This window comes from Labrus bergylta, chromosome 7, assembly GCF_963930695.1.
Source record: "Labrus bergylta chromosome 7, fLabBer1.1, whole genome shotgun sequence".
NCBI lineage: Eukaryota > Metazoa > Chordata > Actinopteri > Labriformes > Labridae > Labrus > Labrus bergylta.
Genome location: NC_089201.1, coordinates 12,865,756 through 13,404,211, shown reverse-complemented (window position 1 = coordinate 13,404,211; position 538,456 = coordinate 12,865,756). Strand labels below are relative to the sequence as shown.

The window sequence follows — 538,456 nt, the reverse complement described above, 5'->3', positions numbered from 1 at the left end:
GGAGCATATCTGGATGACATTATCATTTACAGTAACCTGTGGCAGGAACACCTGGAACACCTGCAAGCAGGTTGTACGACCTAAGGTCAACAAAACCCAGGCCATAGAGTCCTGTCCTCTGCCACAAACAAGGAAGCAACTCCAATCCTTTCTGGGCTCCCATTTCTCCAACAGGGCAGCTCTACTCACAGACTAAACTAGATCTCGGAATCCCAATTCAGTGATATCCAGCAATCACTAAGTAGGCAACCTCTTCTGTACAGCCCAAACTTTGACGAACATTTTCTTCTGCAAACTGATGCTTCTGGAGTTTGAGAGCTGTGTTTCTCCAGGGACCTCAGGATGATCGACATCCAGTCGCCTACATCAGCCGGAAACTGTTCCCCAGAGAGGTTTGTTATTCGACGGTGGAGAAGGAGGCACTGGCTATCAAGTGGGCCCTTGATTCCTTGCGATACTACCTTCTTGGTCGAGAGTTCACTTTGGAGACCGATCAAAAGGTTTGTTTGGTTTGTAAAATTTTCTATTTTTGGATGAAATAAAAACCCACCTTTTCTTTAAACTTACTCCTGTGTCTCGTGCCTTATTGATCGGTCCCTAACAGTCCCCCTCAAGAGAATCCTTCTCACCAGGGTAGGAGTGTTTATAGACACACTACAAGTGAAGGCCTGTGTCTGGCCATGAAATACGTGTCTGATTTCACCTAAGGCTTTGGTAGAGAAACCATCCAGTGGTGATGAGAAAACTTACCACTATCTCCTCACACAGAAATACCAGGGTTCTGAGGGTAAACTTTACATGATTCTGAGAAAACTCTATACCAATAAAAGAAAGGAAGCGTGCCATGTAACAAGGGGGAATTAAGAATCTCATCCGTCTGTGTTTCAGGATTATTCTCTGAATCGTTGCTCTGCATGGTTTTATAACTTAAAAGTCACACATTATGCAAATTACACTTTACCCTGATTTTCTTACTCTAATATGTGTCCCCAGTCTGTCTACAAACCCCCCAGCTCATTTACATTTAAAGCTACAGACACAGAAACAGCCTGTTCTGAGCAGATAGTCACTGGATATGCTAGTATCCGTAAGTATTATCGACTGGCTGATTTATCAGTCGAGCTCTGGATGATAGTGCAGCCTGACACGCTCCGTAAAGTTACCTAGTTTCATGTTTTAAAAAAATCTTTTTTTTAAAGATTTATTTTTGGGCTTTTCGTGCCTTTAATGCAGAGATAGGACAGTGGATAGAGTCGGAAACCAGGGAGAGAGAGCAGGGAATGACATGCGGAAAGGGGCCACGGGTGGAAGTGAACCCGGGCCTACTGCTCGAGATGAGAGTCTCAATACATGGGACGCGCGCCCTAACCATTGTGCCACCAGCGCGCCCGTCATGTTTTTTTTTTAACCGTTTTTTCAGTTTCATTAACTATTCTTGTTTTATTTTGTACTTACCCTTGTCAATGTCTTTTAGATCCTGTTCCTTCTGTTTCCCTGCCTTGAGCCTCCTTGCCCTGATTGTGTTCACCTGTATCTCATTATCCCCTGATTGTCTGTGTGTATATATCCCTGTGTTTCTTCCCTCTTGTTGCCAGTTTGTAGTGTGTTCCTGTGTGTCACCTTTTTTCCCCCCTAGTAAGCCATATACTGATTTTTAATGTGCCTGCATTACCATTTTGGCTGCTCCTTTTGAATTTGTTGCTTGGAGGGTTGCCTTTCTGTGTACTGACCTGGACTGTATTAAACTCTGCCTTTTTCTGAACTCAGCCACGTGTGAGTCTGCTTTTGAGTCTCTATCTCTATCTGGTTCTAATACAGCCTTTGTATGCAACTGACATCACAATCACAGTAAAATGTATACATGCTGAGTGAGAAAGCATTGCGATAAATTCTGATTATAACGATGTGATTGTTGCAAATCCTTTCATTGGGATAACGATGTAACTGCACTAACTTGCGCAGCCCTATAGCCTACCCTGACCTATGTTTTAATTTTTTTCTTTTTAAGGAGGATAATTATGGAGACTGGAGATAATTATGATTCCAAAGAGATGGAGACTCTCAAGTCCCTGGTGTCCCACCTCCGTCAGCTCCTGGGCCTGCACAAGAAATACGACTGCAGACTTTCACTTTAAGTCTTTGAGAAGGTGTCTTTTATGAAAAACCCATTTTACGATATACAAGTGTATAAGATTCAAACAAATATCTGAAAATTCACAGCAAGAAAACAAGGGCTGAAATATAGATCAAATAAGAACTTGAGTGATGAACTCATGATGAGATAAGAGATATATCAGTGAAAGTGTATTGGAATATATCTTTGCTGCCTCGTCTGTCTTAAACGTTCATCACTGATTTTAAACTGGTTTCGGCTGTAATCATTCTAATTGAACTGACTTTGACAGGGATGTTTATGAAGTGTGGAGTTCTTTATGCTGGACAAAGAGCCAGCTTCAGAGCTGATCGCCGCCACAGTGGAGAGCATTATCCTGCCTCGTGATGAGCTTCTTCTACAGTATATCAAGGTCAGACAACATCTCTGCTGGAACATTAACCCTTGTGCCCTCCTCAAATGTATTCATGTATTTCTGCTGTGACGTTAAAGAACTTCTGACTTGTTGAAAACTACCAAACATTCAATTGTGTTTAGGATTATAACCCTTTAAATTCTAGGTTATTAGTTGAATGGTGATTCGAGTCTTGGATATACTAGGAACAAAGTTGATTGATTGCATTAGTCTTTTTTATTTACCCTTTGGACACCTTTGTGGCCAAAATGTACACACAAAATCTGCAATAAAATCATTAATATTGACTTTTGTATTTTGCTGTTTTTCTGCTTTCTTTTTGCTCTTTTTTATGGCTTTTGATGGCAGACAAAAAGACAAAACTCACGCAAGAGATATCCCTCGTCCCTCCAGGAGGCTGGTGAGAGCCAGGGTGCTTCAGGAGAAATCTTGCGCCGATGGGAGAGATGGGGGTGTCAGAATCATTGTGAATAGGCAGTCAATTTTTGGAAGAACTGCCATTTTATTGGTTGCTATTCTGCCTAGGATGGATAGTGGGAGGTTCATTCAGTGCAGATTGTCATCTACTGAACTGAAAATAAGACTCTCTCACCAGCTTTAAATGACAGCCTGAGGGACACCTTAATACCTAAATGTTAGATGTGTCTTGTGCATAAAGGCATTGTGTGGGATTCCACATCCAAGTTGTTACTATTTAATGGGAGAATGAAGGATTTGTTCCAGTTAATCAGCGATAGTGAAGAATGATTCTATAAGTTGAATTGTTTCTTGAAGTGAGGACTGAGGGTCATACAGAGTTATCTTATGACAATGTTTGGGGCTTGAATTCCTTTTGATGTTGGTGTTGTGTGGGATGGCTGCTGCTAATGGTTCTATGAAGAGTGTGAACAGAGAGGGGGAGAGTGGACATCCTTGCCTAGTCCCCCTGTGCAGTTCGATGGGTTGTGATGATTGTCCATTGGTGATAACAGTGGCTGTTGGTGAAGTGTACAGTGTACTGACCCAGTTAATAAATGATTCCCTGCCAGTTAGTTTGTTTAATTATCGCAGGAATTCCTTTGTCTTGCAACTCCAGCTGACGGCTGTGCTCTCCGTGCTGCGGACAGAGAACGCAGCCGGTGGGTGTTGATGGACAGGGGTGCACGCAGCTGAAACGGACCGGAGCGGACACGCAATGCACACGTGTCTGGTGGAGGTTCGGTTTTAGGCCATGAGTGCTGAAAGACCAGAGTAGATATACTGCTTGATGCAGATTGTCTGCACCTGGGCTGCCTGTAAAGATAACCATGCCCACCTGCACTCACACACTCAGCCATGCACTCCAGACACACAGGGGAGTATGTATTTTAATAAAAAAACTCAAGTGTCTTTTGTTCACAACACCACAATCACAGACCCAGAAGGACGTTTCATTATCATGAACACATCTATCAACAATAGTTCAATATGTTGGTACCTCCATGTGTTGAAACAAAGGTCCGGCCTGTAGCCACAGAAGCCTGAGTATGAGTACTTAAATGACTCTTACTCCCAGCATGCCCTGCCCTGCAGAAACACTCCCAGCATGCTCTGCAACATCTAACACATGTGTTAAGTGTAGGGTCGATAAAAGCAACCGCCTCTCTTTGTTTGACCTCTTCATGTGTGATCTCCCTACACCAAAGGATACCACTCTTCACAAGCTTCCAGCTTAAGGGGAGACACGCATTCCAATCTGGCCTACTTCCAATGCCTGTTTTAGGAGTTTTGGCGCAATCAGTAACTATCTGGTTCGAGCACAGAGAGATTATTTCCTATTATTCTCGTCAACGTCGGTGAACGCAACTGGACAGGAGTGCTACAGACAGCCACTGTTACCTGAAGAAGAATACACCAAGGAAAATCTTCTCCTGCAACCAGAAAGACAATAGAGCATTGCTCTCAAATCTGACTCCTGCTGCCGTCTTTTTTGATCTGCCACGGAAACCTGCCTGAAGCTGTTGATTCAATAGATTGAAGACCAACCGAACCTTGAAACAGTCATCAGAAAAGTGATTCCAAGTAAGGCTTTAGTCTGGGCACAGAATAGTTCAGGAAGGTTTATTATATAACAATTGATAATTGTGCTTTATTGTTGACTGAACGTCACATTCTGTTTATTATCTGCTGTAACCTGCTGCATTTGTTTTTGTTGATGAACCGCCGTGTTCGCCTCTGTGTGTTTTCATTCAATGCTATGCTAGTTTACTTTCAGTTAAATGCTTTCACAATCAGAAAGACCAGTGTAACTGCCGCTGAATCAAAGTCGGGCCACTGGCTTTCTGGTGTTTAAGTAACAGTTACTGAACTCAGCTCAGAGAGCTCAAGCTAAGCCACACGACTTCCTTTGTTGTCCACCATTTTGTACCTTCGTGACGTAGCTCCACATGGTGCCACGCTGTTTGTAGATATCTTGTTTGCTTAGATTAGTTTATAATAGTTATTTGTTTGATTAAGTTAATTGATTTTGGATTGATGTTGCTTTGTTTAAATAAATTCTGTTATAATTTAAGAGAGCAGTTGTTCGTGATTACTGGTGTATTTGCATTGTGATATAAGCTGGGTGCGAAGGCTTTGTGTACGGATTTCACGCCTTCAATTTACTAAATATAGTTATTAATTATTAATAATATTAGTAATTAAGTAACATTGTTACTTAAATGAATAATTAATTAAATATAATTATTGAAGAATATAACCAAATTTGACTAGATAAAACCCCAACAATTAACAATAGGTAAGCTCTATGGCCCAAACTCCGATGAACCATAATTTCTTCACCATCTATTTTCATCCATATCAAGCATTTGCAACTCCCCAAAAATAATCGGAGGTGACTTGTTATGGTTCACCCATAGCAGCCCCTCCCCTCCTCTTGTATGTTGTTAGTTTCCCTCTGTCTGTCTCTTATTATTGTTTTTCAGTCTAACAACTCTGATGGGACTTTTAATGTTTTTTTTTCTGTACTCTCTCTACAAACTCCATTTCCTTTTTTCTTTTTCTAAAATCGGAATATTATTTCAACTGACCTAGAACCCCTGGAGAATTGTTTTGATGACCTCGACCACTTTTTCGACCACTGTTCCAAAAGACTCGGCAATCATGAGCACGGCAAATTCACTTACCAAGAAAACTGAGAAATCCAGTCACTCTCCAGATTACAAAAGAGCACATTCAGACTCCCTGCCCAGCACAGCTATGTTAAAATGTAATTTAAAAGAGATACAAATGTTAATAAATAAAGTAAGGTAAGGCTGAAGGCTTCATCAACAAGCTGGAACAGGAAATCTCTGAGTTGGAGAAGAGAAGCACTGAGGTGCAGGAGCTCTCATATTCTGAGGACCCCCTTCAACTCCTCCAAAACTTCACATCACTGAATGCTGCTCCACCCACCAAGGACTGGACTGAAGTCAGAGTCCATCCACCTTCATATGAGGGGACTGTGGTGAGAGCTGTGAGCCAGCTGGAGGAGGTGCTCAGTGAACAGATGAAGAAGCTGCTCTGTAAGGTGGAGATGAAGAGGGTCCAGCAGTATGAGGTGGATGTGACACTTGATCCTGATACAGAAAATCCCTATCTCATCTTGTCTGATGATGGAAAACAAGTTTATTGTGGTAGTTTATTGTGGACTGACACATCCTTGCACTGGTTTTCATCCTATCTCTCTGGTCGCACTCAGTTCACTCAACTCGGAACCTTCAAATCACAGCCATTGCCAGTCACTACTGGTGTTCCTCAGGGTTCTGTCCTGGGCCCCCTTCTGTTCATCATCTATCTCCTTCCTCTTGGCCATATCTTCCGTAACTATAACATCGAGTTCCATTGCTATGCGGATGACACCCAGCTCTACCTATCCACCAACCCCACCTCCTCCCTCCCGCCCACTTCCCTGACTGATTGCCTGCAAGAAATCAAATCCTGGTTCACCTGCAACTTCCTCAAATTAAACAGTGACAAAACTGAGCTTCTCCTCATCTGCACCAAATCAACAATTGACAGCACACTATCATTCTAAGCTCACATCAATAATGTCACCCGGTCTGCTTATTTCCATCTACGTAACATTAATCGCCTCCGCCCGTCCCTCACTCCCAGCAGTACTGCCATCCTTATTAACACCCTGGTTACATCCCGTATTGACTACTGCAACTCCCTTCTCTTTGGTCTCCCTCTCAAGTCCATCCACAAACTTCAACTGGTCCAGAACCCGCATCATCACCAGAACGCCCTCTGTTAATCACATCACCCCTGTCCTACAGCAGCTTCATTGGCTCCTGGTTAAACATCACATCACCTTCAAAATTCAAGGCCATCCACAACCCGCTCCGCTTTACCTCTTTGAACTCCTGCACATCAACACACCTACCCGCACTCTCAGGTCTTCTTCCATTCAACTCACTGCACCACCTGCCCGCCTGTCCACCATGGGGTCCAGGGCCTTCAGCCACTCTGCCCCCCACCTCTGGAACTCCCTCCCACCACAAATCTGTAATATCGACTCTCTCCATTTTCAAATCTCATCTCAAAACACATCTTTTTAAAATGGCATATTCAGTCTGATCATTCTCCACCCGTTCTCATAACTCCTTTATATCCTGTACACTTGTGTTTTTAACGTTAATTTTATCGTTGTGTTGTTACTTTGTTGTTTTTATCTCTGCTCTGTAAGGTGACCTTGAGAGTTTTGAAAGGCGCCTTTAAATAAAATGTATTATTATTACTATTAATGTAAAGAAGAATCTCCCTGACAGAGCTTTATTAAGTATGGTATGGTCTTATCAAAGCAGAGTTTCTCTTCAGGTAGATTTTACTTCGAGGTTCAAGTTAAAGGGAAGACTATCTGGGTTTTAGGAGTGGCCAAAGAGTCGATCAACAGGAAGGGAATAATCACATCAACACCTCAGGATGGTTACTGGATGATATGGTTGAGGGATGGAAATGAGTACAAAGCTTGTGCTGGCCCTGATGTTTCTCTCTCTCTGAAGTCTGGTCCTGAGAAGGTGGGGGATGTTGATACTGTAGCTCTGATCTACTCCTTCACTGGCTGCTCCTTCACTGAGAAACTCTAACTCTGACAAACTCTGCCCCTCTGATCATCTCTCCTGTAAGTCACACTGAGTAGAGCAACCATTGAGTTTCATCAGTTTCATGTCAGAGATAACGTCAGACTTTCACTGTTCTGGCAAATCGAGATTTTTTTACCGCCTGCTGAATGTGGGCACAAATGACCCGTGAAGAGTTGTTGATGACAGAAAAAGTATTTGACTTTTTTGTTATGTTATTAAATAAAAGTGTGTGAAGTTTCTTTTGTGTGTCTGATGATGTTGTTTCGCTCTCCGTCCATATCGATCTACAAATCAAAAGAGGACAGACATTAAGAACTCCATCAGCTCTTTTGACCACAAATAGGTATGAAAGGTTCCGTGTCCACCTGGTGTTTTTTCCAGTCAGAAAAGCGCTGACGTGGAGTGTGAAAACATCTTCAGTGCGTGGTGTGCTGAGATGCAGCTTTTAATTGGCGTTGGCTTCACGTGGCCATCAAATCCCTGCATCTCATTAAAGGCAGTGTTGGTCATTTCCTCCAGATCCACTTTTTAAGATTCTGGTCGAAATTGTCTTTAGGTCCTGACAGAAATTAATAACTCATGTTCTCTGAAAAAGGAACAAAGAAAATCTGTCATCTGTATCAGTTGTAAGCCTGTAAAAACTTGAACCAATGTCTACCACGAGGTACCAATCTGATGAACCAATCACACGCCTCCCTGTCTTCCTGCTCGCTCTCTATCTCTTGCGTGCTCTAACCCACACTCAAAGAGCGTCACTGATGACGGAGTTTATACTGTGAGTTTACTTACTGCTGAATGAGACATGAGACAACGTAGTTTCTACACAATGCAAGAGATGAGCTGAGGTCCACTTCTGGAAATGAGGGGGCGTGACTTTAGAGGGAGCACAGAGGGGAGGGGGTGGGTGCGGACGGAGCACTGAGGGAATGCTACTTTTAAAATCATGTTTGTTTTCTAAAATGACCAACCCTGCCTTTAACTCCTGTGTTTGTTTGAGCCGTCCGCTGCTTCCTGTAGCCGCCCTCAGCTCTTCTCAGAGTCAGCTGCTCAACAATACGCTAGAGGAGCCAATAAAACGCTAGCTAGTCATCACATGCAAAACATTTAGAGGCTGTTTTGGCAGGAAAGGAAACATTTAACTTTCTGGCTCAACGATAAATGCTCTTTAAAACCTCAAGCATGCTCGGTATGCTTGGTCCTGTAAGGCCATGAAGATGCTTCATGGCCTTAGAGGTGAACAAGCCTTCATCATGATTATCTCCAATGCTGCTGCAGAGCGTTTTATTGAAGGTCTGCTGCTCCACTTAATTTCTAAATATGATAACAATAATCCATGTGTTTACTTTCACATAAAGCCTGAATGTTTTCTCTCCGCCTCTTCACTCTCTCTCTCTCTCTCTCCGCCTCTTCACTCTCACTCTCGCTCTGTCTGTCATGTTCAGGTGACTTTTCATAATCAGAGCATTTTATCAGCACTTGCACAGCGAGTTATTCAATCATCACTGTGACTGTCGGGGATCCTGTGAGGGATTTTCAGCTCCTAATGTCTAAAACTCAATTACATTTATGATCGATGGCTCTCATCGAACGCCGTGACACACATGAAGAACTCCTGTAAACACAGAGAGGAGAGCTGCACTGACAGCAGGCTGAAGGAAAACAACACACTGAAGGGTTCCCAACAGGAGGGCCGGGGCCATAAAGTGGACTCCAGAAACACTGAGAGAGGGTCTCAGGCAGATTGTGCAAATGTGTGGATCAGTGATCTTGTAGTTCTCCTGTGATCTTGTAGTTCTCGTGATCTTGTAGTGCTCCTATGATCTTGTAGTTCTCTTGGTGAGCTTGTAGTTCTCCTGTGATCTTGTAGTTCTCCTGTGATTTTGTAGTTCTCCTGTGATCTTGTATTTTTTCTTTGATGTGAGTACAGCTGTGCTCCTACTCCAAAAAAGGACCCAGTGGTGCAGGGCGACAGAGCAAAACCACGGCGCTGACAGACCGCGGCGCGCACGGAGTATGTAGAAATTGGGAGTATCTTTTGAAAGGGGAACACTTCCACCAACTCTAAATCTTGCCCACATCTCCTTGATTTTAAAAAAAGATAAACCCTCAGATAGCTGTGCTTCTTACAGACCAATAAGCTTACTCGGAGTTGATAGCAAAATATTATCCAAGCTTCTGGCTCGAAGACTGGAGGAGGTCTTGCCCATCTTGGTTGGGTCAGACCAGACAGGGTTTATAAAAGGTAGGTACTCCCACTCCAATGTCCGTCGGCTACTGAATGTTATACAATTTTCACAAAATACAAAAAAAAGGATTCTTGCTGTTTCATTGGATGCAGAAAAAGCTTTTGATCGGGTGGAGTGGGAGTATCTATTTGATGTTCTTAACAGGTTTGGTTTAGGTTCTGGTTTTACTACATGGGTTAAGCTCCTATATAGATCTCCGTCTGCAAGAGTTCTGGTAAATGGTTCAGTGTCTGAGATGTTCCCTCTGAATAGAGGCACACGCCAGGGCTGTCCCCTTTCGCCGCTTTTATTCGCACTTGCGCTTGAGCCTCTCGCAGAGGCCATTAGAACCCACCGTTTTTTTTCTGGTGTCACATTGGGAGACACAGAATACAGGATCTCGCTTTATGCTGATGATATATTGTTGTTTATTACTAATCCAGAGAGCTCCATACCGGTATTGGAATCGATTATAAGTGAATTTGGCCAAATTTCAGGTTACAAAATTAATTATGACAAATCAGAGGCCTTGCCTCTCGGAGACTTTGGTGTCCCGGATACCCTTGTTAATTTTCCGTTCAGGTGGTCAATTTCAGGCTTTACCTATCTGGGGATTAGAGTATCAGCAGACATAAAAGAATTGTATAAACTCAATTTTATTCCAACTTTGAAAGCAGTTAAAAATGACATCAGCAGATGGTTTGATCTTCCTCTGTCATGGATGGGTAGAATAAGCTTGGTTAAGATGAATGTACTTCCCAGGATGTTGTACCCAATGCAAATGCTGCCACTTAAGATCAATAGAAGAGTTATTTTGGATATCGAAAGATCTCTTTCAAAATTTATATGGCATGGCAAGAAATCTAGGCTAAAGATGAAGACCTTACAGTTGCCAATAGACAGGGGGGGTCAAGCACTTCCTAACTTTCTATATTACAATTGGGCCTGCCACGGCAGGATAATATCACGCTGGCTAAACCATTTTTTACATCAAGGGGAGCCTCTAACAGATTCATGGTGCTGTTCCCCTCTCTCTCCTTTCAGTCTCCTCTCAACTGATGCTGGCGAACTGCCAGCAGATGTTAAAAACAACGCTGTCATGTTTAGCACACTTAGAATCTGGAGAGATATTACTAAACACATTGGCCGGAGAGGTTTTTCATCAGCATTACAACCTCTGACTCAAAATAAAGCCTTCTCTCCAGGTATAGGGAAAAGTATTTTCAATGACTGGTATTCAAAGGGTCTAAGATTTGTGGCTGATTTATTTCAAAATGGTGATTTTATGTCATTCAATCAACTCAAGACCAAATACAGAATACCAAATAGTCACTTCTTTGGTTTTCTCCAAGTTAGACACTTTGTCAAATCAGATCTGATTTTCCCCACTGATCAATCATTGTTGAGCTCAATTGAAAGTTTTCTTCTCAATTTTAGTTTAAATGCGCTCAACGACAGAAAAATAATTTCCCTTTTTTATGACAAATTACATCCTATTAATTGTGATAGGGTTGAGAGAACTAGGGAATTATGGGAAAGGGACTTGGAGGTTGAACTTAGTGCAGAGGCGTGGTCAGGTACCTTTGTTTCAGCTAGGAAAATCTTTACATGTAATCGACTCAAAGAGAGCCAATACAGAATATTACATAGACTTCAGCGAACACCACAATTTTTAAACAAAATGAGTCCTCAGATCTCCGCCCTCTGTGTGAAGTGTAAAAAAGAAGTAGGAACTTATTATCACTGTGTATGGCAATGTCCCTTAATATCCAGGTATTGGAAAAATGTTGCCCAGGAGCTTGGCTTAATTTTTCACAGAACAATAAAACTAGAGCCAGCATTGTTTCTCCTGAACTTACCTACGCAACAGTTTTCTCTATCAACAGGACAGCTCGTTCTACTGGGTAAACTTCTGCTCCTAGCGAGGAGATGTATTCTGTTTCAGTGGATTCAGGAGAAGCCTCCGTCAGTTACGCAGTGGTACAGAGAAACATTTAAGGTTCTTCCTATGGAACACCTCAGTGCTAAATTAAAGGGCAATAACAACTTATTTTATAATATTTGGCAACCCTTCATAGATTATCTTCCCACTGATCTGGTTGGCTTATTGCAGAAAGGGTGCCCACACTTTATCTTCAAAAATACATCATAGTCATGTTTTTTTTTCCCTTTGACATGTAATTTAGGTAGATAAGATTGTATCTGATATGATATATGTTATTACAACCCATGTATGTTATTTTTATTTTTTATTTTTTATTTTTTAAATATATATATATTGAAAAAAAAAAAATTATTCAGTAATTTGATTACATCTGTGCTGTCTTGTTCTGTGCTTGTTATGTTTAAAAAATGAATAAAATATATATAAAAAAAAAAAAGAAATTGGGAGTAAGAGTTAACAGGCCGATCACTCAGAGACGCGTGCTAGTAAAGCATCGACAGCTAAGCCTTTGTTTCCCTCTGGTACAGTGCGTTTGTCGGGCGCTCCTCTCTGCTGCCAGACGCCACGTTTTTTCTAGGGTTTTTGTTTTTTGGGGGCGCATAAAAGTAAAAAGATGTTCAACTTTTCAGCTCAAGACGTGGAGTTGCAGCACTCGTCAGCGTCACTTTTTAGGCCGAAGCAGGCAATCAAATCGAGTAGGAGGCTTAATCTCCGCTTTTTACGGCATTGGATGTGAAGCTGAAGAGAAGCGAGGATCTCTAAATGAGACTCCTGTGTATGTGTGGGGGCACTAATGTAGTCATGTAGAAACACAACAGAGCCCTCGTCAGCTTGTGTACATGAGTAAATGTACAAAATGTGATGTATGTGAATCAGACACACAAACGTTGCTTTATCTTTGTTTTCTCTAAAGGAAACGACAGATAATAGATATTTCTGTTGTCTTGGAGACAGGTCTGCAGAGCCCAGATGAGGGGCCTGCAAACCCGTCAAAACTCTCCTTTATTTACAGGTGAAACTCTCCTTGCTCGTGTCTTGTTTTCATGTGAACGGACCCCGTTGTTGTTTTTTTTCACTGCTTTTTGACTCTGTGTGATGAGTACGAGGAATTTTGTCTCAAACTGAGAATTGTCTGAATGAATAGAAAAATAAACGCATCGGATTCAGTGTGCAAGGTGTCTGTGGATTACGGATACAAAAAACGCATGCAAAAAAAAAAAGACTCAGTGTGCAAAGGCCTTAGAATTTTTTCCAATTGCTAAAATGAGGCTAACACTAAAATGACATGCATAGCACAATTATTTAAACTGACACACAGAGAGCAAAACCTCTTCTCAAGTCTCCAAAGGTCTAAACACATTTTCTGCTTTACACACATTTTGCAATTCAAAATGGCACTTTCTAAATGCACTGAACACGGCTCTCTGCATAAGACACAACAATCTGACATAAAGTCACATGTTTGCCATCTCAAAACGCTGCCATTCAAAATGACACTACATGAGCTAATTGGCCAATGTATGTGCCACCTGGCCAAACACCTCAATGGTTAATTGTTATCACTTCAATCAGGAAGTAAGCACTATGAAAAGACCACAGGTGAGCACCTTTTTTTTACAACAACACTGGAAGAGGTTGCAGAGAGAGTAAGAGGAAGAGGGAGGGTGAGAATGAGAGGGGGAGGAAGAGTGAGATGTAGGGGTAGAGCTGGTAGAGGAGTTCATGGCCAAAGAAGACAACAACTTTCAAACGAAATCAGAGCAACCTTAGTTGATCATGTCATCAACCATGGGCTGACAATGCGAGAGGCTGGACAGAGAGTGCAGCCCAACTTGAGCCGTTTTACTGTTTTACTGGTATATGTAGCACTGACTTGTTTGGTGAAAAATAAAAAAAATAAATGTTTCAACAGCATGAGTGTGTATCTGCAAATATTTCTGTGCATGTGAACAATCTGAAGAATTTTCTACAATTCGAACTATTTTAGTATTATGGCAAAGCATACTAAAGATGAGAGTGCTTTTCATTACGCCCGACAGTGTGTAGTTGGTTAGACAAAAATCTGGTAATATGAATGAAGTGTGTGCCATTTGGTGCAAAAGTTAGATTTTGATAATGCTATATGTAGTTTTGGTTGCAGTACTTCATTTTGCAGGATATATGAAGTATTTTTAAGTTTGGGTGTGTGGTTTTGTGAATTGTGTTAAGATGTGTTTTGATAAAACCAGCCTAGTTTGCAAAATTGTGTTTTAGCAATTGGAAAAAACTGTAAATAAATGTGATGTTTTTAGAGAACAACAATTTGTCAATGCTCTCAATCCACTTGACCCCCTGCAGGTTTCTGATTCGTCAGACGTATTTCTTTTTTCTTTTTCTTTTTTTTGGGGGGGGGGGTTAGGGAAGCTGTCACCTCAAGTGTCACCAAACACCAGCCAATAGAAACATTAAATTGCAGTAGCAGGTTTCAACCTGTAGAGGGCAGTCACTGTACATATTTCTAAGTGCGTCTTCAGATTTACATTCTGCATTTACATAAGTAACACTGTTCTGTACCTGAGTACACTTGTGTTTGATACAGCAGGGGTCAGTATGCACATGGTGGGTTTGCAAATCTGCCAAAAAGCAGAAGAAGTAACCTCGGCAACCACTCGCAGGCTGAGTCCGTCCTGCTAACTGTGGATGTTTTTGTTATTTCTAAGACGCTAACAACGACCCTCTTCCTGCATCCACATCTATCGTGCAGCTCAGAGGATGAAACCTGCCCGTGCTGCGCGGATCATTTTCATCCACTTCCTGGTTTGAGCACGGTTGCGTTCACATCTCCCACAGAATGTACTGGAATACACATGAATCATACCCGAGACCACCTCTTCAAGCGGACTCTGGCACGGTACCCGAGTAGGGTAGGTTTGTGTTCACACTGATGAATTGATCCAAGCTTTGGGGTCAAGCGCTTTGATGTTACTGTGGCGCATTTCACCAAGCTGCTGTTTTAGACGGGTTAGGAGAAGAAGGTTACAGTGAGCTATCTGAGGCCATCATGTCACAAGAACCAGGGTGCTGAACAAAAACGTCTATACTGAGCTGCAGCTCCGTGTGCACGTGTGCACGTGTTATTTTAAAAATAAGGCCTCTTTGAACACCTCAGACATCTCCACCTGTGAGATGATGCTTCAAAGAGCGACTGTGAAGAATGAAACTGGAGAAAAGTTACTTTCCCACTTTGAGTCGCAGCTATTTTCGCCGCAGGTTCTGATGAGACTCTTTGAGGCGGCGGCTGAATGTATGCGAGTGATTTCACATCGAGTGCCATACCTCCCCTAATACCGCCGAGGGTCTTTTTCTGCAGCCAGCACGGGAATGACACAACACCTGCTGTGCTGAATGTGTTACGCTGGAACACAAGGAGAAGATAAGGAAGAGCTCGTGGGAGGTGTGTGTGTTTTTGTGCGTGTTTGTGTGTGCGTGTGTGTAGGGTAGGGAACATTTTTGTCATCAGCCTTCAGCCCCTATGTCAAACACTAATTAAATTTCATGTCGTTATTCAACCATGGCAAAGATAATTTGTCGTCCATACGTTAGAAAATAATTACAATTAGAGCACATCGAGCGGACTCTTTGATGTGTGTGTGTGTGTGTGTGTGGGCTGCATGCTGTGCATACATCACCGCTCCACATGATTCCTCATTATAGAACTTAAAGATGGCCTACTTAGATAGTCCTCTCTGCAGGAGGGAACACTGAGCTCTGATATTTGTCAATGTGAACAAGTTCAACTTGTTCTTAATGTGTTCAGATTTAACTTTGTGGTTAGTTTCCATAACTCCGTGCCTGAACGGAGGGCAGCACACCCGGCTGCAGCGTAGCTCAGTGGTAGAGTCAGTCATCTCTAAACCAGAAGGTCAGGGCTTTGATCCCCAGCTCCTGCAGCCACATGTCCGATGTGTCCTCGGGCAAGGCACTTAACCCCAAGTTGCTCCTGCTGCTTTGTTGGTGGTGCATGAAAGTGCATGAATGGATGAGTTAATACTGATGGACTCGCTACAGCAGCCTCCACCATATGTTAGAAATTGACGTGATAAGTTCGTATTTTGGGCCATTTTTGCCGTTAATGGAGAGGACAGCTAAAGAGAGACAGGAAGTGTTGGGAGGAGAGAGAGAGGGGGGTAACATTCAGCAAAGGGCAGAGGTTGGATTCTGACCCAGGGCTGCTGCGACAAGGACTACAGCCTCTGTACAGGGGGTGCACAACATAACCAATAGGCCTGATATACTTTATTTTAATTTTTTTTTTTTAAAGATAAATAAAAACATTGGCTCCTTAGGATATCTGCAGGAGTCGTTCAGCGTGTGTAGGAGCCGACAGAATGAATGAAGCTGATGTATGTGACATGTTCTACAGTTAATCTCCATTCACAGCAGCACATGTACCAGATTAATTAGGGCTCCGTCTTGTTTCCATAGAGCTCCATACATGTGAATGCATCGCCTTCAGGAAGCTCCATGCAGCTCGCTGATAAAGCTGGAGGCGGGAAACTCAGCTGCAGGAGAGCTTTTATTAAAACGTTTTTTGGTTGCCATTATTGATTTTTCAAATGTGACAAATTGCTTTTTCACCATGAATACTGAGTGGGATCTGATGCGTTCACACGCTCTCAGACGGACAGAATGTTTCCTCATTCCTCCTCCTCCTCCTGCTGAATTAGAAAATGATGGTGTAACCACTAAATGATGAGCTACACAGTCATTTTAAAGGTCCAATATGTAGAAGTTTATGACAAAATATCTAAAGTAACAAAAAATGGACTAGACCAATTGATATTTTTTTTTGTTTAGTCCTTTATTTTCAACAGTTATCAAAAGCCAAAGAAATCCAGACACAACACTTTTATCGTTGCCGTGGAAACACTGGATGTTACGTCACAGCCAGCTGCATAAGGCTGCATGAGCTGCTCCTGAAAGCTGCCGTACTGTTGTTGTATGTGCTGCTGTGATAGAAACATCATTATATCATTATTACATGACATATATCATTAGATTATACTCGGATACATTAACTCGTCTGTAAAAATATTCTCTTCCTCAGGTCGGTTTCGCCCAGTTTCATTGACTCTAATGATCCTTAAAAACAAAAACTCACCCTACCCGATGACAACAGGCGTCGAAAACGACTGAAACAATCACACAGTGCAAATGTTTGAAAACCAGACGATAACATTCTGAGTGGAAAAGTTTTAACCAAATGGAGCGTCCCCAGTGGATTCAAAGTTTGGACAGCCTGGAGGAGAGGAGTTATTTGAAGAATCCGTCTTTGCAAACATCATTTCCTGAGTGTTTGCCTCCCTGCAGCTCCTCATCCGTCAGGCTTCCATGTTTTAATGTTTGTCATTCTCTTTAACCACAGGAACAAGCTGCACGAGCACTTCCTGGAACACGACCTCGAACTCACCGCTGATCAGATCCAGAGCTCCTCTCTTTCATCTTAACTGGAATTTAACCTCACACTTTCCTGCTGCTCTGTTTACATCAGAACGACTCACACAGAGCTGGGAGCCGACTGAGAGGAGTGAAGGGAGTTTCATGTTACCTCTGATTTAAGCCCCGCCTTCAGCCCTCATAGTGTCAGACAGACACTATGAGGGCTGAAGTGTTACCTAGAACTTCCAACAGATACGTGTGCATTGCGTGTCTGTGCTGTCTTGTCCGTCAACACAAAGCGACAACCTTCAGTGTTGAAAAAAGAAGCCAATGCTGAAGTGTAAAATCCTGCAGTTCCTCGAATGTCCACTAGAGGCTGGCTGCTGAAGCACAGGAAGTCACATACACACCCATTCTAAAAAGCCTGTTTTTACAGCAGAGATTAACATGTTTACAGCCTGGTTCAATAAAACAAAATAGATCTGATTAGCTCATGTCTCGATCGACACACACTGTACGGGGGGTGAATGTTTTGATGACTCATCAGTTTTGATTTGATGAAGGATAAGAGTTATTCACAATAAGGCGTGTAGCTGACCTAATTGACAGGTGGGCGCGGTGTAACGGTTTGTCAGGAGGTTTAAAACCCGCCTCAGCTCCAGCTCTCAGCCTGTTGTTAGGTTGACTGAAAGTTAGACTGAGACAGCATTTCCAGCATGGAGACCGCCATCGATGGGACTCCAGCGCCCCCTGCAGGAACAGACGGGTGACGTCAGTCAGGCTTCAAACATTCATATTTACAGTCTACATTGTTAACCTTTTTGATACTTCATACGTTTGAATTCCACGTTTTAAAAACAATGCAGACTTTATTATTTTGATGATGATTGTATGAAAAGTAAACAAAGATTTAAAAGCAAAGTTCAGATCTTCCATGCAGAGAGCTCTATCTCTCTCTCCCCCTCCCTCTCTCACACACACTCTCTCTCTCACACTCTCTCTCTATCGCCCTCCCTCTCTCTCTCCCCCTCCCTCTCTCACACACACTCTCTCTCTCACACTCTCTCTCTATCTCCCTCCCTCTCTCTCCCTCTCTCTCCCCCTTTCTCTCTCTCTCTCTCCCCCTCTCTCTCTCTCCCTCTCTCTCTCCCCCTCTCTCTCTCTCTCTCACACACTCTCTCCCTCTCTCTCTCTCTCTCACACACACTCTCTCTCTCCCTCTCACACACTCTGTTAGTGTTTGTGCATTTAGACTCACAGTGTCCATCATGAATAAACTCCTTTTTACTTTAATGAAATGTTTTGTTCGAACTTTTAAAGATTTGGTAAAAGCAGAAACTCCTGGAGACTAAATGGATAAAACCTTCAACACAATGAGTGTCTGAGTTTGTGATTACTGCAGAGCAGGGGCGTCATAGTGGGGGGAAAAGTGGGACTGACTACCCAGGGCCCTAGTGGGGAGGGGGGCCCTTCATGGGCCTGAAATAAAAATGTATTTCTTATTTTGCTTTTTTCTCTAAGTTATAAACACAATAAGATAATTAGAATTGTCTGAATAAATAAACAAACATTCAGAATTCCTTTCTGGAAAAAAGCCAAGAATATCATTTGGATCATATCTGTGTTTTATGTATAAATATATCTTATCAATCCCCTTCATAGATACGATTTCATACTACCTTATTTTATAAAAATATTACATCGCGGTCAAAAAGAGTCCACTTTGGAGCTATATTTAGCGTCTTTCCCAGCGAGCTACAGTAACATATTTGATATCAACAGATTCAGAGTAGTTCATATGATATCAATGTTGTCGCGCAAGCATTAAAACTGAGACCGCTACTTCTGCCCAAAAAACAACATTTTGAACGTCAGGTGAGACAAAATATAATGCAGTGAAAGAAGAATTAAAGTGTAGAAATTGTAGAAGTTCTCTGGGTTTAGTTTGGGCCTTGGTAGGCCCTATGTGAAATCTTTTCATCTTTCATCTTCCCAGAGTTCCTGGCGACACCCCTGCTGCAGAGACAAAACAAACTCATGTTCAGACGCTGAAGGTTGTGCACGTTGCAAGAGTGGGAGAGAACCCAGCGAGGCTGAGTGAGCAGGAAGCACGACTTCAGTTAGTACTCAAACACACTTTAACATCTTTACAATCACTGATTCCCAGCTCATCAAAATAAAACATGGCTGTCAATCACATCCTGCTGCTGCACCGATTATTTCCTCCTCTGATAACGCTCAGATAAAAATGAACCGCTGAGAAGCACAAGATGTTATGAACTTAAAACGTATGTAACTTTGTCACCTATTGTTTAAAATGGTTACTGCATAAAAATTAAAAAAGTCTAAATTCTAAACATTGTAGAGAGCTGCCCCCCCCCCCCCCCCATCTCCAATATTGATCCTAGTTTGAGCACATTTCTGCTCGTGGAGCTTATTAGAAACATGCAGAGGCTTTTTAGGTCGGGTACAATCACTTCTATCTGAACCAGTTCTCTTACCCGCTTCCATCACTGCAACACCTGTTGGTTTGACCTGATAACTGCTCTCATATCTGGCAAACCGAGGGGCGTCCAAAACCTTTTTCACCTTCAGCTCCTTTACAGGTATGTTTTTTGTTCCTGCATAAGATTCATCACCTTCATTCTTCACTCAAAAAAATAACTCATTGGATGAACAGCTAAAATGAAATTATTTTGGTAACTAAGCAAAATTGGTTTATATTTGCCCAACTCAAACCAATTGATTGGAAATTAAGCAAGCTAAAAATCACCCTTAGATTGATCCCATAAAAAACACACCAGACAAAACCTGGTTGGTATTTTTAATGTAACAACAATAAAAATACAATACAACAATCTTGAATACAATACACCAAGATGTCAAATTTAATTGAAAACACAAACCAAAATGTTGATTTTACGTGAAAACCAAACACCAAAATGTCAATTTTACATAGTAACAAAGACCAAGAACTCAGTTTTACGTAAAACCAAACAAAGATGTCAAATTTACTTGATACAAAGCACCAAGAACTCAGTTTTACTTGAAAAAACACCAAGACATTTGGTGTCGTTAAACAATTCAAGGCAAACTTTACGAGAAATGGTTCTCCCATAACAGCTCTAACTGGTGTAAAATGAACACCCAGCTATCCTATTTCCCCCAGCGCCACAAAGACACAAAACCAGAGGAAACTGCAAAAACACATTTGATTCCTGCATAAGTGTAGTGTAGCCATGAGTCTAAATCTACTAGAATTAAAGAAAAAATATGGCAAATACAAAATTCCCATGGATCACATTTGGCTACAAACAAAAAATAAATAAGAAAAACTTAACATTCACAGACCAGGAATCTGATTTTAATAGGATGCTAGTAACTAAGTAAATATAAAACATGAAAACAGTACTAGCCATTCAAAAAAAAAAAAAAAATTCCAATATGTCGAACCGTGTTCAATCCATTTCATCCTGAGTTGAGTGATGAAATTAGACAGGGAGGAGAGAAATGGATGCGAGAAGTGTGGAGGGTATAGTCAGTTGAGTTAGGATGGGGAGGTAAAGTGGGCAAACTTTGTCCATCCAATCTTAAACCCCCCTCAGTGTTCATTAGGAAGGAGTAAATACATAATCTCTCTCCACTCCCCATGGCTGCATATCATATGTTGATCGTGTTATTCAAACAGTTCAGTAAACAACAGCCCCTTGCCGGCTTCTGTGCAACTTAGTCAATTCTGAGTCCAATTCTCAATTTCAAAATATCAAGGAAAACAGCCTTGTAGGTCATAGATTGTCTTTGAATGGGCTGAAAATGAAGGCAAAAACGAAACAACCAAAAATAAAGATCCGATAATGAACTTTGTCAACAAGTGTTCACGTCTCATGCAAACAACTTGATTTTCAGCTGCTGTATCTTTGTATTCAGCTTGTGCCCATCCAGGTTCATTAGGATCTTCTGGAAAAACTCAAAGGTGTACTTGAGGTTGTCTGGAAAGCTTAGATCAAGGGCATAAATGAGCCCAAAGATCATTTTGACCCCCATGTTGACGCTGTCCACGTTGCTCAGGACTTTGATGCCTTCGATAACAACTCCCAAATCCTCTGGCTGCCTATCGCCATCTCGACAGATTATGTATATCCCCATGACTGTGAGGGCAATGTCCCTTTCTGCATCCTCAGTGGTGGAGGCCTGACCAACAACACAACACAAACACAGAACACTTGTGTTAAGTAAAATGCTGAACACCACAAGCAGAAAATGAATTGTTTTGTGGCATGCATCTGTAATGTGTTTCATGTGAATTTGCAGTGTTTTCTTAATGCTGCACGTGTTGTCAAATCGATCATTTATGTATCTCATGAGTTAAACATGAGTGGAAAGTGAAAAAAAAATTATAATAATATAATATAATATTTGAAATTGGGCCAGTAAATAACTTCAGCAAGCAGCCATGAACATACTGCAATTGCTGCAACATGATCCTTTAGGCAACCACATCCCTATAGAGATGGACCTGTAGGATGCTTCTTTGTTTGACCAGAAATAGCTGTTTTACTCCACAGGGCCTCAGCCTGTTTGCCACTGCCAGCTTAGGAGATCTACCGGACCAAATCCAAAACTTCTTGCACCTACCAGTGATTTCAAACTCAAAATAATAAAAATTCAAACAGCCCTATTGTTTCAAAAATGCCAGTTATTTCTATAAGTTGTAGTGTGTTGAGCTCAAAGGACCACCGTATAAATAAGAATGGGTAACACTATTCCATGCTACTGTGTAACATGAACTATTAACTTGCCAGATATTCCTTGAAGAAAGTGTCTGGATCTTCATTGAGGTAGATAACAAGGCTTCTCAGTAGTGAGAAGCACTTCATTGTCACGCTTTTTTATTTCTGACAACAAAGTAATTCTCTCGCTTTCCAAGCTTTCTGTGGTTTCGTCTTTTGGGTGCAGCGGTATGTAGTGAACTTCAGCCTTTCTAGCTTTCTTGATGTTGGCTGCAGCTTTGCCTTTGCCTTCACGTTTGTGCTTTAAGGAGTTCACACGGATTTCAGGATGTCCGAGTCGCCCCAGCTTTGTTCGACAGTTTTGCATTTTATACTTCAGTGACTGTTTCCATCCCCAAAATCCTGTCTTGGATCCCAGCTGCCCCAAACAAGGATGAGCTCTCGTCAATGATGCTGCTACCTCTTCATACTGATAGTCTTTTGGATATTTTGTGTATTTCAACATTTCTTGGGCTAGCCCATCAAGAATGACTCCTTTTAACTTTGGGCCAGGGTTAAAGTATGTTCCATTTGTCTCAAACTCTCTATTCTTGTCTTGTAGCTCAAACTCTGCATCGTAGGTGAATTTGGGTACCACAAACACCTTGGGCCAGGAAGACAACTTTGAGGGCTGAGTTTCTGGAGATGAATGTGGGGTTGATGTGAACAGCGTATCATCACTGCAGGATGAGTCTATAGACGAAGCAATAGTTCCAGGATCTGGGCAAGTGGTACTTGAGTGCTCACCAGATGAGTCTACTGTATACAGAGTGATGCAGGGCTCCACAGGTGAAAAAACAGGAATGTATACTACTTTCAGCGTGCTTTTGTTTTTAATTTCAGACACTGAAGTTAAGTTCATAAACTCGTTAAAGTCAGTATCCATATATTGCAACCTGAAGTCCTCTTTGAGTTGAAAGAATGTCTTAACTAACGAATGTAGTTCCTCCACTGCTGATGGAATTCCAGAATCGAGGGTCAGTTTTCTTGAGTCAGACTCGTCACCAAAGATGATCTGCAGAACAGCTGGGCTCGCCATGCTGGAACACCTTTAATCTAATCTTGAGCAGACACAAAGAAAAAGAAGGAGAGGAAAGCAATACATTAGAGTTATGTTTAAGATTAAAATAAAAAAAATGTTTTGAGATTGTGTAAGAGCCTGGCATCTAGAGCTCAGACCATTTAAGTTTAACAATAACACTAACCTTTAACACTGCCACATTCATAATCCTGAAATAGAGAATAAAGATAATTAGCATATATCACATCGAAAGGATGACAATGATAGAGATCAGCTTGTACCAGCATTAAACATGTAAACTATTACTTACAATCACTCGGAGGCTGCCACAAGAAGCTTGGAAAAGTTGATCAAACTGCAAAAGATGAGAACACATTAAGTTGTGAGTGCAAGTACCAGAATACCCAGAAATGCAGACAAGTCGAAATTGAATTAAAGCTCTGACCAATGAAAAGAGATAAAATTTGAACATTTAGAATGGACTAGCAATTATTTTACAAACAAATCAGCTTCAATAACTAAGATCAAGTCATGAAATTATTTTAAATTCTGCCATTTTATTAAAATATCAAACACACAGGAACAACATTAACCTTCCTGCATGTATTCACTGACAATCTGTAACCTAGAATGTACATTTACTGCTTAACCAACAGCTTTACTGAAGGAGAGAGGGTGTAAAAGAGGCAGAGACCGCGGGAGATGATGGAGTTAAACAGGGCAAGCACAACACCAACTGTATCTGACAAGTGTTTGAGTGTAAAAGAAAACCCCTTTAATACTCAATATAAACATAAATACATTTAGATGTTTTCCAACTCTATAAATGTTTAATGGTACCAGTTGTGAAGTTGCCTATTTCTTCTCAAAACTATTACCAACTTTTTTTTTGGTTTAATGATTAAGACATATACCTGTAGTGTATGTATGTAATGTAAATAAGGTGTCAGAGTACATAAAAAAAGACATTCTAATAACTGTGAGCTTTGTAGGCTTTGTATTAGCATGGCACTGGCACTAAATCAGAACTTTTAAATAATCACTCATAGCATTTGTTTCCTTAAATATGTTACTGTCATTACTGCTTTAACAATGCAAGTGTCCCTGTTGTAGTAATATAAATGTTTATCTTATTATCTTGTAAAAAAATACTTAAAATGTATTAGACTGGCTGATGCAAATTAATGAAATAATATAATAATAATAATAATAATAATATATAATACATTTTATACTTACATCATACACTGGAATATAAGCAGAAAAGAGACTTCTGTAGGAGCAGGAGGAGGATTAACGATCAGCCGCATCAGCTGAGTAATGTGCGCGAGTGAATTCTCAGGCGCTGCACGGCACTGATCAGCATTACAATGGTGGCAGATGGTACTGCTGCTGACTTCATATATGAATTTAAACGCGGAAAAAGTGATGAAGACTAACGTTTTTTTCTTCGCAACTCACAGGATATTTCCGTTATGACGTGCATCATAACATCAGTAAAACATACAGTTAGATGATTACACATGTCTGTAAACACTGGGAAATCATCATATTAAGCGCGGCTTGTCTTCTGCCCTCTGCGTTGGTGCAGCAGGTTGGCACGACGCAGTGAAAATGTTAAATAAATCATTTTAGAAATTCGGGAGGCTTCGCCACCTATAATATATTGGTAAGGGAAACACTGCTACTGAACAGGTTTAAAATACACGCACAACAAAGAGTTAGATAAATATACTTGGTTCACCGTCCAGCTCTCAGGGGAAAGTAATCCGCTGGTCGGTATGACCGCAGAGAGACACTGCGATCTGTCTACCTGGACAACCCACATCCTTTCCTCTTTTATGAGGACACAGACAACAGACCACAATCTTCCCCGCTCACGCTCCTCACGCCTATCTTAAGTGAAATAATAAGTGAGGGCAAGTTCATTCGCCTCACAATTCTTTTGCATTTCTCAATTGCAGTTTTGCGACTGCTATGTTCATGTCTGGACTATTATGCTAGCTAGTGGCCATGTTGGAAGTTACCAAGCTAGCCTGCAAACTCGGACTTTCAAAGTAAAGTTCGCCCCCATCAACATTGCACGAATTTTGGTAAACAGCGCTGAATACACCAGCGGTACAGTCTAAAGTACTACAGCTCAAAAAAATGAATACTTACCAAAGACCGAACTTCAACCTGCAGACGGTCTCCCACTGATATGGTCCACTCCAGCCAGAAGACGTTATGCTAATGAGTTATGCCCGCGAAGATGGTATCGCACATGCGCAAAGGGCGGCTCCACATTCCAACTCATTTATTTTGTGTTGATCAACATCAAATCAATCCCATAGGGTAAATTATTATACATTTTATGTTTTACTGATTAAATATATATGTGTATATTTTCAAACTAGATATTTTTAAATAAATCCAACAATACTTAAGTGTGTCACATCTAAGAAGGCCTTGAATCAGTTTTATGAGTGTTCTGTAAGTCTCCCTGAATCTGTATTCAGTATTCTGTTGTGAGATGTCTGAATAAAGATCGTGGCCTATATGAGTCAGTTTCAGCCGCTCACAGAGGCTTTATGTTTGATCTATGACCGCAAGCTTTTGAATGCACTTTATGCAACATGTCTCGGGTTGTGCTGCCGGCTTTCATCAGTGCGACTTTGACACCCATGATGTAAGTTTTGTCTAAAAGGCAGTGTGGCTTGTTTTATCTGAATATCACCCCGAGCAGGAGATAAAAAGGAACATGTCACCTTTTAAACAAAATCCCTCTCCACAGCTCCGACCTGGGAATTACAAACCCTCCATCAGAGGTTAATGTGATTTCATTGTTCAAGGATATTTTCTGAAGTTTTTATAAATGAGAGTCTAATAATGCAGCTCATTGTCTAGAAACCTCAAAGAGACACAGAAGGAGACTGAATTTAATCGACATAAAATCCAAGAGATGCTGGTGAATGACGGGGTGGGTAAGAGGATGAAATGAATCGAGGAGAGTGTAAATGAAGACGGAAATGACTGAAGACAGACTGCTGCAATATCTTGAATTCACACAAGCTAAGTGGAGACATGTTCCCAAGAAGTTCGTCTGCATGTTTGATGCTTTAAATAAAACTGGGTCACAGCTTCAACTGTAAATCTGAGCTGGAAGATTCGGGGGAAGATTTCAGGGCCTCCTTTTAAACCAGCACGGGTCCTTTACTGAAGAGCTGAGATTTCCCTTTACATCCCTTTCCTCACGTTCATACAAAAGCTCCTATTTCTGGCTGCTAGCTCGTCCCGCGGTATATCGGTACATAGAGCTCGGGGAGAGGGGGTGTATGTTACACCCCTGTACAGCGTACTGTAAGGGGAGAAATAAAGAAGAAAGAAACAAACACGTTGTTGCTGGCTTTCATTCAATGGTGTAATGAATATGCAATAACACATCATATTATCATTGTACAATATTATACACTTAGATGAACATACATGCACTGTTTAATACCTTCACATCTGTCATATAACAGGCTAGTATTTCTCAATATTGTATAATCTACTGCTTGTTTTATGTAAACACATTTAACTCTTTCTTAGTTGCTTTAGTAGTTATACACATACACACTTGCAGAGTGATATTTCTTTAAACTGTACCATGTAACTGTAATTGTTCAACTGACCGATACAACTTAAATAACACACTCTCAGTAGACGCACTACACGTGTCTCTATTGCGCTCTGTCTGTGTGATTCAAGCTAGCATGCACGCATCACGGCAAACACATTCATGCTTAAACTGCTTCATAAACATACTGAAATTACTTTGTATACAGAAAACATATCACTAACTTGTTCCCGGAAACTTACAACACATTTATACTTGGTTTTATTCACTTTTAACCAGTATTCTTACCTGTAAGGGGAGAAATAAAGAAGAAACAAACAAACACGTTGTTGCTGGCTTTCATTCAATGGTGTAATGAATGACGCTCAGACAACACGCTCCCCCTGCTGGCGTAAAACCGGAAGTGTAAAACAATAACAAAAGCTTAAGACCAAACCAATCAATTACCGATATGCTTTTAAACTTAACCTTAGCAGCATGAATTAACATTAAATTATAACTAGCTTTTTAGCATTTTTAAAGGATATACAACATTTTAGAAAGACACTAGTTTTAACGTGTATTATTAATTTAACTTAGTGCACAATCTTATATCCATTACATGTACAGCTTCACTTTCCAGTCTGAGACATCCAGCTTTGTGTCCGTTTAGGGACTTTTCCACCAACATTCAACTTCAAGTCCAAAGGGACCGGGTGCAGCTGTATTTTGAACTTCAAAGGAGTTACATGTTTGTTTGGAAACCCGACAACGTGTAAAAAAAAGCTCCAAACTGTAGCAGGTTGTGTTTTGAACCCTGAAGCAGAACACTTGAACACAAACAACACAGTAAAGGTCTTGACTCAAAGTTTCTTCTGGAGCAGAAGGATACAGAATAAACACAGAATTCATTTCAGCAATAAGTCCAGAATCCTGAGCGGTCAGGACCAGGCTAGAAGGCGTCTGACACACGCACACACAACAGTTCCAACTCTGGGCTGCAGGGCCGTGTAACAGGAGGCTGAGGACGTAAACGAGGAGGCAGCGAGACCTTCAACAGGAAAGCAGTCCGTTAAAGCAAAACCATCCGAGAGGGCAAAGAGAGAAGACGGGTCAGAGGCTGGCAGAGTCGAAAAAAAGGATAATCAATCCAGGGAGAAGAGCTGGAGAGTCTTGCATGAGGTGAAGAACGATGTGGCAATGAGTGGGTGAAGAGGAGAAAGTTTTACTCATGAGGAGCAGCTGTGTCCACATGTGAGCTGCATGATTTTAAACGATGCAATCTCTATTTTAAAGATCGATAGTACTGAGAGGTGATGAAGCTTTAAAAAAAAAAACTCAATTTGGTAATCTAGGATCTACAATTCTACAATTCACTTAGCAGATGCTTTTATCCAAAGCGACGTACATCAGAGAGTAAGTACAACACTAATACATTTATACAACGCCAGTGAAGCAGCGGGAGCAATGCGTGTCTTGCCCAAGGACACATGTTGCCCAGCTGGGGATCAAACCCTTGATCTTCCAGTTGAGAGGCGTCAACTCTATACCAACTGAGCCACAGCTGCCACTGTAGGTCTTAGGTCAGGAATGAATCCAGCAAAAACTGCAGACATTGTAGTATGTATTAAACTGCACAAATGTTGCCAGTATTTTAGAAAAAGAGAAAATTGTTTTGTGCATCAACAGCATTAAATGATAATCTTGCAGGTAGGACTGCACGGTAATGCAGTGGTTAGCTCTCTCCCCTCACAGTGAGGAGGTTCCTGGTTTGAATCCCTGTCCTTCAGGAGCCTCTCTGTGTGGAGTTTGCATGTTCTCCCCGTGCATGTGTAGGTTCTCTCCGTGTACTCTGACTTCCTCCCACAGTCCAAAGACATGCTCGTTAGGTTAACTGGTGACTCTAAATTGTCCGTAGGTGTGAATGTGAGTGTGGCTGGTTGTCTGTCTCTATATGTCAGCTCTGTGATTAGCTGGTGAACAGTCCAGCGTGTAACCCCGCCTCTCGCCCAATGACAGCTGGGATCTACTCCAGCCCACCATGACCCCGAACAGGATAAGCGTTATAGATAACGGATGGATTCCTGCAGATAGTTTTTGGATAAACAGCCAGACGGAGACAATGGCAGCGCTCTCTGTTCTCTGTGTGCATATTTGAATCTCACTGATTTTCTTGATGCCAAATTTTCAGAGTTATTGGCGACACATCACACCGATAGGAAAAAAATAAAAAATCTGATCCGACTCTAAGAACCTCATCAGTATTCTTCCCCTGACTCTCGCCCTTCAGACTTATCTGGCGAAGGCAGAGAGGTGCATTGTGGGACAGACTTTCACCGAGGGGACGTTAGAACAGAAGATGATCAGAAGAAAAAGAGACAAAAACCTGCAATGACCTTTATGAAAATGTATCTGTAAGAGTTGTTGTTTTGTGCAGAACTCACACTGAAGGAAAAGAAGGAAAAGTCTGTACATGCACAAACACAACTATGCACTGTAACTTCTCAGCAGTCGGTCTGAGTCTACCGGCCAGCGGAGGGTCAAACAAGATCCCCGCTGGTTTTCATTTACAAGAAAATAAAGGAGAAGGAGAAAATAAAGGCTGAGCGCTTCTCTTCTTCGGTGGAAACAGTTTCATCAGTGCAGAAAATAGCTTCTTTATATTCTGGGCCGTCGGTTGCAAAGCAGAGCTAAGGGCTCATCTGCTGGAGGCGGATTTGATTTTGGTATTAAAACATACGCCAGCACAGAGCGTCTTGGCGTGTTTTTCCTGTTTTTACACAGGACACAGTAGTCATTGTGATCGTGGGTGTAAAGTTGGTAAAATGGAAAATTAACTTGCACCCCCGTTAGCACCCCAGTGTTTGATCCACAGAGGAGGTTTTTTCAGGAGTAAAGCTGTACGTTCTTATCTTGATGACACAGAAAACCACTGAGCCTTGGACTACCTACAACCTGCTCTAAAGTCTGTGGTGCAGTATGTTCCTGAGGGCGTTTTAGGGAGAGGGGTATACATGATTAAGCTCATGAGGGACTTGCAATGGGGGGGATTTTGTACGTCTTTATTTAGAGACAGGACAGTGGACGGAGTCAAAAATTGCTGAGAGAAAGAGAGTTGGGAGCAAAATGCGGTAAAGGAGCCTCAGGTCAGACTCGAACACGGGCTTGTAGGACTACAGCTTTTGAACATAGGGAGCGCGCTCCAACCAGTAGGCTACCAGCACCCCCAGATCTTCATAAAGCTCAAGGAGACAGATCCAGCTTCCATATTGGACTGTGGGAGGGTAGCATGAATGTGTGTGTGCGTGTGCGTGCGCGTGCGTCTTCATGGTAATGTAGGACAGCTGCAGTGAACAGCTGCATGTGCAGATGTGGAGCAGTGTGTCCAGAACATCAAGAAAGATGCTGGACGTTCACCCTGCACATGATGTGGAGATACCTCATCTCAGTTTGAATGTGTTTTCAGCCTCTTCCTCGGATCTCACTCTCACCAACGGCAATCTTCAAATCTCACTTTTGATTGGAAGGGATATCATCCGTTTCCCATGAGAGGCTGAAGTGAGTTGCTGACAGAAAGTTTTTTTTCAGCTGACGGCCAAACCATTTTTCAGCAGGAGAGCCTCTGTGGACTCCCTCCTCCTCCTCCTCCTCCTCATCGTCGTCTCTCTCCTCCTCCTCCTCGTCTCTCTCCTGCTGCTTCTCTGAAGTTGCCAGCCTCGCTCTCTGCATCGTGGAGCGGAAAAAGGATCTCGTCCTCCGCAGATTCACCAGCAGGGATACCATAAACTTTCTATCTGTGCCAGTGGGAAACATAACCACAGAGAGTTATGTAAATGTTATTGTACCATCTGTATCAGGGATGAAAATCCAGTTTTTAAACATAATGGGGGGGGGGACAACTCCTTAAACAGCTGCTCATCTTGGATAATGACTCCTCGCTGCTGCTGATGCTTAATTGTTGTAAAAGTTCCAAAACTCAAACCTCTGGAGTGAATCCTTCTGTGCACACGTTTAACTGAAAACAAATACACAGGCGTTAATAAGCATGGCAGCTGCCTCACAGACTTCCTTGATGTGTTTCCTATTAAAGCCAGAGAATATACAATAAGCCTGGATGGAGTCTAATCCATATGTACGAGCAGCACGAATCTGATCCACCACCTACACACACACGCACACTCCATATGTTTGCATGTAAAGCATACATGCCCTATGACCTTGGGTTCCTTGAAACCAACCAAACCACCAGAGAACAGACACCCACTCAGAACTTATATGAAATACATGGATTTGCATCTAATGCTGCTGATATGAAAGTCCTCGTCCACATGTTGGCGTGTGTTTTTGTAAATGTAGCGTTTCTCTGCGTTTTGACCTTTCGTACAAAAACAGCGTTTTAGGTCACTGAAAACTCTCTTTAGTGAAACTCCTTCAGGGTGAAGATGTCCAGAAACTCTGCCTAAGGTGTTTCTGTGTCGATGGGGGAAACAGAGTTTTGTTCTTGTATAACGTCACGCTGTGCGCCAGTTTGGACTTCCTTCTCTTTCTCTCTTCATCTTCAGAACTCTGCTGAGAAAACTACAAGATCACAGGAGAACTACAAGATCACAAGAGAACTACAAGATCTCAGGAGAACTACAAAATCACAGGAGAATTACAAGATCACAGGCGAACTACAAGATCACAGAGAACTACAAGATCTCAGTAGAACTACAAGATCATAGGAGAACTACAAGATCACACAGAACTACAAGATCTCAGGAGAACTACAAGATCACAGGAGAACTACAAGATCACACAGAACTACAAGATCTCAGGAGAACTACAAGATCACAGGAGAAGAACTACAAGATCACAGGAGAACTACAAGATCACAGGAGAACTACAAGATCACAGGAGAACTGCAAGATCACAGGAGAACTACAAGATCACAGGAGAACTACAAGATCACAGAGAACTACAAGATCTCAGGAGAACTACAAGATCACAAGAGAACTACAAAATCACAGGAGCATTACAAGATCACAGGAGAACTACAAGATCACAGAGAACTACAAGATCTCAGTAGAACTACAAGATCACAAGAGAACTACAAGATCACACAGAACTACAAGATCTCAGGAGAACTACACGATCACAGGAGAACTACAAGATCACACAGAACTACAAGATCACAGGAGAACTACAAGATCACAGGAGAACTGCAAGATCACAGGAGAAGAACTACAAGATCTCAGGAGAACAACAAGATCACAAGAGAAGAACTACAAGATCACAGGAGAACTACAAGATCACAGGAGAACTACAACATCACAAGAACTACAAGATCACAATATAACTTAAAGATCTCAGGAGAACCACAAGATCACAATAGAACAACAAGATCACAGGATAACTACAAGATCATAGGAGAACTACAAGATCACAGGAGAACTACAAGATCACAGAGAACTACAAGATCTCAGGAGAACTACAAGATCTCAGGAGAACTATAAGATCTCAGGAGAACTACAAAATCACAGGAGAACTACAAGATCACAGGAGAACTAAAAGATCTCAGGAGAACCACAAGATCACAATAGAACTAAAAGATCTCAGGAGAACCACAAGATCACAGGAGAACTACAAGATCACACAGAACTACAAGATCTCAGGAGAACTACAAGATCACAGGAGAACTACAAGATCACACAGAACTACAAGATCACAGGAGAACTACAAGATCACAGGAGAACTGCAAGATCACAGGAGAAGAACTACAAGATCTCAGGAGAACAACAAGATCACAAGAGAAGAACTACAAGATCACAGGAGAACTACAAGATCACAGGAGAACTACAAGATCACAAGAACTACAAGATCACAATAGAACTTAAAGATCTCAGGAGAACCACAAGATCACAATAGAACAACAAGATCACAGGATAACTACAAGATCATAGGAGAAGTACAAGATCACAGGAGAACTACAAGATCTCAGGAGAACTACAAGATCTCAGGAGAACTATAAGATCTCAGGAGAACTACAAAATCACAGGAGAACTACAAGATCACAGGAGAACTAAAAGATCTCAGGAGAACCACAAGATCACAATAGAACTAAAAGATCTCAGGAGAACAACAAGATCACAGGAGAACTACAAGATCACAGCAGAACTACAACATCACAGGAGAACTGCAAGATCACAGAAGAACTACAAGATCACAGATACAAGATCAGAGGAGAAAAACTACAAGATCACAGGAGAACTTCAAGATCAGTCGGGAATAAAGAGAACAACTTGCTTACAACATGTGTCTTTGTCTTTCTGAGGATGATTTGTTGTTCATCCTGTTTTGACGTCATGTTGATAAAGTGATGAAATATACGATCAGGATTCTGTATGTTGTGTTTTGTTTTGAAATTCTGTCCAGAAATGTGTGTGAAGTTTTAAATTGATCTTTAAAATACTCTAAACCCCCCTGATGAGTCATGTACGCCCTTCAGGTGTCTGTTTGAAACGTGGCGATGAAAGGCGGGGGCTCCTGGACTGACAGCATGACACTCAGCGTGAGGCTGTTATCGCTCTCATGGTCATGCTGTGATGAGAGAAGAACCTTCAGGACAGAACCAGACCTGTCCAACAGATCCAGATAATGAAATTCTGCTCACAGCCTTTTTCATGACTCCCCTCAAAGGATCTCTCTTCACTGATCTTCCATAAAAATTAACAATCTGTACGCTGGGGTGGGGGCGTTCTGGTTTCCTTCTAATGTCCGAGCAGTTTAGTCCAATCACGTATCAACAGGCTTTGAAAGCAGGCTATGAACAGATATCTGCATGTGAGAGCAGCTAACGATCTGCACTAGAGTAAACAGTCTGCTCGACAAAGTCAGATTGTTGTTAGATGTGATTTCTGCTTTGAACTACAAGAACTACAAGATCACAGGAGAACTGCAAGATCACAGGAGAACTACAAGATCACAGGAGAACTACAAGATCACAGAGAACTACAAGATCTCAGGAGAACTACAAGATCACAAGAGAACTACAAGATCTCAGGAGAACTACAAGATTACAGAGAACTACAAGATCTCAGTAGAACTACAAGATCACAGGAGAACTACAAGATCTCAGGAGAACTACAAGATCACAAGAGAACTAAAAGATCTCAGGAGAACTACAAAATCACAGTAGCATTACAAGATCACAGGAGAACTACAAGATCACAGAGAACTACAAGATCTCAGTAGAACTACAAGATCTCAGTAGAACTACAAGATCACAGGAGAACTACAAGATCACAGGAGAACTACAAGATCACAAGAACTACAAGATCACAATAGAACTTAAAGATCTCAGGAGAATCACAAGATCACAATAGAACAACAAGATCACAGGAGAACTACAAGATCACAGAAGAACTACAAGATCACAGGAGAAGTACAAGATCACAGGAGAACTACAAGATCACATGAAAACTACAAGATCACAATAGAACTAAAAGATCTCAGGAGAACCACAAGATCACAATAGAACAACAAGATCACAGGAGAACTACAAGATCACAGGAGAACTACAAGATCACAGGAGAACTGCAAGATCACAGAAAAACTACAAGATCACAGGAGAACTACAAGATCACAGAGAACTACAAGATCTCAGGAGAACTACAAGATCACAGGAGAACAACAAGATCACAGGAGAACTACAAGATCACAAGAGAACTACAAGATCACAGGAGAACTACAAGATCACAAGAGAACTACAAGATCACAAGACAACTACAAGATCACAGGAGAACTACAATATCAAAGGAGAAATACAAGATCACAGGAGAACTACAAGCTCACAGGAGAACTACAAGATCACAGAGAACTACAAGAGCACAGGTACAAGTTCACAGGAGAACTACAAGATCACAGAAGAACTACAAGAGCACAGGTACAAGTTCACAGGAGAACTACAAGATCACAAGAGAACTACAAGAGCACAGGTACAAGTTCACAGGAGAACTACAAGATCACAGAAGAACTACAAGATCACAAGACAACTACAAGATCACAGGAGAACTACAATATCAAAGGAGAAATACAAGATCACAGGAGAACTACAAGCTCACAGGAGAACTACAAGATCACAGAGAACTACAAGATCTCAGTAGAACTACAAGATCTCAGTAGAACTTCAAGATCAGTCGGGAATAAAGAGAACAACTTGCTTACAACATGTGTCTTTGTCTTTCTGAGGATGATTTGTTGTTCATCCTGTTTTGACGTCATGTTGATAAAGTGATGAAATATACGATCAGGATTCTGTATGTTGTGTTTTGTTTTGAAATTCTGTCCAGAAATGTGTGTGAAGTTTTAAATTGATCTTTAAAATACTCTAAACCCCCCTGATGAGTCATGTACGCCCTTCAGGTGTCTGTTTGAAACGTGGCGATGAAAGGCGGGGGCTCCTGGACTGACAGCATGACACTCAGCGTGAGGCTGTTATCTCTCTCATGGTCATGCTGTGATGAGAGAAGAGCCTCCAGGACAGAACCAGACCTGTCCAACAGATCCAGATAATGTCCGAGCAGTTTAGTCCAATCACGTATCAACAGGCTTTGAAAGCAGGCTATGAACAGATATCTGCATGTGAGAGCAGCTAACGATATGCACTAGAGTAAACAGTCTGCTCGACAAAGTCAGATTGTTATTAGATGTGATTTCTGCTTTGGCTTTTTTTCAGCCTGTCGCACATCCTACGGTGCCTATTGGTGAGCTGAAGGGTTGTCAACTGGAAGCCGCAGTTCACTGATGTTTCACCTTCTAACCCTGTACAGACAGCCCCTTGGTTTGTCAGATATGAGAGCAGTTATCAGGTTAAACCAACAGGTGTTGCAGCGATGGAAGAGGGCAAGAGAACTGGTTCAGATAGAAGTGATTGTACCCGACCTAAAAAGCCTCTGCATGTTTCTAATAAGCTCCACGAGCAGAAACGTGCTCAAACTAGGATCAATATTGGAGATGCTTTTGAAAAATGGAGAGAGGTTAGAACGCAGAAAGGTTTACAGACCGATGCAGAGCTGGCTAAACACTGAAGCTTCAGTGTCCACCAACGACAACCTGCGACAACCTGCGTGAGCATCGAATCTAGAGAGGAGGGGGCGGGGGGAGAAAGCTCTCTACAATGTTTAGAATTTCAACTGCAGTACCCATTTTAAACACTAGGGGTCAGAGTTACATACTGCTCCTTTAAATCCTTTAAACCTGGCCTTTTATGTTGTTGTTTTTTTTTTTAAATGTGCATGAGAAACCTGAGAGGAGAAACCTGGTGCAGATTAAATCCTTAGACTTTAATTGTTGTGAGCAAAAGGTGATGCATCAAAGTAACGTCAATGAGCTGTACTATTTTTGCATGAAATCCTCCTGATTATTGGACATCACACGTGAAAGTAAGCAACACACTGAACTGCAAATGTTTGTCAGTGAATATACACGACTGATCATTGACTTCATGCACCTGTTGGCAACATTTAGCTCTTTTTCTGCATTTATTTTAAACACATCTTTGACCTGCAGTTCCTAAAAACATCTTTAGTTTTTAATTGTCCTGCCGCTCTCTGTGATCGTCATGAAACCTTGTTTAATCTCCATTATAATCCTGCAGCTGTAGGAACCGCTGCACAAACATTCAGAGCACTGAGGGTGATTAGCGAGCATCTGTTTCATCACAGCTAGATGCAGAGATGTTCCTGCTGTCTTTCAGATTCGAGGCGCTGAAAAACAACCGTGCTGAACGTGTAATCACTGAGCTGACAGTGAGCAGCATCTCAAGCAGAAAGATCAGCCGCGGAACGCTCACACCTCCACACTCATCAGCCCGAGGAGACACCCAAATGAAACTGATTTTCCTTTGAATCTCAGGAACTAAAGCGGTGGTGAGTCACAAATAAATCCCAGTGACTCACGATTAAGGAGCTAATTGGCCGACTGTGGCGTGTGAACACAGCCGCAATTGTACCTGTCAATCACTCTCTGCTGGAGGAGAGATTTCCAGTGGAAATGATCAGAGATGTAACAGGGTCCACCATGTGAGATATGAGAGGAGGTAGCGATGCACTGATACACAAGATGAAACTGCAGACGTCTCGCTGTAATCTCCTCTGACAGCCTGGAAATGGTTTTCAGGTTTCCTGTGAGCTCATTGGCTGATACAGAGGAGGGTAAAGATGCTTTTGACCTAAAGGTTCTCAATTCTGAATTGTGATATGTTGTCAATCTGTGTTCACGACATCAGTATGCATTCATGATATGCAACAGGTGTGGGTGCAGCAGGGCAAAACACAAAACCTCGACCGGAGTAACAACCTCTGCAGTCAAATCTTGACAAATCTTGTTGTTTGTGCACAATGTGAGTCATTCATTAGGAGTCTAATTTTTACCCCAGCAGAGGTGGAGCAGTGGGAGATGTTTACAGCAGGTCCATCTGTTCCTTTAACACTTAGTCCTCAGTGAGTTCTAAATTCAAATGTGCTTCATATATGCATTATTTCTGTGGAGATTGCCTGGTTTGGACCAAACAACCAGACAGACACTGCTTGAAAAGGTGAGCCTCTGCCCACTTTATTTCAGGTTCTGGTTCAGTTCGTTTGTAGTAAGAACATGATCTAAAATGTGTGTTCAAACACGCTGTTTGGAGATTTTACCTTCATGACATCACAAAGGGCAGTAACCCCTCCCCCAGGTGGGTGACACTCCCACAGCTAGGTGTTTGTTCTGCCCTCTGAGTCTGCCTTCTCACCGTAAACAATAGGACATGGAGCGAGAAAGCCCGAGACACCCAAGCCTTTCCAGAGAGGGGGCGTGGTCAGGCACAGCTCATTTACATTTAAATGTACAGACACAGAAACAGCCTGTTCTGAGCAGGGCTGAATTTGAGGGGTTTATAGGCATGATCAAATACAGGATCAAAGTGGATTTAGAAGAAGAAACTTCACAGACATGAGGAGCTCTGAGAATTATTTACACTGGTTGAAGAGGAGGAGAATATGTGAGCTTTACATTTTCCTGAAGATGGTTCATTAAAGTCACCACGATCTTATTCACTTGGGACCACAAACATCACAATAATTCAGTTGAGATGTTGTCGTATTGACCAGAGTGCTGGAATGACTCACACACCTCCCATGACAATCATATTCTTGTTGTTTATTCTTCCTGAAACTTTAATCATGTTTTGTGTATTTAATATTTCATCTCTCACAATGAATGTGTAGATGATTTTGCTCCTTAATTAATATTTAAAGACTAAAACTCCAGGTTTGTCTTCTTCTCAGAAATGTGAAGATGAAGGGACACTAAAGCTGTTTTCCCATATGCATTTCCGAAAATATCTAGATAATTTGAAGGCCATGAAGGCCCAGCGTGTCAGACTGTGAATATTTAGTGAAGCTGTAATCTGCTGAATCAGCCTTAACCTCGAGCAGGCTGTACCTCTGAAGTCAGCGCTTGATCTCTGATCAAAACCTTCAACCTCCACTCTGTATACATTCAGGCAACAGATTTTTATTGAAGAGGTTTTATATATTTAACTTCTCAGTTTCTGTGCATCATTAAGAAGTCAAACGGAATAAGACAGTTAAGGTAGTCTGAGAAGAACTTCCCTCTGCTCGTGTCTGAAATACTTTCTCCTTTTCTAACAGCATTACGGACTAATTACAAGAATAGAAACTAAGTTATGAAGGTGCAGCAATTATCTTTTTAATAGAATTCCTGTTGGATTAATTATGTGTAAAAATGTGCAGTCTACTGAAGCACATCAGCTGAGTGTTCTGACAAACTTTAACTTGTTGTAATGGAACAAAAGTCATTATTTTTTCAGACTAAACAGAAGAACTTCCTGTTTTTTTTAAATGGATCTTATGTAGCTGAAACAGGACTGAACTACTATCTTGGTGTGTCAATCGAAGGTGAGGTCTGACTCAAAAATGACTCTTCTTGCAGAGGGAGTGAAGTTAGCAGAGATCAATGATGCTGATGTTTTGGTGTGGATAAGTGAAGTGTTTGATTTCTGACTTTGAGTCATTTAATTGCAAATCTTGAGACAGTTAAAAACACATGTTTTTGGTCACCAGGTCTCAGCGGAAGGTATATCTGTGTGTCGTCTGCATAGCACTGAAAATAAAGGTTATGGCATTGGATCATATTACCAAGTGGAAGCATGTAAATAGAACATAAAAAGTGGACCTAAAATCTAACCTTGTGGTACTCCACAGGTAAAACGAGAGGTGGAGGATGAGTGGTTACCTACGGTAATGGAGAGGTCTAAAAGATGGGAATAAAACCAACTAAGCGCAGCCACTATGGCAAGAGCTCGATCCTGCTGAGACAGGAAGTGTTGGGAGGACAGAGTAGGGGATGACGTGCAGCGGTGATGTCAGAGGTTGTGTGACATGTTTGCTCTGGGTGACTTGTACGGAGCCCCTAAAGGGACATAGAAAGAATTGTTTTTTGATGGATGAAAAAGAAGATAAATACTTTTGCGTTTCCTCGCAATATTTTTGTGTTCCCTAGCAATGCTTTTTGCGTTCTCTTGCAATACTATTGCGTTCACTCGCAATACTTTTTGCATTCCCTCGCAATACTTTTGCTTTCTCCCGACAAATAGACTGTACTGCACACAAGGCCCTTTACGCAGCCCAGTTATTGCAAAAGGGCTCTGCCATTCTACAACTCTGAAGAAATGTGTGTTGTTGCCAATTTAATGTGTGTTATTGTGTGTTATTGTGTGTGTGTGTGTGTGTGTGTGTGTGTGTGTGTGTGTGTGTGTGTGTGTGTGTGTGTGTGTGTGTGTGTGTGTGTGTGTGTGTCTGTGTCTGTGTCTGTGTCAGTGTGTGTGGGGTAAGTTATGTGAACGTTGTTTTCCGCTGCTACGTCACCTGCGCACCTGGGCATAGGTGGTAATCACAACCACAGGCAGGGAGAAAGGGAGACACAGGTACAGGGGGGTAGGGAATCAGTGGAAGCCACAGAGTTTATCAACCATGAGTGTGTGTGAAGATGTTGTCCGTTTCGTGTTTGTTTATGTTTACGAGCACGTTTTGTTTAATGCAGTATACACCCGTCTTTCTGTTGGTGTTTTTATCGATTATTATTATTATTATTATTATTATTATTATTACTATTATTATTGACAAATAAAGACTTCAAACGTAATCAACGGTGGACAGTCCTTTATACCCACTACGAATTGGAAATGACTTTAGATTCCCTCCAGTGGCACTTTTTGTAATGTGTAAGTATAACCAACAACCATATTCAAAGTCTAATATCTAAACATACTGTGTTTAAAAAAATTCAACTATGTTGATCATTGTTGAAAGTACTTGGGCTTCTAGGTCCTCTGTTTCTAAAACTATATTTAAGCTAGGTAAACACCACATACTGTAGGCTACAGGTGGGAAGATAAGTTGTATTTGGTTAGAAACTGGTAATTATCAATGCAAATCATACCTGCTTAAAGTCAAAATATTTAAATGACCAGAAAATCAATTTTTTGGTATCTTCGTTTTAGGCAAAGGCAAACTCGGTAAGTTTAAATGTGTGTTTTATGTACTTTTTTGGGGGTAGCCTTATGGTTGTTAGTTAGCTAGCAACATTAAATAGGCTAACGTTATGGTGTTATAATGATATGTTACTGATAGCTGGCTTTGACATTATTTATCTGTTAATTGAGAAAACAATCGAGGGGAAAATCCTAATAAACGTACTTGCTATGGTTTATGATTCAGGCCTACCGTTACTGTTCTGGACATCGTTTTAAAAAAAACACAGAACCGTGTTAAAATTCAGCTGATAGTTGTGCATCACTGACGATATCTTTACTTTATGTTAACTTATTTTAATCTAGCTAAAATAAATGTTAAATAAATAAATGATGAATAACAGGCTCCACTTTCTTCCTCTCCCCGTGCTGCTGAAATTCAAAGTGAATATTTAGAATAGGCAGAAAATGTATTGCTGTGTTCATATAATACTGAAGTTATGATGAGGTTCAATAATGTTCCTTACTGTTTGAAGAAATTATATAAAATGGACACATGAACCTGCTGGACTACAGATGGAAAATAGCCTAAGGCTGCAATCTGGCATATATTTACAACTTTCTGTTCATGTTCAGTGTGCACTGTCCCTATATTAAACACATAAATAATAATACAAATCAACAGGGGATGGTTAAATGCAATATAAACCAAACATTAACTGTAAGGACTCAAAAACGTACTGATAAAATTGTGCCAAGACTTCAGCACACTACAAGGAATCAATTCAACAGTTTCCTGTTCTAACTTTTTATATTTTTTTGTAACCTAAAGGTTCTCAACATAAATAAAACATTACTAACGTGTTTTGTTAACATGCTGAAACCAAATGTTGTATATGTCTTTAAATGTTGTTTATTTATTTACTTTTTAGTAAGTTAGCTGCAACTTTTCGTTAATGTGCTTTAACTGTGTTTTTTTTAGAGTCTACATTTTTACCCTTCAAATAACAAAGTAGTTTCGAATATTGTTGAGGATTTTTTGCTGATAAAAATGGAATATACTTTGCATTGCACAGTACACCCTTTGATAAATAATCTGAAGCACTATTTTCTGTGGTTATTTTCTGTGTCTTCTGGACAGTTGGTCCAGAAGAAATTAAAGTCAGTTCAAGGCCTTTTTAGTTTAAAGCTATTAACTTAACTGCTAAATTATTTATATCATTGCAGACATGTCCGATTTTAAAAAGTTTATTCAAACATTTTTTTCAATAAACAACCCTGGCTTTGTTAACCATGTATACAATTAGTTAGGGAGACAATCAGGTTGAATTGCTGGGTAATTGCTGGAAAGTATACAAAATGAATTAACAAAGAAATCTACGGTGGCCCTGAAGTGCAAAACACAACAACAAATAAGAAAACACAACAACAAAACACAACAACAAATAAGAAAACACAACAACAAATAAGAAAACACAACAACAAAACACAACAACAAATAAGAAAACACAACAACAAATCAAAAAACCCAATAACAAATAAGAAAAAACAACAAATCAAAAAACACAATGACATTAACTTTAATGGAAAAGGTAGGTACCTGCAGTCGACAAGGATCGTCGCTGATTTGAGGAACGCAATGTCCGTCTTTTTAACCGGAAGCATGCTGCTTCCGCGAGTTGATTTCAAAACATGAGCGAAACCGGAGAATCAGACTTAGTCTCTACTCTCAGAGAATATTTTGATGCAGGCCATACATATAAGGTGATACTGGATACTGCAACTCTTCGGCTATCGGACTATGTGCCAAGTTCTTCAACAAAAACACAAACTATGTGTGAAATGAGAAGTAGTAATGAGCTTGTTGAAACACCCAAATCCACATGGGACGGCTTTGTGAACACGCCGGAGGTTTACAAGACGCACGTCTCATTCCATGGGTCCGAACTACATATGGCATGCAGATGGCTATGACAAACTGAAACCCTTTGGATCGGCCCTCTCAGGATGTATAGATGGCTTTTCGAGAAGAATAATGTGGCTTGTTTGTGGAGCTACTAACAACAACCCATCTGTCATCGCGCACAATTATATTAATTGTGCAAAAAGTGTTGGTGTGATCCCAATGAGATGAAGAACTGACCTCGGAACAGAAAATGGGACAATGGCAGCAATACAATGTGCCCTCCGTGCCCTACTATGGAAGCTCGTCAAGCCACAGTTACGGCTCATCCACAGGGAATCAGCGTATCGAGTCATGGTGGTCCTTTTTCAGAAGAGGAAGGTATGTAACTATGTATTGCCTAGTGATCAGATCAAACTGAGAAGTGGTGACTATTATGAATTACTCTTCAAAATGCTGATAACATTCCGCAGCTCAGCCCTCAATTAAAAATTTCTCCTCGTGTGTAAAAAAAACAACAACTTCAATTCAATCAATTAGGATCAATTGCTTATGTCATGTTGATCAAAATGTATTATAATGGGTCTCTGTTGAATAGTCTCACCCCCCACAACATTTAAGCATTAGTTCATCGCATAAGTCTTTACATGCAAAATGGTTGAACAAGTTGTCATAATATGTCAAGCATATTTCTACACATTTCCATTAGACTTTTTTTCTAAATCTGTCCTGAATTGGTCAATTGCTCCCAGGTGAATCTCCATTGCTCCAACATTATCAGGCAATGGTTTGCGACCCACAACAGGATGCTGATGGACTTCCTCTCCCCCTGCTCCCCATTCCTTAACCCCATTGAGGAATATTTCTCAGCATGGAGATGGAAAGTATATGATCGCCAGCCACATACACAGATGACCCTTCTGGCTGCCCTGGATGCAGCGTGTGATGACATCACAGCAGATGCCTGCAGAGGCTGGATAAGACACTCTAAAAGATTTGTTCCACGCTGCATCGCAAGAGAAGATATTCGTTGTGATGTGGATGAGAATTTGTGGCCCAACAGACAGGAACGTCAGGAGGTGTAGAAAGACTGCACTGTAATTCCTACAGCACTGCATGTACAGTTTTCCCTAAGGAGACTGTCCTATGTTCACATTTCTAATTTTGTTTTTTTCTTTGTGCTATGCAGTGCTGTCTTTTCCTTTCTGTATCGCAATGACATGGTCTGTCAACAAATTACAGTACAAACAGTAAAAGCGTAAATGTGAATCTTGTCCAAGCGTAAAAAAAAAAAGTTTCTGAAAAGTTTGGTCGTTTTCTTCTCAGAAGTCGACGAGTCGTGAGTGGAGCGTAAATGTGAATCTTGCAATCAATCTCCCACATACACTAAAGTGTAACTTACAATTTACAATAATTGTCATCAGAACTTTAGCCATAGTTTATATCAGAACACCCCTCCAGAGTACACTGTTATATTGACAACATGACTAAGCAAATTGACTGTCTTATCCGTACACAATGACACAAGGACTTGTTATTCTGATGGCACTGACATGTTTATTGACACAGATATTTACTTTTGAGAGATGAACTAAGGATTTTGAGAAAGAGACTGGCTTTTGCAGGTAATCCATGGTGTTTTGCTATTTGTACAAATTGTTTTGAGAAATGCACTTACAGTTTTGCAAATGTTGAGGATGATTCGAGAAATGTACCAAAGCGACTGAGAAAAACTGTAAAGTATCGCCATCATTGAATAATGACCAGGATCTCTGTGTTTTATCTGAGGATGATGCACAATGCTTCCACCAGCAGATGAAACTCTGGTAGGTATCTCACTGTTCACAAAGCGCCAGACCTTGTCCACCTTCTTCAGTGTTGCAGACCTTGATCAGCTCCTCTGGGTGACAACAGTGTATGGCAGAGAGGACTATCTTCATCTGGGAGAGCTGCAGGTGTAATTCTTGCATCCCATCCTCTAATGAAACTTGTACAGAAATAACAGGATATCTAACTTTTAACAGATGATTTTAACTTACGCTTGACCTCTGTGGAAGATGTCAGACCAGCTGGATTGATAAAGTCTCCTTGCCTAAAACGAAGATACCAAAATAATTGATTTTCTGGTCATTTAAATATTTTGACTTTAAGCAGGTATGATTTGCATTGATAATTACCAGTTTCTAACCAAATACAACTTATCTTCCCACCTGTAGCCTACAGTATGTGGTGTTTACCTAGCTTAAATATAGTTTTAGAAACAGAGGACCTAGAAGCCCAAGTACTTTCAACAATGATCAACATAGTTGAATTTTTTTAAACACAGTATGTTTAGATATTAGACTTTGAATATGGTTGTTGGTTATACTTACACATTACAAAAAGTGCCACTGGAGGGAATCTAAAGTCATTTCCAATTCGTAGTGGGTATAAAGGACTGTCCACCGTTGATTACGTTTGAAGTCTTTATTTGTCAATAATAATAGTAATAATAATAATAATAATAATAATAATAATAATCAATAAAAACACCAACAGAAAGACGGGTGTATACTGCATTAAACAAAACGTGCTCGTAAACATAAACAAACACGAAACGGACAACATCTTCACACACACTCATGGTTGATAAACTGTGTGGCTTCCACTGATTCCCTACCCCCCTGTACCTGTGTCTCCCTTTCTCCCTGCCTGTGGTTGTGATTACCACCTATGCCCAGGTGCGCAGGTGATGTAGCAGCGGAAAACAATGTTCACATAATTAATCACACACACACTGACACAGACACAGACACAGACACACACACACACACACACACACACACACACACACACACACACACACACACACACACACACACAATAACACACATTAAATTGGCAACAACACACATTTCTTCAGAGTTGTAGAATGGCAGAGCCCTTTTGCAATAACTGCACTCTAAGAAATTGCTGTAAATTTACAAGGAAATTTCAACAGTATGATCCTGTTATGTTTAAATACAGGACATTACTGTATCATAACGGTTTATAACAATATTTTACTGTATTATCGCTTGAAGGAAACAAAATTTCAGTAATTTACCGTAGTTTTTGCAATGCATTTTGGGAAAAAGAAGTTGAGACCACATGGGTGAAAGGACAGTGGCGTTGGCTTTGCCCGATTGTCATCCATCTCCATCCTGACAATTAAGAGGTGAGGCAAAAACCACCACTTACTAAATTTGAAGTCATTTGTGGGATTAACGTTAGCTGGATTTGGAAATTACACAGAAACACTGAAGGCAGACAGACATGCAGTGAGTGAATTCTGTGATAGCTAATATTAGCTTGAAATACAGATCTTAACAGTTGCTAAATGGGACAAAAAACAAAACTAAGTGGGCTATAATGAACTTGACTTGCTTGCCTGGTTGTACTAGAATGGTAAGGTTAGCTAACATCAACAAGCTAACATTTCTTTGTTTCAGCTTCAACTGAAACTGACACTGACTATTGATTAAATATTGAATTAGAAATGATGATTAGCTGGGGCTACTATGCAATATGGCCATAGTATAAATAGTATAATATACAGTATTTGAAAATGTATAAAAGGAAACTTTTGTGAGACTGTCAGAATGGACCTGAAGCATGTTTTTTGTTTTTTATTGTTTTAACACAGAAAGCTGCTGCCATACATCCTGAATTCATGTACTTAAAGTAATTCCAGGACTTATTGTTATTCATATTAGTTTTACTTCATACTTTTACTTTACTTCTTTGTAAATGGAGAATATTCAGAAAGGATTGTCCTTATGATAATGTTCACTGTTCAGCTGGAGCTGCTTTTGTTCTAATGTTGTTTTTTCCCTTTACAGAATCCTTGTAGCAGTTTCAGTCTTGAAGGAGAAATCAGAGGGACGTGCAGGTCCAGGGACCAAACTTCCCTCAGAGGACAGGTTGTTTATTCTGTTATATGAAACTATAACAGATTCTTTATTAACTTCTCTGTTTAAAATGTATCCACCAAAACTCTTTTATGCACTATACATTGGAAATGGCCTTTACTAAATGTCTTAATGTAAATATTTGTGCTAGATTTTTTGCCTATTTAACCTTCATGTTCTTAAAGTGTATTTTCTTTGTTTTTGTTACAGTTTCAATAAAGACAGATGTGGTTTGAGAAGACAGTTTGAAGTTTTATAATTTGTCTTAACATTTTAAGTTGCAATTTTAAAGGCACTGTTTATTTATTATTTTAAAACATGGTGTTTTATAACCTGACATGCAAGGAATCATTTATCAAATCACTAGGTTTAGAAAATAAATATATTGTGTCCATTTTGATAGAAGGAAATTAATCTATTGCTAGGTGTAGTATTTACAATTCACAGTAAAAATCTGCAAATAAACAGTATCAAACAGTTAATTCTTTCGACAGTATTTTCCTGTTAAGGTTTAAAATCCCAGCTTTTTGCTGTATTTACAAAAAACGGTAGAAAACTGTAAATTTCAGCAACAGCAATATACCGTTAATTTTACAGTAACTTCCTGGCAACCCTACTGCCAGTTGTTTACCGTTTTTTAACAGGGGGAATTTCTAAGAGTGTGGGCTGCGTAAAGGGCCTTGTGTGCAGTACAGTCTATTTGTCGGGAGAAAGCAAAAGTATTGCGAGGGAACGCAAAAAGTATTGCAAGAGAACGCAAAAGGGAACTTGGCTGTCTGTCTGAGCCCCTCTGCGTCCTCTGGCTCAGACCGCCTGCAAGGACTTCTGTGATGTGATTCTAAATCCTGACTCACCAGAGGAGGAAGAAGAGATACTCACACACTTAGAGACACTTGGAGTTTTTTAATTAGTAAATTCTACTATAAATCTTAACCTTCTGTTCAGACAGATGCTCTGAAGCTCATGTCAACACAGCTGAGTGTTAGCGTACCGATTAAAATGAGGAGCACAACAAACAGGCTGTGTGCTCATCTTTCCTCCCTCAGGCTTTCTGCAGCCTCATAAACATCTGAACCTAAGCACAAAAATACGGAGAATTAATTGGAGTAATTAGCTAAATGGGTGTTCAGTAGGCTGTACAGGAAACTCTGTCCAGGATGAAGACTTCGAGGACCTCCTGCAGAAACAGCCCACACTTGTGTACAATCAACACGGTGCTTTTCAGGGTTTTAATTTCACTTCACAGCTGAGCTGTCCTTGATTAAGTTTCAGACGCTGAGCTGCGGGCGAGGATGAATGACAGGTGGAGGGTCTGCATGAGGAGCAGTGTGTGCAGAGGAGTTGGAGAGGAGGCTTCAGGGATGCCACTTCAGCGTCATTAACGGAAACTGCCCTTGTTTCGGTGAATGAGATGGAGTGTGCAATTTCATTGGTCCAATAAACTTTTGTAAAGGTTACAATGCACGTTAGACGAGATATTCCTTTTATTGAATGAACAGCAGAATGGTTGTGTACAGGTTGTGTGTGCATTTGTGGTTCTGTAACACAGAGACAAAGCTAGGGTGGGTAGTTCAACAGAAACCATTCCAATAAGACGAGACCAGCAGGTAATTCTGTGTCCGGTGGGACAGTAAGACTCTGTGGTCAGCGACTTTTAGAGCAGCGCGCAGAGCTGATTACTTACTGTAATCAGGACGGCAGTATCTCAGTCCGTAGGGACTTGTGTTGGGAATCAGAGTGTTGCAACCCAAGTCCTCGGACTATGGCTGGAGATTGTCTGGTAACTGGAGAGGTGCCAGTTCACTTCCTGAGCACTGCAGAGGTGCCCTTGTAGAGCTGCGGGAAATAGTAAAAAGGTCGAGCTCTCACTATCACTGATGGTGAAACACTGAGTCAGCATGGAGCGTTGCAACTCTAGAGGAATATTTAAGCTTAACACACCTGGGCCAAATCAGTCACACACACACCTGACCCTGCACTGAGACGATTCCCTCTCCTCACTCAGCGAGTGACCAGAGGGATCTTCTTCACAGGATTTGAACATCAGAAAGTTTTCAGAACAGTTTGGTTTCACAGGTAGATTCTTATAATGTGGTATGAACAGAAACATGACATAGTAAAACTATTATAAGAAAGCTAATCACTTTCGGCCTCCCATGTATAGATTGTTAATGCAGCAAAGTGGAGGCGATGAGTTACTGGATGTCAAACTTTTGTTTCAGGAGTTTGCTGGAGAAATTAGCTGATTTTATCAGGAGGTGATGCAGTTCTTTCTCTTTTTTCTTTTATTGGAGTTGGGAGTCGGTCCATTACTGCAGCTGGACCCGAGGGTGACATCGATGCCCTGAAGAGAAGCACACAGACGCTTATCGGATTTTCAATTTAAAGTCTGCCCGGTAATGGCAGAAAGTTCAATGTGAATAATACTGTTTAAAACGTGCACGGCAGAGCTAATGCTGCTGAACAGGAGCAACAAACAGAACTTTAAACCCTGTCAGTACACACACAGCTCTTTGACTTGAAGTTGACGTGAAGTTAAGCAAAAAGTAGAATTTTATTTTATTTTATGTCACAACCTGAGAAAGTAGATCCTAATATGGTCTTGTTCTCACCACAACTTTTTTAAGGTCTCTGTCTCGTCTCGGAATCGAAATTTTTACTCTGTCCGTCTCGGACTTGGCAAACTCCAGATTTTAAATCAAGACTGGTCAAGACCACCACTGAAAGACTATTTCTCCGATTGATGGCAAAGCGACCCTCAGACAGGCGTAGCCCCGGGAGGAACCCGGGGCCGCAAGGTGCGTTCGAATCCCCTGGGGAGGTAGACCCAGAGTTCGCTGGAGGGATTATATATCCCGTCTGGCCTAGATATGTCGTAGAAAAACATTGCTGGAGAGAGGGCCGTCTGGGTTGACTTGCATCGCCTGCTGCCACTGTGATAAACGGGAGAAAATGGATCATGGAAATCAAACAGCAAACCGACAGAGGAACCGCGTGCTGCGTTCTGCCAGTACAGAGTGATTTAAAAGGAGGCTTGATGAGAAAATCAGAGCGGATCTTGTTTTGCCATTCAAAGGTTTAGTGACCACAGGAGGAGCTCAGCTTGTTGTTGTTTTTCTCTTTATATAACTGAAGTGTGAGATATGAAGACACATTGTGTTGGTGGTGTACGCCTGGCTGTTTTAGAAACATCAATCAAGACAGAAATAAAGTGCCAGACAGAGAATGAAAGGGAGAGGGGCTGAAAACAGACACATTTTCAGTCTGATGATAATGACTGACAGCTCTGACAGACTTCAATTATCTCTTTGGTGTTACCTGATTTCACATCCAAGAGACAGATGTTGGGGTTGTATCAAGTCAACTTTGGTTATATTCTTTAATTATTATATTTAATTATTAATAATATAAATAAAATATCATTAAACTGTGTTTAATCTCGTTTTGGGGCACCACCCTGTAATCAGGGAAATATAACCAAAATATCACTGAAATCAGTCTCAAATCAGTTATTTAATTACTAATGTTATTAATAATTAATAACTACATTTAATAAATTGAAGGCGTGAAATCCGTACCCAAAGCCTTCGCACCCAGCTTATATCACAATGCAAATACACCAGTAATCACAAACAACTGCTCTCTTAAAATTATAACAGAATTTATTTAAACAAAGCAACATCAATCCAAAACCAATGCACACCTAACAAAGACCTGGGTCCATGCGTGTGTGTGTGTGTCTGTGGATGAAAGAGAGAGCGAGAAGGGGGGGAAGATTACGTTATCCCACGTGGTCGCCCTTCCGATGGCACACACCTAACAAAGACCTAATGTGGCCTTAATGTCTAAAAGAGACCGAGTTCGGCCCTACACGATCTGTGTCTCTGAGGCATCTGGATGGCCGCGAGTGTATAGATCTCTGTGTGTGTGGGGGTGTGTGTGTGTGTGTGTGTGTGTGTGTGTGTGTAGCCTATGTCCGTAATGGCGCAGTGGTGGAGTTAGTCTCCAGATGTACGTCTACACGGGAATATGTACATGTGTCTGTTAGTAAAAGGGGGAGAAAAGAGGATAAAAGAGGAGAGTAGAGGAGAGGAGAAATGCGTGCCTGAAGAGGCCGGATCACAGTCTGAATCCCGCGCCACAACTCGGAGTAATTACCTTCATTCACAGAAACAAACCAATGGCCGAATTCAAGTTAATACGGCTTACACTGGCCTTTCTGATCAGAAGAGTAATACCCGGTTATAACGCTGTTACGCTAAACACATATAGGACGCAGCGGTCCGAAACAACAACAAGAGTTTTAAACAGTTAAAACTCAGGACGCAGTGGTCCAACAAAGATAAAAATTACAGTTTCCGCATCAATCAAACAATTGTTAAAAACACTCTCTAAAGCTAATTCTGCCCAGACCTAATTAAGCCTCACTTGTGAATCGCTTTGGTGCAGAGGCGTCTGATGGCGGCGAGGGTCCCTTACGGCTTCGTTGGTTCTCCGTCGAGTGGAAAGACATCCGTTGATGTCATTTCGTTGCAGGACGGAATAAGACCGTTATCTTTCTGATAATCTATTATAGTCTGACGCTCTCCGAGAAACTGAGATGCGTTCACTGGACAATCCAAGCTCGGAATTCAGAACACTGCTGGCCGCGGATTACCTGCGTGCCAAAACTTAAAAAAAAGGAAGATGGTTGCAGGAAACAGGAGGTGAGCTTGTGTCTCCGAACACTTGAAGTCAGCGCGTGGAAAGAGAGAGAGCAATGGAAGTCTTGGACCTTTGTAGCCTGGCCTGCTTCATGGGGGGTCTATGTCAGGTCCCCTCCAATGAGGAGAGAGAGGTTCCGGTTCCCCCTTACTTCATGCGTAGGTGTGAAGTACTGCAGGGGATTCTGGGATTAAGAGTCCTTTTAGGCCTCTTTGTGATCTCAGTGAATAACTCAAATGAGGCTTCTCACAGAGGTGCAGGCCCAAGTCCATTGTTTGACTGTCCTAAGCCTGCGTGGCCCAACACAGATAAGATCGACAGATTCTCATTCATGAATCACCATCAAGCCTTTTTCTCTATGGAAGACCCCCAAAAACAGATTGCATCTTATACACCGATGCATTCCTGATTCCTTTAGGGCAAATATCATTTTGTTTTAACATGCAGACAGTGATCAAAGAACAGCTGAAATCAGACTTAAGTAAATGGACTTAACTTGTATTTTTCTTTTCTAGTCTTCTGACGACTCAAAGCTCTTTCACACCGCAGGTCACACCTACACATTTACACACTGATGGTAGAGGCTGCTGAGTAAGGAGTCCATCAGCATTAACTCATCCCTTCATACACATTCACACACCACTGATGAAGCAGGGGGAGCAACTTGGGGTTAAGTGTCCTGCCCAAGGACACATTGGACTGCAGGAGCTGGGGATCAAACCCTCGACCTTCAGGTTGAGAGACGACGACTCTACCAACTGATAAAGTTGTAATAAAGAACTTCTACACTAAAATGCAGGTTTAAATGATCTTGTCAAGATTTTTTACTCTTGCTGTTTCCCCATCGTGTAATCTAAATTGACCTAAATCACTGTCTTAGCAAAATGTCCACAGTTTGAAGAAAAGTAATTTTCTAGAGGTGAAATATGATGTCTGGTGTTAAGCCTTTATACATCATCTTAATATTCTACAGCAGCCTTATGTTTATCATGTAATGTCCAAAAACAGATTTCACAGTTTAGCATAACCATAGAAAAGATTTTCTATAAAACCTGCAGCTGGAGGATTGACAGGAGAAGAAATTAACATTAAAAAGAAGGTTTCTTTTTCAGTGCTTTCTGGCTTTGCAAAGGGAAAATAAATCGGAAATTCAGCCACTTCTATAATATCCTCTCGGGTACAAATATCTTTAAGTGGCTGTGAATTTGGAAAATAGTCACCCAGCTGACGTGATTTGAGCTCTATTAGCAGTTGAGTCTGCAGGCATTTAATCTCCATCCTGGAATGGCTTTCTCTCCCCGGAGGCCAAGAAAAGATTTTAGATACTTTCTCTCTCCTAGAGGTACGAGACCTGGATTCAGACTAGGTGCTGCTGTGCTCAGAGGATGGACAAAAAGCAGTTTTTTTTTGGTTAGAAATCGTCCCTAGAGGTAGAGGGTCGATGTGGGGGTGAAGGTGGAGGAGATTAAACTTAAATATCCAGAGCTGTTGTTTAATTATATGTTGTATTATAGTCTAATGAGAAGTCTGTTTGTCTCTTTAGTTAAGTGTTCCCATTAAGCATTTCAAGGTTATGCTGCTACGTTCAGCAGATGTCATCGGGATAGAAAGGTATTAAACATCAGGTCAAGTTTTAACGGACACACTGATTCACTGACAAACACGCCTCACCCTCTTAAACATTAATTTGGAGAGATAGGACTCTCCCTGAGTCGGAAATCAGGGAGAGAGAGAGAGCGAGAGAGAGAGAGAGAGAGAGAGAGAGAGAGTGGAATGACATGCGGGGAAGGAGCCACAGGCCTGATTCGAACCCGGGCTGCCCGCTCAGAGGACCACAGCCTCCATACATGGGACGCTCACACCAACCAATGTGCCACCAGCGCCCCAAACCTCATCATCTTTGTAAATGGTTATTATTTTGGGGGTTTGTAATAAACTGTAACACGTTTAGTTAACCGGTACGTTTCCCTTGGGGGGAATTGGGGGCTTGTCCTGGATTAAGTTAGTTAAAGACAGACTATTGGATATTATGGTAACACCAATAAACACAACCATGTTGGTTGTACCATGAGTACAACGACAAAATCCTGCAGATGGTGAAATTGTTTCATCATGAGGAAACTCAGACAAAAGCCAAATTCCAAAAAAAACAACAAGAAAAATAAAGAGATTGGAGAAATTCAAATCAAATGAAAAGATTTAGGATAAACTCAACGTGCTGTATGATGGGGAACTCCAAAATTTACCACATTAAAGTAAAATGGACGTCACTTAGCTGTCATTAATTTCCTGTGAGGTGCAAAGACCCAGGGATGATAACTTCCTGTTTGACGGTTTCAGTAATAACAGCAGATGGACTGGAATATGAACACACCACAGGCATGACGAGTGTCAACATAAGATGATAAGCAAAGCAATTTAAAGAGCTCCTACAGTTAGCTCAGATGATTCGGGCACTTCCGCTGTGTATCCGATTATTGTTCTTTATTTATCAGGTGGCTTCACTGAGCGTCCCTTGCCCGGTTAATTAACAAACACAGATAAGAAAAGGAGCAGGTAAGTTAATACCTGTCATCGGAAAATGCTGCTATCAGTCAGTGTGTTTGGAACGAACACAAGCCTGTCTGTAAAAAAAAATCGAGAGCACATGAACCCCTCTAACCAAACACAATAAAGACGACGAGTTATTACAGCAAAGGATGCTGGGATGTCAGGGATTCCCCTTCACTGCAATAAAAACAGAGTCAGTCCCTTTATATGGTACATTCTGACTGTAATTTGAACCCATGATTTCATAAGCTGTGAGCTTGAATTACACTGTCATATGTAAAGCAAAGTAATTTGACCTAATTTCACAACCTAACTAGCGGGTTGCCGGTCTACTGTTCCATTAATTAGTAAGTTTATAGTTACAGGAATACAAAAATACTGGCCACATAAAGAAAATGTAAAAGCGTGTGTGGGGGTAGAAACCTGTAAATGGCTTCTATAAAAACAGCACCCATGAGACATAACAGGTAATGCATAGCCCAAAAACAACCTGAATATCCACATTCACAAATGAGGCGATTCCTGCGAGCTTGTTCAGGCACCTAAACTCAGGCAGATTGCTAAGGACGCTGAGCACTGAAATTGCTGAACTGCATTGATTTTGTATTGTAAATGGGCGCTACCAGTACAAAACACTCGGTAATGATCACAGGCAATTATGGAAAATGTAAGAGATGTTGTTGTTGCTTGACTGTGTTTTAAATCATTAGCTTTGCTATGCTTCTGTGTTTGTTTTTACCATGCATAAAAGAAAACTGATCAATTGTAGTAGAGAAAACGAGCCTAATCTTTTACGGCAGGAGTGGATTTTCATCTTTCATGTTCTGTTCTGCAAAAAAACATTACTGTTTTTCTCAAAGGAGTTTGGTGGCTTTGAAATAGTGATGTAACATTTGTTTCTGGATTTAAGAAAGCCCCCTTCTTTTTTGATCGAAATTCAATTAGAAAAACAAACAATCCATAAACTAGAATAATTAGAAAACGTATGAATGTGTTGATATTTCTCTAATTAGGGCTGCTTACATTGATTGATACACTTCTCTTCTTTTTGTGATATTTACATAATGACTCTAACTGGAACATGAATATATCATCAGGATTAGCTGTCATGACATACTGTATGTGATTAGCCAAATACAGAGCGTTGTGTGTGACAGCACATCTTGTCATATTGTCTCGTTTATGGGCAGATTTTGAATGAATGGCGTGAGCCAGAAGTCTAAAGCTGTTTCTCTTCAGCAAACTGACAAATGGACCGATGAAGCCCCAGAGATTCACAGTGTGTCATGTTGAATTGCCGTGATTTGATGAAATGCACACAGCCCCTGGAGGGAAGATGCATGAAATTGTCCACCAGACTGGCAGCCCTGGCTTGGCTCCAATTTGGCGAGCCTAGATGGGAAGAGGCAGCCACTGGCATCGTGCAGTGGCCTCAGGCCTGGCAACCCAACAGGAAGCTGATGGATGCTTGGAGAAAGGCCGTAGTGAACTAGCTTCAGAGTAACAACAAATCCTGCACACACACAAGAACGCATGCAAAGCCAGAGAAAATCTTCAGAACGAGGAGCTGCATTTGGTTAAATAGAAGCATTTGCATGAAAATGCAAATGAAAATGAAAATACAGGAGCAGTTAGAAAATGTATTTTGGACTTTAATGAAATAAAAGCCTTAACAGACTGTTGCTAAACGCACAGAGCGACATCTCACTTTCATGCTCAAAAGCCAGACAGAGAGATTAAAGGTTTATATAAACTGTTGCTGCATTCCCAGATTCACGAGAGATGCTTTCATATTTTGCTGTTTTTTTAATTTAAGATCAGATATGCTGGAGTTCATGCTGTCATATAAACACATTGAATTAAATCTAAACTTCTCCTTTTTTTATTCTAACCTTCAAATGTCACTTGTTTTTACAACGAGGCAGCGAAGGTGTTGACACACACATTCCCCACAATGTGGGGACTGTGAAATGGATGTGCTGTCCCGTTCTTGGCCCCGCACAATCAAAACTAAACCAAGAGGTTCTCGTAATTTGATTGAGTAAGGTCCTCACATTGCTTGTTTGTAAGAAACAGACATATCCACATTAAAATAATTCAAAATGTTAGAACAAGGCTTAAAAACAATTGGATGTCACCATCTTTTTTTGGAGCAAGAAGTGATAATGTTTTGTCAAGAGGAGGGGTTCCCTTTGTTGCATGTTGATCCTGGTTACCATGGTCTTTAATCACAGGTCCCCTTTCTAGCCAGAGTTTCATCTGAACCTGTATGAGTGAAACGTTTATGACACACAACCAATTCTCATTAATTTGTCATGCTTTGGTCATATTTAGTTTTGTATTTTTGTGTATTTCAGAGTTTAGGTTTCCATGTTTTTATTTCTCCTGTCTGTCCAGGTGTTGTGTGCTTGTGTGTTTTTGTCTTAATGTTTCCTAGTTTAGTGTTTCCTGTTTTTATTTTGTAAAAGTTTCTCTGTTCTAGTGTGTATTGTTAAACTCTTGAGCTCTCTGAGTTTTTAGTGTTTTGTGATTTATTTTGTAATAGTCCTCAGTGTTTCTTGTGTTTGTTCCAGCCTCTGTGTTAGTTTCCCTCCAGTCTTGATTGCCCTCATTAGTCTCACCTGTGTCTGATTACCCCTGTGTGTATTTAGTTTCAGTGTTCCTTCCCTTTTGTTGTCAGTGTTGGATTTTGTATGTCTGAGTTTCCAGTGTTTCCTTGTTTTCCCTTTTTGGATTTTGTTCTAGTATGTTTTTGTTTTGCATTTTGGCTCTTGACTTTTCTTAAAATAAATCTTTTGTTAGTTTCTGCAATGGGGTCCACCTCCTTTGTTTTTCGACCGTCGATGACAGAATCATGTGCTCACACTGAACAGTCTGATGGTCAAACTTAACCTGAGAACTCACATTGAACAAGTTAAATCGGGCGAAGCTTTGACAATTGTAAATAAAGTTTCCTTTGAAAACTCCCACAGGCAGAAGTTGAAGTCAGTGTTGCTGTTTCCCAGCAGAGCTCGAAAAACACATTGAATGAGTGTGAATATCCAATCGTGTCAGGTGGCGTGCAGTTGGGATGTTTGCGATTGCTGCACTTGCAGTCATGGCGGTGCACGTTTCAGCATTTTATTCAGTTATATTGGTCACATCAGTATATTTGAAGAAATCCACATTTCAGATTAAAAAATAGGTATTAAAAGTGCGTCTGAAACATCAGACTTTCTAGAAGTTCAGATTTCTGTTATTAATTTTGTGCTCACTTTAGAGTTCCAGCTGTGAAAACCAAACATGATGGATATTATTTGAGGATTCAAGGAAGTTTATTTGTCGTAAAAGAACACGTTACCTTTAAATTCAATCAGACTTCTTTTGGCAACATCTGGAGGCGCCCCCTGCAGGCCATTTGATGCTCTTGCATTGGTTTCATTTTCAAACAAAGACGCCTTATCTGCTTCGTTTTTGTGTTATGACTTCTTTCCATCTCTGCAGTCTCTGTTTCTCCCCATCCCCCCCTGCCCTGTACACTGATCAAAGTTTCTCTTTCAGAGCGTTTCTGAACTTGAAAAGGAGCACAGCTTGGCCCTGCTGGTATCAAATCCCTTCTGTGTATGAAGGATGGCGGTTGGGGTGGGGGGTTGATCTGTTTGAATCCTCTGGTGTTAAGGCTTTAAGTCGGTCTGTGGCCGACCAATTATTTCCCACTGGCTGAGAGTTTCTGCTTCAGGGCAGTCACAAACCAATACCACAGGACTCAGAGAGTGCTGCCACTGAGGGGAATATGCTGATTAAATGGAATGAAATGTAAACCCTCAACACAGCCACTTCCCCTGGCTCCTTTCAGAACTTTAAATCAGTTTATTTTCACAGTTGGTCTCAGCCTCAAGGACATCTCGATATGTGAGTCAGGACGGATTTAAGTCTAATACTCAAACATTTAAAACGATCCGTTCACTTCTCCAACACGTACTTTGCATTGGAATGGACGACAAACAATTTATCTATAGACAGCAGGGCAGCCATCTATTGGCTGCCCAGCTACCGGCACCGTTGCCCGGCTTGAGTAGGCTACGGGACTTCCGTCCGCCAGGATTTTGAACTTGTCAGGCCCGGGGCAGAGGGCTCTCCGTGGGTGAAGTGTCAGTGTTTGATGACATGGAGAATGTTAAATTGTTTTAAAGAGATGAGTAGCGAGTTCAACACGGACACCGGGGATGGCGAAAGCACGAAGTGTCAGGCTGGTAATGCGGGTGCAGAGGGATAAGTTGCAGTTAGGGATAGCTAGCACTCGCTTCAGGCATCCCGGGGCTGCAGCCACGGACCCACATTCGGCTCTCGTCCCTGATGTAAAAATCCCGGTCGGACTCGCTTTATCTCCGCGTTTCAGTAACACCGAAGTTATCCTGTGTCTTTCAACGATACAACTTCCCTATCTAAACATACCTTTCTGATCCTAACTGTCTCTCTTACTCTCTCCCGTAGGCTAAATAAACAGTTCCACAGCGCCCCTACAGGCCTGGAGCACTTCCGTTTAAGGCTGAACTTGCAGCGTTTCTGTGTTTGCAGTTGTTTTCTGGTTGTGTGTGTTTTGAATTAAGTTTTGTTTCTGTACTTGCAGCGCGTTTGATGCTTATGCAGTTGTTTTGCCTATTTGCCCACCTCTTGTTGACATTGTTTTCAGACACTGACCCAACACTCTGTATGCGTCGACAGAATAGATCCACAAGGATAGGAAGTAAGACAGAGAGTCTAGTCAATTTCAAAATAAAACACAATATACTGAATCCTTATCGTATTTTTCATCACTTTATCAACATTATGTCAAAACAGGCTCAGAATGAACAACAAATCATCCTCAGAAAGACAAGCAACATGTTATTTTCACGTTTTTCTCTTTATTCCCGAGTGATCTTGTAGTTCTCCTGTGATCTTGTAGTTCTCTTGTGATCTCGTAGTTTTCCTGTAATCTTGTAGTTCTTCATGCTGCATGCTACAGACACTAATTTCAGAAGGATTTCCCAGAAGTTTGAAAATTATTATGTAGTGCATATTGTTTATTAGAAAAATGTGAGAAAGTTAAAGAAGAAACAGAGCGCATATCTGAAATGAAAAAGACCTCAAATTTAATTTAGCAGGAAAATAACTAAATAAAATGATAACAGATATCTCATGCACCTCAACCTCTCCTGTGGCGTCCTCCCTGTCGCTGCAGTGGGATAAGATCAGATCAAACCGTGCAAAACAGCAGTAAAGCAGCAGGTGTGTTTGTGTACCTGCAGCCAGTCAGCTCCTCATTACGACCTCCTGCAAACACGTCTGTTATCTCCACGTTTTCATTTCATTATCACACTCAGGTAAACTGCCTCTGCCAATATTTAGAGAGGGCACACTTAAACCCTCGTATCAGCAAGAGCACACACAGAAAAGCACATCACAACACGGCCGTAACCCTGGAGTTAAACAGAAACCACCACACCGCTGCCCGCCGAGAACAGGACGTATCGATTTATAGAGCGACCTGTAGGTGTGGTACCTTCATACCTGACATCTTCTAATTATGTTTGTGCACTGAACTACCTGAGAGTTCTTATGAAATGTCATGTTACGTTCCGCCGAGATGAAAAATGTTAAACTAGGAATGAAGAAAAAACTGACGGGGAATTCAGAAATGCTAACAAAGTATATATTAACAACTTAAAATGGAGACAAAACGTAACTGAAAACAACATAAGTTAGTCACTACATTTAAACACCAACTCTTGTTCTCTATAAGGCGTGTAGCTGACCTGATTGGCAGGCGGGCACGGTGTAACGGTTTGTTCTGGAGGCTTAAAACTCGCCTCAGCTCCAGCTCTTAGCCTCTCATTAAGTTGACTGAAAGTTAGACTGAGACAGCATTTCCAGCATGGAGACCCCATCAATGGGACTCCAGCGCCCCTTGCAGGGACAGATGGGTGATGTCACTCAGTCTTAAAACATTCATATTTACGGTCTTTGGTTTTAACTGACTGAGGTTTTAGAATCATGCAAAGCTGCTCTATACAGAATGACAACATGAAAGGTGTACTAGAGGAGAAACTTTAAAGAAAAAAGTGTTTTTTAGAAAACATGTTTTTGTTTCAAAGCAAAGAATATTAATCACTTGAACACCAGTTTTCTTCCCAAACTTTGAGCTGAACACTTGACAGACAAACCTTCATTTAACGATAATGACAGATGATGTCGTCTGCAGCTGCAGTCTCATCACTTCTGAAAGGTCGTGGATTGGATTTCTTTCTCCCTCTTTCCAGTTTGATGTAATCAGAGCTTCTGTTTGTTCCCAATTTGAAAACAAACCCGACCTCTGCAGCTTTATCTCACTTTACATTTTATCTTCTCACTTTTAATTTGTCTCCATGGAGCGCGCTCTGGTATTTGTTTCTGCTCTGAATCTACAGAAGGAAACGGAGAGAAAATTGATGATGTTTTCCGTTGTGATCAGAGGTAAACCGAGTGTTTTGCTGCTCTGTTGAACTGCCTTTAAAACATTTTAATGATTGGTTGTTTACACCCTCTGAATGTCAGCTCTTCATTATCTGACTTTCACTGGTAGCTGAACAATCAAGAGTCAGACATGCCAAGTGGGAATCATCGAGCCTGTGCAGAGGAAATCGTGGAGTTATTTGAAAGTCATGACTCGCACAATATATTTAAAAGTTTCTTGTAAGGATGTTCAAGTGTTTGAAAAGAAGGAATCCATTTATGTGAGGGTCATATTCACTAACAGGTACGAACATGTTTGAAATGACTTCAGTAGTTTCCTTCAGTCTGCGTCAGTGAAACAGGCTGGAACGTCTGCAACATAATGATCGTCAGAACAAAGTGCGTCCTCTTAAAGTTGTTTTTTAGCTTCCTTTCAGACTAAACTTATTCTAACTGCCAATTTCCACATTGTTCGTGCAGCCTGAGTTGAGTTGCACCCTGCCCCACTGGGTCTGTTTCGGGAGTGTGAGCGCAGCCGTGAGCAGCTGTATGCACAGGAGAACATTGATGCAGTCCAAATTCATTGGAGACATTGTAGAGAGCTGTCTCCCCCCGTCCCCCCCTCCCTAGAGTCGATGCTCACGCAGGTTGCCATGTGGTGGACACTGAAGCTTCAGTGTTTAGCCAGCTCTGCATCAGTCTGTAAACCTTTCTGCGTTCTAACCTCTCTACATTTTTCAAAAGCATCTCCAATATTGATCCTAGTTTGAGCACGTTTCTGCTCGTGGAGCTTATTAGAAACATGCAGAGGCTTTTTAGGTCGGGTACAATCACTTCTATCTGAACCAGTTCTCTTGCCCACTTCCATCGCTGCAACACCTGTTGGTTTAACCTGATAACTGCTCTCATATCTGGCAACCCGAGGGTCGGCCGTGTGGGGGTGCCTTAAAACCGCCTACCTTCTCTGGTCCAAACAAATCCAGAGCATTCAGGACCAGAATCTAAAGTTAGAAGGAGGACATACTGGCTGCTGCATTGTTGTCAGAGAAGCCAACACTTCAACATAGCATATTTCCTTAATGTATGATCATATAGTAAGCTCACTTTATCATTTCACTCACTACACATCTTACTGATTGGCCCTTTAATGAAGATGAATAAACAGTTGCAGATGTTCTCTTTGGTACACAAGCTGTAGAGAGTTTGAGGTCAGTCCTTCTGAAAAGACCATCAGTATTAACTCATTCATTCATACACATTCACACACTGATGGTAGAGGCTGCTGTGTAAAGAGGCCATCAGCATTAACTTATCCATTCATACACATTCACACACTGAGGGTAGAGGCTGGGAGACAGGCAGCGGGAGCATCTTGAGGTTAAAGTGATTGGGTCATACATGTAGTAGAAATGTGAAATAAATTTTGAAGTTGGTGCCTTCTAGGCCGAGAAAAGGCAGAAAGTGTCTTTTTGGCTCATGTGGATGAAAGACACCAAATCCCAGAATGCACAGCCACTCCCACTAAGGTCCTCTATTTCAGAATCAGAATCAGAAATACTTTATTAATCCCAGAGGGAAATTTGATTGTTACAGTTTCTCCAAAATATACAAAATAGCAGCAGAAATATAGTAATAAAAACATTTACAGACATTTCCTCAACTTAGGAGGAGATGTATTCCAGAATTGAATTGGTATCTTGGAAATTCCTGGCAGAAAACAGACTCTATGTCTGTGTCCATAGGCAAACAGTGAGAGCACCGACACTACCAGTCTGCCCCAGCTCGAGCCGGCCCGGGCTCCTCGTCCTCACTGCCGCCGACAGGCAGGCCTTATGTCTCGGCTGCTGAGCTGCTGCTGGGGAGGCCAGCAATATAGCAATATAGCCGTGAGATGGTTGCTGCCAACAGGCCGGTCTTGTGTCCCGGCGGCCCCGCCGGCCCCGGCGGCCGAAACACAAGATCGGCCAAGAAGGTATGTTATAAAATCAATGTGTTTTCTACTACTTTTACCTAACAAATGATAATTTCTGATGTTGTAATTAACAGGTTGTTACAGTCTGTAAATTAAAATTGCATGTCAGTCTGCCAATTGTGACATAAAGGTGTTTATTTTCCTGTCTTTTTAATTTTTATTTTTTGTAGTTCAAAGAGTAATTTGGCTGCTGTGGTCCAGATGGAAACAGAAGTGGAAAGATCTGGAAGTCCACTGTCTTTTTTTGGGGTCTGAGTGCTCCACTGCTCCAAATCCACAGAGGACCATGACTCCATCCCCTGCCCCATCACTGGCATTACCCTCAACCTCTGGGGAGAGAGAAAGGCCCTCAAGGTCACGCAGCCCCATGGAGTGGACAACATCTAGAAAACCAACACCCAAAACAGGAAAGGACACCAGAAGGAGCCAGAGAGCACACACATCAGACATTGGGGAGAGGCTCATTTCCATTTTGCAAGAGGCTGCCCCTAAACCCTATATGCCAGATAATGAGGTTGGTGAATCATATCACTTTGCACTAAGCTTGATGCCAATGTTGCACCGCCTTGACAAAGACAAGAGACAAGAGGCAAAAATAATATTGTTACAAACTTTACACAATTTGTAAAGGACTCAACATCAACAACCTTCTGCCCCCCACCCACATTCATCAAGCTGGCAACCCCATTATCCTCCCCCACATACACTACAACCTCCTCCGCCTGTAACAGGACACTCAACTCAAGCCATCAGGCCAGTAAGTTTTCTGCCTGTTACCCAACCCCCTCAGACAATGACAAGACCAATAGGGCCCTTTACAAACATGCTGGCCTCGAGTGCTGCTTACCCACAAGACGGGGAAGACGAAGGCCCTGGAGGGTCTATAAAGATTTTTTAAATTGTTAATAGTATTTTGAATGTGTGTGGTTAATTAGTTATTAGATACTTTGTGAGTTTTCTATTTTCTGTATTTAAATTGTGTTTTTTTATTGGGGTGTTATTTATATGATTAAAAGGTTTCACACACCTGGTGATTTATTGTTCTTTAGATTCATGATTGCCTACAGATTGATGCTTACCTCAGTCCAACAGCCAGTCTCTGTTTAGGGTCTATGGCTGCTCTGTAGGTTGTAGATCGTCTGGTCAGTTCAGGGCCAATAAGGGTCAGAAGTCCATCCATCTGCTCAGCACTCATCCGGAAATACTGGTGATGGCGTTGGCTGTTCAGCCTCAGCTCAGCCACAAGATGATGAAAATCTCCTTGTTCTCTCCTTCGCTGGTTGAAAGGATGCACCCAAAGCCTGCTCCTTCTACCTCTCCTTTGTACTGTGTCCAGTAGCAGAAGAAATGCAACCATTCTCCTTCTGCTCACAGGAACTGTATGTAAAATATAGATAAGAAATAACTATTGATCAGACATGTAAAAAGAAGCCTCAAAACAGGACTTGAAATGTGTCTATTTACTGTCTATGATGTCTATAGGTTACAGAACAACAAACAAGAAAATAATATTATAATTATTAACAGCTAACACAATTAAAACATTTTAAAAACAATTATCTTTGAATAACCTAACATACTTACCCATGGTAGAAGCCCAAAATCACGGAATGAACTCTAAGTGAACTGCAAATCGACCTCTGAAAGGTAAAGTGTCCGTTGCTTACATGTTGTTACTTCTTTATACATGGTTATTATCGCGTGGTTTCACAATTCCCGCAGGAACATGTGGTTCTCCTGTGATCTCCCGTATCCAGCTGCTGTGGAGTGCGCTCCGCTCCAGAGACGGATCCAGTGTGAATGGGCGCGAGCCGTCTGACGGAGCGAAACCGCGGCGCTGACGGACCACGGCGCGCACGGAGTATGTGTGAATTGCGGGTAAGTCTGAACCAGTGGGCGCGCACTGTAGCTGTTCCCACTCAATGTTCTTGAAGCCAAAATACGCCGCTTAGGGGCGCTTCCATCTTGCGATTTTGACGTCATTTGGAGCCAGAGTCTGCGCAGTAGGGTCCGGGGGCAGGAGCCCTGGTAACACGCCCCGCCCAGCGTACTGCCCTGATGACTTACGCAGCCCAGCTACGCTGGAAAGCGTTCTGCCAGTCTACGATTAAGAAATGTGTAAGTACAACAAACCACCGTATTCAAAGTCTAATATTTAAACACACTGTTTTAAAAAATCCCGCTATTTTGATCATTATTGAAAATACGTGGGCTGCTGGGTCCTCTGTTTTTGCCGAAATCGTTCTATATTTAAGATATATTTAAGCTAGGTTAGCACCACAGACCGTAGGCTATAGGTGGTAAGATATGTTGTATTTTGTTAGAAACTGGTAGTTTGCAATGCGATTCAAGTCTCCTTTTCTAATATATTTAAGTGAACAGTAAATCAATTGTTTTTTGTATCTTCATTTAGGCAAAAATGAGATAAAAGCAGCTGGTCTGACATCTTCCACAGAGGTGAAGTGTAAGTTAAAATCATCTGTTAAAAGTTTATATCCTATGATTGTTTTGAAGTTTCATTAGAGGATTGTCAAAACAAGCTATTGTTAACAATACAGTCTTCTAAAATTAAAAATCACACTGAGTCATACACCAGCTAAATGTTAAATAGAAAGGTGATGTTTTCTTTCCCATATTACAATCAACAGAACCTAAAAATAACTCATTTCAACCTTCATCTGCACACCTGTTACAGAGGTCAGGCTGGGGTCGGTTAGTTTGAAGGAACCTCCTCCTTTTTTTCACCTGTGCTTGGACTAAGAGCTGTGCCAGATGCCCTGCTCATCCGCTGTGGTAGAAATGACCTTATACCAGCAGCTCTCCCAGATGAAGAGTCCTCTCTGCCATCACCCAGAGGACCTGATCGACGTCTGCACAACTGAAGAAGGTGGACAGAGTCTGGTGCTTTGTGACAGTGAACAGTGAGAAGGCTACCATAGTCATCCTCAGATAAAACGCAGAGATCCAGGTCAATATTCAATGGTGCTATTTTTCTTTACATGATGTTGCCATGTGTTTGAAAGGCCAGATGCTGGAGGGTTGTGTTGAATTTGCTTTTCCATCATATTTTAACAGTCAAAAAATCATCCAGGATCTCTTTACTTTATTTGATTTTTCTTGGGATTTCTTGGGTAAATTATTTTTTATACTTTGTCCCAGCAATTCGACCTGATGGTCTCCCTTACTTATTTTCCACATGGTTAATGAAACCAGGGGTTGTTTATTGAAGATTTCTTTTCATAAAATGTTTAAATAAACTTTTTAAAAATCTGACATGACTGTCTCTGATTAACTGGAGCACGACAAAGTGTTGGTCACAGTACAATAATTTAGCAGTTAAGTTTATAGCTCACATTTGAAAAGGCCTTGAACTGACATTAATTTCTTCTTGACCAACAACAGCTAAGACAAAAGCAAAGTTAACAGACGAGCTCACCTTGTCTCGTCTGAGATAAATGGCCTTCAAACGTATTTAATATTAAACATTTAAAGCCAATAAGCATAGCAAGATACGCATGAGATCCCATTTCAATTTATTCAATCACAGACTTGTCAAACAGTCTGGCATTTTGTGCTGCTGTTTTTAAGAGTTAATGACTGAAGAGAAGAACTCCATCGAGAGAGGACAGGAAACGGGACGAGTCCTCTATGTTGTCAGGGGTTGCTGATGGATCTGAATCTGAGGGAATCTTCTGTAATAAAGAAAAACAATCATGGAGTTAAATGTAAAGTATAATGAATTTTACTGTGATGTTTATGCCTCAGACCTGAAATCAGATCTGTCCTGAGGTTCTGCTAAACTTCAGGTTCTAAAGTTTGTTTTTAAGACAGGAGAACTATTTAAGAGGAAAAACAAAATATATAATAAGACATGATGAATCCAATAATATGATCAGCTTTATGAATTTATGTTTTAAGACAAAAGTGTTCCTGCCACTTTCTATTGAAGATTATTGTAAACTGTCATCACATGGGCCAGCCTGATAAATTAAACTAATGTTAAATATTCTCATATAATCGGACAGCCAATTTGTGTGCAGAACCTCACCGGAGCTGGAATCAGAGTTTGGACTGCTGTTTCCTTTGTGCATTGATTTCCTTGAAGACAGAAAGAAGAACAATTTAAACATGAACTTCTAGCAGAACCATATAGGCTGTTAAAATCTTCTGATAGTCTTCCTTACATTTTAAGAAAGAGTATAAATTGTTACTAAAATTACTTTGATGCTGATAGCGGTTACAATAAAACGGTCCAATCATATAAGAGATCATTTTACCTTTGAGTCCTTTGTGAAGACATGCTCTTCAGAATCAGCACTGCAAAGACAAGATGATGGCGTCCACCTTCACAACCTGCTGCTTCAGTCTGGCTGCATCATGGTCACCTACAGGAACACCACAGAAATGCAATCAAAGTACTTCAGTCTATTTATCAGAGGATGTACTGTATGCAAAGTAAAAAAATTTTAGCTGTAATTCCTCAAAAAGATTTGAGACTGCTTTGTTATTTGAGAGCACAGATTGTTTCTTTTCCCTTCTCTCTGTTTGCCTGTACATGACCTTTTAGTGCTGTAAAAGATGCTACAGTAAATCCTGGATCAGTTGTGCGGATGGTGTGACTGTGTGGTGAAGCTTTGTTAAAGTAAAAGTGCAGTGTGGTGGCAAACTGCTTATAAAATATAAAATAGTATTTTATTGGTGAGGTGCCCCAATCAAAGCGTCCTACAGAGTATCAGCAGCTTTAGAAGGAGGAGACGAGCGCATTATGGAGAGGAGAGCACCGGAGGGGGCGAGCTGGGGGAGAGACCATAGAGACGCGCAACCCGAGAAAAAGGAAATCCCAGTTTAAAATATAATGTTGGTGAAAAGAAGGAAATAGGAAGACATAAATGTCAATGTTGAAATTGGTTTGAATGCAGAGGCTGAGAATATTCAGTTTTCTTTGGCTATACAAAGGCAACAATAGCCTGTAGTTTAATCATGGTGTTTCTCTTCGTTAACGATTATTGAAGCGAAATCAAAAATAAATGCATCCCATTTAAAACATATTAACATGTGTGGGGAAAAACGCAATCTTTATGTCTTCTTTTATTGTGCCTTTGTCTCCTCCTAACTACAATAACAGCAGCATGTTGTGTGTAACACTGGTCTCCTGGGTTAACACCTTCCTTTCAAAGGTGTTAAATACAGACACCGTCATAATCACCGCAATGTTTGTCAGGTTTTGTCAATTTTTAGAACAATTTCTCAATGAGCGTCATTAAATTTACAATATGATCAACTTGTGACTGTTGAATTGGTGTGTGGAAGACAATGCAGAATATTTATCAATTTAAGCAGCATGATGCTCGGTTAATATTACATTACACCGCCGCCGGTTGTTGATGTTTGTGTTCACGTTTCGGTTAGTCTCTTAAATCAGTAACAATTATATTAAATCAGATCTTACCTTTAGTTTTATCTGGATACATAGATAAATATTCTACCCTCGTATATAGTACTTTGAATTTCAGCCTGCACGGTGAAAGTAAAACCTGTTACTCTCGGTATAGCCCACTTATCACTCAGACTGTAAACATGTACACATTAGTAATGATGCAGGCCAGATTTAAATTATGTGACTTTGTTTTTGCCCTCGATACTTTTTTGAGACCTTACCAGACTATTTATTTTTGCTGTAAAATAACTGTACAGTCAATGAACCGCATCTGTGAGCGGATTTTATATTACGATTCTTGGTTTTAAATACAATTTCAATCACTATAACGACATAACAATATCAAGAAACATAGCATGTCAGTTATTAGGTTTGCTCATTTTAATAAAATAAAATAAAAAGATAAATAATGCCGGATAAGTAACCTAGCTTTACAACATTTCAGCTAACCTTAGACTGCTTATGTGTTAGCTAGCTAGATAACGACTTTAACCATTGACACATAAATCACACTTTTTACTTACCGAAAAAGCTGCAAAGATCCCTTAGCTCCCACAGGTCGGTTAGAACAGTTTACTGCAGAACAACTCATTTTGCCAGCTCAAAAAAGACAAAAAAACTGAACGGAAAAATTCAATGGCGTCTCGGCTTTCCTTCACTACGTAACTTTTGCTATTCACAAAGAGAGCTACGCAAGATCGGCGGCCGTCAATCATCGTCAAATATGACGTAAAATCCCGTTTTTAAACCTCAAATAACTTATTTAAAACAAACTTCACAGAAAAATGAGCACTTGAACACAATGTAGTGTGATAATAACTAATGATCACAGCAGAGTTTAGGTTTGTGACGAGTATTTTAACTTTACAGTTTGACCCACATCCCATCTGTTATCATTGAGGAGGCAGGGTTTATGACCTATACTGCAGCCAGTCAGTAGGGGGAGCTCTAAAAATAAAAGCTTCACTAGACCGGGGACCTTGTCCCGTCCATTATTTTTACAGTCTATGGTCTGAACGGACACAAAGGCGCTGACAGGAAGTGACCAGAGACGGAGCACAGGTGCTGACAGGAAGTGACCAGAGTCTAGTTAGTTACTTAGGGCCCTGTTGTGAAGGTTGGATCAGACGCCTTTCATTGCCCGAGCGTAGTGAGCGAGAGGGAGTGTAGACCTGGATTGTAGAGTTTAGGAAAGGAGAAAGAGCCGTATTCTTTGTGCAAACGTGAGTGGAGGGGGGTTGGAGGTGTGTCTCTGGAGGAGAGCGGAGGCTTCAGTATGGAGGAGGTGTGGCCAAACAGCAGTTTGTTTTGGTTTCATGCTGGAGCTCAAGGATGACATCTACTGGATCAAAAAGTTGTATAGTCTTACTTTAAAGTAGAAACTAGCTCAAAGACTAGCTTAAAGCTCAATTTAAAAGAGAAATAATAGTTTGAAGATATCTGTTTACATTTGGTTCTAAAATAAAGTCTAGTCAGCTCTGTTTCTTGCCCTTCTCAAACATAGCTTTTCCCTTTTTAAGCACATTTCACATTTTTTTGAGCTCTGACTTCTCAAATCTTGATATGAAATGATCAGTCACACTTCTGACAGCCGTCCTCCTCCTTCATGTGGTTTGATGTCAGCGAGATTTAAGCTGTGGAGGTTTAATCATTGATGGAAGGCAGACATGTAGATGAAGAGAGCAGACAAGTGTAAGTCTAATATCTGTGACTGCTGTGATTCAGTTGTCCGTCTATTGATTCACAGAGAATGTTAAAGGAAGTCTTCCTGATTTTATGAGGCGTGCAGCGTCCTGACACCACCCGAGCCGTTACATAACACGTTGCATCACACAGCATCGGACGCTCGCTGTCCAAACTTGAATCCCAATTTTTCAGTCCCAAGATACCCTCAAGGTTCAGAAGCAACAATCTGTCAGCTTTGACTTCTGGTTTCTCAGCCACACAAACAGCCATTACACTTTCTCTGGATAAAACAGACTCCACTTCTGGGAGAAAGTGGTCGATTCTTGTGTTCCCACTATTGACCTCTCTCTGCTTAAAGGACCAAAGTGAACTTCTTCTGTTGGATTGAGTCAGACACAAATCGAAGGCAGGAAATATGACCTCCAGAGAATTACTCCAGCCTGCTGTGATGTTTCTCCAATTAATAAGCATGAAAACAAGTTTAAATATAATTAACCTGGTAAATTTAAAGTAGTTAGAAACAACAGGGCTGCACAGATAGAAAGTGATTAGCCTCGAGTGTTTACGCTGCATGTGTGTAATCAGAGGATAATCAGAGAGGACAGCACCACTTCGAGCTGCACGCTGCTTTATTGGACTGCACAGCTCCCCATACACCTGCGCTCTATGTGTGCGCAGGTCATGCAGTCCGGTGATGTTTTTGTATATCAGGAGCAGAGAAGTCTGAGGAGGTCTTCGCCCGTTAATGGAGGAATCAAAACAACGGCGAGGTCACCAGTCAGATCCAGTCCCGCTCTCTTTGTTACCCTGACCTCTTCTCCTCTTCAGAGTGACAACAGGGGATGGAGCTAAATGCAGAGCTGCTCTTTTTCTCTCACCGTGCTCCCGAAGCTCTGATAAAAGTTTGTCTCCTCCATCTCAGACTCTCCAGGGCAAGGCAGCTGCCCTCTGAAACTCCCTCAGCACTTACCTACTGAATGCCAAAGGGCTCTGAAAAGTCTTCAACGCTCCTCATCATGGAGGAAATAAACTTTTCTCAACTCTAATTCACAGGAGTCGAAGGAATGGAGACCAGAGTTTTGTCTTTTTTTTTAAAGGTCATTCTTGTATTTGAAGACCAAATGAGATCTAGTTGGTGGGAACACTTCAAAATGAAAAGGAGTGATTAAGAAATGATTCTGTCTGCCAAGAAGAAGTGTCTGTATCTTACAAAAAACACTGAAGGGCGTCTGTCACTGCTCGCCTCGTCTGTAAAGCACTTTAATGAGCTGTTTAAAATGTGCTATACAAATAAACTTGATTTTTCGCTCTTTCCTGTTTGGTGACCTGATAATTTCATCTCCTCTTTTTGCAGATCATTTTGCTCCTTCTTGCTGGAACCTGCAGGCTGCATCGGGGCGTTTTGCAGCCGAAGCAGTCGCAATGAGGGTCAGCACCTCCGAGTCCGAGGCCATGGTTCTCTGCAGGAAAACGATGGATTTCTCGGTCCGGATGGCGAGTGAGTCTCTGCCTCAAGTGAAGGAGTTCAAGGGTTAGATGAACTGGGAGATTGACAGACAGATTGGTGCAGCATCAGCAGTATTGCGGGTGTTGAACACCTTATATGGTCGTGAGTTGTTGGGTAGGAACCGGGTGAATGAGATCGTGGTTTCTTCTGTAGGTGTCTGGACTCAGCCTTAGAGATAGGTTGAGGAATTATACCAGTGCCTAAAAAATCCACAATCTCCTCACTCAATGACTCCCGCCCCGTAGCACTAACCCCTATTATGATGAAGTGCTTTGAGAGGCTGGTAAAGGACCACATTGTCTCCAGACTTCCCCCCACATTCGACCCGTACCAGTTTGCTTACCGCCCTAACCGCTCCACAGAGGAGGCCATCTCCCCTGCACTCCGGATGTTGTTTCTGGACTTCAGCTCGGCGTTCAATACGATCATCCCGCAGCATCTGGTGAGCAAACTGGCCCCCCTTGGTTTCAGCACCCCCCTGTGTAACTGGCTGCTTGACTTCCTCACAAACAGACCCCAGTCTGTGCGGGTGGGCAACAACACCTCCAGTGTCATCTCACTGAGCACCGGCTCCCCTCAGGGTTGAGTCTGCTGCTGTTCACCCTGATGACCCATGACTGCTGCGCCAGGACCACTACTAACCACATCGTGAAGTTCACAGATGACACAACAGTAGTGGGCCTCATCCGTGATAACAACGACATGGACTACAGAGAGGAGGTGAAACATCTGGTTGACTGGTGCAGAACCAACAACCTGGACCTGAACGTCAATAAAACCAAAGAGATCATCGTCGACTTCAGGAGGCGCCAGCCCAGCCACACACCACTCCTCATCAACGGCACAGCAGTGGAGAGAGTAAGCAGCACAAAGTTCCTGGGGGTGCAGATAACAGACACTCTGACCTGGTCCCTTCACGCCGGCGCTCTTGTTAAAAAAGCTCAGCAGCGCATGCACTTTCTGCGTCGGATGAAGAGAGCACATCCCCCTAATCTCACCAACACAAATCACAAATGTGCAATATATTTATCTGTACAGAAATTTTATACCTAGCTTTTCTTTTTATACATACATACATACTGGCTTACAAACATACTGAAATCTATTTTTCACATATCAAACGACATGAAAGAATTAAGTTTTCAACGCACCCTGAGAGTCCGTCTCCTGAGTTGTGTTAGACATCCAAACTGTTTACTGATGAGGCTGTTAGCTGCAGAAGGCACAAAGGTTGTCGTCACCAGGCGGCTGAACACATGGACATCTGAAATCTGTGCATCATGTGAGACTGATCCATATGCAACCAACTGCCTGTCTTCACAGCATCATCACCCAGAAAAGAGCCCGTTAAATCCTTTCTATCACCCACCATTCACGCCATCTGCTCAGTGTTTGGAAATGTTTACAGGGTGGAGGTTGATTAGCATCTCACTGCCAGTCATGTAAATTTAGTCAGTTCTAGTGTGTGTGTGTGTGTGTGTGTGTGTGTGTGTGTGTGTGTGTGTGTGTGTGTGTGTGTGTGTGTGTGTGTGTGTGTGTGTGTGTGTGCGCGCGTGTTGGCAACTGGTGTGTCCCTCAGGTTGATGCTGATGCCATCCACCTGTGCTGTGCAGCCCTTGTAGCGTCTGATTGGTGCCCACCACCAAGACCGATCGACCAGTCCGAGCAGAGCCTGTGCCAACTCAGCCTCAAAGAGGGCCGGCAGTCTGTAGGGGCTTGGTGGGTTGCCGGTTCAAGTCCCGGTGCGTACCAAGTCTGGACATTGCTCTGGTGGCTGGAGAGGTGCCAGTTCACATCCTGAGCACCGGAGGTGAACTGGCACCTCTCTGAACCCCCCAACCAACAGCTCAGGAGCGCTCGCTGTGTGCACCCCCCTCACTCTGACATCTCTCCATCACTGCATGTCCACAGGATCCTGTTTGTGCATGTGTGTGTGTGTGTAGCATGTTCAACAACAGAGTGTAAAAATGTGATCTCCCCTTGCAGGATTAATAAAGTACATCTACTTCTTAAAGCATCAGTATGTGGGAATTTGGTCTGGTGAGCTCTGGCGCCCACCGCAGGTCTCTGAGCATATTTTGTTGGCTTTTGGAAATAATGCTGTCTCTAAAGGATTCTCTTAAAAACTTTAAGAAAAACATCGAACACACAATAAACGGAGGAATCTAGGCATGGTCGAGCAGCAACTCCCGTGTCCTGTGATGTAATGTGACAGCTCTTTGCAGCTAAAAATAAAACTTTTTAACCCTTCACTCATCAGTTTAGTTCAGTTGCTGTATATAAAATATTGGACTTCCTCTGATCGGGCCCTTTACGATTATGTTGCAGTCATTACAATGCATACTTTGTTCTTCTCTTCAGTCGCCCTGCATCATTTTTCAAACTGTTTCCTTTCTGGTTTCTCTCCTAAGAGTAATAAACGAGCCTCAAATGTAAACTCTGTGAATTCTTTTCATAACCAATAAAGACGGTGGCAGCAGCAGCTGTCAGAGCGCCTGCAGTGGTTCACTTGTTTGTGGAACCTGAGCGTGGCCGTGCATATTAACAGTAAGGAATAACAAGGTGCTAGTCATGGAACGTTTTCTCTTCTCACCTTCACTGCCAGAGACGGGGAACTCTCCCTCCAGCAGCTACAAACATGCAATGAATCAAACTGATAATATCTCGACGTGTTACAGGAAGTCAGTCAAATAAGTGGCATTAACATTTTCCTTCTTCAGTCATGTTTAATTCAAAGATTCCCCCGACAGTGAGAAGGTCTTACAGCAACATTATGCAAACAGCGGTAATTAATTGCAACTTTACCTGAGTAAATTAGATTCCCTCTCTTCCTAATCGTCATCCACACAAGTGAAGAATGATGTGGATGTTCGGACAGTTTCATCACCTGGACTTCAGGCAGTCAGGACAAACTGTTCAGAGACTTTTGTCAGGAATAACATACGAGCAGATCTTGGCGGAAATTGCACCCTTGAGCAGAACTGAAAGAAGTGTTTGCGTCGGTGTGCCGAGCTGAGGACAGGAAGCAGTGAAAGAGCAGTGACGCTGTCACACACACACACACACACACACACACACACACACACACACACACACACACACACACACACTCTTCTATACTTGTGTTTCTGAAAACCTCAAGGTTTCATCTGTGCAGCACTCCTATTGCCGCTGCGAGAGCTCAGAAGGTCAAAGCTGAGAGCTGTTATTACCTACAGAGAGTCTGTGTGAGCTGCAGGAACAGGTCGACCTCCTGCACACTTTGTTTCACTGTAGTTTTTGGGCACACAGGAGGGTTCTCTTTGCTCTCTTTAGCTGTCAGGACTGAGCTCCTGAAGGATAGCTGACCTTACAGGCTCGGCTGCACAGAGTGAGCTGGCACCTTTTCTATCCCTCAGTCTGAGTCAGTTCATGACATCTGTGGGTTTTTTTTATCCACAAGGTCGACAAGCACCGCAACACGACTTAAAGAACACAACTCTCGGGACGGACTCTCAGGGTGCGTTGAAAACTTAATTCTTTCATGTCTTTTGGTATGTGAGAAATAGATTTCAGTATGTTTGATTTGTAGATCAGTATGTTCCAGATCAGACACGGAGCGAGGGTCTAGACTCCATCGGGGGGATATCACCACCACCAGGGTCTAGACTCCATCGGGGGGATATCACCACCACCAGGGTCTAGACTCCATCGGGGGGATATCACCACCACCAGGGTCTAGACTCCATCGGGGGGATATCACCACCACCACCAGGGTCTAGACTCCATCAGGGGGTATCACCACCACCACCAGGGTCTAGACTCTATCGGGGTGGGGGGGGGGGGGGGTATCCAATCCTGCTGTCAGCCTCGTTACTCCTCTGAGAGCATGAAGACATCATGACGGAGTTTATTTGACATTCATCATATTTAACTTTTCCTAAAATGTTATATAATTACCCCCCCCCCTGCTGACAGCTGAGCATCTTTTTTTTATGTATTTAGGTTAAATTTAGACGTTTTGATTTTGATTCCAGCGGATGGAAGAGATCCAGGAAGAGAATCACCTCGAGGAGTCTGACGGTCCAACTCGCCAACTGTGGCGGCGTGATGACAGCAATCAGCAGCTGCTGCCGTTAAAGAGTCTCTATCTTAATTCTAAATTACCCATAATTACCTCTTTATGCTCAATGCCACCTTTGAGTAAATGTTGCTGTTTATGTCCCTTAATGGTAATTCCCGCTCCGGCTTTATAACGCTGACAAACCAATTACCGGCAGCCATTGAGGATAATTAAGGGCGCCATGATTCACCATGATCACATCAATGGCACTTTGGGCCGTCTGAGGGGCAAAACAGGAATTAAATGTAGAGCCACTGAACGCACAGGGACACTTGTTCTCACCCCAAGTTCAACAAATACAGTCTCATCTAAACCCCTTTTCAATATGATGATGATGAAAAGTCCCCGCAGGAAGTCTGGATTCAGCTCATTCAACCAGCTAAACGGAGCAATGCCTCAGACGACTCGAGCTGTGCTGATTTCATACTTGAAATGCATCTTTCTCATAATCTCAGTATCACACACGTCCTCCCAGTTTGGCATCTGTCTATTTAGAGCTACAGTATATAGAAATTAGTTTTGGTGAGCTTTGGCGCCGCAGAGCAGCCTGCTTCTTTAAATCAGTCCTGCTGTTTTTAAAAAGTCTTCGGATGAGAAAGCAGAGAGGGCCGACGACATCAAGGAAGGTAAGTAACATACTTAGCATATTCAATCCATTTCAACCACAGAAAGTGATAAAGCAGAAGACGGCATTAAAAGCAATGTTTAATTGGTGCAGAGGGTTTTTGATGTTTTGGGGATAATGGCGAGATGCCGACATCTCCTCGTGTCGAGTTTAAACAGAATCAGGTGAATGTAAGAGCAGGAGGAGAAGCTGCAGCTCTTAATAGTTTCCTCTACCTGAATGTCACGGCTGACGGAGGGAATCTCAACTTGGGAAAGGTCGTGGACGTGACATTTCTGCAGGAGGGTTCAGCCCGTGGCTTTCTAATCAGCAGATAAGAAGGACGCTATCTGAACATTAGAAAGGTATTCAGCGGAGGTGAGGATGCTCTTTCACTCAGAAAAAAAAAGAAATCACATTTAACCTGCAGCAGAGGGCAAATGTCAATGTCTTCAGCAGAGGCACAAAGCTTCGTGCTAATCTGTTACTGACAGCTCTTGAATCAAACCTTCCAACTCTGAGGAAACTGTCAACTTAGCGTTATCATCAGAGAGAATCAGGAGGTCCTGCTCCAGTCAGAAATCACACCGTTAAGATCTACTGCTCAGCTGAACGCACACAGTTGTGCAAACCCTTTAATCACGCAGAAAATGTTCACATATTTTATGAATTATAAACACTTAGGCCCCGTGTCCACCAAGCATTTTTTCAAGGCAGAAAAGCGCTGCATGTCCGTCCTGGTTCTATGACAACAGTCTGTTGACAACGGCCGCTGTATTACCAATACTGCTCTGTTACTTTTTACTGTAAGTTTTATATTTGAGATCATTTATTTCCAGATCAGACACGGAGCGAGGGTCTAGACTCCATCGGGGGGGTATCACCACCACCACCAGGGTCTAGACTCCATCACCACCACCACCACACAAGACATCATGACGGAGTTTATTTGACATTAATCATATTTATCTTTTCCTAAAATGTTATATAATTCATTGTTCAAATTAAAAGAACATTGTTTGACTTCTGTGTATTTGAAATGTTTTAAAATCCCCTTCATGAATACCCCCCCCCCCCCCCCCCCCGCTGACAGTTGAGCGTCTTTTTTTATGTATTTAGGTTAAATTTAGACGTTTTGATTTTGATTCCAGCGGATGGAAGAGATCCAGGAAGAGAATCACCTCGAGGAGTCTGACGAGGATCTGAAGCTGGCGAGGCGACATCACGCTGCCGGCTCTTCTCGTTCTCCTGGTGACTCACCATTTATCCTCCGGTCCAACTCTAATCCTCCCGCTCTCTATTTCTGTCCAACTCGCCCCCCTGTGTGGCGGCAGCTGAACGCGACCACTGTCATGGAATTTTCTTTTTGATGAATAAAAGATCAAAGGTCAAGCCGTTTGTCTCTGTGTATTTTATTGCAGAAAATAGATGATCTTTTGCAAAAGGAGGAATCAGATACGGAAGTGACAGAGGTCACGAGTGCATAGCAGAATCCCGGGGCAGTCCCGTTTCTGGAGAGTATTTATACATGACTAGAAAGAGTTCATTGGCTCAGGCCGCTGTGAACATGTGTCGTCAGCAGGTACTCTGCTCAGAAACAGTAATCATTGATAAACTTTGGCCATATTTGGTAACACAGAACAGGTACCGAACAACAAAAATTCTTAATGTTATCTCCGAGTTAGCACTCAGTGTTCTTTCACTGTAGCGCATCCAGTGTCCTCGTCCATTTGACGCACAAACATCTGTTGCAAAGCAAGTCAGTGTGACTGAGCTCGGCCCCTTTAAAGGAGAGAGCGACCCGAGTGAGCTGTACCGCTCCACAGACGGAGACATCAACTCCACGTAATTGGCTGGCTACACAGCCTGAATTACCACCAGACAGTTTTAAAAACATGGGAGACCACAGACATGAAGGCAGTTTCAACCAATTTCTAACATTATAATCCTCCAAACACACACACACACGAGACGATTGGGCAAGACCACACACCTGCTGTTTCTAGAAACTTGATCGTGATCAAACATGACTTAAGATAAACAAATATGGAGGACGATAGATGTCGCAAGTGGCATGAGACATAAAGGCACTCGTGTGGTTGCCATGGTTACACAAGCAGCTCTTCAATAATCCACTCGGCTCGGGGGCTCCTGTTGTGACCGAGTTCGCTGCCGTGTTAGTGAGCTGTGAAAGTATTCATGATCCAGTAAGGTCTGCCCGCTGTTATTGCATAATAACACAGACACTAAAAGGTTTGTGTGCGTGTGTGCGTGTTTGTATGTGTGTGTGTGTGTGTGTGTGTGTGTGTGTGTGTGTGTGTGTGTGTGTGTGTGTGGTAGTGAATATCAGGGGTTTAAATCCATACTGAGCTGTTTTCCAGTTGAGGAGGACTGCTTTTTTGGCAACAGTGAGCGCGATGGTATGTTTATTGGAATGTTTTTCTGGTTGTTTTCCCGGCAGTTCAGCACTGAAGAGAGTTTATTTGTGACTCTATGTTAATACTGTGAATATGTCCGCAGCAGCATTGCTGGTGGACAGATGTGTGCACTTCCTCGTCTGTTGATGTGAACACTCTTCACACTCTTCTTTTTGAAGGATTCATTAAGTGTTTGTGACATCCACAATCAACAGTTCATAATTTACATGACAGCTGCGGCTCTGTTGTCTAAAAGCTGAGCGGGTGATTTGTGCCGCTGCAGATGGAGAAGCTGAACGATATTGTCCTGAAGGGAGGACGCCTTCCAGCCTGATCGGTGACCTCAGAGGGGTCAGGAGAGCAGAGCGACACATCATGGCGCCGTGATGAAGCGACAGCAGAGATAAATATTGCTCAAAATGTCAGCACATGCAAAATGCTAAAGAAACATATCAGAACAATGAACACCTGATTGATTTAAACGACACTAGTCCCTCTCTGTCTGCTGTGTACAGTTTCCTGCAGAGTAACCTTGAAGGGCTACGTGTATGCGTTGAGCCGCCGTTATCCTCATCATTGTCCATGTATGTTGTCTGAGACTTGATGCAGGAAGCTCTCCACAGATTTTCAGCGAGTCTCTTCATGACGAACATCTTCAGCGCTTTTAATTCAGAGAAATCTGCGAGCCGTGGACCAGAGTCGGAGTTTAATCTTGATTCGTCGCCTTGATTAAGTCTGGAGCTTTTGCACTTCATTAGTTTTCATGAAGCAGGATGTGTCGAGTGTTAATTAGATCACATCTGCTTCTCCTTCCTGCCAGCTGAGATGTCTCTCTGCATGAAGATTTTCTCTTCATTACCGATCCTAAGAAAAAAGTAAAAGTGTCGTTTACAGATACATTTATCTCCAAACAACGCTTATAAGAAGATCTTTTTAGGCTTTTTCTGAAGAGGAGTGTACGGAGAGTCCAGCAGAGGGAGAGGGAGAGTGAGAGGGAGAGAGAGAGAGACGTGTGACAAAGTGCTGAAGGTCAGAGTCGAACACAGTGGCGCCTACTTTGTGGATGCATACTCTGTATAAGTTGCTAGCAGTCCATGCACGCTGCGTTCCACCAGCAGAGCATATTTGAAACGAGAGAGCAGAGTGGCGGCATCGAGGCGGCGTGATCTTGAAACGCTAGTATTGACTTGATTGGCAGCGAACAAAGATGTGTAGAGTCACCGCTCGGTATAGAAACATTTAAACGCACATTGTGTCAATTCCACCACCAGGGGGCTCTCAATCAAAACAATAACAAAAGATGACATCGAGGCAGGCGGGGAATCATGGGAGTGATTCTGTCTGCATGAGAGAGGAGCGGCTCTCTGCTGATGCTTCCCATACCGCCTCTAATAGGATAATATCCTGTCCTGTCATTATGTGTACTCTCACAGGTAATGCTCAAGTAATGAAATTAAAACTGCAGGAAATGAAGCAGATACCTGCTCAGACAGAAGCCTCTGATACTGCTGGACAGAAACCTATAACAACAGGTAATCGTTAAGAAACAAAGAGCTGCACTGATCTGGAAACTTAGGATGAAGAAGTACGGGATATTACACACCAAACTGAGACTGACAGGTGAGGTGTGAAACAAGAAGGAAGAAACAAGTTAGCAATAAGAGACGAATAAACAGGAGGGTTGGACAGGTACGCCTGGGTGAAACATTCGACTTAGAGCTGAAAGTTATGACCAACTTAAAGTTACATCCTGTACACCTGGACTTAAGCCCTGTATTCTTAACGTCGTAGCTCCTATACGGATTAGTCTGCTGGAGCTGCAGCATCACGCATCATCGTTTACTGTGTGTTTCTTTTTTTGTCTCTCACTGAACACTGACACTGAGCATGAATAATGACAGGTGATGTTAAAGAATGAAGGGGTTACCTGGTAACTCTCACTGCTCCACACATGTTCACCTGGACATGCATGATAAGACCAGGCGCGGACACGACCGTTTTCAGCTCGGCTTTGTGAGCTCACTGTAAATTATCATGAAGTCAGTCGTAGCCGAAGCTGGCTACACATGCAGACACATTTTAGGATAGATTTCCCCCACTGCGTGGCCCAATTCAGGATGGTTTGTCCAAATAATCCCTCAAGTGTTTGGTGTCAATGATTCTTTTACTGCTCCCGATCTAGTAGGAGCATCCCCAAACTGTAAATCGTAAAAATCCAACACGTATAAACTCGTGCAAAATCATGGCAGAAACAGAACTCTGCACACACGGATTCTGCCAAAACCGCCATGCGCCAGTAAGATCTGACCTCACTTTTAAAAACTCCTCCAGCACTGAGCGTATTCTGATTTCAGACTCGATCAGTACGTGCTCATTGTGACTCCCTTCCTTTTTTACACTTCAGTAACAGCTGTGACATGTGGGCCGAGGGAGACAGCAGACTGAGTCTTTAATGATGAGGAGATATCGATAAGAGGCGGACCGGCCTGATGAGATGCGTTTCCCTCAGGAGAGGGCGAGTCTGTGGGCTCAGAGAAGTGCTCCTAACGAGGAGAGCAGTTTGCATTCTAATGAGCCTGCTGCTGAACATCTTAAATGTTACTACAGGTGGTTAAAATTCAGCTCCAATTAGGCTTAGGCGGTAATACCGGTAAAACACGGTGTTTAAAAATAGCAAAGGCATCCGTTACATTAGACCTCAATCTGTGCACTAATGGGGGAGGGGGTCGGTTGTCACGGGTGTAGGAAAACAAGGAGGTGGACCCAAGTGCAGAATAAACTAATAAAACTGTTTATTTAAACAAAAAGGCAAAAATTAAAACGTTCTATTAAAATGTCCAAACTGAGAAAATCCAAAAACTGATAAGCACTGAGAAACACTAGGAAACACTGACACTCCATAATACAACAAACAACACTGGCAACTTACAACAATGATCTGACAACACGAGGGAAGCAACACAGAGACTAAATAGACACAGGGGTAATCAAACACAGGTGAGACTAATAACACGGAGGGAAACACACAGAGGCAGGACAAGAAACACTGAGGACAAAACAGAATGAGACCAAATCATGACATCGATGACATCATACCAGCAGACTTCTCTCATCTTTTGTGAGGAAGGATTTACAGTAAGAAACAGTAAGCTCCTCTGCTCCCAGTCTGTGGAATGCTCTCCCCGAGCAGCTGAGGGCTCCACAGTCTGCTGAGGGCCCTAAAAACCCACCTTTTTAACAAAGCCTTCTGCTTGTGCTTTTAGTTTCGTTAGTTGCTTAAATTTGTTTTTATTTCTATCTCATTTTTCTTCCTGTACACTGTAAAAAAGAAACTGTTGTTTTTACAGGAAAACACTGGCAGCTGTGGTTACCAGAGAATTCCGGTAAAAGATACAGCAGCACAGTAGATAACTTTACAGATGAAATATGTAAATTGATTTACAGTGAATGAAATCACGACTGACTCACATTAAAAAACTGTTAAATCTACAAAAAAAAAAAATGTAATTTCGCATAACGGTGTTGTATATAAATAGACTATTTCCTGTATTTTTTACATGTAATAATTGCTTATTGTGCATCAATAAATGGTAAAATTAACAGAGAAATATCAAACAAAAAACTAATTTAAACTGGTAGAACAACAGTAAAACTTTGCATTTTAAATGGAGCTGTTCTGTATATTATACATAAAATCTATTCATAATATGCTGTATTTTAATGTTTTAATAATCAAGTTTCAATGTAAAATGTACTTATAAACATGCAAAATGATTACTACTATACCTACACCAAAACATGCAAAAATACATCTTGAGAAAATTCAAGAGAGGAAAATATCACTTTTGGGAAATTTATTTAGCAGCCATCGTCAATAAACAATTGAAAACAATTGGATGCATTTTTTTTTCCAACGTATACAACATGCAAAGATGCTACATGTAATGGTGATTTTAACTATGACTGAATCCAAGTTGAAATACTCCAGAAGATTAGCCTCTTTAAATCTGTACATTTTTCAGTCACTTTAACAAAGTTTAGGTGGCGGACCCTCTACCAGAAAAAGTTACATAGTGCACCTGTACATAGAGCAAGACTTTAAAACAAAAATTACATATTGTGCCTTAATTACCATAATACACATTGTGGATTTAACAAAGCGAAAACTAACAGTACCTCTTCTCAAACAAACAGTCAGAGTCCATATTTAGGCTTAACGCCACTCGTGATCAAAGAGATCTTGTATCAGGGTGAGGGTGAGGGCTCGAGGGTTCACGTTGAGACGACGCTTTGAGTTTTTATTCTCTACTTTGGTTCCTTTTTCTGGGTTTATCGAGAAGAAACACCTGTAGAATAAAAGCATATTAAAGCATATTAAGCATTTTAATTGATCAGTTAAAAAAAAAAAGTACAAGAAAATATATATATATATATTTAAAAAAAACAGTCTGAATCCGGGTCCGAGCCCGGCCGAGACTCAGAGCCGGACCAAGACCAAGACTCAGGCCACACCCAGAGCCAAGGCCGAGAGTCAGACCCAGTTAGTTAAGGTCCGGATTAAGACCAGGACCTCGGAATTGGTAAATGTTTGACTACAGTTGGCGCCAACACATTTGAAAAGACAACGAGGCTCATTCCTATGCACTCTGCAATGTAGTATAGCCTCTCTAAAACAAACTAACCCAAGTAGTAACCGGAGGAAAAACACTGGATTAAGTAGCGTCATGTTTAAAATCTGTGTTTCTGAAATGTACTTCAGTGGGAGCTGCAGGCTGAGCTGCAGGCTGAGCTACACGCTGAACTAAGAAATTTTTAGCCAGATTATGTTTTATTCAAAATATTTCATTCACTTAAGAATGCTTTGTGGTAAGGCTGCTGTGTGCCACTTAGCGCGCGTGTGTGTGTGCATTAGTTTTGCAGTCTGCTGCTGGTCGGCACAGCAGGGGGTGTGTGCAGGGGGTCTCTGCCGGCGTATGGACCTCTGATCAAAGTTTTCAGCCTAATGATCAGTTCTGTACATAATGAAGGAGAATTCTGTCTCTCTGTGAAGCCTCGCTCTCTCTCTCTCTCTCTCTCTCTCTCTCTCTCTCTCTCTCTCCTCTTCAAACGATTGGTTGGACTTGTTGCTTCACATCAAAGTGGCCTTGAAACATGAAAGGAGTGCTGCTCATCTGTTGTCGCGGTGATAAATTGGAGAGACGGCGGCAGCGGCATGAGCTGGTCAGGGTCAAGTGTCCAAGTTCCATTTGTGTGTCTGTCAGTTTGAAGTGGACGCTGAACATTTATGTGATGGACTCTGTATGAATATGTCGGGGGAGGGGGGGGGGGGGGGGTCTCACAGATAGCAGACAGTAGCGGGCGTGTTATTTTTAGAAAAGGAACCAGGAAGGAGGAGGAGGCTCTACAAAGCGCTACAAGAAAACCTTTCTGTGGGTGCGTTCGAATTGTCCCTCCTATCCCCTTTCACTATCCACTTTACCTTAACCCCGAGGAAAACGTCATGAGGTTAAGGAAAGATGTTAGGAGAATTCATAAAGGACTTAGGGAAAGGTGATCGCGTTGCTTTGACAATCCGACCACATTTCCACCAAGCGACGTCATTAAATGCAACGGGCCAGCGGAGGTTAATGACGTGGGTCTGCCGTGTTGAAACTACAATGTTCCGAAAATGGACTACTAAAACACTTTCCCCTGTGCCTTCTTACCGGTAAAATAAACCTAATTGCCAAAAGGTTGGGATTGAAATAAAAGCAATATAGACTACCAGGCTACGAGTAACAAAAGTGAAACCATCACCTTCCTGTCCACTCGTAAATCAACATCAAAATTAGTATGAAATTAATTGTTACATTTCTGTAAGATATAACTGACACATAATGTTTTAAGCATACAAATGTACAACTGCACAAAGCATTCTTAAGTGAATGAAATATTTTGAATAAAACATAATCTGGCTAAAAATTTCTTAGTTCAGCGTGCAGCTCAGCCTGCAGTTCAGTGTGCAGCTCAACATGCTGCTCAGAGTGTAGCTCAGCCTGCAGCTCAGCCTGCAGCTCCCACTGAAGTACATTTCAGAAACACAGATTTTAAACATGACGCTACTTAATCCAGTGTTTTTCCTCCGGTTACTACTTGGGTTAGTTTGTTTTAGAGAGGAGGAGACCTCTAAGGAGGATTCAGCTCTCAATAAAAACCTCTTGAACGGTTAAATCTTCAGATAATTTAAAGAAGACTTGAGTTGCCGTGTTGTTTCTCCTGCAGTCGCCCAAAGTACAGCGACACCGTTACAACGCGCACAATGCTCAGATAAAAGTGAAGAAGCAGGACGCTCGAGTTTGTTTGCTCTAAAAATATCTCGTGAAACAAGAAAGACAAATCAATCGAGACGACAAGAATTCGTTTTTGATGAAATAATAATCCTCTTGACTTGTGTCTGAAGGCTGGTCTTCACTTCCTCTGGACATTTAAAGAACATTTCACACACTGAGGATTTTGTTCTTTATTCTCCGTCTCTACAAAGAACAGCCTCATGGAGACAACAAACCGCAGCAGTGATTACTCAAATCAATAACTCTCTGAAAGTACATACGGATGATTAGAGCACATTTTGTTTTGAGACACACTCTAACAATTGAAATCTTCTTTTAATCATGTTTTTGAACATTTTGTGGCACACTGGACTTGATTTAATTTTACACTTCCGTCTTCAAACTGTGAAATGTTGAACAAAGCAAAGGAAACCTTTATCTTCTCGATCGTGTGTCTGGCTGCGCAATAGAGCAGCAGATTGATGGGAATCCATGTGCTGACTGTCATGGAGGCCCAGTGGATACAGAATTTTTAACCCCCAATTCACACATACTCTGTGTGCGCCGCGGTCTGTCAGCGCCGCACACTACGTTGTACTTAGCTGCCACTCTAGTCAATCATTGTGTTCACACAGGGCGTGCCCACTGCCCAACAGACCTGTAGTATTTCTTAATATGTAAATTATGTGACCTGAAACTTGTTTCCGTCTCCGGCGTGTGCCACCAACGCCACTACGCTCTGCTCCGTTTCAAATACGCAGCAAGTCTATTTTTGCCGGAGTACGCTGCAGGAACGCGTCAAGCTGGACAGAATATGACAGTCCGGACAGAAAGTCAGACAAGGAAACGCACAGAGCATCCGGTCAATTTCAAAATAAAACACAATATACGGACTCGTGATCGTATTTTTCATCACTTTATCAACATTACGTCAAAACGGGCTCCGAATTAACAACAATGCATCCTCAGAAAGACAAAGCAACATGTTGTTTGCAAGTTTTTTTCTTAATTCCCACGGGATCTTGTAGTTCTCCTGTGATGTGTCATGGGTGCGCTCTGCTGCGCTAACGTCCCAGAAACGGATCCAGTGTGAATGGGCGCGAGCCATCTGATGGAGCAAAACACAAAAATGTGTGAATTGGGGGTAAGTGTCTGAGGATACATTTCAGAACCTCTGCCGTCGACTTCATCCAGAACTGAAGAGACGAGATACAAACTACACCCACGGCAAAAAACGTTGCCGTTTCACTGTGGAGATTTGTAACCAATTCAGAGTTCAGGGCATCTCTCATATGTTTGGCATCAGCATTACTACGGCGTGCGACAGAGTGCACAACTTCTGCTCTGCTGTTGAGAGGATACTCATGTTTACCAAACAGTGACATAGTTTGAGCGAAGGCGGTGGGTTTCCGCAGTGTGAAGGTGCAAGTGATGGATCACACCCCCCATTCTTAGAGCAGGGGAACATCACAGTATTCACACGGCTAAGGCTGGCATTCGATCATCCTGAAGACGGTGATGGATGGGAGGAGACTCTTCAGGAATGTTTTTGTGGAAGCAGCGTGGTGCCACAGTTCTTCATTTCTCAGGGTTATGGGGTCTGATGGATCGGGGGTTGGCTACTGCCTGATGAAACGAAGAACATTTGTGGACATGATGTGTGTTACCGTCTCCTCGAGGATGCAGCCTGCCCTTTAAAAAGCTGGCTGATGAAGCATTAAACAGACAATGGACGATGAGCAGGTGGCAACCTTAGCTATCACTAAACACTTCGTCACTATCTGGTCCCAGGTTTAGTGATTCCATAAATTCTTCTTTACAGCTGGATTCATCACTCTCTCTTTTAAACATGCAGCATTGCATCATGAAGTAACTTTCAGTTTAGCGTTGACAGTTTTTCTCCCTCTGAAGTTGTTCAACATGTTGAGGTTACCTCAGCCTCCATGGACGACATGGAAAACGTTTTAGGGTGTAAATCTTGCAGGCGGTGAGACAGTTTTTAGAGTAAACTTATCCAGACGTATTTATGCATTAACAAATCTCAGTTAGCGGCTGAAACCTGCAGAGTGTCGACATGTTAACGAGTGTTTCTCCTCCTGTGACAGACTGTGAGCTCTCCTCTCTGCTGTGCCGCTGCCTCTCTCTCCTCGTCTCTCTCTCTCTCTCTTTCTCTCTCTCTCATTATCTCTCTCTCTCTTTCTCTCTCTCTCTCTTTCTCTCTCTCCTGGCGTTGGAGCGAACTCAGCTGTTAGACAGTTTCATGTCCTCTTAAATCTCATCTCACTGCTCCAGAGTTTTCCACACAGACGATATATGTGAGTCCATGTGATGAGTGCACATTCTGTTCTCTTGAGACCCTCAGACTGATGACATAAACGTCCAAAGCACAGTCTTTGCTCACACGTAATTTTCTTTTCTTTATTTTTACCTTGTTGAAAATGCTCAAAGAGAATCAAATTAGCTGCTAATTGTTGCTAACGTGTAGATAAAATACAATTTCTAATGAGACTATTTGTAAAAAGCGGGGCTCAGACTCGTTGGTCAGTTAGTCCAAAGAAGCTCACAGAGAGACATATATATATAATATTAATATAATGTAAACAGGTGAGTTGTAGAAACAATCAGCCCGTACAGTTGAAGAGAGAAATGAGCTCTAAAGACCCAAACTGTTTTTGTACCAGGCTGTAAACAAGTTTATTTTAACATGGAACTCTATGGAGCTGCTGGCACGGCTGCATACCTGCAAGATCTTGCTTCTTCAAAGCTCCCCCAGGTGTTTGCCAGGGCTGATAAGATGTTTGCACAGAGTGAAACCAACTTTTTCTTTCCGATATTGATAAAAACATGTGATGCATCTTTCCCCCCTGGGTAAACATTTTATCTATCTCCAAAGACTGCAAACATCTATCAGACAGCACGTGTTCCTCTGAAGATGGAATCTGTTGCAAAATAACAGATAAAGACTTCACCCATGGATCCTCACGAGATCAAATCACAGAGAAATGTACAGACGTGAGGCTGCAGCACAACAAGATAAAAACCTCCCAGCTGTCAGTTCAGATTTCTGTCTGCTTTGTTTCTACCTGTGACTCTCGACTGTTGGCTGTGGCTTCATTCTCCTCCTCCGACACTCGTCTTAAATTAATTCCTGCTGTCAAATCATGATCTTTATACCAATGAGCTGAACAAAGCAATCAGCGTATGACTCATAAATCACACCAATCAGCAAACACACAAGTGTTATCTGGAGACGCTTTTCAAAAGTTACTTGTTACAATTCACTGAACAGACGCTTTTATCCAAAGCGACGTACATCAGAGAGTCAGTACTAATCCATTCATACACAGCCACTGAAGCAGCGGGAGCAATGCGGGGTTAAGTGTCTTGCCCAAGGACACATCAGACATTTTGCTCAGCTGGGGATCGAACCCTCAACCTTCCGATTGAGAGGCGACAGCTCGACTAACTGAGCTACAGCTGCCCAAAAGAGAATTTGGGATAAAATGCAGACAAAATGTAATGACACTGTTAATTAAAAACTGTGTTTTTGAGTGCAAAGCTCAAAGTGGTTTATCTTTAAAGATCGTCAACAGGTAGATGATTCAAAAGTTGTTCTGTTTTCAGTGTGAAACAAAAAGCATGAAAACCCCGAACATGAAACGATGAATCAACAGGAGGCGGGGGAGGTGAGGAAAGTGGACTGCTTCAGCTCAGAGAGGAAACAGCTGTTGTTTCCTGAACGATGAAGAGTTTTAATTAGTGAATGGACAAACCTGTGGCGGTAAACTCGTGGAGAGAAAGTCCACATGCATGTCTCACTGCATTGAGTCAGAGAGGGATTGAACTGTCTGCATAAAGAATTTGTATCTGTTCGGCTCAACTCATTTAATAAGAATATTCTGCATGTCTTGTTTGCAGAACATTTTTCTGTTTACTCCTCAGCCTCAATCCAGTACTTAGGAGGCTTCATGAACCCCTGGTGTGATAAATGAACCGAATGAACTGATTTTGGGCCTGATTCCCCCGCTCAGACCAAAGTTAGAAAAGGCCTGACTATCTGATGGATCCAAAGATGATCTTACAGATTCTCCTGTGGTGTGAGGTGTGTTAAAACATTTTAACCTCCTGATCTGCTCGGAAGACAAACAGAGTTGTCCCAATTTAAAGTCATAAATCCCCTTAACCCTAACCCAATAAATGTGTTCCATATTTACGATCAGAAATCCTGTGGGGAGAACACCGAGGACGGCCGAGCACAGACTCTTTGAATTGTCACGAGAAACGCAACGGTAGCCAATCAGGAAGAAAGCTGACCGACGCAGGAAGCACAACAAACATCACCATGGCGACAACAGCAAACGTGAAGCATAAAGTTAGATGGACGTCATGAATTCAGGACCAACCCTCAATCCAACTGATGAGGACAGGAGTACCAGCTAACAGCTAGCCACATTTAGCTCGACTTTCATATTTGTTTACTTTTAAGTGGTGTTTGACCACCTGAGTTTACAAGTTCTGAGTGGAGACTGGTTGTTGGTGAATTAATCTGTTAGTGTGTGGCGTCCTGATTTGGTCATCTCGTTGCTCTTCACACGCTAAAAGAACTGAACTGATAATCTGTCAGAATTTGTCGTCATGCGTTGACACTCTTATATTTTAAAAAGCTTTGAGTGTGCCAGGTCTTAGATGAGACATGTCCCGGTCTGAAGGTTTGCATGTTCCGTTCTCTGTGTTGTGTTCAGCAATGAACTGGTTAGAAAGAACATCTGAATTACTTTCTATGTGATTCATGCAGATTTAATCCTCAGACTGTTTAATTTCCTGCATGAGTGGAGAGTGTTTGTGTCCAGCGACGGTCTAAGTGCAGCTGAAGCTTTTCTATTCAGAGTAAAAAATTGACTTTGTGGAGGAACGCTTTCACTTCGACATGGAAATATTTCTTACAGCGTCCTGAAATATAGAAACATTAGGCCTGTGAACGATGTGAGATGCTTCACTTCAGTGGCTCAGGACCCCTGCTTTAAATTTTAAATGTGTTCTACACCCATTCGTCGTGAAGCTTTTAATGTCTCATGTGAAGCACTGTGAATTACCTTGTAGCTGGAAAAAAAACTGGCCTTTCCTTGAAATGAATCCATCCACAAACTTGCCTTTAACCACGATCCTCTCCTCTTTATTTAAAGGTAACATATCCTCTTCAACCAGTGTAGATAAGTCTCAGAGCTCCTCAAAACATGTGTGTGAAGTTTCTTGTTCTAAATCCACTCTGATCCTGTATTTGATCATGCCTATAACCCCCTCTATTTCAGCCCTGCTCAGAACAGGCTGTTTCTGTGTCTGTACCTTTAAATGTAAATGAGCTGTGTCTGACCACGCCCCCTCTCTGTCCCTGTCTCTGGCTTTCTCGCTCCATGCCCTGTTGTTTACGATGAGAAGGCAGACTCAGAGGGCAGAACAAACACCTAGCTGTGGGAGTGTCACCCACCTGGGGGAGAGGTTACTGCCCTTTGTGATGTCATGAAGGGAAAATCTCCAAACAGCCTGTTTGCGCACACATTTTCTGAAAAGTGGAGCAGGCAGAAGACGGAGAGGATGGACTTTTCTCATCATTGGGGGGTTTGTAGACAGACTAGAGACACATGTTAGAGTTAGAGAAACATGGTGAAGTGTCTTTTGCATAATATGTGACCTTTATTTTGGGCGTACATGACGCAATTTCAGAAAGATCATGGCCAGATTTCGGCTCAATCTCATGTCATTTGGCATGCAGTGTGCATCGAGTGACGGCTTGATCAGCAGCTCCCCAGCGTACAGATGATTTTCTGTCATGTTGGATATTTTGGTCGTACGACTGCACACACTCGTACAGAGAGAGAGCAGAGCCACGAGCTGAGTCCCCGACTTCAGGACTTTTATTTCATGATTGTTCCTGCACAAACTGTCAAAGAGCATCTGAAATCACCATGGCAACAGCAGGCATGCTTTTTTAATCCGTCTTCCACCTCCAGTCATGAAAGTAAAGTCGGCAGGAAACATCTGATCTTCAGCTGACGGGGAAGGTTTGTTCTGATTTAGCAGCTATAAGCTTGTGTTCTGTGATGCAGAGTTCAACTTCCATCTGTGGGAGTTTACAAAGGAAACTTCATTGAACTCTGCAGTTCATGTTTTGAGAGGAAGGTTTGGAAATCAGTCACATGCTGTTGTTCGGTTCAGCCATGTTGCTCAGGGCAAATGGAAATCTCTCTGACTCTGCAGCAGACGAGGGTTAACCTTGAAGGTTGTAGGCTCGGACTCTGTGATTATATTTGTGTCATTATGTTGTGAGCTGCTGTTTGAGTTTGTGGATAATGATGTGGAACCAAAGCTGCAGCCGTGTGGAGAATAACGATGCAGCGTGGGAGGACGGTGATTACATGGGGTTAAAGTGTGAGAGACAACCTGCAGGAACCTCAGTGATGCTTACAGAATAAAGAGCATCATTTTGTTACATAAAAGTACCTCCTCCTCGCTGTGAACACACAGCAGCACCCACAGACCTGAGATTTAAAAAAAAATCCACAACACAAATGTGTGTGTGCAAGAAGAAATGTCTATCTTTGTAGTCCAGATAAAAAACATAACAATTTGAAAGACTTTCAACACACACACACACTCACACACAAACACACATCACAGAACACTTTTTTAAATTATTCTGTCTTCTTCGTTTTAACCTTGAATTTGTGTTGTTATGTGTTGGGACGCTGAATCTCGGCTCTGCACAACATATTTACCTTTTTAGATACCAATTAAGAAACCTTGAATACTCTACTACTATGTTCTGAGGTTAAATTGTTTTTGGATGATGTTTGTCTTTATTTTAAAAATGCAGAAATCTGAGGAGTGATGGGATGATATCTTAACCCCTCCAGTCGGAGCCTGCAGGTGGACGCGGTGGTGAAGGTACTGCTGCAGGTCAGAGCTGGTGAAGACAGAGCAGAGGGGGAGGGTGGAAATCTTGCAGCTTTAATAGAGCGCTAACTGGAAGGAGGTGATGTCAGGTGATTGTAGAGAATGATGAATGTCGAATGTGAAATCAGTGCAGCTTGAGTTGACCGCCTCGTTGACATCGCCTCATTAGTTAAAGTAGATATAATGAATGTAGAAAGATGGAGTAGATAATTGTTATTTATGTGTGGGCAGCAGGAGCTCAGTCTGTCGGGACCTGGGTTGGGAAACTGAAGGTCATCAGTTGAAGTCCTCTTATGGACCAAGTCCAGAAGTTGGTCTGGTAGCTGGAGAGGTGCCCCCCCCCCCCCATTAGTGCATCTGTAGGATCCTGTTTGTGCATGTGTGTGTATTTCAGCCGATATGTGTGTAGCATGTTCAACAACAGTGTAAAACTGAATTTCCCCTCGCAGGATTAATAAAGTGTATCTTTGTTTGCACACACCCATCATGCAACAGCACCGTCAAGGGGGGCCAGGGGGGGGTCACGGCCATTGGCCACCTCAGATCTGATAGGTAGATGGTTATTCAAGTGTCAGTCAATGCAACCGTGAAAATCTTTTACTTCAAAACATAAATAAAGACACTCGAGACGATCTGTGAATGTGGAAAACATCCTGCAGGGTGGAGAGTGACTCATGTTTATTGATTATGATTCACACTAGAGCATGCGCCCTTTTATGTTCTTATTCACATAAATATACATGATGTGATGTATAGTTTGACTTACAGTGTTCATATGTATATGTTTTATACAACGTTTATTTTGTATGCACTTGAAGAACAGTGTACATGTTGAGATCTTATTTTGTTATTCATGACGTGACTTCCTGTTGTGATGCGTTATGTTTTGCGACCTACTTTACGTTAAGATGAAAGAGCGGGAGATTGGTTGTTGTGTTCCATGGCTGCTGATGAAATGCTATTCCAGTTAGCTGTGAGGAAGGAATGAATAAAAAGGTGACGTGATAACACTAAAGTGTGATTCTTGGTAACATGGCTGACGAAGCAGCCGACCCACCAGTTGAAGCAGTCAACCCAACAGCCCTCTTTACTCTTTCCTGTTAGGAATAAATCTCGGTCACGTTCCTAAAGCCAAGACACATTTAAAAAAATACATTTATGGTATGAATAAACTCGGCTGACAGCAGTGACACTCAGCCTGTGTGAGTACCATTACATCATGAGCTGGAGCTGTCATGTGCTGCCGCCGCCGCTGTCACACCATTAGGTCTGAGGGCAGAACAGCGCTGTCTGTGTGTGTGCTGTGCTCACACAGGTTGCCATGTGGTGGAAACTGAAGCTTCAGTGTTTAGCCAGTTCTGCATCGGTCTGTAAACCTTTCTGCGTTCTAACCTCTCTCCATTTTTCAAAAGCATCTCCAATATTGATCCTAGTTTGAGCACGTTTCTGCTCGTGGAGCTTATTAGAAACATGCAGAGGCTTTTTAGGTCGAGTACAATCACTTCTATCTGAACCAGTTCTCTTGCACGCTTCCATCGCTGCAACACCTGTTGGTTTAACCTGATAACTGCCCTCGTATCTGGCAAACCGAGGGGCGTCCAAAACAGCCGTGTGGGGGTGCCTTAAAACTGCCTACTTTATCTGGTCCAAACAAATCCAGATCATTCAGGACCAGAATCTAAAGTTAGAAGGAGGACATACTGGCTGCTGCATTGTTGTCAGAGAAGCCAGCACTTCAACATAGCATGTTTCCTTAATGTCTGATCATATAGTAAGCTCACTTTATCATTTCACTCACGACACATCTTACTGATTGCTCCTTTAAGTCGTATTTATTTCCCAAACTTGAACAGATATTTATTATCCAGGGGAAACGTCATAAAACCCTCCTGGGAGTTTTTTTTAGACTTCATTATTTATTCCAGTCTGTTTGTGAATAAAATCCCCTAACAGCTTTGTTCAGACTCAAACAGGCAGAGGAGATAAACAACAGAGCGTTATTAAAGTGAGACTCTCCTGTAGCTTCCTCCTCCTCCACAAAAACACCTCACTTAATCCTCCTTAAGGATCCAAAGAAACTCAGCAGCCTCGAAGAAACAATTATACGAGCTGCTTGTTAATGATTCCAGTCTGCTCGTAGCCAGCAGAGGAAGCTGCAGGAGACCTCTGCTCAGGATAATGTAGCTGTTAATTGAAGTTATGCTCTTTGGTCAGATGTGGATTTGGGCTCCAGCACTCTCTTCTTCTTTACTTTAAACTTTAATAGAGAGAGGCGGCTTAATGCGGTCCTAAACTCAGAACCTGTCAGCTATAGGTAAACCGCGATTTGCCAATTTTCTGTTAATTCAGGGAGAGCTGATTTGAGAACGCAGCAGGAAAAATAAGTAAGCTCCCTCCGCCGCGACGGGATACCGATGGTCTCTCGACTTCATCTGGTATAATATAAATGCAATGAGTGTAATGAATCCACAAATAAATTGGAAAAAAAAAAAAACACAGAAACAAGCATCTAAAGGGAGGTTTTGTTGTGTTTTCTGCAGAGTGATGTTTCTAATTTGTATGCTAAACTAAGCTAAGCTAACCATCTGCTGGCTGTAGCTTCATATTAGCGGTGCAGACATGAGGGGGGTTCATGTTGAGCATTTAGCATCAATTAGAGTCAGGAGTAAAGACCAAATGAGTTTCTGAGTACCAGACTTGTGAGCTCATCGCTCCTGATGTTCCTCTGCTCGACCTGATCGCCTCCGCTCAGAAATACCGAGAGTTAATCTGCAGACATTAAATTCTGAGATTATTTCTCCCTCCGACTTTGATCTGCAGCCATTAAGACAATATATCCTCTTTGAAAGACGGACTCAGCGGCGTCCAGGATTAATGATAAAGCTCAGGGTCATGCAAACATCTTTTTCTGGGCGCTGGTTTTGTTTACAGTCTGAAACTTGAAACTCGACATGATATCTGAGTGGGGCTCATTAGCTGAACTTGGTTTTAGATATGGTATTATAAACACAAATGAAGGCTTAATCGCTGTAATATGAGCTCTGATTGGTTCCTAGATTGCACTTTGACTCGTGTGTAAAACCTTTTCAGCTCGTCTTCCTGCTGACAGCCGAAGCTCTCTGAAACCTGAGCCTCGTGTCACATGATGAGTTTAAGCTCTGTCTTTACTTCCGGAAGAAAGTCCACTCGAGGCGATCACAGGAGGTGTTCACAGGAAGCGTTCACAGGAGGTGTTCACAGTCAGAGGCAGACGTATCCATTCAACAAACTCAGCTTGTTCAGGTCGATCTGCAAGCTGAAGCAAGTTCCACCCCACAAACAGACTTTGGTGTTGATCAATCAGGACGTTTTCTTGGGCACAATGGCGTTACAGCAATAACAGCAAGCGTAGACAATATCATAGCAACCACAGAGGTGTGAAAGACCTAAATATAGGAGTCATAAAGGTGTTGGTCTGTGCGGCTTCTGGCTGCGTTCAGTGGACAGAGATGACAATAAATCCCTCTCTCTCTCTCTCTCTCTCTGGATGTCATTAGCATCACCAGGGGAGCTCTGCAGGATTCGGTCCCTCCTGCCTGTTATTTCAGTCATCCGGGTGGTGTTCCTAATTTCCTGCAGGACTGTGATTAACAAAGAGCTGCCGCCCACAGAGCAGCAGACGAGCACACAAGAGGAGGAAACAACCCTGCGTCATGTTTCCTCCCTCTGCCTCTCTCACTCTTTATTTTGACTTTCTCATTTTGTAACGTCACTGTCTTTGACTCACAAACATCATGATTGTGATTATTACTCAAATAATTCAATTGAAAATCAGAAAGCTGTCACGTCTGGGGATCTGGAAGCTTTTCAGATTTATTGCTCAGTCGACACTTTCTTTTGGGTCATTCAGAGGGAATCAGGTCTCATAAAACCCCCGTCTTCAGTCCGCCATTGACCAGTTCAGATTTATTGATAAGTTCAGCTCTGGTCTGCATGAATTAAACAGCAGAGAGGAGAAGAAGGCCAAAAGTGTTCCTCTGCAGGATGTTGTTCCACCAGCTGAGTGGACAGTCGGAGCTGATGATCAGCTGAACCTCATGCAGCTCTCAAAGTGTGCAGGAGGAGCTATGTGGTGATGCAGGAGGAGCTGAAATTGGGGGTTGGACTGAGGTCCTAGTTGCTGCCAGCGCAGTAATATATGTAATCTATTTGTGACAACCTCAGAGCAGACAGCCTTCCCCTCCCCCTCAAGATCTTTGGCGATCACCCTGGGGGGCCCAGACCCCAGGTTGGGAACCAACGCTGTAGACCAGCTCTTTATGTAAAGTGTCCTGAGATCACCTTTGTTATGATTTGGCAATATGTTAAAAATGGATCCATTACTGATCATGTTGGGTGAACTAGAATCCATGTTCTTTCTTCATGTGATGTCACACCAGCAGTTGGAGGTTCAAAGATTCCCGTGAAGATCAATCTGACAAATTACAGTCAGCGCTCCTTTTTTTAAACCTCCACAAACACTGTACACACTGCAGAGTCGTGGCAGGGAGCATGCATTTCAACCTTCCTATACCGAGCTGCAGGTCAAGAACTTAAAGTGGAGATAAAAGTGTTTGCGTTTCCATCCATCTCTGGAGCTGCAAGGTCACACTGAGCTCCAAACCCAGAGGAAAAGTAGACATGTGTTGGAGGCGCGCTGGTTCTCAGATATGTTTTAGTCGCAGGTGGTGGCGTCACAAAACCCGATGAGTCAAGCATCAGTCAGCATCAGAGCTCGGGGGAGAGTGTGAGAGAGTGGGCAGATATAACCTTTTTTTTAAAACAGTTAGTTCTCTTACAACCTGAGAGTATGAGAGGAAACAATTCACCTGCAGCTTCACCTCCTCATCCAGGAACGAGAAATCCATGAAGACAGTAACAGTGAAGATGGCTAATTAATTAGTTATTTCAAATAACTTTATTTATCCGTTAGGAACTTCATTTGTGTAAAAGAGCATCAGTACGCATACAGCTAGACACAAAAATAACAGCAGAAACACACACATACAAGTGGCTCTATTAAAATAAGATAAATAGGTCATAAATAATTGTTATGAGCGGTTAAATGAGTGGTCTTAAAAATGATGTCGATCACAGCTCCAGGCTGCTCTGACGGAGTCTTCTCTGGGACATTTTTAAGTTTAATTAAGAAGCATTCAGAGTTTTACTTGAATCTATCGTGCAGGTTTTATTGAAGCTGGGAATTCCTCATTTAAATCAAATAAATTGAAAAGCAGGACCGATTACAAGCGATCGTCTGCACTTAAATTAAAATAATATTCATGCCAAGAGAGAATATAATTATTTCTTTCAGATTCATATTCATACTTCCTGCTTTGGGCTGCAGGGTGCAACCAGGTTCCCGGTTTGAATCCCTGTCTGACAGGAGCCTCTCTGTGTGGAGTCTGCATGTTCTCTCCGTTCATATGTGGGTTCTCTCCAGGTACTCCGGCTTCCTCCCACAGTCCAAAGACATGCTCGTTAGGTTAACTGCTGACTCTAAATTGTCCGTCGGTGTGAATGTGAGTGTGGCTGGTTGTCTGTCTCTATATGTCAGCTCTGTGATTGGCTGGTGATCAGTCCAGGGTGTAACCCCGCCTCTCACCCAATGACAGCTGGGATTTGCTCCCATACCTTACACAACGCTAAAACTGAGATTCACCATGGGAAGACTCGAGGCGAGCAGTAAGGAGAATTAAGCTCATCGCTCCGCCCACTTTCCTGCACCCGATTACACGCAGACTTTTTACAGCCGGCTGCAGGATGAAGTCGCTGAAGGTCGTACTGATCAGATTTGAATAGTCGTGCTCTTAATGCACCCTTACTGGTTGATGTCAGGGGAGCATGTGTTACACATCCAAATAATCAGTGAGTATGTTCTTCCCCTTCGCTCTAGTTTCTTGACTAAAACAGCTTTTATACACAAGGGGAGGAGCCGGCCGTCCCGTCCATGTAAACACGACTCTGACAACAACACAGCCAGCGGGACTCGAGCTTCTCACTCATTGTAGACAGTCATGACTCAGAGACACATTTATACAGGATAGACTTGATGTCTGATATATTTATGTGGAACATGTAGCACATTCTTCCTTTAGGGGGTTAGTAAAGAATACGAGTAAAGGTTGGGGTGAACAGGTCAGGAAACGAGTGACATGTCACTCAGCTTTTAAAGAGGCAGCAGGGTTGGACGGGTAGATCCCATTGAACTCAGCTTCTCTTCATGTGGATTAATAAAGTGCGGTCAGAGTCTCGGGCAGGGCGGTCAAACTCTGGATTGTGACGGCTCATGTCGACTTAAAACATTTCAAACTGTGTTACGCTGCTCGTTAGTGCTGCAGCTCTGAGAGTGTTCAGTGAGTTCAGACTCACTGAAACGATGCTTTTTAATCAGTGAGGAGTTAAAGAAGCAGCGTGGCGTTTTCACATGTGAAGCACGTTATCATGTCGGCTCAGAGGATGCAGACGTGCACACGCTCAGAGTGCAAGGCTGTAATCGATTCAGTTCAGTGGTGCCAGGATTCAATTCATGTTCAAATCAGCAGGGACAAAGACGCAGAGTTCCCTTCTTCAGTGTCTATCAAACTCAGTCTGGTGTAAGAACACTTTCATATTTGAGCGTACAAAGTTCTATAACAGCCTCCGAGCAGCACAATAATTCAATGTCATCCTTCACTGGCTGGAAGAGTCACACAATAATACAAACCGCCTCTTCCATCAAAGGTCAAGTCGAGCAGAATGTTCATACTTTCATGGAGTCTGGTGGGTTTTTAAGACAGTCATGTAAATGTTTCACTGAAGCTGTTTTCACATCTGAACATTTCTAGATCATTTCAGGATGGCTGCTCATGACCTGGTTGTTCACACATGCACCTCGCAGCGGGAGACTTTCTCTGTCAGACAGGTGGGGGGGGGGGTCTCCTGAGGTAAGACAAGACGGAAAGAAACCGACGCTGAAATGTCCGACGAAGCAACAGAGTCCTCTACGTCTCTCTATGTTGAAGGACGTCTCAAGTCTCTTATTTTTATCTATTAGTCAATCTATTGAACATGTAGAAAACACAAAATAAAAAGGAAAAATAACAAATAAATAACTCAAATAACATAGTTCATATTCAAAAGGGATAGGAAGAAGTTAAAAACTTTTCTGGTTTGACCCCTTCTTATTTTTGTGCATTATTCACAGAATAAGTTGTTTTATATACGGTAATTCTCATTTTCCTTTTAAAAAAAGTGTAATTTCTTCATGTCATTTGAAGACAAGCACTCCATGTATATACATAAACTTTACAACTGCAGACTTCTGTATTTAAAAAAAACAACCAGGGGGATTTCCTCCATTAAGTTGCGCTTCTGGTGCAAGGGAGTAAAAATGTTTTCATCAATCAGTGTATGATGCTAGACTTGTTGGACAAAACAAATTAGGTTCTTGGACAAAACAATAAAATAATGGGAACAGATTAACCGAGACCATCAGACAAGAAATAACCAAACAGAAAAACAGAAAAACAGGAAATTACTGCTCCAGCTCTTATCGATTCAATATTTTATTCCTGAAGAGTTTTTTTAGTTTAAATATAGTGTTGCATTTTTTCTGCTCGTCGTCACAGTTGTTCCACAGACTAACACCCTTAGTTGTTATACAGTGAAGTTTTGCATTAGTTCTGATAATATATCTTATTTCAGGAGCGAGGAGATAGGAAACATGAGACATTAAAAAGACGCTATACAGACACATTTAAACAGACTGTAAAGAGTCGGTCTGGGATTTAAAAAGTCTTTGACATTTCACAATGAAATATGAAGCTGAAGTTCAATAACGTGAACATAATGGGGTACAGGCTGCTCTGAAACAGCTGTTGAAGCTGACATTAAAAAAATGGACGTCGCTTAACATGACGCTGCGGAGGAAAGGACGCCTCGTGTCCCTTAGATCATATTTCCTCGTTTCCTCTCTCCTCTTGCTTCGTTTGTTGAGGAAACAAGGATGCAATATAGGAAACATGAGAAGCAGCCTACATCTCCAGCCCTTAATTCTGTCTCAGCGGAACCAAGAAACTCTGATCTTCAGTTCCACATTTAAGATTTATTTTTGGGCTTCCTGTTCTCTTTAATGGAGAGATAGGACAGTGGATAGAGCCGTAAATCAGGGAGACAGAGAGAGTGGGGAACAGCATGCAGGAAAGGAGCCACAGGCAGGACTCAACCTGGGACGCCCGCCTGGAGGACCACGGCCTACACACATGGGGCGCGCCCACTAACCACTGCACCACCAGCGCCCCTGAGATATTAATATTTGAACAATGTTTTGGACCTCTTAGCTTTACACCACAATAATGATTATTTATTTATTAATTAAATAAATGAAATGATGAGACTATGAAGACTCATGAACTGAACGTTTTTACTGACATCGAGGCGTGGATGACCTCCTCTAAATTTTAATGTGACAGGAACGTTCTGAGCTGACTCTACTAATCCGTTTAAAGCTTGAAGTTCAGATTATTTTGATCCAGCTGTCAATTCCAGGTCGCTGTCACCTGAACACTCTTACATTTAACCGCTCTAACCCATTTTTTTTACTTTATTTTTAACTTTATTAATTACGTTATTGGGTTTTTTACTTCAGTCATTGTGTGATGCAGGGATGCCCCTGTCTCAGTTGCCCCCAGACCCTGCGGAGGGGGCCAGCTGATAGGGTTGCCTACTGCTACCCTCCCGCCAAGCTTGAACAACCCCCAGACCTGATGGGAGGGGATCTGTTTGTGTTGGTGCTCGGAGGTATCATCTGATTAATTTCTTTAAGGCACGGTATTTTTATCATTGCAATTGTTTTTTTTTTTTTATGTATTTGTATATTTTTGTATTTGTTATTATTATCGTTGTCCTGAAGTCTATCCTTTTTTAACCTTAGTGTTTAGAGATACACCACTGGACCACTGAGAGGATAGAGGCACCAGGAGGGGCTAGAAAGCATATTTAAAACAAAGGGAAAGAAGAAAACTAGAATAACTGAGGAATGATCAAATAAAAAAGAACAAAAAAAGTGGGTAATGGACCATATCAATTGTGTTCCAGTGTAGTGTGTTGTTGGGTTATGTATTGATGACAGTAATATAAATAGTGCAGATCATGTTGTAGTAATAATAATGTAATTTGTCCGAATTGTTTGACTATGATTTGCTAGTGTATCATTTTAATTCTCATTATCTTGCCTTCTTCACCCCCCTCAACATACCACTAATACCAGAAAAAGAGAAAAATTATAATAATAATAATGATAGTACAAAATAAATAAATAATTAAATAATAATAATACAAAAAAAATATTGTCGACCACATCACCATGGAAAAACTTACAGCATCCATCCACAATAAAACACACCAATTTCTGACAACTTGGGAGCCAATCCTCATCTCACTACTTCCCGGACAACATAGTTCAAACCCCTGATAGTCACTACCACAAATATAGACTCATACAAATACACACACACACACACACACATAAAGACACACACACACACACACACACACTTACACAAATACACACACATAAATACACACACACACACACACACACACACACACACACACTCACACACACACACACACACACACACACACACACACACACACACACACACACACACACAACCGGACAATTCACTCTGACCTTGTGTAATAATAATGTTATATTAATGTTATATTATGTTTAACCATCCACTTTGTGCAATAACATGTGTTATTACGGACTACACTTTTGTCAAATAGCTGATCTATTTTTTTTAATCTATTTTTTTGTACATTCTTAATTTTTCTTTTTTTAATTAAATTGTACTGTGTTCACTTTTTGTTTGCAATCTTTGCTCTTTGCTGCTGTAACAATGTAAATTTCCCCATTGTGGGATAAATAAAGGATTATCTTATCTTATCTTGTCAACCTACCATTGTTCTGCTCCCTTTTTAAATATGATTCCTTCTCTGCCTAGCTTCATTATGGTGAAGTTTTATGCACCCCTCCACCTCCCCATCACCTAAAAATATACAAAATATAACAAACTAAAGCTGAAAGTCATGACAGTTTGAGTCTCTACTCTTTTTCTTTCTAAAGATGAAGCGTCAACTTGTTCTTTTAAATATTCATCTGCAGGTTTTCCAGAAGACTCTATAGACTAACCTGCCTGACATCAACACACAGCGCAGCGTTCACAGCCTCCGTGATTGCCTCTTAAAGAGTCCGTTTTGGCTTTTCACACACTTAAGAGTTTTCCTCGGCGGGCCGTGTGAAGGTGTCAGATTAAAGACAGCGGGTGGATTTATGCGCATGTTCACCCTGAGGCTCCTCAGCAGGAGATTTACATTTCTCTATGCTCCCCCGGATTAAACACAAACTCACAGACGTCATTTTACATTTGGGTTTTAAGCTTCCCAAAGCTCTGCTGCAGAAACGTCTCCAGAAGTCACTTGTGTCCGGTCTTCATCCGACACTAAAAAGTAAAGTAACCTCATTATGAATAATTAAAAATAAATCTCCTGCACAGGATGTGTGAATAAACAATGAGCCTGGGGAAGCAGGGACAAGCTTTATCAGAGGTGGGGAAGTTATTCAGGTGTACTTTGTGGAAGTCGTGCTCGCTGAACACTGAGGGACTGATTTTAAAAACACGGGGAATAGATTTAACCCTCCAAGGCCTCAGCACAGTTTATGATTCTGCACTTTAAAAAATACTCCCAACAAACAGCTCCATCTTCCTCCACCAGGGGGCTCTCAATCACAACAATAACAAAAGATGATGTCAAGGCGGGCGGGGAATCATGGGAGTGATTCTCTCTGCTACACAAACACCCCCCCTCCCCCCGACCTTAATAGACTATCAGTGGTGGTCTTATCGGTCTTGATTTAAAGTCCAGAGTCCGCCCAGCCAATCAGACCCTTCCCTGGATGTTGCTCCGCTGTCAGTGTGCTGTGTAATCCATTTAACATCTATTTTTTGCTTCTTCCTTTTTTTTTTTACCAGTGTGACCTGTTTAAGAATCAGAGACAGGTATTTTTATAAACTGTTCAGAAGTTAAAGAGTGGAGAGCTGCTTTGATTGGAAACACTTTTCAGTTAAAGGCAACAGGTGAGCAGAGGAGGCGGGCTGTGGGTCTGCGCTTCACAATGATCACAATAGGCTGAGAGCTCGACTAGCATACAGGTAGCAGGATAACAAACTCCACCTGGTGGACACAAATGGTACTGAAAGAGCTACACAGCTGCACACTAACCCACAATTTCCACATAGACCATTGGACGGCGCCCTGCCCCACTGGACCTGTTTCTGGAATGTGAGTGGCATCATGTTGATAAAGTTATGAAAAATAAGATCAGGAGTCTTTATGGTGTGTTTTATTTTGAAATTAACCGTACGCTCTGTGCGTTTCCTCGACTGACTTCCTGTCTGGGTAATTATCTTCAGTCCAGCTTGACTCGTGTAGTGGCACTGCTGGCACGCTCCGGAGACAGACTGCGGAGCTCGCTGTTGTCATAAAATCATTGATTAGAGTGGCAGTAGTGAGCAGCGCTGACTGACCATGATTACAGAGTATTTGGAAATCATCACACAGGAAGACAATTTAAACCTTCACCCCCTGAACACAGACGGCTTCTTAAATACCCGAGCAGCTTATATTCAAACTTTATCTGACACAGCACATTTATAAAAACAAAGAACATGAACGCAGCATCGTACATAACTTATAGAACGTATTGCCACATATACTGTAATGTCGTAATGGCACCCACTCCAGAGCTGATGGCGCCCTCTCTAGTCAACGCTGGTGTTTCCACAGTACACACCGTGGTCTGTATGTGGAGCGTGACAAAAGAACCACTCCGCTTTGATCTGCTTCAAACATGTGCCCCGTGTGTGTTCAAAGAGCAGATCGAGCAGGACAGGAAGTCAGACAAGGGAACGCAAAGAGCATCTGGTCAATTTCAAAATAAAACACAATTTAAATAACACAATTACAGAAACTAGATTGTAACAATGACTCTTTTCAAGTCCTGACTTCACCCGGAGGTGCTGCATGTTCGAGAGACCCGCCCTCCTCCGGCCGGTTTCTGGTGTAAGTCACCTGGTGGGTGAACGCAGCAGGTCGTGTTCCAGGCCTTTCACAGCGAGCAAAATTCCATGTGAATGAAGCTGTTTTTTGTGAACAGCGTTTGCTTTGTGCTCTTTTCTTCTTGCCCACATCTCGAGTCAATATCAAACCCAAAACATGGTTGTCGTTTCTTGCTCGTACACTCCTCCAATGCTACACCCTTCTCTGTCCGTCACAGACGATCTCCTGCAGGAAGTAAGCGGGCCTGATTCTCTGTACTTTGAGTCTGTTCACCCGTCACACTAGGGGATAGTTTGGGCGGAAAACCTGTGGAGACCATCACCCTCTATGAATGTTGAAAGGAGCAAAAAAGGACCATGAAACGGCCCAATTATCCGCCAGCTTGTGGGAAACAGTCTTTATCCTCCAAGTCTTTTGTCCCTTGTAAACAAATTTGAGAGAAAATGGCTGACAGCTGAGTCCTAATTGCTCTCCTGTGGTGTCACCTGTCGGTAACCGGCCCCCCCACCTGCAGATAAAGTCCGGATCATTGTGTTTTTCTGAAAGCACAAACCAACTCAGAGGAACAGCTGATGGGACTCAAACTCTCTTAAACTCCACCACCCAGTCGTCTGTTTCCTGGAACTGAGCAACATAAGGCTGAAGCGTTCAGCTGTAATCTGTAAGTGTTTCTGTTTGCAGGTCGGTATCTTTGCAGAGAGGGCGGCTTTGAAAAGAGATTTAATGTTTTAAATAATGAAACGTTAAGAAACCCAGAGTGTCATGATGCATCATTAAAACACACTTAAGTCACTGCTGCTGGTTTAACGAGAGCTCTGCATGCAGACAGCGGGAGAAAGAAACATCTGCACAAATCATAAATGTTGCACTGAACGATGTGAGATGTTGTTCTGACCTGGAGAACGTTATCCCTTCACTCCGTTGTGTCTCTCACCTTCAGCTCAAGGTTTCAACCAAGGGGCAACCTCCGGTCTCGAAAAAATGAAGCCAATGCGGAAGTACAAAAAACTGCAGTTCCTCGAGGTTACGCTTGAGGCTGGCTGCAGAAGCGCCGGAAGTGCCATAAGCCCACAGCCAAAAAAGCCCGTTTTTACCACAGGAATCAACATGTTTACAGCCTGGTTCAAAAAACAACATAGATCTGATAAGTTGACGGCCCCTTCTCCTCACACTGTGGGGGGGTGATTTTTTTTTATAACTCATCAGATTTTATTCTATTAAGGAAAACGACTATGCCCATATAAGGGTTGTGTCAGATTTGATTGACAGCTCTAGGCGCTGCATCTGTCTGTCAGGTCAGCAGGTCAGGAGGCTAACAGCTTGATCCGCCTGATTTCTCCTCTTTTTTACTTTGTTTGGAGAGTTTGTTTAACACATATCTGACAACATACATGGCTTGCTGTGAGGTTAACAGACCATCCAAGAAGTTGATGCTTCAGTTTTTTTCAGTAACTGATATAGTAGTGTTATATTTACTGTATACTCATGTGTCGGTATTTATATTTACGGACCTAGCTTCTTTAGCGTTAGCTTAAACCAGTTAGTAAACCAGTTGGATAACTGTACTCAGTGTAGCCCATTACTTACGGTCAGTGGTTTCGAAATGTTTGTTGTTAAGATGTTGTAAGACACAGTTTGTGTGATGTTAGAAGCTAAAGGTTCACCTCGGTGGTTAACCACAGACTGTAAATATGGTTATCTGACGTTATGATGAATGTTATACTCCACGTAAATGTGGACATTAAAAAACAAACTGTGTGTAGTAATTATCCATCAGTAACATAAACTGAACTCAACTGAACCTAATCTGCTGTGTAGGTTATAGAGGATGACATTAACGTTACATGGTTGATGTAGTGTCTTAAGATTTGTGCAAACTGTTACCAAATTAAAAAAATAATCACTTTGTATGAGTTCAGGTAAATTTAATATGGTTATTAATATAGTTCTTAATCATTACAGATGCTCTTACACAGAATATAGCAGTAAAAATATAAAATAAAAATAACATATGGAATGAAAATTAGATATAAAGATAAAAGAGAACGATAAACTTTATTGATTCCCCTGGGGGAAATTTGTGCATTACAGCAGCTCCAGAAAACAGGAGACGGGAATATACTTATAAAAAATAAAAATAGAAGTTAAAAACAGATCAAACATATTTACATCATTTAAATAAAAAAATACAATAATGTAAAAACATACAATAATGTAAAAAAAATACAATAATGTAAAAAAAAAATACAATAATGTAAAATTCCACAGTAACTTGTTCTTAAAAAAACACACACAGTGTGTAGCATGAGGTGGTGATGTTGTTAAAGAGTCAGATTAAACAGTCTGACGGCAGATGGGATGAACGACCTGCGGTAGCGCTCTGTCTTGCAGGGTGGGTGTCTGAGTCTGCTGCTGAAGGAGCTGCTCTGGGCCCCCACAGTGTCATACAGGGGGTGAGAGGGGTTGTCCATGATGGATGTCAGCTTCACTAACATCCTCCTCTCACCCACCTCCTCTACAGAGTCCAGAGGACAGTCCAAGACAGAACTGGCCCTCCTGACCAGTCTGTTCAGTCTCTTTCTGTCTCTCTCTGTGCTCCCTCCTCCCCAGCAGACCACTGCATAGAAAAGTGCAGACGTCACCACAGTGTCATAAAATGTCCATAGCAGAGTCCTGCACACCTCAGTCGCCTCAGCAGGTGAAGTCGACATTGGCCCTTCTTGTACAGGACGTCGGTGTTGTGTGACCAGTCCAGTTTGTTGTTGAGGTGAACACCCAGGTATTTGTACGTCTCCACCCTCTTGATGTCCAAGCCCTGGATGTTCACCGGTGCGGAAGTCAATCACCATCTCCTTTGGCTTGCTGGTGTTGAGCTGAAGGTGGTTGAGCTCACTCCAGTCGACAAAGTCCATGATGGCCTGCCTGTACTCCTGTTCGCTCCCCTTAGACACACACTCCACGATGGCTGTGTCATCGGAGAACTTCTGCAGGTGGCAGCTCCCAGAGTTGTAACAGAAGTCCGAGGTGTACAGGGTGAAGAGAAAAGGGGAGAGAACTGTCCCCTGTGGGGCCCCTGTACTCCAGACCACCATGTCAGACTCACAGTCCTGAAGCCTCACGTACTGTGGTCTGTTGGTGAGGTAGTCCGTTGTCCATGCAGCCAGGTGACAGTCCACTCCCGCCCTCTCTAGCTTCCCCCTGAGCAGTGCAGGCTGGATCGTGTTGAAGGCACTGGAGAAGTCAAAGAACATGACCCTCACAGTGCTGCCAGTGTTCTCCAGGTGAGTCCAGGATCTCTGCAGCAGGTAGATGACGGCGTCATCCACCCCGATGTTCGGCTGGTAGGCGAACTGCAGAGGATCCAGATTTGAAGTCACCAGGGGGCGGAGGTTGTTGAGGACGATCCTCTCCATGGTCTTCATCAGGTGAGAGGTGAGGGCCACAGGTTTGAAGTGGTTAGGCTCCCTGGGGTGAGATGTCTTTGGGACTGGCACCACGCAGGAAGTCTTCCATAGAGTCGGTACCCTCTCCAGTCTCAGGCTCAGGTTGAAGATGTGCATAAGGACCTCACAGAGCTGGTCTGCACAGTCCTTCAGGAGTCTGGAGCTGATGCCGTCGAAACCTGTGGCCTTCCTCTCCTTGATCTTCCTCAGCTGGCTTCTCACCTGATCAGCTGTTATGGAGAGGTCATCGGAGGAGGAGGAGGAGAAGAAGAAGAGGGCTGTTGAGGGGGGTGGTACTCAGGGTACTCAGGGTACTCAGATGGAGTGTTAAGGGGGGTGGCAGGGTACTCGGGGTACTCAGATGGAGTGTCTGAGAAGCGGGCTGGTCTGTGCTCTGGTGGGTGGGGGTGGGGTTGGGAGCAGAATCAAATCTATTGAAGAATAGATTCAGTTCATTTGCCCACTCCCTGTCTCCTGCTTCAGGGCCCCTCCCACGCCTTCTGCTGTGACCTGAGATGTTATTCAGGCCCCTCCAGACTTCTCTTGCATTTTTATGTTGTAAATGCTCCTCCAGCAATTAGTACAAGCAATTAAAGCAATTAGTACAAGAAATAGTTTGAAGAATACAGCCATGTACAGAGCTCATGTAAATAATAAATGAGTTACTGTATGTTCTGTACTGAAGCACAGAGAGTTGGAACCTGTTAATGATTTTAGGGGGTTATATTTGTTTCATGTTAAGATGAAGTACTAGCCACAATAAATTGCTTAATTTTTCTTCACAAAATTTGAGACAATTTGATGTGAAATATCATTGTGCAAGTGAGTGAGAGAGCTGAAAATACCATAATTACAACAAGGTTTATCTTCTTAACTTTGAATAGATTTTGATTACCTGAATACTGTACCTTTGTTGTCTGGGTAGTACACTGTTGAATTTATAAATGTACTCTTACACACACATGAATACAGAAAATGCACAAACAAATTGATTTAATGAATAACTGATATTTTCTCTTTCTTTGCCATCCTGAAGACCCCGAACTAAAAGTCCATGTTCTCCTGGATCCATGTCACATGCTCGAGCTTCTTCTGAATGACTTTTCAACAGTTGAAGTTTTGCTGAGAGAAAATGGCCAGCAGATAAGACAGCAGTACATGAAGGAGCTCCACAAGCTTCAAGAGGAGGAGGAGGGTTTGCACCTTGGAGGACTGTATTCATGCTGTTCAAATAAATATAGATCGCCTCCTAACAACTTGCAATCAAACTATTTTATTCCCATTTTAAAACCCTTTGTCCAGTTTAGATGGGAGAAGTTGATATGTGATATTGATCTGGGAAGACTACATTTCAAAATCATTTTTAACTGTGTTTTTATTCACAAGTTATTGATCTTATTTACTCTCAGTGTATCTTGATTTAAGAATGGGGCTGTGTTTAAGGGCATATTTTTGCAATGACTCTGTTACATCCCATTTTCAGAAATGGACTACATTAGTATTTGGTAAAAAAAAAATGTCAAAAGAATAAAAAGATGTGTAAAAGTAGACTTCCTTCCCTAAGCTATTGAGTTGAGCATTAATGCACATTTTAGTCTTGTCATTTCAAATCTGAAATGTATACTCATAAGTGGAGACAAAGGAGTGCATTTATATAGAAATATTTATTTAATCTGAAAAACCACATTTAAAAAGTCTATTTTTACAGCAGAGATTAACATGTTTACAGCTTGGTACAAAAAACCAAATAGGTGTGATTAGCTCATGTCTCGATCGACACACACTGTACGGGGGTTGTTTGATTTGCTGAAGGATAAGAGTTACTCAAAATAAGACGTGTAGCTGACCAGCTTGACAGGCGGGTGCGGTGTAACGGTTTGTCAAGAGGCTTAAAACACGCCTCAGCTCCAGCTCTCAGCCTGTGGGTGACATCACTCAGGCCATCCGGGGGAGACCTCCCTCGCAGCGAGTTGTTGAAGAGAAGCAACTGAAGTCCACCCCAGAAGAACCAACAAATGCAGATGTTGTTGAGGCTCAGGTTTCTTCCTCTGTCTCTGCAGCTCTCTGGGCACCTCGACAGACAAGTCACCAATAATCCACACTGTGTCTATAGGAGAAATACAAAGGTGTTCAATTCATGCCTCAGACAAGACAAAATGTACAGTTAACTACATGTGACAGCTCAGGGTGTTTTTTTGTTATTAGCCACATCTGCAGGAATAATATTGAACAAGGTAGCTGCAGCTCATAATAATAGATGCCAGTCTTAAACACTATTTTTTCTAATACTTAAAGTTTTTGGTGTGAAGCTGACACTGTCCACAGACTCCATGACTTCACAGGTTCTATAGAAAACAAATGTCTTATAATAAATACTAAATCATTATTTTTCAATTGTCATGTTCACCCACATCACTGTTGACATCAGTAAATGTAAGACACAGACATTCCTCTTTTTGTCAGAACAGTAACAGTAACTGTATGCTTTGTAATATTGAATTCTTCTGGATGTCTCAAATATTTATTTACAGTCTATGGATAAAACTTTGCTAATGTATTGCTCTGCTAACACTGACAAAGTCTAACTTCTCTGACAAATAACTAATAACCATAATTGTATATTTAACAAAGTGTAGTTTTAAGACTTAAATATTTGGGTTGAATATAATTAGTTTTAACTGTGTTGTAGAAAAGTTAAATGTTAACTTACTGTTTATAGAGTTTTCTCAGGACGAGCAGGAATATGGGATGATAGCAGCCATAGCTGTTAGCTATGCTGTGAAGTGGACCGCTAACATCGAGGTGAATGGGCAGAGCTAAGTCCCACCGGTCCCGCCTTACTGCTGTTACTAGGTTGATCCGAAGTTAGGTTGAGACTGCAAATCCAATATGGATGCGGCCCTCGATTGCACTCATTTGCTGCCTATGTAACAGACGGGTTAGGGTTCGTCCAGTAATATTTACAGTCTATGGTTTCAACACTGTCAAAAAGAAGAAATCACATCCCTCCAATTCTTGCTTCCTTTCACCAGCTAAAAGTCAAGCAGAGGATTGATTTGAAAATACTGCTGACTGTGTTCAAGGTGTTAAAAGGACCCAGCATACTTCTCAGAACTCCTGTCCCGAAACCAGCCTTGGAGAGATCTCAGGTCATCTGAACAAAACCTTTCTGTCCATGCCTCGCTCCAGGACAAAGCGCAAAGGGGATCGGGCTTTTTCCAATGAAGGACCAAGGTTGTGGAACTCTTTGTAAAGTAGTTTAGCTCAAGTGTCTATTAAGGTGGTAGAAAGGCAACTCAGCAGAAGATGTTTTTCTAAGAGGTGAGTATTTTAGTATTTATTCAGCGATTAAACCAACACATGTTGACTTAAAGGGATACTGTGGTGGGTTGAAGATCAAATGGCCTTGGATTTACTCGTCTATGTTCACTTTAAGAGGAACAAACTTCCACTGGACTCCAACGTAAAACTGATAAAACAAATTCCTTTAATCCACAGTTTTGTTAAACAATCTTACTGAATGATTCAAAGTCAAGTTTTCCTAATCAATGAACTATACTACGGTAAAGAAACCATGTTGCCCAGTCCTTAATTGATCCTCAACTGCCTGAAACCAATCTAACCCTCCCACAGCACTAAAGAGCTCTCTCTCTCTCTTTCTTTTAAAGATTTATATTTGGGCTTTTAATTGAGAGATAGGACAGTGGATAGAGTGATAAATCAGGGAGAGAGAGTGGGGAATGAGATGCGGGAAGGGAGCCACAGGCTGGATTTGAACCTGGGCCGCCCGCTTGGAAGACTATAGTCTCCATATATGGGGCGTGCGCACTAACCACTGCGCCACCAGCGCCCTGAGAGCTCTCTCTTTCTTAACGTGACGGTAACCTACCTCACTGCTCTAACAGCAATACCATACTGCTTTTAACTTTAAAAGTAGCACAGACCACAGCGGTCCTTACCTCTGGGTCCTCCATGGTTAGGTTCCCAGGGACCAGATTTTCTGGCCAGTCTTCCATGGGCTTGGTAAGAAAGTCCGGCCCCTGTAACCAAGTGTGGCTTTGGATGAATTTCTCTGCCTTGAGTCCCCTGGGTGCGTAATCAGCAGGGTTCTGTGAAGTGTTAACATACCTCCATTGATGTGGCTCAGTGATCTTGAGTATGATATCCACACAGTTAGCGACGAAAGTGCGGAATCTGCTTGTTTTGTTACAAATGTACTTCAGCACAATTGGGCTGTCAGACCAGAAAACTGATTCTTGAAGTTGTAGTTGCAGTTCAGATTTCAGTATCTTGTCCATGCGGGCAGCCATTGTTGCTGCGGTAAGCTCCATTCTTGGGATAGTAATGGGCTTCAGCCTTGCACCCTGGCTTTCCCTATGACAAACGCACAGTGGACTTTGTTGCTGCTGTTTTTCTGTAGCAAGTAGCTAACGGTCCCATAACCATCTTAACTAGCGTCCGTGAAGTGGTGGAGTTGATTGAATACTGTCTCACCAAAGCCTGCAGGCTTGAAACACTAAAGCTCTCTATCTGTTGAAGCTGAGTCTTCCATGTAGACCACTTACGACTGAGGTCATCAGGAATTAGGACATCCCAGCCTAGCTTCCTTCTGCAAAGCTCTTGCAGGATTCTCTTTGCTCTGAGGAAAACTGGTGCCAAGATACCTAGTGGGGGCTTTGTCCGACATTATTATCTTGAACCTGAAGCTGTCAGCATGGATACACCAGTGAACTCCCAAAGCTCTCTCTGTGGGAAGCATATCTTGACTCGCATCTTGACGCCTTCTCCTCTTCTGGGATAGCAGACAGCATGGCTCTGCTGTTACTTATCCATTTGGTGAGTCTGAATCCTCCCCTTTCGCATACAGCTCGCAAGGTGTGGTACAACCGCACAGCCTCTTCTTCTGACTGGACTGATTCAAGACAGTCATCCACATAGAAGTTGTTGAGCACTGTATCAACTGCTTGGCTGTTGGACTGATCTCGGTTGTCTTCCGCACATTTGCACAGGGCAAAGCTGGCACAGCTCGGAGACGAGGTTGCACCGAACAAGTGAACCACCATCTTATACTCCACTGTCTCCTGACTGATGTCAGCTGATGTCCACCAGAGGAACCGGAAAAGGTCAGAGTCTTCGTCAGGCACCTTAATCTGGTGGAACATGGCTTCCACATTGGCCATGACCGCCACTTCTTCTTGCCTGAACCTGGTGATGACACCGAGGAGGGTGCTGGTCAGATTTGGTCCCTGTAACAACTGATCATTCAGAATAGTGCCTTTGTATGATGCTCTGCAGTCAAATACCAATCTGAGCGTGTGCTTTTTGGGGTGATAAACCCCATGGTGTGACAGGTACCAAACTTTACCATCATCCCGGCTGAGGTCTTTGTCGGATACTTTTACGGCATAGCCCTTTTCAATCATGCAATTCATGAAGGCTGTGTACTCCAAATGGAATGTAGGATTCTTTACAAACTTTCGCTTTAAGTTCAGAGTGCGTTGCTCAGCTACTTCACGGTTGTTGGGCATATTCACATCCTTGTTCCTTAGTGGCAGGGCAATGCTGTCATGTCCATCCACAAGTCTAGCTGACTGTGAGGCCATGTCAAGGAACTGAAGATCTTCCCTTCCAGCTTCTCATCTTGCTCACACTCAGGGAAGTCGCATTTGAACTGTTGACTCCAAAGTTCGTCTAGTCTACTGACTGATATACGATTTGCTGCAACCTGTATCAGCCCGCTTGTTGTACTGTTAGAAGTGTCTTTCCGAAGAGGTCCATTGACGGTCCAGCCAAGCCTTGTTCTTACAGCATATGGACCGCCATTTACGCTGGCAATGACCTGCCATGGTTCAATAGCTTTAGGCGCGTTAGTCCCAATAAGGAGTCCTATACCTGCATCTATCCTTGGAATTAACACCTGCTAAAGGTAGGGCCACTTGTCAACGTCCTCTTGTATAGGAATGTTGTCTGCAGATGCAGGAATGGTTTTCTGACTGTACGAATCTGGAAGCCCCAGAAAGTCGCTGCAGTCCAATCTGCTCACTTCCAAGCCAGACACAATGTGACTGCTAACAACCTTTTTCTCTCCCATGGTCTTCAGTAGAATGTGCGCTTTTCTGCCTGTGAGACTAAGTTCTTTCATTAACTCCTCAGTGCAGAAGCAAGCGGTACTCCCAGGGTCAAGAAAAGCGTAAGTTTGTGTCACCCTTTGGCACTTCTTGGTCTTGACTTGAACTGAAACTATTGCTAAGATGCTCTCTCCATTCTCATTATCACCAATGGATGTATCCATTCCCACAAACCCACTCACAATGGACTCTGACTGTCTTTATTAATTTCACCTGGCTCCACTTCTGGCCTTACCTCCTTGTTTAAAGCACTGGGTTTCCCCTTCATGTGCAACACTGTAGGGTGTGACTGTGTGCACACTTGGCAGCTCAAATTCTGCTTACATAAGCTACTCATGTGACCCTTTTTTAGGCAACTTAAACACAGACCTTTAGCTCTTAAGAAGTCAATCTTCTCCTTATGAAGAGACTTCTTCATCTTCTTGCACTGTTCCATAGTGTGCTCAATACCATTACAGAAGAGACATGGTTTTGAAAATGCACACACTTGGTTGCCACTGACTTTACCTTCTGGCTTAGGCTTTGCAGTCACTTCCTGGTTACTGGTGATAGTTGCTGCTGTGGTGAAGCCTCTCTTGCTACCACTTCTCCTTTGCAACCTTTCATCCACTTGAGCTTTAAATTGGCTCTTTGAGGCAAAGTCTTTTATATCACCAAACAGTGGGTGCAAGGCTTCCTTGGCTTGCTTGTTCACAAAATCCACAAGGTCATTGAACTTAGCTCTGCGATTTTCCCTGTCCTGAATTCCACAGACTAGCCTCCTCCACCTTTCTCTCAATTTGTGCGGGAGTTTGGCAATGATAGCACGCATGTTGGCTGTATTGTCTAGCTCCTCCATGTCCTCCACATCAGTCGTAGGATTACGGCATCCTGTGAGATAGAGACCAAGTGAGTGGAGAGCTTCTCCATCATCAGACTTGATGGTTGGCCAGTTCAGAACCCTGTCTATATAAGCCAATGAAATCTTGTAGGTATTCCCAAAATGTTCTTTCAGAAGTCTTTTGGCTTCATAATATCAACGTTCGGGTTCCATATGAAGACAGCTCCTTATCAGCTCCCTCGGCTGTCCACTGGTGTACTGCTCCATATAGTACAATTGGTCTTCTACTCCGTGTTCAAAAGCTCTTATGAACAGTTTATATTCTAGGGGGTCTCCTTTAAATACAGGAATGTTCTGAGGAGGCAGGGTCGCCAATCTCTGCTGCTTAGCATTTCAGCAATACCTAGTAGAGCCTCTGGCTGCTGATGAGTGGTCAAAGCGGGTGAACTTTGGACATTTTGTGGAACATCATTGCTCTGTGCTGCTTGTCTGTCTGTGGTGAGCAAGAGACTTATTTGACTAGGAACTAGAAAATCGCGAGCTTTGTTTGAAGCCACATAAGAGTTCATTCCATCATGACTTGATGCACTGGATGAGAGTCCTTCAAACTCTATCATCATAGCATCATTTGCTGCTAAAGCATTTTGTATCTCCAGTTCCTCCTTTTCTCTTTTGAGTTTAGCTTCTTTTTCCTCTAACATTTGTTTCTGTTTTAATGCAGATGCTTGGACTAACAATGTAGCACGCTCCAATTCTGCCTTAAGACGAGTAGATGAAGCAGTAGATGATGCACGAGAGGAATACACAGAAGGTGCCTTTGAACCACGCTTTGAAGATAGTTTAGATGCATTAGAAACACTGTCTGATGGCTGCACCTCTTCATTGCATTTAGCAGCTTCCACAAGACATAGATTAGCCTCATCCATCCAAACCTTAACTCACTCTGCAAAATTCCTAAAATCATCAGCCTTAGGTTCAAACTAGTTAACTTGGTCTCTGTTCATTTCTTCTTCAGAAATTTGTTGTAATAGTACCTTAACATTGGTATTCAATTCACAGAACTCTCCTAACAGCTTGTTGAAATCTACCAGTAGTTTGGTCTGAATTACTGTTACATCAGTATCATCTTCACTGTTCATTAATTTGCTTATCTGATTCATCTTACCCGTTAGCTTAGTCCTCCGTGAGCTAATAGTATGCTTCAACTTTTCCTCTATTGCTTTAGCTGTGACTTTCACTGTCATAGCATCCCCAACTGTAGCTGTTTCGTCTTCTTTGTGCTCCATGTTTGTTATGAGCAAACTAGATTTAGTTGAAGCTTTTCAGACACTGATACTTACTGTCCACAGATTAGCCTGGCAGAAATAACAAGAAACACCTATGCTAACCAGCTTGCTAATACATAGAATGACATGGTGTTTTTCAGTGTTACAATTTCCACTTTACTCACGACCACAGTGACTTCAATCAGTCTAAATCCCTTCCTTGTGCTTCAAATCCATCCATGAATGTCCATTATTCCAGGTAGAGCTGGGTTTCTTTACGAATGTGGTGGGTTGAAGATCAAATGGCCTTGAATTGACTCGTCTATGTTCACTTGAAGAGGAACAAACTTCCACTGTGTTGGAGCTATTTAATTGGGGATAGAATTAGTTTTTGTATTTAGTTCACTAATATTTGGGTGGTGTTGTTTATTTAATTATTCTACACGTTTTCTTTATTTAGAAAAGATTTTGGGTAACGTTTTCTTTTTTGCTAGTTATTTGTTTAGTAAATTTAGTTTTGTATTTGTATTTTGTTATGTATTTGGGTAATACTGTGGGCACCGGAGATTATTTAAGTAAGAGGCAGGTGGAGGACCGGCATGCACCTGGGTGGGCCTATTGTTTTTTACCAGGTCAAGAGAGGCAGCGGGAGCCACAATTTTCTTTGTTCTTTTGTTTGTTTTCCTCAAATAAACCAGCAAAATACTGCAGCTCTTGCATGGACATTGGATTTCTTTTGCTTGCGTACATTACATCCCCATGGTGCATCAGTGGTCATTTGATTATTTTGATATCAATTTATTTAGATTTTCTTTGTTGTTGTTTTTTGGACAAATAGCCACTACACGCTGGACTCCTAAGTAAAACTGATAAAACAAATTCCTTTAATCCACAGTTTTGTTAAACAATCTTACTGGATGATTCAAAGTCAAGTTTTCATAATCAATGAACTATACTACGGTAAAGAAACCATGTGGCTCGGTCCTTAATTGATCCTCAACTGCTTGAAACCAGTCTAACCCTCCCACAGCACTAAAGAGCTCTCTCTCTCTCTTAACGTGATGGTAACCTACCTCACTGCTCTAACAGCAATACCATACTGCTTTTAACTTTACAGAAAATCCACATGAATTAAATCAAATTACCTTTAGCTGACTTTTAATACATTTTACAACTTACATACAATGAAATCCCTAAAATAAAGATTAACTTTCAACTCAAAATTGCACTGCTTATTTATTTACGTTAACATGTATGAATGTAACTTGGCTCCTACAAATACTTCACCCATTTGCATCAAGCTTTGTATCATTAGAAACCTGGTAGTATTTTTGAATGGTCGTGCATCCCGCCCTCATTTTCCCCTGAGATGGGAAAGCTCCATATTTCTTGTCTGAAAAAGAGCCTCCGATGACACAGAAATCGTCAGTCTGTGTCATCATACTTGATATGTGGCGGGCTAAAAACCTTTTAAAAAAAGTTAAAAGCATTGATATTAAGAATAATAATAAAAAGATGCCAACAATGCCACCTAGGGTTTAAAATGTTGAGCCTAGGTCTCATTAAAAGACACAGGTTCTTAAAATCAGGGGGAGCAGAGTTTAAAACCAGACAGGAAACTAAAATGCACAATGATCTAATTTATTACCATAAAAATGTTAATAAATAGAATCTAAAAAAAAGTGACAGGTGTTATAGAGAGTTGCAACAATAAAATACTACTTATCAAAGTCCGAGGTGGAATGTTCCTTCAATTGTCTCTGAACTTTCTCCGGCTACTCCGATGCTTTGCTTGACGCGGCCCGCCTTGCGTTGACCCCTTTAAAGAGACCTGAGGGGACAGAACAACCTTGGCGAAGAAGTGTGTTCTACGTAATCAGGTAGAAAATAATGTCACTCACGTCGCCTGTTTCCTTTTCCGCGTTGTTGTGAACCCATTGCATCTCGTCCTTCTCTCAGTTTGCACCATCTCTCGCTATGCACCCAACGTCCTGTTTCGTGCTCCTCCTGCGGGCGAGTGGAAGCTCCTCTTGTATTGCTCATTGTCCGCAGCCTCTGCCGCACCTGCTGATTACCTAATTAAAGGGGGAGGTGTGACTCACCAGGTCCCAGTTCAATGCCTTCTGTACACAGTCAACTGATTAAAACAACATCTAAAACATAATAAAATCAGTTAATAAAACAAATTACACAAAGGCATAAAACCCACAGCAATCCATAAAACTATTACTAAAACATACACGCAAATAAAAATCTAAGTAAAAACACACACAAAGAACCCTCATTTCTGACCCTGTCACAGATACATTCTTTCACTCAATTGCTTTAAATTTTAGAAACGAGTCAAATTGAAGGATCCAAAGCTCTGTACGTGTTGTGTTACACTGGACTTAAAGTTTCCTGTTCTTTCATTTTGATTGTTCTTCTGTTATTTTCTATCTGTGTTGTTCAGCTCTGGATCAACTGTGTTGTGTGTAAAGTGCTTTCTAAATAAAGTTGAGTTGAGTTATTTTTGTGATATTAAATACTGCAAACAAACATGCATTACTCATGATTATATCAGATACAATGTGAGACTAAAGAAACGCTTCAGACTCCCAAGAGGCTTTTCTTTAAGCCATCGATAATCCAGAGGATAAAGGTTTAGGATAATAATCATCCAAAGAGCGGGATCATAAACACGCTCTCCAGAGGTTTTACAAGGTTACCTCGTCTCAACCTGTCTTTTTATCACTCTGCAGCGATGCCAGCTGATTGGATTAGATATTCAAGGTCCACAAAGACAAGGAAGTATGCAGAAGTGTTTAGGAGGGTAGATTGTACCAGACTCTAAACACGTTTATTACTGCTGTAAAGTTTGACACTACAGCCCTCTTTCCACCAAGCGGTCCACTTTGGCAGTAAACCCAAGCTGCAACCTCCTGTGTTGAAGCATGAAGTTGTTGCAAAAGTGTATGATCCTGCAGTTCTCCGAGTGTCCACTAGAGGCTGGCTGCAAAAGCACAGGAAGTCACATACACACCCATTCTAAAAAGCCTGTTTTTACAGCAGAGATTAACATGTTTACAGCCTGGTTCAAAAAAACAAATAGGTCTGATTAGCTCATGTCTCGATCGACACACACTGTACGGGGGGTGAATGTTTTGATGACTCATCAGTTTTGATTTGATGAAGGATAAGAGTTCTTCACAATAAGGCGTGTAGCTGACTTGATTGACAGGCAGGCACTGTGTAATGGTTTGTCAGGAGTCTTAAAACCCGCCTCAGCTCCAGCTCTCAGCCTGTTGTTAGGTTGACTGAAAGTTAGGCTAAGACAGCATTTCCAGAATGGAGACCACCATCGATGGGACTCCAGCGCCTCCTGCAGGAACAGATGGGTGACCTCACTCAGGCTTTATCCATTACAGTCTATGGGTAAACCCTGATCTAGCTTGAGTTTTCACAGCTAACCATAAGCTGGATGGCAATAGCTGCTTCAGATACGAGATAGCGTGAGAAATCATAGCCTCGCAAGTCAGTGTAGCCCGCCAATTAAATCAAGGAAGAATAAGAACGTGACACAGTAAACAAAGGGCAACAATGGAAGACGTCCAGCAGAGGTCAGCACCTCTGAGGTCATGTATGGGGCGGGGCTACACACTGACAGTCACACATAAAAATCGAAAAACAGCCTTGAGATGACTCCCTCAAAATATTTAAACATGGCTTGTTTTGTGGTTGTCCTTTACTAATACTGTCACACAGGAAGTGATGATTCTTTCGACCAATCAAAGGACTGCAGTGTGTGTAGCTCCACCCTTTAGGGTGAGATCGATACACTTGGCACATCAACAGAAGAGTAAACAAAAAGGAGGATGGTACGGATCTGTTATTCTGCCATTCCCAACTTTTAAAAGTGGAAACCCCAATTATTGCCTAGTCCTCTAGTGGACACTCAAGGAGCTGCAGTGTGTTTTATTTGACTGATTTGGTGTTTTTTGCAGCCGTTTAATGTGCTGTGTGTTAAACATCTGACATGTCTCTGAACTCTGACCTCCTTCACCAGGAAGTTGAATCTGTGGCGATCAGTAAAACATGGCACATGCACAGCAGCTGTGTCAGAGAGGAGCATGATGGGGAAATGTTTCTGTGGGCCATCTGGCCGCTGAACCGTGGATCCATTAACTGAGGGAACCTGCGTCAGGTAAGTAATTCACTTATTGTCGCTTCCTGAGTCAATGCTGTTAATGTACGACTCTGCTTCTGTTATCAGCGGGGTGATCCACATTCTGAAGGAGGACAAGATATTTTTAGCTCTAAGTGATTGTTTAACTTCACTCCTTAAACTATTTAAATATCACACTCTAATTTTTCATCCTCTTAACGGCTGATAGATGTTTTTACCCATTACATGAGGCGGTTGGCTGAACTTGATTAAGTTTAACTAAAGATCAACTATGACTTGTAACGATTTATTTAGGACGCACTCCCAATCAGTACTGTGCCTCAAAACGCTTCACCCCTAAGGTCCAGTTTGTCGGATTAGTGAGTAACCGGGACAACTGGGGATGGGGGGGGGGGGCAATCATGCTTCAGTACAGTTCGGGACAACTGGGCCTAGTGTAGAGAACTAGATTGTGTAAAAGTGAATCCCATACTGTTGTTCATGCAGAAATATTTCATTTTTATTTCTATTTAATATTTTGCAGATTAATTTAAAGATCTGAATGTCAAGCTTTTCTCCCTATTTCTGATTAAAATATCTATACATTTGGGACACTAATAGTCTAGCGGTTATGTTGCATGCCCCATGTTCAGAGGCTATAGTCCTCATCATAGCGGCCGTGGGTTTGAATCCGACCTCTGGCCTTTTTGATGCATGTCGTTCCCTCGCTCTCTCCTCCCAACATTTCCTGTCTCTCTTTAGCTGTCCCGTCTAATAAAGGCAAAAAAAATCTATACCTTCATCAAACAATACAAACATAACACATAAAGCTGCTGCAGTAAAAGAAAAAACAAAGTCAGAACTGAAGTCGAGAAAAAGGCAAAAGGGGAGGGGGGCCTCTAGATCTCCCCCTGGTCCTTGTGTCCCTGTTCCCGGCCCTGCCCCCTGTCACTCAGTTCTCCTCTGGTCTCTGCTGTAGTTTCCCCCTCTGATGACATGCCAGCCCCCTGTCGGACACGCGCCTCCTCGGGCACCAGCAGTACATAAAGTGAGCTGCGCGCGCACGGGGCTGATCAGTGAATCAGTAAGCGGCGGAGGAGAGAGCCGCTCCGGTCCGTTAAGCGCTCCACACCGCGGAGTTACCATGAGCTGCGGAGACTGTGCGCGCCTGGAAGCTTCTCTTCTCCGGGAGCGCACGAGGTGATGCGCCCTACGAGACTCTGTTCGGGTCTATTACCGGAGAGGATGGCGGAGCTATGGAACCACAACAGTACGTCCTCTTTGAACCGGTCCAGCGCCGAGCAGGACCGGTTCAGCAGCTTGGATGACATCGACTTCCCGGCGGACGGCTCCCCAACGCTGCGCATCCTCATCTCCATTGTGTACTCGGTGGTGTGCGCCGCCGGGCTGGTCGGGAACCTGCTGGTCCTCTTTCTGATGAAGGGGCGCAGGGGCAGAAAGAAGCGCTCCAGCATCAACCTATTCATCCTGAACCTGGCCGTCACGGACTTCCAGTTCGTGCTGACGTTGCCGTTCTGGGCTGTGGACACGGCTCTGGACTTTAGCTGGCCGTTTGGAAACGCCATGTGTAAGATCATCCTGTCGGTTACGGTGATGAACATGTACGCCTCTGTTTTCTTCCTCACCGCTATGAGCGTCACCAGGTACTGGTCGGTGGCCTCTGCGCTGAAGGACCGGACCCGGAGGCGGGTGTGTCCGGTACGTTGGGTGATCGCGGGGTTGTGGGTGTCCGCCACGGTGGCTACTCTGCCCACAGCCATCTTCTCCACGGTGAAGAGCGTGGCCGGGGAGAGGCTGTGCCTGCTCGGCTTCCCGGACGGACAGTCGTGGCTCGCGCTGTACCATCTCCAGAAGATCCTGGTGGCTTTCGTGTTCCCCATGCTGATCGTTACTGTGTGCTACCTGCTGCTTCTGCGTTTCGTGCGCCTGCGCAGCATGAACAACAACCAGGTGAAGCGGAGGTCCAGAGTCACGCGCTCCGTCACCATCGTGGTCCTCTCCTTCTTCATCTGCTGGATGCCAAACCACGCCATCACCTTCTGGGGCGTGCTGGTCAAGTTTAATGTGGTCAACTGGGATAAAGCGTACTACATGGTGCACACGTACGTGCACCCGGTGACAGTGTGCCTCGCGCACACCAACAGCTGCCTGAACCCGGTGCTGTACTGCCTCATGCGCCGGGAGTTCCGCAAGAAGATGAAGGATCTGTTCTGGAGGATTTCCTCCCCCTCAGGGACGAACAGCTGCCCCCTGCGGCCCTTCTCCGGGACGGTTAGAGCGGAGCCGGACGACACGCAGATCGTCATCCCGCTGAACAACGTGGAGACGGAAAACTACCGGCTGTCTGTGTTAACGGACCACGGCGACACGGAAACACTGCAGGGATAGAAAACTGTTACACCATGATGAAAGATGATTGACTGATATTTAGACTCATTACAGACTTCTGAACTGTGAGTCTCTTATTTGTTCTTTGTGCAACACAGAACATATGGGATATCAGATATTTATTGACTTGGCAACAGATGGATTTTATATTCGTTATCACAGAGTGAAATTTAAAAAAGCAAGAACGGGACAAGCGCGCGTAAATTACGCACCAGGAGGTTCGTGTGTAAAACCACTCCACTGCGTTTCTGTTCCTCCTGACTGCGCTGTGTCACAAGAAAAACTCTCCTCACTCTCATGCTGATGCTGTATTTTGGTCCTGGACAGCTGAATATATGGAGGTGCAGGATTTATGTAGCTCTCTCTGTGCAGAAGCATCTGGTCACTGTGCTGCAGGGAGGACTCAGCCTGCTGCTGCTGCTGCTGCTTCAATCATCAGTCTGTGGAGTTTTTTCAAGTTTCTCGTGGCTGATGTGTAAAATGTTCAAGCTTAAGTAAGTGAATGTAAAAAAAAAAAAAACTGCCATTTTGACCTTAACAATGTTTGGAGAATAAAATATGTTCTTTGTGGTGACAGTGATTGAAGTGTTGGTGCTTTTTAAGGTCTCTGTTTAGATCTGTGGGAACAGGAGAGCAGATTTGCGAGCAGAAAATGAGGTGAAGTGTTTACATGCCAGCAGCCTCAGGGCAGCACAGTCTGTATCGGACTCCCTGTGCTGTGAAGATAATCCTAACAGGGATGATTTTTATTTGACAAGATGGGGATAAATGTTTATTTTGGAGACGTTCTGGACATGTTTCTGAAGGTGGCCAAACACTCAAAGGATCAGTGCCCTGGACTGTTTATGCAGCCCGAACATGAAAGCAAGTAAAAGGAAGATTAGAGAAATGTTTAAAGAGATGCAAGTTCAAACTGTCAGTATGAGTGGCAGCAGGTATGAGAAAAGAACACCAGAGGAGAACATGTCGGAAAAAAGAAGTTTAGAGTCGATATGTCAGCGATAAAGAAAAACTGTCAAGCATAAATGAATCAATGAGGGGAATAAAGTTGAAATAAAAATAACTAAGAAGGAAGCTGAACATTGATGATGAACTTAAAGTTACTTTGAGAAAAAAAGTCAAATATGGAGGAAAAATGTCCGAACTAGAGATAGATAGATAGATAGATAGATACTTTCTATTGGTTACAAAGACATACATGACATGAAACATATGTTACAAATTAAACCAAAAAACCGACACCCCCCTCCCATACATATATATTAACCCGAAAAAAAGATTTAAAGAATAGCCCTAGATGAATCAAACTTAAACCGTGCAATTAAAAATAGACATATACAAGAAATGTACATAACCTGTGCAGGGATAAAAATGTATGTGAGATGCACCGATTGGGAAAATATGGGTACCAATGTTTGTTTCATGACTTCTTTTGGTGTCAGACTCCTACAATTAAAAGATTTTCTCTCGTGTGACGATGAAAAAAAGTCAGTTTCTCCAACAGGTGACTTTATCTGCCCAATTAAAAACCTCTTCTCTGAATCAGTAGTTATCAAACAGCAACCTCCTGAAGCCGATGCTGAAGTGTTAAATCTTGCAGTTCCTCGAGTGTCCACTAGAGGCTGGTGCAAAAGCACAAGATGTCACATACACACCCATTCAAAAAAGCCTGTTTTTATAGCAGAGATTAACATGTTTACAGCCTGGTTCAAAAAAACAAATAGGTCTGATTAGCTCATGTCATCACTGGCACACACTGGCTCCGTTTTGTTTTCATAAACGATGTGTGTTATCTGCAGTTAGGCGTGTAGCTGATATGATTGGATTGCCTAGTGTGAGAGCGCCCAAAGACCTTGGGACAGTTACAGTCGAAGCAACTGATCGCTGAATCTTAGTGTCTGTAATAAATGATGTAGTTTCAAAAGATCGGAGCAAGATGGAGCAAGCACATTTAGCGATTTTTATTAAGTAATGAAATCTTTAAAATCCCTCCTGAAACACAGGGAGCCGGTGAAGGGAAGCTGAAATGGGTCACCGTTCACGTTTCTGTTAAAAGGCGAGCTGCAGGCGAGACAAAGAGGCCAGCGTAAAGAGCATTACAACAATCAAGAACCTTCTAGAAATCATTACAAATTCAATAGGATTTCACCCTGAATAAAAACGCAGATGTAAAAGCTCGCTTTAACATCTGAGTTCATCTGTTCGTCCAGATTCTTTACGGAGGGTTCCAGAATCCGGGGGGGCGGGGTCTATGTAGAGGTCGTTGCAGCCACCATAGGGTCCAAGAAGAACAACAGAGCATCTCTCAGTATTATGAAAACAAACTGGAAACATTTCCCTTCAGATGAGGAAATACAATAAAAAATCCACACAGCAATAAAAAGTACAATAAAGTTAAAGTGTGTGCAGCTCTGGATTGCTTAAATCCAGCACTTAACCTTTGTTAGGAGAGATTTAACAAAGAGAATGAAGATTGTAAAACAAGTCTATGATGCGGTTAAGTCATCCTAGTTGCTCTGTTACTGTCTTGTTTACAGTGAAGTCCAGTTTACTGGAGCACATGTTGGCAGTGACAGGAGCGTGCATCATGTTTACTAAATGCAAAGCTCCACGGGGCTTAACGTAGTAAAAAGGAAATAAGGACAGAACAGAGAGCACGTTACATAAAGTCAGCCCAACCTATAAACTCAGAGGTGAACTTTGCTCCTCCTTTAACGAGGCTGCGTGGATCTTTCCTCATATAAAGCTGCAAACAGCCCAGACACAGGGAAAGTACAGGTCTGTGAACACACAGCTGCACATTATCATGCCCAAAACACACACAGACACACACACACGAACACACACACACACTGTGCCGTGAGTTTAATGAGGTCAGTGGAGCCTATCGGCAGACTGCAGGGCTTTCAGTGTAATATTTTCAGATTTGACACACTGACTCTGAGCACAGTTACAGCCCATTTACTTCTGTCGTGTTCACACTTATTCCACCCACTCACCTCACAGCCTAAAAACAGCACAAAAGGTCAGAGTGCTGCTGTATCACCCTCTCAGTATAGAAGGTACTTTAAAGACACATCCAGAAACTGAAGACATTTCAAGGTTCAGATCTGATCAACACTGCAGCTCAAACTCTTTCTAAGATCGTGACTGGTGTGATCCAAAAAGAAAGATGGCTGTCCTCCAAACATTGTTTCAGGACAGATTTGGAAATGAGACAATATCATGAATAAAATTGTTTTTATGACTCTATTGATTTTCCAGTTAGAAGTTAGCATATAGCATGTTAGCATGTTAGTTTAGCCAAAGCGGTGTTTTGTTATAATCATTGAGTTATGAGCAGTCCACAGCAGACTGGTATGGTCTACAGGACTTGCAACTAAATAGCAAAAATTGCAATTCAATTAAAATCCCTGCACACATTGTGAGAGGCAAAATGCTGATTCTGTTTTTAGCGCATTCTTATTGTTTTTCAGTGTAGAATTAGACAAAATGATCTGAACAGGATTCTTGTTGAAGTCTTGTTAGTAGAGACCCTGAAACATACCCAGTCTTTGACAAATTTTATAATCTGTGAATAATATTTAAAGGAGGTCCCTCTTTAGTATATTAAGAGTGTTTAAACTTCAGAACGGGCGACAGGCTGAATTCTGTGCTACTATCTGATGACTGAGACCAGAATGAAATACAGTCCTGGGATTATCATCATCTGTAACAATCCCATACTGTACTTAGTTAGAGACATTTTAATCAAAAGTTTTGTAGCGTAAGTGTACTGTATATAACTCTCTTATTTGTTCTGGTTCGCGGCCCCCTGTGGACTTCAGCGTCTAGTCTGCTGAATCTGATTCAGCTGGATCCTGAACATATGTGACTCACTTTGAGTAAACACACGAGAACAGCTGGATGCAGAGAAAAACTAAAACAGTTCCCCACCCTCCTCAAGTGTCCCTGAGCGGGGGGTCCAGATTAGACTGGAGGACTCGCTGAGAAAACAGAAACAATCCCAGACAGGGAAAGTGAACTATCTTGTTAAGAAACAGATTTATTAAACACCAGTTATCATGTGATATTCAGGTGTTTTTAAACCTGTGTCCTTTTTGAGGCTTAAGCTCTGCGCCAGTCGATATCCAGCTTCTGATTGGTTAGTTCCATGACAGTCGCCCCCTGATGTGTGTTCTCTGTCATTACCGCAGGCTGTGACCTCAGAGTGAAAGTACAACATGTACTTTGTAGAGCCGTAACTTTGACTTCGAACAAGCAGAGGACAGACTGAATGTGTCGCTGTGAGGCGGGGATGTCAAACGAGTCAGTGGGAGCCCGGCCCACACTGAAGGATTTTTAACATCTGAACAGATTCTGAAAATGAGAGAGACCCCACACATAACAACAAATAATCATAGCCCACCACACAGTAACAGATTTCATCACTGACAACCCAAGTCCTAACCACTTAAAACTGGAAAATCTGGCAAAATGTCTCACGTTCCAATGCAACCATACCCCCAATTTTCACATACTTTGTGCACGCCACGGTCCGTCAGCGCTACGCACTACCACTCTAGTCAAAGCTCCATCTCTGGAGCGTGCCAGCAGTGCCACTACGCTCCGCTTCAATCTCTATTTTTGAGCTCATATTTGATCATATTTTTCATCACTTTATCGACATGACGTCAAAACAGGCACCAACTGATTATCAAAATCTTCCTCAGAAACAGATCCAGTGGGGCAGGGTTCGAGCCATCTGATGGACTACAGTATGTGGATATTGACAGTAACATAGACTCTCTTCTCCCAGCACCGGAGAGCAGCAAAAATCCTGCTGAACAGGAAGTTAACGTAACCCTCTTTGAAGCCGGCAGAAGCAGCTTCATTTGAACTCAGATGTTCCTGTTTGTGTTTGACTCATTTGAGGATATTTTACATAATTTTACAAATTGGTGTCCCCTGGTGCATTCAGTGAGTCAGGTTGATTCATTCTGACGCTGGAGTCTAACGCAGCAAATAGTCCAACTCGGTGTCACGCCTGGATGGCGTCCGCCGGGTGAAGTGCCAGATGATTATTTGGCATCAATGAAGGCAACGTGCTCTGGGGAGTCATTGAAAATACTAAAAACCTGAGCAGAGGACGCACTTCACAGAAACATCAGACGCTGCTGCTGGAGAGGGCTCGAGGAGAACAAAGACACTCGAGTACGAAGCAGAGTTCACGTTCTCCTACCCGCCTCAGAAAGAGGTTCAAACCGGGAATCCAGGAGACTCAGTGATGCTCAGTCAAGTCCATGCTCGTCTTCTGCGATTACACAAGAGATGTCAGGATGAATCTAAGGATGAGGGCTCCGCTGTTTTGTAGTCAAACCAGGCTTTTCCACCCGTGACCATGACGCTTACAAACAGGAAATGACAGCACGCTTTATGCTTAATGCTTAATGCTCCAGACAGCGTTATCTGGGCAAACATGTCGTCATGCAGAAAGAAGAGAGAGTCAGGTTTCTGAAGCAGAGCAGGGATGTTGAAAAATCGACCTGAGGGTGATTAAATCTCTTGGTGAAACATCTCCTGAAATGAGTCTGACGGATTCATTCCAAGAGAACGCCTGAGGGACTCTGTGCTGAACATCGAGCCTTTGTTGGTCATTGTTGCTCATTTATGCTCAGCGTTGCATTCTGCCAAAAACTATTCATCTTTTATTTCACACAGGAGAAAACTGCCGGGTTTTTATGAAGCCAAAAAATCATTCAAATGAGTTGAAATGATCAAATAGTCGTCCAGCTTCTGGGGTTGTTTCTTCAAACGCCTCGTTACAAACCTCAGGAGAGGTTTTTTTTGGATCATGTTGGCCGTCATCAGGACGTCCTCATAGAAAAAACCATCTGAGAGAAAATGGGAACATTTGGGAACAGTCAAAACAAGTTGGTTAGGTTTAAAAACAGGATCTTGATTGTGTTGTATAAGAACACGACTTTCTCTACTTATATAACATTGTATTCATATGTATATATGAGTATATGTGCTGCAGTTTGAGAGTCAGAAAGTCAAAGTAACCTTTGATTGCACAGTAAATGTCTTAAGGTGGATGTCTGATGTCACACCGTGTTCATAGGGAAACATCAGAGAAGCCTCGATGTTGAGACGGGACATCCTGACTGACTTTACATCTCTGCTGTATGGACATAATCAATTGAATAAAACCGACATATATTGACTAATTACTGCCAATTTCCACATACTCAATGTGCGCTGTGTTGCATCAGTGCCGTTCACTCCTACTCTTGTCAATAACTATGTTTCCACAGCACACACAGGTCCGTCTGTGGAGTGTGCCAGCAGCGCCACTCCGCTCTGTTACTCTTCCAATAAGCACCGAGTCAATTTTCAATGGAGCTCGCTGCAAGCACATTTCAAGCTGAGAAAAGCAGATCATTCCAGACAAGAAGTCAGACAAGGAAACAGAGCATCCAGTGAATTTCAAAATAAAACTCAACATACAGACTCCTTCTCTTGTGATCTTGTAGTTCTCTTGTGATCTTGTAGTTCTCCTGGGATCTTGTATCTCTTGACGCATCGTTGCGCTGAGAGAAGACTGCAACAGCATCACGAGACGAGAGCAGCGAGTAGCACCTGAGCAGAGCAGAGAGCAGCACCTGAGCAGAGCAGCGAGCAGCACCTGAGCAGAGCAGCGAGCAGCACCTGAGCAGAGCAGAGAGCAGCACCTGAGCAGCGAACTACGGAGTGAGCGTATTGCATCATTTTCTGTTCTGTTCTCCTCTGTACTGTGTTACTGTGTACCTACTCTTAGCTTAGCTTAGCAGCAGCCGGGAGGCAGTGGCTGGGTTACTGTCCGAGGGAAGCATAGTCGAAAATCGAAGCACACGGTTCCCCACCAACCACTTCACGTTTCAAACTAATTTTCCCCACTCAGCGACACACCCACTGAGAATAAAACTCTGATTATTGGAGACTCCATAGTCCGAAACGTGAAGCTAGCGAAGTCAGCGGGCATAGTTAGGTGTATCCCCGGGGCCAGAGCGGGCAACATCGCATCTCATTTAAAGTTGCTGACAAAGACTAAAGGTAGATTTGATACAATTGTAATTCATGTCAGCACTAATGACTCCCGACTACGCCAGTCGGAAGTCACTAAGGTTAATGTGGAGTCGGTGTGTACTTTTGCTAAGATGATGTCGGACTCCGTAGTGTTCTCTGGACCCCTCCCAAATCAGACCAGTGATGACATGTATAGCCGCATGTCATCACTCAACCGCTGGCTGTCGAGGTGGTGTCCAGCACACGATGTGGGCTTCATAGATAACTGGCAGTCTTTTTGGGAAAAACCTGGTCTGCTAGCTAGAGACGGCACCCATCCCACTTTGGACGGTGCAGCTCTATTATCTAGAAACATAGCAGAGGTTATTAGTCCAAAACCTTGACAACAAAACAGAGTTCAGACCAGGAGGCAGAGCTGCAGTCTTACACGCTTCTCTGCGCCTCCCTTAGATCTGTCTCCCAGTCACTATAGCTGTAATTCTGAATCGAACTGTAGTTATACTATAGGTACTGTGTCTGTCCCCCGGCCCAGACCCGTTTTTATAAGTCATCCAAATGGCGTAAATCGTCAAAATCTCATTAGAATCAAAACTACGAATACGATTTTGCTATAAAATCAGAAGATTCACTGCGGACTTTTGAACATTAGGTCCTTAGCATCCAAATCTCTTTTAGTGGATGATCTGATATCAGATCAGCATATTGATTTACTTTTTTTGACTGAAACCTGGCTGTGTCGAGATGAATATGTTAGTTTGAATGAATCCACTCCTCCCAGTCATTTTTGTACTCATATACCTCGAGACACCGGACGAGGTGGTGGAGTAGCAGCTATTTTTAATTCTGGTCTTCTAGTTAACCCTCAACCAAAGATGAATTTTTCTTCTTTTGAAAGCCTTGTTCTTAGTCTTTCACATCCAGTCTCAAGAACCTTTCAGCCAGTTCTAGTTGTTGTAGTTTACCGCCCTCCTCCATATTCTGAGTTTCTATCTGAATTTGCAGAATTTTTATCAGATTTAGTCCTTAGCAGTGATAGAATAATTGTTGTAGGTGACTTCAATATCCATGTGGATGTTTATAATGATAGCCTTAGCACAGCTTTCATGTCACTATTAGACTCTATTGGTTTCACCCAGGTTGTAAATGAACCTACTCATCGTTTCAGTCACACCCTGGATCTTGTTTTAGCTAATGGCATTGAAATCCATAACCTTACAGTTTTCCTAGAAAATCCTCTTCTATCAGACCATTTCCTTATTACATTCAACTTTGTCCTGCCAGAATTATCTCTGCTTGGAAGAGGTGTGCTCTCTAGAAGTTTGTCTGATAGTGCTGTGGCTAGATTTAAGGAAGCTATTTCAGCTGCTTTTGATTCAGTACCATGTTTCAACCCAGTTGGAAACTCTTATGATAGCTTTAGTCCCTCTCAGTTAGATCAGTTTGTTGATAGTGCAGTGGATTCGCTGAGAGTTACTCTTGATTCGATTGCTCCCCTGGAACGGAGGGTTGTCAAGCGGCGGAGAGTGGCTCCATGGTTCAACTCAGAAACCCGTACTCTAAAACAATCATCGCGGAATTTTGAAAGAATATGGCGCTCGACCAAAACGGTAGAATCTCGTTTATTCTGGCAGGATAGTCACACTCGAGCTGCCTACTACTCCTCTCTTATCGAGGAAAACAAAGGCAATCCTAGATACCTTTTCAGCACTGTAGCCAGGCTGACAGAGAGTCATGGCTCCATTGAGCCTTGTATTCCTTTCGCCCTCAGCAGTAATGACTTCCTGAGTTTTTTCAACAACAAAATTCTAAACATCCGTGACAAAATTGGTAACCTCCTGCCCTTACCTGGTGCGGATACGTCTGATACAGCAGAGACAGCTCCAGGACCAGATATTAGTCTCGACTGTTTTTCTCCAATCGACCTTTCAGAGCTATATTCCATTTTTTCTGCGTCGAAACCGTCAACCTGTCTTTTGGACCCAATCCCAACCAAGCTGTTTAAGGAAGTTTTTCCCTTAGTTAGCAACTTTATATTAGATATGATCAATTCGTCTTTACTGGCAGGCTATGTACCACAGGCATTTAAAGTAGCGGTAATCAAACATCTACTTAAAAAGCTTACTCTAGATTCAGGAACTCTAGCTAACTATAGGCCTATATCCAACCTTCCTTTTATCTCGAAGATCCTGGAGAAGGTGGTAGCTAATCAGCTGTGTGACTTTCTCCATGACAACAGTTTATTTGAAGAGTTTCAGTCAGGATTTAGAGTCCACCATAGCACTGAGACTGCACTAGTTAAAGTTACAAACGATCTACTTCTAGCTTCAGACAGGGGACTTCTCTCTGTGCTTGTCTTGTTAGATCTTAGTGCTGCTTTTGACACCATTGACCATCGGATCCTGTTGTACAGACTGGAGCATTTGCTTGGAATTACAGGGACTGCTTTAAGTTGGTTTGAATCCTACTTATCAGACTGATCTCAGTTTGTACATGTTAATGATGAGTCCTCTATGCACACTAAAGTTTGCCATGGAGTCCCACAAGGTTCAGTGCTTGGACCAATTCTCTTTACATTATATATGCTTCCTCTGGGAAATATCATGAGGAAACACTCCATACAGTTTCATTGTTATGCAGATGATACTCAGCTTTATGTATCAATGAAGCCCGATGGCACCAGTCAGTTATGTCAGCTAGAAACGTGCCTTAAGGACGTTAGGACCTGGATGACCAGAAATTTTTTGCTACTTAACTCAGACAAGACTGAAGTTATTGTGCTAGGCCCTAAGAACCTCGGAGAGACTTTTCCTAGTGATTTGACTGTCCTTAGTGACATCAGCCTGGCATCTAGCACCACTGTTAGGAATCTAGGAGTTCTATTTGATCAAGATATGTCTTTTAGCTCTCACATCAGGCAGATCAAACAGATCAACAGATCAAAAACTGGGGCACTGACGTAACGCAGCGTGCTTGAACTATGTAGAAATAAGCAGTCACAGTTGAAATCATTAAAAAGTTTACTTTTAATGAGTTTGGAGATGTTTGTGGCGTAGTCAGCGTTTTGTCACCGCTTTAGCAAACCGCTCACAGTGAACCTGCCCGTCAGCTCCAACTCCCGCTTCCTTCAGCAGCTCGTCCACTGAAAACAGAGAATCACAGCTGTCAATCAAGGCGGGCTTAATGTTAATACGTTTGAGAGTCTTAGTAGGAAAGTACTTTATGGTATGAGGCTACATCGTATGGTAATATGTAATATGTGTTCAATCAGCGTTTTCTGACATCAACATTCGTTTGGCTCTTTTTGTTTGCTGCTAAAAGTTTTGACTGATTTTCAATAAACAGAAACTTTCCCACTGAGCAGAGATCTAATCAGCAGTCACAACAGGCTGTTTTTCTCAGTTTCCAGCTCAGATATGTGTCTGCATTAGTTTCCTCTAGAGACACTTTGTTCTGGAAATAATTAAAAACAAGATGATGTGAAGTGGAAACGGCTGAAATGTTTTCCTCCTCGCTGGCAGATTTCTCGTTTTTCTCAAAGACAAAATGACTTTGTTTTTCTAACTGTCTGCTTCTTCAGGGATTAAAAGTAAAAAATGTTACGCTTCCTATCTCGTCTTTCCTAACTGCACGGTTGAAAATCACTTTGAAGGCCTTTCAACACGTGTGTCTGTGCATGAAGGGATTAAAATTAAGGCAGAGAGGGAAATGCCCCAAAACAGAGAACAAATCAAATGTTTTTTAGTGGCAAAGTTAGCGGCAGGAGGACGTAAAATAACAGTTTTTCTAATGTGTGAGCCTCCACAGCTCCCACCCTCTCTGTCCGTCAGCTTCTCTCCCAGCCCGGTCAGTTTGGCTCTCAGCTCGGACGCCATGATGAATCCTTTCTGCTCCTTATCCGCCATCCTCAGCGCCTCCCGGATCTCCTCCTCCGGCGCCTCCTGCTGGAGCTGCCGGTGCATGACGCTCAGGAAGGTGGAGAAGTCGAGCTCGCTGCCCCCGTCTGCAGGAGAAGAAAAAAAGAATCCACTTTTACTGGACAGACTCGTCTTTGACATCACCAGATAAACCAGGGGTGGGCAACTGGCGGTCCCCATCAACCCTCAAAGTGGCCCTCAGGTCATTTTTTACATATCAATTAATTGGAAAACGTGACAAAATCTGCCATGAAATCATGAAAACCAGAAATATGTCCTTAATAATATTTGATCACTGGTATATTTTGAGACATAATCGACTTTAATCGTTTTTGTATCCTACAGTTTGGCCCTCTGGCAGTGAGAATTAAACGAATGTGGCCCTTACTGTGACCAAAGTTGCCCATCCCTGAGATAAACCGTTATCGATCTATCAGGAGAAATGAGGATGCAGAATCAGAACGGGGGACCAAAGTCATCTCGCTCTGTAAATATGAAATAAGTTTGATAAGATAAGTGAAGAGCAGAGCTGGATGATAATCTTCTGACAGTTCAAACATATAAAATAAACTATGAGTGGAAACTTTGAGCTGCTCAAATCTCCAGAGACTCTTAATTATGTGTTACTTAAGAGATCGACCAATCACAGCCGTCTTTGTGTTTACAGACTACAGTACTGATGAAATGAACATACTGCTTCTGAAAACATGTCAGAACATGAGGAGGCACCTCCTTTCAACAAGGGCTCTCATTGGCTGTTATGAGGTGTCATTTAAAGGTCAGCGACACAGCGGAGGTAAATTAGAATCAATCTGTGGATCGTTTTGGATGTAATGTGTCTGGATTAAATCTTTTACTGGATTTAAATCCTGAGGACTCATTTATGATCAGGAGAGTTCAGTAAATCTTCAAAAGGTTAACAGACGTTGTTTGTTTGTCGGCAGTCTGACAGATGTGTAGATTGTGGCTGCTGTGGTGGTCGGACCTCCACGGCCTGCTGGATTAGATGTAATATGGTTATGAGGTAACCTAATGCAGATTTAAGGCGTTTTCACATCAGGCACGATTGCTCCGGCCCCCTCCCCTCCCCCTCATACACTTGTGTATGTTCACAGTCCGATACAGCAGGAGGCAGTATGCACATAGCTGGTTTGCAAATTCTCCAAGACGCAGAAAGAAGAAGAAGTAACCATGGCAACCACTCGCTGGCTGAGTTCGTCCTGCTAACTGTGGATGTTTTTATTATTTCTGAGTCGCCAACAACGACCCTCTTCCTGCTTCATCATCTACCGAGCAGCTCAGAAGGGGAAACGGGCCGTGCTGGAGCCGTTTAGAATGACATCACATAACGGTCCACTTCCTTGTTTGAGCACGATTGGGTTCACATCTGCCGTGGACCGTCTCGTACCTGAGACAGCTTCTTCAAGCGGACTCAGATCCAGGCCCAGGTCCCAAGTGTGAAACCACCCTTAAAAATAGTTACAAATAGTCTAATGACGTCGTTAAACTCAAAGGAGAACACTGATCAATGAGCGCAGAAAAACAACAACAGAACAATCAGCTGATCAGTCGACGACGGGTAGGACTTATCAAACGAGTCCTGAGTCGGGGATAGGCCTAGTGTTATGAAGTGACAGAGCACACAGAGGGCTGGAAGCACAGAAATATGATGTAATGAGTGAAATGTGGAGGATTGTGTCATCGTTCTGGTTCTGTGTCTCTGGTCAGGTTTTTTCAGATTCTCTGATCCTGTAACAGATGACGACACACGCAGAGAAGAGATGATGGAAAACAGATCACAGCATGTCCTCACTCTCACGCTGTCGTTTTGTCTTTTGTCCGATTATAATCTGTTTAATCTGTCTCTGTGTCTTGCTTTGCAGCTCTGCATCATGTCATGCCGGGCAAGCTGATGACATGAGCTGTAACAACGAGACGGAGACGTTTTCATGCAGCACGGCCTCGCTGTGTGTTCTATCTGTTATTCAAATAATCAATAATACAGCCTTCATTCATCTTTTATTCAGGAAGTCATAGATGTGCTTTAGAAGCATGTTGTAGGAATAAATTAATACAAATTCTCTTTTCAGATTCTTGTCAATTAGAAATCTTTGCTTCTATACTTTGGGGCAAACACACATCTTGAAGAAATCGTATTTCAATTTATCTTTTCCATTTTCTTTTCACTTCTGATAGACTAAATTATTCCTTATGTAAAGACCCTGACACACCAAGGAGATCGCAGACCGTCGATGAGCGGTCGTTGCCTTTGTTTTTGCAGTGTGTTTGGCTCCCTGGCTACCAGTCGGCCTCCTATGCCTTTTTTCAGTCAGTGAGAGGGATCTCTCTGATTGGCTGTTCAGAGGTTTCATTTCTCTCCAGCTCTCGACACAGGTTCAGGAAAGCCCCTTGAGCATGCCGCTGTAGTATCCATGCTCTAACCCATTAGTGCAGTTTCTCCTTATTTGTCTCCTCCGCCTCGTCTTTTCTTTTTCCACTTAAAGACCAAGGGCTGACAATGCCAGCACCATCCTCAACTGTTTATCAGACATTATTCTCCATTAGTAGGATACGTATAATACGAGTGGTGACCGACAGCGGTGTGAAAATGGTAATGATGGCTGAGCTTAGTTGCGGAAATGTGACCTTAAGGGCCGCTGAATCCATCCTTCAAGAATAGAAGACATCATACTCATGTTCTCTTGTTGGGCTGTTTTCTGGATTGCTTCACAAACTTGTTTATAAAATTGAACGTCTTTAGTGCTGAGTCATGTTAAGGCCTGAGTGACATGTTCAATGACTTCAAAACAATGTGTTTGTGACATTTTCTGTGGACAAAATGTGTGTTTTTATGGATTTTCAGATGTATTTTATGGTGGTTATTTGTGCAAGTGTTGGGACTTTTTTTATTGTCTTGTGTGGGCGATCTTACCAGTTCATAATCTTTGATGGCTTTGTAATGACTCTGTGTACCGCCATGAGAAGGAAAAGAAGAAAAAGAGCTGAAACCAAGCAGCTGGAGAGAGGAGTAATATCCTCCCATGATTGACCATGTATGTTTACTGAGGGAATAAATCAACTGAGAAGAAAGAACATTTTATCATAGACTATTTACCACCAGTGGAGTCGCCCCCTGCTGGACATTAGTTAGAATGCAGATGAAAGGCAGATGTAAATAAGGCTCGGTTTTCAGACCTGGAGGATCTCTTACACATGCTGATGTGATACCTTTGGGGCAGTAAACACACACACACACACACAGACAGGTGAGACAGTGTCAGGTGTACCTATGCTGTGGCTCAGCAGGTGTCGTTGGACCTCGGACGGGGTGGGGCTTGACCCGAGACATCGCATCACTGCGATCAGCTCCTGAGCTTCAATTTTTCCTTTACGCTGACGGTCATAGAGAGAGAAACACTCCTTAAACTCTGAAACACACACACACACACACACACACACACACACACACACACACACACACAAAAACACACACACACACACACAGTGTTAATAAGGACAATTTAAGGAGTATCCAGAGGTTTGACCAAGCCTCACAGTAGATTGTCTTTCGTATCAGTGATTATTTCACCAGGTCTCAGTTTGATGACCTGTTAGCTAGGATCAGTACCAGGTCCCTTTAGTGTCCACCACTTGGTAACCTGCATGAGCATCGACTCTAGAGAGGAGGGGGCGGGGGGAGACAGCTCTCGACAATGTTGAGAATTTGGACTGCAGTACCCATTTTAAACACTAGGTGTCAGAGTTACATATTGCCATTGCTCCAGAAGTGGACCTCATCTCATCTCTTGCATTGTGTAGAAACTACGTCGTCTCATATCTCATTCAGCAGTAAGTAAACTCACAGTATAAACTCCGTCATCGGTGATGCGTTTTGAGTGTGGGCTAGTGCACACAAGAGGTAGAGAACGAGCAGGGAGACAGGGAGGCGTCTGATTGGTTCATCAGATTGGTACCTTGTGGCAGACATTGGTGGAAGTTTTTACAGACTTACAACTGCTACAGATGACAGATTTTCTTTGTTCCTTTTTCAGAGAACGTGAGTTATTAATTTCGGTCAGGACTTAAAGACAATTTCAGCCGAAATCTTAAAAAGTGAAACTGGAGAAAACTAACAACCCTGACTTTAATGAAACAGAAAACTAATCCCACCAATAATAACTCCTGTTTCATCTTCAAAAAGAACAATAGTCCAACTTTTCTAACTGGGCTAAAACCTTTTGTGTTTAATCACATTAGCAGGTTGAGGAATTGGGCCAGCAGGAACAAGAGCTGCTTTGTACCGAGGCAGGCACATAGAAAAACACATCCCTCCGTTATTGAATACCAACAGAAATAAGGCTGCAGCCGGGTCAAACTGTGACAGAGAAATGATCACAATGTGCTGCTAAAAGACGACTACAGCACTGACGGGCATGAAGGAGAAAGTGTCTGTTCTTATTCCACTAACAGGAAACTCTTTTTCTCTGAAGTGTGAGTCTTACCGTTAATCTGATCCTGAGTCAGAAACTTTGCCTGTGATGAAAAGAGCAGAAAACAGAGTTGAGTGAAAGAAGAAAGAATGAAGCTGATGAAATGAAGCGTCAGTTATTCTCTCACCATGGTGTCAGCGGGCAGCCGGTTCTGAACTCTGCTCAGGAATCTGATCCCCGCTGCTGTAAGATGAGGAACGTAATGGAGGCAGAGGATGGAGGCTAGAGGCTGGGAAACTGGGAGGGGGGAAACAGAGGGGCAGGGCAGGTGCAGGAAACCTCCCCCCTCCTGGTGTGAGAGAGCTGGTTTGTATTCATGAAACAAAAGTGAAATCTGCAGATCATTCACATCAAAGTGTCTCCAGGACTTTGAAAGCACAGTGACTGTTTGAAACAATAACGACTTCAGAGTCTCCAGAGGGAGCTGTGTGAAAATGAGTAATTCCAAAGGAGCACTGCATGAGTCAGAGCTCGATGCTCCTCCACAGGTGAGTCTGTGAGACCGTAGTTAACTCACCCGTTTCACAAATATTTATTCTAGAAGGATTTGTCTGCCCACTTCAAACCTCTCACACCTCAACTACAAAGCCCCGACCCACACTGAGGCCGGGACCCCTCTCACTTGCTCAATTCACTTTTTTCTGCACTCTTTTCTTCGGTAAACGGAATGAGCTGGTACAGCGCTGTTCTAGTCTTCTGACTGCTCAAAGACCTTTGGCATCTCAGGTCACACCTACACATTCACACACTGATGGCAGAGGCTGCTGAGTAAAGAGTCCATCAGTATTAACTCATCCATTCATACACATTCACACCCTGATGGTAGAGGCTGCTGAGTAAAGCGTCCATCAGTATTAACTCATCCATTCATACACATTCACACACCGATGGTAGAGGCTGCTGAGTAAAGAGTCCATCAGTATTAACTCATCCATTCATACACATTCACACACTGATGGTAGAGGCTGCTGAGTAAAGAGTCCATCAGTATTAACTCATCCATTCATACACATTCACACACTGATGGTAGAAGCTGCTGAGTAAAGAGACCATCAGTATTAACTCATCCATTCATACACATTCACCAAGGCCGATGATGAAGCACCCGGAGCAACTTGGGGTTAAGTGTCTTGCAGGGGACACATCAGACATGTGGCTGCAGGAGCTGTGGATCGAACCCCAGACCTTCTTGTTGAGAGACAACCGACTCTACCACTGAGTCACAGCCGTGCAAGATACAAGAATCTGAACTGGAAGAGGGCACGTTTTCGTCCCCTCAGCCATTGAAGATCTTAACGAGTGTCTGTGCTAACTGTTGCATTGATTACTGTTATTCTAAACCATGTACCAGCTGTCTAAACTTCAGAGTCATCTTGATAAGAGTCAAGATTTTTCATCCACTGAGCATCAGATTCACGTAAACCTTTATCAAACCACTGCAGATGATCAGAAACGCAGCAGCTCGACTGGTCTTCAAACTTCCCAAAAGAGCACACATCCTCCTGACCTAAACTCTCTCATCCAGGTCTACTCTCCCTCCTGTCCACTACGCTCTGCCAATGAAAGGCGCTGTCTGATCAAACCTTCACAACAGGGTCCTAAGTCTCTAACTAGACTCTTCTCCTCTGTCGCACCCTGGTGGTGGAATGAACTACCAAACTCCATTCAATCTGCAGAGTCCCTTTGCACCTTTAAGAAAAAGCTAAAGACCCAGCTCTTTATGAACACTTACAACCTTCATGATGATGATGATATTTAGGATGGTTTTGATGCTGATTAGATCTCTCAAGAACAGCTGTCGATGTTGTGCTCTTCCTCTGGTCACTTCCTGTCAGCACCTGTGTGTCTGATCAGACTTAAAGCTGATTGTTTGCACTTCCTGACGTTGTTCTCTCTAGATCCTTGCTTGTATTGTTCTTACTCTCTGATGTACGCAAAGAATGAAGGATTTTTTCTTTAAATTTTATTTTATTTACCATTTTGTACCTTTTGCACAATTTAGAATTTATTACTGTAAATATTATTTATCTTATTTTTATCTAATTTTATTTTATCTATTTTACCTTATCTTATTTTACCTTATTTTGGCTGTATTGCACCGTGGAACGGAGACAAACGCAATTTTGATTCCACTGTATGTCTGGCATATTTTGAAATTGACAATAAAGTTGACTTTGACTTTGACTTTGAGATGTTTGGTCTTTTTATTCTGTAGAAATTTTGAGTTTTTCCTCTCCAAATGTTATGATGTTACGATTACCCACCCGCTGCTGAAAAATACCCGAATCACTAAGACAACAGCTTCACCGCGACGTAAGGGACGGCTGTGCGTACATTTTCACAGAGACATGGCTGAACGAACACATCCCAGACTCCACCGATCAGCTTGAACAATTCACATGCTACCGTTCGGACAGAATCCTTATTAAAGGAGGAAAGAAGAAAGGTGGTGGAGTCTGTGTTTACATCAGTGATGCTTGGTGTCGAGATGTTGCTGTGGTATGTAAACACTGTTCACCGCTGGCGGAGTTTATGATCGTAAAGTGCTGTCCTTTCTATCAACCAAGAGAGATAACAGAGAGAGAGAGAGAGAGAGAGAGAGAGAGAGAGAGATAATAAACACAGCGACCTTGCTGGTCGCTGTGTTTATTATCTCTGTTTATTCCCCCCACCACCAACAACGCTGATAGAATCGACGCACTTTGGGAACTTTACAACGCCATCAGTGAGCAACAGACAGCCCACCCAGACGGATTTTTCATCATCGCTGGGGATTTTAACCATGCAAATCTCAAGACGGTTTTACCCCACTTCCACCAACACGTGACCTTTCCCACAAGAGAAGGTAACATTCTGGACATGATTTACACATCAGTTAAAGGTGCTTACAAAGCTTCACCCCTCCCCCACATCAGCCACTCTGACCATATCAGTGTAATGCTAATGCCAGCTTACAGACCCAGGGTTAAAGTCACCAAACCAGTTCTGAAGCAGGTATGTGTGTGGCCAGAGGGGACCAGAGGGCCAGAGGGGGCCTCTGCTGCACTACAAGACTGCTTTGACACCACAGACTGGGAGATGTTTAAGCAGGCAGCCACCTACAACAACCACACAGACATTGAGGAGTATTCTGACACTGTTACCTCCTACATTAGCAAATGCATTGCTGATGTCACCACCACCAGAACCATCACAACCGACTACAAACCCAAGCCACAGACCTGTGACAGCAACACCTCTCTGCTGAACGACCTCAACAGCTTCTTTGCCAGGTTTGAATCACACAACAGCACGCCCTCACAGAAGACCAACCCCCCTCCCCACGACCAGACCCTGTGCCCGACTGCAGCCAGCGTGAAGAGAACCTTCTCCAAGATCAACACCCGCAAGACTGCAGGTCCAGACAACATTCCTGGCCGTGTGCTGAAGGACTGTGCAGAGGAGCTCAAAGATGTCTTCACAGACATTTTCAACGCTTCTCTGAGTCAGGCTGTTGTTCCGTCGTGCTTCAAAGCCACCACCATCATGCCCGTTCCCAAGAAGCCCTCACCATCCACTTTCAATGACTATCGACCCGCTGCACTGACCCCCATCGCCATGAAGTGCTTTGAAAGGTTAGTCATGGCCCACATCAAATCCACCCTCCCCGCCACCCTGGACCCCTACCAGTTTGCATACCGATAACAGATCCACCGAGGATGCCATCTGTTCTGCTCTTCACCCAGCCCTCACCCACCTGGACACCAAAAACTCATACGTCAGAATGCTGTTCATAGACTTCAGTTCAGCATTCAACACCATCGTCCCTCAGCAGCTGATCGGCAAACTGGACCAGCTGGGGCTCAGCACTTCCCTGTGCAATTGGCTGCTGGACTTCCTCAGCAAGAGACCTCAGACAGTGCGGGTCGGCGGCAACACATCCAAAACCACCGTCATGAGGACTGGAGCCCCCCAAGGTTGTGTGCTCAGCCCCCTGCTCTTCACGCCGCTGACCCACGACTGCGCCTGCACCATCCTTCAGCAGCAACCACATTGTGAAGTTCGCGGACGACACAACAGTGGTTGGTCTCATCTCCAACAACGATGAGACGCACTACAGGATGGAGGTCAGCCAACTGGCCACATGGTGCAGAGACAACAACCTCTTCCTGAACGTCGACAAGACCAAGGAGGTTGTTGTCGACTTCCGGAGATTCCTCACTCCTAAACCCCCACTGACCATCGACGGTGCTGCTGTGGAGAGAGTGAGCAGCACCAAGTTCCTGGGGGTTCACATCAGTGAGGATCTCTCCTGGACAACCAACACCACATCACTGGCCAAGAAGTCCCAGCAGCGCCTCTACTTCCTCCGCAAGCTGAAGAGAGCACGAGCCCCCCCATCCATCATGTGCTCCTTCTACAGAGGCACCATCGAGAGCATCCTGACCAGCTGCATCACTGTGTGGCTTGGGAGCTGCACTGCTGCCAACCGCAAGACCCTGCAGTGCACAGTGAAGGCTGCTGAACAGATTATCGGTGTCCCACTCCCCTCTCTTCTGGACCTCTACGGTACCCGCCTCACCCGCAAAGCAATTGTGCGTGACCCCACCCACCCCTCACACAGCCTCTTCAGCCTCCTGCCATCGGGGAGACGGTACCGCAGCCTGCGGGCCGGCTCCACCAGACTGGGAAACAGCTTCATCCACCAAGCTGTCAGGAAGCTTAACTCTCTCCCCGCTTTTCCTTCCCTCCCCTCTGCCCCCACGAACACTGGACATTGAAACCCCCTCCCGTTTGCCATCAAGAACTCTGGACTAATAACTCTGAAGCTAACTATTCAAAAGTACACTCAGTTTACTGCACATAGCAACAAGTTTACAGAACTCTGGACTAATAACTCTGAAGCTAACTAATCAAAAGTACACACAGTTTACTGCACATTGCACATATTGCACAAGTTTACTTTTTCTTTACATTTTATTTTATTTATTTTATTTACCATTTTGTACCTTTTGCACAATTTAGAATTTATTACTGTAAATATTATTTATCTCATTTTCATTTTTACCTCATTTTATTTTATCTATTTTACCTTATCTTATTTTACCTTGTTTTGGTTGTATTGCACCGTGGGACGGAGACAAACGCAATTTCGATTCCACTGTATATCTGGCATATTTTGAAATTGACAATAAAGTTGACTTTGACTTTGACTTTGATTTTGAGATGTTTGGTCTTTTTATTCTGTAGAAATTTTGAGTTTTTCCTCCTCAAATGTTATGACGTTACGATTACCCACCCGCTGCTGAAAATAACATCAAGCATTCAGAGATCGATGGACAACAAAGAGAAGAGGAAGGACACATCACACATGGTTGGAGAATGAAGAGGGATTTAATTTCACTGTAATTAAGTCAGTTCAAATCAGGACAGAGATGCCTTGTGGACATTTTAAAATCTGTCCACGCTGCAGTTTACGCAGACCTTCAGTTTTCCTGCGGGGCCGCTGGAGGTCAATGGAAAACATAAATAGGAATAAGTTAAATGAACGTGCAGAATTTATGCAGCATTAATATTTTGTGTCGTACTCGAGGTCAATTCCTGCAACAGGACTCAGAGTAGATTAGAGTTAGATTACAGCAGCTATCTCAAGGAAAAATATTTTATGTTAGACCATGTGCATATTGGCTGCGACGCTAAGATTGGTTAACTCTGCAAACTGAGTAAACATCGCACTCGCTGCCTGCGCTAATGGTTCAACGGCATCCGGCTCTGGACCGCCGTGGTCGTAGGCTACAGAAGACTGGAGTCGCAAAAGCGTCATCTCTGCTAAATCACCTAGTTTATTGCTGATTAGCTATGAGGGTGTGTTTGTGTCTCATGGACTGTTTCATGTTGCAGCTGATGGTCACTGTACAAAGGAGGAAGTGGGCCAAACCGCCTCCCCTGTCTATGTTGATACACTGCCATTCATTAGACTTCTTTTGAGGCTCCTCGCTCTAAAGAAAACTGTTTGTGGTTGATTTGCGTAACACTGATGAGCTGGGAGGATTGTTGACTCCTCTCTCATCCCTCAGTCGTCAAATGCAGACACGTCGTCTGGTGGAGCGTGTAGACGGCTCGAGGCTGGGGGATATAGATCAGCCCGGGATGTTTCTTCCTCAGGACGCCGTCATTCCACAGACAGACCACCCAGACCGCCACCGGGATCAGAGCTGCACAGAAACTAACAAACAGAGTGTGCAAAATCAGTTTCATCTCTGTGACTTCTGCCTTTTCTACCGCTATAGTGACAATGGCCACTAGAGGACACTGTCCAGAAAAATTGTTTTCAAGGTAGATCATTCATATGAAGGCCTGGTTAAAGTCGGAGATTTTCTTTTATAGACACAAGAAAAGAAAAAAACTGATCAAAGCTAAAATTGCAAAGGACAAAAAAATTTAAATTATCGTCTGTTTCTGGGACCAAAGAAGTTACCAGTTTTTAAAGGTTTCAAAATCAAAATGTACTTTCCTCATCAGGTCATGGGATTGTTCATAAGTACCTGTAGATCATGAAGAGGCCGTTGCTGTCGGGTACTAAGCCCCGCCTCCTCTGGTGCATCACTGTGGCGGTCATGGCGAACAAGGTAAAGATGAAGAGGATGAAGGTCTGTCCCTCAGTGATCAGAAACCTGACATTGACAGCAGACTATGATTAGGTGTGGTAACTGCACTGTGAAGGTCGGAGGTTCGATTCCCACTCTTCTTTAAACCGAACTATAAATTATTATATTCTTAATTAATTATTATAAATTATTTGTGTGTATTGTAGAATAGGTAAACTGAGGGCAGGTCGTTTACACGGGGTGTTTGCTGCATGTGGTGAAATTCTGCAACTTAAATTAAGTTTAAGATTGAAGTGGCAACTATTAGAAATTAACTTTTTTAAAACCCAAACTCTCCAACAGTTTGTCAGGCAAACGGCTACTTGAGTTAATCAAAAGTATCTTAACAATAACAAAACATCTTTTGCCCTTCATGTTGATGATGAGTTATCAACATGAAGGGCATCGGATTCTTTCCCGAGTTTCTAAAGGCCCTGACACACCGAGGAGATCGTCGGCCGTCGGTCATTGGACCGTCTGTGAGCGTTCGTCGCTCTAGTTTTCCAGCTCCATCGCTACCCGTCGACCTCCGTCTGCCTTTTTTTGGCCGATTTGACATGTTGATTGAGACATTATTCTCGATTAGTACGCTACCTATAATACGAGTGGTGACCGACAGCGTGTCCAACACCACATGAATACAGGAACTGTGTCTGAAGTTTAGAAGTAGCCAAAACAAAAAAAAATTAAACATTTTAAACCACACTCAGAGATAATGTGAGGAACATTGTATTGATTGTTTTTAATTTGCTTAATCACTCAAACCCACCCGGCATGCTTTTGACTTTCAGGCTTGGTGTTGAGTGCTCCTCAGTCAATAAAGTAATTATTCAGCAACACCTGAGAACCAACTGATCAATTATTACTAACACCCAGACACACACACACACACACACACACACACACAAAGCCTCAGGTGGTGGTGTTCAGTTCATCAGATACTTCTAACGGTTTTAAATCAGCTGTTATCAGAGAAACAAAAATCAAAGGTCACTGCTTTAAGCACACAGTCTCACACTTTAAAATAAATAGACTAAGCTAAGCTGATGCAGTGACTCTGATCTTTTTTCTGGCATATTATAAAAAATCCACTTCTTCAGTGTTTTAGAACATATATTTGGGTAACCTGAGTGTCTACAGACCCAGAAAATGTGAAATAAATCCATCCAGTCCTTTGTTTGTGGTCTGCATAAGTCTTACAACACAGAGAAAAATGCTCCGTTTCAAATGTTCCGTTTCCGCTCTCCTTGTGATGTCACAATGGGATTCTGGTAAAAAAAAAATACCCTCCCCTCCCCTGGTATCTCCACCCATGGACTCCACCCAAGCCTAGAACAAATCTTAAACGCAGGTCGGCCATTTTTAATTCTCGCTACAGAGGAGTGATGTCTACGGGGAAAACTCAGGGGGGGCTCATTGCATTTAAAGAGACACACACACCAAAACGGAGCGTTCTGAGAGAGCTGCTTTATACAGGGTCACAAACCTCCTCTGGTGCTTGATTCATGTTATATTTTGACCAAAGCACAGCACAGATGTTTCATTTAGACCACAGGGGACTGTTTGGAAAGGTGGAGAAGGGGGTTATCTTTAAAATCTCCAAACCAGGGGAAATAAACTGATTAATAAACGGTGCTAATTGAATCGGAGGTCATTCCTTATAAATGCTTTTTAAATTATTACTTTAAATACAGAAGCAGAAGTGTTGTTTTCTCCTACAGAGACTTAACCTTTCACCCTCAGTTACAAAGCAGAAACAAAGCGTGCGTATTATCGCAGTAAGGCAGTCTGACCAGTAGTAGGCAACATTGGGGGCGAGTAGCATCCACCCCGCTGCAGGCATCTTCTCCCCATGCTTCCTGCGACTGAAACAACCACTGAAGAAGAGGAAGAGGGCGAGGAAGAGAGGGACGTACCTGAAAGAGACGGAGGGGGAGGAGGAGGAGGAACGCCTTTTAATCTGTACAGGAGACATTTCACTGATGGATCTGTGAAGCTTGTACTTTTAATTTTGTAAATGTTCTTAATAAGAAATCTGCATAATTGGTCTTTGAAATCATTGTCCTTTCATTAGTTTAATCCTCAGAAAACACACTCTTGTCTTGTAGGTTCTTCTGGATTGCTGCTAGAGTTCAGTCTTTTATCTGCTTTTTGTAAAGCATGTCAAGATAACACTTCCTATGAATTGGCTCTAAACAAACAATGATTGATTGTCGCTCAGTTACAATGACGCTGGGCACTTAAAAGTGAATCCATCACAGGAGGCAGGGGACAGAAATCAATAAAGGAAACATGGACACACTGCAAAATTCACAACTTTTAAAAGGTAATAATGCAAGATAACCACAATAAAAAAGGACTGTTTAAACATTAAAAGCAAAAAGACTGTAATTAATAAAAGCTATAAAGAATAAATCAGAACATTTTTTTACCACATCAGATGACCGAGAGTGTCGTCAAAGTGAAACAGAAGCTCAAAGGCATCAATCTGAAAAAACAAAGTACCGATCAATCTTTCATTAAACCATTTAATACATTTATTTTAGTAAACTTTTTAACTATATACCTAGAAAGCAGGGTTTACAAAGTGCTCTGACACGATGAGACAGTCGACCAACAACAACAAAACACAGACAGCAAAAGAACCCAAACAAAAACCCCGTCCGACATCAGAACACAAACATCAAAATAACTCAGAAAACTTGGGTTAAGACCAAGAGGACCAACTTGTAAGAAGATAAATGAACTTTAAAAGATAGAAACAACATCACATGAAGTGATAATCAGAACAATGTAAGTCTACAGGCGTAACCAAACAGTGAATCTTATTTTCTGATGTTGAACCCACCAGCGAGGACAGTTTGAGGTCCTGCATCAATGGATTCTCTCTGACTGACAGGTGCAGCTGGTAACCAATGAGAAAGAGCCGTCGTGTGATGGAGTCCGCCACCAGGTGCAGGCTGGTTCCCATGACGATGGAGATGATGCCGAGGTGGGTGGCGAAGCGGGGCGGCTTCCTGGGGCTGTGTTCGAGCATCTGCGAGAACAGAAGTTTGACTGTAATCAGAATGTCTACAGAGGAAAGACTCAGTAAAAGTTTATTCTTCAGTCGTGATGAGTTTTGCATCTCAGTTACTTTGAGCAGAACGAGCGGAGCGCTGATGTTGTACAGGATGTGGAGATATTCTGCAACACCTGGACGGCTCAGAGGAAACCAGTCTGCTGGGAGGATGAGCTGCAGAAACATTTAACAATTAAAGAAAACGCAAATTTGAAATACTTATCTTTAATTGTCTTTATGAAGCACTACTGCACAATCACAGCCCGTAAAAGGTAACATATTCATAAAGTCCTCCTCACCATGTTCCTTTAACTCTAATATGTGTCTCTATTCCATCTACAAACCCCCCAATGATGAGAAAAGTCCATCCTCTCCGTCTTTTTCCTGTTCCACTTTTCAGAAAATGTGTGGCCGTTTGGAGATTTTCCCTTCATGACATCACAAAGGGCAGTAGCCCCTCCCCCAGGTGGGTGACACTCCCACAGCTAGGTGTTTGTTCTGCCCTCTGAGTCTGCCTTCTCACCGTAAACAATAGGACACGGAGCGAGAAAGGCAGAGACACCCAAGCCCTTCCAGAAAGGGGGCGTGGTCAGACACAGCTCCTTTACACATTTAAAGGTACAGACACAGAAACAGCCTGTTCCGAGCAGGGCTGAAATAGAGGGGTTTATAGGCATGATCAAATACAGGATCAGAGTGGATTTAGAACAAGAAACTTCACACACATGTTTTGGGGAGCTCTGAGACTTATTTACACTGGTTGAAAAGCAAAAACTCAACTTTCTTGTTTAGCACCAATACACCAAGTCAAATTCCTTGTATGTGTAAATGTACTTGGCAATATACCCCGATTCTGATTCTGATTCTAAAGAACTTCAGACATTCAAGACTAGGGAAACTTATCCTGCAGGCATGAAACTTTAGATACAGTAGCATCAAGTTACCGTGGCAACAGGCCGACCCACATCCAGGATCCAGTTCTGTGCGGTGAAGCAGAGCCAGAGGTCAAAGTGGAATCGAGGCTTTAAGGACAGAACCTCAACCTCAATCTCTTCAGAACCAACCGACCGGCTGCAGAACAGAAACATGACAGGGGAAATAAAATCGTACACAAAAATGTTGAGTCCTCTTCGCTCCCTGTTTCTCCTTGTGGATTATTGTTGGACTCTTTTGAAACAAAACAGGAGGTCAGGTAATATGGGCCTAAACTGGAGGACATCTGATATTTTTAAGCCTGGGCATTTCTCTAACATAGTTTGGGGTCCAGGTTCATGTGGCTGCGAAAAAGTCCTATGCAGCATCCTTCTTCAAAGCCACCAAACTCCATGAGCAAAACAATAAATGTACCTCACACAATGAAATGTGGCAGAAGTGAGAGATTTGCTGACTCATGTATTATGATGCTCTAGTGTAAGTTCAGTCAGGAAGGCTATAACAGCCTTCTTGATCGGGTCTTTCCAATTCATCCCTCTTTGCACGCTCACTCATGTTTCCACTGTCATGCTCGAGCTGTCATTGGGTAATCATTAGTCTTGTCAGCGGTCTCATCTAACCAATGGCATGACGTTCCTCCCTCATTGTCAGCCTGTCATCGTTCTGCTCTCCCCTTAAATATGATTCTTTCTCTGCCTTTCGTTCCTTCATGCTCAATTCTTTACCTGTCCAGTCTCATCAAGTTCTCAGCTTCACCACCACCAGGGTCTGGATTCTATGGGGGGAGGGGGTGGATTTATTCTGTTGGTGCTCAGAATTGACATTCTCCAAACACCCCCCCCCCCCCCCCCCCACCACCACCACCACCACCACCATAGAGTAGAGTAAGCACCAAAGTATTTCTTTCAAGTCAAATATCCATGTTATTCCTTGTAATGAATATACATTTTTGAATTTCTCTCCTGATTGAAATGACTTTATGCACAAAATTGGAGAAACCATGAAGGCTGTGCTGATGTTTGAACTTCCCCAAAGCTGTGTGATCCATAAGAGATGACTGGAATAGTTGATTAACAGTTGATCTAATGAAGAAATATTGATTTTGCTAACCTGCAGATGAACTTTGCTGCATGCAGAGCAGGGTTCTGTCTCCTCCTGATGGACGGCTGCATCCCTCCTGTCCAGTCTCCTTCTGCTCCTGAAGTTCTTTTTATTTTATTTTAGTAAAGTGAAGCAGCTGCAGAATCATTCATCTTGATCAAATCGTCCTCAGTGATGTCTTCCTGACTTTTCCTTCCTCATAGTTTCAGTCTGAATGAGATGCGAGTCCTCGAATGAGACTGTAACAAAGCAGAATGATTTCATATAACATCACGTCCTCCAGCAGCACATAATCCTGTAATCTCTATGATCCTCCTCCCAGATTTGTTATTAGGCAGCCTTAATCTGATCTGGTGTCTGATAAAGTTAGAGGCCTCTGCAGCTTTGTTCACTCTAAATGATAAATGGACTTGAGCTTGTAAAGTTATTTTATAGTTTTCTACTCAAAACCCTAAACGGCCATCAGTATTAACTAATCCCATTCACACACATTCACACTCAGATGATGAAGCAGCAACAACTTGCGGTTCAGTGTCCCTAAGGACACATAAGGCATGCAGCTGCAGGAGCTGGGGATCCAACCAGTCTGCATCGGTCTGTAAACCAGAGCATTCAGGACCAGAATCTAAAGTTAGAAGGAGGACATACTGGCTGCTGCATTGTTGTCAGAGAAGCCAGCACTTCAACATAGCATGTTTCCTTAATGTCTGATCATATAGTAAGGTTACTTTATCATTTCACTCACTACACATCTTACTGATTGGACCTTTAAACCTGGATATACAATATGGTAAATATAATATTTTCTTAATTGATATTTTAACGTTTTCTATAGGCTACATTTAAAGTCAAACCCAATGTGCAGGTTAACTGACATGCTGTAACAATCCTGAAAATAAGGTAAATAAAAATTAGGGGACCAAAAAATATTGAACGCCCTAAAAAAAACCTTCACATTGTTTTCTGTTTAGTTTTTAACTCATAGAAGAATAACTTTCTTAATTAATTAATTATGTAATTATATTCTATTTTTCAAGTCCTGTGTGCAATGTGTGTTGATTTAAAGTAAACTTTCGAATTTTGGGGATTTTGACAAAAAAGACTAAAGTGGAACTCTTTTTAGGTGGAATCTGTTCCGGTCGGACGTATTTTTAAGTAGAACTGGAACTTCCGGCAAATGACTACATAGCGAAAGGTGAAAGTGCTGTTGTTTGTTATCAAAATCGTTGTTTGTTTTCAGTTTCTGGTCATAATAACCAACAACAGATCAACTTTCGCGGCTATTAACAAGGAAACATAGAAAGTACTCAGACTTTGAGCTCTGAAGTTTGTGTTTGGACAACTGTTAGCGAACATTAGCACACGAGCTAACCGGCTAGCTCGCTCAGCTGATACCCGGACGCAGAAACCTGGAGCTGGACGCGCTCCGTGTCGGACCTCTAACCCGTGTTAGAACCGTTTCTCCTGCGCTCAGAACGGAGAATCTTCCCGTTTCATGTGTGACCTGGGGCCGGTTTGGACTTTTTAATGGGAGGCGGCTTGCTTTGGAGGAGTGGACACTGCGGGCGCCAGTTGCGAAGAAAGCGGAGGTCCTGGCTACCTGTCGGGCTCAGATGGAGTCTCTGGCCGGGTACGTGTACAAGGCAGCCAGCGAGGGCCGAGTCCTGACCCTGGCCGCGCTGCTGCTCAACCACTCGGAGGGAGAGACCCGGTACCTGCTCAGCTACGTGACCCAGCTCGCCGGACAGAGGTCCACCCCGCTCATCATCGCGGCCCGGAACGGACACGATAAAGTGGTCCGGCTGCTCCTGGACCATTACCGAGTGGACACGGAACAGACCGGCACGGTTCGGTTTGATGGGTAAGTTGCTGCCACATTCATACTGCTGCCCCGGAAGTCCCAAAAAGTTAGAAAAATATATATATCTTGTGCACACAATTCATCATCTAACTTAGATAATAAGATAATTGTGTACTAGTGTAATGTCATTGTTCAGTGGTTGTGTACTGTCTTACTGTTGTTAGTGTATGTTTTGTTTCTTCACAGAGACATTGTCTCTGTCTCCTGCCCTGGGACTACAGATGTAAATTAGCTTATAGCTAAATCTGGTACAGCTAATTGGCTGTCCACTGTCCCTGTCAAATAAACAAATAAATTAAAAAAATAATAATACCTTGTTACCCCAGATAATAAGTTGTGCACACCTGTTCGGTTCAGAAATGTATCTTGTGCACCCAAGATAATAAGTTACATGGACGCAAAAGATAATACCTTGTTACAACCAAAAATAAATTGTGCACACGCGTCGGGCTCAGATTAGATATCATGTTATTTGAGATATTATCTCTGGCGTTTAAACTAGTTATCTTGTCAAATTAGATGATAACTTGTTCACACAATTTGATTTTTTTGGGCACACAATATGATCACTGTGTTTGCACAAAGTATCGTTGAACTCCAACATACGTTTACCATCTGAATTTCTGCTCGCGTTTAGTTTGGACATCCAGCATGATGGGTCCACTTTTAGAAATTTCCTTTGGTATTTGCTTAGTAATTTTGTGAAGAAGTGATAAATACTGAAAATAAAAAAGACAGACGAATGTAGAACCTGAAGCCAAAACATTTGTTTTTAAAAGTGACCGGAATAAAAAGACAGCATGTGGTAATACTCAGGTGTGAGCAGGTGCACTCAGCTGGAGGCTTTCTTTGTTTGTTTGGTTCTTGTAAGGAAATATTTAAATTTGTCAAAGTAAGCTGTTGGCAAATAAAAGAACTGCTGAGTATCGGGACTCAAACTTTGTGACTTTGTAATTACTTCTCGGGTGTTAGAAGGAAACAATTAAAATGAGAACGAGTCCCGTCACAGAAGCGGCTGCTGTTCACTTCTCCACAAGGTGAAACTATTAACCGGTTTGCCGAGCGGACCACACCCACCCAGTGATGTCACGGCCTGGTGAGAGGTAGTGCTACTTTCAGAGGTCACTAAACTGACTCATCAATTGGAGGAATCTGTTTGAATTCTTCTGAGAGATCTCAGCGTTGCGGAAGAGCGGCACAGCAGGAGCTCCACATAAACACACAGTCAGACATGCACACGCACACAAAGCGCTGTGCTTGCCCCGCAAAACGTCACAGGAGCGTTATAAAGCGGCATGAAACAGCGGCCTGGGCTTATGAGGCAGATGAGTGCTTTTACCATTTGAAAATCAAGATTCTTATGTCTTAGAAAATCTTTTTGTTGTTTGTAAAGTCTGTTGGGTCTCCTTCAGTTGAACTCTTGCGACGACACTCCATCAGTTTGCCTCTAGAAACGGAGCAGTGGGCGGTGCTGACTCTCTTCCCCCATGTGGTGGCAGGGCTAACGTTTAGAGAGGGAGGGGTTCACATGGAGAGAAAAAAAAAACATGTATGACACGTTTGAGCCTCTGAGTGAAACATAAACGAGCTGAGGGAATTGTCATCCCGTCAGTGTGAACACAGAGCTGAGAACAACCAACACAGAGGGAGTCTGACTTCACTCTCTTTTTAGGAAGTCGGTACTCAACAGCAGGGTATATTAGATACTATGACATCAGACTTTTTGGTTTTATAGTGCGGTTTAATGTGGATGTGAACTCTGACCTCAGAGAGGCGTCACATGATGTTGATGTTGACACATCCTGAGTGTTTATCTTCAAACTGTCTCCTGTCTCTCCTGCAGCTACGTCATCGACGGGGCCACAGCGCTGTGGTGTGCAGCAGGGGCGGGGCACTTTGAGGTGGTGCGCCTGCTGGTGAGTCACCATGCCAATGTTAACCACACCACCATCACTAACTCCACCCCCTTGCGGGCGGCGTGCTTCGACGGGCGCCTCGACATCGTCCGCTACCTGGTGGAGAACAGCGCTGACATCAGCATCACCAACAAGTACAACAACACCTGTCTGATGATCGCCGCCTACAAGGGCCACACGGACGTAGTGAAGTTCCTGCTGGAGCAGGGGGCGGACCCCAACGCCAAGGCCCACTGCGGGGCCACCGCCCTGCACTTTGCAGCTGAGGCGGGTCATCTGGACATCGTCAAGGAGCTGGTGCGTTGCCAGGCAGCTATGGTGGTGAACGGACATGGCATGACTCCCCTGAAGGTGGCGGCCGAGAGCTGCAAAGCCGACGTGGTGGAGCTGCTGCTGACATACGCCGACATCGACATCCACGACCACATCGAGGCCCTGGAGCTGCTGGGGGCCTCATTCGCCAACGACCGAGAGAACTACGACATCCAGAAGGCGTACGAGTTCATGTACATGGCCATGTTGGAGCGCTACAGCAACCCTGAGAATATCATCGCCAAGGAGCTGCTGCCGCCCATCGAGGCCTACGGGGGGCGCTGCGAGTGTCGGACCCTTGTGGAGCTGGAGACCATTTGTATGGACCGGGACGCTATGCACATGGAGGGGCTGATGATACGGGAGCGAATCCTGGGCTCGGACAATATCGACTTGTCACACCCCATCATCTACCGCGGCGCCGTCTACGCCGATAACATGGAGTTTGAACAGTGCATCAAACTGTGGCTGCACGCACTGCGTCTGCGTCAGAAAGGAAACAGAAACACACACAAAGACCTGCTGCGTTTCGCCCAGGTGTTCTCCCAGATGGTCCACCTGAAGGAGCAGGTCCTGGCCTCGGCTGTGGAACAGGTGCTGAGCTGCAGCGTGGTCGAAATTCAGAGAAGCATGTCTCGAGTCGACACGGCGGCCGAGTCCGAGCTGCCGCAGGCCATGGACAACTACGAGTCGAACGTTTTTACTTTTCTGTACCTGGCCTGCATCTCCACCAAGACCACCTGCGGCGACGAGGAGCGTGCACGCATCAACAAGCACATCTACAACCTGATCCAGCTGGACCCGCGCTCCCGTGAAGGCGCCTCCCTGCTTCATCTCGCCATCAGCTCCAGCACACCTGTCGACGACTTCCACACCAACGACGTCTGCAGCTTCCCGAGCGCGCAGGTCACCAAGCTGCTTCTGGACTGCGGCGCACAGGTCAACGCCGTCGACAACGAGGGAAACACCCCGCTGCACGTCATCGTCCAGTACAACCGGCCAATCAGCGACTTCCTCACACTGCACGCCATCATTATCAACTTGGTGGAGGCCGGCGCCCACACGGACATGACCAACAAGCAGAAGAAGACGCCGCTGGATAAGAGCACCACGGGTGTGTCGGAGATCCTGCTGAAGACGCAGATGAAGATGAGCCTGAAGTGCCTGGCAGCGCGCGCCGTTCGCCAGCACCAGATCACCTACAGGAACCAGATCCCCAAAACGCTCGAGGAGTTTGTGGAGTTCCACTGAAACGGACCGGAGAGGACAGAAACTTTTAAAATAAATTCTTATAATTTTCTAACCAATCAGTGCTGAGGGGGACATTCAGTACTTACAGCTTTTTATAAAAAAAGTGGGCGTTTGTTTTTTTTATTTAATTATTAACCGCTGAGAAGCAGCCACCACAGACGGGGATCTGTCTGTGTCTCTGCAGCGCAGCCACTGCAAGACGCCAGGAGTGACATCATCGCCGCGCTGCTTCTTGATTTTGCCTTATCTTCTCGCCGAAGAGCCGCCATGTTGCTGTGATTCCACAGACTGAGTGAACGAGTGAGTGTGACGCAGAGACGAGGAGAGAGAGCTACAGGCGGAGAAAATGAACGAATGAATGTACGAATGAGACACCAACAGACAAAACCGACCTCGCCGGCGTTCATCTCATCTCAGACCGTAGGACGAGGTTTATTTTACTGTAACTACGACGACGACAACAACAGAGCTGACAGAGCGATGACACATGATCTGACCGCTTATGATCAGGCTTTAAATTCATTTTAAGGGTTTTTTGTGCAGACGATATTTCTCTTGCCGCTTTTCTCTAAAAACTGAACAACACGGCCGACGGAGTGCAGACCACCCCCAGAAAAAAATCGTTTTACTCGCGACGAGGGGGATTTATTGATTTCAGCTCTTAGTTTTAATAAGGGGGAAATATTTGTGTATAAAGCAACGTTTAGGTTTGAGCCTCATTGAAGGTTTTCTTAATCCTGTTGGAGGAAGAAGTGAATGTTTAATAAAACATGAAGTGGCGCCGTTTGATGCTGTGTGCGGAGTAAAGTCGGGCTGTCTGCACACGCTCGGCCATGTAGCGTCCTTTCATGCTGTTGTTTTTTTGTTCTTTTAACTCCTGAGAGGCTCGTTCATGAATTTTTGGTTTTTTTAAGTTTTATCTTTTATCTTAAGACAAAAGTACAGAAACCCAGAGAATTCCAGCAGAGATAGAGAGATACCCTCGTTTTTAGTAAATTATCAGATTTTTTTATATTTAAGAATAAAAGATGCGGACGGACAGACGAGGACCACGTTATGAAGAATAACCTCAGAAATGTTTTCATACTTTTAACGCTCTTTTCGTTCGATTAGCACCGACATCAATCTCAGAATTTAGAAGTCTGAATTGTTACCCAAATATTGTTAATTTTTAAATCATGTTTAACCTCTTAGCACCGTGTCCACCTGGTGTTTGTTTTCAGTGAGGAGAGAGAGATCGCAGAATCAGGCTGCCAACCGGAGAAAAGCCCAGCGTCTTTTTTTTAGTGTGCTCCACCTTTTTGTGCGGCTGCTCCGAGCGCTCAAGTTGAAAAATTGAAACTTTTCAGAAAGGCGCTGTTGACATCACTGGTGCTCTTTTACAAACATTTGATATTCCCCGTAGTTTGTCTCCTACAGATCGTGTCTTATACCCTTGTCCTCCTCGCTCTGTGTCTGATTGGGAAATAAACCATCTCAAATATAAAACATTCAGTAAAAGGAACGGAGCAGTGTCAGTCATACAGCAGACCTTGTCAACTGTTGTCCTGGTGACAGGACAGACGTGCAGTGCTTTTCTTCTCAGTGCACAAACGCTTCGTATCAGAGCATACAGCCTGAAACAAAAAACCACTAGGTGGACACGGGGCCTTGATTAGAGTCTGACCGATCAATCGGCCGATCAATCAGAATATTCTCATGTAGCAAAATCAACGACTTTTCTGACTTTATTCTCAAAAAATGTAACTTCTTCTTGCGACTGATTCTGCATATTTTCCCCCGATAAATTAATTGAAAATGGGAGTTTGACCCTCGTCTGAGTGTACGTCAGATTGTTTCACTGCTTCAGCTTCAGGTTTTAAGTCTGGACAAAATAAAACATGAAATGTTAAAGGTTCAGTGTTTCTGTCCTGCAGCCAAAGGATCCTCGAGCCCATCGCAGATTTGATTTTAAATCATCTTCTGTCCTTCCGTTTATCCGCCCGTCTGCTCGCTGACAATCTGTTCAGCACACAGAGACTCTGGTGAAGCCTTCAGTTTTGAGTTTGAAGGGTTAGGAGTTCCTCTGAGGGCTCATTAATTCGCACGTAAACAACAAAACAAAGCTGTCTGTTCACCTCAACCTTTTCTAACCCCGAGGAAACCTGCAGGGAGGAGGTGAGCTTCATTATCTCCTCGCCGAGCAGACGGCCTCGTCTCAGGAGCACGAGGCGGTTTGTGTGTGTTCGTGTTTCTAACAAAGACTCGTCAGTCTCTTTAAGTTATTTCATCCATCGACGGTAGAGACTCTCGTCTCTCACCGTCTCTCGTCCTCACAGCACAAAATAGTCGACCTGAACGCTCGTCAATGATTTTGAAGAACAAGTCCGCAGCTTCCCACAACTCGATGTGACACTTCAGTAGATATGGCTTTGTTTGGAAACTGTCTCAAACTGCAGAGTTATAAATCAGAGAAAAGATTCAAACCGATCACATCACTGAAGTCTTTTCTTGTTTTTGTGGCTTTTCTTTTGTCATGAAAATTGTTGCCAAATGATTAAATCTCAAAGAGTCTGTCGTTAAAGTTCTGATTCCAGCGTCTTTTCTCTGTTTCACAACATTTAAGATTGAAAGATGAAATTGATTATTTTCCTCCATTCTTCTCCTGTTGAAGTGTTTTTACTGCAAAGACAGTTTGATAACATCTCGACACGATTGCCAGGTTGGTTAAAAATTTAGTAAACTACAGAGACCTGAAAAATAACGCTTGCCCTGAAGATGAATCTCTGAAGTTTTAAATTGTTTGTAAATAATCTTAAAAAAGGCAGGACCGGCAGTTGAAATTAATTCATTATTTAAATGTCACAAATCCTCCTCCTCTTCAGTGTAAATAAGTCTCAGTGCTCCTAAAAACGTGTGAAGTTTCTTGTTCTAAATCCACTCTGATCCTGTATTTGATCATGCCTATAAACCCCTTTATTTCAGACCTGCTCAGAACAGGCCTGTCTGTGTCTGTACCTTTAAATATGTAAATTAGCTGTGTTTGACCACGCCCCCTCTGGAAGGGCTTGGGTGTCTCGGCCTTTCTCGCTCCATGTCCTATTGTTTACGGTGAGAAGGCAGACTCAGAGGGCAGAACAAACACCTAGCTGTGGGAGTGTCACCCACCTGGGGGAGGGGTTACTGCCCTTTGTGATGTCATGAAGGGAAAATCTCCTTTTTGAGCACACATTTTCTGAAAAGTGGAGCAGGCAAAAGATGCAGAGGATGGACTTTTCTCATCATTGGGGGGTTTGTTAGAGAAACATGGAGAAGTGGATTATGTATATGTGACCTTTAATCTCTCATCTCCAGTGACCCACTGTTAAAAATTCATCAAAAATAATTATTTCCCTAAATCAGGTTGTTCAAAAGGTACATAGATCTGGATCCTCCTGATCCAAGCAGAGGGCTGATTCAGACGGATTACAGGGAACATTTTAATAGAATGATTAAATAGCTGAAACAACAACAAGATAGTTGAATTAGAAGGATGTTTTCATTCAGATGCCACTTTTACATTTCACGCTTTATTCCTTTATTAACACAAGAAGCGAACATTTAAAACACCCGACAGCATCACACATCAGTACAGACTGTAAAAACTACAGCTTCATGTCAAACTGTAATGTCACAGTCCTTCATACATCAAACATTAGTGTATTTACAAAAAGTTCAAGTTTGTCTTTATACAACAAAAGTGCGTCAGATATAAATTTCAAAATAATATACAGGAAGCGTCCATAAGATGCATTTACAGTTTACATTAGTATAAAAAAGAATGAAATCAGCCATCGTAGGTAGTCATGTGTTGTGTCGGCTATTTCTATGACATTCTTTTAATCTCAGTTGGTTTTGATTTTCATATTTTTTTATGTGAATTAAACATTTTATCAAACTCGTTCCTATCAGAAGACTGAGCGTCAGAACTCCGGGTTTGTACTCAGACATAATTTCTTAGTTGTTGTCTTTAAATGTTTTCATAAAACATCTTTACAGCCGAACCGAGCGGACAGGAGGCTGCATTCAGATCCTTTTCAGGTTAACAACGGTTTTAGGGGTGGGGCATCAGGATCCCTGAGTGACGATGAAGGCTTGTGATGCATTCAGGTGATTTTCATCAATTCGTAAAGTCCAACGTGTTGGCAAATGAGGCTCCCAGTCCTCTGGTCCAAACAAATCCAGAGCATTCAGGACCAGACTCTAAAGTTAGAAGGAGGACATACTGGCTGCTGCATTGTTGTCAGGGAAGCCAGCACTTCAACATAGCATGTTTCCTTAATGTCTGATCATATAGTAAGCTCACTTTATCATTTCACTCACTACACATTTTACTGATTGGACTTGTAAGATTTGAAGTTTGAAATTTTGACCTGAATCCAAACTTTATTCTATAAATAAATTCTAATTCTGCTTTTTATTTTGACCGTTTGCACTTATTATTTTTTTCATCCCCCAAAGTCATACTTCTGACTTCCTCAACTTTCTTTCTTCCTTTTCATTATTTTAATCTGTAAACAGATCTCTGAGTTTAAAGTCACATCTCACATATGTGAGATATCCTCCGTCATTAAACTTTTACCAGCTCAAAGCGTCTGATTTTTGTCTGCCTTGAGTCATTTGAACCTCTCAGTGGTGTTAAACTCCAAACACCTGTGGGGATCGAACCCATTCAGGTGCAGGAGTCGACTTTAAAAGTTGACAAGAATCGACCGATGCAGCATCATCGTCGCCTGCACGTTATAGCTCCTCTGCTGCCTTCCCATTGGCTACCGGCTGCAACTCCTCTTCCTGTCTCCTCCGTCTGTTGAAGAAGCCGAGCTGAGGAGGAAGCAGAGATTACTTTTTTATTTTATATTTAACCTTTATTTAGCCAGATAAATAACCCATTGAGATCAGGATCTTGGTGACCTGGCCAAGAAGGCAGCAGCACACATCGTGTGTGTGTGTGTGTGTGTGTGTGTGTGTGTGTGTGTGTGTGTGTGTGTGTGTGTGTGTGTGTGTGTGTGTGTGTGTGTGTGTGTGTGTGTGTGTGTGTGTGTGTGTGTGTGTGTGTGTGTGTGTGTGTGTGTGTGTGTGTGTGTGTGTGTACCTTCCACAGGGCCAGCACCTGTAAAGCCAGGAGCAGCAGGCCTCCCAGTGAGCTCCCCAGTATAATCCAAAAAGGGATGCTGTGATCTTCCTCCTTCCTGAGCTCCAGGATTATCTGCACACAGAAAACATTCACATCATCCACACACTGAATCTAATCTGTTCCCCTCTGACCTCCTGACGGCTCCACGCCTCTAACATGATGGAATAAATTAAATGTCCAGGTGGGAAATAATCCGGTAAACAGCGGAGGATTAATCCACTTTATCGACCAAACAGAGCTAATTATTTTCTTAACATAATCATCACATTAAACGTTAAATCATGACGTGTCAACTCACTGGAGGTTAAGGGTTAAAGGGTGTAAAATTATAAAGGGGTCTTCTCAGGAATATGAGACAGGCTCATCTCCACAACCCCTGCTGATCAACTTTTACCGGGCCACCATCGAAAGTGTCCTGGTCTACTGCTGCACTGTGTGGTTCACAGCTGATCAGCAGAGGACAGGAGGGACAACAGCGGGTGTTGAGGGCAGGAGAGTGGGTGATTGGGACTAGACTACCAGCCCTCAGCGATGTATACACCGGCCAGGCAAAAAAAGGACAAACAGCTGTATCATAAAATAAACCAACCCACACTGGACACTGGACACTGGACACTGGACACTGGCTCTTCTCAGACTGAGAAACAGTTTCTTTCCAAAGGCAGTACAATTCATCCAACCACCCACCTACCCACCCCCCAGCCCTAAGTGTGCTTTATAAATAAATGTGACTTGACTTGACTTGACTAAGAAAGACATGTTTCCTTATGTCTGATGAAATAGTAAGGGCCTGTTTGACTGGATGTAATGACACAAAGCCAACAGCAGATGGCAGCACAGTTACACATCTGCTCAAGCTTAAAACTGTTACTTTGGTTAGAAGAAATAGAGCAAAAAGAAAACACCAGTATCCTAAAAACTACCTGCTCAACATCTGTAAAATACTCACCTGTATGCTGCCATGAAGTATGCATGTAGAAATATGTATCTGTGGACATTGGTGTGCACTGAAATCCATTTCTGTGAAATTGTTTATTTTTCCCTCCTCCTCTGCAAACGGCCTGCTGTTGCTGAATATTTTGATTCTGTGGAATTGTTCCATCTTCTGTATAACTTATCTTATATCATCTTCTTAGGTTATGCTTTGGTTGAAATTTTAGTGAGTCAATTATTTTAAAAAGACAAAAAAAAGCAGATTGATTTGGATGATCTTGCTTGATTATGAGTGTATTTCCTTGTTAGTTTGAGTGCATGTTGTATAAAGAGTTACCTGTCTGACAGGTCGGTCCTCCTGGAGAAACATGGGACTGGAAGCTTCCAGCTGGATGGACGCTGCAGTCAGTAACTCCAAGGACCGGAAGCTTACCTGAAACAGGTCGACAGTGAAACATTCACCCGTCTAATACTTTGAAAAGCACAACAATAGATTATAGAAGAAAGAAAACACAAGGCAGACTTCCTTCATCCTTCACTAAGGGGACGTTTAAGGCCCTGACACACAAAGGAGATCGCTCACTGTCAGCCCTAGGTGGGCCGGCGGTGAGCGATTGGTGTGTCAGAGCGTTTACATGTTTAGCAGCTCAGAAGTCAGATTAAAGAAAGAAAGAGAGAGATCAAGTGATTAAAAACAAGAGAACTGAACAAAGACAAAACAGTCAGAACTTTGTTCAGATTATTGCACAGAAGAATTGCATGCACAATTTCAGTAGATGCATGGTGATTATTTTCCTATGATTACATTACAATGCGTGCAGAAAAAGTTAGAGTTTAGAAAAATGTAGCCGAAGAATAAACCAGAGTTAAACAGAATAATTGTGAGGGTGAGGATTAAAAAATAAAAATACAGATAAATGTCTCTTTAATTTGAACTATAGAAGTTTAGATTCATGTGAGATTCTCTTTATTTTATTCAGGCTCACCGCGAGCAGAGCAGGAAGTTTAAGTTTTCCTCGGAGTGTTACTTTCATCTCTCTGGACGCCGGCAGGTTCAGTCTGCACTGCACCGCCACGCTCACGCTGTTACTGTGGTTCTGCACAAAGACACAAAGAAGAAAATAAACACAAAATCGGAGTCCTAGCTTCTGTAGTTTGTTAGTGTATTTTGTTCCATGCCTGGTGTTTTGTTTTTCTAGCTAACGCAGTATTGTTGCTAACTTCAATAATCATGCTACCGTCACTAATCAAACAAATATCGCTTGACTTTAAGTTCTTCATCTGCAAAACTGGAAGAATTTTCTGATCTTCCTTTTCATGTGCGCTCCCGCACCACTCGTCTGACTCACATGGTGTTTGCTCGAGTCCATGGAGGAGGAAAACAAAAAAAATGGCATACCGATCAAAATCAAGACTTCCTTTTTTGGCACGACAGCTCGTCTACCTGTCATTAAGCAGCAGGTACTGTTAATATGATTAGCTGGGCTGGCTAAGCAACAGCTGCAACGCTGAGATTGATTGACAGATGAAGACATAAATCAGTGTTGAACTTTGACTTTCTTACCAGCTGTGACAGAGGAGACAAATCCTCAGCTGTAACCCGACTGCTTGTTCTCTGTTGAGGCAGTATGCAGTGAGACCCAGCTACCTGCTGAGAGGAAGAAGAGGAGGGAGGGTTTGAAATAGGAAAGTGACATAGGGTGAGGGTTAGGGTTAATTTCTAAAGATGCATATCTTTGTCACAGGAGACATGAAACACAAAAGTTCCCTCCAGGTACTCCAGCTTCCTCTCACAGTCCATAGTTATCCTCGTTAGTTAAATGGTGACTGGTTGTCTGTCTCTATATGTCAGCCTTATGATTGACTGGCAACCAGTCCAGGGTGTAACCTCACCCAATGACAGCTGGGATCACCAACCCCGAATGGGTTAAGCGGTATAAACAATGGAAGGATGGATTTCTCTGTTTACCTGCTCGATGGTGTAGTCTGTGATGTTCACCAGCTGGTTCCCCGATCCTGTCACAGCCCAGATGTCAGCTCTGAACAGGATATCCTGCACTGAGAAGATGCCCAAGTTCTGGATCTGCATGCAGATGAAAAAGATGGAAACGTAAAAAAAAACTGTCTTTTATTGTTAACTAGAAATGTGTTAAAATATGTCAGAGGAAAAGCAAGTTCAAAGTCACCACATAACTGCCAACGCTTTGAGTTTGGCCAGATTGATTTTAAACGTCATTGCACTCCAGTGCTACTTGCAACATGAGCAGCAGTCTGTACTTTTGTTTTTTCTGTCTTAAGAAAGAAGAACTGAAAAAATAATTTGAAACGGTTATCACAAGGCTTTTTTTACATAGCTTTCGTGCTCTTTCCCGATAAGAATCACCTTGTGCCAAAACGAGATAACAGATCAGTCAAACCTGACAAGCAACTAAATCTTAATTTGCAAAGCAGAAAGAGGCGGAACAACACTGTCACGACAGTTTTGACATCACATTCCTCATCTCAAACGTACTGAGCCACATCATACGTGCAGAGGAGTCTCCATTTCTTTCCAAAGACAACGTTAACTGAATTGAACCTTTTGCAACAACACAGTAGAGACTGCCAGTCACTGGTGAGTACAGCTTTTAAATTTGACCATTTCACAACTTACACACACTAACACTAAACGTGAATAGTAAAGATGGTGCCTGTATCTGAAATGTATTTCATGGGTATGATGTGTGTAATTTGTGGCTGGGCAGGCATCAAGAACATTTCACTATGCACTGTGTAGTTGTGTTACCAATAAATGGTAATCAAATGGAAATGTATTTCATGTAAATGTAACTTGATCTGAAAGGCAACTGGACCTAGTTGAAGTTCTTAGAGATGTTTTTCAAAGGGAAGGCTTCTTCATTTCTTATCAGTTTTAGAGGAAAAAGGATGGACTGAAGTTTAAACTTTGTTAGAGCGCAGTTGGGTGCAGAAGCATAAACAACTGTCAGAGCCTTTTACTTTTTAACTTGCCGTTGCAGGGAGGTCACCAGGGGGGCTCGACTGGGGGCTTGTGAGTATCCCCACACCGGTTTGGTTCCTCTCACCTTGAGATCAGCCCCTCTCCAGGACTTGTGGATGGGCATGAGCCTAACTATTTCTAGTTGGTTACGCTCCACCACCTGCGCCAGCTCTTGTGTCAAAGGGGTTGTTTACTTTCCCAAATGTATAAGCCTCTGCATTCTTCATTGCATTTTATTTTCTAAACTACATTACTCTGTTTTACTAGGATCTACTGGGATTTTGTCCTTTGGCGGACCAGTGTCTGTCTGTTTGTGTTGGGTGGTTTGCAATGGACCAAACTAACTACTCTAACACAAAGCCCTTAGTGTCTACCACAACCCTACTAGCATTGCCACTACCAACAGACTGAGGCTACAATTCTGTGTCATTTGTTGTTGTCTTCTTCTCCGATTGAAGTTTGAGCTCAAGCGTCGAATTTACCATGACTGAGAATCTCTGTTGTTACTGTTTTTCTTAGAGGTCTTGTTTAAGGCCCAGGTATGGTTGCCACCCACCTTAATTGCCTCCATGACCCTGAAAGCTTATATTCAAAAGGTCCATCCACCAGTTTAGAATATTTCGATGAAGCCGTTCGAATGGGAGATGAAACATAGACCTTCAACTAAGTCCAGTTGCCTTTTGGGACAGGCTTAAAGAATTTCCTTGTGGATTTAAAATAACTTGTTATTCAAATTGACATTCCTAATGACATATCTATATTGTTTATTTCAGAGATCTCAGTGTAGACATGTCTGCTGCCAGCTGTGTGCTGACTGAAGCTCAGTTCCTGTGCTCCATCTGTCTGGATGTGTTCACTGATCCAGTCACCATACCATGTGGACATAACTTCTGTAAAACCTGCATCACTGAACACTGGAATTCGAGTAATAGGTGTCCCAACTGTCAAGAGGTCTTCTATGGAAGACCTGACATGAAGGTCAATACTTTCATTTGCGAGATGGCTGAACAGTTCAGACAGTCAGCTGAACAGAGAACCAGCAGCAACAGCAGCTTAAAACTACATATTGCCAAACCAGGAGAAGTTCCCTGTGACGTCTGCACTGGAGCCAAACTGAAGGCCCGGAAGTCCTGCCTGGTATGTCTGGTTTCTTACTGTGAGACTCACCTGAAGTCTCATCTGACAATGTCAGTTCTTAAAAGACATCAGCTGATTGACCCCGTGAAGAACCTGGAGGATAGGATGTGTACGAAACATGACAAACTGCTGGAGCTGTTCTGTAAGAACGACCAGACGTTCGTCTGCTTGCTCTGTTCTGTTTCAGACCACAGGACACATAATGTTGTTCCTCTAAAAGAAGAATATGAAGAAAAGAAGCCAGAGCTGGGGAAGACAGAGGCTGAAATTCAGCAAATGATCGAGGAGAGAACACTGAAGATACAGGATATCAAAAGCAGAGTGGTGCTCAGTCAGGAGGATTCAGACAGAGAGATTGCAGAAGGTGTTCAGGTCTTTTTGGCTCTGATGGAATCTGTTGAATGTAGCCTAAACAAGCTCATTGACACGGTCAAAAGGAAGCAGAAAGAGACGGAGATAGCAGCTGAAGGCTTCATCAAAGACCTGGAACAGGAAATCTCCAAGCTGAAAAAGAGAAGTGTTGAGTTGGAGTAGCTCTCATGTTCTGAGGACCAACTCCATGTCCTACAAAGCTTCCCATCTTTGAATACTATTCCACCCACAAAGGACTGGATAGGAGTCAATGTCCTGCCACCTTTTTATGATGGGACTATTGGGAGAGTGGTGGGGCAACTGGAGGAGACACTCAGTAGACATATGAAGAAGGTGTTTGAGGCTGAGATGAAGAGAATCAAGAATTATGCAGTGGATTTGACTCTTAATCCAGATACAGCACACCCCAACCTCATCCTGTCTGATGATTGGAAACAAGTCTACTGTAGTAATGTGAAGAAGAATCTCTCAGACAGTCCAGAGAGATTTGCCACTTGTCCCTGTGTCCTATCAAAAGAAGGATTCTCTTCGGGCAGATTTTACTTCGAGGTACAGGTCAGAGGGAAAACTGACTGGGATTTAGGAGTGGCCAGAGAGTCAATCAATAGGAAGGGGAAAATTACACTGAATCCTCACAATGGTTACTGGACGATATGTTTGAAAAATGAAAGCAAGCTCTACGCTCTTGCTGGCCCTCCAGTCCGACTCTCCCTGAAGTCACAGCTTGAGAATGTGGGAGTGTTTGTGGACTATGAGGAAGGTGTGGTCTCCTTTTATGATGCTGATGCTACAGCTCCTATTTACTTTTTTACTGGCTGTTCATTCACTGAGAAACTCTACCCATACTTTAGTCCTGATGTTAATCATAGTGGTAAAAACTCAGCCCCTCTGATCGTCTCTCATTTCAATCACACACAGTAGAATATTTGGATTTCTACAGAAAGATTGACTATTACTTCAAGGTCACATATTATACTCCTTTCCAACCAGTGTAAATAAGTCTCAGAGCTCCTGTGAAGTTACTTGTTCTAAATTCACTCTGATCCTGTATTAGATCATGTCTATAAACCCCTATATTTCAGCCCTGCTCAGAACAGGCTGTTTCTGTGTCTGTACCTTTAAGTGTAAATGAGCTGTGTCTGACCACACCCCCTCTCTGGAAGGACTTTTCGGGCTTTTCAGGCTTTCTTGTTCCATATCCTATTGTTTACCGTGAGAAGGCAGACTCAGAGGGCAGAACAAACACCTAGCTGTGGGAGTGTCACCCACCTGGGGGAGGGGTTACTGCCCTTTGTGATGTCATGAAGGGAAAATCTCCAAATGGCCTGTAATTGATGATTGAATGTTCATTTATTCAGGTTTTACGGGTATAGATTGTTTCATTTTCTGATTTTGTGTTTTTGGATTTTATATTTCTTTGTGACAGAATTGCCTAATTACCACTAATCACAATTGTAACTACAATGGTATATTTTATGTAATGTATCCTTGGTGTAGTCATGACTGTATTACCGGCCTCAAGATTTATTGATTATTAAGGTGTAAGAAGTATATGCACTTATCATAAATGTGTGGTTGTCTTATAAGTTGCTGTATGTTTTACTACTTTTGGTACCTGTCCTTTTGTTTTAAATAAAATAGTACAAAGTAATTTTTTTGTTGCTAGAATAAGTTTTTATATGTTGGAGTTTGTTTCACATGGTATCATTTTGTTTAAAGAAGGTATTTCCTGTAACTGTTCTGGACTTGTGCAACAAAAAGATTCAGTTTTTAATACTCACATAATAAATGAGGTTGAAGGTGGAAGAGCTGCTGTCTTGTTGGTCCCTCGATGAAGACGATCCGTCAGCTCTGATTTCAAATCGAGGAGGGTTTGGATCTCTGAACAGGATACGAGAGGAGAAGAAGAGTTTTTTAATGACATATACATTTCAGTCTCAGTAGTGCTATTTTTAAAGTGTTGTCCCCCCCAAAAAAGTATATGAATCCCAGTTGGTTTTAGGCTTTAAATCACGTTTAATGAAGGGCACACATCATTTAAATGTAAATCTATAACATTAGTGATATTGGATGTGCAATCAGTTTATTCTCCTTGTATAGATCAGATTTCAACTACATATGGGTCCACAACAGGGCTGTCTCTTTTCACATTCACATGCATTGTAACCTCAATAGAACAGGATATCACACATCCACTGAACAACCACCTTATCCCACTTCCCTCAGGACGGAGGTACAGAGCATAGAGCTGCAGAAGGGCTCGTCCTGGGAAAAGCCTGATCCCTGCTGTTAAAGCGGCCCTAAACAAAAGGCCTCGTTGAACAGACCAGAGTGGGAACTCTTGATTGTTGTTTAACTCTGTTTGTATTATACTCAGTGTTTTGCGTATGTACTGTTCTTTGTTGGAAATTGTCTGTTTGGACAGAAACGGTGTTGTGAAAAGGAATTTCCCCATGGGGACAATAAAGTCTAAACTCTAAAGTCTAACATTCAAAGTTGTGTTTGAATGTGATGTGAAGGTTCATATCCAATCTTTAATGCTGCCAATTATCTAAAAAAGTAAAAGACTGTGTTACGTTCCCAACAACAGTTTAATGTAGTTTTCTTTATGATTCAGCAGAGGGCACTATAAGTTATTAATAAAAAAGAGCTTGTCCTTTTGCACACCATAAGAAAAAATAATGGTGTTTATTCTGCTATGAAAATGGGGGATCTGATTATTCATACACAAATCCATCACAGGTCTTAGTGATTTAAAAATGTTTAAACAGAATAACATAAGCTGGAAATTGGTAGCTGATAATTTGGAACATTTTTATTTTTTCAGATGAGTACTACTGGAGTTGATATACTTAAACCTATTCTCGCTTAATTTACATGATGAGTTTACCAGAGAGATTCATGTAAACAAAAACATAATAATGTTATGACAAGCTTTTTTAATGTCTCACCTGGTGAAGAGGAGGTCAGTTTGGTACTTTAGAGGGAGGAAGATGTCATTGATGTTGTTGTCCGGGTAACGCTCTTCTCCTTCACTGAGTAAAAAACGTTTAAAAAAAAGACATACAGACTCGTGAGGATGCCATAAAGACAAAAAATTTCATTGTCCTCATATGAACCTAAATCAAGAATGAGTGTGTGTCCCCCAAAAGATAACTGAGTCCTCAAACAGTAACCATGTGATCATATAGTTATCTACACTATGGGATTTGATGAAGTACAGAAAGAGACATATTAATACTTCTATACTCATAGGGCACCCTAACCATCACCCTAAAACAAATGGTCCTCACATGAACCAAAATCAAGAATGAGTGTGCGCACCGAAAAAGTAGCTGAGACCTCAATCATGTAGTAATCTCCACAATGTCATCTAAAAGAGTTCAGATATAGACTTAATTCATAGATCTATACTACCCAAACCTTCGCCCAATCATTTCTCACATTCACTAACTGTCTCACCTGCTGGTTGCCATGACGACTCGTAAGTGATCCAGGAACACAGAATGGCTGAACTCAAACTCAAGACGGAAAGATACCTGGAGAGAGAGGGTTTCAGGTAGTATTATGCTTTTTTTTCAACAATTTCGAAAAGCGAAATGTGATTTTTATCCACAATACATTTAAAACCTTAACGTAAAACTTAAATTAATAGCCAAGGCTTTAATTTACTTTTGTCAATTGAGTTACCCTGCCTTTATTTGGGACATCATTTTGTCATTTTAAAATAATCATCTCTTTTGCACGTCCTCAAAGTGTCCCCTCATCTCTGTGAGCCGACTGAAGCCGTTTCCCTTGGCTTCATCTCACCTTGTTAAAATGAAGCTAACAACAATCTACACCACAGTCTGGACCAATAAAGTGGACTTCATACAGACAGTCATCTGTAAAGTGGACCCTCAAGGGGCTTCACAGTGAAGGGCGGGCCGTGATTGTGTTTACAGGACGACCATTAGGCTAATGATGGATTAAGTCAATGGTCGTTTGTCTGTGCATATTCCCGCTCTGCTTAAACACTATCATTAGACTGACTGTATAACTGCAGTGAGATGGTGTAATAACAACTGTTTAATGCTGCTGTTATAGTTATAAAAAACTTCAGACAAATGCACACCTACCTGAGACAAGGACTTCATGAATGGAGCGCTGATGTTACAGCTCCTCTGATTGGCTGGTCTGTCCTGGGAGTAGCATTCAATCTGAATGTCTGACTGGTCCTGTACGAGAAAAAAAGAAGAGTAATTTTCCCCCTCAGATTACAAAAATATGGCATAAATCAAGGTCTTGGCTTGGTCATTGCTTGGGATTAGGAATTTGTAGAAGTCACTGAAATGTTCCAAACAATAAACCAACATGTTGCACAGCAGCTTTGAAAACTCTGATGCACTGAAACAGTCAGGCAAGCAAGATACATAATATTGGATATTTGTGATTGAAGGACAGAGCACTATCACACCTTGACTATGAGGCTAGAGAAGAGGAGGTTGGAGGAGGTGGATATCTGAATTGATGCTCCGTAGGCGTTCTCTCCCTGATTCTCCAGTTGAGCAAACACCATCACCCTCCTCCGCCCAGTCTCCACCAAGTACACCGAGTACTCTGATGCCCCCTGATGGCTGCAGGCTGACCAGGTGGCCCGCTCCCTGGAGCTGCAGAACTGCCTTCAGATGAAACACAGAGTCAGTTACCTGCTTGGTACATCATCATATTAAAACGGGTGTGCTTATAAAGACCCGTTACTCACTGAATATCCATGAGGTCAGTGTGACTGCCCAGGATGAGGTCAGGAACGCAGATGTCCTCCTGCTCACAGCCGTTCCAGTAAGGAAGCTACAGCAATGAACAAATATTTTGTATGATGAGGCAACATTAAAAAACATGACAGCAAATGTATTCAGAGCAAAAGAAGGAAATGCATTCATATGAGAAATTAGGCAGCTGCAAATCTTTAAGAGGCCACTAGGGGCTGTCTCCTGCAGGTCATCAATCCCCATAGAGTCCCATTTTAAAATGTCCAACTTTGAGTATTCATGAAAACTGTATTGGCTGAATTTGTAAGCAACAACCCCTTTGAACATTAAATTAAGGCTTAAAGTGATGTCAAATTAGGGGGCATGGCCTCTTTGAGTGAAAGGTGGGAGTTGCTAGCTGTCTGCTAGGTGTCACCTCAACTAATTCAGTCACTGAACATAACCCTCTGGGCCGTGTTTGCGCTGTTGGAGCCTTTTGGAGATTTGTTCATGTACATATCTGACAAATAAACTACAACTCCCACTGGGCATTTTCCAACCCCTCACACCTCCGCAGCTCCACTTCTTTTTCAAATGTGGTCACTACTGGCTCTCAAGGCGGCTACGTCTCTTGTTTTTCACGGTGTAGGACCCTGACATTTCTCACCTCAGCCCTCAGGATGCTCGGCCAATCAGGATCCAACACAGGCCCCTCATCTGGGCTCTGCAGACCCGTCTCCAAGACAACAGAAATGGGACGTCCATAATCTGTCGTTTCCTTTAGAGAAAACAAAGATAAAGCGACGTTTGTGTGTCTGATTCACACTAAATGGAAGTCAGATAACATGTGTGCTTCAGTTTGGTTTACTGGGTCTTATTCTGACCTGGATGGAGAAGCCGAGGCGCTGGCAGCTCTGAACTCCAGCCTGCAGAAACAGACTCCTGGGCTGCTGTCGAGCTGATTCGTCCAGAACAGCTCGAGGAGGAAAACGCCTCTCATCTAACACCAGACTGTACCACGCGGCTGGGACAGAGAGGAGGGGAGAGAGAAACAAACCAGTCTTATCCAGCTCAGTTGCAGCAGAACAACACACAGATTTTACTGGTCTTTCAGGTGATATGAAACAAAGTGATGTCACCTGGCGTGCTGATAAGTGCAAATACATCTTGTCCTGTTTCCAAATGTGGAAGTTTTAAGGGTTTTTCTGGAGAGTTGGCCAAATAAGAATAAGAATGAATAAGAGTTTCCACTGAGTATTGTTATGTGACTGTACTGAGAATTAGGTGAAAACATTTGATAACAAGAATACAAGAATCTCTATTGCATCACCTTGTCTCTTCTTGTTACTTTGCAGTCTTGTAAACGTTTTGTAAATTATCTAATAGATTGCTAAAGCTTGCAGCCTAAAACAGACTGTTATGGCTGCAGTGCAATCTCTGGAGGCAAATATTCCCATTCAAAGTTCAATATAAGAGCAATATCTAACGTTGACGCTTTGTGTTTAAAATGGGTACTTCAGTCCAAATTCAAAACATTTGCCGTCTGTTAGTTTGCCAGTTATCATGACAAACAGGTGTCGGCTGCTTCCTAATTGGTTGCTCTATGTCGCTGCTGCAGAGTCGAACTCATCTGTGCAACTGGAGCTGGGTTTTTGATTTATGAGCACACGGAGAGCTGAAGTCAGCAGCTTCAGTCCAACACAGTTCATGTGAGGAACGCCACGTCTGCACTTCAACAAATCACTATAGTAAATCTGAAAAGGAAAGGTCAGATATTCAACCTCCTGTTTCCTCTATCCGTCCATTGAAGTGTGTTTGTTTGATGCCATGTGGCGTATTGGCATGTGGACATGCATGCTCTCTCTCTGTATGTGTCTTAATTTGTGTGTGTGTATGTGTGTCTAATCCGCTCCAGATGATCGAGGGAAGATGAGGAGCTGATGGGGAGAATGAGGAGAGGAAGGTATGAAGGTATGAAGTGATGGAGGTGGGAGGAGTGACACTGTTTTAAAAAGGGTCTGGCTGCAGTTAGCATGTCAGCGAGGTTTCCATGCAGCCGGCCCACACATCTGCAGCTAATTAGCCAGAGACACGACAACAGCTTCACTGAGGAACAGACCATGACAAGACTTTCCACACACAATACGATCAGAAAACCAAACATCTGGAGGATACTGATACTCTAGCCACAAATGTCCATACAGCTGAAGGACCGGACAGATTTATGTTTAATATCCAGAAAGAGTTCAACACTTACTTCCACTTTATTGGAAGAACAACAACAACCTGCTACTGAGCAGATAAGAATTGATGCGGGTATTACAGTACTTGGGCCTTATTTTTTGCATATTTTAAAACAAACTACTTCAAAAAGTTTAGAATTGTTCCAGTGCTCACTTGCTAAGACAAATGTGCTCAATCATAGTACGTCCACTGAAGTTGTTGTTTTTGTCCCTGACAGACTCAGAAGTGTCTGACAACATTACACTACAGAGAGACCTTTTTTGTTAAAGAGGAAGATGATTTTTGGACCATAAATAGCTGCTACATCATTCTCTGCAAACACACCAGAGTCCATTGGGATAAAAACAGTAATTTAAAGGTAGAGTCTGCAGCTTTCTCCTTCAAAATAAAACACAGACTTATCCTAAAGTAAAGCTGCTCCATCATCTCTTCTGGGCCTCCATACATGTGTGGTGGTGACTGTGTCTGCAGAGACCCTGTCCTCATGTTCTGGTTTGTTTTGGTTGACTCGGAACGTTTCTGGGCGGATAGCTGGTGTGTTTCCTCCATGCGTGGAAGAGTTGTGCTTCAGCACGGTACAGTTGCTCAAGCACGAATACTCGGTCTCCGCATTCCATTATCTCGAAATCCTGGAGTGTTCTGTCTGTATCCGACCGGTGACTGTTTACATCCCCCCCTCGGCAGACGCTGCTGCAGCCTGTGAACTCATCCACAGTGTCGTGTCTCAGCTACAGACATCACACCCCCAGTCTCTTATTCTCATCTCAGGAGACTTTAACCACGCTTCCATGTCTGCCACTCTCCCAACTTTCAATCAGTATGTTGACTGCCATACCAGGGACAATAAAACTTTGGACTTACTGTATGCAAACACCGAAGGATGCATACAGATCATCACCCCTCCCCCCCCTGGGCCGCTCAGACCACAACCTGGTGAGACTGCATCCCATTTACATACCTATGGTGAAAAAACAACCCCCCACAACCAGGTATGTGAAGAAGTGGTCTAAGGAGGCCACTGAGGCCGACACCACTGACTGGGAGGTGCTGTACAGCCCACATGGGGAGGACATCGACGGTTTAACTCACTGCATCACAGATTACATAAACTTCTGTGTTGAGAACATTGTACCCACCAAAAAAATACAGTGTTTCTCCAACAACAAACCCTGGGTGACCCCTGAGCTGAAAACCCTGCTCAATGAAAAGAGAAGGGTTTTTAGATCTGGAGACAGAGAGGAGCTGAGGAGGGTGCAGAAGGAGCTCAAGATAAAAATCAAGGAGGGGAAAGCCAGCTACCGGGATAAGATGGAGGAGCATTTACAACATAAAAATGCAAGAGAAGTCTGGAGGGGCCTGAATAACATCTCAGGTCACAGCAGAAGGTGTGGGAGGGGCCCTGAAGCAGGAGACAGGGAGTGGGCAAATGAACTGAATCTGTTCTTCAATAGATCAGGTGAGAAGCCAGCTGAGGAAGATCAAGGCGAAGCAGGCCACAGGTCCCGACGGCATCAGCTCCAGACTCCTGAAGGACTGTGCAGATCAGCTCTGTGAGGTCCTTCTGCACATCTTCAACCTGAGCCTGAGACTGGAGAGGGTACCGACTCTGTGGAAGACTTCCTGCGTGGTGCCAGTCCCAAAGACACCTCACCCCAGGGAGCCTAACCACTTTAGACCTGTGGCCCTCACCTCTCACCTGATGAAGACCATGGAGAGGATCGTCCTCGACAACCTCCGCCCCCTGGTGACTTCAAATCTGGATCCTCTGCAGTTCGCCTACCAGCCGAACATCGGGGTGGATGATGCCGTCATCTACCTGCTGCAGAGATCCTGGACTCACCTGGAGAACACTGGCAGCACTGTGAGGGTCATGTTCTTTGACTTCTCCAGTGCCTTCAACACCATCCAGCCTGCACTGCTCAGGGGGAAGCTAGAGAGGGCGGGAGTGGACTGTCACCTGGCTGTATGGACAACGGACTACCTCACCAACAGACCACAGTACGTGAGGCTTCAGGACTGTGAGTCTGACATGGTGGTCTGCAGTACAGGGGCTCCGCAGGGGACAGTTCTCTCCCCTTTTGTCTTCACCCTGTACACCTCAGACTTCTGTTACAACTCTGGGAGCTGCCACCTGCAGAAGTTCTCCGGTGACACAGCCATCGTGGGGTGTGTGTCTAAGGGGAGCGAACAGGAGTACAGGCAGGTCATCATGGACTTTGTCGACTGGAGTGAGCTCAACCACCTTCAGCTCAATGCCAGCAAGACAAAGGAGATGGTGATTGACTTCCGCAGGAAGTCACCCCAGACTGCACCGGTGAACATCCAGGGCTTGGACATCAAGAGGGTGGAGACGTACAAATACCTGGGTGTTCACCTCAACAACAAACTGGACTGGTCACACAACACAAGAAGGGTCAATGTCGACTTCACCTGCTGAGGCGACTGAGGTCCTTTGGAGTGTGCAGGACTCTGCTACGGACTTTTTATGACACTGTGGTGGCGTCTGCACTTTTCTATGCAGTGGTCTGCTGGGGAGGAGGGCGCACAGAGAGAGACAGAAAGAGACTGAACAGACTGGTCAGGAGGGCCAGTTCTGTCTTGGACTGTCCTCTGGACTTTGTAGAGGAAGTGGGTGAGAGGAGGATGTTAGTGAAGCTGACATCCATCATGGACAACCCCTCTCACCCCTTACATGACACTGTGGGGGCCCTGAACAGCTCATTCAGCAGCAGACTCAGACACCCACCCTGCAAGACAGAGCGCTACCGCAGGTCATTCATCCTATCTGCCGTTAGACTGTTTAATCAGACTCTTTAACAACATCACCACCTCATGCTACACACTGTGTGTGTTTTTTTAAGAACAAGTTACTGTGTCATTTTACATTATTGTATTTCTATTTTTTTATGTTTATTTAAATGATGTAAATATGTTTGAGCTGTTTTTAACTTCTATTTTTATTTTTAATAAGTATATTCCCGTCCCCAGTTTTCTGGAGCTGCTGTAATGCATAAATTTCCCCCACGGGGGATCAATAAAGTTTATCTTTTACCTTTAATGACTCAAAATAAGACACACAGTAAGTAAAGTAGCTGTCATGTTGTCTGTGTTATTCTCCAATGTGCATAAACATTGCTTTCGTTAAACAAACCATTTTAATGTACCAAACACAGGAGTTTCTGATCTACCTCTGCAACAGCCAGAGCTTTTAATGGACTGTAAATGAAAATGTTGCAATAATAAACCTGAACCTGATTTGGGAAGTGTGCCTGGACTGGGAGTTTACTATTTCATTACTGCTCTCATCAGCTGAATCTGAAACAACCAAGCAAAGAAGTCCAGCAGAAACCTACCAACATCCGCTCTGGTCTTTGTCCTGGTCTTTGTCATGGAGTCCAGAGTCAGGCACACGATGACAGACATGCAGGTGACCTCCTTCCCTCCTCGCCGACAGTCTTTGTTAAAGATGTTGACTTTCTCAGGTTCAAAGGTCAGCTTGGCCTGAATCCTCACCACACCACGAGACCTGGGGGAGGGCGTAACCGACAATCAGGGCCACCTTTGAGGTACATCAGCATATTTTAGATTTTATGCATATATAAGAGATAGAAGGAGACTTATTCAATCGAACAGTGTTTTAAAATGCATTCTTTCTAATTTCCAGCAGGGGGGAAAAAATAAGTCTAATTGTATAAAGGTCTCCCCCTCTGTCTGGTCTCTAAGACTCTAAATAGAAACATAATTTACTAAATGCACTTCATGCTGTGTTGAAGAAGACCTGAAACTAGAAGATTGAGACCATAAACTCGACAGGAAAATGTTTACTACTAAAAATGTTACCTTGGCGACATTAATACAGTTTATTGTTCATCATATTTACTTCACCATGTTAGCATGCTAACAAATTTGCAACGTAAAGGGCAGATGAAACTGATGGAACTGATATGTGCTCCTCGTGGGGGCGCCAAAGGAAAAGGTATTCATCTCCCAAGGGGCACAAATGTCTATTTAAAAATGATAGTACATTAAATCCGACGTTTGTTTGGATTTCACCAGCTACCTCTCAGATAGATGTTTGTCTGTGTCACTTGGTCCTTACATCTCCGAAGCAGCAACTTTGTCCTGTGGTGTGCCTCAGGGATCCATCTTGGGACCTATTTGTATTTCTCTCTCGATATGCTAGGCCATGTTAATAACAATTTTCAGGGTATATCTTATGCCGATGACATACAACTGTATAATTTTTTAGACTGATGACAAGGACACATTTTCAACTTTGCAAAACTGCCATTAATGACCAGATGGCCGACAACTTCCTCTCGTATTGTTCCTACTGTTTTGGTCAGATTCTGTAAAGCACTTTGTGACCTCGCTTTGTAAAGGTGCTATATCAAATAAACATATTATTACGATTTTTATAAGACTTAAGCCATGGTAACAGAAAATGACTTGCAACAATCAAGGCTACATATCAAGTGTGCTGGATGTGTATTTTTTTGTGTGTGGGATGGTCTAACCAGACAATGATGGCAGCCCCCTGTGCTCCCACTGCGAGGTCAACCAGCCCGTCTCCGTTGACGTCCAACACACCGTGAAGACTTTGACCGAAATACAGCAGGCCAGCAGAGAAACCAGCAGCAGACAGACGCTGCAAAGACAGAAAGAAGTCAGTGATTCATCCTCAGATATAATTCCTTCTGAACCTGATGAGCTTCACTCACCTGTCTGTACTGCGGTTGGATGGTTTTGTCCTGACCGTAAAAAACATAGACTGCCCCCTGGTGGTCGTCCTCCAGCGGTGCTCCTACCACCATCTCCCTGAACCCGTCTCCGTTCATGTCGGGTATCTGAGCCAATGCTGAACCCAGCCTGGAGTTCTGAGAACGCTCAGTAACCTCCAGGGCCCCCTGCAGGATGAAAGATGTCTGCAGAGAGATTGTTAAGATTTAGTTTCTCGATTTCTTTTCTCAAAATTCAGTAAAACTGTTAGTGTGTCTGTTTGTTTGTACCTGGGGTGTAACAGTGTAGATGTACACCTTCCCTCTCTCCCAGCCTTGGCTGTAGAACATGGGTGCTGCCACCAGGAGGACGTCTGTCAGTCCGTCTTCATCCACGTCCATCGATAACAACTCACTGCCGAAATACGACCCGATCTGTAAAAAGACATACGCAAAAGAAGAACAATAACACAAAATATACACTTTATAGTGTGTTACATAAGGCACGTTAAGACAAACTGACGTTGAGGGAGACTGGAGCGTGGAGAAGGGGCGTCGGGTGAATGTGATGCCTGTGAGCGACAGGGAGAACTTTGAGCAACGTGGATGACAGTGAAGCTGACAACCTGGTTGAGGTATGACAAGCGAGACTTTCCCATCCAACTGATTGGACAAAGACCAATAGTCTCCAAATGTGAGTTTGCTTTGCACTCAAACAGCCGCAAAACCTTTGAGACTGTGAGCACATTTCAGAGCCACAACTGTAAACCTTTACTGTAGGAAAGAACCGTAATCAGTACTCCTATTTAACCCGAATCCTTTTTCACATGAAAATCTATTAGGGCTGTCAAACTATTAAGATTGTTAATCGCGATTAATTGCTGAATTCCAATAGTTAATCACACGTTTTCAATTCCATTATTTTGCATTATAAACTGTTTTTTGGCTTTTATTTTTAATGTTTGTCCTGTCTAAAGTTGAGAGTACTCTGGCCCTTCTGGTTGAATGAAGGGTAGGACAGGAAGTTAGGCACAGAAACAGGGGATTCGATCCCCAGCTCATGCAACCTTGGGCAAGACAGTAGCTTGTGTGAATGTGTATGAATGGATGAGTTAATACTGATGGACTCTTTACTCAGCAGCCTCTACCATCAGTGTGTGAATGTGTAGGTGTGACCCGCGGTGTAAAAGAGATCTGAGCAGTCAGAAGACTATAAATAAAATCTACATGCTCCTGTTCTGTGTGTGTGTGTGTGTGTGTGTGTGTGTGTGTGTGTGTGTGTGTGTGTGTGTGTGTGTGTGTGTGTGTGCGTGCGTGTGTGTGTGTGTGTGTGTTACCTGCTCTCCCAGCAGAGCTTGCAGGATGGTCAGGTTTCCCGTGTTTCTCAGTGTGAAGATGATGACCTTCCCGGTGTGGTTGAACCTCGGAGCTCCAGCCACGTAGATCTGAGCCCCTCCAGATGAAATGAGCGAACCAACTGAGTATCCTGAAACCAGAGAGGAATGCAAAAAACAGACCAAGTTATAGTCAGACTCCACACATTCTTACTTCTTTCGTTTGTTTTCTTAAATTTTCAAAGTCAACAGCTGTAAGATGGAGAGCTCGGGTGAACTGTGGGCAACATTTTGGGAATAAAGTGTCCTGAAACTCTGAAGAATTATCCTGGTTTATAAAAGAGGTAAAAGGGGGAACAACTGACTTCAGTAAAAGTTTTATTATTTAACTTCTCATTACCCAGATATGCTGCGTGGTTCTTCAGCTCGTCTGGAAACTCGTCCTTGTAGGAGGACTTTGGTGGAACGACCTTCCCATGTTTGGTGTCTTTCAGCACGGCACCGTTCCAGTCGTAGGCACCGACCGCCCCGAGCAGAACCCCATCCTGAGGACAAATCTTCAATTAAAAAGGGGAAAACAGGGATACAGCCAACTAAAGCTGAAAAAAATTTGATGCTCTGGTACTTATCGATACCAAGTGCTTTAAAACGTCCTGATTTGACCAGGACCATCCCATTTCCAAATTCCGTGGCCTGAGTCCCCACAAATATCTATGAAACACTAACATGTCCTGGTTTTGATCAGTTCCTGTCCTGTTTTAACAAACCACAACAATACACCATGCTTACCACACTGATTTGTCTTAATGTCAATCAATGTCGTTGTCAAGGCTACGGCTGTTTAAACCAATAGAAAAACATCATTAGTGCACCACGAGTCAAAGTTCAACACTGATTGGTCTGTTCATGTGTCAATCAATCTCGGGGGTTTCAACTGTTGATTAGGTAGCTTAGCTTAACATGCTAACAGGGCCTGCTGCTTAACGACAGGTAGGAGAGCAGTCATACTGAACAGGAAGTCAGCGTTTTTCAAAGAGCTCCAGGAGAGTTACATCTTCCTTTGAAAAGAACCAGCCAATGAATATGTTGCATTTGCACACACTCTGGTGTCTATTTTCAGTCACTCATCGTGGAAACACAGACATACAATACAATGCTGGACTAATAGTAAAACTGTTGTAACCTACTTTAGTGAAGCAAACGGTGCTGAAAACCAACTTAAACAGGTCGCCCAGGAGGACACCTTTACCGACCACGGTCATGGATCTGTGGCTCAATCACGCTGATGTCATCAGTGGATGTTCACAGTATCCTGTTTGTGCATCTGTGTGTATTTCATTCTCTGTGTGTGTAGCATCTCTCAATAACAGAGAGTAAAGTAATTTCCTCTCTTCTTAGAATTTAAATAAAAGCACAAAAATAACATCATCATAGGGCCGGGCACTCCTCCATTTCTGCGGTGTACTTTTAACGCCTTGTCCTGCCTCTTGAGACCCCTCTCTCTTAATGTTTGGGTAGTCTCCCGTTATGAGGTGAACATGTGAAGAGGCCAATCAGAGAGCTTTCAGGGCAGCCTGTCATGACATTTTCTAGATTTTCAGGAGTGGATGTGTTGAAAAGGGGGCTTCATGTTGATGCAGTGGCTAGTGCTGTCCCCTCACAGCGAGGAGGTTCCTGGTTTGAATCCCCGTCCTTCAGGAGCCTCTCTGTGTGGAGTTTGCATGTTCTCCCCATGCATGTGTAGGTTCTCTCCGTGTACTCCGGTTTCCTCCCACAGTCCAAAGACATGCTCGTTAGGTTAACTGGTGACTCTAAATTGACCGTAGGTGTGAATGTGAGTGTGTCTGGTTGTCTATCTCTATATGTCAGCCCTGTGATTGGCTGGTGACCAGTCCAGGGTGTAACCCCGCCTCTCACCCAATGACAGCTGGGATCAGATCCAGCCCCCAAGAACAGGAAAATCAATATAGATAAAGGATGGATGAGTTGAAAAGAATCTGCTAATGGTATTTTCTTCTTTATAATTTAGTAACACTGAACTCGGCCTTCAGAAGCTTCAGAATCGACTTTAGTCAAAGCGACGCTCAACCAGTGATACTCTCTAATGAACAGTCATGATATTAAAGTCACTGAAGCTTTGAGTCATGGTCTCGAGGGTCCAGTGATCCGAGGATCCCAGTGAATGAGCAAATGTTTGGCGACAGCAGAGTCACAAAGAATCCTGCCTGCTGGATCTGCTCCTGGACTGACTCTGGATCTGCAGGTTCTCTGTTAAATGTCAGAGCGCTGCTTAAGTCATCCTTCAGGTGGAAGAGGACTCTTTCTCAGATGATACTGTGTCGTCTGTTTTCCACATCGGTACTACCTCATTTCATACCTTTTAAATCTGAGACTGAAGAGCAGGAAACACTTCTCATATTTGTCCCTGTGTGTGTGATGGTGAGTGTGTGAGTGTGTGTGTGTTCCTGCGAGTGTTTTCTTGGCTGCTTCACGTTCAGGAAAACCATCTGCTCTGAGTTACTCACACACACAGTTTCCACGACAACATTTTCACTCCAGCTTGGTGGAACCCGGCCGATACGATTTCTCTCTGGATGAAAAACAACCGAAATATTTCTCGAAGCTTCTTTTTCTGCAGCTTCAGGAATCTGTCAGGATCACAATCAAACCAATATTTGATATTTGAGGACGACATGGATTCCAGTATTTGAGCGTTTCATCTGTGGACTCTGTTTCTGTTGGACTGATATTCATTATAACACAACTCGGCTTCTGTCCTCTGCTGGATTTAACTGGATCATGAAGTGCTTCATTGGAAAATAACCAAAAATGAAGCAGTCATTAATTGTCATCAATTATTTCTAGTGTGGGAAAATGTTTGGATAAAATATGTTAAATACTTCCTTATGAATTGTGCTGACAACTGTGATAAAACTATGCAAAGAAAGTCACAGATCCAACACCCTTAAAGCAAAATCAGGAGCAACGCTGAGTTAACAAGTTAGACCATCCCAAAACAGGCTTACATGACGCTTCATCCATGCCTTAGAGACAAAGGAGCTCATGTATGCATGTCTAGTAAACAACTTAAAGATCTGTTCTGTAAAAACATCTGACGGTCGCTTTAAATGCCCATGTCGCAGCAGTGTTGTTTAGAGTAGAGAAACATGAGCATCATAAAGTTATGAGTAAGCAGAATATCCAAGATCAATATGTATAACTAATTATAGACCGTTATGCATAACTCAAGTTGTGTGCAGACAAAAAGGAGGTAATACCTTCCTCCCAGGGGCGATACTCCAGTCTGTCAGGGCCCTAAGTAAATATTCATAAGGCCCCCTTCCCACCAGTGTTCATCAGCATCATGTCTGCCAGGGTCCTGACGCTTTCTCCTCTTCCTCTTTCCTCGTTCTTTTTCCCCCCACACAGATAATTCCTCTTCATTTTGCATCGCTGATTTTCATTGAAAAACTTTGGTTTACACTGCAGAAATCAATGAGATGCTTCCTAGGACATGGAGCGGGAATGCTGTCAGATGGGGCCTCTTTAGGGAGGTTTCCTGCTGTCATTGCAAAATTTGCACATTTTGAGCCACTGCTGTGGTTTTAAGTCAGTGTATGAGGGCCCTCTACTGGCCTGGGCCCCCAAGCAGTTGCCTGCCTTATCTATTGACAAGCAGCTTCTCTGCTTCCCCAATAAAAGAGCAACAGACCATTGTCATCACTGCACCACTGGTACTCAAACCTAAGTCCCCTCACCTAGCCAATCCCCCTCCACCTCCCGTCCAGGGGCAGTCCTCCTGAAATTCTCTAGAAATGTTCAGGAGTGCATGTGTGAAAACGGCTTTATGAACTGTACATGGAGATAAAAGAGAACATCAGCGACTCACTTTGACTAAATGTGAGGAGAAACCGGCCTGAGCCATCTGCAGACCAAAGCGTTGACCCTGACTGCTGGTTCCTGTAAAACAAAACACAGCTCAGACTCAGCTAACATTCATCCACAGAAACTGATAAGCTGAGTATCCCGAAGACACTACAACATCTATGGATCAACATGAGGGACAGCTTACCCTCCAGAGAGAAGATTCTCTCTCCTAAGGCGTCCACGATGTCCTTCAGCGATGACTCATCCGTCACATTGAAGAAGTGCTTCTCATCCGGGTCGCTGGCGATGAACTTGATTTCCTTGAGAAAGGCTTCAGGGTTGATACCTCTTCGGTTGTAATAACCAAGAACCTGAAAGAGATGTGGAAGATACAGTTGGACAGAGGAAGAAACAGAACAACAGAAGGCTTTGATAAAGGAGAAACATTGCCAAAGATGGAAGTCAGTTTGAGGTCGCAGGTAAGAAAGAGCTCTCAGAAGCAGACAGGGCATCAGACTGCGTTGAAAGATGGAGGGGCAGACTCACAGCGATGGCGTACATGGTGATGTTGTCCTTCTCGCTGTCAGCGACGGCCTGCAGCAGCTGTGGACTGTCGTGAGACTCTCCATCAGTGATCACGACCATCACCTTCTGAGCCCCTGGTCGCCCTCCACGCTTGTACGCCTGAGATCTGCACAGCAAGAAAACAGTGTCAGGCTGTGAGACTGAACCGGGTTGAGTACGTTGTGATGCTTTATCAGTCAAGAAGGCCGTACCGAGCTACGTTTATGCCCAGCGCCGTCCTCGTCTCCTCGCCGCCCCTCTGGTTGATGCTCCTCGCGGCCTCCACCACCTTCTCCACCGTCTGGTACTCACCCAGACTGAACTCATGGACCACCGTGGAGCCGTACTGAATCACGCCCACCTGAAACCAAAACACAACAGTTCAGACCCGGACCTGAACCCCAGCACCTGAAATTATCAATTCTACAATTCACGTTACAGACGCTTTTATCCTAAGCGACGAACATTAGAGAGTAAGAACAACACAAGCAAGGATCTTGAGAGGAGGAGACACCTTCAGGAAGTGCAAACGAACAGCTTTAAGTCTGATTGGACACACAGATGCTGACAGGAAGTGCTCACAGGTGCTGACAGGAAGGACCAGACCAGAGGAAGAGCACAACAGAGGAAGAGCACAACATCGACAGCGATTCTTGAGAGTTCTAATACGCATAAAAACCATCCTAAACATCATCATCATCATCATCATGAAGGTGGTAGGTGTTCATAAAGAGCTGGGTCTTTAGCTTTTTCTTAAAGGTGCAAAGGGACTCTGCAGATCGAATGGAGTTTAGTAGTTGGTTCCTCCACCCGGGGGCGACAGAACAGAAATGTCTATTTAGAGACTTAGGACCCATATTGTGAAGGTTGGATCAGTCGCCTTTCATTGACAGAGCTTAGTGTGCAGAAGAAGTGTAGACCTGGATCAGAGAGTCGAGGTAAAGAGGAGCCATTGTGTAAGCGAGCAGCAGAGCTTTAAACTACCAGAACGTTGCTGCAACATCGAGGTACTGATGGCTTTTTAACTGCAGCAGACAGACATTTAAACTGAGCCTCATATTAATCCATCACATATTGCTTCAAATAAATGTTCACGTTTCATAGTTTAAGATGCATAACAATAAAGCTAATGAGCTCAGTTTAACTACAACAACTATGGTTGAAATACCTCCAGAGTTACATAACCCTGAACTATGTTGTCTGAGCAGTTGATGCACCACAATGGGGGTTTAACTTCATGAAAGACAATACTCACTGCCTCTGGAGACTCCAAACTCCCACAGCAAAGTATGAAAACAAGCTATTATTGATCATTATTTCAACAGAAATATCCCAACATGTTTTGGATAGAAAGTGGTATGGCTCCAAGAACGGCATATCAATCAGTCAGCCAGTAAAATCCAGTTATGATTGTACTTCATGGATGTATGGATGCCTGTAGTGAAATTTCCGTTTGTGCACGCTCAGCTGACATACTCTTGATTGGATTTTCTAAAACTGCATGTTCAGCCAGCTTATCCAGAACAAAAGTGATGTTTTTCCAGCACGTTTAAAGCACACACTAATAATAAAAACCCAGCGGGTGTTTTTGTTTTCAAACATTTAAAACTGTCAGTCAATGGTTGTATGGTCTGCTCCCAACTATAAGCATCAATAAGGGAAACAAAAGATCACAGTGAGGGAAGCATGACATGTGAGGTGAAGGTTTAACGAGAACAGGAGGTCAGCTGCTGTAAAAGGAAAGTGACAGAAACTACTACAGACATTGACCTCCGTTCCACATTGGCATTTACAGGCCTGTTTTCATGTTAACTGCTGAGAAATGTGAGTGAACTTCTACCAACCACAAACATGTTTCAGGGCAGTCGCAGAGAGCTTGTGGTGAATTTCAATATTTCCAAGTTTTTCAGCGTTTAGCCAAAGAATTCTAAATATTTCCTAAAATAAACGTAGGAGAACCACAAGACTCTTCTTCTCTAGATAAAAGCAACCCCACTGGATGTGATCTAGTTGAATATTGGTGCTGAACCGACCTGCGTCTGACCTGGGCCGATGTAGAACTTTTGCAGGATGTTGATGAGGAAGTCCTGAACCTCGTACCACGGGTAGATCGAGTTAGAACCATCCAGGACGATCACGATGTCCATGAACGTCTCACACCCTGAAACATAAGAAGTATACTGTTAGTACACGATGGATGGATGGATGGATGGATGGATGGATGGATGGATTTGTGGTTGGATTAATGGATGGATGGGTGGGTGGATGGATGGATGATGGATGTATGGATGGATGGGTGGATGGAAGTATGGATGGATGGATGGATGGATGGATGGATAGATGGATGGATGGATGTATGGATGGATGGCTGGATGGATGGGTGGATAGATGGATGAATGGATGGATGGATAGACTGGTTGATGATGGCTTTGTGGATGGATGGATTTGTGGATGGATGGATGGATGGATTTGTGGATGGATGGATGGATGGATGGATGGATGGATGGCTGTATGGTTGGACAGGTGGATGGGTAAATTGGTGGATAGATGGATGATGCACTGGTTGATGGATGGATGGTTGAATGGATAGATGGAAGGATGGATGCACTGGTTGATGGATGGATGTCTGGATGGATGGATGGATGGACTGACGAATGGACGGATGAATAAATATGAATAACAGTTAAAAAGATGTGTGCGTGTTACTCTGCAGGGCGGGTGTGATGGTGTGTGACAGTCTGAAGTTCCGGCTGACTCTGGTGCAGATCCCCGTGCTGTACAGAGAACTTCCACATTCATGAGACCAGAGAGGACCGCACGTCTGAGGACACAATGAGACACACATTCATGTATATAAAATCATAATTCATTAAAGCTTAACTAAATGAACATGTTGTAGTTTCTCTGCGTGTTTCATGTTGTGTGACTCACCACGAAGCTGTCGTCTTTAGGGTTGGAGGTCAGCGTCATTCCCAGACGCATCTTTTCTTTCCTCTCTGACACGTTGTCCAGAGAAAGATTCCCTGATTTTAAAACACGTTTCACAGTTAGTCAGTACAACTACAGCATCTTAAGCATGTAGGGACATTTGTTCACCTCTCGTTCGTAAATGATGGTTCCATTTTTTAATTCTTTGATTTTGTAAGTTTATTTAATCAATCCATCCAACCATGATCTATACCGCTTTTCCCACTCAACCAATCCCAGCTGTCATTGGGCGAGAGGCGGGGTTACACCCTGGATTGTTCGCCAGCCAATCACAGGGCTGACATATAGAGACAGACAACCAGCCACACTCAAATTCACTAAGGAAATGGTTCCCAATATTTTTTAGATCCTGACATCCAAGACAGGCAGCTTTTTGGTTAACCTCTTTATTTTTTTTGGTGTTTATTATTGTGGACAGAGGGAGAGTTGGGAGGACACTGTTTCTGAAACAAACCAAAATAAAACTGATCAGAACTGAACAGTCTGGGAATGTTTGATACTTTAAACAGCTGCTGTTGGGATTTAGAGGAACCAGTATCTCGTTAAGTCAGAAAAAACTGAGCAGATTTTATTTTCTCATGTGGATGCAAAACTCTTCTGTTCTCCCAAGGAGTGTGTACATTTGATTAACTTTCACAAGTTTGTAATGTTTGAACATGAAACTGGAGCTTTCTTCTTCTGATGTGTTTAACTCATTAAGGATGATCTAACGCCCTTTTTGAGGATTTTTACAGCCTGGTGCTAATGAACGGATTAAAGATCTGAGCACTGGATGCACCCAGCGGACAGCAGCTGCATCAGAAGCATGACATACTTTTACTGTAATCACTCTTCAAACGCAGTCTGAGCAGACTCGGGTACAAACGCCCGCTGTGACTCTGACCAACCCGCCTCTTGGACTGATTCTCACCCAGCTGCAGTCTGGAGCAGTTTGCTGAGCGTCTGGTGTCCAGCGGACATCGGTACACATCCCCGGTCTGTTGCTTCCCCGTGGATTCAAAGGGAGCTCCCACCAGCAGCCTGGAAGAACACACACACACGCACACACACACACACACACACACACACACACACACACACACACACACACACACACACACGCGCACACACACACACACACACACACACACCGGTGGCTTAGACAATGCTGCAGGTCACAGTCGAGTCAGGAGTTTGTTTGCACATTAGGAACTCCTGCTTGAACTCAGATACACCACCACACATGTATGGAGGCCCAGACTGACCATTGAGCGACTTTAATTTTGTATAAGTCTATATTTTACTTTAAGGGTAAAGCTACTGACTCTATCTTTAAACGTCTGATCAGTAAGGACACTTAAAGTCATCCTTCCTCCTCAGACTGAACAGGATTCATCTGTGGTGATATTGAACTCTCCCCTCCTGCACTCGGAGGTCAGGTCTCAGTTCAGTCTGTGTTTTTGTTTTGAACACAGATCGTGCGGCGGCGTCCCGCAGCGAGCAGCTTCTGATTGTAAACCCGACTAAACAGCAGCACATGTGGACGGCAGCTCTTTCTGGGAAAGAGTCGTGAGTCACATACCAGAGGAGATGCCGTAGAAGAGTGCTAACCGTCAATCTGTTAATGCATCTCCGTCCACATCAAACGGCCGGAGAGCAGCGCTGATAAACCACATCCTGCAGCCCCGCCTCTCATTGTCTGACATCACTCCATCAGAGGAGCTGTAAAACCTCAGACCAGCCCTCTCCTGCAACTGCTTTGACGAGCTATTAGTTACCTAATTACTGATTTCCTATCATGCCTTTCAGCAGGCCTGTAAAGACACCGACCATCAGATCCTTCCTCTGAGTTCTCTCTGGCACAGATTGTCTCTGGTGGAGGCCATCAAACTATCAAAACATGCTGACGTTGTTCAGGTATTATAGGCTAAAGGATATGTATTTACATTTTGATTCATGTAAAAGGAGAAAGTTCAGTTATAGTGATGGATGTGTTTGCTGTCAGTAGATCTCTGCAGGCTTGTAAAACGTGTGGGAACAGAAAAAAAAACAGATCAGACACAAACACACACAGATCTCAGCTGGACGACCTGCAGGCCGCACACACACACACACACACACACACACACACACACACACACACACACACACACACACACGTCAGACTCTGTAAACACACACCGCCGGAGGTTTGACCTCAGAGGTCATCACAGCTCAATGGGTTTGACCTCAAAGAGACAAAACAACAACCTGGACCAGACAAACACAAACAGATCAACACATTGAGGTCTGCAGAGGTTTGGTTTAAGTTTCAACACGTTGTTCTGTGTGTGGATGTTCGTCGTCCCTCAAAGACAGACACAGGGAGGTGAGCAGAGACGTGAAGGTTTAATGGAGGCTACTGTTGAACTCTTCCTGTGACTTGTTTCCAAACTGCTGATTATCATCCTCATCTCTTCAGACTAACAGCCTCTTTCCTGAGCTTCCTGACCTCAGTCATGGAGTGGCAGCAGGATTAGTTAGCACAAGCTAACTGTACCTCTAAAGACACTTACTCCCATTCCCTCCTGTTTGTATCTTTGCTTGTGTTGCACAAACTCTCAGATGAACGTCACTCAGTCATTGGCTGCTTCTCATCGGAGAGGCTTCTTCAGTTCTGAAGATAGTAACTCTAAAGCATCATTTAGCTCAGGTTTATCTGCTCCTGCTGAAGTGCTCTCTGCAGCATGAAGCAGTAAACAGAGAGAAGGTAAACATGGGGGGTAATCGGGAGAGTGTCACCATTACGACGACCTGATGAAGACCACAAGGGTTGCTGGAGCTTTTTGACCTCTAAAAAGTGAACCTGCGAGATCCCTGAACCTTGCGAAATCTCAGCATGTGACTAAAATGTCTTTCAGAGCATGTGTGTGTCAGGCTTTAGTTTTTAAACGTTTGACAGTTTAAAAAAAAATCCTCTACCACATTTTAAAGCTCTGACAAACCATGAAGAAATAGGTTTTTTGCTTTTTGTTTTCCAGATTCCTAGAGATATGTGGAATGATTCTGGATCTTATTGGACTAGACGTTGATGAATTTATACAAACAAACTAGAGGTCACAAGTCTTTTGGAGGTCAAATATTGTAAGGAGCACAGGGGTCAGAAGTCACAGCACCCAGCTGCTTTATGGGTGAAAACATTGAAAACATCCTGAAAACAATCCAATGGGAGTCTGTCTGAGCGCATCATCAGCCAAACACCTGAAAAATGAACGCCACTCACCAGGCTGTGTAGGAAAACAAGTTGACAGAATAACAGAGTCAACACACACACACACACACACACACATAAACACAGAGCGGAGCGATGGGCTTCCCAGAGGGAGTCTGGGGAATAACAAACCGCAGCACATAGTTTCCAGATCCCCAGCTCAGCCTCGGGACGCAGGAGAAGCCGAGCTCGAGACAAATACTTTCCACTTGCTTACCTGCGACTTCAAAGGCGCACACGTTGTGTAATCCTGGAAGACTGCGAGGTATTTATCAGCGCTGAAATGTTTCCAGATTTAAAAAAAACAAAAAAGAAACACAGCGGAGGAGCAGGAATGTTGCCCGACTCACCTGCAGCCGCAGACAGACAATAAAAAGGACAACGAGCAAACAGCTGAAGGTTCTCTGCAGGACGTCTTTTAAATCTAATCTAATTATTCTTTGTTTCAGCTCCTCTGATCTTCAGAGCTCGCTGCATGCTGCCGTCAGAAGTGAGAAGGATCCCTTCATTAGACTGGACAGCATTTAAACATGAGAGGACATGAGGGTTGGTTCAGATGATCGGGGGTGAAAGGTTTCAGTAAAACATCCGGCTCTGATTTGTCGGAGTCTTTTTTGGTACATGAGAAGCCTCCTCAGAGGTCTTGTCCCAGCAGCAGAAGCCGGCCTCTCGAGTAAACGGAGCTCCCCCTACCTTCAGTGAGGTGATCAGGCACCACCCAACGTCCCTGACGCCCAGCCTCCACCATTAGATTGTGACGCCCCGTAAACCACCGCCGTCCTCATCCATACATGGCCTGCTCCAACCTCCACCTCAGTGGCGAGGAAGTGTGGACAACAGGAACAAGAGGAATACAAAGAAGAAATCCTTCCTGCATATTATCCTATCTCTCCCCCTTCCCATTTTGTTAACAATGAGTAAGGTCTTTAACCTGCTCTTTTGTAAAGCGCCTCGAGATAACACTTGTTGTATTTGTTTTGCCCTGAAACAGGTTTTCAGGTTTTCAGGACTTCAGTGAAGTCATTTTTGGATTAAGGCAAGCGACCCTTATGGTACTAAAAAGGCTAAAAGGTAAACTGTTACTTGGCAACGCACTGGCTGAGTGGAGAACGTGAAGTTTTACAAATAAAAAACTGAACTGTATGGGGGATGGGACCAGGAGTCCTTCAACCGGGATGGGACCAGGAGTCCTTCAACCGGGATAGGGATGGGGCAGGATTATTTTTTTGGTAGTGGCATGGGACCAGGAGTTCTTCAAATGGGATTGGATGGGACTGGAGTAAAAAACACTCCTGTGTCAGCCTCTACTGTGTGATCAATCGATCTTATAATCACACAACAGAGTCGTAAATTCACTTGTTACATGATCATTTAAAACATTCACCTATGCACACTACAGTATGATAGGAGACCTTAAACGGACACCAGAGGTACCTTGAAACAAACACTACAGGGTCCTTGAAAACGAAGCTAAAGGGGACCTTCATCCGATGCTTATGGGTACTCTGAGGTTGACATGAAGGTACCGTGACACAGCAGTTTATTTTTTTCTCCTTTCATAATCCAGCAGCAGAATACAAAGCTGAACATGTCTGTTGGTGGATAAGAGTCTCACGGCAGGTTGGAAATATAAAGATGAAGTACGACAGAGCAGACTGGCGGCGTGCCAAGGACAGACTGTGCAGGAACATGAGTGAGAATACAGAGTTAAGAGCTTCAGGACATACGTTCAGCTCCGTCTCATAACATATCACTTCATATAAGCGAGAACTACAAACAACCCCACAACGCTCTGCAGAAATGTTCCGATTATCAGACACATCTTTGGACAATGTTTTGTCCCAGACACACTTCTGACATCTCCAAGTGATTCAATGACACACAGCGCAGCAAGGATAGCAATCGACAAGCAACTTTCCTGGAAACATTTCCACATATCAGTTTTTTAACTTTCCCAGAACGGGGAACCTTGCTTTTGACAGTGTCCAATAAATCAAGAGCGATCTTTATTTTTAAGCAGACAGACAGACAGGCGGACTATTTCTTCCGTCTTTAGTTTGAAGGTATTTGGACCGAGCGTCGTCTGAGTATTTGTTCATTCTGGCATTGAAATGGTGACAAGAATGATAACTGCTGAAGCATTTCTTAAAGTCATTTCTCAGCGGTCTGTGAGATCCTGTCTGCACAGAGATATAACATCAAGACATTTGACTCTCAGGTTGAAAATCTTTAAACTTTTCATTTCGTTGACGTCACCGGCGTTCGTTTCCAAAAGTTTGATATTCCCCTTAGTTTAGTCTCCTACAGATCGTGTCTTGTGCCCACATCCTCAATGCCATTCTGCCCGGAACAAAACGCCAGGTGGACACGGGGCCTTAAACCTTACAAAAATTCTAAATAAAGGCCTAGCAATTGTTTTATTTTTAAATTCTAAATAAAGACATAAGCAGTTAATCAAGATCACAAAATCTAATTGTTTGACTGCCTTTGTTCTAAAACATGTGGACAGACTCATTAAACTGGGTTCCGGTTCTGGTAGATTTAAAGTAAACTGGGATTCTCACCACTGGCGTCCTCTTGCCTCGTGCTGCTGGACTGTGTACCCAAACTGGTTTTCTTTAGAACCCGAGAAGATCTTGAAGTTCTTTGTGTCGAAGTTGAAGCAGAGCTGAAGATCTGAAGCACAAAGGAAGAAATCAGCTGACACTTAAAACGATTCACATCACTTATCAGATAGAGAGGAAAGATTTGTAAGTTGCGTCTTTGGTTAATGGAAGCAGGGGCGTGTCCAGAGGGGGCCGCAGTAGCAGAGATAATTACTCCCATGATTCCCCACCAGCCTTGACATCATCTTTTGTTTTTGTTTTGATTGAGAGCCCCCTGGTGGTGGATTTTACACACTGTGCATTTAAGGAACAAGAGAATAGCGACATATTCTTATCATTCTTCTTTGCTTAATTCTTTAAAAACAAGTCCAACGTTAAAATCTAAATACTTAGACAATGTTATTCTAGTTTCTTTTACTACCAGCCTGTTCCAAAACTGCTTAAATACTTGAAATCATAGTATAGAATTTAGGGATGGCACCTTGGGTGGCCAATCGGATGTCAAGGGGGGGCCCATGCCACCCATCTGGACACGCCCCTGACTGGAAGCTCTCCAGTATATTCAGCCCACTTAAACTGGGGCTCTTCCCACAGAGCAGCATGTTAAATATATTTGTCTTGAATTGCTCAACGATTTCCAACAGAGATTCATTTCTACACCCAGATGAGCAGGACATGGATTGAAATCAGACGGAGCTATGAGTGATCACACTTTCTCAGCTTTCACTGCGTCATTATTATCACATCATCCTCTACATGAGGATGACAACACACTGAAGAAGAATATTCAGTAACAAAAGGGCTTCTGAAAAAGTTAAATCACTTTTAATCTTCTGGAATCAAACTCTCCTCTAAAAGTTTCTCTGGGCTGGAAACAAGATTAATTTTCTTCCACTTTTCTTTAAAAAAGAGAAAATTAAATCACTAAATCACACACAGGTGTTCTCCATATATATTCCTTCCCAACAGGTGTGTGTCGAGCCAAGTAACAGGAACACCTTCCAGTAAAACGAGTCGAATGAATCATCAAGCGAAACAGACGAATCAAATCAACATGTTTAATTAAAGTTCCTTTCTTAAGTCGATGTAAAACAGTGGTGTACATTAAATATGTTCCTTTAATGCTTTGAAGTAGTTAACTATAAAACAAGGTTGTCATAGTAACAGTTTCATTTTTTTCATTTATATGGTTATTTTTAGAGTTTAGACATTTGTTGGTAAATCCAATTTTTACCAATCAACTTTATTTAAGTAGCCAAGACTGGGTATTTAAGTTTAACAGCAATATTACAGCCTATATAACCATCAAGTTGGTTTATAGGTAAATTAATATCTCGCAATGTGTTGGTAGGTTGGTTGATTGATTTGTCGGTTGGTCAGTTGGTGGTTGATGGTTAGTGGATATACTGTATTGGTTGGTTGGTTGGTTGGTTGAAAGTTTGGTTCGGAGATGGGTTGTTGGTTGTGTTGGGCCTCAGCCATGTGTGCTGGACAAAGGACTCAGGCCTGTATCACAGTTCTCAAGCCTGACTAGAAATATTTTGGAGGGAACTAAACAAAGGAGTCTTAGCCCAGCACCCCCCCCAACAGAAACTAACAAATAGGAGTGAAAAGTCGGGTGGTGGGGGGGTGTCTGAATTCTCTATCCTCATTGGAGGAGGCCTGAGGTAAACCCACAGGCAGCTCCAGTCTTTAAAAGCAATCACCTGGCATTGCTTCCTTCTCTTCAAGTGTGGTCTGCCTACACCAGAGGATACCCTCCCCACATGATGGACTCCAGCATTCAAGGAGACATACCCTTTCCTCCTCTTGGCTTACATAGGTTAAACTCCAGAGCTGAGGTTGCTCAGTTTAGATAGCTCTTCACATGCTGAATTCAAGCATCAGAGAATTCAGATGACTACTTCCATGGCATATTTTTTAGGAGTTTTGGGCGCAATCAGATGCTATCAGGTTCTAGCAAAAAGAAGAGTTTCTTTCTTTTGATTTTTCGTAAGATGTCATTGAACGCAACTGGACAGGAGCGCTGAAGGAAGCCCACTGATCCCTGAATCCACAAGGACACATAAAGAACACAGCTCCTGCAACCAGAAGACCCTAGAGCAGCGCTCTGGTCGAAGTTCCTACATCTGCCACGAAGGAAACCTGCCTGAATCTGTTGATTTAATATTCAACAGACTGACGATCTAACCAACTATGCAATGATCACCAGGAATTACCCCAAGCAAGAGCTTTGGTCTGGGCAGAAATAGTTTCAGAAATAGTTGTGTTTTTTTTATGACCACTGATAATTATCCATCATTGTTGACGAGACATCACATTCTGTTTATTATCTGTTGTAAGCTGCTGCATTTGTGTATAATGCTATGCTAGTTTACCTTCAGTCAACAGCTTTCACAAACAGAAAGACCAGTGTACCCTCCGTTGAATCAAAGTCTGGCCACTGGCTTTCTGGTGTTAAAGTAACAGTTACTGAACTCAGCTCAGAGAGCTCAAACTATTTCAAAAAGTAGCCACGGCTTCCTTTGTTGTCCACCATTTTGTCGCCATGTGACGAAGCCACATGGTGCATTGTCTCTCTCCACCATCTTGTTTTTTCTCTCTCTCTCTCTCTCTCTCTCTCTCGCTCTCTCTCTCGTCCACACACACACATACACACAACTGCACTTTTACACCTCATTCACAAGTTTTGCTTGATAATGTTTGTTTGCTTAGATTACTTTATAATAGTTATTTGTTTGATTAAGTTAATTGATTTTGGATTGATGTTGCTTTGTTTAAATAAATTCTGTTATAATTTAAGAGAGCAGTTGTTTGTGATTACTGGTGTATTTGCATTGTGATATAAGCTGGGTGCGAGGTCTTTGTGTACGGATTTCACACCTTCAATTTATTAAATATAGTTATTAATTACTAATAATATTAGTAATTAAGTAACTAATTTGAGACTGATTTTAGTGATATTTTGGTTATATTTCCCTGATTCCAGGGTGGTGCCCCAAGAGTTGATTAAACATAGTTTAATGATAAATGATGATAATGATAGTTTAATGATGTTGGTCAGTTGGTGGATGATGGTTAGTGGATATATTGTATTGGTTGGTTGGTTGGTTGAAAGTTTGGTTGAGAGATGGGTTGTTGGTTGGTTGATTGGTTTGTGTATGGGTTGGCGGTTGTGGGATAAGTTGGTGGTTGATTTTGTTGGATGGGTTGGTGGTTGTTTAGTTGGTTGGTCAGTTGGAGGTTGGTCTGCCGGTGGAAGGGTTGTTGATTGGTGGTTGGATGGTTGGTTGGATGGTTGGTTTGTGGGGGAATGGTAGGTCTGTTGGCGGATGGCTTGGTGGTTAGTTGGTAGGCTGGTTAGTTGGTTGGTTCAATCTTTGGATGGGTTGTTGATTGGTAGATGGTTTGGTTGGTTGGTTGATTGGCTGATTGTTGTTGGAGAAGCTATGGCTGAGTAACATAGTTTGTTTACAGAATGTTGTGTAAGCTCCCGTATCTTACTTTGTAGTTAGTCAATGAGTAAGTTGGCTAAACGAGCTAAAGTTGACATAGTTCATTAATTGTTTTATCTTTTGTAGTAACCAGTCTGTAGCAAAACTTTGTGGCAGTTTGTCAACTTGTTCCTGCAGCTTGTCAGTGTGTTTGTCAGTTAGAGCTTTTTTAGGAACACTAGAGTTACAACACATTTGTCCTTCCATCTGAATCATCTGCAGCCAAAAAATGCTGCTGTCACAGATGAGGAGCTGAAGACTTTACACAAGCTCCTCATTAATCAGGTTTTACAGCAGAAAAGGCAAAAAGGAAGAGTTGGATCTCTAATTTAACAATTTCAGATCAGAAATCAACCTTTATACTTATCACGCAGCGATAAGGAATATTATTTTGTTGCCAATTAAAAGTACAGGTAATCACCATTATCATAAATGTCAAAGGGGAAGTCATATTTAAAATAATGGACCTCTCTAATGTTCATTAGCTCATATTTAGCCTCATTTACTGCTTTTTTATTATTCTGTTCAACTGCAACTTCATCCTGTTCTCAACAGTTCAGAATCTGTCCTTAATATAACTAGAGGTGTTAAGTGAGTGTCTCCTTAAAAAGCTTGACAGACTAAAAAACAATCCACTATCTATATTCAAAAAGCCTTCACCTCACACACCTCCCTCCTCCCCCTCTGTTCTCCTCCAGAGCGTCCTCTGGTCTGAAATAAAATCTCTGGGTTGACAGGAGGAAGGAGGGAGGACTGGAAGGCCTTGAAATGCTGCAGAGTCTGACTATTAAAAAAAAAAAGCGAGGATAAATAAAGTAGATGAAGATGACGTCATGATACATATTTCCAAGCTGATTTTCCACGACAGGAAATGGCAAACAGCCTGGAAAAGAGAAGGGAAAGGGATGATTTCATCCTCTCATCAGAAGTCCAGTATTAAATCTGTTCATCATAATGATCACAGATAGAACAAGAGAATGAATCATAGTTATGGAGACACATTTTTCTTCTATTGGATCACTGTGATGATGTTATTTATGTGGAAGAGCAAAAGGAAAATACAGATCTACGTCAAGCTGCAACTTCCAGAAAAAAGGAAGCTAACACAGAGGTTTCAAGAAGCGGCAGTTCCTCCAGTGTCCACTAGAGTCTGTCTCCTGCAGAGAGTCAGTCCCCATAGAGCCCCATGTTAAAATGTCTAACTTTACAGCTGCAGTTCCTCCAGTGTCCACTAGAGTCTGTCTCATGCAGTGAGTCAGTCCCCATAGAGCTGGTACAAAAAAAGTTTGGGTCTCTAGAGCTCATTTCTCTCTTCAACTGTACGGGCTGAATGTTTATACTACTCACCTGTTTACATTTTATTACTGCTTAAAGGGATGTAGGATTAGGGGGCGTGGCCTCTTTGAGTGACAGATGGGACCTTTAGTTTTGCTTTGTTTTTTGTTGTTTCCTGTCAAAGCGTCTTTGAGTATTTAGAAAAGCGCTATATAAATGTAATTTATTATTATTATTATTATTATTATTATTATTATTATTATTAACCTCTGGGCCATCTTTGTGCTGTTGGAGCCTTTTGGAGGATTGTCCAACAAGTCTGAGCTCCACTACAACCAGTCACATTAAAAAGTTATTTTATTTACATGATAGCAACAATTAGCAGCTAGCTGAGTCTGTGAGAACAATACCCTGACTGTTAGTTTGTTAGGTGTTTGTCATATATTGGTTAATTTGTGGCCATGTGTGCGTGTGAGTCAAGATTGTTGCTGGCTTTCCCCGCGAAGAAGATTGAGAACTGTAGTATTGTAGTAATTAAATAATTAACCCAGTTCATGGCCTTCACCTGACGCTCGCCCTCTGACCTGAGTTGTGGGTGAGCAAGCCTCGAGTCTGCCACATTCACAATCTTCCTTCAGCCTGCCGCACATTAAAATGACACATTCAACACAGATGTGTTGAATGTGAGCGAGGCCACACAAGACGACCAATAATGAAACAGTTTTGTTCATGTCGTGTGTTAAGAGCGAGGATGTGACCAAAACAGCACACCACACACACACAGACCAACAACCAGAGGCCTGATTCTAAACACTGGGAATCTTGTGACATTTCTTGTGACCTTAGAGTAAACAAACATGGCGGACGACAGGCTGGAAGATATTGTGGTGGCTGTTGTCTTCTATTTCCTGAAAATTGACAAAGAAAGAAGTAAAACTCGATTTGACGTGGAGATGGCGTGCACATGGGCTGTGTATGTTACAGAGCGAACTGGAGGTAATCAGAAATTGGTTTCCTGTTCTTCCTTCTTCAGTCAGCTCCATTCGATACAACAAGCCTCGACTTGGGCCAGTATGGTCACTTCAGACGCTAAAAACAACATCACTCAAACATGAGGCTTCACATATGCAGTCGACAAGCCGATGGGTGACGTCACAGCGACTACATCCATTTTTTATACAATCTAAGATTTCTGTTAATACGGAAAAGTTTGATCCTCAAATCTCACCTCATCCAGGAATCATCAAAGAAATCATCAGATCATGAAAATGTTTATATCAAGTGTTTGCCTCATTTCATACCAGCCTGTGACCTTTTGACCCCTCTGTGACCTCTCACTGAGTATTTCATCTCAGTGTTTCGGTCGTCGCCTCCAGCTGTGTGAATGAGCGACACATACGGACGACTCAGCGTGCTGCAAAAATAACGGAGACTGGAGGAGAAAGGGATGATAGGTAAACTGTCTCTGTTTTATTTTCTCACAGCTGAGGGCAATCTGTTTCTGTCCGATTGGAGCCAAAGAGCAGCTCGATTTATAGCAGCAGCTAGAGAGAGACGGAGAAAGACTTGGCCAAGCAGAGAAGTCAGACGTTCTCTTATTGCTGCCTCTCCGTGAGCTGATCGATTCAGATGATCCTCTCAGGCTCTCATGACACATCTCCATCATTTTCAATGCAGACAAGAAGCCTTTGTGACTCAAAATTACCGATACTTCACTATTTTCAATACTAAATGTTTCAGGGTGACCAACTTGGTAAACAAACTTCATAAAAACAAGGTGAATTAGCCAAGCAGCAATCTGAGGTGTTGAAAAATGCCGATTCAGAAGTGCAAAAACCTGCAGTTCATCGAGTGTCCACTTGAGGCAGAAGCACCAGAAGTCTCATCCACAGCCCATGTTGAACTTTTCTTTACAGCAGACATTAACATGCTCTCAGCCTAAGTTTAAAAATCTGGTATCTTGACAACCCTCGTTCATACGTAGGAGATTTTTCCAGATGTGCCTCAGCTCCAAACCTAATTACAAACAGATTCAAGTGCAGCTGAAGCTACTGCATCATGGAAGATAATATTCTGAGAGAAACTCAACCTGAGCTGCAAACGCCAGGTTTAAAATCAGACGCAGCAGCAGGAGGAAGTAAATCAAATCAGGTCAAAGATGGGAGTGATTTAGAGTTGCTGTCGAGCAGCTCGCAGCCAAATGGCGTCTGTGTCACTTCCTCCAGCAGGCAGGCAGACGTCTCAGATGGCTCAGCATCCCTGCAGCCTGACCATGACCCTTCACCTCTGTGCGCTCTGCACGGCTCCAACACACACGACCTGGACTGTGTGTGTGTGGTGTGTGTGTGTGTGTGTGTGTGTGTGTGTGTGTGCAGATGCTGCATTTAAAAACTCCAGAAAAAATATTTAACGGAGCTCCTGGTTAGTAACTGATAATGCTCTTACTTAAAGAAACCCTGGAGAATTTAACTTCAATAGTTATCACGGGAAAATCAGCGTTGTTATCTCGAGACGACGGAAATAAATCGAGATCTTGAGGAAATGAACAGAAACTAAAGGAACCTTTGAATGACTGAGTTTGTAGACGTCCTCTTATGCCGAGGTTGGACTACACCATCTTTTGGTCTGTTATGATGCTCGCTGTGTCAGATTAGGCGATCACAGAGCCATGAACTTGTGCCACGACTTGACCGACAGACATGACCCAACCAATCACCACGACCGACGTGATGATGTTGAAAGGAAGAGGGGCGGGGCTAGACAACACCCGGAAAGAAGACTGTAAACACTGGGAGGAAAAACGACGTTTCCTCTGTCTCATAGATCCATCTCTCAGGTCCAACTTCATCATCCGTCTGTCACACGCTGTTTGGTTTGTTTATGCTTCTTTTGCAATTGCTGCACGCTCTGAGCTCTCATTGGTCAACAGCACTGATCGTAAAAGCCAGGAAAAAATCAAACATGGTGGACTTTCTTTCAGAGGGTCGTGAAGCGTCTCAGATGTGTCCTTGACTGTGGTTCATTATGACACACGACACGTTCTTCTAATCGTGCTTATAGCATGGAGTCTGACCACAGTAAAGACAGAAAAGTCTAGATTTGACTGAAGTGTTTTCATTTTGGTGCATTAATACTTGAGTTTTTAAGTTACTCTTTTTGTTCCATAAAATGTGTCTCTTCACACACGATGGTGTAAATATCAGCGAGTAAAGACAGAGAAATCTCACTCTGGTTGTCTTGGATGAAGTTTGAATTTGAGATTTTCTCCTTACATAAGAAGACACGTCTCTGCATTGGCTCGATCATCCTGCAGACGAAACTTTCCTTTTCTTCAGTTATATAATAAAGTGTGATGATCGGCCTGTTCGCTCCCTGAAGCGGAGCTGCTTCTTCGTTACAGACAAAATGAAAACTCTGAACGTCTGTGGTCACTATGAAGTGCAGCTGTGATGCCAAGCTGGCAGCGAGGGATGTTTTTGGAGCGCCACATGAGACGAGTTCAAGACAAGAGAGAGTAAACTGTTCACAGGAGGAGAAGATCAAGAACATGAACAGGATTCAGGACCTGCAGAGATGATTAACACCACCCGGCAGGGACATGAAGTAGGTGAACTCAAACTGGATAAAAACAGAGCCATCATCTTCCTGTGTGGCGCTACCAGGCGCAGACTGGCGGGTACATCAACACGATGACTGATGTGTTTAATGATCCGCCTCAGAGCAACAACATTAAAGAATGATTCAGCCTCTGAGTTCCTGCAGAGAAACCATCGCCTCACAGCCGGTGACCTCTGACCTGCAGGCTGAAAAAAATCCCAAACACTACATCTAAAAAACGTCCATGTCAGGTTCAGGAACCGGAGGAATAATGACACACCAGCTTCAGTGTGTTCTTCAGTGTATAAAAACACAATCTGATCAGAGAGAAGCGGGAAAATAGAGAGCTGTGGAGGAGGTTATTCTAAGGTCAGAATAAAAATGTTGCATCTGTCATGATTTGGTCTTATTTAGTTTTGCATTTGTGTGTATTTAAGAGTTTAGGTTTCCATGTTTTAGTTTCTCCTGTATATCCTAGTGTTGCTTGTTTAGTGTGTTTTGGTCTTAATGTTTCCTAGTAGTCTTTAGTGTTTCCTGTTTTTATTTTGTAAAGTTTCTCTTCTAGTGTATATTGTTATATTCTTGAGTTTTGTATGTCTTCAGTGTTCCCTGATTTATTTTATAGTTGTCCTCTGTGTTTCTTGTATTTTAATCCTGCCTTTGTGTGTTTCCCTCCAGTCTTCATTGTCCTGATTGCCTTCACCTGTGTCTTGTTAGTCTCACCTGTGTCTGATTACCCCTGTGTCTATTTAGTCTCTGTGTTTCGGCCCTTCTCTGTCAGTTCATTGTTTGTTGTAAGTTGAGTGTAGTTTGTTCGGCAATGGCAGAGTCTCTAGCGTTTCCAGTGTTTCCTTGTTGCTCATTTCCCATTTCCCATTTTGGGTGTTGTTCTTCTAAGTTTTTGGTTTGCATTTTGCCTCTAGCCTTCTTGTTAAAAAAATAAAAATATCTGCACTTTCTTCTCAATCCATGACAGCATCCATCAATCTGGTAATGCTTTAAAACCAAACTCTAAAATGAGCAGCTCCAGCAGCTCCAGTAGAACCAGAATGTTTTGTTCAAATTTGTCCAGGCATTTCTTGATTGTCAACATGTTAAAAAAAAAAGCCAGATGTACACAGTGCGATTTGTATGAAAGTGGCAGTGTAATGTCAGCTCATGCTTTACGATTGAATCTGTGCACGACCAGAGCTCACAAAGACCTGAGAGCTCGCACCGTACGAGTGACATCACAATCGAGCGCTCATAACACTTCCACAGGTTGAAGTCAGAGCTGCTCTCATAAACACCATCAAAAACTCTCTCTCTCTCTCTCTCTCTCTCTCTCTCTCACTTAGCATCATTGATAGACACAAGCTAACTAGCAGCTTAATCATAATTAATATACCCCGTCAGCTGGAGGTCTGCAGATATTTCCTGCCAACATTTTCTTTAATGATAGGCGAGAGGAAGACAGATAAAACAGGCATGCCTGCTGTTGCCATGGTGATTTCAGACGCTGTCTGTCACTTGCGCAGGCACAATCAGTAGAAATGAAAAAAAAAGTTGTGGAATCCGCTGGTGGCTCTGCTCTCTTTGTCTGAGTGTGTGCAGTCGTACGACCAAAATATTTAACATGTCAGAAAATCAACCGACTGGTCTGGAGCAGCGGATCCATTTGAGATCGACTGCTGGCCTCAGTGTACACTGCACAGCTAACAATGTGTAGTCGTTCGTCTTTAAAATCGTGTCTAAATCGGCCTGAAACTGAGGATTATGTTGCAGACGTTAGAGCTTGTTTCATTGCTGTTGAAGAAATCTGCTTATTAAAACCACAAAGTATGAAAAAATATGACTCGATTTATTAATACCTGATTAACCCGTTCAGAGGAAACTGTTTAACATGTTTCAGTCATTTAAATGTTATTGATGAAATTCTGACTCATTTGAATTTCCCGTTTAAAAGGAAGTGAGTGAAACATTTTTAAGCCGCAGTTGTTTCACTTCCTCATCTGCATTTAATCTCCAACCCTTCATAAACACTTTGCAGTCCAAGTTCTAAACATTGTAGAGAGCTGTCTCTACAAAGCTGTAGACCAGGTTACCACCACATGGCAACCTGCATGTCTCATGCAGGTTGCCATGTGGTGGACACTGAAGCTTCAGTGTTTAGCCAGCTCTGCATCGGTCTGTAAACCTTTCTGTGTTCTAACCTCTCTCCATTTTTCAAAAGCATTTCCAATATTGATCCTAGTTTGAGCACGTTTCTGCTCGTGGAGCTTATTAGAAACATGCAGAGGCTTTTTAGGTCGGGTACAATCACTTCTATCTGAACCAGTTCTCTTGCCCGCTTCCATCGCTGCAACACCTGTTGGTTTGACCTGATAACTGCTCTCATATCTGACAAACCGAGGGGCGTCCAAAACAGCCGTGTGGAGGTGCCTTAAAAGCGCCTACCTTCTCTGGTCCAAACAAATCCAGAGCATTCAGGACCAGAATCTAAAGTTAGAAGGAGGACATACTGGCTGCTGCATTGTTGTCAGAGAAGCCAGCACTTCAACATAGCATGTTTCCTTAATGTCTGATCATATAGTAAGCTCACTTTATCATTTCACTCACCACACATCTTACTGATTGGACCTTTAAGTCATAAACCCAGAAGAGAAAGCCTTTGGATTAAGATCTGAGGATTAATGGTGGTAATTTTTTGACAGAGTCCACAGGTGAATTAAAAACATTCTTCAGGGGAAAAGCGGACCCTTAAAAACTATTTAAAAGGCTGTGAACACTTTTCTGCAACTTTCCAACTAAAATAACTTTAAATTATAACAAGAGTGTTTAAATGTGCTTAAAAAAGGAATCTGTAAACTTAAATCTTGTATTTCTTTTATTTAAAGCTTTTGATCATCATATATCATTTCTGCACCTGTAGCGTCCCTCTGTGCACCCTTTGAACACCTGGCTGCAGCCCTGAGCTGCTATCAATCTGTCGCCATGGAAACAGGTGTTTTTTTCTATCTAACAAGGAGCTTTGATGTGAAGGTTGAAGCTCACCTGGCAGCAGGCTGCAGGTCCACAGCAGCAGCAGGAGATGAAGGTAATAATCCATGAGTGTGTGTGTGAGAGAGACTGACTGACAGAGTGTGTGAGGAGGCAGAGCACTGATTCTTAACTCTGATGAAGGAGAGAGGGAGGAGGAGGAGGAGCGTGGTGAACACACCTCCTCCTCCTGCTGCACACACACACACACACACACACACACACACACACACACACAGGGATCTCTCCGGTATCTTTAACTTCACCGTCCCTTTGCGAAACAGGAGCTTTAACGTTGCTGTCGGTGCACAAACAGGAAATGCCTTCATGTGTTTGTGATCACACAGGCGGCGCTGACGACCAGATGTTCACATCTGTCCGAAAGTCCAGCAGAGGAGAATCATGGGTTACACCGAAACCAGGTGATAACAATGAGCACAGCAACAGCACCAACTTTATCTGGGACGTGCTTGGCAGGAAAGAAAAAGATTTAAAGTGAATTAAATTTCAAAATAAAAGTTGAAAGTGAGTTTTTAGAGTAAATCAAAAAGAGGATACAAATCTTTTCAAATAAACTGAAAGTGTAAAGACAGGACTTAGGCGTAAACAGGTGAACACATGTAATCAGTACTCCTTCATTAGAGGCAGTGGAGAGTCCATCATATCTCACCCAGAAGCTTGGATTTTGATCCCCAGCTCCTGCAGCAACATGTCCGATGTGTGCTTGGGAAGGACACCTAACCCTGAGTTGTTCCCTCTGCTTTGTCAGCCGTGTATGAATGAGTTAATACTGATGGACTCTTTACACAGCAGCCTCTACCATCAGTGTGTGAATGTGTAGGTGTGTCCTGCGGTGTTAGGGTTAGGGTCAAGCTCAAGTCCATTTGCCAGAACAGAGAAGATAAGTGGGTGAGAGGGGTCCTGGACTCTGTTTGGGTTGGGTCTTTGTAGTTGAGATGTGAGAGGGTTTGGGTGGCCAATGATTCTTGAAGCAATATTTGTGATATGAGTGAGTTTACTTTTGTTTGCAACAGTTAGCATGTTGAAGGGGCAGGGTGAGCAGTACAGGAGGATGGGCTGGATGGCCAAGAGTCTAAGCTGGCAGCGTTAACGAGTGTCAGTGGTGTGTTGATCAAAGCTCAGCTTATTGTCCAGGGTGAGTCTGACTTATCAGAACGTGATGACCTCTCGACAGTTTCCTTGTTGATGCATGTGGGTTATGGGCTGTATGTTAGAGATGAGCACCTCTTTAGTTTTGGTGACGATGAGTTGGAGCTTGTTGTCTGTGCAGTGAGATATGGTGTGCTGCTAGTCTGTGGCTGAGTTACTGTATTGTCGTTTAGAAGTCAAACCATGGCTGTGTCGTCTGAGTGTGTGAAGTATGTGATAACTGTCGAGGGGCGGGTGCAGACGGAAACAGTCCACTAACTGAACTTTAATAAGTTCAATTTAAATATGTTTATTAAATGTTGTGCATTTGAGTGAAGCTGTTCTGATGATAAATGTGCAGGTAAGATCTGAAATATGAATCTGTGCACCGTTCAGGAAACAGGAGGGAAGTCGAGCTGCTTCATGGTGACATCACAGCCAAGACAATAAACTGCTCTGAGATCATGTTAACCACACGGCGGAGCAGCAGACATGCAACTTTAATAAACGTCTGAGCACAGACGTTTTATTTCCTGACACTCAGTAAGCTCCACGACACACTGGAAAAATACAACTTTGAACAAATTCAGCACAGAGAGTAACATCTGTCAAGTCTTTTTATTCTGTGTCACTCGTTTGTGTTTACAGAGCTTTAAAATGTGTCCAGCTAACAAAAGCAGAATTCCCACATCAGAAAATATGAATGTAAAGGTCGTCTGTGCCACACTTTAATCAGACCTATTTTTGTGCCATAGTGAAGTATAGATGAAAAAAATAAATCTTTCTTCCCCCGTTTATGGGCAGGTTTTCTTTAGTGTGACGAGGTATGGACTTCTCCTGTGATTCTTTCAGTCCAGATACCTTAAACCACACGGTGTGATGTCACTCTACTGCGGCTCTACCACAGACGTGTAACATCCTCCGATCTCGTCCTGCTCACAGTGAAGCTGGTTTTCTGCGTCCACATGTTATTGTTCCACTTGTGTTTTGTAGCTCGGTTTGTTGTGTAACGTCCCGCGCTCATAAAGCTGGAGGAGCAGGTCTTTGTGCCGCTCCCTCTGATCTTAATAAAGTGAAATGTCATAAAACAGGGAAGGATTTCTGCTCTCCAATAAACCGAGGCCGATCATGTCTGCGTGCAGGAGGTCAGACTTTATTTAAACTTATTAGGATGTTGATCTCTGGTGAAAGAGCTCTGTCACAGGTCACTTCTTTAATAAAATAACAGAATAGAGTAAGTGAAGTGTTGGTTTGGAGCTGCTTGGGATGTCGGGCATGGACGCTGCTTAATTGGTCCCAGATGCTTCGGTTCTCTTGGCCTCAGGAGGCGTCCAGCCGTGCTCAGCAGCAGGACAGACTGACGCTGTAAAAAGGGCTTTTCCACTTCACGTCCCGCATGTTTACTCCACATACTGGTCTCACCAGCAAACGGATGAACATTCCTTCAGTGAGAGAAGCGACACACAGGAGCAGCTGGAGGACGGATCTTCAGTCTGAGGAGGACAAACTGAGAGAGTGGATCCACCTGATCACTCGTTCATGTCCCATATCTGTTAGATACCGTGCATGTGTTGGACGCTGATTCAAGGCTCCGGTGTGATGTGATGATACCCCTAAAGAGCAGTTTCAGTCTTATAACGTTGAGCACAACATTCAATCAGTTGTAGAGAGACAGAGACTCCTGTCAGACAGGGATTCAAACCAGGAATCTCCTCACTGTTAGGGCACAGCGCTAACCACTGTACCACCATGCAGCCTACAAACAAGGCAAATATAATGTAAAAAAGTAAACCTATGTTTTGGCTCCAACACGAAGTATACGTGTAAATATGGGACATTAATGTAGGTGAGGAGCTGTGGATGAGATGAGATCCTGATGATTAAAAGCAAACAATCAAGGGATGAAACGTCCTCTCAGTGATGAGACCAGAATCTCCTTTCTGCTGCTGTGAGCTCTCTCTCTCTCTCTCTCTTTGTCTCTCTCTCTCTCCCTCTCTCTCCCTCTCCCTCTATCTCCCTCTCTCTCTCTCTATCTCACTCCCTCTCTCTCCCTCTCTATGTCTCTCTCTCTCTCTTCCTCTCTCTCTCTCTCCCTCTATCGCCCTCTCTCTCTCTCTCTCTCTCTTTCTCTCTCTCTCGCTCACCCTCTCTCTCTCTCTCTCTCTCTTTCTCTCTCTCTCTCTCTCCCTCTCTCTCTCTCTCTCCCTCTCCCTCTCTCTCTCTGTCTCTCTCTCTCCCTCTCTCTCTCCCTCTCCCTCTATCTCCCTCTCTCTCTCTGTCTCTCTCTTGCTCACCCTCTCTCTCTCCCTCTCTCTCTCTTTGTCTCTCTCTCTCCCTCTCTCTCCCCCTCTCTCTCTCTCTCTCCCTCTCCCTCCCTCTCTCTCTCTCGCTTACTCTCTCTCTCTCTCCCTCTCTCTCTCCCTCTCCCTCTATCTCTCTCTCTCTCTCTCTCTCGCTCACCCTCTCTCTCTCCCTTTCTCTCTCTTTGTCTTTCTCTCTCCCTCTATCTCTCCCTCTCTCTCTCTCTTCCTCTCTCTTCCTCTCTCTCTCTCTCCCTCTCTCTCTCTCCCTCTCCCTCTATCTCCCTCTCTCTCTCTCTCTGCTTCTTACTGGTACAGCTGTATTACCAAAGGAGAGATGTGTGTTCACTGCCACCTGGTGGAGAAAATAATATATCATTTTTAAATGTCTTGTTTTTTTAAACAAAAATATATACAGTAGGTTACAAGGCAGGGGCGTGTCCAGACTTTTTGGTCTGGGGGGGCCCAACTGGGGAACTGACTTATGTAGGGGTGGGTTTCGTACTGAGCGTCATGTGCAAACACAAACAGCTGAATGTTTCTCTCTTCACCTGGAGTTTCTCCTCCAGCCTCCTCGTATTTATTCTGCAGAGAGTCAGAGTGAGCTGATGTGAGAATGCAGCAGGGTAACGTCTTTAGCGCATTCTTGCAGGTTCGGCATCATCAAGAGTTTGAAAGCCTTCCTTCTTCTCTGTCTTGTGAATTATACGTGCAAAATATGAATTAAACAAAAATGTTCACACTGACATGTCAAGAAAACTTCAAGTAGCCTGATGTAACCCAACAATCATAGTTATGGATTCTGGGGTGGCTAATCAGATTTCAGGGAGGGCCATGGCCCCCCTTGTCACCCTGCTGGCTGCACCCCTGGAGATGTGGCGGACATAGCGACACCTTTACACCTCACAGATTGTTCATCATTAAATCAGCATCTTGTGTTTCTTTCCCAACGCATCATGACGGAAATTAAGAGTGGTGAGCATGAGGCGCCAGAAAGTCCAGAAGTAAAACATGTTTGATTCATTTTATTGGATTTAAAGGAGTATAAATTACTGAGAGACAGACATTGAACACCTAATCTACGCTGGAGGTGAACATGTTTACCTCCCACCCAAAAGAAGAAGAATTTAGCTGCTGTAATGTTAGCTTTAATTATTAGCATGCCTGGCTAACTAGCTAACAGCTGACAGTTAACAAACCAAAAAGCACAAATCATGAATTTAAGTTATCTGCATGCATGTCACATTGAGGTCCATTTTTCTTCTTCTGGTGAATGATTAAGCGTCTGTGTCTCAGGTTTCTCTGTTGCTTCCGTCTGTGTCGGTATTGCTGCAGCTCGTCGAGCACTTGCTGCCATCCACAGCTGCAAACTTCACCTTCCTGCGTGACCTCTGCAGTCCCAAACACACAACAAGGGTCACACATTTTTCACGCTTACATTCATTCTTAAAACACTTTTAATGAATGTAGCGGACACTTAAACCTTAACTGGTACTAAGACAATTCATTATAATTAATCTTGTGTGAGTGTTACTCGCTGCTTTTAATTTGCAAGAAAACTGAAAAAGAATGATAAAGGTGAAGAGATGTTTGGAAACAGTATTATTGACTCAATTGTCGATGTTTGGACTCGCCTGTTTCTCCGCGAGTCCTCGAGGGTACCGGGAGATTTCGTCCCGCCGATGCTCCACCCTCTCCCAGTCATCCAACCACATCTGGCGGCGGTACTCTGACTGACGAGCTGTGATTCGCTGGTGGATGGCCTGATTCTGACGGCTGACCAACATAAGCTCCTCCCTCCTTTTGTCAGCGTTCAAACTGCGGAGGAAGACAGAAAAATATTGTGCAAAGACGCACAAAAGTTGTGTTTGAACATCACTTCCAATTTCCACATAACTTGGCGTGCCGCTGTCCGCTAGCGCTGCTCGATGTCACTCTAGTCAATGCTGCTGGTCCACGCAGCACGGTCCGTCTCCAGAGCGGCCAGCAGCGCCACTCCACTCTGCTACATTTCGAATTCACACTATTTTCGACAGGTTACGCTCCAAGCATGCATTAAGATGAACAAAGTAGATCGGCTCAGACAGGAAGTTAGACAAGGAAACGCACAGAGCGTCCGATCAATTTCAAAATAAAACACACAACATAAAGTCAGGGTTGGTAATTTTCTCCAGATCCACCTTTTAAGATTCTGGTTGAAATTGTCTTTAGGTCCAGGGCGCTGGTGGCGCAGTGGTTTGTGTGCTTCCCATGTATGGAAGCTGTAGTCTTCCAAGCAGGCGGCCCAGGTTCAAATCTGACCTGTGGCGCCTTTCCCGCATGTCATTCCCCACTCTGTCTCTCCCCCATTTCTGACCCTATCCACTGTCCTGTCTTTCAAATAAAGGCCCAAAAGCCCAAAAATAAACCTTTAAAAAAAAGAAATTGTCTTTAGGTCCTTGCAGAAATTAATAACTCATGTTCTCTGAAAAAGGAACAAAGAAAATCTGTCATCTGTATCAGTTGTAAGCCTGTAAAAACTTTGACCAATGTCTGCCACGAGGTACCAATCTGATGAACCAATCAGACGCCTCCCTGTCTCCCTGCTCGCTCTCTACCGCTTGCGTGCTCTAACCCACACTCAAAGCGCGTCACAGATGACGGAGTTTATACTGTGAGTTTACTTACCGCTGAATGAAACATGAGACAACGTAGTTTCTACACAATGTAAGAGATGTCCACTTCAGGAGCAACGGCGCTCGTGCATGTAAGTGGGGGGCGTGGCTTTAGAGGGAGCACAGAGGGGAGGGGGTGGGTGCAGATGGAGCACTGAGGGAATGCTACTTTTAAAATCATGCTAGTTTTCTAAAAGTGCCAACCCTGCCTTTAAGTCCAAACAGACACTGAATGAATGATAAATCATCCTCATAAAGACAAAGCTACATGTCGTTTGCACTAACTCAGGTGTGCAACTTTCCCCGCTCTGAGATTCCAGGTAAATGGAACGCACCACAAATCCCAGAGACCACCGTAACACACGTGAAAATCCAGATCAATAATTCAGCAGCATAACAGAGCACGACTGGTCACATCAATTATTTAAAGGTCCAACAAGGAGCTCAGGCGGCATCATAGCAATGTTAAAGAGCTCAGAGTGAGGAGGAGGAGGAGGTTTATACATCCAGTCAAGAGAAGAAACAGCAGGTCACCATGACAACAGAGACACAAGGCTTACAGTCAGAGGCGTCACCTTAGCTTTTTACATTATACAGATTCTCTTTAAAAGCGTCCCTAGTCTATCTAACCCCCAATGATGAGAAAAGTCCATCCTCTCCATCTTTTTCCTGCTCCACTTTTCAGAAAATGTGTGCTCAAACAGGCCGTTTGGAGATTTTCCCTTCATGACATCACAAGGGGCAGTAACCCCTCCCCCAGATGGGTGACACTCCCACAGCCAAGAGAGGGGCGTGGTCAGACACAGCTCACTGAACAAGAATAAGAATATACCTCCTCAGGTGGTAATGGTTCCGATGGTCCACCAGGCCCTGAGAGCCAACGATGGCGGCCAGTTTGGAGGCCAGAAGGCGGTTATCTCTGTCGATGATGGACAGACGCTCATCCTGCAGCTGAGTCAAACACAGGACAACTTCATATGCATCGTTCTGAACTTTAACTGAGCGCAGGTTTCAGCTTTGTTCATCTCCCAGGATGAATCACATTAAAGTGGATTATGTGCGTCTGAACACTGACCTGCTGTTTTTTGAGTTTGAGCTGGACGTGAGCGGGGGTCCTCAAGCCCTTGGTGTCCACTACAGGCAGGGAGGAGGTCACCTGGACAGGTAATCACAGGTGAGTGCAAAGTGAAAGGTGAGGAAGCAGCCTAACTACAGCGACGCACATTCTACAGAGGAGACATCCAATCTGCAACCAAAATCACCTACATGGTAGACAATTTTCAAATCTGAACCGATGTTAAACATGAGGACAGTTTCAACCGTCATTATAATCCTCTGAACGCGCACAAGACGATTCATCCTGACCACTACACCACACACCTGCTGTTTGTAGTAACAACTCCAGAGACACGAGATCTCACAGAAACTCACACCATTAAACGTGACTTCAGGAGAAAAACAAACACCATCAGCAACACCAACACATCATCCGGAATGACCGGCACTCCTCCACCATCCCCCTCGCCCTCTCACCTTCCGGCGGTGGTTGTCGTAGTCGTTGTGGTCCCATCTCTGCTGCAGGAAGCGGTTTGTGACAGGTTTCAGCGGCTGGTACGACCTGTGCATGCTGCTGCTCCTCTCATACTAACCTGAACTGCCTGCTGGACCATCGAGGTGTGTGTGTGTGTGTGTGTGTGTGTGTGTGTGTGTGTGTGTGTGTGTGTGTGTGTGTGTGTGTGTGTGTGTGTGTGTGTGTGTGTGTGTGTGTGTGTGTGTGTGTGTGTGTGTGTGTGTGTGTTTGCAGGTCTGGGGGGTCATCACCATGGAGATGTACCCCTCTTTATGTCACTGGAGCAGATAAGGTTTCTGTTAATTGTTAATGAGGTGAGGAGGCGCTCACTCAAACACTTCACCGTCTCTAAAGCAACATTTATACTTGTCATGATTTTATAGTTTGAACACTAAAAATGTAGATATATTTTACAGCTACGTTATGACATGAAACTGAACGTTGCCTTTACAAGCAGGAAAAAAGGTAACATCCTGCTTCCTGCACATGGTCAAAATGAAGCTGCATAAGAGAGTAGACGTGGGATTCTTCCCGTCCGGCTCAGAGACAGGGTTATGAGCAGGAGAGAAGCTCGCAGACAAACAGTCTGTGTTTCTTGGCATGTGTAGCTGCGGTGAAACTAAACTACCTCAGTCCTCTTCCTCCATCCGAGAGACGATCATGGACTCAGGTGGGGCGGCCATGTTTGGGTGGGTGTAGTAAAATATGTTTATGGAAGTCCGTTAGGGTGATATAATCGGAGGAAAACTTTCGGCATGTCGTCTTTTTTTTCCCCATTCTGCTCTTTTGTCAGGAACACTGACTGAGTGAATAATGGACGAAGCCACCAAGTCCTCCCCCGTGTGTTTGTGGAAGTGGGCGTATCGCGTTAGCTCAGGCAGGTCATGGAGTCACGCTCTGCTTTCCTGCCAGTGATAACAGCTGATCTCATGCACGCCCTCATCAGCTGATTCGCTTCAAAGCATATTGACTAATCTCACTCATGCCGCCTTTTTTAAGCTGCTCTCTCCTGCCTCCGCTCCCTCTGCAAGCTGCATTTGTAACCGTCCTCCACGCCAGCTCCTCCACTGTGTCTGACTTAATCACGCCATGATGTCGTCGTTGATTCTCCCTGCGTTGGCTTTCCTTATATGCACAGGAAGAGCAGGAGTGTGTGCTGTTCCTGCCTAATGCTTTCCACGTAAGCATGTGGAAGGGCAGGGAGATAAATATTAACATCTTCAACGCTCTTGTTGCCGTCGCCATGTTTGTTTGGCTGACACCGGGGTCAGGCGTTCACATGCCGCAGCATATCGTTTTCTCTCTGAGTTCTCCAGGTAGAAGAATCAGGTTTCTCAAAATCAGGATGAGGGCGTACCTATTGAGTTTCATATTTTGAATATTCTCAGAGTTTAGATTTTCTGTCTGGTTTTATTTTGTCTCATTCATCCCTGGTGTTGCTTGTTTCCTCATTTGAATGTTTCCTTCTTCCGTCTTTAGTGTTTCCTGTTTCATTTTGTAATTTCTTATTCTTGTGTTTCTCTAGTTGCAGCGTGTTCCTTCTTCCAGCCTTTTTCTTCCAGAGAGCCTTCCTGTGTTTTTTTTTTACCTTGCCTGCCTTCTCCTTTTTCCTGAAGATTTTGGATTGGTTTGGTCCGCTGATTGTTTACCTGTGCACCGACCTCGACTGATTATTAAACTCCGCTTTTAATGAACGCTGATAATGAAGTAATGGAGAGAGATTTTATCGAGCCAAGGAGGAAGCTGCTCCCGCACACTGCTTCATATATACTCACACTTTGCACCATGGACGTCCTCTGAAGAAGACAAAGACACACCAAGAAGTCATCAAGCTCTCACATGTCTACACACTGCCATAAAAATAAAAGCCCTCGGGTCGTATCAAAGAGTTTGGGAAAACCCCACAAACTTCCCGCTCAAAACTCAGAGTCGTAAACATTTCAAACAGGAAGCTAAAAATAGCTCCACACTGGCTCCAGCTGCTCCGACCAAACACATTTTGTTCAGCTGGATTAAAATAAAATAAAACAAGTTCAAGGTCGCAGTAGTTTTACGTTATATCGTTTGTACTCTCTCGTCACCCCGTTTGCTGTGAATATTTTAAAATATTACCTTCTGCGTTCACACATTTACGCTCCCTGACTTCACACCGAATCCTTTACAGCGAGCTGCAGGATCAACAGATTCAGATATTTGAATTCACACATTCACCACACTCAGACAGTGTCAGGAAATTAGTTTGTGTGAGAGAGGTTCAGGTCTCTTAGGGCGTTTTAACATCTGTAGATCGTTTGCTCTGGTCTGAATGATGGATCAGTTTGTTACCTTGTTGCTTCATTACATGGAGTTTGGTCTGTGGCATTTACAAGAGGACCAAAATGTGTGATGCACAAGGACAGTGCTCTCTGTTCTCACATACACACACAGTGTCCGACATGCACACACACACAGCGCTGCTCTGCCCTTCTGGCTCTGCTGATCCTGTCTGGCGGGGCGTTCATTTCATAATAAAGAAACATTCTCTTGTTCTTCTTTTACAAACTGAGTTCACTCAAAGCTTCTAGTCGACGTCTTCTTCTCCGTCATGTTCCCTCTGACTTCTCTTTCACGGACTTCATCTGAACCCAGCTGATCTGGAAAGTGGAGGCAAAATATAAAATAATAATAACTGTGCTGGTCTCAGAATAAAATCAGGTTAGAAATGACTAGAATATAAAACACACTAATTTTATTCTGCAGCTTCTCCTCTGAATGCTGATGAAACCGGGCGCCAGAGGCAGAACTCAAAGAAACGTTCGACAATTCAGGACACCATGTCCTCTGTGTGTGTGTGTGTGTGTGTGTGTGTGTGTGTGTGTGTGTGTGTGTGTGTGTGTGTGTGTGTGTGTGTGTGTGTGTGTGTGTGTGTGTGCGTGTGTGTGTGTGTGTGTGCGCGTGTGTGCGTGAGAGAGAGAAAGTGTGTGTCTGTGTGTGTGCTGTGATGAAAAGCCGTGGGGGACTTCATTCATTCTGAAGTCTGCTTGTTATTCTCTGAACGACTCCACATTAAAAAAATAAAGTTTTATTATTTTTATTCTGTCTGTATCGTCTTTCCATAAATGGCGTCTGATGGAGGTCTTGTTTTGAAGGGGGGAGGGGTCAGGGCCAGCGATGGAGTGCGTGTGTACACTGCTCCGCTCTCATTTTTGAGCTGCTCATCCAGCTGATCTGTCTGTTTACATCCTGACAAACTGTCACTTTGAATCGCCACGCAGACGTATTCCTGATTGATTCACACTCTAATTTCAAGTGATCAGCTCTCTCCCACGCACACGCACACACACTCCTTTGTTCACATCAACAGATCAATCTTTGAAATGAAATGAGAATCCATTTTATAACCCTTTGATACCAAAGGTATTTCGGAGGTGACATAAACCTGCGTTATTATTAATGACCAGCAGGGGGCAACTCCAGGCAACAGGCTGTTGCAGCCCGAGCAAAGGACAAGCTTGTACTAAATTATGGTGCGTTATACTTGAAAACTCCTTCATGCAAACGCGAGGGAAGGGGGGTTGGAGGTGTGTCCAAGCAACAACCTCCGGTGTTAAAAACTGAAGCCGATGCTGAAGTGTAAAATCCTGCAGTTCCTCGAGTGTCCACTCTGGCTGCAGAAGCACAGGAAGTCACACACACACCCATTCTAAAAAGCCTGTTTTTACAGCAGGGATTAACATGTTTACAGCCTGGCTCAAAAAAACAAATAGGTCTGATTAGCTCATGTCTCGATCGACACACACTGTACGGGGGGGGGGGGGGTGAATGTTTTGATGACTCATCAGTTTTGATTTGATGAAGGATAAGAGTTATTCACAATAAGGCGTGTAGCTGACCTGATTGACAGGTGGACGCAGTGTAACGGTTTGTCAAGAGGCTTAAAACCCGCCTCAGCTCCAGCTCTCAGCCTGTCCTTAGGTTGACTGAAAGTTAGACTGAAACAGCATTTCCAACATGGAGACCGCCATCGATGGGACTCCAGCGCTTCACTCAGGCTTCAATAATATTTACATTCTACTGGTGTGTCACTGGTTAAGAGCGGATGCTTCAATTTGTTTTGGTTTCTTTGCTGGTGATCAAGGGCGACATCTACTGGATCAAAAAGTCGCACATTCTTCCTTAAAAAAAAAAAAAAAATTTTTTTTTTATATATTTCACTATCACTTTATTTTTCTGCTTATTGACTTGCAGTTGTTGTCTCTCACATCTTTCTCTCTTTCATTTTCCACTTACTTTCTGTATTGTTTTGACGAATATACCAAAAGAAATTAGGGGAAACTATCTTGGCAATAAACCGGATTATTTTAAAATGTTCGCCATGGTAAAATATTCTGACACACAAAATAAGAAACTGTGCGTATGTATACATTTTTTCATTTATTTGTATTTTAAATAAGTTACAATAACACTGAAAGACATATGTTTACGATCCAGTGTGACTTCAATGCACTGACTCCAGATCCACTCTGTTACATGAATCCAGTTACCCAGTCCCGGTCCAGGGGCAGCTGTGATCCAGTGTCCGGGTTTTGGCTGCATTGGAACCTAACAGCCATTTAGCCCCACTGTGCTGTTTGTCTGTCTGTTGCTGTCTGCGTGTCTTTTTCCCGGGATACCGTTGATCTGGAAACTCTAGGAATATCACATCCGGTCATGGAATACCTGGGAGTAGTTCTACCTTCGTCCAGGACCGAGCAGTGACTTCTAAATGTCGGTGATCCCCGCTGTTTGCCCGTTTTCTCCGGGATGTGACCGTGTGATGGCTGCGGTCCAGTGAACTGGGAGCACGTTGACTGACTGCTCTGCCTGTTCGATCCACCAGTTTGTTAGCGTCTCCTCACTGGTCTAACTGGGATTATTGGCGCCTATGGAGTGCACATGAACGTTTGTCGGAACGGGATTACACACGGGGTAAGTGGACATGATGAAGCGGGATCTCTCGGTGGGGATTTGAACCCACTCTTTCTCAAACGCGGGCTAGCCTGCTAGCTGTCCCGGGGTTAGCCTAGCCTGCTAGCTGTCCCGGGGATAGCCTAGCAGGCTAGCTGCTGTCTTTGTCTGGAGAGACCGGGGAGCTAAGGGACATGCGTCCATTATCGGACACGTCCCTGTCTGACCCGCTTTTTTCTCTCACAACATTACATTTTAAACTCTTTGTGTACACTTATATTGAACACACGAACAAATGTGCTTCTCTACATTTGAAGAGGTTTTTCCTCATTTTGTGGCTGCAGGTTAGATATCTGTTCAACAGGCCGTCCGTCACTTTAAACCTGTTTGTTCTTCTGATATTTAGTTCATTTAGACATGCTTGTTGCGGAATTATAATACTCTTTTTGTCTTTCAATACTGCTAATATGAAATAAATTGGATGAATTAGGGTTAGGGGGGGGTGAAGCTTGTCCGATAATGGACGCACAGGTGTGACAGGGATGTAGCGCCGCAGAGGTGATTGTCCATCACACGACAAGCGGGACGCCAGGTCAACACTTACATAAACGATCTTTGCTGCACTGACAACATGACTTGTAAATGGTTTTAAAATGTAAAACGATACATCCAAATGTAAGCGTAGTTGTCATTAAATAGTAGCTTAACTTCCCAAGTAACACGGAAATACAGGATTGTAACCGTCTGAAGTGAGCAGCGCAGCGTCCGATAATGGAACTAATGAGCATCGTAGCGGGCCACGGTGGGCCTCGATCCAGTTTACTCAAGTTAAGCCTAATATGTCATTTATAAATTCTTGTGGGACTGTAAGTTAAGTGTCATTGTGTGCTGATGATGCTATAATTACTCAACTTAAGCCACCGTGAACCTTTATTAGCGTGTGTGTTAGCTTTGGGCTAGAGAGCAGTGGGAACCAGGGTCGACGGGGTTAGCCGCTGCTAGCCTGTTAGCTTCCAGATTAATTCAGCTAACGCTCACTGGTTAGCTGGCTAAATGGGACTGGTGTGTTTGCAGCACTGTAATGTATTATTTTGCTTTTCCAACCAGCTGGTTTAACCCTCAGAGATTATTAGCATTTTGAGCTAATCCCTTAATTTCTTCAAAGATCATCTAAAGTGGCTAACTTTAATAAAGGCTAACTAGCTTCACGATATGAAGACACCATGAACTGGATAGCCTGGTTCAACTCTGTAGCTTTGAGATTTAATTATACTGTTTGCAATGTAACCTGTAGACTTCTAAATACATTTTTAGCATTATTGCACAACATTAGCTTTTGATCGAAGGCCTTTAACTCCAGTGTCAACTTCTAGGAAGATTAATACTATTTGAGTTTCAAACCATTTAGTTGTCACAAGTGTGTAGGTTCAACAGTGGGTCTTTATTGGGTTTTAATTCCAGTGAGTGTGTTTACATGGATTTGAGTATCGCGGTTATGAGCTGTATCTCGGTTTTGTTCATATCTAGGATATGGCGTTTCTGTGCATGCACACAGAGAAACCTGGTTGTTCATGTCCCTTTAGTCAAGATAAATACGAGTATCCCAGTTTCTGATTACAGCGTCTTATTTAACGCAAATCGTGGAAATGTAGAAATCCGACACAAATTAGGCCACTGTGCCTTATTGGCTTAGCTCTATTAGACGCCAACATTGTGTTGCAGATTTGGCGTCTCCACTTCCTTTCCATTAACAGGAAACGTGTTGGGAAACCGACGTCCTGCAGCCTGTCCACCACAGAATAGAATAGGTCAGCATTTCCATGCTTTCTCCAATCTAAACTTCCAATTCTTTTTGATTTTAAAGACAACACTTAGTTTGTTCGTCGCTCCAGAAGAAGGATGAGGCGTTTACATGCCGCAGTATCCCGTTTTCTATCTTGGTAGCAAAATCGGTTTTCTCAAAATCAGGATGAGGGCTTTATGTTTGTGAATGTTTACATGCACAGACACAAAACAGGGTGCTTAATAAACCTCATCAAAACCAGAATACTCAAGTCCGTCTGAAGGCACTCATTGACACTGATGTATGAGATGAGATCTGTGAATGAACACAGAAGGTCACACAGGGCAATGGCTCAGTGGTGGAGTTAGTCGTCTCTCATCAGAAAGGTCGATCCCCAGCTCCTGCAGCCACATGTCCAATCTGTCCTTGGGCAAGACACTTAACCCCAAGTTGCTCCTGCTGTGTTGTCTGCGGCGTATAAATGTGTGTATGAATTGGATTAGATAATACTGAAGCAGGGCTCGACATTATAACTCGCCCGCTGGCCCAGACGAATGATTGACAGTGTCTTATCATTTATTTGTGGCCTGGAGTGTTGAGGTTGTTGATCCTAATGATGAAGTCGATCTTTGTGTCAGTGGTAGGACAACATACAGACTCAGGGTAACCAAGAGGAAAACCTGGAGACTTAACAGCAGCACTGCTTTCTGTATGTGAAAGGAGGATTATAAAGCTGTTTCTCCTGCACAGATCACTGAGAAATGTAAACAACGTGGTGAACCACAAAAAGGCACAACGAGTTGTCTGAGGTTTTTCATGTGACTGTTTTAAACCAATCTCAGAGGGAGTTACTGCACACAAATATCCTGTGAAAATACTTCAGTGTCTCAGATTGATCTTATTCTCATTTTGTGCTGCCACAGCAGACTTCCTCACTTAGTTTGGTGCTGGGAAATTGTAGTCACACTCTGACCGTGCTGTTAAGAGGATGTCTTCAGACGTTTTCACACAGGCACTCCTGACAATTTCTAGATAATTTAAAAAGGACTATGCCGGATACTCTCCTGATCTGGCTGTTTACACATGCACCTCACAGCGGGAGTCAGATGGGGGGGGGGGGTGTTGACGACACCTATGTAAGATGTGACAAAAAAAAAGTTCAGACACTTGCAGGAAACTCAGGGATCTGTCATCTGTCAGGGATTGTTTCCTCTGTGAGGGTGAAAAACCAGATCAGGAGGATTTCAGGAGCAGTCCTCCTGAAATGATCAAGGCTCAGGGTCATTTAACCTTTTGCTAAACAGTGCTGGTTGTGGATTTCTTTCCCCGTAGAATGTTAAGGCGACTGGGTAATCATGAATCAGGGAAGGACAGGTTGTGATTATGGACCCGATATGTAAGTCAACATGGACATCGGCATCATTAAGCCTCTGTGTCTTTACACTATGAAACACCTCTATTCCCAAAGGTCACAGGTGTTGCAGTTTTTTAATCTGTTTCCTCTAAAGCTCTGCAGCTGGTCTGAGCGGGAGCAAATCTTTTACCATTTTGAGTCTGGTTTTCTCTTTGGAGTACTTAAAGGTGTAGTAAACAATATTTTGTTTGTTATCATGCATTTTAAAAATCACAAATTAATGGACACTGTGGTTCAACGGATGGGTGTGTTGTGTTGATCTCCAGCTCCTGCAGTCTGTACATCGAAGAGTCAAAGGGAAGGACATTGAAGCATAGCTGTTGACGGTAACCTGCATCGATTAGTTAGTTCCTGGTGTTTCTACAAAATGCAGAAGGATTGAGCCCTCAATAAGAAGTTTACTTTGAGTGAATTGAACATTTCCAGCTGTGGACAGGTGCAGTTACTCTGTGCCGTGCAGACCGGTGTGTTGTGAGATGGTCGGGTTGACTTCAGGCCCGCTGAGCTGTGTCCTCCCTGCTGGAGGACACAGACAGGAAGCTGAATTGAACCAATCAGTCTGCTCCTCCTGGGGAGCCAGCCTTACAGGAAAAGAGCACCGCTGAGCTACATGACCCTCCGTCACCCTGCTCAGCCCACCTGCTTGCTCAGCGCTCTGCCACACACAGCCTGCAGGTCCCTCTGCGGATCTCTGCAGTGATGAATGACTCCGAGAGATTCAGAGGAGTTACCTGAGTCGATGAAAACATCAGCAGCTCTGCTGTCGACCTGCAGAGTTAGGAGGGATTAGAGAGGTGTCTGTTGAGCCGCACATACATATATCTACTTCTATACTGTCAAACAGAGGTCAGTGTTTCCTCCATCTGCAGAAAAATACACACAGGTCATTCTGTAATTTCAAATCTCAGTCTTAATCTTCGTATTATTCGAACTGAATGATGATGTAAGTTTGGATCGCTCCAGTAGATTTTCAGCCATGAAGCTTTTATCACAGACATGTTTTGGGTCAAATGCAAAGTGAGTCCACAAAAAAAACGGTATGTCACTGACGGGCTCAGATTGTTATTCTAAGTGACATTTCGAGCCGTGATTTTTACCCAGGTAGTAACAGAGGCGTTACAAAGGAGAGACGGGATCAGTTGAGCCGGGCTGTTTTGAAGCTTCGGTTCGGTACATTTTCGGTACAGCAAAGGGACCTGATGCAACACTTTTTTTTTTTTCTTTACTAGGAACATTTAGAATTTCCCTTTTACACAAGTGCAACATCGACAGTTCAGACTTGTACACCTGGTCAGGTTATTTTTTAATAACATTTTAAATTAAACATTGTATAAAAAACTTATGCTGCATCCTTCAACCAAAAGAGTCTCCAATAAATAAAAGACATGAACGAAATAAAGCATTTTAGAATTAAATGAAGTAATTAATATAGCCTATATGTAAAAATATTAATTTTTAATTACAGTGACACCTTTTAGTTTATTAAGCCAACAGTTTTTTTGAATGCCCTTTGAGCACATAATAAAGCTAATCACATCTGGGACAGTATAGTTTCATCACAGAACTATTAATATTTCCCTCTGTCAATATAAAAACTTCAATGGCATTTGTTATGGCTTTGGCCCGTTCAGAATTATTGACAAAAGGCTGTCTGTTTTTTCCTAGTTGCAGTGATGTTTACGCTCGCATGGTGCCTTTTCAAGTGCTTTAATAAGTTGGACGTGTTGCCTGCGACGTACCTGATGTCCGCTGAACGACGGCACACTACTCTCTTCTTGTCAATGTCTCTTTGTCCATTATTGTGGGAATGGGGAGGGAGGGTGCTCATTGTAGCATGCTGCAGGTTATGCTCCCACACAGATGCGTCCCCCCCTCCCCTTTTGCGACGCAGTGCTACTGGAGCGGGATCATCGCTGAAAACGAAACTTAAGAGTAAGTCCGTAAAAAGAACTCCATCCCGGTTATATGCCACTGTCCAAACCGACAGGACTCGAGGAACTAGTAATCTGCACAGTTTATGTTTGAACTTTTTTACAAGTGTCTAAAAGCTGTGTCCCATACCAGTGGCTGCAGACTTCCTCCACCCTGAGGTGTGCTTCTGCTTTAAGGTCCGTGTGGGAACACAGATTAAAGCCCTTTTGTGCCGCGCGTACTCGAATCGGTCCGCAAGCCCTGTACCAAAACGGTACGTGTACCTTTACACCCCTATCGTCCACTACTTCTGTTTTAATCTTCTTTATGTCACGGCTTTCCTCTGGAGATCTCCTGCCCCCCCCTCAATATCTGAGAGGGATTGTCTCCAGCTGTGAGGTGCATGTGTAAATGAGGTGCAGTTCAGGAGAATATCTGGATCAGTCGTCTTCAAATGATCTAAATATTTTCATGAGTTCATAAGTGAAAACATCTATAGAGTAACAAAGCTTGTTGTAAGCTGACACACCTCCGTATACAGCTCTGTTTGATTTGTTTCTGTATCAGTCATGTTGTGTTGACGCCTCTGTTAAAGCAGAACTTCTTACAGAGATAAAGCAGTGAGACAGAACACAGTGGGCGTCCTCTCTTGTTGTTAGTCGTGTGGTTTGTGGTCTCCTGCAGACTCTTTGATAATTACTGTTTGTGTTTCCTCTGTGACATGCGGGAGGAAGCTGGAGATAAAGGCCGGGGCGGTGCAGCTCTCCGCCTGTTAACTCCAGCTCGGCTGCTGCACCTCCTGACCACTGGGTGAACTCCGCCTCAGAGGGTGCTAAGAGATAAAGACGAGCCGGGTAGGGTTGAGGAGTGCTGCATGTAGAGCTGCTGCAGGAGAGGATAGAGGCTGTGTTTTAATCCTCCACAGTCTCACTGCTGTAAAAATACACTCGTTTAGAATCCATGACAGCACTTCTAGACACAGCAAAGGTTTTGTATTCGTCTCACACACCAGAAGAAGAAAATACACAGAACTGACAACATGATAGGCAGGATTAAACATGTGCAGCTGTGCATGTGCATTACGTAATGATACAAAGTGGACACTGCAGTTTAAACCATTACAATAGATTAGAACAATTAAATGAATTGTCGACGCCTTTCCCAAGCCAACATCCTGAATTCTTTCTGGTTCCAGCCTCCTACACATGACAATTTGCTTAATATGGAAAAGGAAGTTGTTCTGCAAATTAATTTGAACTGAATATGCCAGATTGATGTTGAGCAACACCAACTGTCAAAAGCTGACGAAGCGCTCTCTCATAATTGAGAAATCACAATTAAGAAGCAACCACCCTCATGTTCAGAGAGGCACCGCCCTGAATCAGCCTCCACAGGTCTGATTTACCTGCAGCTGAAGTTTGAATTCCCTTCCTCCTCACTTAGCAGTTGATTTCAAAGCAGTTTGCTGTTGGAGCTCTGCAGCGTGCTGAGAGCAGAGCAGCTGACGGAGCTACACACCCACTGGGTAATCAATAAGATGGAGAGTCCTCTGTAATGTCAGGAGGAGAGAGAGAGAGTGTGATGGATGCAGGCTGAACACACTGCTGAGACAAGCAGACTACTCGAGTCCTGACAGAGACAGTCAGAGAGGAATAAACCTGCAGAGGCTCAGGTTTCTTTTACTGTTTGACGCCTTAGGGTTAGGGTTAAGGTCCGTACAGTTGCTTTTGAGTTGCAATAGTCCAAATGTTTGACAGAAATCAGATCATGTGGATATAAACACCTGATCTGTGGGCTCACCTGTAGGGCTGACGGAGTTACTTTCTTAGCGTTCATGCAGAGTTTAAGTTCCAGAGTGTGATTTTCTCTGCAGGTTTAAAGTCAATCATAACTGACCTCCAAGAACAGAGAATCCAACATGAAGAAAGCTGTCATCTTAGCTCTGAAGCACCTTCTATGTCTGTCTCACTAACGGCACACGATGCGAGAGATCGTCGGCCTGATTCCATCGTTTCCTATTGGAGTGTCCTAACTAACCCCGAGCGATGCAGTATGAAGCGACGTGCAATTTTTACCTCGATGCCCCGTTACTGTATTCCTCTCTGTTGCTCTCGTAGACGGACGAGGAACGTCGAGGCTCTATAAGGCACTGGCACTCTCTTTTCCCACGCAGCTGAGTTGCTGCAAGGCTCCTATAGTTGTAAAGAAGAAACGATCTTAACGTTAAAGATCCAAGTGAATCGGTTAAAACTTAGTATAAACCGGTCAGTGACCCGGTTTCAAAGTTATGAACCGGTTCACTGAGGCTTTGCTTCCTGTCTTGTATACTAGTGTCTGCCCGTCTGTACGCTGTGCAGAAAAGTGATATACTGAAATACAGCGACAGAATGAAGAATATCACCTGTTGAGTTGGAAAAATTAAACCTGTGTAGGACGCTAACATTAGCATCAGCAGCCCAAGCAGAGCTGATTATCAAACACTAATCATATCATCGACAGTACAGCCTGATGAATGGTTATGGTGTGGCACTGGGAGCTAGTGCTAACGGTGTCGTTGGGAGGGACGGCTTTGTGACACGTTTAATCCATCCAAGTCATCTAACTTTACAAGAAAAAGAAATACAGTGTTTTCCCAAGAGCGTACTAGAAATGTTTGTTACAGCGAAGAGCGAGTGTCGTGTCAGCCTGTAAGATTTGAATCCGCCCAGGTGTACGTCATCATGTTTTTAGGTGTGACTCTGTTAAGGCTGACTCTACGTAGAGAAAGCCATGCTAACGGTTAGATGAGTTGTTTTGGACCCTGCAGCTGTTTGTGTGACAGAAGATCCAGACCGAGAGGACGAGACACTGAGACAGAGACACGCTTTCCTGCTCTGGTTTCTCTTTTCACGCACACACTGAAGGCTGCAGGCGTCTGACAGCTCATTGTGCTGCTGCTGGAGTCTGTGGGCTGCTGTTTTCATGCCTGTCGAGGACTCACTTTACAACACATCAGTGTGAAATCTGTGCTTTGGGATAGACAATCAGTTTAAGGAGGGTATGATTAGACATGTTCAACCTGCAAGCGTAGATAAAATTAGTTACAGTATGTCGTTGAGACTCGCACGCATGATTTTTACTCTTTTGTTCTCGTGTTTACCACACATCCATCTGTGTGCGCTGAAACAGGATGTGGGTGTTTCCACTTGTGGCACTGACAGCTGCGGGTCAGAGCGCACATCTGAAGGATTTCTGTTTTTGTCTCAAGTTAAACTGAATCCTCGGATTGAAAGATGTCCTCCTTATGTGGATGCTCAGGTTGGATGCTTTGACTTGAACTTCCTGCAGCCTGCAGGTCTCTTCAGTAAGCAGATGCAGGTTGAAGCCTCTGGTGGGTGTGTTGGATTTTTTTCTGGCAGCAGGTCGGCCAGTTAAGCTCAGTGCTGACAGATACTCTCTGATGCTGCAGTCTGTTAATGACTTTGTCTGAAAGCTGCAGAAATATGAACGTGATTCAAAAGATAACAAAGCAGCTGGCTGGTTGTTTCCTTTACTTGATTCTGTCTGAGCCTGATGTCACTGTAGATGTAAGGGCTGATGCAGTGTTTGAGAATCAGCTGATTGACTGTCATTTACTTTACACCAAGAAAGAAAACTCATTAGCTCCAGAAACATCAGCATGAGTTTACAAATGAAGGTGCATCCCTGTTGTTCTCTGCAGATAATAATCCATCCACATATCGAAGCAGGCCTACACGATGAGACCAATATTTGATGTGGATCACATTGTTCAGTAGTGTTAAAAATAGAGATGCACCGATACCACTTTTTTGCAAACCAAGTACAAGTACTTACATTTGGGTACTCACCGATACTGAGTACCGTTACGAGTACTTAATAATGCCACTGAATTTCTCTTAATCACTTTGAAAGTAAGTTTTTATTTAAATCAGATATGATTCCTTACTTTTTGACTTTACAACTGAAAAACATTAACATTCCTGTTGCTGACATTATAACAGTTTTTAGAAACAAACATGGCACTGCCAGACATTGCCTTTTTATGTAACCTGTAACATATTCAGTGGATCTCTGTGACACAAAACAAAAGAACACTCATATGCAAGTGCTGACTGTGTGGATTAAGTCTTTTTCTGAAAAGTATGAGGCAGATTTTTTTTTGTGATGAAAAGTAGTTTCTCTGCATTATCAGCAATGAGCCTGTTTCTGCTCTCATCTACAATATTTGACACCGAGCTAAAAAGTCTTTCGCTTTCCACACTACTGCACGGTGTTGAGAGGTATCTCCTTGACATTTGGGCAAGAGTAGGAAACCGCACTTTGTTAACCCCCCCAGTACTGCAATGGGCTGTCTTCACGAGAAGTTGTAGTCTCTCCTCGGTATGTCTCTAACTGAATAGCAGCACCCACTGGAGCACAGCTCAGAGATGTTGATGCTTGCTCACCTACAATCTCGTCAAAAATGCTGTCCAGACTGCTGTTGGCCTGGGCCTTTCGTAACTTTCTGGCAGGGGGTTCCCCTATGTCCTCCTGCTTTCTGGCCTCTCCTCCAGGCAGCTTCTACAGCTCCAGTATCACCATCTCTTTGGCCTCAGTAGCAGTGTCAGTGTTTGAGAAAAAATGATCCTTGTACCTAAAATGGAGGCATAACTTAGTTTTTAAGATGATAAAAGAAAAATAGGCACACACAGATACACAGACAGACACACTGACAAGCAGGCACACAGGAATAAAGACAGGCACTTTACCTCGGATCGAGTACAGTAGCAATTCAGTAGAGTGGGTTTTTTTCAGCATCCATGAAGCGCCTGTTGACGGCTGCAGCCAAGGTTGCTTTCATCGTTTTGATGCCCTGATCCGCGTCTGTTTCTTTGGTCAACAGTCTCTGAAGCACGGTCACAGCAGGAATTACATCTGATGCTAAAGCATCGGACGAGTTCACTTTTCGGGATAACTCCTCAAACGGTGCCAAAACAGACACAGTTTTTTCCAGAAGTGTCCAATGGTGCGCTGTACCCACTCAACTGAAAAAGGCGCACGCCCGGCGTAAAGTGGTATCGGTGCCGTTGTATCCGCGTAGTTTTACAACTACGAGTAAGAGTACTGAAAGGACCGATGCCGAATACTGGTATCAGGTCATCCCTAGTTAAAAATATGAGGAGAGAAAAATAAACACTTATTAAAGAGTAGAGGTGTGAGTAGTGGTTTGCGATATACCGATCTTGTGACGTGTTGACGACCTGCCAAAGCAGAGAGATCGTAGAACCGGGCTCATGTGTTTATTCTATCATGCTGCAGTTTATGCTCCTACACAGACGCTTCTCCCCCTTCACCATTCTGCTCCGCAGCGGTGAAAATGAAACTGAAGAGTTAGTCCGCAAGAACAACTCCATCCCGGTTATATAGCCTCGGCTACAACTGTTGTGATATTTTTCCAAACCGACACGGCTAGGGCAACAGTTAAGGTTTTAATCTTGGATAGCGACACAACAAACCCTGGAGCAGAGTTATTTATCTGCTCCAGGGTTATAGTCCTCAACTTCGGGGCTAACCCCCGTCACCTCACTGGGGTGCAGCAAGGCGTAAACAGACATGGAGAGTCCAGCTTGTTATTTTGGGATACCGGGCTGTTTATTACGCTCTCAGAGCTTCACATCATGACTCTGATTTCTCCTGCTTATTCTGCTGCGGTCCCCGGCATCATAACGTACCTGTCTCACACACCTGCCGGACACACACACACTTGCCTAGGTCTCTCTCTCCTCACTCGCTCCCCCCGCCTACACACATGCGCACTGAGCCATTCACAGACAGACATACCCTGCTCATATAACTTCTATGGCAAGTTTTCTGTGTTACTTATATAGCCTACTTTATAAAGCACAGTTGTATCTGTCTGACAACTTTGAGTGGCGGCTGTGATGCGGAGGAATCTTTCTGAAAAGCGGCCGCACCCTCCATTGGTTGTATAGCGCGATTGTGGTCCACTTTTTAAAAAAAAACATTTATTAATAAATTTTTTTTTTAAAAAACGGTTAACCGTGTACACAAAAAAATGACGTCGTGTAACCGTTTACAATTTTTTGTAACCGTTCACACCCCTAATCTCAGACAGAGCGGAGCTCAGACCGACAGAGGGAGGCGATCATATCAGCGAGGTCCGGACCTCGGCAGTAATTTTTCTTAACAGTGGTCTACAATCACTTATTTCTATATATTGATTTCCATGCATTCTTCTTGAAGTGTTTTTAGTCAATCAACAATGTCCTGCCCCCTCTATGAATGAAACTCTTCTTTCAGTAAAACTTACTTTGATCATTTGTCACATAATGAACCCATTCTGTATTATGTTTGCCTTACCTTGCAAATTAGTCTTTAAGACCAGTATGAAAAAAATCGTGATTGTGATTTTGCCATAAAAAAAATTGTGATATGATATTTTTTCCATATCACCCACCTCTATGTGTGAGGATACACACGGGTTGAGATGATACACAATATTTGGTTCAAGACAAATGTTTCAGAGTGCTGAAGTCCTTTATTGCAGCGGCCGTGGGTTTGAATCTGACCTCTGCCCTTTGCTCTATGTCATCCCCACTCTCTCTCCTCCTAACATTTCCTCTCTCTTCAGCTGAGAATTCTAAACCTGTGTTATCTCGAGACGCTTTACAAAAGAGCAGGTAAAAGACTTCACTCATCGTTCAGAAGAATGGGATAATATGCAGGAAGGATTTCTCCTCTGTGTTCCTCACGTTCCTGTGGTCCTCACTTCCTTGTCGCTGAGGTGGAGGTCGAAGCAGGTCGTTTATGAATGAGGGAGGCAGTAACTTCAATATCAGCCTCTGCCATGATAACCTCTGCTCTGCGTCAATGTACTGATATCACAAGACAGTTTTCACCTCCATGAGAAATATTATCTTGTGCTACTCGTCACACTTAGCAATAAGTCTCAGTTTCTATGTGTGCTGTCAGCTGAATTGAAATGAGTAATTTAACAACCAATTTATTGCAGCTGATTATGTAACCCTAGGTGTAATTACTGGGTGTGTGTGGATCTCTGTGGGTAACACAGCTGCTGGGAACTATTAATGATCAGAGGACTGACACCCAAAATACAGCACATCATATAAAAATGTGGACTGGAGGAAGGGTGGGACTCTCTCCTCTTCAGACTGATCCAATCTGTCTGCGGATCTTAACTGAACTCATGTTCACACAGACACATCTCATACTGAGGTCTAAAGAGACAAAGTAAACACATTTTCTCATATCAGGGTTGACTTGTTCAGGATGTTGTTCTGATGGAGTCTGAACAGATTTACATGCTTTAAATGTCACCTTTGGGGTGTCAGTACAGTTTCAGAGATGATCTGTGAAAGGAGCAGAAAGCTTCTTATTTAATACCAGAGGAGGTGTTATCAATGTGTCTACTATTTAATCGAAAAATGTTGGAAAGCTGTATTAAAGGTAGGCCTTCAAACTGGGACCTGGTACTGGACCTAGCTAGATAAACCAGCTAAGAGAGAGAAAGGGGGTTGTGATCGGTCCTCAGACTTATCTTGGTGGGGGAGTGTCTGTCTGTGGCTTCATATGTACCGGATAGATATGAACACTATATCTATCAATCATTCCTTTAGTCTGCCACAGCAGGAATAACTACATTTCCCATAATGCTGAAGTATTCCCTCGATGCTAAACTCCTGCAGATGTTCTCCAGCTTTCAACTCCAGCTTGGAGTTGACAGTGTGTAAAATCCTCCTCTTCTTTCCTTTCTTTTCTCGTAGATGATTTAACCACATACAGACATTTACGGAGTATAAAACCCCAGAGGAGGTATTTAGTATTTATAGACTGTCGTCATTTCTTCTTCAGCTGTTTATTATGTTCTCTCGTCGTGCTCTGCACACTGTAAACCTGCACGGAGTCTTTGGCAGACGCACTGTGTGCAGGTAACAGCCAGCAGACTTCATGTGGTGACGCAGTGTAAACACCCTGCAGGCAGCTGGAGGAGAGAAAGTGTTCAGTGGATTATAAAATTCACAGCCAACTGAAAACAAAAAAGTTACAGGTGGTTTAAGGCGGACTGGAGGGTGAGATGAGGCCAGTTTCAGGAGAGCAGGGTCTGTGATTAGTCCTTCTACAGAAGGTCCAGTAACAGGCGTAGCGCCCAGCGGCCATTGGTCACTTCTAGTCAACTATTCAGAAGGGTGCAGTTCACGTCAGCCAATCGTATAGATGATCATTCTGCTCCATTTCTGATCAGAGCGGGGATAGCGGGGCCATCATTATTATGAAGCTCATCATCCAGACAAAATAGTGAAAGGGGGAATCTATCTCAAATATAAAACTAAAGCAACTCTGTCAGTCATTCAGCGGCTGTTCTCAAGAGACTGTTGTCATCGAAACATTTTGCACGTACAGCTCTTTCATTCTAAGTGCACAGGCACTTCATCTGAACGCACAGCCAGTACTTCTCTGCCCAACACAGGGCCTTAACTCTACCGTTGGAGGAAAAAAAAAAAGTGATTTTTCAGAAGAGAATACACTAAGTAGAGCGGTTTTGAAGCTGCAAGAGCCGTATAGAATGACGTCATATAGCGTTCCACGTCCTGATTTGAGCACGGTTGTGTTGCCTGCAGACCGTTCTCGAGTACACTTGAATCATGCCAGAGACCACCTCTTCAAGTGGACTGGGGGACAGTACGGTCCATTTGTGTTCACGCTGATCAAATTATCCGGACTTTTGGGTCGAGTGTAGTCTGACCCAGGCCCAGGTCCCCAGCATGAAACCACCCTTAAAGTAGATTTTCTGAACATGGATGTGGAGCGTGGGTCACATTGTCATTGTGTAAGATGTTTACATTTCATTTCAGAAGAAAAAGATGTCGCTTTCTGAAACTTAAATTCAATTCAAAAACAAGTTTAGTGTCAGTAAGTTTGATTTTGTAACCTTGAAAACTCGTATCACAGTAAGTGATAGTATTGTGACAGTGAGGAGGTTTGTGGATACTCCTGTTGTCACGGTGATGTTCACACTCACTCATCCTGCAGACTCACCAAACAAACAGACGTCTGAGTGATGGTCAGGTTCTTCCTGCAGAGACGGGTTTCACAGCCGCCCTCATTTCAATGTGGTGATGTATTTTTAGAGTACAGAGACGTTACAGTGTTGGTGAGGGTGTATGTCTGTTCCTAAAGTACAGTTGTTTTGGTGATTATAGTCGTTGCACATCTACAAGTGAATGTTCCAGGACAATCGCTTTGTCAACATGATGTGAAGCCACATTTTTTTATACAAAAACATGATGGTAAATCTGTCCTCATTTATTTATCTTACACTCTGCTCTGAGAACTGGTAGATTGTTCAATAGCAATGAAACTGAAACTTCACGTTTTGTAGATTGAAGTCGTTGAAGTTTGCCTACTCGCTCATGGCGATTGACTGGAAACGTACCGCACATCTGCTGAAAGCCTCAGTTTTTTTTTTTAAAGGAACTGCATATTGCCAGTTTAAGCAACGATAGAGGTGATACCTTTTTCTGTCTGTGTGAACAAACAGCTAAAATATAACAGAAGGTTAACCAATGTCAGCTGATTGTCGTATAAACCCTCCTGCTGTCAGTGATGTTCAGGCTCACCAAACAGGAACGCCCCTGAAGTCAGAACTCCAGCTCAGAAACTCAGAGCAACTTAGATAGCCTGTGCTGAATTTCAACATGGCTGCTCCGTGCATCAACAGTAAAGTCTAAGCTGTACGTTATAGATTTATTAACAACTTAGTCTGGTTTTTGTCTGATTCAATCAATCACAGTGACAGTATTGAGCATTATAGTTCTGTCTGTAGACATGTTGTCATGTTGATTTGGTCACAAAAAGTATCACGCAGTCTGCAGGGGGGGTGACTACGCGCTGTAGACTCGTGTATTACAGTATAGTTTGAGTCTGTATTACCTTATTTGACAGTAATCTGTGCATTTCCTGTTTTTTCTGACCAATTTATAAATAATATTATCATTATGCTTAAGTTACTGAAACCCCAATTAAATCTGGTAAAGAATTTTTTTTTTTATAGCAACAGTGAAACACAGGAGGAGAGGGATTTTGAGGGAGAGGGGTGTAAAGAGATTGAGAGAGGGGAGGTCACATCCTGCCAGTGCATTTCACCCTCTTCCTATGATGCTGCTCTTTTCCTTTAAATTGTGTTTTCGTTTTACCTACACATTTGTTTAAGTACATTTATTTGAGTTAAGGTATTATGTCAAATTATAACAGGTTTAAGTCACATGATTTTGATAATTTGATCAGATCAGGAAATTGAGAAATAATAAAAATATATTTGCTGGCTATAACACAGCGCTGTTTGACAGTCTGTGTGAAGTTCACATACAGCTGGCTGATCGTGGATCAACCGTGTTCCGTTGCACTACAAGTAAACAGGTGCGCACGGTGGTTGGTGTTCCGGTGTGTGTGTGTGTGTGTGCGTTTGCAGCCATGTATGTTGGTGTGTCTCGTCTCGGCGTGCCCCCATGATGACCCGTCTGCAGATGAGCATGACTGTTGGGATAAATATTAACCATGAAGTGCATTGCTCTTTGAAATTAACTCGCCAAACGGAAAATCAACCCGCATTTAGAGCTTGTGGGCTGATTTCAGATCACTGGTTTGACTCCTGATACTTGAGAAGCTGGAACAGGAGACTAAAACAATCTTTAAAAGTCTGGTTCAATAGTCTTTAGTTTCGGTATCTGCCTGATAATCTCAAAGGTCTCATTTGATTCTTTTAAACAAGGCGGCAAAATAAAGCAGCGAAATGAAAACATTTTTGGACTGGTTAATTCAGATCCAGTTATTCTCTGAGCCGGTCTCCTAACAGTCCACACAGAGTGTGTGTGTAACCGCCTCCTCCTCCTCACCCCGCAGCTCTGACAGCCTGTTAATAACTGAGCGAGGACTCGACCTGACTCCGACTTGTAGTTTATAACCCTTCACTGTCAGAAGATGCTGGCTGGCTGGCTCGTCTGTGTTGAGTTGTGGAAACGGCCGAGCCAACTCTCCATCAGACCGAGCGTGATTGTTTGTCCTGCTGGATGGGTCTGCAGGTCAGAGCGACCCGGCTCGTCTCCAAACAAAGTCTCTCCGGCTTGTAATGAGGCGTGGCTTCAGAGAACTGATCTGAGAACAGCTCTGATCAGTTAGCAGTGTTGTGTGTGTGTGTGTGTGTGTGTGTGTGTTTTCATGTCTGACTGTGTGTGTATGTGGAGCTCCTGCTGTGCTGTTCTTCCGCAACACCAAAACACAATGTGAATTCAGACTGGGATATTACGCCTTCAAGGGATCAATATGAGTGTACAAAGACATGATGACGGCTGAAAAGGGCTGGTTTTGAGTCATTGAGAGTGCAGGCTGTTAACTAACCCCCGACCCCACCCCCAGCCGTCTCTGCCAACAGCTGTATTGTCAGAGGAGGTCAGAGGTCACACGGCTCCTTTCATATGATAAGAGGCCTTACGGAGGAAGTGTCTGATTACTCATGCTGGGAAACAATTTCCCAATGACCGACCATGATCCTCGTCAACACGGCCTTTGTGTCAGAGCAATAAAAGAAATGAGCAATAAAATATTTTTTTGTACTGGCTTCGTTGAGCTGTTTGTTTTCGATGATACTAAAGTCCACGTTCTGTAATAATAACGGCGGGGGGAAATGAAAAAGTAAACACTGTAGTTTAAACAGAGGAGTTAAAGGTAATCATTATGCTTTTGTTAGTGTCTCGAAATGTTGATCATGTAGACGCAACATCACCAAATCATTCCTCACATTTTCTACAGCAGCAATCAGAGAAGACAAACTTGCTGAGATAAATATTAAACTAAGATAAAAATGTAAAAAGTAAGATGCTGATTGGTTACAGCGATGTCGGGATCACTTCCTCATGGAAGTAACTTTTATTAGTGTCTGTATCCTGTTGCTGTTTTTTTTGTCAGTCTAACTCTCTCCTCTCTTCAGGAGGAGATGTGGGGAGCAGGGAGGAGGCGCGGGGTCCTGCCCTGAGGAGGCGTCCTGTGGCTGGGAGGAGTGCGGCCCTCCTGTGGCCCTCCTGCGGCGCTCCGGGACGATCCTACTAAGATGTCCCTCAGCAGCGGCCCTGCAGGCGGGAAAGGTGTGGACTCCAACGCGGTGGACACGTACGACAGCGGCGATGAGTGGGATATCGGTGTTGGCAATCTGATCATTGACCTGGACGCAGACTTGGAGAAGGATAAACTAGAGATGTCGAGCAGCAAGGAGGGAGGGGGCATGGCGGCCCCCCCCAGCGCTGTGGCTGCTTTACCTGACAATATAAAGTTTGTTAGTCCTGTAGCTGCCACACAGGGCAAAGAGAGCAAATCTAAATCCAAACGTAGTAAAAACTCTAAAGAGAGCGTGAAGGCCCCCGTCTCAGACGGAGCCAAGAAGGAGGTTCAGAGTCGGGCCCCTGGGGACCCGCCCCCCCAGAGCCCCAACTCTACTCCCACTAAGGGAACGGACAAGTCCAGTAAACCCTCCCGAAACCTCCCAGCAGTGAAAAAGGACAAAGACGGAGTATCTGGGAAAACTAAGAAGGAGAAAATGGAGGTGGGGGTCACAGGAGTGGTCAGCACTGAGAAGGAGGCCGTGGCCCCCATCCTGCCACTGGGGGCCCCTCGCAGCGGCCCCTTCGAGGGCCAACAAAACCCTGAGTTGGCTGCCGCTGAGCAGCTCGGGAATATGGCACTGGACTCGGCAGGGATTGGCCAGCCTGTTGCTATGACAACAGAGCAGGAGGAGGTGGATAACGGTGAATGCAGAAATCTGAAGAAGGTGGTCAGTGTGAAGGTAAGAGCAAAATGACGTCATTTATGTTTATTCATCATGTGACTGTGGCTGCTGTGGGCCTGGCTGAAGAGAACACACGCCTCCTATCTCTCTGTTTAATCATGCTTTTTAAATAATGACTTTCTTTCATTTGTTCTGTTTTTTATGCTCATGAAGCAGAACTGTACGGGTGTTTCATCCAACAGTAATTGATGTTCAAAGACATTTCTGGTTAAGAGAGGAAAAAATAAGATGCGTTTGCCTGAATTGAGGCGTCATTAAATCTGGGCTGACCTCCTCTAATCCAAACCTAACAGATCTGTCTTGAAGGGGAACCCGATTGATTTCATTATGCACTTAAGTGAAGTTGAGCGAAACGAAAAACGTGATAAAAACGTTTGCAGTAGACGATGACATACCTCAGATATTCACCACAGTGTATCCACAGAAGTGGAGGTAGCCTTTGTAACATCACCAGTGTTTCCCCTACCATTATATTAGGGGGGCGTTTTTTTGTTGTTTTTTTGGGGGGCGTTTTTTGCCTTTATTGTAGGGATAGGATAGTGGATACAGTTGGAAATCAGGGAAAGAAGTCATTTAAGGATACCTTTCCGATAGAACACGACAGCTGTCATTAAAAGTAACGCATGAACACCAATATTCCTTCAAGTGTTTGTGTCGGCGTGTGTCCCCCCACCCCCCCAAAGCTGTAAACCTAGGGGAAACACTGATCACTCATGTTGTGGAAGCCTTTAGTTTTGTATTTTTGTGGTTGCTGTCTTGGTTTTTGGAGTCAGAAGTGACAATATTTGAATGAGAGGTTGGAGCTGGAGATGTAGCAAATATTTACGTTTCGATTAGATTTAGATTTTATTTTTGCATCCGGTTTTTCACAATATCAGATTTGTAAACCTTTTTGTGGCACAATTCAGAAGACTAAAACTTACATGAGGGTGACTCGTCCCCCTGCGGAGAGCAGCCCACTGCTCTGGTGGAGAGACAAAGGGGTCGTTACAAACCTGCAACTCTCCAAGCTGTCTCGCAAATATTTGTGTGTGCTATGAATGTATGTGCACTCTGAACGGATGTTCTGGTTAGCAGGTTTTTTTAAAGTAGATTTTTTAAAAAGTGGCAGCACTTTCAAATACAAGAGGTTAGATTGTCTGCACGAGGTTCGAGGCCGGCCCAATGGCTGGGCCCCTGAAAGACCCGGTGAATGGGAGCTAAATCAACATACACAGTGGATCGGTAGTGTTAGCGCTACCATCCTGGCTGACATTAGCTCCTTCTGGGCCTGTTTATATTGGAAACTTTACAAAAACAAGAGTCTCACATCATTTTAAGAAGAATACTTACATGTTGAAACAGGTGACTTTTTACCGAAGCAACTATAAATAAAAAGTGCCTTTTTAAAGCTTTCCCCTTTTTCCCCTCTTCTGGGTGGCCTTGGCCAGATCCACTGTAAATCCATAGTTTTTATCTTAAGGCTACTTGTTGATGCTATCATTTGAAATATCGCTGGTTGTATTATCTTAAAACAAGCGTTTTGAAAAGTAGAACCTTGGTTTGAAATGCCACTTAGCGTAAAATCTGGTGTATAAGACACACTTTTAATACCTATTTTTTCGTCTTAAAGGTTGGCTGCGTCTTATACACCGGTGCGACCAATATACCAGTACAAAATACTGAAACACGCGCCTTCATTACAGCGGGTGCAGCAGCCCCTATCACTGCGACCTGATGTGATGAAAAACCCATCCCCATTCCCCGTGTATTGAAAGCTGAGTGCACGCTGTGCTGGGAAAGACGGCGACACAGACCAGGCTGGCTGCGTGACTTTTTTCACATCTTTTCTCCCTCACAAGTATATATATATATATAAATTGTTCCGTAAATAAACTTTGTGGAGTTCTCTTTTAAATTAAAGAGTCCTATATTAAAGTTAAAGAGTGATGAGCGGAGTCGGGCAGCTCGACTCGCAAGCTAGGAGACTATGCCTCACAACTTTCCCTGCAGCACGCTGAGAGCTCAACTACCGTACTGTAGCTAGTAGGAGAGCAAACTCCCGAACGTGAAAACAGAGGGAACTAAAAGAGCGACACAGCTGCACAGAAACTGCACGTTGTTGACATTGCTGAACACAATGTAAATCGTCACGCAGGAAAACGGTTTAAACTTTTTTTCAAAACAGGGTGCGTCTTATATACAGTTTATTTCAGGGTTAAACTCAGTTGTTGAGATGCACAGTGTTACTTGGTGCGGCTCAGTTTTTAGTTTCCTTCCCAGCAAAAGATTTGACACCTTTTTATATTAAGCAGCCAGTAAAAGACATTTTACATTCCAGACATTCCAGGCTGATGGCATGAACAGAGTGTATTGGTCTTTCAGTCAAGTATTTCCTTTAAATAAGAAATCAAATGTATTTAATGATTTGGTTTCTAGGAGTGAAAGCAATAGATTAAAAACATCTGCTAATGCTGTCGCTCAGTGTTCAGCTCGTATCTCCTCTACAGCTGCAGTTCAGTCCAGCTTTCTTCTCCTTCTTCTTATAAATTTAGCTCAGCGTTGAGATCTGCTGCCTGCCAAACGTCCTGCTGGCCTGCAGCGATCATCCGCTCAGAGCTGTCTGTTATCCAGCTCTCTGCAGGTTTGCTGCCAAGTTCCAGCACTTGTGCTCCGTTTCCTGCTTCCAGCTGGCCGACCTCCTGCGTCCGTCACACTCACTTCACTGCTGTCACCTCTGAGCTCTCAGTTAAAGCAGACGCGACCCAACCGCCTGCTGTTGTTAGAGATCACTGACCTCTTAATGGCTCAGCCCCTAAAACCTTTTAACTGTTTTCTATCTCATTGGAATAAATCTGCTTTAGCTGTGATGGAAAATCCCCCATGTCTTTCTGTGTGTGTTACATGATCAGTCTGTGATACTGAACACACTGCACGCTTTACTCTCCATAAAGCATCAGTGGAAATCCGAGCAGCATGATAAAGCTGTTTCTCTCTCTATGAATGATGGTGTTTTAAAGGAAGAATGTGCGACATGTTCCTCATGAATATATCATAAATCAAGTCTATCCTGTGTAAATATTTCTGTGAGTCATGACTGTCTACATTGAGTGAGAAGCTCGAGTCCCGCTGGCTGTGTTGTTGTCAGAGCCGTGTTTACATGGACGGGACGGCCGGCTCCTCCCCTTGTATATAAAAGCTGTTTTAGTCAAGGACTAGAGAGAAGAAGAAGATACACTGATTATTTGGATGTTAGTAAGAGTTTTTAGGTCACGTTGATTCTGTGTCAGTTTACATGCAATGTGAAGCTACAGGCTAACTTAAAGAGCGCTAACATTAGCATGCTAACACAACAATGCAGGACACAGGTGATAGCAGCTCGAGTCCAGGACAACTTTGTCTGCCGGTTTCACTAAACTCCTTCGAGCGAACACGAGGTGGAGAGGGGTTGGAGGTGTGTCTCTGGAGGAGAGCGGAGGCTTCAGTATGGAGGAGGTGTGGCCAAACAGCAGTTTTGATTTCATGCTGGTGCTCAAGGGCGACATCTGCTGGAGCTCCACATACACACAGTCATCTACTGTGCTACAGCCAGCCTCTGGCCTCTGTTTGATGTTCAGTTATTTTGCATTTAAAAATAAAAGTTGTGAGGCTTTTCTATTGAATGTTTGTACTGTCTTATCCTGACTCGCTGTTTGAATTCAACCCGGCTATCTAAGTGTCTGATATTCCTGCTAGCTAAAAATAGCAGCATCCTAGAAACAAGCTGTTTACAGAGTGATCTAATCTAACCCAGTTTCTGTTTTTAGATAATGCTGCGGGAGTCCATCCCTCCAGCTGGTCCTGGAAAGTTTTAATCTAACCCGCTCTTTAGTTCAGCGTCTTTAAGCCTCATAAAGCAGTGTTTCCCCTACCATTATATTAGGGGGGAGGCCCGCCCCCCCAACGACACCCCCTGCCCCCCTTGATGGTCAAGTTAATTTTATTTTCTATATAGTGCCAGATCACAACAGAAGTCATAAGGATACCTTTCCTATAGAACAGGTCTATACCTCATCCTTTTTATCAAACAAACTAAATAGCCTTATGTTATTTATCTTATTTACACGACGGCATGTCATTTCTGTCTCTGCATGGTGTTTACAATTTTCCTCTGCTCTCTGTGTCGTGCATGGCAGAGTTTCGCCCCAGTGCACACACACACAGACACGTTCGCACACGCACACACACACAGACACGTTCGCACACGCACACACACACAGACACGTTCGCACACACACACACACACACTTGCACGCACACAGGTGAGCACACTCTCACCAGCGGAGGCCTGGGTGTGTGTGGTTGTGTTTGACGGACGCACACGCAATAATAAAAAGTCCATAAGTCCATTGACTTCAGACTTTTCTGGGCATGTCTCTCTGTCTGCCGTTACTCAGGGGATGCACTGTTAGCATGCTGCATTCAGGGGTGCTTAGACGATGAGAGATGTATTCAGGTGCGCTCAGAAACGGGAGTTGCAGGAACAACTCGCAGGACGCCCCCCCAGAGCTCTAAACCTAAGGGAAACACTGCAGAGTAAACATTTCCACCTTTACGACCAGCTCCTTCAGGGTTAAACTTACTTGATTTGGATTTAACCAGCAGTTTAATTAAAACTTAACAGGTTGTCAATCGAATCATGTCTATGCAGACTTTGACTTGATGTTAAAACAGCTGTGTTCTCAAGAATCAATGGGCTGTCAATGCAGGATGAACTGTTTTGGTTGATTCAGCAGCACATGGTAGGCTTTAAAAGTTAGATATGTTTTTGATAATAAGTTTAGATTCTGACAGTTTCGGGTCCAATAGGCTGCTGACTGGTTGAAACAAGATTTAGGTGGAAAGTAAGAGTTTTCTGATTGGATGTTTAATATGTCAATCAAGGGCTAAACGAGGGCTGTGCTATAACGTCCATACCGTACAGTAGAGGTATTTATTTTCACGATCGGTTCATCTGTGCACCTTATTGATAAATTAAATAAATTAAAAATCGTGTTTTAATTCCCATAATTGTCCTGAAATCACAACGACCTCCGTGCCTGTAGATGTCGCTGTTTCGGCATGTAGGCTAGCTCCCTGAGTCTCTTATCTGCCGTGAGCAAGAGAGAGAGCCGTGCTGGTGTTAATGTGAATCTGGACTACAGTACCCATTTTTGACACTAGGTATCAAAATTACATATTGCTCCTTTAATCATGATAAAACTCAAGATTACACACCTGTTACCTGTGGATTATATAGTTAAACTTGCTGTTCATTTATTGTTAGTTATTGTCTTTGATTCTCATGTTATTTGAAGGTGAAATGAGATTTAAGATTTAAAGATATAAAGTTAGAATTAAAGGTTGAACTGGCTGTTGAGGTTTAATTCAGTTTTTAGATAAAGCATGAATTAGGGATGTCCCGATCAGCTTTTAAGGTCCCCGATCCGATTTTTTTATATTGGGAATCAGCCAATACTGAGTCCAGATCCGATACTTATATTTGCCTTGATAAAAGATGGTCCACATTTTTAGTATGACAAAAACAATGTTTGTAAACATTAAGTAACTACAAGATGTCTTCAGCTTATATCCAGCTAGTGTTGTTGTAAAACTCATATATAAAATCAAAATTCTACTCAAAATGGTGTAAAAGCTTTCACCTTTAATATTCAGTCATGAAAACAAATGACACATTTCCTTAGTGCTTAGTTAAATAACAAGTACACTTAAATATAAATTGTAGATCCACTTAAAAGTGGTATAATCAGCTTGGCTGTAATAGGCACAAGTTTAACAACAAGTGAATTCTATAAAAACGAATTCAAAACATCTAATTTCCACAAAAGTGGTGTAAACAGTTTCACTTGAATAGGCACAAGTTACAGAAAACATGAATTCTACAAAAAATAGTCCAAAAATTACAATTCCTATTATAGCACCCTTAAGTCAATAAAAAACATAACTTTCTGTAGAAGTATTACAATAAAACGTGAACATCAAAATATAAGGCACTCTTAACAAAACTATTTCTTGAAGTGCATTTGGAGCTACAGTGTTCTTTATTCTATTCACTGTCACTTAAAAATGAAATGAAGGTTCTTGTTTAAGAAAACCAGCATCTCTACCCTGTTGGCAGAGAGGCGGTTCCTCTTCTCATCAATGAAGTTGGAGACAGCACTAAAGAGTCTCTCACTGTCCACACTGGTGCATGGGGCACAGAGAAACCTAACTGCAATAGCAGCCAGTGAGGGAAATCGTGCAGCATTTGCCCTCCAGAAATGTAATGGATTGTCTGATCTGGGGATGGTTTGCTCTGTGAGGTAGGTCTGCATCTGGACAATAGCTGATGAGGCAGTCACAGATCCAATCTCCATCTCACTGTCTTTCAATATCTCATCAAAGACAGTGCCCAGGCTGCTGCTTTCAGTGTTTTGACATGGTACCTTCTCCACAGGCTCTGCCTCTTCTGGCACATCACTGACAGCCGTCCTTATTCATCTTCTCCACCTCTTTAATAAGAGCATCCTTGGCAGGCTCCAGGTTATGTGGATTTGTGAAGTATCTGAAAAAATAGAATGTTTTGTTATTAAATAAAGAAGTATCCAAAGATTAAAAAACTAAATTACATACAAAAGAAAATATTTAAATTACCTGTCTTTGTATCTATGATCCACCAATGTCGCAATTGAGTACAGTGGATCATTCTCAACCTGGCTGAAGCGTTGTTGCACTGCCTCTAACAGAGTGCTTTTCCTTGTCTTGATTCCCTGCTCAGTGGTCTGCTCTCAGGAAAGAATGCGTTTCAGGGCTGTTAGGTCAGGGATCACATCAGCTGTAGTTGCAGTCTCTGCACTCACAGCTCTTGAGTGTCAGCTTATCAAAGGGAGATAAAACCAAGACGGCCTTCTCCATCAGTGCCCACTGGTTTACTGTCAGTGTAGCTGGGAGGTTGTGGTCTGCAGCATAGACACTCAGGGCACGCTTTTGGTCCAGGAGATATATAGAGTGATATTCCATCTTACTTGCACATCTTGCTGAAGGCGCCTGACTGGTATATTCATAGTATTCTGGATATCTTCCAGTCGTGAGTAGGCCTGTGGTGAGTGCTTGAGATGACCAACTATCTTTCTTGCGTTAGCAAGTAAGTCTTTGATGCTGGGCTGTGACAGCAGACCCTCATGTACAGCCAGCTGAAGTGAGTGAGCAGTGCAAGCCTACGCTCGGTACCCCCATATTATCATTGCCTTTTTCATATTCCTTGCGTTGTCACGCAAAATTACATGTACTTGTTGCTTGTTTTTTTCCCACTTATTCAGCATCTCTTCGATAGCCTGTTTTACATCTGCTGTATGAGACCCGTGAAACTGGTGTCCGTGCAACACTGCACGCTTAAGCTCGAAAGTGGAGGAAGTTAACCAGTGGGCAGTGAGGCTCAACAATGACATGTGACAAATGTCAGAGCTCCAAATGTCTGTCGTGAAGCTAACAACAGTCATATAATTTTTTAAATCCCCTAGTATGTTGTCACAAACTTTGTTGTACAGCTCCGGTAAAGCGGTGTCAGAAAGTGACGAGACGGCAGGGCATAGAGTGGATTCATAAGCTCCAAAAGACGATTAAAACCTGCAATCTCTACCACGGAGATGGGCTGATTGTCCAAAGTAATGAATTCAACCACCTTCTCTGTAATCCTTTTGGCCTTTTCGCTCCCTCAAGGATATTTATCCTTTGTTTTAAAGTCCAGAGTTGGTTGCTTCGGTGCAGCAGCCTTTTGCCCTGTTGCATTAGCGAACGCGCTATATTCCGTAGCATGTTTGGTTTTTAAATGTCTTATCAAATTGGTGGTATTAAACGCAGCTCTAGTGCTACCACCTCGCGAAACGATGGTATTGCAGACGTTGCAAGTGGCTGTTTGACTTGTTTCACTCTCTATTTTAAAATACTTCCACAATGACATTTTAGCCACGGTGTTGATACATGTGTGGTGTTGAGACTACTATGTCACTCGCGCGTTTGCAGTCTGCCGCAAATTGCGCTCAGTTTACGTCAGCTGGCATAAACGATCAGGGTGAGCTGATCGGCCTCAAATTCCCGATCACCGATCAGTTAATAAATGCCCAAATCGGCTCTGATCCAATACTTGAAATCGGGATCGGGACATCCCTAACATGAATAGGTTGATCACTGAGAGGTCGGCCTGATTTTATTGGAATATAAAACAATCTGTTCAGGATGTTGACTTGGAGTTTAACTCGTTTCTTATATCGAAAACAGGCTGTTTCAGGGGGATTAAAAAAAAAGCTGTTTACTGCATCTCTAAACAGGCTGAGGGATTCTGAATGTCTTTAATGGTATGTGTTTTCTCTCTGTGAACAGTAATTGAGGCGAGGCGTTGAATCATCTTAATTTGAAACAGGCCAAACTGCTGGTTTTAATCTGGAGATATAAACTCTCAGTGTACAGCGCTCGACACTGCGAGTTTATCTTGACAGAGGAGATGGAACGAGACGACACCTGGAGGCCCAGAGCTCAGACGAAACACAGAGGGAAGCCTGTGGAAAAGAAGTGAAGAGTTCTCTTCCTGTGAAACAGTTTAAAAACAGACTGGACAGCTTTCACAGACTGAGGCGGGAAAGGGATCTTTACGGGACACTTAACGTTTGACATCACAGCGTCAGGGTTTGTTTGATAGGACACGTCGTCAGCTATCATTACCTTTTCACTGTGGATGAACTCGTCTATCTGATCAGTGTATGTCAACCTCTTGTCTTTTTTAAGCTTGCCAAAAAATGGCATGTTTTTTAAAGCCCTGTGCATTTGGCTTGGAGAAGCCAACTTAGCATGGAGGAAGCTACCAACAAGAGCTCAGCAGTTTGCATGTATTTGAAGGGTGATACGCCAACAAATTCTATAAATATTCTTTATTTCTGTTAAGCTAATGTTTGGAGTGATAGGTGGTAGCACGATGTGTTTAAACAAACAAAGAAGACAGATGTAACTAAAGAAAGCAGGAAACTTTGTCTGCTTCTCAGTAATGGTTTGAAACATTTATGGAACCACGGTTCAGTTTGACATCAAGTCAATATTTAACTGTGCACGCTCCGTCTGAATGTACGAGAACATTCATCAGCAGAGTTAATGGAGGTAACAGTGATGAGCTTCATCACAGATACCTGGAGCTGTGGCGGTACCAAACAGTGCAATGCTAACGGCCTAAAGCTAAAAACTTTTCACAGAGAACACACCAGTAACATGATTACTGCCTTTCTAATACGCACCCCTAAATAATGTCTGGAGAATTTCAGGAGGATTGCCCCTATAATCCTCCTGATGTGGTTGTTCACACATGCACCTCACAGCAGAAGACTATCCCTGTGGGACTTAGAGTTGTGTCGGAGCATCCCTTATAAGCGACCGTCAGAAAGCGTCTGAGTCCTGTGAATTCTTCTCTGTGAAGACATGGCTGCTGCTTTAGCTAACTCTCCTCCTGCAGCATAGAGCAGAGCACACTCTCTCTCCTGGGGCTTTCTGGGAAACAGGAGCAGGAGGCTGTGCGTTCGTTGAGAAAGTAAGTGGAAGTGAAATATCTGGAGAAGCTAACGCGCCTCTGACCCCTCGGCTCTGCGGCCTGATGTTCCTGGAAGTGAGTTAAACAGAAAAGGTCACGTGAACCCCACGACAGCTGTACTCATGTTTTCCTCAGCGTGAGGGGACGAGCACTCAGAGAAAAAATAAAAGTATGTGAAACTGTTTAAGTTGAGGACACCTCACTGATTTGGAAGCTTTTGTTTCTCCCACATTGTTTAATTTGGGTTTGAATTAGTCTTGAATTCCATTCGTCTTCTCTCAGACGTCACACTCGTTCTCAGAGTTTGAGTCCTGGCCGTCCTTCAAGCAGAGTTCCCTCCCGGTCCCTCTTCCTCCCCCTCCGTTCCAGATATGAATTCATTGTCTCGGCATCTCCTGGAGAAATGGATCCTAACCTGTTGTTCCTTTCAAACAGTCCTCAAAGTGTGTGGCGGCAGTGAGGCCTGTGTGAGTGGAGGAGGGAAAGTGATCCTTCAGGAGTTTCCTAAAGTCTCTGAGGATCACGTTGTTGTTTTGGAAGGTCCTTCACAAAGTTGGTTGGTGGTTTGATGGTCTTGAGGAGTTTCAAGGGTTCTTATCACCATCTGAAAGCCTTTATCACTGTTAAGGCCCTGACACACCAAGCAGACGGCAAAGAACTAGTGGCGACGAAGGTCGTCTGTGGCGTCGCTTCTCTTGGCCAAAAAGTTGCACTCGAACACACTGCAAAGACTACAGCCAACAGCCAACCACCACATACAATCTGCTCATGCGTGACAGGAAATAACTCCCCATGCCAGCAGGCGGCGGTAGCTCATTGTTATGATACAAGAAGACCATTTTCACACCGCTGTCGGTCACCACGTTGTCAGCCTTCAAGATAAGAAGCGATGAGCAGCTCTATCACCACCAGCCTTCGTCCTCCTTGCTGGTTAACGTTAGTGGTGGGTGATATAACGATATTAGATCGTGAAGGATTTTAACTTGCTGACGATCTGCCAAAGCAGAGAGATCGTAGAACCGGGCTAATGTGTTTATTCTATCATGCTGCAGTTTATGCGCCGACACAGACGCGTCTCCCCTTCTTTTGCTCCGCAGCAGCGAAAACAAAAACGAAACTTAAAAGTAGCCTAAAGTCCACAAAAACAACTCCATCCCGGTTATATGTAACTGTTCTGATATTTTTCCAAACCGACACGCTGTGAGCAACAGTTAACTTACCTGCATAGTTTGCACAGTTAAGTTAGCGACACAAGAAACCGTTTAACGAGGCGGAGAGATGTTAACAGTCTGCAGAGAGACAGACAGAGCAGAGCTCAGACAGACAATGATGAGAGATATAACCCCGGTGTTTAAAATGTTGCTGTCAGTGTTTTCTGTTCTCTCTCGGTTTTTAAAAGTTACTATCAAGCTTCTCCACCTGAAGCTCACCTGTTGTGATAACTGAATTTATAGGGATTACACTAAACAACGTACACGTTGTGTGCAGCAGGCAGGTGAGAGTGAGTAACCATGGTGACTGTCTGTCTGTCAATCAACAATGTCCCGCCCCCTCAATGAATTAAACTCTTCTATCAGTAAAACTTGATCATGTGTCACAGAATGAACACATTCTGTATTATGTTTGATTATATATAAACCAAACTAAATTTAGTCCAATGATGTTGTAAAAAAGCTGCAGAGCCTGTATGAAGCTACAGCTGTGGGAATTCTGCAGGGAATAAATAGAACAGAAACACTTGAAGTCTACATGTTTTTAAATGAATGCATCACTGCGTGAAAATGTTCCTGATGAACATAAAAAGAGGATACATAACTAAATCATAATTTCAAAGTGGTGAGGAAAACCTTCAAATTGTGCATAAATATTGATCAAATTGAGGGAAAGACATTTCTGTTGCTAAAGATGTTCTGGGTGAGAGACCTCCAGACTGCCTACAAAGATGTTTTTCAAATAGATTAAACTTGTCTGCATTTTTACTTGTTGTGCATTTAAAAACATTACACAGGGAAATAAGTTTGGTTGAACTGGTCAGTGACTTGCAAAATAGTCTAAAGATCAGTATGAAAAAAATTGATAAAATCGGGATTTTGCCCAAAACAAAATCGTGATATGATATTTTTCCCATATCACCCACCTCTAGTTAACGTCCAAACGCCTGTGCTAAATGTGGTTACTCATCGCTCCTACAAACAACTTTTATCTCCACTTTATAGATCTAAGTATTGACAAACTGCTCTGCTACTATAAGATGCTATTTGTTCACTCTGCTCGTTTACATCCAGGTTGTAGAGCAGGACCATTAACCAGAGCTGCAGACAGTTTATGGCCGTCATTGTGGGCCAAAGTATTTAGAAATGTATTTAGCAGACTCGAAATCCTGGTGCCGACTAGAGAGGGGTTCCATTAGGTGCATCACGGTATATCACGGTTCAATTCGATTTGGATTCGATTCAGAATCTGTTTTCGATTCAGAATAATTCTGGATTGATGGCTTCATGATTCAAAGTCTGTTTTAATTATTCCATACTTCAGGATCTACTCCAGTCATCTGTGAGAATGGCTGAATTTCTTGCTGTTCCATTTGGCATTCTACTGAGTTAAAGATCTAGATTTAATACTTAGCAGGGAGTGACTGATTAGCTAAAAAAAACAACAACTTGTGAATCTATTTAAAATCTCAGAAGATAAGAATCTCGGTTTTTACAAAAATCACCCGACTTCAAGGAGGAATTGTCGAGGGCGCTTGAAGAGAAAAGTGCAAAAAACTGTGTCAGTTGTATGTGATGGTATATTATTTTTTGATACCAGATGAAACACGGCACAAAAGACTTTTGTGTTGAAGAGTTTGATTCATTACGTTTGGTGACCTGGCGCTCTGTGTTTCTCTACCTTTGTCCTCTGCCAGTCACGTCTGCTTGATGGAGCTCAACTAAAAGTTAAAGTCTCTCCTGAACATACTTCATGCAGACAGTTTAGGACCTCTGGCCCTGCAACTTGGATGTTTCCTATTATCTGAAATTATTCCAGCCTTCCTTAGTCCTGATGGCGCGCGTCAAAGGACGTGTGTCCTGACTTGATCCAGGAAACGTGACAATGTTTTTAGTGGTCTGAGAAATGAACAGACCTTGTTTCTATCAGTTAAAGTGCTGCTGAGTTGTGAACAAACCTCCGCTCTCTGCAAACAAAGGGAGAGTCTCTGATGATCACAGTCAGGAATCACTCTCTCTTTCTCTGAGCGAGCGAGTGACCTTGAGAGGAATGTGGCTTGTTGTTGTAATGAATACCTCTCGCTGAATGGAGAGGAGGAGGAGGGGGAGGAGCGCTGGGGAAGTCGGTGTTTCCCAGAGCTATTTGTGTGTGTTTTGTTAAAACTCTGCAGCCAATAGAGGCGGTGTAAAACAGACCCCTCCCCCCTCCACAGGGGGTTTCCCAGCATTCTGGGCTGCCATGTTTTTTGTTTTTTTTTTATCTCAAGAGGAGAGTCTGTATTGTCACAGCGTCCTAACCAGGCGGTAAACCAGTCAGCTGCAGAGCCAGCCGGTGGCTCGTTCTCTCGTCAAGAGCGTCTGCAGGTCTTTTTCTTATCTTTAAGCTCTTTTAGTAGAACGTGTGTTCTGTACATCTCTCCGGGGGCTGACTCCTTCCCTCCTGCTTTAGTTGGTTTACAGTTGAGAGCTGCAATAAGTGATCAAAGCTGTCAACTTTTTATTCACTTTAACTCTTTAAAATTGATGATTTCAGCTTGTTAAGAATGAACTAAGGATGCACTAATGCTTCGGTTTAACATCGGTATCAGACGATATCGGCATCAGTAAATATTGTGGTATGATCTGACGTCAGCAGCCGTTGTTTATCTGTTGTGTTAAATCAAATTAATGCTGATATCTAGAACACCTAACGACGGATTCAGAGAACAAGTTGCATTGTGGGAGTCTGACACCAAAAGAAGTCATGAAACAGACATATCGAAATCGGCCCTAGTTATCCCGCTCAGTTCATCTCTGGAGAGAAGATTTCCCATTTTCCCTCCTTGAACAGAGACTGATAATTGAGTGTCTTTGAGATGTGGACTAAACAAGACCTCACAGGATGTGGTCTAAGGCTTTAGGACCTGATCTACATTTGAACCATCAAAGATCTACTTGACTAATTGAGGGACTTTTTGTAATAATCAGCAAATGAATAAACTCAAATTGAACAGTTTCTACAGTCATGGTGTCTCTCTCTCTCTCTCTCTCTCTCTCTCTCTCCCTCCCTCCAGATGGAGTCTCCTGTCTCCACCCCTGCTCCTCCTCCTCTCCACCTCCTCGCCCCGGTCACAAACAGCGACATCTCATCCCCCTGCGAGCAGATCATGGTCCGCACACGCTCAGTAGCGGTGAACACAGCGGACGCCGCGCTGGCCACAGAGCCGGAGTGCCTGGGACCCTGTGAGCCCGGGACCAGCGTCAACCTGGAGGGCATCGTGTGGCAGGAGACCGAGGACGGTGAGATAAAAACTGTTAAACCCGACATGTTTACGTGTGTTTCTGTCTGACGGACAGCCTTCAGTGTGAAGACTCAGACTGTGGTCAGAGCTGATGACACACACACACACACACACAGCGTTGAGGAGATGAGGAGGAGCTGCCAGACTTCAGCTCTCTCTCTCTCGCTCTCTCCTGCAGGAAGCTGTTCACACATCAGCTGCACACTGAGCTCTTCCTGCTGCCTGACACTTCGATCTGTTTATGTGAGAGCAAAGTTAGTCTAAAATGCTCGCCATGTTTGAAGTCTGAAACTAGTCAAACTGAGACCAAACCACTGATGAGACTCGACCTCAGAAACCCGCTCGCTGTACTTAGTCTGAAACTGTGAAACATCTACTTCTCAAGTTGCACACTCAGGCTTTCAGTGTGCATTCAGTAAATGTTTATTGACCTGTGTGTGTGTGTGTGTGTGTGTGTGTGTGTGTGTGTGTGTGTGTGTGTGTGTGTAGGCATGCTGGTTGTGAACGTCACCTGGAGGAATAAAACGTATGTTGGGACCCTGCTGGACTGCACAAGACACGACTGGGCGCCACCAAGGTACACACTCGGGATAAACTTCTATCTATACATCCATCAGTTTACAGCAGTGAATCTAATTCTGAGATGTTTAATGTCAACTTGAAGACTTTTTCAGTAAGATCATCAAGTGAAAGAAATCTGAACAGATCAGGTTTCTTCACTGTATGACGTCATGACCTGTTATGACCCAATGAAAGAAGAAGTCCTAAAGATGGATTTCAGTCTGTCCAGACGTCTGACTGACTCACCGTACACCTGATGACTTTTCAAGCGACCATTTCCAAAGTCAGAAATAATATCATGAGAGTTTTTCCAGAGTTGGGTTTTCTTTCCTGTGATCTCTGTCGTTTGCTGTGAGGTCATCATAAAACAGAATCCGAGCTGTTTGAAGTCTTTTTCTCGTTTTGGCGTGATGATAAATTCAAACATGTTTAATGTTATGGCAGCTCTTTTTTGGTGTATCAAGTCCTTTAAAAACATGATGCAGCCATTTGAAAATCTAAGGTTTGATGTTCTAGAATCTTCCTGTTACTGTTTCCTGCTTCTGATGGCTGCTGACTCTGTTTCTGTGTTTCAGGTTCTGCGATTCTCCCACCAGTGACGTGGAGATGCGGAGCGGTCGTGGTCGGGGGAAGAGGATGCGTCCCGGCAGCAACACGCCGCTGAACGACAACAGCAACTCCTCTGATAACAAAGGAAGCGGAAGCAGCAAGACGCGCGGCGCCGCTGCTAACAGCAAAGGGCGGAGAGGAAGCCAGACAACAGGCGTCGAGGACGCCAAGGCAAGCCCCTCCTCTGCCAAGAGGAAGGCTAAACCAGCCTCTGACATGGAGCCCACCTCCAGCTCCGAGGACACCAAGGCATCAAAGAGGATGAGAACGAACTCCACCGGCGCCGCACTCCCCCTACCTGTAGGGAAGTCTGAGCCCCTCCCCCACCCGCCGCTGGACAGGACCTGCCCCTCCCCAGTGCTCATCGACTGCCCCCACCCCAACTGCAACAAAAAGTACAAGCACATCAACGGGCTCAAATACCACCAGGCCCGAGCCCACAACGACCATGACGTCCGCTTGGACCAGGACGCCGACAGCGAGTATGGGGATGACCCCGCCCTCCACCCTGACCCTGCTTCCTGTAACGGTGCTGCTATTTCTCCCGCCCGCTCCACCACACCTAAAGGGCGGGGTTTTGACGCCCCGTCCACCTCTCCAGGAAAGCTGAAAGGAAAGAAGAAGGCAGGAGAGGCGGAGCCTGAAGTGACAGACGGCGGCGAGGAGGCGGCGTGTCTAACAGACGAGGCGAGCAACGATGGGATGGATGACAGGAAGGCCAAGAAGATGGCGGTGGGGGGGAAACCTGATAAACTGACTCCGAAAGGTGTAAAGCCGACTCGCCCTGTTGCCCCCGGAGCCCCCTCGCCCTACGCCATGCAGGCATCCTCCCCCGCTCTGGGCTCAGTGGTACAGTCTGTCCCCAAGAGCCCCCAGATGAAAAACAACCAACCCAAACCCCCACCGCTGGCTGACCCCGCCTCCAGCCCCACCCTCACCAAGGACAAGAAGAAGAAGGACAAGAAGAAGAGGGAGGGGGGGAGGGAGGGGGACAGTCCGAAAGCAGCAGGTAAGGGGGGTAGGCCGGAGGAGGGCAGGAGCCCGTACTCTGATGCGGATTCAATGCTGAACGGCTCCTCAGAAGCTCATCAGAGCCGGCTCGCCAGCATCAAGGCCGAGGCCGACAAAGTGTACAGCTTCACCGACAACGCCCCCAGCCCCTCCATTGGGAGTGGCAGCAGGATCGAGCCCGGCCTCGGGCCCCCCCTCCAACTCAACCAAAATGGAGCGGACAACGCATCTGTGAAAACCAGCAGTCCTGCTTACTCCGACATCTCAGACGCAGGTGAGGACGGCGAGGGGAGGGCAGAAGGCGTGAAGGTGAAGACAGAGCCTGATCAGGGGCCTCGTGAGGGGGCCAAGAAGGCGCTGTTCCCCCCTCAGGCCCCAAGCAAAGACTCGCCCTACTACCCAAACTACGACTCGTACTACTCCCCCAACTACCCCAACCCCAGCCCGGGGGCACCATCCGCAGCCACGCCTCACGTTGAGGGGGCTCAGGTGAAGGTGAAGAAGGAGGAGGACTCAGATGTGGGGGAGGAGCCAAAACTTAAGGTGGAGCCTCAGGAGGAGAGGAAGATTGATCCGGGGCCTCAGCAGCCGTCAGTCATCCAGCAGCGGTCCAACATGTACACCCAGCCCATGTACTACAACCAGTACTACGTCCCCCCCTACTCATACTCCCCAGACCAGGCCTATCACGCCCACCTGCTCGCCTCAAACCCCGCCTACCGCCAGCAGTACGAGGAGCGCCAACGACAGGCTGACAAGAAGGCGGAGGGCAAAGAGCGGGAGGCAAGTGGGAAGGACGAGTGGAAGCAGAAAGCATCTGTTCCCCCCACCTTGTCCCGAGCCCCCAGCCTCACTGACCTCGCCTCTAAGGGGGGGCTGAACCCGACGAAGTCCAAAGAGCCCCCGCCTTCCTCAGAACAAACAAAGTCCGTCATCATGGTGAAGGGGGAGGAGCCCAAAGCCCCCGCCGCCCAGCCAGAGGGCCTGAAGATGAAGCTGAGTGAAGCAGGGCATCATGGGAAAGAGGAGACCAAGCCGGGGGCGGAGTCAGGTCGATCGGCAGGTGCAGAGCCCGCCATGTGGTACAGACAGGTAACTGCACGTATACACACAATGATCGCTTCATACAGCTGAATATTTATCTTCTGCTATGTCGAAACGTAACCAGAAACAAAACAGTTTAAATACATTTTTGAAAAAGCTCTTAGTTGAAACATGCTGGAGTTTTTATTGTTGAAGGATGCATGAGGATGATAAGATCCACTGTAGTGTACCTGGTTCAGACTCTAAAATCTGCAGACCAGGTGGCGCAACACGCCTCTTAGTAGTTTTTATTTAAAGAGCTCCTCTTCGGATACAAACTCCGTCTTCTCTCCTCACTCGCATCCTTTTCTCTCATTCTTCAGGAGCCGGACTCTCGCTTGTGGCCGTACGTCTACCCGAACAAATACTCTGAAGCTCCTAAACCCCAGGAGGAGGAGCGCTGGAAGGAGGAGCGGGAAAGGGAGAGAGAGAGGGAGAGAGAGAGGGAGAGGGAGCGCGACAGGAAGGGGAAGGAGGAGAGGCCGCGGCCGAAGGAGGTCATGGTGAAAGAGGAGGTGAAGGAGGGGGTGGAGTGCAGGACTCAGATGCCTCCAGAGGAGCACAGAGGGGGAGGGAAGGAGGTGCGGCCCCCCCACATGCAGTTCTCCTCGCCCCTGGCCCAGCACCAGGGCTACATGCCCTACTTGCACGGACAGTACCCCTACAGCCACGGCTACGAGCCCGCCCACCCTGGATACAGAGGCATGCCATCGGTCATGATGCAGAACTACCCCGGTAAGGAGAAGGGGGGGGGGGGGAGGGGGAGGTGTAACAAGCTTTTGTTTTACCAGAGATAACCCAGGGAGCAACATACAAACAAACAAACAAACAAACAAACAAACAAGAGCAATCTGGGACTAATTCAGGGTTCAGTGAAATTGGCTGAAACCAAACATCTAACCTGGAATCAGGAAACAGTTAGCTTAGCTTAGCATAAAGACTGGAATCAAGGGGAAACTTTTAGCATGTCTGTCATGTCTTGTTCATGTAGCAGAAGTTTAACGTCCTTTTCTTTGTTTATGCCTATATAAAAGTATTTTTAAGAGTGAGACAGACAGAGGTTCATTCTCTTCTCTGTCCTCAGGATCGTACCTGCCTCCGGGTTACTCCTTCCCCTCGTACGGAGGGAAGGTGGCGGGGGAGGAGGGGGAGAAGGCCTCCAGGTCCAGTCCCAACGTGAAGCCGCCGGGTGAGGCCAAAGCTCTGGACCTGCTGCAGCAGCACGCCAGCCAGTACAAGAGCAAATCCCCGTCCATCTCTGAATCCAAACCCCCCCACGAGCGCGAGAGAGAGCGGGACCGCGATAGGGAGCGAGAGAGAGACAGGGAGAGAGAGGGCGACCGGCCGCGCTCGTCCCCCTCACAAAGAATCATGCCCTCCCATCATCACCTGGGGTACCCGCTGCTGTCGGGACAGTACGAACTGTCCTACGCCTCAGGTGAGACACTCGTCTGTCCGTTTAGAAACTGTAAAGAGTCTTTGGAGCAGCCGCAGCCGATCAGGAGTCGACAAGTCTTTGTTTACTTCAGGAAGTCATCAAGTTTATTTATTAATTCTTTTTAAACCCCATCTCAAGCCATGTTGGATCTAAAGAGGCCAGTTTCTCTCTCTCTCTCTCTCTCTCTCTCTCTCTCTCTCTCTGTGATTCTCAGGTCTCTCCTCCTCAGCCATCGTCGCCAGTCAGCAGGCGTCCGCCCCGTCCATGTACCCGCCCGCACGGAGGTGAGAACGGTAAGACAAACGCACCTTTTCATCACATTGTATTCTTTATTCTCGATCTTCTTACCTCGGACACAAACACAACGTCTGAAGCAGTGACAGTCTTCTTCTGTCTACTGCAGAGAATCCATCCTCACTGTCTCAGTCTGCAGCACCACCTGGTGGTCACACCTCAGAACTGCCATTCTTTTAATGAAGTAAATAAAGAAATCTCGATGGAAATGTTTAAATTTATATCAGTGTTTGAAACTGCAGCGTGATGAAACTCGCACTCTCTGAGGTCAAAGGTGAAATCAACCTCTGAGGTCAAAAGTGAGAGCCGCTCCCGTTTCCTGCAGAGAAGCTCACGGTGCAGAAACGTTTGGACAGTGTGCAGGAGTTCCATTATGTTGGGTTGCTATGATGTGTATATTTGTTGCCGTGGTAACGAAACAGGTATACATATGGTTTGATTTTTACCAGAATCATCAAGTGTGATCAAAGTGTCATGTGACAACCCTAGGAGAAGCTTTGTTGATTCTAAACTGATCCTCCTGACCAATCACGTCCTCTCCTCTCTCTGCAGGCACACCTGATTGGTCGGCCTCCAGCCTTCCGGAGTCATGTGACTGGATCACATGAGGAAGCGTTTCTGTTTGAGCATCAGTTCAATGGTGTTTGTGTACGTTTGATTTCTCTGCCTGGACGTCCGGCCGGCTGCTTCGCCCCCTCGCTGGACCCGCTGAGACCTCGGAAGGATTAAAGGCTCTCAGTCTACTGGTCCTACTGGTTCCACTGGTTCTGATGATCCAGGTGGGGACCATGGTGCTCAGGTGGGCGGGCAGAGAAAGGTGTGTGCTCACAGACTGACGGCAGAGAGGACCTGGTGGGCGGGGACACGATGAGATGCCGCTTCTCGGTTGTTTTGGATGCGGAAGGAGCAGCGGCAGCGGGGTTGGACAGTCCCAGGCGGTGTGGGAGCTGTGACATCATCTCAAAGACTCCGCCCACAGTGACCTATGATGTCTCTGACCCCGGTGGACATCGTCACTCTTTGACCTGGAAGTCCCTCAGCTTCACAGGAAGTCACAAATACTGTGGAGGGAGGAGGACGGACCAATCAGAGGGCAGCGTTTGGACTGATGCGGCGTCCTCAGACTCCTCCTCCTCAGTGTGTAGCTGTACTGTACTCTGTGTGTGTGCGTGTGTGTGTGTGTGTGTGTAAATACTGTACAGAGGAATTATTTTAAAGAGCCTGTTGGATGCTGTTGGATTTCCTACTCTTGTTTTTGTCTGGTAGCCTCTGCCTCTGTTTTTCTACTGTTGTTGATCTGATATTAAACCTGTAGCTGGTGGAATGGCGCCCGACCTCTGCGTGCTCATTTGACGATTGCTGATGATGAGCTCTCTTCCAGGATTTAAATCTGAGACTTTATCATCTAACTCGACGAACATCAGACCGTCTCTCAAAACAACTGATTTAATTTACCCTTAGCTCGCGTTCGCTCTCTATATCTTCAACCACTTCCTGTTGAACGTTAACCTTTGTTTTAGGGGCTCAACAGACGAGCTACAAGTCGCTGTTAGAGGCTTAGGCCCTGTGTCCACCTGGTGTTTCTTCAGAGCAGAAAACGCTGGCTGTGCACTCCGGGTGCTTTCATGAAGCGTTTGTGCGCTGAGAAGATGCAGATTAATATGTTTAGTATCATTGATGTATAATATTTAATGAACATAACTTTAATGTTGCAGCTGATAAATTAACAAAATGTAAAGTTTAATTTAATCCTCGTCATAGTTCATAAATGGATTTAGTTTTGTATTAATCTGAATATTGAAAGTATCTGGAGTTGACAGATGTGTTCGTCTAAGAGGAAGCTGAGTTTTTCATATTTTTTTTTTTTTCATCTTTTGGTGACTGAGTTCTTGAAACATCCACCAGGCGGCGCCAAAGCTCTTCAACCTTTTAACACAGTAACCCTTAAAAACCAAAAGAATGTATAAACATGTATAAAATATATAAAAATCTGCAGAATCAGATGAAGATTGATTTGAATATTTTGATGTCACATCTGTGTCTCCAGTCAGACAGGCTGATGGTTATCACAGCAAATAAAACCACAGAAGAAATACAAAGTAGACAAACCCTGATGATATAAAAGAAGTAGAAAGAAAAAGTTACATCCAGAACTCAGCTTTACGTTACTTCTAAGTCTCAAATTAAGGAAGATTTAAAATTAACAAATGAATCCAGAGTGTGTACACTTGGACTTGAGGTTGGGAACCAGGCGGGGGTCACCGGTTCAAGTCCAGGTACGGACCTAAATCTTGAAATTGGTCTGTTAGCTGGGGAGGTGACAGGTCACTGTTGAGGTTTCCTTTAGCGAGGTAGCTACTGAACCCCCAACAGGTCTGGGGCTCATTTATCAACAGTGCGTAAGAACATTCCCACGCAAATAGTGGGATTTATCAACTTGTACTTATACTTAGAAATGTGTGTAAATATAAGCACAGCTCTGACCATGCTTACGCACAGAATCTAGTGTTAGAACATTGAAACTACAAATAAAAAGCACTACGAGTGTCACAGCACGCCAGAATCAATCTCAACATGGATGCATGTTCTGAGTTTTCTTCAATTAAAAACCCCAAAAAAGTGATTTGTCAAATTTGATACAGACGTGTTGCCTAAATTTGTTCCAAAACCGCTAGGACAGGCGTTTGAAATGTTACATCATGGCTCGTTTTGCCTTATTAGATGATTTGGCGAACTGTGCGCTCCGCAGTAAGGGCTTTTCAAAAGAGCGCACTGATCTGTTTGGTCCAGCTTGTTCTCTTGTGAGAGCGTCACTGTTTTCAGTGCGTCCCCAGAGAGAGCTGTGCCCCCGATGACGCTGTAAATGCACCGTTCTTGTGTGAAATTGTGGATTATTCTGTTATCTTCCAGCTGCAAATGCTTCTCGCTTTTGTGCCGCGATGCGTTTTATTTTTTGCACTGAGCATAATCTCAAACTTCATCTTAGTCTTTTCTCCTCTGACCTGTCACCTTCTCTCATGCAGCATTTGTTTTTTTGTGAGTAACTTCGACTAAGTGAAAAGACTTAAAAATTTCATTGGATCACAGCGCGAGAGTTACTAACCTTATTTTATTCATTCATCTATTTATTTATTACCGTTTTTTATTCAACCTCATCCACTTCCATTTCTGTTATAAAGCTTCTTTTCTTTGCTCTCGTATTATTCCGCCGAGGTAAATATGTTCACGTGGTTTTTAAAGAGGTGTGTTGTTACCTTAAATGGTTTAGTGGAGGCGTTTCTGAATGCAAATGTCCCTGAACATGCACGAGCCTGCTGGTTCACAGAAAACCTGCAGAGTCGTGGTCACAGATTATAATTCAGAAACTGTCAGATGGTGTCGTAGCGTTGTTTTTCTTTTAACATCGAGTGAAAGTCTTAAAGTGAAATGAGATCTGCTGTTTCAATCGGCGCCTTCAGTCCGATATCCATAAATTACGTCATTATGTGACCTGATACACGATATACGATTGGATCACATACGCACTCTAGTTGCAAATCATTCTGTGTCCTGCAGGGGGCAGCATAACTGAATGCTCTTCTCCCGGAGCTCGCCGCGGACTCGAGGATCAAACGGTTTAAAAACATCACAGGAGCAGAAGGCTTTGAGGCTCCTGGTTCTTTGGAGGTCTGAACATAAATAAGAAAAATCTAAACCAAGAAGAGCTTCATAAATTCAACTCAGCAGATGTTCATACCTGAGCTTACTTATCTGTGCTGCTGCAACGCCCGAATTTCCTCTCTGGGGATCAATAAAGTATTATCCTGTCCTATCCTACCTGCGCCCCTTCAAGGACGGCCAATCAGATTTAGTGTACAGGTGACAGTATGCGATTCGAGAGTCTGTCGGGCCCTATAGGCAAATATCAACCAACCAAGGTTCAGCAGGGGAACGAGGTGCTGTCAGATGTCACTTTTTTGGCCGCTGCTTCAGGGCCCCCCTGCTGGTCGCTGCCTTGCCTGTTGACAAGCAGCGAGCTATTGTGACGACCCTGACTGTCTCTCCTCTACCTTCAGGTAAAGAGGGGCGGAGCCAGTTTATTTGTTTCATGCACCTGGGCAGCCCGGGCCGGGGTTATTTATCGGGGTCTCTCCACCTTCACACCTTCAACAGACCCGGGCTGTGTTGATGCGAGCTCCAGGTAGTGACAGCGCCGACACACACACACACACACACACACACACACACACACACACACACACACACACACACACACACACACACACACACACACACACACGCGACCCCTAACGGTCTCCACGATGGTGCCAACGTTACACAACAAGCTTCACCACAATGACTCCACTCATCTCACCGCTGCTTCTGAGCAATCAGGAGGTTTCACAGCAGAATGAGGGCTTCCTCTTTTTAAAAAGGTCATAAACAGAGGGAGAAGTTTCTCCTTCTTCCGCTCGAAGTCTCTCATATTCTCAGGACATCCTTCAGGTCGCCACTGTAGTAAAGAATATTATTTAAATCGTCCTATTTGCTTGAACAGCTGGTGTTTCTAGTGTAGTCAAGGTCACACTAACCGAGACCAAACCATACCTGAGACCAGAGAGCTCCGAGAAAAGACCAAGACCAGCCAGGTCAGACAGGGACAAAGACCAAGGATCATAAATATCTCTGAAAAATCATCATCCTGTGTTTAGGGGGCGTGCTCCCGAATTAGCACGTAACAACGAAAGTTGCGGCCGTAACCGGGGCAAAAAAAAAAAATTTTGGCTTTTTTTTTTTCTAAAGTCCTTAATATATCATCGTACTCTCGTGTCTTTTATCGATATATATTAATAAAACTCCCCGTGCTTTTATTCTGAAAGCCTCTTCTGGTCACTTCCGGTACAGGGTGTATTAAACAGTGCGGACTTGACGCAGCTGGTCCAGTTGACTCGCTGCAGCCTCAGCTCCGCTCGGAGTGTCGGAGGTCTCGTGCGGACTAACGGAGGGTCGAACCGGACGCAAGGGGACCCCGGGTGTATCCGCGGACTTGAGAGAAGACTTGTTCGACACACAGGTAAAACAGAGTGTGTGTGTGTGTGTGTGTGTGTGAACCTGTAAATGTGTGTAAGGAGGGCCCGCTGCTGATGTCATCAGTGATGCTGCGGTGGTGTCTCAGATGGTGCGTTTACATGCTCCTGTTATTTAAATGTTTATAAGCTGCTCCACACCTGGAGCACTGCAGGTGTGACATACTGTAGGATGAGCACGTGCCATCTCAGCATGTATCGACCGCATCAAGTGTAGTATAGTAGCATCAATACTATACTGGGAGGACTGGTTTATATTGCTGCTGTAGTATAAACGTGTTGCAGTGCGCGCAGCAGGTTTTGCTTCATGTGATCATTTTTATTCTGCACAGGAAATTTAACTAAACTAATTATATTAAACTATTAAAATAATATATACAATAGGAGACAGAGGTGAGGAGTAAACCTGATGATGAGTGTTGATGATGTAATACTGCAGCCTCACAGATAGAGCTAGATGGTTTTTAATAAAGAGTATATGATGGCCGACTCTTAGAACAAACCCAATACTGTCCAAAGCGGTCACGTTGAGGTGTGAGTAGTGGAGCTATTTCAGGACGCGTGTTCGATGCAACAAACACATTTCTGCGGGTCTTTGTCCTGGGAGTCTTCAGTCCGTTTGTTTCCAGTTCAGGATCAGGAGTCCAATAACCCACATGACAATAAGAGCCCGACCGATGTGGGAGTTTTGGGACCGATATAATGGAGATTATATAATATAATATACCGATATTAGGGATTACACAAAATCTGATGCCGATATCTTTATTATTTTTATCTTCAATCTGTAGAGATGAATATAAATATACACATTTATTGTGTTGACGCCACAAATGCAGTTATCAAATGTTTGTGGATTTATAATGAAGACAAGATGGTCCCACAGAATGATACCTGTGTAGGGATGTAGGGACAGTGGACCTTATCTCTCTCTCTCTCTCTCTCTCTCTCTCTCTCTCTCTCTCTCTCTCTCTCTGTGCGCTCAGTGAGGTTATTGCATGCGCCTATAGTCTCTCGCACGCTCTCTCTCTCCCCCGTTTTCACTTGGGCGACCATAAAATATACTTGGTCGGTCCATATAGCGCCCTCTGCTGGTGATACACTGGTAGTGTAATACGATGAAACTCAAATGAAATGCTGTTTGACTGGTGAATAAATCTGTAATATCAACAGATATCTGCCATAAAATCAGCTGATACTGATCGTCACTGGATATGCTGATATCGGCTGAAATTATCGGCTGGTCGATTAATCAGTCAGGCTCTAAAGACAAAGTCTCATTATGTCTAATACAAAATAAAACAGATGCTTACAGTAACAGGTCGACTGTCAGACACCGGAAGTTGCAGATTTTGTGAAAAGATAAAATAATTCAATTAAACAAGTATTTTGGAGTGGAAGACGTCCCTGTCACTGATCCACCGCCTCGAGATGTTCAAGGATTGAAGGGGCAAAACCCTGCAGCCTGCACGATGACCCTGTCTGAGCTGTAACAGGAAGGAAAGCCTCACAAGAGGAAACACCATGATTAGATCGAACCATGATCGCTGATTTTACTGGACATACTTTGATTATTTGAGGATAATACTGCAGCCATTACGGCCTGTTTCACTGCTGCAGGCTGAAGACTTTTTTTTTAACCTGTTAGAAGTTTAGACTCCAAAGAGATGTTAATAAAGGACCAAGGTTTGAAAACAGCAGACCGACCCTCAAAGTCGATCAGAGACGTAGGGAGGCAGGTAGAGAGTCTGAGAAGAGAAAGACTCAGTTTCAGTTCAGAACTCGAGTCAAAGTAAAACTCGTCCTGAGTCGAGGTTAAGAATCTGCTCTCTCTGCTTCAAACGAGACTCTTCTGTCGGCGCTGCGTCTGTGTGGCCTCCGTCCGTTCCAGCAGCTCTGAATACCCAGAATCACCTCTTGTTTTGGCTTGACCTCGCTGTCGTCCCCATCACAGGGTGGTCCGGAGCCGCCGAACAAAACACCTCTTTGAGAGCCGAGCTGTAAGTCGTCGTCCTCCCAGAACACACACACACTGAGTCCTGCTCAGTTATCAGAGGTTTTAACAAACTGTCACCCTGTTTAGGACTCTGGTTAAAAACTTTTCATCCTGTAACGTCTCTAGAATCATTCAGAGCACGAGGTCTTTATCTGCTGTAGCTTTTTAAACTGTTATCAGAGCGTGTTTTTAAATCTTTGTGTCTTCAGTACTGATGCTCAAATCTCACTGAGATGTTTTTGAAGATGGACCTACACGCTGTTTTTTTGATGTGTCTGCACATTTTCTATGACGGAGAGTGTAGAAAGATGAAGAGTAAGGGTTCCCGACTCGAGGCTGCTCAGCTCTGATCCTCTTCCCGGATTATTTTGTAGTGTGAGTAGATCCAATCTGAACCTCCCCGATCTGCTCAGAGAGCTTCAGGGCCGCCTCGATTTAAATCAAACATGTTTGATATTTAGGATTTAAAATCTTGCAGATAACGTCGTTTAAGAGTCTGGAGGAAGTCGTGTGTGACTACAGTGACCACGAGAGACGAGGGAGGACAGTAGTGATGGCGACCGCCGGCAATACATAACAACCGGCAACCTTAGGTGTTAAAACCTGCAGTTCCCCGAGTGTCCACTAGAGGCTGGCTGCAGAAGCACAGGAAGTCACATACACACCCATTCTAAAAAGCCTGTTTTTACAGCAGAGATTAACATGTTTACAGCCTGGTTCATGTCTCGATCGACACACACTGTACGGGGGGGTGAATGTTTTGATGACTCATCAGTTTTGATTTGATGAAGGATAAGAGTTATTCACAATAAGGCGTGTAGCTGACCTAATTGACAGGTGGACGCGGTGTAACAGTTTGTCAGGAGTCTTAAAACCCGCCTCAGCTCCAGCTCTCAGCCTGTCGTTAGGTTGACTGAAAGTTAGACTGAGACAGCATTTCCAGCCTGGAGACCGCCATTGATGGGACTCCAGTGCCCCCTGCAGGAACAGACGGGTGATGTCACTTTGACTTCCTGCACGGGTGTGCTGGACACCTGAAATGCATCTGACAGTTCAAATCTTCCCTCCTGCTCTGAACCTTTATAACGACGTGACGGCCATTAGTGTCGTTGTAGAGTGAGCATGCTCGAGATTATAGAGAAGATCTGTTAAGATTCTCCTGATGTGTGCAATGCTCTCCGATTTAAATATCCAGACTAATCAGCAACATTTGAAGTAAAAGTGTTGTAAACATCTTTAAATAAAAGTATAAAGCATCATAAACTCAAATCAAGCTTCTTTAGTCTAATCTTATTGATGTGTATTAAATGACTTTCTTTCCTCGTCTCTTTGTGTTTAATCGTTTCTTCTCTCCTGAAACACGAGGCCTCATGTTCTCTGATCATCTCGTTTACTTATGATTTGCATGAATCTCATGGGGGAGGATGTTGCTGCGGTGGAAACAGTCTGACCGTCAGGAAAAAGGCTAATCGACTGGTTTCACCTCCAGAAAACCACGCCGACCACCAGAACGTCAAATATCACATCCTGTTAAAGAGAGAGAGGGAGAGAGAGATAGAGACCTACATTTGTGTTGATTGGTTGTTTGCTTGTATAAAGCTTGCTAAAGTTGACATATTCTCCTCTTCAACCAGTGTAAATAAGTCTCAGAGCTCCTCAAAACATGTGTTTGAAGTTTCTTGTTCTAAATCCACTCTGATCCTGTATTTGATCATGCCTATAAACCCCTCTATTTCAGCCCTGCTCAGAACAGGCTGTTTCTGTGTCTGTACCTTTAAATATGTAAATGAGCTGTGTTTGACCACGCCCCCTCTGAAGAAGGGCTTGGGTGTCTCGGGATTTCTCGCTCCATATCCTATTGTTTACGGTGAGAAGGCAGACTCAGAGGGCAGAACAAACACCTAGCTGTGGGAGTGTCACCCACCTGGGGGAGGGTTTACTGCCCTTTGTGATGTTATGAAGGGAAAATCTCCAAACGGCCTGTTTGAGCACACATTTTCTAAAAAGTGGAGCAGGAAACAGACGGATAGGATGGACTTTTTTTTACAACCTTGAATGTTGCACCTCTGCAGGGACAGAAGGGACACATTTGAAGGAGCCTTTGAAACGGGAGAGCCTCTGACATCGTGCTGTGGCGTTAACGCCGGTGTGACCTCCGAAGAATGCAGATCCTGAACTGGGACACAGCTTAAGATTCAAACACTCACATTCACAAAGACGAGCATGTCTTTGGACTGTGGGAGGAAGCTTTCTGTGACGTGACAGCGCTAACCACCGCACCATGGAGCATTTATTGTGATAGGACACCTTAGGGGAGACAGGAAACAATCAGAGGAGAGCGTCAGGAGTACGTGCAGAAAATGGTGGAGAGAATCTAGCCCAAGGCGGCTGTATTGAAGACTATATGGCCTCCACTCATCCTCCACACATTGGGCTTGTGCTCCACAAACTGAGCTGACGCATGCTCCACCTCCGCTGATCAAAGCGTCATCACTCTGAACACATTCTGAAGGTTGGAGCAGCAAGACGAGGCATTTTCTATCACTCTGTCTGACGACTTCCAGCGTCATTTTACTGATCAGTGTTCTGAGTTAAACGAGCTGATGTGTGTCGGCAAGGAGTCTAAACACACACACGCACACAAAAAAACACACACACACACACACACACACACACACACACACACACACACACACACACACACACACACACACACACACACACACACACACACACAGATGTAAAGTGTTAACATCACAGCAAACAGCCGAGTCTCCCCGAGGAGCCTCCTGATTTAATCAGCAGGCAGAGTCTCCTCCGAGAGGGAACCGACACGTCTCCATGAGAGCCATGAGGAGGAGGAGAGCTACCTGCTGTCAGCTAGAGGAGGAAGGATCATGCCTGTCGCCATGGCAACTGTGCTTCACTTCCACCTTGGCAGAAATACCCCGACAGCCTCGGATCTCCTCCTGTTCAGAGATAAATGTTTGATGTTTTAAAGGCTCATTAATACACACATGGTGGTGAGTTTATGTTCTTCATGAGAAACCATCTGATTTGTTTAGAGTCACACACACACACACACACACACACACACACACACACACACACACACACACACACACACGCTGAGCCCGTCTGTCCTCGTGTGCACAAACAAGGTCGTTTTTCACACGCCTGAGCTTCAGTTCCTGTTATGAAGCGTGAAATGAGCCTGCAGCTTGTCGCTGATACAAAGAAAACAGGTGTGTGATTCTCCAGGAAGAAGAATCCGAGCTGATCGCCTCATCACAGCAGATGATTCTTCATGTTGTGTAAAAACATGCAAACTGAAATACTGAACATACTCTCTCTCTCTCTGCTGCAGGAGTCGATTCACTTCATGTCACAGTTTAGAAAAGCATAAAGGATCATCCACTAAGATGTGCAGAGACTGAAATGATAAAGTGAGCTTACTATATGATCAGACATTAAGGAAACATGCTATGTTGAAGTGCTGGCTTCTCTGACAACAATGCAGCAGCCAGTATGTCCTCCTTCTAACTTTAGATTCTGGTCCTGAATGCTCTGGATTTGTTTGGACCAGAGAAGGTAGGCGGTTTTAAGGAACCCCCACACGGCCGTTTTGGACGCCCCTCGTATTGCCAGATAGGAGATCAGTTATCAGATCAAACCAACAGGTGTTGCAGTGATGGAAGCGGGCAAGAGAACTGGTTCAGATAGAAGTGATTGTACCCGACCTAAAAAGCCTCTGCATGTTTCTAATAAGCTCCACGAGCAGAAACGTGCTCAAACCAGGATCAATATTGGAGATGCTGGGGCGCGCTGATGGCGCAATGGTTAGGGTGCACGTCCCATGTATTGAGACTCTTGTCTCGAGCGGTAGGCCCGGGTTCGCCTCCACCCGTGGCCCCTTTCCACATCCGTCATTCCCCGCTCTCTCTCCCTGGTTTCCAATTCTATCCACTGTCCTCTCTCTGCATTAAAGGCACAAAAAGCCCAAAATAAATCTTAAAAAAAAAAAAATATTGGAGATGCTTTTGAAAAATGGAGAGAGGTTAGAACGCAGAAAGGTTTACAGACCGATGCAGAGCTGGCTAAACACTGAAGCTTCAGTGACCACCACATGGCAACCTGCGTGAACATCGAGCAGAGGGGGGGGGGGGGGGGGGACAGCTCTCTCCAATGTTTTCAATTTGAGTTTTCATCCAAATCTCGATTTATTCGTCTCGTTATAGCAGGATTACGAATTTATTTTTCCCCTGATGCCAAGTTTATTTCTCCAGATCTCGAGAATAGGGCTGAAAACGTTGTTTTTATCTTGAGCTAACGGGAGAAAATGAGTCCAGATCAAAGGGCTCTCCTTAATCTTTCAGGCTTTGAGTCACTTTGAATACTAAATTATTTCTTCTTCCTCTCAGCTGTCTGAGTGTTCAGTAACTGTACTCTCTTCAGCTCCTCACCTTCGGTTTGAGATATTTGTTTGTGATTTCCCCTCGGAGCACACGGACGACTCAGAGCAAAAAAAAAAAAAAAAATTTAAAACAGCTTTTTACACAAACACAAAGAGGAGGAGGGGAGAAATGAAGAGGGACATATGGTCCTGCAGGTTAAAAACAACATGGCCGTGCTGCAACACCTTCCATCCAATCATAAAATACATAAAAATAAATAAATAGAAACACATCATGTACAGAGGAGGGCTGGCAGTCGACAGAAAAAGAGCCCAACACTTCATCTGAGCAGCCTTTTTTCCTTTTCTTTTTGGTGCCGTTACCATGGAAACAGAGGGGGAGAATATCCTGGCTGCCATGTGTGGCGTTTGGCACATGTAGATAGGAGCGTTGTCACGGCAGCCAATCGGAGCTCTCGGTCATCCATGCCCTCTGACATCACGCTGAGAGAATGCAGAACGAGAAGAAGAACGAAGAGGACGGTGAGGGCGAACTCTCGTCGTGGTATCTAGAACCCCAGATCCACATCACTGACCGGCAGCGAGGACGTAGAACTGAATAGATCAGATCTCGTGCTGCGTTCACAGGGAGTCAGACGGACGGATGGCGACTCACTGATTGTCAGTTTTATAAACGATATAATGGTGGTCAAACAATGTGAGGCCTGCAGAAGTAAAGATTATAATATTAGGAGTGATATTTGTGTTAATTATCTACCCTCCTCCTCCTCCTCCTCCTCATAATTCCCAGTCTTCAGAAAGTGTTAATGAAACACTGTGATGCATTTTATTCTGAAAGTCTCAATTCCTCCTGCTCATCCACTTCCTCCTCCACTTCCTCCTCCTCCACCTTTTATTCTGAAAGTCTCAATTCCTCCTGCTCATCCACATCCTCCTCCACTTCCTCCTCCTCCACCTTTTATTCTGAAAGTCTTAATTTCCTCTCGTCATCCAGGCCGATGAAGATGATGTCGGAGAATCTGGAGCAGAGTGATGATGTCAGCGTCCTGCCCCCCCATGAGGTTGAGCCCCCCAGGGAGGAGGATGGACACTGCCCCCTACCCTTCAGGTGAGTGACTGCGGTTATAATACACACACAGCCTGCCAAAGTAAGAGAAAAAAGATGATTTATTCAAAGGCTGGATTTAAAACGGGGCTGACTCACTGCAGGAGACAGACTCTAGTGGACACTGGAGGAACTGCAGCTGTAAAGTTGTACATTTTAACATGGGGCTCTATGGGGACTGACTCACTGCAGGAGACAGACTCTAGTGGACTGTTACACAAACTCACAGCTAAATGCTATCCTTGAGCCTGACTCTAAGGCCAGTGAGCCTGTAACTTAATGCCTCTCCTTACGTGTTGCAAAAACGTGAAGGTGTATCCTGCCTTACCTGAATGTGTGTGCAACTGTCCTGTCTGTTTGAGGGCTGCGTGTGGGTGACTCACTGCCAAGATCCTCATACGTGCCGTGACCAGCACACTCGGACAACTCGATCCACGTAGTCACTTGGGTGTGATCTCCTCCGCCAGCCCTCTCTTTCATATCAGTTTAGATTTATGTGCACAAAAACAAACGTTACTTCAGATTCAGTCTCTCAGGTGTCTTGCGTCCTCGCGTCCTCCCTCTCCTCCGCAGGTGCTGCTAATGAAGGTTACAGAGACAGAGCCACCACACCCCCCTCAGGTGTGTCATCAGTACTGACCCTGCTTCTCCTCCTACTAACCACACCTACTGCTAAAGACACTGAAGTGAATCCTCCTAACGCATTATCATAACATGCACACTGGAGGAACTGCAGTCTTTGCAGAAACCTTTAACACCTGCAGGATGAGTCACAGCTGGAGTTCAGAAGCGTCCAGATGTTTTAGACACAAACGCTGAGTCGACCTGCAGGACGCACAGTTTCAACACGAGATGCAAAGAGAGAATGAGAACAGACATGATGTGGAGGATTCAACTCATCCTCATTACCAGCAACCAACTCCCTCATTAGTCCTGACAGAGTGTGTGTGTGTGTGTGTGTGTGTGTGTGTGTGTGTGTGTGTGTGTGTGTGTGTGTGTGTGTGTGTGTGTGTGTGTGTGTGTGTGTGTGTGTGTGTGTGTGTGTGTGTGTGTGTGTGTGTGTGTGTGTTGGCACCAGATGAAAGTGGAGGAGACGTGCGGGACAGACAATACACAGAGAGGGAAAGCCTCTGTATGAGTCTCACTGCTCTGTTATTCCTGTCACGTACAAAACAAGCTGCAGAATCAGGGCCAGTGTGTGTGTGTGTGTGTGTGTGTGTGTGTGTGTGTGTGTGTGTGTGTGTGTGTGTGTGTGTGTGTGTGTGTGTGTGTGTGTGTGTGTGTGTGTGTGTGTGTGTGTGTGTGTGTGTGTGTGCATGTGTGTGTGCGTGTGTGTGTGTGCATGTGTGTGTGCGTGTGTGTGTGTGTTTGCCTCCAGCACGTGTAGTCAGCTCACGTTTCTAGGCAGCAGAGCTCAGAATGAGACAGAGAGGGCTGATAGGAAGGAGGTGTGTGTGTGTGTGTGTGTGTGTGTGTGTGTGCGTGCGTGCGTGCGTGCGTGTGTGTGTAGCTGGTGTGAAGGCTTAATTCACTTCTGCTGACAGAGAGCTAATGTCCCCTTAAACTGCACAAACAGCCTCACAGTGACGGACACAGCAGATTCAAATCATTCAGCGTTTTTCACTAAAATTAAAAAATCTGTTTGATTAAACAGACTTTTAATACAGAGGATTCCGTTTCTACGGATCCCTCTCTTGTCATCCTCAGTTCTGTGATGTGGCTTGAGTAGAGGGATGCAACGATTACTCGACGGTGTCAACAAAAGCCGATGACATAATTAGCTGCTGACAAATGTAACCGTGGATAATCAGTTGGTTGCATTATGCACATCATGCTGCGTGCGGACATAACATCGGTTTCTGTTGCTGAGTTTCTGAGGAGTGAGTCATCTTGCATCTTTATTATCTCTGCTGAGAATGGTGGATGCAAAACAGCGACTGTGGTCCTGACAAACGATCTTATTTCAGCACCTTTCAAGTTGTCAAGAGGTACAGCCCAAGGCAGTCCTCTGTCCCCGCTCCTGTTTGCCCTGGCTATAGAGCCGTTAGCAATAGCTATTCGACAAAATAATAATATTAAAGGAACAATAATCGGTACAAAGCAAAACAAGATTATGTTGTATGCAGATGATGTCCTGTTGACCTTAACAGACCTGAGTGTGTCAGTACCTGCTGTCATAGAATGTGTTAAAGAATTTGGACTAATATCTGGATACAAAGTTAATTTTGACAAATCTGAGATAATGCCCCTGGTGAGCGATAGGCGTGTTGAACCTGATTTTGTTAGACCATTTCGCTGGGCCCCTGATGGTTTCAGTTATCTGGGAATAAAAGTCACGCCAAAACTCAATCGACTGTATAGTGAAAACATTTACCCGTTGACTAAGCACTTGAAAGAAAATATGATGAGATGGAGGAATCTGCCCATTTCCTTTCTTGGTAGGATCAATCTCATTAAGATGACTATTCTCCCTAAGATAATTTATCCTGTATCTATGCTTTTTGGAATTTTAAGGACAGAAGATATTAGAGATATTAATAAAGCAATATCAGACTTCATTTGGGGCAGGAAGGAAACCCAAAATAAAATTAGAGAAGTTACAACTCCCTAAAGAAAAAGGTGGGTGGGGTCTTCAAAACGTTTGACTCTCTGAGAGATCAGTACAATATACCTACCAAGGACTTTTACAAATATCTACAAGTCAGGCACTATGTATTGAAGAAGGTAAATACCCTCAATTTCTTTAGTGGTTCGCATATGCTGGAAAGATTTTTCTTGGATCATACAAAAAATGAACATTTTGTATCAAGGTTTTACTCTGAGCTACAGAATTTAGATGTGGATAAACTTGCTTCCTTAAGAACATCATGGTCGGCTCTGCTGAAGGTGGCTATAGATAAAGATACATGGGAAGAAATTCTGATGTTACCCTCCAAGATTTCAATCTGTAATAGATATAAGGAGATGCAATACAATATCTTGCATAATGTTTATATATCTCCATATGTTTATAGTAAGTTCACAACAGGAGCTTCCCCAATTTGTTCCAAATGCAAAGCTAATACTGGAACTAGAATGCGTTGTCTTTGGGAGTGTGAAAAAATTAAATTATTTTGGAAAGCAGTATGTGGAGAAATAGGCACGGTGATAGGACAACAACTGCCTACTGGCCCACTTCTATGCCTCCTAGGAAGTCTACCGAACATTTTGAAGGAACATAAGGACGTGATCCAATTTCTTTTAATGTTGGCTAGGAAGGCTATAATGACACAATGGGTTGGGGATGAATCCCCTACTGTTCACTTGTGGAAATCGCTGATATCTGATGTTGTGACGTTAGAAAAGTTAAGATACTGTATTGGTGGAAAGACTCATCTCTTTAAAAGGAAATTGGAGAAGCCTTTGAATCTTCTAAATGTTAAGTGCAACTTATCATAATGATCCCTGAATGATTATCTTGCTATTGTACAACATCACTGTTAATCACATGTATACTATACTGGTAGATGCTGAATGTGACTACTGGACCAACTATGCAAATATTTTGCTAAAGTGCACTGAGCTGTTATTGTATTGTCTTGTCTTTGAAAATCAAAAAAAAAAACAGCGACTGTGAAGCATAACAGGGGCATCCTAAAATCTCCTTCATCGCTTTAAATAAAGAGTGTGAAACCTTTCTGAATGTAGTCAGGAAGCTCAGGGAGATTTATTGGTCTACTGCAGGGCTGAAGTTGTCACTACCGTCGGGGCTGACCCCCGCCTCTTTAACTAGTCAGCAGCGAGCAGTAGTTTTGTAGTACATATATATTCTCTAAGTTAAGGTGACTTCGGGTTATACGGGCGCCCGAGGGGGACATGCATCCAAACTAGAGTTGTCATGATACCAGAATTTTAAACTTAAAGGAGCAGTATGTAACTCTGACACCTAGTGTTTAAAATGGGTACAGCAGTCTAAATTCTAAACATGGTAGAGAGCTGTCTCCCCCCCACCCCCTCCTCTCTAGAGTCGATGTTCACACAGGTTGTCATGTGTTGGACACTGAAGCTTCAGTGTTTAGCCAGCTCTGCATCGGTCTGTAAACCTTTCTGCGTTCTAACCTCTCTCCATTTTTCAAATCTCCAATATTGATCCTAGTTTCAGCACGTTTCTGCTCGTGGAGCTTATTAGAAACATGCAGAGGCTTTTTAGGTCGGGTACAATCACTTCTATCTGAACCAGTTCTCTTGCCCGCTTCCATCTCTGCAACACCTGTTGGTTTGACCTGATAACTGGTCTCATATCTGGCAAACCGAGGGGCGTCCAAAACAGGGGTGCCTTAGAACCGCATACCTTCTCTGGTCCAAACAAATCCAGAGCATTCAGGACCAGAATCTAAAGTTAGAAGGAGGACATACTGGCTGCTGCATTGTTGTGGTGTAAAAATTCATCCTGAAGGAAAAGATGTGAAAACGTTCAGACTTCTTAAAACTGTTTTCTGCTCAGTGTGAATTCAGCCTCTCTCTCTGCTCCAGTTTCCCCATTCAGCCCGAATATGTTTGCATAATTACTCCTTTTGTTTGTGTGTGTGTGTGTGTGTGTGTGTGTGTGTGTGTGTGTGTGTGTGTGTGTGTGTGTGTGTGTGTGTGTGTGTGTGTGTGTGTGTGTGTGTGTGTGTGGACAGTACAATCACTCCTTTCACACACACAAACTGTCCTCCCTGCTCCGGTGTACCGGTCTGAAACCAGTGGCTGATTGCACACTATGCTGACTCTCCAGTTCAAGTTTTTTAACGTTGTTTACACTCGTCGTCGTCATGGTTACATCATCATTTAACCAATCCAAATAATTGCAGTAATAATAATTTGAATAACTCTGTAGATTGTCGATCATTAAGCCTCAATAATCCTCCAAAGAAACATGTCCTCTGTTTGAAGTTGTTTCTCTTTTGCATGAGCTTGGTGCTCATTTGTTTTTTCCTTTTCATGACTTCATTTACATGACCAATCTTCCAGGAAATCTTACGAGTGTGTGTTTGAGCATGTGAGCGTGTATGTGTGTATGTGTGTGTCCAGTGAAAACAAGGCTTTGAGGATTTGTTAAAGTAACAAAGTAAAGACCTGGTAGCTGTTGGAGACGCTGGATTAAATGTCAGAAGAGGGAAACACAATCGGCCTTCATTAATCTCTCTGAGCTAATGTTTTCTACACAAACTAACAAACTGACCCCAAACATTTATCTGTGTTCGGCGCCGTACGTCTGCACTAGGTCTCTGTAATGACCTTCTTGTTGTTGCTCTGTGAAGCGAGCAGGCAGGACTTTGAAAGGTTGTGTTTTTGGTATCGTGTTCGGGAGTTGTGGCATTTTAGAAACACTGGGAACAAAAAAAGAAACATGTCTCCATGTTGGATGCAGTTTCTTTTTTCTTATATTAAATCCATTTAACTTTAATAGAAACCGGATCATACAACAAAGGGTCAAATAGGATTCATGAAATATTAAAACTTATGCATACACAATCTTTCTGCGTCTTTATACAGTTGCTAGCTTCTGAACGATTCCTCCTGACTAAAGTCATCCTCCATCTTTGTCAGTTTTTTATGCTCCCTGACGGTAAAGCAGCTGGTTTGTTGTGACTGGTTATCAGCTGCTGCCGTCACAGGTTCGTGTGTGTGTGTGTGTGTGTGTGTGTGTGTGTGTGTGTGTGTGTGTGTGTGTGTGTGTGTGTGTGTGTGTGTGTGTGTGTGTGTGTGTGTGTGTGTGTGTGTGTGTGTGTGTGTGTGTGTGTGTGTGTGTGTGTGTGTGTGTGTGTGTGTGTGTGTGTGTGTGTGTGGTGTGTTTATGCAGTGGTGATTCTGGACTCCATTAGGACCCCAGGCTTAATATCATTAGGGGCCCCTCCCTCACGCCTTTATCAGCGTTATGTCCCGATACTTACTCCTCTTCCTCTTCGTCTTTCTGTTTTCACTCCCCTGACAAGGTTTTTCAATAAAAGTCACCAAAGAAGAACGGCGATTATGCATAACGCTTAGCAGAGCAAGGGAGGTTTCCTACTGTCACTGCAAAATTTGCACATTTTGAGCCACTGCTGTGGTTTAAGTTTGTCAGCTCTCAGGGGCCCCCTACTGGCCAGGGGCCTGTGTGTGTGTGTGTGTGTGTGTGTGTGTGTGTGTGTCTGTGTGTGTGTGTGTGTGTGTGTGTGTGTGTGTGTGTGTGTGTGTGTGTGTGTGTGTGTGTGTGTGTGTGTGTGTGTGAGCAGCTTCATGTCAGAGACTGTCAGGCCGTGTCTCTGTTATCTGAGGTCACATTTAAATTCTAAACGCTGCGCGGCTGCTGACAACTGGTCTGATAAAATCTCCTGCATGATGAAGCGACCGCAGCTGAAAGAGAAGTTGAGTTTTCTGTTTTTGTTTCACGCAGAATTATTAGTGTGTCATGAGGGGAGGTCAAAGTGAGGAGTGTGTTTGTGATTAACTCTGCAGATGTCAAACAAACAAACAGTCCATCTAAAGAGTTCGAATCCTCCTGAAACATCCACCAACGAAAGACATCTTCTAAAAGACACTTTTAAAGTTTCCAGTACGATTCTGAAATTCTGCACAATGTTACTTTTAGATTTATTAAAGGTCACATATCCTCCTCTTCAACAACCAGTGTAAAGTCTCAGAGCTCCCCGAAACATGTGTGTGAAGTTTCTTGTTCTAAATCCACTCTGATCCTGTATTTGATTTTGATGTATCATGTTTCTCTAACTCTAATATGTGTCTCTAGTCTGTCTACAAACCCCCCAATGATGAGTAAAGTCCATCCTCTCTGTCTTCTGCCTGCTCCACTTTTCAGAAAATGTGTGCTCAAACAGGCCGTTTGGAGATTTTCCCTTCATGACATCACAAAGGGCAGTAACCCCTCCCCCAGGTGGGTGACACTCCCACAGCTATGTGTTTATTCTGTCCTCTGAGTCTGCCTTCTCACAGTAAACAATAGGACATGGAGCGAGAAAGGCAGAGACACCCGAGCCCTTCCAGAGAGGGGGCGTGGTCAAACACAGCTCATTTACATTTAAAGGTACAGACACAGAAACAGCCTGTTCTGAGCAGGGCTGAAATAGAGGGGTTTATAGGCATGATCAAATACAGGATCAGAGTGGATTTAAAACAAGAAACTTCACACACATGTTTAGAGGAGCTCTGAGACTTATTTACACTGGTTGAAGAGTCCAACTAGGGGTGTTTAAGATGTTATGTCATCGCTGCTCAAATCTGCCTGTAACATAAATCTGCGGAGTGTTGACACCAAACTCAAACTATGTTCTGCTGCTGCAGGAAACATTACAAACCATTTCAAACACGAATGAACTCTGTTTATGTAATCAAGTCTTTTTTTGTAATGTGCAGAGAACTAAACAGATTCTTTAACAGGAACGTTTATCTGCAGACACGTTTAGAAAATGTAGTTTAATGAACTTGAACGAGCTCTGTGCAGTGACACTTGCTCTGCTGAAGCTGTCCATTTCTGTCTCTTCTGACAGAAACTGATCTGATGTACTGTCACATTGATGTGATGTTTTCTGTTGTTTTGTGTCCTGCAGACTGCAGCTGATCGACGACCTCTCCTATGAAGACGTGAAGAAGTGTTACAGAGGATCAGTGAGTCCTGCATGACACAAAACCACACAAAGCACACACACACACGCACACACACACTCCGCAAAACAAAGAGAACTGACCCAAATGTGACGACAGGAGCTCTGAGAACACCACACCTACTGATGCATGTGGCGACCACACACACACACACACATACACACTGTTTCGCCGCTACACAAACCCACCGCTAAATGCTATCCTTGCGCCTGACTCTAAGGCCAGTGAGCCTGTAACTTAATGCCTCTCCTTACGTGTTGCGTAAACGTGAAGGTGTATCCTACCTTACCTGAATGTGTGTGCAACTGTCCTGTCTGTTTGAGGGGTGCGTGTAGGTGACTCACCTCCAAGATCCCCGTACGTGCCGCGACCAGCTCACTTGGACAACTCGATCCACGGAGTCACTTGGGTACGATCTCCTCCGCCAGCCAGTTTAGTTCATGTGCAAAAAGAACCTGTGAAGTGTTAAAACAAAAACAAATGTTACGTCAGATTCAGTCTCTCAGGTGTCTTGCGTCCTCACGTCTCCCTCGTGGCGTCTCTTCGACTCAAAACCAATTCCTGCCGGCTCCTCCGCAGGTGCTGCTAATGAAGGTTACAGAGACAGAGCCACCTCAGGTGTGTCATCAGTACTGACCCTGCTTCTCCTCCTACCAACCACACCTACCGCTAAAGACACTGAAGTGAATCCTCCTAACGCATTATCATAACATCACACACACACACACACACACACACACACACACACACACACACACACACACACACACACACATCACTGTAGATGTTTTCAGTAGTCCAGACTTAACCGCGGTTCAGCAGGAGTCCTTTCAAATATTTTTTTTGCGTCCCTGTGGAAGTTTCCGGCGTCTGTCTGGTCTCTATGGGAACACAGTCAGGGGTCTGTGAGTGTGTGTGTCTGTGAGTCTGTGTGTGTGTGTGTCTCTGTGTGTGTGTGTTTTAGTAGACAGGACATTTGGTCAGACATTAGCAGCTCAAACAAACACGTCTGAGTTTACAGCTTTAATTAATATCTTATTACCTCGCACTAATGACGTGTTTTCATCCAACTGGTGCGTCTGCATTTAAGTCAAACCAATTAGAGGAGACGTGTGAACAAACTAAATGATGGCATCGACTCGTTTTCTGTTCAGATCCTCTTAACTCTGATAGTTTGACCCAGATGTTGAAACTGGCTTCAGCAACTTCAGCCGGCGTCGATCTGTTTTCTGTTCTTTCAGTCTTTGTTGTTTCAGACAGGAACAGGAAGTCAGGAAGTCAGCGTCTCACTGAGAATAAAGGCAGACAGGTGGACGAGAGGAGGACGGGGTGGGTTTATATGATGTAACATCTGACCTAAATATCCGACAACAAAACAAAACCTCAACCGAACAGGGCTTTAGTTTACAAGTATTCAGAAGCTTCTTTATTAAACAACACAGCCTGCCGCCAAACTGAACAAGATTAAAAGTAAAAACAAATACCTCCTACATGTCCTGCATTGTTATGTTAGCGTGCTAATGTTAGCACTCTTTCGTTAGCTCGTAGCTTCACACTGCATGTAAAGAGATCTAAAAACTCTTACGTGACATCCAAATAATCAGTGAGTATGATCTTCTTCTCTCTAGTTCTTGACTAAAACAGCTTTTATACTCAAGGGGAGGAGCTGGCCATCCCGTCCATGTAAACACGGCTCTGACAACAACACAGCCAGTGGGACTCGAGCTTGTCCCTCATTGTAGACAGTCATGACTCAGAGAGATATTTACACAGGATAGACTTGATTCACATCGATGAAATGCAGCGCCTGGTTGTTTAACAGGTTTAATCCAGATGAGTGAGCCAATCGAAATGTTTAGTTTTGGACAAGTCCTGTTTCTTTTAGAGCCATTTTTGCCTATACCTGACAGGACAACCAAAGAGGGACAGGACATGTGGGGAGGAGAGAGTGGGGGGTGACATGCAGCAAATGTGCTATAAGATTAAAGGTTTACTTGCAGCACAGTAGAAAAAGTTTGACATGATTGAAAACAAACACATTTTTAGCAAAAAGCTGTATGTGTTTTGGAAGTCTGGGGTCACCAGAGTCAAAGTGGGGTCATGAGGCAAACACAGTTAGGGACCACCGACGAGCTGTATGAAAGTGTCAGTGACTAAAGTGATAATAGTGCAAGTAGTGACAGCAGGTGCTAACAATTCTTTCAAAAGGCTTGTTAAGTGTTCACTTTAATAATGTGGTGGATGTATATTATATAAAAAGTAATGGGCCTAGAATAGACCCCTGTGGAACCCCGTTATTTGTGATAAGATGGAATGACTCTTATCTGCTGATCTTTTCTTGTAAGCATTTTATTTAATAAGTTATTATATTGAGGTCAACCATATATATACATGTGTTTTAATGCAGCAGTTAACCACATTACATTAAATAAATAACAGAAACAGAAACGTGATCAATAATCCCGTGTTTTATGCTGCCTTCACAGACTGTCAGCAAATACAACTCTCAGTACCACAAACTGTTCCAGATTGTTCCTAAAGAGGAGATCCTGATGAAAGGTACGGACTGTTTACCTGCACCGTACAACACCTGCCTGAACCCGGTTTATCCACCTGTTTGACCTCCTGTTAGCTCATATGTGTTTCATGTCTTTGATGTTCTTCTGCTTTTACTCATTTTTTATTCTACATGTTTCTTCGTTCTTATCTCCCACTTCTTCTCTTCTTCTTTCTGTCCTTATTTTTGGTCTTCGTCTTGTTTCTCCTCCTCCTTCCTCTTTCTTCTGAACTTCTTTTTCTTCGCCTTCTCTCCATTGTCCCTCTTCATCTTCGTCTCCTTCTTCTTATCACTGTCTTCTTCTTCTTCTCCTGTAGTGTATTCGTGTGCGCTGTTGAGAGACATCCTGCTGCAGGGTCGACTCTACATCTCCAGGAACTGGCTGTGTTTCTATGCTAACCTGTTTGGTAAAGACATCAAGGTGAGTTTAGAAGCTCCGCCCACCATAAACACCTTTTCCTTTAAACCTTTGTTCATTTTAATTTGGGGTAGTTTTATAGTGAAGACCAGACTAACCTAAACCAGGACCTGCCTGAGACCATAAGAGACCTGTATGGATTTCCAAAGAGACATTCAGTTACCTAGCAACAGCTGTTTATTTATATAATGAGATAAAGATCAATAAACTCTTATCTCTTAACATCTCAGGCCCCGGGCACAAACGCCTCTACTCCAGTCGTCTCCATCCAGTCCGCTTGTGTGCAGCAGGCGTGTCACTCACCTAGACCACAACACCAGGGAATTGAAGTTATTCATTGTTTTAAAAAAAGGGGCATTTTCCTTCTAATCACATAGAAAAATAGCCGATCAGTGGTGGTCTTAACCGGCCTTGTTTTAAAATCCAGATCATTTCAGAGCTCTGCAGGAACACGAGTTCAGTGTGCAGAGAAGGTAAACGACCAGTTTACATACATGAGCCTTATGACTCTGCTGAGTCTACCTGTGTATGTTCTATGTGTTTGTGTTCTAGACGTCTGTTGGTGCAGAGTCCAGGTCAAAGGTCAAACCAGTATCAGAACATGATGTATGAAAAAATAATATTTTAATGTGATTGATTCATTGCTACGTGACATGCAGCAGCACAGGAAACAGGAAGCGTGTGCTCTGCCTTCCAAAATAAAAGCTGAATTGTTCTCTGCTGTGTGTGTGTGTGTGTGTGCAGGTGTGTATACCTGTGGTGTCCGTGCGGCTGGTGAAGAAACACAGGACTGCGGGTTTGGTGCCGAACGGGCTGGCTATCACCATGGACACGGGACAGAAGGTACCAAACAGTATGAGTTAAAGGGATATTGTGTATTTTTGAACGTGTTTGTATGCCGTTCTTGTCAGTCTACTGACGAAAACGGCAAGGTTGTCATGTAAAGTGCAAAAAAATACTATATGGGCGCTGATGGTCTTGCAGTAAGGTCCCACCCCATGTGCGAAGGCTACAGTCCTCCAAGCGCACAGCCCCGCATGTCACTCTCTCTACTGATTTACTACTCTGTCCACTGCCCTGTCAAATAAAGGCAAAAAAAACAATCAGTGAGATCTGTAGTGAGTGAAATGATAAAGTGAGCTTACTATATGATCAGACATTAAGGAAACATGCTATGTTGAAGTGCTGGCTTCTCTGACAACAATGCAGCAGCCAGTATGTCCTCCTTCTAACTTTAGATTCTGGTCCTGAATGCTCTGGATTTGTTTGGACCAGAGAAGGTAGGCGGTTCTAAGGCACCCCTGTTTTGGACACCCCTCGGTTTGCCAGATATGAGAGCAGTTATCAGGTCAAACCAACAGGTGTTGCAGCGATGGAAGCAGGCAAGAGAACTGGTTCAGATAGAAGTGATTGTACCCGACCTAAAAAGCCTCTGCATGTTTCTAATAAGCTCCACGAGCAGAAACGTGCTCAAACTAGGATCAATATTGGAGATGCTTTTGAAAAATGGAGAGAGGTTAGAACACAGAAAGGTTTACAGACCGATGCAGAACTGGCTAAACACTGAAGCTTCAGTGTCCACCACATGGCAACCTGCGTGAGCATCAACTCTAGAGAGGAGGGGGCGGGGGGAGACAGCTTTCTACAATGATTAGAATTTAGACTGCACTACCCATTTTAAACACTAGGGGTCAGGGATACATATTGCTTCTTTAAATAAAAACATTGGAAATATTTTGGTACTGAAACGTTGCAGAAGTGTTTTACTGCTTAGACAGTGTGAAGGAGGTTTCCGTCTATTTTTGTTGCTATGGTAACAATTTGATGATTTTTACTTAAACCATATCTTATAAAGCTCTGGTTTAGTAACTCTCTTAGTACGACACATTCCTGCACATTCATTAAATCTTAAATACTTCTGACTACATGACTGGGTGAATTACTTTGTATTTCAGGCTTCTTGAGGTTTGAACTTGTTTTCATGTGACTATAATGTTTTTAAGTTCACACAGTGTGTGTGTGTGTGTGTGTGTGTGTGTGTGTGTGTGTGTGTGTGTGTGTGTGTGTGTGTGTGTGTGTGTGTGTGTGTGTGTGTGTGTGTGTGTGCGTCTCTGCAGTACGTGTTTGTGTCACTGCTGTCCAGAGACAGCGTGTACGACGTCCTGCGGAGGATCTGCACACACCTGCAGGTCTGTGGAGCCTCGACTTTTTATTCTTCTGATAACCTGACCAGAGGAAGAGTTTGGTCTTTAGTTGATCCTGATTCTTCTTCTGGTGTCCGCAGGTGAACGGGAAGAGTCTGAGTCTGAAGCAGTACCTGGAGGAGCCCAGCTCTCTCTCTATGGTAACTTTACCTTCACGTTGATCTGGACTTGGTTTAGGGTTAGGGCTCCAGATTGGGCTGAAATACTTGCAACAACCAATGAGAGTGAGCAGACCGTGCAGCGTCACCAACAGGATGCTGTGTCATTTTAACAGAACATGGTGGTTTGGTAGATGCATTTTGTAAGATGACTCAACAGCGCCCCCTTGAAATATCCAGATGAGCCCCTCGCCTACAGTTCATGCCTCTGTGTGGAAACTTCCTGTCGGCGAGGGAGAGAGAGCAAACATCTAGAAACACAAACATCTCGTCAGTGAGACAATGTGAATGTTTTGATCTGAGTCAACGGTCAGTGAAACAGGCTTAGTGAAATACCAGGAGCTGTTGTTCGGTCCTGTGTGTGACCTTCACTGACCCCTTCATGCTCCGTGGATAAGAGGCTTTCCCCGCGCTGCCTTTAGGTTCCATCTAAAATGTTGTTAATATGACGCACAGACACGTGGCGGGCTCAGGAAGGGGTTACACATGACAAGTGTTTAGTAAACAAACAGGAGAATTAAAGCGTTTGTTTGGGACTATTTTCAGCGGCGGATTAATCCATGTTCAGTGTACGTGGACCTCTTACACTTGCTGTAGATTCTTTGCTGATTTGAATCGTAAAATTTGAAATTGTTGACTTGGGAGAAAAATCGAGAAGGACCTTCAGACCTTTATTTTGAAAGTCTTTATTTCTGAATTGTTTTTAAGGATGAGTTTCCAGAGGTGTTGAAGTGGAGGAGGAAACCGTCGCTCCCCGCCGTGTCCTCGTCCCTCCCGGACCTGCTGGGAAACTCCACCCCCAGCCTCGTCGCAGACACAACCTTCAGCACACACACGCTCACAGGTAGGCCCCGCCCCCCCCCCCCCCCCGTCACTCAAACAGTCACAGGACAACCCGTGAGGTACACACTGTGGATAGATATTTCAGTGGGTTTCTTTCTGTTGTGTGTTCTACAGACAGCAGTTTGGAGACGGAGAAGATCCTGCTGACAGAACCAGTGCCTGAACTGGGACAGATGGAGTACCAGCTGCTGAAACTCTTCGTCCTGCTGTGAGTCCCACAACCAATACTCCCACGAAACACCCGGAAATGTTCAGAATCCTGCAGAAACATTGATTTAGTGCGGGGCCAGATAGCCAACTGGAGGGAGGTACCAGCAGATTTCTCTCTCGCTCATTCTTGTACACATAAATGGTGATAATGTGTATTTTAAAAAGGTCAACAATCACACTTTGGCAGCCGTGAATGAACCTGGGCTGAGTCTCGTCTCTGTGATGCAAACACTGAAAGTGATTGATGTGACCGGTGATGAATTATTTCTGCTGACAGTTTTTCCCTTTTTCAATATTTTTTGGGGGGATTTTTTCCCTGAGTATGAAAAAGAGCGATATCTAGAGTGACATCCCCAAACAGCAGCATGTTTATTTATACAGTTTAAAAAGTATTAACAGTACTGTGGTCTCATCTTATTTATTGTTTGGCTGTAGTCATAGATGATTTATCAGTGTTGACGTTAAGCCTGTGGTGTGTTTAATGTCTTCTGTGTTTTCCAGTTTCATCCTAAAGAAAACTCCGGTATGAAATGTTTGTGTTGTTCTGTGCTGCCCTCTGCTGGATGATACTCTGTACTGTAACATGAGACGCTCTGACAGCACTGTAGTGTCTCTTTAAGGGATTACTGTATTTTATCTTTCATGTTTTCTTTATTGATTAAGAATTTATGTTACAGAGTGAAGGGGGATTTTGAAACTGTCTGCAGTTTAGTTTCAGAATTTTTACAACACGCTGTGAATGTTAATAAAGAAACAATCTGTTTTCTCTTTTTCTGGTTTCATTTCATTCTCTCTGTCTGTCCTTCCATCTGTCCCTCCCTCCCTCTACCTGTCTGTCTGTCTGTCTATCTGTCTGTCTGGCTGCCTGCCTGCCTGCCTGCCTGCCTGCCTGCCTGTCTGTCTGTCTGTCTCAGGGTCTTCCTGTTGGTCCTGTCGTCCTGCTACCTGGCCTTCAGAGTTTGCCGTCTGGAGCAGCAGCTGAGCTTCCTGAGCAGCCAGCCGACACTCAGAGAGAGGTAAAAAAAAAAAAAAAAAGATATAAGGATATGACGAGCCGACCTCATCATGAAACTGGAGACAGAGGAGACAGTTAGCCTGTCTCCGTCATAGACTGATTGGACATTTAAATCAGAATTAGACAAAGACAAAAGACAATCAGAAGAAATAAAAGCAATAAAAAAATAAAAACAGAAGAGCTACTTGATGATTCTTGTTTTATTTTTTCCAGGTGTGGTGAGGTGCCCTGCTGGCTGGCCAATCAGAGGACAGGAACCTGACACTGAAGCCAATCAGGGAGTAAAGAAGAAGAAACTTGCACTTACATAGACTTACCACTAGGTGGCCGGCAGTGAGAGGAGACGGCTCTCCGGAACAGCCAGACCACCGTGACCGCAGCAGCCGAACTCTGACCCTGAAGAGACCCGGTTACCATAGTGACGTCACTTTAGACAAAAACAGTAGGGTGACCTTTGACCTCTGAGGACAGCATGTTTGAGAGGGCATGCAGAGGTCACATAGAAGTCGGGAGGCCGGAGAAAACGACGGGATGTAACATAAACAAGATGTACATTTTTACTCTGTGTGAGTGTGTGTGCGCACCCTTTTGTGTGTGTGTGCGCAGACCTTATTCATCCAGATTTCTACTAACACACAGACACCTGTCAGGTCCATGTAAAGTTCAGTTCAGGTTAAACATGCAGTAATTCAGACCCGGGCTTTCACGAAACCAGACGTTGAACTTCTGTATAATTCTAGTAAAAACTAAAACGATAGTGAAACCTGTTTTGATACCATGGCAACAAAAACATGACTCCTAGGCAACCAAGTATTTGATTGTTTCATGTTTTGAATAATCAAAACTCATGCAGTTTGTCTGAATTGTCCAAGAACTTTGGTATCATTTGGACATGCATAGTTTTTGCTACTCCTGGGGGTGCTGGTGTCCTAGTAGTTGGTGCGTGTGCCAGTTGTGCAGAGGCTGTGGTCCTCGGGGCGGGGCAGCCCGGGTTCAGGTCTGCCCTGTCCATGCTCTCTCTCTGTCCCTGATTTACAGCTCTGTCCACTGTCATGTCTCTCTAGAGAAGGCACAGGAAGCCAAAACAAAAAATCTTAAGGTCACACATTCTGTAAAATACACTCCAACATGTTGTTCTAACATTAATATGTGTCTCTAGTCTGTCTACAAACCCCCCAATGATGAGAAAAGTCTATTTTTGTTGCTGTGGTATCGAAAAAGGTATCGATAGGGAGGTGCCAGATATCCTACTAGCGTAGAATCAGAGTTTAAAATTCTGGTAGCCTACGTTGACCAGCACGTTGGATGTAATGAATAAGTGGTTGCAGTTTGGTGGACCTGCGTTATAACTCTTATTTTAATCCAGAATGTTTTTGAAATCACGACTCAGGACTCTCCTGGACAATATAAACATCCAAACGTTAATATTTCCAATGATTCAGGATAATAATGCTGGATTAGCTACGACAGGAACTGTTATCTGTTCATTTAAAACATCACTAAAACAAACCTTTGTATCTTAGTGATTTTATATCATTTCAAACTCTCAATTAGCGTTCAAAATACCCCTCATTAGATCCCGCTCATAGACCTAGCATGGTTACTTAGCCAACAAGCTAAACGTTGGACCCATTTTCTGTAAACTTTTGTACTTTTGTATTTTAAACGTTTTTTCATTTTTAAACATTACTGAATGAACGTTAGTCTTTTTTATGATTACTTGAATATGAGCCTAAACAATTTAATTTCATCATACGATTACATTCAATAAGCATCAGGATTTAGCTAACAGCTAATAAGATAATGATCGATTTGAACCGTTAACTGACGAGTGAGACATTGTACGCTAACAGAATTAGTGATCTGAAAAGATCACTTTGGACCATGAATCAACAGTTTTAACATTTCAACGTTGTCCAGCATAATAATGGTTAAACTGGCCATACATTTATGAAGGCTAGCTAGCAGCGTAACATCATAACTTAGCTAACAGCTAAGTAGGCAACTGTCTCTCTTTAAAACAAACATTAAACTAGCTATTGACTCATTGTTAAGCTAGCATCATAACTTAGCTAACAGCTAAGTGGATAACTGCTCCTCTTTGTTGTATGTAATGATCATTTTCAACCATGATTGACTAGTATGAAATTGTTCCAATTAGTAAAACATGTTTTAATAGAAAGATTGCTAGCAAAGTTAGCAGTGAGCTAAGTAACCCTATTTGAACAGCCATTGAGCTAGCACCATTTAGCTAACTGTTTCTTTCAATTGAAAATACAAAAGTTTGAATTTCAAAGATAAATTTGAGTCATAAATTGACATTTAACTTTTTGATATTTGGCAAAATGTGCTTGCATAGTAAGCATAGAAGTCGCCATTGACTCATTACATTACAATATAGCATCATCATTGCTAAGCTAACTTCAGACAGTGCCTGGTTGAAGCGTCTACATTGAATGTTTTGGTGACTTAAAGACTGAAGGAAAGTCTCCTACAACTCCCAGAAACACCCCCCTGAATAAATCAGATAAATTGTCTTTGGCTGCCTTAAACTTGAAATGTAACGTCTGATGTTTTTATTTTTGTTTCATGTGAATGAGTCAAGTCATTTCCTGCTGAGGATTGAATGTTTCTGTTAGAGAGTTAATCTGTAACTTCCCCTACATGTGAAACTGACTGAAGATTTTCTGTGGAGAGAGAAAAAACAATGTCTGTGCCAAATCTGTGAAATGAGAGTAAAATCATAGTGTACAGTCTGACGTAAAGAGTTTGTCTTTGAAGCACTTACAAGTTGGAAAAAGACGGAAGTGGAGGAGTTTTGTGAAGGACGAGGAGTTTGGACTTGGTCCTGTTTGAATGTTTGTGAAGAAATAAAGCAGAGTTTATTTTTTAATCTCATGTTGTAGACGTGACTGTGACACAAACATCTCTAATAAACACATTCCAATCTCCTGACTTCTATTTAATTGTAAAAAAAAATGTCTTCTTCTGCAAATCACTCCATAGTCCTCTGATATGAAACCAAAAATTTCACCAGACGTCTTCAAGCCTCTATGTAAGCCAGTGAAACCTCTTACATAGACCCTCTTCTCCCAGCTCTGGAGAGCAGCATTCTGCTTCCCCAGAAGGCTTCCAGAGAACTGGCCAATCAGAAGAGAGTGGGCACATGGGGAGGGGGCCTTAAAGAGTCATGCTTGCAAAATTAATTTAACCAGACGCCAAAAAAAGAACATTCACCTTCTGAGAAAAAAAAAACATGCAATGTTGACATTTGAACTTCTGGGACACCGTAGCCTTAATTACCTCACTTCTGCATTTGGTACCAACAGCAGACGAGCCGTAAGATCGTAGATTCAAGTGGCCGAGAGAAGTAAACATGACCCTGACACAACTTTATTTAAACGCGTTGCTGGCTTCATAATTCAAACTGGGCGTGTATTTTTGTAAAGAATAAAACAAATTATTTCTCAGTTTTCAGCGTTTCACATCTTGTCTTTCTTCTAATTTCAATAAAAATATTTGTTAGTGCACAGTTTAACTTTTAGGAAACTGTGTTGTATTTAGAAATGAGGAAGCAAAGCAGTTGAATAAAACCCAGTCCAGTAGTCACTTCTCTGAAAACACCACATGGGGGCACTACAGCAGCTGTTTAAAATTTCTTGTTGAAGCAGGACTGAGTCTGAAAGTTCACACTATCTCTCTCTGTCCAGCTCAGCTCAGATAACTCACAGATTGAGTCAAAGAGTGGATCTGCAGGACGAGGAAGGAAGCAGAGGAATTACTCCTGACCTTAATACTGCTTCTTGGTTAGCCTGGTTCAGAGGTCAGAGGTCAGGCAGGAGAATGAGCAGTCAGGCTGTTAAATCCCCATGAAGGTCAAACACTCTGAGAGCACATTAGTGTTTCTCTGCTGAACTTCAGACCAGATACATGTCCTGTCACTTTAAGACTTCAAAACTGGAGGAAAAAAAACATGTCAAACTAAAATAGAGGATCAGAGAGACGAGGGATATTAATTGATTTGAACATTTACCTCGTCCTGAAATGTTGACCTGATTCCTGATTCACGTCTAAAGACCAAAAAGGAGAAACAGCCTCTTTGACGTGTCCTCCTCTTTGTACCACAATAAAGAGGAAAATAAAAAGGGGACAGAAATTGCTGCAGCCCTCAAAATCCAGAGAATAATGATTGAGTTCAAATCACCAGAGATTTTGAAGGCTGCAGCAATTTTCTTACACTTTTATTTTCCTTCTTTCCTCTTTATCGTGGTACAAAGAGGACGACATGTCAAAGAGACGTTCTCACTCTCTCCACCCTCCATCAGTTTCTCCTCCTTCTTACAGTCCAGGAGAACCTCACGTTCCTTCGCCTCCTGGCCATGTTAACTCGTATGCAGCTTCCTGTTTGCTGCCGGTGGGACTATTGGTAAACCCAAACCCCCCGCTTGCTAAATTGTAGAGACATGACAGTGGATAGAGGGAGAGAGAGAGGGAGAGCGGGAAAGGAGCCACAGGTCGGATTTAAACCGGGGCTCCCCGCTTCCAGGTTACAGCCTGATTGGGCTCGCCTAGTTACGTTGCACAAAAAAAAGGATGTTAAGCGCTCAAGGCAAGTTTAATTTAATTGAATGAATCTTTATTGTCATCAACAAAAACCTCAAAGAACATATTTACACAACCTGAAGAGAGCAGATCCAGAACCTGCAGCTCTGCCCAGTTAAGAGTCCCAGTCCTCCCAGTGCAGAGACTGATCCCGATCCAGAGCCGTGGTCCTGCTGGGAGCTCCAGGTCTCCTCCTCCTTCTTGGTTCCTGTTTATGTGACTCGCCTGGCAGGTTTTTGCTGCTTTGTTTCTTTCCCATCCGGCATCTTTAGTTCTCGTTCGTCCTGTATTTGACTGTCTTGGTTCTTAATTCCCATAATTCCCAGTTTCTCCTCTCCCATCCTGTATCGTCCCTCGCATGCGTTCTCTCAAAAGCCGCTCAGCTAGCAGATAATTCCTCCCCTCGGACACTCCACCATATCCGGTTGGCTGGAGAACGGCCTGGGACTCAAGGGCCCGCCCCCGACTAAAAACTCCACCCCTCCCTCGTCCCCTCCCATCCCGCTGTCCTCCTCGGACCCGGCGTGGATTCTCCCCGACGCCGACAGTAGTTGGACGTCGGAGTGTGCATTGGCCACAGTGTGGCGCCTCAGGCCGCCCGTCTTCTCCAGGTAGGCCTCGCCCTCCTGCTCTACCAGTGGAGCCAGAGACGAGGAGTCGGAGGAAGCGTGATGATGATGAGTGACGGTGATCTCCGGCTGTGATAGGTCGCCTAGCAACGACGCAGACGGTCGCAGATGGCGGGATTCTGGATGAGGAAATAAGAAAATAAAAGTTTTACAGTTTTTCAAACATGTCGACGACAAAGAGTCTGGATGTCTGTGTTGGAGTGGGGGGGGGGGCTTGTTTTAATGAAAGGATTAAAGTGTGTGAGAATTCCTGTGGCTCACTGTGGGATATTTCACTCTGCAGTTTTGTGTGGTTGAGCTCCTGAAGTGGCCTCCTGCAGGAGAAACCTCCCTCTCAGAGCCCAGATTAGGAGCCTAATCTGATTGGGATTTAGCGGCTGGGGTGATGTTTGTGGTTTTCTCAGCTCTGACTGGACGTTTCAGTTTGTTTATGAAACGTGGAGGAAGGAATTAAAAATTATAAAAGCTGCTAAACAAACGGATAAGAAGCTTCAGTTTGATAGAAAGAGCAGTTAGCATCCGTTAGCATCAATGCTACAAGGAAACCAGACTGAAGTGAATTGAGAAGTGAAAACACAAGAAAAATGATTTCATCATCTTTTAATTTTACCAGGAGTTTAAGAAAACACAGCTAGTTTTTAAAATCACAATAGTTCGTGTGTTTGTCCTCTTTTTGTTGGTTCCAGATCAAGTTAGCGGCATCAAGTGTTTAAGTCGCTACGAGGAGCGACAAAACCAGTTTGTTTCTATTGTTTCCTGTTGGAGTGTCCGAACAGCCGGCAAGTTCGTGTAGACGAACGAGGAAAGAGGAAGGAGGAAGGAGGACGGAGGGGGCTCTACAAGGCAATGAGCTTTGACTTTTGTAAAAGAATTAATAAAATCGGCTCACCGTGAGCCGTTTATTGATGAGTTGGAGTGATCTGAGTCAACACCTCCAAAATACAAAACACCACACATCCATTAGTCCACCTTCAAAATAACAGCACCACATGTCATATTGTTTGCGAGGGGAAACTAAATTCACAGAGCAAAGAATGAAATAATGAACGGATGCAGAGTGGATCTAAGCGTGGTGTCTTGACATATTTTCAACTGAAACGGGAGAGAACCAATCACAAGTTAGAAGGCAGGACATAATGTTGGGATGAATTTGATTGGATCGTTGGCTTTGAGCTCTTACCATCTGGCAGACGTTTCAGAGTCCCCCAAATGTAAACTGAACCCAGGTTTCCGTTTACTGCAAGTGTATGTTTGACGTCACAATCTGAACTAAAGAGTGGAGAAGAACATACTGGAGAACAGGAAACATAATGCAGCAGGTTCACTGAGAACACAGAGATGGTAGAGGTGGCGTGCAGACAGTCTATGGTCGTGCAGCGATCACAGGGAATAAACGTTCCCCCCCACCCCACCCCACCCACTCGCTCCAGGTGAATTCTCCTGATTATATCCTGCTGCGTTCTCACATCAGCTCACTCTGACTTTCTGCAGAATAAATTTCTGCAAGACGAAGGAGATCATCGTGGACTTCAGGAGAGAAAGAGGAAGCACGCACAACCCCATTCACATCAACGGGATGGCTGTTGAACGTGTCTCCAGCTTCAAGTTCCTGGGGACCCACATCACAGAGGACCTCTCCTGGTCCACTAACACCTCCAGTCTGGTTAAGAAGGCTCATCAACGCCTCTTTTTCCTGAGGACACTGAAGAGACACCACCTGTCTTCAGCTGTACTGATGAACTTCTACCGCTGTGTGATCGAGAGCATCCTGACAAGCAGTGTCTCAGTCTGGTACGGAAACTGCTCTGTCGCAGACCGTAAGGCGCTACAGCGGGTGGTAAAAACCGCCCAGCGCATCACAAGGTGTCCACTTCCTGCCATTGAGGATGTCCAAAGAAAACGCTGTCTGCGGCGAGCTCATGGCATCCTTAAAGACTCCTCCCACCCTGCCCACAGACTGTTTACCCTCCTGCCCTCCGGTAGGCGCTTCAGAAGCCTCCGGACCAGAACCAGCAGACTGAGGAACAGCTTTTTCCCCAGAGCTGTTTCTCTACTGAACTCTACCCCCCGAACTCTGAACTCTGTCTCTCTCTCTCTCTCCCTCTCTCTCTCCGCACCCTGCTGACCCCCCCCCCCCCCCCTTTCCCCTCCATATCACCTCACACCCATCATCCCCCCACCTCTCCTCCTGGTCACACACACACATCTCTCATCCATCTGTATTATTGTATTATAGTTTGTTCATATTCTTTAAATTATCTGTAAACTTGTATAACATGCTCACTGCATCTTAATCTGTATATTATTAGTATAGCATGCTCACTGCATCTTATTCTGTATATTATTAGTATAGCATGCTCACTGCACCTTAATCTGTATATTATTAGTATAGCATGCTCACTGCACCTTAATCTGTATATTATTAGTATAGCATGCTCACTGCATCTTAATCTGTATATTATAATCCTAAGAACACACTTATTTTGTAGCATTACTTATTTATAGCATTTATTTATATTTATTGCATCCCATTAATCCAGCCATCCAGATATACCTAATAATTCACTTTTTTTGGCTACATCTGTAAATTTTGCAATTACTGTACATAGCACAGACTCTTGCACTCAATTACTGTACATAGCACAGAATTACTGTACATAGCACAGACTCTTGCACTTTCTGCTTATTTGCACTTCTGGTGAGATGCCAAACCTCATTTCGTTACTCTATACTTGTATATGTGTAATGACAATAAAGTTGAATCTCATCTCATCTCAAATACGAGGAGGCTGGAGGAGAAACTCCACTATGTTGGTGTGTCCTCTCTACGTCATGTCCTTGCCTTCTGAGACGCCTTCCCCCCTGTCAGACAGGGTAAACTTCACACTGTGAGGGACATGTGTGAACAACAGGTCGGGAAGATTTTAGAGGAAGAGAGTATGAAATATTCTCAACACATTTTCAGGAGTGAATGTGTGCCTGAAAGTCTTCACCCCTCATACTGTGTAAGTAGTAGCTGAGCTCAGCAGGTGTGCAGTTGTTGTTGTGACAGGTGTGTTACACTTTGTGACCCGCTTCATTCACCTCCGACCTGTCACAGTGAAACCAAAGCAGATTTAGCTGCTGAGCTTCCTGCTGAGAGGATTTAACGAGCACATTTACTACAGAGCCACACCCCCTGACCCCAACACGTTAGCAAGATCACCATTTGTTTCTGTAGTTTCTGCATGTTTTAACAGGGTGCACTGAAGAAGAGAGAACAACGACCGCAGCGAATCAGTTTCTACTCACGTCCAGCTCGAGCGCTAACATAAACAGCCCATTTTCAAACCTTCTGCAAGACCTTATCCCGAGTTTAACTGCTGTCTTTGTGAGTTTTCAGTTTAAAGAAGACATCGCAATTTCTTCCAACCTGTCATCCGCCATGTTTGTTTATTTGTTTAGGCCGTGAGAATTTGCAGCTTTGAGAGTCAGGACTTTGGTTGTTAGGAATTTAAAATATTTTAGTGCAGGCCTGGTTTTAGCTGAATGTAAAAATACCATGAACTGGGGTTAGGGTTAGGGTTACTCCTTATGCCCTGCTAGCCTAGTGGTTAGTGCACGCCCAATGTACAGAGGCTTTAGTCCTTGAGAGCGGGCGGCCTGGGTTTGAATCCACCCTGTGGCTCCTTTCAAGCATATCGTTCCCCACTCTCTCTCTTTCCCTGATTTCTGACTCTATCCACTAATATAAAGGCATAAAAGGCCCCAAAAAAATTTGCCCAGAAGCTGCAGTGTCCACTAGAGTCTGTCTCCTGCAGTGAGTCAGTCCCCATAGAGCCCCATCTTAAAATGTACAACTTTACAGCAGACATAAACATGTTCACAGCCTGGTACAAAAACAGTTTGGATCTCTAGAGCTCTAATTTCATGACAACTGTACGGGCTGAATGTTAGAAGTAGGGGGCGTGGCCTCCTTGAGTGACAGGTGCTAGCTGTCTGCTAGGTGTCCCCTCAGCTAATTCAGTCCCTGACCTTTAACCTCTGGGCTGTGTTTGTGCTGTTGGAGCCTTTTGGAGATTTGTTCATGTAAATATCAAACTAATAATCTGTCTCTCGGTGAGCTTTAACAGACCGTCCAACAAGTCTGAGATCCAGTCTTTATTACCAGAACATTACAACATTATTTTATGTACATGTTAGCAGCTATTAGCAGCTAGCTAAGTCTGTGAGAACCATTCCTCGACTGTTAGCTTGTTAATTAGCAGATTTGATCTTTTATATCAGAGTGACTCCTCCCGTAGTACTGACCTAGTTGAAGCTGGTTTCTGTTGAGCAGAGCATTGCTAAGATACGGAGACACGACGACCTCCACCAGACGCTCCAGCCGGTCATACTCCAAACTGGGACCCCCGGACTCGTGGATGCCCTGACAGAGATGGAGAGAGGGTTTAGATGAGTCGGTTGTTCAGTGATTAGTTACGTTGTTTGTCCTTTAATGATGCCGTGTTTACCTGCAGCACCAGCAGCATCTGTGTGACGGGAGGAGGGACGGAGGCTGCAGTTCCCAGAGTCTCCTCCAGGTGGAGCTTCAACAGCACGAGGTCTCTGAAGGCCAAGAGAGCCATCTGCCTCACTGTGAGCTCCTGACCCTGAACACACACACACACACGCACGCACGCGCACGCGCACACGCACACGCACACGCACACGCACACGCACACGCACACGCACACGCACACACACACACACACGAGGATGTTGCTCATTAAAGCGATGTATCCTTACATCAAGTAGGGATAATTTGAGTGGAGAGGTCAGTGGATTACAGTGTGTGTGTGATTGTGTGCGCGTGTTTGTGTGTACCTGCACAGGATAGAAGATGGCCTGCAGCGTGGGGAGGATTTCCGAGAAGAACCGGTCCCACATGTCTGCGAGGACGACAAGCTGTTCGTCGCCTACAGGTGGTTGCCGTGGAAACGTGTCACAAACACAGGAAATTAGCCGGTTAAACGTTAGCCTGATGTGTCTGTTGTTGTGCTGTTAGTGAACATAAACAGACCGACAGGACAACGAGGGGATGTAACTCTGTATGTTATCACGTTAAGACTGAACATTATCCACTTCCGCAGCTTCAAACAGATTCACAACACAAACATGGATGATGTGCTGCGATTACATTTTATAACAGGAATCTCACTGATAAATAACACATTTAAATGAATACATATAACAAATTATATTATCCCCCTTTCCACCTTTCAGGAGGTTTCAGGTACAGTGTACCAAGAGTTCTCTAGAAACTTTGAGGGTAACACTTTATATTAAGGTGCTTGTAATAAGCATTAATAACAGGTTATAAGTCACTTATAAGACATTATTAGATTCCTATTAACACAAATAAGACTATATGATTGTTAATGTAGGCATAATTAACACATTTATTATGTCTTATAAGACACTTATAGGTACAATTGAAAAATGCCTAGTCCATGTAAAATGTCATATGCCAATGCTAACCAGTTAGTGTTTGTGTTGTGAAAAATTTAGTATTTATTCAGGCTCTGTAAGAGCAAAAGTTTGACACCATGAAGGGTGAAAGTAGCTTAGCTTAGCCACAGTATGTACGGTATGTAAATGAGTAAGGAATAGTTTAATGCAAGTTATGATCAAAGTTTTTTCCTCTTTTGTTAATTTCACTCTCTTTTGTGGAGTCTCTCACACAGAACTTCAGTGTTTCATAGTACAGTTATTACAGTAAAGTGTCCTATGTTGTCTTATCAATAAAAAGCTCAACAGTAAATTGATAAAGAAAATCTTTAACCTTTTTTGTAGTACAACAGAGCTAATGGTAAATTGTCAATAAAAACAGATTTTATTTTAATAGTTGGTGTTAAATGTTAAGTGCTTAAATTGAGATGAAGCCTGTGTTGATGCTGACGTGCATGTTTATCTTTATAGGGGTGGTGTGACCTGTCTGTAGGTCAGGTTTTGGTAAAAGGCGGATTTTGGGCTCATCCAGAAGACCTTCCACTGACAAGAGCATCCACCATAGAACTGTGAGCAGCTAACTGGATAGTGAGCCCAACCTTTGAGACCTCAAGTGGGATTAAGAAGACTGTTTCTTCGAAGGAAGAACTTCCTTTGCTACTTCATAGAAGCACAGATTAAACAGAATCACACACCTGGATTGAACCCCAACAAAAAAGACTAGGCTTAGACACTTCAAATGTTTGTTTTATTTCATGTGCACACTTTATTAATTAAGTTGTTAATTGCATTAGTAAATTGTATATTGTAATCTTGACCTGCAATATTTGTGTTCCTTACATACAAAGTTTGAAAATGTATTCCTGCGTGCGTCTTGAGTGGTATTCAGACCTTGGGCTCAAGGTGTCCTAGTCTTCTGATGTTTGTCCACCTTCAACACTTTATTTACAGTAACATGGGTTAAAAACAACTAGGCTTTTTCCCTGAATTTGATCAGATATGTTGGTAGCTGTGACACACCAAATGTTTTCATAATGTTGTTTACAGTTAACGTTAAAGATAATACTTGTATTTGTAGTAGCATTTTTTTTTTTAAACTGTTTGAGTGGAAGTTCAATAGACCTCCTTTTTGTTTCTGCGTTTACTTGAAAGTTGGACCCTCTTCCCACTGAGCTGTTAATAAGTGCATAATAAAGTATTTATTAATCATTATAAGTAGTGTTCCCACTTTAGATCCAGTACCTGCAGAGGAGCTTTAAGAACTCTTAATAAGTGCATAATAAAGTATTTATTAACCTTTATAAGGCATTAATATGAACCTAATAAAATCTTATAAATGTCAATAAACATCTTATGAACGTTGATAAGTGGTCTATAAACAAGTTTCTTTGTGTTAATTAATATCTTACAAGCCAATTATAAATTAATTTATAGTTTAATTAACACTCATGAAGTCTTATTAATGTTAATAAACATCTTATTAATGTTTATGACGGTATATAAAGTGTCAATACATTTCTAATAAAAGCCTATAAGTGTCTTATAAGACATAATAAATGCGTTAATTATGCCTATATTAACACTTTTATAGTCTTATTTGTGTTAATAAGAATCTAATAAGGTCTTATAAGTGACTTATTACCTGTTATTTATGCTTATTACAAGCACCTTAATATAAAGTGTTACCACTTTGGGGAGTGCATGTGTGAATACAGCTTCAGAGAGCACGACCTGAATTCACCTGAGTGAAGAAGAACCTGATCCAGGACTTCAGACAGACCTCGGGTTAGCAGCTGGTTCTGAAACAAAAACACACAGAGAAAAATGTGAAAAGATGGTTTTAAATTCTTATTTTTAAAGGTCCAATCAGTAAGATGTGTAGTGAGCGAAATGATAAAGTGATAGCTCTCTCCAATGTTTAGAATTAGGACTGCAGTACCCATTTGAAACACTAGGTGTCAGAGTTACATACTGCTCCTTTAAAGAGACCTCAAAGGTTGTAGGATTGAACAGATAAACTTGAAGATCTTTCCTTGTTCCCTTGCTTTGGTCTGAACACTCACTGTTTGAAGAGATTCTTCTGTGACAAACAGGAAGAGACTCGTGACCTTGAAAGGAAGTCAAGGTCACTGCCTCTGTCACAGTGAGGAGGACAGGATGGTGTTTATCTGTCAGAGGACGCTGACAGGAGAGTCCTGACAGATTAAGGCTCTGACGGGAAGAGGAAGTCAGTCCTCCTCCGGCTCCTCTTCCTCGTCAACAAGCATCAGCTGATCTGCTCCGCTCTTATTAATCAACGGATCAGGAGACGCTCAGCAGCTTGAGCACAGATTAGGTTCATTACAGAGCTGCTGCTGCTGCTTCACTTCGTTACCGACTGACTGTCACAAAGAACAAATGAGGGAGAGGATCTTACAGAATGAAGAGAATAAATACGCTGCTCTGAACTGACCGAGCGTCAAATTCAGCATAAGACAGTTTTTTATATCCGACGTGTCTGAAGTTAGTAAGGCCCGATTGATGTGAGATATTTAGGGTCCATACAAAACAAACTAAAGGATGAGGTGAGGTGGTTTTATAGGAGTGAGAGTACCTGGAAGTAGTCGGTGATAAAGGAGCCCATCTCCGTTTTTAGGAGCCACCTGCAGAGACACAAAGAGGATCAGCCAACATGATTCTTCTTTAAACCTCTACAGCTGATCTGATGGAGATCCTCATTACAGTGCAATTCCACTACAGCGTGTCATCACACCTTCAGACATTCATATTTATTTTACAACTGCGTAACATTGGTGTCCCAGTCCAGCGTCCTCAGAGAGAGCACAGCACATCGGTAGCTCCACATACTCACACAGTCAGACATGCACACACACACAGCGCTGTGCTCCCCCGCTGACTCGGCTGATCCCATCTCTCCTCTGTAACGTCTCTGTTACTACGCTAAAGAGGGAGCATGAGCTCAGTCATGAGCAGCTGTACACACATCACGGGTGAACTACAAGATCACAGGAGAACTACAAGATCACAGGAGAGAACTACAAGATCACAGGAGAACTACAAGATCTCAGGAGAACTACAAGAGAACTACAAGATCACAGGAGAACTACAAGATGACGCAGGAATAAAGAGAACAACGTGCTAACATGTTGCTTTGTCTTTCTGGCTTACGATCAGGAGTCTGTATATTGTGTTTATTTTGAAATTGACCAGATGCTCTGTGTGTTGAATTGTCCGACTTCCTGTCCGGTTTGTTCTATTCTGTCTAGCTTGACGTGTTCTTGCAGCGTGCACCGTCGAAAATAGACTCTCAGTGTATTTGAAACGGAGTGGCCGTGCTTGCACACTCCAGAGACAGACTGCAGCATGTGATGTGGAAACAGGAGCATTGTCTAGAGTGGAAGCAAACGGCGCTGACGGACCTTGGCGCACATGGACTATGTGGAAATTGGCAGTAACACAACACAGAACAATTCCCCTGACACTAAAAAACTCTGATTTGATCTGAATAACATGAATGTGGGGCGATTACTTCAGAATAAACACTCACCTGATGCTCTCGTTTAGCGTGTACAGCTCGTTACTCTGCAGAGCTCCGCCCTGAAACACCTTGATCACAGCTGATTGGACACTGGGGACACAAACAAACAAACAAACAAATAAACAAAGGAAAGGTCAGAGATCACTGTTCCTGCAGGGGGCGCTGGAGTCCAATCGATGGTGGTCTCCATGCTGGAAATGCTGTCTCAGCCTAACTTTCAGTCAACCTAACGACAGGCTGAGAGCTGGAGCTGAGGCGGGTTTTAAGACTCTAGTGGACACTCAAGGAACTGTAGGATTTTGCACTTCAGCATCAGTTTCATTTTTCAACACCAGAGGTCGCAGCTTGGTTCATTTATCATACAACTTCTAGACTCAATAAGTGGTTAAAAAAAACATTTGACTGCAAAGTTTTTGGACGAGTGAGTTGTTGTTCTGATTATTTTAAAAGCTAAATATGAAACTAATTATTTGTCGTTAATAAAAGTTAATCAACTACCTTTTGACTGTTGGACAAAAAAAAGGGACTTTTTACATTTCTGTCCAATCATTGCTTTAGCCTCTGGACTCTGTCTTTCTCGTCTCTTGCTAACGTTCTTCAGTTTTCAGACGCCTGTCGGTTCGGCACTATGGTACTCGCCTTTGGCTTGGTGCTAACGCTAGCGGCTACAGCTGCTTCATATGACTTTAAAGGCTATTTGTTGGGATGACGACTCTTCAGATGACTTTTAAGATTCAATATGTTAAAACTTGACGACTTCCTCCCCTCTGAATCATAGCAGCACACAGCAGTCATGAAGTAATCTGATACTCGCACCACCTACTGTGTAAGAACGTACGGCCTGTTAATAAGTAAATGAGCGCCATTATTAGCGGTTGATTTTATCAGTTAAATCATCGGCATGATACAAAATTATAAAATATTCCTCACTTTCTACGACACATTATCAGAACCGATATATATCATGACTCTACAATTATTAGTCGCTTTTGTGTCCGTGTGCACGCCGGTTAGCTTAACCTTTCTGAAAACGCAGAGGAAATACGGTTCGGTTTTAAGAGGACGGTTATCGAGTAAACTTGGCATAAAGCTTCTAGAGAATAAACAAAATAAGTATCAAGATCTCGTCCCTGAGCTCCTGCAGCTTCCTCTACAAGAGGAACAGCCTGTAAATCATTTTATTTTCAGTTATTGTAAAGTGTGTGTCGGTTGTCCTCGTGTATGACTCAGCTGGTTGGCAGGACGTGAGCCGGCTGCCACCTCGGCTTCCTCCTAAACATCCTGCAGAGCACCAGAGAGCAGGAAGCCGGCCGAACGCTCAGAGGAGTCAAAGTTTGTACTGACAGGAGAAATAAACTCAACACACAGAGAGAGAGGGACTGAGCTGCACGAGCACGGAAATGCCCCGGAAATATCTGCAACAAACTAGTCCTGGTCTAGTCAGAGTAAACGACAGCACCTGTGTGTGTACGCTTTAACGGTTTTATGACACATGAATAAAAGAATCAGAAACATCCTGACCTTCCACAGAACCTTATCTTTACTCTGAGGTCTGGAAAAAACAAGCCAGCACTCTCTATAAGCTGATGTTTGGACCCATAACACACACACACACACACACACACACACACACACACACACACACACACACACACACACACACACACACACACACACACACACACACACACACACACACACACACACACACACACACACACACACACACACACACACACACACACACACACACACACACACGAGAGATAATATCTCTTTTGTGTTTTGGGATCAAGGAGTCTGACATTAAACTGAGTGATAACATCTGCAGTTTGTCTCTGAGTTCAAGAGGACGACAGACTGGATGCTAAAGTAGAAGTGCCAAAAAACTGCAATTCCTTCAGTGTCCACTAGAGTCTGACTCCTGCAGTGAGTCAGTCCCCATAGAGCCCCATGTTAAAATAAACATGTTGACATCCTTGTACAAAAACAGTTTGGGTCTCTAGAGCTCATTTCTCTCTTCAACTGTGCGGGCTGAATGTTTATACATCTCACCTGTTTACATTATATTAAGGCTTAAAGGGATGTAGAATTAGGGGGCATGGCCTCTTTGAGTGACAGCTGGGAGCTGCTAGCTGTATGCTAGGTGTCACCTCACCTCAGTCAGTGAAGTTAAAGTTTTAGGCTTTAAAATTGTAGCCAATCAAGAATGTTACAGCTAACCAACGGGGAAGCAAAACGGCTGTTTCCTGGTTAATCAGACAGGGAAGTGGAGAAGAGAGACGATGGAGAAGAACTTGATGCTTAAATCAAAAAATATGCTGTCGTGCAGCTGTGGCTTGCCTTTCTTATTTTGTTTAATTAAGCACTTTAAATTAAAAGATGAAATCACACAGTAAGAAGATGCAGGAGTGTTTTCTGTCAGGGTGCAGCTGACCTGTTCCACACACTGGCGTTGGAGAGCTGTAGAGAAGGTGAGCTGGCGTGGAAACGAGCGAGGTCCGACAGAACCGGAGAGCTCATAAACCGAGGCCTGGGACGCCGGAAAGATCCCATCATGCACTCTGGTTGCTGAGGAGAGAGGAAACAAACAAGGTTGTCATGAATCATCAAATTGTTACAATCAGGGTCCGAAATGAACACCCGGCAAGCGCCAAATGCGGGTAGATTTTCCATTTGGCGAGTACTTTTCACACACACACACACACACCGGAGCGCCGGAGCGCCAGCCACCACGCGCACCTGTTTACTTCTAGTGCTTCAGCAAACAGTTGATCCGTGATCCGTACGGACCGAGTCGGGAACACGTGATCCGGTCAAACGGTCGGTTTGACTTTTCTCTGTTCACTCTCACTGTGTCTGCAGCTAACTTAGCAATAGCAACGTCTGGGAACTACTGCATACAAATAATACAAAAAACAAGACCAGCAAATAAATATTTTTTATTTTATTTCTCAATTTCCTGATCTGATGACATGATCGAATCTGTGACTTAAATTTGTTACTGATTGAACAAAACATAATGCCTTCTCAATTAAATGTACTGTAACAGATGTGTATGGGACACAAAAACAAAATTTGTTATTTTGGCCGGTTAAAAAATATGTTTGGCCGGTGAATTTTTTCATCTACCTGCCACCTTGAGTCAAAAAGTTAATTTCGGACCCTGGTTACAATACCACGTTTTAAACTGAAACAAGCTCTATTATTTTAAAGGAGCAATATGTAACTCTGACCCCTGGTGTTTAAAATGGGTATTGCAGTCTAAATTCTAAACATTGAAGAGAGCTTATCCAATAGCTGTTGAGATATTTGAATGAAAGTGTAGAAGAAAAGTCCAACACAGTCAGTAGGATTCATCTTGAGGGGAGCATGAATGTGCGTACGAAAACTTACTGAGGAAACATCTGAGACGTATAAACCGCCTGATGACGAGCAGGTTTTCGTCACCGTGCAGAAGCCGAGCAGACGCCGAGCAGCTTCAGCGTCTGATTCATTTAGAAACACAGAGAACATTGGCGTCCTCCAAAACCACGACTTCCTGTGCAGCCGCACTGACCCGAGATCCATCTGTTTGTTTACAGCGCAGAGGTCTTACTCCGCCTCACTTTCCAGAAAGCACAGGCACAGACGAGAAGACGCCGCTCTCTCTCTGATTGTGTGGAGAGCAACAGCTTTCACGATTCACACTGGTTTCAACACGTGTTTCTGCACTTTCACATCAGCGTTTCTCTGAACTCCACTCGGCTTGTTATCTCTAGTACACAACTTAAAAACCACACGGTTAATTTGTCCGTATGGGACACTTTCAGTCACTTTCTCTTTCTGTTTTTTTGACTGACTGAGGGACTGTGTGCTCATAATACAGAATTAAAGTTCTTTCAATGGGACTTTTTTCTTTTACAGTTGAGTCCAGTAAATGCTGCTGTCGGTCCTGATTACACGGAGAGGTCTGTCCTGGTTTACACGGCAGCAGTGACTCAACACACGTAATTGTACGTTTGAAGCTAAAAGAAACTTATTTTATAAAAGTGAGGTTTCAGTGTCTGGAGTGGAATCCCTTTTGGAGGAAGGAAACCGATGTAGACGTCCACACGAGGAGGAAACAGGTTTTACTTTAAAGAAGATTCTCTCAAGCAGCAGGTTCACACCTTCACTGCACGTTCAGCCACAAAGCTGCAGATCAAAAGGAGCGCGGGCGTTTACAGAAACAAACAGTAACAGCTGCAGGAGAGAGAGACTCCTCGCTGCAGAGACAGGCGCTCCACTTTTACGTCAGGGTTCACAAAACCAGGATTTTAAACTTTGAGATCATTCGAGTACAGATCAGATACGTGTGACGATAACGCGGCAACAAAACAAAAAAGTCCTCGTCACAAATACTGAGTAATTTCTTGTTTTCAGTTATAAAAAATTGAGGCAACCTTCACAAAGAAAACATTTTCGCCTAAGAGAGAGAGAGTTTTGCAAGAGCAAGGATTCTTTCCTCTGCTACACCTCTGTCTTAATAGCTTCAGTACTTTTGGGTACCATCCAAATTACAGAGAACAGAATTTGACACTCTGCCGTCCTGAACGAGCATTTTGAACATCATGGTGCGTTCCATTTGATCTCAGAAGTCGGGAATTCCAAGTTGCCGGTTTCATACGTCATCAGTAACGCCCCCCTTGAAGTCAGAATCCAGACTTGGAAACCCGGAGAACCTTCAGTAGGTTGAGTGAAAGTCCAACATGGCTGCTCTGTGCATCAACGGTTCGTCGTGCAACTGGGCTGAGTGCATCTTAAGGCTCACTGGACTTGAACGTTTCCTGTTATTTGAAACTGTAAGATATTTGCACTTGTCTTCTTCTTGCACGTTCCTGCTGCACAGTTTCTCTAGCTCACCTTTTGTACCAGTGTGTGTTTTTAATGTTTATACGTTAATGTTGCTTTGTATATTTTTTTTTATCTAAACATGTGTCTGAATCCAACCTGGAAACCTTCTCGTCCAATCAAAGAGCAGAGAACAACTACGGATCCAAAAACCTCGGAAAAACAACGCAGAGATGAAAGCGCTGCTCCCATCCCCAGCCGGGTCTCTGCCCAGGTGGCTGATGGGACTCAGTGTGTGTCCGCCGGCTCTCGCTGTGCTATCTCCTCTGATCACAGCCAATGAGAGGCCCCCGTGATGACCGTCAACACAAACACTCCATTGTTTATCCGGCTGCGGTCTGACACAGAGCAAGGAGGTCAATAAATACTGATTTCACTCTCAGACCGCCGAGACGAGGAACGAATGATGAGGAGGCGGGGGAGGAGTCAGAACCTTCTTCTGCTGCAGCAGCTGGACTCAACCTGAACCTAATGATTTATATTTAAAACACAGTCAAAGATTCTGAAGGTTAAACTTTAGGCTAATGTTTTTGCTGAATCTGAATATCGTTAATTATTGAACTTGTTTGTATCTGAATGTTGTTTTATCGTTTTAAAGATTATTGGAGTCCTGCGTCACTAACAACTACTAACTATGTGTTTGTTGTTTTTCTGGTTTTATCCATGTGGGCAAATCCTCCATTGTACTGTACTAGTCTTCCAGAAAAAAGAACTAAACTCGAAAAACGTTAACATCACATCTTTGCCTTAAAGGAGAACATTACAGTCCCAGAATGCAGGCCTGCTAGTGGTACCTACAGTCTCTAAGTGTACTATGGGAGGTAAAGCCTTCAGTTATCGGGCTCCTCTCCTCTGGAATCGTCTTCCAGCCGGGGTGCTATAGGCTAAGACTACTCTCTCTCTCTCTCTCTCTCTCTCTCTATCTGTAAATCTCAGTCACTAACCACCTACTTTTCTGGGAGCTCCTGAGCTCTCTTAGGCTCCTCGAGATCGTTGGTTGACGGCCTGCCAGAACAACCCCCTCCCCACCGGCTTGTTGATGGAGTTTTTTCTTACCACTGTAACTTTTGCTGCTTTGCTAAAGTGCTCATGATGGATAGGCCGGATCTTTGTAACATAGCAATAAGTAAGGTCTTTTACCTGCTTTTTGTAATGTTAACAGACAAAGAGTAAGGTATTTTACCTGCTTTTTGTAGAGTGTCTCGAGATAACACTTGTCATGAGTTGATACTATACAAATAAAAATTGATTGATTGATTAAAAGGCATAGTACGTAATCCCCACCACCAAGGAGCTCTCGATCAAAACAATAAAAAGATGAGGTCGAGGCTGGCGAGGAATCAAGGGAGTGATTCTGCTTGAGTCAACAGCTGGTGAATACAAAGCACCACACTTAAGTTTGTTCCACCTTCAAAGTAAAAGCACCACACTTCAGACTGTTCCACCTTCAAAATAATGTATATGACAGGATAACCTACGCTCGTATGCTGTCAGGACAAGGTTAAACTTTGGCAGCGGGCCAAGGTCATCTGGTGAGAAGTGCGCACGTCTTTACGGCGCTAGTTCACACAGCAGCCAGTTAGCCCGTCTCTGTACTGTTTGATACAACGGATGAGGCTAAGAGGAACAGGATGGAGAGGGAGGAAGATAAGAAGAGGAAAAGAGACATTAACCAAATCTGTTGGATAAATACAGTGAAGCTGAAGTCAAATGAAAGCAGTTTAAACGTCTTCTTTTATGTCAGACCGACAGTAAACACTTAATATTTCACTGCTGACTGACGCTCTGTCGTGTGACGTGTGAATCAAACGTTTCTTGTCTCTAACATTGTGAGGCGAGGAAACAGCAAAGGAACAATCTACAGTGTTGACAGCTCGTCACTACGACGACTGTTTGTGTGTGTGTGACTACAGGTTGTGTGTGGGAGTGGTACCATGTGTGCGCAGTTCACCACACACACACACACACACACACACACACACACACACACACACACACACACACACACACACACACACACACACACACACACACACACACACACACACACACACAGTGTAAGTTCACCAACGTCTCTCAGCATCTGTTGCTCTGATCCCAAAGATCTTTTACGTCTGAGGTGATGATTCACTACCTCAAAAAAATATATGAAATATCTCAAATTCTGCTCTGCGAAAAAAAGGATGTAAAGCATCACTGTGCGTATAAATGTCCGTCACTATGACAACCCATATGGTACACACCAAAACCAGTCATCAAAAGAAAGGTCACCCCCCCCCCGTCCCTCCATCACAGCCTCCTCCACCCCGTCAGTGTATGATCTCTAAATATCCCATCATGCATCTCCTCATTCAAACAGAGTGTCTGAATGAGAGCTGAGTCACTTTAGCGTCATGACAGAACGATTTTTGTCACCCTCAGATGTTTGAATTGACTCCACTGTCATGTCTGTACGTTAAATAATAAAGCCTCACCAAGCAGCTAGTTAGCCTAGCTTAGCATAAAGACTTAAAACAGAGGGAAATAGCTAGCCTGGATCTGTCGGAAGAGAACAATTACTCGTACAAAATAAGGAGGATGATCGACGTCGTCAGCTGGCTGTCCTGCCGTGTGTTCTGTTTTGTAGCGAAAAGCAGAAAACCAGAACAAACTTGTGAGAACACTCTAATTCTCACTTATTGACATATTATTTTTCATGGTCTGATCTGGTTTGTTTCTTAACTCCCACCAAGTGAGAAATGACTCAACATGAGAATCAGGGAGGTTCAAAGAGGGGGATTTTGTTGAGCCAGGCTAGCTGTTCCCACCTGCTTCAAGTCTTTATGCTAAAATAAGATAATCTGAAATCTCTGTTTGACTCATGGAAGCTCAGATATCTTCTAAAACTTTGCCAGGTCTCCAGACTAAACTAAACCAGACTTCACCTCGAGTCAAACACAGCTGAGTGAAAACGAGAGTCCAAACCGTCAGAGCTGATTAAAACCTCTTGACACGATGGCGGACTGAGGGGCGTGCTGATGTTTCATGAGTTTAGATACGAGTGTTAGCATGTGTGCTAACTCTGCAGCAGAGGCCCCCTGTCATGGGAAAGTACTCAGAGGGAATAATGTCATTATGAGAGAGAGAGACAGAAGCCCTTTTACGGCTTTTTTCCAAACTCAGCCGCCATCACCTCTTTGAACGTTCATGTAGATTCTGGTCCGGCGTTATAATGAAGAAGAGAAAGTCGGAAAGTGCTGGACGAAAACTACTGAAAAATATCAGAAAATACCAAGTAACATTTTGACATTTAGCATCGGAAAGTATCTCACCATCGTAAAAAACGAAAAGTAGGTAAACATCGAGAAGTATCGGAAAAAATCTGAACATCTGCAAACGCATCTAAGCATCAGAAAGAATCAGAAAGTACTGAAAATGATCTTAGCTCCGTAAATAACAAAAAGTATGTAAACATCAGAAGTTTCCAAAAGATTTGAAAGAGTCAGGAAGTTTGGAAAAGTATCTTTGGAAAGTGTTGAAGTAACGAAAATGATTCAAAGGCTGTCGCCTCAAGCGGGCGGCCCGGGTTCACATCCCACCTGTGGCCTCCTTCCCGCATGTCATTCCCCACTCTCTCTCTCTCCCTGTTTTCCGACTCTCTCCACTGTCCTATCTCTCCATTAAAGGCACAAAAAGCCCAAGAAAATTTTTTTTTTAAAATAGAAAGAATCCTAAAGAATGAAAAGTATCCGAGGATCGAGAAGTCTCGGAAGAGTTGGAACGTATTTGTATGAAAACGTTTCAGAAAATATAAAAATATTGAAAAGAAGGAAAAAGTATGGAGTCATGAAAATGTTGACCTTTTTTATAATTAATTAAAAATGCAGGTAAAGCTTTTAAAAAGTTTGTTGGATAAACATAGACAAAGCTCATTCTCTCTCCTCTCAGGTTAAAACACCTGAAGTTTGTTTTAAAGTTTTGGTTCTTTTAGACACCATTAAAATATCATCGGGGATTTTATCGTTTTCAAACATTTGGTAGGATATCGAAATATCGACAAGTCTGAAATCGTCCTCAGGTGAAACTGAGTGTGTCATAACCTACAGGTGAATACAGGAGAGCATCATGGGAATTAAAACCAGCACTGTGTGTGTGTGTGTGTGTGTGTGTGTGTGTGTGTATGCGTGTGTGTGTGTGTGTGTGTGTGTATGCGTGTGTGTGTGTGTGTGTGTGTGTGTGTGTGTGTATGCGTGTGTGTGTGTGTGTGTGTATGCGTGTGTGTGCGCGTGTGTGTGTGTGTGTGTGTGTGTATGCGTGTGTGTGTGTGTGTGTGTGTGTGTGTGTGTGTGTGTGTGTGTATGCGTGTTTGTGCGTGTGTGTGTGTATGCGTGTGTGTGTGTGTGTGTGTGTGTGTGTGTGTGTGTGTGTGTGTGTGTGTGTGTGTGTGTATGCGCGCGCTCACCTCCGCTGCTGATGAAGAAACGGTCCTCCTCAAAACTCATCTCTCATTCTCAACGCGTCGCTTTACTTTCCAAACAAACAAACTAAACAAGCAAACAAACAGGAAGTAAACAAGTAAACAGTTTGTTTGTGCGGAGAGCAGTGAGTTCCTTCGTCCCCTTCAGACCCGCTCAAACATGTCAGTCCTCCGGGCTTCAAACACTGAGACAGTCCGCCGCTCAGCGTGGAGCAACAGGCTGCAGACTAACGAGCTAACAAGCCAACAAAGCTGACTGCTCACTGTTACGGTTCCTGCCTTCAGAATAAAAGTCACTTTGTATCCGCATGCTACTTTACTTAACATTTATTAGTTATTACATAAATGATACGATCAATAAGAAACAATTTAAATGTATTAAACTAATTAATTAATTATTCTCTTGGATCGCCTCGAGGATGACATCACAGCCACAGATCAGCATCATCCAATAATAAACTATTATACTATAAATAGACTGGTGTTAGAATAAGTCCCCAACATTATTCAAACATAGTTAATAAATATACTCTAAGAGGGAGAAATGCATTCTGAACTCTGAGGTAGAAAAGTCAAAGCTGAAAATGTGATTATCAAAATAAAATATACTTACTTTACTAATGGTAAATGGACTTAAGCGTGCAGTGTTTGAAAAACAACTCAGAGCATCACAAATACAAAGACTGGAGTTTTTTTGATTTGTTCTAAGGCATTGGTCCATTGGACCAACTTGGGGTACGGGCCCCCCTAGGAGGGGCGCCTGGGATCACAAGGGGGGGCCAGGCTCTCTCTGCTTTGAGGAAAAATTTGATTTGAACGAATTGAATAAAAAAAAGGTTTGAACATCACCGGGAAAAAGTATCCAAAGATCTTTGGGTAAGAACAAGTGTGCAGGTATATTATGATTGGACCTGGGGGGGGCTGAGCATTTCTTAGATACAAGTAACCTTCAGCAAAGGGGTACTACTACCATCTGACATCCCGACGCCCAGCCACCACCATCAGTGGAGTCCATCACTAGTAACTCATCCATTCATACACATTCACACGTGGCTGTCGAAGCAGCGGGAGCAACTCAGGGTTAGGAGTCTTGCTGAGGACCCATCGGACATGTTGCTACAGGAACTGGGGATTGAACCCCCGACCTACTGGTTCAGAGACGAATGACTCTGAACCACAGCTGTCCCATGTGGGAAAGGAGCCACAGGTCAGATTTGAACCCAGGCTGCCCGCTCCTGATGACTTCAGACTCTGTACATGGGGCATGTGCCAACCATTATAGACTACCGCTGCTGAGTATTCCTCTTTTTTAAACTTAAAGTAAAGTACTCAGATTGAGGAATATCATATATATCACAGCCTGTATTTATTTACTGTATTACTGTCCTAAATTAAGTAGCTCACTTTGATGTTCCATGATCATATTTATATCATCGCCTGGATCTGAAAAAGTGATCAAACAAACCCAGGAACAGTTTTGATGTGAGGCAGCCGAAGTGTGAAGTAACAGGAAATACAAATAATGATGTAACGTGTCACCTTAAGAGCCGTCAGAGTTAACAATCGTGTTTCTGTCGTTAGGAACTGACTCACTTCTTCTACTGTTTGTTTACAGCTACAGACTTCCTGTATGTTTAAACTGAGAGAGAAGAACTGAAATGTTTTCAGGTGACACTTCAGTGTAAACATTTAAAAACAGTAAGGAGCTCCAAGCGTTATTCAGACTGACGAGTAAATAAACAGAACGTCTCTGTTCTCTGTTTTTTTAGGTCATCACACTTAAAAGCTCACATACCCTCCTCCTCTTCAATCAGTGTAAATAAGTCTCAGAGCTCCTCAAAACATGTCTGTGAAGTGTGAAGTGTCTTGTTCTAAATCCACTCTGATCCTGTATTTGATCATGTCTATAAACCCCTCTATTTCAGCCCTGCTCAGAACAGGCTGTTTATATGTGTCTGTACCTTTAAATGTAAATGACCCGGGCTCGGTGTACTCTGGCTTTCTCGCTGAGGCAGACTCAGAGGGCAGAACAAACACCTAGCTGTGGGAGTGTCACCCACCTGGGGGAGTAGTTACTGCTCTTTGTGATGTCATGAAGGGAAAATCTCCAAACTGCCTGTTTGAGCACACATTTTCTGAAAAGTGGAACAGGCTAAAGACTGGGAGGATGGACTTTTCTCATCATTATGTATATGTGATCTTAAAGCAAATGTTTCCATTCTTTCATGTTTTACAGTAGATCTTATTGGTCAGGTTAGAGGGGGTGAATAATATATATTTATCTGTGTGTTTGTGAATGTCACACTTCCTGCATCAGTCAGAGCCACAGTTGGGCGACCTCAGTCCAAAAAGTCTGGACACGCCCCTTTCAGAAGCTAGGACTTAAAACTGCGCTAAAACCCAAGCTGAAGACTTAACACTGTTTAGCATCACTTTCTAATAAATAGACTTTAAATGATTATTATTTTGGGTGCTCAGTTTTATTCTTTTGAACTGCATTGGGTCTGTCTCTGTTCTTCCTCGTGTCTCAGCCCGCCATAGAGCCTGAAAGCTGCTTCAATCAGTAAATAAATACATCTGCCTTGTCTGCTGCCTTACCTAATGCTGGGCTTTTATCTTGAAGGTACATCTTCAGTTTCCGGTTTAGATTTGTTTCACCTTGACGTGACTTCCTGCCTCTCTGGTTCAGAGAGTTTAATCTAATTAATATTCATGAAGCTGTGAAAATAAACAGTAAATAAAATAAAGTTTAAAGTTTTCAGAATAAATAAAGAAAATAAAGATGTAAACAACGTGTTTAATTATTTATTAGTACAAACACTTAAAAATGTTATTACTCTCTGAAAGGTCTCCGTCTCATCTCAGAATCAAAAGTATTTTACTCGGTCTTGTCTCTGTCTCAGATACACAAGATGATGATTTTTCACTGATTTTTAAGGTCTTGGTCTCGATCCCTGAATATCTTGGAGGTCTCGGAGCACTCTGGTCTCAGGTGTCCTGGTCTCGGTTAATGTGGTCTGGACTACGATACTAGATTAAACAGAAAACCTTTTTTTATATTTGTGTTCAAACATGCAGAACTTGTTTCATTTCAGAAAAGGGACAAAGAATAAAAACCTTGAATGTATTCTGAGAGTGCGGAAGCTCTGAGAGGACACACATCTAAACATTTTATTTTACAGAATAAACTCCCTGTGACCGTAGACCTGCAAAAGTCATCCCAGTCTGAAAGAGTCTGGACCCGCCCCTGTCACAAAGGAGTGTTTGAGAGTATACAGGGAGGACGGCATGCAGCAGATTCCAGTCCAGAGTTTTCACGATGAAAACTGAAGGCTGTTCACATCGAAGAAACGATGTGAACAGAATCTTAATGATTCTCTGCAGTCGAGCGGACACCCTGAATGTTTCTGAGAGACGAGCTGCAGGAGATGAAGACAAACTCTTTAAAGAAGTGTAACTCTTTACAGCAAACACACCGACGAATGACGGACAGCCTGAAAACAGGGACTGAAAGTTTTTAAAGCTTTAAGGAGCAGCTTCACCGGATTTGCTTCTTAAAACCTGCAGGTCTTTCATCCTGTCTCAGAATCAAGATGATGTTTAATTCATCCAAGTTCTCCAGAAGACTCCGAGGTCAGAAGACAGGACACGGTGTTACGGTTCAAATGGCTCCCTGCAGAAGTTGGGCTGCAGCCTCCTTGTTGAGTCTCCTGGCCTCCTGCAGAGGAGAGCTCCCCCACCTGGTGGAAACAGAGAAGTACATCACACTCTATCTCAGCAAACGTGACGGAGACAGAGTTTTTTTACTCCCAACATGATCTCAGTGAAGAAAGAGGAGAAGATGTAGGTGAGGATGGAGTGACCTGAGGGGGGACTGCTGCCTTCAGTCCTTTATTTTACTCAAATGATTTTAATTACAACAATAAAAATATTTTGAATGATCTTATATTTTGTATTCAAACTATGAATTAATGAATCATGTGAATCATCATCCAGACAGCTTCTGGGAATCAGGCTCTCTGTCTTTCAGGAAGCTTTCCTTCAGTCGGGGTCTCACCTGTCTTTGAGGGCGGCGTTTGCTCCAGTGTTCCCCAGCAGGAAGCGGATGACCTCTGTGTGACCTTCAGCGGCCGCCACGTGCAGAGCCGACCTGCCGTCGTAGTCCACAGCGTTCACATCCACTCCGGACAGGAAGTACCTACAGAACACCACAGAAGAGATAAAGTCTGACCAACGACTCACTTTGATTGTTTCTTTACTCAAACCCTCCACTGGGACTCGTTTATAACTTTTCATTAAAGACTCTCTGAGTGATGAAACCATAAAGTCTGACTTTACCTCCTCAGGGCCTGCACGTCTCCTTTGAACGCAGCCAGCAGGACGTTCATGATCTGGTATCCCTGCACAGAAGATGAGATGATGTTATATTCATTGTTACTCTGTAGAGATATGAACTGATGTAAAATCACAATCAGCTGTTACCTCGGACTCAGCCTTCCACTGTCTGTAGGCCAGAATCTGTCTGAACGGAGTCCTGATGTCAAAACTGTGCAGCTGAAAGGTAGAGATGAGCTCCTGCAGACACAAACACGTTAAGAATCATCGACTGCAAAACTCATAACTGTGAATCACTGAAACTAAACCTTCTCAGTAAATCAACCCGTTTAGTCAACAGTCTGCAGAATTCAACTTCATCCATTTTGACATTTTTTTACATGAACACAGTCACTGAAGCTGGAGCATGGTTTGTCTAAACTCTACTCAAACATCTCTCCAAACAGTATCTTCTGCTTCTCTGGGTCACCATAGCAGCAAGCTTAGCAAGTTGCCCCCCAGACGTCCCTCTCCTCAGCGCTGTGTTCCAGCTCCTCCTGGGGGATCCAGAGGCGTTCCCAGGTCAAAAGCGATATATAATCCCTCAAGCAAACTCTGGGTCTACCCCGGGTCCCCCACGTTGAGCATGCCTGGAAAGACCTCCAAAGGCAACTTCCTCAACTGGCTCCTTTTGATGTGAAGGAGTTGCAGCTCTACTTTGAGCTCCCGCCAGATGTCGAAGCTCCTCCCCCTTTCTCTAAGTCTGAGTCCAGACTCTCTCCAGAGGAAACCGCTAGTATTCACAATTTCATTCTTTCAATCACTACCCAAAGCTCATGACCACAGGTGAGGGCTGGAACGAGGATCAGGTGGTAAATGGAGAGCTTTGTCTTCAGGCTCAGCTTCGTCTTCACCACGACGGTCTGACACAGCGCTCGCAGAGATATGAGATAATAACTTGTTTGCACTAGAAAATAACTTTTGCACACAGGTTTATATACAGTTTAAATCGTGTTCTAAAGACCTGGCAGAAGTGGACGGCCCTCCACGGGTTTCCACAGGCGTCTAACTCCGGAGAGAACGCCATCAGACCCAAAACACCAGGAACCACCGCAAGGAGGACGCCGTTACCGCTGCACACGGCCGGGACTGAGGTCTGCAAAAAGAACATGTTCATGAAGGGACGTGCACGAGTGGTTTCACTTGGTTTGTTTGTTTTCTTTAAGGTGAGAATGCTTCAATAGTCAGGGGACTTTACAAAATATGTTTAATTCTATGAATCATTTCCTCGACATCACAGACTTTAAAACAGTCGTGAAGTTGAAGCCGGTTGGAAATCGAACCTTGTAATGGAAGGTTGTGGAGTACTCCTTCATCCCCGCCACCTGCATCATGGACAGCATGCTCCGTGTTGCCGTTGGCGACAGCACCTGGTCACCTGAGAGAGGGCAGAGACCCCCATTGGCCAACGAAGCTGCCATGGCTGCACCTGATTCACAGGTGATTTCCGTGGAGGTACACTGCACCCAGACACACAGCAGAGCGTTTCACATCAGAAATAAAACAAATTAATTAAATGTTTTGTTCTTTTTGTGTGTATATGCGTGTATGTGTGTGTGTATGTTTGTGTGTGTGTGTGTGTGTGTGTTTGTGTACCTGCAGCATGAGATCCAGAGCAGCATTAATGTCGACTTTTTCTGGAAAACACTGAAGGAGAGAAGACGGATTAGAGGAGGAGAGGAGAAGAGGAGAGGAGGAGGAGAGGAGGAGAGGAGGAGGTTCATTCATGGTCAAATGTATTTACATAAATATTATAGAAGATGTTTCACCTTTTTTTCCTGCAGGTAAAATGACAGAGCATGGAGTCTGATGCTGTCCTTCCTGCCGCTCTGATAACTACAAAGACAAAACCTTAAAGGAGCAATATGTAACTCTGACCCCTAGTGTTTAAAATGAGTACTGCAGTCAAATGTGTTTTGAATATTTTTTGGAATTATACATGTCAGTCAGAGCTACACAAACGATATTTAAAAAGCAGCAAAGTACAGAATGTAACATAACTTATCTTTCAAAATATGATCTCTGTTCTGAGGTTGTGCAAATAGTCTCAGTACCTGCTGCAGTTCAAGTTGGCGTGCTCCTTGTTGCAGAGCCGTCGGATGACATTCAACACCTGCAAACACAAACAAATAAATGAATAAATAAACAAACGAATAAACAGTCAGTTTCTGGAAGTTTGAGGAAACCTATTAAAGTCTTTGTGTCACTCACTGAGTCATATTTCTCCTCTTCTTCTGCAGAAAGCCTCCCTGCAAGCTGGAGATACAAGAAACAGGACGTGACATCACTAGATGATGGATGGATTTACTGAATGGATGGATGGATGAGTTACCTGTAGTAAAGACGTGGTAACGATGGCTCCTGTTTCAGTTAGCGGGCTGTGAGGAATTCCTGCAAACAGATTTTGAATCAGTATCAGAGCCCTCTGCTGGACAGAGGTCAGGACAGAATAAGTCCAAGTAAAAAATGATTTAGTGCAAAACTGTGATTATTTGATTTCACTTGGTAACTAATGAAATTAATCAACTAATCAATCAACAGCTTCAATAATCAAACTACTGCAAGGTTTTGTGATTACACTTTAAATATGAGTCTGAAATGTAAATGTTAGAAAGGTGACACTTTTAATGTCATTTCATACAAAATGACATTAGTAAGAAAACCAATCTGACTGATCCTAGACCTGTTTTAGTAAGAGTGAAGGGCGAGTCATATCTGGAGTAACTGTCCATGCCGACATATCTGTGGACGAGGTCAGCGCCCAGCTGCTCCACCACCACGCCGTACACCAGCGGCCATGACACCTCGCCAAGGACCAGAGAGCCAGCCCAGTCTCCCAGAGACAACCTGACACAAAGAGAAGGACAGTTTAAATTAAACATCTTTAAAGGAGAAATAACCCCTTAAAGCACAAGAGTTAAACTTACCTCTGTCCGTCAACAGTGCAGATCGAGACGCCCCACTTGGTGCTGTCCATGCTCTCCTTCTCTTTCTCCTGATTCCACAAACACAAAACATTAAGGTCATTTTCAGGGGCCACGCTGGGATTGAAAATATCTCACATTGGGACCCTGACCACCACAGCCTCAGCCACCCCTGAGATATTACTATAACCACACCTCCATCACACAAATGACTCATTAAAAGATTTAAAATAAGGTCTTCATAGTGTTATTTCCTCAATACATTATCCAATATTGGGCGAAGGACTTCTATTTTTGCTTCTCCAACTCCGTTACACAAAAGACCCATTAAGAGATTTAAATTAAGTTTGTCAACATTTAACTTATTCTTTGCTTTTTGATGCCACACATTTTTAGAAGATGCCATGTCTTTATATAAAAAAAGTACTGAAGCTTTAAAAAAAAAAACTGTATGTTTCATAAGACAGGTGAAACATACAGTGTTCTTCCATCGCTCAGGTGAGTGATGGAAGAACAAGAACTTAAGCAATTACAGGCAAAATCCATCTTATTGTGTAAACTGCAAAAACAACTTGGCAACATTTTATTTGGGATTTTTAATGAAAACCTATGAATTTAAAACCGCTGTTAGAAACTTCTGAACAAAACTTCTGTATGATATTTGTATGAAACTTCCGTACGAAACTTCCGTACGAAAATTAAATTGAAACTTACGTACGAAACTCTCATATGAAGCTTGTATGAATCTTGTTCGATACGTCACAGGCGAAATCCTGCACATTTTACAGTTGCACAAACAAGTTGGTAACATTTCAGTTGGGCTCCCTTATCAAAAAGTTTCATACAATACATCCGTACGAAACTTCCTATCAAGTTATAACCTCTATGTCCTCTATATAAATATGCGGAAAGGAGGAATGAGTCCATCAGAATTTGCATACATGCGTTCGTTCAGTATTGTGTACAAATTTCAATGTTGCCAATGTTTTTGTGCAATAAATACAGTATGTAATTAGAAACAAGAAATTATCCAAAATTAGGTGCATAGGATTTCTATTTGTGTTGCCGTGGTATCCCTCAGTTATCGCTATCATCTTTAAAACTCATTTGCATTTAAAATGAAACTATAACAATGAATTAAACTTTACAATAAGTTAAAGCTGTTAGGAAGTTGAATCACTTAAACATCTTAAATATTGTATTAAGAGTAAAGAATGAGTTTAAAATCATCATTAACCATTAAGATATTTATTTAAGGGCCTTTTCCCCATTGGGAGTCTGCAGAGTAAGCATAGACTGTAAATATTAGTCCAATCTCCCCGCCCACTATGACGCTCATGGTTGTTTTATTTCATTTGAATTCTAATAAAACATTTATTAGTTTAAGTTATTAATATATCCTAATAATCTGCTAACAAGAGAAATTATATAAACAGTCTGGCAGACCAGGCAGAAGAAGCAGCAAACAAGGGAGAGCAAGGTAAGGTCTATAAAATTACCAAAATGGTCTGCGGTAGGTACCATAGAGCTTTAGATACGCCGATCACTGACAAACAAGGGCGAACTCTTACATCAGAGGCAGAAGTAGAGGCAAGGTGGGCAGAACACTTCAATGAGGTCCTAGAGATACAGGAACCTGAGACTGCCCTTGATGTTAACACTACACCACCAGAAGAAAAATAAATTGTTTCAGCCATCAAATCACTCAAAAATGGAAAAGCCCCAGGGCAAGACAACCTGAATGCAGAACTGTTCAAAGTACATCCAGAACTTTCAGCAAAACTGCTCAAACCACTCTTCACATCCATATGGGAGGGGAAGACGATACCAAACGATTGGTCAAAGGGTGTAATCGGAAAGATCCCCAAGAAAGGTTCCCTAAAAAACTGTGACAGCTGGCGTGGAATTACCCTTTTGTCAATTCCAAGCAAAATACTTGCAAAAATCATCATACAAAGAATTTCAGATGCAATAGACAAGCAGCTCAGAAGAGAGCAAGCAGGATTTCGGAAAGGAAGAGGGTGTGCCGACCAGATTTTTACTCTGCGCAACATCATAGAGCAGTGCACAGAATGGCAAAGACAGCTATATATCAACTTTGTAGACTTCGAGAAAGCATTTGACAGCATCCACAGGGACAGTTTATGGCGCATTCCACGTTTGTACGGGATTCCACAAGAAATCATCCTCATCATAAAGGGTTTTTACACCAACTTCACATGCCAAGTAGGAAACAGCAACCACACTTTTGAAGTCAAGACTGGATTGAGGCAAGGATGCGTGATGTCAGCATTACTCTTCAATACTGTCATAGACTGGGTGATGCGAAGAACAACCGAAGATCAACCTAGAGGCATCAGATGGACACTATTTACAACACTTGAAGACCTAGACTTTGCAGACGACTTGGCACTGGTTTCCCATACCCACCAACATATGCAAGAAAAAACATCCCGTGTCAACAGATTTGCACAACAAATAGGACTGAACATAAGCCTGAAGAAAACAGAGGTGATGACCTTAACCACACAAAATCCCCCACCTATACAAATAAATGGATTAAATATACCCACAACAGAAGAGTTTTCAAATCTAGGAAGCACTGTTAGATATGATGGAGGAACAGGCAATGACATCAAAAGCCGACTCAACAAGGCAAGAAACACATTCAGAATGATGAACAATGTGTGGAAGTCCACGAAGTACAGCATCAACACCAAACTCAAGTTGTACCAGAGCTGTGTTCTTTCCACCTTACTATACAGCTCTGAATGCTGGAGGATGACAGAGAAAGACCTTTCCAAGCTCTCGGCATTCCACACAAGAAACCTCAGAAAAATCCTACGTATCTTCTGGCCTAACACCATCTCCAACCAGCAATTACTTGCTCGGACCAACCAAGAAAGTATAGAGACTATCATAAAAAGAAGGCAGTGGAGATGGATTGGACACATCATGCGAAAAGAACAGGATTACATTACTAGAACCGCCCTACACTGGACACCTGAAGGCAAACGAAAGAGAGGATGACCCAAAGAAACCTGGCGTCGAACAGTGGAGAAAGAACTGAAAGACATGAAGCAGACCTGGAGTTCTATCCAAAAGCTCGCCCAAAACAGACAGGAGTGGAGATCCTTTGTTGCTGCCCTTCATGCCAGTAGGCATAAAGGGCAGTAAGTAAGTAATAATCTGCTTCCTTGCCCAGATCTTCTCTTTAAGGTTTCTACCAAAAACTTTCTTCTCAAAAGGTTTTTTTTTTTGGTACGATGATCTTAAGTTTTGAAACTGATCCCAGAATCTAATCGGAAATTGTGTAATTATGGGAGAAATTTGGATCTGAACTCACCTGTACAGACGACAGCTGTCGACACCTGGAGAAAAGCTTCTGAGTTTCTTCGGTGAAAGTGGAAAAATCTGGGATGACGAATCGTCCCTGCAGAGCTTTCAGGATCAGAGAGACGAATCCTGTGACGCACCTACAACAGGAAAAACCCAAGACGTGATCACAGATCAGAAACAGGATAAACAAATATAATCAGGATAACAACCAAAACCAGAACCAGAAACATGAACAAAACTAATCTGATGGATAAAGCAGCATATCATCTGCGAAACGACGTAGGAACATTTATAACTACTGAGGAGGTTTGTATACTGAGCATTTGACAAATTATATTTACGAAATGAATTAAGTCTGAAAAGAAAGGAAGTACCTTTGGAAGGTGTTTCTGTCCACTGATCCCTCTGCGTCCTGCAGTTTCCTCAGGTGGAAGAAACACTCTCTGAGCCGAGGATCAGACCTGTGCAGACCGGAGCTCCAGATTGCCTGAAAACAGAAAACGCTGCTTACATCATCTTTTATTGCCCTCGCTCTTAATACCTGCATCTTTCTCATTTCTAACCTGCAGTTTGCAATGCACTTTAAAGAACGCAGAGACAGCCAGAACAGACTAGTGGAGCGCCTCTATAATTATTTACTTCATATTATTAGAATAATGTGTGAGTAGAAATACCTCAAAAAACTGGTTGACATTGATTCTTTCGTCTGAAGCGAAGCTGTCAAACAGAATATCAGCAGCCCTGAAACATCAGAGAGGTTAGCATCAGTAGGGAGGGTTTAGATGATTCTTTAAGAGAAATGCTTGACCTGCAGACTTACGCCCTGCGCTTTGATGGACTCTGCTGGGTGGAGAACCACGGCTGGGCCGGGGGGAAGCCTCTGTCCTCTGGCTGGACCACCGCCTGAGGGAGAGGAGGCTTCAGACAGCCGTTACTCGCTGACACCGCCACCACTGTAGAAACAATGAGAATGAGGAGCACAGACTGTAAATATGAACGTTTGAAGCCAGAGTGATGTCACCTGTCTGTTCCTCAGTGTTAATCTTCACACCATTTTCTAATTTAGTCATAGTCATAGTCTCCTGACGAAAATGTCCTTTTATATTTAGTCAGATATTGGTCATTTGATATTGATTTAATTTAGTCAATTAGTCACTGACTAAAATTGAAAAATCTATGTACCAACTTTTGTACGTTCACAACAGTTAAAGTCCGAAAAAAGTGTCTGTTTTCATGTACTGCTCCTCCTTGCTCCCTCTACGCTCTGAGTCTGTCAGCTACGCTCTGCTGTGCCCACACTGTTAGACCCCACGTGGGCCAAGTCTGCTCTGATTGGTCTGCCGATCCGCTCTGTCGTTATTGGTCAGTTGCTCAGCACGCTTCTCGGAAATTTCAACATGAGCTGCAGGGCTTGCCACAACGAGCCAATGGGCTTAGATCAGTGATATCACACTGACAATGACGCTGCACTGACAAATTTTTATCGAGGGGGGCTAGAACCGAGCGTTACATGCAGCTAATGCTACAGCTAACAGGAGGACGTTGGAGAAGCCGCGTTTCCACGGACTTTGAATTTTTGCTCATACATGTCCCTAAACATGTACAGGACACTTGGAAAACACACTAAATGGCATATAAAACCAGAAAAAGCATAATATGGGACCTTTAAGTTTGGAATGTTGTAACAACAGCACAAACAAGTAGAAGATCAGTGAAATGTAACTTTTAAAAGTTATATTTGACAAAAAAAAGTTAATGTGCAATACGTGAATTAATAAAAAGTATGTTAACATTAACAAAAAAGATTTTGCCCCCCATTTGATGACGATTCTGACATCAAGTCGGGAAGTCGTGCACCTTATTATTTCCCGAGTTTCCGAGTTGTTGGTCCAACTTGAGCAGGTGTTCATGTGCATTTTACAACTCGGAAACTCTTTTTCCTGATGTTTCCGACACCACATGAATGCAGCAGAAGCTCCAGGGGGCGGGGATTCACAGACCTGCAGGCGAGAGGCTCCAGGTTGCACATTGTTGCACTCACCACACACGCACACCTTTGATGAAGTCTGCTTTGGTTTACATGATTGATTTTAGAACAGCTGAGTGGGTTTAACACTTCTTTATCAAGTGATAATTGTCACTTGTAATGTAGTTTTTGTTTTGTCACATTTTCGTCAATTACATGATGAAGTAATATTATTCATCAAATCGTCAAATAGCGGAGTTTTGTCTCGTCATCGTTGACTAATTTAAAAAGACTTTCGTCAACAAAATGTTTTCGTCATTTATTTCGTTGACGACATTAACACTGCTGTTCCTGCAGGGGGCGCTGGAGTCCCATCGATGGCGGTTTCCATGCTGGAAATGCTGTCTCAGCCTAACTTTCAGTAAACCTAACGACAGACTGAGAGCTGGAGCTAAGGCGGGTTTTAAGACTCCTGACAAACCGTTACCCTGCGCCTGCCTGTCAGTCATGTCAGCTACACGCCTTATTGTGAATAACTCTTATCCTTCATCAAATCAAAACTGATGAGTCATCAAAGCATTCACCCTCCGAACAGTGTGTGTCGATTGAGACATGAGCTAATTAGACCCATTTGTTTTTTTTTAACCAGGCTGTAAACATGTTCATCTCTGCTGTAAAAACAGGCTTTTTAGAATGGGTGTGTATGTGACTTCCTGTGCTTCTGCAGCCAGCCTCTAGTGGACACTTGAGGAACTGCATGATTTTACACTTCAGCATCAGCTTCATGTTTCAACACCGGAGGTTGCAGGAGGGACAGTGGAAGTGTGGAGACAGGAGGTCAGGGCGGAGCTTGGAAAAGGGCATTTATTTTGATCTGAAAATCAGTCGTACCTGCAGGTCCAGGACTGACAAGGCTGACGGGCTTCTGGACAGGAGTCTGGAAGGCAGACTGGGTCTGGTTCTGGATCATACTCCTGGGAGCTGGACGGGGTGTTGAATCCTTGCAAAAAAAAAATTTTTTTAAATCAACACAGAGAGAAATTAACTTTAATCTCTTATTGTCTGAATCGTAAAAACACCAACAATCTGAAAGAGTGATGGAGGAAGAATCTAAAGTGAATTAGAAAGAACAAAAGAAATAAAAACAAGATGCAGTGAAGTGCAAGTTTGTCAGTGTTCATTTTGGGAGCTACTTTATATTTAGTCTGTGTCTTTAGACTGAAATCTTGAATGAAAACTGACCAAGGCTGCAAAGGACTGAAATAGAGGGGTTTATAGGCATGATCAAATACAGGATCAGAGTGAACAAGAAACTTCACACACGTTTTGAGGAGCTCTGAGACTTATTTACTATGGTTGAAGAGAACGAGAATATGTGACCTTTAAAGAGCTCATAGAGTAACCAGCTGTTTCTGATTTCACTTTTGCCCCCAGCAATCGTTTCAGCCATTACAGCCGGTTTCAGCTGGTCGAAGCCATTTCCAAACTTCTATAAGAGCAGTACCTGAGTAAATGCACTTAATGAAATTCCAACGGGAACATTATGTGGGTGTTTTTTCACAGAGTCAGGTCGTTGTAAAGAAAATGAAAGGTTAGTGTTCAGAGAGGAGGAGGAGGAGACAGTAACAGTAATAAGAGTGAGACGTGTAGAGGCAGGTTCACCGTGTTGTCAGAGCTCCTCTGCTGACTCTCGTCTGTCGTCTCTCCATCATCTGCAGGAGGAGAGGACAGAAAACATTAATAATCCCTAATTATATCACTCAGGGGGTGCTCTCAGGTTAAAGTGAGATCAGAACACTGTGTCAGTGAGCGTGATGGTTAGTTGGTCTGATAACAGGTCAGAGATGAGACGAGGTAAGGCAGTATGATACGATGAAATACCACACGCTATAAGATGTGCAATATACGATAAAATAAGATTACTTAAAATACGATAAACATTATCCACTGTCCTGTCTCTTCAATAAAGTCCTAAAAAGCAAAAAAAAAAATCTTTAATGATTAACTTAAGTTAACATTAACCAGTGTTACGGTTCAAAGAGTGACCGTGTTAACTGGTGACCTTCAGCTGAATGCATCTGTGGTTGCCGTGGTTACAGACATATATGAGCTGTATTTTTTACATCACAGTAAAATCTAAACAAAGTGACATTTGTTAGTACAATTTCTGTCTCCAACATCTGCTGTAACTACGACAACCACAGACACATTCGACTAAAAGTTGCCAGTTAACACTGTCACTTTTTAAACTGTAACACCAGTGTTAAAAAAAAAACATAATCATTTTACAAAGGCACCAGATGTAAGTTAAGAGGCCAAGATGACTCAGAAAACTTTTTCATATATCACCTCTGTCTTCACTCTAGCAGCGTTCAGGAAGTACCTTCATGTATTTCAAGCAGCATTTCACAATAAAAGCACCCGGGGCAGAGACAGGCATTTTAAGATGTTAAATGTCTCAGTAGTTGTTTTTTTAAGCATACAATACATGTTAAAAATGAAAAAGGAACTTAAATAATAAATAAATAATAAAAAATGGTTAACGGATTAATGGCCGTCTGCAAACAGCCCAGCAGCTAGCGTGTTTTATAATGATGTGAAAAGCAGTTCTTTTCAGTTTACTGAATCAGTAGAATCAGTTCAGTAAAGTGATTCGTTCAAAAGATTCGTTCACCGAATCGTTCAGTACTTCTCTGCAGCTCCGTCTGCGAATCAGAATTTAATAAGCTGAAATACGGCCGAATGTTTAGTTCTGCTCGCGATCGTACTGAGAATAGCCGGTGGTGAATAATAAACTAATGAGCTGAGAATTTAGTTGGATAAAGCTACAGTTTGCAAACTGAAAGCTGCTAAAACAATCAGTTTGTTCACTGAACGAGAGCTCCGCTCCTCCTCTCAGTTCGTTCAGTGATTCACGTCGGAGCTCTCGTTCAGTTCATTCAGTGAACGTGAACGAGCGAGACTGCGAGTCACCAGCCTCAGTCACACACACACACACACTGTACTGACTGAAACACGATCGTTAGTAGATGTTAAAACAGTCAGCTGAGTGAAATTAAGTTGGATATAAAAGCTGTTTGTAAACTGACAGCAGTTATAAAAAAAACACATACATTTTTGTGACACCTGAATGTTAAATAATATATTTTCTACTTCCTCAATTTTGGAGACATGAGAGGGAGAAGTAGGGACGGGCTTTAGCGACACAGAGCTCCCGACCGACTCCGTCCTGTTGGTTCAGTCAGTACGTATCACTGACATGAAAGGAGAGGGAGGGCGGGCTTTGAGCGACTCTTACGGTCTAGAGAGAGATACGAGACGGGAGAGAGGAGAGCGCAACTGAAGTTGAGAAATGAACGACTCTTTTCAGTAAGTGATTCAGTTCCGTTCGTTCACCCAGATGATTTGTTCGTATTGAACGAATCGTTCATGACCGACACATCACTGGTGTTTTTTCATTTGCAGCATGATCCGTATGCTGTGTTTTTGAATCATCATAATTTCTAAATTTGCAGATTGTTTCCCCTCATGTAAATCGTTTCGGCTGCACTTGTCGGCCGCCGTATAAACCTAACTCCAAGACTGAGGATTACAAACAGATTTTCATTTCATTTTTAACTTTGCAGTCTTTTTGAACCGGCTTCACCTTTGCTCCTCACATCTAAATGTGATCTTTTCTTTAAACATCATTGTGAGTGAAGAGAAAAAGCACAAATTTTGCCATCAACATGTTTAATTGCAGCCAAACACATCTGTCTGCGGTCTGCATGAAATATATAACAGAGAGCTAAAAATAGAAAGGGCTGAGTTTCCATGCAGACAGTAGTTTGTGATGAGGGGTTTGTTTTCTAAAGTTGGATCGGATCTCAGTCTGAGTGTCTCACAAGGAAAATAAAGAGAGAAAAATACATCCAGGGGGGCGGGGCGGGATGTCCTGATGGCCAATCAGCTGCTGTGTGGTGAGGGGTGGGCGGCAACTCGATTTAGATACCAGCTGACTCCGCCCTCTAAAAGATGCTTTACACACCACTAATCACAGGGTGTTCACACACACACACTCAAACACACACACACCTTTCATGTCGGGATCTTTATTGGGCTCCAGCAGCTTGTTGCCGTCCAGACCGCCATAACGTTTCCTCCATTTCCGTCGGAGAGAGGGCGTTCTCTGGAAACTGCAACACAACAACAAATAAAACTAAATAAATCTATATATTACGGTGTGACAGTGATTCACAGTAAGCTACAGACTGTTGGTGAAAAGTGGACGTAGATACAAGTCTGAAAGGTGAACCCAATGCAGGTGTCTGAAACGTGCATTCCCTCTCATATCCAGCAGAGGGCGACTCCACTGGTTGTAAAAGCAGTCTATGTTAAAGGTCCCATATTATGCTTTTTCTGGTTGTATATGCTCTTTAGTGTGTTTTCCAAGTGTCCTGTGCATGTTTAGGCACATCTATTTGCAAAAATTCAAAGTCCGCGGAAACGCGGCTTCTCCTACGTCCTCCTGTTAGCTGTAGCATTAGCTGCATGTAACGCTCGGTTCTAGCCCCCCTCGATAAAAATGTGTCAGTCTGACGTCATTGTAAGTGTGAGATCACTGATCTAAGCCCATTGGCTCGTTGTGGCAAGCCCTGCAGCTCATGTTGCACGCCCGTTAACTTCTGTAGCACGCCCACGATATGCCGTAGCCTGCGGTAGCACAGTAGTGCTAAGGTGCTAATGTTTTTGCTCTGCTCGGACGGAGCCAAAGTGGCTGCATTCCCAATATGGCAAAAGAAGCGGGACATTTCCGAGAACCGTGCTGAGCAACTGACCAAAAACGACAGAGCGGATCGGCAGACCAATCAGAGCAGACTTGGCCCACATGGGGCTCTGCAGTGGGGGCTCAGCAGAGCGTAGCTGATGGACTCAGAGCGTAGAGGGAGCAAGGAGGAGCAGTACATGAAAACAGACACTTTTTTCGGACTTAAGTAGGTACATAGATTAAATATACGAACCCCAAAAAGGGCATAATATGGGCTCTTTAACATGTTCCTCACAACGTCAAGTGATTTATTCCCTCAGTGAACATTTTCCAAACAACTTTATGGTCTCAATCTCTAGTTTCAAGTCTTCTTTTGTTTTGTCGAAGGAAGTAACCATATATGGGCAAGAGCGCAGAGCTTGAGAAGAGTAAGGTTCTCCCTTGCTGCAAACAATTGGAAAGAACTGTTGCTCTGAAACGCACAGTATATCAATTCCACCACCAGGGGGCTTTCAATCAAAACAATAACAAAAGAAGACGTCGAGGCTGGTGGGGAATCATGGGAGAGATTCTCTCTGCTACTCCCCTCCCACCAAAGAAAACACACTCAGAGTTGACCATAGTCATGACGACCGGGTGTAACCGACCTGAGGAAGAGAATGTTTACAGACGAGCTGATGTATCCGAGTATAATTTACATGATGTTTTTATTACAGCAGCACGTACAGCAACAGTACGGCAGCCTTCAGCAGCAGCTCACATTTCCTTATGCAGCGGTTTGTGACGTAACATCTGGTGTTTCCACGGCAACAATAAACATGTCGTATCTGTCATGGCGGCGGCCACAGCAAGACACGTCCCGTTACAACTATAAAATAAGGGATTCCTCTGGATTTGATAACTGTTGGAAATATCTGAGGTAATGTAAGAACTCAACTAAACATATAACAGGTTTGGTCCGTTTTTAATTAATTTAGATATTTTAATGTAAACATTCAACATGTTGTATGTTTAAATACAACAATCAGTGACTCTAATGCTCAGTGCCAAACATGACATTTCTTTGTTGTTTCATTTATGCACAAATGCACTTTTTAAGAATCCATAAATCACAATAATCTCTCCATAAAACGAAATACATCCCCACGAATTTTCATGAAGGTTAAACCCACTGGAGGGGCTGAATTCATTCATTTTTAAAGGGGGCACTGTGGAGCCATTTTGCAACAATCATGCACAACAGCACGATTACACGGCCATGTCGTGTACCTGGGCTGTGTGTGCAGATTGTTCAGAGTTTTTTTGGAGCATGTTTAAGCTGCCAAATAAGCAATTCAGTAGGATAAAGAAACAATAACTAACATATGATAAGATTTTGAAAGTCTTTGCACCACTTTTTGACACTTAATTTTAAGAGGAAAAGACCCAGGGTTCTTAATGTTTCAATATTTAGATGTATTTCTTTTACATGTAACACATTTCTTTTTAAAGTGCAGATTCAGAGAGATCTGAATATTTGCTTACAGCTGCCTCTGTCCCTACAACTTGAACTGGGACCAGTTCCCTCCAGCACAGGTCAGCAGGTTGAACCAGCAGGTCTGACTCTGTGTTCATGTCGTCTGAATGCTCTGCCACGTCTCAGCCTGTCCCTCACCATCACAGAAGGAATGTACGGCTGGAGAGCTTCCAGCTTTATGGCAGCTTCATGGAAAACAATCTGAGCGGTGTTGAAGAACAGAACAGAGGGAAAGAAAACATGCAGAAGAGACTAAGAGTTTAATAAATGTTTCTCACCACAGGTACGGGCTGTCCTCCGCCTCCTGCGTCTGACTGCTCTCCATCGAAGCGCTCAGGTGTGTCTCTGCAGGTATTCTCTGAGAGCTGCTTTCATGTAAAACAAGGCAGTGTGTGCAGCCGCTGCATGTGAGTATGTCTGCAGGCTACAAACTTTCTGTAATGAATGGGACGGTACAGAGAGGGAGGGTACAGCAGTCACAGCTGCAGACACTCCCAGCTGTACAACCGCCACACACACAGACAAGAGCTGAAGCATGAAAGGAGAATGGAGGCAGGGCATGGACACAAAAACAGTTTCAAAAACACACAAAAACAGTTTCAAAAGCACAAGAAAAACTTTTAAATCATAAACACAGGATGAACATACACACAGAAACATGTCATGAAATAATAACAACTGGAGAGAAAGGTCCAAAACAGAAAGCTGAGATTTAAAGGGCAAATTCACCCAAATAATTAAAATGTACATTTCCTTACATTTTCTGGTAATCAGGCAGATAATAGTAAAACATGATTTACCATGTGTAAAAAAAGTCTCCGTAATTTTTATTTTTTATTTTTTAAGATTTTTTTGGGGGCTTTATGACGGGGGTTGCGAATTAGCCAAGGCTAGAAATCTTTATGCATGGCATCTACTTTGTACTTAAGGTATGAAGCAATGTTTACTGCATGTGTCCCTGTTAAATAAACAAATAATAATAATAACAAACATCAGTCATATTTATAACACAAAGCCGCCATAAGAGCAACAGAGAGAGTAGGCGACTGTATAATTATACAAACATGTTGGCAACGATTCGGTGCAACTCTACCAATGTTTTTGTACAACGTAGACAGTGTGTAGAAAGTTGCCTGCAATATTTGGTAATTAAATACATGAAATTACCCAGTAGTGGCTTGAACTTCTATTTGTGTTGCTGTGGTGTCCTGACAAATAGGTATCGATCGTGTTTTAAAAATCTGGTATCATGACAGTTCTTGTTTGGATTCATTTCTGAATAGCTTCGTTGTATCTTTAGATTTTTTATGTGAAAATTATGACAAAAAATACCAGTATTAGATTATCATTGAGGCTTTTACTTTGAAGGACATCCGAAGGTTTATTGTGAAAGCGGAAATCACAATGTTTACATCCTTGGCGCTTCCGCTCTTGGGCTGACTAAAGCTAACAGAAACAAGCTAGCAGTTAGCCAGGTGGATGTTTTCTCGCTTAGGTTTGACTGTGGCGCGTGGGTCTTTTAGATTAACTGAGTCGCTCAGTGCGTTTAACCGTGTGTGTGACGTCATCCCCCCGGTGTTCAGCCGCCGGTTAACCGTTCTTCTCTCCCGGTACAGACTGCCTCCTGTGACCGGTGTAACGTTCAGGAGTTTCTCCGGAAACAGAAAAATGCCCAAAAAAGTCAAAGCGGTTAGTTTTCCCTACTCTTCTGTTCATAGACTGAACCAGGTCTCATGGACTTTTTATACATGTTATTTATTTCGTTCTCAGTAACTGCAGATACACGATGTTTGTTAAACTACACATGTTTATATTACTGTGTTTGTTCTGTTCTTTACATCGGCGAATAAAGATGTTTTCACATAAACACGAATTAACAGTTACAAAAAATATTTTATTTAAATACATTTCCACTCGGAGATTAATAATCTAAATCTTCCGTTTAAGTTGTTTATTTTTGTTCATCTATTAGTTAAGGTGTCTCTGATATTTAAAAACAAAAAGCACTATTCTTTAAAACGTAATTATGTTAAAATAAGAAAGTTTTCACGGGAGGACGAAGATATGAGTCTGAAGGAGAGACTTGCTTCTTCCAGATTCATTAAATTAAACTTGTGCTGGTTAAAGCCACCTTTCATTTCTCTACTCAATCAAAAATATAAATGGAAAATTAAAAACATTATGCAGAATGTCCTGGTTGCTTCGCAACAGTCAATTTTCCAACTAGCAACACTCAGGCTTCTTTTGATTCTTTATGTGCTCCTCGGAAATATCGTATTCACCGTATTTGTGACAGCTCTCCAAAGTCGTAATTCCAAGTGGAAAATTGGGAGATTTTCGATGGTTGCAGAGTTGTAATGTTTGTGTGACATTTAAGGACAGCAAAAATTTCAGAAAGCTTGGAAAGAATCGTATCTAGTCTAATAAACAGGTTTAGTGACTGATAGTCCGCGTGTACTTAATCTTTATAACAATTTCATGATCTGAAACATTACTCCTTTCAGACTGGACGATTTTAATTAATAAATAAACTATATGAAGTGTAAAGGGTTTTCACCATACTGGAAAGTCCTTGGCGACTGATATTGAGTAATTTCTTGATTTTAATCACTAATCATTGCCAATATTTTTGTGCAATTTGGATTCAGACTCCAGCTGACCCCCCTCTCTGTTGAACCAGGTGAAAGCTCAGCCAGCTGCTGTTGGAGCGTCTCCCACAGAAGCTTCCTGTCCTGTGTCTCGAGACAAAAGTGGAGCCGTCACCATCACGGTGCACGCCAAGCCCGGCTCCAAACACAGCAGCATCATAGGTCACCTTCACACTTTAGGATTCAAAGACTGTTGTTACGACCGCCTGAGCTCTGCCTCTAGGAACCTTTTTCTTCTTCTTCTTCTACTCCTGCAGAAGTTTCAGCAGAAGCAGTGGGCATCGCCATCGCAGCTCCTCCTACAGACGGAGAGGCGAACACCGAGCTCATCCGATACCTGGCTGAAGTCCTGGAGCTGAAGAAGAGTCACATCTCTCTTGACAAGGTCACTGAAACACATTCAAGGCATTAATTTATTTTAATATATCAGACAAATGGAGCTAAATGACCAACAGGTACAAACGTTTTGGATTCATTTGGTCAGCTGCAAAACAGCCTGTAACATCTGAAACATAATGTTTGATGGATCAAAATGTGTCCACTAAAAGTTGTTTTTATCCCCGACTCCTGAACAATGTTTAAATTGCACAAAAACATTTGCAACGTTTTCATACAAATCAAAAGTTGCAAGAAAACTCTTGCACACGGTCTTCATTCAGACAGCGTAGGTTGCTTGCAATTTTTGGTAAATGCAGCTAGAATCATATTGCAGTTTAAACTACTGGTATCGTGGCAGTACCGACTCTCAGATGTTCTCCAGGTTGTAAATTAAGAAAGGGAAGCGTCTGTGCCAATTTAATTTGTTTCAGATCGAGAAAGAAACAAACACCCTGTATAAAAAGTGTCTCAAACAAGAAGATCGTTTTCTTTGTATGCAGAAGTCACCTGCTTCACCCTGTTAACCCTTAAAACCTCCCTCTCAGCGATTCTCCTGCAGTATTTGACCTTTGACCTTCTGTCTCTCGCAGGGCTCCAGGTCCAGAGACAAACTCATCAAAGTGGACTCCTCTCTCAGTGAGGAGGAGGTGCTGAGGAGGCTCAGACAAGCTGCAGGCTGACAGGAGGGACGGTGGAGGAGGATGGAAGGACAGAGACCAGTGAGGCTGCTGGGACTCCAAAAGAAAGACCAGAACAGGCCGATGAGCAGGAGTGGTTTCCATCTCTGAACCTGCTGCAGCTTCAGGACAGAAACGTCCGTCTGCAGACAGGATGGGATGTTTATATGTTGGATCTCCGGAGGAGGGTTGTTACCAAACCTGAATTAGAAACATTGATGTAATTCTAGTAAAAATCAAACCATATAAATACCTGTAACGCTACCATGGCAACAAAAACAGAAGTCTAAGGCACCGATATCAGGATGTTTCTGTTGAAGAAAAATGTCTTCACTCTGATGACCTTATTGTGCAGTTTGGACGGTGAGCAGGTGTTTCTTTCCTCTCCTTCACACCTGTCTTAAGAAATAGATGTAGTTATTTGAAGTTCTTTTTGATTCTATCGATCATTTAGATAACAGATTCTATCAATTTAACGGTCACAAACTATCTGAAATCCACGTCTCCATGTTCCTCTAACACTAATATGTGTCTCTAGTCTGTCTACAAACCCCCCAATTATGAGAAAAGTCCATCCTCTCTGTCTTTTACCTGCTCCACTTTTCAGAAAATGTGTGCTCAAACAGGCTGTTTGGAGATTTTCCCTTCATGACATCACAAAGGGCAGTAACCCCTCCCCCAGGTGGGTGACACTCCCACAGCTAGGTGTTTGTTCTGCCCTCTGAGTCTGCCTTCTCACCGTAAACAATAGGGCATGGAGCAAGAAAGCCCGAGATACCCAAGCCCTTCCAGAGAGGGGCGTGGTCATACACAGCTCATTTACATTTAAAGGTACAGACACAGAAACAGCCTGTTCTGAGCAGGGCTGAAAGAGAGGGGTTTATAGGTATGATCAAATACAGGATCAGAGTAGATTTAGAACAAGAAACTTAACACATGTGTTTTGAAGACTCTGAGACTTAAGAGGAGGAGAATATGTGACCTTAAACAGCAGGGAGAGTTTATTTATAGCACATTTCATAAGGAAGGCGATTTAAATTGCTAATAAAAAATGAAGTGGAAATATAAAAAGAGAAGAATCACACCACAACCTTCGTCTTAAGGAACACATTCAAGAGTGTCATGTTCATTTAAAGTGTTTTTAAATAAAAAAGTATGATTGACTCTGTGATTTTATTTGTATCACTTTTTTATAAAAATTAAATAACTTTTCTTTTCAACAATGTTTGAATTATTTTGCCATTTAAAGCATACATACATAAAGAATACTAAAACATGTTAAAGGAGCATTATGTAACTGACACCTAGTGATTAAAATGGGTAACGCAGTCCAAATTGCTTCCCTGCAGCTGTGTTCAAATCAAGCTTTCCCAGCAGGCAGTGCAGGTGAATGGTTTCTGTTCTGGAGAATACATTCACTAAGATACACACACAGACAAACCAAAACAGAAGTCATGGGTGAGACTTGGGCCGTAACCATGAGCAACACACAGTGTTCGTTTCTTTTTCAAACATCCCAGCTGGTTGGCTCCAGTAATTTCTGACCTCATGGACTTCAACGTGTGTTTTGGTTGGTTAATTTTTACCCTGTTGACAGAAATGTTCAGCTAACATTCGTTACAGGTTCCCAGTTGATTCGCCCGCATCGTTAAGAGTCCTGATTGTGAACGCCACCTCTCAGCACGACTCAAATCTCAGGAGAGTGAAAAAGAAGTCTCTCATTAGTGCCCGTCGTCAGCTGCAGAATCAGAGGAGCAGCATGAATTAGTGGAGTGTTAATGAGCTCAGTTTCTTCAAGTTCAAACTGAGAAGCTTCAAAGAGAAAGAGCGCGGTATCATCATCATACAGGCGCACATCAAAGCTCGGACACTAACGAATCTCCATCAAACATCACAGTTTCAAACTCCTCCGTTTGGATTCACATTCAAGCTCTGCAGACAAAGTTTCTGCTTTTCAGGGACGGTTAAGAAAGTCATTTTACTCTCACTGACAACATTATATAAGATTTAACTCGGAGTGTCCACGTTCTGCTGTCCGAGGTCATTTTTCACGGTGATCCTGGATCAGCAGCTTTACGTCTGCAGCTGAAGCTCCTGTCAGACTCGAGGATCCGCAGACGACGAGTTAAGCTCTGCTGGAGGGACAAATATTGTCCCTTAACATTCGAGAGACTCAGAAATATAAATCCTTCCCCTCCATGTTGGGCATCGGATGATCGACTTAGAGTTTCTGGAGAAGACCAACAGAAAGAGTCACTGCATTCCTTTGTCTTACCATGCAGAGAGGAAAGGCCCTGTGGTCATGTGCATCTCTCTGTGCTTGTTATTCTTATTTTGATGATTTACATTCCTTTGTTGTCTTTATCTGTTCCTCTAAAGTCATCCTGAGCATTTTATTCTTATGCATTGATGTGTCTGCGCAGCTCTGCAATACAAACACTACTAAGTTAGTTCTAACACCAGGGCACGCCACAGTTTCTGCTTGTTTGTGCAGGATGGACCATCAGACTGAAACTTAAAGGAGATCTATTATCCTCTCTCTTTCGGCATCACTGACTTCAGTCTGGGACACCTGTTGAGTAGCGTTGTGAGATGTGTAGCTGAAAACCCTCCTTATTTATCTGATACTGCCATCAGTAAAATCCCTAATTTCAGCCTCTGCCTGAAAAGCTTAATTTCAGCTGCTGTCTCTTTAAGGCCCCGCCTCCCCATATGCCTATACTCTCCTCTGATTGGTCAGCTCTGTTTGCAGTTGCAGGTAAAAATTGAGTGAGCTTCCGGGTTGGCATGTCCTTGAAAGAGCTGCCGGAGGGGCTGACAAACTTTAAACCACAGCAGTGGCTTAAAATGTGCAAATTTGACAGTAGGAAATCTCCCTAAGGGGGCCCCACCTGACAGCAGTCCCTCTCCATGCCCTGCTAAGCATCACGTGCATATTTGCTGTGAAACTGAAATTTGTCAAAGAAAGTCACCAAAGGGAAAAGTAGAGGAATAATTCTCTGTGTGGGAGTGAAAAAATGAAAGAGGAAGAGGAGTGAGCGTCGGGACACTGACAGACATAATGGTGATGAACACGGGTTGGAGGCTCCTGATGAAGGGCCCCAACAGACTCTAGAATTGCCCCTGTGTGGGAGCATGTATCACACATCATGCACACACTAATATAAATGACAACAACATATGTTTTACACTGACACACACATTTCCTTTTTGAATGTTTTGTTTATTTTCGTTTTATGTAGGTGCCTTGGTCTGCATGTTCCCTGTAACCTTCAAGTCCTCTGCCTCCTTCTGTCTCAACTGCCATGACTGAACCCCCCAACCTCTGGAGAGAAAAGGGCACAAGCCCTGATCCATCCCACCGGGATCCTGATCCTTTAGCCCGGGTTCCAATCCGACCTGTGGCACCTTTCCGACGACGTCGAAGTATAAATCATACTTGACTCTCTCTGGAGGAACTCTTTGAAGGACTGAAGGACGGAGCCTTAACACAGAGTTATAAAGAGAAGTCTTCAGAGGAAGAATGACTCAAAGCCCGGCAGAAGATCAAAGACCAACAGAAGAAGAAGAAATTATGAAAAGATGCAGAGCAGCACCGTGCTGCATGAATACCAACAGCTTCATACTGACTCTCTACAACGAGTGAGCAGAGTGTTTAGGTTGGTTTCTTCATGGGGACATTTCTTTATTATAAAGAGAGAATCACAGATTAAATCACGCCCTGCAGCCAAGGCGATGAATTTAAACCTCTTACTCAAGTTATTTTTGCTGGTTTATTTATAGTCGATCGCCCTTTGAGAGCTGACATAACACGGCGCTTTAATGCTGAGACCATTTTCCTTGTTAGCTGTGGATGGTGAGCGTGCCCGGCAGCAGCTCCTCGTCAGCACAATGCTTTTTATTCTCACACTAATGCCGCGCTGACAACAGGAGGATTTGGATGCTGCGGCTCTGACTCTGCAGGCCGGATGTTTACCCACAAAAATTGTCTCAGTGTGTGGTCGTAAATAAGAAGTCAGCCCTCACCACAAAATCTTGTGACATGAAAACACCCGATATCAACAGAAATCTATTACCATCAAAGCTTCCTGTTTCCTGTCAAAGCCTCAGACAACGAAGGAAATAAAAAACATAAGAAGTTTGTTTGTTAAACGGGACATGTTTTCATAAATACTCCATCAAAAGACTTTTCTGAAGACGAGCTGGCAGCTTGTGAGGATGTTCTGTCAGTGCAGTGACGCTAACGTTAGTGTGACACACCGAAATGTGTTGTCACATTTTGTTATTGTATTTGGTTATTTTGTATGAATATTATACAAATGTATCTGTGTTTTGGTTAAAGAAGTTATTTTGAAGCTGTTCCTGTATATGCCACAAGGGGGCAGCACCTCCCCTGCTGAGCGGGCTGTTTATTGTCTTTGCTCTGCTTCAGAGTGAACGACAAAAGAGTGAACTACAGTCGACACAGTGTGTTTTCTTTGTCTTTTACAGGTTAGTAATTGAAGTTTAAAACACAGAACTTTCACAATATGATGTAGATTTAATTCCACTTCCACAGTTTTATTGGTTCTATAATGCTTTGTTGGTCTTATGTTTGTAAAGAGAGTAAAAACGGTTTTGAGTGCTAGCATGCTAAGAAAAGTGCCTCGTGCGTGACCGTAACTTTCAGTTTCAATTCCCTTCTGATTTTCATTTGGTTAAAAACGCTCATGATACTGTGTAAAATAAATAAATAGATCATTCATTCTGTTTATGTACAAAAGTAAGATTGTTACATCAGTTAAATGTTATTTGTTTATCTGGTAGCTCTGTCAGTTAACATGGGTTTTTCCCATTGAAAAGAGGCAAAATGCTAGTTTAGGTAATTAAACCATAATGAGCTTGTGTTTACATGGACGTTAATTTGAACAGTAAAATTAGATTTTGTATTTAGTGAATTAATCAGAGTGTCTGAAATGCACTTAGAGAAGTAACATATTTTGTATGTTTTGGTATTTAAACATTTGTTTAATAAAAGTCTGACAGAAGCGACAGAAGAGTGAACAACTACAGTCGACTCAGTGTGTTTTCTTTGTCTTTTACAGACATACTTTAAGCTGTAAGCAGGTTCCATCCCGTACCTGTTACATTAGCATGCTAAAAGACTCAGTATTTCATGTGCTAACAGTCTATGTATTGCAGGTATAGATCTAATTCATTCATCAGACTCTTTTATCCAAAGTGATGACATCAGAGAGTAAGAACAACACAAGCAAGGATCTAGAGAGGAGGAGACAACAACAACAGGAAGTGACCAGAGGCAGAGCACAACATCGACAGCTGTTCTTGAGAGTTCTAATCAGCATCTACACCATCCTAAATATCATCATCATCATTAAGGTCGTAGGTGTTCATAAAGAGCTGGGTCTTTAGCTTTTTCTTAAAGGTGCAGAGGGACCCTGCAGATCGAATGGAGTTTGGTAGTTTTGTTCCACCACCGGGGGGGCGATAGAGGGGAAGAGTCTAGTTAGAGACTTGGGGGGGAACGTGTTGTGAAGGTTGGATCAGACGCCTTATAAACTGAACGGGGAATAACACTGCGTGACAGTTTGCTCTTTCCTCGGATCGTCTCATTTGAATATCACATTCATCTGTAAACTTTGCGCCATCCTGTCCTCATAAGGTTCAACATCTGACGTCTGTGTGGAGCCGAGCGTTGCATTTTACATTTCCAACCTCCTGCATGTTAAAAACACGAGAGCGTTATGTAATTACTCCGCCTGAAACAACCTTAAAGTCCTCACACAAACCTCCATGTTTGTTTGTTTACCATCAGAGGGACGGAGAACAGCTCCTGTGTGTGTGTGTGTGTGTGTTTGTGCTTCTGTGTGTGTGAGTGTGTGTCAGAGGAGTTTAAGTTTATATGAAGGTTGGAGACATTAAAACCTTCATCCCTCCGCACTAATATGAAATATAAATAGAAACACAGCAGGAGAGGAAATGTCCCCGTGTCTTATTTCCTCTCCGGCTCTTTAAAGTGAAATCTGAAAACGGAAATTGGAAAATGCTTCGCCCGTCGCACACTGGCCATGACTCCACACAGATTCATCCTGGTAATCTGTCCCTGATAGATCAGCTTGTTTTCAGGCTGGAGGGACATTTATCGGAGTTAATCACTTCATCCATAAGTCATCACTTTGTTGTTCCTGCAGATCGATGTCGTTAGAAACAGGAAGAGAGAAAACGATCAGCGATAAAGTCTGACTGGCTGTGCAATCTTCAACACATATCATGTTTCCATCTTTATTTCCATCACATCAGTTTACAAAATACCTCAAGTCAAACATTCTGCTGAATACTTGAGTGACCTTGCGCTTTCACACCGCAGGTCACACTCCGGTTAACTTTGCTCTGTTAGTACAAGAATTAAAAATTAAAGATGAAACTTTTTCAATAATACAAGCCTACATTAGTCGACGTCTAAGTGGTGAGGACTCCAAAAGATACTGAATTAAACACGACAATAAATGATGTTACCATACCGCACAAAAATGCTCAAATACAAATAAAAACATTCACTCCCAGTACAGATATGCGCTAATCAGTAGCAGTGATGGGAATAACGGCGTTACTAACGGCGTTACTTTTTTCAGTAACGAGTAATCTAATTGATTACTCTTCCCATCATTATAACGCCGTTACCGTTACTGCCAAAAAATGCGGTGCGTTACTATGACTGAAGCTGTTTTTCATCAGACCAACTAAGATATTTCTTACTGTTCTTCCTCTTTGGTGAGTGCGGACACGAGACAACCGCATAAATGATGACGATTGGCTGAGGTAGAGTAAAAATTTCATGGTGAGCCAATCAGAGGTAGAGTTGGGCGGGTGTTGTTTACACAAATTCGAAAGCATGCATAGTCGAACACACAACAACACAAATGAGTCAACGAGAAACAGGAATGGCGAGCCCAAATAATCCAACAGTAGCCTTCTTTAAGTGGAAGTATAGCCATTACTTTTCCTTCCAAGAAATTAAAGGAACGAGTGTAATCGTGAAATGCACATTATGCCCTGGAGTCAAAAGCCTCTCCACGTCGGTGTCGAGCAATTCAAACTTATTGAGACATCTTTCAACGCTACATGCTTCCACGAAATTAGTGGCCAAGAAGACCCCCGAAGGAGAAGGAGACAGTGCCACAAAACCTAAGCAACCAAAGCTTGATTTTACGGCCCCACCACCACACATTTTGTCTCAGGCCGAGCTAAACAAACTGTTAGCCAGGTATGTTGTGGAGGATATGCTGCCATTATCGATGGTTGAGTCGGAGTCATTCAGAGCACTAGTTGCCAAAATACCGGTCAGAGCAGGGGTCGGCCTGCCATGTAGAAAGACGTTCGCGAACTATATAGACGCCCAACATGCTCAAATGAATGTCGAGCTCAAATAGACATTTGAGAAATTAGAATATTTGTCTACCACAGCAGACAAAACATCTATTATGTCATTTTTACGGATCCACTATATAAACATAGTAATTATAATATCTACAATAATACATGACATTTGATTGGAGGCTAGTCTCACTTTGTCCCACAGCAACATTAAAATAGTTTAGATTTGTGTACACTGTTTCTGTTAATTATTGATTGTATTAAGTGTCCATTTCATTATAATATTCAGATTTATCATAAATAATTGAACATGCACATGTATTTTAAGTTCTGTTAAAGAGGGGTGGAGGTGGGGTCCAAATTCTTTGACACATTTGAGCATTTAAAAATTTACTTGAAAGTAACGAAATAGTTACTTTCCAAAGTAACTAGTTACTTTTATAATTTGTTACTCAGTAACTACTTTAGTTACTTTTTGGGAGAAGTAACTAGTAACTGTAACTAATTACTTTTTTAAAGTAACTTGCCCAACACTGATCAGTAGTGTTGTATTCAAGACCACACTAACTGAGACCCAAACATACCTGAGACCAGAGAGCTCCGAGACCAAGACAAGACCAAGACATTTAGGGATCAAGACCAAGACCACGACCAAGACCAAAACCAAGACTAGGACCATAAATATACAAAATACAACACTACTAATCAGACCTATTTGTTTTTTTGAACCAGGCTGTAATCTCTGCTGTAAAAAACAAGCTTTTTAGAATGGTTGTGTATGTGACTTCCTGTTCTTCTGCAGCCAGCCTCTAGTGGACACTCCAAGAACTGCAGGATTTTACACTTCAGCATCAGCTTCATGTTTCAACACCGAAGTTGTCTCTTGTTGAACACCTACTCAGACGTGACTCATGACAGAAACTCCACTCGTAAACACATTTTTGATTTAACTTTTTGATTTGTGAACACATGAATCAGAGTCGTCCCTAAATACTGACGCTTTGGACAGAAAAGAGAAAAGCACCTTCAGACACAACAGCTGAGATAAAAACATGAAGGTGCACACAGGAGATAAATCATGAAGTGACATTAAAGCATGCTGCTGCTCTATGAAGGAAACTCTTATTCCCAGTGTCTGGATTAATGTCTCTGAACTTTATCGGTTTGCAGAGTGGCAGACTTCTCGCTCGCTGAAGTTTCCGTGTGAAGTTTGTTGTTTGTGGAGGATTTCAGAGCGACTCCCAGCAGCTGTGATCTCTCTGCAGTCTGCCACTGCTAACGCCTGTTTACATGCAGAAAGCTCGTATTCAGCTTCACGCTGCAGATCTGTGCACGCAGCAAGGATGCTAATGGTGAATCAGCAGGGACAGTCCCGACAGACAGACGCCTGTCCCTGAGAATCAAGCATCAAACTCCCCATGGAGTAATCGCAAACATAAATACATGAGCTTGTTTTCCTCTGCGGTTGATTCACTGCTCCCTCGTTGTTTATCTCAACGTGAAGTTTATTTTTCATATCTTTCATGAGCAGACAGGTTTAGTGAAACTCTCTTCATGTGTTTCTGAGAGGAGCAGATATCCTGCCGAGTGAAGATGCACAGAGAAATACAGATAGCAGATGATATCAGATTTGTAAATCATTATTTATATGAGCAGGTTTTTTCTTTTTGACTTTATTGGATAGAACCGATAAAGAGAGACAGGAAGTGTTGGGGGAGGGGGGGGGCGACTTGCAGTAAGGTCAGATTCAAACCCACAGCCTCTGCGATGAGGACTACAGCCTCTGTACATGGTGCATCTGACACAACCACACTAGGCTATCAGCGCCCCTGTATGAGCTGAATAAATACAAGGAGGCTGGAGGAGAAACTCCAGGTAAAGTGTGAGTGTAAAATGTGTCTGTTTGCATTCACACATGCAGCTCCTCCGGTTAATATCAGGAGTTTTCAGCAGGTGTGAACGCTCTAACAGAGTATTCCTTGTTCTGGTTATTGGAACTCATGTAATTGTCTTGCTGCCTCCACACATTGAAAAATAACCAGTAAATATTACAAAAAAATAAAATGTTGACATACTACAGAGCCAGAGGGCGACATGGATATGCTTTCTACAGTTGCTTCTGTTTTATAAATTGCACGCACGTCTTTATTGAAAGAAATGAATTAAATATAGGCCATGTTCCCAGTGCGGCCACATTCAGGGTGTGAAGCCAAGATGTTGTTGTCGTGTCTGACTGTTACACTCAGCGTTTAAATCACGTTAATCGTGTAATCAAATTGATTACGATAGCATTGTGTAAGTTCTATCTGAGGACATGTTGTTATGTTGCTTTCAAATGCAAAATATCACGTTGTGTGTTGTTACCCCAGGCAGAAGCTAACAAAACAAAGTTCTGGAGATGTCCATGTTGCTTGATCGACTTGTTGCCAACTATTTTAAAACTGAAAATGCATGAATGCAACCCTGTTCTTAATAATACGATTAAATAATTTATAAAAATCAGATTGTTTCTCTTTGTTTAAAATGTTCTGTTATAATAAAGTCCGAATCATTAAAAAATATGAAATAGCTTTAACTGATGAGTCATGCAGGAATTATGAGATCATTCGGGAGACCGTCTCGCTACGTCATGGCCGTGACGTAGCCGGGAGGCTGGAAGGGGGCGGGGCTGCTCTTTAAAAAGTCCCGCGCGGCAGCGGACGGAGCAGGAAAACCAGCCGGAGGAGACCGGAAACACCTCGAGGACCTGTTTTAGTGCTTTCTGGCATCATGTGGGCGCGAGCTGTGGTGTGCGCGGCGCTGCTGTCCGCGCTCTGCTCGGGGGGACGGACGGAAGCCGAGAGGGACGAGAGAGACGTCCAGGACTACCAGTACGCGAACTCCAACAGACTGGTGAGCGAAAGGGACACTGGGACAGAAATATTATTATTATTATGAGTTCAGGTAGGACTTCGGGCATGTTTCTATAAACTACTCCTGGATGTTTGAATTTCCTCAGGATCAATAAAGTATTTAAAAATCTTTAAATATGTAAATTAAATTATCTGGAGGTACTGGTGACCCAGCTGGAGTTTTCTTTCTCTGTGCAGAGTCTTCTACAGCAACATAGAATATAAATACTTAACTGTCATGATACAACTTAATAACTGAGTTAGAAAAGCTTTACCTAGAGTGCACAAACACTCAGACATCAAGTTAGAGCAGAGAGATCATGTTTATCATATTGCACAGGCAGAGAAATTAATATTTCACACTGACAACATGAAGCCAACCCTCGAGCTGATTTTGTTTCTGATTGCATCTGTATGAAATAACATTTTATTTTGAAAGGGTGGCAACAAGTTCTAAAAAATTAAATCATTTAGAGTTCATGAACGGCTGCATGATAAACTTTATTTATGAATGTGTGAGTTTCATTATTGAAGCAGTGATTTAAATAACTTGGCCAACACCCTCTTTAATAATTTCATCTTTAATGTCGTCAAGAACTTTTGTGATTCTAAGAAATTAGATCATTTATTAGTGAACTGGAAAATAAAAATACTGCACAGCAGCAAAAAATGATCAAACCAGCAACTTTATGGACAATCAATGTGGAACAGAATCAAAAGCCTTTATTGTCTCTTCAAGGTCTCATACATTCAGACAGACGATTTATGCTCAAGTCAACATTTAGGAAATCATTTACAGCGTATGATGTTTAATGCTCGTCTCCTCACACACTCCTGCACACGAGACGGAGAAAATTGAGAATAGGAGAGGAGGGATGATGCATGGACTGTGTGTGTGTGTGTGTTTGTGTGTGTGTGTGTGTGTGTGTGTGTGTGTGTGTGTGTGTGTGTGTGTGTGTCGAAATTTCAAAATAATAGAACTGCAATTAAATAGTTGTTAAAGGCACAGTATGTAAATTCCTTCACCAGGGGGCTCTCAATCAAGCAGGACAGGAGCCCAAGGTCAGGTTCGAACCAGGGCTGCTCGCCTGGAGGACTGTAGCCTCTGTACATGGGGGCACGAGAACAAAATACTAGGCAGTACAAAATAATTGTAATATGTGGAGAGGGTGAACCTCTTAGTGTGGGTATTTAAAATGTGTGTGTGTGTGTGTTTGTGTGTGTGTGTGTGTGTGTGTGTGTGTGTGTGTGTGTGTGTGTGTGTGTGTGTGTGTGTTTGTGTGTGTGTGTGTGTGTGTGTGTGTGTGTCCAGCTTGGTGCTCTGCATGAAGTCCTGGAGAAGCTGCAGACAAAGAGGATTAATCCCTGGGAGAAGAAGTACGGACAGGTCCCCTCTGTGAGTAAACAGCTGTGATCCATTTAGACTGTCAGTATGTTTACATGCAGAGTTCAGGGACGCTACGGTTACAGCTCGTTAGGTCGTTAATTAGCCGACTAGTTACTGGGGTCACCCGTCTGTTCCTGCAGGGGGCGCTGGAGTCCCATCGATGGCGGTCTCCATGCAGGAAATGCTGTCTCAGTCTAACTTTCAGTCAGAACAACAAACCAGAGGGAGTTTGACATCACTCTTTAGGAAGTCATTACTCACTGATTTATTAAAGTTATTAATGTCTCATATTAAACCTGTAAACATGTTTTTATTCACGGTTCTTTTTCCCACCCTCAGTGTGACCTCGGCGAGCACTGCGCCGTCAGAAAAGGATCTCGCATCGGGAAGATGTGCGACTGTCCACGAGGAGCTTTCTGCAACTTCTTCCTGCTGAAGTGCTTATGAGCCAATCAGATCAGAGTCTATATTTTAACATGTATATTTTACATATTCATGTAGATATAAATAACCTACGATGATGTAAAGTGGCGTTTAGAGCGGAGGGAACCCTCCGTGAATTTTTGTCTTGTTACATTAAAGGTGTTTTATCTGACTCCTCCCCTTTTGTTCATTTGTTATTCATGATATTTTAAAGGTTAGCTTCTTGAATTTCAAAGTATTAATACTCAAATAAAGTGTAGATGTTGTAAATATTTTCACATTTGATGTTTCATGATTGGGCTGCATGAGTGCTGTCACAGCTCTGGTTTACTTCCTGCTTTCATCGACCAACCAGTGAAGACTCGCTGCAAGCAGCAGTGTGTTTAACATTAGACTCTAAGGAAGCCGCAGTGCGTCCAAATGTTAGTCCTTTGCACCTTTAATAAAGTTCCCTCAAGTGACTCGTGCTCCAGTATCGTCTTTTGTTCCCGTCTTGAAGGATCCACTGAATTAGTTTAGTCTGACCCTCCAAGCGTTTAAACTTCTAACTCTGTATGAATCTGCAGAACAGGCGTTTTATTTGTATGCCTTTAATTAGAGGTAACAGCTGATGAAAGTGAGAAACCAGAGAGCGGGAAAGCAGCCACAGGTCAGTTTTGAACCCAGGCCACCCGCCTGGAGGATCACAGCCTCCGTATGTGGGGCCATGGTTTATTCTTGAATATTAGGGGGTTAGGGGTTTTGGTTTGTTGGACTTAAAGATACCCTGTCAGTGATTTATCAAGCAAGAGGAAGTCTCAGGAATCTGCTGCTTTGGCGCCACCTTCAGGACACAAACTGACCTTAGGGCATCATGTTTCAGACAGAGCTCACAGCATGAACAGAATTAAAAATGGTTTCCTGATTATACACCAACACATGACGACTTCATGATAATGGAATAAATGAATAATAAAATAAAACCCTTTTACATTTACTTCTAGGTTTTTATTTGCACTTCCTGCGTCACACCACGACCATCTGAAGTCAGCTGTCCAATAGGAACAGCAGACACCACCAGTGTCTTTAGGGTTAAATGAATCTACAAAAACAATCGACCAGCAGAGGTTTTTTTTGTCCCACAGGGTTTTTATTAGAAGACAGTTTACAGACATTTAGACTCCTCGGGGCTGCTTGAAGTTCATGCCGACGGTGGGCTGGGTCACCTGCAGGTTGGACAGACTGCCGAAGTCCTAAAGAAGAAGAAGAAGAGTGAGCGCTCTGCACCAAACTCAGAGTGAAAACAGCTGACTGTAGAGCGACTGTTTGAGAGCGCCAGGGTCTGACAGGAACAGGTCATCCTGCAAACACGGGAAAGGCTCGCAGTTTTGCTCTTCCTGTACTATCAATGACCTGACGACGAGGACGCCATGACCACTTTCGATACAGGACAGACGGGGAAACGGCTTCATGCCAAACACTTTAAAAATCTTACTGTTTTATTTAGCGTTACTAACAGTCACAGAAGGTTTCACAGGTCGACTACAAACCCTCCATCAGTATTTAAACTCCTTTTCTAAACACTGTGTCGATTCTCCTAACTGAAATGGAATCCAGTCATTTTAAACACCATCTTGTTTTAACTCCTCAGAAGTTTAAACAAGAGGTCATCGCACGCAATGTCAACAGGTACATGACAATGTTATCAGCGCACAGCCCGGGTTCAGAGACTCACCAGCAACTTCAGCATCTCCTTGGTGTCGGGATCAACTTCAATCAGCTCCTGGTCCAGAGCGGAAACCTGCAAAGGAACGCACATGAAAGAGTTAATTAACACATTTCCTCGTCAACAACTTTCCTCCTTACACCTCTACAAGTGAGCACTTATTAGATCAGGGACATTCACATGTTTATGCACCATGTGTTTTAAGAACATGAGGCTGAAAAAGCAGTGAGAGTTTGAGGAATCATTCATTATAGTTTGTGTCCAGCAGAGGGCGCTTTCACCCAAAATCCACATTAATGATGTAGAAATATAAAGTTGGTATTTGATCTCTAAATCCCCAAACCGGTTTGAAGTTTGACTTTGAAACGAGGCGACAGAAGCAGAATCTGCAGTGAGCTTATAAATCAGTGACATCACTTCTGCATCATCACGTCTGGATGAAAGTTTGTCTGAGAGCGCCAGGGTCTGACAGGAACGGGTCATCCTGCAAACACGGGAAAGGCTCGCAGGTTTGCTCTTCCTGTACTATCAATGACCTGACGACGAGGACGCCATGACCACTTTCGATACAGGACTCAGGATACACACAATAATCACACACAGCATGTTATTAGTTAAACTAAGTCTTTTTTTCTTTCCTCCAGACGGATCATGACATTAAAACGATGTCACAGTAACCCTTATTCAGGGCGCCGCTTTCAAGCTATAGTATTTACCCCCGTGATGTTTCTCCTTCAATCTGAATGTGGCTAAGGCGTAATGGGGGAGACAGGATCAGCAGAGCCAGCAGGGGAGAACAGCGCTGAGTGTGTGGAGCTCCATCTGTGCCGACCTCAAAGACTTGAACGCCAATATTACGTCATCACAGAATCAATATGAACGTACAGAGACGTGATGACAGCTGAGCTTAGTTAGGTCACTTCAGTCTGAAAAGGTGTGTGTGTTGCTTAATGACTCTTCAGGTGAGAGAAACTCTACATGTACGAGCGTGCGCACACACACACACACTTCAGCGCTCTGACCAGCAGTGTGTTCACCTTACGCCTTTAAAGTGACCTTCAGGACTCTGACAACAAGCAGCCTGCACAACTTCCTGTGTTGTGTTTATAATGTGCAGAGTGTTACTATGACTACTCTTTCTGCAAAACGGTGCTCTGTCACACAACAAAGAACATGTCAAAGTTTATTTTGCTGCGTTTCATTTCACTTCGGTTTTAAAACATTTGTTTTTACAAACATAAATACTTTTGGATTACTTTTAGCTTACTTCAAAAACGTCTAGCTGAGCGTGTTTATCTGGAAAACTAAATAATGTGCTTTAGAGAACGATCTAATTACTGTCAGAGAAAAAGTTATGCAAGTACACAAAACACAAATGTGGTAAATTTTGTCCTGCAACCTATTGGTGCCAACAGATTTATGGACTAAATGGTAGGCTGCTGGCATGTACAACAGAAGAGGTCCACCACTTGTGGAATGTTTTTAATTCTGCCAAATGTGCTTTCCTTCATTCATTTTGCCACTTGTTAAACTCTAAGGGCCAGATTTACAAAGCTCCCAAGTAAAGAGTACTAAATTGCATGTTTACTCCAAAAGTTTGCACGTTTGGTTGGTGGGCGTTTTGCGGGTGATCTACTAAGAACATTTAAGCGAATGACACCAGGTGCAAACCTTGTGGAGGCGGTACTATTTAAGTTATGCTGTTGTGTGTTTTACTGGTTTACATCACGGAGAGTTTGGACAGAAAGCAGGATGACTGCAAGCGCAAAATAGGTATTAGTTGTAAAGGTAAATAAACACAATACTTTCGAGTTATAGGAGATAAATCTCAATATTACAAAAAATTTATCTACACTCGCCGTTGTTGCGCACCAGACAGCTGGCCAGCGCTGTGTCTGATCGGACATAAATGCCCTGGAAAAAGGTATTGAAGACGGGGGTACAAACAGTGGTGAGGTACCCCAATCCAAGCGCCCTACAGAGTAGCAGCAGCGGGCTTTAGAGGGAGGTGACGAGCGTATTATGGAGAGGAACATACCATAGGGGGCGAGCTGGGGGAGAGACGCACGACCCGAGAAAAAGGAAATCCCCAGTTTAAAATATAATGTTGGCGAAAAGAGGGAAATAGGAAGAAATAAATGTCAATGTTGAAATTCTATACAATTCAGAGGCTGTGGATGTTCAGTTTTCTTTGGATATGGCAACAATAGCCTGTAGTTTAATCATGGTGTTTCTCTTAATGATTAGAATATTTAATCAAATTAAAAAATGAATGCATGCCATTTATTTTTCTGTCATTTGAAAGATGTAAACACTGATGTTGCAGCCTTCTTGATCAGGTTTGTAGGTAAAATGTTCTCTGAATTTCCATGCCAATAATGCATTTTGGTCGTTTTTCTCATCCTCTGCCATTGTCATTCGGTTGTGGGGAAAGTGCGCTCGCCATTGACTTGCAGCGTACGTAATGCAACCTGCTTCTGCATCCACACAGTGCAACCTGCGTGTAGTGCCGTCAAGTAATCCCTGCAAGTAATCCTTTTTTGAGAAAGTGACTGTATTCAGAATACACCAATTGAAACTGTAACTATAAGGGAATACAGTTACTCTTATTTTGTATTTTAAATACATAACGCTGTTACATGTAATCCGTTACTTCCCAACCCTGCCGGCCTGAGTCTGTCCCTTTAAGCAGGTGGCTTATGGATAATGTATGCCATTAGAAGTTGGGGTTCATGCTCCTGCTACAGTATGAGAGTGGACAGGTCTACAGCGTGGAGCAGCAGATGAAAAGGTCACATGGGTTAACACAGAGCAGCAGTGTGGTGGTGCGTTCACTGACCTCTGGAACGTAGTTATCCCTCCTCTCTCTCTCCTCCTCCTGCAGTTTGATGGAGATTCCTCTGACGGGACCCCTCTGGATCCTCTTCATCAGATGTGTCACATACCTGCAGGGATGTAAAGCAACGTCAGCGACAAACAAACGCACTCGCAGCACGACATCAGCGATAAACACGGTGACCCGATTCATCCGCCCCGACACAAGGACCTAGAAGAGACGACTCACGCACGGAGTGAATTCACCTCCTGGACTAAACCAGCCTGTAAATAAAGTTTGACTGAACTTTGTAAGCGGTCTGGTTTGTTTCAGTTCAGTAAACTCTGATCCTGATTGTGTTTCCACAGCGAACCACCACTTACTTGGGTAGGCGGTGTGCAAGCCACATGGCGATGGCAGCGTCAGCTACGTAATATTGTGACATCAGAGCAGACCGCCAATAAATTAAACGAACAAGAAAGCAACACAAGCCCTGTCAAGACCGCTGTTTCAAGCAGTGATATTTACGCCATGTGACGTTTAGCCTTCTGTCTGAATGTTGTGGAAGCGTAAAAAGGGGGGACGAAGTGACCAGTCAGCAGTCTGAAAAGTGGGCGTGTAAACAGAGGACAAAAATGGAGGAAGTTTAGCTTTTACTTCTAGGAAAAGAAGGCGACGAAGTTAATGAGAGAAGAACTCCTCAGGATACTTAAACAGAAGCTGTTTTGTGTTAGCCTGCGTTCATGTGGTTTCGGACACATACTTTTCCGAGGTTTGAAAATGAACGCCTCAAGTCGGAACAGTCTGGAAAGAATTAAATTTGGCGTCATAATCGTCATCAACAAGATGTTTACTTAACATTAAGACACTTTTTATTAAGTAACGCACATCATCGTTTAGCTCAGATAAAACACTACTGCACTGTTTATGGTGTTACAAGATTCAGACTCTTCAAACTGAAATCACGTGAACACACTGAAGTCTGAAAAACAACTTCCCCACTCAGAAAATGGAACATCCCAGGAGCACCTGAACACAGCATTTGTTCTTATTTACCACAGTCCTACAGAAAGTGACAATTCTTTGGACAAATCAGCGGACTGCAGCGTGTCGACCTCCACCCCTCAGGGTCGGATCGGTGCGCTTAGCACCTCAACAGAATGGCAGCAATAAAGTAGGACGGTACGGCTCGATTACTTGGGTTTCATTTCTAACGTTTGACGGTGGAAACGCCAATTAAGTGTACCGAACCAAACCAGGACCGCTTGGTGGAAACAGGACTTCAGCTGAGAACAAATCTTTTTAAACACGTTGAGAGTTTAAAGAACACATTTCTTTTCATGAATAGCTGGAGAATGACGCCCAATCTTTGTAAAAACAAACAAATAAATCATGAAGATCACAGAGTCTGTGAAATGAACTTTATGGGTCTCAGGCGGACTCAGCGGTCCGGTTCTGGTTCACCATCAGGTTTAGAAAACATTAACTGTGGATGTCTGAGAGCGCCAGGGTCTGACAGGAACGGGTCATCCTGCAAACACGGGAAAGGCTCGCAGTTTTGCTTTTCCTGTACTATCAATGACCTGACGACGAGGACGCCATGACCACTTTCGATACAGGACGCTGGATGCCAATCAGCGGGACTGTGAACTCACCCGGCAATCTTGTTGCGGAGCTTCTTGCTGGGGATGATGGCGATCTCCTCGCACACCCTCTTGTTGGTGTGGAAGTCGCTGCCCAGCCGGGTGTAGTATTTCTCGATGATGACCCTGGCGGCCTTTTTCACCGTCTTGGTCCTGACGCGTCCCTGAGAGCAAATCACACGACATCATCATACTTCAAAACAGGAAGCAATATACTCACAAATTAACCCTTTAAAACTTTGCGTTAATATTCAACCTACATTCAATCAGTGCGGCCTGTGAACTTTAGAGGATCAACACCGAAAGCCCAGAAAGATTTTAACATTACGAGTCTCCTGGACCATTAGTAGAGATCGGACGTTTATTAAAAACTCTAAGCAACTTGAACTGCCAAAGCAGAAAACGCGTCGGTCTCACACCTTGACTTCAGGTAAGGTCAAGACGGGATCAGCGTGCAGATACTGTTTTCTATACTTGACCCCAGTTTGATTTTCCATCTGGCACCTGACACTTTATCTTTAGACACATGACAAGACAACTCCCCATTTCGATCCCTGATCTGCCGCTTTGCATCATGGGAAACAGTACATGAGGGAGACTGGTCTGATGCATAATGTAGATCTTTACATGAATCAGTAAGACATCCCGTACAAACTGTGGAGCGTATTATATTAAAGGTTAAGACACCTTCAATACCTTTTCAATCTTTTGATACCTAGCGCTTTGAAACTATACAATCAAAGCACCAAATATTAAAACATGTGTCAGCTATTTAGTGGCATTTTAACCAAAGGCTGCAGCATGAGAAATATTGAACATGTTGTCTAAATTGCAGTAATATGTGTCTAATAATTTACTGCAATTTGGACAGTGTGCAGGAGATTGCCTGACATTTCTGGCGATTAAAAAACAGAAATGTCACACTCACTGAGGCTTCTCTTTTAGATGCTATGGTATTAAGACGAGTATGAAAATAGTTTGATTTACACTGTAAGCGTATCGAAGTGTAACAACGTGACAAAGCTTCAGGAGCAGCATTACAGGCTGCCTTCACTGAACAGATGCTAACTACCGGGTTAGCCTTCAGAGCTAACTACCAAACCCGTGTAATGTATGAAAAATCACCGCGTAAACTGTCCGTTAACACCCGCCCGGAACAGAGGAGTTATTCTGCCGTTCACGTTAAATTAAACAGTTAAAATATGAATGGTAACGGCGGCCCATTCAGCCTCGGTGCAGCTTCATCCATTAGCATCACGTCTCCGTTACAATACCACAAATAAACCACTTCATCTGCGACATCTAACATCGATATTATCGTCTGACGGTGTGTTTAACTGTCCGGTTTCCGTGGATGAAGCGACCGACGGATAAAAGATGTTTAAACGGCAGGATTGGTTCAGATTGTTCGGGTAGATGAGTGAAAATTACCCACCATGTTGGATCGGCCTGGTAGAAGAGGACGGACGGAGCTCCGGGGGAAGTTTAAAGACACGGGCGGAAGTCGAGATCAGGGATGCTACTGCGGCTGCGCCCTCTGTCGGCGGGCGGAGGGAACTACAACAACAAAAACAACACCGACAACCACAAGCACGACTTTTCATACTTCTAGAATTTATTACAACTAATTATAAAAATAATAACATTACAAATCACACCACTAATCAGCATTATTATTATCTTAAAGTGTTTTAATTGATTTATATTGTCTTTGATTAAATGTGTTGTTGTATTGTTTGTTTTAAGGTGATTTCGATGGAGTCTGAAATGAGAGAAACCATCATGTGGTTTTTCGAGAATAAATGAAGGTTTGAATTCAATTAAACAATGCATAATTAAAATTATATATGACGGAGTATTAGGGCCACGGTTAAGAAAGAAAAAAGCTAAATTCACAAGATTAAATCGATTTAAATTAGGCTTTATTATTGTTATTATTCTGCCAAAAGCTCTTCTTCAAAATGATGAAAGAACCCTTAAAGCCACAAAAGACACAGTTTCCTCCCAGTCAGTGTGGTTCCTTCTTCCTTGCCCCAGTTTCTTGTAGTGATACTCATGACAATGTGATGCTGATGTGTCCTTGTCGTGGTTGTTGTTAGTGAAACGTGTTATTTGGTCATGAGACGTATAAATAAAATAAATCAGATTTTAAACATTTATTGTAGCTTTATTGCTGAAACACATCGTCAGTGATTTCTGTCTTTAAACAGGAAACGTCCAAGTGTTCAGAGGAATAACAGACTTCAGCATGAGATCGTTTAAAAAAAGGAATCAGAAAACATGAAAAAGGAAACATTCAAACATGAACAGTCGTTACAGCACAGCGAGTCTGTTCCTCCCAGTTTTCGGTGGATTTTGAGGGAAATCCCATAATCCCCCTTTAAAGCTGATTATGACACAGAACGCAGAGTTCCTCTGAAAGCTCGACCAGCAGAAGGTTTTTGGTCGACGCTGACACAAAAAAAAACAGAGATTAAAGATTTGATCAAAAACATCAAAATAAAAACAGAAACTAAAGATCATGCTGCACAGCTGCATGTGATTGTAAAAGTTCAGACTCGTTCTGACAGAGCATAAAAAAACTCTCTGTTAGTGTGTTCACACTCGCAGAAAACTCCTGAAGTTTATCATGCTGAGCATCATATGTGAACACAAACAGCTGAATGTTTCTCTCTTCACTCCTCCAGCCTCCTATTTATTCTGCAGAAAGTCAGAGTGAGCTGATGTGAGAACGCAGCAGGATATAATCAGGAGAATTCACCTGGAGTGAGTGGGAGGGGGTGGTGACGTTTATTCCCTGCACGACCATAGACTGTCTGCACGCCACCTTTACCATCTCTGTGCTGTAATGAACCTGCTGCATTATGTTTCCTGTCCTCCAGTATGTTCTTCTCCACTCTTTAGTTCAGATTGAGATTCTGTTCAACAACACGTAGCATTGATATAAAGACAAATATTCTCATTATAGCATCTTATAGAGGACTCTGATGCTTCATCTGGCACTTCTGCGTCTTTTTAAATGTTTTCTTACCTCAGGAGACTCCGCCACCTGTCTGTCAGGTATAGTCTCCCGCTGTGAGGTGCATGTGTGAACAACCAGGTCAGGAGGATTTCTGGAGCAATCCTCCTGACGTAATCTAGATATTTCCAAGAGTGCAGATGTGAAAACGTCTTGTGTCTCTACATGAAATAATTTAAAACTTGCATATGATTCTAGTAAACATCAAACTGTATTGATATACCTGTTTGTTACCACGGCAACAACATTAGAAGTCCTCGACACCGGACTCAAATGGACAAGGTTCTTAAGACCAGAGGCTGAAACCTCAGCACGTCTGTGAGCATCGACTGTGTTTCCTCTTCTAATCCTCACCTTACTCTCTTATTCATACTGAGTTCATAATGTCTGTATTTGTTTAGTTTCACTGTTTATTCATTTATTAAAGTCTCATGCTTCTGTTTTAATCCAAAAAGCTGAGCAGGGTCAGGGGTCGTAAATCAGCTAGAAACCTGAATGCATGACATCATGGAGTTTGTATTTTACATAAGAAGAAACCTTGTGTCATGTTTCGTCTGATAAATAATCTAATTAAAAAATATCAGGAGAGCCGGGGGGCGTAGACTGATTAAAGAATGAGCCCAACGCTGATTTCTAGGGTCATACTGAACTCGAGAAAAACAACGTTATGTTATTCCTAAAGATGACCTCATTATCTGAAGAAATGCACTTTTTGGTCGCAGGAGAAATCCCCGTAAAAATGATCCATTATAGCTTTAAAAATAATAAGAAGAAGAAGAAGAAGAAAAAGAAAGAAGCTGTGAGCTTGAGGTAAAGATTGATAAAAAAAACCAACATGGCTGCTCGAGGCTGCCGTAGATATTATCGCTGCATGCAGAGTTACGTCCTGTTGACACACGAGAGCAGGTCGATGATCTCGTCAGAGTGTAATGCAGCTCGTTAGACGAGATATCAAAAACGTTTAACTCCTGATTTAAATTATTCTCACTTAAAAATCATCTTCAATCACGATGCTCTCGTCTTCAATAAATCCTCGTCTCCTCTCTCGTGTTCACATGTTGATTTTTTTTTTAAGGTAACAAAGCTCACTAACCACAAATTTAACAGCTGACGTCAGGATGAGTGTACATTCGTGTGTGTACATTTATGTGTGTACATTAGTGTGTGTGTGTGTGTGTGTGTGTGTGTGTGTGTGTGTGTGTGAAGTAGAGATGTGCAGCGGGGTGAGGGGAGCAGGTCTGTGCAGAGAGAGGGAGGGTCCAAAGTCTTAAAGGGGAACACACTGCTCTATAAAAATGTCCCGTCACTGGCCAAGCCCTCGTTAGCGGCGGCTGGTGATTGGGTGATGAGATCAGAAAGTAAAGTGCTCTTCAGTAGAAGCTATGGCCTTCCTTTCCTGTGGAACGTTACGCGGCGGTCGCTCGCTTACATGTGAGTGAAAAGTGCAAATAAGGAGCCGAGGAGTTGCATATCGTCCTGCTCTGTGTGTGTGTGTGTGTGTGTGTGTGTGTGTGTGTGTGTGTGTGTGTGTGTGTGTGTGTGTGTGTGTGTGTGTGTGTGTGTGTGTGTGTGTGTGTGTTGTCATGGTAACGGTAGAGGCACCAGCACGTCCACGTAGCTGACGGGGAACAGCCCCGACTTGCTGCCGAGCGCACCCTCGTACCAGTTGGCGTCGACGCGGTTAGTGAGGATGATGATGTCGCCCTCATTGAAGTCCAGCTCGCCCTCCTGGTTCGGGTGGAACGAGTACATCGCCCGGCAACAGGGCTGATCCAGGACCGTCCTACTGTCAGCTGGGCGGAAGAGAGACACCGACAGAGAGAGAGAGAGAGAGAGAGAGAGAGATAGAGAGAGATAATAAGCAGAGTAAAAATCAAGTATTCTTAAACCCTTAAAAGGAACATGATCAAATAATCTGAACAGGAGACAGTTCTCTTCATCAGAGGTGTTAACCCTGAACTTCCACCAGGTACGTGTGGTGTTTGGTGTCTGCTCCGCTCCGGTACGGCTTCATGCTCCCTCGTCCGTCAACACCCACAGCCTGCGTTCTCAGAGCGCAGCACGGAGCAGCACCGCTGGACAGCTGGAGTCACGAGAAACACCTCAGATAAACTACAGATGATGTCAGAGCGTTCTCACCGTAGCAGGAGATGGGGCTTCCCGGTCTGGACGGTAACTCTGTGAACTCCTCTGCTGAGGAAACTGGGGAGGGGAGCGACGGCTGTTGGTAGAACCCGAGGCCGAGGCCGCCGTTGTGTTCACTTCTGATCCGGATCTTTTTGGGTCTGAACCTTCGCTCGGGTCTGTTCGAGGCCGCCGTCAACCTGCGTTCAACACAAAGACGACGTTTAGACTTTCCAGCTTTAAAAACCTGCAGACAGACGAGCCACTCATCACTAACACCAGCTCTCTTCTTAAAGCGTGTCAGGACGCTACAATGACCACGTCAGGTCACAACCCAAAGGATGGACACATTCAGACGATGACCAGATGAGGGCGCTAGAGGAGAAGAGGATCACCACAGTTCCTCTGATTCACCCTGACAGGATCAACATTTGAACATTATTTCATCACAGTTTGTGCAGCAGTGATTTGAGACTGGGTGAAACAGGAAGTAAAGACAGCAACCTAACCCTCAAATGATGAAGACGAGTTTTGCAAATAATCCAACGTTAAATTAAAATATTCACTCTTTTTAGAAAATGCTCCATGGACGACCTTTGTCCTCCTCTGTCAGAACACGAGCTCCTTTCAGCCCCTCAGAGACCACACTTTGAACCCATCCTGACAAAGATACAACTTTACAGCGGTGCCGAGTTAATGATACTGCGACAGGTGTTGAACACGGGCTCACCTCGCCTGCAGGTTGCCGTGGAGACTGAGCATGATACGTTGGGCGTTACGGTGAAAGTCCAACAGTTCAGAGACCAGAGCGGCCAGAGGACGGAGCTGATCCACCTGCAGGAGGAAGAAACCAGAACAGTCCCCTTCAAGTTAGAAATGAATCCTGAACCCTCAGAAGAGTTAAAGATCAAATCTGCAGATGTCGTCCCTCTCTAGCACGACGATTGATTCTATTTATAACGTCAAACAATCAAAACAGAAAGACGTGAGCTGTTGGCTGCACGATGGATGAAGTGACCTTGAACCCAACCAAAACCCAAAACGTTCAAATCCCCGCTATGTGTCACATTATGTCCCCTTAAACATTCTGTGAGTGTTGACGGCATTGGAAGATCAAATGTGGTTCACACTGACGTCGCTCTGCAGCAGGACGAACATGCTCCTCTCTGCCTGCTCTTTAGACGAGCTGAACTTGTCCCAGGCCTGTCGCACTTCCTCCGCCGGGACTTTCCCCCTCCGTCTCCTCTTGTAGTCGAAATCGAGCCGGCGACCGTTCAGCTTCTTCAGATGGAACTGAGTGACCAATCAGAACAAAGAGATAGTTATTTTAACGGACGGTTTCATTTATACAGCAGCAGAGAGATTATTAAGGGTCACATATTATTCTAAATCCACTTCACCATGTTTCTCTAATATGTGTCTCTAGTCGGTCTACAAACCCCCCAATGATGAGAAAAGTCCATCCTCTCTATCTTTTTCCTGCTCCACTTTTCAGAAAATGTGTGCTCAAACAGGCCGTTTGGAGATTTTCCCTTCATGACATCACAAAGGGCAGTAACCCCTCCCCAGGTGGGTGACACTCCCACAGCTAGGTGTTTGTTCTGCCCCCTGAGTCTGCCTTCTCACCATAAACAATAGGACATGGAGCGAGAAAGCCTGAGACACCCAAACCCTTCCAGAGAGGGGGCGTGGTCAGACACAGCTCATTTACATTTAAAGGTACAGACACAGAAACAGCCTGTTCTGAGCAGGGCTGAAATAGAGGGGTTTATAGGCATGATCAAATACAGGATCAGAGTGGATTCAGAACAAGAAACTTCACACACATGTTTTGAGGAGCTCTGAGACTTATTTACACTGGTTGAAGAGGAGGAGAATATGTGACCTTTGAGACGATTGGATATCGTGATTCAGTTTGTGTATTTAATAAGCGTTAAAGTTAAAGTTTCCGTCTCACCCTGATCTCTTTCAGCTCGGTGTCCTGGAGATCCTGCAGCGGGTCGATGAAGCTGTGTTTGACGTTGACGTCCAGGGTGTCCCGGGCCTGAGCCACCTGTTGCAGAGATTCACCCACACCGGAGAGAGCGCCACCTGCAGGGGAGGAGGATTAAGTAGTGTTGTTACGATACCAGAGTAGAAGTCCTAATACCGTTCCTCTATTGACACGCCACTCTCGTCGTACCGAATTCAGACGCCGCTCCGAGCTCGCATCCATATTGACACATACAATCTCCCAGCATGCCCTCTGTCTGCGGGTAACCCACCGACCTTCCCTGTCCTCGGATCCTGGACATGGTGTTGAGCATGCTCAGTTTGGCTCTGTACGCTGTGGAAGCACAAAGACACACATTCAGTTCAGAGCAGTTAAAGTTTGAGCGCTGATGGTCGTAAAGGGATAGAAATGTTTGTGTTGATATTCTGAGTTCAGTGAAAGCGTTGTCGTGTTGCGTTTGATGCCGTGGTATTTCTCAGTACCTGGGTTTGGTTGGAGGACCTCGGTGGTTCTGGAGATCAGCTCGAGCAGCAGAGAGTTGATCACTAAAACACTCTAAACACAAAGGACACAGGAAACTGATATGTACATATTTACATTTAACCACCTATAGAGGGGGGTAGTGAGCAGGGACACAACCGCGGTTTTTACCTTCTCCATCTTCAGGAAGTCCTCGTCCATCTTCGTTCCTTCAGCTCCCATCAGCCTCTCATTCAGCAGCTACAGGAGAACACGAGGACGCACATTCACAGAGATCAAAGTCACAAGAAGGAAATCAAATATTAACAAAAAAAAAATATATATATGATCAGATATTATCAAAAAGAATAAAATATAACCAAATATTAAAATAGCAGTTTAGAGGGAGAAGAGGTCAGAAAATACAAGTTATAACATTTTAAGATTTAGTCGAGATGAAAAGTGTGTAATATAAGATATAAGATTATTATTTGTATTTCAGAAAATGTTTTTGTTTTTCATGAAATATATTTGAGTTTCACTTTTTTTTTTCATCTAATGAAAAGTTTTTTTTAAAGATTTTTCGAGAATTTTTTCTGTGTTTTTCACGAATGGTTTCAGGGTTTCTCAAAATGTTTTAGCTTTTCCTGAATTTTTTCGGGGTTTTCATGAAATGTTTTGGTGTTTTGTGAAATGTGTCTTGTGGTTGACCTTCAGGACCACTACACTCAGGAGATTACTAAAAGATTTGAGTATTTGTGCTCCAGTTGTTGTTTTTGCCTGAACTGTGTGTAAGTTGTAGTTTTTGTAATAAAGGAAACAGAAAACATCAGTTACAGTAAAAATATCTTCAGTAGAAAACTATTTCTTAAAGTAGACTTTCTGTAACAGAGGTCGAAGTGATTGTAGTTATCAGATATGAGAGCACAGAACAACAAACATCTTTGTGCTAACATCAGATAGTCTTCACAGGTAAATACAGGTCTGCACATCAAATGAAATCAGTTAAAATGTCTTACAGACTGTTTTTATCAAAGTGTTTTAAATCTGATAGATCATATCGATCTGTTTGAATTATCGTGATGTGTACAGCAGGCCTTGTGTCGCAGTAAACACACAAGAGGACACACTGAGCTGAATATTCAGCCGACATTAATCCTCCTGCACGTTTCATAAAACACGGACCCGATTTAACCCGGCTCTACTCGGCTCGGCACGGTTCGTCCCCTTTACCTGGCTGGCTTTGTGAAGCTGCTTCTTCATCCCGGAGACGGACATCTTTACCGGAGGTCCGGACAAACAAACACCTGCCGGCCGGTGATCAGAGGAAGTGCCGCCGGGTAGCGACAGATCCATCCCGCCTGAGAAAGCTCCGTCCCCCCGCAGAGAACAGCCAGCCGCTCCGCCCCTCCGGCTGCTGCTCCGGAGCTCCGTTAACCCTCATTTTAACAACATATCACGATTTAATGTGTTAATTATTTACTGTGTTCTCATGGCGATATAAAATTACTAGATCATCTTTAAATACTTTTTTTTAAATATGTTTTTTCGCACGAGAAAATATTATTATTGGGTTTTTTTTAATAATAAAATGCATAGTCATGGAAGTTTTAAAAAAAAAAGCATTTTAACCTAAATAATAAAATCATACATTGGTATTTAGCCATTATTCCAACTTTATGTCAGTAAGCAAATACATTTTTTTGTTATGATAATTTTTTTGTCATAAATTGATGAACTGAACGTTTGATTTTACTTTATCATTATAGTTTAACTTATTATATGTCAAATAAAAGTTAATGTTTTATCAGATTTAGCGTTTTTTGACGATATTTCAAGGTTGCACTTCATTTCCCATGAGCAGTAGCGCCATCAAGCTGTCATGTGACTACAACTTAACGTCACATGTCAACATGGCTGCCGCTGTCTCCAGCGAACATTTCGACAACTTACAGCTTCTCCTTAAGGTATTGATAATTAATACATTGATACATTTTCACTTTAAACTGAGTTTGTCGTTTTTCTTTTTGTAGTTTTATTAATTCTGCTGAATTTGACGTCAGAGCTGAACAAACATTAGCCTGTTAGCATCTCTTCAGTGTATGAAACATAAACACAGTTAAAGACAGCTTCATGGCTTACTATCAGATATAATTAGATTAATATCATTGCTGCAAGAATTAATTTAACTATTGTATGTATTTAAAGATGAGTTTTATATTTTAACATGTTTTCTATACTGTTTATTTTATTTTAAAGTTGTGTCACTATATGTGTCTTTTCATGAGCTACGAACAACACACCTGTTTGAATCATCAAATTCTGGCTACTGATCCCAGTACCACGGCATGTCTTGCTGCGCTGATAATGTTGTTGTTGTTGTTGTCTCCTGAGGCTCCCTCTAAAGATGCGGTGAGAGACGTTTGTGTTCAGAGTCACAGAAGACCGAGTCGTCGGCTGACAGAGACCACAGCAGCCACACTCAGCATCCCTGCAGCCCAGGCTGCTCAGGTAACACACACACACACACACACACACACACACACACACACACACACACACACACACACACACACACACACACACACACACACACACACACACACACACACACACACACACACACACAAATCATCTGTATGCTGCACCGATTTCACATGTCTGAACAAACATCCAGGTGTGTGTGTGTTTGCTCATCAGCTGGTCCAGTCGCTCCACGTTCTGTCTCATCACGTCCTCTTCTACAACCTGAGCTCTCCAGAGCAGATCCTCGCTCTCTTCCCTGAATCGTTCCACTCCAGTCTGAAGAACCTGATCACCAAGGTCCTGCTGGAGAACAGGTCAGAACCCGTCTCTGCTGAGGCCGTCAAAAACCACCGTATACTTCAGTACTTTACGATACCAAACGTTACAACCTCTGTGATTATAATGATCGTTAGTATCAGAAACTACAGAGGTGGGATTACTCCCCCCCCCCCCCCATTACGTCTCTGTGACAGTCACAGCTGAGGAATGAGGTCACAGAGACATAAATATGGCACCTTGAAACGGGCAGATGGCAAATGGGCATCTATTTTTGTTGCCATGGTATCAGTCAGGGACAGTCCTAGTCTCTGCTAACGACACAATTATTTCCATCATTAATGACTTCATCCATTTTATTTTGACGAGACTTTTCAGGTGTGTAAAATAAAGCTGTACAGATAAGTGTTCTTCCTGTTGGTTGGCTGAGTGTGATCACTGCAGCCTGTTAAGACATCACGTGTGTCTGTCTGATGTGTTTCAGTGCGACGTGGAAAACAGAAGCTCTCGGTCATCAGAGTGAGTCAAGTTCAGATCCACATCTTTAACTCATAATGTGCTGCTGTGTGTGTGTAAGGCTCTAACCTGTGTGTGTGTGTGTGTGTGCGTGTGCGTGTGCGTGTAGTCTCTCTCCCCCAGCTGAAGGACTTGGACTGGAGAGTCGACATGGTGACCGCCTCGGACTCGGTCAGCCGCATGTCCGTCCCGACCTGCCTCGTTCAGCTCGAGGTGAGAACCAACCTGAAGGCAGACTCGATACGATTCGATTACCACGGCAACAATGCACCCAATGTTGGAAAAGTTATTGTTTTTAATTACCAAACTCCTGCAAAGTGTTTTGATAAACATTTCCATTGGTGGTATTTTGTAGATCGTGCTCTCGATGATGTCACTGGTTGTAATTCTTGATTTCAGATTGACGATCCGTCAGCAGGCGGCGACTCTGTCTCCGCGGTGACGGTGGAGCTGAGCCGAGAGTCTCTGGACACCATACTGGACGGACTGGGACGAATCAGAGACCAGCTGTCTGTGGTCGCTGGGAAATGAGTGCAGCTGATTGGCTCGCTTGTTTTGTGACATCACAGCTCTGTCAGTGGACATTTTTCTTGCAGACTGTAGCGGCTGTGCTCACGCTCATCATGTTTGTCATTTCATCGTTATGCCACAGAAAGTTGATCTATTGTTTGTTTTTGTTATTAACTCTTGTCTCATTACGTCAACAAGAACTTCATATTAAATAAATACAAAGGAAAACATTCAGTAGTTTCTGTTTCAGTCAGTAAAAACAAAATGATTGACATCTAAAAGTTAAAGACAGAGTCAGCAGCTTTCTCCTTCAAAATAAAACACAGACTTAAAGTGAAGCTGCTCCATCGTCCCTTCTGGGCCTCCATACATGTGTGGTGGTGACTGTGTCTGCAGAGACTCTGTCCTCTGACTGGGTTTTACTGTTCTGGTTTGTTCTGGTTGACTCGGGACGTTTCTGGGCGGAGCTGGTGTGTTTCCTCCAGCCAATGACAGCGCAGCAGGTGAGTTTAGGAGTGGATACAATTCAGTGATTGGACACGATTCAAACCGGTGAATATGACGAATGTGGACGTAGCAGCAAAGAAGATAAAATATAATCATAAGCTGTTTTCACACGTGCTCCCCTGTCTAGAGAGTTTGAAGAGGGTCGATTTGTTTTCAGGACGAAGCCTGAGTGTCGTCACCCGTCTGTTCCTGCAGGGGGCGCTGAAGTCCCATTGATGGCGGTCTCCATGCTGGAAATGCTGTCTCAGCCTAACTTTCAGTCAACCTAACGACAGGCTGAGAGCTGGAGCTGAGGCGAGTTTTAAGACTCCTGACAAACCATTACACCGTGTCCACCTGTCAATCAGGTCAGCTACACGCCTTATTGTGAATAACTCTTATCCTTCATCAAATCAAAACTGATGAGTCATCAAAACATTCACCCCCCGTACAGTGTGTGTTGATCGAGACATGAGCTAATCAGACCTATTTGGTTTTTTGAACCAGGCTGTAAACATGTTAATCTCTGCTGTAAAAACAGGCTTTTTAGAATTGGTGTGTATGTGACTTCCTGTGCTTCAGCAGCCAGACTCTAGTGGACACTCGAGGAACTGCAGGATTTTACACTTCAGCATTGGCTCAATTTTTTCAATGTGAAATAAGACAGTCCAACATATTTCTTATAGTGAGGATTTATTTCTCATCCAACAATCGTCTTCAATATATTTCATATGCAAGATTCCAACATTGTCCATAAATGTCCACACAAAGATTCACTCATGTAACCCTCTGTGTTACATTGGGCGCTGTAGCGTGGCATAGCAGTAAAAAAGCTAGCAGCACCTGACACCTCAGTGTAGGTTCCTACCTATACTGTGCGTGACCTGAACATAAAGGTGACACCTGCTGGACCAATCAGTGCCTCAGACTTCGTGACTCCTACAATCATAGTATTAAAAAGTCCTTCACATGGGAGTTACAGTAAACAGTTTATTAACAGTTTACCGTCCAATACTGATGACATCATCACAGAGATCAACACTGTTGGATCGCTTACATTCAAAGGATGTCCCACATTAAAATACTGCGAGGTAAACTTCATTTAAGTTATTTATTATTTGATCTTTTCATGACTTTGATTCTGTTTTTATTCTGAATCACTTCATAACACCGACTAATATTGCCATAAAGAGACTAATTTAAAGGAAGAATGTGCGACAAATAAATATATCATAAATCAAGTCTATCCTGTGTAAATGTCTCTCTGAGTCATGACTGTCTACAATGAGTGAGAAGCTCGAGTCCCGCTGGCTGTGTTGTTGTCAGAGCCGTGTTTACATGGACGGGACGGCCGGCTCCTCCCCTTGAGTATAAAAGCTGTTTTAGTCAAGGACTAGAGAGAATAACATACTCACTGAGTATTTGGATGTTAGTAAGAGTTTTTAGATCACGATCATTCTGTGTCAATTTACATGCAATGTGAAGCTACGAGCTAACTAAAGAGCGCTAACATTAGCATGCTAACACAACAATGCAGGACACAGGGGATTGCAGCTCCAGCCAAGGAAGATTTTATCCACCGCTTGCACCTGAATCCTTTGTGCTAACGTGAGTGGAGGAGGGTTGGAGGTGTGTCTCTGGAGGAGAGCGGAGGCTTCAGTATGGAGGAGGCGTGGCTAAACAGCAGGTTTGTTTTGGTTTCATGCTGGAGCTCAAGGGCGACATCTACTGGATCAAAAAGTCGCACATTCTCCTCTGAGTAGGAACATGATGCATCAGTGGGCTGCACGGTCGGGCAGTGGTTAGCTGCCTCACAGCGAGGAGTGCTACTGTTTGTCAACAAATGCACATTATCTAGGATGCTGTGGATGCTGTTAAAATAACAGCGTGAGGCTTCAGACCTTGTTTCAGGTCATGACTGTGGTTTGGCAGGGTCCTCACAGGTATAGAAAGACAATCCGGTATGTGTCCTCCTCAGGATTGGAGCAGGACTTGAATGCCGTCCATGTCGAGCTCCACTGAGTGAATGCTGAAGTCTCTCAGACCCTGAACGATAAGAACCAGTATGACCACAAAGAGCAAACGGTCCAATAAAAAGCTCTAAAAGTAAAGTAATTGAATCAAACAGAGGTACATGTGTTGTAGTGATTATTGCTTACAGTTGTGTTGTGGAGGACCTGCAGCACCGCCTCTCTCTGTCGAGGCTCTCGGGTCAGCAGGTAGAGGAAGCCCCCCCCTCCGGCCCCCGCCAGGCTCTGACCCAGGACCAGCGGCCTCAGGGCGTCCATCATGACCCTGACCGAGGCCGGCTCACATCCAGGAGCCATCAGCTTCTTCTGCAGCCACGAGCGGTCCAGACACACACCCAGCCTGCGCAGAGAACCTGAGGGGGAGGGGCTTATCTTATTATTTACCACCTTTCAATCAGACCTAAGAATTCTGGGAGATGTAGCGGAAAAGTAAAGCGCTGTGAGTTTTATGTTGTGATGAACGCTCTCACCGTCTGAACACGCTCGTGCACACTCCTCTGAGTTTTCCACCAGCTGCTGAGCGTTTTGGACCATCGAGGGCTGACGGCTGTACCAGCTCCGAACTACATCCTGCAGACAAAACCACCATCATCATTTTTATCCATTGTTACTTAATCTCTTTTAGCTCTGCTTTTAGTCTTTACTTCCTCCTCATGTAAATATCTGTTTATCTACTAAATGTTCATCACCTTGAATCTAACCGTTTCCTCCTGAGCACGCATCTTTACATCTTATCCCCTAACAGTAAACATCTGAACAGAGGTAGGAGGTACAGACCTGCAGCAGGTTTCGAGCCAGCCGTGTTTTTCCCGTGTACACCAGCAGGAGGTGCTGCTCCAGAGAAACCAGGAAGTCCTGAGGAGGACAGAGACGCTCCACCTCCACCTGTAGGGGGAGAGACGCTCTGGACCGACCCACCTTTACTCCCCCGACCAGACCTCCAACCTGATCCTGCCAGCCTCCACCTGCAGCAGGAGGAGGAGTAGAATAATAATAAGAATTATAGATAGAACTGTTTTTCTTTTACTGACACCACATGATAAGAAACACTGAATTATAATCACTAACGACCGACCCGTGGTAAGAATCTGTTCCAGGTAGAGGACGCCGTGGATCAGGGAGTCTGTGTTGTAGGTTCGACCGGTACAACTGTACACTGCAGCCAACAGCGCCCCCGCCAGAATGCTGCTGGTACCTGCAGGACAAGAAATGCTCAATGTCTGATCTCTGACCATCTGCTGCAGGAAGACACTTTTACTGAAGTAAGAATAGTTTACAGCACACTGAAAATGACTTTCCCTGACGCATTTCTCCTGTAGCTTCCTCAGGTTCACATTATCACAAACACAGGTGTGTTAAATACATGTGGTCACATAACCAATCATCACAATACAGATTATTTCGAGTCCTAGCCTTAAACTTGTTCGCTCTCAATAAAGTGACAGTAAACTCATTTTTCAGCATGCCATGTTCCATTTATTTTTTCATTGTATGTTCCTGTTGAGCGGCACATGAGTACGTAGGTTGGCTGTGCGCGGGGTAACCTGGTGGTCGTTTATTGTAAAAGTTACTTTGAATACTACTCTCACCCAGGCCGGATCCAGTTGGCAGCACCGACCAGCTGTGGAGCTCCACCCCTCCTCCCCACCGCTGCATCAGCTGATCCCCCAGAGGATGCTGGGAGGAGAGAGACACCAGACCGCTGCACACACACACGGCCTTCAGCAGGGCACCTGTCACACACACACACACACACACACACACACACACACACACACACACACACACACACACACACACACACACACACACACACACACACACACACACACACACACACACACACAAACAAACACTCATTAACACACACAAACGTCTCTCATTAACCCTTTGTATCCAGGTCAGTGTTGAACGTCCCTCACCAGGTGCGTGAGGCTGGCAGTAGTCCCTCAGGTCATCCAGGCTGTCACACACGGTCTCCGTGGCAACCTCACTGTCCCGCCCCCCGGCGTAGCTGACCAGCAGGAGGCGGGGCTCCCTGATGCGACGAGCCCTGGCACCAATCGGACGCTTCCCGTCAACCTTCACTGCAACGTTTGTGACAGAGCCGCCGTGCTCGAAGGCGATGGGTGGAGTGTCGCTCCAGCCGCCTGAGACACAAACACGCTGCTGATCTTTAACGTGTTCAAACACTTAAGAGACACCTGCAGGAGGAACCGTGAAGAATGCTGAAGGGTTTAAAACCTCACCTGCCAGGTCCAGTCTGGCTGGACACTCCACTTCCTGCCACTCCTCTAGAGGCGGGACCTCACCCTGTCCAATGGAGATGAACCTTTGCGATGACATCACAGCTTGTCGTAGGAGCACCTGTCCGGCGCCCTCATAGTGACGTGCCGCTCGTACAAGCAGGTCCGGCCTGCAGGGGGCGGTGACAGAAAATCAAATGTGTGTCTCACACTGAGCCACTGATATCACGCCGTCACGGCTGCAGTGTGTTAAAAACGCGTGCTGGAGACGGAACTTGTGTTAAGGTCAACAGAGCAGTGACGCCTCACCTGCTGAGCCAATGAGCTCTCTGCTCAGCCAGGGCTTTGACTCCGCCCCTCAGGTTACCCTCCTCTAACAGGGAGTAGGCGGGGCTCCAGGCCTTGTTAGCAGCTGGTCCGCTCCTCAGGCCTCCTTTCCCTCCAGCCATGCACACCAACACGTCAGCAATACAGGAGAGGCAACGAGCTGCCACGCCCAGCTCCGCCCCTGACACCGCCCCCTGCTCACCACTTCCTGCCGCAACTGAAAACAGACGATAAAGTTAAATTAGTTCATTCTTTTTTTGTTTTTAAACATGTATAAATGTGTAATGTTCTTTTTCAAGTTGTTGTGACTCACTGCTGTCGAGTGTCTGCAGCAGCGCCCCCTGCTGGCCCCCCAGCACCGCCGCCCTGAAGCACGGCAGCAGGCAGGCGTCTGTGCGCATCCTCAGAGCATCACCCACTCTTCTCCTCCCCGCCAGGAACATTAGTTCCTCCCTCCACTGTAGCTCCGCCTCCTGGTGAGTGAGTGACATCACCTCCTTCAAAGAGAGTCTCCACGCCTCCCTCCACCTCCGAAGACAGCGTCCTTCCCCCCCGAGCAGCCAACCGACGCCTTCAGCCAGGCCAACAGCACCTCCTCTAGGGTGGAGGACCGGGAAGAGACGAGCCTCCAGGAGGGAGCGCTGCTCTTCTCTGACCCACAACTCCTCTGGCCTGAGAGCAGAGGAGAGGAGAGGAGAGGAGAGGAGAGGAGAGGAGAGGAGAGGAGAGGAGAGGAGAGAAGAGGAGAGGAGAGGAGAGGAGAGGAAAGGAGAGGAGGAGCAGGTTGAGCCAAAAGTTAACATCCAAAAAATAATCTTCAAAGGTCAAAGATCATTTGGTTAGGAGGTCATACTCGATTCCTGTTCTGCTGTAGAAGGAGCTCCATGTCTGGTTGAGGAAGGAGGCACTGCTGTTTTCAGAGGAGACCTGAGGAGAAAGAGAGAGAAATAGGAGGAGGAAAAAGGAAGAGAAGGTGAAGAAATACGAAGAGCAGGAGAATAAGGAAGAGCAGAGGAAGGATGGGGACAAGAAGGAGGAAGAGGAAGAGGAGGAGGAGATGGGAAATGAAGAACAGGAGGAGAAAGACGAAGAGAAGGAGGAGGAGAACAAGTAGGAGGTGGAGCACAAGGAAGAGGAGGAAAAGAATGAGAAGCAGAGAGAGAGAGATGAAGAGAAGAGGAGGAAGAGGGACAGAGGAAATAGGAGGATAAAAACAAGTAGAGGATGAGGTGAAAAAAAAGGAGGAAGAGGAGGAAGTGAAAAGGGGAGGAGAAAGAGAGCAGGAGGAGGAGAACCAGACAAAGTAAGGAATGAGGAGGAGGAAGAAGAGGAGGTCAGACTGGAGGTTTTGATCATATTGTTTTCCTCTAATTTATTTGTAGTTTTTATTTTCCAGGTTCTGAGGTGTGACGTTGTTGATTTTATGTGTAAAACACTACAGACATTTAATCTTTCAACATTTTAGGATCACAACTTTTCAAATATCACTTTTTTAATTTTTCCAACATTTATCTTTTGAAGGTATTGTGTACCTGCAGGTCATCCTGCGCTCCCATCACCGTGTACACGTTCAGCTTCAGCTCCCCCAGCTCTATGCGGTGTCCCTGGATGATGATGTCATCAGCCAGTGACAGCTGCCTGATACTCTGTGATGTCGACGACTCGAGACCTGACAGGAGACAACCTGTCCGGACTTTAAGAGGACCCTGTAGAAGAGATCACATCCAGAGTCAGAAACTTACAGATTTTTAATCGACTGACCAGCAGCAGTTAACCTCCTGACCTGTAGGTGGCAGTGTTGCACAACTGCACCAGCTGCAACGGCAATGTCTCCCTCCAGAACGCTGTTGATGACACGACCTCCTTCGCTCACTTCACTCTCTCTCTGAGGAGAAACAGGAAGAAGTGTCTTCAGCAGGTAGTAACAGAGATGGGATCAGCTGAGCCAGCGGGGGAGAGCAGTGCTGTGTGTGTGCATGTCTGACTGTGTGTGTACGTGGAGCTCCCGCTGTACCGTGCTTCTACAACGCAGAAACACAATGTGAGGTGAGACATTTTAATGACGACTCAGAGGAACATGAAATGTCACCTCGATGTGCGACAGAGTATTTCTATTCGTCCAATCACGGCTCAGTCGCTCCACATGCTGCTTCCCAGACACAGTCAGGTAGTCGTAGTGACCACCAGGGATGTACGCTGTCAGACAAAAGAGATGTGGTAATTAAAACGGGACCATGACCTACTGAATGAACTTCATCACCTTCTTTATTATGTAAAAACTGGTTTGTCTGTGTCGGTTTTGGATACAGTCACCAGGCCTAAATGTTTTGAATGTATCGTCCTGAAAGTCCAGCTGGGGCCTTCCTCTTTGGTGGTGATAGGTGTGTATAAACCCCTATCTGCTGATGCAGAATCCATAAATGCATTAGCAGATCTAGTTTCAAGGTATGTTGATTCTGAAATACTGACCTACAAGACCTATTATGAAAGACTGCTCAAAATCAACATTAATTGACCTCGTCTTTTCAAATAGAGTGGACAAAATTGTGGCCAGTGGAGTTTTTGAACTGGGTATTAGTGACCACTGCCCTACAGCATGTGTGAGAAGTGCCAAATTGAAAAAAACAAGATCACACACAATCTCAAAGAGAAATCTGAAGATTTTTAATGAACATTGTTTTCTGGAGGATATAATGAATTCCTTTACGAACAACACAGAAAAGGCCAACGATGTTCAGACGGCCCTGGACTTGTTCACAGAAACTTTTATTTCACTTGTCAATAAACATGCTCCTTTTAAGAGACACAGAATTAAAGACATGATAGTACCATGGTTTTCATAAGAACTGTCAGCTCTGTTCTGTGACAGAAACAGAGCCTGGTGTCGTGCTAGGCGTTCAAGAGACCCTCAACACTGGCTGTACTTTAAACAATTTAGGAATAAATGCACCGCAGCTTTTAGAAAAGCAAAATCAGATTACTACTTTGATCTTATCACTAGCTCCACTTCAAACCCTGCAATATTCTGGAAAGCAGTTAACTTAGATAAAAACAAGACCTCTAATTCGCTGCCCAATAATATTAAAATGGGTGATTCTGTGCTTTCAAATGAATCTGAAATATGTCTTGCCTTAAACAAGCATTTCGCAGATGCTGTATTTTTATTTGATAAAGTACACCCTGGGCTTCTTCCAGTTGTCGCTGAGGCAAACACTGGAACATATTTTAATGATCATGAGAGTGCTGTGGGCCACACCCCCCTTTTTTCCTTTCGCCCCTTCTCACACTATGAGGTATTAAACGCACTTCAATCATTCGATTCCAGGAGCTCTACTGGTGAAGACAATCTAGATGCTTTCTTTTTAAAACTAGCTGCTCCGATCATCACAGATCATTTGATGAATATATTCAATCTTTCGATTGCAACAGGTACAATTCCTAATGTATGGAAATCTGCACATGTGGTTCCCTTGCATAAAGGTGGTGCTAGGGGTGATTTAAACAATTATCATCCCATCTCCAAATTACCCTGTCTGGCAAAAGTCATGGAAGCCTTGGTAAATAACCAACTCAAGCCCTTTCTTTTAAATCATTCAGTACTGAGCCCGCAGTAATCTGGTTTCAGAGCCAATCATAGCACCATTTCAGCCATCACATTGGTGTCAAATGATATGAAACTAGCACTAGACAAGAAGCATCATTGTGCTGCTCTTTTTATACATCTGTCAAAAGCTTTTGATACGGTCGATCATCACTTTCTTTTAAAGAAATTAGATGCTATTGGGTTAGATGGAAGTGCATGTGCCTGGTTTCAGAATTATTTGTTTGACAGGCGTCAGTGTGTTAAGCTAGGTCATGCTAAATCTGAATTTTTGTTCATTAATAGAGGTGTGCCACAAGGTTCAGTCCTGGGTCCCATGCTCTTCACTGTTTAGGTTAATGACATTGTTTCTTCTTTGAATGGTTGTCATGCCCATCTCTATGCAGACGACAGTATTTTGTATTGTGCTGCAGATTCTGTACAGTGGGCCATCAAAAACTTGCAACTTGCTTTTAATTCTGTCCAAGAATATCTCATTAACCAAAAACTGCTACTTAATGAGATTAAAACAAAATGTATGCTATTCTCGAGAGCCAAAAATATTGATTACGAGAGTGTACGCATATCTTCTTTAAATGGCTCAGACATCGAGAGAGTAAATGAGTATAGATATCTTGGCATGTGGCTCGATGAGGAACTCATTTTTAAGGTCCATGTAAAAACTCTTGTCTCCAAGTTCCGACAGAAAATTGGCTTTTTGTACAGAAACAAATCAAGTTTTCTGTTATTGTGCAGAAAAAGAATCATTGAAGCTGTGTTCTTGTCAGTGATGGATTACGGTGATGTCATTTATAGACATGCTGCAACTTCAACTCTGAAGCCTCTGGACGGTGTCTATCTCTCCGCCCTCAGGTTTATAACTGGTGATCGATTTGACACTCATCACTGTGACCTGTATGAGAGGGTCGGTTGGCCTTCTTTTGAAGAGAGGCGCAACAAACATTGTTTTTTATATATCTTTAAGGCTCTTATTGGAAAACTTCCACCTTACATCACAGACATGTTGGAGTAGAATACAGGTGCCTACATGACCTGTTCTTCTGATTGGCTCGTTCTTAAAGTCCCTCAAGCTTTTACTGCACTCCGTAAATCTGCATTTTCTTTTGATGCCCCAAATTCGTGGAACGCCCTCCAGCAAACTCTAAGGATCGGAGTTCTTCCCTCTCTTCCAGAGTTTAGGAATTTGATTTCGAACAACTTTGTTTCAAACTGTAACTGTTTTAAATGATCTAAGTGTTTGATGTGTTTTTGCCTGTTTTACTGTGCTTGTAATCTCGACGGCATTTGAAATGAGGGAAACCTCAGTGTCTTTTCGAGAATAAATCAAGGTTTGAAATTAAATGAAATTATTTGGAAGCAGAATTGACCATATTTGGACAAGAGGGCGGAGCTGAAGAGGAGCGAGGCAGCGCCGCCCTCTTGTCCAAATATGGTCACTTCCTTCAACAAAGCAAAAGAAGGCGGAGACAAAATGTTAACTTTTTACAACCAGTGGAGTCGCCTCCTGCTGGACGTTTGAAGAGAGAGAGAGAGAGAGAGAGAGAGAGAGAGAGAGAGAGAGAGAGAGAGAGAGAGAGAGAGAGAGAGAGAGAGAGAGAGAGAGAGAGAGAGAGAGACAGAGACACTCACCCAGTGAGAGCGGCGTTCCACTCAGAATCTTCCACAGCTCCGTCCTGCCGCTCCTCACCGCCGCCCCCTGTGGTCCAACGGCGGAACTGCAGCCGGCTCTGTCCTCGCTCACAAACTGATCCTGAGTCAGATCTGAGCAGAGACACTTCAACACGTCCAGAAACAGAGAGATCTGAATGGGGTCGCACGATACTAGAATTTTAGTCTTTGATATGATTCAAGTAAATATCGATAACGCTTTGTTACCATGGCAACAAAGTTAGAAACACTAGGTACCAAATATTGGGCGATATAAAAGTAGGGATGCAAAGATACCTCATATTGATGTTAAAAATCCATAAAAACACAGATAATTTAATAATTTAATTTAATTTAATAATATAACTGGGGTACTGCTTTTAACCAGCAGAGGGCGCTGTCTGCTATTGGCGTCTCTTGTTTGACGTCAGAAGCTGTAGCAGAAACATTTACCAGTTGGACCAAGTGGATTTTCAGTTTTTATGAAGAGAAAGAATATGAACTGTTTTAATAATATATATCTGTAATTTGAAGAACCCAGACGTCTTCTCTAACACATCAGTTTATAAACTCCTGCTGGAGATACGAGACTCGTGTTCTTTCTTTTCTCTGAGGACGCCGTCTGGAAGCTTTGTTTCTAAGAGCAGGTACCTGGAGGGGCGGTGCTCCAGAATCCAGGCCCAGGTAGGTGCAGCCATCCAGAGGGGGAGTGACGTGAGTCTGCAGCAACTTCTCTGAAACACACCTGCTGAAGAATACGGGACCAGACACCTGCACACACACACACACACACACACACACACACACACACACACACACACACACACACAGAGACACAGAGACACACACACACACACACACACACACACACACACACACACACACACACACACACACAGAGACACACACACACACACACACACACACACACACACACACACACACACACACACACACACACACACACACACACACACACACACACACACACACACACACACACACACACACACACACACACACCTCCACGATGAAACTGCGTGACTCTAATCTTTACTCAAACAGTTTTCAAAGCCTCTCCAGATACGGCGTGATGCGGACTCGTAACGTGTGTTTGACTTTAAAGTGGAGCATGAGGTGAACTCACCAGAGGAACTTTCCCATCATGCATCACGGCTAGTTTAATCCTCTCTTCTGTTCCCTTGTAGACAACGTCTTTAACCCGACCCTGCGAGACGGAAAACAAATGCCCCTTCAGTCCCGCTTTGCACTCGTTTCACTGCGAGGAAATCAAGCAGTCAAATATAAACAAAGAAATACGAAGCGAGCACCTGCTGGTCCGTCAGGTAGACGCCGTGGTTGGTTGCGTAGGAGACGTCGCCCGGTAACGCCAACACCCGAACACCCGAGAACCCGTCCCAGGACAAAACTGAGAGACAGACGAGAGTCAGGAGAGCTCGGCGATGAAGGAGGACATGAGCAGGACGGGCGTCAGCCGAGACTCACCAAACTCTGGAGGGACGGTGAGGACCATGTCGGTGCTGCAGACCCAAACTCCAGGAGGAGACCCGGGACAAACCTGATCCACCAAGGAGAGGAATAAAACAGACTCAGTTCAAGTGCAAATCTCCTTTTTGAATTTGGCCCCCAGGGACGAATTATTTTCTAATTTTTCAGTTCAGATCTTAAAATGCGTCTCATGATAAGTGTAATGAGATGTGTCTGAGCGGGTCGTTCTTTAATAAAGTCTGCAGGGTTTGATTCTGTGTTAATGCTCATTGCTTCATGTTTTCACAGATTCATTCACATCCTGGATCGTAGCAGACCTGGTTGGTGAGGCAGTCCAGCAGCAGGTCCACACAGCAGACCGGAGCCTGGACTCTCTGCTCCGGTCTCTCTGCAGGCAGCCAGCAGAACGCCCGGCTGCAGGAGCTCCAGGGGAAGTCCCGCCCCTGCAGGAGGAAAACACTCAGACTGATGAATGAGGAACTTCGTCTGAAGATCAGAAACACGCCACCGCCGCTGCTGCTGCAGGACTCACCGTGTGGAGGATGAGGATGTGAGCATCATCCAGGACGTCAGCTGTCACCACCTGAGCGCCACGGTCACAGAGGATTAGTACTCACAGGTCGAGAAATAACAGACTGACTCAGAGAACGTTCACTCGGGTGGACTCAAAAAGTGGAGTGTTTTTTCACATATTTCGGGTCTAAATGGGGGATGATGGTTGTTATGGTAACCTGACCGAGACAGGACTTCAGAGGGTTCACCTCCTGAGGTGTCTGAAGGACGCACGACATCCAAAACACTTCTACAGGTCAGCCATGGAGTCTGTCATTTCAGTGATTTTCATGGTCTTGGTCTACAACACGACCTAGGCGTGCTATCAAACACCTTTCTCATTGTATTTTAGGGAGAGTCATTAGAAGTTTAAAATTCTGCTGATTTGATTCTTCTGATTTGACCTTTCAGGTCAACATTTTAACATTTAACATTTTGACTTTTGAAGAGCAGGACCAGTCGAGTGAAATGAACCTCTGATGATTAAAGACAGTAAGTCACTGCCCTCGTTCTAACGGCCTCAGGTGTGCAGACTCACAGTGTGTCCCGCTCGGCTGCTCAAGTGTTCAGCAGCCACCAGCAGAGCGTTCAGAGTCGCCCCCCCGCTGCCCAGCGGCTCCTGGCGGTCCCGGACTGTTAAAACCAACGCACCCTGAGAGAGAGAGCCCCGCTGCTGCCTCAACTCCAACTCTGTAAACACACACACACACACACACACACACACACCGACCCTTAACAAACTGTATCGTCTTAATCAGCTGGGCCTCCTTTTTCATTTGGCAGAAAGCACATATGTTCCCTAAGGGAACGCCATAGGTGGCGAGATGAGAAATATGATTATTAAAGTGGCTAAAAACATGAATTAGGTGCAGTTAGTTAGTGTTGTTGATAAAGTTATTATAATACAGTTAAAATATTATAATGTCAATATTTAGTCATTTAGTTTGTCTTTCATTCACAACATTTTACAACATAAATTCTTTAAATTAGTATATTTGTAATAAATTAGTCCCGTTTATTTATTTATTTTGTCCATCAGCGCCATCTTCAGGTTGATAAGTGTAACTGCAGGGCACAAAATCGAAGGATCAAATATCGTTTAGAAACAGCAGATGATCCGCACCTCTGTGAAAAGTAGTTCTAGAGCAAAAAAAAAAAAGCGAAAAGTCAAAGATCGTCTATAAAAAGTGATGATCCTCACCTCTCTGGAAAGCATAAACGCTGTCTTTGTGTTGGCAGGTCAGGACGACCACCGTCCATCTGAACCCACCGGACATCTTCAGACGGCTCACAGTGGATTACACCGCCCTTACACCACCTCAGAGTTCATAGATAACGGTGTCTCTGAGTGTGTTTGACTGTTACTGACAGGACGGATCACGTCTGTGAAAGACAAACAGAAGCAGCAGGGCGGAGTCAGCAGCGGGAGATATAACGGGGGAAAGTGAAACTAACGGACCCTGAGTGTTAAGAGGGCTGTTGAATTTGAATCAAAGCGAGCTAAACGCGACAAAAAGAGAACCCACAAAAAGAGGAGAACCGAGTACAACAGAATCGAGCTTTTTAGTTCTTCTAACGGATCACTTTGTCTGACTGCGCGGGCTTCCGTAAGATATAAAAAATGTGTTTGATTTTGTCCTTTGGACCTCCCGACGAGGCGGTTACCTAACGGTCATAAAACAACTCTAAGCGGTGGCGAGTAAATATATAACGAGTTCAGTTATTTATACACCAGTAGGGATGTAGGGCAGCCTCTTTGGTATTAATGGGTTTATAAAATGCTGATTTTATGTAGTTTGAACGGCTCTTAAACTCATCCATAGGTCCGATAAAATCTGTACCGGGACACTCCGGTTAGGTGGAGACTGTTGTTGATGTATGCTACATTCTTTAAAACTAAAAACTCTTGTAAGAACTTAAATAAACGTGCTAAAAGTAATTATTCTCCTGCAGTGTATAACGCATTAAATTTTCAGGTTTTTAATACTTATATATTCTCTTTTAACACATTTTACTATTATTCCGTGAAGATTTAACTTTAAAAACTGATTCTACAATTTTTAAATAATAAATAATTTATGTGAAATTATTCCTACATTTGTTCTGGTCAGTTTCAAGACAAAAAAAAAAAAAAAGTTTAAATCCAGCTTTTCAAAGTGTGAATTTTCATCCTCAAGTCACATTAATTTCTTAAAATTGAAGAAAATGTTTTACTCTTAATACCTGAAGCAACAAAAAAGTAAGTAAGATCAGATAGAGATAATTAACAACAAGATGGATGAAGCGCATGTTACCAAAATGGGATTCGCAGGATGCTTTCCCAAAACAATGGTAACATTTTAAAAGAATTTATCTTTCAACTTAAAGTAGTTTAATTTCAGTTTGGAAGCTGCTGATAGGAGCGTCAAACGCACATCACGTGATGCAGGGCAGTGTAACAACTGCAGTAGAGGAAAAGTAAAATGGTAAATGGACTTATCGAAGCACTGTTACACCGCAGGTCACACCTACACATTCACACACACTGATGAGGCTGCTGGGTAAAGAGTCCATCAGAAGGAACTAATCACATTCAGCCGCCGACAAAGCAGCAGCAGCAATTCGGGGTTCAGTGTTGTCCAATGATACACTGGCCATGTGGCTGCAGGAGCTGGGGATCTAACCCCCGACCTTCAGGTTGAGACGACAACTCTACCAACTGAACCACACCTCCACACTTAAACGTCAAAACGCCAGAAAAAGTTTCTAAAACCACAATCGCAGCATTTCCACAGGGGTCTTCTTCAGGTGATAATCCTGAAGAAGACATCTGGTTTCTCTTCCTTAAACCTCTGACATCATTTAACCCCTCGAGGAAACAAATCATCAAAGCAAGAAGCGTGACGAAGCTGTTCAGGTAAAAAAAAACATAAAAAGTTTAATGAACTATACAAATTGAGCAGAAAGTATATACAGATGTACATCAACAATGACACTAAGCAGACGGGAACAACGGTCAATAACAGAGTTCATTCAGTGTCTTCATTCGTCGTCCTCCTCGTCAACCGGCAGCGGTCTGGATCTGAAAGGAAATAAAAACGTTTCATCGGGTCAATAAAACAAACGCACCATTATGGATAACACACAAAGAAACATTAGAATCCATTTAAACTATAAATCTCTCATATTCGACAGGCTGTCAGCGTTAATAAGTTTATCCTGATTCATCTCATGTTTGTCCCTTCAGGCTCTCGTAGATAGTCGTCCTCAGTGTCTCCCTGTAGTCTCAGTGATGTAAAAGAAGGACACTGCTGCATCTTTGAATGTCTCATTTCACTTTAACAAACTCTCAGACAGCTCAGCTGACAAGTCCAAAGTAATATCCACCTTATGACATCACACATTGACCTTTATTACCGGTCCTTTGAGCTGTTCGACCTCAGTTTGGGAGGTCTTCTTCCTGTGCTTAACCTCCTGTCCTAACCTTTGAAGGGCCCGTTAATAAGAAAAACACACCATCAGGCCTTGATCTTGTTTTCTTCATTCTGAAGCTCTTTAAAGTGCATCGACATAAAGAACGAAACAGGATCCGCACAACAACGAGCGTCCGTTAAAAGTCTCCAAACGTCACTCATGAACAAATCCTTCCACCTGGCGCTCCTTGGTGTGCAGAGTGTGTTTTTGGATCCAGCACCCACTGCGTATGTGTCTTTTTGGATTTGTCATAAAAGTTCTCCCCAGATAAAATTTATTATTTACTATGAGTCATTTGAGATAAGTGCCTTTATAACCGTAACCCTGGTCGACAAATACAACTACACTTAACAATGAGAGCGAACATACTTCCTGCTGGCCTTTGACATGCCGCTCCCTCCCGCCTCTTCATCGTCCTCTACCTCCCGGGGCCTCTGGTTCTCCTTCTCAGGCTTCCTCGGAGGACCGCCGAAGAAATCCCCGATGCCCTTCTGCCAGGTCGGTGTGGGACGGGGACACACAGGGTTTCCTCCAGCATATTTACCCTTCGCTGTGAATTAAAGAGAGAAACCTCTCATCTGTATTAACTCCATGGTATGATGTTACGTCAGGCTGCTTGTGGTGCATTCAGGGACTCACCAGGTGTGGAGCACTGGCTGCTGCTGCTGGAGGAGGCGGCGGCAGAGTTGGCAGCACTGGAGCCAAGAGACTTCCGGGGTGCAGAAGCTGCAACAGCTGCAAACACAATCAAACAGGCGAGTTAAAGGAGGTGTCATGAAATGAAGTAACAGGACAGACATGTTCACTGAGTGAAATGACTAAAGCAGAAATGGGAGGCTTCACTGTCCCCTGTGTGAGACCTAGATGCAGGTAAACTAACCAAACTGTGGAAAAAAAAAACTTTAAAGACGGTGTTTAAGAATTAAAACCAACTGAAACATGGAGAACACCCTTTGACAGCACAAAAGTATATGTACATGGTGCAACTTTTATCAGGTTATAAAGCTTAGTTTGTAATCATTTGAGTGCCGAATTTTCCAGAAGAATCAATACAGTAAGAAAATGTGAACCGTGATGCTAGATTACAAGTGTGTATCCGGCAATAGACAGGAACGTTTACAATTATGTAACTTTTCAACGGGGTTTGGTGGAATCAATGGGCGCACAAAGCGACACCACGGCGCTAAAAAAATCTGGCGCCAGATTGCAGAAAGCAAGAGAATTAACACGGAAAACACGAAGTTAAATGTTATCTCAATTACCGGATAAAGGCAGTGGACAGAAGTTTAATTTCTGAAACTATCACAGAACTGTTTAACAATTATTTTGTTTATTTATGTGTGTTCAGTTGTTTCCATGAACGCCGATAACGCAGCCCTCCAATTGGCGGGAGGCGGGTGTTTGGACGGCTTGTTTGTCCTGGTTTCACCGATTAACATTATACTATTTAGCTGATGTGCTGATATTAAGCTTAATTCAAGCATCAATATCATTTATGTTATCAAAATGTTCAAACAAATTAATCTGGTCCTCTGTCCGGGTTTCGGCTCATGAGTTGAGTCCCGATCCGCCGGACTACATCATAAAAACAGTAACATTTACATGAAAATCCGCTTTATGACTCTAAATTCGTTTAAATGTATGCAACATGTCACTGTACCTTTTCTGTATGTTCCGGGGACACTATCGGCTTTAGTCCTCACCATATTGGTCGCGACCTTTAAAGTCTAGAGACGCTTCCACACAGACTATCCTGACCAAAGTAAGCAGAGTGGAGAGTCCCGCCTTGGTTTAAAAAGACCAGCGGATGGGGGCGGGAGATTTCTTCTTCTGCTCTGATGGACCACACGCAGCGATGACGTAGTTTAACAGTGCCCCATCAGGTGGACAGGTGTATCTGCAGCTTTGACAGAGCTCAACCGCACTGTGACTCTGGGCCCCATGAAAAGAACTCACATAGGGCCCCTACCAAGGCCCAAACTAAACCCAGAGAACTTCTACAATTTCTACACTTTAATTCTTATTGATAATTGATATCATATGAACTACTCTGAATCTGTTGATATCAAATATGTTACTGTAGCTTGACTCGACTGACAGCTGAAAGATCAATCCAGGTGAGAGGTGGTGGGAGGACTAAACCATTCTGCGCATTCAGAAGGGGGGGAGAGGGCCTTTTAGAGAGACTTCACATTTTTTCCAGAAAGGAATTCTGAATGTTTGTTTATTTATTCAGACAATTCTTATTATCTTATTGCCTTTATAACTTAGAGAAAAAAAGCAAAATAAGAAATACATTTTTATTTCAGGCCCATGAAGGGCCCCCCTCCCCACTAGGGCCCTGGGTAGTCAGTCCCACTTTCCCCCCACTACGACGCCCCTGACAGCCTGGATTAAAAAAAAAACAAATAGGTTTGATTAGTTCATGTCTCGATCGGCCTGCACTGTACCGGTGAATGTTTTGATGACTCATTAGTTTTGATTTGATGAAGGATAAGAGTTATTCACAATAAGGTATCCAGTGACGAGTTGTCTACTTCACAGACCTCACACTGTTCACTGAGAGAAAAAAGTCGAAATATCAAGAAAAAAATATAAATGCTGGAATACAATTTCAAATTTTTAATTTTAACTTTATTCTCGACATTTCGACTTCTTTTTCATAATGAAAGTGCATAATGATAACAAAAATCTTCTTACTGTAAATAGTTATGTCTCTTTCATTTGTTATAAATGTTCATAAATGCCTGTAAATTAAAAATGCTGAATAAAAGAAAAAAAAGTTGTTGATGGTTTAGAAATGTGTTCCTTTTAATTAACTCATTCATTTCATAGATGTATTCCTTTTATTGAAGGTATTTCTCATCTCTTTCGTCCGATACTTTTTAAATTGCGGTCGCTTCGCTCGGTTTGTCCTTTTTGTCCCTCCCGGAGGTCCGTAGTGGCGGTTTATTGAGCTACAGGCGGACTGCAAAACAAAACATCTTCGACCACTTTGCCGGTTCTAAATTCATCTTTCACGGTATGTAAGAGTCATTTTTACATAAAGTATCCGAACTTTTAATGTTTTCCTTAAAGTTAACTCTTGTTTGGTGATATTTTAACGTGTTTTTTAATCGAGTTTGTAACTTTAAAAGCAGTAAAAGTAGAAGTTGTTAGCTCGCAGAAACAGAAACATTATCTTCTTATTTCTTAGCTGAACTTCGTGTTAACTTATTACATAAGCACTGTCTTTGAAAACCCCACTGTTAGTTTAAGTGGAAGATAATTGATTGAACTGGTTGTTAGTTTATTAAAAGTTAAATTATTTATTTATTTTTACCTGAAACCTCCCGAGTGTCAGCTGTCGTCCGTCCAAGCTAAAATCAAGCTAACATCAAGCTAGAAGCACTGATCCCTCTGTTACACACACATAATGTGTTACACACACATAATTATACCTAATTAAAAACGTTTTGCGTCAGTTATTAACTTTATTATTAGTATGAATCCAAAGTACATTATTTAGACTCCTCACCTGTTGCCTCCATGTCTCATCTCTGTCTTTAATGTCGAGTAAAACTTCATGTTTTTAGCCCAATATTTGACATTTTCCTTCAGTTGTCTTCTAATCTAAACACCTGGGGTTCTCGACCTAACTTTCTCAGTGTCAATTTAGGGACAAAATATTAAGTTTGGAGCTCTCAGTGTCACAGCAGTGTTTGTATGAGGATGTGCTAATCTAGTTTTTAAGCAATACATGTGTAGTATTACTAAAGCTTGTAAAAATGACCCTAAACTGACCATTTATATCACAGACCTCCATGTTAGAGTACATGTTATATATTTATACCACAGGAAGTGAATGAAACCTAAAGCGTCACATTGTGTCTTAAATCAAGTGTTAGTTTCAGGTCTTAAATGTGATTGCCTTCCAGGTGTTACCATGGAGGAGGTGACCCGCCTGGTGTCAACAGGAGACTGTGTGAAGATCTGGGATGCCGTTTGCATGGCGCCACTGGAGCAGTTTAACCCCCACAGCGCCAGTCACCCTGTGGCACAGGCCTGCTGGAGCTCCAACAGTATCCTGAAAGAGGGAGGGGAGTGTTTTAGTCTCAGATTTATACAGGGTTTCTCAAATACAAAAGGCTTAATCTGTGACTTTTACAGCATGAGATTCTCACAGGCGCTCTGTTTAGACAGATGTCTTTCATCCCTCAGCTCCCCTCTGCCCCTCCCCTTCCTGTTTCAGCAGCGAGTGTCTGTGAGACGGAGAGCGGCAGACAGAGAAGTTATTAGTCCTTCACTTCATCTGCTGAAGCCTGTTAGAAATCAACAGGATGTTTTGGGACATGTTGAAATCCAAACCTCCTGAACATATATCAAAGCAGATAAATCAAACGGTGAAGAAAAAACAGATCGACTCTGAAACCGAAGCAGTGTTTGAAAAACCACAGAATTCATGTACCTTCTGTTAACTGGTGATAGCTGACCAGTGACAGTGTTTCCCCTAGGTTTACAGCGTTGGGGGGGGGAGACACGATGACACAAACACTTGAAGGAATCCTGGTGTTCATGTGTTACTATTGGAAAGGTATCCTTAAATTACTTATTTCCCTGATTTCCGACTCTATCCACTATCATATCCCTACAATAAAGGCACAAAAAGCCCAAAAAGAAATCTTAAAAAATATGTATATAATGGTAGGGGAAACACTGAGTGAAACAGGAAGCATCCTTGACGAGTTGTTTCAGAGCAGTACCTGGTCTCAGCTAGCAGCAGCGGAGACAAACTGGTCGTTTCCAGCCTCAAATCTTCTCCTGTTACAGTCCTGGAACTGGCTGACGGGGTGAGTGTTAAACAAAGTGTGTTTTCATCATGACTGCCGTAACTAATTACATTTTTACACATCCGGAAAGGTTTCAACACGAAAGCTTCCAGGATTCATAAACCCATGAATGTAAGACGGCTGGCAGCAGGATTTTCTCACCAGGTCAAAGATCTGAGTTTGATGTTGTGTTAAAGTGCAAACTTCATGTCTGCTTCGCCGCACGCTGAACGTAGAGTTTACACCAACCCTGTCCTGTCCGTGCATTTTTTAAGTACATGTTTAACTTAGATTAAAAGCAAAGCGGCAGCCAGACACGATCAGTAGCAATGTTTACAGGGACATGAAGATTTGAAGATTGATATTTCTGATAGATTAGGCCGACAGGAAGCTGTCAGAGTGGTTTTATTCTGACTGAATGTTTGAAACACGCTCGTCACAATCACGTTTATTTAGCGTCCATGTTAACAGTGAACTTTGAATCTCCAATCAGAATGATTTATATCGGTTTGAAGACATTTTGAACATGTCAACAAAAACAGCTGATGATGACTCTCTTCAATGTGTTTTCAGAAAAAACAAACACGTGTGTGTCTCAGCTCATCCTCTCAGTTTGTGGTCAGCGGCGGCCTGGATCACTGCGTACACATCTGGGACCTGAAGACCAAGAGACTGCACCGCTCGCTCAAGGTGAGACACATACACGCTTTCATTTTGACGATTACTGAATTTTTAAAATTTATATGATTCGGCATAACCTGTTTTGATACCACAGCAACAAAAATAACAAGAAAACTGAGGCACATTGTCTGAATTGCACAAGAACATTGAAAATGTTTAATTTTTGTGCAATTTTAACAGTGTGCCGGAATCTAGGATCATTACAATAGCAGATAGTAAAGTTTAAAAGTATTGGAACATTTTGACAACATAGGCCGGTGTCAGCTCAGTCTGTGCATCTCCTCCTCAGGATCACAAAGAGGAGGTGACCTGCGTCTGCTTCAACACCAACGACAGCTACATCGCTTCGGGCTCCACCAGCGGAGATTTGGTCCTCCACAGTCTGACCACCAACCTGTCAAGCAAAGCCTTCGGACAGGGCAGCAGCCAGGTGAGACGTGTTCTGTCTGTCACAGGAGTTTGACGGAGAAGCTTTCACTCTGAAATATCCAGTCACCAAACTCTGCTGCAACTTCTGACTTTCCTGCAACACCTGTTGGTTTGACCTGATGACTGGTCTCATATCTGGCAAACCGAGGGGCGTCCAAAACGGCCATGTGGGGGTGCCTTAAAACCGCCTACCTTCTCTGGTCCAAACAAATCCAGAGCATTCAGGACCAGAATCTAAAGTTAGAAGGAGGACATACTGGCTGCTGTATTGTTGTCAGAGAAGCCAGCACTTCAACATAGCATGTGTCCTTAATGTCTGATCATATAGTAAGGTCACTTTATCATTTAAAGGCAAGAGAACCGGTTCAGAAATAACTGATTAGATCACATTAAAAAAACACTTTTGTTTTTAGTTTCCAGGATGCTGAAGATCCGTGTGCTACTGTTAAAAAACACTTACCGATCTTTTCTCTCCAGCCGATCCACGACCTGAGGATGTCCACGCTGAAGCGCTCCCTGCTGGGCAGTGTGTCCGACAGTGGCACCGTGGTCCTGTGGGACTCCAACACGCAGAAGGAGCTGCATGTGTTTGACAGCGCCCACAAGGCCCCGGGCTCCGGCCTCGCCTTCTCTCCCGCCAGCGAGCTGCTGGTGGTCAGCGTCGGGCTGGACAAGAAGATCGTCTGCTACGACACGGCCAGCAAGATGTGAGAGCCATGTTAACTTTTCTGTTTGTTCATCTTTAGTTTAGAAGCGATTCCTTTCCATCACACGGCATACTAAAAGCCAACTCTCGAGCAGGGCCAAAAAACTGAGGCACAAAAGTGAAAATTTAAATGTGGCAGCAGGCGAATGAAGTAAGCCCAGAACTTCCTCTCTGCAAGGGGGATGCTGAGGCGTTCCCAGGCCAGACGGGATTATAATCCCTGCAGAGAGCTCTGGGTCTACCCCGGGGTCTCCTCTCAGTTGAGCAAGAACTAAAAACCTCCAAGGTGAGGCGTCACAGAGGATCCTGATCAGATGCCTGAACCACCTCAACTGGCTCCTTTAGATGTGAAGGAGTAGTCGCTCTACTCCGAGCTCCCCCTGAATGTCTAAGCTCCTCCCCCTCTCTCTAAGGCTGAGCCCAGAGGTCTGCTCGGATCACTACCTGAAGGAGTTGAGGTTTGAAAAGTCGATGAATAAAATTTGTGTGTGTCTGTTTGTGTCTGTGTCTCTTTGTGTCTGTGTGTGTGTTTGTGTGCAGAGTCTTGAAGACAATCCGCTCCGACAGTCCTCTGACAGCGGTGGACTTCACTCCGGATGGTACCGGTCTGGTGGTGGGATCCACTCAGGGGAAGATCTATCAGTATGACCTGAGGAACTCCAGCGCCCCCACCAGGGTCACTGTGGCACACAAAACCTCAGTGACCTGTCTGCGTTTCCAGGGCAACGCCAGCAGACTCAAGGTACCAAGGAACCACGTGCAGAACTAACAGACAAAGTTACTGTAAATACAAGCCCGGTCATCACACTGATCGTCTCTTTAACGTTTGAAAACTTCCTGTTTTTACCAGTTTGTTCATTTCCACCGGTCCGTCTCCGGAGCGTGCCAGCAGCGCCACTCCGCTTTGCTCCGTTTTAAAGAGTCTCTGTCTCTCTCCGTCTTTTATTTTCCAGTCCAGTAAACTCGGCCCTTCAAAGATCGGCAGTGCTACGAGATCCTCTTCAAAGCTGTCAAACAGCCAGTCAGAATCCACCCCCACAGGCCCCGCCCCCCACAGACATGTGACCAATACAGGTACGATCATCCTCTTGCTTCATGTGCACATTTGAAGATTTAGTAATAAATGTTTAAACATTTAACGGTTAATCTATAAAAGTCGTCAGTAGTTTGATGTTTGCAGACACAAATTAAATAAAGATTAGAACTCCAGTCGTCACATGGAAAATTAAAAGGTTAAAAAACCTGACAGATCAAACAAACATGTTGTGTCCAGCAGGGGGCGCTGGTGTGGAGGCGATGTCCCGTGAAGCCGAAGGTCAGCAGGGGGCGGAGCAGCTTCCTGTGGTGGAGAAGTTCAGCAGCATTGGACGAAACAGTCTGGACATGTTTTCACCGGCGCGGGAAGGTCAGAGCTCTCCTGATGCGTTCACTGTCCCTCCAAGGAAAATACTTCCAAGTACTCACTGAAGGAACCCTGCTGTTAAATGAGAAGTCTGTTTTTAGTCTAGTTGGTTCAAAGATATGAGAGCACGTTTTTAATCTTGGAAAATCAAATGCTAAAGATCGTAAATCAAAGTTTAAAAATCTGGTGTCGAGACTCAATGAGAATCCTGATGTTTTACTGATGTACTGCTAACCTCACCGTCATTTAATCCATTGAATCTATGACGTCATGGATCCGTCTGTCGTTTAATTTCCCTCTTCTTGTTTGCTTCAGACTCCAGGACTCTCGGGACGCCCGGAGACACTCAGCTGGGGAGAACTCACGGTACGACAGAGCGCCTCTCTGAGCTCTGAGAACGACGCTGCTGCTTCTCCACTCAACTTCCATTTCTGTATTTTCTCAGTTTCCAGTTTGGAGATGTTCTCCAGAGAGGGGGAGGGACAGCCGGTCGTAGGTCGGGCCAGTCTGGACATCTTCTCCCCAGTCAGAGAAGGTCGGTCTGCCTCGCTGCACTGCTTTAAACCGGTTTAAACCGGTTTGAACCGGTGTGAAACAAACTGGTCTGGGGAACGCCATTAGACAGTCATGGTTCTGTTTATGTTTCAGACTCTTACTCCAGTGGGGGCGTGCACCGTAAGACCCCTCTGGGAACGCCCCTGGTAGCCTCAGCGGGGCGGTGCTACAGCCCGCTGTCCACCTTCCAGACTCCGCCCTCGATCAAAGAGGAGGAGCCAAACTTTGCGACCGCAGCAGCTGAACCATGTGACTCGAGGAAGGTGATTAACTCTAACTTGATACCAGTTTAAACTTTTATTCGATTCTAGGAAAATTACATTAAATCGTTACCATGGCAACAACAAATATAAATCCTAGACAACCCATATTTGGTCATTTTGTTTTTTTATGATGTGCGATGAAGACAAACTCCTGCGCTCTGTCTTAAATTGTACAAAAACGAAGATTGTATCGTTTTAAAACGTTTGGAATCGAAAAGTATTCTGGGTTTTGACCACCTGACCTCATAATGACCTTGAGAACATAACACTGGATGATGCAGAACAATAACAGCGTGACGTTGTTTTGATTCACAGTCCGAGAAAGCCAGCAGCTCCAGTCTGGAGGGGGAGGGTCTGACCCCGCCCACATCATCCCATCAAACCAATCAAAGCCAGCCGGGCCCGCCATTCTTCACCCCGGAGCCGAGCTTGAGGAGAGCCAACGGGATTTTAACTCAGCTGAGCTACGACTCACCTGTCCCCGGAGCCCCGCCCCCCACAGCCTCAGGTAACCAGTCAAAACGACGTCAAACAAATGAAGGTACAGGGATAATATCACAATGTCTCCAGTTAAGATAAATATGAAGCAGACTGAATCAACTGGAACACGTGTTGGGGTCGTAACCGGGATTTAACACGTGCCTCCAGATGTGTCTGCAGTGACCACCTGGGATCAGGTCTGTCGTTAGGAGGAGGTCTGGATCTAAACTCTCGAGGGGGGTTTCACAGAGTCTGTTTGTGCGTTCAGGTGCGGCTCTGTCTGCGGCCGTCTCCTCGTCTCTCTCTCAGAACATTGCAGAGGTGGTCGGTCAGGCAGGGGGAGGAGCTGCTCCTCTCACCTCGCTGCAGATCCACTTCATCCAGAACATGATCCACGAGACCCTGGAGGACTTCAGGTCTGCCTCTGAGCTTTAAATGATGAAGTCTGATGATCGTGGGCTGACTGATTAGTGTTTGTCTCTGTCATCCTCAGGGACGTCTGTCACAGAGACATCGTCAACCTGCAGGTGGAGATGGTGCGGCAGTTTTACATCCAGCTGGTAAATGTCACAGAATCTGTTTGAATAAAGAGAAGATCTGCAGCATCCAGTCGGATCCTTCTTATTTTATAAACTGCACACCCTGAGTGAGATATGTGACCATTAAGAAGTGCGTTCACGTGTTCTTCTGCTTGGTGTGTTTCAGAACGAGATCCACGGTCTGATCGAGAAATACTCGGTAAACGAGTCGCTGGTGGAGGAGATCGAGAAGCTGAAAGAGGAGAACCGCCGGCTGAGAACAAACTACTGACCCTCACAGCTGAACGGTTATGTTGCTGTGCGCGCTAAGTTCAGCCTTTCCGGCTCCGCCTCCTTCTGCATGCTCATATTAAGGACGATCCTGGGAGGGAGTTTGGATTCCTAACATGGAGCGAGAGTCTTTCTTCAAAATGCAGCCAAAGATTTTTAACAACTGATAAACAGAGTGGCTGCCTCTCTGCAGTCTTTGACTGAACCACAGCGCCCCCTGCTGCTGTGGAGGACTGCAGCATCTCTGTGAGGTTGTGTTTTCTCGCTTTGAGATGAAATGTCCAAATGAGTGTAAAAATATTGAATTCTGTGTTTGACTTAACAAAATACTTTCAGATGGACATTTTGGAACATTTTCAGAAACTGTAACAATCATGTGTGTCAAGTTTTTATTAAAAAGAAGAAAAAGAGTATAAATGATAAAAAAAAAAAAAAGATTCATACTGAAAATAAAACAGGAAATCGAGCAGGCGTATGTTTGTTTCATGAACACGATGACTTAATGTGTAACTCAAAGAAGATAAAATTCAAAACAACTTTGTCTTTTTTTAAAAACTTTATTTAAACATCATATTTACAATTTCACACAACTCAGGAGTGAGTGCGTACAGGGAGACATTCAAAATTAACAGCATATAAAACATAACAGATTAATAATTTGGTTGGGGGACAAAAAAGGAACAGAAATCAAAATAAGTCACCAGGCAATGATGTAACGTAAAAACAATAATGATGTCTCAACCTGAATTTCTTGTTTTTATTTTATTTAGATTGAAAAGGCACCTTGATTATTATTATTTTTTATTTAGATAAGAAGCGAGTCACACTAAACAATATTTAAAAATGTGTTATTTCGATTTAAAGGCAGCCTGATTCTCTTGTTTTTATTAAAAATTAAAATTAAAATGCGTCCCTGATTTTCATATTTATTGAGATTTACAAAAAAATATTTATTTATTAATTAAAATAATTATACTGCCTGATTTTATATCAGTTTATTTATTTTTGTTCATACCGAGATATTAGGCCGCTGGTGTTTATTTTTATTGAGATAATAAAAACAAAAAAACAGCCTGATTTTAAAATTCTGGATAAAAACAACCAGCCTTCTCTGTTCGGACAGGTGCGCATGCGCAGAGCAATACGTTTCCTGTTTTGGTAGCTCTCTCCTTAACTTCTTCATAATACCTGTCACATTGAGCTCGTTTCACTCTTTTTTTAAAGCTCCGTTCAATGTCAGAGGTTCTGAAACAGACCCGAGAGTCCGGAAGTTTATCAGAACTGTCGAACCTGAAGGAGTTTGAGTCACTAATGTCGAGTTAGCTAAACTCGGCGAGTTATTAAAGCGGACTTTGAGCCGAAAGTTCAAAGAGCTGCTGAGCGGAGGTCACCTTACAGGTAAGATCACTTAAATCTGAATATTTACTAACCATTAACACTAATGCACTGAAGCCGAACTCTGTGTTTGAGTTTAATTTTACATTTTAGCTCGTTTTTACCATCAAACGTAAACAAGTAAACAGAAGAAGTCATGGTGCGTTCAATTTACCTCGGAACTCTTAAGTCGCTGCTAGCGATAGATATAACTTTTACACTATTATTTCTATTATGTGATCGTTTAAATAGCACTAAAAGAAGACACTTTGTGTACAGCTTTAACTTAACTGTTGATGTACGTAGGAAAAGATGTATGACTTTAACTCAGAATACTGAATTTCCCCGAGTTTCCGAGTCGGGAGTTCCGATTTAAGGGGGCGTTCCTAATTACGTATCAGGCTGGCGATTCGACTTTTCTTTTTTCGAGATGAAATTGAACGCACCATTAGTCTTTAGTTCGTGCAGCTGCTTCACAGCGTTTAAATTCAGTTTTACTGGTATTTGTTATATTCACCTTGTTGGAAACACATCTCATCTCATAAGAAGGGGACAGAACTATGGAGGAGCAAGAGGGCAAAACGTGAGAAAACTTTATCTAAAAGTTCTTAAATTAAAGGATCAATCAGTGAGATGTGTAGTGAGTGAAATGATAAAGTGAGCTTACTATATGATCAGACATTAAGGAAACATGCTATGTTGAAGTGCTGGCTTCTCTGACAACAATGCAGCAGCCAGTATGTCCTCCTTCTAACTTTAGATTCTGGTCCTGAATGCTCTGGATTTGTTTGGACCAGAGAAGGTAGGCGGTTTTAAGGAATCCCCACACGGCCGTTTTGGACGCCCCTCGTATTGCCAGATATGAGACCAGTTATCAGGTCAAACCAACAGGTGTTGCAGAAATGGAAGCGGGTAAGAGAACTGGTTCAGATAGAAGTGATTGTACCCGACCTAAAAAGCCTCTGCATGTTTCTAATAAGCTCCACAAGCAGAAACGTGCTCAAACTAGGATCAATATTGGAGATGCTTTTGAAAAATGGAGAGAGGTTAGAACACAGAAAGGTTTACAGACTGATGCAGAGCTGGCTAAACACTGAAGCTTCAGTGTCCACCACATGGCAACCTGCGTGAGCATCAACTCTAGAGAGGAGGGGGCGGGGGGAGACAGCTCTGTTTAGAATTTGGATATTATGTGAGTGCCATTAGAGGGCCGGGTGTAGCACTCTTCTGTCATCTTCCACCGCCATGATGCATATGTAAAGAAATTCCAGTGGTCTGGTTTTACAACACATGAACAAACCCCTGACCCCCGAGTGGCATGTCATCGACCATGGCGTACGCCATTGAACAGGAGTCGTGCTGCCCAAGCGGCACGCCACTTTACAATCTCACTGTCAGCCCTAAATGTGTTAAACAGAGAACGTGGGGTTAGTTTAAAAATAAAAGGGTCTTAATCTCAGTATTCGAGTGAACATTCTCCATGACCTTCCAGCAGCGCTGCGTCTCTGACTCGTTTCTATCACCACCTGAGGTCACGGTTGTTGTTCAGCTCCGTGACGATGGCAAACCCTCTGAGGGCTGAAGTCCTCCGCCTCTATAAAAATGTGAGTCTATAGATCTTCATTGGGAGTTAATCGAGGCAGCTGCTGAACCTGATTTGCTTTATTAATAAATGTGTTTGTTTCTCGGGGTTCTCCTCCACAGCTCCTCTACCTCGGGCGAGAGTATCCCAAAGGCGGCGACTACTTCAGGGACCGTCTGAGAGCTGCGTTCACTAAAAACAAGTCAGTCGACGACCCGGAGAAGATCAAAGAGATGATCGCTCGAGGGGAGTACGTGACCCGAGAGCTGGAGGCACTTTACTACCTGAGGAAGTACAGAGCCATGAAGCAACGCTACTATAACGACGAGTGACGACCACCAGAGACTCTGACTGACTGAAAGTCATATCCACTGTTATGTGTTCACGTCATGATTAATGAAAGCTTTTCTGTTAAACAGCGAGTCAGGACACAACGCCAAACGTAAGAGGAAAAAGTATTTTAATGAAATTTATCAGCAGACTGAAAATCTTTCTCTCCACATAAAAAAAAACTTAAGAACAGCAGCATCGAAGGTTTGATCCCTGAATTCAGTTCTGAGGTGAAACAATTAAATTAAAGTATAAAACACACGACTTGTCTTTCTTTGAACATCAACTCCAGTGAGAAGTGAATACTGCAGCGCCGACGCCGTCAGCTCTCAGGAGGAGGTCAGAGGTGTGGGGGGGCGAGGGAGTCACTGTCGGCCAGGTTAGCTCTGCAGATGGGACAGGTGGTGTTATCCTGAACGAGAGAAACACAGTCAGACTACAGCTGCAGACATTTACAACACTCGCCGTTCTCCTCAAATCAGGAACTTTTAAAAAAACAGATACGTGCTTAAAAAGATGAGATGCCCGACAGAGACAGACGCAGGTGACAGTAAATTAGTTAAAAATGTGCAGGCGTGGATCATGAAGAGTTGTACTGCTCAGCGATGAAGATGAAATAAAAAGAGGAGCTACTTTTCGTTGCCGTCAGGAATGAAATGTGTATTCAGAGAATTCAGTGTGTGTGTGAGCTCTTACCTTTAACCATCGGTCTATACACGGCACGTGGTAGTCATGGAAACAGGGCAGCATCCTCAGCTTCTCCCCATCAGTGTAGTCACAGAAACAGATCTGACACCTGTCAATCAACCAGCAGAGCAGACAGAGACAGTTTAAATCCTGAAACTGAAGTAGCTGAAAGTACCCCGAGATCCTGGTCTGGGTCCAGGTTCAGGTTCAGGTCAGATGGGCTGGAGGACTCACTGAGTGTTCCCACCGCTGTTAGCAGACTGGAAGGATTTGGTTGGAAACCTCTGGATCTCCCTCCGACTTAACTTCTTCGCCACGACGGCGCCCTGACGCTCCTCGAACGCCAGCAGAGCCTGAAACCAGAGCAGGTTTACATTTGTCCTTTAAGACCCGGAACATTGGTGGCGGTCGGCTCCGCCCCTTTCCTGACGAGTACCTCGTACAACCACACGTCAAACACACAACTCTCCCTTTAAGATGTGTTTACATTCCAGACTGCAGGACATAAAAAACCCCATCTCACCTCGTAGTCGTCTCCATGACGCCCATCTGAAAAATCAGGCAGACCGTTCCTTCTCCTGCCCCGCCCACGACTTCTGCGCTGGCCAATCAGACCTACAGAAAAAAAAAAAACAGCATATCAGTTCATCTGTTTCTCCTCCATCAGCAGCACGGGTCATCACTCTGTGTTTATGTTTCATCTTTAATGGCGGTCAGACATTTGCACTCTGGATGAAGATAAACATCAAACACGACAGTCTCAGAAAGTGCTGCAGCCTGCGGTCGAGGGGACAAACAGGGAGGCTTTTATTGTGAAGTAGCTACAGGAAGTTATTTCTCTCCAACCATCTTCCCAAACTGAGAAGGCAGAATAACATCCGCAATAACCGCTACGTTACCGGCACCCAAAAGAAATCAGTGGGTGTGAAAGTATCAGAGCTGTGTGTTTCTAATCTCACCGTCTTGAAAGCCAGCCAGAGGAGAGACAGCAGCCAGCAGGTTTGGCATCCAGCTGGACTCCATGTAGTGGTGGTACTGCACACAAAGGTTCCACTTCAGTTTCACAAATATTTTCATACGAGACAAAAAGAACGCTTCTCCTTTAAATGTGTAACAGAAAAAAAGAGTCAGTCTCACCCTGGGATGAAGATGCTGCTGATGATGATGAAGATGCTGCTGCTGCTGATGATGATGAAGATGCTGCTGCTGCTGATGATGATGATGATGCTGCTGATAATGATGATGAAGACGTTGATGGTGGTGGTGGTGTCTGCTGTGTGTCTCCTCCTGGTCAAACTGGGCCTGAGAAGGTAAAGAGCATTGTGGGTAAATCTCACTCCCTGCACAGGTGAGCTGTTTGTGTCTGCAGGTGAAGGATCGTACCTGAAGGCTTCGAGCCATCGCCTCGTCTTCCTCCTCCTGCGCTGAGCGAACCACAGCCTCCTCATCGTCGCTGATGACGATCTCCTCCGGAGCTGCAGAACAAACACGCTAAACATTCAGACGAATAAACGAAACATGTGTCTCCCATCAGGACGGGACCTCAGTCAAGACGTTTAATGGCTGAATCATCTCCTGTCGATAATTTTAAGATCAATGTCACATCAAGGGTTCCTGGCAGCTAAAATGTGGAGCTGCACTCAGGTCTCACTGTGTCTGGTTGTGCTGCTCTCTTTTTGTACTCACCGTTAAAGACGGCTCTAACTCACTTATGAAATACAACTCAAACAAGCCTCTTGACAAACTAGTTTGGTGCATTTGGGGATGTATTTGTTGACGATATATAAAACAGTTTTAAGAACCGTTTCATTCTTGAGGTGTGAGTGAAGAGAGGATATTGTCTCTCCTGTGTCCTCCTCACCTGCTGAGGTGCCTCTTTGCTCGCCGTTCAGCCACCTCCTCTCCTCTGCAGTGAGGAAGGACAGACCGTCAGAGGCTGTTGCTGGAGAAGACACTGAGGACTGACTCTGAGCCAGCCTCTGACGGAGAGGAGCAGGACTCTCTCCTGCTGTGCTGCCCGCCACACTCAAATTTGCCTCCTTCTCTGATACTGGTGTGAGGTAGGACGTGGACGAGGACGTGGACGAAGAGGACGAAGAGGACGACGAGGTTGCTGTGGACAGCGGAGCCTCCAGCCAGCTGCCCAAAGGAAAGGACATCAGAGACGAAGCTGTAACAAACCCGACGCTCTGCTCTCCCATCGCTGCCGCCAGACGCCTGCGTTTGGATTTATGTGAAAACCCTTGTTCACTACTGGTGGAAACTTCTGGAGCGCCGCTGAGAGCCACCTGGAGACAGATAGAGCCGTCAGTAAACACCGGACGATAACGCTGAGAGTAACATCTGTCCCAGCTGTAGCACGCTCACTTACAGGACTGAAAGGTTCCTCTGTGCGGCAAGCACGTCTCCTCCGTTTACCGAGCTGTGGGCTGAGACAAACACATTCTTTAATACAGCAAACAAACAGAATCGTCCGACACTATTCAGGTCACAATATTTGGAGCCTTGGATTCTCTTTTTGTTGCCGTGGCATCAAAACAGATATCTTTGAATCATATTAAAATGTTAAACCCCGGTACCATGACAACGGTCCCCTCTCCGTATCGCTACCATCCACTTTACAAACTCATATTTCTGTTTTTATCGACACATTTAAAACATTGAGGTAAAAATATCCAGACCCTGTGTTGTGGTTTTACTTGAAAACATACAAGAATTTAAATTGTACTTGGGTTGCCATGACTACAGCAATTAAACGAAGAAGGGGAGTCTGCGCTACAGCTGACAAACCGGTGTGAAACAGATCACAGCGTGGAGGAAAACTTCTGAAGACAGTGTCAACAGCTCGGAGCAAACACACCGACCTTTTGACACAGCCGGGGTCTTCTTCAGAGTCAACAGACAACAATGCATGAACACAACTTTAAATAGTCTGTCCTCACGTTACTGCCGTTCTCCTTCTCTCATTGGGGGAATATTAAAAACTGCCGAATTGACCGTGTGCTCCAGAAGTTTCCCTTCATACCAGAATTGTAATTCTCGTAGAAATCAAACCATAAAGATACCCTCTTCAATGCCACAGCAACAAAAGAAGAAATCCTAGACGCCCAATGTTGGTAAGTTATTGTTTTAAAACACTAAAGACGGCAGGCAAAGTCCTGCACACGGTTTAGATATCAAAAAACAAAACATTGCTGATGTACTTGTGCAATTCAGACAGTTTGCCTGCTCTTTTTGATTGATTGTACAGATAGACAACAGGTGTATATATTTATAAAGCATGCAGTTGTGTTACCTGGGTGTTTCAGGGACCATGACCGACAGATCATGGTACAGGACATCAGCCGGGTCCAGAAGGCAGCCGCGGTTCATCACTCCAGGACTGTCGGGCTCAGACGAGCTGCCTGCAAACGACTCATCCATGACCTCTTCCTGAACACTGAGGCACACCTGGATGGATCCCCTGCAGTAAGACACACCTGGATGGATCCCCTGCACTGGGACACACCTGGATGGATCCCCTGCAGTAAGACACACCTGGATCCCCTCTGTTTACCTGCTCAGATCCAGTCTCGTGACATAAAGATACATAAGACAGTCCACCTGAGAAAGGAAGTAATTAATTAGCTCAATTACCCATCAACCAAATTCATCCTCATACTAAACGTGTTCTTTAAATCTACATTTAACAGAGTACATCAATAATAAAAACATTAAAAAAAACAGCTTATAAAGCAAATCACAGAAATGATCGGTGATTTTACCGGGAAATATGTGAATACAAACACAACAGCGTATTAGCAGCGTTAGCACAGAGAGCTAACAAAAGTAGCTTACGTTAAACACACTCGACAGTTATCGGAGTAAAAATCAATTAGACTTCACAGCCGACACTGAAAACTTTATAACAAACTGTATAAAAGTTCACTTTACCGTGATATAGTACGATGTTTTCCCTTTTACAACACACGATCTGTTGTGAAACTAACGTTAGTCACCCCGGCTCCCCCTTCTTCTTTGGTGTGTTTGGCGGGTGGTAAACCAGCGCGAGGTGCACTAGCGCCACCTAACGGACCGGGAGAGTGGCGCAGCAGAGTGGCAGACAAAAAAACAACATAAACTAACTTCAAAATTAGTATAATTTTCCCAATATTTCCGAAAAAAAGATACTGAAATATATAAAATATATATGTATAATGTTATTACATTTAAGTTTAATTTTATTCTACATGATAAAACACAAAAATACTGCAGAGAGAAGCAGAAAACAGAACATTAACAGAAAATAAAATGACCTAGGTAGATATGAAAAACATTAAGAGCTGCAAATAATACTCTGAATTGACCAATTAACCAAGTATAAGATAATTTTATAAATAATCAACTGAATAATAAAAACACGTATAAACCACATTTTAATGAGTTCATTAGACTGCAGGGGTGCGTTCGAATTGTCCCTCCTATCTCCTTTCACTATCCACTTTACCTTAACCCTGGAAGCGTTTAAGTGGCAGCCATGATAAGAGCCGTTCAAATTCTCTAAAAGTTAAGGAAAGGTGGGTCAATGCTTCCTTTATAACCTCCTTTAGCATAGGATACACTGGACCATCCTTTACGAAAGGAGATGAGATATACCGCCCCACAATTCCTTTCGGCCGCAACATTTAAAGCGAGTCGTGCATCCTACCGTTCACGAAAATGAACTTTGACCGTAAAGTGACGCAGATCATGTAAGGGATAAAAAGATAAGAGACATTTTTAGCCAGATGATTCAACATATTTCATTCACTTAAGAATGCTTTGTGCAGTTGTACATTTGTATGCTTAAAATATTATGTGTAGGCTATATCTTACATTAATGTAACAATTAATTTCATACAATCATATTTATTTTGATGTTGATTTATGAGTGGACAGGAAGGTGAAGGTTTCACTTTTGTTACTTGTAGCCTTTTATTTCAATCCCAACCTTGTGGTGATTAGGATTATTTCACCAGTAAGAAGGCACAGGGGAAAGTTTTTTAGATGCGTTTTTTGTAGTCCATTTTTGGAACATTGTAGTTTCAACATGGTGGACCCACTTCATTAACCTCCGCCGGCCAGACGCATTTAATGACGTCGCCTAGTGGAAAATGCGGTCGGATTGTCAGAGCAACGAGATCGCCTTTCCCTAAGTCCTTTATGAAGTCTCCTAACATCTTTCCTTAACCTCATGAAGTTTTCCCCGGGGTTAAGGTAAAGTGGATAGTGAAAGGCAATAGGAGGGACAATTCGAACGCACCCTAACTTTCAGTCAACCTAAAGACAGGCTGAGAGCTGGAGCTGAGGCGGGTTTTAAGAATCCTGACAAACCGTTACGCAGCACCCGCCTGTCAATCAGGTCAGCTACACGCCTTATTGTGAATAACTCTTATCCTTCATCAAATCAAAACTGATGAGTCATCAAAACATTCACCCCCCCGTACAGTGTGCCGCCCACAACACTGTCAGAAAGGCTAGACATCTGACAGCAGGCGCGGCTGTGGCTCAGTGATCCCCAGCTCGTACAGCGACATGTCCAATGTGTCACATTAAAAACCTAACCAATAGAAGCAGCAGTTAAGTTATAACTGTGTTCTGCAAGGAAGAATGAATACATTTTTGTGAACAGAGTCTGGTGACTTTGAAGGGAGATCCAGGTAGGCTTGAAATGTAAAGCCCTGTGTCCACCTAGCATTTTTTTTTTCAGGCTGTGCGCACTGAGAATTAGTGTTGTAGTACGCAAGACCAGTCCCAAGACCACTTTTTGAAGGTCTTGGTCTCATCTCGGAATTTGCCCTGACTTGGTCTTGACCTCCTGCTGCTGCATCACTCTCTCCACATTGGAAATAATAGAAAATATGCTTTGTGGACACGGGGACTAACAACACACTAAATCTTAATCAAATCTTTACTCTTTGATGGAATATAAAACGTTGACATGAAGGACCAATTGGAGCCGTACAAAAAGAGTTGTTTGTTTATTCATATTTTTCTCAAAAGGTGATTTCACAGGTTTAGAAACATGACCAGGATTATTTTAATCTTTTGTTTTACATCAAATAATTCAGACGAAGATAAAGAAGATATCTGTTGTTGAATGAAACTTTTTAAACGTTTGTTGTAGCGTTTACAAGCAGTCCAGACTTTATGAGACGTGAGCGTCTAACCCTAACCCCTGTCTCTCTGAATAAAACTAAAACAAACTGTAAGAGACAGAACAGTCAGCTGTAATAAATTAATTCAACTGGTAAAAAAAAACAAGTTACAGAAATCCCAAACTCTGTAACAGAACACAGAACAAAGTCACAGCGTATCACCATGACAACACGAGACGTTTACAACAAGAGAACCTGTGGTAAATTATCCAGAATGCATCGTTAAAGTGGAGGCTACCTCTTCGCAGTCAACTAGAACAGCATGGACTGCAGAGACTTACGGACCGTGGCCATTTCCTGCTGTTGCTGTGGAAACAAGTCAGAGTAATCATAAGCTTCTGACTTCACATCCTGTTCCAAAAAAAAAAACAGAAAAAACTTTAAATATATACATAACAGTGTTTACCCTAGGTTTACAGCATTGGGGGGGGGGGGGGAAACACTGATATATATATATATTTCCCCCATTTAGTGTTTAAGTGTCTTTCAAGTTTCCGGAGAAATGTCGGGGTTAACATCCTGACACGTGATCTTCTGGATTTAAGGAGGTTCAGGTTTCTGACAGAATGATGTCTTCATGTGCTCCTCAGAAATATCGTATTTATCGTATACAAGAGTTATGAGCACATTCAGTAACGGCGTCACAAGATTAAGGTTTGTTGACAGTTATTCGTCGGGTCAGGTTACGCCAATGGCAACGTCAGACCAGTAGCATCCTGGGAGAAAAACGCTGCACGCCGTAAACAAACAAACAAACAGCAGCCTTAAGCTTTCCGTCTCAGAAATACCGCCATTATTTTTCTCTTTCGCTCAAGTTAAACGACAAAAATATAGCGGTGAGTTGTCGTCTGTGTGCAGGACGTCAAACACCTCTCACAAGAGCGAAGCACCGAGCTAAACAACGACACGCGTCTACTAAACTAACTGTCAGGGAGCGCGGCATTGCAGAACTCGGTGACCCTGGTACAGCTCACGGACCGAGGAGGAGACACTCCTCACAAACAGCCGTCCACGATGTGTAAGCTGGACTTGCTTCATCGACGGTTGAGTCTGTTGCCTTCAGAGATCTGATCGGTAAAATACCTTCACCTTGTCGCAGCACCGTTCTGCCACAGCGACACTAAATAATGTGAACACTAATAACTGTAACTAGTTAACAGTAACATGTCCGACACTGCTGACTAGCGTCCATGTTTGTTGCTGTTTTCCGACCAGAGAACGTGAATGCGTGTATGTCGTCATCACGATTGCACAACAGGGAAGTATGATGTTTCCGAGGAGCAGCATAAACTCTAAAGGTTATTTTGTCCCACTTGTCCGGTAACGTATTCACTGCTGCAACAACTCCTGTCAAGGTAAACATCAGGTGTGCACTCACTGTGTCCATGAGGATCTTCTTCTGCAGGGTGGCCATCTCCTTCTTCAGCTCTTGTTGCGCCCCCTGCAGGAAAGCGTCGTGGCTCTTCTCCATATCCTCCATGTTCTGTGGAAAATCAAGAATGGCCTTCAGTTTCAGGCGTTTCCTTCACTCATTTCTGGTTGTTTACTAATCAGTCTGTTTAACTGTTAACGCTTATCTTTTTTTGCAATGAAAAACACGGCAATGAGAAACTGTCTCCAATATTCTTAATTGTCCTGCGAGGTGCAAGCGTGACACCAGAAAAACTCTATGTCGGTGTGAAGCTTATTGGAGGCCTTGGAGGTGTTGTGTTTGTATCTGTTATCTCATGATTTAGAAGAATATAACATAATGTACTGACCATAACAAACTGCTCGTACAGCTGTCTGACAGTCTTTAGTTTCTGGTTCTGAACAACTCGAGCCTGCTGCATGATCTTCTGCTGCTGTCTGAAAAGATTCTGCAGAGAGAGGAACCACTGCTGATTAACATCTGCTCTCTTAACGTCGTTCAGAATCATTAATAAATTCAACTATCAGTGTAGCGTTGTCATGCTACCAGATACTAGTAAAAGTCCAACGATAGTGATAACTGTTTTAATACCACAGCAACAAAAAAAATAACCTCCTGGGTACCAACACTGGTTAATTTGTTATTTCTGATGTTCAACCTGCAAATAAGAAAAAGTCACTGAACACAGACACAAATTGGATGGACTGTTTATAGCAATAAGAGCCAAAATAAATAAAGGCAGAGTTGTCTGAGTTGTCATGAATAATCCAGAAGACGTGTCTGCAGTGATTCTGCTCTTTGTCTATTTTCTAACCTTCTGATTGAAGACATTTTATGAGCGTCAGCGTTTGAGTATTGATGTGACGCTCACAGTCAACAGTCGGCAGGTCAGGACTTAAAGCAAACATAAAGGTACCAGGTGACATCGCTGTCTCCTCTCCTCTGCTCTCTGCAACAGACTCTAACATAACATGAGCATCTTTAAGAAAGTTAAAAGCTGAGGGTATTCGCTGACAGGTGAATTTAAGTTAGCTTGTCTCTGACAGATGGCGGCGCAGAGACACATGGCATCAGAAAGGAGCACGACTTCATTAGCAACCAAACAATGCTCTTTCCTTCACGTTTATTTTGGAGGTGTTGACGTGTTTGTTGACGTGATTCTTCAGAGAGTAATCGCTTTAAAACAATCAGAAAATAACGTCTTATTTCTCTGTATCATGATTTTTATATATATGATTATCATGTTCTCTTTCTCCCTCTGTAGCTGTGGATTGTGGATTCCTTCTCGATTTTACAACTGTTGTTTGTTTCTTTCAGAACTTTTGGACTTTTGGGTACAATTGGACATAATAATCTTGGCTATTGAATCGTTTAAAAGCACAAGGATTTAGAAATATCAGAGTATTGAACATTGTGACAATCTTATGACACCTTTACAGTTTGTTACATAATAAGAATCGATCTTAGCTCTGTAATGACTAAATGTTATTCATAATTGGTCACTATGAACAGTTTGAATAATAATAAAAGGAAACAAACTCTCACAGCAAAAAAGACCTGAGACGATATTTTCTTTTCTTTTCTTATATACTCCTTTTGCACCAAAGTGAACCAGTGGCTGCTTCTGGCTGGAGCTTGTTCAGAGCTGGTTCAACTTGCGCGCCGTCTAAGAACCGGTTTGCTTTTCCACGGGTAAGGGCTTCAAAAACCCATTATTAAAGTCATTACGTCACTGAATACGTGCTTCTATTTTAGTCAAGATGGCCCGCCCCTAACCCCTGACGTGAGCCGTTCTTTCTTGTAGACTAGCAGGGCGTTGGTGGTGTTACTCTTGAACTGACGTTTTGTCCCATAGCCAGTTCTTTGGCTGTCGAAACACAAAGAACTGGTGCTAGATTAGGCACTGGTTTCTAACCAGCCCTGAAACTGACTCGTTGGAAAAGATGGAACAGAGGATCAAACCTGCAGCTCAATCCAACCAATCAATAAAGAAGAGAACTAACATTGAGCTTCTCCTCCTGCTCCTCGGCTCGCTGGGCTTCAGTCTCCCACTGCTGCAGCGCCGTGGACACCTGCTGAGAGTACTGCTGAGTCATCTTCTGCCTGCACATACACATTTTAAACATCATAATTTATGACATCTCGATTTAAAACCACAAAGTAAAAACACTATTATCAGAAAAAGTTGCATTTAAAATTGACCTGAAGCAAAAGTACAAAGATAACCGCCCCCCAGTAGATATAAAGTAACAGAAGTAGAATTACTCCAGCAGAATAATTTACGTTTATTGGTTGTTTTATTGGCTGTATTTTGTGTTGTGCTCTAACTGTTATTTGTTCAATGTCTAGGCCCTCTTCTAAAAGCTTTCCCTTTATATTAAAACTCATTACCTTCTGATGTTGTAAATGTCAGTAGTGTTGTGATGTCTTCACATCTTTTCACCTTCATTAGAGACTTTATTTCCTACTTATGCCGACAGTGTCAGCAGGTTTTTATATTTCTGGTGTTCCTGAAATGACATGACAGAGACAAACCGAACCTTTGTGTGTGGTAGGTGTTCCACAGCTGCTCCAGTTTGTGTTGGCTTCCCTTCATGTAGTTCTTTGTCAGAGACTCCAGACGTTTCTTTTTGGACTGCATCACTTTACTGATATCAGCTGGAAGCAGAAAACACAAAACTGCTGACATTTCTGTTTCACTACGAGCTGGATATATTCACATTTATGAGAATAATAATCGTGACTATGATACAGGTGTATTGTATTATAATACCAAACAGTGCTATTTCTTATATTTAACAGCAAGTTAACACCAACATGTGAATACTATTTCGTAACACATACAGTTGAGAAGAGTATTATGAAAAATGAAGGAGTTTAAGTATTTCCATGTCTTGTTCACAGTTTGGGTGAGATCGGCCGTGAGATTGGCTCAGCGTCAGCAGTACTATGGGCGTTGTACTGAACCGTTGTGGTGAAGAGGGAGCTGAGCCTGAAAGCGAAGATGTCGGTCATGAGCCTTTGGTAGAGACTGAAAGAATAAGGTCGCGGATACAAGCGACCAAAATTAGTTTCATGTGGAGGGTGTCAGAGCTCAGCATTAGAGACAGAGTGAGGAGCTCAGACATCCGGAGGGAGCTCGGAGTAGAGCTGCTGCTACTTCACATCGAAAGGAGCCAGTTGAGGTGGTTCAAGCATCTGATGAGGATGCCTCCTGGACACCTTCCCTAGGGAGATTTTCCGGGCTCGCCCAACTGTTAGGAGACCCCGAGGTAATTCCGCCTGGCCTGGGAACGCTTCAGAATCCCCAAGGAGGAGCGGGAAAAGGTTGATAGGGAGAGGGGTGTCTGGGTTGACTTACTTCACCTGTTGCCACCTTGACCCGACCTCGACCAGAAGCACGGGAAGTCAAATACACACCCATCAAAAAGCCAGTTTTTACAGCAGAAATTAACATGTTTTCAGTCTGGTTAAAAAAAAAAAAAACAGGTCTTATTAGCTCACATGCTGTACTGGGGTGAATCTTTTGATGGTTAATCCGTTTTTATTTGATGGGCTTCGACCAACTAATATTTACAGTATTTACACCTGTGTATTCTTGACTGCTGTCTTGCATTGTAAAAAAAAAACAAATAAGTGTTTTTAAAAGCAAGTACTTGAGTACTTTCACTTTTATTGAAGTTATATAGGCCCAGGAGGATTATCTATACTTTGATTAAAGTAATAAGGTTGCATACTTTAACAGACACCTGCAGATATCTTACCTCCAAAGCGCTCCAACATGGACTGAACTTCATTGCTGCAAGTGTGGAAAGAGAAAAGGTTGATCACATTTATCATAAGGTCCAATAACACTTAGATATCTGTAATAAAGCATTCATATTTCATACCCCACAGCACATGCAGCCCCCTCCTCTTCAAAGTCAGCTGCAGGTCTCTTCTTGGCCATCTTGTCCACTATTGGAGTTTCATCTTTAAAACAGTCAGGAATTATAATTTAAACATTATGTAAATGCGTCACAGACTAACACCAGCTGATTGTAAAGTTAACATCTGTCACCTTCTCTGGCTTCATCCTCTGAAGCGCTCAGCTCTTTCTTTTTATCCTCTTCAGTAAAATCAAACACTTTCTTATCTGATTTCTCCTCCGGGTGTTTTTTCTTCATTTGTTTTCGTGCTGAAGCCATTTTAAAATCTAGTCTGTCGATTAAAAGTAGATTAAAAGGCAGCCACCTTTACCTTTAAATCAAGAGATTGCTCCCAGGTTAACGGTGCTAGCCTTAGCTTCGGCTACTTACTAATAGCCATAGTTAATTTTTGAAAAAGGAAAGTTATAAACAAATTCACACGACTTATTTTCAACTAAAGATCGTAGTTAACCGGTCCTGAGTAACGACCCCTAATTTAAGTTACTCTATTAGTGAGACTAAAACCAAAAAGAGAAATTAACCGTGAGAGAGAGACAGTTCAGCTAACTCAGCTAGGCTAGCGTCGTCGGAGTTCGCTTGGATTCCCGCCAAAAACAGACGGAGGGGTGTTATGTCGAGATGTGCTGCCGTGTCGAAAAAATGCTACAATTGGGCAAAAAAACGATAATCCTGTATAAAAAATTCTACTAATACAAACTAACTCTATCATTAATTCATTACTATCCTCATATGCATTATCGGAGTATGGGGAGCAAGTTTTGGTACTTTTGATTGAAGATTTTAGGGTTTGCATATCCCGATGGAAAATAATCTTCAATCAAATAATGCTCCCAGTACAGAATCACTTTAGAACACCACAACGTGCTGCATTTTGCTATGAAATGAGGCGGGAAGTATGTTTTTATACTCTCTAATAAAACCTTTATTCAAGATTTTAGAGTAAGCATTTCGCCAGAGCACCATCTAAATGGGTAGCACTTTTCGATAGCACACCCTGCGTTTTTTTCGTCAGTTCCTAATTTTTAAGATCCGTTACCAAGGCAACAAGCGGGATACTACCGGATACTGCGCAAGAGAAATATTTTAAATCAAGTAGGAAATATAATTATTATTAATATTACTATTAATTATTGTGCTTTATTAAAATTATGAGAACATAATCAGAAAAACGTATAGTGTCAAAGAAAAAAATGTCATCTGTGATTCTTCAACTAAATTAATTTATAATATTTTATTTGTTCGGCTCATTATATTGTTCAAATTATTATATTATTATTATTATTATTATTACACATGCATTGATGATAAAACTAAATTCATGACTATTGGAAATCAAAAGGAAATTGATGAGAATTATTAAAAATGTGTTAATATTGAAAGAGGACTTTTGGACACAACAAAAAAATAATGCTAAATACACGCAAAAGGTTTCAAAATAAAACGGGTTGCACTTCCGGTTTAGGGGTTCATCTATTATAAACTCTTACGGGAATGCTCGCAAAATACTCCGATACAAAATTGGGAACTCTCCAAATTTTTAAAGTCAACAATCAATCCTGTATAAATCGAGAAATATAAGGCCTTCCATAAAATCAGTTTCTGATGGTCTCTTTACTCAGCAGCCTCTACCATCGGTGCGTGAATGTTTAGGTGTGACCTGCGGTGTGAAAGCGTTTCGAGTCGTCAGAAGACCAGATAAGAACGATACAAGACCCTACAGACTGAGCTTCTGCTGCAATGAAGACTGAATATATAATACTCATACTCCCATTAAAACCATATTTATTATTTTAATGGTTTAGTAGGAACGTATGTTGAACTTGTTTTGAATAGTATTATAAATGATTCTTTAATTGGTTCAGTTTTGGTTTGTTGACATCCTGAAAACAGTGAGAAATGTCTTAGTAATAACCTCAGGCCCAAAGTGAAACCCTCACAATCCTTTCACCCTTTTCAAACTAAAAGTCCAAACCTCTAAATTATCACAAATAAACAAATTATTCAAAGGGATAAACGTCCTTCATATGTGAAGCTTACAGACGATGAGAAAGTCTTGCCTGATTTTTATTTATGTTCATCTTCTCTCTGTATGTTTTGTTTGATTACTTTATATTTTGTAACTGAGTGTTTTAAAAGTGCTCTATGGATAAAGTTCGACTCACTTCCTGACTTAAAGATGGTAAAAGAAATGTTTTCAGCCCACCATGTTTTCTGGCTCCGCCCTTTTTATCAGGTCAGAAAAACAATCAACACATTCACATTTATAAAATCATAAAACAGCTGTAGAAAAAACATAATTTTTCATTCACTTCCTGTCCGTCCTGAAAGTGAGACACAAACAGCTGTGGAGCGTAATGTCTCAGATTCTGTGCGTCTTCCTGAGGATGCTGAAGACTCTGCAGCGGTCAGATGTCAAACTTGTCCTCACAGATACAGTGTCCGTTCTCTTCATAGTCCTCTCGAGTCACAACGATCTCATCGTAGTCCGGACTGTGAGCCAGCAGCTTCCCTCCTTCCCACGCGTACGTGATGGGGCTACAGGACGAGATGGTTGACACGATTAATGACAACATGGTGTTAATATTAGAGCCAATAACAGACGAGATGTCACCTTCAAACCTGAACGAGCCGTTTAAACCGGTCACATACGTTTAGATGTAAAGCTCAGATTGATGCCTAGAGCTTTAATTAAATAAATGAATACATTATAATCATCATAAATACTTGTTTTTATAGTCATGAGTCCAAGTTTCTGTATATGAGACTAGTGTTCATCCACAGTGATGGAGGGCCTGGTCACGGTCAGGAATCTTACTTTTCAGGCAGCAGCACTGACACAGGGAGGTGGGCAGGGGCGAGTGATCGTAGCTCCGCCTCCAGGCGCTCTCTGAAGCCGGGAAACAGAGTGTTCCCTCCGGTCAGGACGATGTTCTGGTAGAAATGAGGCTGCATCTCTGCTTGCAGAAAAACATAAGAGAAAACATTAAGTTAGATCTCAAATTGTTCTTAATGTAAGGAGAGGGTGTAAAGGTAAGTCTCAGTGTCTCTCTTGACATGAGGCGCTGTGCTCCGTATGTGGTCTGACCTTCTGGTAGGGACTGGATGGAGTCCACAATGGCCTCGGGGATGCCCATCTCCTGGATGCCGATGTCTGACGGGTGGAAGAGCATCTCGGGGACAGCAAAGCGCTCGTTGACCAACCTCAAGATCTGCTCTCCTGTTTTGTACTTTCCACTGAGGATCATCTCCTCTCGAGGCTGCAGGACGCAAAGAGAAGAGAGGAAGAATGATAACGATGAAGACCTGTCACTCTAAAGTAACAACACATAAATATTCTCATCATGTTTTATCACCTTGCAGAAGCCTTTTTTAATGGAGCTAAAATCAGGAAGAACGTAATCCCTCATCACAGAGTTGTCCTCTCCCTTCGACCTAAAAACAGATCACACACGTAAAAAACAGAACTTCCTAAAAACACTTTAAGTCACTGACACGTTCAGCAGACGCCATGACGAGAGAGACGTTTATAAAACGGTCATATTGGAAATGGGATGATTATAAGGAACTATATAATCCACAGCAGCAGGATAGAATATTTTGCCTGCTCCACTTTTCAGAAAATGTGTGCTCAAACAGGCCGTTTCGAGATTCTCCCTTCATGACATCACAAAGGGCGAGTAGCCCCTCCCCCAGGTGGGTGACACTCCCACAGCTAGGTGTTTGTTCTGCCCTCTGAGTCTGCCTTCTCATCGTAAACAATAGGACATGGAGCGAGAAAGCCCGAGACACCCAAGCCCTTCCAGAGAGGGGGCGTGGTCAGACACAGCTCATTTACATTTAAAGTTACAGACACAGAAACAGCCTGTTCTGAGCAGGGCTGAAATAGAGGGGTTTATAAGCATGATCAAATACAGGATCAGAGTGGATTTAGAACAAGACACTTCACACACATGTTTTGAGGAGCTCTGAGACTTATTTACACTGGTTGAAGAGGAGAATATGTGACCTTTAAACGTGTGATCAGCCCGGCGTGTGGTGTGTGTGTGTGTGTGTGTGTGTGTGTGTGTGTGTGTGTGTGTGTGTTTATTCCGTGTGCTCACTGTGCAATCTCCATGTCTTTGTAAAACTCCTGCGACACGTAGCAGACGTCTTCTTTCACTTGGTTGATGACGTGAGTTTCATCCATGACATGAAGCTGCCTGGGAGGAACACAGAGATTATTTTATTATTATTCTATTCGACTTCATGACAACAATAATACTTTTGAGCCTATAAGACTGAAAACTCACCGATATGAGATGATCTCCTTCAGGTGATTCGTCAGCAGCTTTCCTCCCACATTGATCCTTTCAGGTGCCGGAGGCAGAAAGCACGTCAGTCATTTGTTGGTGTAAATAATATTTTAACTGTTGCAGGTTTATTTAAAGTGTTGTTGGCGCCGTCTTCTTACCTGCGGATGCCGTCGTTCATCTTCTTGCTGCGGCAGTAGGGGGCGATGTGGGTGAAGGAGAAGCCGCTGTCGACCACCAAGCAGCAGATCTCCGATCGTTTGGAGTGGAAGAAGCGATGAGCGCTGAGAGATCCGGCTGGAGAACATAGAACACATCAATCATAACGATAACTTCTACAGTAAAGCTTCAAATCAAAGACGATCCAAATGAAACGCAGGCTCTCTTTTACTAACTGGACACAGATCTGAGGCTTACGACCAACTTAAAGTTACACCCTGTGCACCAGCTGGACTAATGCTGCATTCATGTGGTGTCGGACACATTGGCGAAACGAGTTTCCGAGTTGTAAAATGCACATGAACACCTGCTCAAGTCGGAACAACAACTCAGAAAAGAATGAGGGGCCCGGACTTCCTGACTTGACGTCAGAATCATGGGGGCAAAATATGTTTTGTTAATGTTAATGTACTTTTTATTAATTCAAGTATTGAACATCAACTTTTTGCTCAAATATCACTTGTAACAGAGACATTTCACTGATCTTCTTCTACGTAGCATCAGTGCTGTTTTTTGCTGCTGTTACAACATTCCGACTTTCCGAACTGAAATCACGTGAACACACTGAAGTTTGACTTCCAAACTCGGAAACTTGGAGCACCCGAGCAGCACCTGAATGCAGCATTAAACCCTGTCTGATTTGACGTCACATCGAACCGTAAGAAGACCCCCGAGCAGAAAGTGACGTCTCACCATTTATTCTGAGAGCCGACTGGAACTGGTACTCCTCAAACAGGATCTCGTTCATGGACTCCTGGATGGAGGAGAAGTTGAAGTACGGCTCCGTGATGATGATGCTGGTGTCTGCAAAGTCCACCTGCACCAGAAAAACACAAAACATCAATTTAGTTAGGAGACACCGAAGTTTAGAGAGTCCGTCCTGTCAGGTGAGCGACTTAGCTCCACTGGAACCGGCAGCTCCTGACTCTGGAGAACAACTCACTCCACCAGCTGATCGGACGGGGAAATAAACACATCCACCAGGAGATTGTGCCGACGTGACTCTACCAGAACTGTAGATGATTGTGGGTGTGGGTGACGGAGGACACCATGAATGGAGGTATGAGTCAACTAACAGGTGTGCAGTAATGTGATTCTGACGCTGCAGGCGCTACAACTCAAGTTACGTTCCATATCAAAGAAAAAAAAAGGAGGAAACTTTAAACCTTCATCTACGGCCGTGTTTTAAAACGTCACTCTCTCCGTTATGTCAAAGATCTTTGTGTCAAAACGTCCTGAAGCTTCAAAATAAATCTGCAGATCTTCATAGTTTGAACAAAAAGCTGCTACTGATGTTTTATTTTTTTTAATCTTCTAGGATCGTCTTAATGTTTAAAATCCTGGTATCATGACCGACCTACCTTAAACATCTCCTTTCCAAACAGATGATCCCACACTTTCCTCTGGACGTCCCAGTTGACCAAATAACCCTGAAGAGGAAGAAAAAGAAACCATTAAAGACCAGATCCCTCCACAACGCTGCAGCCTCCTCCTCTCCCTCTCTCACCTTCTGATAGGGCAGGATGTAGAAGAGCCCTGACGGATCTTTGATCTCATCCAGCTGATTGGCTGTGAAGGTTTTTAATCGGGATGTCTTGGAGCGAAACTGACAGTTTGGGATGACACTGTGAGAGAAACAGAAACGGTCACATAGAGAAACCTTCACTACGGTATAAACAAAGTATTGTTTTAGCTTTAGAAACTAGCTCAGGTATCAATCTGTTTCAAATTAGTTTTTATGATCTATCTATAGGAGAGAAAAAAGAAACAGGAAAATAGAGGAAGGGTTAATTTTGATGAACGCTGGTTTGAAGGGCAACAGACCCTAGAATCACCACTGGCTGCAGGACGGGATGGCGTGAGGTCTCCAGGCTGCAGCCAAACCATTTTATAGTCTATGAGCAGAACTCACTTATAATCTGTGATGTTATTCCTCGGAGGTGTGTTGAGGTACGGCACATTAATACAAAGCTGATAATTGAAGTTAGTGTCTTTAATGGTCTGCCGAATTTCAGTTTAAGCCCTAAATACTCAGATTTGATGTAAAGTTGTTTTCTTTCTTGCAGTTTTGTTGTTTAAAAAACCTTTAAACGGTAAAAATCGTGTTTTTTTACATTGAGTTTGACGGCAGGTTCTCCGAGGGCAGCTGTCTGTGCCTCCTCAGTTACATTAATGTATTTTATATTCATAAAACCATAGACTGCATATAACAGAGCGATACGTCTGAACTGTTTCTATTGATAAATTATTATTTAAATCTTTAATTTCAGCTACCTCGCTAACATTTCTCCACCTACCTGACTTTCTCCTGGCCGTATCCAATCTTCGCCGTGTACGCCCCGTTATCCAGAACTAACGTGGCCATTTTAGATCCTGTACAGACCACATTAACGTCTGATTTATTTATATATTTACTTTATTTATTTACTGAAAGGTATTCCTCTGTTTAGGAAACAGAAGAGGTTCGTGGTAACAAAAACCCTCCGCCATTAAAACTTCTTTACCTCGCTCCACCAATCAGAATGTTCTTTTATTATTGCTGCGTTCAGGTGCTGCTCGGGTGATCCCAAGATCCAAGTTTCCGAGTTGGGAAGTCGTTCTTCCGACTTCAGCGTGTTCACGTGATTTCAGTTCGGAAAGTCGGTATGTTGTAACATCAGCTAAAAAAAAAAAATGCTTTGATGCTCCGAAGAAGATCAGTTAAATGTTACTGTTAAAGGTGACATTTGAGCAAAAAGTTGATGTTCAATACGTGACATAATAAAAAGGATGTTAACATCAACAAAACATATTTTGCCCCCAATTTGATGAAGATTCTGAAGCTAAGTCGGGCACCTAATTCTTATCCGAGTTTCCGAGTAGTTGTGCCGACTTGAGCAGGTGTTCATGTGCATTTTACAACTCGGAAACTCGTTTGTCCGATGTGTCCGACACTACATGAATGCACCATATGTTGCCGGCAGAATTTACACGCTGAGTCAGCCAATCAGAATGTCTGTCTAACTTGTCTTTATGCTCATTGGCGGTGGGTAAAGCCAATCAGCTACAGGAGAGTGGGTCCTTTTAGAATTATGTCCGAGCGGAATCAGGTATTACACACTGCATTCATTCCGCTAAATAAAAAATAAGGTACAAGCAGGCTTTTTTTTTTTTTTCTTTTTTTTTACCACTGACAATTATTAGACCACAAAATTATTACAATAAAAACATAAATCAACATAAATGATTTGTTTATACAGTTTTTAATTAGGGGTTTTCACATAATAATGGACAACAAGAAAATTAACACTCCTGAAGATTATTATTTAAAGAAAAATCACTAATGAATCATCAGATTAGTTTTTTTATGAATCATTTTGTGTGAACATTTTATGATTTTAACAGTAAATCAAATGCTGTCATAAATTTAATTGACAAGGGAACATTTTTACAACATTATTGGCATTCTTACAATGTCATAAATCTGAAAATAAAATCCTTTGATGGCAAAATAATATAAATATGACATGCACCCTACCCCGCATCACTTAAAATTCATTTCGTAGACACTTTTATCCAAAGCAACTAAAATCAGAGAGTAAGAAAGACACAAACAAGGATCTAGAGAGGAGGAAAAAACATCAGCAAGTGCAAACGAACAGCTTTAAGTCTGACTAGACACACAGGTGCAGACAGGAAGTGACCAGAGGCAGCGCACAACATCGACAGCTGTTCTTGAGATTTCAAATCAGCCTCAAAGCCATCCTAAAATCGCCATTATCAAAGAAAACCATTGTGGTCATCATCATCATCAATGTCATGAAGGTCATAGATGTTCATGAACGAGTTGGGTCTTAAGCTTGTTCTTAAAGGTACGATGCACTCTTGTACTTTATAAAACATTTGGTTTGTACAGTGTTAAATACAAATCAATCAAGTTAATGCATTTGTGTTTTCAAGATCAATAAAATATAAGATATTCACTTATTGAGCCTATAGGATCAATCAGCACGAACACAGAGATAAGGCAGATAAAAGAAAAGAAAAGTATATACCATGTAATAAAAATAGAATAGAAACAGGAAAATAAACTATCAAAGTGCAATGAGGCCCTTTAAATCACAAGCAGCACCCATACAGAATTTAAGAAGACTAACAACAGAAGATGAACGAATCTTCCAAGCAGGGGATAAAAGATGATAACTGAGTCGAAGAGGTCTCCATGTTTTATTTTGAGAAAGTGTTCTGTGGAAATGACCCCCAGCAGCTCTTTCCTCCTTTTTGTCACATAACTGAGAGATGACAGAGAAGTCTGTTTGGTTCACGCTCTTCTCTTTCTTACAGTCCACATTTCATCTGGTTCCAACACGTGGAATTCATCCTGCTTCTGTTCCTGGTGTTGGATAAAAGTTGTCGTTTTCCTTCATCATGAAGCAGCAGGTCACTCCAGGAAGTCGGGGATGCATCCCTTCAGGTCGACGAGCTCGGGCCAGTTATCGTATGTGTTGTTTTTTTTGTCACTCTTCAGGTGCTGGAGTAAAACAGAGACAGAGATGATCCTGCAGCAATTCAAACTAGAGATCTCAGTTTACTTTTATTTCTTACATGGAAGTAACTAACACCTCAAGTCTGGTTAAGAAGGCTCATCAACGCCTCTTTTTCCTGAGGACACTGAAGAGACACCACCTGTCTTCAGCTGTACTGATGAACTTCTACCGCTGTGTGATCGAGAGCATCCTGACCAGCAGTGTCTCAGTCTGGTACGGAAACTGCTCTGTCGCAGACCGTAAGGCGCTACAGCGGGTGGTAAAAACCGCCCAGCGCATCACAAGGTGTCCACTTCCTGCCATTGAGGATGTCCAAAGAGCACGCTGTCTGCGGCGAGCTCATGGCATCCTTAAAGACTCCTCCCACCCTGCCCACAGACTGTTTACCCTCCTGCCCTCCGGCAGGCGCTTCAGAAGCCTCCGGACCAGAACCAGCAGACTGAGGAACAGCTTTTTCCCCAGAGCTGTTTCTCTACTGAACTCTACCCCCCGAACTCTGAACTCTGTCTCTCTCTCTCTCTCCCTCTCTCTCTCCGCCCCCTGCTGACCCCCCCCCCCCCCCTTTCCCCTGCATATCACCTCACACCCATCATCCCCCCACCACCCCTCCTGGTCACACACACACATCTCTCATCCATCTGTATTATTGTATTATAGTATGTTCATATTATGTCCATATTCTTTATATTATCTGTAAACTAGTATAACATGCTCACTGCACCTTAATCTGTATATTATTAGTATAGCATGCTCACTGCACCTTAATCTGTATATTATAATCCTAAGAATACACTTATTTTGTAGCATTACTTATTTATAGCATTTATTTATATTTATTGCATCCCATTAATCCAGCCATCCAGATATACCTAATAATTCACTTTTTTTGTCTACATCTGTAAATTTTGTAATTACTGTACATAGCACAGACTCTTGCACTTTCTGCTTATTTGCACTTCTGGTGAGATGCCAAACCTCATTTCATTACTCTATAATTGTATATGTGTAATGACAATAAAGTTGAATCTCATCTCATCTCATCTCAACATGATGACAAAGGCAACAGCGAAAACATTTTTTATCAGCATTGAGATGTAAATAATTATCAGTCATCCAATGACTTCTCTTTCAGTCCGGGAGCCCCAACAACCTAAAGGCCTCACTAGTTTGAGTGTCATCATCGTGAATTGTAGTTGTTACCTCCTCGAAGGTGAGCTCTGCTGCAGCTCCTTTCCCACCAACAAACACCCAGCTGTCTCTGGTGTTCAGAGACAGCACAGAAGAACTCCCCAGTTCAGCTATCAGCTCCCTGGCCTCGTCATCCAACCTGTTCACACACACACAGATACAAATACCCAGAGTGACATATACACTGTACAAGTATCTGACTTTCAACCTTTAATTAAAGGCAGGGTTGGTCATTTCCTCCAGATTCTCTTTTTTTTTCCTCTTTTTAAGATTCTGGTTGAAATTGTCTTTAGGTCCTGACAGAAATTAATAACTCATGTTCTCTGAAAAAAGAAGAAAGAAAATCTGTCATCTGTAGCAGTTGTAAGCCTGTAAAAACTTCAATGTCTGCCACAAGGTACCAATCTGATGAACCAATCACACGCCTCCCTGTCTCCCTGCTCGCTCTCTACCAGTTGCGTGCACGAGCCCACACTCAAAGAGCGTCACTGATGACAGAGTTTACACTGAGAGTTTAATTACCGCTGAATGAGATATGAGACTATTTAGTTTCTGCACAATGCAAGAGATGAGCTGAGGTCTGCTTCTAGAGCAACAGCACTTGTGCATGTTAGTGAGGGGCGTGGCTTTAGAGGGAGCACAGAGGGGAGGGGGTGGGTGCACTGAAGGAATGCTACTTTCAAAATCATGCTAGTTTTCTAAAATTACCAACCCTGCCTTTAACATTAAATACATGTAATGATTAACTTTTCGCTGCTCTTCTAAAGGAGAAATGTCTTCATCTTCAATACGTTTAGATATCGAAACAACACAGCTCGGTTTTCCGTCGACAGGAATCGACTTGTTTGCGCCTGGAAGCTCACTAGTTTACACGTTGGTTGTTTAATCGTAAATAATGATGCAGACGCTACACTGATGTCTGCCTGAGATGATTCAGAAGTAACCGTGTGTTGGGTTCAGAAGCTCGGCCTAATGATTGAGTGTTTTGTGAACTTTTACCTTGATGCAATGTTGTCATAGGACGCAATCAGCACCACCGAGCCTTTCTCGAGCGTTTTCAACAAGTCAATGAGCGGTTGTTTCTCTGCAACACAAAATCAGTCGTTCTTATTTACTAGTTTTCTTCACACAGGAACACAAGATGAGACTAATGATGTCGATGTTATGTACCGTCATTGTGTGTAAAGTGATCCGCCTTTGAGACTTCTCCTGTTGAACCTGTTGAAGAAAGAGAGAGGGGCAACATGATGGACAATAAAGGAACCATACATAAAGGAGATGCAGTGACTCATCAGTTACCGTTCAGTATCACCATGTTCACTCCGTAGCCTGTGTTCTTCAGCTGGGATCCAAGAACCCTGAGGAACGTTTGATCCAGGGTTGTCAAAATTTTCAGAACTTACCAAAAAGCAAGTACCAAAGCGTATAAAAAAAAAAACATTTCATACGACAGGTGCATTGGAGAGGAATGAATCCATCATAAATGGCATCCAAACTCTCACACGCTGTGTGTCTGTGAACGAGGTGATGGTTTTTAGTGACCAGTCTTTGGACCTCAGTGAAGATCACACCTTAATCTCTGATTCTGAATATTTACACACAATCTCTCTGAGTTGTAAAGGTGTTTGGTTTCGTCTCATGGACACTCAGAGGCTAAACGGATGAATAAACAGTCCAGAGGACTAACGTAAAAGGTGCAGTCGTCTTCTCCGCTGTGATGCTTCACTGAGGTGTAGTTTGATTGACAGGATGGACATGTGTCAGAGGTCAGGGATAGGTGCAGAAGGGGGGCGTTGTTAATGAGCATGGGCTGTTCCTGTGAATAAGGATCGAAACTGCAGAAAGTGGGTGACCTTCTGCACACTGTCACACAAATACAGTACAGGAGTTTGTCTGCAGATCTAATAACTGGAAACTGGCACTTTACAAATAAAGATTGCTGTTGTTTTCTAAGAGTGTGCATTAATCTGTGAGGCTGAGACGCAGGAAAGCAAAGAGGGAAATGTTTGAGTTGAGGAGGAGGTTCAGGAGAAACACCTACAGTTTGTTTTGGATGCAGATCTTTGGCTCCACTGAAGGACCGGCTCCACTTTGGATGTAGAAGCTGACGTGTTTCTCCGGACAGTCTTTCATCATAACACAGGGTTCGACTGGAGAGGAAACAGAGCCTGAACAAATCTCCTCCATCAGATAAACTTCACTCCTTCATTATGTTCAGAGAGAGGCTTCACTTACCTGACCGTTTATCGTACTTCTGTGAGGAGGGGTCAGAGCCTGCAGATAAAGACGGTACAACAAGACATCGAGAATCACACAAATGATCATTCAAAAGGCTCACATGGAAGACCTCAACCTGCAGGTAAGATGCAGAAGGTTTGTGTTTTCATACTTCCTTTTCAGTTAAAGACCGGGTGAATCAAGTCTGAGCGTATGTAACATTTATTGTGCTGAAGTTTTGCTAGATGTCATCATTAAGCCCCAACTGATAATTAGAAGTCGTTGATTGATTTTCATTCAAACAAAGGTTGTGAAGAGGTTAGATACTCTGATACGACATGTTTTAAAACGATATAGTCTGTTATTTTCACAGTCGATCGTATTAAAAAGAACCGAAACTTTAAAGAAATCTATTTCATCACACAGTTGTGCAGGAAAGGAAAGGAATGAATCCATGAAACTCCTGCGCACTCTCTAAAAAACACAAATTAGTTGGCTACATTGTGTGGCACGTTACCGTTATCTATAGCCGAGGGTGTCACATTTGTATTTTAAAATGCCTCTTTATGCAGACGATACTGTCTTATATACTTGAAGGAATAGTTCAATGTTCAGTGAAATAATATTTTTCTCTTCACTGCTGAGAGTTTAATGTTTGGTTTCAACCACAACCACCACCAACCTAATGTGAAAAATGTCTGCTGTTAGCTTCGCTTAGCTTAGTATAAGGACTTTCCAGTGTTAAACTCAGAGATTAAAGGAAGAATGTGCAACATGTCCTCCATAACTAAATCAGAAAACAAATCTATCCTGTGTAAATGTGTCTCTGAGTCATGACTGCCTACAATGAGTGAGAAGCTCGAGTCCCGCTGGCTGTGTTGTTGTCAGAGCTGTGTTTACATGGACGGGACACCGGCTTCTCCCCTTGTGTATAAAAGCTGTTTTAGTCAAGGGCTAGAGAGAAGAACATACTGATTATTTGGATGTTAGTAAGAGTTTTTAGATCACAGTCATTCTGCGTCAGTTTACATGCAATGTGAAGCTACGAGCTAACTATAGAGCGCTAAAATTAGCATGCTAACACATCAAGGCAGCTCGAGCAAAGGGCGGTTTTGTCCGCAACTTGTGCTAAACTCCTTCGTGAAAAAGTGAGGGAAGCGGGTTGGAGGTGTGTCTCTGCAGGAGAGGTTTTTTTGCCGTTTGTTTTGGTTTCATGCTGGTGCTCAAGGACGACATCTACTGGATCGAAAAAGTCGCACAATCTCCCTTTACATGTTTAATGCTTCTTCAGATAAAAGGTTTACCATCTAACAAATACAGTATATGTAATATTTAACTTCTAGCGGCATGGCTACTGAAAGGCTGAAAAAACGGTTTGTCTGATGTAACTTTTGTATATTAAAGACAAATTGGTGACTAAGTGTTTTCTGAGAGTTTCACATGATAAGAACGTTTTCATGTCAAAAAGTTTCTCAATTTACATATTTGTTATATCACAACTGTTAGAAAAACATCTGAGATTTTCTTACCTTCCGATTCATCGCTGACTTTCATTATGATGATTATAAGAAGAACAACCTTAAGAACCAACAACAGCACCACTGCAGGACACACACACACACACACACACACACACACACACACACACACACACACACACACAAACACACACACACATACACAACAAATCAAAATTAAATTGTGTACAATAATAAAAATTCGATGCAAACAGAGTGTTAGAAATTAAGCACCGTCCCGTTAGTGTGAACACAGAGCTCAAAACAACAAACCAGAGGGGAGTCTGACTTCAAAACTCACTGTCAGGAATTGTTCTACATTTGCTGATTAATGAAATAAAAACTTACTGGCTACGTAGTTTCTTTGTCTGTACATCGTTACAGTTCCTGTAAAGAGAAAGAAACACAAAAAGACTGATTACACACACACGCACGCACACACGCACACACAGACACACAGACAGACACTAACACACAAACACACACACGCACACATACAGTGCTTCAATCATTGTTCCTTGTTGGCATTAAATATCAACTAAACATGTGTTAGTTCGGGGTTTTGTGGGTTAATCACGGCTCTGTAGACAGACAAACACTAACACAGCAAATGAAAGACTGAAAAGTCGTTTATTAAGTCAAAGTCAATATTAAAGAGGCGCACTCACCCACTCAACCTGCGAGTCTTTTGAAGGCCGTCTAGCTGACTGAATGATGTTCAACCTGACGAGGCGTTTAAATACCTGAACTGTCTTGTCAGGATAAACTGGTTTCTGTCTGTTTTTCTATGGTCAATATATTATATATATATATTATTTGGATAACGTCAACTCATAGTGTTATCTGGAGACACTTTACAAAAAGCAGGTAAAATACCTTACTCTTTGTCTTTTGTGGTCATGGCTATGATGCTCAAAGACTTAAAGTACACATATATTCCATGTGTACGGGGCGGACCTGACCCATGTGCAGATGGAATATGGAATGGTGTGGAGAGATGAGGTGTTTTTTGGACCGTGGGAACTTTTTCATAGTTCTAGGAACTGTTGTAACCCGGTCCCCTTTTTTAATTGAATCCACAATGCAGAGAGAACCATTTTAGTTCCTTGTACCCCGTCTTAACCCTTTCAGCTCCTGCTTCAGAGTCGTCTCATGGCACAAGAGGGACTTTGAGTGACGTAAGTCCCCCGTGATTGGTCCCTACGTCAGTGTTCAAGAGCCAATCCAGGACCATTAACCGCCATTTTTAAAGAGCCCATATTATGCCCTTTTTGGGGTTCGTATATTTAATGTAAGGCAAGGCAAGGCAAGTTTATTTATATAGCACATTTCAACAACAAGGCAATTCAAAGTGCTTCACACAAGACATCAAAAGCATCATGACAGAGGAAAGAAAAGAAACATTAAAATAGAACATTAAAAAAAAAACGCAAATCACTGGAATTATTAAATCTGAACATATTTTGAAATAAAAATAATTCAAATTAAATTAATTCAAATAAATAAAGTAAAAATATAAAAAGAGTTAAAAGTTAGAGTGCAGAGTTAAATTTAAAATCTTATTTAAATTATGAAAGGCAGCTGTAAACAGGTGAGTCTTCAACCTCAATTTAAAAGAGCTGAGAGTTTCAGCAGACCTGCAGTTTTCTGGGAGTTTGTTCCAGATATAAGGAGCATAGAAACTGAACGCTGCTTCTCCATGTTTGGTTCTGACTCTGGGGACAGAGAGCAGACCTGTCCTAGACAACCTGAGCGGTCTGGATGTTTTTGCACATCCACTCATTGATTTGCTCTATGCATTTACAAACCAGTTTAGTACTGTGCCAGAAACGTCACCAAGTTTTCCAGTCGGTCGAGTAATATATTGTGGTCAACTGTGTCGAAAGCAGCACTGAGATCAAGTAAAACTATGTACCTACTTTTGAAAGTTCACAATAACTAAATTTTTTCATGTACTGCTCCTCCTTGCTTCCTCTACGCTCTGAGTCCATCAGCTACACTCTGCTGTGCCCACACTGTTAGACCCCACGTGAGCCAAGTCTGCTCTGATTGGTCTGCCGATCCGCTCTGTCGTTATTGGTCAGTTGCTCAGCACGCTTCTTGGACATTTCAACATGAGCTGCAGGGCTTGCCACAACGAGCCAATGGGCTTAGATCAGTGATCTCACACTGACAATGACGCCGCACTGACACATTTTTATTGAGGGGGGATAGAACCGAGCGTTACATGCAGCTAATGCTACAGCTAACAGGAGGACGTAGGAGAAGCCGCGTTTCCGCGGACTTTGAATTTTTGCACATAGATGTGCCTAAACATGCACAGGACACTTGGAAAGCACACTAAAGGGCATATAAAACCAGAAAAAGCATAATATGGGACCTTTGAATCCCACTTTCAACATTAGCATACAACAGTGAATAACAGTCGGTAAAGGTCATACCGAGCTCATAAATCATCCAAAATGGAAAAAATACACTGACTAATGAAACAACGACAAAGTCCAGGAATTATTGAGCCCCCACAACGGCGTCCTCCATATTTTCAGTTCCATCCATCAATCCACTCTCCTCCGCTGATCCGAGGTCGGGTCGCGGTGGCAGCAGGCAGAGTGAGTCAACCCAGCAACGTTTTCAGGTTCCTTCTGGAGGATCCTGAAGCGTTCACTAGCCGAACAGGATATATAATCCCTCCAAAAAGCTCAGGGTCTACCCCAAGGTCTCCTCCCAGTTGTGCATGCGTGCCCTGAAAACCTCCAAAGGGAGGTACCCAGAAGGATCCTGACCAGATTTCGTTTAATTTATTATACAGGAAAGTTTAAAAGTAACATTAAGTTACAGTTTAACGGGCCTGACTCAGTTTAAAAAACTGGTTTCCAGCAGGTTCCTGCTCTGCAGAACATGAAACATAAACCACAGTCATGACACATCAAGACAAACACATTTACAGGACATTAGCATGGGCTAGGCAGACACAGACAAATAAAAACAAACAGTACAGATACTGCGAACAATACTTGAACAATTAATGAGTGCAGGTCTAAGTGTGGAGAAGGTGTTGTTTGTATGTATTTTTGAAATATGAGGTAGATGGTAAAGATCTAATGTGATGGGGGATGTCATTCCAAATTTTGGTGTATGTATAAAAGAAGTATGCAGGGACTGGGATGAGTGCCTGTGAGACTGACCTAGTGAGGCGCACTTGTCTCATATTATGTGTCGGTAGAAGTGCAGCGAGTGTTGGTGAAGTGCTGCTTTTAATCTGAAATTAGTATGTAATAGCGTGGCTGTGTATGTAATTCTGGAAAATCAAGGCATTGGAGCGTGTGAGTGCAGTGCAATGGTGTGACCACTTTGGGAGGTTACTGTGGATCTTAAGAGCTCGATAGTACAGTTGTGCTATTGGTTCAGTAATCTCCTTAGTGGTAAGTGACCAGATTGGAAGACAGTAGGAAATTACAGGAAAAAACATAATTGCATGTAGGTACGTTTCAGAAACAGAGGAGAGATATGATCTGATCTTATTATACACATAAAGTTTCTGACTCAGCTTAGTAGTTAGTTTAGAGGTGTGTTCACGAACCAGATGTTGAACCATGCACCTCAACTGGCTCCTTTCAATGAGAAGGAGTAGTGTCTCTACTCCGAGCTCCCCGTGAATATCTGAGCCCCATCCCCCTCTTTTCTCTAAGGCTGAGGCCATCTTACCCTCCCTGTGAACAAGATACTGTGCCTCGTAGATGACGTTGCTCTAGTAACTGTCACTTTAAGTTTCACATCAGCCATCTCACAGAAGACCAGGATGTTACCGCTGCCAGCTTTAATTTAATGGGAACTTTCATCCTGTTCATAATGATGCAGCTGTGTTCCTAAGAAATCATCAACAACTTCAAGTCATATGATCCTTAAAAGTCAAAATTAGGCAAATAAGGCAAATACTGAAATGACCTTTGACTGTGTACAAAAGGCACAGTCAAAGGTGAGATTAATATATTTTGTTTGAAGTAAATGCAGAAGAGAATAAGATTGTATTTTGTGATTTATGTTTTCACAGGACCACTCACACTTTAAGCCTGAATGCGCTCATGTTTGTAGAGAAAGGAGAATTAAACCACTTAAAGGAGAGAAGTTGTCTGCATCTGTGTTTTAACAGACACGCCTGGAGCGAAGTGTGAAATAAAACTCAGTAACAGTTATCCAGTTCATACAGTCCTTTTAAACCTCCACAACAGACTGCGTCACTAAATGTTCTTTGGTGCACTTCAACAGTGATGCATTCACTTACTCCTGTATGTTCTTTTGCTTGTTGTGCATTAAAACAGTGATGCGTTTACTTACTCGTGTAGGCTATTCACTTACATATTTTTGCTATTTAGTACTTTTTAGTTGTGATGCGTTCACTTAAAAAAAGCAGTGGAGTAAACAATAAAAGTGCTTAATTTCTGTCCAGCTCTTGAGAAAGTGACCTGGTTATTTTCCACTTGTGAGGTTATAAAAACAAAGTAAATCCATCTTTTATCCTTCAGTCATCCATCAACCTGTTTCTTGCTTGGCAGCTGTGTGCCAAAGAGCGGATTCCTGACTGAGGGTGTGACAAAGGGGAGTCAAATGTGGCCCAACAGCCATACAGTCAGGTGTTTACAGAAGCCCCACCCACAAACTTCAGGTTAGCTGTCTGTCCCACCCGTGCACAAAGAATGCAACATAACGACCAAAGATCTGCAAAAGGATAGGACAGTGAATGGAATAGGAAATCAGCTGCGAGCGAGGGGAATGACATGCAGGAAAGAAGCCGCAGGTTAGACTTGAACCTGGGGCCGCCCGCTTGGAGGACTACAGCCTCTGTATATGCGCGACCTGACTGCCATAAAGAACCCTTTTGATCCCTGCAGAACTTCCTGTGAAGCTCCCTGGTTCCCTCCCAAACTGGGAAACCACAATTTCCCAGTTTGGGATCAATAAAGTAATTCTATTCTATTCCCTGAAAATAATCTAGTTTTACGCAATCACAGGGACTTATCTTTGCCTCGATGACTTCAGTGTTTCAAACAGTTTGAACCGACGTCCCTCGGTTTGCCAGATATGAGAGCAGTTATCAGGTCAAACCAACAGGTGGATGGAAGCGGGCAAGAGAACTGGTTCAGATAGAAGTGATTGTACCCGACCTAAAAAGCCTCTGCATGTTTCTAATAAGCTCCACGAGCAGAAACATACTCAAATTAGGATCAATGTTGGAGCTGCTAGGGGCGCGCTGGTGGTGCAATGGTTAGGGCGCGCGTCCCATGTGTTGAGACTCTTGTCTCGAGCGGTAGGCCCGGTTTCGCTTCCACCCGTGGCCCCTTTCCACGTCATTCCCCGCTCTCTCTCCCTGGTTTCCGACTCTATCCACTGTCCTCCCTCTGAATTAAAGGCACGAAAAAAAAAAGCCCCCCAAAAAAAAAATATATATTAGAGATGCTTTTGAAAAATGGAGAGAGGTTAGAATGTAGAAAGGTTTACAGACCGATGCAGAGCTGGATAAACACTGAAGCTTCAGTGTCCACCACATGGCAACCTGTGTGAGCATCGACTCTAGAGAGGAGGGGGCGGGGGGAGACAGCTCTCTACAATGTTTAGAATTTAGACTGCACTACCCATTTAAACACTAGGGGTCAGAGTTACATACTGCTCCTTTAAAAAAGAAAAAAACAAGAATCTGTTGACGCCATATTTGCAGTTCTGTTGACCTGTTGACATTTTTAATTTGGTTGACAAACAAACATTAAAAACATGATGTCAAAGTCATTTGTGAAACATCAGAGTATTTTTTTAATCTCATGTTGATATTTTGTTTTGTAGTTTCGACTCGTCCTATTGGCTACACCCTCTTTCACAAGCTCACCTGTGATTGGTTAAAACAGAACCTTCTGCAACACAACAAGAAACGAGTGAAGTCGTCGAACATATGAAATAAATATAAAATAAGGCAACAGAAGAGAGAGATGTGAGTCAGCTTCATCCCGACAGGAAGCAGAAACAAAAAGCAAAAACTTCAGAAAAGGTAAAAAATCGGGAATTTCTTTTTTTACAGCTTCAAAAAGTCTCCGGATAGACAGAGAGATTTGTCACGTGACTCAGGTGTAAACAAACACAAAGAAGCGTCTTTGTGAAAATAAAAACACAACAGAACGTGTTTTTGAATAAATAGAAAAGTGGCGCCAAAACAAACAACGACAAACACCTGAACGCACATCAACGCAGTTCACAGGGGCTCACAACTCACAACAGGCGAGTCCTCTTACAGGCGAGTCCCCTTACAGGTGAGTCCTCATTCAAGTGAGTACTCATTCAGGTGAGTCCTCATTCAAGTGAGTACTCATTCAGGTGAGTCCTCATACAGGTGAGTCTTCTTACAGGTGAGTCCTCATACAGGTGGGTCCTCTTACAGGTGAGTCCTCTTACAGGTGAGTCCTCTTACAGGTGAGTCCTCATACAGGTGGGTCCTCTTACAGGTGAGTCCTCTTACAGGTGAGTCCTCTTACAGGTGAGTCCTCTTACAGGTGAGTCCTCATACAGGTGGGTCCTCATACAGGTGGGTCCTCATACAGGTGGGTCCTCATACAGGTGGGTCCTCATACAGATGAGTCCTCATACAGGTGAGTCCTCATACAGGTTCAGACGATTTCACACAGCATCAGACGCCCGCTCTGTGATTTTCAGTTTCCCCTTGTGAACAGTGGAACATGTGGTGCTTTTACTTTGAAGGTGGAGAAATGAAGTGTGGTGCTTTGAATTGAAGAGCTGCTGACGGCGGTGAGCTGAATAAAGTTTTGCATTGTGATGACACAACTCAAAGAACATTTCAGTCATGGAAGTGATATAAAGGCTTCACCATCTTGTAAGCGGGCTCGTGAAGCTCCCTGGTTCCTCGTTCATGTCTATGATATCGAAAACGCTCACTCGTGTCGCATGCTGTTAGTTGACACTAAATGAGATATTTCTCAGGTCGCCATGGCAGCGGCCTGTCAGTCACAGGAAGGTTTAAGGCACTTTCATCTTCCAGCATCTCTTCACAGACACACAGAATATTTCCCTTCTTATTGAAAGTCCATAAATAATCTGTCTCTAATCTAGACTCGACATGTGGAGCATAAATCCTGATCGAGATGATCAAACTTTGAATTGTGCAGCTCTCCGTCCTGCAGCGTCTCTGTGTGGAAGACAAACATCGTCTCTCCACCTCAGACCTCCTCTGAGCTCCGTCAGCGAGGGTTACTCCTCCTGACAGGAGGGCCACACCTCCACCACAGACCGGTCAGTTTCTATGGAGACGCTCCTTGTCCCTGTGGCGTGCTGGTCTACATGAGGGCGTTGAGGTGTCCCGTGTGTCCTACAGAGTTCAGCATCAACGCTCTCTGGTCTAGCACCTCCCTCTCTCTCCCCAGCGACGCTCGCTCCTGCTCCACCATTGCTCTGTCCCGCTCCACTGCCGCCCGCTCCCTCTCCAACCACAGCCGCTCCGCCTGCACAGCCGTCCTCTCTCTCTCCACTGATGCCCTATCTCGCTCCACCATCTCCCTCTCTCGCTCCAGAGCTGCCCGCTCCCTCTCCACCACCTCCCACTCCCTCTCCAGTCCTACCAGCGGCCCCTCACACACCTCCGGGCCCCGCTGGTTCTGATCCACGCCGTCACCAAAAGCCTCCTGTGCGTAGTCCGAGGTGACTGAGGGAGGAGGGGGAGGGGCGGAGCGGGAGCGATGTCTGGGGGCGGGTTCTGGTTGCTGATCCTCGTCCTGGGTGACAGGTGTGAGAAGGGGGGCGCTGCCCGCCAGACGGCCCTCCATCGCTTCATTCATCAGATGAAACCACGGCCAGGAGGAGGAGCCGTCTGCTACGCTCTCCATCCCAACCGGAGGATACTTCAGATCCTGGAGGAGGCGAGGGAGGAGGAGGTGAGGGATGATGAAAGGAGAGGATGGTGGGGATGAAAGAGGAGAAGAAAAGAAACAAGGGGGCGGTCAGGTACACAGTTGTTCAGACTGTGAACAGGTGATGTGATTATCTGTGTTTGATTACTTACCTTATATCTTCTCTTCAGGTTGTCCCATTTCTTTGCCATCTGGTAGGTGGAGACTTTCCCCTGCAGGCCGAGCTCCTTTAGGATGGCTCTGAGAGAGAGAGAGAGACACAGAGATAGCAATATGTCCACTGAGTGGACACAGTCTGACCATAGAAACAGGCCGTTACAGACAGAACTGGTTACCCAGAGAGGCCAGGCTGTGTTCACTCTGCCATCAAGGACAAGTGGAGACAGAATCTCACTTCCTCCTACACTGTGACATGTATAAAGATTTAAGAGAGGCTCTCTTTGATTACATTGATAATAAATATCCTGACTTTCTCCATCTCCCTGATCCTTAGAAGCTGCTCTATCTATGTGGAGAGAAAAGTCTGTGTGCAGTACGAGCTACTAAATATGTTCATGGCTGTCACATACTAAGACAAAATACACTTAATGTTTCTTAGAAATACACCGTAAAAATAATGTTATTGTAAATCATGTTATTGTTAATGTATATTATTTATATTTGTTAACTGTATATATTGTAATCATTTGTTGTTCAAAATGTTTCCTGTACTGCTTTAGCAACATGGATTGTTGATCTGTCATGCCAATAAAGCTCATTTGAATTGAATTGAATTGAATTGATAGAGAGAGAGAGACAGACAGAGAGAGAGAGAGAGAGAGTGAGAGAGCGAGAGAAAGAGAGAGACAGAGAGAGAGAGAGAGAGAGCGACAGAGAGACAGAGAGAGAAGGAGAGAGACAGAGAGGGAGAGAGAGAGAGACCAGGGCTGCTTAAAAGTAATGTAAAATATTTTTTTAAATGTATTATTCATACTAATGCTCTTACTTCCAGGCAGCTTTGGCAGCGTTCCTCCTTCCAGTGAAGAGCGCCTCGTTGGCAGCTCGGAGTTTAATCATCCTCCTGGTGTCCTGATCCGTCACTGCAGCGCACACACAGACACAGACACGTAAAACAGTGTCCACCAAACTGAGCCCCCATGATCTAAATCCAGTAAAAGATTTAATCCAAACACATAAACTCCATAACGATCCACAGACTTCAGATTTACCTCAGCTGTGCCAATGAGAGCCTTTGTTTAAGGGGGTGCCCCCGCCTGTTCTTACGGCCAATCACACGCGACTGTGCCGATGGCTGACATCTCTTGTAGCCAATGAAATTCTCTAAACCTGTATCTGACGCTTCTATCAAATACTTCTTCATGCACATACTAAGGAGAGTGATTTAAATAAACACCATAGAAGAAGAAGCTGTCTTACTCTTATAGGAGAGGTCCGAAGGGGTCGAACACTCCTCTCCGCTGGCGTCGATGTACGTCACATTCCCATCGGCCTCGGTGTTGTCCCCGCCCACCATGCTCTCCAGCTCCGACACGCTGCCCCTCTCTGCCATCAAACAGTCTCTGTCGGGGGGCGGAGATGAGACGAACACGCCGTCCTCCTCGCTGCTCCAAACTGGCGTCACTCTAGGAGCTTTTCCCACCAGCCGTCCTTCGAGAGCGTCGCTCATCAGCTGGAACCAGGGCCAGGAGGCAGGGTTAGTCTGACCCTCCATCCCCCGCGGAGGAAACTTCAGGTCCTGAAGACAAAAACAAAAATCCTTTAAATAAACGGGAGGAAAGACACCAATTCAAACATTTCTTTTCTGTACATGATTATAGAATTAAATAAAGGAGCAGTATATAACTCTGACCCCTAGTGGTTAAAATGGGTACTGTAGTGTAAATTCTAAACATTGTAGAGAGCCATCTCCCCCTGCCCCCACCTTGAACTTTGTCTTGAGGTTGTCCCACTTTTTGGCCACCTGGTCGGGTGTGATCTTCCCCGTCAGACCCATCTCCTTCACGATCCCCCTGAGGACAAAAACCACTTATGAAGACTCCGATCTTCTTCTAGTTTACAGCTGTAGAGTGATCGTGAAACCACGGACACGTTATGCAATATGTAGATCATTTTAATGACTTTGATATTAAATAACGATCATGAATATTATTAGATGTTAGTCTCTGTTACCTCCAGGCTGGTTTGGCGGTGTTCCTCCTCCCGGTGAACAGAGACTCGTTAGCAGCTCGTAGCTCGATCAGTCGCCTGGTGTCGTCTTCGGTCACTGTGATGAAGATCAAAGAGTTTACGATTGAACAGCTGATCACCAAAACATTATTGACTCAAGAAGCCTTTTTTTAAAACCCGTTGAAGTTGTCCAGGATACACGCGGCGCTCAGATCATCCTCGGTGTTCTTTGAAAATGAGAGATTCTTCACTTTCATACGGTTGATGCAGCAGTAGGAGACGTATAAACTTTAATCCCTTCATGCTCTTTTCCTGTGAAATCCTGTGGCCTACATTACCCACAATGCATCTCAGCCATGACTTTTTGCAGTGTGTCTTACATTTGTAGGAGAACTCAGCCATGCGGTGCAGTTCTCCCAGCGCCGTGGATCCGTTCTTCTCTTCGGTATCCACCAGCAGGTCCATCTCGGACTCCGTCAGGAACTCAGCCATCCCCCCTCGGCTCCGCCTCGCTCGCTTCTTCGGCGTGGGCGACAGTGGCTCGCAATCCTCGTCTTCGTCCTCCACGATAGGCGTGAGGATGGGCGCCGCCCCCATGAATCGGCCCTCCATGGCGTCGTTCATTCTGTAGAACCAGGGCCAGGAGCTCGGGTTGGTCTCCACGCCTCGAGCCGGAAACTTCAGCTCCTGATGGGAGACAGAAAAGTCGGCACATCGTCCTCCTGAAAACACCGAGGTGACTCACAGGGACGCCTCTGCTGCTTTGCCCATGTGAACGCACTGAGTGAGACGTGTTCGAGTAGAAGTTAGAGTATTTGTTTATCTGAGGTCGTCTCTGGAGTTGGACGTGGACAGACAGACAGACCTACCTTGTATCTCCTCTTCAGGTTGTCCCACTTTTTGGCTAACTGGTCTGTGGTCAGTTTCCCCTGAAGCCCCAGCTCATACAGGATGGCTCTGCAACAAGAGACGACACTCAGCTTGGAAGTCTTTCTTTTTTTTTATTGCCCAAGTCATAATTATGAGATAACGTCAGACAACTCAACTGGTAAAATACTCAAAAAAGTTCTCCTAGAGATCAGAAACCTCTCAGGTTAACTACAACTATGAAACCTGCTGACAGAAGCTGCACACAGCGGATATCAGATTAACAAACATTAGGTATCATCTCATGAAAAGACCGACATCGAGAACACAGAAGTGTTGCTCACCTCCACGCCGGTTTGGCCGAATGTTTCCTGCCGGTGAAGAGCGCTTCGTTTGCAGCTCGGAGTTTGATCATCCGCTCGGTTTCTGGTTCACTCACTGCAAGTCAAAACAAGAACTTTCAGTCAACAGCTGCTCCGTTAAATCAGGCCAGAGGGACGAACACAGAGTAAATCATTCCATCAGAAAACATGTGCTGGCTGTGTTGGATTTTAAAAGTTACATAAGGGGCGGGGCAAACACCTGTGCAGGTGTTCATGAGAACACAAAGAAAGCTCCATCATCCGCTGTGAGCCGTCCTGCAGGTGTGATCAAACTAACTCTGAGCTGCAGCGTCTGCTTACTTTTGTACGAGCACTCGCTCATCCTCCTCCAGCCCATGGGGACGCCCTCAACAGGCTGAGCGTCTGTGTGAACCGTCCCATCATTCTCTGCGGTTTCTGCCGCCACCGTGTCGTCCATCTCGGTTTTGATGAGGAACTCCAGGATGTCTGTGTTCTCCTGCGCCTGGTTCTGCTGGTTGTTACAGCGATGAGCGGCGTTGTTGCCGTTCTCCGGGCACAGTACCAGGTTGCTGTTGAAGAGGCGACCCTGCATGGCTTCATCCATGATGTGGAACCAGGGCCACGACTCCACCACACCCCCGATGTGGTCCTGACCCTGATAGGGCTGCTTCAGGTCCTGGAGGAGAGGGAAAGATTCAAGTCCCAGACACAACAACCTGAGAACAAAGAGCTCCTGTGTCCGCGCAGAGAAGCTGCACTTGAACACAACACACAGATACAAAGACAGCAGCAGGTGAATAAGGTAGAGACCTTCTGGTAGATGGAGGTGTGCCACTAACATGCAAAGTGACGAGAGCAGCCTGCAGCGTCGGTTATTGGTCCCATGAACTACTAATAATTGCTTTTGGTCCTGAAAAAACAGCTCCATCGTTACCTTATATTTGGTCCGCAGGTTGTCCCATTTTTTGGCGATCTGATCTGCAGTCAGCTTCCCTTCCAGACCCAGACCCCTCAGGATGGTGCTGAGGAACACACAGGAAGGGGGGTTGGAATTCGCTGAGAGAAAGTCACCTCAGACCTCAGTCACGTTTTAAAAGAGGTCGGTTGGGGTCTTACCTCCACGCTATCTTTGCAGAGTTTCTCTTCCCGGTGAATAGAGCCTCGTTGGACGCCCTGAACTCGATCAGCCTCTTCACATCCTCCTCCGTCACTGTTAGGTGGATATATGTGAGACGAGTAAAAAAAATCTAATGATATCGATACCTGTTTCAAAACCATGTAAACAAAAATAAAGATCCTGGACAAACAATATTATTGGAGTAATTACTTGTTTTTAATTACCAAACATTGTGGGAAAAGATCCTGCACACTGTCTAAAGCCTACGTAATGAAACCCTGTTCAGACTGCTGTGAGACTTACGCCCATGAGACATTTCGCCTTTAATCTAGATGTCAGCAGGCGTTATGGGTTATGGTTATTCAGAGGTAGTAACAGAGGCATTACAGAGAGGGAAGACAGGATCAGCTGAGCCAGCTGTGGAGCGCAGCGCTGTGTGTGCATGTCTGACTTTGTGTGTATGTGGAGCTCCTGCTGTGCTCTTCCTCAACGTTGAAACTCACAGACTGACACACCAATATCCCGCCGTTGTGTAATCAACATAAACGTACCAAGACTTTATGAAGGCTGACATTAGTGACGGCACTTTCGCAAATAAAAGCTGTCTAAAAGGGGGGTACTATGGCACAAATATTAGGGGGTTGTGCGGATGGCTTGGTGGTTAGGTTGTGCCACGTGCATGCAGGCTATAGAAGCTGTTGGCCTGATTCGATACCAACCTGTGGCACCACCCCCTCCACGCTCTCTCCCCGGTTTTCTACTCTGTCCGCTGTCTAATCAAATAAAGCCCTGAAAAATAAATCTTTAAATTGCACAAATACGATGGCAACATCTTTAGACAGCGCTCTACCTCTTTCTCTCGTGGCAGTGTTCGGTTAAAACATATGACTTAAGATCTGTAATTCATAAAAATTTGGCCCTTTTTCGATACCATCGCTCATTTAAATATCTGACATGATATCGTTCTGAAATCGAAAGTATCGAAAGGTCAATGTGGGCTAAGAGAGGGAACAGCTCATCACAAACAGAGTCTAGCACACTTTTAGTCCACTCTTCTCACTTTTATAGGAGTTTTCTGTGAATTGTTGCAGCGGGTTCAGGGCTGACTCCATTGTGATCATTGAAGGATTGAGGGTATGAGTCCTAGGGAGGAAGGAGGAAAGGCAGGAAGGAAGGAAGGAAACAAGGAGGTGTGGTAGTGTGCTGGTGTTCAGGCCTGATGCTAGCTGCCTCCGCTAGCGCATCCTGCAGGTTTGCTCCGTTTCTCCTACAGCACCTCCTCTCCGTCCATCATGTGGCGGAAGCTGTCCGGTTCAGATTTAACGGAAAACCGAGCAGGCGGCGGTTAGCCTCCGAAGCTAACACCCTGTACCCGTTAAAGGAAGCAGGCTGCTAGTTAGCTCCGGTGGCTAAGCTAAACAACAAACACACACGGCGCGGGGTTTCCCGCCACAGAGAGACAGCAGCGTCCGGTAGCCGGGACTGATCCCGACCTCCGTTGTGTCATCATCACCGGAGAGAATAAAACGATAAATAAAAACGGTTATCGGTACCGGAGCTAGCCTACATCCCGTTTCCCCTGCTCTGAGAGGAGGGTGCGTTTGATATTTCACCGTGGTCCGCCCTCCACCACGTGACTTACAGCACGGGAGGGCGGGGTTTAGACGTAAACAGAAACAGTCCAAAAATATATTTATGAAGAAGCTCATTCCAAGTCACATTTGTTATTTAATAGTCATAATTATGACATAAATATCCATCATTTTGTGATTAAAGTTAAAGTTATGAGATTAAAAAAAAATCGCAATTTTTAGACTAAGGCATAATCAACACTGAAACATACTTCACGAGACGGCTTCAAGCTGTTAAAACCTCTGACGTAGACTCTCTTTTCCCAGCACTGGACGGCAGCCCTGCAGCGATCTGCCTCCTGGAAAGCTTCAAGATAGCTGGCCAATCAGAAAGAGTTGGGCACATGGGAAGGGGGGACTTAAAGAGACAGCAGCTTTTTTTTTTTTTTTTTTTTTACTGATGCCAGTATCAGATCAATAATATCATGTGATGCTGCTCTAAAGGTTTCACAGACTGATGACATGAAAGGTGAACATGAGGACAAGAGGAGATCTTTGATATCAGTCTGTTTAATACCAGAGGAAAACTTTTGTTGGTGTCTTTTGAGGCCGTTTTGCCTTTATTAAAAAGGCAACTAAGGAGAGATAGGTTAGATTTTGCACATGAATTCAATGCGTCAAACATGACTCTCAATAAACTAAAATAACTTAAAAACAGCAATTACAAGTTTACTGCACGTCACAATGACTGAGATTGAATTAAAGGTCACATATTCTCCTCTTCAACCATAAGTCTCAGAGCTCCTCAAAACATGTGTGTGAAGTTTCTTGTTCTAAATCCACTCTGATCCAGTATTTGATCATGCCTATAAACCCCTCTATTTCAGCCCTGCTCAGAACAGGCTGTTTCTGTTTCTGTACCTTTAAATGTAAATGAGCTGTGTCTGACCACGCCCCTCTCTGGAAGGGCTTGGGTGTCTCGGGCTTTCTCACTCCATGTCCTATTGTTTACGGTGAGACGGCAGACTCAGAGGGCAGAACAAACACCTAGCTGTGGGAGTGTCACCCACCTGGGGGAGGGGTTACTGCCCTTTGTGATGTCATGAAGGGAGAATCGCCAAACAGCCTGTTTGAGCACACATTTTCTGAAAAGTGGAGCAGACAAAAGACGGAGAGGATGGACTTTTGTCATCATTGGGGGGTTTGTAGACCGACTAGAGACACATATTAGAGTTAGAGAAACGGAAGTTGCATCAGAAGTTGCAGGCTCACTCCTCCACACTGGCTAAATAGCACAGAAGCAATGGCAACATTTTGGTATCGAGATGTATTTCTGCAACTTAAACCATGTGCCATAGGACTTCTATTTTTGTTGCTGTGGTATCCCAACAGGTCTCCAGATTGTTTGATTTTTACTAGAATCACATCAAAGTTTCTGTTATCGTGCCCACCCTACACACAGAGTTCAGTGATCCACACGTTTATTCTTTGTGATTTGGAGACTTTTATCAAGTGAAATCTCTGAACATAGAACGATGCGTCCTCGGCTCACAGCTTCTCCACGAGTCTCTGGAACAAAGACACGAGTCTCTGTCTGGTCTCCAGCTGCTCTGGATCCAGATCTGCTGCCGTCAGACTCTGGTAGAACCTGGTCTGTAACACCACTTCTTTTTCTGACGCCATCTCAGCAGGATGTCCGTTCTCGGCCTCACCCTCCCTCTCTCTCCTCCACACAGCTCGCTCTCTCTCTAAATCCTCTTGGGCTCGCTCTACCAGCACTCTGTCTCTCTCCACAAACGCTCTGTCTCTGTCCACAAATGCCCGGTCTCGATCCAGAAACACCCGGTCTCTCTCTACAGCCGCTCTGTCTCTCTCCACGGCTGCTCTGTCTCTCTCTAAAGCCGCCCGCTCTCTGTCCAGACTCATCCTGTCTCTCTCCAGCGTCGCTGCGTCTCTTCTCAGCAGCTCTCGGTCTTTCTCCAAAGCGATGAGTTCTCTGTCGAACTCGGCCTGCTCTCTCTCTAGAGCCTGCCTCTCTTTCTGCAGCTCCGCCAGCTTCCTGTCCACCTCCACCGTCTCCCTGACCACATATTTGGAAGAGGAGGGCGTTTTACCGGTCTCCACAGTGAATTCGGGCAGTAAAGTGGCGTAGAACACGGCGGTCTGGCTGCTGTTCACCGCAGGTTGAGTCTGCGGCTTACACACAGGGATTCTCACCTGTGATCCGTCTCCCTGCTCCACTGAAACTATCTGAGGAAGAAGCTCAGCTTTGTTCTCTAACTCCACTTTCCTGCAGTCTTCAACGTCTCTCAACTCCATGGTGTCCTCGAGCGTCATATCGTCTTCCAGAGGAGCCATTTCAGCCCCACTCAGAGCAGAGAACGGTGTCGCCATGTTGGGCAGGATGAGCGGAGGCGTGGCTGGGGCGTTGTCATCCTCTTCGTCCAGCACGGAGGGCTGCACGATGTTGGCGGTCCCCGCCAGGCGGCCCGTCATGGCCTCGTCCATCAGCTGGAACCAACGCCACGAGTTGGGCTGGGTCTGGGTCTCCATGCCTTCTGGAGGGTTCTTCAGCGCCTGCACAGGAAAAGGACATCAGACTATAAAGAGACTTTGAAGAGTTTTAAACCACTTTTAATTTGATGAAGGACAGACGCCCAAATGCGTCGGTAACTAACGGCTGAGAGGTTTTTTCTCACGCCTGCTCTTTGTTTCAAAGCGCTCTGTAAATAAATCTGACCTCGACTTTGATCAAAACACGATCAAACATGTTAAAAGTGTTATTGTTCTGGAATACCCCGAAGCGTGTTGTTCATCCGTTTACTCCGTCTTCATCTTTTCAGGTGTTGTGACTCTGGTGTCGGTCTTAAAGATAAAAACTGGACTCACTCTGTATTTCTCCTTCAAGTTGTCCCACTTCTTCTTCATCTGCCGCGCTGACATCACCCCGTGGAGCCCCATCTCTCTTCTGATCGCCCTGCAGGGAGAGGTCAGAGTTCACTGTCACTGTCACGTTTTGTAAATTGTTCTTTTTTAACATCAGAGTGGATTATATCTGTTATTATATTATTGCACATGCAGCATTAAATCCAGTCTCTAGATGCTGTTTGATGGATGGAGGAGGAAACTGACTGACTTCCAGCCTCTCATGGCCGAGTTCCTCCTCCCCGTGAAGATGGCTTCATTGGTGGCTCGCAGCTGAATCATCAGTCTGGTGTCTCTGTCCGTCACTGTGGAAACACATTCATCAATCCATTGATGAATTTAACAACGACAACAATCAGAGTAAAGAAGAAAACAGAAACTCATATGATGTATAAATGTATCATTATTCCTACAAACCTCCCAGAGAACGATTTATTGTTTGGGATTCAGTTGTTTGTTTGTTTTTTTTGTATGAGCAGGGGCGTGTCCAGAATCTGATAGTGGGGGCAATCGTGCTTAAGCACGGTACGGGACAACTGGGCCACGTGGGCCCCCTAAGTATTTAGATTTTGATGCTGGACTAGTTTTTAAAGAATGAAGGGAAGAAGAAAGATAAGGATTTGGGGCCATGCTCTTGTTACTGATAAGGAGATATGATAAATGGAGATAAAAATAGGTAAATAAATAAATGTATTAATTTCTGTTTGCACAAACTTTAGACCAGTGCCCAGGTTCAGCCACCTCATTCAAACAGTCTGGACTCGCCCCTGCATGTGATTGACCTTTATCTGCTTTGTTTATTCAGCTGCACTCTGCAGGTTTAATAATGATTATCAAGTCAACTGTGAAAAGAACTTAAAAACAAGATGTGTAGTAAGTACGACACTTGAAATACATAATCTCAGTTATTTTTATGATAAAAAAAAAAAACTGCAGCAAGAGAAAAAAAGAAAACAATTAATTACACATAGGCTGCTAACGTATTCGTGTAATTCAGACAGTGTGCAGGAGTTTGTCTACATATCTGATATTTAACAACAGTCTTCGTTGCCTATGAGTTCTATTTTGGTTGCTAAGCATCACACAGATATTACTTTTGACTAGATGTCAGTGAATGAATCATTTCTAAAAAAAAAAAAAAAAGCTAAACAACGAGAGCGTCTTAAATTAAAATTCTCTTCAGCTGCGAGTCTGTTCACTAAACATGATCTTAACTATTATAAATTCATATAAAAGTGACTTTAAATGACGTTACGTCTGTATGTGTTCTCCATTTTCCCCGAATCCTCCATTTCCATCAAGAAATCCAAACACTTTGAACATCCGGCGAGAACCGGAAATGTCTTATTTCTTATGTATTTATTTTATTTGTATATCTATATCTATATATGATCTATCTGAATTGTTTTTATGTTTACATGAATACTGTTTCATATGCTAAATATTGTATTCCCTTTAGGAATGGTGTTCGATAAAAGAAAAGAAAAGGTCCGGCGAGAACCGGAAAGAGAAGAGGTTCTTCTTCTTCTGTGTAATAATACCATCAAGAGCAGATGATGAACTACATTTATTTTTGTTTAAACTGTGTTCAATTGTATCGACCTTATTAAAAATCAAATTTTTGAAACACCTGCTTTTTTCGTTCGTCTCGTGTGCCAGTGGGCCAAACACTGAGACCTTAATATGACAGAAACATACTGTATATTCTAATGGAGGGTAGATACGCAAATTATTTTGGCCAAAAAATATAACCACAAGTGTAGATTTATCAAAGTCAAGCCACGTTTTTAATAATCAAAAGAATTAACAAACTTCAGAAAACACAAAAAAATATAAAAACTAAACAAGATTCAGTAACTAACATGTTTGATTCCAGATTAGACTCATGTTGTTCTTTTGTTCATTAGGTCACGTTAATTCTGTAGAAATGTTACATTTTCATATTTGTAATATGTCGACTTTAATTACAGATAAAGGTTAGCTAAAAAATAAAATATATACAGTATATATTCCAGTGTTTACAGGACGTTAAGGTTGCTCTGTCGCCCCCTGCTGGCAGGAACAAGCCTCTGCAGGTTGTTACCTGCTCAGCATCCCAGCATCCTGCAGCAGATTCGTCAAGCTCAAGACCCGGATCAAATCACACAGGAACCGAAGGGAAAATGTTTCAAAACAAATATCTAAAGGTCTCATTTAATTTCCTTCAACATTGTAAGAAACATGGCAGTAACACAAAATTCCACTGATCATCTGATCTAGTTTGTTTGATTTAATTCTGTATATTTGATTAAATTAATGTGTGTTTGAGAGAGTGATTAGATTCTGACTTTATTGATGTTTGCATTCACACTGATACAAAACAAAAGAGAGATAATCGTCAGTGCAGCTGTGTCAAAACTAGAGCTCTGTGAGGACAATTCAAGAAGAAAGATACAAGTAGTGAGGAGGTAGCAACGAGACAAACATAAAAAAGGTAATAGAGTTTAGACATTAAGGTAAATAAAAAATAATAATAACCCCACCCCTTTAACCCCCATCCCAAATTAACTCACTTTATTTTATTTTTAATCTACTTGAATTTGAGCTGAATTAATATTTTGGGTTGCTGATCAAGAGAAAAGTAATAGTGAGGGAATTTTATCAGATATATGGCCAATCTGGGAATAAATTCCTTACCAACCAATTTCTACACCAAAGTGTATCTAAAGGTGTCTAGTTACACATATAAAAATATTTAAATTCAACTCCTGTAGGAAAATCTGTGAGAGCTGCTGAAACTTCGGGTACCTGGAACCCTATTGGTTGAAAATTTGAAATTTTTGATTTTTTTTACATGTGCCTTAAATAGTATATTTAGGGTCAAATTCGGGGTTATTTGGGATGCTGAATCCATTGCAAGCATTTATTTTCCACCAAAACTACTCCTTGGTAGAGAAACGGCCACGCCCACTTTTCCAGATCTCTCGAAAACCCTTTGTTTAGGTGAAAATCAATGTTGCTTGTTGCATGTGAATTATAAAGTATCTTCATAGGTCTATTTATAAATGTATTAGTGATGGTAACTACCTTTTATTAACTGTTAAATGTTGCAGTTGGTTAACATTTGTAAGTGAGTGAGTTTTGAGTGGCAGGTGCCAGACGTGTTCATTCTGTGGATCATGGACAGACACAATAGATTCCACACATATCAAATAATATTCACCGGTCAAAGAGATATTGCAAGATGATTTTAACTCTGATATGTAATTTTCAGTAATAATAATAATAATATAATTTTTAATTATTAAATTTGAGTTTGAGTTTGGGGGGGGGGGGTGAGGACGCACGCCGACACGCCGACACGCCGACACAGTGACACAAACACTTGAAGGAATCTTGGTGTTCATGGGTTACTTTTGACAGCTGTCATTTTCTATCGGAAAGGTATCCTTAAATGACTTCTGCCCCTGATTTCCAACTCTATCCACTACCCTATCTCTACAATAAAGGCACAAAAAGCCACCCCCCTAATATAATGGTAGGGGAAACACTGATGTTGTCAAATGTATCATATCTGGCTGGTCGAATCTGTAGATTACAGCAGGAGTTCTTACACTGGATGTGGTCATGTTCTTTTGGCGAGCTACTATAGCCATCAAAGACCACAATGATCTTCTGGGAGCGACTGCCAAGACACTGCACAAACCTCAGGTAACTGCCTGCAATCTCCTGCCAAGTCTGACCTTATTCCCACTTTACCAAGTAGAGAAGCCATCCTCCATCAACCACCAGACTGGAGCGGGGTTGGTCTGTGAGGTCAAGCGGATCTTCAGTCTTTCAGCCTTGTTTTGGAAAAGCCTGCTTTGTTCGCCTTGATAATTTTTTGACCTTTTTTGTTGAACAATGACAAGGGGAAGGGAGTCAGCTCATACTCTAAGCTTGTCTCAACTGTTATATCCCGTTGGGCAAAGATTATCAGTCAGGTGAACAACTTGAGTGAGTTTAGGTAAACCTTCTTGTCTTTGACCTTGGGAATAATTCTCAGTGATGACAGGGCCTGCACCTTGAACTTCACCTCCATGGTCGATGTTACTGACTGTCCATCCAGCTTTATCTGCATCTACCTCCCAACTTCCGCTCTCTCAGCGTTGACTGTGTCACCCGCAGTGCTCAAGAATCCTGTTGAGAAGGACACAAGCAACTCGATCGTGGGCAAATGGGTTGGTCTCCTCAAACCTTTTGAGGGTAAATTCAACTGCTTCAGCATCTCACTTCATCAGTGTTCTGGAAAGGTCTTTGTGGAGTTGTGTTTCTTGACATCTTCCGTCATGCGCTGGTTGACATCGGAGAAGTAGTTGAGGGTCTGCACCCAGCACTTGTGGCCTGAATCACTATTTCTCATCCTCCGTCTGCTTAACCCACCATCTGACTTGGCCGCCTTCATCAGTTTCAATACAACCCACCCAACCTTGAAATGATGGGTAGATTCACCTGCTTTATGATATCTTACCTTGAGTCAGATGGGGAGATCGAAGGTCACTATGATGACTTTGTCCCTGGAGAGACGCATGCACTCTTTGAGAGTGGTGAAGATGGTCTTGTGGTCATTAGGGTCACATTCGAGGAGTGTTCCCATAAATTTAAACAATGTTCAAATCTATATTGTCTCCGACAAACTGAGTGACTGAGCAGATTGACATCCATGATGTTCGTCTGATTGTAACTTTGTATTTCACTTTTACCAGCTGTCGTTACTAATAAACCCCCAAGTTGGATGTCAACCTCAATCTCATCATCTATCTGATTGTTGGTTTCTTTAACAATGGTACCAAGAGCGCCAGAACCTTGAAACTCCATCCCACTCCATTCTTGTCATTGAGGAAGCAGTATTTGTAATTTTGTATTTCTGCATAAGACTCTGTGTACCCTAACCGGTGTAACTTGTTGAGCGTCCACTTTGACCCAAATCTATAATCCAGTTGTATGGCAAGCCCCATCATGTACGGCAATACCCCTGACCGAGCCCAAAAGGCCTTTGCTACTCTTTCATCCGTCCTCACTATAGGTTTCAACAACATCTGAAAGCTCTCAGGAACAAGTGCCAGCTGAATAGGGATATCAGTCATATTGTGTGCAGTTGGGTATGACTTTGGATCTATATCAATAGTGGTGATGTCATTGCAAATTAACTTTAGTGCAGTCTTTAAGATTTGAGTCTTCTCATTTCCAAACAATGTCAGCATGTTGCTCTCGAAAGATGTTGCTGGTCTTATCTTTAAAATTGAACATCTGCTCTCCTCTTCTGTGATTTGAAATACAGTGTATTATGGTATTTCTCTAGGAGCTTCTGCTTCAGCCACTTCTTTGAATATGAGAGACTCTTATCAAACTGCTGCATTTTTATGTGGACTTGGTCAAGTGTCATAATCCCATGCTCGAGTTCCAGATCTAACCATTCACAGAGCTCATAAAACACAGCGTCTCGCTCCTCATCAGTTTTCCTTCCTACATCTTTTGTCTTGGAGTAATGACCATCTGTCTCGTAGAATCTTAATAAAAAAAAAAAAAAATCTGTAATCATTCTTGTGACATGCAAAACATCCTTTGTCATGTGGACAGATATCTTCTCTACTATGTTGTATTTTGAAGCAAATAGGGGGTCAGATGTACAGTTACTGCAGAAAAAAAACCTTGATAAACCAAAACAAGCCCCTGAGATAGCTAGCTAATGTTAGCATGAGGCAGTCAGCTATCATTCAAGTAAGTAAAACAGTAATCAGATGCACTTGGGGTGTGTGGATGTTAGCTAACTAACCAGACTACCTAGTGTTTGCTAGCTATAAGCTAGTTTGATGACAGTACACTCCTTATTATAGTATTAATCAATGTAGTGACATTCAATATTTACAGTTGTAAATAATGTAAGTAATATGTACATATCAGAGTTAAAATCATCTTGCAATATCTCTTTGACCGGTGAATATTATTTGTTATGTGTGGACTCTATTGTGTCTGTCCATGATCCACAGAATGAGCACGTCTGGCACCTGCCACTCAAAACTCACTCACTTACAAATGTTAACCAACTGCAACATTTAACAGTTAATAAAAGGTAGTTACCATCACTAATACATTTATAAATAGACCTATGAAGATACTTTATAATTCACATGCAACAAGCAACATTGATTTTCACCTAAACAAAGGGTTTTCAAGAGATCTGGAAAAGTGGGCGTGGCCGTTTCTCTACCAAGGAGTGGTTTTGGTGCAAAATAAATGCTTGCAATGGATTCAGCATCCCAAATAACCCCGAATTTAACCCCTCATATGCTATTTAAGGCACATGTAAAAAAAAATCAAAAATTTCAAATTTTCAACCAATAGGGTTCCAGGTACCCGAAGTTTCAGCAGCTCTCACAGATTTTCCTACAGGAGTTGAATTTAAATATTTTTATATATGTAACTAGACACCTTTAGATACACTTTGGTGTAGAAATTGGTTGGTAAGGAATTTATTCCCAGATTTTCACAATATTCCCTGACTATAAATCCTCTTTTACTTCAGTTTTTACTTTTTAGTGCAAACGAATTCTTTCTAACAGTTATGAATATGATTATTGTGATGATAATGATGCCGCTTGTGTGTCTCTTCTCGTCCTTCAAACTAAAATATATTGTCTGCCACCTACATTAATTAACTTTTGGGTCAGAGAGAAAAAAGGCGTATTCTCATTTATTTTGAAGGCGCTCACCGGAACCCGTGCCTGGCCAGCTTGACAGTGGTCCTGGTGTTGGTGTTGTTTGGAGGAACTGATGGGTGATCGATGGAGGCCGTGTTGTGGATCACGTCGACATAAAATAAAATCATCTCTAACATCAGAACTCATCTTTGTTCGTCGGTCCAAGCTGAGCTGCTGACACGCGAACAGGTAACATGCGGTTAGTAGCCTACAGAGAGAGAGAGTTATAAACAGGATAAATATGGAGATGATGTTGATTATTTTAGTAAACAACGTCGATGTCAAAATGTCCCGTCTGAGATATGATTCTAATAAAAATCAGACGAAATTATCGAGACCTGTTTGTTACCAAGGCAACCAAACAATAACACACACACACACCCAAGGTTGATTCATTTATTGTTTTTTATTACCAATAATTGAAAGCAACTTCCTGCACATTTTCTAAATTGCACAAATACGTTGCTTGTTGCATCATGTTGACAATATATTTGAGTAGCTGTTGAATTTATTATTCATACCGACAGATGGCGCTCTCACTTTGTCGAGTACGGAGGCCGGGAGGTGACATGCAGCTTGTTTGCACGATTTAGGAATTTACATAAACATTTTATTTGTATTTCCTGCACCTGTGTCATAGATTGTCAGGGCATTATAGTAATCTAGTGTATTTATCTAAAAGAAACTAAACTAATATAGACCATATTCCCACGCAGCCATGTTGCCATGACGACACGCTCAGGGTGTGAAGCCCTAATGTTGTCGTGGTTACTCGTGTCTGACTGTAACGCTCCAGGTTTGAGTCATGTTATCGTCCCCATGAAACAGAACTTGTGGAGTATCTAAACGCTGTGTTCGAACCAATCACAAGATAGAAGGCGGGACATAATGTTGGGATGAATTTGATTGGATCGTTAGTGTCTGCAAATCTTTTTTAATTGGTTGAAAATTAGTAAACGCCCCTTGGTGCAGGACTAGTCTTCAGACATTTGAAATGTCACCTCCCTGGCTCCGTGTTATTCATGGTTAATGTCGGCAGTTGTTTTTTGTTTGTGTTTACTTTCATTGAAGAAACTATGACAGAAAGAGTACGGCTCTGAACTGTGATTCCAGTAAAAATAGACAAATAGAAACCGGAGACACCTGATGTTGGGTCATTTCTCATCTCAGAGGCTCACATTTTAACTTTAGGGTTTTAACTCACATGGTGTCGAACCTTAAAAAAACACAACAACATTCACACATGCTGATGTAATTGTTTCTGTTTTTCTTTCTGTGCGTTCGTGTTCGTGTGTGTGTGTGTGTGTGTGTGTGTGTGTGTGTGTGTGTGTGTGTGTGTGTGTGTGTGTGTGTGTGTGTGTGTGTGCAGCATCATGTTAGCCAGGAAGGGCCTCCTGCCTGACGGTTTCCTGCTGACCCGTCTGGCGGAGGACCAGAACCAGCTGAACCGTACACGCTCCAGATTCCAGAGAGCACGCTTCATCACCAAGAGCGGATCCTGCAACGTGGCCCACAAGAACATCATGGAGCAGGTACGCCCCTACGCCCAGAGACCGGCCACACATGACCTTTGTGGAGAACGACCTGTGCTGTTACACTCCTGGATTCAAATATCAGGCAACTGAATCTGGAATGTTCCTCCTGAGGCTCCGTACGATGAAGACGCATCTTTCTAAGAGAGAGTGAGATGAATTATGCAGATAGATTATTGCTCTCGCTCTCTCTCTCTCTCTCTCTCTCTCTCTCTCTCTCTCTCTCTCTCTCTCTCTCTCGCTTGCGCTCTCTCTCTCTCTCTCTCTCTCCCTCCTTCTTTGTGTGAGTCCACTCAAAGTTGTGGTTATTGTCCCTGACAGGCTCCCGTTGTTATTCTAAGTGTGTGACATCATCACAGAAAGGATCCCTGCAGAGAGCGGGAACCACACCGCGATCAGTTAGTGTACTCGATCCCGTTTTAAAGATATATTTTCGGGCTTTATTGTAGAGACAGGGCCGTGGATAGAGTCTGAAGTTAGAGACAGAGAGAGAAGGAATAACATGCGGGAAAGGAGCCACAGGTTGCTTCGAGGACTACAGCCTATGTACATGGGGCGCGCGCCCCAACCACTTGGCCCACAGCGTCCCTCAGTTCGATATCAGCGCTTCTCAATGGCGCTTTTTGAGATTACTAAAGTTAACCTCCAAATCCCTCGCTAATGAGATCTGTTTGAATTAGCTCTGAAACGGTGTAAATGAATCCTGTCCTGCATCAGCAGCAGATCTGAAATTGTTCCCTCAAATAGTCGAGCTGGATTAATGGCCTGTGTCCACTAAGGCTGGCGACGCCCATCTCCATACAAAACCAATGAACAGCGCTGTGTGCGTGCATGTCTGAGTGTGTGTGTCTATTTGGAGCTCTCGCTGGGCCGCGCTCTCTCGTGTGTCTGCAACGCCGGGAATGTCTGATGGCGTGATGAAGGCGGAGCTTGGTTACGCCGCAGTAGCTCATGTTCAGTCTGAAAGGACTAATCTCTCCTGATCCTTTGAGAGACTTTTAAGACCCATCCAGGTGAACGTACCTTTTTCTTCTTCGTTGGTTTCAGGGTCGGTTCCTGCAGGATGTCTTCACCACCATGGTAGATCTGAAGTGGCAGCACTCCTTCCTGATCTTCACCTCCGCCTTCCTCTGCTCCTGGATGCTCTTCGCCATGATCTGGTGGCTCCTCGCCTTCGCTCACGGCGACCTGGAACCTCGAGATCCCAACGGCGAGCCGGGCCTCGTGCCCTGCGTCACCGCCATCCACTCGTTCACCTCAGCCTTCCTGTTTTCCATCGAGGTCCAGGTGAGGAGGGCAGCTGATCTTTATGTCTGAACCAGATGAAGCTGTGGTTGTGTTAGCTGTGAGCGCTGCGTCTGCTTCAGGTAACCATCGGATTCGGAGGCCGGATGGTGACGGAGGAGTGTCCGCTGGCGATCACCGTGCTGATCGTTCAGAACATCCTGGGTCTGATCATCAACGCCGTGATGCTTGGCTGTGTGTTCATGAAGACGGCGCAGGCCAACCGGCGAGCAGAGACACTCATCTTCTCCAAACACGCCGTCATCGCTCCTCGAAACGGGCGGCCGACCTTCATGTTCAGAGTCGGAGACCTGAGGAAGAGTATGATCATCTCTGCCACCGTCCAGCTGCAGGTCAGGTCCACTAACATTTCAATAACTGTCAAACAAATCGTTACTGATTCTCTACTTTGCTTTTTTTATTTATTAAAGATATTTAAATCAGTTTGACGGATGATTAAATACAACCAACCACAGAGGGATTCAAAATGACCTCAGAGGGATTCAAAATGACCACAGAGGGATTCAAAATGACCACAGAGGGATTCAAAATGACCTCAGAGGGATTCAAAACTTAATCCAGAGGGACTGAAATTTACCCGACATTAGAGGTATCTTCAAAACCGACCTCATAGGGACATTAACTAACCTCAAAGGGATGTTATGAACCTGGAAGGATACAAAATGACCTGAGAGGGATGCAAAATGTTATTTTGAATGTCATAGTTCAAAATAACATTTACCTTTGTCAAATACTGATTTGTTTGTTGTCTCTGATTAATCTCCATCTGTTGTTTGTTTGTAAATGTCTGCATGGTCTGTGTTGACTGTGGAACCGAATTGCCCTGTGAGATAAATAAAGTTGTCTAAGTCTAAAATGACCTCACATGGATGCAAAATGACCACAGAGGGATGCATAACTTAATCCAGAGGGACTGAAATGTACCTGACATTAAAGGGATGTTAATATCCTCAGAGGGATATAAAAGAAAACCTCACAGGGATTCAAATTGACCTCAATGCAAAATGACCTCAGAAGGATACAAAATGAGCCCTGAGGCAAAATGACCTTAAAAGAATATTAAAGACCTCATAGGGACATAAATTAACCTCAGATGTGAGGGATGTTATGAACCTGGAAGGCTACAAATGACCTCAGAGGAATTTTAAATGTCTCCAGAAGGATTCAAAATAACACTAGAGGGATGCAAAATAACCTCAAAGGAATGTTAAAGGTCCCATATTATGCTTTTTCTGGTTTTATATGCCCTTTAGTGTGCTTTCCAAGTGTCCTGTGCATGTTTAGGCACGTCTATGTGCAAAAATTCAAAGTCAGCAGAAACGCGGCTTCTCCTACGTCCTCCTGTTAGCTGTAGCATTAGCCGCATGTAACGCTCGGTTCTAGCCCCCCTTGATAAAAATTTGTCAGTCCGACGTCATTGTCAGTGTGATATCACTGATCTAAGCCCATTGGCTCGTTGTGGCAAGCCCTGCAGCTCATGTTGAAATTTCCGAGACGTATGCTGAGCAACTGACCAATAACGACAGAGCGGATCGGCAGACCAATCAGAGCAGACTTGGGCCACGTGGGGTCTAAGCTGATGGACTCAGAGCGTAGAGGGAGCAAGGAGGAGCAGTACATAAAAACAGACACTTTTTTCGGACTTAAGCTATTGTAAATGTACAAAAGTAGGTACATAGATTAAATATACGAACCCCAAAAAGGGCATAATATGGGCTCTTTAATGACCTCAGATGGATATTAAATAACCCAGAAGGGATGCAAAGGTAACTTTGGTGGATGTTAGGAGCCCAATATAGATACAAAACGGCCTGAGAGGAATTTTAAATGTCTCCAGAAGGATTCAAAATAGAGGGGTAAACCCAGACGGGTACCAAGGACCCCAAAAGGATTGTAAAATGACTTTAAATGAATGTTCATTACTTTAGATGAATGATAAATGATCTTAAAGGGATGCAAAATTACCTCAGAGGGATGCAAAAAAACCGATCAAATTTAACCAAAAAAACTCTGACTATAAGACAAAGAGTGAGTAACATCCCCCCCCCCAAAAAAAGAAAAAAAGATTGAAAACGACTTGGGATGCAAAATATCCATATGTACAAAGAGACACAAAGACAAATTTTGTATCCATCCAGGTTCACTAAGATTCCTATGAGTTTAGTTTATGTCCCTTTGAGGTCATTTTGTTTCTATCTGGGCTCATTGGGTATCCCTCTGGGGACATTACACCCACAACAAAGAGACAAACAAACAGAGACACACAGAAAGACAGGGAAACAGGAAGTCCAGCTTCAAACTAAGTTATGCTAAGCTAAGCTAACAGATTTACCTCACTGACAAAACATGTCAAATGTTATATCCTAAAGTCTCTAAACAGTCAAACACTGATGCTAACTCTGAATCTGCTCACAGACTGTGATTGTGTATGTGGATGTTAACACTCTCCGTCGCCCTTGCAGGTGATCAGGCGGACAGTGACGGCGGAGGGTGAGGTCATTCCAGTGTGTCAGCTGGACATCCAGGTGGAGAATCCTCTGAGGAGTAACGGCATCTTCCTGGTCTCTCCTCTGATCATCAGCCACACCATGGAGAGAGGGAGTCCGCTCTACGAGCTCTCCGCTCAGTCGCTGACCTCCGAGGACCTCGAGATCATTGTCATCCTGGAAGGTCAGGTGTCACGCAGCTAAGCGCCACGCCGCTTATAAGTCATCCGATCAGAGTAAAGATTAATTTGAAAAAAATTACTTACGTACTTATAACGTGAAATCCTACCTCGGCATTTGGCTTCACTTTTGAACAACAGAAACAGAAACAGACACGCTGAGCATAAAAATATAAAGCCAATGATTTTGGCGCCCCCTGTGGACAAAATATTTAACATGTAGTCTCATCAGGTACTTCTGACCCTTGACATCTCTGTTTTTTTTTTTTTAGGTGTGGTGGAAACCACGGGGATCACCATGCAGGCCCGGACCTCCTACACCCCTGAAGAGATCCTGTGGGGGCGGCGCTTTGTCTCCATCATGACAGAGGAGGACGGGCGTTACTGCGTCGACTACTCAAAGTTCGGAAACACCGTCCCTGTACGCATGTCGTCTCTCAGCGCCAAGGAGCTGGATCAGACCAGAGGGGTCCAGGACGGGGGCACGGACGTGAACCCGCAGGGCTGGGGGCTGGTCCGAGCTGGCAGGGGGGGCTTCCGCAGAGGAGGCCGGACCTGCGATAGCTCAGCCACTCAGCCCTGGTACGCCCAATCAGAGAAGGCGGAGGGAGGTTTGGAGCAGGAAGGACAGAAGAAGAAGGTGCAGCTGGAGGTGATTGGACGACAGATGGAAGAGGACGGACTGGGAGACATGAGCAAATGAAAACCAGTTAAACAGACTCTGATTCATACACTGGAAATCATAAACAGTTTATTTATTGTACTCTATATCTTAAAGTGGCAGTGCAGTATTTTTACACTTTGGTTTTATCCACTCAAAGCTGTTGTTTTTGTCCCTGACAGGCTCAGGTTGTAATTAATAAGTATGACATCATCACAGAAAGGATACCTGGAGGTAGAGACAGACTGGAAACACGTCCGTTAATCCATTAATATCAAAGGAAGAATGTGCGACATAAATATATCACAAATCAGGTCTATCCTGTAAATGTGTCTCTGAGTCATGACTGTCTATAATGAGTGAGAACTCTGTCTACTAAGGGTTATCTAAGGAGGTGTACGATTAATTTATTGCTGTATTTATTGTTCGTTACCCCTAAAGACTCCAGACCTGCACAGCTCCCCTGTGATTGTAATTTCCCATCCCCCTCCTCTCACATAAAGCCAGAGTTAACAGAAGTTATTATATCCTATATAAGAGAAATGTAGCCTGGTGATATATTTAACGTCTCATACGTCTTGTAGCTGATTTGGAAAATAGTTATGAAATGTATCTCAGTCTAAAATCTGTCATTTATGATGTTTAATAAATCTATATTTTTTGTAATCAGTCTCCAGCCGTGTTGCATTCAAGGAACTTTCAATTCAGCAGCTAACATCATGTCAATCACGGTTAGCCCCGCCCCCACCCTAACTCCTCCCCTGCTCCCCTGGTCTGTTTGACTCTAAATGTGACCGTGGTTTACTAAACGAACATCATCGAAATCTTTATTTTTAGAACCAGAGGTGACCATATTTGGACAAGAGGGCGGAGCTGGAGAGGAGCAAAGGGTTTCCCTCTGCGTTCACACGACAACTTTTAGTAACGACTGCCGAGCATGAAAAAATTTATAATTTCCTATTTTAGCAACCTGTCATTCACAGGTAGCTCCGCCTTAACTCTGGCCCCTCTTCCCTTAGACTCTAATGGTTACTAAATAAACACGCTGTGTGGAAGAAGACTTGAAGCAAGAGATTGAGGCCATGAACTTGTTAGGAGAATGTTTACTGAGGGACGAACACTTCCTGCTTTTTAAGACCAGCGGAGTCGCCCCATGCTGGATGTAAGAAAGATTGCAGGCTTCTGCATTGGCTTTACTCTAAAGAGGTAAAGCTCAAAGAAAACAGAACAAAGATTTAGTGGTTTTCTCGTATTTATTATTAAAATGGTAAAAGTATGAAATTGAAAATTAGCAAACAAGGTGAAAAAAATCTTTCTTCCAAATGTGACCTGAGAACCTGTAAATGTCAACAGTTTAGTTCATGTTAACAGAAACATTTAAACTCCTTTAAACTTTTAGCTCCAGCACCACCAGGAGCTCAGCAGGGACCCCACCAGGGCCAGCATGGACGTTGCCGTGGCAACAGCGTTGCTGGAGTTGCACAGGTTGCTGCTGCAGCAGCGGTACGTGAAGCCCGAGATCGCCGGGAACATCTGAGTGAGGCGGGAGTTATCGCAGTCCGTGTACCTGATGCACTGACGGATCGTCTTCCCGCCTACACACGCACACGCGCGCACACACACGCACACAAAGACACACACGAACACATGCACACATACACACGCACACACACACGAACACACACGAACACACACACACACACACACACACACACACACACACAAAGAAATTAAAAAAGGTGAATAATTAATGCCAAAAATAGGACCAAAAAACAATAACAAAAGATGATGTCGGGGCTGGCGGGCAATCATGGGAGTGATTCTCTCTGCTAACTAAAGAGCGCCAACATTAGCATGCTAACACAACAATGCAGGCCACAGGTGATGTGCAGCTCAAGTAGAGGACAAGTTTATCCACCACTTGCACTAAACTCCTTTCTGTGAATGTGTGTGGAGGGGGTTGGAGGCTTCAGTATGGCGGAGGTGTGGGCAAACAGTTTGTTTTAGCTTTTTCTTTTTAGCTGTGTCAATATAAATGCAATGTGAAGCTACAAGCTAACTAAAGAGAACTAACGTTAGCCCACTAAAACAACAGATATGCTGGTGCTCAAGGGCAACATCTGCTGGATCAGAAAGTTCACATTCTTCCTTTAAAGATTGTGCAGCCAGCCTTAGTCGATACCCAGAATTTTACCTTCGATATGATTCTAGTTCAAATCAAACAATATCGATTTCTGTTTCAACACCACGGCAACAAAAGTCCTCCTCATCCAAAAAAAGTTCATGCACCGAAATGTTGCCAATGTTTTTGTGTGCACCGGTTGCCTACAAAATTTGATGGATTACTTCCTGTCCTACACTCCTGTCTAATGAAATAGATGTAGTATTTATTATTACTCTCAGGACACTATCGATCATTAAAAAAACAGAGATTATATCGTGTTTAAACACATTTTACCAAAACGTATCAAAGTACTTGTTGACTGGAGTTGATGCTCTTCTTTTAAAACGTAAATCTCTCTGTTTCACTGTAAACGTTTGTTATCTTTCCAGCTTCTGATGACCAGAATGACAAACAGCAGACTGTGATCACTGACCTCTCTCACTCAGAGAAATACACGAGTCCTCATATGTACACTCCTGCACGTTCTGACAGCGGCCTGTGTAATCCGAGCACCTATAGCAGCTGAGTGCAGAACCTGCAGAAGAAGAAGAAACTGGTGTCAGTTAAACACAACAGTCACCTGCATTAAAAGCTACAGAGAGCAACAGAGAACATGCACATGTACTGCAGTACAAGACCACCAGAGGGCAGCACTGTAGAGACATTTAGACATTTAGAAGATACTTTAATAATCCTGTGAGGGGAAATTCAGTTTTACAATCTGTTGTTGAACATGATACACACACACAGGCTGAAACACACACACAGGCTGAAGCACACACACATGCTGAAACACACACACACATGCTGAAACACACACACAGGCTGAAACACACACACAGGCTGAAACACACACACACATGCTGAAACACACACACAGGCTGAAACACACACACACACAGGCTGAAACACACACACTGAAACACACACACACAGGCTGAAACACACACACTGAAACACACACACACATGCTGAAACACACACACAGGCTGAAACACACACACAGGCTGAAACACACACACACACACACACACACACACACACACAGGCTGAAACACACACACACACACGCTGAAACACACACACACACAGGCTGAAACACACACACAGGCTGAAACACACACACACACACACACACACACACACAGGCTGAAACACACACACACACGCTGAAACACACACACACACACAGGCTGAAACACACACACACACACAGGCTGAAACACACACACACACACACACTGAAACACACACACAGGCTGAAACACACACACTGAAACACACACACACATGCTGAAACACACACACAGGCTGAAACACACACACAGGCTGAAACACACACACACACACACACACACACACACACACACACACACACACACACACACACACACAGGCTGAAACACACACACACACGCTGAAACACACACACACACAGGCTGAAACACACACACACACACAAACACACACACACAGAAACACACACACAGGCTGAAACACACACACACACACACACACACACACACACACGCTGAAACACACACACACACAGGCTGAAACACACACACACACACACACACACACACACACACAGGCTGAAACACACACACACACACGCTGAAACACACACACAGGCTGAAACACACACACACACACACACACACACAGGCTGAAACACACACACACACGCTGAAACACACACACACACACAGGCTGAAACACACACACACACACAGGCTGAAACACACACACACACACACTGAAACACACACACAGGCTGAAACACACAAACACAGGCTGAAACACACACACACACACAGGCTGAAACACACAAACACAGGCTGAAACATACAGGCTGAAACACACACATATGCTGAAACAGGATCCTGTGAACATGCACTAATGGAGAGATGTCAGAGTGAAGGGGGGCTGCACACATTTTGCACCTGAGCTGGTGGGGGGTCGGTGCCTTGCTCAAGGACACCTCAGCAGTGCTCAGGCACCTCTCCAGCTATCTGATTCTAGCCTAAACTGGTCCGCACCTGGACTTGAACTGGCAACCCTCTGGTTCTCAACCCGAGTCCCTTCAGACTGAGCTGCCGTCTGTCTCTCTGTTGTCAATGTTTCTGTAGCATGAAGGTTTTTACACAGGTCGGTGGACAATAAATCTATTTATGGCTGCACATGTCAGCGATTAAATTCATTGATACCTACGTTCACATGGTACACTAATGTCGGTCGATATCAGCTGACCGATTAATCGGTCTGGTTCTAGTAAATTCCATATTCGATTTCTCGTTATCTCAAGGTTACACTGCTGGTTTTCTCTCAATAATGAGTTTATTCCCTCAATTTCGATAAAAGGACTTAAATTAGCTCGTTAACACAGCAACATAGAGTAATATAAAACGTGTTGATGAGTGTCCTCTCCGTGCTTCCGTAGAAAAAAAAGGTTTAATTGTCTTAATAAGATGTTTACATATTTATTTCTGAATACATCCATAACTTACTTATAAACTTTAAAGTGTTAGTTCTCCTTACACATGCTGAATATAGAGGAGGAATTATTAAGCTTATTATTATTATAATTGGCTTGGTCCACTCACCCACATGGAGCATCCCGGAGAAGAGCAGCAGGAACCAGAGGCAGCGCGGCATCTCGTCTCCCTGCAGGCGAGGAGAAGGAGTCAGGAGAAGGAGACAGGAAGAGTCAGGAGGAGTCAGGAGGGAGCAGCGGAGCGTCCACACCAGGTTTGGAGTCCAGTCTGATCCACTCTGATCCCGAGGAACGACGACAGACGACTGAGAACAACTCTTTGTCCAGAGGTCCACAAAGACTGCTTTTGTGTCCTCCTCCCTCCTCCCTCCAACAATCACACAAACAAACAAACAGAGACACACACACACACACACACACACACACACACACACACACACACACACACACACACACACACACTCACACACACACACACACACACACAGAGACACGCACACTGAAGACTGCTGGACGCTGTGTGTATTTTGCATTTCAAAACAGTTTTTTTATGCTTTTATTTTGATATTTTTTTCCTGTCTGGATACAAACCTGATTTTATTTTGAAATGTATTTTGTAAATGTATTTATTTTGAATTTTATTTCAGGGACCCCCTCTGGGTTTGTTGTTCTTAGCTCTGTGTTCACGCTGACAGGGCGGTGCTTCCTTCAACTCGTTTATGATTCGCTCCTCCCTTTCTAATAATAATAATAATACATTGTTTTTTTATAGCACTTTTCTAAGAACTCAAAGACGCTTTGACAAAATATAAAACCATAAAACAAAACAAAAAACGACGAGGACAGTACGAAGAAGTAATGTAGGGGGGGAGGGGGGAGTTAGTGGTTGTAGGCAATGTTGAAGAGGTGAGTTTTGAGGGATTTCTTGAAGGAGGTGAGTGTGGGGGAGTCTCTGATGTTTTTTGGGAGTGAGTTCCAGAGGGTGGGAGCAGCAACAGAGAAAGCCCTGTCCCCCCAGGACCGATAGTTTGTCCTGCAGGGAGGGACAGGAGGTTTGCATCTGCAGACCTGAGAGTGCGGGTGGGAGTGTGTCGGTGGAGGAGCTGAGACAGGTAGGGGGGGAACCAGGTTGTGAAGGGCTTTGAAGGAGATGATGAGGAGCTTGAAGTTGATACGCTGGGGGATGGGGAGACAGTGGAGGTCATGAAGAATGGGGGTGATGTGGGCTCTGGTGCGGGAGTGTGTGAGGAGACGAGCAGTGGAGTGTGATGGTGATCCTAACCGTTAGCCCCGCTGTCATGGAAACTGTTTCTGTGCATTATGACAGAGTGCTGTCACAAGAGAAGGACTGAAGGAAAATCAAGAAACTTTACAAACCGAAGAACGGACTCGCAGAGTAACACTTTAAAAAGTAACAAAGCTTTAAAGGAGCAGTGTGTAACTCTGACCCCTAGTGTTTAAAATGGGTACTGCAGTCTAAATTCTAATCATTGTAGAGAGCTGTCTCCCCCCCTCTGGAGTCGATGCTCACACAGGTTGCCATGTGGTGGACACTGAAGCTTCAGTGTTTATCCAGCTCTGCATCGATCTGTAAACCTTTTTGCGTTCTAACCTCTCTCCATTTTTCAAAGCATCTCCAATATTGATCCTAGTTTGAGCACGTTTCTGCTCGTGGAGCTTATTAGAAACATGCAGAGGCTTTTTAGGTCGGGTACAATCACTTCTATCTGAACCAGTTCTCTTGCCCGCTTCCATCGCTGCAACACCTGTTGGTTTGACCTGATAACTGCTCTCATATCTGAGGATGGTGTTGGTGTGGTGATGGTTTTCCTCCCACTGTGGAGGAGCTAATGTAATGTGTATCAGACTGTAGCGAGGAATGAAGCTGAGTTGTATTTGTCTGAGAGACTTGTGAAAACATGTTGTAGTCATTCGAGCCATGTGATTGGCCCTTCCTCGTCTCCGGGATGTGGGAGACGCTGGCGTTGGTTTGGTATTTGAGTTGTTTGGGTGACAGACGCCTCTGAGGCATTCACAGACGCAGTCATTAGTCTGCTAACCTTTAACATGTTTGAATCTCCTCACTGCTTCCTCTCTGTTCTCTCAGCGAGCCTCTGTGAACCCTCGGCACTGAGCATGCCATAAAAACTTTATTTAAACACTGTGGGGAGACAAACAGACAGCTTTCACTATAAGGCAACATGTGTTAACACATGAAGCTCAGCCTATGTGGAAGCTCTAATAGGATGCTCTTTGAAAACACAAATACACAGGAACAAAGTGAGGATGAGTACGTACGACTGTATCTGAAAAATCAAAGGCGTTAGTTTCTGTTGGTGCTCTTTGAAAAAGATAAAACACAGATCGTTGTTTTTCAAATGAAAACGCTCTCAATGATCGTACACCTCGTTGTGCAGAAGCTACAGTAAGTAAGTAACACCACAGACTGAGAGTTATTTTAGTAACCTCAAACTTCTTTCTGCGGGGGTTTGGTTGTGGTGGGTGTGTTTGTGTGGTGAATCAGTTCCAGGGTGTGACAGACACACACACAGAGGAGCGACTGTATCTGCATCCAGCTGCTGTGTGAAGCTGCACCAGGCCTTTTGTCTCAGTGCTAATTTTTCATGTTCACTACTTCACTCTGCCTTCATCGAAGAATAAACACACGACTCCACACAGACACAGCAGTTCATTTTTGTCACTGTTGCCCTGATTCTCCTTCTCCTTTTAGAGATGTAGAGATGAGCCTGATTGCGATCTGTGACAAACCTTCAGTCGTGAGAACTGTCCTGACCCAGCAGGTCTGTGATCAGATAATAATTACGTTATTGGTAACATTTTAAAAATGCATCATCTTGCTTTGCGGCTGAAGACATAAACATTAAAATAAAGTGTGATGAATGTGAGGTCAGCCTGCAGACTCTGGTGAACATGGAACGAGCAGACGTCTGAGCACAAACATGGTCTCAGTCGGCCTGGACAGCACACAAAGAGGGCCCAGTTTCACCATCAGCCAGTGTCCTTTCACTTTCTGTCACACTCTGTCAAAACAGCACAACAGCACGGCTGACAGTTTAAAGTTCATCTGAGAACATTTCAGAGTGTGTGTGTGTGGGGGGGAGATAACTTCCTGCACTCATCAACGCTTTTCTTCCGTTTTCTTTACACTTGAGTCCAAATGTCTGTTAAACTCAGCAGGAAACATTTTTTGTTCTGTTTTGAAATTTGGCAGGCCGACACATTCATCAACGTTTTCAATAACAAAATATGTTATATAAATTCTCATTAAAGGTCAAATATCCTCCTCCTCTTTAACCAATAAGTCTCAGAGCTCCTCAAAACATGTGTGTGAAGTTTCTTGTTCCAAATCCACTCTGATCCTGTATTTGATCATTCTTATAAACCCCTCTATTTCAGCCCTGCTCAGAACAGGCTGTTTCTGTGTCTGTACCTTTAAATGTAAATGAGCTGTGTCTGACCACACCCCCTCTCTGGAAGGGCTTGGGTGTTTTGGTCTTTCTCGCTCCATGTCCTATTGTTTACGGTGAGAAGGCAGACTCAGAGGGCAGAACAAACACCTAGCTGTGGGAGTGCCACCCACCTGGGGGAGGGGTTACTGACCTTTGTGATGTCATGAAGGGAAAATCTCCAAACAGCCTGTTTGCGCACACATTTTCTGAAGTGGAGCAGGCGAAAGACGGAGAGGATGGACTTATCTCATCATTGGGGGGGGGTTGTAGACATACTACAGACACATATTAGAGTTAGAGAAGCATGGTGAAGTGTTTTTTGTATATTAGGTGACCTTTAACAGTCTCAGACCACCACTCCTGACCTCTGACCTGTTTATTACATCCATGATCTGGTGGTCAGGACAGGTGCACGTGACCCGTCAGTTCACCAAGGGACCACGAGGGACCATGAGGGACCCAGAACACCTACGCTGTTTTTCACTGTAGCTACTGCCTCTTCCCGAATAATTGAGTTTCTCTCCTCTTCAAAAAGTTTGCATCAGACAGAAGCAGTTTTATTTTATCCAATCAGGACTGCTGGATTCAGATTTAATGGCTTTTAAAGAGAACATGTTAAACATCTTAAAGCATTTCAAAGATTTTAAAAACAGAGAAATCAGGTAATGTTTTCTTTTGGTTGATCTGAGACACATTCAGAGTCCAGCAGGGACGAATCTCAAACATCCAACTAAAAGCAAAGTGCATTCAGCTGGGGGGCCGGACGCCATCAGACCCCCAATCAGCGTAGGACTCAATGATAGTCATTCTCACGTCTCGTGTGTTGGAGTATTAACGCAGCAGTGATCAGTCTGACCTCACTTTAAACAGCTCAGGCAGTGTCCTCCATACAAACATTATGCTTTAAAAAAAAAAAACAGAAGCTTCCATACAAGAGTAACTGCATGCATAAAATACAGACGTGCAGCGTGTGGATACAAACAAAGGCAGACCGGGTCCTTAAGTCATAATAGAAACATCATTCAGACGAGACGACGGAAATCATGGAGACGGTTTGACATTTTAGGAAATTCACTTAAAGAGCAATTCTTTCTTTTAACAGGTAAACAGACTGTCATTTATTTTATTTTTGTTGGCTTTTTGTGCCTTTATTGGAGAGATAGGACAGTGGATAGAGTCAGAAATCAGGGAGAGAGAGGGGAATGACATGCAGGAAAGGAGCCACAGGTTGGATTTAAACCTGGGCTGCCCGCCTGGAGGACTACAGCCTCCATACATGGGGCGCGAGCACTGACCACTGCTCCACCAGCACCCCGAAGCAGGCTGTAAATTAAGTGAATTTCCCAAAATGTCCTCAACTTCTTCAGCCTCAGGACAGGAAGTCAAGCTGAAGTCGTCTCAGCATCTCATAACGTCATCTTTGAAACTTTGCACTGAATAGAAACAGTTTAAAATCATCATGCAGTCTTTGTTACTCTTAAATCCTTGTGAGCGTTAGCTTTGGCTTTGCTGAGATTGAAGTTCCTCCAAACAGGAAGTAGAATCATCGCAGGACCTGCAGCATTATAAACACAACGTGGCAGGAAAGCACCTTTTTTTCTTTCGCTTGTTTTGGCACAATCATGAAATTCAAGAGAAAAATAGTCTCTTACAAACAGGCTCGACAGCATCCAGTATATACACTTCATAGGATCTATACAAGAAAAAGCTTTTCTATTAGGAATATAAAGCCTTCATACTCAACGCCACTGAATACCTAGTCTGTAAGCATGCAGAGAGACGCTAAGCGGGACACACGCTCTGCTCACTGATTGTTTCTCACGTATAACTGACTTTTTATTCAAGAGACAAGAGCTTATTTATCCAATCTGACAAGAGCAGGGACCCTCAGCGAGCTCAGCTAGACAAAGAACAGCAGTGAAAGAAGACTTCATCATTGGATCCAGCTGGACATGGCCGGCCTCAGTCCACAGCCGCTCATCTGGCACACGGGACAAGTTGTTTGTGGTTGTTTTGCATCTGTGAGTTCTTCTCATTTGCATCTTTGATTTGTTTTGGTTTTCACACCTAACCCGTTTGGTTCAGTTCAAACTAACTCGTTATTGCGGTTTGTTTGTGCTGGTGTGACAGCTGTCAATCAAACCCTGGCATGGGCCAAACAACCGTCCAGACATAAACTTATTGTGCGGTCGTTTTCTGTCCCTGTTCGCCTTGTTGAAATGATTTACAGTTTCTTACTGTTTTCAGTCTCTGTGGTAGTTGAGGAACCCATCAGAGGGGTTTCTGGGGTCCCCTTGTGGTCGTCTTGTGTGTTTTTGTGGGACTTTTTGTAGACATTAAACTTTTTCTTTGGTGGGGAGATTACGTCAGGATTGGAAATCGATCCTCTGACCCGTGCGATAAGGACTGTAGCCTTTGTACGTGGGACGCTAAACCAGTCTTTTTTTTCTCTTTAGCCGCTTTCACACATGCACTCCTGAAAATATCTAGATCATTTCAGGAGGACTGCTGATTATATCCTTCTACATGTATATTCTCACATCAGCTCACTTGGAGTTGCTGCGGAAAAATACTAGGAGGCAAAGAAACTCCAGGTGAAGTCAGATAGGACGTTCACACCTGCAGAATCCTCCTGATATTTCCAGACTGAGCGTCATGTGTGAACACAAACAGCTGAATGTTTCTCTCTTCACCCGGAGTTTCTCCTCCAGCCTCCTCGTGTTTATTCTGCAGAAAGTCAGAGTGAGCTGATGTGAGAACGCAGCAGGATATAATCAGGAGAATTCACCTGGAGCGAGTGGGAGGGGGTGGTGACGTTTATTCCCTGTGATCACTGCACAACCATAGACTGTCTGCACGCCACCTCTACCATCTCCGTGATCTAATGAACCTGCTGCATTCCCTAAAGGGAAAGTCTGCAGATGAGTGCAGATGTGAAAATGGCTAGAGGGAAAGATAAGCCTTATATGTGTTTGTTTTATTGTTTTTTTGTCTGTGTTTTGCTTATTTGATCAACATACACATGTATATTTATTTTGCATGTATTTGTCGTTGTGTTGTGTTTCTTTACTGTCACTTTGCAGATAAAGCCACGCGGCCCCTGCTTTTTGCTTGATTCCTTGCCTGCCCGGGAATGTTTCACTCAGCTGAGCAGGAATCTCTCTCACACAAAGGTTTACTCAGCGGTGAAGAACAGATGGAGCAAAGACCCCCCTGTCCTTTACCGTTTAGAAAGATTGGACGGCAATATGTTATCAATGTTTAAAAAACCTTTTCTTCTCATTAGCTCAGCTTTACAATGTTTCTTTGTAGTTAAATATCCGGGTAGAAGTCTGTGTTAACATCGACACTGTGCAGGACAGACTTCTGATCAGCGGACGACATCCTGTTCAACACCTCAGCTGACAGAGAGTAACTGCTGCCAGACTTCTCCTCAAACCAGCTGTCCAACGCTCGCTTCCCATCAAAGTTAGAGATGGGCGGTCCGTTCACCGCAACAGTCAGCAGGTCGTTCATCTGCTCCAGAGTCAGCCGGGAACGATTGTTCTTACACATCTTCTGTAGAGACCCCCTGCCTTTATCGCAGCAGGCCGTGGAACTGGGCAGGACCCTGATGACTTGTACGATCCGGTTCAGCAGAGGAAAGCGCTGCTTGTACCTGCAGACATGACTGATGACCTCTTTGAAACCGTTCATACTGTAGTAGTCTGATTTCAAATCCTTCCACTCCCCCACCAGGCTGCCTTTGGCCTCGGTCCTGGCCAGGGAGCACTCCTGACCCCCAGTGGGGATGGACTCCAGATGGTTGAATATCATCTGGATTTCTTCCTCCCCGTAAGCCTGCAGGTCCTCCCGGTTGTGAGGCCAGGTGGACAGATCCAGGACCCTGCAGGCTTTGGCAAATGAACAGCTCTGTAGGTCCAACCTCTGAGACAGGATTACCTGGCTGCGGTTGCAGATCTTTTCTCGGATGGACTGAAACTTGGACTCAGCAACCCGGAGGTTCTTTAGAGCAACGCCGTTAAAACTTTCACGGAAATTTTCCTCAAACTCCTGCAGATATTCTCCAGGGCAGTCCACCAAATGACCAATCTCCAGGACAGCCTCCTCAATCTTGGCTTCCACCTGTGACACCAGCAGGTACTCCCCTTGGAAGGTGAAGGCTAAACGAGAGAGAACAGCTATGATGTCGAGAAGGAAGTAGATGAGCTTCACTGACTGATAGTCCATGAGGAACTGGAGGAGGGTCAGTGCGATGGCAGCTGCATCAGCCCTTTGTGTCTGGCTGCTGATCTCCTTCAGGTGTGCGACTACCTCCAGGTAATCTTTGATTAATGCATTAAGGACGTTTGGTTCTCCTATGATCCATTGAATGGCTCTAATGTCTCCAAGGAACTCTGTCTCCTCCGACAGCGTTGGCGCGGTGGATCGCAGCTCAGCCATCATGCGAGGCGAGTAGCGGTAGAAACTGAGAAGCTGCTTGAGGTTGTTTTCCAGATCCTCCAGGCAGGAGAGCTCCTTCCCACTGATGGCATCCAGCACCTCCAGATGGGGACGATGGATCATGATAGGAAGACAAAGGATCCATGGAAAGGTCTTCTGTACAGCCATGTATAGGCTGGCTCTCGTTCCTGAAGAGATATTGGTGCCGTCGAGCCCCAGACCCACCACCAGCAAGTCCTGAAACCTGAGACCAAGGACCCCAAAGGCTCGGTCCATTGCCTGAAGATACCCGTCCACACTAGCCATGTTCAGCCTTTGCAAGGACAGGAACTCTGTGTTCGGGGAGCCCTCATTGGTGATGAACTGGACGTACACTGCCACCATGTCTGAGAAAAGGTCGTCATTTTGGGCGTCCATTATGACACTGAGGAAGGGAGACAGGCGCATCTTCTCAGCCAGGTCTTCCTTCACAGTATGGGCAATGTGGTGAACAAGGATCTGACAATCTCCTTCATTCATGTACTGGTCCACCACTTTGAGTTCACACCTCTTCAGAAGCTCTGCCAGTGGACGGAGGTCAGAGAAGGGTCGTCCTTCGAGAGCCAAGTGATACGCGGCGTTGAACAGCATCATCATGTTCTTGCACATCTCCTCGGTCTTCTCTGGATGCATACGCAGCTTGTACAGCTGCAGACACTTCTTATGGAGGTTGCTCTGGCTGTGGAGCTTGATGGTGTGGATCTTGAACTGCTTGGAGCCGATGATAAAGGCAGATGTTCTGGATGATTGGACGGTGTACTGGCGGCAAACATGGCACCACATCTCATTGAGAGTTGGCGAGTAGCGAAGGAACCAGAACTTTTTCAGCCACTCCTGCTTGAAGCGGCGAATCCGTCGACCTCCTCCAGAAGAAAACTTTGTTGAGTCCTCTGGAAAAATCACAAGTTCTGTAGCAATCGACTCGTCAGCAGAGTCAACATCCTGGTCGTCTTCCTCCAGGACCACTTGAGTGGGAGTCAGGGGCTCCATCCCTGCAAAGAAAAATACATTCAACCTCTGATAACAGCTTAGTCAAATTTGTTCAAGGAAAATCTGTTTGAAATAATGTGGTGCAATGGTCGACCACTCTGGTTCCGATATATACAACACAACTAATGGATGGAGGACATGAAGACAATCCTTATCCATACACGAATGAGCTCATTGACTCTGGTTGATCCTTTGACAATTCCTTTACTGCCAACAAAGGTTTGACATTTGTAGTTCTTAAGAGAAAAATCCTAACATCTCTTCAATGGAATGAACATACCTTGTAAATCTTCGATGGGGCCTTGTTCAGGGTGAGGCGGGACCTGGTGGTTTTGGGGCTGGTGCTGTTCAGACATTGATGGCCTGACCACGCCGCCCCTTCCTCCCCTAAGACGGGACAGCTCCTCCTCCAGCTCTAGGATCCTCTTCTTCAGTTTGACACAGTTGGGGCAGAAGGAGGTGGAGGGTGCCTCGCTGCTCTCGTTCTCCTCCACCTTCAGGTTTGAAACGTTAAAGCTTCTTTCAGACGACCCTAAACCGGGCGTTGATGGTTTACAGCCTTTTGAGACGCACAGCTTGCTGGAGTCTTTAAGAGTAGCCTTTAGGACGTCTTTGAAGATGAGGTCAATCTTCTTCCTCTTGGTAGGAGGTTGGCCGTCGGGCTCTTCGTCAGGTTGTTTTCTCAGGCTGGGTTTGCCCTGCAGAGCTGACTGCAGGCACGGAGATTTAAAGTCTTTCTGAATGTTTGGCAGGACGGCAGGCTTCTCTGTACCTGGAACAAAAGACTTTTCTTAGCAATCAATGGTAACTGCATATCGCCAATATGCAATATGTGGTTGAAGTTGTCAGTTATTGAACGGTTGGCAACCAGTTTCATTTTAAGAAAATATTCAGTCTGTTATAAGTTTACACCATAGACTAAATATTAATAGATGAAGTCTGACTGATGTCACCCGTTTGTTCCTGCAGGGGGCGCTGGAGTCCCATCGATGGCGGGCTCCATGCTGGAAATGCTGTTTCAGCCTAACTTTCAGTCAACCTAACGACAGGCTGAGAGCTGGAGCTGAGGCGGGTTTTAAGCCTCCTGACAAACCATTACACCGCATGAATGGGTGTGTATGTGACTTCCTGTGCTTCTGCAGCCAGCCTCTAGTGGACACTCGAGGAACTGCAGGATTTTACACTTCAGCATTTGCGGAGGCCAAAATAAAAAGGCATCAAGATACTTTATCCAATAATTTATCCATATTTTATCCAATATGCATTGGATAAAATAATATTATTATCCAATGCATATTGCAGGTTAATTTTTTTTTAGTAAATTAACACTTAACATTGTCTGATAAAGACTGTAAAATAAATTAATGTTAGATTTGTTGTGTTATACAACACAAAAGGGCAAAACATTAGAGGAGAAAGTGGCCGTTTTCAGTATAGCTGTTTAGAACGCTCTTTTTTTCAACATCGCGTCATATGACGTAGCATGGGGGACTCGCGTTCTCTGACTCTGCTTTGATCCAATGTGCAGTAGGTGGTAGTGAGTGAGAGCGGGAGTTTCGGGTCGTGTTTATTGTGTTTCTTCCATTGTATTGCATTTAATTTGACCAGTCATTAAGATGGTTAAATATTGTTTAAATAATGTTTCCCTAATAGGAAGAAACATGGAGTTAGCTTTCGTGCCTGGATTCGCTTTGCGCAGTTGAAGAGACAGGACTTTATTTCTGCATCTGTGAACTGTCACAAAAATCGCGCTCGTCTGTGGTGCTCATTTTCGGTAAAAAGATTATGTGCCTGGCGATATGATAGAGTTCAGGATGGGATACCGAAGCCAGGACTGGGTGAGACTGATGGCGGGTGTGGTCCTGTCAATACAGGCAACTGCAGGTTCACCGGCAGCAGCAGCTAGCCCGGCTCCCAGGGGCAGAAGTAAACAAAGATGTGTCAGAGATTCATATAATCATCACAAGGGGACCTGTGTGCAGCTCACCTGAGTCCAGGTTGCGGTCGATGCTCTCCTGAGAGACACAGTGAAGTCGTTGGATGTAGTCGTCGCTGTACCAAACCCTCAGCTTCTCTCCGGCCTCCAGAGTCCGACAAACTCTGAAGTAGATGTTCTTCTGGTGCTGAAACGCCGTCAAGTTCCTGTCGCTCTCCTCAGATGAGGAACGGACAAACCTGCAGGTCAACAGGAAGTACTTTTAGGTTTCATTTTCAACATCAGGATCTTAGAAGAGCATGGTGATGCATGTATCATTCCAAATAAAAAGCCAAGCATTTGGAATGGATCAAGGGCTTCTAGTCGTCTGAAAGTTCTGAGATAATTGGAAAAGAAGTGTAATGAACCATTAAACTTGCTGGTTTTATAATAAGATAAAGTTTTACCTCATCCAGTTGGCTTTGGTCTCGTCGCTGCCATCGATGGATTGGTACGTGTTGTTATGATCGACGATCTGAGGGGAGAAAAAAATGTCAAACTTGTTCATAACTGGTCGTAAATATAGTTTAGATTTTAAACTGGTGTATACTGTCTGTTGAACTGGAATTTTCTAGTTGTGGAAAAGAGCTAGAAACTGTTACTTACACTGGTAAGGTTTTCAATGAATGTAAAAGTGTAAGTGTACAGACTTAGACTCGTCTGAAACTATAACTGGTCTGGATGGGCTGTAAACTTAACTGGAACAACTCTAGACTGGTTCTAGACTGGAACAGGTATCAACAGATTTAATCGTTCACTATAACAGGTTTTGGACACCTTGGAGAAAAGGTCTGGTTCCAATTTGGTGTTAAATGTCTCTTCAAAAGGCCTGGACTGGCACCAAACTGGAGCAGACTGGTTCTAGAATAGTTCTAGACTGGTTTAAAACTGAGGAAACATGTTTCGGGGAATGTTTTGAACTGGTTTTCAATTAATGTAAAAGTGTAACTGACTTAAACACGTCCTGTCTGAAACTATAACTAGGAACTTTTATCTGGAACAACTCTGGACTGGTTCTGATCTGGTCTAAACTGTCCCAGCTACTGGTGTCGACTGGTTCTAGACTGATGTGAACTGCTCTGGAATGGGTCTTAACTGGCTTTGAGCTCAATGTCTAGGCCATAGACAGTAAAAATAATGGACGGGAAAAGCTCCCCGGTGGAGTGAAGCTTTTATTTTTAGAGCTCCCCCTGCTGACTGGCTGCAGTATAGGCCATAAACCCTGCCTCCTTAATGATAACAGATGGGATGTGGGTCAAACTGTTAAAGTTAAAATACTCGTCACATAATTTTTTTCCAAACCTAAACTCTGCTGTGATCATTAGTAATAATCATCCTACATTGTGTTCAAGTGCTCGTTTTTCTGTGAAGTTTCTTTTAAATAAGTTATTTGAGATTGAAAAACGTGATTTTAAGTCATATTTGACGATGATTGACAGCCGCCGATCTTGCGTAGCTCTCTTTGGGAATAGCAAAGCTACGTAGCGAAGGAAAGCCGAGACGACATTGAACTTTTCCACTCAGTGTTTGTCTCTCTTGGACTGATAGAATGAGTTGTTCTGCTGTAAACACATCTAACCAACCTGTGGGATTTAAGGATATCTGGGTTAACTTGGTAAGTTGAAATGTTTGTTTAATGTGCTGTTTGTGGGTAATTTCGTTAGCTAGCTAGCTAACACTGAAGTAGGCTAACGGAGCTAACGTTATGGTGGCAATAATATGTTACTGATAGCTGACTGTGACGGACATTATTTATCTTTTTATTTCAGTAAATAATCGGGGGGAATCCTGATAAACTATGCTGGCTGTGCTTCATGATACTATAACTTAACTGTGCTTGAGATTCATATTAATGAACGATCAGATCCGTAGTAAAATTCAGCATATAGTTGCGCATCACAGACAATAACTTTACGGTCTGTTGAAGTAAAATAGAGTATGTCCTGATGGTCTGCATTATTGATAACATTAACAGTTGGTCAGTCTGCTCAGTGTGCACAGACTGTGAAGAATAACAGGCTCGACTTTCTTCCGCTCCCTGTGATGCTGCTGCGGGGCTGAAATTTGCCATTAATATTTGGAAGCGGCAGAATATTTATTCATGTGTTCAGATAACACTAAAGTTATTATCTGGTTCAATAATGTCTCTAGCTGTTCAAAGAAAATAAACAGAACGGACATGTTAATATCAGCAGCCGACGGTGAAATGTAATATGAACCAGACATGATTTGTACAAGGACTCAAAACGGGCTGATCATATTCTACTAAGACTTCAACAGGTTGACTTTCGTGTTAATTTACTTATTATTTATTTACTTAATAGTCAGCACTACAGCACATTACCAGCAGTCAATTCAATAGTTTACAGTTGATTTGTTGTGACTTTAGTTCAGCTTATTCAAAATTTGTTCAGAAATACTCTTCTTGCTTTGCTCTATGATTATGTGATTCATATGTTATATAATTACTTTCCTGTTATTAACACTATTTCTGTTCAACAAGATTAATTTCTATTTAAAATTCTCTTTTGGATATTTCCTTATCATTTTGTCTGTTCTAACTTTTTAGTTTTAGACTTACATTTAACCTCAAATAACAAAGCAGTCTCAAATCTTTTTGAGGAATTATAGCTAAAAAAAAGAATTCTACTTTGCATACAGTATATCCTCTGATAAATAGACTGAAGTACTTTGATTGCATTTCTGTGGTGTTCCTGTAGGTGACCATGATGCAGCCAGACTGAAGCAGCAGGTTGTGAAGGTGGACGCCATCATCTTGTCTTTGCAGTGCTGATTCTGAAGAGCATGTCTTCACAAAGGACTCAAAGGTAAAATGATCTCTTATATGATTGGACCGTTTTATTGTAACCGCTATCAGCATCAAAGTAATTTTAGTAACAATTTATAATCTTTCTTAAAATGTAAGGAAGACTAGCAGAAGATTTTAACAGCCTCTATGATTCTGCAAGAAGTCTAGTTCATGTTTAAATTGTTCTTCTTTCTGTCTTCAAGGAAATCAATGCCCAAAGGAAACCGCAGTCCAGACTCTGAGTCCAGCTCCGGTGAGGTTCTGCACACAAATTGGCTGTCCGATTCGTTTAACGGGTAATTACCACACAACACCAAATAAGTACATTGAATTTACTTTTTTTTTAGCTAAATACTGAAGTTACTTCTGCATATTTCTAATGAAGCACAAGAATCCAACTGACTGCAGTTTCTGCTCACACTGCTGAAATCATGTCTCACTGTTTAAGTTTCACAGTTGTACTGTGAGTAGTTAGAAAATATAAATCAACAGGAGACACTGTGGTGCAGTGTGTGGTAAAATTATTACATTCATGTACAAATGCACACAATACTTTTCTGCAGGATTGTTCTCTCGTTACTTATCTGCAGCTGCAGTATCCTGTTTTACCACATTAACTTCATCATCACACCTCATTATATTGGACTGCCTGCACTCAACCCTTTTGTGAATAAGAATGGTCAAAAGACATTTCACACGGCCCCTTTCTGTGACGCGCTGAGAGCCTGAAGCAAAACGCCTGAGTTAACAGACAAAGTTCATAATCAGCTCATGCTATCAGATATCTTTATCTGCTGTCTCACTTTAAAGTGATATAAGAATGTGGAGTCCTACAGAATCATACTAAGTAAGCCACAGTCCTGTCTAACACTGAGTTAATATAAACTCTATGTATATTAAATTATACAAGCTTCTCATTTCTGCCTCTCAGATTGATTCTGCTGTTTCAGTTTTCACCTTTTAGCTGACATCCCTGGCTACTAAGTCATAGGCAAAAGTTAATTATTGTAACCCTGTGTATGTCATGATTATATGAGAATATTTAACATTAGTTTAATTTATCAGGCTGGCCCATGTGATGACAGTTTAAAATAATCTTCAACAGAAAGTGGCAGGAACACTTGTCTTAAAACATAAATTCATAAAGCTGGTCATATTATTGGATTCATCATGTCTTATTATATATATATTTTTCCTCTTAAATAGTTATAATGTATTTAATAGGAAAACAAAAAACATTATCAGCTACTTATCTATAAAAGCAAACTTTAGAACCTGAAGTTTAGCAGAACCTCAGGACAGGCCTTATTTCAGGTCTGAGGCAGAAACATCACAGTAAAATTCATTATACTTTACATTTAACTCCAAGATCGTTTTTCTTTATTACAGAAGATGCCCTCAGATTCATATCCATCAGCAACCCCTGACAACATGGAGGACTCGTCCCGAGCATTTCCCAGGGGTGCAAACTGATCAGGGATGAAAAAGGTGACATGGATCCAAACCTCCTAGGGGGGTCTGGGGGCATAAACCCCCGGGAAGATTTAAAAAAAAAAATATCAGCTTTAAAATGTGAATTTACAGACGATTTTAGCATTCAGACCGACTAAAGAAGCAGTGCAAACAATAAGGAAAACACAATTGCTTGTCTATATGTTCCGTTTTAACTTTTTGATAAAGCTTCAGTGAAACATGAAAAACCCGTGCTCCTAACCTTCAGTCCCTTTTTATAAATGGGATGAATTTGCAGAACAGGGCTTACCCTGTTCTACTAAGGGGTGATGTGAAGGGCAGTCACTATGCAAGTAGCTCTCAGGGCAAGTGTCTGAGAGAGCATCATAATACAGTCATCAAGTATGACAATATTTTCTCTTCTATCATAACATTGTAACATTATCAATATATGAACCTGATGTTTTGCTCCTGCTGGTTTTCATTAAGTTTATATTCCCTCTTTTATTACATTTGTTGACCAGCTGTCACTTTAATGTTGCCTGAGATAATAATGAACCAAAAAGCTGTATGAAGTTACCTTCAGCTAGCACACATTTCTCTCGTCATCTTTACCTATGGATACCAAACAGTAAATATGATCAGACAGCATGTTTAACAGAAAGGCTGGCTTGCTAGCCAGACTTCGAATCTTTCCAGTGTTTTCACGGGAAAATAACGTTATGTAAACTAGCCATGTGCTGCACATTGTGACTCATTGAATCAGGTTTCATGCTTCTTGTGGTCGTTGCAATGATTGGCTACAGGGGCCGGAAGTACTTTCTTTGTGCCGTGTTGAGCAATCAGACCGCTCTGACCGCAATCAATATGAAACCACATCCCTCCCCCACCCCCCTCCAAATATTTTTATTGCAGATCTAAATGAAGCACACAAATGACCTATTTGGGATCCAAAACGGCGAATTTCGCCAAAAGGTGACAAGTTTGCACCCCTGGTTTCCTGTCCTCTCTCGATGGAGTTCTTCTCTTCAGTTATTAACTCTTGAAAACAGTAGCACAACATGCCAGACTGTGACAAGTGTGTGATTGAATAAATTGAAATGGAATCTCATGCGTATCTTGCTATGCTTATTGGCTTTAAATGTTTAATATTAAATACGTTTGAAGGCCATTTATCTCAGACGAGCCCGGCTGTGACAAGCTGAGCTCGTCTGTTAGCTTTGCTGTTGTCTTAGCTGTTGTTGGTCAAGAAGAAATTAATGTCAGTTCAAGGCCTTTTCAAATGTGAGCTATAAACTTAACTGCTAAATTATTTTACTGTGACCAACACTTTGTCGTGCTCCAGTTAATCAGAGACAGTCATGTCAGATTTTTAAAAAGTTTATTTAAACATTTTATGAAAAAAAAATCTTCAATAAACAACCCCTGGTTTCATTAACCATGTGGAAAATAAGTAAGGGAGACCATCAGGTCGAATTGCTGGGACAAAGTATAAAAAATAATTTAACAAAGAAATCCCAACAAAAATCAAATAAAGTAAAGAGATCCTGGATGATTTTTTGATTGTTAAAATATGATGGAAAAATCAAATCCAACACAACCCTCCAGCATCTGGCCTTTCAAACACATGGCAACATCATGTAAAGAAAAATAGCACCATTGAATATTGACCTGGATCTCTGAGTTTTATCTGAGGATGACTATGGTAGCCTTCTCACTGTTCACTGTCACAAAGCACCAGACTCTGTCCACCTTCTTCAGTTGTGCAGACGTCAATCAGGTCCTCTGGGTGATGGCAGAGAGGACTCTTCATCTGGGAGAGCTGCTGGTATAAGGTCATTTCTACCACAGCGGATGAGCAGGACATCTGGCACAGCTCTTAGTCCAAGCACAGGTGAAAAAAGGAGGTTCCTTCAAACTAACCGACCCCAGCCTGACCTCTGTAACAGGTGTGCAGATGAAGGTTGAAATTAGCCATTTTTAGGTTCTGTTGATTGTAATATGGGAAAGAAAACATCACCTTCCTATTTAACATTTAGCTGGTGTATGACTCAGTGTGATTTTTATTTTAGAAGACTGTATTGTTAACAATAGCTTGTTTTGACAATCCTCTTATGAAACTTCAAAAAAAATCACAGGATAGATATATAACTTTTAACAGATGATTTTAACTTACACTTGGCTTCTGTGGAAGATGTCAGACCTGCTTTTATCTTGTCTTTGCCTAAATGAAGATACAAAAAACAATTGATTTACTGTTCACTTAAATATATTAGAAAAGCAGACAATTTGAAACTGCAAATTTTTAGCTTCTAACAAAATACAACATATCTTACCACCTGTAGCCTACGGTCTGTGGTGCTAACCTAGCTTAAATATAGAACGATTTCGGCAAAAACAGAGGACCCACCAGCTCACGTATCATTAATAATGATCAAAATAGCGGGATTTTTTAAAACACAGTGTGTTTAAATATTAGACTTTGAATACGGCGGTTGGTTGTACTTACACATTTCTTCATAAGACTCGTAGACCAGCAGAGCGCTTTCGGTGTAGCAGGGCTGCGTAAGTCATCAGGGCAATACGCTAAATGGGCGGAGCGTGTTACCAGGGCTCCTCCCACCGGACCCTACTGCGCAGACTCTGGCTCCAAATGACATCAAAATCGCAAGATGGAAGAGCCCGTATGGGGCGTATTTTGGCTTCAAGAACGTTGAGTGGGAACAGCTACAGTGCGCGCCCACTGGTCTAGGCTGGTTAGAAACTGGTTTAAATTCTTACTAGAACAGGTTCTGAACTGGTCTCAAACTGGTATTACTCACTATCCAGGAGTAGAAGCCTGAGGATTTGTCTTTGGTCACCAGCTCCCCTTCAAACGGACCGAACACCGCCCCCTTCAGGATATTTGGATCCACGCAGCGAACATCCACCTCGTCTCCCTCGGTGAAGACCTCCAGCCCTGACGGGACGGTGAGCGTCGCCCTGTTGGCCGACCCCGGGGCTGCAGGTGTATCCCGGATGAACAGTGGGGGCCCGTGGGACGGACACTCGTCCTGGAAATAATCCTGACACTCCTCACAGACTGGAGGACAAAGATCTGAATTAAACACCATCGCACAGGATTCAAAGGACTGATTATATCAGAGTTTGAATTGTAAAGACAATTTTATGTTTTTAATAAAACAAAGTCACGATTTAAAGTTTAACAAAAGAAAAAGTGCTGCAATAAAACCCATTCAAAGCTGCAACATGCCCAATTTTTTTTATAACATAGGTCCCGCCTCTGACAAGGCAAATTGCCAATCGTAGTTTTTTTAGGGTGGCCAACTAGATCTCAAGGGGGGCTCAAACTGCTCCTCTGGACACGCCCCTGCTCTGCTGTAATGGGCCCAGTGTACAATATTAAACATAACCCTGTACAGGAGTTAGCTTCGAGCTAGTTTTCATCTGCCCTCAGCAGGTCACCATTTCTAAACATTTCCTCTGAGGCTGACGGGGACGTCATTTGTCCAACAGATGTTTGGTGACCGATCAGGGCACAAACACATGTCGGACTCTGAGTATTTCAAAATAAAATCAAGCTGAAGTGAAGTCAGAACTCACACCAGAGGTCCAACGAGTCACTCATGTTGGAACCATGTTCATGGAAATCAGCACATCTTGCTCTTCAACCGTCTGCAGAAAAACAAAACAACAATCCTGGTTTTATATCGTCAGTTATAAATAAAATGGCCGCCTTGCACTGAGGAGTGTGACAGTGAGAAGGTCATTAGACTCTGAATGTTAGCTCACAGATTTCCTTTCCTCAACAATCGCTGCAGTAAGAAACAGTTTGATCATCTTTGCTAAAACATTTGTTTCTTTATTTTGTTTTATATACAAATATTTTCATCAGGACACGTCGCTACATGTCACCTAACGCTGGACGCCCTCCACTATTGGTCTTTGTTTACTGTGTCACATTCTTCTTCTTCTTCTTCTTCTTCTTCTTCTTGAATGTATTGGTGTGCAACACTGTGTCATAGTCTGATCCAGGCTCGGGTCCCTTGTGTGAAACTAACCTTAATCTCAGATGCACCCTAAGTCATTTAAGTCACACTAACACTTGGCCTGTATGTCATTCTCATCATCTGATAGTCATGTTTACTTCTTTAAAGAAAGAATTGCGTATTTGACCTCAAATTATTGACCTCGTCCTCCATACATGTCTGAAGAGACGGGCGCTCTGTGGCGTCTGGAATCTAACTGGTTAATAAGAATCAAATAGTGACACATGAATATCTCAGGTCAGGAAGGTTTGAAATGTTCAAATAACTTGTTTTAAAAATGTCCCCTTGAAGTTCTACTTTAGGTGAAATGTTTCTGTAAAGGCTCGGAATAGAAAAATGGACGTTTGTGCAGAATGACCCCTCTGACGTCCAGAAGTTCATTTCCAGTAGTATGAACAGACAATAATACCCCCCCCCCCCCCCCCCACCTCCCCGCCTTTAACATGCTGTTAATGCATCATAACTGCTGAACTCCAAGACAGCTCCTCTTCTGTATTCATAGATTTTAAATTGTACTAAACTGTCTGTATTCTGTGTGATGTGTGCACGTTCAGAGAGTCTGGATGTTCAGAGTCTGCAGGAGTCTCCTGTGACCACAAACACTCCACAAAAACTCAACAACTAAACTTTCAGAGTCCTGGTCTTCACATAATCCCTGAAATGAGCGGATTAGTGAATTTCATGCAGCTCACGTTCAATCTGCGCCACTCTTTCTCCTCTGTTTCGATCTGCAGACATCTGGCAATCTGCCTGCTGTTTTCGGAAGCCATTTTCGCTGGCCACTGTGGCTACCGACACAGACCCACCTTCTGCACAGACGCAGCGGGGACGCGGACCCTCTCTCCCGGGTGGGCTCTGCTCTCTCCTCCCCGGTCGCAGAGCTCCGACCCCCGGCCACTGCCTCCGCGGCTGCCCGGCACAAAGTTTCCGTCAAATTTTCACAGCGACTCAGTCGCCTCCCCGAGCTGTGACCACCATTTTTATCACAGGAAATGACATGGGGAACGGAAGAAAGATATTGCGCAAAAATTAAAGTTAACAGCTTGAATTTCAGCCGGAGCTCAGTCTGACAGGAGGAGACGGATTCACCTTCTCTCACCTTTTTACCTGCATACAGCTCAGTGTGTGAGTGTTAGGGGAGACCGGGCACTGCTGCAACACTTTCTCTGTAAATTTCAGTTATTAGACTTTCAGGAAAAACACATTTATTTATTTTTTATTCACTTTTTCTTTTGAAAAGCATTGTGTTCTAAAATACATTCTTTAATAATTACAATATAATGGTTTATTTATTAAGTAATAATAATTAAATAACATTTAATGTTTTTTGTGTATATGATCAACCTTTGAACCCTTCAGCAATCAGTGTCTGAAACCACATAGGCCTACTCACACTAAACATGACATTACATTGAGTATGTGGAATGATCTAAAACCTCAGTATGCAGTTTTGTGTATGTGAGAAATACCCAGATGTTTAAGTGATCAGCCAGAATATATGGAGTCGGGTTAAGTATGCAGTATGTATATTTAGAGTATGTTGTAGGCAGTATGTAGTATGTGCTTTCGGACACAGCCATCATCCAATAGACCAAGGGTTCCCAAACTTTTTAGCTTGCAACCCCCAAAATAAGGGTGCCACAGACCAGGGACCCCGACTGTCGCTGGAAATGGTTAAAGGTCACATATTCTCCTCCTCTTCAGTGTAAATAAGTCTCAGAGCTCCTCAAAATATGTGTGTGAAGTTTCTTGTTCTAAATCCACTCTGATCCTGTATTTGATCATGTCTATAAACCCCTCTATTTCAGCCCTGCTCAGAACAGGCTGTTTCTGTGTCTGTACCTTTAAATATGTAAATGAGCTGTGTCTGACCACGCCCCCTCTCTGGAAGGTCTCGGGCTTTCTCGCTCCATGTCCTATTGTTTATGGTGAGAAGGCAGACTCAGAGGGCAGAACAAACACCTAGCTGTGGGAGTGTCACCCACCTGGGGGAGGGGTTACTGCCCTTTGTGATGTAATGAAGGGAAAATCTCCAAACGGCCTGTTTGAGCACACATTTTCTGAAAAGTGGAGCAGGCAAAAGACGGAGAAGATGGACTTTTCTCATCATTGGGGGTTTGTAGACAAACTAGATACATATTAGAGAAACATGGTGAAATGGATTTTACAGAATATGTGACCTTTTAAAGAATATAACATTACAGGTGAATCAAAATAATGGTAGCACAAAAGAAATCAACACACAAGAATACAACCGCATAAAAACCATCAAAGTATTTAATATAATAATTTATTGTAAGAAAAGGTTTTGTCCATGTTTGGACTTCATCACTGAGTGAACATGTTAAACCTAATAAACAGATACAAAGGTTTGTTCATGTTTATGTTTAAAGAGCAGCAGACGCCTACAGTGATACCGACACAATCACTAATATTTACTCTCTATTTGCGCTACTTTTAGTGCAGCTGTGGCTCAGTGGTAAGAGTCAGTCAACTATGAATGTTTGAAGCCTGAGTGACGTCCTCCGTCTGTTCCTGAAGGGGGCGCTGGAGTCCCATCAATGGCGGTCTCCATGCTGGAAATGCTGTCTCAGTCTAACTTTCACTCAACCTAACGACAGACTGAGAGTTGGAGCTGAGGCGGGTTTTAAGACTCCTGACAAACCGTTACACCGCGCCCACCTGTCAATCAGGTCAGCTACACGCCTTATTGTGAATAACTCTTATCCTTCATCAAATCAAAACTGATGAGTCATCAAAACATTCACCCCCCCCCCATACAGTGTGTGTCGATCGAGATATGAGCTAATCAGACCTATTTGGTGTTTTGAACCAGGCTGTAAACATGTTAATCTCTGGCTTTTTAGAATGGGTGTGTGTGTGACTTCCGGTCACACACACATCTGTAACCACTCCATTACAGCTATGAACACGGTTAGAAACTATTACAAATAAATATTATTTAAAAATAAAGATCCCTCTTGGGTAACACGGTTAATAATTACTCATCAGGTGTTTAAAGTCACTTTATGACTCCTCTGATGACTCCTTTGAGCAGTTTGACGGAGAGAGATTGAACAGACACTCACATACATGGATAATTTTATACCGTTATGATGCCGATCTCTATTCAGAAATGTCATATTTTAAATGTTTACATCACTGGTCATCAGATTTAGGCTGATACTTGCCGTTTTAAAGTACGGTTTTCATTTTCTAAGACTTTAAATCGGTAAAGACCCCAACTTTTCCATTAACCGCCATTCATTCAGATGGAATGATTTCACCCTGAAAGGGGCAGGGCCGGCATCGTTTGGGCAAAGTATCTGGATGGGTCGCTCTCATGAATCAGGGTCCAGCGTGAGTTCCTGACGAGGTAACGTATCAGACTGATGATCATCCAGGGGCTGATGTGTGAACAGGTCCTACACGCTGCACAGCTGCGTCATGTGGAGCTCCATGTTGTTCCGGTGGTTGATGCTGGAGTTGTGCTTCTTGATGTTGTCCAGCTTGAAGAGCCTTGAGCCTCTGATCATGCCCCAGGCCCCGTGTTTCTTGTCGCTGTGGAGGCGGCAAACGTAGCACCACATGACTTTGAGCGTCGGAGAGTATCGGAGGAACCAGAACTTTTGGAGCCAGATCTTCTGGAAGCGAGGGGCCTTCCGGAGCTTCAACTTCGCCGAGACGGAAACCTTGTCAGAGGGCGACTCGACGACTTCATCACCTTCGTTATCTCCTTCGAAAGGCTCCGCCCCTAAAGGAGAAAGACCACACATCTGTTTTAAGATGTTTGTTTTGAGTTTTCAGTAGAATAATACCAAGAAATAATCACAATTAGTTCTCAAGTGTCTCTCAGAGGAGAAATGTTGAACTGTCCCTTTTTGTTATTTAGAGCAGACAGAGAAGGACACTCACAGTCAGGCACTTCCTCCTCTATGTGGGCCGTCTCAGGACTCTGTGAGACCTGGTCTGGTTGGAGGGTTGGAGTCGTATTTAAGACTTTTGGGAGCTCCGAGTCAACCTGTACTGCTGTGTGCCGAGTCAGCTCCTCCTGCAGCACCGTGACGCTCCTCTGCAGACGCTCACAGCTCATACAGGACTCCGAACTGCTTTCCTTCTCAGGTAAAGGTCTGAGACTGATGGTCTGCTGATTTAGGAGAGTCCAGGACCTGCTGGATCCCTCCAGAGACGCCCTGAGAGACTCTCTAAAGAAGTCCTGAAAGAGTTTTAACACAAGACACCATCATTTGTTTTTATTCAGCTACAATAACCAGGTAATGATCGGGTCGGAAAACAACAGGAACGTTTTCTGCAGCTGCTGTTGGGACTCAAACAAAGATTGTTTATGATGAAAGATACTCTACTCTCCCTGTGAACCTGCTCATTATTTACAAGACGGCAGAACAATCAGAAAAGAGTTTCTCATCTGTTTCAGGTGAAGTCTAACTCGAGTCAGAAGAACCGTAAATTCCGGTGTAAGACGCTCTTTTAGTACCGTTTTTTTAACTAAAAGTTGGAAACATACAGTCCATCAGCACATCAGGCTGTCTGTTAAAGTTCACAGTTTGATCCAGCAGAGGGCACCATCAGCGCGACTCGAACATTGCATGACCTCTTGACCTCTGTAAATGAAGACCGTAATGTTGCCGTGATTCAGGAGATGCAGACTGACATGAGGGAGACTCGTCTCTCTGCAGACAGCAGCTCACTGATTGGTGGAGAGACACAGAGTAGCTACAGACCTGAAACTCTCCAAGCTGGCTCACAAATATTTGTGTTCCAGGAACGTCAGTACGCTCTTAATGGGTGTTCTCGCCAGTAGGTGAAATAAAAAGAGAACCTCACTCGATCCTGATCAAGGTCATAGACTTGCGTTACTGGCAAAAACATTTCAAAATAAGTCGGTCCTTTCGCATCGTCAACAGGATGTTGGTTTTTACTGCACGCCACCTGATACAGGGGTTGACATAAAAAATGACGTAAAATTTGTCGGTGGCCCTCTGGGCCACTAGTTTTCAAAAATCACTGGCCCAACCATTGTAGCCGCTGGCCCAGGAACATTACTTTTGATTCGAAAAATAACAGTCACCAATTTACTCTTGAACCATTCTGATGCACAAGTAAATTACAACTTTTATTTAATTAATTGAGCTCTAATTAAAGCAAATGTTTTGTATTTTTCTTATATTTATGAGCTCATGTTTATTCACCATGCTGGTGACTGTAAGAGTCTACTTAATCTGACTGATATTAATATGAGGCTGTGATAGAGGGTTAGGGTTAATTACTGACAAAACACTGGTATGACAGGAAAGCGCTGTGAAATTGAGAACGTGTTACAGTCTATTTTAATTCAGGCAGTATTTTAACTGGCCCGAGCTGAACGTGCAGTCAGCTGGCCCGGACTCTATCAATCATTCATCTGGGCCAGCGGGCCAGTTATAATGTTGCCCTGTGATAGGTTTGAAACTTGAAGCTGTCAAGAGAACACGCACAGAATCCTCCTCATCTTCAGACGTTTTCTCAAGTCAAGGTCATTCAAACGCGTTCAGCAGAAAAACGAGGGTAAAAACGCTGCAATTTGGAAATCGTCTGTCGCCGCCTGCTGGTGTGGAGTGTTATTGCCTCTCGTGCTTGCACAGAATGCACCAACTGATGGTCAGCAGGCTGCTCTCAGTTTAGTGTGAACGGTGAACGTTTTCGTCCTGACAGCGGCCAACAGAACATGACACTGCATCCTTGTACATGCTGACACAGCTGCGAACTGTAAAGGCTCTCAACACTCAGTGAATGAATAAAAAAAACAGGTCAAGTCTTACTCTAAAGCTGGCCTCTTTAGGAGGAAGCTCCTTTTCCTCATGCGTCTCGTCCGCAGGCCGCTGTTTGACGTCCGGCTCAGGCTTCAGGATCGACTGCAGCAGAGATTTGGCTTCTCTCCAGGAATAGACCGCCGCCCGGACAGGACCTGGATCACAACAGAAACACTTCATGTTAATGTCCAGAAATAAAAAGTTCTGTCACAAGTTGAACTGAAGCTGCTAAGAATTCAAAATTCTTAGTAAACATAACAAGAATTGACCCTTAAAATCCACTTCACCATGTTCCTCTGAGGGCACGGTCACACTGGCCATCCGTACCGTGCCCAAGCACGCTCCAACGCTGAAGTCCAGTTCGTTTGACCAGTGTGACCGTGTATCGTGCTCAGGCACGGTACACTTCATGTACGAGCACAAGCACGCAGGTACACAACGCTGACCTTCATTAAGGAGAAATCCAGAGTTTCATGGCTGTATCTGACTAAAATGACACAATATAAGACACAAAGTATCTGTCATGTTCTCTGCTGTTCTCTGATGTGTGGGCGTCCACGCGGACTCACGCACGGTCTCGGCCGTGTGTCTATTTGATTTTTTTATTTATTTATTGCTGTGTCTGACTAAAATGGCTTAAAATAAGCAATGTCAGTGAAGTAGCTTAGGCACGGATAGTCCTGTGTAGTGTGACCGCGGGCTGTGCCGGCCAGCGTGGGAATGGCACAGCGGGGGGCAATCATGCTTGGGTACAGCACGGTACAGATGACCAGTGTGACCGCGCCCTAACTCTAATGTGTCTTTAGTCCGTCTACAAACCCCCTAATGAAAAGTCCATCCTCTCGCTCTTTTTCCTGCTCCACTTTTCAGAAAATGTGTGCTTAAACAGGCCGTTTGGAGATTTTCCCTTCATGACATCACAAAGGGCAATAACCCCTCCCCCAGGTGGGTGACACTCCCACAGCTAAGTGTTTGTTCTGCCCTCTGAGTCTGCCTTCTCACTGTAAACAATAGGACATGGAGCGAGAAAGCCCGAGACACCCAAGCCCTTCCAGAGAGGGGGCGTGGTCAAACACAGCTCATTTACATTTAAAGGTACAGACACAGAAACAGCCTGTTCTGAGCAGGGCTGAAATAGAGGGGTTTATAGACATGATCAAATACAGGATCAGAGTGGATTTAGAACAAGAAACTTCACACACATGTTTTGAGGAGCTCTGAGACTTATTTAAACTTGTTGAAGAGGAGGAGGATATGTGAGCTTTCCTGCCCTCTAATTCATGTATCCACCTTTTTAAAGTTATGATTTAGTCATGTTTCCTCTTTAGTGTGTATTTTTAATTCCAAACAAATGTGGACTTTTAATAGTTTCTACATTTCTGCACCTTTCAGCTCTTAAGAGTCTGCAGTTTTGTAAGACGTCACTTTATTAACTTGAGCTTTTGTGTCATGAAAAGAAAGACAAACATTATGAAATGTTTGAATATGAATTTTGTTTATAGTTAATAAAAGTATGAAGTCGTATTTAGTTCTCTCTTTTAAACCCCTCCTTCATCCTCTGGCTCTCTTAAGAGTAGTTCTCACCTCCTCCTCCTGCAGATGTTATTCCTCCTCCTCCTCCTGCTGTTATTCCTCCTTCTCCTTCTCCTCCTCCTGCTGCTGCTGTTATTCCTCCTTCTCCTTCTCCTGATGTTATTCCTCCTGCTGCTGTTATTCCTCCTCCTCCTGTTGTTATTCCTCCTCCTCTTGCTGTTATTCCTCCTTCTCCTCCTCCTCCTGCTGCTGCTGTTATTCCTCCTTCTCCTCCTCCTCCTGCTGCTGCTGTTATTCCTCCTTCTCCTCCTCCTCCTCCTGCTGCTGCTGTTATTCCTCCTCCTCCTCCTGCTGCTGCTGTTATTCCTCCTTCTCCTCCTCCTCCTGCTGCTGCTGTTATTCCTCCTTCTCCTCCTCCTCCTGCTGCTGCTGCTGTTATTCCTCCTCCTCCTCCTGCTGCTGCTGTTATTCCTCCTCCTCCTGCTCTTTTCACTCTTTTTCTTTGTCCTGCTCCCACTCTTTGCCCTCCTCCACCCCCTTTTCCTTCTCCTTCTGGATGCTGATGCACAGCTGCTGGCTGTGGTCCTCCTTCAGGAGGTCTGAAAACGCCTGACGTCTTCTTCGTCGTCTTTTTGAGTTTCTTTTCCCCCTTCGGCTTCTCGGGCTTGAGGAGCAGCTCGGTGTGTCTGTCATCTCCTTCATTGTGACCCAGCTCCAGAGACGGCACCCAGTCCGGATCCGACTCTAGCATCTCGTACGCGGGTTTACCTGCAGACAGGTGATGAGGCGACAGAGCAGAGCGGTTCAGAAGAAGATGTGTGACGTATACTTACAGCTGCAGGTGTTGCTGTTACCAGAGGTCAGCTTAAACTTACCGGAGTGAAAGTGTCGGGAGCACACTCTCATGGATGTGGGGATGTGGCTGAATGTGATGTTGCCTCGTCCGACCGCAGCCACCCAGGCGGCCCGCCTCCTCATGGTCAGAGCAGAAATCTCGTTGCCTTCGTTCTTCCTCCAGCAGGGGAAACAGTGGAAGGTCAGTCCGTTTGGGATCTTCCTCCCCAGGTGGTCGTGAGAGAATCTGCGGCAGTTCTTCACGCAGCAGTTTCTCCCCTCCATGTTTGTCTGAAAAGAAAGAGACGCAGAGAATGAACGGGCGTGTGGGCGACAACCGCCAACAGTAATGGCTGATCTCCCACAGTACACATGAGTGGAAGTGACATCACCGGTACAGACTCAACTCAGGGCTTCATTTGGTGATGTAACTGAGATGTCGCTGGTTTGATTGATACCAATGAGCAATGTTTCCTTAATGTTCAGGTGACGTCCTGATGCTGTTAGGCTCCAGGACTTAGTCCTGGAGCAGTGTTAGAGCAGGCCAGGGGGGCAATCATCCTTAAGCACGGTATGGGACAACTGGGCCCTAAAACACGATGGGTAATCTAAAACCCTGCTGACCAATCAGAGACGTTCAGGACTGCAGGGGCCGCATGCCCTGCCCAGTACCTCTGGAAAGTAATACCCCAATAGCAGGGTCTTTTTGAGGGATAGATCTTTTACCCCACAAATACATTTAGACTCTGGTTCCTGCTGTTGAAATACACATAGTTCCTCAAGGTCTCTAGCTCCTAGAGAAAGTTGCTGCGGTTGAAAAGGGGCTTAAGATGAAGTAACCAAGAGCCTTGACCGCTATAATTAAAAAAAAACAAAAAGGTCGGGTGAACGGGTTTCTCACCGCTTTGAGAAAAATCTGAAAACACGTTGGCTATTTTTTCTAAACTCTCTTTCCCTCCTTTCATGATGTTGGTTTCGACGTAGTATGTTAAATGAGCATCACTTTAGTTCATAATAAATAAAAGCGAAAAGAAAAAGAAAACATTTAGCAGAGGATGGTTTCGATCCATCGACCTCTGGGTTATGGGCCCAGCACGCTTCCGCTGCGCCACTCTGCTCCGCGAGAAACAACCTGTCGCGATAACTTATTTAAGCCGTCGTAATATTTACAGTCTATGGTCATAAAGTATTTTGTTTGATTCGTAGTGGTTCAAGCGGACTCATGTCGAGACGGTCTTACCTGTTTGAGACGCCGTTTGGCCCCTATGCGTGGATCTAAAACAGACTCCAGTTCTTTGTTGACACCAATAGACGGGGCGGCAGTTTGTCTCAGGTGGGTCCCCTCGTAGTCTTCCGGTCTGAAATGTAGACTACAAACTCGGAGGTTTTGAAGCTTTCTCGGGTCTCTCTCCTTTTCATACTTCGGGTTGTTTACAGCTCTCAGCCACTGTTTGCAGATCTCTAAATTCTTCGGCAGACGGTGATAACTCACTCCCGCGTTGACTTTCCAAGTGGACTTCTTAAAGGAACCATGCACGCGCCCATCGTGAACACACCTTCACGTTAAACGTTTTCTTTTGAAACTCACGGTAAATCTTTCAAACTAACAAGAAACACGACTCTCTGGAGTTTGAATTTACTAAACACTACGGAAACCGTGCTCGAGTCTGTCCAATGGGAGCGGGGCCCTCGCCAGGAAACGAGCCCAGTGCATTCTGGGAGTTGTAGGATTACACCTCGTAACCAAATGTAACGTTACAGCCATGATTACAGCCCCATTTTGTAGCTTTTTATGTACACGAAGCTACGGCTTTGTTATCTTGTTTATGTTTTTATTGACATATGTATTGATTACTCTTGTTAAACTGCTTTTCATCTTGCCTGGCCCTTGTGGATGTCATGCCCAAAGTGACCTCACGAGGGCGGCCGCGAGCCAGCGCTCATCTTGGTCAAGTACTGATTTGTTTGTTGTCTCTGATAAACTCCATCTGTTGTTTGTTTGTAAATGTTTGCATGGTCTGTGTGGCCTGTGGAACCGAATTGCCCTGTAGGATAAATAAAGTTTTCTCATTAAGTTTAATCTTGTGTGCACAAATGTATTATTAAATCTCGTTTCCACCAAGCGGTTCAGTTCGGTTCGATACCGCACACATTTTTTTTTTTTTAAATCGCATTTCCACAGTCGGGGGATGGTCCCTTTACAGCCTTAACTTTCCCTGTACATGAAGTTAAGGAGCCCCCCCAAGTCCCCAAAAGTAAAAAAAAAAATATATCTAGTTAGAGGATTACTCCAGGAAACCAGATAGTTAACTTGTGCACACATGCCCCTGAAGTTTTTTTTCCCCCATTTTTCTCCCACTTATATTTTTTTATTTTTTTTATTTTTTGATATCCTTTATTAACACCTGAGGGAAATTCGATTTACCCAGGCCAAAATCACACGCACGCACAAACAGGGCCTGTGGACATGCAATGGAGAGATGTCAGAGTGGGGCTGCTACAAGCTGCTAGGCAGAGAGTGCACCAGAGAAGTTGGGTGTTCAGTGCTTTGCTCAAGGGCACCTTGGCAGTGCTTGGGAAGTGCCCTGGCACCACTCCAGCTACCAGATTTGGTCTGCACTGGGACATGAACCAGTGACCCTCTGGTTCCCAACCCAGGTCCCTACAGACTGAGCTACTGCCCCCCTTACTGGGGGCTGGGTCGCGGTGGCAGTATGCTAAAGAAGTCATCCCAGACGTCCCTCTCCTAAGCAACTTTTCCAGCTCCTCCTGGGGGATCCTGAGTCGTCCCGGGCCAGACAGGATATATAATCCCTGCAGCGAGCTCTGGGTCTACCCCGGGGTCTCCTCCCAGTTGGATGTGCCCGGAAGACCTCCTGAGGGAGGGTCCAGGAGGATCCTGATCAGATGCCTGCACCACATCAACTGGCTCCTTTCAATGTGAAGGAGCAGCGTCTCTACTCCGAGCTCCCGTCAGCTTGGGCACCCCTGAAGTCCTAAACAATAAAAAAGTATCTTGTGCTCACAAAATAATTACCCAGAATGTATGAATGAAAAACAATAAATCCAAGGAGCGAGACACGCTGCTTTTCACAATTTATTAACAAAATGATAAAATAAATAAATACAAATTGATCAAATGCTCCTAATATCAACTCCTCCCCATGTTCCCTACAGTATTTCCTAAACACTGCATACAAAGAATTCATCACAGAAGAGGCTCAATACAGAGGTAAGAATCCCACCAGACCAGTCACAATGTCAGGCCAACAGAAGACACATCTGGAACAGAAGTCAAAAAAATAAACACATTCCTTTCCAAAATCATTATGAAAAAATACAAACAATTATACAAATATTCAGATTGTGTAATTACCAATTTACACATTATTCAGCACACCAGGTGAACTTTTTCTTTATTCATATCGCTACAATGCATCTCACCGAATGGAAGATAAAAAAAGACTTCTTTTACTTTTTCTTTTCTGTTTTTTTTTTTGCACTCAACACCCCCCCTTCCCTCCCCCAATGGAATCAGCTGTGGATGAGGTAAGAAGCTTCAGGTGTACAGTCGGGTCCGGAATGGATGGATGGTGAGCGGTAACGACGGGTTGATGTCATGTATCGACAGAATACTAGAAGGCCACAATCATGACTTGATCGCTTTAAAACGTAAAGAGGAGTCGGAGGGGACGAGCTAACTGGATGATTCCTGCGCACAGGGAGCTGAAGATGAACGCATACGAGACGTCTCCGACACAGCTGCAGACCAACAAGATGTCTTCCAGCGCGGCGAATGCACACAATGCTGACGCAGAAACTAACTCCCGAATGATATGCACCGACGACATTAAAGGCTTCCAAAACAGAAATGCACATGTGCAGTGTTCTTTGGATAAATTCACTGTTAGAGCTCGACTAAACTTTTCTCTAGAAGAAGAAATCAACAACAGACATGAAGACGTGATTGGCGTCCTTAACAGCCCAGCTGGGATCCCAACATTCAGCACGGTGCATTAGCCAAGTCCTAATTAAAAACCGGAGTCCGTAAAACATGTCAGGAAGAAGTGTTTCCAACGTGTTGCACGCCTAAACTGCACACATTTGGCATTAGGACGCCAGCGAGGAAAGAAAAGGTGACTTGAGTTTAACATAAAAAAAACAAATGCATATTAAAAAAGGTTTGACAAATCTTGTATAAAAATTTGCATAAGAAGGCATGCGCTCCACCAGACTGAGTGGACAGAAGTTGCTAATTGGGTCTAAGTCGGCCCATCAGGGTGCGGGTTAGTTTGTTCAGTCCTAATGCACACAGGCTCCGGCTCACAAGACCTGATTCTGCAAACTCATCCCTCCTCCCAAAAACACAAGAAGAAAAGGGAACCACGGCACAGAGGGAGGGGACGATGAGCGAGTCAACGGAACAACAGAACGGCTCCCGAGTGGGGTTCATGACTGAGACTCCCTTTCTCTTCTTCCTCTCTGATAATAATACTGGTCAAACCAAAAGTGCATCACGAAACGACCGGCTGTCACACCGAGTGAGACCTCATCAACAACAACAATCCGTCTTTGTTGACGAGTTCCTCACCAGACGACCTCTGAACATCCCCAGCGTCTGCAGCGATTTTTTTATTTTTTTCCTAATTCAAAAGTTAACCACGTTAAAAAGGAAAATAAAACACATTTAAGGCAACTCCTATAAACAACAAAACACTATCTGGTCAATCTAAACGGCATATTATGAAATGTAGTTTCCACTTGCATTGACTACTGGCAGCCTGAGGTGAAGGGAGGGGCCGGGGTTTGGGCTCCGGAGAGTCGGGGGGCTCTGTGGGGATGGTGAGGGACTGGTTCGGGTTTCAGGTGTTAAGAGGGTCATCTGGAGGGTTAGTAAGGTTCTACAAGTCACAGTGCAAGTCAAGAGACAAATATTATCTGCTGTTTGAAGAAAGGCACTCAAGGTACCTACTGTACAGAGGGAAAGGTCCAGTTTGTCTGGAACGGGCTTGTTCAAAGAAAAACTGGATGACTGCTCTGCTCTATCCGAGAGAGAACACGTCGACAGAAGAAGAAGAAGAACAAAACACAATAAATGGAGTCTGTAAGGAGACGGGGACGCGTCAGTCGCCATTTTCCGTTAGAAATCAGTCTTTTCTGGCTGTGTTCGCTAAACTCTTTTTTAGAAACAAACGACATTTCTCAGACAACACTGTGGCCAAACACGTGGAAATGTTACACAGATCTTCTCTCCTTTCTTTTTCTGGGATCTTCTGAATGAAGGCAGTTTTTACAGCTGATGTCAACAGAAAGTACGTGTCGTTTCAGATATGCTGATTCAGTTACAAGAGTCCACATGATATGAAAAAAAAGACACCTGTAACAGCTTCTTTTACAGTCGCCCGGACACGTATTCACCCCCGACAGGCATGTGCACAAAAACAAAACCTGCAGCTCTGAGCCAACGCTAAGAGTCTACAGCCATGCTAGCAGCTCTGTTCACCTCAGCTAACGGTCACACTGGCATGCTAACATGTTCCCATCGGTGATGCTAACATGTTGATGTTTCACAGGGTTACAGGTTCACCATGTTCATCGTCTTATCCTAGCATGTTAGCATGCTAGCATTAGCTAACAAGCATTAAACAGGGACTGAGGCTGAGGGAACGTCATTCCTTCTGCAGGTATTTGGTGTCAAAGACAAAATAATTTGAAGTATTAGAACTTTGTTAAACTGTTGTCGAGGATCACCTTAAGTATAAAAACTAGAGCCCGACCGATTAGTCAACGAGCCAATAATATAGGCCGATATTAGCAGATGAAGTGACTATCGGTATCTGCTCATTTTAATGCAGATATGAGCCGATATTTCTAGATTTGTTCACCAGTCAAAAAAGCATTTCATTTGAGTTTCATTGTATTATACTAGAAGTTATTTTTCTTTCAACAGCAGAGGGCGCTATATGGATTACAACAAGCATCATCACTTTTCAGAGTGTCGAGCGGTGATGCACGTACATGAGCAGTTACTTTCCAGTTGAGTGACCATCTTGTCTTCATTAAAATCTGTTCCACAAGTGTTTGACAACTGAGGGATCAACACAACAAATGTTTATCTATATCCATCTCTACAGAATGAACATAGAGCGAAGAAAGTTATCCGCTGATATATCGGTATCAGATTTTCACAAATCTCTCATCAGTTGGGCCCTAATTAAAACACATCCCGAGGGCAACTTGTGGGTATACTTAACTAAAAACTCAAGATTTGATCTTCATGGAGAGGGAATATAGGGGTGTCACCAAACCAGAGTTTTAAAGTATGATTCTAGTTAAAAATCAAACAACATCGATACCATGTGAACAAATACAGAAGTCCTAGGGACCCAATGTTGGCTAATTTACTGTTTTCATTTATCAAAAATTGCAGGCAAGGTCCTGCCCTATGTCTAAATATCATTCATAAGTTGAAACAGAAAACATTGAAAACAATTTAGACAAAGTTCAGGAGCTTTCCTGCAATTTCTGACGGGTTCATTCCTCTCCTACGCATCTGTCTTAATGAACAGATGTCAGGTTTTTTTTTTTAAAGCTTCGGTAATTTTAGACACTATTGTTCATTACAATAACACGGATTGCACCATTTTAAAACATGTGACATCGATAAGTATGGAAGAATCGAACATTTTGACCGCGTTGCAGAGATCGTGAGGATGACTTCCTTGTTTAGTTATTTATGACTGGAATGGACACAGACACCCTAAAGGAAATGCTGCGAGCATGGCTTAAGACATCCTCATCAATTAACCGGATAAAAATACAAAATTTAAAAGCTTTTAAATATCACATTGTACATGAGACAGCTCAAAGACTAGAACACCATCGAGGCTACTCTGGGGTGAATACGTGTTTGGACAGCTGAAGTTCAAGCAAAAAAAAAAAAAGCTCCAATAAAGCAAAAAGAAACAAAAGTACAAAAAAAAAAGCGTGAACAGAGGCACCGTTTATGAACAGACCAGAGTTTGTTAATGCCCCGTACCCAACAAGAAGCCAGAAGTCATGATCAGTTCACCAGACGAAGACAGACCCCAACTGACAGCCACCAAGCCGACGAATAACAGCATCACATTTCAGCCCAGACATGCTCCAGAAAGAAAAGAGATGCACTAAGCTAACTGTGAGGGGATGCCCCCCCCCTCCCCAGAATATGAACTACACTTGATCCTTAATGTCAGAAAGAGGTTTGTGTTCCCTCCTAGAAAAATATTGGCAATGTGGGGATAAGTCACATCACAACAAAGAGATGCATACTCTGTTTAATTCCATATTAACATACAAAAAGCTCTCCAGCACTTCTTTGTAATGCAGCAAGCTTGTGCTTTAATCTCAGGATTTGTGGTATTGTCCTTTGAGATCCATCTGAAGGAGAAGGTTCATACGACAAATCCCTCCATTTCAAGGAAATAAAAGTTCCTCTAGTGTTATTGTTTTATAAGCTCTCCTGTCCCGATCTGGGAACTTCCAATTTCTGAAATGGTAGCATCTATATCTTACAACGCCAATGATTTGATCGTTCAATACAGTAAGTGGACTTGTCCCTGCTGAATTTGGATACAACATCATTTTGGCAGTTCAGGATTCAACAAAAAAAATGTACATAATGCAAAGATCACCACTTCAAAAAGAGGATTCCTTTTTGTGTTGTTAATGCCAGTCCAGCAGGTTCAGGAACAGAAAGCACTTATTCTGAAGACTAGGAAGACCTGAATATCTTTTCCTATAAAAAAGAAACACAGCCCAGATATAGTTGTGTGTGTTGACATTGCAATATTGCAACTTCACATTTAGTGCTCACAGTTGACACACTTGACTCACGAATGAAAACTCAATCACTACACTTGACCAACACCACTGAAAACATCTGTTAGGCTACCGTGCCTGTTCGACCTCGTCCTTCGTACCTGCTGAACGCAACGCTCAGCGTCTTTTCTGCCTGAGCTTAGGGGAACTGGAAGGGGAGGAGGAGGGGTGAGGGGGCGTTATCTAGGACTACTGGTTGGTTGGGGGGGGATGTTTGGTTATGGGGGAACTGGAAGAGGGTAAATTAATCAGTCAATTGGCCAATTGTTGTTGTGGTTCTAGAGGAATGTCAAACTGGATTTTCTGCTGACTGACAAAGATATGTTTGGTTCTTCCTTTGTACCTGCTAAACATTACACTCAAACTGGACACCAGAAGGTAAGGATGTGGGGGGGAGGGAGTTATCTAGGACTGTTGTTAAGTAGGGGGATTTTTGGTCATGAGTGAATTAGAAGAAGTCAAAGTAATCAATCAATTAAGCAAGTGTTGTGGGGCTGCCAGAGAAAGGTCAAACTGGAGAAGGTACGTTTGGGTTTAAGTCACTAGTGGAAGGGTACTGCTGCTGGTCCATAGGAAGGGGGATATTGTTGTGTGATGGTTTATTAAAGACATTGGTTTAAAGGTGACCGGATGCTTCAAATTAGGGGTTGATGTATTGGAAAATGAGATTGCTGGTTGTTTAGGACGTTTGGTATTTGGTAGAGTTGAAGGGCGTAAAGTAGTCAGGGAGGTCAAACTGGAATGTTTGCTGAATGGAGAAGGTATGTTTGGTTCCTCCTGCATGCCTGCTGAACCCAGTACTCATTGCTTTTCTGTCTGAGATTGGGCACAACAGAAAGGAAGGGCGTTAGGGGAAGGGCGTTATCCAGGACTGTTGGTTGGTAGGGGGATTTTTGGTCATTGGTGAACTGAAGAGGGAAAAGTAATCGGTCATTTGTGTAATTGTTGGAGTTCCAGAGGAAGGTCGAACTAGATTGTTTACTGATTGGAGAAAGTTTGTTTGGGTTTAAGTCAAGAGTAGAAGAGTGTTGCTATTGGTCCATAGGCAAGGGAATGTTGTTGTAGTGGGAAGTTAAACTGGACTAGAGAAGGTACATTTGGGTTTACATCACGGGTGGAAGGTTACTGCTATTGGTCCATAGGAAGGGAATGTTGTCGTTTGATGGAATGTTACAGACAATGGTTTAATGTTGTCAAATGAAGGGTCAGTCTGATGTTAACTGGGATTGCTGGTGGATCAGGGTGTTTGGTCATTGGTAGACTGGGAGATGATCGTCTTTAGGTCATTGGATTAGAGTTTTATAGTTCCAGAAGGCCATATTGGATTTTTGGCACACTGGAAAATGTAGGTTTGGTCTCTGGGGGAAGGCTTTACGCCCATAAAACCAGATGTCCTGTTGAACAAAGTTTAAGTTATGGTCTAATCTGTAAATCAAGGTCATTTGTACAAAGGCATCCATCAAAGGGTGCTGTTGTTAATGGATAGACAGAATATTTTCAGCTGAAATTGTTTGAGTTGTTGGTTATTAAGATGTTGGAGACACTGGATTAAAGGAGTAAGAATCCTCCAAATGAAGTCCTTGAACCTGAGATTATGGAAAATTTACACCATGATTGTCCTCGAGGAGAGGCTCTCCAAAGTGTGCTCTGGTAAACCCATTTCTAGGATTCATTGCATTTCATTATCTCTCTATTACAGGAAGGGTTCACCTCACTTTCTGGAAAAGGCATTGGGACTGGGGTTGGACCTTTGGTGGATTGGGTGATTAAAGTTTGGGTTTAATGACAACAGGTCAAGAGGAAAAGGTATGGTTTTTCTGATGAATGGAGACAGACCCAGTTGGTTAAAGATGAGGGGAAGTTGGGGTTGGGGTGAAGGTGTAGGGTTTAGGGTCATGGGATTGCAGAAGTTCAAGGATGTTTCACATTAAGTTCATTTGGACGAGGGTTTGAACAGGCTCTCTTTTCAGTATGCATACTCTATCACAACACTGCTTCTTAGACAAGTAACCCCTGACAGATGTTTGGTTCTCAGTTTTCCTAGTACCATGTGAACCCATCTCCCCACCCCACATGAGAACACAGGGGCCACTATAACAGGCACACACTGGTGTGATGATGAATTAAATCTCCCTTAGAGCATTCCCACCACTGACGTCTATCACTAATTGGCATGATGACACTGGTGCGTAAGCCTTCCTGTCCCAGCTCAGTGGGCGGAGCAGCCTACTTCTTCCCAGAGTCATGTGACTTGGGCTGTATATCTACCATTGACACAGTCTGACAATACAATGCAAACAAACAACATTTATACAGATTGGCAACTTCAGGGCACCGTGCGGTGCAAGCAAGTCTTTTTTTATATATATGTTTGAATTCCCGCAAGTCAAGAGACAAAGCATTACTTTTTATTGTCCAAACTGCTGACAAGAGCTGGCAAAGAATGCTGGGAGGGTTCTGAGGTTTTGCTGTTGTTGTTGCTGCCGTCACTGTCAGTGATCTCCTCCTGTTTCTTCTCCACCGCTGTCTCTGGAGGGTTGACGGCAGCTATCTTGTTCTCAGAGTTGGTGGTGGCGTTGGTGGTGCAGCCTCCTGTGGGGCTGTGGTCAGGACAGGCAGGTTCGGCCGTACCGTTGGTTGTGGCAACAGTTGCAACCACTAAGGGTGCGGGAATGTCAACAACTGGAACTGTCTCAGTGTCAGGCTTGGCCACAACCTCCGCCTGGAGACCAGTCCCTGTGTCACCCACTGTCCCTGCCCCGACTCCTGCCCCTGCCCCAACACTCGCCACAGCTCCACCCCCTGCCCCGGCTCCAGCCTCCGTCCCTACAGCAGGACTGTTATCTGCTGTTGGGACTGCGCTGTCTTCTAGCGGCGCAGGGCTCTCTGTGTCTCCTCCTGTTGCTCCTGATGTCGGGTTGTTCCCTGCGGCTCCGTGCTCCTCCTGTTTGTCATTTTCATCGGTGTTGCTGCTGGCTGAAGAGATCCCATCTTTTATTTTTTCTGCAGAGTTGTCTCCTGTCGCGGTTTCAGAGCCGGCTGCACTCTCAGCTCTGTCCTGGACTCTGGCACTGATGTCCTTACCGTCTGTCTCTGCCAGAGCTTTGTTGAAATTGAAGGCTTGGATGAGGCGAATCAGGTGTTTTACTTTGTCCAGGGACATCTGCATTTCTTTCTGACGAGCCAGGATGGTGTTTTTGGTCTCCATGCATTTCTGATGGATGAAAAACAACCAGGTTAGGTTCCAGATTCGGCACAGAACACCAAAATATACAAGAAATTACCAAAAAATATTTCTCAAGCTTTATATAAGTTCCTCTGGAACTGTTGGGGTACAAAATGTCCAGATAAAATTATTACATGTTAATATAATGTTCAACTTTCACCCAGTCAAATCTTTTCACCAGGCCTGTTCATGAGTATTAGAATGTATAAATGTTTTTACAGTGTCCCACTTGTAACCTTAAAGCAGGGTCACTTCCATGGAGAAATGTGTTTCATGTTTTTTTACCGTTATGGAGTTACTGAGCAGTTTGACTCTCTGCTCCAACTGCTCTCGCTCCAGCTTCAGTTCTGAACTCCATTTCATCAGTTTCAGTTTCTCCTCTTCTTTAGCTGCAGTAGAGTGAACAAAGTTAATCTCTCGTTGTTGAACTGCTTGATGTTTCTAATAGAACAAAAAAAACCTGACGTCACCTTCTTTGTAAGCGATGTAGGAATGAACGATAGCCAGAGTACCGGGCCAGGGAATGGCTTCTTCTTTTTTCAGGATCTGGGGACAGAAGCTCAGAGTTGTCATAAAGGCGGAGACTCAGAAATAAAGATTTAAAGGAGATCAACTTAGCGCCACGCTATGTGTGAGGCTGAAAAAGGGACAGGCAATGAAGTGGATGGATGTGAGATGCAGGTATGTGCTGACATAATGAATGAGACAGAAGCACAAAAAAACAATACTGCATCATGTTTATGCTTACAAAGGATTGAACAGTCTTAAAAGTTCAGGACAGATTTACAGTCAAGTAAAGCTACCGGCCCCGCTAACGGACCCTCTCTGGACTGCGGTACCCCCTTTCCCCCTGACTCAGAATCAGTCTCGGCTGCTGCGGTTACCTGATCTTGACATTTTGGACAGATCCACATGCCTTTAGGAATGGTTTTCAGGGGTGGATCCAGGCAGTCCAGGTGATAAACACGAGAACACGTGTCGCACATGAGCAACTGGCCACTGCGTCTGCACACAGTGCAGAAATCCTCATGGATGTCTCCCTGTGAGGAAGAATTGGACCAATCAGTTTCCCTGCCCAACTGAGCCCCACCAACCATCTGAGGAGAGGCGAGGCGGGGGGGGAGGAACCGTGATGGGGTTCTGTTTAGTTCACAGCTGGTTTGGTTCTAATGGACATGGTGTGTTAATCTGAGCCCACAGTAGAGCTGATATCTGGAGTTAGAATGTGTTCTGAGTCGTGGTTATTATAAGAGGGCAAACGTGCTGCAGCGACAAGACGGTTCAAGAAGGAGAAAAGGGCTGCGACGAAACAGTCAACGGATCCGGGGGGAAAGAGGGAAGTTGATAAGCCGCCATTACTGCGCCGGGACATGTGCATGTTTGAATGAAAGCTGCAGCTCAGCGTTTTCAGCGCTCAGTGTCCGCTGTTTGACCTCGCTGCACTCACGGCGCTCTCAGCTGAAACTCAACTTTTGGTAGTTTGCCATGTTCGTCAATGTCACTTCTCCCTGACCGACCAATCAAAATCAAGAAGGGGCGGGACTTCTGATATTGTCAACAACAGTGGCGGAGGAGAAACTTAATCTGACTCGTCTTTTTCAAAGATTAGCTAGTAAAGTAAATATTAAGCACACAGAGCTAAAACTCACCTAACAGACAATAATGAGGGAAGCAGAAGTTAAAACTTTTGTAACCTAGCAACAATGAGCGCGGGTGAGAAGCGCTCTGAAATGGAGGTTCTGTTTCAGCACATATCAGCTGTCGTATTCGTCTTTAGACAAACAAAAAAAAAAAAAAAAAAAAGCACCGCGCTGAAAATGAAAAAATGTGCCACAGAAACAAATTCATCAACAGCAAACCTGATGCAAATTCACAAACACTGCAAAGTCAACATTTAAGGAGGTGGCCTGAGAGTGTCACTCAACGCCCCCTGCAGGCTCGGAGTTCTCCTATAGCAGAATTTTTTCTGTTGCATTTGTTTCTTTTTTCTATCTCTGCATGTGTCGTTCATTTGCAGCATGGTGTACGGTGGCCCTGAAGGTCAAGTGCAAAAACATTTCACAGAACACAAAATAGATTTCACGGGGGCGCAGATGGCTTAGCGGTTAGGATGCGCCACATCCACAAACTATTTCTCTCATCGAGGGGTTTGTAGACAGACACGTTATATAAGTGTTAGAGGAACATGGAGAAGGCCACCGTAAAGTTTACTGTTGAAGCATTTTGTCCGTCTTAATTGAACCGAGTTTTCTCCTGCAGCACATTTTTTTGATTCACCCTTTGAGTTTTCTAAACGTGCAGCCTGTTTCTCCTCACAAACACCTGTAAGGCCGTCGCAGCACGCTTGCCCCTGTGAGCCACTGAGAGTTATAATTAATGGATGCTGTTCACTTTGTAAGGCTGAATCAAAGTAAAAATCAAGTGATGGCTGATGATTATCACATGGAGACAAACTAATGGACGTGTTGGTGGAGGTCTCAGGGTGTGATGATTGTCAGAGCTACTGGGCCAATAGGAGTGTGTGTGACGGGGCTTCCAACCCTCTGCACTGTCACCGTCTCCCCCATCGTTACTTACATCCCCAGAGCTGGGGCTGGGCAGGGGGAGGGGATGGACGGGGCTGGAGGGGGAGGTCGGGGTGAGGCTGCCCAGCTCCGGGACGCTGCTGTATTTGGGTGGGCGACCTGGGTGAAATGAGACAGACAACAAAGACGGAAAACAAAGAAAAAAAGAAAGATGGAGAGGGGGGAAGAAAGCAAAAACAAACAGTCTGTATGACATACCTTGGAAAGGGAGTCTTCGTTGGCTAGCGTGAGACGGGGGAGCGGTAAGGGAGGAAGAGGAGGAAGAGGAGGAGTCAGAAGCACAGACAGCAGTGTTAGTGCAGGAGACTGGCTCCATGCAAGCTGCAGCCGAGCACTACCACAACCTACTGCAGTCTACACATGGATCAGTGTCAGAGTTTAACACACCCAGAGTTTAACACACCTCGCTCACCTGTGCAGGTCGACCTACGACCTGCTGACACCACTGAGGTCAATTCAAAAAGTGTCTTCAGGCTCCTGAGGCGATAAAATCTGACACTGCAAGTTACACACGCTTCATTATGTCACAGAAAGCTTTGTGGTGAGTAGTAAAGTGTTAAACGTCCTGAAGGAGTCAACAGACGGTTACATGGAAGCGGCTAACAGTCAGTGTTAGTGTTTTTAAAGAGCGAGGTCATTAGAGTCGGTCAAGTTGTTCCCTGGAGTTGTGGTTACGTTGATAAAAAGTCGTTCTGTTCTCGTCTTCAACATTTCAAAGAATAAAGTTTGATAAAGTTCCTCTCTCTGCCATCGGCTCCTTTTATGATCCGTCACTCAAATAATTAAAACAAATAAGAGAAACGTTGTGAAGGTTAAAGCGCTGCTGCATCCTGGGATCGCCTACAGTTCCCAGAATTCCTTTCAACAACAACAAGTTCCAGGCAGGACCATGGGGCTCAACAGTGAGGTTCATTTTCTCCAGATGTCAGCAATGATGTCATAACCATCTACAGGTAGACTGACCTCGAGCTACCCGAGTGTGAAAGAACCGCACGGTTTAGTCATGATGTCGGGGAAAAGAACTACACTACCCACGATCAGAGAGTCACAGTAACTTCTCTGATTGGTGGAGCTCGTTGTTATGATGGCATTGTTTCCTGTCATGTATCTCACACACACACACACACACACACACACACACACACACACACACACACACACACACACACACACACACACACACACACACACACACACACACACACACACACACACACACACACACACACACACACACACACACACACACACACACACACACACACACACACACACACACACACACACACACACACACACACACACACACACACACACACACACACACACACACACACACACACACACACACACACACACACACACACACACACACACACACACACCTAATAATCACGTTTCACACTCAGGTAGCCTGTGGTCAGTCTACCTGTGGATTTTAAAGGATCTGCAGATGCCCTGAGAGATGCTTCGTTTCACTTATTCATATATTCCTTCTGCTATTCATCTGTCCACGTATCCTGATTTTCTCTTTTTTAGTTTACATATTCTAATTTATTTCTTTATTCTCCTGAGAGAGCAGGTGTGAAGGTTTAACCAGATGTTAACATCCTATCCAGATGTTACTCCACTTAAAAATAACATGAAGGAACGTTCCAGCTCAGGCTGATTCGATCACTCTTAAAAACAAAGAATGAATAAAATGAAACTGAACGATTCTTCCTCTGATGAATGTTTAGATCTCGACTCAGCTGAGAGTTTCACTCGTTCAGTATCTGAAACATGGAGCTGGTCTCCTCCTCTCAGGAAGAATCCAAAGACAGTTCTGGAGCACACCAATCACTTTAACGTTTGGACGACTTCGTCTTCCTCCCGGGCCTTTCAGAGAGGACGCGGTGCACGCTACGCTCGCTGCGCAGTAGGGCGCAGAGCAGAATGTGACCAAAACGATAGATGCTTTTTGGACACAGAATATGTTTGAATATGTCCAACAAGTAGAAAGCTCTGACCTTTCTCCTGCTGAGGAGACGAGCAGTGAAGAAGAAGAGGGCATGGCTTCATGACATCATCAGACCACGCCAGGAAATGGGATAGTTTAGACTCGTCCAGGAGCTGCAACTCTATAACGACAGCTTCATGAACACGACACACACGAGCTCTCTCTCCGATGTCCCAGTACGTTTTTGAACGAGAGCATTTATTGTGATCTGATCTTCTCTCCTATTGGACGCGCAGAGGTGATGTCACGGAGCGCTGTGCCCAAGTTTTTGACATTTTTAACTTACTGTAAAATCCGGTGTATAAGCCGCACTTTTAATACCTATTTTTTCGTCTTAAAAGTTGGCTGCGTCTTATACACTGGTGCGACCGTGTTTCAGTATAAAATACTTAAACACTATAAAGTATAAAATACTGAAAACACGCGCCTTCATTACAGCGGGTGCAGCAGCCACTAACTGCGACCTGATGTGATGAAAAACCCATCCCCATTCATTGTGTATTGAAAGCTGAGTGCACGCTGTGCTGGGAAAGACGGCGACACAGACCAGGCTGGCTGCGCGACTTTTTCCACACCTTTTCTTCCTCACGAGGTCATAATCATGCATTTACAGAAACAATGGTATATTGTTCCGTAAATAAACCTTGTGGAGTGATCTTTTGATTGAAAGAGTCCTCTATAAGTTAAAGACCAGAGGAGTCTGTAAGCTAGGAGTCTGTGCCTCTGCCAACTTTCCCTGCAGCACGCTGAGAGCTCAACTACCGTACTGTAGCTAGTAGGGGCGCAAACTCCCGAAGGTGAAAACAGACGGAACTAAAAGAGCGACACAGCTGCACAGAAACTGCACGTTGTAGACATCGCTGAACACAATGTAAATGAAAATCGTCACGCAGGAAAACAGTTTAAAGTTTTTTTTCTCTCAAAGAGACCTTCAAAACAGGGTGCGTCTTATATACCGGTGCGACTTATATTCCAGATTTTACGGTAAGCACAGCGCGCAACAGCGGCAAACGAGACCTTGCACCGTGTTCAGCTCAGCAGAGACGCTCTCGCACAGAGCAACACAGACGATGAACGTTCTTCACAACAGCACGCAGAGCACACCGCGTCCCATCTGAAAGGGTCAGAGTCAAACAGTACAGGCACAGATTTTTTAAAAGCTAGACTTGGAGAGCAACGACCTCCATTACGGAGCGGCTGGAGCACAAGAGTTTCCTTCTACTGCGAGGCTGGAGGTGATCAAAGTGTCTGTCTCTCCGTCTCTCTAAGTGAGCGAGAGCAAAGTTAAACACCTGCAGGACTAACAGGAGCAGCCTGATCTGAAACCTCAAACCGCTGAGCTGGATTCAGGTTAAATCTGGATTTAGACATTAAACCTGAGAGAAGCGACAGGAAACAGCAGCAGGAGGAGGAGGAGGAGGAGGAGGAGCAGGAGAGCTTGTGTTACAGCAGGTTATTAGTACACATTAGTGTCTGTCTCTACTGAACTTTAAACAGTGATTTAAAGCTGAGCCTATGCTGCAGCACCTGTCTAACTGCGTCTCTGCCAGGTGAGTCTGGTCAGTGACCTGTGCGTCAGTATTTCATACGGACCTCTCTTCCTGGTCCCCTGGTGCAGAGGGCTGTTCAGGTAACTCACTGCGCTCTTTTTCCTCTGAAACACAAGACAAAGAAAAACAAACCATTAATTAGCAGAGGTCACTCTGCACGTTTACACGCACAGAAAGGGCCGGATTTCAGCGCGGTCGCCCAGCGTCACTGAGGCTGAGGCATACACAAGTGAGCAGAACCACGGGGGGATTCCCCGACTCCAGGACGCCCCTCTGACCGATGGAGTCAGCTGTAGAGCGTAGCCTCCTGAGACCTGGGAGGTCAAATCTGTCTGAATGTAGTGTGGCGTGTTTGTAGAGCGTGATGTCACAGCTGTCTGTGGTTAATAAATCATCTTCCTCCGTAAGAAAAGGTCGATCTCTGTACCGATCCTTTCAGACACTCTGAAACATATTAAAACTTTCAATCCCAAAAGTGACAGGCTCGATTGTTACTCAAAGTGTCGGTGAGAGTTGTTTGTTTACCTCCGGTTCAAACACGGCGCCGCTGTACACCGGGTTGGCCGTCGTTCTCCTCTTCCTCTCCTGTCGTTTGCTCTGGATCTCTGCAACAAAAACACAGAAACTTCGAGCGCTGCAGCAGACTCAGGACATCTAGAAGATCAGAGAGCTCGAACCAATCACTCACCTTCTAAGTGGTCGTGTGTAACGAGGCCCAGAGACACCATGAAGGCAAGTTTCTGAGGGGGAGAAGAAAAAAACAATTTTAATATCGAGGAGGTCGGAGGTCGTGTGTCAGGCATCATGAGGCTGCTGTACCTCTGGGTTCTCCTTGGGTCTGGGAGGAGGAGCAGGAGGAGACAGCGGGGGAGTGGAGGAGGAGGGGAGGCAGACGACGGCCTTCTGCTCAGCTCCTCCTGATTTAACAGTCTGCTGAGAGGAGACCACAACCACAGCCGTCAGTCAGAGATCAAACTAATGAATGAGCTCGTCCAATCATTGAGCAGGACAGCAGACGCTCAGCAGGTCAAAGAAACCACTCGTCTCAGAAATATTCCTAACATCGATCTGTTTGAACTTTTGTTTAAACAGAGACGATCTAACTACTTTTTATCTCCTCACACCTCGATACATGTAATGGCATTTTCCCCGGCCCGAGCCAGAAAACAGACAGACCGAGTCCAGACCGGTCGGAACGCTTTTAACCAGAACCAGAACCACGTCCCTGTTCCAGCGTCTCTACAGCACCGCTCCCTGTTGGTTTTACTGATTACTTTTAAAGATCTTCATGACCTTTTCTCCCCGCTACACCTATGACCTTTTCAGTGTTCCCGACTCGGACCGTACGGGTCACAGATCAACGGTCTTCTGTGGCACTAAAAGTGAACTGCTGCACGGTGTGGCTGCTGTTCTGGTGTGTATGAAGCAATGTATGTTGGCGTGTTTCAGCGCCCTGAGATGCTCCGTGAGAGGAGCTGCAGCTACATCAAACACGCTACATTTTCACGCCCTCATTTTCCCCTGAGATAGGAAATCTTTGTATTTCTAAGTCTGAAAAGGAGCTTCCAGTGACGCAAAATGACGATTTTTGCGTCACTGCTGTTGCGGTTAGCAGGGTGAAACTACAACGCTAGTTCCTCATATTTTCGACCACTGAAGATACATAAATAAATAAATAAATATGTCTGTAAATGTTTTTATTACTATATTTCTACTGCTATATTGTTTATTTTGGAGAAACCGTATCGATCGAATTTCCCTCTGGGATTAATAAAGTATTTCTGATTCTGAACTAGAAGACCTTAGTGGGAGTGGCCTGCGGTGCTGTGCATTCCGGGATTTGGTGTCTTTCATCCACATGAGGCAAAAAGACACTTTCTGCCTTTTCACGGCCTAGAAGGCACCAACTTCAAAATTTATTTCACAATTCTACTACATATATGACCCAATGTCAATACAGATTCATGTTTCAACGGGTGAAGTATCCCTTTAAGTTTGGACGCTGGTCATAATTCAGAGCTCTAACTAAAATTCTGATTCTGTTTTTTTTCCACTCATGGCCATAAATATTTTGTGAGGTTTCCTGATTAACAGTCCTGTTTAGTTTAAAGAAGAAGAAGTAAAGAAGTTTTGTCACAAACATCGTGAAAGTAGCGTCCTGGCAGAGAATCCTTCAGCGAGAGGAATCAAATAAGAAGACGGAAACTTTTACTGTCTGTAAGGACCGCCTCTTCTTACCTTGGGCTCAGTGTTCAGGCTGCTGATCTGGATCGGCTGGGCGGGAGTCGGGGTCAGGATGGGGGTGGGTGTGGGTGCTTGGGCGGGGCTGACGAGGCGTGCGGGGCTAGAGGAGACGGGTGTGGTGATGACGATTCCGGTCAGCGGCGTGGAGCCGGTCTTGCTGCACGGCTGTCCGTTCACGATGCGGACCTGGTGGATTGGAGCGGCCGAGGACAGCGAGGACGTCAGCTTGGTGGTCAACATGACGGGCCTCTGGAGCAGCTGGGGGGCCGCCATCATGGGAGGGGGAGGGGCCGGGGCGATGGGGATGTTGGTGGGTGTGGCCAGCTTTGGCCTTACCTGGTAACAAAACAGCCAATCAGAAAAGGACACGGAAATGACCGGACACTGACTGGTAACACCGCTGTGGAGCTCTGCCTCACACCGCCAGTCTAATGGTGAGGATGATTTTACAGCCACTACATATTATAAGCTGTCTAGTGACCTCACATCCTCAGGTGGCGCCCTGCTGCTCGTTCCAAAGTCGAGGCTCAAATCTAAAGGCGACCGAGCATTCGCTGTCAGGGCTCCTCGACCTTGGAACGACCTCCCCCGAGGAGATTAGTCGTCTTTTTAAACAATGTTATATTTTGTACTTCCATTACACATTTTATTTCTCTTAACCCCTTGATCCATTACTCGTCCTCTAACCCCGGGGTTACCAGAATTTTCCGCCTGCGACCCCAAGTAGCGCTGGTGACCATAGGTGTGAATGTGAGTGTGTCTGGTTGTCTGCCAATGACAGGGCTGACATGATTGGCTGGTGAACAGTCCATGGTGTAACCCCTTCTCTCGCCAAATGACAACTGGGATTGGCTAAAGCCTCCCCACAACCCTGAACGGAAAGAGTCAGCAGTTAACCTAATGAGTATGTCTTTGGACTGTGGGAGGAAGCTGGAGTACCCGGAGAGAACACACACATGCACGGGGAGAACATGCAAACTCCACACAGAGAGGCTCCTGAAGGACGGGGATTCAAACCAGGAACCCCCTCGCTGTGAGGGGACAGCCCTAACCACCGTCCCCGTGTGTGTGTGCTGATAATAAACTCATCCTGACGTGGTCTGAGCTCAGGCTGACCTTAAATAAGCAGATCTGTTTTCTTTTCTCTTTATTCTTTAAAAACAATGTGAAGAAGAACCGCTGTTCTGTTTGAATATAAGCGTGATAAATGATGTCACAGCGACAGGAAGTTCCTTTTATTTCTGCAGATTTATGGCGTTCCAGCAGTGACCCAAGTAAAGAAGCAGTCAGAGCTCCCAGTGGTGTCACGCAGCACAGATAAAAAACATCAGTTTCACTGAAAGGGTTAAAAACACATCGACAGCCAGGAACACAAAAAAACACGAAGCTGCAGGAAGACAAGCTCTCAGCACAAAAGGTAAACACACACACACACTCGCAGGCAGGAAACCTCCCGGTCACAGGTCAGTCAGAAAATTAAAAAACAACAACGAGAGGAGAGAATGAGTAAAGGCAGCACACAGCAAACAATGTTTTAGTGCCACGGAGCAAGGCATGAGTGCTTGCTTTGGTGCACTGCTGCCCCCTGCTGGACATCTGGGGGGGGGGGGGGTTAGGGTTTGGAGGCGGGTCTTACAGGGACGCACCTGTGGCTGAAAGGTGGGTCGAGGCGTCAGTCTAGGAGGAGGGACAAACTGAGGAACTTTGATTGGCTGGGCGGAGGTGGCGGTGGCCTGCACCTGAGACAAAACCACAGCAGATGTGGATCTGTGCTGCTCACATGTCAGCTGTTCATTTATACTGCTGTGAAGGCGCCATGTTTACGCCGCCATAACGCCTCGCCTTCACGTCAAATGCTGCGGTTTGCATCGACCCTTAATGTTCCTCTGTAGACACGTCAGAGTCAAACAGCATCTTCTACCGAGGACACTTCCGAGGTCATTCTCGTCTGACCTCAAAAAAGACTTACTGTTTTAAAACTGCTCCGTGAGGTGAATGCAATTCTCAGCGGGCGTTCGTTTCCCCGCACAACACCGGCTTGGATGGTCATAAGAGAGGCGTTACAGGGGCGAGGAGAGGTTGCTGTAAGAGGGCGTAGTCAGGGGCTGGAAAGGCTCAGTGTGTGTGTGTGTGTGCTGGACAATAAATCTAATTTTAATGACGATTTTGTTTTCGAGATCAAAATGATGGCCGTGCTGCACGCCGCGTTGCGCTCGTTTTGATCAAAGGCTTTATCATGTGTGGTAAATGTTTGTGTGTGTTTTTTATTCACGGCGTCACGCTGACATATTTCCCGACACTTTGCTTTTACTCCAACGTGTGTGTGCTGCTCTTTGACAGACATGATTCCTTTATCAAGAGATTCTTCTGTTGCCTAAAGGCCACCATGCACATCCCCACCTGACGCACACCCCCGCCTGATGCCCCCCCCCCCGCCTGACGCACACCCCCGCATGATTGCACTCTGTCCGTGTGCTCAGACATTCCCTTCACGTGGAGCGGGGTCACTTTTTAAAAACCTCAGAATGCAGACTTCAAAACCCCCGCTCTGCTCCTCGGCTCTACAGATCAAAATACAAACTGCACAATCTGTCAGGTTAAAGGAGCGTAATGACAGAGACCGGACAGCGCGCGCAGGGGGGACTGGAGGGTCTTACCACGATGGCGTTCTTGGATAGTCGCACGGGCTCCGAGCTCTGATTGGTCAGCTTGCCGGCCACCTGCAGGTTGATGGGGCTGTTCTGCAATTCAGGTTTGGTGATAGCTGTGGTTACCATAGCGACAGTGGGCTGGCGTTGTGGCAGGACAGAGCCTGGTAGGGCTGGCGTGGCGGCAGCTTTCAGCACCAGAGGTAGAGTCTTCGTGGTGAGGACCGGGGTGACCGTCAGCGTCTGTTGACGGAGAGATGAACGAATGAGACGGAGGGACTGAGGGAGGGAGGACCTAACTGATGATTATGGTACTAAAAACTGTGATTTTATGATGAGTGTGTCCCACCTGCTGCAGTCCTCCAGGTATCTGCTGGCTCTGCAGCAGGTTGGCCGGCTTAATGTCGCCACCTACTGGAGGAGTTTGGACGTGCAGCTGCAGCTTCGTCTCTGGTTCCTGCTTCACCAAAAGCTCCTTCCTCAGCTGCTCCACAACCTTTTTCTGCAGGAGAAGAAGAGAGGAGAAGTTTCAAAGTCTGGTATCATGAAAACCGTACAGCACCAACATATGTAAACATAAGATCAAGTGTATTTTTTTTTCCAATTAGAACTTTTTTATGTTGCCGAGTTTAAAGATGTTCATTCAGGGAAAAATGATAAAAAATAAATAAGAGGCCGAGTCTTTGATGTTTCTGTTTCTCTCTCTCTCTCTCTCTCTTCTCTCTCCTCTCTACTCTCTCTCTACTCTCTCCTCTCTCTCTCGCTCTACACTCTCTCTCTACACTCACACACATGGATCTACATGACACCATTCACTTTCAACAGACAACCGATAACTGACACACTCCTGACATCTGTGCTCTGATTGGCTCCTTCTCCAGCTGATTAACCCAGAAATAAATTAAATAAATAAGCAGAGTGCACATTGTTGTGTCGAGAACAGACGAAGGAATTCACAAGCGAAGATAAAGCCCATCTGTTGCCTAGTAACACCCGACTCTGAGGCAGGAAGTTAATGCAGCGTCACACACTCATACAGGGTCCTGGGGGGGGGGGACGAGAGAGGGGGGAGAGGGAGAGAGCGAGCACACACTCATACAGGGTCCTGAGGAGAGAAAGGAGGGGAGAGAGAGAGGGGGGGAGGGGGGAGAGAGCGAGAGCGAGCACACACTCATACAGGGTCCTGAGGAGAGAGAGGGGGGAGGGGGGAGAGGGAGAGAGCGAGCACACACTCATACAGGGTCCTGAGGAGAGAGAGGGGGGAGAGAGAGGGAGCAAGCACACAGTCAGCGTCCTGAGGAGGCGAGCAGACAGAGCAGCGTCCCGCTCTCCTCTCAGAGAGCAGTTTGACCTGCAGTTAATAACGTGCAGCGCTCTCTATCTGCTGCAGGGCGCCGTTTTATCACACAGGATTAGACTGTCCGCACACATCACAAAAAACACGTCCTTCTTATTTAACCTGCTCTAATCTCGATATGCACACACTTTGTGTGTCACCAGACAGAGGAACTGAAACGCCACAGGGACAATAACCACGATAATAAACGGACAGCCGTTAGCAACTACCACCATCACTTCATAAAGGTTTAAAGGAGCGGTATGTAACTCTGACACCTAGTGTTTAAAATGGGTACTGCAGTCCAAATCTTTGAGTCCAGCTTCAACACGGTACGGGACAGCTGGGCTGAGTGTGAGTGCACCCTTGAAGCGTGTTGTTGTAAACATCCGCAGACTGACAGTTAGAGAAGTGCACAGGTGATTGTCTTGAAACATAAATCCAGCTGCCTCCGTGTTCATCATCATATCGTTCTTATTCTACCTCCAGTTCTTCCTCAGGCTGTGATCATCTCTCAGGAGCATGTTCAAGGTGTTTCATGAGGCCACATGAAAGCAAACGCAGGCGGATAAAAATAGGAGGCATTAAAAATAAAGACAGATGGGTTTAAACAAACTGAGCGGACGTCTCGATACAAGCAAACATGTTTAACTGGTTAGGACAAATATCTCCTTTAAATCCATCACTACCCTCTGAAACAGCAGGGAAGAAAGTTGCCTTCTAATGCTGCGTTCAGGACGACGTGGGAATCGTAAACTTTAATATTCTAACATGAAACAGGAGAACTGAACAGCTACACGGCGATGGTCACACCTACACATTCACACTGATGGTAGAGGCTGCTGGGTAAAGAGTCCATCAGAATTAAGTCATCCATTCATACACCGCCGACAAAGCAGCGGGAGCAACTTGGGGTACAGTGTCTTGCCCAAGGACACATCGGACATGTAGCTGCAGGAGCTGGAGATCGAACGCTCGACCTTCCAGGTTAGAGACGACTGACTCTACCACTGAGTCACAGCCGCCAAGTGAGAAGTGATGAGTGTAAGGTGAGTGTATAAAATAGGAACGATTATAAAAAAAAAACCTCTCAGAGAATAAACCGTGAACCTGAGAGACAATGTGTGTGTGTGTGTGTGTGTGTGTGTGTGTGTCTGTTCGTGCGTGAGTATGTGTGTCTGTGCATATGTGTGTGTGTGAATGTGTTTGTGTGTGTGCGTGTGGCGTGTGTGTTATCTGTACCTGCTTCTCGCTGAGTGCTGTGATCTTGGCTTGTAGTTCGTGGAGCTGCTTCTTTAGATCTGCATTCTGAAAACAGAAAGGAGACGGTCCAAGGTTAAACTGCTGAAGAACTTTGTCTCCTCTGCTTTTATAAATAAAGTTTATAAATAAAGTTTAATGAACATGATGCTCGGCTCTGCAGTGACAGAAACGTGACAATGGTTTACCTGAGGGTCCTGCTTCATCTGGGCAACCAGTTTCTGCAGAACACAAGAGACAAAAATCAGAATCATCACAGAGGCACCTGCTGGTCAAAGGCAGAAAACTACAACCACAGTGAGACATTTAACTGACCTGCATGTATTTATGTATTAACAGCTCTAAATCATCATGAAGGAAACATGCTATGTTGAAGTGCTGGCTTCTCTGACAACAATGCAGCAGCCAGTATGTCCTCCTTCTAACTTTAGATTCTGGTCCTGAATGCTCTGGATTTGTTTGGTCCAGAGAAGGTAGGCAGTTTTAAGGCAACCCGACACGGCCGTTTTGGACGCCCCTCGGTTTGTCAGATATGAGAGCAGTTATCAGGTCAAACCAACAGGTGTTGCAGTGATGGAAGCGGGCAAGAGAACTGGTTCAGATATAAGTGATTGTACCCGACTTAAAAAGCCTCTGCATGTTTCTAATAAGCTCCATGTTAGTATGTATTTTCATGGATTTATTCATCTTGATAATTTTGTGGACATATCTTTAAATTGTGTCAACCATCTCACAGTAATTCTACTTTTGGGTCTGTGAAGCTGTAACCTTATATGGTGAAACATGTACATTGTAGCAGATCTATGTTTGAATAGGAGCCAACCATATGTTGTCAACAACTGTTTGCTAGACAGAGAGTCTACATCTGTTACGTATACAAATCAGTGTCATGTCATCTTTATTGTTTTATAGTGATGTACCCACTGATGGGCTGTACCTCCTAGCAGCCTCCTATAAGCCACACTGCGTGATGAAGACTTGGCCATTTTGCCCATGATGGCCACTTTGCCAATGATTGTCAATGATTGTGAGATCTTGGTCAGCATGGGTCAGCGATGGTCTGCACTTTGTCAGCCATGTGTGTTGTGTTTCTGTGTTGTCTGACCATGGCTGAATAAATTTAAGATGATCCACAGTCTGTTTCACGTTTTCATAATTGTCCATCTACTACAGAAATAACCCCCACCTAACACTCCACGAGCAGAAACGTGTTCAAACTAGGATCAATATTGGAGATGCTTTTGAAAAATGGAGAGAGTTTAGAACACAGAAAGGTTTACAGACCGATGCAGAGCTGGTTAGAATTCATACTTAACAGGTGCTGCTGTTGCTCTGACCTCCTCTAACTAACCTCACTAAATAACTCAGAGTGCAGGAGTACCTGATGGATCTGGATCTCCACCTTCAGGGCCTCCTGTAACGTCTGTAATTCCATCATGGATCCAGTCAGTCTGCCAGCCGATCGATCAGCCTGCACACACACACACAAGCACAGGGTCTTAAAACAGCCAGTTCAACAGTAACCAGCAGCACCCTTCTGTTGTCATAGCAACGCAAGGTACAGCCATATAAGGAGGTCCTGTGTGACGCTGCTGCGTTCATGTCAAGGTCAAACAAGGTCACCGGAAGTGTCAACCCTGCTGCCCAAGAGAACATTGCTAACAAACAGATTAACAATCATCATTATTATTATTATTATTATTAATGATTCATGTGGTTTACCTGAACACCGTCTCCAGTAGGAAAACCATCCACCTGAAGCATTAAAGTGCCGCTGAAAAAGAGAAAAAAAAACATCTCATTCAACAACTTTAAAGGTGCAGTGTGTAATTTCTGCCACCAGGGGGCTTCTCAATCATAACAATAACAAACAATGACGTTAATTATCAAGTTATAAAGTTCTGTGCTGATCTTTATTAACCCTTAACTGGCTCCTGTATCTGGGGGGATTCAGACATTTGACAGGCTGTGTGGTGGGGGGGGGAATAAGTGGGTGCCCTTAAAATCCTCAGAAACCAGAGACTGTAAATATGAATGTTTGAAGCCTGAGTGAGTCACCCGTCTGTTCCTGCAGGGGGCGCTGGAGTCCCATCGATGGCGGTCTCCATGCTGGAAATGCTGTCTCAGTCTAACTTTCAGTCAACCTAACAACAGGCTGAGAGCTGGAGCTGAGGCGGGTTTTAAGACTCCTGACAAACCGTTACACCGCGCCCACCTGTCAATCAGGTCAGCTACACGCCTTATTGTGACTAAATCTTATCCTTCATTAAATCAAAACTGATGAGTCATCAAAACATTCCCCCCCGTACAGTGTGTGTCGATCGAGACATGAGCTAATCAGACCTATTTGGTTTTTTGAACCAGGCTGTAAAAACAGGCTTTTTAGAATGGGTGTGTAAGGGTTAAATTTTAAGAATTAAAACCACTTAGCTGCTGTTGCCTAATCTAAGCACCCAAGAAAACAGCTGAGGGGAACATTCAGTTTCTTCTACAGAAAACAGACGCTGCCCCGCCCCCTCACCACCGCCCAGGTACAGCGTGAGATACTTTATTTTGCATGTTACCGTAACAATCAAACTTCAATGTTAACTCTAAACTAACTTTGTGAAAGTTTGAGTGAATCATAACACAGGACTCACCGCCTGGCTGTGGGACTGGACTCCACCCCTCTGTGCTGCCCTGAAACACACAACAAACACACACAATTACAAAACCCTCCTGTGGAAACAATGCACCATCACAAACTTTAAGCCCTGTGTCCACCTGGTGTTTCTCTGAGCGCCAGCGTCTTTTTTCACTTTATTTTAGTAAAAGGTTCTCAGCAGCAGGCGGCGACTGGAGAAAAAGCTCAGCTTCCAGCGTTCAGAAAAGGGCTGTTGACGTCACCGGCGCTCTTTTCCAAATGTTTGATATCCTGGTAGTTTTTCCGCCTACAGATCGTGTCTTGTACCCACATCCTCCTCGCTCCGTGTCTGATCAGGAAATAAACGATTTCAAATATAAAACATTCAGTAAAAAATAACGGAGCAGTGTTGGTCATACAGCGGCCGTTGTCAACAGACTGTTATAGCAACAGGACGGACGTGCAGCGCATTTCTTCTCAGAGTACAAACGTGTTGTGTAAGCGATCCCGAGCACACAGCCAGCAATTTTCTGCCCGGCAAAAAACGCTAGGTGGACACGGGGCCTTTCACAACACAAAATTCAGTGCTGCCAGCTTCTAACGCCCACATCCAACACACAAAAGTTCTAAACATGGCGTCTGATGTCAGGCCGTTAAAAATACCTTCATAAATGGTTTTAATGTAAACATCATTTTATTCTTTCTGTGATGCTTTAAACCCCATTAACTTTTTTGCAACTTTTTTTTTTTTTTTTTTTAACCTCTTTGAGTTGATTTTCATGTTCCTAGAATCAGAGCATGACGGGGATGTGAGCGCTGTTATGTCCATGTTTTCTGATGAACCTTGAATGCAGCAAGCTCACGCTTCCTTATGCAGCGGCCTTTCTAGTAACACCTGCTGTTTCCACAGCAACCATAAACATGTTGTGTCTGTCATGGCGGTCGCACGAAAAGGCACGTTCCGTTACAACTCTAAAATGAGGGATTTCTCTGTCTTTGATAAATGTTATATTTTCCTTATAAACCGACTCGATGCAGATCATTTCTCCCCGTGGTCCTAACAATGTTTTTAATTCTCTGTAAACTACTTTAATGTCTTTAAACTCTGAATAAATACTTAAATCCTGGTATCTGTATTTGTTGAATCAGGACTCTGAGCTGTCAGACTGATCTCTAACAACGTGGACCTGACTCAGATAAACGTCAGGATCACGACACGATCAAGACAGAAGACGAACAGGTGTTTTCAGATAGTTTTCAGATAAAGATCTGTGTTTTACTCTACAGCTGAGTCGGTTTCCTGCTTCCTTACACAGATATAGATGTTGGTGAACGGTTATGTGATCAGCTGAGTATGCCCCGTACGACCTAATCAGCCAGAGAAAATGTTAGATTACAGAGAAAAGTTCCGATCTTGAAGTAGGGCCGATCGATATGGGAGTTTTGAGGCCGATATCGATACCAATATTGGGGAGCAGGGTGGGCCTTTTTGGCCTGCCTCTGTGACCGGTGGGTTCAAAAATTTACCAGTCACTCGTATAAGCTCAAACCAAGGCTTACAGTATACAAGTACTAAGGGAGATATTTCAACGATTAAATAAAGTACTGCATGCTCTTGGTCTCGCACATTCACAGAATATTAGTTTAGTTATTTTAATTTATTATTTTGAAGATGGTAAGAGTTTCCATTGCAGCCATGTCCTCAGAGGCTAACTCATTAAGCTGATGTAGCTGCAAATGAACCTCGACTGAGAGGCAAGATAATCAATATGTTGTTTTAAAAGCATGTGTTTAAAAATCCCTCTGTTCAGTTACTTTTATTTACCAGCCACCGTGACCGGTTAGCTGAGCAAATTCACCCCAAAAAATAAAAAAACATATTTGGCAGATGACGGATAATTTCCAACCCTGTTGGGGAGAGAAAAAAATCTGATACAGATAAATCGGCCGATATCTTCCTTAGATTGATGTTCAATCTTTTGAGATAGATACACATTTATTGCATTGATCCCTCAGTTATCAAACACTTGTGGAAAAGATTTATAACGAAGACAAGATGGTCACTCTACTGGAAAGTAATTGAGCATGTACGCACATGACCGCTCGACACTCTGGAGAGTGATGGTGCTTGTTGTAATTCATATAGCGCCCTCTGCTGGTGACAGAAAACTGCTAGTGTAATACAATGAAATTCAAATTATATGCTGTTTGGCTGGTGAATAAATCTCGTAATATCTTCGATAAAATTAGCCGATAGTGATACTCACTCGATATGCTAATATTAACGGCCACAATTTATCAGTCGGGTTCTACTTAAAAGTGCAGATTTATTATTAAATGTGAGATTTGAGAGCAGCTTAAAGCTACAGCTGTCACGTAAAGTTATTAAAAAGTTCAGTTATTGTCTCCGAGATGTATCAGGGAGTAGAAAGCAGTAAAAATGTATAAATACGCCAAGTAAGAAAAGACTGAGGTCATAAACACCAGAACGAGCCACTGAAACAGAACCGTTTAAAAAAGAAGAGACAACATTTGATAACAACCGTCCTGCACAGAGATCCATAAAAACGACTAAAAACACGGTAGTGTACATGTCAGGCCAGTAGGTGGCGGTGTGACTTTGTAGTGAAACAACACAAGCATGCTCACATACTCTTACTTCAGCAGAGCGGTGAGGTTTGTAAACACACAAACTTGGCTGACACATGAACGTTCAGTGGACGGACAATGAGGTTGGATTGTTACCCCGAAGTAAACCAAAACTACAAAGAGAGTAAAGTTCAGTGAGCAGCACAAACTGAACTCAGGAGTCTGCCATTGCTGTTATAGTACGCCAACTGGCTTATGACTATTTACTGGAAGTGTACTGAGCATGTGCGTAAAGTATTATTATAAAGTACACTTGTATTATCATCTTGTAGTTAAAGTACCCTATGAAGTACACAAGTATTATCAGCTTGCAGTTAAAGTACCCTATGAAGTACACAAGTATTATCATCTTGTAGTTTAAGTATCCTATGATACAGTACACAAGTGTTATTTTGTAGTTTAAGTATCCTATGATACTGTACACAAGTGTTATCATCTTGTAGTTAAATTACCCTATGAAGTACACAAATATCATCTTGTTGTTCAAGTATCCTATAAAGTACACAAGTATCATCATCTTGTAGTTTGAGTACCCTATGAAGTAAACAAGTATGATCAGCTTGCAGTTAAAGTACCCTATACAGTACACAAGTTTTATTATCTTGTTGTAGTTTAGGTATCCTATAAAGTACACCAGTATCATCATCTTGTAGTTAAAGTGCCCTATACAGTACACAAGTATTATCATCTTGTCGTTTGAGTAGCCTATAAAGGAAACAATTATCATCTTGTTGTAGTTAAAGTGCCCTATAAAGCACACAAGTATTATCATCTTGTAGTAAAAGTGCCCTATGCAGTAAACAATTATCATCTTGTTGTAGTTAAAGTGCCCTATAAAGCACACAAGTATTATCATCTTGCAGTTAAGGTGCCCTATAAAGTAAACAAGTATCATCATCTTGTAGTTAAAGTACCCTATAAAGTAAACAAGTATCATCATCTTGTAGTTTAAGAATCCTACAAAGTACACAAGTATCATCATCTTGTAGTTAAAGTACCCTATTGAGTACACAATTATTATCATCTTATTATAGTATATTAAGTATCCTATAAAGCAGGGGTGGGCAACTGGCGGTCCGGGGGCAACATGCGGCCCCCATCAACCCTCAATGTGGCCCTCAGTTCAATTTTGACATATCAAGTAATTGGAATCATGAAGAAAACATGACAAAATCTGCCATGAAATCATGAAAACCAGAAGTATGTCAATAATAATATTTCATCACTGGTATATGGTGAGTTAAAGTTTAGACATAATTGATTTCAATCGTTTCTGGAAACTACAATTTGGCCCCCTGGCAGTGAGAGTTAAATGAATGTGGCCCTTGCTGTGACCAAAGTTGCCCATCCCTGCTATAAAGTATACAAGTATTATCATCTTGCAGTTAAAGTACCCTATGAAGTACACAATTGTACTATCAATTTATTGTAGTTTAAGTATCCTATAAAGTATAACAAGTACTCTCATCTTGCTGTAGTTTAAGTATCCTATAAAGTATAACAAGTACTCTCATCTTGCTGTAGTTTAAGTATCCTATAAAGTATAACAAGTATTCTCATCTTGTTGTAGTTTAAGTATCCTATAAAGTATAACAAGTACTATCATCTTGTTGTAGTTTAAGTATCCTATAAAGTATAACAAGTACTCTCATCTTGCTGTAGTTTAAGTATCCTATAAAGTATAACAAGTACTCTCATCTTGTTGTAGTTTAAGTATCCTATAAAGTATAACAAGTACTATCATCTTGTTGTAGTTTAAGTATCCTATAAAGTATAACAAGTACTCTCATCTTGCTGTAGTTCAAGTATCCTATAAAGTATAACAAGTACTATCATCTTGTTGTAGTTTAAGTATCCTATAAAGTATAACAAGTACTCTCATCTTGCTGTAGTTCAAGTATCCTATAAAGTATAACAAGTACTCTCATCTTGCTGTAGTTTAAGTATCCTATAAAGTATAACAAGTACTCTCATCTTGCTTTAGTTTAAGTATCCTATAAAGTATAACAAGTACTCTCATCTTGCTTTAGTTTAAGTATCCTATAAAGTATAACAAGTACTCTCATCTTGCTGTAGTTTAAGTATCCTATAAAGTATAACAAGTACTCTCATCTTGCTGTAGTTTAGGTATCCTATAAAGTATAACAAGTACTCTCATCTTGTTGTAGTTTAGGTATCCTACAGTGTAGTTAAAAGTGTTCTATTTTCCTCTTGGATGTAGTGGAGTGAAAGTATAAAGCTGCAGTAAACCAACATTGTCGTCAACAACAACAACAAGTACTCATTACAGCAGTTGTGTAAAAAGAACTTTCCATCAGCTCCTCTATGATAAAAACAAAACAAAACAGAGAAAGCGATTAAAGCTGCAGTGATGTAAACAGGTTACATGATGCCTGACCTCTGTGACTAACTCCGTGTGTCCCTGATGAGGATGATGAAGATGGGGTGTATTAGAAGATAAACGTACTCTTAATAAAAGCAGTAGTAGCCCGGAGCCCCTGTGCCCCCGCGGCCCGGCTTTGAGCACACGCTGCCGGTTAATTGGAGTAATTGCTCCCTGGGTGGGACATGAAGTTGTCTGGATAAACTTCCATCAGCATCACATGCCGTCGCAGAGGCCCCGAAACAGGGAGAAACTGAGCTAAAATGGAGGTTTTCAGAGAGGAGAGCCGCTAAGAGCTTCGGCTGCGGGAGTTGAAATACCTAAAAGTGTTTTTTTGTTTCGGCGCTGAAATAAATGTTTTATAACCGTCTTATTGAGCCACCATGGCGGGGTGGATGCTCAATCTCTCCTTTTAAATACATCGCAGTTGCCTGTGTTGGTGGTGGTGGTGGGGGGAAATCACAGTTAACGGGCTCTTGAGTGTTTTTTCTCACTGTTGCTAAAATCATCAAAGCGAGCCTCACACATCCGACATTGCTCCGCGTAACGCTGAGAAATGTTACCCTGAGAACAAGTGGATAACGTTAGCTGTAGCGGCTAATGCTAACTATCCTGTTAGCTCGCTTCGGCTAACGCTCCCAGCCACGCTGATAACTTACATCAAAGATCAATAATAACGTCGTCGGCGGCGATGTGAAAGAAGAACAGAGTGAATAAAAATAAAATCGCTCAGGAATAGTCCCAAAAGACGCCATCTTTTTCTAATTTGTGACACCGAGCAGCAGGCGTTGGTGGGTCTAAGTTATCTCGGCCCCTTGTCCTCCAGAATATCAACTCCTAGAATAAGAAACACAGCAGCTAAACACACAGAAACACGGGGAGCAGAGATGAACACAACACCGGCTGCCAGCTCACACACCTGCCCGCTAACACACACAGACACACGGATACAGCCCGCGAGGCCAGCACAGGTGAAGTTTGACAAACAGAGAAAATTAAAGTTATGAAATTAAAAAAGCCCAATGTGCACTTACTCAGCAGCAGTCCTCCTCTAGATTAATTAAATATATATCTATAAGAAGCCGATCCACGATGGAATAACAGCAGATAAACAGTCCGTCTCACTGCTTCCCGCGGAGCTTTATTTTGTTACTGTATTTTATATTTAGTTTTAGTAAATTTGTGTAAAAACAGAGAAACTGAAGCTACAAAACAAGAAGAACTCTTCTTCAATCTCATTCAGCTCAGCCTCAGCACAGCACAGATCCCTGCGCCTCGGAGCTGGAGGAAGGGGGACGAAAACTACTTACCCGGACCCCCGATGCTCGTTAATCCGCGACAAAGCGGTCGATATTTGCGCCCGTTGTTGTTAAAGTTCGTTAAATGGGGCCGATGAGCGACGCCACCTGCGGAGAAAATGTGTTCGGAAAGAGGACTACTTTTTGTGTCGGTGCGGCGAATTTATTTCACTTTGCCTAAGGAACGGCGGTGCTGCGACTCCCATTGCCTAGGGAAAAAACCCGGATGTAAACTCAGTGAAACTCTATGGAGAGAAAGTCGGCGCACACACACACACTCACACTCACACACACACTCTCACACACACTCACAGCAGAGGAACGGAACAGTTTGTTGTGTTACTCTTTTCTTCTCCGGTTTTACCTCATGGATCCAGAGCCGGGCCGTCCGCCCTCTCTCCGCCGCTGATCAGGCTTCATGTTCGGCTGCTCGTTGCTGGAGCTCCCGCTCTGTTGCACTTTATGGAGGAGGAGGAGGAGGACAGGTGTCAAGGCCTTCTCCTGCCTCAAGCTAGTCTAAAAAATAAATAAAAAATTCACTCAACTACTAGGGGAATTTTTAGTTCGTAAAAATAAGTATTTAATAGCAGGATAATTGTTATTACAAAGAATAATATAGAAAAATGAGAAAATATCTAATTATGTAAAAACCTCAAGGCTTATATTATTATTATTTAAGTTACTATTCAGTCTCAATCTTTTTCATTTTCTGCCATTTTTTGTACTTCTTAAGATGATTTTTGGTTTTCACTTTAAAGATGGAGTAACACTAAATCAGAAATTTGTCTCCAAACATATTTATGTAGAAAAAGTTGTTTTAAATGTGTGAATATACTGAGAACTGTGTTTTTCTGAATTATGGATTTAGACCGTTACTATGTTTTTCATCACTTTTAGTATCTTTTTGTTTGGACCAGCGAAGGTAGAAGGTTTTAAGGCACCCCCCACATGGCCGTTTTGGACGCCCCTCGATTTGCCAGATATGAGAGCAGTTATCAGGTCAAACCAACAGGTGTTGCAGAGATGGAAGCGGGCAAGAGAACTGGTTCAGGTAGAAGTGATTGTACCTGACCTAAAAAGCCTCTGCATGTTTCTAATAAGCTCCACGAGCAGAAACGTGCTCAAACTAGGATCAATATTGGAGATGCTTTTGAAAAATGGAGAGAGGTTAGAACACAGAAAGGTTTACAGACCGATGCAGAGCTGGCTAAACACTGAAGCTTCAGTGTCCACCACATGGCAACCTGTGTGAGATTAAAAATGATTAAATATCAGATAGTAAAGTGTGTTGAAGTTTTCTGCCAAAAGCCTGCCATGAATAAATTAGATTAATTTGAGAAGAACATAACAGGGACAGGTTTCTATGATCGGTGGCGTCAGTTCTCTCCTGCAGCAGAGTTTTATATTTGTTGTGTTCACGTTGGGATGGAGATGGTGTGTCCTTCAGAGAGACTGACTCAGCTAATGAAATAATTCTCAGAAACACTTTGACTTGATGGAGTTCCCTGAGTGAATGAAATGCCTTTATTGAAAGTCAACATCGGAAACATGCCAGGAGGAGGGAGAGGGATCCATGTTTGGTGTTTCAAAACTTTTAAACAGTGGGTGTAGAGAGATGCCTTCAAACACACACAGAGACACACACACACTCACACACACACAGACACAATCACATTAAAAATGACTTAAAATTGCATTATTTACTCATTAATATCAAAATATACAAAAAGCCTTAACCACCTCCAGCGACAGAGGGGGTCCCCAGTCTCTGGCACTTTTATTTTGGGGGTCAGGAGCACAGTCTGTAAATATAAATGTTTGAAGCCTGAGTCCCCCGTCTGTTCCTGCAGGGGGCGCTGGAGTCCCATCGATGGCGGTCTCCATGCTGGAATGCTGTCTCAGTCTAACTTTCAGTCAACCTAACGACAGGCTGAGAGCTGGAGCTGAGGCGGGTTTTAAGCCTCCTGACAAACCGTTACACTGGGTCCGCCTTATTGTGAATAATTCTTATCCTTCATCAAATCAAAACGGATTAGTCATCAAAACATTCACCCCCCGTACAGTGTGTGTCGATCGAGACATGAGCTAATCAGACCTATTTGGTTTTTTGAACCAGGCTGGAAACATGTTAATCTCTGCTGTAAAAACAGGCTTTTTAGAATGGGTGTGTATGTGACTTCCTGTGCTTCAGCAGCCAGCCTCTAGTGGACACTCGAGGAACTGCAGGATTTTACACTTCAGCAGCAGAGGTTGTGTTTATTGCTTTAAAGCAACATTTTGGAAGAATTAAGTTTAGTGAGTCTTTCTTCCACTCTTCACCAGATCGTCTGTGCACCCACAGAGGTAGTCGGCCCTTTTGGATAGAGACGTTTGTTTGCTATTTTTTGAAGACTTTTTCTAAGTGTAACACAACCTGTCCTGCTGGATGAGTTAGCCATACTGCTTTTTTTTATTACAATAAATCCCCTTAAAACCAGGTACCCCCAACACACACGCACACCGGAGGGGAGGGGTACAAATAAAGAATAACTGATCTGAACCCTGCAGTTGAGGACACATACATCGTCCACTGTTAATGCTAAAATGTCAAGACGAGTTTAAATGTTGCAGAAAGGGACGCCACGATTTTTCCCATTCGTGTTCCCATTTTGAATTTGAGTCAATTTGTTTTGAAGTGTCCTGTGTGTATCCTGCTGAGTGTGAAGTATCGCTGATCCGTCTTGATGTTCCTTGTATGTCTATTGTTACCTGCTCAGAGACTACAGCCCAAAGTTAACCCTAAGAGAAGAAAAACTGTATTGATCCCCTGTTGGGAGACGTTTGGTTGATACAGCTAAAACAAGAGGAAAATAATCAGATAAAAAAATAGGCAAAAAGTTCAAAACAAAGATATTTACAGTGAGTAAATATAAAAAGAAACAGCTGGTAGTAATACAATGAAATAGTATTAGGAATATACACTATGTACACTGTCACTTGAGGTAGGACAGAGAACATCCATCCATACATTTTCTATACCGCTTTTCCCGTTCGGGGTCATAAGGAGGCTGGAGCAAATCCCAGCTCTCATTGGACGAGAGGCGGGGTTACAGCCTGGACTGTTTGCCAGCCAATCAGAGAGCTGACATAAAGAGACAGACAACCAGCCACACTCACATTCACACCTACAGACAATTTAGAGTCAGCAGTTAACCTAACGAGCATGTCTTTGGACTGTGGGAGGAAACCGGAGTACCTGGAGAGAACCCACACATGCACGGGGAGAACATGCAAACTCCACACAGAGAGGCTCCTGTCAGACAGGGATTCAAACCGGGAACCTCCTCACTGTGAGCAGAGGCGCTGCTTGTCAACGGGCAACTGCTTGGGGTACTAGGCCACTTAGGGCCCCCCGCCCCCCCCGGAGGAGGAGCGTCACATCACTGCTGGATATAACAGTGATTGGAGGGGCCCCCAATTACCTTTTGCCCAGGGCCCAAACTGGCTCTAGAATCGCCACTGGCTCTGAGGCAACAGCGCTGACCACTGCAGCACTGTGCAGCCTGACAGAGAACAGTTATGAAACATGTGTAGCATGTTGATGAACATGAAGGTGCAGACAGGTTAAACATTTCACATGTGAGTCTTGCAGGGTGGATGTCTCAGTCTGGAGCTGCTCAGAGCCCCCACAGTGTCGGGGGGGAGGGGGGGGGGGGGGGGGGGGGGTTCTCCTCTCACCCACCTCCTCTACAGAGTCCAGAGCGAGGACGGTCCAAGACTGAGCTGATCCTCCTGACCAGTCTGTTAAGTCTCTTCCTGTCCCTCTGTGAGCTCCCTCCCCCTGAGCAGACCTCTGCATAGAAGATAGCGGACGCCCCCACAGAGTCATGATGGCTAAATGGGCACATTACAGAAATTTTATGAATGTGCATCGTCCCTGTGACTTTAAACTGTAGAAACTAAATAAATTGATCTGTGAGAGTTTGGTCTCTATTTTATGTTCTGCTGTTTGTAACGCAATGACTAAGAGGAGCCACTAGAGGGAGCTAGAGTCCAGACGAACTGATGATCAGTTTATTTCTGTCTTCATGTCTCTGAGGTTTAAATCAACATTCCTGATCTCCTGGGGAGTTTAGTTTATATTTCTACACAGAGGAGAGAACCATTAAGAAAATAAGCTACGGAAGCCCAGAGCAGACATGCAGCAAAACATAGGGACAAGTAATAATAATAATAATAATAATACAATTATAATAATTGTTTGTAACGCACCGTGGCAGAAGAAACCTGTGTACACGCTGTCTCTACTTTGTATTTTACACATGAAGCAATGCTGATCACATGTGTCCTGTTAAATAAACAAATACAGTAAATAACAATTAATTCTCCTTTAGATTAACATCTTCATCCTCCATGGCGAGTCTGGACCAATCAGCTCGCTGTATCCTGTGGCTGACACCTGTGCGTGATGAACTCGGCGGTGTAACCAGATCAGAGCTCAGTGAGGTAATAACTTTGAGTCTTCATTAGGGACGTGTAACCACGTTAAAGGCCCAGCCCCCTTCTTTAGATCTGTGTGCGTTCATCAGTTTATGCAGCTTCTTCTCTGATCTCACATGAAATCTAAACACATTAAACCAATCACAGAGCGGCTTTCATGCTGCAGCGAGCGTCCATCTGACAGACTGACAGGAGGCATCACCTGCTGCAGGTGAACCTCCACACAGAGGGAAGCTTCAAAGTGATGGAGAACGGACTCAAGATCAGTTAATGCTGTTACACACACACACACACACACACACACACACACACACACACACACACACACACACACACACACACACACACGCTTCACAGGGATATAACTCATTTAGCCGTGCTAGCAGCGCCTGGGTTGCTAATGTGTGTATGACCCTCATGGTGATTAATGTTGGGTCTCTGTAAACGATATAAAGAAATATAAACCTGCTCTTTTTATAATGTTCGGTGAAATAATTTATGATGTGAATCAATGCTATATTGTTCTGAATAATTTTTAAGAGCTCTAAAAGAGAGAGAGACGATATGGTACAATGGTGTTATCCAGTGTTAGTTCTGTGGAGATTAAAGGCCACATATTCTCCTCCTCCTCTTCAGTGTAAATAAGTCTCAGAGCTCCTCAAAACATGTGTGTGAAGTTTCTTGTTCTAAATCAACTCTGATCCTGTATTTGATCATGTCTATAAACCCCTCTATTTCAGCCCTGCTCAGAACAGACTGTTTCTGTGTCTGTACCTTTAAATATGTAAATGAGCAGTGGCTGACCACGCCCCCTCTCTGGAAGGGCTTGGGTGTCTCGGGCTTTCTCGCTCCATGTCTTATTGTTTACGGTGAGAAGGCAGACTCAGAGGACAGAACAAACACCTAGCTGTGGGAGTGTCACCCACCTGGGGGAGGGGTTACTGATCTTTGTGATGTCATAAAGGGAAAATCTCCAAACGGCCTGTTTGAGCACACATTTTCTGAAAAGATTAGCAGGCTAAAGACGAGAGGATGGACTTTTCTCATGATTGGGGAGTTTGTAGACAGACTAGAGACACATATTAGAGAAACATGGAGAAGTGGATTTTATATGGGACCTTTAGTCGATCATTATTCAGACAGGACAAGGTAAGCAACGAGTGAACAAGTACTGCTTTGTCCACAGGGGGCGCCAAAATCTGCACAAAAGGAAGGTTCCTCTCAGGAGCTTTAGGTTTTGAACACCCTGAAACTGGTCCCGTTTGAAAGCAGTTAAAAAGCAGAACAGTGGAGGCGGATGGGAATGGTGTTCAGGCCTCTGTTTGCAGATGTGGGGCGGAGCTGCAGTGGGAGTGTGCAGGTAGAGAGGCTCCTCTTCCTCTAAACACTGCAACCCCCCTTACATAAAGAGCGTTATGAAACACAGTCAACAATCTGCTTTGATTCATACGTGCTCGGTCGTGAGTCACTTCCAGCGAGGCCTGAAAAAGCAGCAGTGGAGCGGCGGTTATGTCATCAGAGGCCGATGTTTGACTGAATCTCACATGCAGGAGGACTCAGGAGTGCTGTGGGCCGATCTCTAGAAGAGTCAGAACTTTGATCGCTCTGCACTTTACAGGAACATCTCATTCTATACTGTTTATATATTCAACAATATCCTACCTCTCCACTTTAGATCATGAGTCAGCACCAAGTCCACATGCTGACTGAGCGAAACATGAAGAAAGACCGAAGATTTACGAAAGAAACCCCACACTCCCTACCGCTCCGCCTCCTCGATGCTCCCAGATGAAATTCTGTCATTGAAATAGATGCTCCAAGTTGACGCAAGTTGAAATGGACGAGAAATTGCAATGACGCTAGAAATTTTCAGTCGGAAATAAAATCACACACATTCATCACACAAACTAATTTCTGTAACGTACCTCAGGTCGTCCGAGGCGGGAATCGAACCCATGTCTCTTCATCTCCAGGTGGAGTCCTTCACCACTGAGACATCTTCAGCACTGAGAAACAAGAAGAACCAGAGAGAGAGAAGATCAGACTGAAGCTGCACAAACTTTAAACCAATCAGAGCTCTCAGATTTAAACCGGTCTAAACCAAAGGGACACCTGTTCTCTGCTAACCTGGTTTAACTCTCACCTGTTCAGGTAATCCTGACACTCTGTGACATCATCAGAGTCCTCACAGCTCAGTCTGTAAGGAGCTGGGGTCTCATTTATAACCATTGCGTACGCACAAAACGGGTCTGAAACTGGCGTACGCCTTTTCCCAGGCAAAGTTTGTGATCTATAAAAACAAACCTGACGGTAAAATGTGTGCACCAGTAAGCAAACTCTGACCCAGGCGTACGTTCATTTTGGAGGCATGGGAAATTGGCGACACAGACGATGAAGTGGTGAATTGAAGCCTGCAGAAGGTATATTGATGCCTCTTCCACATTTTATTTCACCAAATATCAAACTTTACTGACAGATCCACGTCATCATTCAAACCGACGATTTTATTTAGGCTATAATTGCGCATGTAGTGAGCCGTTTCCAATAAGTAGCCTAACTTTCATTATGACAATATATAAACATAAAATAAAAATAAAAATATATATAAGTCCGCCTCATACATATTGCATCAGCGCCGTCTCGCCTTCATTATCCAGGGAGGACCTCAGAGGACCGGACTTGTACACTAATGTAATCACTGATGTAGAGTTAAACATTAGACTAACACAAAGACCATAGAGCCACCAGTTTTCATTAATAACTTTCAATATCGTGCATTTATCATCAAGTGTGGTTTTTAGTTTTAATAAAGATGCCTGCGTCAAGACGCACAGAGCGCACAGAGATACGGTGGCTTCACACATTTCGCCTCCCCCATACTCAGCACATCTTCATCAGCTGCACGTATTTATTCTGTAAATAATAATAATAATAAAGTGTGGACATTAAGTCGGGGCATCTCTGAAACGATCATTAGGCCTATATATCCTCATAATTAGTCACAGAGCAGACAGAGTTTCCCACGAAAAAAAGGGGCCAACAATCAAACGTTTTTGTTCGTTGATCAAACTTTTGATTACTAATATGATAGAGTGAGGCAGACTGCTTACTGACGTGAGCACTCTGACAATATGAAGAAGTCATTGTGGGTCCTGTAAACATGTAAACATTGCAGATATTCTCGTGCGTAATAATGAACGGTGGATGTTTTGGCATATAGGACAGGTTGGATGCAGCAGCGACGTGGTGTCATTCTCTGATTTTTCTTCAGTTTGTGATCCTCCTGCTGCAGTAAACTACCGATATGTCCATTATATCCTTCACTTCATTCACAAACTCCTCTGTTTCTGGGTCAGAAAGTTTCGTTTCTTCGTCTAAGCTTCCGGGTTTCGCCGCGAACCAGCGCTGGAAACCTTAGCTCCGCCCCCTCGTTTGTATGCAAATTTTGCTGCTTTGCATTGGCCGTTTATGGTTGAATGTGGGCGTGTAGAGGGCGGAACATGGGACTAATCTACGTGCGCACATTTCCAGGTGGATCGTGATTTATAAAGGGAACATTGCGTGCAGGTGTGCGTACGAACGGTTTTATAAATCTGAATCATTTTGTGCGCACGCCATTTCCGGGTTTTTGGCGCACGTACATTTTTAGTATGGATTCTACGCACTCTTTTATAAATGAGACCCCTGGTCTGACGGTCTGAGGGTTCAAGTCTGACTCAGACCAGGTGAGTTTTACCTGCAGGTAACCCTCAGGGAGTTTTACAGCTGGGAAGATGAAAACAGGTTTGATTGTTTATTTTAGAAACATTATAAATAAATCTTTGTGATGTCATCAGGAAGGACAGAAGAACCGGAGCAGACCATCTGAAACATGATCCTAATGAGCGTCTTTTTCAAACGAGTCAGGAAACAGTTTGATGATTTCAGGGACGAAAGAGCGACGAACATGATGATGTAGCGGCGTTTCTTCAAAGTTGTTGTTCAGCAGAGGTTAAATCCTATAGTAAAATCATATAGTAAGCTCACTTTATCATTTCACTCACTACACATCTTACTGATTGGACCTTTAAGTTAAATGATGAGGGGTTTCATGTTGGTTTTCACTTGTGGCCTCATAAATACTCAAACCGACCTGAGATGACGGGTGAACAGACAGCGACTTTGCTTCCTTGAATGTGTTTCAGCTGTTTTTCTGTGAAGTAACTACGACGGAGGATTAGGGCCACATTAAAAGGTTTTTTTTTTTTTTTTTTTAATTTCGAGATTAAATTTACTCGTAAATTTACAAGATTAAAGTCGTAAATTTAAAAGATTAAAGTCGTAAATTTACAAGATTAAAGTCGTAAATTTAAAAGATTAAAGTCGTAAATTTACAAGATTAAAGTCGTAAATTAATGAGATTGAAGTCATAAATGTAGGAGAATAATCTTGTAAATTTACAAGTTTGAGACCAGGCTTCGCAAAATGATGAAAGTAGAACTCTTAAAGTCTTTTACTCTGCAGACAACTTCCTCCAAGGCAGTGTGGTTCTTTCTTTGGAAAAGCCACAGTTTCTTGCAGTATCTTTTCAGGGTCCTGATATTTTATGACAATGTGAAGATGATGATGTGCCAAAAGCATGTGTAGTTTCATATCTGCATAAGTAAAGCCCCAACACAACTATTTGTGTCTGTTATCGGTCTGCCTTGTTAAAGTGTCTCATGTGCAGAGCCAGTTTGTGTCCTATTCATCATTTTACAGATAAACAAGTTCTTGCAAGTTGAAGTGAAAACTTCTCTTGAACTAACTGTTTTTACCGACTACACAAGGAAGTAGCCTATTTCCTTATTAGTGAAACCTTTAGGACAAGATGCTCCATGCTTGTCATTTGAGAACAGGATGCTGATGCTCTTCTGATATAGACTAAAATAACAACTTTATTCTTTTATTCTTTAAAGACTTTAAGAGTTCTACTTTCATCATTTTCGTGCAGACTGGTCTCAAACTTGTTAATTTACGAGATTAAACTCGTACATTTACGAGTTTAATCTACGACTTTAATTTAGAAATGTATTATTATAATTTTTTTTAACGTGGCCCTAATCCTCTGTCGTAAGTAACGGATCGAAAAAACCTCCAGAAGAAAACGCTGAGCGTTTTCCTAACTTGCAGTTTAATTGTGTTGATGCTTTCTGTGCACGTTCTCTGCAGGTCAGTCACTGAAGATCTGACCGAAGTGCATTATGAGCCTCATGTTTTACTGGAACAGTAATGAGATTACAGTAACCTCCAGGCCGATTATTAGAGCCACTAACCAGCAGCAGAGAGGCCATCAGCTGAAAACAGGCCAGCTGATGTGATTACAGAGCACGAGGACGAGCCGTGCATGGAGGACATGTTTGATGTGGTCTTTATGATTCATTGATCTGACCCCTCGCTTTGTTCCTACCAGAGACCGAAATATGAGACAGAAAGACTTCAAGTCACAACAGCACAGCGTGCTAACTGCTGTAAGAACAGTCCTGTGATCAGAATCGTACAACAGTTAAAGGGCTGAAGAGAGCATTGAGAAACTACGGAGGCCCTGAAGGTCAAATGCAAAATCTTAATGATACTGATGATGACTTCATTTCGGATGGTTTTGATGCTATTTAGAACTCTTCAGAACAGCTGTTGATTATATATTAACTTTAATTATGTTTAAAAAGTGCTCTTCCTTTGGTCACTTTCTGTTAGCACCTCTGGTCACTTCCTGTCAGCACCTATGGTCACTTCCTGTTATCACCTCTGGTCACTTCCTGTTAGCACCTCTGGTCACTTCCTGTCAGCACCTCTAACCCTTTTTCAAAAAACCTTCAACTGCTGCCGTTACACGGAGGTTGTGTCCACCTCCCATCAACCTGCTCCAAACTCTTTGTACTTACCGTGACAAACAGGACTACAGTTCCCAGAATGCTTTTCAACATTCTGAGATTGGGGAATGACTTGCAGGAAGGTGACACAGGTCGGACTTGAACCTGGGCTGCCTGCTGGAGGACTATACCTTCCATACAGGGGGCGTGACCAAACCGCTAGGCCATGGCGCAGTAAGTCAGTGATTCGATATATAAAATGGAGATAAAGTTTTATCTCAGCTGTTTCAGGTTAAACTACCAGAGCAATGTGTAACCACATTTAGCTCAGGCATGTGGACGTTAACCTGTCAGAAGGTCTGAAGGCTGCTGTTGTTAGCAATGCTAACGTTAGTCATGCTCTATAAACCTTTCTGACATCGTTTACTGACGGCCAGATTCAACCCACAATGCACTGCTGTTTGGTTCCCTTGCTTGGTTCGGAACGCGTTCTCACCTTCAGGAAACCAAACTCTGGTACACTGGGAAGTGAACCGAGACCCCCGTTTCCAAGTGGACCAGAGTTCAGTTCTTTGGTCCGCACGTTTGAGCACCAAAACCAAACAAACTATCAAAGCTCAAAGGGCCAAACAGTTCAGGTGTGAATGCACACTTAGGGCCTGATTTACTAAAGGTTTGCGTGTCTTAAAACGTATGCAAACTTGATACCACCAGCAAAAAAAGTGCTATCTGATCTACTAATGGTGTGCAGTGAGGATTGCATCTTTCATATGTTTTATATGCTCTTTAGTGTGTTTTCCATGTATCCAGTGCATGTTTAGGCACATCTATTTGCAAAAATTCAAAGTCCGCGTAAACGTGGCTTCTCCTACGTCCTCCTGTTAGCTGTAGCATTAGCTGCATGTAACGCTCGGTTCTAGCCCCCCTCGAAAAATGTTTGCCAGCGTGACGTCTTGTAAGTGTGATATCACTGATCTAAGCCCATTGGCTCGTTGTGGCAAGCCCTGCAGCTTATGTTGCACGCCCGTTAACTTCTGTAGCATGCCCACGATATGCCGTAGCCTGCGGTAGCACAGTAGTGCTAAGGTGCTAATGTTTATGCTCTCCTCGGACGGAGCCAGTGGCTGCATTCCCAATATGGTAAAAGGGGCGGGACATCTCTGAGAACCGTGCTGAGCGACTGACCAATTACGACAGAACCGACAGGCGACCGATCAGATCAAACTTGGCACACGTGGGGACTCTAAACGTGGGCACTTCAGAGCGAGAGTGAGAGAGTCAGAAGCGAGCCGGTGCATGAAAACAGACACTTTTTTCAAACTAGCTATTGTGAACATACTTTAGTAGGTACATAGATTAAATATACGAACCCCATGAAGGGCATAATATGGGCTCTTTAAACTATATTGTTGCCTATTTATAGCCTGTGAACATTCACAGCCTCTGCATTCTAAAGAATTTCAACATTGACGTTTATTTCTTCCTATTTCCCTCTTTTCGCCAACATTATATTTTAAACTGGGGATTTCCTTCTTCTCAGGCTGCGCGTCTCTCCCCCAGCTCGTGCCCTCTGGTGGGCTCCTCTCCATAGTGCACACGTCTCCTCCCTCTAAAGCCCGCTGCTGCTACGCTTGGATGGGGGGGACCTCACCACTGCTTGTACCCCCATCTTCGACACCTTTTGCCAGAACATTTATGTCCGATTAGACACAGCACTGGCCACCTGTCTTGTGCGCAACAATAACCCAAGTGTCGCGCCTGAGCGCCACAGAGGAGACAGCTCACACCTCCTGCGCAATGTATGACAATTCAGCTTCAAAAGATGGAGGGAAGAAAAGAGAGGCCCTGTTTAATGCCGAGATTTTCTTATAAGCCAGATGTTCTTTTTGTAATATTCAGTTTTATCTGCTTTAATTAAAAAATACTGTACGTTTATTTTCCTCTTCCACTGGTACCTATTTTGTGCTTGCAGTCATCCTGCTTTCCGTCCAAACTCTCCATGACTTAAACCAGTAGAACATGCAAAAACCTAACTTGAATAGTACCGCCTCCCCAAGGTTTGCACCTGGTGTCGTTCACGCAAATTGTCTTAGTCTTTTCTTGGGAGCTTAGTAAATCAGGCCCTGACATTTTAATCTTCTGAAAATATAAAAAGAAAAGGGCAGGAGAAGGAAAGATTTAAATTGCGTTCTCACCAATAAGTAGGGTACTAATTGTGATCTGCCTCTTGTAGTGTTATATGTTTAAACCTATCCCGTCTGTTTCATGTTTAATGCATCTCAAAGTTATAAAACAAAAGACTTATCTAAGTATTTGAGTTTTTAAGAGTCTGTGAGAGCGCTTTGAGCTGCTGTTGGGTTGGAGAGGAGCCGAGCTGTGAACACGTTTTCTCTGGAGACAGAAAAGGTTAAAAGCATTTCAGGCTGAGCCGACGCATCAGTAACATTCACTTCAGCCCCGAGCTGAGAGTTTGGCCTCCGCAGTGTTAGATAACAGCAGCTCTACTATCACAAGGACTCTGATACACAGGCTGCAGGTGAGGCAGGAGCAGCCCGAAGGATCGACGGCCTGAAAGAAACTGATGTCACGAGGGCGAGGAGGAGGGTCGGGTCACCGGCGTTATAAAGAAACACACAACAAACAAACATTTGATCACTAAGCTTTAATTGATATTTCCAAGAATTTAGTCTCAGAGACTCCTGCCTTCATCCCACCCCATCCTAAGTGACTAATATTTCCAGAGACTGTTTATAGAAAACCTCTGTGACATCACCGTTGGTTTGTGAATGTTTGAAAGCTTCTTGTTGGGCATTTTGGGGGTTGCCATCTTGGTTTCGTGAACCCGAAGTGACCATATTTGGACAAGTGGATTGAGGAGTGGGGGGTTAGGAATAAACAGTATCCTCTGGTGTTGAAAATATGAAGACTGCAGTTCCTTTAGTGTCCACTTGAAGCTTTCTGCAAAAGTGAGTCAATCCCCATTAGGTCCCATATTAAATTTTCCTTTTTTTTGCTACATGCAAAAAAAAAGCATGTTATCAGAGGTTAAAAACTCATCCTTATTGGTTAAATGAAGACCAAGAGGTATTCACCCATTTGCATATTTGGGGGCGTGGCTAAGGTGACTGACAGGTGGATGTGTTGTAGCTGTTAGGAGGCTTAACGCCCACCTCGGCTCCACCTATTTGTCTGTTAGCTAGAGTCTGCTTTCTTACAGGAAGTCCAACACCGTTGGCTTTAAAATTCCTCCTCAGTAACCAATCACTGAGAATATGTCCATGTTTTATACAGTCAATGGTTGTGGTAAAGTGCTAAGCTAGCCTGGCTAGATCGCCCAACCTTGCTCTCTTTCTTGTTTTTGTCAACACAACTCCTGTTTTAAAAAGCTTCACTCACTATAATCTCCTCCTGGTGTCTACCCCTCTTTGAATTTGTTTAAATTACGTCTTTGCATGAACCGGTTTGAAGTCTGAGTTACGTCAGCTGTCTGTTCCTGCAGGGGGTGCTGGAGTCCCATCGATGGCGGGCTCCATGCTGGAAATGCTGTCTCAGTCTAACTTTCAGTCAACCTAACGACAGGCTGAAAGCTGGAGCTGAGACAGGTTTTAGGATTCCTGACAAACCGTTACACCGCGCCCACTTGTCAATCAGGTCAGCTACACGCCTTATTGTGAATAACTCTTATCCTTCATCACATCAAAACTGATGAGTCATCAAAACATTCACCCCCGTACAGTGTGTGCTGATCGAGACATGAGCTAATCAGACCTATTTGTTTTTTTGAACCAGGCTGTAAACATGTTAATCTCTGCTGTAAAAACAGGCTTTTTAGAATGGGTGTGTATGTGACTTCCTGTGCTTCTGCAGCCAGCCTCTAGTGGACACTTGAGGAACTGCAGGATTTTACACTTCAGCACCGGGCATGTTTCAACTCTGGAGTTTGCCACTTGGATGTAACAGCTGTTTTTGGTTAAAAACCAAAAGGTCTCTCTCTGTCAGGGACACAACAACTGTTAGTCGACACACTTTGATCCTGCAGACGTTACAGCCTGTTGACCTGCTGCAGGATCATCTCATCTACTGGACACTGTTTGTACCTTGAACAGATTACAGCCTAAAGTGAATAAAACACACGGACCCATCTTTGGAAATACCTGGATTACCTTTAGATTACCTTGAGAACACGTCAGTTTTGCCCAGATAAACGGTCGCTGTTAATTTGACGACTTGTGATTTGTTTCCACACGTTAAACATTCAAACAAAGTGAGTAATATTTACAGCAGCACACATTCTTCCATAAGGGAGACAGAGGGGGTATCATTACAAATATTTTGTAAAGACGGCCGAACATTTGCGTGGAAAATCAGAATCTAATTATAACTCAGAGTATTTTTTTGGTCTTGGAACGTGTCCTGATGGATCTTTTTAGGAGAAAGGACTCAATCTGAGCTCCGTCCTCTTGGCCGCTCCACCTCTGTTTTAATTGGCTGTCAAAAATAACCGGGGCTCATCCTCGGAGCGGGGAACCCAGGGGATGTAGCCGCCACGTGCACGTGGTGAAGGGCTCTGCGTGGGCCTTGCAGCGGCCGTGCGACCTCTGCTTCGATGCAGTACAAACACGCTCTCTCTCTCACTTGTCGTGGGCTGCTTCTCCATCTTTATGTAAAACCTATGTGGGAGGGGAGCACATTGCAGAGTAGGGCTTCAGAAATGTGATCCAAGTGAGAGGCAGGCTGCAAAACCCACTGTGAGAAGAGCTCTCATGTGCAGAATATGTTAATGTGGTTCTGTTTCACAGCTGACATTCTTCTTCTGGAAGCTACATGATAAAAAAAAAACAAGAAGAAGAAGAAGACGGAGGCCTCACCGGCTCCTCGCTCCTCTGCTCTGTCCTGACACTCAGCTCTGGAGAGGAGAAAATTAGTTCATTTCCTCCTCTTTTTTTTAGCAGCTGCACAGCCCCAGAAGCTCCAGCAGGTGGCAAAGCACTCACCTCTCCCTCTTAGCCAATCAGAGCAGGGAGAGCCGGGGGTGGGTTGGACATAGGAAAAAGAGAGGGAGAGCCACAGAGCTGAGATAAAAGTAAAGAGGACAGAGAGAGCAGGGCAGCAGAGACCCACGATTCCAACAGAGACAGAAACAAGAAGAAGGAGAAGAAGAAGAAGTGGAGGAGCAACAGGTCAGCAGAGAGGAGGAGGAGGAGGAGGAGAAGGAGGAAGCCTACAGACTCTTTCTTTGTATTTGGTTTCAAACTTCCTGGATTGTGTGTGAGCGTGTGCTGTGGGGAGGAAGAAGAGAGCATGAGGAGGAGAGAGGCTTCCTTAGGCTGGGAGGGTTAGGAGAAGGAAGGAAGAAAGGAAGTTAGAGCAGAGCTGCCCCCCTCTCCACCTCCTCCTCCTGCACCTCCTCCTCCTCCTTCCTTCACTTTGTTTTGAATGCTGCTGCTGCTGCTTCCTGGTGTGAGCTGAAGCAGAGCAGAGACACACGGCCGATCTGCAGCTGCACGTCCGGTGAGGGCTGAGTGGAAGTGTTGCTGTCAGAATGTCTCCGCCCGTCACAGCCCCACGCTGACCTCCGACCTGCTCCGCCTGTGAGAGGAGCAGCCCGCCAGCTCAAAGGGAGGGAGGGCATGGATCAGCAGCCGGAGGAGGAGCAGCAGGATGGAGGAGAGGGGCCCTTCACCTCCACCTCAGCGGCCTCCTCCACCTCCTCCTCCACCTCCAACTTGTCCCCCCCAGCCTCAAATGCTGAGCTGCCCTCCGTCACCCCCGCACCCCGCTGCAACCAGAGCAGGACCTTCACCGGTCTGAGGATCTTCTGCAGGAGGTGAGTGTCTCCTCCTCCTGCTCCTCCACCTCATTTAAACACCGTCAAACACTATACCAGATGTTTTAAAGGTTGATACCATTTTAGAGAAATCAAACGATATCGATTCCGGTTTGATACCATGGCAACAAATAAAAAAATGAGTTCTTGTTTCTAATGATCAGAAAGTATCAGACAAACTCGTCCACACTGTCAGGTTTGCACAAATATGTTGGTTTCAAACATTGCCAAAGAAATTGGTCAATCTGGACTGCGCTCTCTGAAGTTTGATTTTCGGTTTGCATCGTTCTAAAGCGTGTGGTATCGAAAGAAATCGAGACATTTTGACAACGTTCTCACACACACTGAACTTTCTGCCTTCAGTTAGAACACCTCTTTGTGTGTGTGTGTGTGTGTGTGTGTGTGTGTGTGTGTGTGTGTGTGTGTGTGTGTGTGTGTGTGTGTGTGTGTGTGTGTGTGTGTGTGTGTGTGTGTGTGTGTGTGTGTGTGTGTGTGTGTGTGTGTGTGTGTGTGTGTGTGTGTGTTTCTCTTGCAGCACAGGATGTGATGTGTTTAGCGGCACATTTCCAGCTGAAAGTCAAAGATGTGTGATGTGGTGAAACAAGATGTCATGTTTGTGTGCAGGAACAGGATCCACACGCTCTGTTCGTCGACTGAAACTCAGCAGGAAACACTTAATCACAACGACAGAAAGACGTTACTCTGAGAGAGTGAGGAGACACAAGGCTTTTTACTCTGAGTGTTGGGATAACTAAGATAAAGTTGAGCAGCTCTAATGAGTCTTCGTTCCTCTTATTATTTTCCCTCCATACAGCTGTAGGTTTGCAGTGATTAGAGCGTAAAGGTGGTGTTTTCTTTAACATGTGTTTTTGGTCTTTTGCTTTCATTTAGGGACTGACAGTGAGTAGAGTAGGAAAGAGTGGGGGGCCACAGGTCCGACTTGAACCCGGGCCGCCCACTTAGGGGACTATAGCCTCTGACATGGAGCGGGACCTAACCGCTAGTCCCTGAAAAGTAGGATTTGTTGTTTTGCATGTTTCACTATAAGCTGAGGCCATTTCACGATTGGTCAAAGGTAGGCAATTGTGTGGGACCTCCTGCCCCGAGGAGATATGCGGTTGCCCAGGACGCCATTCTCCAGGAGGCAATGTCGTGAGCCCCAAACATTTTGGTTTAGCCCTGTATAGAATGTCTTGAAGGTCAGGGGTTCAATCACCAGCTCCTGCAGCCACATGTCTGATATGTCCCTGGGCAAGACACTTAACCCCAAGTTGCTCCCGCTGCTTTGTCAGGGGCAAAGTGAATGTGTATGAACGGATGAGTTAATACTGATGGACTCTTTACACAGCAGCCTCTACCATCAGCGTGTGAATGTGTATGAATGGATGAGTTAATACTGATGGACTCTTTACTCAGCAGCCTCTACCATCAATGTGTGAATGTATAGGTGTGACCTGCGGTGTACAAGCGCTTTGATTAGTCAGAAGACGAGAAAGGAAGTATACAAGCTCAAGTCCAACTTAATGTATCCTTTCTTTGAGCAGGGTCATGGAGGTCTCTTCATCAGGGTGTCCTGCAGAAGTATAATTTAATGAACACCAAAAATAACATTCTTACAGAGTCATTCATTCACCTGCAATGTGAACGCCATTATTACATCCCCAGACGGATCATAGAGGTGGATGAATCATGGTCACGTTACCACCGTGGGGAGCTGGTATGTCATTAGTCTGGATTGGTTCTGCCTGTTGACTGTTTCTCCTGTACACACCAAAGACCTGCTGATACGTGATTGGTCAATGCAGCTCGAACTACAAACAGAAACCAGAACATTTCTCATACTTCAATCCAGACCGCTGCATACAGATTACACATACTTCATTAGTATCTGTAAATAGAGGTTAAAGGTCACATATTCTGCAAAATCCACTTCACCATGTTTCTCTAACTATAATATGTGTCTCTAGTCTGTCTACAAACCCCCCCAATGATGAGAAAAGTCCATCCTCTCCGTCTTCTACCTGCTCCACTTTTGAGAAAATGTTTGCTCAAACAGGCCGTTTGGAGAGTCTACCTTCATGACATCACAAAGGGCAGTAACCCCTCCCCCAGGTGGGTGACACTCCCACAGCTAGGTGTTTGTTCTGTCCTCTGAGTCTGCCTTCTAACCGTAAACAATAGGACATGGAGCGAGAAAGCCTGAGACACCCAAGTCCTTCCAGAGAGGGGGCATTGTCAGACACAGCTCCTTTACACATTTAAAGGTACAGAAACAGAAACAGTCTGTTCTGAGCAGGGCTGAAATAGAGGGGTTTATAGGCATGATCAAATACAGGATCAGAGTGGATTTAGAACAAGAAATTTCACACACATGTTTTGAGGAGCTCTGAGACTTATTTACACTGGATGAAGAGGAGGAGAATGTGTGACCTTTAAAGAGAACATCTCATGTAGTAAACAGTGTTTGGGTTGATAAAGAAATGGTGTAAACCTCCAGCAAAGGGCGCTCTTACTCCATAGTTCATAATCCTCTCAGCACAGTGTGCAGACTGTTGGCTCCAGGTGTGGTTGATAATGGTTGATTTTATTTAAAAATGTTTAAAAGAGCAGCTGTCTGACGAGCTGTGCAGACTCACATCCTGGAAGGAAACATCACAACTCTGCAGGAATTTTTTTTTTTTTTATATCGGCCTACACATCAGTAATATGTGAATTTCTCACCTTTATAATCAATTTCAGTGTTGATGTCTAAAACCCTGTCTCAGCTATACTGAGGCTATTTTTTTTAAAGTTACTTTATTCATCCTTTCAAAATAAAACACGTTTGTTTACAAAACAGGAAATACAGTAACATAGGTGTAAGGCAGAAAGAAAGCAAAATAAAAGCCTCATGAATGAAATGTTAACAAGGCAACTCCTCTCTGAAGCTTCAAACTTCAGTTACTTACTTCCTTACAAGAATCATGAAAAATGATTTCGTAAACTAAACATCGCAAATCATATTGTATCATAATGTATTGTATTGTAACGTATTGTGGGCATTACGTCTCTAGACTCAACGTTTCTGATCAGACGACATGTTGACAGAGTCTCTGAGTCCGTGTTTCCAGCTGGAGGTCACTCTGAGCTGCAGTCTAACTTCCTGTTTGATCTCTGAGTAACATCAATGTGTGTGTGTTAGTCAGCGTGTGTGTGTGTGTGTGTGTGTGTGTGTGTGTGTGTGTGTGTGTGTGTGTGTGTGTGTGTGTGTGTGTGTGTGTGTGTGTGTGTGTGTGTGTGTGTGTGTGTGTGTGTGTGTGTGTGTGTGTGTGTGTGTGTGTGTGTGTGTGTGTGTGTGTCATGGAAACTAAACACGCTCCCTGCAGTACTAAACAAACTTTGCATGTTTCACTACATCAGAGGCCGTTTCACTATGAAGCAAAGGTAGGACCTCGAGGTGAGGTGATATACAGTTGCCCAGGACGCCACTCTGCAGGGGGCGCTGTCCTGAGCCCAAAATGATTGATAGTAGAGTCCCTCGCTCATTTCAGAGTCATATGGGGCGGCTGTGGCTCAGTGATAGAGTCGGTCGTCTTCAACAGGAAGGTCGAGGGTTCGATCCCCAGCTCCGGCAGCCACATGTGCGATGTGTCTTGGGCAGGACACTTAACCTCAAGTTGCTCCCGCTGCTTTTTCGGCTGAGTATGAATGTGAAGGTTAAAACAGTACAGAAATCCATCCTTTTCCTCTGCTCGTCCTGTGCAAAATGCAGTTTGGATTTCTCCAGTAAATTCCGTGTATAATCATATCACTTGATTTGGTTTTAAAGTGCAGGACTCTCTCTAAAAGCAGAGCGCTCATACCCCGTTGTAGCAATCCTTCATGTTCTCAGTGAGCACTTCAGCATGTCTGTGTGTGCTGTGAAGCTGCCGCTGTGCAGTGTCACGGCCTTGTGCGCTCCCGTGAGAATAAAAAGGTAAAAGTGCAGATTCAAGTTCAGTCAGCTGGTTTAATCTCTCCGTCATCTCAGGGGTCACTAATTATAGCCCCTATTAAAGGATTGGAGAGCAATTAATTAAACCCTGCTCATTTTTAGAGTCTGATGGGAGTGAGGGACTCCAGAGGAAAGGATTTAATCTGCAGGTATCATAGGACACTCATAGGAGAGAGGAGGAAGAGAGGGAGGAGGAAGAGGAGGAGGAAGAGAGGAGGGGGAGGAGGAGGGGGAGGAAGAGGAGGAGGAGAAGGAAGAGAGGGAGGATGAAGAGGAGGAGGAGAGAGGAGGAAGAGAGGGAGGAGGAACAGGAGGAGGAAGAGAGGAGGGGGAGGAGGAGGGGGAGGAAGAGGAGGAGGAGAAGGAAGAGAGGGAGGAGGAACAGGAGGAGGAAGAGAGGAGGGGGAGGAGGAGGAGGAGGAGAGAGGAGGAGGGAGAGGAGGAGGAGGGGGAGGAGGAAGAGGAGGAGAGAGCAGGAGGAAGAGAGGGAGGAGGAAGAGGAGGAGGAAGAGAGGAGGGGGAGGAGGAGGAAGAGGAGAAGAGAGGAGAAGGAGGAGGAAGAAGAGGAGAGGATGAAGAGGAGGAGGAGGAAGAGAGGGAGGAGGAAGAGAGGAGGGGGAGGAGGGGGAGGAGGAGGAGGAAGAGGAGGAGAGAGGAGGAGGAGGAAGAGGAGGAGGAGGAGGAAAACAGTCTAGAAACAGTCTAGAAACAGTTTACTGCTTTGTAGGGTACCACCGATAACATTTTCTCTTTCCAAGAATTAAACCAAAAACTTTGCTAGTTATGTTTTTTTTTTCTAAGGCCGTAAAACTTAAATTTCCTTATTATTGTTATTAATCACAGTTTCATTCGGTGTTTTTGTACTGCCTTAAGATAAGGTACTTCCTATTTGGACTCGTCCACTGAGCTGTTTGAGAGTCTTTTCTCACCGCAGCTGCAGGAAGACTCCATAGCTAAACTATGGTGGGCCGACAGGGACAAAAAAGTATGCAATTAATATGATTAAAAATACCTAAAAAGGAGCAAAATGTAACTCTGACCCCTAGTGGTTAAAATGGGTACTGCAGTCTAAATTCTAAACATTGTAGAGAGCTGTCTCCCCCCCTCCTCTCTAGAGTCGATTCTCACGCAGGTTGCCATGTGGTGGACACTGAAGCTTCAGTGTTTAGCCAGCTCTGCATCGGTCTGTAAACCTTTCTGCATTCTAACCTCTCTCCATTTTTCAAAAGCATCTCCAATATTGATCCTAGTTTGAGCACATTTCTGCTCGTGGAGCTTATTAGAAACATGCAGAGGCTTTTTAGGTCGGGTACAATCACTTCTATCTGAACCAGTTCTCTTCCATCGCTGCAACACCTGTTGGTTTGACCTGATAACTGCTCTCCTATCTGACAAACAGAGGGGCGTCCAAAACGGCCGTGTGGGGTTGCCTTAAAACCCCCCTTGTAATTATCAACACAAATATGGGTCATAATTAGCCTGAACCTGCTGCATTATGTTTCCTGTTCTCCAGTACGTTCTTCTCCACTCTTTAGTTCAGATTAAGATTCTGTTCAACAACACGTTGCATTGATAGAAAGACAAATATTCTCATTATAGTGTCGTCTAGAGGACTCTGCTGCTTCGTCTGCCACTTCCACGTCGTTCTTTTGACATCACATCTTATCTCAGGAGACCCCCCCCCCCACCCTCCTGTCTGACAGGGATAGTCTCCCGCTGTGATGTGCATGTATGAACAACCAGATCAGGAGGATTTCAGGAGCAGTCCTCCTGATGTTATCTAGATATTTTCAGGAGTGTAGATGTGAAAACGACGATCTGTGAGATGTGTGTGTGCGTTTGAAGCTGATTGGACACACAGGGAGACGTGTGTGTGTGTGTTCCTGCAGCCACACACTCTGCTCTGAGATGATTTGATTGATCGAGCAGATGACTAATTATCGGTCTGTCAGAGTCACAATCAGGATGAAGAGTGGACCTGCAGCCTGGAGCCTCCCTCTCTAACCTGATTAGAGCCGACGGTCTGGAAGAGACCGGCTCGGCTGACGCTGAGAGGACCGATGTGTTCCAACATCACAGACTCTGCTGGGACTTGTTCTTCATTGGCGTCTTAGTGCTGTCACTATCAGATCTTTAAACCTCCATAATGGTTCTAGAAGAAATTAAACTAATACTGATTGTTACCATGGCAACAAAAATAGAAGTCCTAATAAATATGTTTTTTAATTAACTAACTCCTGCACACTGTTGTACTGAAATCGTACAAAATCATCTGCAACATTGGGATTTGTGCATCAGACAGGCAGAGACCTAGACCAAGACCAAGGCAGGGTTAGACCGAGACAAGACCCAGACCTTAAATGTCACTGAAAAATCATCATCTTGTCAGCAGGGTTCTTTTGAAAGAGTTTTCCTTCTAATCACAGTCATGAAGTAAGAAGACTAGAAAAGTGTGTAGAATTAAATCTATTTCTTGAGGTTAAGATAGTTTATCTTAGTATAGTTTATTTTATTTTGTTTGTCCTGACTGTTTACTTTCAATAAAGTAAAAACACCTGCTGTGACATCACTGATGGGGGTGTGGCCTGAGTCAGACTGGCGGAGCGTCAGTGAAACAGAATAAGAGCAGGAGTCCATTTCAGACTGTGACATTTGATCTCTGTGTGTGTGTGTGTGTGTGTGTGTGTGTGTGTGTGTGTGTGTGTGTTGTGATGTGAACCCTTCAGACTACACCTGTAAAGATCTTGAAGAGTCTGAGCTGTTGTCCCGTACCGTACTTAAACATGATGCCCCCCCCCCACCCCCCACACTGACATGTGTCTTTAGTGCGAGGTGAGAAACTGAGGTGTCAGAGCTCGTATGAGGGGTAGTAAAATAGAAGTGTGTGTGTGTGTGTGTGTGTGTGTGTGTGTGTGTGTGTGTGTGTGTGTGTGTGTGTGTGTGTGTGTGTGTGTGTGTGTGTGTGTGTGTGTGTGTGTGTGTGTGTGTGTGTGTGTGTGTGTGTGTGTGTGTGTGTGTGTGTGTGTGTGTGTGTGTGTGTGCGTGTGTGTGGCTATATAAGGAAGTAGGCTACAGCATCGTCCAGTTTTAGAGCCTCAGAGGAAACAAACGTCCACCACACGAAGTCGACTCAGAGACGATCAGCGGCTCGTTTACTCTCCCAACATCAGACGTATTCATGAGGTGAAACCTCTGTGTGTGTGTGTGTGTGTGTGTGTGTGTGTGTGTGTGTGTGTGTGTGTGTGTGAGCGATAGAGAACCCAGGGATTACAGAGACCCATTTCCTGGGCTATCTTTGTCACTCTCTTGCCCTGTTTCTATAAATAGTCTGGTCCAGGGGGACTCAGACTCTTTAGGAGGAGGAGAAGAAGAAGAAGAGAGGAGGAGGACTACGAGGGCAAGAGAAGGAGGAGCGTCTGGCAGGATTTAGAGGAGGACAGGGAGGGAACGTATGAGGAGGAGAAGGAAAGAAACGGGATGGAGGATCATCATCAGCTCAAGGAAGGTTTTTAGGATGAAGGCAAGGAGGAGGAAAAAGAAGAGAGCATGTAGGAGGTCAAAGGGAGGAGTAAGAGGAGGAGAAAGAAAGAGAGGAGAGGGATGGCCAAAGGGAGGGGGAGAAGAAGAATCGGATGGAGAAAGATTGAGGTGGAGGAGGAGTGAGTTAAGTACAATGAGGAAGGAGGAGGAAGAGGAGGACAGGGTGGGAGAGCAGGAAAAGGAAACAGGAGGAGGAGTAGGAGAATTCAGGGTTAGGAGGTCCAAGTGAGGAGAAGGTGGACATGGAGAAGAGGAAGATGAGGGGAAGGGAGGAGAGAGGAGGAGTAGCATATAGCCAACAGAAGAGCGAGACCATGAGGAGGAGATGGGGAGCAAAAAGGAGAAGAAAGAGGATCTGTGTTGAGGGGAGGAGGAAAGAAAGACTGAGCAGGAGGAGACAGATGAGTGCAGGAGGACGAGGGGCAGAAGAAGAGATGTCAGGAGGAGGAGGAGGAGGAGGAGGAGGACGATGGGATTGTAGGAGCAGGAGGAGCAGGAAAAATAGAAAAGGACGCGTTTTAATTTTGACGAAAAGAATGGAGGAGACAGACGAGGAGGACGAGGAGCAGCTGATCAGAGTAGAAACAGAAGAAGAAGACAAGAGGAGAAGGAGGAGGCGTGATGGAGGAGAAATGGTTGGGAAGAGAAGAAAAAGCTAAAGTCAAAGATCAAATTCAAAGAAGATGAAAATTTGATGTTTTCTCTGTAAATTTATCATGGAGAGAAAAATAAAATGTGTGCAGTAAGCAATCCGGCCAGCAGAGGGCGGCACAGCCACATTAAAGTCGCCATGATTGCAGTTAAAAAGAAAATATTCCAGAGACTCTGAGGACCTGAGTGAGAGCTCCTGAAGGATTACGGACCGCCCCAGCTGTATTATACGTGTTGGTGTCAGGATCAGTGTTATGATGAGCCGTCATTATCACATCTATTAATCAGATTTGTCTGACTGCCTGCTGACCCACTCACTGATCAAATTAATTAATTAGCTGATTTGTGTCTGTGTGGCTCTGAAAGCTGATCCCTGACTCTCTCCGCTGCTCCACCATCAGTTTCCCTCTCAGAGCGGCGGACTCTGTGACGTGGACGCTTTAATGTTTTGATCTTTAGTCATTGAGCTGACGAGGTTTTTACTTTATGAAGCTGATATCTTTAAGCAGAGATTTAACCTCACAGGAGCTGCTGATCTACAGCTGCTTCAGTTGGTTTGTTCTTGTGACTTAAATCATTTTGATGAGATCTTTGAGCGACACACAAAAACATAAAAATCACTTTCCACTTGAGGTAGAGGCAGATGAGCAACTCCTGATTCCTGTGAGGTAAAATCACTGTTTTTATAAATGGAGTCTGGTGGAGTTCAAGAGAGTGATGTAACTGCTCTAACTTTACTTTCAAAAGTCTCCAGACTACATTTATACAAACAGAGATTTCATCTCACAGGACTCTGGAGTTGTTGGTCTATCTCTACCTTGAGTGGAGATTATCAGCATACTATGCGGGGGTGTTTGGTGTAAAGGATCTCACAGGGTGGTTGATGGTTACCTCTATAAGGTAGGAACCTTTGTGATTGGTCAGAAGGGGGAACTGTTTCTGGATCGCTAAGCCGTCGCTGCAAGAGAAACAATCATGAAGCAGATTTTTATTGGTGTAGAAATACGGACATGGCGTTAGTGAAAGTTGAATAAGGAAATGTTCAACGAGTTCCAACAAGCTAACGCTAGCACGTCGATGAGTTAACCCAGGAGCAGCGCCTCAGTGGCTTAAAGCGACGGTTTAGCGTCTACATGATCAAAAAAGGTGAGTGGAGTATAACAGTGTAAAATGGGAGTAGTAGTCGTGTACATTTTTCTGTCAGTGTTGTCACATGTTTTTTTTTTTGGGGGGGGGGGGGGGGTCGACGTCCATTTAAGTCTCCTCAGCAGGTCAGTCTCACGGCTGCGGTCCAAGCAGGACGGGAGCGGCTGATCTTTTAAGCCTCTTGCAGGTAATCTGTCACCTCGTTTAAAAGCGCCATCACGGGAGTCGTCTTGACAACCACAGAAGAAGAAGAAATGCAAAGCGTCACAGGAGGTCAAACTCCTCACAGTCGTTTTTTTTTCTGTGACTCTGCGGCAGGAAGTCACTCCGGTGATGTTACAGTGATATCATAGCTGGACTCTGGGTCACTGTGACGAAAACCTTTCGCGCTATTTTTAGAATAATTACAAATCAAACTAGCAGTTTTTTTATTCTTATAGTTCCGTCCCTGTCGCTCTTTCTTCCAGGCTGATTTAATTGAGCATCTCTTTTATTTATCCTGTTTGATAAACCTCACTTTGTCTTTTTTGTTGTTTCTTTATCGTTGTTGTGCTGCGACTTCACACATCGATTTAAAAACTCCTCTCATGTCGTCTGCGGATGAATCGATGCAGGCGGTAATCTTCAGTTTTCATCAGCACGAGGATTTTCTCCTTAAATCAAACATCATCTTTTATTTTTAATCCTGAGCTTTAAAAACGTTTGACAGAAGTCAGCGGAGCTCGTTGACCTGTGACTTCTGAGAGGGCGTCAGACGGGCGGCGTACAGCTCGCTCCGTCGTGACGACAGAAGCTCGGTGCAGAATGTGATTGTTCACAGACGTATGGAGTCAGAGGAGCGCCAAAACAACGTTTAACATAACATAATAAATAAAGTCAATGACAGAGCCGCCATGACAGACACCCCATATTTATGGTTGCCGTGGTAACACCGGATGTTACCTCAATGACCGCTGCATAAGGAAGCGTGAGCTGCTGCTGAAAGCTGCTGTACTGTTGTTGTATGTGCTGCTGTGATCAAAATGTCATGTAGATTATATTCTGATACATTAGCTTGTCTGTAAACATATTTGCTTCCTCAGGTCGGTTTCACCCAGTCGTCATGACTACAGTCAACTAAGGGTTCGTTAAAACGGGTGGAGGGGAGTAGCAGAGAGAATCACTCCCATGATTCTCCGCCACCTTTGACATCATCCTTTGTTATTGTTTTAATTGAGAGCCCCCTGGTGGCTGAATTTATACACTGTGCCTTTAAAATTGTTCTATTTTTAAACTTTTTAAAATGTATTATTTAGATTCTACTCACCTATTCTTTTTGAGATAGAGCGGGGTAGGGGGTCACAGGTCGGATTCAAAACCTTGCTGGCCGCTTTGAGGAATAGCCTCCATACATGGGCACTATCCACCATGCTACTGGCGCCCCCTGGCTATCTTTTTTTAAATTTGTTTTTACACTTTCATTTCCTAATTTATTAATAATATTTATTTGTTAAGTTTCATGTTTGAGTCTCTGTCATTTATTTCTCTTTTTATTTGCTTTATTTTTCTTTGACAGTTTTATTCCTTTTTTTGGCCCTCGAAGGACTCCATACTTATCAGCCAGACTTTCAGATTTCACCAATCCTGAACATTTCTTCTGCTTCAGAGGAAGATAAACGTTAAAAAGAAGTCACTGATTGTGTTATTTTTTTTTAGAATCGGGGACAGCGTTTTGTTTGTCCACATTAACATGCGGCCTCTCTTCCTGCGTCTGATTGTAGTTTAATCAGATCCATAATGCAGCACAGCCTCGGCCTTGAAGTGTTAATGAAGAGTATTCTGGGATGTTGGAGAGCTTCGGCGGCTCCATTCATCTTCAGACGAGCTGCATCACAAAGGGACGAGCTGCTCCGGGATCAGCTGGACCGGTCAGCTGATACCGGAGCAGCCAAGCGATCTGATGTGAAGCAGAGAGGCTGAGGCTGCAGCTGCTCTCAGGTCAGATTGATCCCCTTAGAGAGAGAGAGAGAGTTATTTTAAATCAGCAGCTTAGTCTCTCTCTCTCTCCCTCCCTCCCTCTCTCCCTCCCTCGCTCGCTCCTTCTCTCTCACTGAGCTCTTCCTCTTCGTCCATCAGGACTGTCTGACGCTTCCTCTCAGGTTGTATTAAACTAAACTAACCTCGTCACTCTCTGTGTTTGTGTTTGTGTTGTGATGTTTGTAGTTTCTTCTCTGTGTTTTTTGTAGTTTTTTTCTGCTGGACCACCTCGCTCGCCCTCTCCCTCTCTCTTTCTCTCTCTCTCTCTCCCTCAGTGTTTGTCCTGTGGTGACCTCTCCATTAAATCACCGTCTGAATGAAACAGATTACACTCCTGAGCTCGTTTACCGCCTCATGTTGGGACTCGTGTTTGATTTTAAACGTGTTCCTGTTCCTGTTTTCAACAGTTCAAAACGGTCGTTCACTTTTGTCTCCGGAAACGTTCAGTACTTGAGCCTAGTGTTGTAGTCAAGACCGCACTAACAAAGACCAAGACATACCCGAGACCAGAGTGCTCCAAGACCGAGACAAGACCAAGATATTTAGTGATCGAGACAGAGTCAAGACCAAGACCAAGGCTTGGCCAGACTGAGACAAGACCAAGATAGAGTAAAAATACTTTCGGTTTCAAGACGAGATCGAGACCTTCAAAGAGGGGTCCTGAAACCAGTTTTCTTCTTTCTCAGAATGTCTGTCGCCCCATGGTGGTGGAACAAACTTCTAAACTCCATTTGACACACTTCATGATCACCTATGACCCTAATGATGAAAATGATGATATTTAGGGGGGCTCTGTTGCTGATTAGAACTCTCAAGACTCTCAAGACTTAAAGCCGTTTGTTTTCACTTCCTGACATTGACTCCTCCTCTCTCTCTCCTCGCTTGTGTCGTTCTTACTCTCTGATGTTCGTCACTTTGGATAAAAGGATCTTCTGAGTGAATTGTAGCATGTTTTTCTCAATAAGACCCGGGAACAAATCCGAGTATGCTTGAACCCAAAGTCTGGTTCATTTTATCAGTGTGAGCAGGGTACCCGGCCTGAGTCCCCTTGAAGAGGTGGTCTCGGGTACAATTCATACTTGACGAAAGTCTGCGGGAGATATGAACGCAATCGTGCTCAAACAAGGAAGTGGACTGCTATATTACGTCATTCTAAATGGCTCCCGTCGATTCAAAACCGCCGTATCCGTACATGTGGACGCAGGGAGAGGGTCGTTGTTGGCGTCTCAGAAATAACAAAAATGATGCACAGTTAGCAGGATTGACTAAGCCTGTGGACAGTTGCCATGGTTACTTCTTCTTTCTGCTTTTTGGTGGATTTGCGAACCCACTATGTGCATACTGCCACCTGCTGTATCAGACTGTGAACATACGTAGGTGTACCCGGGTGTGGACCGATGTTATTAATGTGAACGCAGACCAGCGGGGGAGGGGAGGGGGAAGGAGTCATGCTTAGGGACTTTACGAAACAATCGTGCCTAATGTGAAAACGCCTTAAATGGGACATCATTGCTATCTTTACCTTTGGAGCCAGAAGTGACCATATTTGGTCAAGAGGGTTGGGTCTCCAGCCTCGCCCTCCAAATATGGTCACAACCTTCAACAAAACCAAAGTGAACTTGAAACTAAAAAAGGAAATGAGGGAAATGTTTACTGAGGGAATAAATAAACTGAGAAGTAGGAACATTTGATCATAGATTATCTACCACCAGCGGAGTCGCCCCCTGCTGAACATAAGAAAGAATTTAAATCAAGTTTTTTTAAATTCATGTGGAGTGTTAATGTTAAACAGGAAGCGGTCCAGTGACCCAGCCTTAATTATAATGTAATTAAATCGGGTCAGAGGAAGTTTCCCACTGACTCACAGTTTGATCCGGATCCGTCACCTCCTCTTGCATCAGATCCCACTGAGTCCCATTTAAAAGGATCTATTTAATCTATTCTGAGCGTGGTCACACCCTGCAGGCAAGTCTGAGGTGTTAAAATAAATATTCATAACATGAATAATGTTTAAATGGTTGGCTCTGTGGACTCAGTTTGCAGTCTAAGATTCTTAAAATGAACTTTAATTGGTACAAGCATCTGTTAGCAGCTTGTTTTTAGCCCTACGTTAGCCGCATGCTAATGAAGTCGTTATGCTAGCCTCATGCTAACGTCAGTGTTCACACCGATCAGAGAGAAGTTTTAATCTCTTCATTAAAACAAGTTTCCGCTCCCCATCTTGCCACAAACAGATTAATTTTTCCTAAATATTTACGGCCACAAACTGGTGTGACTGTTGAAGGTGAACCAATGAACTAATTGACAAAGCTAACGTTAGCATGCTAATCCTTTAAGGCCCTGACAAACCAAGGAGATCATTGGCCATCGGTGCACAGGTGCTGACAGGAAGTGACCAGAGGCAGAGCACAGGTGCTGACAGGAAGTGGCAGAGCACAGGTGCTGACAGGAAGTGGCCAGAGGCAGAGCACATCATCATTAAGGTTGTAGGTGTTCATAGCGAGGGGTCTTTAGCTTTAATTTAAAGATGCAAAAGGACTCAAAGACTTGAGGTCAGATTGATTGGATGGAGTTTGGTAGTTTTGTTCCGCCACCAGGGGCGACAGAGGAGAAGAGTCCAGTTAGTGTCTTAGGGACCTGTTGTGGAGGTTGGATCAGACGCCTTTCATTGGCAGTGTGTAGTGTGTGTGGGTTTTTTTTGCAACAGTGTAATTTCACTTGGGGACCCTCAAGTGCACACAACAAATTCCTCCATAATGTGGCTTAAATGCTTCAAAAAAATATGTTCCAAAATTGTGTTGACTATCTCTGATAGCTCTAAATCAAAGTATGGTAAGTGTGTTTTTTTCCACTTTGGTTCTGTAACTACCCGAGTGAAGCACCTGAGCGAGGGCTGCTGCGTGTAAGGTGTTGAAAGGTCCAATCAGAAGGCAACCTGAGATCTGTGACTCTCTGCTGCTCAGACAGGTACAGTTACAGGTGAGTGTGCTCAGTGAAAGTGAGGAGGAAGTTCTCTTAATAGAGTCTTTTCTCTGGTGCTCGCTAATCTGCAGCCATCCAGCCGACCTGCTGATAATCAGACGACGGTACTCGTCCTCATGGCGTCATGTCCTGCTGATAAGCTCCGATCTCTGACCCAGTGACCCCGAAAAGAGAGCACAGATCAGAGTGAAGTGACGAGTCAAAGAGTCAAAGTAAATCTAACTATACTCTTATTGTATGTATCTCTGCGTGCCTTTCGGTTTCATGTTTTGTGCGACGACAGCGTGCAGAAACATGCATCATCGTGTGTCTATGGCGTCAATACTTCATGGTGATATTGAACACGGCGTAACTTTAGTTCGTTCTTATACAACACGGTGTGCAGAGAGTGAGAGGAGCTATGGATGACAGTGATGAGGTGGTTGATGTTTGTGGAAGCTGTCGTCACAGACTAATTACTGATGTGTGTGTGTGTGTGTGTGTGTGTGTGTGTGTGTGTGTATCCAGCAGGTAGCCTTAATTATTGTCTCTTCCTGTTATCATGCTGCTCCCCCCCATTGTAGACCCAAGCACTCCTCCTCTGAGTGTTTTATAATTCATGTTTCTCTGTATGTGTCGGGTTAAAACAGGGGTTTGTAAAAGATTAATCTCTAAGGAGACACAACTGAACAGGAAAGAGCGCTGACAGAACCACGTTGGTCAAACTCTTTATTTTAACTTAAAAAGCTGCTCATTGAACGGTTATTCCAGCCACAGAGGAGTTAAAAGGGAGCAATGCATGTGGCTTAAGAGCCTGATAAAGTCTGTTTTTTTGTTCCTTACAAGGTGGGGGATAAATCCAGGATCATACCTAAAACTTCCCCCGTGTTCAGGTCAAAGAAAAGTTCCCTGAAAGTGAGTTTGTGACAGAAACACTTGAAAGAACTGTAGCTGAAGTAAAAAATAAAGGGGCCAATTGGAGCCCAAATGAGTGCATGACGGATCCTTTAAAGTCGCACAAACAGCTCGACGACAACAGAGACACTGTTTGCTCTGCAGTGCAGTCAGGGGAGAATTTAACCCTTTGCGTGTGTTTTATGAATTAGCCTCATTTGCACACGTTTCACAGACGGAAATCTTAACAATCCTCAGGACCTGAACTTCCAGTTATGATAATCAGGAAATATCACATCTCTCTGATGTTCACCCCAGATTCAAGTTGAATTTTTCAATTTAACCACTCGTGTATGCTCCGTATCATGATAACATGCCAGGCCTTAAAGTGAGAGAAACACGTGTAGTGACTGTGGTGGTCCAGCAGTTTTATAGAGAGCCAAAGTCATGACATCACTTCCTGTCTGGTTCCTGTTCCACTACCTTCTATAACAATCTTTTCTCTTATTATGTTTATGATTGAACTTCAATACAAGCTTCTGTTTGAAATATAAAGCAGATAAAAACTAAGTCACAACTCGTACAAATTTCTTCCAGCACAGCTCTGTGGTTATTCATCTTTTCTCTATCTACAGAACCACCTGTGCTCTCTTCTGACCAGCTGACCTGCTGTTTGTGCATTTGAGTCAAACATCTTAAAATTCCTTATGGAACAGAATCTGGAGGTTTGAGTTTCACTTTGGCTCTTTATAGATCTGAATATTGATGTTTGGATGAAAAGCATCGTAGCTGTAGGTGACCATAAACGCCTCTTCTCAGCTCCAGTCCGGGCTAACTTCTTATTGCGCCCAACAGTCGGAGAGGAGCATTTCAGAAGTCCTCCCCCCCTCTTTGTGCATCATGGACACTTTTTTTCGCCGTCACTTTAAGAGGAAGGAATCTGCTCTACAGGTGGATGCAGAAGGTAAAAACGTCCAGCGGAGGCCCAGTGTGGCCATCCCAACCAGCAAAGCCCGCCGGAGATCTAGCGTGGGGCTGCCCTCCTCCACCCTGACCCAGAGACGGCGCTCGAGTGTCCAGCTGCCAGGGGGGGGGCCAAGTGCAGGAGGGGGGCGTCTGGCAAAGTCATCCAGAGACAAAAGGTGGTCAGGACACACTCGCAGGCGGTCCAGCACCACCACCCCTAACCACAACCCGAGGTTTGCCGTGTGCAGGAAGAAGGTGGGGAAGCTGCGGACCATCGACACCCACCTGCTGGGGCCGTCCATGCTGCTGGCCAGTCTCATCCAGATGGCTGAGGAGGAGGAGGAGGAAGAAGAGGAGGGCATCGGGGCAGGGCTACTGGCTGGAGAACAGCAGGTGGAGGTTAGGGGCGGGGTCAACAACAGGAGGAGGATGTTTTCACGCTCCAGCAGCCTCCACTCAGATGGAGATGAAGACATCAGCGATTATTCAACCGCCAACAACAGCCAATCAGAGG

The 538,456-nt window shown here is 43.5% G+C and overlaps 32 protein-coding genes, 1 long non-coding RNA gene and 3 other non-coding genes across 51 annotated transcripts in view; 12 read left to right on the top strand and 24 right to left on the bottom strand.

Annotated features, from left to right (window-relative positions):
- Nucleotides 1-65,128: 65,128 nt before the first annotated feature.
- LOC136179604 (uncharacterized) lies at nt 65,129-73,160 on the bottom strand. Its single transcript, XR_010666598.1, has 4 exons — nt 73,027-73,160; nt 65,869-65,976; nt 65,640-65,689; nt 65,129-65,283 (listed from the first exon to the last, which is right to left on the bottom strand). It is a non-coding gene; the product is annotated as an uncharacterized lncRNA (long non-coding RNA).
- A 46,450-nt stretch (nt 73,161-119,610) lies between these two features.
- On the top strand, nt 119,611-121,518 carry rxfp3.3b (relaxin family peptide receptor 3.3b). Its single transcript, XM_020648868.3, has one exon. It carries the CDS (start codon nt 119,733-119,735, stop codon nt 120,936-120,938), a length of 1,206 nt encoding a protein of 401 aa, XP_020504524.3. The 5' UTR covers nt 119,611-119,732; the 3' UTR covers nt 120,939-121,518.
- Nucleotides 121,519-130,984: 9,466 nt separating this feature from the next.
- calml4b (calmodulin-like 4b) lies at nt 130,985-136,792 on the bottom strand. The gene is made up of 5 exons (XM_020648888.2): nt 136,517-136,792; nt 136,402-136,432; nt 135,187-135,327; nt 131,797-131,985; nt 130,985-131,124 (listed from the first exon to the last, which is right to left on the bottom strand). Exons 1-5 carry the CDS (start codon nt 136,517-136,519, stop codon nt 131,039-131,041), a joined length of 450 nt encoding a protein of 149 aa, XP_020504544.1. The 5' UTR covers nt 136,520-136,792; the 3' UTR covers nt 130,985-131,038.
- A 4,966-nt stretch (nt 136,793-141,758) lies between these two features.
- cln6b (CLN6 transmembrane ER protein b) lies at nt 141,759-148,346 on the bottom strand. Its single transcript, XM_065956796.1, has 8 exons — nt 148,120-148,346; nt 147,021-147,147; nt 146,152-146,250; nt 145,864-146,052; nt 145,448-145,503; nt 144,809-144,931; nt 142,914-143,042; nt 141,759-142,594 (listed from the first exon to the last, which is right to left on the bottom strand). Exons 1-8 carry the CDS (start codon nt 148,179-148,181, stop codon nt 142,435-142,437), a joined length of 945 nt encoding a protein of 314 aa, XP_065812868.1. The 5' UTR covers nt 148,182-148,346; the 3' UTR covers nt 141,759-142,434.
- A 915-nt stretch (nt 148,347-149,261) lies between these two features.
- Nucleotides 149,262-156,013, top strand: fem1b (fem-1 homolog b). The gene is made up of 2 exons (XM_020648871.3): nt 149,262-149,971; nt 151,815-156,013. The coding sequence occupies exons 1-2, from the start codon at nt 149,724-149,726 to the stop codon at nt 153,448-153,450; spliced, it is 1,884 nt and encodes a 627-aa protein (XP_020504527.1). The 5' UTR covers nt 149,262-149,723; the 3' UTR covers nt 153,451-156,013.
- Nucleotides 156,014-156,978: 965 nt separating this feature from the next.
- Nucleotides 156,979-201,822, bottom strand: itga11b (integrin, alpha 11b). Of its 3 annotated transcripts, none has more exons than XM_020648851.2 (30): nt 201,722-201,822; nt 190,281-190,392; nt 185,398-185,507; nt 184,431-184,522; nt 184,206-184,320; nt 183,533-183,660; nt 181,712-181,860; nt 181,482-181,626; nt 181,141-181,306; nt 180,958-181,028; nt 177,469-177,613; nt 177,072-177,220; nt 176,026-176,169; nt 175,738-175,941; nt 175,534-175,664; nt 174,370-174,542; nt 169,657-169,796; nt 169,440-169,550; nt 168,787-168,872; nt 168,499-168,703; nt 168,161-168,259; nt 167,505-167,581; nt 166,994-167,077; nt 165,824-165,923; nt 161,505-161,618; nt 161,100-161,186; nt 160,522-160,632; nt 159,873-159,968; nt 158,561-158,674; nt 156,979-158,289 (listed from the first exon to the last, which is right to left on the bottom strand). In XM_020648851.2, exons 1-30 carry the CDS (start codon nt 201,774-201,776, stop codon nt 158,209-158,211), a joined length of 3,594 nt encoding a protein of 1,197 aa, XP_020504507.1. In that variant the 5' UTR covers nt 201,777-201,822; the 3' UTR covers nt 156,979-158,208. The 3 variants fall into 3 exon arrangements, with proteins under 3 accessions (XP_020504507.1, XP_020504508.1, XP_029136064.1); XM_020648852.2 differs by having other exon boundaries at nt 161,100-161,183; XM_029280231.2 differs by lacking the exons at nt 184,431-184,522; nt 185,398-185,507; nt 190,281-190,392; nt 201,722-201,822 and having other exon boundaries at nt 183,544-183,660; nt 184,206-184,319.
- Nucleotides 163,149-165,880, top strand: LOC109995208 (E3 ubiquitin/ISG15 ligase TRIM25-like). The gene has a single exon (XM_065956797.1). The coding sequence runs from the start codon at nt 163,323-163,325 to the stop codon at nt 164,202-164,204; it is 882 nt and encodes a 293-aa protein (XP_065812869.1). The 5' UTR covers nt 163,149-163,322; the 3' UTR covers nt 164,205-165,880.
- Nucleotides 201,823-206,165: 4,343 nt separating the features above from the next.
- si:ch211-284k5.2 (uncharacterized protein CFAP97D2) lies at nt 206,166-211,416 on the bottom strand. Its single transcript, XM_065956798.1, has 5 exons — nt 209,343-211,416; nt 208,885-208,965; nt 208,642-208,760; nt 206,790-206,973; nt 206,166-206,546 (listed from the first exon to the last, which is right to left on the bottom strand). The coding sequence occupies exons 1-5, from the start codon at nt 209,433-209,435 to the stop codon at nt 206,448-206,450; spliced, it is 576 nt and encodes a 191-aa protein (XP_065812870.1). The 5' UTR covers nt 209,436-211,416; the 3' UTR covers nt 206,166-206,447.
- Nucleotides 211,417-213,939: 2,523 nt separating this feature from the next.
- Nucleotides 213,940-252,653, top strand: znf609a (zinc finger protein 609a). The gene is made up of 9 exons (XM_020648860.3): nt 213,940-214,326; nt 231,418-232,266; nt 246,102-246,327; nt 246,819-246,906; nt 247,466-249,602; nt 249,917-250,328; nt 250,678-251,031; nt 251,246-251,324; nt 251,878-252,653. The coding sequence occupies exons 2-8, from the start codon at nt 231,538-231,540 to the stop codon at nt 251,317-251,319; spliced, it is 4,020 nt and encodes a 1,339-aa protein (XP_020504516.2). The 5' UTR covers nt 213,940-214,326; nt 231,418-231,537; the 3' UTR covers nt 251,320-251,324; nt 251,878-252,653.
- A 3,565-nt stretch (nt 252,654-256,218) lies between these two features.
- Nucleotides 256,219-281,882, top strand: LOC109995215 (GRAM domain-containing protein 2A). Of its 3 annotated transcripts, XM_065956793.1 has the most exons (13): nt 256,219-256,378; nt 263,796-263,909; nt 270,724-270,798; nt 271,472-271,529; nt 274,013-274,085; nt 274,401-274,504; nt 275,246-275,344; nt 276,619-276,690; nt 276,786-276,845; nt 277,572-277,707; nt 277,821-277,914; nt 278,831-278,932; nt 279,145-281,882. In XM_065956793.1, the coding sequence occupies exons 2-13, from the start codon at nt 263,800-263,802 to the stop codon at nt 279,191-279,193; spliced, it is 1,032 nt and encodes a 343-aa protein (XP_065812865.1). In that variant the 5' UTR covers nt 256,219-256,378; nt 263,796-263,799; the 3' UTR covers nt 279,194-281,882. The 3 variants fall into 3 exon arrangements, with proteins under 3 accessions (XP_065812865.1, XP_020504522.1, XP_065812867.1); XM_020648866.3 differs by lacking the exon at nt 270,724-270,798; XM_065956795.1 differs by lacking the exons at nt 270,724-270,798; nt 279,145-281,882 and having other exon boundaries at nt 278,831-278,936.
- A 1,663-nt stretch (nt 281,883-283,545) lies between these two features.
- Nucleotides 283,546-302,726, bottom strand: prr5l (proline rich 5 like). Its single transcript, XM_020648849.3, has 9 exons — nt 302,483-302,726; nt 295,607-295,740; nt 293,179-293,259; nt 292,225-292,273; nt 291,373-291,430; nt 289,008-289,099; nt 288,656-288,793; nt 288,453-288,570; nt 283,546-284,281 (listed from the first exon to the last, which is right to left on the bottom strand). Exons 2-9 carry the CDS (start codon nt 295,726-295,728, stop codon nt 283,917-283,919), a joined length of 1,023 nt encoding a protein of 340 aa, XP_020504505.1. The 5' UTR covers nt 295,729-295,740; nt 302,483-302,726; the 3' UTR covers nt 283,546-283,916.
- Nucleotides 302,727-305,280: 2,554 nt separating this feature from the next.
- glsl (glutaminase like) lies at nt 305,281-321,824 on the bottom strand. The gene is made up of 21 exons (XM_020648845.3): nt 321,642-321,824; nt 319,175-319,275; nt 316,763-316,812; nt 315,992-316,100; nt 313,955-314,087; nt 313,809-313,875; nt 313,509-313,621; nt 313,142-313,271; nt 309,799-309,866; nt 309,555-309,718; nt 309,204-309,262; nt 309,083-309,127; nt 308,926-308,984; nt 308,641-308,707; nt 308,468-308,518; nt 308,155-308,331; nt 307,836-307,967; nt 306,980-307,072; nt 306,836-306,897; nt 306,555-306,695; nt 305,281-306,237 (listed from the first exon to the last, which is right to left on the bottom strand). The coding sequence occupies exons 1-21, from the start codon at nt 321,686-321,688 to the stop codon at nt 306,159-306,161; spliced, it is 1,947 nt and encodes a 648-aa protein (XP_020504501.1). The 5' UTR covers nt 321,689-321,824; the 3' UTR covers nt 305,281-306,158.
- A 946-nt stretch (nt 321,825-322,770) lies between these two features.
- On the top strand, nt 322,771-326,230 carry c7h15orf40 (chromosome 7 C15orf40 homolog). The gene is made up of 4 exons (XM_020648886.3): nt 322,771-323,052; nt 324,044-324,173; nt 324,269-324,396; nt 324,980-326,230. Exons 1-4 carry the CDS (start codon nt 322,843-322,845, stop codon nt 325,067-325,069), a joined length of 558 nt encoding a protein of 185 aa, XP_020504542.1. The 5' UTR covers nt 322,771-322,842; the 3' UTR covers nt 325,070-326,230.
- An 8,911-nt stretch (nt 326,231-335,141) lies between these two features.
- On the top strand, nt 335,142-337,313 carry cart2 (cocaine- and amphetamine-regulated transcript 2). The gene is made up of 3 exons (XM_020648885.3): nt 335,142-335,332; nt 336,644-336,727; nt 337,058-337,313. Exons 1-3 carry the CDS (start codon nt 335,210-335,212, stop codon nt 337,163-337,165), a joined length of 315 nt encoding a protein of 104 aa, XP_020504541.1. The 5' UTR covers nt 335,142-335,209; the 3' UTR covers nt 337,166-337,313.
- Nucleotides 337,314-338,248: 935 nt separating this feature from the next.
- Nucleotides 338,249-344,861, bottom strand: zgc:114188 (40S ribosomal protein S17-like). Its single transcript, XM_020648892.3, has 5 exons — nt 344,740-344,861; nt 343,317-343,468; nt 341,686-341,791; nt 338,856-338,921; nt 338,249-338,373 (listed from the first exon to the last, which is right to left on the bottom strand). Exons 1-5 carry the CDS (start codon nt 344,740-344,742, stop codon nt 338,296-338,298), a joined length of 405 nt encoding a protein of 134 aa, XP_020504548.1. The 5' UTR covers nt 344,743-344,861; the 3' UTR covers nt 338,249-338,295.
- Nucleotides 338,444-338,571, bottom strand: LOC114921048 (small nucleolar RNA SNORA71). Its single transcript, XR_003809350.1, has one exon. It is a non-coding gene; the product is annotated as a small nucleolar RNA SNORA71 (small nucleolar RNA).
- Nucleotides 339,293-339,420, bottom strand: LOC114921047 (small nucleolar RNA SNORA71). The gene has a single exon (XR_003809349.1). It is a non-coding gene; the product is annotated as a small nucleolar RNA SNORA71 (small nucleolar RNA).
- Nucleotides 343,155-343,282, bottom strand: LOC114921049 (small nucleolar RNA SNORA71). Its single transcript, XR_003809351.1, has one exon. It is a non-coding gene; the product is annotated as a small nucleolar RNA SNORA71 (small nucleolar RNA).
- A 584-nt stretch (nt 344,862-345,445) lies between the features above and the next one.
- sh3gl3b (SH3-domain GRB2-like 3b) lies at nt 345,446-352,413 on the bottom strand. The gene is made up of 9 exons (XM_020648848.3): nt 352,133-352,413; nt 351,092-351,160; nt 350,923-350,995; nt 350,630-350,773; nt 350,405-350,538; nt 349,582-349,740; nt 349,178-349,281; nt 348,463-348,647; nt 345,446-348,116 (listed from the first exon to the last, which is right to left on the bottom strand). The coding sequence occupies exons 1-9, from the start codon at nt 352,253-352,255 to the stop codon at nt 347,905-347,907; spliced, it is 1,203 nt and encodes a 400-aa protein (XP_020504504.2). The 5' UTR covers nt 352,256-352,413; the 3' UTR covers nt 345,446-347,904.
- Nucleotides 352,414-352,713: 300 nt separating this feature from the next.
- Nucleotides 352,714-354,961, top strand: commd9 (COMM domain containing 9). Its single transcript, XM_020648877.3, has 6 exons — nt 352,714-352,866; nt 353,294-353,410; nt 353,600-353,739; nt 354,186-354,220; nt 354,327-354,430; nt 354,617-354,961. The coding sequence occupies exons 1-6, from the start codon at nt 352,756-352,758 to the stop codon at nt 354,746-354,748; spliced, it is 639 nt and encodes a 212-aa protein (XP_020504533.2). The 5' UTR covers nt 352,714-352,755; the 3' UTR covers nt 354,749-354,961.
- Nucleotides 354,962-355,887: 926 nt separating this feature from the next.
- fcsk (fucose kinase) lies at nt 355,888-368,739 on the bottom strand. The gene is made up of 23 exons (XM_020648844.3): nt 368,327-368,739; nt 367,664-367,815; nt 367,106-367,156; nt 366,891-367,016; nt 366,571-366,643; nt 366,396-366,493; nt 366,212-366,292; nt 365,716-365,835; nt 365,047-365,218; nt 361,906-362,012; nt 361,600-361,701; nt 361,349-361,522; nt 360,670-360,743; nt 360,130-360,488; nt 359,799-360,033; nt 359,493-359,659; nt 359,166-359,393; nt 358,833-358,976; nt 358,319-358,438; nt 358,021-358,208; nt 357,714-357,813; nt 357,373-357,596; nt 355,888-357,259 (listed from the first exon to the last, which is right to left on the bottom strand). The coding sequence occupies exons 1-23, from the start codon at nt 368,400-368,402 to the stop codon at nt 357,188-357,190; spliced, it is 3,243 nt and encodes a 1,080-aa protein (XP_020504500.3). The 5' UTR covers nt 368,403-368,739; the 3' UTR covers nt 355,888-357,187.
- A 1,277-nt stretch (nt 368,740-370,016) lies between these two features.
- Nucleotides 370,017-372,588, bottom strand: pclaf (PCNA clamp associated factor). The gene is made up of 4 exons (XM_020648882.3): nt 372,239-372,588; nt 371,218-371,313; nt 370,948-371,128; nt 370,017-370,186 (listed from the first exon to the last, which is right to left on the bottom strand). The coding sequence occupies exons 1-4, from the start codon at nt 372,282-372,284 to the stop codon at nt 370,147-370,149; spliced, it is 363 nt and encodes a 120-aa protein (XP_020504538.1). The 5' UTR covers nt 372,285-372,588; the 3' UTR covers nt 370,017-370,146.
- An 827-nt stretch (nt 372,589-373,415) lies between these two features.
- nedd1 (NEDD1 gamma-tubulin ring complex targeting factor) lies at nt 373,416-381,178 on the top strand. Of its 2 annotated transcripts, none has more exons than XM_020648878.3 (16): nt 373,416-373,600; nt 374,496-374,639; nt 375,313-375,407; nt 375,960-376,076; nt 376,357-376,497; nt 376,974-377,203; nt 377,743-377,944; nt 378,156-378,276; nt 378,476-378,607; nt 378,920-378,970; nt 379,050-379,139; nt 379,253-379,422; nt 379,738-379,930; nt 380,171-380,318; nt 380,396-380,462; nt 380,608-381,178. In XM_020648878.3, exons 2-16 carry the CDS (start codon nt 374,504-374,506, stop codon nt 380,710-380,712), a joined length of 1,998 nt encoding a protein of 665 aa, XP_020504534.1. In that variant the 5' UTR covers nt 373,416-373,600; nt 374,496-374,503; the 3' UTR covers nt 380,713-381,178. The 2 variants fall into 2 exon arrangements, with proteins under 2 accessions (XP_020504534.1, XP_020504536.1); XM_020648880.3 differs by having other exon boundaries at nt 373,427-373,600; nt 378,479-378,607.
- A 657-nt stretch (nt 381,179-381,835) lies between these two features.
- On the top strand, nt 381,836-384,258 carry lyrm5b (LYR motif containing 5b). 2 transcript variants are annotated; one of them, XM_020648894.3, is made up of 3 exons: nt 381,836-382,109; nt 383,581-383,689; nt 383,790-384,258. In XM_020648894.3, exons 2-3 carry the CDS (start codon nt 383,645-383,647, stop codon nt 383,997-383,999), a joined length of 255 nt encoding a protein of 84 aa, XP_020504550.1. In that variant the 5' UTR covers nt 381,836-382,109; nt 383,581-383,644; the 3' UTR covers nt 384,000-384,258. The 2 variants fall into 2 exon arrangements, with proteins under 2 accessions (XP_020504550.1, XP_020504551.1); XM_020648895.3 differs by having other exon boundaries at nt 383,578-383,689.
- On the bottom strand, nt 384,111-388,753 carry si:ch211-59o9.10 (uncharacterized protein LOC561841 homolog). The gene is made up of 11 exons (XM_020648893.2): nt 388,618-388,753; nt 387,980-388,287; nt 387,056-387,113; nt 386,546-386,972; nt 386,068-386,159; nt 385,822-385,986; nt 385,644-385,719; nt 385,208-385,299; nt 384,919-385,037; nt 384,694-384,793; nt 384,111-384,409 (listed from the first exon to the last, which is right to left on the bottom strand). Exons 2-11 carry the CDS (start codon nt 388,105-388,107, stop codon nt 384,338-384,340), a joined length of 1,329 nt encoding a protein of 442 aa, XP_020504549.2. The 5' UTR covers nt 388,108-388,287; nt 388,618-388,753; the 3' UTR covers nt 384,111-384,337.
- A 1,915-nt stretch (nt 388,754-390,668) lies between these two features.
- Nucleotides 390,669-396,479, bottom strand: sycp3 (synaptonemal complex protein 3). The gene is made up of 8 exons (XM_020648896.3): nt 396,332-396,479; nt 396,162-396,243; nt 396,036-396,070; nt 394,812-394,929; nt 394,275-394,374; nt 392,621-392,719; nt 392,239-392,343; nt 390,669-391,166 (listed from the first exon to the last, which is right to left on the bottom strand). The coding sequence occupies exons 1-8, from the start codon at nt 396,456-396,458 to the stop codon at nt 391,113-391,115; spliced, it is 720 nt and encodes a 239-aa protein (XP_020504552.1). The 5' UTR covers nt 396,459-396,479; the 3' UTR covers nt 390,669-391,112.
- Nucleotides 396,480-398,405: 1,926 nt separating this feature from the next.
- On the bottom strand, nt 398,406-403,229 carry actr6 (actin related protein 6). Its single transcript, XM_020648876.3, has 11 exons — nt 403,006-403,229; nt 402,216-402,333; nt 402,070-402,138; nt 401,402-401,525; nt 400,651-400,786; nt 400,490-400,546; nt 400,301-400,399; nt 399,554-399,632; nt 399,286-399,457; nt 399,016-399,154; nt 398,406-398,735 (listed from the first exon to the last, which is right to left on the bottom strand). The coding sequence occupies exons 1-11, from the start codon at nt 403,071-403,073 to the stop codon at nt 398,606-398,608; spliced, it is 1,191 nt and encodes a 396-aa protein (XP_020504532.1). The 5' UTR covers nt 403,074-403,229; the 3' UTR covers nt 398,406-398,605.
- An 809-nt stretch (nt 403,230-404,038) lies between these two features.
- Nucleotides 404,039-415,721, bottom strand: LOC109995237 (protein FAM3C-like). The gene is made up of 10 exons (XM_029280232.2): nt 410,825-415,721; nt 410,505-410,543; nt 410,169-410,240; nt 408,658-408,696; nt 408,464-408,572; nt 407,722-407,780; nt 407,593-407,640; nt 407,422-407,506; nt 406,435-406,561; nt 404,039-405,218 (listed from the first exon to the last, which is right to left on the bottom strand). The coding sequence occupies exons 2-10, from the start codon at nt 410,530-410,532 to the stop codon at nt 405,129-405,131; spliced, it is 657 nt and encodes a 218-aa protein (XP_029136065.2). The 5' UTR covers nt 410,533-410,543; nt 410,825-415,721; the 3' UTR covers nt 404,039-405,128.
- A 141-nt stretch (nt 415,722-415,862) lies between these two features.
- LOC109995216 (uncharacterized) lies at nt 415,863-424,134 on the bottom strand. Of its 2 annotated transcripts, none has more exons than XM_020648867.3 (13): nt 423,615-424,134; nt 422,554-422,647; nt 422,372-422,459; nt 421,777-422,113; nt 421,438-421,531; nt 421,096-421,183; nt 420,607-420,913; nt 420,230-420,323; nt 419,982-420,069; nt 419,477-419,795; nt 419,046-419,139; nt 418,213-418,300; nt 415,863-418,060 (listed from the first exon to the last, which is right to left on the bottom strand). In XM_020648867.3, the coding sequence occupies exons 1-13, from the start codon at nt 423,673-423,675 to the stop codon at nt 417,491-417,493; spliced, it is 2,322 nt and encodes a 773-aa protein (XP_020504523.1). In that variant the 5' UTR covers nt 423,676-424,134; the 3' UTR covers nt 415,863-417,490. The 2 variants fall into 2 exon arrangements, with proteins under 2 accessions (XP_020504523.1, XP_029136063.1); XM_029280230.2 differs by lacking the exon at nt 423,615-424,134 and adding an exon at nt 422,779-423,406.
- A 128-nt stretch (nt 424,135-424,262) lies between these two features.
- On the bottom strand, nt 424,263-428,451 carry LOC109995221 (myb/SANT-like DNA-binding domain-containing protein 4). Of its 3 annotated transcripts, none has more exons than XM_020648872.3 (4): nt 428,306-428,451; nt 427,262-427,355; nt 427,015-427,102; nt 424,263-426,702 (listed from the first exon to the last, which is right to left on the bottom strand). In XM_020648872.3, exons 1-4 carry the CDS (start codon nt 428,346-428,348, stop codon nt 425,674-425,676), a joined length of 1,254 nt encoding a protein of 417 aa, XP_020504528.3. In that variant the 5' UTR covers nt 428,349-428,451; the 3' UTR covers nt 424,263-425,673. The 3 variants fall into 3 exon arrangements, with proteins under 3 accessions (XP_020504528.3, XP_020504531.2, XP_065812862.1); XM_020648875.3 differs by having other exon boundaries at nt 427,258-427,355; nt 428,306-428,450; XM_065956790.1 differs by lacking the exon at nt 428,306-428,451 and adding an exon at nt 427,468-428,278.
- A 5,351-nt stretch (nt 428,452-433,802) lies between these two features.
- kcnj11l (potassium inwardly rectifying channel subfamily J member 11, like) lies at nt 433,803-440,598 on the top strand. Its single transcript, XM_020648850.2, has 6 exons — nt 433,803-433,958; nt 435,139-435,301; nt 436,349-436,588; nt 436,669-436,938; nt 439,069-439,276; nt 439,544-440,598. Exons 2-6 carry the CDS (start codon nt 435,143-435,145, stop codon nt 439,972-439,974), a joined length of 1,308 nt encoding a protein of 435 aa, XP_020504506.1. The 5' UTR covers nt 433,803-433,958; nt 435,139-435,142; the 3' UTR covers nt 439,975-440,598.
- A 568-nt stretch (nt 440,599-441,166) lies between these two features.
- Nucleotides 441,167-444,906, bottom strand: cd59b (CD59 molecule (CD59 blood group) b). The gene is made up of 3 exons (XM_020648884.3): nt 444,703-444,906; nt 442,530-442,631; nt 441,167-441,527 (listed from the first exon to the last, which is right to left on the bottom strand). The coding sequence occupies exons 1-3, from the start codon at nt 444,752-444,754 to the stop codon at nt 441,328-441,330; spliced, it is 354 nt and encodes a 117-aa protein (XP_020504540.1). The 5' UTR covers nt 444,755-444,906; the 3' UTR covers nt 441,167-441,327.
- Nucleotides 444,907-448,594: 3,688 nt separating this feature from the next.
- On the bottom strand, nt 448,595-464,900 carry prdm11 (PR domain containing 11). 3 transcript variants are annotated; one of them, XM_020648859.3, is made up of 7 exons: nt 464,513-464,900; nt 463,375-463,446; nt 462,594-462,853; nt 455,918-455,985; nt 455,523-455,710; nt 453,816-454,307; nt 448,595-453,537 (listed from the first exon to the last, which is right to left on the bottom strand). In XM_020648859.3, exons 2-7 carry the CDS (start codon nt 463,397-463,399, stop codon nt 451,376-451,378), a joined length of 3,195 nt encoding a protein of 1,064 aa, XP_020504515.1. In that variant the 5' UTR covers nt 463,400-463,446; nt 464,513-464,900; the 3' UTR covers nt 448,595-451,375. The 3 variants fall into 3 exon arrangements, with proteins under 3 accessions (XP_020504515.1, XP_020504514.1, XP_065812861.1); XM_020648858.3 differs by having other exon boundaries at nt 464,627-464,899; XM_065956789.1 differs by lacking the exons at nt 463,375-463,446; nt 464,513-464,900 and having other exon boundaries at nt 462,594-463,368.
- A 1,191-nt stretch (nt 464,901-466,091) lies between these two features.
- Nucleotides 466,092-474,242, bottom strand: LOC136179720 (uncharacterized). Its single transcript, XM_065957198.1, has 6 exons — nt 473,238-474,242; nt 472,039-472,288; nt 471,215-471,931; nt 469,640-469,785; nt 467,736-468,036; nt 466,092-467,574 (listed from the first exon to the last, which is right to left on the bottom strand). The coding sequence occupies exons 2-6, from the start codon at nt 472,280-472,282 to the stop codon at nt 467,246-467,248; spliced, it is 1,737 nt and encodes a 578-aa protein (XP_065813270.1). The 5' UTR covers nt 472,283-472,288; nt 473,238-474,242; the 3' UTR covers nt 466,092-467,245.
- Nucleotides 474,243-475,081: 839 nt separating this feature from the next.
- phf21ab (PHD finger protein 21Ab) lies at nt 475,082-505,597 on the bottom strand. Of its 4 annotated transcripts, XM_065956786.1 has the most exons (19): nt 505,395-505,597; nt 499,345-499,384; nt 498,428-498,479; nt 498,087-498,176; nt 496,894-496,926; nt 496,688-496,753; nt 494,459-494,611; nt 494,119-494,352; nt 493,108-493,200; nt 491,456-491,797; nt 490,037-490,150; nt 489,906-489,957; nt 489,743-489,822; nt 489,261-489,321; nt 485,661-485,767; nt 483,968-484,123; nt 483,554-483,629; nt 483,369-483,472; nt 475,082-483,071 (listed from the first exon to the last, which is right to left on the bottom strand). In XM_065956786.1, the coding sequence occupies exons 3-19, from the start codon at nt 498,467-498,469 to the stop codon at nt 482,259-482,261; spliced, it is 2,616 nt and encodes an 871-aa protein (XP_065812858.1). In that variant the 5' UTR covers nt 498,470-498,479; nt 499,345-499,384; nt 505,395-505,597; the 3' UTR covers nt 475,082-482,258. The 4 variants fall into 4 exon arrangements, with proteins under 4 accessions (XP_065812858.1, XP_065812859.1, XP_020504519.2 ...); XM_065956787.1 differs by lacking the exons at nt 483,968-484,123; nt 485,661-485,767 and adding an exon at nt 485,867-485,889; XM_020648863.3 differs by lacking the exon at nt 493,108-493,200.
- A 32,264-nt stretch (nt 505,598-537,861) lies between these two features.
- dgkzb (diacylglycerol kinase, zeta b) overlaps nt 537,862-538,456 on the top strand; it is a 23,259-nt gene continuing 22,664 nt past the window's right edge. For both annotated transcript variants that reach the window (XM_065956785.1, XM_065956784.1), the window contains exon 1: nt 537,862-538,456. This exon is cut by the window's right edge and continues 424 nt beyond it. In XM_065956785.1, coding sequence (XP_065812857.1) covers nt 537,877-538,456 — 580 coding nt within the window. In that variant the 5' untranslated portion in view covers nt 537,862-537,876.

What these genes read in the sequence shown, in the direction of transcription:
- sycp3 (XM_020648896.3), bottom strand. Translation starts at nt 396,458, where the DNA reads ATGGCTTCAGCACGAAAACAAATGAAGAAAAAACACCCGGAGGAGAAA. An exon ending in AGAGGATGAAGCCAGAGAAG is followed by an intron (nt 396,244 to 396,331) that starts GTGACAGATGTT and finishes ACTGTTTTAAAG; the next exon opens with ATGAAACTCCAATAGTGGAC. An exon ending in TGTACGAGCAGTTTGTTATG is followed by an intron (nt 392,344 to 392,620) that starts GTCAGTACATTA and finishes GATTTTCCACAG; the next exon opens with AACATGGAGGATATGGAGAA.
- prr5l (XM_020648849.3), bottom strand. Translation starts at nt 295,728, where the DNA reads ATGATGGGATCTTTCCGGCGTCCCAGGCCTCGGTTTATGAGCTCTCCG. An exon ending in TTATCACCGACTACTTCCAG is followed by an intron (nt 291,431 to 292,224) that starts GTACTCTCACTC and finishes TTTTTGTTTCAG; the next exon opens with AACCAGCTGCTAACCCGAGG. An exon ending in AGATGCTGCTGGTGCTGCAG is followed by an intron (nt 288,571 to 288,655) that starts GTAAACACGGCA and finishes CATCTCTGTCAG; the next exon opens with GGCATCCACGAGTCCGGGGG.
- prdm11 (XM_065956789.1), bottom strand. Translation starts at nt 462,884, where the DNA reads ATGGTGTTTAATTCAGATCTTTGTCCTCCAGTCTGTGAGGAGTGTCAG. An exon ending in CAGGCTTCTACTCCTGGATA is followed by an intron (nt 455,986 to 462,593) that starts GTGAGTAATACC and finishes TTCTCCCCTCAG; the next exon opens with ATCGTCGATCATAACAACAC. An exon ending in ACCAAAGCCAACTGGATGAG is followed by an intron (nt 455,711 to 455,917) that starts GTAAAACTTTAT and finishes GTTGACCTGCAG; the next exon opens with GTTTGTCCGTTCCTCATCTG.
- cart2 (XM_020648885.3), top strand. Translation starts at nt 335,210, where the DNA reads ATGTGGGCGCGAGCTGTGGTGTGCGCGGCGCTGCTGTCCGCGCTCTGC. An exon ending in ACGCGAACTCCAACAGACTG is followed by an intron (nt 335,333 to 336,643) that starts GTGAGCGAAAGG and finishes GTGTGTGTCCAG; the next exon opens with CTTGGTGCTCTGCATGAAGT. An exon ending in AGTACGGACAGGTCCCCTCT is followed by an intron (nt 336,728 to 337,057) that starts GTGAGTAAACAG and finishes TCCCACCCTCAG; the next exon opens with TGTGACCTCGGCGAGCACTG.
- kcnj11l (XM_020648850.2), top strand. Translation starts at nt 435,143, where the DNA reads ATGTTAGCCAGGAAGGGCCTCCTGCCTGACGGTTTCCTGCTGACCCGT. An exon ending in CTGCCACCGTCCAGCTGCAG is followed by an intron (nt 436,939 to 439,068) that starts GTCAGGTCCACT and finishes TCGCCCTTGCAG; the next exon opens with GTGATCAGGCGGACAGTGAC. An exon ending in GATCATTGTCATCCTGGAAG is followed by an intron (nt 439,277 to 439,543) that starts GTCAGGTGTCAC and finishes TTTTTTTTTTAG; the next exon opens with GTGTGGTGGAAACCACGGGG.
- zgc:114188 (XM_020648892.3), bottom strand. An exon ending in CTCCGCAACAAGATTGCCGG is followed by an intron (nt 341,792 to 343,316) that starts GTGAGTTCACAG and finishes ACATCCCTGCAG; the next exon opens with GTATGTGACACATCTGATGA. An exon ending in AGGAGATGCTGAAGTTGCTG is followed by an intron (nt 338,374 to 338,855) that starts GTGAGTCTCTGA and finishes CTTCTTCTTTAG; the next exon opens with GACTTCGGCAGTCTGTCCAA.
- c7h15orf40 (XM_020648886.3), top strand. Translation starts at nt 322,843, where the DNA reads ATGTTTTCTCGCTTAGGTTTGACTGTGGCGCGTGGGTCTTTTAGATTA. An exon ending in CAAACACAGCAGCATCATAG is followed by an intron (nt 324,174 to 324,268) that starts GTCACCTTCACA and finishes CTACTCCTGCAG; the next exon opens with AAGTTTCAGCAGAAGCAGTG. An exon ending in GTCACATCTCTCTTGACAAG is followed by an intron (nt 324,397 to 324,979) that starts GTCACTGAAACA and finishes TGTCTCTCGCAG; the next exon opens with GGCTCCAGGTCCAGAGACAA.
- LOC109995237 (XM_029280232.2), bottom strand. Translation starts at nt 410,532, where the DNA reads ATGTACAGACAAAGAAACTACGTAGCCA. An exon ending in AGTCAGCGATGAATCGGAAG is followed by an intron (nt 408,697 to 410,168) that starts GTAAGAAAATCT and finishes CTTTATCTGCAG; the next exon opens with GCTCTGACCCCTCCTCACAG. An exon ending in TATGACAACATTGCATCAAG is followed by an intron (nt 406,562 to 407,421) that starts GTAAAAGTTCAC and finishes GTGTGTGAACAG; the next exon opens with GTTGGATGACGAGGCCAGGG.
- cd59b (XM_020648884.3), bottom strand. Translation starts at nt 444,754, where the DNA reads ATGCCGCGCTGCCTCTGGTTCCTGCTGCTCTTCTCCGGGATGCTCCAT. An exon ending in CTCCGGGATGCTCCATGTGG is followed by an intron (nt 442,632 to 444,702) that starts GTGAGTGGACCA and finishes CTTCTTCTGCAG; the next exon opens with GTTCTGCACTCAGCTGCTAT. An exon ending in TATTTCTCTGAGTGAGAGAG is followed by an intron (nt 441,528 to 442,529) that starts GTCAGTGATCAC and finishes GTGCGTGTGTAG; the next exon opens with GCGGGAAGACGATCCGTCAG.
- actr6 (XM_020648876.3), bottom strand. Translation starts at nt 403,073, where the DNA reads ATGGCCACGTTAGTTCTGGATAACGGGGCGTACACGGCGAAGATTGGA. An exon ending in TTGGAAAGGAGATGTTTAAG is followed by an intron (nt 401,526 to 402,069) that starts GTAGGTCGGTCA and finishes TTTCTGGTGCAG; the next exon opens with GTGGACTTTGCAGACACCAG. An exon ending in GTCGGCTCTCAGAATAAATG is followed by an intron (nt 400,787 to 401,401) that starts GTGAGACGTCAC and finishes TATGTTCTCCAG; the next exon opens with CCGGATCTCTCAGCGCTCAT.
- fem1b (XM_020648871.3), top strand. Translation starts at nt 149,724, where the DNA reads ATGGAGTCTCTGGCCGGGTACGTGTACAAGGCAGCCAGCGAGGGCCGA. An exon ending in GGCACGGTTCGGTTTGATGG is followed by an intron (nt 149,972 to 151,814) that starts GTAAGTTGCTGC and finishes TCTCTCCTGCAG; the next exon opens with CTACGTCATCGACGGGGCCA.
- glsl (XM_020648845.3), bottom strand. Translation starts at nt 321,688, where the DNA reads ATGGAGAGCAGTCAGACGCAGGAGGCGGAGGACAGCCCGTACCTGTG. An exon ending in GAGGACAGCCCGTACCTGTG is followed by an intron (nt 319,276 to 321,641) that starts GTGAGAAACATT and finishes GTTGTGTTGCAG; the next exon opens with TTTCCAGAGAACGCCCTCTC. An exon ending in AAGAGGAGAAATATGACTCA is followed by an intron (nt 308,985 to 309,082) that starts GTGAGTGACACA and finishes TTGTGTTTGCAG; the next exon opens with GTGTTGAATGTCATCCGACG.
- phf21ab (XM_065956786.1), bottom strand. Translation starts at nt 498,469, where the DNA reads ATGCTTCAGGTGGATGGTTTTCCTACTGGAGACGGTGTTCAG. An exon ending in CAGCACTCAGCGAGAAGCAG is followed by an intron (nt 494,612 to 496,687) that starts GTACAGATAACA and finishes CTTCTCCTGCAG; the next exon opens with AAAAAGGTTGTGGAGCAGCT. An exon ending in GCCTGAACACTGAGCCCAAG is followed by an intron (nt 490,151 to 491,455) that starts GTAAGAAGAGGC and finishes GTCTCCTCTCAG; the next exon opens with CAGACTGTTAAATCAGGAGG.
- commd9 (XM_020648877.3), top strand. Translation starts at nt 352,756, where the DNA reads ATGAGCAGTAGCGCCATCAAGCTGTCATGTGACTACAACTTAACGTCA. An exon ending in ACTTACAGCTTCTCCTTAAG is followed by an intron (nt 352,867 to 353,293) that starts GTATTGATAATT and finishes TTGTCTCCTGAG; the next exon opens with GCTCCCTCTAAAGATGCGGT. An exon ending in CTGCAGCCCAGGCTGCTCAG is followed by an intron (nt 353,411 to 353,599) that starts GTAACACACACA and finishes TTTGCTCATCAG; the next exon opens with CTGGTCCAGTCGCTCCACGT.
- LOC109995215 (XM_065956793.1), top strand. Translation starts at nt 263,800, where the DNA reads ATGAAGATGATGTCGGAGAATCTGGAGCAGAGTGATGATGTCAGCGTC. An exon ending in GGATCTGCACACACCTGCAG is followed by an intron (nt 276,691 to 276,785) that starts GTCTGTGGAGCC and finishes TGGTGTCCGCAG; the next exon opens with GTGAACGGGAAGAGTCTGAG. An exon ending in CAGCACACACACGCTCACAG is followed by an intron (nt 277,708 to 277,820) that starts GTAGGCCCCGCC and finishes TGTGTTCTACAG; the next exon opens with ACAGCAGTTTGGAGACGGAG.
- si:ch211-284k5.2 (XM_065956798.1), bottom strand. Translation starts at nt 209,435, where the DNA reads ATGCACAGGTCGTACCAGCCGCTGAAACCTGTCACAAACCGCTTCCTG. An exon ending in ACGACAACCACCGCCGGAAG is followed by an intron (nt 208,966 to 209,342) that starts GTGAGAGGGCGA and finishes TTACCTGTCCAG; the next exon opens with GTGACCTCCTCCCTGCCTGT. An exon ending in TCAAACTCAAAAAACAGCAG is followed by an intron (nt 208,761 to 208,884) that starts GTCAGTGTTCAG and finishes TGTTTGACTCAG; the next exon opens with CTGCAGGATGAGCGTCTGTC.
- pclaf (XM_020648882.3), bottom strand. Translation starts at nt 372,284, where the DNA reads ATGGTGAGGACTAAAGCCGATAGTGTCCCCGGAACATACAGAAAAG. An exon ending in CCCCGGAACATACAGAAAAG is followed by an intron (nt 371,314 to 372,238) that starts GTACAGTGACAT and finishes TTGTGTTTGCAG; the next exon opens with CTGTTGCAGCTTCTGCACCC. An exon ending in ATGTCAAAGGCCAGCAGGAA is followed by an intron (nt 370,187 to 370,947) that starts GTATGTTCGCTC and finishes ATTTCCTTTCAG; the next exon opens with ATCCAGACCGCTGCCGGTTG.
- LOC109995216 (XM_020648867.3), bottom strand. Translation starts at nt 423,675, where the DNA reads ATGATCACAATGGAGTCAGCCCTGAACCCGCTGCAACAATTCACAGAA. An exon ending in GGCTGAGTTCTCCTACAAAT is followed by an intron (nt 420,324 to 420,606) that starts GTAAGACACACT and finishes TCTTCATCACAG; the next exon opens with TGACCGAAGACGACACCAGG. An exon ending in ACCGCCAAACCAGCCTGGAG is followed by an intron (nt 420,070 to 420,229) that starts GTAACAGAGACT and finishes TTTTGTCCTCAG; the next exon opens with GGGGATCGTGAAGGAGATGG.
- znf609a (XM_020648860.3), top strand. Translation starts at nt 231,538, where the DNA reads ATGTCCCTCAGCAGCGGCCCTGCAGGCGGGAAAGGTGTGGACTCCAAC. An exon ending in CACGACTGGGCGCCACCAAG is followed by an intron (nt 246,907 to 247,465) that starts GTACACACTCGG and finishes TCTGTGTTTCAG; the next exon opens with GTTCTGCGATTCTCCCACCA. An exon ending in CATGATGCAGAACTACCCCG is followed by an intron (nt 250,329 to 250,677) that starts GTAAGGAGAAGG and finishes CTCTGTCCTCAG; the next exon opens with GATCGTACCTGCCTCCGGGT.
- si:ch211-59o9.10 (XM_020648893.2), bottom strand. Translation starts at nt 388,107, where the DNA reads ATGGATGAGTCGTTTGCAGGCAGCTCGTCTGAGCCCGACAGTCCTGGA. An exon ending in CAGAGGAACCTTTCAGTCCT is followed by an intron (nt 386,973 to 387,055) that starts GTAAGTGAGCGT and finishes ATCTGTCTCCAG; the next exon opens with GTGGCTCTCAGCGGCGCTCC. An exon ending in TCTGGCTGGCTTTCAAGACG is followed by an intron (nt 385,300 to 385,643) that starts GTGAGATTAGAA and finishes TTTTTTCTGTAG; the next exon opens with GTCTGATTGGCCAGCGCAGA.
- nedd1 (XM_020648878.3), top strand. Translation starts at nt 374,504, where the DNA reads ATGGAGGAGGTGACCCGCCTGGTGTCAACAGGAGACTGTGTGAAGATC. An exon ending in GACTGCACCGCTCGCTCAAG is followed by an intron (nt 376,077 to 376,356) that starts GTGAGACACATA and finishes TCTCCTCCTCAG; the next exon opens with GATCACAAAGAGGAGGTGAC. An exon ending in TACGACACGGCCAGCAAGAT is followed by an intron (nt 377,204 to 377,742) that starts GTGAGAGCCATG and finishes GTTTGTGTGCAG; the next exon opens with AGTCTTGAAGACAATCCGCT.
- sh3gl3b (XM_020648848.3), bottom strand. Translation starts at nt 352,255, where the DNA reads ATGGATCTGTCGCTACCCGGCGGCACTTCCTCTGATCACCGGCCGGCA. An exon ending in ACTTCCTGAAGATGGAGAAG is followed by an intron (nt 350,996 to 351,091) that starts GTAAAAACCGCG and finishes CTTTGTGTTTAG; the next exon opens with AGTGTTTTAGTGATCAACTC. An exon ending in TCGTCCTGCTGCAGAGCGAC is followed by an intron (nt 349,282 to 349,581) that starts GTCAGTGTGAAC and finishes TTCCTCCTGCAG; the next exon opens with GTGGATCAGCTCCGTCCTCT.
- LOC136179720 (XM_065957198.1), bottom strand. Translation starts at nt 472,282, where the DNA reads ATGGAGGGGAGAAACTGCTGCGTGAAGAACTGCCGCAGATTCTCTCAC. An exon ending in CTAAAGAGGCCAGCTTTAGA is followed by an intron (nt 468,037 to 469,639) that starts GTAAGACTTGAC and finishes AAACTCTTTCAG; the next exon opens with GACTTCTTTAGAGAGTCTCT. An exon ending in AGAGGAGGAAGTGCCTGACT is followed by an intron (nt 467,575 to 467,735) that starts GTGAGTGTCCTT and finishes TTTCTCCTTTAG; the next exon opens with GGGCGGAGCCTTTCGAAGGA.
- LOC109995221 (XM_020648872.3), bottom strand. Translation starts at nt 428,348, where the DNA reads ATGGAAATGGAGGATTCGGGGAAAATGGAGAACACATACAGAC. An exon ending in AATGGAGAACACATACAGAC is followed by an intron (nt 427,356 to 428,305) that starts GTAACGTCATTT and finishes GTGTTTCCACAG; the next exon opens with TGACGGACAGAGACACCAGA. An exon ending in ACTTGAAGGAGAAATACAGA is followed by an intron (nt 426,703 to 427,014) that starts GTGAGTCCAGTT and finishes TTTCCTGTGCAG; the next exon opens with GCGCTGAAGAACCCTCCAGA.
- itga11b (XM_020648851.2), bottom strand. Translation starts at nt 201,776, where the DNA reads ATGGATTATTACCTTCATCTCCTGCTGCTGCTGTGGACCTGCAGCCTG. An exon ending in AACTTCCTGCTCTGCTCGCG is followed by an intron (nt 159,969 to 160,521) that starts GTGAGCCTGAAT and finishes GACCTGTTTCAG; the next exon opens with GTAAGCTTCCGGTCCTTGGA. An exon ending in AGGTGCTGGCCCTGTGGAAG is followed by an intron (nt 158,290 to 158,560) that starts GTACACACACAC and finishes CTTCCTCCTCAG; the next exon opens with CTCGGCTTCTTCAACAGACG.
- LOC109995208 (XM_065956797.1), top strand. Translation starts at nt 163,323, where the DNA reads ATGTCTGCTGCCAGCTGTGTGCTGACTGAAGCTCAGTTCCTGTGCTCC.
- calml4b (XM_020648888.2), bottom strand. An exon ending in GACTCAGGATCAGATTAACG is followed by an intron (nt 135,328 to 136,401) that starts GTAAGACTCACA and finishes TGTGTGTTTCAG; the next exon opens with AGTTTAAGGAGTGTTTCTCT. An exon ending in GAAGCTGACGGACAGAGAGG is followed by an intron (nt 131,125 to 131,796) that starts GTGGGAGCTGTG and finishes CTCTGTTTTCAG; the next exon opens with TGGACGAGCTGCTGAAGGAA.
- fcsk (XM_020648844.3), bottom strand. Translation starts at nt 368,402, where the DNA reads ATGTCCGGTGGGTTCAGATGGACGGTGGTCGTCCTGACCTGCCAACAC. An exon ending in GCAGCCGAGCGGGACACACT is followed by an intron (nt 367,157 to 367,663) that starts GTGAGTCTGCAC and finishes CGTGGCGCTCAG; the next exon opens with GTGGTGACAGCTGACGTCCT. An exon ending in TACAGCAGAACAGGAATCGA is followed by an intron (nt 360,489 to 360,669) that starts GTATGACCTCCT and finishes CTCTGCTCTCAG; the next exon opens with GCCAGAGGAGTTGTGGGTCA.
- rxfp3.3b (XM_020648868.3), top strand. Translation starts at nt 119,733, where the DNA reads ATGCGCCCTACGAGACTCTGTTCGGGTCTATTACCGGAGAGGATGGCG.
- lyrm5b (XM_020648894.3), top strand. Translation starts at nt 383,645, where the DNA reads ATGGCAAACCCTCTGAGGGCTGAAGTCCTCCGCCTCTATAAAAAT. An exon ending in TCCTCCGCCTCTATAAAAAT is followed by an intron (nt 383,690 to 383,789) that starts GTGAGTCTATAG and finishes TCTCCTCCACAG; the next exon opens with CTCCTCTACCTCGGGCGAGA.
- cln6b (XM_065956796.1), bottom strand. Translation starts at nt 148,181, where the DNA reads ATGCAGCCGTCCATCAGGAGGAGACAGAACCCTGCTCTGCATGCAGCA. An exon ending in CTCCGCTCGTTCTGCTCAAA is followed by an intron (nt 146,053 to 146,151) that starts GTAACTGAGATG and finishes CTGTTCTCGCAG; the next exon opens with ATGCTCGAACACAGCCCCAG. An exon ending in CCCAATGTTGCCTACTACTG is followed by an intron (nt 143,043 to 144,808) that starts GTCAGACTGCCT and finishes TGTCAATGTCAG; the next exon opens with GTTTCTGATCACTGAGGGAC.